This window comes from Bombina bombina, chromosome 1, assembly GCF_027579735.1.
Source record: "Bombina bombina isolate aBomBom1 chromosome 1, aBomBom1.pri, whole genome shotgun sequence".
Classification (NCBI taxonomy): Eukaryota; Metazoa; Chordata; class Amphibia; order Anura; family Bombinatoridae; genus Bombina; species Bombina bombina.
This window is the reverse complement of record NC_069499.1, coordinates 1599083556-1599660271: the sequence shown is the minus strand read 5'-3', so window position 1 is coordinate 1599660271 and position 576716 is coordinate 1599083556. Positions and strand designations below refer to the sequence as shown.

The 576716-nt window shown below is 40.2% G+C and overlaps 3 protein-coding genes across 8 annotated transcripts in view; all 3 read right to left on the bottom strand.

Moving 5' to 3' along the window:
• Positions 1-46220: 46220 nt before the first annotated feature.
• LOC128644271 (mitochondrial import inner membrane translocase subunit Tim17-A-like) lies at positions 46221-47302 on the bottom strand. Its single transcript, XM_053696947.1, is given in 2 exon segments — positions 46221-47233; positions 47235-47302. Coding segments are annotated over 2 exon segments (501 nt in total). The 3' UTR covers positions 46221-46800.
• Positions 47303-105996: 58694 nt separating this feature from the next.
• LOC128656607 (zinc finger protein OZF) lies at positions 105997-360188 on the bottom strand. Of its 4 annotated transcripts, none has more exons than XM_053710606.1 (6): positions 360077-360188; positions 307800-307893; positions 269804-269977; positions 248966-249025; positions 209367-209514; positions 105997-107991 (listed from the first exon to the last, which is right to left on the bottom strand). In XM_053710606.1, the coding sequence occupies exons 2-6, from the start codon at positions 307878-307880 to the stop codon at positions 106583-106585; spliced, it is 1872 nt and encodes a 623-aa protein (XP_053566581.1). In that variant the 5' UTR covers positions 307881-307893; positions 360077-360188; the 3' UTR covers positions 105997-106582. The 4 variants fall into 4 exon arrangements, with proteins under 4 accessions (XP_053566581.1, XP_053566599.1, XP_053566590.1 ...); XM_053710624.1 differs by having other exon boundaries at positions 269855-269977; XM_053710615.1 differs by lacking the exon at positions 360077-360188 and adding an exon at positions 353752-353826.
• A 108972-nt stretch (positions 360189-469160) lies between these two features.
• The window catches only part of LOC128656628 (zinc finger protein OZF-like), a 415828-nt gene continuing 308272 nt past the window's right edge, over positions 469161-576716 (bottom strand). For 2 of the 3 annotated variants that reach the window (XM_053710650.1, XM_053710641.1), the window contains exons 4-5: positions 560114-560224; positions 469161-471021 (exon numbers count right to left, since the gene is read on the bottom strand). In XM_053710650.1, the coding sequence (XP_053566625.1) occupies positions 469685-471021; positions 560114-560224 (1448 nt within the window). In that variant the 3' untranslated portion in view covers positions 469161-469684. The remainder of the gene's footprint in view (positions 471022-560113; positions 560225-576716) is intronic. The other variant, XM_053710657.1, reaches the window with a different exon arrangement.

The window sequence follows — 576716 nt, the reverse complement described above, 5'->3', positions numbered from 1 at the left end:
ACATCAGTTGGAAGAAATGAGTGATGCGCAACCATCATTGACAGAGGATGTAGATAACAGTGATATGTCTCAGTCAGGCAGCATTACCGACATGGAGGTACGGTGTGATGATGATAATGTACCCGCTGCTGCTTCCTTTCTTGATGTGTCAGATACAAGTGAAGTGGTTGATGATGATGTGTCGGTGGATGTCACGTGGGTGCCTGCTAGAAGAGAAGAAGAAGAGGGGGAAAGTTCAGATGGGGAGACAGAGAGTAGGAGGAGGAGACGAGTTGGAGGTCGTCGCGAAGGAGCTAGTGGCACAGTCAGACAGCATGCATCAGCACCCGGGGTCAGCCAGACAGCACGCCGACGCCCATCAACGCATGCTGTTGCCACCACCAGAATACCATCATCGCAGAGCTCAGCAGTGTGGCATTTTTTGTGTGTGTCTGCCTCTGACAACAGCGATTCCATTTGCAACCTGTGCCAAAAGAAACTGAGTCGTGGGAAGTCCAACACCCACCTAGGTACAACTGCTTTGCGAAGGCACATGGTCTCCCATCACAAACGCCGATGGGAAGAACACATGAGTGAAAGCCGCCCTCCTCCTCCTGCTCCAGCATCTTCAGCCACGTCAACCATTGCTGTCCTCCTTGCCCCCTCTCAACCATCCTCCACTCAGTCTCTCTTACGTAGCAGTTCCTGGTCATCTGCCCACAGTCAGGTGTCTGTCAAGGACATGTTTGAGCGTAAGAAGCCAATTTCTCAAAGTCACCCCCTTGCCCGGCGTCTGACAGCTGGCTTGTCTGAACTCTTAGCCCGCCAGCTTTTACCATACAAGCTGGTGGAGTCTGATGCTTTCAAAAAATTTGTATCTATTGGGACACCGCAGTGGAAGGTACCTGGCAGAAATTTATTTTCACAAAAGGCAATCCCAAACCTGTACTCTGTTGTGCGAAAGGAAGTTATGGCATGTCTGGCACACAGCGTTGGGGCAAGGGTCCATATGACCACGGATAGCTGGTCTGCAAACATGGTCAGGGCAGGTATATCACTGCACATTGGGTAAACCTGCTGACATCTGACAAGCATGGAATGCATATCTCTGCAGAAGAGTTGGTGAAACCGCCACGACTTGCAGGCAGGCCTGATGCTACCTCCTCTACTCCTTCTACTCCATCCTCTTCCATAACCTCTTTCTCAGCGGAGTCCTCTTCTGCATCTTGCTCCACATCAATGGCACCCCCCCCAGCTCCCCAGGTACTATTCCAAATCCCGGGTACGGCAGTGTCACGCCGTCTTGGGATTGACTTGCCTGAAAGCTGAGAGTCACACCGCACCAGCACTCCTGACCGCCCTGAACGCACAGGTGGATCAGTGGCTGACTCCGCACCAACTGGAGAATGGCAAGGTTGTTTCTGACAATGGAAGTAATTTGGTGGTGGCATTGAAATTGGGCAAGTTGACACATGTGCCGTGCATGGCACATGTGTGTAATCTAATTGTACAACGATTTGTCCATAAGTACCCAGGCTTACAGGACGTCCTGAAGCAGGCCAGGAAGGTGTGTGGCCATTTCAGGCGTTCCTACACGGCCATGGCGCACTTGTCCGATATCCAGCGTCGAAACAACCTGCCAGTGAGGCGCTTGATTTGTGACAGCCCGACACGGTGGAATTCAACACTCCTAATGTTTGACCGCCTGCTCCAACAAGAAAAAGCTGTTAATGAGTATTTGTATGACCGGGGTGCTAGGACAGCCTCTGGGGAGCTGGGGATTTTTTTGCCAAATTACTGGACGCTCATGCGCAATGCCTGTAGGCTCATGCGTCCTTTTGAGGAGATGACAAACCTTGTCAGTCGCACCGAAGGCACCATCAGCGACATCATACCATTTGTTTTCTTCCTGGAGCATGCCCTGCGAAGAGTGCTGGATCAGGCCATAGATGAGCGTGAAGAGGAAGAGTTGTGGTGTCCATCACCCCCACAAACAGCCTTATCAGCATCGCTTGCTGGACCTGCGGCAATGCAGGAAGAGGATTGTGAGGAAGAGGAGTCAGAGGAGGAATGTAGCTTTGAGGAGGAGGAGGAGGAAGACAGAGCACAACAGGCATCCCAGGGTGCTCGTTGTTGTCACCAATCTGGTACCCGTGATGTTGTACGTGGCTGGGGGGAAGAAGATACCCTCAGTGAGATCAGTGAGGAAGAGGAACGGGACATGATTAGCTCGGCATCCAACCTTGTTCAAATGAGTTCTTTCATGCTGTCGTGCCTGTTGAGGGACCCTCTTATAAAAAAGCTGAAGGAGAAAGACCTGTACTGGGTGTCCACGCTCCTCAACCCCCGGTATAAGCATAAAGTGCCTGAAATGTTACCAAATTACCGCAAGTCGGAAAGGATGGAGCATTTTAAAAATAAATTAAAAAATATGCTTTACACAGAGTATAAGGGTGATGTCACAGCACAACGGGAATGTAACAGGGGAAGAGATGAAAGTAATCCTCCTCCTCCCACGACCACGGCGGCAAGGACAGGACGCTTTCCTGACGTCTTGTTGATGTAGGACATGCGTACCTTTTTAACTCCCATGCATCCCCAGAGCCTTTTGGGATCCAGCCTCAGAGAAAGACTCAACCGACAGGTAGCAGACTACCTAGCATTAACTGCGGATCTCGACACTCTCAGGAGCGATGGACCCCTTGACTACTGGGTGTGCAGGCTTGACTTTTGGCCTGAGCTATCCCAATTTGCAATGGAACTTCTGGCCTGCCCCGCTTCAAGTGTCCTGTCCAAAAGGACCTTCAGTGCAGCAGGAGGTTTTGTCATTGAGAAGATAAGTCGCCTAGGTCAAAAAAGTCTTGACTATCTCACTTTTATTAAAATGAATGAGGGATAAATCCCGAAGGGACTGACATTGGGCGATACATTTGAGTAAAAAAGGCCTGATGATGAGATGAGCTGGCTTGGGCTACAACTGGTACACACGCTGGATTTTTTTTTCTTATAATGCAGGATGACTTGCTTGACTTATCCGCCAACAACTAGTGTTCAAGCCACAAGCTTTTAGGGCACTTTCTAAATGTTTTACAAACATCAATTTTTCTGGCCGCTGCTACAGCAGTGGCTACAACAATACCCAATTTTTCAGTCATTTGTACATGCTTAATTTTTCTGGCCTCTGCTGCTGCTCTGTGGGTACAAAACTCAAATAAAAAAATAAGGCACATAACAGTGATTAAACTGTTACGAATAGTACAACTTAACACACCACTCATATCTAGTGGACCATTAAATTGCACGCGCAGTGCCCCAAATGTGAAGGAGGAGGACCGACCAAGCATCTTTATCCGTCTCTTGGTTGCTCTAAATTATCTCTGGGTTCCATCTATGCCATACCTGTACTCTATTGTGCAAAAGGGTGGCATATGTGGTGTTTCATGCTGTTGTGCCTGTTGCGGGTCGTGGCCCATGGTATAAAAAGGCTGAAGGAGAGCGACCTGTAATGGGTGTCCAAGCACATTTTTTGAAAAATGTTCCCGGTTCCTCTCAATTATCTCCGGGTTCCTAAAATCAATGGCATACCTGTACTCGATTGTGCAAAAGGATGGCATATGTGGTGTTTCCTGCAGTTGTTTCTGTTGAGGGTACTGGACCCTCTTATAAAAAGGCTGAAGGAGAACGACCTGTACTGGGTGTCCAAGCATGTTTTTTTGGCCAATTTCACGTTTCCAAAAAATTATCTCTGGGTTTCTAAAATCAATGCCATACCTGTACTCTTTTGTTCAAAAGGATGCCATATGTCCTCTTTCTTTTAAAAAGGCTGAAGTAGAAAGAAGTGTCTAGGGTGTCCAATCATTTTTTTGGTTCAATTTCCCAGTTGCAACAAATTATCTCCGGGTTTATAAAATCAATGCTGTACCTGTACTCTATTGTTCAAAAGAATGCCATATGTCCTCTTTCCTGCTGTTGTTCCATATGAGGGTCCTGGACCCTCTTATAAAAAGGCTGAAGGAGAAAGAAGTGTACTGGGTGTCCATCCAATCATTTTTTTGTTTCAAATTCCCGTTTGCAACAAATTATCTCCGGGTTTCTAAAATCAATGCTGTACCTGTACTCTATTGTTCGCAAGGATCCCATATGTCCTCTTTCCTGCTGTTGTTTCATATGAGGGTCCTGGAGCCTCTTATAAAAAGGCAGAAGGAGAAAGAAGTGTACTCGGTGCCCTGTCCAATCAATGTTTTTTTCTATTTCCCGTTTCCTAATAATTATCTCCGGGTTTCTAAAATCAATGCTGTACCTGTACTCTATTATTCAAAAAGATGCCATATGTCCTCTTTCCTGCTGTTGTTTCTTTTGAGAGTCCTGGACCCTCTTATAAAAAGGCCGAAGTAGAAAGAAGTGTATTGGCTGTCCAATCAATGTTTTTTTCTATTTCCTGTTTCATAAAAATTATCTCCAGGTTTCTAAAATCAATGCTGTACCTGTACTCTATTGTTCAAAAGGATGCCATATGTCCTCTTTCCTGCTGTTGTTTCATATGAGGGTCCTGGACCCTCTTCTAAAAAGGCCTAAGGATAAAGAAGTGTACTGGGTGTCCATTCAATGTTTTTTTCTATTTCCCGGTTGCAAAAAATTATCTTTGGGTTTCTAAAATCAATGCCTTCTCTGTAATCTATTGTTCAAAAGGATGGCATATGTCCTCTTTCCTGCTGTTGTTTCTGTTGAGGGTCTGGGACCCTCTTCTAAAAAGGCTGAAGTAGAAAGAAGTGTACTGGGTGTCCTGTCCAATCATGTTTTTTGGTTCAATTTCCCGGTTGCAACAAATTATCTCCGGGTTTCTAAAATCAATGCTGTACCTGTACTCTCTTGTTCAAAAGGATGCCATCTGTCCTCTTTCCTGCTGTTGTTTCTGTTGAGGGTCCTGGACCCTCTTATAAAAAGGCCGAAGTAGAAAGAAGTGTACTGGGTGTCCTGTCCAATCAATGTTTTTTTCTATTTCACGTTTCCTAAGAATTATCTCCGGGTTTCTAAAATCAATGCCTTACCTGTAATCTATTGTTCAAAAGGATGCCATATGTCCTCTTTCATGCTGTTGTTTCGGTTAAGGGTCCTGGACCCTCTTATAAAAAGGCCTAAGGATAAAGCAGTGTACTGGGTGTCCAATCAATGTTTTTTTCTATTTCCCTGTTCATAAAAATTATCTCAGGGATTCGATAATCAATGCCTTACCTGTAATCTATTGTTCAAAAGGATGCCATATATCCTCTTTCCTGCTGTTGTTTCTGTTGAGGGTCCTGGACCCTCTTATAAAAAGGCCGAAGGAGAAAGAAGTGTACTGGGTGCCCAATCAATGTTTTTTTCTATTTCACGTTTCCTAAAAATTATCTCCGGGTTTCTAAAATCAATGCTTTACCTGTACTCTATTGTTCAAAAGGATGCCATATGTGCTCTTTCCTGCTGCTGTTTTTGTTGAGGGTCCTGGACCCTCTTATAAAAAGGCCTAAGGATAAAGAAGTGTACTGGGTGTCCAATCAATGTTTTTTTCTATTTCCCGGTTGCAACAAATTATCTCAGGGTTTCTAAAATCAATGCCTTACCTGTAATTTATTGTTCCAAAGGATGGCATATGTCCTCTTTCGTGCTGTTGTTTTGTTTGAGGGTCCTGGACCCTCTTATAAAAAGGCCTAAGGATAAAGAAGTGTACTGGGTGTCCAATCAATGTATTTTTTCTATTTCCATGTTCATAAAAATTATCTCAGGGATTCAATAATCAATGCCTTACTTGTAATCTATTGTTCAAATGTATGGAAAATGTATGGTGCCCAGGCGCCAGCAATACGGAGGCTAAGGTAAAAGTGTGAAATGGTAATTTATTACATAAAAAAGTACAAGGTAAAAGCTTCAATTTAAAATACTAAAAATACAAATACTAAAAATACAAATTCACAAATGCATGGATCCACGCTGTATTAACATAAAAACATAATAAATAATCATTTAAGATATCTGTCGGTGTATGCTTGCACAGTAGGTGATGTATCTATACACACAAAAAAATTATAATTTCAATATGGTGTCACAAATAAAAATGAATAAAAAATGTATAAAAAATAAATGGATCAAACGTGAATCAAATTAGTGTCCTAAAAATTATGCAAAAAAATCCAAAAGGCAAAAATACTCAAAAACTCCAAATGTCCAATCAAAGTGAAATGTTAGAAACAATGTTAGAAAAAATTGAGCAAAGCTGCAACAGTTTTCCAAAAAAATACAAATATCCAAAAAGAAAAAGTGATAGAGGTGTCAGTCCTGTGAAGTAGTTAGTGCAAGAGTTTAATCCAAACAGTGTGGTTCTAGTGCTTGTCTCTTGGTGCTCAGATGCCCATGAGGGGCTGGCCTCAATATAAAATAGATGACGTGAAAAAAAAATAAGTGAAGAAAAATCACAAAAGGAAAAAATCACAAAAAGGAATAGACAACAAACAGACTTGCTGCAAAAACCTGTGAGAAAAGAATAAAGATGCAATGTGTAAAAATGTCACAAATGTAATCTCCTACTGAAATAAGGCTTACCAGGTCTACGCGTTTCGGCCCTCTCTGGGCCTTTATCAAGACTGGTATTTAGAAGGATTTGGTAGCCTTTTATTGCAAATGGTAACTTGTAACCGGAAATGGTCTAAAATAACCGTTTCTGGTTTGGGAATGAGTTTTCATAATAAAAAACTAGTCTAATATAGCTTTTGGGCATAGTAACTAATAAACTTATGTGGTGTAAGTGACATATTAACCCAAAAAGGGCTTTTAGATACCTTTGTGTGTAAATTTACAAACCTCTGTATATCTGTGATCTTTTCGGCACACACTTCAAATCACATTGTCCAGCTATATCATAGTTCTTTTCAGTCTAATCTATGATGTTATGTGTGTTTCTGTTTATTTTTTGATGTTATTTATGGTAACTTGAGGTAATCATAGTGTGTGCCGAAAAAATCCCCACCGGAAGTGACGTCACAGATATACGGAGGTTTATAAATTTACACACAAAGGTATCTAAAAGCCCTTTTTGGGCTAATATGTCACTTACACCACATAAGTTTATTAGTTACTATGCCCAAAAGCTATATTAGACTAGTTTTTTATTATGAAAACTCATTCCCAAACCGGAAACAGTTATTTTAGACCATTTCCGGTTACAAGTTACCATTTGCTATAAAAGGCTACCAAATCCTTCTAAATACCAGTCTTGATAAAGGCCCAGAGAGGGCCGAAACGCGTAGACCTGGTAAGCCTTATTTCAGTAGGAGATTACATTTGTGACATTTTTACACATTGCATCTTTATTCTTTTCCCACAGGTTTTTGCAGCAAGTCTGTTTGTTGTCTATTCCTTTTTGTGATTTTTTCCTTTTGTGATTTTTCTTCACTTATTTTTTCTTCACGTCATCTATTTTATATTGAGGCCAGCCCCTCATGGGCATCTGAGCACCAAGAGACAAGCACTAGAACCACACTGTTTGGATTAAACTCTTGCACTAACTACTTCACAGGACTGACACCTCTATCACTTTTTCTTTTTGGATATTTGTATTTTTTTGGAACACTGTTGCAGCTTTGCTCAATTTTTTCTAACATTGTTTCTAACATTTCACTTTGATTGGACATTTGGAGTTTTTGAGTATTTTTGCCTTTTGGATTTTTTTGCATAATTTTTAGGACACTAATTTGATTCACGTTTGATCCATTTATGTTTTATACATTTTTTATTCATTTTTATTTGTGACACCATATTGAAATTATAATTTTTTTGTGTGTATAGATACATCACCTACTGTGCAAGCATACACCGACAGATATCTTAAATGATTATTTATTATGTTTTTATGTTAATACAGCGTGGATCCATGCATTTGTGAATTTGTATTTTTAGTATTTGTATTTTTAGTATTTTAAATTGGAGCCTTGTGATTTTACCTTGTACTTTTTTATGTAATAAATTACCATTTCACACTTTTACCTTAGCCTCCGTATTGCTGGCGCCTGGACACACTCCATACATTTGTTCTTCACTAGGTGATAGCTAGGTATCACCGCCTCAGGCATATAAGGTATAGGTGGTGCTGGGGTACACCTCTGTTCTATTTGTAATCTATTGTTCAAAAGGATGCCATATGTCCTCTTTCCTGCTGGTGTTTTGTTTAAGGGTCCTGGACCCTCTTATAAAAAGGCCTAAGGATAAAGAAGTGTACTGGGTGTCCAATCAATATTTTTTTCTATTTCCTGGTTGCAACAAATTATCTCAGGGTTTCTAAAATCAATGCCTTACCTGTAATCTATTGTTCCAAAGGATGGCATATGTCCTCTTTCCTGCTGTTGTTTCTGTTGAGGGTCCTGGACCCTCTTATAAAAAGGCCTAAGGATAAAGAAGTGTACTGGGTGTCCAATCAATATTTTTTTCTATTTCCCAGTTGCAAAAAATTATCTCTGGGTTTCTAAAATCAATGCCTTACCTGTAATCTATTGTTCAAAAGGATGCCATATGTCCTTTTTCCTGCTGGTGTTTCGGTTGAGGGTCATGGACCCTCTTATAAAACGGCCTAAGGATAAAGAAGTGTACTGGGTGTCCAATCAATGTTTTTTTCTATTTCCCTGTTCATAAAAATTATCTCAGGCATTCGATAATCAATGCCTTACCTGTAATCTATTGTTCAAAAGGATGGCATATGTCTTCTTTCCTGCTGTTGTTTTGTTTGAGGGTCCTGGACCCTCTTTTAAAAAGGCCTAAGGATAAAGAAGTGTACTGGGTGTCCAATCAATGCTTTTTTCTATTTCCCTGTTCATAAAAATTATCTCAGGGATTTGATAATCAATGCCTTACCTGTAATCTATTGTTCAAAAGGATGCCATATATCCTCTTTCCTGCTGTTGTTTCGGTTGAGGGTCCTGGACCCTCTTATAAAAAGGCCTAAGGATAAAGAAGTGTACTGGGTGTCCTGTCCAATCAATGTTTTTTTTCTATTTCACGGTTGCAACAAATTATCTCTGGGTTTATAAAATCAATGCCTTACCTGTAATCTATTGTTCAAAAGGCTGCCATATGTCCTTTTTCCTGCTGTTGTTTCGGTTGAGGGTCCTGGACCCTCTTATAAAAAGGCATAAGGATAAAGAAGTGTACTGGGTGTCCAATCAATGTTTTTTTCTATTTCCCGTTTCATTAAAATTATCTCTGGGTTTATAAAATCAATGCCTTACCTGTAATCTATTGTTCAAAAGGATGCCATATGTCCTCTTTCCTGCTGTTGTTTCGGTTGAGGGTCCTCGACCCTCTTTTAAAAAGGTCTAAGGATAAAGAAGTGTACTGGGTGTCCAATCAATGTTTTTTTATATTTCACGGTTGCAACAAATTATCTCTGGGTTTATAAAATCAATGCCTTACCTGTAATCTATTGTTCAAAAGGCTGCCATATGTCCTTTTTCCTGCTGTTGTTTCGGTTGAGGGTCCTGGACCCTCTTATAAAAAGGCATAAGGATAAAGAAGTGTACTGGGTGTCCAATCAATGTTTTTTTCTATTTCCTGTTTCATTAAAATTATCTCTGGGTTTATAAAATCAATGCCTTACCTGTAATCTATTGTTCAAAAGGATGCCATATGTCCTCTTTCCTGCTGTTGTTTCTGTTGAGGGTCCTGGACCCTCTTTTAAAAAGGCCTAAGGATAAAGAAGTGTACTGGGTGTCCAATCAATGTTTTTTTTATATTTCACGGTTGCAACAAATTATCTCTGGGTTTCTAAAATCAATGCCTTACCTGTAATCTATTGTTCAAAAGGATGCCATATGTCCTCTTTCCTGCTGTTGTTTCGGTTGAGGGTCCTGGACCCTCTTATAAAAAGGCCTAAGGATAAAGAAGTGTACTGGGTGTCCAATCAATGTTTTTTTCTATTTCCCAGTTGCAAAAAATTATCTCTGGGTTTCTAAAATCAATGCCTTTCCTGTAATCTATTAATCAAAAGGATGCCATCTGTCCTCTTTCCTGCTGTTGTTTCTGTTGAGGGTCCTGGACCCTCTTATAAAAAGGCCGAAGGAGAAAGAAGTGTACTGGGTGTCCTGTCCAATCAATGTTTTTTTCTATTTCACGTTTCCTAAAAATTATCTCTGGGTTTCTAAAATCAATGCTGTAACTGTACTCTATTGTTAAAAAGGATGCCATATGTCCTCTTTCCTGCTGTTGTTTTTGTTGAGGGTCCGGGACCCTCTTCTAAAAAGGCCGAAGGAGAACGACCTGTACTGTACTGGTTGTCCAATCATGTTTTTTTTTTTCAATTTCACGGTTCCTAAAAAATATCTCCGTGTAACTAAAATCAATGCCATACCTGTACTCTATTGTTCTAAAGGATGGCATATGTGGTGTTTCATTCTGTTGTGGCTGTTGTGGGTCGTGGGCCATCGTATAAAACGGCTGAAGGAGAATGACCTGTACTGCCTTGTTGCTCCTTTTAGGCAGGCCAGCTCTTTGCATACATGCCCACAGACTCTGTAACGCATGCCTCTTTTAGGGAGAGGTGCAGCCATAATGCAGGGTCAGAACCTCTGCCTGCAACTGTTATACTCGATTTTGCGAAAGGAAGTAACCTTACCATGGTTCCCTGACTGCACGTCTTCTTGTTATATTTTGGTGAGGGTAATCATGATGGCCATGTAGACCACCCCCGAGAGGCCTGGAAGTAAGGGATGAGATGAAAGTGCTAAGAATAGTACAACTTGAAACAACCGAGATAGCCATGGGTGTTAGTCCAAGACCGCTTGGCTTTTTTTTGGGTTTGGGTGCGGCTAATCATGCAGGCCATATAGACCTGCCACCATTCAGTGTTTTTTCAGGTATTAAACTAATAAGAACAGTACTACCAAAATACAGCCAATTAACGGCCTATGAAGACTGAGCCAAGGTTGGATTGTAGTATTTTGTTAGGCTAATCATGATGGCCATGTAGACCACCCCCGAGAGGCCTGGAAGTAACAGGGATGAGATGAAAGTGCTAAGAATAGTACAACTTGAAACAACCGAGTTAGCCATGGGTGTTAGTCCAAGACCGCTTGGCTTTTTTTTGGTTTGGGTGCGGCTAATCATGCAGGCCATATAGAGCTGCCACCATTCGGTGTTGTATCAGGTATTAAACTAATAAGAACAGTACTACCAAAATACAGCCAATTAAGGGCCTATCAAGACTGAGCCAAGGTTGGATTGTAGTATTTTGTTAGGCTAATCATGATGGCCATGTAGACCACCCCTGAGAGGCCTGGAAGTAACAGGGATGAGATGAAAGTGCTAAGAATAGTACAACTTGAAACAACCGAGTTAGCCATGGGTGTTAGTCCAAGACCGCTTGGCTTTTTTTTGGTTTGGGTGTGGCTAATCATGCAGGCCATATAGACCTGCCACCATTCGGTGTTGTATCAGGTATTAAACTAATAATTTTGAGAATCAATATATATGGGCATCATTTTGAGAATCAATATATATGGGCTAAAAATGCTTTTGAGAAAAACATTATACAATACAGCCGTTTCATCGATGATATTATTATTCTTTGGCAGGGTACTGAATCGGAGATCCAGGAGTTCTATGCTTATATCAATAATAATGAAAATTCACTGGTAATCATTCAGATACATCCATCAAATTCCTGGACCTAATTCTTTATAAAGATGATTCAAATAAAATTGCAGTCACGAACTTTAGAAAAAAAGACTGAAAGAAATAGTTTTATAGACTACTCCAGCGCACATAAAAAAAGCTGGAAACAAAATATCCCGTATAGCCAGTTCCTCCGTATGCGTAGGAACTGTACCCATGAAACCAAATTCCAGTTGGAATCTGAAATTATAGAAAATAAATTGATTTGTAAAGGTTATGATAAGAAACTATTAACCGATGCAAAAGAAAGAGCTCTGCTAAAAAATAGAAGTGAGCTGTTGACAAAGAATAAGGAGAAAAATAACAAAGAACAAGATAATAAGGAGCAAGGAGAGACCCCCATTAGGTTTATTACAACATACAATGAGGGAGCTAAACACATCAGGAAGATACTTAATAAGCATTGGTCCATTCTAAAGGCTGATCCCGTTTTAGGAAATCAATTAGGGAATGACCCAGATATAACATTTAAGAAAGGGAAAAATCTAAAAAATATTCTGGCTCCTAGTAAATTGAAAAAAGGATCAGAAAATGATAACAAGAACTCCAGTTGGTTGATAGGCAAAAAAGGAACTTATAAATGCGGCAAGTCCAAGTGTGTTATGTGTCAACATATAAATAGTTCTCCTACATTCATGAACTCTGATCACACACAGAAGTTCAATATTAAGGTTAGAAGTAACTGTCACTCCACATTTGTAGTTTACCTCCTTGAGTGTGGGTGTGGCCTGTACTATGTAGGCCGCACGAAAAGAAAAATAAAAAGGAGGATATATGAGCATGTTTATAAATAAAAAATATCCAAAACACAGTGTGCCTAGACATTTTATGGATGCACACAACTGTGACCCCAGTAGTTTATGCATACAGGTGATAGAATGGGTATCTCCCAAAGAAAGAAATAGACTGCTGAAATTGCGTAAATTAGAAACCCTTTGGATATATAAGATCAATTGTTTAACACCCAGGGGAATGAATATTGATATTGATGTGGCAGCACACATGTAAATACACCAATTGGTGCTCATATAAGATCTATCTATGTATTTAACTTGGGTATGAACATATCAAAATATCATGCATTTTTTAATACATTTGTAAATAGTATGGAAATTATTATATTTCAATATTTATTAGAGTATGTTTATTTATAGAGACCACTTTTATGTTACAATTCCAATAAGTCCTCTATAAATCCATTGAAATCTTTTTTAAGCTTTTTAGTTTGTTCAGATCCAATTTTAAATTTATTAATCCAATTGTGAGCATGTATGAATTTTATGTTGTCTTTTTATGTGTATATATACATATATGCAATTTATTTAACAATGTTGATTTAACTGTATATTGTATATGAAAGGGTTAAGTCTTGACATCACATAGAAGGGGTGTTGTGCTTAATTGTTTTAACTCAATTCTGATTGGTTCATTATCATTATATACTAAGTGCTAATTCAGGTTACAACCACCTGTCCTCTTGAGAAAGCCCGTTCGCAAACGGGGGAAACGCGTTGAGGTTAATACTGCAAAGTATTGGTGACATTTTGAGAGTACCTGTATTGGTGGTTGGCTGTGGGGGTCCAAACTTCACTTGGAGGGCTTGTGGTCTTTGGTCCGGTCAGCATCACCCGGTACATCTCTTCAAACCACTGCAAGTTGCATTTTAAACATTGTAAGTGCATTTGTTTCTGTGTGTCATTTATCTTTGCCAATAAATACACTTGAATCCGGATGCGCTCTTTGTTTTTATCTTTCATGTAATAAGAACAGTACTACCAAAATACAGCCAATTAAGGGCCTATGAAGACTGAGCCAAGGTTGGAATGTAGTATTTTGTTAGGCTAATCATGATGGCCATGTAGACCACCCCTGAGAGGCCTGGAAGTAACAGGGATGAGATGAAAGTGCTAAGAATAGTACAACTTGAAACAACCAAGTTAGCCATGGGTGTTAGTCCAAGACTGCTTGGCTTTTTTTTGGTTTGGGTGCCGCTAATCATGCAGGCCATATAGAGCTGCCACCATTCGGTGTTGTATCAGGTATTAAACTAATAAGAACAGTACTACCAAAATACAGCCATTAAGGGCCTATCAAGACTGAGCCAAGGTTGGATTGTAGTATTTTGTTAGGCTAATCGTGATGGCCATGTAGACCACCACCGAGAGACCTGGAAGTAACAGGGATGAGATGAAAGTCCTAAGAATAGTACTACTTGAAACAACCAAGTTAGCCATGGGTGTTAGTCCAAGACCGCTTGGCTTTTTTTTGGTTTGGGTGTGGCTAATCATGCAGGCCATATAGACCTGCCACCATTCGGTGTTGTATCAGGTATTAAACTAATAAGAACAGTACTACCAAAATACAGCCAATTAAGGGCCTATCAAGACTGAGCCAAGGTTGGATTGTAGTATTTTGTTAGGCTAATCATGATGGCCAAATAGACCACCACCGAGAGGCCTGGAAGTAATAGGGATGAGATGAAAGTGCTAAGAATAGTACAACTTGAAACAACCGAGTTAGCCATGGGTGTTAGTCCAAGACCGCTTGGATTTTTTTTGGTTTGGGTGCGGCTAATCATGCAGGCCATATAGACCTGCCAACATTCGGTGTTGTTTCAGGTATTAAACTAATAAGAACAGTACTACCAAAATACAGCCAATTAAGGGCCTATCAAGACTGAGCCAAGGTTGGATTGTAGTATTTTTTTAGGCTAATCATGATGGCCATGTAGACCACCCCCGAGAGGCCTGGAAGTAATAGGGATGAGATGAAAGTGCTAAGAATAGTACAACTTGAAACAACCAAGTTAGCCATGGGTGTTAGTCCAAGATCTGCTCTCTGAGGGTGATTAAACAATGGACTGTTTATCACTAACTTTAATGACAGTACACAATAGCTGAGGCTAGTAACCTTGTCGTTCAAGAATAGCTTCTTAAAGCTGAACACAGTTAACTCCTTCAGTACTGACAGAAGGGTCTGTCGCATCTACATAGCACACAATACAGCCTATAGACAACCTTTCTTACATTATAGTCCAGAAGTGGCTAGGTTTGCCACAATGCTACCCCAGAACCAAGCCGGCATACACAGTCTGATCCCAATGGATCAGCTTGGGGATGTCCGGGGAAGTACTCACAGATCACTTTTCAAGTTCAGTTTGTCTGGACAACCCGTCGGCGTTACCGTTTTGTTTCCCTGGGCGGTAATGGATGGTAAAGTCGAAGGGCTGCAGCGCCAAACTCCAGTGCAGCAGCCTGGCATTGTCCCCGGCCACACGGTTCAGCCACACCAACGGGTTGTGATCTGTGAGTAAGGAAAAAGGTTGTCCATACAGGTACGGCTGCAACTTTTTGAGGGCCCACACCACGGCCAGGCATTCTTTTTCGATGGCGGCGTAGCTTACTTCACGGGGCAACAACTTTCGGCTCAAGTAAGCTACGGGGTGTTCTCCGCCATCTGCTCCAACTTGGCTCAGCACTGCCCCCACTCCAAACATCGAAACGTCTGTGTGAACAAGAAATCTTTTAGTGGGATCGGGTGCAGCAAGTACATGCGCATTAGTTAGAGCAGTCTTTAGTTGTTGGGTCACCTCTGCGGTAAACTGGGTGCCCCTATCCGATATTATCTCCTGGGGGAACCCTACCCGGGAAAATATTTTTATTAAGGCTTCAGCTACCGTCTCTGCATGGATGTTGGAGAGGGCAATGGCCTCGGGGTACCTAGTGGCGTAGTCCACCACGGTTAAAATGTACCTCTTCCCGGAGGGACTGGGCTTGGGTAGTCACAGGGTTAACATCAGCAGGACCCATGGGAGCATAGGCAGAAACAAAGGGGGCCAAGTCATTTCCAAGGAGAACATCAGCAGGTAAGTCCTTCTTGACACCCACATTCACAGGTCTAGCGCCCACTCCCCAATCCAAATGTACCCTGGCAACAGGTAGGCGGAACACAGTGCCCCCTGCTACCCTCACAGCCACAGTGTCTCCAGTGTGCTGTTTCTCAGACACCAAGTTCTCTTGAAGCAAGGTCATGGTAGCACCAGTATCCCGTAGACCACTGACCTCCTTCCCATTCACTTTAACCAGTTGCCGGTTATTCCGGTGGGCAGCTTGCACGGGGTCTGCTTCATGTAGGCTGCCCCAGCATTCTGGCGCCTCTATGTAGCGGGCCGTAGGCTGAGGATTATGTGGCATTCCGCCGGCGGGTCTTCTCCAGGACTGTGCTTGGTTCGCTGCGTTTAGGGGACACTCTGGTCTTTTGTGCCCTAGTTGCTTAAATCCAAAGCACCGAATAGGTTGTGAGTAGCCCCGCGAATTGAACCGGGCTCTCTGAGGTACAAAAGCAGAGGTCATCTGACCCAGGTCATTCCCCAGTACAACATCCGCTGGTAGGTTTTGCATCAAGCCCACCTCTACCATGCCCTCCCCCGCACCCCAATCCAAATGAATCTTAGCAGTGGGCAATCGGTATACTGCTCCCCCTGCCACTCGTACTGCCACGGATCCGCCAGTGTGTGCTGTATCCGGCACCAAATGGGGAGCTATCAGGGTTAAAGTAGCTCCCGAATCCCGAAGTCCCTGGACCTCCTTCCCCTCTACGGTCACCAGCTGGCGATGATGTTGCCGGTTATCGGTGGCCCGGACCGACATCACCTCGTGCAGAATTCCCAGGGGTTCCTTGGCTTGGGTGCTCAACACCTCATGAGCGGCTGGCTCCATTTGGTAATGGTGAGAACCATCAGGTTCTGTCTGACCTGGTTCCAAGCTTGCCTGTTCCGATTTTGGGTGCACTCACGTGCCATATGTCCCCACTGCTTGCAGGTGTGGCATTGTATATTCGCCCGTCCGTTGTATCGTGAGGGGGGTGGTGGATTTCCTGGGGCTGGGCGAAAAGGTGTCGCTGTGGGGTTGTTAGGCTGTAGAGGACTGGGTTGTCCCGCGGGTCGAGCGTACATCTTAGGCAGTAGTCCATGGTGCCTCCTGGCATCAAAATGCTGGTCTGCTAATCTGGCTGCTTCGGTTAAGGTGAGGGGTTTTCGATCTCTCACCCATTCTTGGGCTTCTGGGGACAAGCCGTTAAAGAATTGCTCCAACAGCATCAGTTGTCGCAATTCTTCCATGGTGGTAGCTTGGCTGGCCTGTATCCACCCCTGAGATGCTTGATCCAGCTTGTGGGCCCACTCTGCATGGGAATCTCTTTCTGGCTTGCGCAGGCCTCTAAACTTGCGCCGGTATGCCTCTGGGGTAATGGCATATCTTTCCAAGATCGCTCTCTTCACTTTAGCGTAATCCATGCTGTCCTCCCTGAGTACAGCGCGATACGCTTCCGCTGCCCTACCGGCTAGCTTGCCTGCTAGCACCGGCACCCATACGGACTGCTCCAAATCATGTAACTTGCACAGTCTCTCAAAATCCTGTAAATACCCATCGATCTCATCCTTCTCCTCACAAAACATTTTAAAGGCATGGTATGGGATTTTGGGTCTTACTGGGTTGCTGAGTGCTTCCGAAATGGACTCTGCTCAGGAGGATGCATTCCGCGGACTGTGTTCCATCACGTACTCCTGCACATCTGCCATTACCACGGATAGCATGTCCCGTGGTACAGGTTGGGGTAAAAATTCCAGCCTGGTCCTCATTTCCCTCTGGTATAGGGTCTCCTCCATGGCTGCTGGAGGTGTAGCGCTGCGAGCTCTGTCTCCCTCCATCAGCTCGGCAATTAATATAGCCTTGGGTTTGCTGCTGGCTATCTTTCCCCTGGCTTCTAGCAGTTCCTTTAACGTTTGTCTCTTTAGCTTAGAATAATCCGTCTCCATTCACTTCGGTAGTCGGTTCTTTCGCTGTATTCTGCTTGCCATTCCCTTTTCTTATTCGGCAGTTACAATTGCACGAATTGCGCTTTTCGGCTGTAAGGTCGGATCCCCCCGCTTGCCACCAATTGTAGCGGTACCAATAGGATACCAAGGGTTAACACCAGATGAACAATGTCCTGAATAGGGAATAAGCAATTCACAACCCAGCCAGTTTTCAGGTTTAAAACAGAATGACATTTATTAAAAGGCTATGCCTAGTATTTATGCAGGTCTGACCCCCCAGATGGGGGGTTGAAAGAATGTTGTACATTAGATGGAGGGACAACGCCCTTTGACAGGCCACAATAGAATCACAGTACTTTACTTAGGCAGATAACAACTTAAACACAAGACACATTTGGATTTTCTTATCACCTAGGTGTCTGCTCTCTGAGGGTGATTAAACAATGGACTGTTTATCACTAAATTTAATGACAGTACACAATAGCTGAGGCTAGTAACCTTGTCGTTCAAGAATAGCTTCTTAAAGCTGAACACAGTTAACTCCTTCAGTACTGACAGAAGGGTCTGTCACATCTACATAGCACACAATACAGCCTATAGACAACCTTTCTTACATTAAAGTCCAGAAGTGGCTAGGTTTGCCACAGTAATCATGCAGGCCATATAGACCTCCCCCAATAGGGTGAGTAACAGGTATTGAAATGCTAAGAACAGTACTACTTAACACAAAGTTACCATGGGTCCCAGAGCATATGTCTTATTATTATATTTTGTTCGGTTAATCATGCAGGCCATATAGACCTCCCCCGATAGGGTGAGTAACAGGTATTAAAATGCTAAGAAGAGTACTACTTAACACAACCTAGTTACCATGGGTCCCAGACCGCATGTCTTGTTATTATATTTTGTAAGGGTAATCATGCAGGCCATATAGACCTCCACCAATAGGGTGAGTAACAGGTATTAAAATGCTAAGGACATTACTACTTAACACAACATAGTTACCATGGGTCCCAGAACGCATGTGTTGTTATTATATTTTGTTAGGGTAATCATGCAGGCCATATAGACCTCCCCCGACAGGGTGAGTAAGAGGTATTAAAATGCTAAGAACAGTACTACTTAACACAACCTAGTTACCATGGGTCCCAGACCCAGAGCAGATGTCTTATTATTATATTTTGTATGGGTAAGCATGCAGGCCGTATAGACCTCCCCAGATAGGGGGAGTTACAGAGATTAAAGTGCTAAGAATAGTAATACTTAAAACGCAACCTAGTTAACATGGGTCCCAGACCGCATGTCTTATTATTATATTTTGTTAGGGTAATCAGGCAGGCCATATAGACCTCCCCCGAAAGGGGGGGGGTAACAGGGATTAAAGTGCTAAGAAAAGTACTAATTAACACAAGCTAGTTACCATGGGTCCAACACCCTGTGTCTTGTTGTTATACTTTGTCAGGGTAATCATGCAGGCCATATAGACCTCCCTTGATAGGGGGAGTAACAGGGATTACAGTTCTAAGAATAGTACTACTTAACACAACCTAGTTACCATGGGTCCCACCCCAGATGTTTTGTTGTTATACTTTGTCAGGGTAATCATGCAGGCCATATAGAACTCCACCGAAATGGGGAGTAAGAGGGATTAAAGTGCTAAGAAAAGTTTTACTTAACACAACAAAATTACCATGGGTCCCAGACTGCGTGTCTTGTTGTTATACTTTGTCAGGGTAATCATAACCGCCATATAGACCTCCACCAATAGGGGGAGTTACAGGGCTGAAAGTGCTAAGAATAGTACTACTTAACACAACCTAGTTACCATGGGTCCAAGACCGCATGTCTAATTATTATACTTTGTCAGGGTAATTATATATCTAACAAATCTATCTATTTCTCTTCTATCGATTCTATCTAACTATCAATCTATATATATATATCTATCTATCCTATCTATCTATCTATCTATCTATCTATCTATCTATCTATCTTGTGTCCGGACTGTTTTGAGACAGCCACTTGTGTTTGACAAATTTGAAGTAGGAGGACAGAGCAATCATCTTCTTCCACCTCCCGGTTCCAAAAATGCAGGCCATATAAACCTCCCCCGATAGGGGTAGTAACAGGTTGTAGTAAACTGCTAAGAATAGTACTACTTAACACACCACGGGTCACAGACTGCATGTCTTATTGTTATACTCTGTCAGGGAAATTATATATATTTCAAATCTATTTATTTATCTATCAAATCGATCGAACTATCAAACGTATCTATCAAATGTAGATTGCATCTATTGATCGATGTAATTCGTATCTATAAAATGTATATTACATATTTTGGTTGATGTAATTCGTATCTATAAAATGTATATTGCATCTTTGATTCGATAACATTCGTATCTATCAAATGGATATTGCATCTATTGATCGATGTAATTCGTATCTATCAAATGTATATTGCATCTATTGATTTATGTAAATTGTATCGATCATATGTATATTGCATCGATTGAGCTATGTAATCTATGTATCTATCTATCAAATCTATCTCGTGGTTGTGCAAATGGACTGTTTGCGGTTGATTGCGGTGCGTTACACTTGGAGTTTGCTCTTGTCACTGTGAAGCGGCCGTAACCCTTACACTACTTGATAGATACGACATCATAACAGATGTTTTAAAGCACGTTATTGCAAACAATTTGGGAATGTTAGGTGATTTAGGCCCTTTATGGGTTAAAAGCAGACTCTGCATAAACTATGTAATTTTCCATGGGAGTTTTGCCAGGGATCCCCCTCCAGCATGCCACAGTCCCGGTGTTAGTCCACTTGAAACAACTTTTCCATCACTATTGTGGCCAGAAAGAGTCCTTGTAGGTTTTAAAGTTCGCCTGCCTATTGAAGTCAATGGCGGTTCGCCGGTTTGCGAACAATACCGGAAGTTCGAGTCCACCGAAATTTTTAGGTCATCACTAATACTGTATATTTATATCAGTATCTGTACATATTCTGTATAGTAGTGTCTGTCACATGCAGTTATATGACAATTAGCGTATACTGTATATTTATATCAGTATCTGTACATATTCTGTATAGTAGTGTCTATTACATGCAGTTATATGACAATTAGTGTATACTGTATATTTATATCAGTATCTGTACATATTCTGTATAGTAGTGTCTATTACATGCAGTTATATGACAATTAGTGTATACTGTATATTTATATCAGTATCTGTACATATACTGTATAGTAGTGTCTATTACATGCAGTTATATGACAATTAGTGTATACTGTATATTTATATCAGTATCTGTACATATTCTGTATAGTAGTGTCTATTACATGCAGTTATATGTAATTAGTGTATACTGTATATTTATATCGGTATCTGTACATATTCTGTATAGTAGTGTCTATTACATGCAGTTATATGAGAATTAGTGTATACTGTATATTTATATCAGTATCTGTACATATTCTGTATAGTAGTGTCTATTACATGCAGTTATATGACAATTAGTGTATACTGTATATTTATATCAGTATCTGTACAAATTCTGTATAGTAGTGTCTATTACATGCAGTTATATGACAATTAGTGTATACTGTATCTTTATATCAGTATCTGTACATATTCTGTATAGTAGTGTCTATTACATGCAGTTATATGACAATTAGTGTATACTGTATATTTATATCAGTATCTGTACATATTCTGTATAGTAGTGTCTATTACATACAGTTATATGACAATTAGTATATACTGTATATTTATATCAGTATCTCTACATATTCTGTATAGTAGTGTCTATTACATGCAGTTATATAACAAATAGTGTATACTGTATATTTATATCAGTGTCTGTACATATTCTGTATAGTAGTGTCTATTACATGCAGTTATATGACAATTAGTGTATACTGTATATTTATATCAGTGTCTGTACATATTCTGTATAGTAGTGTCTGTTACATGCAGTTATATGACAATTAGTATATACTGTATATTTATATCAGTATCTGTACATATTCTGTATAGTAGTGTCTATTACATGCAGTTATATGACAATTAGTATATACTGTATATTTATATCAGTATCTGTACATATTCTGTATAGTAGTGTCTATTACATGCAGTTATATGACAATTAGTGTATACTGTATATTATATCAGTATCTGTACATATTCTGTATAGTAGTGTCTATTACATGCAGTTATATGACAATTAGTATATACTGTATATTTGTATCAGTATCTGTACATATTCTGTATAGTAATGTCTATTACATGCAGTTATATGACAATTAGTGTATACTGTATATTTATATCAGTATCTGTACATATTCTGTATAGTAGTGTCTATTACATGCAGTTATATAACAATTAGTGTATACTGTATATTTATATCAGTATCTGTACATATTCTGTATAGTAGTGTCTATTACATGCAGTTATATGACAATTAGTGTATACTGTATATTTATATCAGTATCTGTACATATTCTGTATAGTAGTGTCTATTACATGCAGTTATATGACAATTAGTGTATACTGTATATTTATATCAGTATCTGTACATATTCTGTATAGTAGTGTCTATTACATGCAGTTATATGACAATTAGTGTGTACTGTATATTTATATCAGTATCTGTACATATTCTGTATAGTAGTGTCTATTACATGCAGTTATATGACAATTAGTGTATACTGTATATTTATATCAGTATCTGTACATATTCTGTATAGTAGTGTCTGTTACATGCAGTTATATGACAATTAGTATATACTGTATATTTATATTAGTATCTGTACATATTCTGTATAGTAGTGTCTGTTACATGCAGTTATATGACAATTAGTGTATACTGTATATTTATATCAGTTTCTGTACATATTCTGTATAGTAGTGTCTATTACATGCAGTTATATGACAATTAGTGTATACTGTATATTTATATCAGTATCTGTACATATTCTGTATAGTAGTGTCTATTACATGCAGTTATATGACAATTAGTGTATACTGTATATTTATATCAGTATCTGTACATATTCTGTATAGTAGAGTCTATTACATGCAGTTATATGACAATTAGTATATACTGTATATTTATATCAGTATCTGTACATATTCTGTATAGTAATGTCTATTACATGCAGTTATATGACAATTAGTGTATACTGTATATTTATATCAGTATCTCTACATATTCTGTATAGTAGTGTCTATTACATGCAGTTATATGACAATTAGTGTATACTGTATATTTATATCAGTATCTGTACATATTCTGTATAGTAGTGTCTATTACATGCAGTTATATGACAATTAGTATATACTGTATATTTATATCAGTATCTGTACATATTCTGTATAGTAGTGTCTATTACATGCAGTTATATGACAATTAGTGTATACTGTATATTTATATCAGTATCTGTACATATTCTGTATAGTAGTGTCTATTACATGCAGTTATATGACAATTAGTGTATACTGTATATTTATATCAGTATCTGTACATATTCTGTATAGTAGTGTCTGTTACATGCAGTTATATGACAATTAGTGTATACTGTATATTTATATCAGTATCTGTACATATTCTGTATAGTAGTGTCTATTACATGCAGTTATATGACAATTAGTGTATACTGTATATTTATATCAGTATCTGTACATATTCTGTATAGTAGTGTCTATTACATGCAGTTATATGACAATTAGTGTATACTGTATATTTATATCAGTATCTGTACATATTCTGTATAGTAGTGTCTATTACATGCAGTTATATGACAATTAGTGTATACTGTATATTTATATCAGTATCTGTACATATTCTGTATAGTAGTGTCTATTACATGCAGTTATATGACAATTAGTGTATACTGTATATTTATATCAGTATCTGTACATATTCTGTATAGTAGTGTCTATTACATGCAGTTATATGACAATTAGTGTATACTGTATATTTATATCAGTATCTGTACATATTCTGTATAGTAGTGTCTATTACATGCAGTTATATGACAATTAGTGTATACTGTATATTTATATCAGTATCTGTACATATTCTGTATAGTAGTGTCTATTACATGCAGTTATATGACAATTAGTGTATACTGTATATTTATATCAGTATCTGTACATATTCTGTATAGTAGTGTCTATTACATGCAGTTATATGACAATTAGTGTATACTGTATATTTATATCAGTATCTGTACATATTCTGTATAGCAGTGTCTATTACATGCAGTTATATGACAATTAGTACATACTGTATATTTATATCAGTATCTGTACATATTCTGTATAGTAGTGTCTATTACATGCAGTTATATGACAATTAGTGTATACTGTATATTTATATCAGTATCTGTACATATTCTGTATAGCAGTGTCTATTACATGCAGTTATATGACAATTAGTGTATACTGTATATTTATATCAGTATCTGTACATATTCTGTATAGTAGTGTCTGTTACATGCAGCTATATGACAATTAGTGTATACTGTATATTTATATCAGTATCTGTACATATTCTGTATAGTAGTGTCTATTACATACAGTTATATGACAATTAGTGTATACTGTATATTTATATCAGTATCTGTACATATTCTGTATAGTAGTGTCTATTACATGCAGTTATATGTAATTAGTGTATACTGTATATTTATATCAGTATCTGTACATATTCTGTATAGTAGTGTCTGTTACATGCAGTTATATGACAATTAGCGTATACTGTATATTTATATCAGTATCTGTACATATTCTGTATAGTAGTGTCTGTTACATGCAGTTATATGACAATTAGTGTATACTGTATATTTATATCAGTATCTGTACATATTCTGTATAGTAGTGTCTATTACATGCAGTTATATGACTATTAGTGTATACTGTATATTTATATCAGTATCTGTACATATTCTGTATAGTAGTGTCTATTACATGCAGTTATATGACAATTAGTGTGTACTGTATATTTATATCAGTATCTGTACATATTCTGTATAGTAGTGTCTGTTACATGCAGTTATATGACAATTAGTGCATACTGTATATTTATATCAGTATCTGTACATATTCTGTATAGTAGTGTCTATTACATGCAGTTATATGACAATTAGTGTATACTGTATATTTATATCAGTATCTGTACATATTCTGTATAGTAGTGTCTGTTACATGCAGTTATATGACAATTAGTGTATACTGTATATTTATATCAGTATCTGTACATATTCTGTATAGTAGTGTCTGTTACATGCAGTTATATGACAATTAGTGTATACTGTATATTTATATCAGTATCTGTACATATTATGTATAGTAGTGTCTGTTACATGCAGTTATATGACAATTAGTGTATACTGTATATTTATATCAGTATCTGTACATATTCTGTATAGTAGTGTCTATTACATGCAGTTATATGACAATTAGTGCATACTGTATATTTATATCAGTATCAGTACATATTCTGTATAGTAGTGTCTATTACATGCAGTTATATGTAATTAGTGTATACTGTATATTTATATCAGTATCTGTACATATTCTGTATAGTAGTGTCTATTGCATGCAGTTATATGACAATTAGTGTATACTGTATATTTATATCAGTATCTGTACATATTCTGTAGAGTAGTGTATATTACATGCAGTTATATGACAATTAGTATATACTGTATATTTATATCAGTATCTGTACATATTCTGTATAGTAGTGTCTATTACATACAGTTATATGACAATTAGTGTATACTGTATATTTATATCAGTATCTGTACATATTCTGTATAGTAGTGTCTATTACATGCAGTTATATGACAATTAGTGTATACTGTATGTTTATATCAGTATCTACATATTCTGTATAGTAGTGTCTTTTACATGCAGTTATGTGACAATTAGTGTATACTGTATATTTATATCAGTATCTGTACATATTCTGTATAGTAGTGTATATTACATGCAGTTATATGACAATTAGTGTATACTGTATATTTATATCAGTATCTGTACATATTCTGTATAGTAGCGTCTATTACATGCAGTTATGACAATTAGTATATACTGTATATTTATATCAGTATATGTACATATTCTATATAGTAGTGTCTATTACATGCAGTTATATGACAATTAGTGTATACTGTATATTTATATCAGTATCTGTACATATTCTGTATAGTAGTATCTATTACATGCAGTTATATGACAATTAGTGTATACTGTATATTTATATCAGTATCTGTACATATTCTGTATAGTAGTGTCTATTACATGCAGTTATATGACAATTAGTGTATACTGTATATTTATATCAGTATCTGTACATATTCTGTATAGTAGTGTATATTACATGCAGTTATATGTAATTAGTGTATACTGTATATTTATATCAGTATCTGTACATATTCTGTATAGTAGTGTCTATTACATGCAGTTATATGACAATTAGTGTATAATGTATATTTATATCAGTATCTGTACATATTCTGTATAGTAGTCTATTACATGCAGTTATATGACAGTTAGTATATACTGTATATTTATATCAGTATCTGTACATATTCTGTATAGTAGTGTCTATTGCATGCAGTTATATGTAATTAGTGTATACTGTATATTTTTATCAGTATCTGTACATATTCTGTATAGTAGTGTCTATTACATGCAGTTATATGACAATTAGTGTATACTGTATATTTATATCAGTATTTGTACATATTCTGTATAGTAGTGTCTATTACATGCAGTGTTACGGTACCAACAGTGTACCAAGGGTTAACACCAGATGAACAATGTCCTGCATAGACAATCAGCAATTCACAACCCTGATCAATTTCCCCTCAAACATGAGACCAAGCTCCACATTTCAGGTTTAAAACAGAATGATATTTATTAAAAGGCTATGCCTAGTATACAGGTTTTGACCCCCCCAGATGGGGTTGAAATAATGTTGTACATTAGATAAAAGGGAGAAGCGCCCTTTTGACATGATACAATAGAATTATATTACTTAAACACTTCAACCACAAGACACTCTTGGCTCTTCTTATCACTTAGGCGTTTTCTCTCTGGAGGTGATCAAACAATAGAATGCTTAGCATTAATTAGATTATAGCTGGAGCCAGCCACTTGTGTTTAGAAAATAAAGTTAACACTTTCAGTCCTGACCGAAGGGTCTGTCACATAGCTCCCCCCTTGTGGAACACTCCGGCAGACCCGGCTTGACCCTTTGGCGGGTCAACTTGGGGATGACCGGACTGGGTGGTGGTAGGCATATCAGTTTGCCGGGACAATCCATCTGCATTCCCGTTTAGCTTACCGGGCCGGTAGCTGATGGTGAAGTTATAGGGCTGGAGGGCTAAACTCCACCTCAGCAATCTACCATTGTCTCCTGAGACCCGGTTGAGCCAGACTAAGGGATTGTGGTCCGTTATGAGGGAAAATTCCTGTCCATATAGATAAGGGTTCAACTTCTTCAGTGCCCAGACCAGGGCTAAACATTCTTTCTCTACTGCCGCATAACTTACTTCCCGAGGTAATAACTTTCTGCTTAGGTATGCGACAGGATGCTCTCCTCCATCCTCCCCGACTTGACTCAGTACAGCCCCCAGTCCATACATGGAAGCATCTGTATGAATGAGAAAACGTTTGTTAGGGACTGGGGCAGCCAAGACAGGGGCATTCACAAGGGCCTGCTTCAGTGCCTGAAACGCGGCTTCACAAGCTGGAGACCACAGGACCTGTTTGGGGAGGTTCTTTTTAGTCAGGTCAGTCAGGGGCTTGGCGATAGTACTGTAGTCGGGGACAAAACGTCGGTAATACCCGGCCGTCCCCAGGAAGGCTAGTACTTGGGTCTTAGTTATAGGTGTGGGCCAGTTAGCCACAGCCTCTACCTTGGCTGGCTCCGGTCTCTGGCTCCCACACCCCACTCGGTGCCCCAAGTACTGTACTTCAGCCATACCTAGATGGCACTTGTCCGGTTTCAAGGTCAGGCCAGCGGCCCGAATCTTGTCCAGAACCAGCCCTACATGGGTAAGGTGTTCTTCCCAGGACCCACTGTAAACCGCAATGTCGTCCAGGTATGCACAAGCAAATTCCTGGAAGCCATCAAGGAGTCTATCCACCATACGATGGAAGGTAGCTGGAGAATTCTTCATCCCAAAGGGCATGACCTTAAACTGGTACAGGCCGAATGGGGATAGCATCCTCGGCCAGGGGAATCTGCCAATAGCTTTTACACAGGTCTATGGTTGTCAGATAGCGCCCCCTAGCAATACGGTCTAGTAATTCGTCTACCCGGGGCATCGGGTAGGCGTCAGTGGTGGTCCTCTCGTTGAGCCGCCTGTAGTCCACACAGAACCGGGTGGTTCCATCCTTCTTAGGTACCAGGACTACAGGGGAAGCCCAAGGACTATCGGAGGGCTCGATCACTCCCAGCCGGGCCATCTCCTGTATCTCCTTCCGCATTCCTTCTCGGACTGCTTCGGGTATACGGTAGGGAGGCTGTCGCAGGGGATTCTGTCCGGGAGTCTCTACTTTATGGACAGCTAGGGTAGTGTAGCCGGGCTCTTGGGAGAACGTCGCCTGCTTCTCCCACAGGAGCTGTCTTGCCTGTACCCTCTCGGTAGGGTTCAACCGGTCCCCTAGCTGCACAAGACTAGTGAGGTCAGTCTGGGGGTCCTTCTCTAATAAGTCGGGTAGGGGTAAGTTCTCTGGGTCGTCTGCAGCAGGGGCACATACTGCGGCTACGTCCTCTGGCCTCTCCTGATACTCCTTCAGCATGTTCACATGAAAGGATCGCTGGATCCTCTCATCTGCACAGCTGGCTATAACATAGGTAGTATCACACACCCGGGATAACACTTTATACGGGCCCTGCCAAGATGCTTGCATCTTGTTGGCCTTCACAGGCTTGAGCACCAAAACCTTCTGTCCAACCTGGAAGACCCGCTGCCGGGCACCCTGATCGTACCACCCCTTCTGTCTTTCCTGGGCCACCTGGAGATTCCCTCTTACCATCAGAGACAGTTTCTCCATGCGGTCCCGGAGTTCCAGAACATATGGCACGATGGGGGTTCCCTCCTGCTCTATCTTTCCCTCCCAGTGTCCTCTAATGAGATCCAGGGGGCCGCGGACTCTTCTCCCATAGAGTAACTCAAAGGGAGAGAACCCAGTGGATTCCTGGGGCACCTCCCTGTACGCAAATAGCAGATGAGGCAGGAATCGTTCCCAGTCTCTGCAAGTGTCCGTGAAGGTCCTCAGCATCTGCTTGAGGGTGCCATTAAAGCGCTCGCAGAGACCGTTAGTCTGGGGGTGATAAGGCGAACTGAGCAACGGTTTAATGCCGCACACCTTCCACAGCTGCTGGGTGAGCACAGCGGAAAACTGGGTCCCCTAATCAGAGAGAATCTCCTTAGGGAACCCGACCCTAGTAAAAATCTTAACTAGGGCATCAGCGACTGTCTCTGCCTCTATATTCGACAGTGCTACTGCCTCTGGGTAACGAGTGGCATAGTCCACCACAGTGAGAATATACTTCTTACCTGATGGACTAGCCCTGGCAAGTGGACCCACAATGTCAACGGCTATGCGGGAAAAGGGTTCCCCAATGACAGGCATAGACATAAGCCTAGCTTTGGGGTGGTCCCCCCGCTTACCCACCCGTTGACAGGTGTCACAAGTACTACAATATACCCGCACATCTCGGTTAAAATTGGGCCAGAAGAAATTCTGGGTGATCCTATGAGCGGTGCGGCGGGACCCTAGATGTCCAGCTAACGGTACATCGTGCCCAATCCACAGAATCTCTTGCCGGTATTTCGCAGGCACTACCAGCTGCCGATTTTGTGGAAGGGCAGTACTTTTCTGGGCAGGTTTGGGGATTCTATATAGCCTATCCCCCACCCACTCATAACGTTCCCCATCTACTCCCTCTTCTCCAGTGTCTGCCCTAGCCCTGTACTTCTGAAGGGTCGGATCCTCCCGGGTTTCCCTCCCGTACGTCTCTGGGGTATCCCAACTCAAGGGGCTCTGGTCTAGGGTATAAGTCGGGGAAGAGAGTCTTACCTGGGTCTCAGCAGCAGGTGGGTCGGTCTCGGTGACACGGGCCTGGGCACGGGTAGTCACTGGGTTACCATCAACGGGACCCATGGGAGCGTAGGCCGAAACAAGGGGGGCCAAGTCATTTCCAAGGAGAACATCAGCTGGTAAATCCTTCATGACCCCCACATTCACATGTCTAGCGCCCACTCCCCAATCCAAATGTACCCGGGCAACAGGTAGGCGGAACACAGTGCCCCCTGCCACTCTCACAGCCACAGTGTCTCCAGTGTGCTGTTTCTCAGACACCAGGTTCTTTTGAAGCAAGGTCATAGTAGCACGAGTATCCCGTAGACCACTGACCTCCTTCCCATTCACTTTAACCAGTTGCCGGTGCTGTTTCTGGTTATCCCAGTGGACAGCTTGCACGGGGTCTGCTTCATGTAGGATGCCCCAGCATTCTTGTTCCTCTACGCAGTGGGCAGCAGGCTGAGGGTTACGTGGGATTCCGCCGGCGGGTCTCCTCCAGGACTGTGCTTGGCTGGCCGTGTTGAGGGGACACTCCGACCTTTTGTGTCCGATTTGCTTACATCCAAAGCACCGGATAGGCTGGGAGTAATCCCGTGAGGCGAACCGGGCTGTCTGAGGGTAGTTCGTGACCGGAGGCTGTGTGGCCGGGGGTTGGTAACTGGCAGCTGCTGGGGTGGCCGGGGGTCTGTACTCCACTTTAGCAGGGGGCTTAGTGGTAGCAGTGTCCAGTTTGCGGGCATCCGTATACTCATCTGCCAAGCGAGCAGCTTCATGCAGGGTGGAGGGTTTACGGTCCCGAACCCACTCTCTAACTCCTGCTGACAACTTGTCAAAGCAATGCTCCAACAGGAATAGCTGCAGCACTTCTTCCCCAGACACGGCTTGGCACCCCGCCATCCAGTGCGATGCTGTGCGGTGCACCTTACATGCCCACTCAACGTAGGAATCGCCAGCCAATTTAACAGTGTCTCTGAACCGTCTCCGGTATGCCTCCGGTGTAACCGCATACCTGGAGAGCAGAGCCTCTTTCACAGTATTATAATCCCCAACTTCCTCATCTGGAATGGCCCGAAAAGCCTCACTGGCCCGGCCGGATAATTTTCCGGACAATATCGTGACCCAGTCCTCGGCGGGTACCTGGTGTAGTGCACATTGTCTCTCAAAATCCGCAAGGTACCCATCAATCTCTCCTTCTGTTTCCAGGAAGTTTTTAAAAGCGGTAAAATGCACTTTTCTCTTTTCCACTGGGGTTGCGGTGACTTGGACTGCTGCAGCGCCGGATAATTTCCGCAGATGGGTTGGGGCCATAGTGTGCCAGTCTTATTTTGACCGCCCGGTCAAAGCTTGCTTCTTCGGGGGTTCTGTCTGACATGCTGGGCTCATTGGTTCCTTCGTGCCCTGATACTCAGTCCATCTCGGTCAGTCTTGCAATAATCTCCCTCTTCCTGAGGTTACTGGTTTGTTGGCCCCGTTGCTCTAGCAGGTCTTTAAGGGTAGCTCTTTTTAGCCTTTCATACGGTGTTCCCATTCGGTCTGGATCCGTAGTTGCTCCTTTGGGCGATAAGGATTCTCCCGTCGCTTGCCACCAATGTTACGGTACCAACAGTGTACCAAGGGTCAATACCAGATGACAACGTCCTGCATAGACAATCAGCAATTCACAACCCCGATCAATTTCCCCTCAAACATGAGACCAAGCTCCACATTTCAGGTTTAAAACAGAATGAGATTTATTAAAGGCTAGATGCCTAGTATTTATACAGGTTTTGACCCCCCCAGATGGGGTTGAAAGAATGTTGTACATTAGATAAAAGGGAGAAGCGCCCTTGACATGATACAATAGAATTATATTACTTAAACACTTCAACCACAAGACACTCTTGGCTCTTCTTATCACTTAGGCGTTTTCTCTCTAGAGGTGATCAAACAATAGAATGCTTAGCACTAATTAAATTATAGCTGGAGCCAGCAACTTGTGTTTAGAAAATAAAGTTAACACTTTCAGTCCTGACCGAAGGGTCTGTCACATGCAGTTATATGACAATTAGTGTATACTGTATATTTATATCAGTATCTGTACATATTCTGTATAGTAGTGTCTATTACATGCAGTTATATGACAGTGTATACTGTATATTTATATCAGTATCTGTACATATTCTGTATAGTAGTGTCTGTTACATGCAGTTATATGACAATTAGTGTATACTGTATATTTATATCAGTATCTGTACATATTCTGTATAGTAGTGTCTATTACATGCAGTTATATGACAATTAGTGTATACTGTATATTTATATCAGTATCTGTACATATTCTGTATAGTAGTGTCTATTACATGCAGTTATATGAAAATTAGTGTATACTGTATATTTATATCAGTATCTGTACATATTCTGTATAGTAGTGTCTATTACATGCAGTTATATGACAATTAGTGTATACTGTATATTTATATCAGTATCTGTACATATTCTGTATAGTAGTGTCTATTACATGCAGTTATATGACAATTAGTGTATACTGTATATTTATATCAGTATCTGTACATATTCTGTATAGTAGTGTCTATTACATGCACTTATATGACAATTAGTGTATACTGTATATTTATATCAGTATCTGTACATATTCTGTATAGTAGTGTCTATTACATGCAGTTATATGACAATTAGTGTATACTGTATATTTATATCAGTAGCTGTACATATTCTGTATAGTAGTGTCTATTACATGCAGTTATATGTCAATTAGTGTATACTGTATATTTATATCAGTATCTGTACATATTCTGTATAGTAGTGTCTATTACATGCAGTTATATGACAATTAGTGTATACTGTATATTTATATCAGTATCTGTACATATTCTGTATAGTAGTGTCTATTACATGCAGTTAAATGACAATTAGTGTATACTGTATATTTATATCAGTATCTGTACATATTCTGTATAAAAAAAGAGAATAATATGGAGTCTAAAAGGAAACCATAAAATTCAAACACAGGCGCTATACAGCTTAAAATAGGAAAAATAGAAATGTTTTATATGCATATAACGCCAAAATATATGTGCAAGTGATAACACTAAGTGCAAACTGAATAACCCAAGAAGTGCTAACAGCGACAAAATTATAAAAAATTATTTAATGTTTGATGATAAAAAAGTTAAAACATGTGTATAGTGAAATATAAAATCACAATTGCGCTGATCAGACGCAGGAATAAAGTGTAGTATACAAACAGCAACAATGTCTCAAAAAATACAATACAAATGTAACAATACAGAGAGCAAAGATGGAATCTAAATGTGAACGATCTCCTGAAGTCATTCGATGTGGCGGTCTTTACATAAGCCCAGATTGAAGAGGAATTTCAAACTTCAGTTGGAGCTGGAACGAGACGAAAGACCGATAAAACGGCAAACAAGGCAACAGCATAAGGTTATCACTTATACTTACACCGAAGGTCTGTGATTCGATCCTATGAGTTCCTCTCAATGGCGTAAATCTCCAAACAGCAGAAAGCAGTAAATTCAACCAGCAAGGATATTCGCAAACACCTTTGCACACAGGTAACTGGGAAACTGCACCTACGGAGGTCGAAGAGGGAAAAAAGACAAACAAAGCAGAGCAACGCGTTTCAACCCATAAGCAGGGTCTTTTTCAAGCTCCCGACATTGATTTAGAATGTACTATATATAGTCATTACAATCAGGCTATTGATTAAAGTTTACTAGTGGGCGTATATGATCAAAGGCGGGAAAAGCCATTATCGGACATTGTTATTCACAAATATTATTTAGTTCAATGGTTTAGCATATAATTTTTCTTATACCATACCACACTTTTAATCAAAAAGAATTGTTCATGCCAATACATGCATATCTGTTGAAACACACAACTTCGGTCACATTCAACTTGCACCAAAAGTCTATCGGACATACGAAAAGGCGTTATATACTATACAAACTATGTGCGAAAAATATACAAAAATTATACAAAATTTTTATACACATAAAAAAGAATACATGTAAAAATATATAAAATATATATAAAATATATATATATATATATATATATATATATATATAATCTACAAATTAGAATACATATGATATAACTCAGAAGTATTAGCAGATGACCACCGCAAAATTCATATAGATGTGGATGTTGAAATAGATAAGGTTAGAAATCAATCATTTAGAAAGCATCCAATGTCGAAATCGACATTAAGACCTTTAAAGTCTTTAGATCAAAGATCCACTTACTTTCTCTTTTTAAAAGATCGTTATGTATATTACCTCCTCTCCATTTCTTTTTTACCTTTTCTATTCCTAGAAAGGAAAAATGGTCTAGATTCCCATGATTACATTTACCAAAATGTTTAGCAATGGGGAGCTCTTTATTTCTTTTTTTTGTTTAAATGATTTTTATTGAAAATTGGTACATTGAAAATGAACAAGATATATACTTTCAGTTACATCATAATAGGATCATAGCTGTTCACAGTGAAGACAGTCATCATTAGTGATTAATCCAATTCTCATAAGAATTTTTGGGATTTTTTGAAGGAAGAAGTGAGTCATAACACATCATTAGAAGATATAAAAGAATATAGAGGGTGTTAGTAAGCGAGGATAGGGAGATAGGGGTTAAAAGGGGGAATGGAGGGGGGAGAGGGTGTCCCGCCTGGCCTACTTTCTTTAAAATCACAGGGAAGAAAGTTGTTGTAGCTTATAAAAGTCTTGGGTATAGAATGTCGGGGGGACTGTTTAAGTGTGGCCATCATAAGACCCTTGATCCCATATAAATTGAATATTGCAGATCATGTCTTGTTTACCTAGATAACAGTAATGCATCCTTTCTAGTGTGAGGACATGGTCTACTTCAGATTTCCATTGGGCAATAGACGGTATCTCACATGTCTTCCATTTCCTAGGGATTAAGCGTTTAGCGCAAGATAGCATTAGGAGAAGCAGCTTTCTGCGGTAAACGCAAGTGATTTTAGGCATGAGATTAAGAATTATAATTGATGGGGAGAGTGTGACTGGCACCCCCAGAGTATGGGCTATGTGTCTTTCTATTTGGTTCCAGAAGGTATGTAGGAGGGGGCACGACCACCATATGTGGGTGAGGGTACCTTCCTCACCACATCGTCTCCAACAGCTGGAGGAGGCATTAGGGTATATGATCCTCAGGCGCTGAGGAGTTAGATACCATCGAGCTAATATTTTGTAGTTTAATTCAGATATGGTCAAGGATAGGGAGGCAGAATGTGTGTGTCGAAAGCATTGTCTCCAGGTCTCAGTGTCAAGGTCATTTTGGAGTTCAACTGCCCACTTAGTGAGGTATGTAGGTCTTTTTTCAGGGAAAGAGCCCCTGAGCATTCTGTACGCTAGAGAGATATGTGCTCTATTTATATTCGGATTAATACATAGCTGTTCAAAAGTGGTCAGGGGTCTAAGTATCATTTCTTTGTGTGGGCAGTGGGTGATCGCGTGTCTAATCTGTAGGTAGGAATACCAACGGTGGAAGGGTGGGCCTAGTTCTTCATTAAGGGTAAGTCTGTCTTTGACTCCCGAGGTGTTGGTCACTAAATAAACTGGTAGGGACCCATGAGGTCTATTGGTTGAGTTGTGAGAGTATAGGTCGTGTTTGAGAAAGAGGCGATATCGAAGGAGGGGGGTCAGGGGGGAAAGTACAGTAGAGATTCCCTTTGTGTGAGTGAGTACATCATCCCATACTTCTAGGGAAGCTTTAATATAGTCATTGTCTTGTATAGTGCGTGGTCTGGACTCTTTAGGAATCCAAGGGAGGTCTCTTATGGGGTTAGCCTGAGCTAGATGGCCCTCCATCTGTATCCAAAGCTTTGAGGGGTTGGCATGGTTCCAAGCTATAACCCTAGCTAAATGTGCGGCTTTATAGTAGTTAGCAAGATTAGGGACGCCTAGGCCTCCATCTTCTTTACTTAAATACATGGTGTGCTGAGCTATCCTAGGGCGCTTGTATGACCATATGAAGGAGTTAATCATTTTTTGTTGTGCTGAGAGAAAGGGTTTCGGTAAGGGCAAGGGAAGGGCCTGAAACAGATATAGGTATCTGGGGACTATCATCATCTTCACCGTGTTGATGCGCCCTAGCCATGATAAATGTCCCTGTTTATGCCAGAGGGTATGGGGAAAGTGAGATTAATAAAACTCTTGATGAAGTTAGATCAGTAGATAGAAATTCTTTGCTAATCCCCAAGTGCAAGCAGATCACAAACATCCCCCATAAGGGTAGAGATGAGAGGGAGCGGACTTTCATTCCATTCATTACAAATTACAGCCAAAATAAAAATCTGCTAGAGAGAATTTTAAACAAGCACTGGAGATTACTTAAAAATGATGAAATATTAGGTCCTGTTCTCCCATCCAGACCACAAGTGGTATATAAAAAAAACAAAAACCTAAAGACCATTCTGGCCCCTACATACAGAGAAAAGAAATCTGTGAATAGCCTTAACCAAGCAGATATAAAAGGTAATAGTATAGTGGGTTTTTACCCTTGTTTAAGTTGTAAGTCTTGTGAGCATTCAAGTAAGTGCAAAGAATTTAAATCAAATATAACAGGAAAAATATAAAAGAACTTATTAGATGTTCAGATAGCAATATTATTTACATAATCCAATGCAAATGTGGTTTGCAGTACACAGGTGAGACCTCTAGACCACTGCGTACTCGTATCAGGGAACATATGTGGTCTATAGAAAATTTTACACATAAAAGAAATAAAGGGAGCAGCCGAGCATGATGGCCGCACTTCACTGAGGCTCTGACTGCGGGCCGGGTATAAATGCTTTTAGCCACGACTTAACACTCAACTAAAAAGCCCACATCGACTACAAGATATTCCTAACACCTGAAGACTTGATCGGAGACTCGATGATCCTGCTCCTCTACATGTACGCTGTCATAGCGATTCCCTAGGCTTGCGGCCTTTACCGCAACAAGCGACACTATCAAACCACGGACTTAATAGCACACAGACCGGGACACCCAGGATCTACATCCAGGACCGAGATCAACGCTCGATGCTTGCCTCACAAACCCTCGCAGCTCATACCAATATGCATCTTCAACGCTGCAGCTCGTGACGTATCCCTCAAACCGGACCTCACTCTGCAACACCCGGTAAGGCCTGCACGCCATGTTTTGACCTAGCCGCAAGGCATCACAGGGGGGGACACACTTCCAACCCACCGAAATGGGAACCACTGTAACACGCTGAATGCGATACTTATGTGGGACACGTAACTGCTGCAATCCTCTGACCACTAGCGTGCAGACACTTCACTGAGATACACAAACAATCTTTTCCAGACGGCTCCTTCTCCTACCTTAAAGCCACGTGGAAATACCCCCAAATTAAGGGACACATCAGAATAACAAGTAACGTTGTGTTTCACGCTACATGCACTGCACCTGAATAGATGGGAGAAGATTACCCTGCATGCTGTCATACTACTACAGGCGCTGCTTTACTGACACGCATGGTCTTAGCCTAATAAAAGCTTCTATATTCTCCTCAATAAACTAAATTTTCAAGAAAATAATTGGGGCCTAACCTAACCCTTTGGATACCCAACATCAGAACCTTTGATCATTGGCGGTCACATCCCTTTCTTCATAATTAATGATATGCACAGACTGTATGAATTTCTTGGCTGCAGACAAGTGATTTAAACACATATACCTCTATCTAGGGGCTCCTGACTACTGGGCACTCCACGCACGTACCCCCACTCCCTTTCCCGCCACACCACGGTGTGACGGGTCATACCCCATCTGCCCTTCACCGTGATCGCCCTGTGAGGGCAAAATCCCTAGGGGGTACAGTGTGCGACAGCGCTTTCAGTTAACCTAAGTGTCATAACACCACTTCCAGTCACTATGTCACAAAGAAAGAATACCCGTCAAGATAAACCCCAAAAGCTACAACAATCTACCCAGCCTGCAGTTCATGCTTTCTTTAAGCAAACAGACCAGCCGTCCATGACTAAAACAACAGAGTTCATCTCGGACACTATAGAAGAAGAGCATATCAATAGTCCCCCTACAAGCGCTGAAGCGGCACCCACAACTATGGCCCTAGAGGAGGACACCCCAATAACATATAAAGCTATTGTAACTCTAATTGAGCAGGTTAAGGCATGCATCAAAGAGGAATGCGCTGATCTGAAGAAAGAGATCGGTGACCTGAGTCACAGGGTTGACAACCTAGAAGAACATGAGTTTGTGGTAGCACAAAAACTTGCACATCTCTCTACGAGTCAAACCCAGCAAGACCGTCATATTTCAGAACTCGAAGATAAAATTGACGACTTGGAAAATCGCACCAGAAGGGGTAACCTTCGCTTCAGGGGGATACCAGAGTCTGTATTAAACAATGATATCCGAGACTTTCTCCAGGCTCTCTTTGCAGACATACTTAGAGAAAACTCTCCTGAAAACCTAGACATTCCACTAGACAGAGCTCACAGAGCTCTACGTCCGAAGCCCCCAGATGACTCCCCTCCAAGAGACATTGTGGTACATTTCCAAAATTACTGTCAAAAAGAAGAAATATATAATACCGCCAGGAAAAAACAAAGCATACACTTCCAAGGTCATCGAATTCAAATCTACCAAGACCTCTCACTCAGAACATTGCAGAAAAGACGGGACTTTCAACCCCTAACAGCACACCTCCGTTCACTTCACATCCCATACAGATGGGGATTTCCTACCTCAGTAATAGTAGTGAAAAACGGGAAGAAAACGGAATGCCCTTCTCCCTCTGACATTCATAGATTCTGCAACATTTTGAAAATTTCATCACCTGACACAACAAACCATCAATCATCTCAAAGACCTCAAGATGGTTCAACAGGTTTTAAATCCCAGCGGAGACCAGATCCAGACATTGACTCTAATCAAACCAAAAGAAGACAAATATCTTCCAATAACTCAGGCACCTCGGACTCAGACTCCATCAGATGAGTAAAAGCAATGCAATGTACTGTTTATCTGTATATGCCTCTTCTTTTTTTTTTTCTTTTTTCTCCTCCTTTACTAGGCCTTGATTCCCAGGCATGAGATGCCCAACACATATAGACTGTAACATCTCAAAATCTTAAGAGCAATATAATCTACTGGTCTGGAATTATGTTTAAAATGTTGATAAGTTCTATTCTGTTATGTTATGCTTTCCACAAAGTTTAATATGTTATAAATGTTCTGCTGTCTTTTTATCTCCCTACTATTGGTGACATACCGCTACTGAACCTTAAACAGACCACTAGACGCTATCTCTCCTCCACTACACACCTGACCGTATGTATAGGCCCCACCACTCCCTCTTCCTAAGCCCTCAGCGCAGATCTTGTGCATGTGACCCACATGAAAAGGCGCCGTTACAAACCCACACACATCTCATTATACAGTTTGGGCCTCTACCGAGGTTCATATGCATATGGCTCCCAGAGAGAGGCACCGTTATAACTTTATACACACCTTATTACACAGTCAGAGTCCTTACCGAGGTTAAACGATGACGCAATACATTGACTACCTAAATGCCAGTGACTTCCAGTCTTTAGACCCAACCACAATGACTTAGACAGCATGTGTACTTCTGGATAACCCTGAAAAAATAAATACACCTCAGCAATACAAGAACTCCACATAACTCACTTAGCTAACCCCCACTACTCACCAGACAGAATACAGAGACACTGAACAGACCTTCTGAACCAAAGAGACACCACGGACCTGGAGATACTGAGCTCTGTTTGCACTACATTATGCCTTAAGTTAGGGTAAAATCTATTGCATTATGATATGGAATTTATTGAGTTCGATTTGTTATTCCTGCACTGATATTTTATATCTCCCTGTAAATATCACCACATCATTTCTAGACTCTTGTAATGCCACAAGACATTATCTCACCCTAACTACGTATTCAACCTCACTAATAGACCCACCCATCCCTTTACCTGGGACCCTGAAACTGAACATATACCTCAGTTCCTCTTAGAGGAACTCCTTCTTAGAATCTATTAAACCTCCTGTACATGCCCTGAGATTTTACTGGGATATAGTGACATCACGGCACACTGATCATTTAAATGTCCGCGACCCTACATCGCCTGACCTCATTCTATTAGCACGGACAGCACACATATACTCCGACCTCATCGAACATCGACTACACTTCAACTCACTGAATAGGGTCCCCACATGACATCTCCTACTAATCCACACACCCCTCTAGACAGGACATAATACAATTAACCGGGCTTCTCCGAATTAAGACAATGTAGAAAAGCTATATGCCCCTACATTCTAAAACAATACCACCCAAAATCAGTCGAACACCATATTACCTTACTCTACCCAGATACCCGGCCTGTAATAAAGACCCCCGAGACTAAAGACTAAAGATCACAGCTCAAAGATTAGAGTCACAGGTTATGAGCTGAGACCCTACTGCATACTTTTCTTTCCTTTCTTCTCAGCGCAATACTTGTATTTTATATTCTACATTTTACATTCTACATTAATGTTGATTGAATTAATACTGTTATAAATATTGTTATTCACTTTAATACTGTTTTATTTACAAAAAAGTCATAACTTCTCTTTCCTCCTCTCCCATTTCCTCTGACTCCCACTAACTATCCTTTCCTCGGAAATCTTTCTTCCCCAACACTAACAGTAGACACTCTTTTCCTCTCCTACTTGGTGTCCCGTCTGGCCTCTTCATACCGAAAAGTGGGTTGGTGATAGGCACCCAACATTAAGATGTCTCATACAGTACACCATAAAGAAGAAACACTACACATAGCCACTCAGAATGTTAAGGGCTTTCTTTCTGCCGAAAAACGCTCTATAGCGTTTCATGACTTTTATAAACGGAAAATTGACGTTATTATGGTTCAGGAAACACACTTCAAGAAAAATAACGAACCCACTTTATCCAAAAGATATTTTGACCAACACTACTATAGCTCCGGCACAAATAGGAAAAATGGGGTATGTATTTCATTCAGACGAGGCTTCCCATTCGAACTACTACAGAAATATACAGACACTGAGGGTAGGATCCTAATTCTTGTTGGTCTATGTTACGGTTCCCCGGTTACATTAGTAAACACCTATGCACCAAACAGACCCACCCCCAACTTCTTCAAAACCCTGGTCAATAAGATACTAGACCTAGCTAAAGGACCCATCATTGCGGGTGGAGATTTTAATTTCCCCATGAACCCAGCACTAGATACCTCTAGTGGAAAATCCTATCTGCGCAATAATACTCTCAACTCTAATTGTGCAGCCTTACGATCTATTAACCTATTTGATACCTGGCGAGTAGTACATACCAACAGAAAAGACTACACTTTCTTCTCACATCCACAACACACGTACTCCAGGTTGGATTACATACTATGCGATCAGGCTCTGCTTTCTGCCCTTGTACACTCTAAAATCACGCACACCTCTTGGTCCGATCACAGTATGGTACATACAGAATTCAAGTGGGCTAGCAAACCACATACTACATTCAACTGGAGACTCAACGACCATATACTGACTAATCAAGCAACGGTTGATGACATTAAAAAACTCTCGGCCGAATTCTTCACCCTAAACAAACCTGAAGACACGACACCCGCGAACAATTGGGAGACTTATAAATGTTTTATCAGGGGGGTAATAATGAAACACACTGCCACACAACGCAAAATTCATAACGCCCAGTTCACTTCACTATCCGACGAACTAAACACCTGTGAAACCACTCTTAGAGCAGATCCATCCTCCACATCCAAACTCTCCAAGTTAAATGACGCTAGAGAAGCCCTAAATAAATTTCTAATTCAAAAAGCCCACATGAGAGCGTTAACTACCAAATCTAAATTTTTCATAGAAAGTAACAAATCAGGCCGCCTACTAGCCAGGTCCCTTAAAAAACAAAGGCTTTCCAATTTCATTAAGACAATCCGCCACACATCTGGTGAGACAACCCACAAAAATGAAGAAATTGTCAACTCATTTGCCTCTTACTATAAGCAACTATATAATCTAGCAGACTCCGCATCACAAGATAGGAAAGAGGAAATAGAAACATATTTGAACACTGTCCCTATAACCTCTATCACAGATGACGATAAACAATTCTTAGACTCTCCCATTACCCTGAGGGACATTAACTTAGTTATTAAGTCCTTACCAAATGGCAAATCCCCAGGTCCAGACGGCCTCACATCTAAATTTTACCAGCTCTTACAAGAACACATAAACCCCCAACTCCTGACACTTTTTAACGATATAGACCAGGGTGCTGCTTTGCCCAGCTCCCTCCTAGAAGCAGTAATCACGGTGATTCCTAAACCGGGCAAGCCCAATGATGTAGTCAATAACTATAGACCGATTTCCCTTATAAATATCGACATGAAAATATATGCCAAAATTTTAGCCAACCGCATGAATGAGATATTGCCCAACATAGTCCACCCTGATCAGGTGGGCTTCATTAAGGGGAGAGAGGCGAAAGATAACACTACTAGATTACTTCACTCACTCCAACAAGCCCACCTTTCCCACACACCCCTAACCTTGCTTTCGACGGATGCTGAGAAAGCATTTGACAGGGTGGACTGGCAATTTATGTGGTCCACCCTGTCAAAGTTCGGCTTTTCCGAGCTCTTCATTTCCAGAATAAAGGCCCTTTATCATAACCCGAACGCAAAAATCAAAGTCAACAATAATATATCCCAATCTTTTCCCATCTCCAATGGCACACGTCAAGGGTGCCCGCTCTCGCCCCTATTATTTGCTATTACAGTTGAAATACTGGCACTACAAATTAGACACTGTCATCATATACAAGGCCTAAAATTTGGAGACACCACCCAAAAATGCCTACTGTTCGCGGACGACGTGATATTCACCCTACAATCCCCAACTACCTCCCTCCCCGCTCTCATACAAATCCTAGACGCATACAAACAGGTTTCCAACTTCTCCATTAACATGGAGAAGTCGGGTCTATTGCCAATAAATCTAACCTCTCAAGAAATGCTGTACATTACACGACAAACAAAGTTTACACTACCAGACAAACTTAAATATCTAGGCTTGACAATCTCCAAAGATCCACACACACTCTTTCCAGATAACTTTATCAACCTCCAAACGAACGTTAAATCCTCGCTAGATAACTGGCATAAACAGGGACATTTATCATGGCTAGGGCGCATCAACACGGTGAAGATGATGATAGTCCCCAGATACCTATATCTGTTTCAGGCCCTTCCCTTGCCCTTACCGAAACCCTTTCTCTCAGCACAACAAAAAATGATTAACTCCTTCATATGGTCATACAAGCGCCCTAGGATAGCTCAGCACACCATGTATTTAAGTAAAGAAGATGGAGGCCTAGGCGTCCCTAATCTTGCTAACTACTATAAAGCCGCACATTTAGCTAGGGTTATAGCTTGGAACCATGCCAACCCCTCAAAGCTTTGGATACAGATGGAGGGCCATCTAGCTCAGGCTAACCCCATAAGAGACCTCCCTTGGATTCCTAAAGAGTCCAGACCACGCACTATACAAGACAATGACTATATTAAAGCTTCCCTAGAAGTATGGGATGATGTACTCACTCACACAAAGGGAATCTCTACTGTACTTTCCCCCCTGACCCCCCTCCTTCGATATCGCCTCTTTCTCAAACACGACCTATACTCTCACAACTCAACCAATAGACCTCATGGGTCCCTACCAGTTTATTTAGTGACCAACACCTCGGGAGTCAAAGACAGACTTACCCTTAATGAAGAACTAGGCCCACCCTTCCACCGTTGGTATTCCTACCTACAGATTAGACACACGATCACCCACTGCCCACACAAAGAAATGATACTTAGACCCCTGACCACTTTTGAACAGCTATGTATTAATCCGAATATAAATAGAGCACATATCTCTCTAGCGTACAGAATGCTCAGGGGCTCTTTCCCTGAAAAAAGACCTACATACCTCACTAAGTGGGCAGTTGAACTCCAAAATGACCTTGACACTGAGACCTGGAGACAATGCTTTCGACACACACATTCTGCCTCCCTATCCTTGACCATATCTGAATTAAACTACAAAATATTAGCTCGATGGTATCTAACTCCTCAGCGCCTGAGGATCATATACCCTAATGCCTCCTCCAGCTGTTGGAGACGATGTGGTGAGGAAGGTACCCTCACCCACATATGGTGGTCGTGCCCCCTCCTACATACCTTCTGGAACCAAATAGAAAGACACATAGCCCATACTCTGGGGGTGCCAGTCACACTCTCCCCATCAATTATAATTCTTAATCTCATGCCTAAAATCACTTGCGTTTACCGCAGAAAGCTGCTTCTCCTAATGCTATCTTGCGCTAAACGCTTAATCCCTAGGAAATGGAAGACATGTGAGATACCGTCTATTGCCCAATGGAAATCTGAAGTAGACCATGTCCTCACACTAGAAAGGATGCATTACTGTTATCTAGGTAAACAAGACAGGATCTGCAATATTCAATTTATATGGGATCAAGGGTCTTATGATGGCCACACTTAAACAGTCCCCCCGACATTCTATACCCAAGACTTTTATAAGCTACAACAACTTTCTTCCCTGTGATTTTAAAGAAAGTAGGCCAGGCGGGACACCCTCTCCCCCCTCCATTCCCCCTTTTAACCCCTATCTCCCTATCCTCGCTTACTAACACCCTCTATATTCTTTTATATCTTCTAATGATGTGTTATGACTCACTTCTTCCTTCAAAAAATCCCAAAAATTCTTATGAGAATTGGATTAATCACTAATGATGACTGTCTTCACTGTGAACAGCTATGATCCTATTATGATGTAACTGAAAGTATATATCTTGTTCATTTTCAATATACCAATTTTCAATAAAAATCATTTAAACAAAAAAAAGAAATAAAGAGCTCCCCATTGCTAAACATTTTGGTAAATGTAATCATGGGAATCTAGACCATTTTTCCTTTCTAGGAATAGAAAAGGTAAAAAAGAAATGGAGAGGAGGTAATATACATAACGATCTTTTAAAAAGAGAAAGTAAGTGGATCTTTGATCTAAAGACTTTAAAGGTCTTAATGTCGATTTCGACATTGGATGCTTTCTAAATGATTGATTTCTAACCTTATCTATTTCAACATCCACATCTATATGAATTTTGCGGTGGTCATCTGCTAATACTTCTGAGTTATATCATATGTATTCTAATTTGTAGATTATATATATATATATATTTTATATATATTTTATATATTTTTACATATATTCTTTTTTATGTGTATAAAAATTTTGTATAATTTTTGTATATTTTTCGCACATAGTTTGTATAGTATATAACGCCTTTTCGTATGTCTGATAGACTTTTGGTGCAAGTTGAATGTGACCGAAGTTGTGTGTTTCAACAGATATGCATGTATTGGCATGAACAATTCTTTTTGATTAAAAGTGTGGTATGGTATAAGAAAAATTATATGCTAAACCATTGAACTAAATAATATTTGTGAATAACAATGTCCGATAATGGCTTTTCCCGCCTTTGATCATATACGCCCACTAGTAAACTTTAATCAATAGCCTGATTGTAATGACTATATATAGTACATTCTAAATCAATGTCGGGAGCTTGAAAAAGACCCTGCTTATGGGTTGAAATGCGTTGCTCTGCTTTGTTTGTCTTTTTTCCCTCTTCGGCCTCCGTAGGTGCAGTTTCCCAGTTACCTGTGTGCAAAGGTGTTTGCGAATATCCTTGCTGGTTGAATTTACTGCTTTCTGCTGTTTGGAGATTTACGCCATTGAGAGGAACTCATAGGATCGAATCACCGACCTTCGGTGTAAGTATAAGTGATAACCTTATGCTGTTGCCTTGTTTGCCATTTTATCGGTCTTTCGTCTCGTTCCAGCTCCAACTGAAGTTTGAAATTCCTCTTCAATCTGGGCTTATGTAAAGACCGCCACATCGAATGACTTCAGGAGATCGTTCACATTTAGATTCCATCTTTGCTCTCTGTATTGTTACATTTGTATTGTATTTTTTGAGACATTGTTGCTGTTTGCATACTACACTTTATTCCTGTGTCTGATCAGCGCAATTGTGATTTTATATTTCACTATACACATGTTTTAACTTTTTTATCATCAAACATTAAATAATTTTTTATAATTTTGTCGTTGTTAGCACTTCTTGGGTTATTCAGTTTGCACTTAGTGTTATCACTTGCACATATATTTTGGCGTTATATGCATATAAAACATTTCTATTTTTCCTATTTTAAGCTGTATAGCGCCTGTGTTTGAATTTTATGGTTTCCTTTTAGACTCCATATTATTCTCTTTTTTCACACATCTGTTAGAGGTTGAGAGTTTCCTCTTTTTTATTACAGGCTTAATAGGGTTTCATTGCGAAGATAACCCTTTCCCTTTTTTTCCTTCACATATTCTGTATAGCAGTGTCTATTACATGCAGTTATACAGGGAGTGCAGAATTATTAGGCAAGTTGTATTTTTGAGGATTAATTTTTTATTTTTTTTTGTACAGGACATGGACTTTATTTCCATAATGACATTTAGTTTTACTGAACCAACATTTATAAAAAGCCCAGTCACAAACATAATATAATGCAGATGGTACCTTACTAAAGAGCACTGTATGGTGAAAAGTTCCAATATAACTAGAGCACTGTTGTCCAAATCCAGTCCTTGCAGGCTGCAGACAGGCTTGGTTTCAGAATATCCATGCTAGTTTCACCAATTCACGCAAGGAGACCTTTTAAAACACCTACAATGTTGCTGCACAAACATTTGTTTCTGTGGCAAAGAATTTCTGACCCCACAAGTAAATTATCTTTGGACAGCTCTAGTACTAGTATGCATGAACCATAAATACACATTATTGTACTTAATAAAAACTCTGTAAAACTGAATTCGCCCTGGGTTTCAACCAAAACCCAGCACCCTACTGGTACTTCCATAGAAAGCCACAAATAAATGTCCAGCAGATGCGTAAATATGACAGTGTGGCCCAGTCCAAACGGCCACGTGAAGGAATAGTTCATAAATCATGCCAAGATGTTTCAAAATAATTGTAATAACGATGCTATTGGTATTGCTGATAACTACCAAATGGGGATGTAGGAGGCATCTGGGCTGAATCCTCAGGAAGAGGTAGACCATTTGTGAACTGTGAAGAGGCAAATCGTGTTAATAGGATCCCAGCACCTTCTATTAAGGCCAGCAGAATTCCACCCATTGCAGCAGATCCCATCATGGCTACGGGACCATTTCTAGCGGCCAGGATAGCGCCAGTCATAGCACCACTGGTGATGGAATTCCAGGGATCCTCCTTCTGTCTTATTTTCACCATGCTGCAGTCTATCATGGAAAACAGACCTCCCCACACAGCAAAGCTTCCTCCCAGCTGTGTAGCTCGCGTCCTGATTGAAATAAGGCTGCTCTTGAAGCGGTGGTTTATACCTTGAGGAGAGTTCCTGAAGCCTTTGATGGCCTGGAAGATGCCACCTCCTATGGCACATTGTAAAAGCTCCACCACAGTCATCAACAATCCTCCAAGGACACGGCTCTCGTGCATACTCCTCCATGCTGCAGGTGAAGGTCGAAAAGCATTTCCCGAGGATTAATTTTATTATTGAACAACAACCATGTTCTCAATGAACCCAAAAAACTCATTAATATCAAAGCTGAATAGTTTTGGAAGTAGTTTTTAGTTTGTTTTTAGTTTTAGCTATTTTAGGGGGATATCTGTGTGTGCAGGTGACTATTACTGTGCATAATTATTAGGCAACTTAACAAAAAACAAATATATACCCATTTCAATTATTTATTTTTACCAGTGAAACCAATATAACATCTCAACATTCACAAATATACATTTCTGACATTCAAAAACAAAACAAAAACAAATCAGTGACCAATATAGCCACCTTTCTTTGCAAGGACACTCAAAAGCCTGCCATCCATGGATTCTGTCAGTGTTTTTATCTGTTCACCATCAACATTGCGTGCAGCAGCAACCACAGCCTCCCAGACACTGTTCAGAGAGGTGTACTGTTTTCCCTCCTTGTAAATCTCACATTTGATGATGGACCACAGGTTCTCAATGGGGTTCAGATCAGGTGAACAAGGAGGCCATGTCATTAGATTTTCTTCTTTTATACCCTTTCTTGCCAGCCACGCTGTGGAGTACTTGGACGCGTGTGATGGAGCATTGTCCTGCATGAAAATCATGTTTTTCTTGAAGGATGCAGACTTCTTCCTGTACCACTGCTTGAAAAAGGTGTCTTCCAGAAACTGGCAGTAGGACTGGGAGTTGAGCTTGACTCCATCCTCAACCCGAAAAGGCCCCACAAGCTCATCTTTGATGATACCAGCCCAAACCAGTACTCCACCTCCACCTTGCTGGCGTCTGAGTCGGACTGGAACTCTCTGCCCTTTACCAATCCAGCCACGGGCCCTTCCATCTGGCCCATCAAGACTCACTCTCATTTCATCAGTCCATAAAACCTTAGAAAAATTAGTCTTGAGATATTTCTTGGCCCAGTCTTGACGTTTTAGCTTGTGTGTCTTGTTCAGTGGTGGTCGTCTTTCAGCCTTTCTTACCTTGGCTATGTCTCTGAGTATTGCACACCTTGTGCTTTTGGGCACTCCAGTGATGTTGCAGCTCTGAAATATGGCCAAACTGGTGGCAAGTGGCATCTTGGCAGCTGCACGCTTGACTTTTCTCAGTTCATGGGCAGTTATTTTGCGCCTTGGTTTTTCCACACGCTTCTTGCGGCCTTGTTGACTATTTTGAATGAAACGCTTGATTGTTCGATGATCACGCTTCAGAAGCTTTGCAATTTTAAGAGTGCTGCATCCCTCTGCAAGATATCTCACTATTTTTTACTTTTCTGAGCCTGTCAAGTCCTTCTTTTGACCCATTTTGCCAAAGGAAAGGAAGTTGCCTAATAATTATGCACACCTGATATAGGGTGTTGATGTCATTAGACCACACCCCTTCTCATTACAGAGATGCACATCACCTAATATGCTTAATTGCCTATACAGCTTGGAGTAAGACAACATGCATAAAGAGGATGATGTGGTCAAAATACTCATTTGCCTAATAATTCTGCACTCCCTGTATGACAATTAGTATATACTGTATATTTATATCAGTATCTGTACATATTCTGTATAGTAGTGTCTATTACATGCAGTTATATGTAATTAGTGTATACTGTATATTTATATCAGTATCTGTACATATTCTGTATAGTAGTGTCTATTACATGCAGTTATATGACAATTAGTGTATACTGTATATTTATATCAGTAGCTGTACATATTCTGTATAGTAGTGTCTATTACATGCAGTTATATGACAATTAGTGTATACTGTATATTTATATCAGTAGCTGTACATATTCTGTATAGTAGTGTCTGTTACATGCAGTTATATGACAATTAGTGTATACTGTATATTTATATCAGTAGCTGTACATATTCTGTATAGTAGTGTCTATTACATGCAGTTATATGACAATTAGTGTATACTGTATATTTATATCAGTAGCTGTACATATTCTGTATAGTAGTGTCTATTACATGCAGTTATATGACAATTAGTGTATACTGTATATTTATATCAGTATCTGTACATATTCTGTATAGTAGTGTCTATTACATGCAGTTATATGACAATTAGTATATACTGTATATTTATATCAGTATCTGTACATATTCTGTATAGTAGTGTCTATTACATGCAGTTATATGACAATTAGTGTATACTGTATATTTATATCAGTATCTGTACATATTCTGTATAGTAGTGTCTATTACATACAGTTATATGACAATTAGTGTATACTGTATATTTATATCATAATCTGTACATATTCTGTATAGTAGTGTCTATTACATGCAGTTATATGACAATTAGTGTATACTGTATATTTATATCATTATCTGTACATATTCTGTATAGTAGTGTCTATTACATGCAGTTATATGACAATTAGTGTATACAGTATATTTATATCAGTATCTGTACATATTCTGTATAGTAGTGTCTGTTACATGCAGTTATATGACAATTAGTGTATACTGTATATTTATATCAGTATCTGTACATATTCTGTATAGTAGTGTATATTACATGCAGTTATATGACAATTAGTGTATACTGTATATTTATATCAGTATCTGTACATATTCTGTATAGTAGTGTCTATTACATGCAGTTATATGTAATTAGTATATACTGTATATTTATATCAGTGTCTGTACATATTCTGTATAGTAGTGTATGTTACATGCTGTTATATGACAATTAGTCTATACTGTATATTTATATCAGTATCTGTACATATTCTGTATAGTAGTGTATGTTACATGCTGTTATATGACAATTAGTGTATACTGTATATTTATATCAGTATCTGTACATATTCTGTATAGTAGTGTCTATTACATGCAGTTATATGACAATTAGTGTATACTGTATATTTATATCAGTATCTGTACATATTCTGTATAGTAGTGTCTATTACATGCAGTTATATGACAATTAGTGTATACTGTATATTTATATCAGTATCTGTACATATTCTGTATAGTAGTGTCTGTTACATGCAGTTATATGACAATTAGTGTATACTGTATATTTATATCAGTATCTGTACATATTCTGTATAGTAGTGTCTATTACATGCAGTTATATGACAATTAGTGTATACTGTATATTTATATCAGTATCTGTACATATTCTGTATAGTAGTGTCTATTACATACAGTTATATGACAATTAGTGTATACTGTATATTTATATCAGTATCTGTACATATTCTGTATAGTAGTGTCTATTACATGCAGTTATATGTAATTAGTGTATACTGTATATTTATATCAGTATCTGTACATATTCTGTATAGTAGTGTCTATTACATGCAGTTATATGACAATTAGTGTATACTGTGTATTTATATCAGTATCTGTACATATTCTGTATAGTAGTGTCTATTACATGCAGTTATATGACAATTACTGTATACTGTATATTTATATCAGTATCTGTACATATTCTGTATAGTAGTGTCTGTTACATGCAGTTATATGTAATTAGTGTATACTGTATATTTATATCAGTATCTGTACATATTCTGTATAGTAGTGTCTATTACATGCAGTTATATGACAATTAGTGTATACTGTATATTTATATCAGTATCTCTACATATTCTGTATAGTAGTGTCTATTACATGCAGTTATATGACAATTAGTGTATACTGTATATTTATATCAGTATCTGTATATATTCTGTATAGTAGTGTCTGTTACATACAGTTATATGACAATTAGTGTATACTGTATATTTATATCAGTATCTGTACATATTCTGTATAGTAGTGTCTATTACATGCAGTTATATGACAATTAGTGTATACTGTATATTTATATCAGTATCTGTACATATTCTGTATAGTAGTGTCTATTACATGCAGTTATATGACAATTAGTGTATACTGTATATTTATATCAGTATCTGTACATATTCTGTATAGTAGTGTCTATTACATGCAGTTATATGACAATTAGTTTATACTGTATATTTATATCAGTATCTGTACATATTCTGTATAGTAGTGTCTATTACATGCAGTTATATGACAATTAGTTTATACTGTATATTTATATCAGTATCTGTACATATTCTGTATAGTAGTATCTATTACATGCAGTTATATGACAATTAGTGTGTACTGTATATTTATATCAGTATCTGTACATATTCTGTATAGTAGTGTCTATTACATACAGTTATATGACAATTAGTGTATACTGTATATTTATATCAGTATCTGTACATATTCTGTATAGTAGTGTCTATTACATGCAGTTATATGTAATTAGTGTATACTGTATATTTATATCAGTATCTGTACATATTCTGTATAGTAGTGTCTATTACATGCAGTTATATGTAATTAGTGTATACTGTATATTTATATCAGTATCTGTACATATTCTGTATAGTAGTGTCTGTTACATGCAGTTATATGTAATTAGTGTATACTGTATATTTATATCAGTATCTGTACATATTCTGTATAGTAGTGTCTGTTACATGCAGTTATATGTAATTAGTGTATACTGTATATTTATATCAGTATCTGTACATATTCTGTATAGTAGTGTCTATTACATGCAGTTATATGACAATTAGTGTATATTGTATATTTATATCAGTATCTGTACATATTCTGTATAGTAGTGTCTGTTACATGCAGTTATATGACAATTAGTGTATACTGTATATTTATATCAGTATCTGTACATATTCTGTATAGTAGTGTCTATTACATGCAGTTATATGACAATTAGTGTATACTGTATATTTATATCAGTATCTGTACATATTCTGTATAGTAGTGTCTGTTACATGCAGTTATATGTAATTAGTGTATACTGTATATTTATATCAGTATCTGTACATATTCTGTATAGTAGTGTCTATTACATGCAGTTATATGACAATTAGTGTATACTGTATATTTATATCAGTATCTGTACATCTGTATAGTAGTGTCTATTACATGCAGTTATATGACAATTAGTGTATACTGTATATTTATATCAGTATCTGTACATATTCTGTATAGTAGTGTCTATTACATGCAGTTATATGACAATTAGTGTATACTGTATATTTATATCAGTATCTGTACATATTCTGTATAGTAGTGTCTATTACATGCAGTTATATGACAATTAGTGTATAATGTATATTTATATCAGTATATGTACATATTCTGTATAGTAGTGTCTGTTACATGCAGTTATATGTAATTAGTGTATACTGTATATTTATATCAGTATCTGTACATATTCTGTATAGTAGTGTCTATTACATGCAGTTATATGACAATTAGTGTATACTGTATATTTATATCAGTATCTGTACATATTCTGTATAGTAGTGTCTATTACATGCAGTTATATGACAATTAGTATATACTGTATATTTATATCAGTATCTGTACATATTCTGTATAGTAGTGTCTATTACATGCAGCTATATGACAATTAGTGTATACTGTATATTTATATCAGTATCTGTACATATTCTGTATAGTAGTGTCTATTACATACAGTTATATGACAATTAGTGTATACTGTATATTTATATCATTATCTGTACATATTCTGTATAATAGTGTCTATTACATGCAGTTATATGACAATTAGTGTATACTGTATATTTATATCAGTATCTGTACATATTCTGTATAGTAATGTCTGTTAAATACAGTTATATGACAATTAGTATAAACTGTATATTTATATCAGTATCTGTACATATTCTGTATAGTAATGTCTATTACATACAGTTATATGACAATTAGTGTATACTGTATATTTATATCAGTATCTGTACATATTATGTATAGTAGTGTCTATTACATGCAGTTATATGACAATTACTGTATACTGTATATTTATATCAGTATCTGTACATATTCTGTATAGTAGTGTCTATTACATGCAGTTATATGACAATTAGTGTATACTGTATATTTATATCTGTACATATTCTGTATAGTAGTGTCTATTACATACAGTTATATGACAATTAGTGTATACTGTATATTTATATCAGTTTCTGTACATATTCTTTATAGTAGTGTCTGTTACATGCAGTTATATGACAATTAGTGTATACTGTATATTTATATCAATGTCTGTACATATTCTGTATAGTAGTGTCTATTACATGCAGTTATATGACAATTAGTGTATACTGTATATTTATATCAGTATCTGTACATATTCTGTATAGTATTGTCTATTACATGCAGTTATATGACAATTAGTGTATACTGTATATTTATATCAGTATCTGTACATATTCAGTATAGTAGTGTCTGTTACATGCAGTTATATGACAATTAGTATATACTGTATATTTATATCAGTATCTGTACATATTCTGTATAGTAGTGTCTATTACATGCAGTTATATGACAATTATTGTATACTGTATATTTATATCAGTATCTGTACATATTCTGTATAGTAGTGTCTATTACATGCAGTCATATGACAATTAGTGTATACTGTATATTTATATCAGTATCTGTACATATTCTGTATAGTAGTGTATATTACATGCAGTTATATGACAATTAGTGTATACTGTATATTTATATCAGTATCTGTACATATTCTGTATAGTAGTGTCTATTACATGCAGTTATATGTAATTAGTGTATACTGTATATTTATATCAGTATCTGTACATATTCTGTATAGTAGTGTCTATTACATGCAGTTATATGTAATTAGTATATACTGTATATTTATATCAGTATCTGTACATATTCTGTATAGTAGTGTCTGTTACATGCAGTTATATGACAATTAGTGTATACTGTATATTTATATCAGTATCTGTACATATTCTGTATAGTAGTGTCTATTACATGCAGTTATATGACAATTAGTATATACTGTATATTTATATCAGTATCTGTACATATTCTGTATAGTAGTGTCTATTACATGCAGTTATACGACAATTAGTACATACTGTATATTTATATCAGTATCTGTACATATTCTGTATAGTAGTGTCTGTTACATGCAGTTATATGACAATTAGTGTATACTGTATATTTATATCAGTATCTGTACATATTCTGTATAGTAGTGTCTGTTACATGCAGTTATATGACAATTAGTGTATACTGTATAGTTATATCAGTATCTGTACATATTCTGTATAGTAGTGTCTGTTACATGCAGTTATATGTAATTAGTGTATACTGTATATTTATATCAGTATCTGTACATATTCTGTATAGTAGTGTCTATTACATGCAGTTATATGACAATTAGTGTATACTGTATATTTATATCAGTATCTGTACATATTCTGTATAGTAGTGTCTATTACATACAGTTATATGACAATTAGTGTATACTGTATATTTATATCAGTATCTGTACATATTCTGTATAGTAGTGTCTGTTACATGCAGTTATATGTAATTAGTGTATACAGTATATTTATATCAGTATCTGTACATATTCTGTATAGTAGTGTCTATTACATGCAGTTATATGTAATTAGTGTATACTGTATATTTATATCAGTATCTGTACATATTCTGTATAGTAGTGTCTATTACATGCAGTCATATGACAATTAGTATATACTGTATATTTATATCAGTATCTGTACATATTCTGTATAGTAGTGTCTGTTACATGCAGTTATATGACAATTAGTATATACTGTATATTTATATCAGTATCTGTACATATTCTGTATAGTAGAGTATAATACATGCAGTTATATGACAATTAGTATATACTGTATATTTATATCAGTATCTGTACATATTCTGTATAGTAGTGTCTATTACATGCAGTTATATGACAATTAGTGTATACTGTATATTTATATCAGTATCTGTACATATTCTGTATAGTAGCGTCTATTACATGCAGTTATGACAATTAGTATATACTGTATATTTATATCAGTACCTGTACATATTCTGTATAGTTGTGTCTATTACATGCAGTTATGACAATTAGTGTATACTGTATATTTATATCAGTAGCTGTACATATTCTGTATAGTAGAGTCTATTACATGCAGTTATATGTAATTAGTGTATACTGTATATTTATATCAGTATCTGTACATATTCTGTATAGTAGAGTCTATTACATGCAGTTATATGACAATTAGTATATACTGTATATTTATATCAGTATCTGTAAATATTCTGTATAGTAGTGTCTATTACATGCAGTTATATGACAATTAGTGTATAATGTATATTTATATCAGTATCTGTACATATTCTGTATAGTAGTGCCTATTACATGCAGTTATATGACAATTAGTGTATACTGTATATTTATATCAGTATCTGTACATATTCTGTATAGTAGTGTCTATTACATGCAGTTATATGACAATTAGTGTATACTGTATATTTATATCAGTATCTGTACATATTCTGTATAGTAGTGTCTGTTACATGCAGTTATATGACAATTAGTGTATACTGTATATTTATATCAGTATCTGTACATATTCTGTATAGTAGTGTCTGTTACATGCAGTTATATGACAATTAGTGTATACTGTATATTTATATCAGTATCTGTACATATTCTGTATAGTAGTGTCTATTGCATGCAGTTATATGACAATTACTGTATACTGTATATTTATATCAGTATCTGTACATATTCTGTATAGTAGTATCTATTACATGTAGTTATATGACAATTAGTGTATACTGTATATTTATATCAGTATCTGTACATATTCTGTATAGTAGTGTCTATTACATGCAGTTATATGACAATTAGTGTATACTGTATATTTATATCAGTATCTGTACATATTCTGTATAGTAGTGTCTATTACATGCAGTTATATAACAATTAGTGTATACCGTATATTTATATCAGTATCTGTACATATTCTGTATAGCAGTGTCTGTTACATACAGTTATATGACAATTAGTGTATACTGTATATTTATATCAGTATCTGTACATATTCTGTATAGTAGTGTCTATTACATGCAGTTATATGACAATTAGTGTATACTGTATATTTATATCAGTATCTGTACATATTCTGTATAGTAGTGTCTGTTACATGCAGTTATATGACAATTAGTGTATACTGTATATTTATATCAGTATCTGTACATATTCTGTATAGTAGTGTCTATTACATGCAGTTATATGACAATTAGTGTATACTGTATATTTATATCAGTATCTGTACATATTCTGTATAGTAGTGTCTATTACATGCAGTTATATGACAATTAGTGTATACTGTATATTTATATCAGTATCTGTACATACTCTGTATAGTAGTGTCTATTACATGCAGTTATATGACAATTAGTGTATACTGTATATTTATATCAGTATCTGTATATATTCTGTATAGTAGTGCCTATTACATGCAGTTATATGACAATTAGTATATACTGTATATTTATATCGGTATCTGTACATATTCTGTATAGTAGTGTCTATTACATGCAGTTATATGACAATTAGTGTATACTGTATATTTATATCAGTTTCTGTACATATTCTGTATAGTAGTGTCTATTACATGCAGTTATATGACAATTAGTGTATACTATATATTTATATCAGTATCTGTACATATTCTGTATAATAGTGTCTGTTACATGCAGTTATATGACAATTAGTACATACTGTATATTTATATCATAATCTGTACATATTCTGTATAGTAGTGTCTGTTACATGCAGTTATATGACAATTAGTGTATACTGTATATTTATATCAGTGTCTGTACATATTCTGTATAGTAGTGTCTGTTACATGCAGTTATATGACAATTAGTACATACTGTATATTTATATCATAATCTGTACATATTCTGTATAGTAGTGTCTGTTACATGCAGTTATATGACAATTAGTGTATACTGTATATTTATATCAGTATCTGTACATATACTGTATAGTAGTGTCTATTACATGCAGTTATATGACAATTAGTGTATACTGTATATTTATATCAGTATCTGTACATATTCTGTATAGTAGTGTCTATTACATGCAGTTATATGACAATTAGTATATACTGTATATTTATATCAGTATCTCTACATATTCTGTATAGTAGTGTCTGTTACATGCAGTTATATGACAATTAGTGTATACTGTATATTTATATTAGTATTTGTACATATTCTGTATAGTAGTGTCTATTACATGCAGTTATATGACAATTAGTGTATACTGTATATTTATATCAGTATCTCTACATATTCTGTATAGTAGTGTCTGTTACATGCAGTTATATGACAATTAGTGTATACTGTATATTTATATCAGTATCTGTACATATTCTGTATAGCAGTGTCTGTTACATGCAGTTATATGTAATTAGTGTATACTGTATATTTATATCAGTATCTGTACATATTCTGTATAGTAGTGTCTATTACATGCAGTTATATGTAATTAGTGTATACTGTATATTTATATCAGTATATGTACATATTCTGTATAGTAGTGTCTATTACATGCAGTTATATGACAATTAGTGTATACTGTATATTTATATCAGTATCTGTACATATTCTGTATAGTAGTGTCTATTACATGCAGTTATATGACAATTAGTGTATACTGTATATTTATATCAGTATCTGTACATATTCTGTATAGTATTGTCTATTACATACAGTTATATGACAATTAGTGTATACTGTATATTTATATCAGTATCTGTACATATTCTGTATAGTAGTGTCTATTACATGCAGTTATATGACAATTAGTGTATACTGTATATTTATATCAGTATCTGTACATATTCTGTATAGTAGTGTCTGTTACATGCAGTTATATGTAATTAGTGTATACTGTATATTTATATCAGTATCTGTACATATTCTGTATAGTAGTGTCTATTACATGCAGTTATATGTAATTAGTGTATACTGTATATTTATATCAGTATATGTACATATTCTGTATAGTATTGTCTATTACATGCAGTTATATGACAATTAGTGTATACTGTATATTTATATCAGTATCTGTACATATTCTGTATAGTAGTGTCTATTACATGCAGTTATATGACAATTAGTGTATACTGTATATTTATATCAGTATCTGTACATATTCTGTATAGTAGTGTCTCTTATATGCAGTTATATGACAATTAGTGTATACTGTATATTTATATCAGTATCTGTACATATTCTGTATAGTAGGGTCTATTACATGCAGTTATATGACAATTAGTGTATACTGTATATTTATATCAGTATCTGTACATATTCTGTATAGTAGTGTCTATTATATGCAGTTATATGACAATTAGTGTATACTGTATATTTATATCAGTATCTGTACATATTCTGTATAGTAGTGTCTGTTACATGCAGTTATATGTAATTAGTGTATACTGTATATTTATATCAGTATCTGTACATATTCTGTATAGTAGTGTCTGTTACATGCAGTTATATGATAATTAGTGTATACTGTATATTTATATCAGTATCTGTACATATTCTGTATAGTAGTGTCTGTTACATGCAGTTATATGACAATTAGTGTATACTGTATATTTATATCAGTATCTGTACATATTCTGTATAGTAGTGTCTATTACATGCAGTTATATGAAAATTAGTGTATACTGTATATTTATATCAGTATCTGTACATATTCTGTATAGTAGTGTATATTACATACAGTTATATGACAATTAGTGTATACTGTATATTTATATCAGCATCTGTACATATTCTGTATAGTAGTGTCTATTACATGCAGTTATATGTAATTAGTATATACTGTATATTTATATCAGTATCTGTACATATTCTGTATAGTAGTGTCTATTACATGCAGTTATATGACAATTAGTGTATACTGTATATTTATATAAGTATCTGTACATATTCTGTATAGTAGTGTCTGTTACATGCAGTTATATGACAATTAGTGTATACTGTATATTTATATCACTATCTGTACATATTCTGTATAGTAGTGTATGTTACATGCAGTTATATGACAATTAGTGTATGCTGTATATTTATATCAGTGTCTGTACATATTCTGTATAGTAGTGTCTATTACATGCAGTTATATGACAATTAGTGTATACTGTATATTTATATCAGTATCTGTACATATTCTGTATAGTAGTGTCTATTACATGCAGTTATATGACAATTAGTGTATACTGTATATTTATATCAGTATCTGTACATATTCTGTATAGTAGTGTCTGTTACATGCAGTTATATGACAATTAGTGTATACTGTATATTTATATCAGTATCTGTACATATTCTGTATAGTAGTGTCTATTACATGCAGTTATATGTAATTAGTGTATACTGTATATTTATATCAGTATCTGTACATATTCTGTATAGTAGTGTCTATTACATGCAGTTATATGACAATTAGTGTATACTGTATATTTATATCAATATCTGTACATATTCTGTATAGTAGTGTCTATTACATGCAGTTATATGACAATTAGTGTATACTGTATATTTATATCAGTATCTGTACATATTCTGTATAGTAGTGTCTATTACATGCAGTTATATGACAATTAGTGTATACTGTATGTTTATATCAGTATCTACATATTCTGTATAGTAGTGTCTTTTACATGCAGTTATGTGACAATTAGTGTATACTGTATATTTATATCAGTATCTGTACATATTCTGTATAGTAGTGTCTATTACATGCAGTTATATGACAATTAGTGTATACTGTATATTTATATCAGTATCTGTACATATTCTGTATAGTAGCGTCTATTACATGCAGTTATGACAATTAGTATATACTGTATATTTATATCAGTATATGTACATATTCTATATAGTAGTGTCTATTACATGCAGTTATATGACAATTAGTGTATACTGTATATTTATATCAGTATCTGTACATATTCTGTATAGTAGTGTCTATTACATGCAGTTATATGACAATTAGTGTATACTGTATATTTATATCAGTATCTGTACATATTCTGTATAGTAGTGTCTATTACATACAGTTATATGACAATTAGTGTATACTGTATATTTATATCATTATCTGTACATATTCTGTATAGTAGTGTCTATTACGTGCAGTTATATGACAATTAGTGTATACTGTATATTTATATCAGTATCTGTACATATTCTGTATAGTAGCGTCTATTACATGCAGTTATGACAATTAGTATATACTGTATATTTATATCAGTATCTGTACATATTCTGTATAGTAGTGTCTGTTACATGCAGTTATATGACAATTAGTGTATACTGTATATTTATATCAGTATCTGTACATATTCTGTATAGTAGTGTCTATTACATGCAGTTATATGACAATTAGTTTATACTGTATATTTATATCAGTATCTGTACATATTCTGTATAGTAGTGTCTATTACATGCAGTTATATGACAATTAGTGTATACTGTATATTTATATCAGTATCTGTACATATTCTGTATAGTAGTGTCTATTACATGCAGCTATATGACAATTAGTGTATACTGTATATTTATATCAGTATCTGTACATATTCTGTATAGTAGTGTCTATTACATGCAGTTATATGACAATTAGTGTATACTGTATATTTATATCAGTATCTGTACATATTCTGTATAGTAGTGTCTATTACATGCAGTTATATGACAATTAGTGTATACTGTATATTTATATCAGTATCTGTACATATTCTGTATAGTAGTGTCTATTACATGCAGTTATATGACAATTAGTGTATACTGTATATTTATATCAGTATCTGTACATATTCTGTATAGTAGTGTCTGTTACATGCAGTTATATGACAATTAGTGTATACTGTATATTTATATCAGTATCTGTACATATTCTGTATAGTAGTATCTATTACATGCAGTTATATGACAATTAGTGTATACTGTATATTTATATAAGTATCTGTACATATTCTGTATAGTAGTGTCTATTACATGCAGTTATATGACAATTAGTGTATACTGTATATTTATATCAGTATCTGTACATATTCTGTATAGTAGTGTCTATTACATGCAGTTATATGACAATTAGTGTATACTGTATATTTATATCAGTATCTGTACATATTCTGTATAGTAGTGTCTATTACATGCAGTTATATGACAATTAGTGTATACTGTATATTTATATCAGTATCTGTACATATTCTGTATAGTAGTGTCTGTTACATGCAGTTATATGACAATTAGTGTATACTGTATATTTATATCAGTATCTGTACATATTCTGTATAGTAGTGTCTGTTACATGCAGTTATATGACAATTAGTGTATACTGTGTATTTATATCAGTATCTGTACATATTCTGTATAGTAGTGTCTATTACATGCAGTTATATGACAATTAGTGTATACTGTATATTTATATCAGTATCTGTACATATTCTGTATAGTAGTGTCTATTACATGCAGTTATATGACAATTAGTGTATACTGTATATTTATATCAGTATCTGTACATATTCTGTATAGTAGTGTCTATTACATGCAGTTATATGACAATTAGTGTATACTGTATATTTATATCAGTATCTGTACATATTATGTATAGTAGTGTCTATTACATGCAGTTATATGACAATTAGTGTATACTGTATATTTATATCAGTATCTGTACACATTCTGTATAGTAGTGTCTATTACATGCAGTTATATGACAATTAGTGTATACTGTATATTTATATCAGTATCTGTACATATTCTGTATAGTAGTGTCTATTACATGCAGTTATATGACAATTAGTATAAACTGTATATTTATATCAGTATCTGTACATATTCTGTATTTTAGTGTCTATTACATGCAGTTATATGACAATTAGTGTATACTGTATATTTATATCAGTATCTGTACATATTCTGTATAGTAGTGTATATTACATGCAGTTATATGTAATTAGTGTATACTGTATATTTATATCAGTATCTGTACATATTCTGTATAGTAGTGTCTATTACATGCAGCTATATGTAATTAGTGTATACTGTATATTTATATCAGTATCTGTACATATTCTGTATAGTAGTGTCTATTACATGCAGTTATATGTAATTAGTATATACTGTATATTTATATCAGTATCTGTACTTATTCTGTATAGTAGTGTCTATTACATGCAGTTATATGACAATTAGTGTATACTGTATATTTATATCAGTATCTGTACATATTCTGTATAGTAGTGTCTATTACATGCAGTTATATGACAATTAGTATATGCTGTATATTTATATCAGTAACTGTACATATTCTGTATAGTAGTGTCTATTACATGCAGTTATATGACAATTAGTGTACACTGTATATTTATATCAGTACCTGTACATATTGTGTATAGTAGTGTCTATTACATGCAGTTATATAACAATTAGTGTATACTGTATATTTATATCAGTATCTGTACATATTCTGTATAGTAGTATCTATTACATGCAGTTATATGACAATTAGTGTATACTGTATATTTATATCAGTATCTGTACATATTCTGTATAGTAGTGTCTATTACATGCAGTTATATGACAATTAGTGTATACTGTATATTTATATCAGTATCTGTACATATTCTGTATAGTAGTGTCTATTACATGCAGTTATATGACAATTAGTGTATACTGTATATTTATATCAGTATTTGTACATATTCTGTATAGTAGTGTCTATTACATGCAGTTATATGACAATGAGTGTATACTGTATATTTATATCAGTACATATTCTGTATAGTAGTGTCTATTACATGCAGTTATATGACAATTAGTGTATACTGTATATTTATATCAGTACATATTCTGTATAGTAGTGTCTATTACATGCAGTTATATGACAATTAGTATATACTGTATATTTATATCAGTATCTGTACATATTCTGTATAGTAGTTTCTATTACATGCAGTTATATGATAATTAGTGTATACTGTATATTTATATCAGTACATATTCTGTATAGTAGTGTCTATTACATGCAGTTATATGACAATTAGTATATACTGTATATTTATATCAGTATCTGTACATATTCTGTATAGTAGTGTCTATTACATGCAGTTATATGACAATTTCAGTGTCCCATTAAACCTCTTGCATAACCAGTTAGTCTGGGGATGGTATGGGGAGCTCAGTAGGATCTTTATCCGTCAAAGCCTCCATAGCTGCTGGGTCTGCTCAGCAGTAAACTCCACCAAGTCCCTTGGTCCGAGATAATTTCCCAGGGGAAATCCAAACTGGAAAATATCCGGAGAAGAGCATCGGCTACCATCTCTGCCTGGATGTTGGCCAGGGGGAGTGCCACCGTGTTCTGGGTAGTGTAATCCACTACCTTCAATATTTATCTCTTTCCAGAGGGACTGGGACGGGGTAATGGTCCCACTATGTCAACCACTATCCTGCTGAATGGTTCGTCAATGATAGGGAGGAGGTGCAGGGAAGCTTTGAAATGGTCACCTTTTTACCCCACTCTCTGATAGGAGTCACAAGTGCGGTTGTACTGCCTAATGTTTCCTGTAATCCCTGGCCAGAAGAAAGTCTGGGTAAGTCGGTGGCGGGTCCGAGTGATCCCTAGATGTCCTGCAAGGGGAATGTCATGCCATATGGGTAGTAGGTCATACCGATATTTTTGCGGTACCACCAACTGTCGCTTGGGCACCTGTCTCTCCCACCACCATCGGTAACCCGGTAAAGGAGTCCTCTGTCCCATTTAAAGCAGTCGCCTCCTAACCCACCCGGGTCTGTCCCCTCCCATGCCCGGTAGAGGGCCAACGTTCGCTCACTTAACGTCTCCTGGGCAAAGTCAGAAGGGGATGCCCAGGAGACAGGTTAATCTGTCAGGACAGTAGTCGGTTTGTGGTGGCTTACCTGGATCCCCTCCTCGAGTGATTCAGCGAGGAGCCTGACTTGGTGGTAACAGGGCCAACATCCAAGGGGCATCCATAAGGAAGGCGGAGGAGAAATGACCCAAGTAATTTCCTAATAGGTCCATGAAACCCACTTCCACAGCATGGGAACCAGCACCCCAATCCAGGTGAACTTGTGCTGTAGGTATTCGGAGCACCTTACCCCCAGCCACACGAACTGTGATAGGTTTTCCCATTTGGTTCGAACTGGGGACCATATAAGGCTGGACAAGGGTAAATGGTGGCTCCGCTGTCCTGTAATCCTTGGGCCAAGTGACCAATAATCCAAACTGGCTGACGATGGTGTAAACGGTTGTCATCAGCCGCAGCTTGTACCAAGTCCACTTCATGTAGAACCCCAAACTCTCGTTCCAAGCTGCGGAGTTAGCAGGGCTCCCAGTCTCCAAACCATGAGCTGCCACTCAGGAAGCTCTGACTGGTGTTCTGGTCCAATTGGAAGAGGGGGGATTCCGGGGGCAGTTGGATCTGACATGCACCACTGGATCAAACCCATAGCACTGGATTCCCGTCTTCTGGGGTCCCGGACCCATTCTATTACCTCCGTTGGTGAATGATCATAGAAATGTTCCAGGAGGATGAACTGGGAAGCCTGCACCGGGGTGGTTATTTGGCAAACCGAGAACCAGTAGTCCAGAGAACGGTTTGCTGGTGGGCCCATTCGGTAAAGGGTTGTCCCTTTCTCCTTCGCAGGCTCCGGAACTTAAGACAGTGAGCAACCGGAGTGATGTGATCCTTTACTCGGTCATAACAGCACTTGTCTTTCAGGGGGATAGCCTCGAAAGCATCCAAAGTCCTCCTTGACAGCTTCCTGATCAAGAGGGTAACCCAGTCTGCCTTGTTGATGCCGTGTAGTTCGCACTGGGTCTCGAATACCTGCAGGTACAGATCAATTTCTTCCTCACCATCTTTGAAGGCAGGGAAGGCAGTGTGAGGCAATTTCTTCCGGCGTGAGGCGTTCCCCGATCCACAGGTACAGCTCCCCCCCAGAGCCTTCTGGATCTCCAAGATCTTGAAAAGGGTAGTGTCCGCAATGATCTGGGTTATTACCTCCTGTGGTGGGGTGGTCCCATACAGTGCCAGCCACCACTGGATCTCCCATTGGATTTCGGACATCTCAGCCCCCCCGGTTGATGGCTCACTAGCACGATCACTGCCCTGGCTACTGCCTGGCTCACTGGTATGATCGCTGGCCCGGTCGTTCTCCATAAGCTTGGCAATGATCGCTGCTTTTGATTTGTTGCTAGCTACTTGTCCACAAGCTTCCAGCAAGTCCTTCAGGGTACTCCTCTTAAGCCTGGAGTATCACTGCTCCATCCGAAGTGGTCCTGGTTTGAATGTTCCAGGTAGAAGGAAAACTTAAATTATGCTTACCTGATAATTTTCTTTTCTTCAGATGGAAAGAGTCCACAGTTGCATTCATTACTTTTGGGAATTTAGAAACTGGCCACCAGGAGGAGGCAAAGACACCCCAGCCAAAGGCTTAAATACTCCTCCCACATCCCTCATTCCCTAGTCATTCTGGCGAGGAACAAGGAACAGTAGCATAAACATCAGGGTGAAAAGGTGCCAGAAGAACAAAAATAAGACGCCCCACAGAAAAATACGGGTGGGGAGCTGTGGACTCTTTCCATCTGAAGAAAATAAAATGATCAGGTAAGCATAATTTAAGTTTTTCTTCATAAATGGAAAGAGTTCACAGCTGCATTCATTACTTTTGGGAAAACAATACCCAAGCTATAGAGGACACTGAATGCAAAAACAGGAGGGTACAAGAAGCGGCCCATTCTGAAGTCACCTGGCCTGAAAACCCCTACCCAACAAAATCCTGCTTCACCCGAAGCCGAGAACAACTTGGAAAAAAAGGGAAAGGCCCAAGGACACTGACCCGCAGATAGTCCACAGCCTTGCTAGAGACCGCAGGAACTAGACTCGACAACAGCCTCCAAGAGACACCGTCCCCAGCAGTCCGTCTCCAAACAACACACCCCTTACTAAAGAAAGGGAACAAACTACCGTATTCTTCCACAAAGAAGAAAAGGCATGGAGAAAACATGATTATACTTGTAAAGCGCAGCTAATCACCCTTAAGGGACTCAAGGCGCTGCTCATTTTATCAACCTCGAAAGGAGGAAAGGCTGAGTAGACCTCGCCGGGGATCGAACTTGCAACCCTCGGTTTGTTACAGTGCAGAGCAGCCACAGTGCATTAGTATCTAAGAGCCGCCAGTCCTTCCCACAAATCTTGAATGTGGAAAAAAGGAGAAACCTCAAAAAGGCTCACTGTACCTCGAATGCTCTGAAGACGAAATAGCAGAGCAACAGATCTCAAATCCTGCTCCAACACCAGACCAGCCCAAGCGACCGACATGTCTGATAGACAGGGGGACAGAAGACCCCAACCACAAGCCCCCATAAAATGGAAGAAAAAAGGGGGGACTCACCCACCCCAACAGAGCTCGGGTGCCAACCCAATCCGCTCCTCCAAAATAAGGCACTCCCAAGGAGAACCCCATAGGACCTGGAACAGAGAAAAGTGCAATAGATCCGTAGGAAGACCTGTCACAACTCTCTTAGACAGTCTCTATGTAGAGAGACCAATTTCCAACAGGTGGAATAGAGCCCAGAGAGCAGCAGATGCTTCCCCTTACAGAAATAAGCCACATGATCCAACCTCCGACACACAGAGCAGGACAAGGACCCTCCAGAGAGAGGAAACCCCAAATCATAAGGAATATAAACTATCCACTCCATAGGGAAGGGCACAGATAAGAACAGCGTACATGTCCACAAGACATGAAGCCATAGTATGATCAAAACACACCACTGTTGACCCAACAGAAAAAAAACCTCCCCATAGATGAGCACACTCCGTCCGAAGGACAAGTCAGGCCAAGTTTATAACCAGTACAAGAAGGTGGATGAGAACTCTAGTCTACATGCTTGCAAGCCCAATGAGCTAGCCCTATGTCGCAACACAGGGTCCCTGAAAAAAACTGGGTCGTCCCAAACCAGTCCATCAGATAATAAGTCTCCAGACAGCCAAGAAGGATCCAAGACAAGAACTCCAGACCCGGGACCCAGAATCATCCTAGAACGAACAACACCCTCAGGGAACACAAGATACCTTGTCTGAAGCAGTCAGACATCACAGGGGATGAGAACCGGGAAACCAGAAATACGGGTACAGGACTCACTTGTAATTCCCAGCTCAAAGGAAGAGAACACCCTTAGCCCGAGGTCAACACCCCCCCAACAAGGTACTAGGCTGCACCAAAGTCACGCAATTTCTCTAGAACCCAAAGGCCCCAAGGGCAACACTAAGGGAATGAAAATGAGAACAGAGTTACCCGAAAGAAAGAAGAAAGGCTAGTCTCCATAATTCTTTCAGATTAACGTTCCAGAGGACCACACCCAAAGGAAAAGAATGCAAAGCATCCCGAACCCATGCAGAAAAACATCCCATAAGCAAAAAGCTTGGAAAAAAGAGACAACACCTCCTATCGCCCCTGATATGGAGAAGAACACTCTAGTTCCTGAAAAATTTGGAGACGACTGAGCATGTCTCCGCGGATCTCAACAGAGTCCCAGCTCACTAGATTGAAAGGTCAATGTGGATTGAACCAATCCCCTATGCCCCTAAGCAACCACGGACCCTCAAGTCCTCAAGGATGCTAGTTGAAGCTTGTAAAACAAGACAATCACACAATCATATTGTGATCACTGGGCGCCCTCACCGGACCAACTGGACATAAAAAGGTACCACGTGTCTGAACTAGGCCTCAAAGATAGAAGGATTTGTACCCAGTCAGGACCAGCCTGAAACCAAGGGCCCCAGCACTGTTAAGGTCACATAGGGTCTCCCCCAATGATGGAGAGATAAAGAATAGTCAGACAGACTTTTGTAAACAGAGCGAACAAAACCGCGAGTATCAATTCCAGAGAGGAACATCACACCACAACATGAGATTAAAACGAAATAAAAATCATCCTCACCGGATGAAAATAAAAGATAAGGCAACCCGTAGGCTATCGCCCAGGAAAAACGGACAGACCCGCAGGACCAGCCCAACAGGGGTCTGAGACTTCTAAGCTCAGAACTGGAAAAGGATACACAAATAACAAAGACTATAAGAAGATTACTTTATCCCCTTATGTCTATGTATGCAAGCCAGTCGAAGAGTAATACTGAGAATCCCCAGACCCATTAAGAGTGGGATCCTCCAGCAACGCCAAAAACGTGCCTTAGTAGGACACAAAGGTGCGCCACTCTATAAAGAAAGGCGCAACATATCTCTGCCGGGACAAAAGGAAACACTGGCCCCGAAGGTTGATCCCCTGAGGCCTCAGGGGCAGTCGTTCCCCAGGAAGGCTGAACTGGACCAGGCGATCCCACGCCTGACGAGCCCCGGTTAACAAAACACAGACAATATCGTAAGCACACTCCCGGGAGGTGCAGAATCACCAGCGCCAAAGATATGGCCATGCGGAACCATGTCGTAACCTCCGGTGGGAACAGGCCACACTCCCTAGAAAGGATAAGAAGTGTTTGGGTTACCTGCATGCGTAGGAAGATTTGATGGTAGGGAACTTGTCTCGTGAGAAATAGAATACCCAGAGATGGATGGCTCAGTGGGCAGCCGATTCCCCGATCCCGAGGAACTGAGCATTCTAAAACGGCATTCAGAACATAACTGATGGGCATGTATCACCTGGGCCAATTCATATTCTTCGCAAGAAGTAGAGTCTGAATCAGAGACATACGTCTCCAAGAATCCTCCATAACTGGGACCCTGCCGGCTCTAGAGAACCAGACACCAGTGGACCAGGATTTCTCGGTCTCCTGTTCAATAATTCCCCTCAGGAGATATTAACCCTTGATTCCTAGATACAAAAAGGAGCCTCACTGAGACCCTATGTTAAAGTTATCCCCGAAAGGTTGTTGCCCCTCTCGGATAAACAGTTGAAATTACAATACATTCATGATGAAAGTAAAATGAAACAATCTTACCGGAATCTACGCCGTGGAACAGGAACACGGCCCTTCAAGTGTGACAGATAGTAGCATCGCCACTGCCATGGACTTGAGAGAAAAAAGCAGGCAGCGAAACTCACCAACGTTGATTGCTTGTGGAGCTGTTAATATGAGTGGGGATGGTTTCGCAGAAAGTCTCTCCCTGCATCTCCGGACTCTAACTTTCACCCATGCTCTCACAGAGAGGCTGACAGGACTACTTAAAACTCCAGTCCCATGCCAAAGAGTACTACCCTCCATAAGAGACTATCGAAAACTTCTGACACTTCTCTGCCAACCTCCTGGAGCGAAAGGCAAAGAATGACTGGGGGATGAGGGAAGCGGGAGGAGTATTTAAGCCTTTGGCTGGGGTGTGTTTGCCTCCTCCTGGTGGCCAGGTTCTTATTTCCCAAAAGTAATGAATGCAGCTGTGGACTCTTTCCATTAATGAAGAAAACATCCCAACGCTGCCAAGCAAATGTGATGAACTCCGGATACCCTGACTAGGTATCTCCACCAAAAACACCTTCTTCAAGTCTGGAACCTGTACCTGTAGTGCTGGAAAGTGATGTTAGCAAGTAGCCCACCCTAATACCCAGACAAGACCAGTATTAAGGTGAAACAGTTTTATTCACACAAACTCACAGTATTTATAAACAATTGCCATCTGATAAGAGCTTAATCCTATTAGGGGAACAATAACCCCTCCAGACAGTCTGGCGCCTTCTTAGGAGCCATAGGAACATAGTGATCTCCACAATAGATAGTTTGTAGTTTCAGGGTGATCTCGACAGAGCGGTGGCTATTCCAGGGTATCATTGGAGAGCCTTGGGCCCCCATATGTCACAAAAAGCGACATCACCTGTTGCTGGGCACCGGAGCAGCAAGCTGGCAAAGGTACTCAGGAACAGTCCAAGTTATCTATTTCTACTCCCAAATCCATTTCCTCCTCTGTTTTGCTCAGTCTAGTCCCATTTAAATAATAGATAGCCTGCTTAATTTTGGCCACACAGGAGCTAACAGGATCACTGGAATTCTCTCCTGCATGATTAAAGTTATTACTAGAGGGAGCAGGACAATTGGAGCAAAAATAAACACTAGATTTGAAATGCCACGGAACTGCTAAAGCATCCACCAACTCCGCTTGAGGAGCCCTCAAACTCGACCCATATCTTGGCAGTTTGGCATTGTGATGGGAAGCCATCAGATCTATCTCCGGACACCTGCGGGTGATCTTGTGAAACATCTTCTGGTTTATCGACTATTCCCCCAGAGTGCAGAGTCTTTCTGCTCAGAAAATCTGCTTCAAAATTGTCTACATGTGGAATGTGAATGGCTGATATTTGCCAGTGATATGCCTCTGACCAATGAAGGATACGAGACAACTCCTGCATTGTCAGAGAACTGCGAGTTCTGCCCCTGGTTATTGACATAGTCCACCGTAGTGATGTTGTCCGATTGAAATGGAATAAAACAGACAAAATTCAACTAGGGCCACGACAGAAGAGCATTGCAGATGGCCCTCAGTTACAAAATGTTGATTGGAAGGATCACTTCCTCTGGGTGCCAGGTGCCCTGAGTTCTCAGAGAACCCCACACAGCCATGGAGAATGGGTCCCTGAGAGAGCAACTAGGAAAGAGACTCTCTTGTCTCTGCATCCAGAGATATAACCTGAGACAGGTCTAAATGATTCCCATTCCATTTCTTAAGTATACATAAATGTAGTGGTCTCAGATGAAAACGAGCAAAAAGAATAGCGTCTGAAGCTGCTTCCATAAGACCTACCACCTCCATGCATTTTGCCACTGAAGGTAGAGAAGTGGATTGAAGAAGACGGTAGGCAGCCTTAAGCTTCTCCCTGCATTGATATGTGAGATAAATACGCATGCTGATAGAATCTATGATGATCCCCAGAAAATGAACTCTTGTGCTGAGGGATAGAGAGCATTTTTCCAGGTAAATGGCAGGTTTCTGTGATGTAAAAAAATGAGACAAAGATAAATTTTATTATTATTATTATACTTTGTTTATTAAGCGCCAACATATTCCGCAGCGCTGTCCATGGATACAATTCATTTAAGTAAAACAATACAAGATTTGTAAAATACAGGACAAAATTTACAAACACATACAGGAGGGATTGAGGGCCCTATTCCCGTGGGAACTTACAATCATTTCAGAACTTTTCCACCTTTAATGTTATCTATAAACTACACAACTCAGTTGAAAAACAAACTGAAATCTTTAAGGTGTAGGGAAGTAAACAAAAAAAACTAAAATAATGTGGTTGCATAAGTGTACACACCCTCTTATAACTGGGGATGTAGCTGTGTTCAGAATTAAGCAATCACATTCAAAACCATGTTAAATAAGAGTCATCACAGACCTACTATAATTTAAAGTGCCTCTGATTAACCCTGAATAAAGTTCAGCTGTTCTAGTAGGTCTTTCCTGATATTTTCTTAGTCACGCCCTACACAAAAGCCATGGTCCGCAGAGAGCTTCCAAAGAATTAAAGGGATCTCATTGTTAAAAGGTATCAGTCAGGAGAAGGCTACAAAAGAATTTCCAAGGCATTAGATATACCATGGAACACAGTGAAGACAGTCATCATCAAGTGAAGAAAATATGGTGCAACAGTGACATTACCAAGAACTCGATGTCCCTCCAAAATTGATGAAAAGACGAGAAGAAAACTAGTCTGGGAGGCTGCCAAGAGGCCTACAGCAACATTAAAGGAGCTGCACGAATATCTGGCAAGTACTGGCTGTGTGGTACATGTGACAACAATCGCCCGTATTCTTCATATGTCTGGGCTATGGGGTAGAGTGAAGCCTTTTCTTACAAACAAAAAATCCAAGCCCGGCTAAATTTTGCAAAAACACACCTGAAGTTTCCCAAAAGCATGTTGCAAAAGGTGTTCTGGTCTGATGAAACCAATGTTGAACTTTTTGGCCATAATTCCAAAAGATATGTTTGGCGCAAAAACAACACTGCATATCACTAAAAGAACACCATGCCCACAGTGAAGCATGGTGGTGGTAGCATCATGCTTTGGGTCTGTTTTTCTTCAGCTGGAACTGGGGCCTTATTCAAGGTAGAGGGAATTATGAACAGTTCCAAATACCAGTCAATGTTGGCACAAAACCTTCAGGTTTCTGCTAGAAAGCTGAACATGAAGAGGAACTTCATCTTTCAGCATGACAAAGACCCATAGCATACATCCAAATCAACAAAGAAATGGCTTCACCAGAAGAAGATTAAAGTTTTGGAATGGCCCAGCCAGAGCCCAGACCTGAACCCAATTGGAAATTTGTGGGGTGATCTGAAGAGGGCTGTGCACAGGAGATGCCCTCACAATCTGACAGATTTTGAGTGTTTTTGCAAAGAAGAGTGGGCAAATCTTGCCAAGTCAAGATATGCCATGCTGATAGACTCATGCCCAAAAAGACTGAGTGCTGTAATAAAATCAAAAGGTGCTCCAACAAAGTATTAGTTTTTATTTTTACTTCCCTTCACCTAAAAGATTTCAGTTTGTTTTTCAATTGAGTTGCATAGTTTATAGGTCACATTAAAGGTGGAAAATGTTCTGAAATTATTTATCTTTGTCTCATTTTTTTACATCACAGAAACCTGCCATTTTAACAGGGGTGTGTAGACTTTTTTATATCCACTGTATATATAACATAATTTATGTAAGAACTTACCTGGTAAATTAATTTCTTTCATATTGGCAAGAGTCCATGAGCTAGTGATGTATGGGATATACAATCCTACCAGAAGGGGCAAAGTTTCCCAAACCTCAAAATATCTATAAATACACCTCCCACCACACCCTCAACTCAGTTTAATGAATAGCAAAGAAGTGAGGTGATAAAAATAAGGGGTAAAAAAGCATACAATAAGAGGAACTGGAAATATAATTGTGCTTTTATACTAAAAATTATAACCATCATAAAAAGGGTGGGCCTCATGGACTCTTGCCAATATGAAAGAAATTAATTTATCAGGTAAGATCTTACATAAATTATGTTTTCTTTCATGTAATTGGCAAGAGTCTATGAGCTAGTGACGTATGGGATAGAAATACCCAAGATGTGAAAGTCCACAGAAGAGTCACTAGAGAGGGAGGGATACAATAAAAACAGCTATTTCCACTGAGAAAATTAAATGCAAACAAAAAAAATAAGTCTTTCTTAAAAAATTCAAGAAAAAAACAAATCATAAGCAGAAGAATCAAACTGAGACAGCTGCCTGAAGAACTTTTCTACCAAAGACTGCTTCTGAAGAAGCAAATGCATCAAATGGTAAAATGTAATAAATGTATGCAAAGACGACCAAGTTGCTGCTTTGCAAATCTGATCACTGAAGCCCAAGAAGTGGCGGCTGATCTAGTAGAATGAGCTGTAATTCTCTGAGGTGGAGAATGCCCCGCCTCCAAATAAGCCTTGTGAACCAAAAGTTTAACCAAGATGCCAAAGCAATGGCAGAGGCTTTCTGACCTTTCCTGGAACCAGAAAAAAACAACAAATAGACTAGAAGTCTTTCTGAAATCCTTAGTAGCTTCAATATAGTATTTCAAAGCTCTTACAACATCTAAAGAATGTAAAGATCTTTCAAGAGCATTCTTAGGATTAGAACACAAAGAAGGAAAAACACTTTCCCTACTAATGTTGTTAGAATTCACAACCTTAGAAAGAAATTTAAACGAAGTCCGCAAAACAGCTTTATCCTGATGGAAAATCAGAAAAGGAGACTCGCAAGAGAGAGCAGAAAATTCAGAAACTCTTCTAGCAGAAGAGATAGCCAAAAGGAACAACACTTTCCAAGAAAATATTTTAATATCCAAAGAATGCATAGGCTCAAAAGGAGGAGCCTTCAAAGCCTTCAAAACCAAATTAAGACTCCCAGGAGGAGAGATTGATTTAATAACAGGCTTGATCCAAACGAAAGCCTGAACAAAACAGTGAATATCAGGAAGTTTAGCAATCTTTCTATGAAATAAAACAGAAAGAGCGGAGCTTTGTCCCTTTAAAGTAGCAGGCAAGGGAGGCGGAGCTAGCCAGCCACACGAGAAGTAGCAGGTTTATGCAGCTCTGCATATAAATCACTAAAAAGTAGTCACAAAGCTGATATTTTCGGGTGAAACCGCCTGGATTCCAACCCCTGGGCACTAGTGGAGGTGTTAGACCCTTTTAAAATAAAAATTGAAAGGTTTTGAGTGGGATCTTTGAAGGCCGGATAATCAGAACCGGAGGAAAAGCAGGAAAGACCATGGTTGCGGCCTACTCCGGACCTCGCTGCGGATCCGAAAGCAGAGAAAAAAGGGGAAAATTTTAACAGCCATCCTAGACTCACAAGCTCTCAGGGGCATCAACCTGCGGTAAGGACCCACTACTTGTATTGCTGCATACTGAATAAAAGAGACACAGTAACCCAGAGCCTAACGAATTAAGTTGAGACCTATTAACAGTAATTGGAGGTGAGACAAAGCAGTTCCAAACTTGGGGAGAAATATAAGTCTGCTTTGGGGACCTGCAAGCTTTAAAAAGTACACAGAAGGGACTGTGGATCGCAGCAGTGACCGCCATATCGCAAAGACACACGCTGCCGAAAAGGATCCCACATCCCCCAGAAACAACATCACTGTGCCACTCCGGAGGGTCGGGGCTCCGTTCCGGAGAGACACAGCAGAGTCCAGGGCACAAGGTGGAGTGGAATCGTCAGCTCTAACACTAGCCCAGAGGTATCAGAACACAGAGGCCTACTGACCAACATCGGGCGCAGATGCGCACGCGGCCTCCCACGGCTCAGAATCCAAGAACACAGCCGCAGCATCCGGCGAGGCTGCTACCCCCAGGGGAGCACAAGGAAGAGAACAAGCAAGACGCTTACTGCAAGTAAGAGATCGAGGGAGGTTGTGTCGCGAATCTCCGCCATTTTGTCCTTGCGCAATCTGCAGGCACACCAAGTTAGGCCCAGCTGAGGGATTCAGGACAGGAGGCTGCCAACAGAAGCTGGAGCATTGGAAGGGGTAAGAACAACAACCAGACCCCCAGACTATCACAATACAGGCCTAATCTTTTACAAGAGACTCCGGACACATAGATTCACAACACAGGCCTGCCAAAATCATATGGCTGATTACCCACATACGCAATATTAGCACTGTCACTTCAGAAACACAAGCACTATGCTTCATGTATAGCTGACAGTAGGAGGGCAATCTTATCAAGGATCTCTATAACTAATCTTACAAACTCCTCTCAGAGAACAAAAAAGAGTAATAATTACTGACACACGGAAAGCATAGTACTCCTCAGTAACTCATATCAATGTGAGTACCAGCCCAAACATTTCTAAATAGTCTCCTTACAAGACTCCAATAAGACCAAATCCTCTACCTGGGGTGCTGAAAATCACACTGATAGCCTGGGAACAATCGAAGAGGATAAACAGGAGCCTGCAAGTCATTAGACAAGAGAAACTTTACACTAGCATCACACTCCTCCTTTTATAAGCTAAATGTGAAATTGATGAGGAATTGGGTAGCTACGATGCCTGAACTTTGAACACAACTATCTATCAAGTATGGGGTAGTAAAAGTTATGAATAATAATCCTTAAATATCACATAGAGACCCTGAGAATAAACCAGCACAAGAATCACATAAAAAAGCTGCTTTACAAGGAAGGCTTCATACAAGATTTCTCTTCCCACTCCCTAAACGCCCCAAGATGAAAAATAAATCACAAACAGTAAAGGAGTGCCTTTCAAGATCTCAATCAAAACACAAAGGTTTAGATAAAACATCTCTATTACTGCAACCAGCCCACAGGCACAGAGCTCAGAAGTACCTGAAGGGGCCAGAACAGAAGAACCTAACAAAGAGCTTCTACAGCAGATTAAATCCCTATTTCAAGAAGAATTCAAAACAACCCTATCTGAAATAAAACAAGACCTTAGCGAAATAGGTGAGAGAACTGCTGAATTAGAGGAAAAATTGGACAATGTGACTGAGGAAATCCCTATATTGAGAGACTCCATCCAAGATAATTCGGCATACATCAATAGGCTCGAAGAACAGATAGAGGATCTAGAAAATAGATCAAGGAGGTCTAACTGGAGAATCCGGAACCTCCCAGAGACTTATAAAAATCTAGAAGAAACCATTACTGAGTTGTTCACACAACTAGTCCCAGATATTGATCCAACTTCTCTCCTAATGGACAGGGTCCATAGGGCCCTCACAAGACCACAACAGAACACAAACAGGGACATAATCCTAAAAATGCACTATTACCATGTTAAAGAAAGAATCCTGAAAGCAGCCAGAGATAAAAAATGCATAGAATTTGAAGGGCACAACATACAAATATTCACAGATCTTGCCCCTATCACACTCCGAAAAAGAAGGGATATGAAGCCAATCACTGCAGCCCTAGTGAAGGAACACATAAAATATAGGTGGAATTTTCCTTTCAAACTGGTTTTCTCATATCAGAATGGAAGCTACAGCTGCAATACCCTGGAGGAGGGGAAGGCTCTGCTTCATCGTCTTCAAATCCAAGCTGACATTCCATCAACTCCTACTAGGTCTTCACCACCAAGAAAATCTTTCCAGAAGGAATGGATACCAGTTGTAAGAAATGGCAAAGCAAAAAAACAGAGAATTAACCCCAGACAAGATACCGGGAAAACGATTCTGATGAGACTGAGAACACTTTGCCCTGAGAGCTAAGTAGAATATAATACACTGAGTGTTATAAGACTAATTCATTTAAACAGAAACTGTTTCACTAAGATGGGCCATGCCCAATGCGGATCATTATGTTCTCTTTTTTCTTTTTTGAGGTTCAGTATTATTGTGTTCCCACTCTTTCCTATTTAGTTACACTCAAGTTAAGTTACCCAGGAGTCATACTCTTTATATAACTCCTACCCTTGAGAGGTATTGTTCACTTAATAACATCCTATGTACCTCAGCCATCCTCAGGCGCTCTAAAGCTTTTTGCCTGGTAGGCAGAACGAGAAACACATAGCCTCCTAGAGGGTTCCTTAAATTGCACTTCTTATATCCCCCATTAAGAGGGATTAATGATGTTCATTCCAGTTACATATAATCTCAGGATCTCCCCCCCCCCACCCTCACCCTCCCCCATCTACCCCTACACCCCTTCCTAACCTCCCCCCCGATATTCTTACCCCTATACTTAAAGGTAAGCTAAATTTAGGTTCGGGTTTCGATGCTGCCTGAATGTTATTGTTTTTTCAATTCACATACACACTGTTATTTCCAATGTTGATTTCTAATATACTATTGTTATATCTTTGGTCATTTTTCTTTTGGTTACTCCATGCTACCTATGAGGTGGCTTATATACCTGTCACTACAAAGACGCTAACTGTTAACAAGATACCTGTTATACTAAACTTGCTTCTTAATTTTCATAAAGGTCTGATATGCTTTTCAGCTACGGGAATTGGGATTGGTCTGGTCTGTGGGGCCCCCCCTCAGATGGGAGAAATCCTGACCCAACCTCCAGAGATGTACAGGTACTACATAATGGAAGTTCCCCCTAAACAGTTTCCATGTCTATAAAGATAATTTCGCATAATGTTAGGGGTTTAAACTCAGACATCAAAAGGAAAAAGGCGATTTTAGAATATAAAGCCCTGAATGCTAAGATAGTGATGCTGCAGGAAACACACTTTACGTCCATGTCTACCCCCAAATACTGGGACAAGGTATACCCCACACAATTTCATGCCATAGGCCCGAAAAATAAATGTGGAGTTTCAGTGCTAATCCACTCATCCCTAAACTTTCATGAGGAATCTGTAATAAGAGACAGAGAAGGTAGATATATCATAATACAGGGTTCTATTCATAACACCCCAATACTGCTGGTGAATGTATATGTACCTAACGAGCTACAATCCAATTTTATCTCTAAGCTTAGCAAACATTTAACATTGTGGAAAAAATATAAAACCATAATAGGAGGTGACTTCAACCTTACCATGCACGATAAAATTGACAGATCCTCGCAAGCATCCACACCCACTAACACAACCACAAAATCAAGTAGAATACTGCTTGACTTCACCCTAGACCATACCTTGACAGATAGTTGGCGCGCTATGAATCAAGGGGTACACAACTACACATATTACTCCCCCATGCATGCATCACAATCTAGAATAGATTACATATTCGTAAGCCAAATCCTGGTTCCCCTAATAGTCAATACAACCATTACCAACTGCTCTTGGTCAGACCACTCTATAGTGGAAACTACGTTGGCGGGACTAATTAACCCACAAAGAGCGAAATCCTGGACACTCAATGCATCACTACTCAGAGAAGGCCCAACTTTGGATATGATTAAGCAACAAATTGCTGAATTCATTGAAATTAACAATAACTCCACTAACAATCCAGCCCTAGAATGGGGAGCACTGAAAGCCTACACACGAGGTCTACTCATATCCGAATCCAGCAAACAAAATAAGCAAAGGGAGGCTAGACTACTAAGTTTAAAATCAGAGACGAATAGACTTAGGTCACAACTTGGACACAATCCTTCACGTACACTAATTACCCAACTTAAAGCCAAAAACACAGAACTAGATTCACTCTTAAATTCAGAGGCCGTCAGATCAATAAGGATAGTTGACACACAATACTATATTTATGGGAACAAGCCAGACCGGATGCTGGCAAACAAATTGAAAGAAATTGTCAGGGCCACAACCGTCCCACAAATACAATCCCCAGACAACAAGATCACTAATGACCCTCAAGATATCGCTAACTTATTTGCAGACTATTATAATAAATTGTATAACATCCCAAATACACATAAAGGCAAAAATAAAATACCAGATTTAATATCGTTTCTCGGAGATAGTAAACTACCAACACTAACAGAAGAGGAATTGGACTCCCTAAATCACCCCATAACACAAGAAGAAATAAAACTTAGTATCAAAAATCTTAAAGGAGCTAAAGCCCCAGGCCCTGATGGTTACCCTGGCATTTTTTTACAAAATACTACAACCATTATTAGTACCACAATTAGTCAAAGTATTCAACGCTATGATGCAGGGCAAGGAAATACCAAGAGAAATGTTGATAGCTAGAATGTCAATGATCCCAAAGCCAGGCAAGAACAAACATCATTGCCAAAATTATAGGCCCATCTCCCTGATTAATCAGGATATCAAACTATTTACTAAAATCTTAGCAAATCGTCTAAACCCACTTCTTATTAAACTAATTCACCCAGATCAGGTAGGATTTATTTCTCAAAGGGAAGCCCCAGATAACACGAGAAAAATTATAGACCTTATTAATGTAGCCACTGTGGGACGGGTGCCTTCTCTATTTCTATCTTTAGACGCAGAGAAGGCATTCAATAGAGTTGATTGGGGTTTTATGTTTGCAGTACTTGAAAAGGTAGGCATTAGGGGGCAGTTTTATGACGCCATCAAATGTACACTACGCCACTCTCACACCTATTATGGACCCCTAACACCCCTACCACTCATAAGAAAAGCAAATTCATTGCAATTCAGCACACCTTACACATATGGAAGATATTGAATTCTAGATTTCCACTACTAAATAAAAGATCAGCGATCACACCATTGATAACCCAAACCTCCTCATTCGACAGCACTATACAACAGAAATGGCACAATAAAGGGCTCTACAGGATTGCAGATGTATATAAAGAAGGTAGAATGGTATCCTTTACACAATATCAGGCCCTGGATACAGAAGATAGGAATATCTGGTACCATTACCTCCAACTAAAATCCAGAGTATATCAAATCATGGGGAATGAAAAAGCCCCCATAACCACCACACTAAAAAGGCTTTGTCTGGCCGATTATCACATTAGAGGTGGAATTTCAACCCTATACACCTTATTTAATAACCCCCCTCCAGACAGCAAACCCCCCTTAATGTTAAAATGGGAAAATGATACAGGGATATGTTAAAGAGATATGGGATCAAACTTCAAACCTCATGAGCAAGATCTTTGAAAAAACAATAAAGCTAACTATGGAGCAAGCTTTGCTCCACTTCCCGATCCCAGGGCTCTCTAAATACAATAACAAACTAGGAAGATGGATATGCACAATAGTTAGGTTAGGCATAGCCCAATTTTGGAAGGGACTCCCCCCGAGCTTCGAACTGATAAAAAAAAAGATGATATACCATTTTGATAAAACAAGTGCCTCAGCAGAATATCTAAATGATAAAAAGGCATTCCTACTACAATGGGAACCTTTTATACACTTTCATGAGGCTTCCAGGAGGAAGGGGGGGGGGGGGCGAACACAGACTAGGCCAGACGAAAAGTTGTTTGTAGCATCTACATTGATTTCTCTGAGTGAACTGTAACAACCTCAAACCTGTATGACATAATGTGTATTTTTGGAGTACTATCTCTACTATTAGAATGACCTTTGACCATTGGAATGTTTGATCATTGATATATTGTATTTGTATTTGTAAAATCTTTGAATAAAATCTTTTCAACATAAAGTAGCAGGCAAACCTTTATCCAAACCATCCTGAAGAAACTTTAAAATTCTAGGAATTCTAAAAGAATTCCAAGAGATTTTATGAGAACACCATGAAATACAGGTTTTCCAAACACGATAATAATTCTTCCTTGAAACAGACTTACGAGCCTGTAGCATAGTATTAATTACTGAGTCAGAGAAACCTCTATGACTAAGCACTAAGCGTTCAATTTCCAAACCTTCAAATTTAGCGATTTGAGATCCTTATGGAAAAACTACCCTTGAGACAGAAGGTCTGGCCTTAAAGGAAGTGGCCAAGGTTGGCAACTGGACATCCAGACAAGAGCCGCATACCAAAACCTGTGAGGCAGAAACACATGCGATTGTTCCATTATGATCTTGGAGATCACCCTTGGAAGAAGAACTAGCGGAAAAATGTAAGCAGGTTGGTAAAACCAAGGAACTGCTAACACATCCACCATCTCCGTCTGAGGATCCCTGGACCTGGAAAGCTTTTTGTTTAGATGGGAAGCCATCAGATCTATTTCGGGAAGACCCCACATCTGACAAAATACATCTGGATGGCGAGACCACTCCCCTGGATGTAAAGACTGACAGCTGAGATAATCCACTTCCTAATTGTCTACACCTGGGATATGTATCGCAGAAATTAGACAGGAGTTGGATTCCGCCCCTGAAAGTATCCAAGTTACTTGTTTTATCGCTAAAGGACTGCAAGACCCACCCTGATGATTGACATATGCCACAGTTGTGATATTGTCTGTCTGAAAACAAATGAATGATTCTTTCTTTAATAGAGGCCAAGCCTGAAAAGCCCTGAAAATAGCACAGAGTTCTAAAATATTGATTAGTAACCTCGCCTCTTGAGGATTCCTTGTGCTGTCAAAGACCCCCAGACAGCTCCCCAATATGTGAGACTTATATCTGTTGAAATCAAAGTCCAGGAAGGACAAACAAAACAGGCACGTTAAATAATCCGATGATGGTCTAAAAACCAAGTCAGAGAAAGTTGAGTGTTGGGATTTAAGAATATCAATTGTGATATCCGAGTATAATCCCTGCACCATTGATTCAGCATGCAAAGCTGCAGAGGTCTCATATGAAAATGAGCAAAGGGAATTGCGTCCAATGCTGCAGTCATGAGACCTAAAACTTCCATGCACATAACCACTGAAAAGAATCATCAGGACTAAAAGTTTTCGGCAGACTGAAACCAAATTCATTTGTCTCTTGTCTGTTAAAGACAAAGTCATGGACACTGAATCTATCTGGAAACCTAAAAAGTGATGCTTGTCTGAGGAATCAAGAAACTCTTTGGTAAATTGATCCTCCAACCATGTCTTTGAAGAAACAACACAAGTTGATTTGTGTGAGATTCTGCTAAATGAAAAGATTGAGCCAGTACCAAGATATCGTCCAAATAAGGAAACACTGCAATACCCTGCTCTCCAATTACAGATAGAAGGGCACCGAGAACCTTCAAAAAGATTCTTGGAGCTGTAGCTAGGCAAAATGGAAGAGCAACACATTGGTAATGCTTGTCTAGAAAAGAGAATCTCAGAAACCGAAAGTGGTCTGGATGAATCGGAGTGTGAAGATATGCATCCTGTATGTCTATTGAGGACATGTAATGGCCTTGCTGAACAAACGGCAGAATAGTCCTTATAGTCACCATCTTGAAAGTTGGGACCCTTAAAAATTGATTCAAAAACTTCAGATCCAGAACTGGTCTGAATGAATTTTCCTTCTTTGGGACAATGAATAAATTTTAATAAAAACCCAGACCATATTCCAGAAGTGGAACTGGTACAATTACCCCTGAAAGCTCCAGATCTGAAACACACTTCATAAAGGCCTGAACTTTCACAGGATTTGTTGGAACGTGAGAGAGAAAAAATCTTCTCACAGGAGGTCTTATTCTGAAACCTATTCGATATGCTGAATCCAATAATTCTGAATGGAACCTGCCCAAACGTCTTGAAATAATTTCAATCTGCCCCCTACCAGCAGAACTGGATTTAGGGCTGCACCTTCATGCAGTCTTGGGGGCTGGATTTGGTTTCTTATAAGGCTTGGATTTATTCCAACTCGAAGATGGCTTCAAATTGGAGCCAGAGTCGTTAGGGGAAGGAGTGGTTTTCTGTTCTCTATTCTGGCAAAAGGAACAAAACCGATTAGAAGCTTTAGATTTACCCTTAGACTTTTTATCTTAGGGCAAAAAAACTCCCCCTCAGTGGAAATAATAGAATCCAACTGGGAACCAAATAAATAATTACCCTAGAATAATAGAGATAGTAACCTAGATTTAGATACCATGTCAGCATTCCATGATTTGAGCCATAAAGCTTTTCTAGCTAAAATAGCTAAAGACATAGATTTAACATCAATCTTGATGATATAAAAAATAGCATCACAGATAAAATGATTAGCATGTTGAAGCAAATGAACAATGCTATGTAAATCAGAATCTTTTTCCCATTGTGCTAAGCTATCCAACCAAAAAGTTGATGCAGCTGCAATATCAGCCATAGAAATGGCAGGTCTGAGAATATAGCCAGAATGTAAAATAAGCTTTCCTTAGATTCAATTTTCCTATCTAACGGATCCTTAAAAGAGTACTTGTAAAGTAAAGGATCCTTAAAAGTACTATCTTCCATAGGAATAGTAGTACGCTTAGCAAGAGTAGAAATAGCCCCATCAACCTTAGGGACTTTTTACCAAAACTCTAATTTAGTCACTGGCAAAGGATACAACTTTTTAAACCTTGAAGAAGGAACAAAAGAAGTACCAGGCTTAGACCATTCCTTAGCAATCACATCAGAAATAGCATCAGGAACAGGGAAAACCTCAGGAGTAATCACAGGAGGTTTATAGACAGAATTTAAATGTTTACTGGATTTATTATCAAGAGGATCAGACTCCTCAATATCCAAAGTTATCAACACTTCTTTTAACAAGGAACGAATATACTCAATCTTAAAAAGATAAGTTGATTTATCAGTGTCAATATCTGAAGTAGGATCTTCTGAGTCAGAGAGATCTTCATCAAAGGTGGATATATCAGTATGTTGTTGGTTATTACAAGTTTCATTAGTATCATGAGAAGTTTTAAAAGACCTTTTACGTTTATTTGAAGGCATCAGCAATATAATTTTTCATATCAACAGGGATATCATGTACATTAGATGTTGAGGGAAGAACAGATACTGTACTAGCACTAATAGAAACTTTTTCTGCATGCAAAAGCTTATCATGACAACGGTTACATACTACAGCTGGAGATATAGGGGCATATGTATCAACTTCCGGATGGAGCTTGATGCCCCGTGTTTCTGGTGAGCCTGCAGGAAACAGCAGTTATGAAGCAGCGGTCACAAAGACCGCTGCTCCATAACCTGTCCGTCTGCTCTGAGGAGGCGGACAGACATCGCCGGAAATCAACTCGATCGAGTACGATCGGGTTGATTGACACCCCCCTGCTGGCGGCCGATTGGCCGCGAGTCTGCAGGGGGCGGCGTTGCACCAGCAGCTCTTGTGAGCTGCTGGTGCAATGCTGAATACTGCGAGCATATTGCTCGCCGTATTCAGCGAGGTCTGGCGGACCTTGATCCGCACCGTCGGATCAGGTCCGCCAGACCTTGATAAATAGGGGCCATAATCTCCACTAGCTTACAACAGATACACCTAGCTTTGGTAGAACTGTGTTCAGGCAGCATGGTTCCTACAGCAGCTTCTGAGACAGGATCAGATTTAGACCTCTTGTAAAATGTAAAAGAAAAAAATAACGTTTAAACAGAAATATCTACTTTCCACATATAGCAGTTTCAGGAATGGGAAAAAATGCAAATGCTAAAATTGGTAAAAAAGCAAATAGCATAGCCCTCTGAGCATAAAAAGGTAAGGTGCATATAGGAAGTGAGGTAAAATAAAACTAAAGTTTTTTGGCGCCAAGTATGACGCACAACGCAAAAGAAAGTATAAAAAATGTTTGGCGCCAACAAACTACGGAAATGATGCAACTTGTGTCATAACAAACGCAACTTCGCGCCAAACAACCTGACGTCAACTAAGACGCAGGAAATGACGAACTTGCGTCATCATAGATGCACAAATTTGTGCCAAGTATGATGGAATAAATAACAGCATTTTGTGACCTCGCAAGCCTAATTTGCCCGCAAGTTTTAAAAGAAAAACAAGTCAAATTGGAAAAGAGACTATACTACAGGTAAGACAAAAACTTCCTAAAACATGATTCCCATATTGAAACTGCAAGACTGCAAAGGGAAATACACATAGACCTGACTCATGGCAAATATAAGTAAATACATATATTTAGAACTTGATATAAATACATAAAGCGCCAACCATAGCTGAAAGTGTCTTAAATAATGATACATACTTACCGAAAGACACCCATTCACATACAGCAGATAGCCAAACCAGTACTGAAAACTATCAGCAGAGTTAATGGTATAAGAGTATATCGTCGATCTGAAAAGGGAGGTAGGAGATGAATCCCTACGACCGATAACAAAGAACCCTTGAAAAGATTTCCATGAGAAAAACCATAAAAAAATCAATACTCTCTTCACATCCCTCTGACAAACACTGTACTCTGAGAGGAATTGGGCTTCAGAATGCTTAGAAGCGCTTATTATAGAAATCATAAAAATCAAGCACAAACTAACTTCACCACCTCCATAGGAGGCCAGGTTTGTAAAACTGAGTTGTGGGTGTGGTGGGAGGTGTATTTATAGGCATTTTGAGGTTTGGGAAACTTTGCCCATCCTGGAAGGATTGTATATCCCATACGTCACTAGCTCATGGACTCTTGCTAATTACATAAAATATATATATATATTGTAACCTCCCTGTATGAGATGTTGCTAAATGTAAACATGGCACCTGAAAATAGATGTCGTCCAAGTATGATGCCACCACAATCCTCTGTAGTCGGACTATAGCAAGGGGGGCCCTAGAACCTTTGTAAAGATCCTGGGAGCCATTGCTAAACCAAACAGAAGAGCTATGAATTGATAATGCTTGTCCAGAAAAGAAAAATGTACTGGTGATGATTTCGGTGGACTGGAATGTGAAGGTATGCATCCTTCAGATCTATGGTAGTCATGACTTGGGAATTATTATTTCAGAAGATTTAAAATTTGGTACACAATGCAGCAGTGCAGCCAGTAAGGCCAGTCGAATACTTGGTCACATTGGGAGAGGTATTAGTAGCAGAAATAGCAAGGTTCTTATGCCACTTTACAGATCATTAGTTAGGCCAAATCTGGAATACTGTGTACAGTTCTGGAGACCATATCTTTGGAAAGATATAAAAAAAACTAGGAGCTGTCCAAAGGAGGGCTACTAAAATGGTACATGGTGTAAAATATAAAAACGTACAAAGAAAGACTCTATGATCTATAATAGAAGGGAAAGAGGTGACATGATAGAAACCTTTAAATATATGAAGGGACTTAATAAAGTAGAAACTGAAAGCATTTTCCACAAAAAAATATATGCCAAAACAAGGGGTCACAATCTAAAGTTAGAAGGTAGCAGATTCTGGTGAAATTTGAGAAAGCATTTTTTTTTCAGAAAGGGTTGTGGATTCATGGAATTAACTTCCATTTGAGGTGGTAAATACAAAGACTGTAAAGGAATTAAAAAATGCCTGGGACATGCATAAGGCTATCCTGAGAAAAAAGTAACATGTAATATGGGTAGACTTTATGAGCCTTTTTGGTTCTTATCTACCGTCAAATTCTATGTTCTATGAATTGATCCTCTTGCATGAGAGGAAAAATGGACCTGATGGTTTCCATTTTGAAGGAAGGTACCCATAAGAATTTGTTGAGGCACTTCAGGTCTAAGATTGAATGAAAGGTTTCCTTCCTTTTTGGGAGCCATGAATAGGTTTGATGTCCTTTAGATCTAGATTTCTTATTTTGGGGCAGAAAAGCACCCTTACCGACAGTGACTGTACAAATAACGTTGTCCAGACCCGGGGCAAATAAGGATTTCCTTCTATTGGCAGGGAGAGTCTAAGAGAACATTCTTAACCTATGGAAATTACACTACCTGGCACTAGGAGGAGGCAAAGACACCCCAAACAAAACTATAAATATCCCTCCCACTTCTCCTACCCTCTCAGTAGTTCTTTGCCTCGAATCATGGAGGTAGGCAGACAGAGGTGCTCTGTAAATAAGAAAATAAGTTTATCATGGATTGGCTTTCTTTGAGAGCCGGGGATCATGTAACCATATAAATCTCAAAAGAGTATTGGTATAAATATTACTGATTAACGCTGGGTTTCCCATACCTCTTTCCAGTCTAACCTAAATTCCCTGTCTGATAACATGGTGTTTCACACTAAGTTAAAGACTTATCATGGGTACATTGTCCCCTCTTTCATGGCAACTTGTCTAATAAAGCGGTGGTAATAAGTATTGTCTCTGTGTCTTAAATAGTGTTATGTGCATACTTCGGCCCTTTGATGACAGCAAGTATGATGCCATTACTAATCTGTGTAACCGGTCTCCAGCCATATTTCAGACATAAGGCTGAGAGGGGTACACTTCAAGCACGCTGATATGCAGGACACTGAAAACATTCTGTACTAGTTTGGACCTTATAACACAGTAACATATGTTATTCAGTGGTGTTTGTGATACGGCCCCACCAGACACTGTTAACGGTTCTGCTGATACTTATTTCAATAAAGTGCAGGCTCGACATTTAGTGGAGCATGTCATTATTACAGACTGCAGGCCTTAACTTGATACAGGCTGCAGCAGGGGCTGAAAAGTTGGCGCAAAAGCACTGCCTATGGCGGGAATCATTTCCACTCCAGATCCACTAAGCAACAGCCCTGTGAGAGAGCGGTAGCAACGGTGCTCGGCCAGACCCGAGGTGATAAGACACCCTAAACAGGGTTTAAAGGGGGACAGTTCAGTGAATTGGGACCCAGATACCCCGCTGTGAGGTTCACAATTGTTACTACACTCCACATATAATGGATGACTCTATTTTAATAGAGTCTAAAGGAATCTTTGCTAAATAATCCCTGTAAATCCTCCAGCTCGACTATGTAATTGTTGCCTCACTTATATCCTGATGTCTTATACAGGAGGCCCAAGCGGACAGACCGGGGAGGAGCTCCCGCATGCTCTTTCTCCAGCAGGTCCTACTGCGGCTTCTCAAGCTTCGGCTGACGCAGAAATTACTGTCCAAAAACCCATGAATGCGGCTGGGGTAAGCCCTTTACGGAATGACCTCACGGCCCGCATACAGGCTGCTGGTTCTGCTGCCCAGAGTGCTAGCCATGTATCAGGTAAGATGAAGAGGTGCGGTGAGGTGAGACAACGTTCTCTACGTAGTCCAGGTGCAGTGGCCATGACCGACAGTTATGGGGAACCTTCTGAGGATGAACGCTTAGTTAGCTCTGAAGGAGAACTCCCTTTCTCTGACCATTCTGAAGGAGGGTCGGGAGCAACTCAGACTCCTGCTGAAGAGGGTTCTATCTACCCTGGAGGTTCTTGCAGCAAAGCCACCTAAGGAGGAACAGGTTCCGAGACTGGAATCAGTATTTAGACCTAGGGCCCCAGGCGTCTTTCCTGTACCCCCGTTATCTCTGCAATCATCACCAAGGCATGAGAAAACAGGTAATCCGTTTGCCCCTTTGGCGGCATTTAAGATATTGTTTCCTGTTCCAGCTACCCACGCAGAGATTTGGAACAGTGTCCCCAAGGTGGACGGTGCTATATCCACACTGGCCAAGCGCACCACTATCCCGCTTGAGGACAGTACTTCCTTTAAATATACTCTTCACAGAAAGCTTGAGGGATACCTTAGAAGTGTTTCTCCAGTCTGGCGCCCTGTTTCAACCAGCAATGAGAATGGCTGCAGTCACAAGGGCCGCCATGTTCTGGTGTCAATCTTTAGTGGATCGGATAAATGTAGAAACTCCTTTGGAGGAGATACAGGACCATATACAATCTCTAAGGCTGACAAATGCCTTCATCAGGGTTACCATTTTGTAAATAAGTAGCATTAACAAGTTTTGAATTTCTGGCTTGGAGGGCCCTGTGGCTCAAATCGTGGTTGGCGGATAACGTGTCTAAATCTGGACTACTATCTTTGTCTTTCAAGGGTAAGTCCCTGTTTGGTCCGGGCCTGGACTCTATCATAGCCACTGTCACAGGCAGAAAAGGAAGCTTTCCTACCGTATGACAAGAAATCTAAAACTAGGGGACGTTCGGCGGGAAGTTTCTGTTCCTGACGTCCGAACAAGACTCAGAGGAACACATAATCGTCTAAGACAGAGGCACCCAGGGCTACCTGGAAGCCCATCCAGGGGTGGAATAAGAACAAACAGCCCAAGAAGGCTTCCCAAGATAACAAATCAGCATGATGAGATTGCTCCCGACCAAGGACCAGGTTGTGTGGGGGGCAGAATTTCTCTGTTTCAGAGGGAATGGTTTTAGTCCATCCAGGACCCTTGGGTGCTTGACATTGTTTGCCAGGGTTTCAGAATAAGCTTCCGGGCCCGTCCACCAAGGGACCACTTCTTGCTGTCAAAGGTATCAGGAAACCCATTAAAGGAGCAGCACTACTCCACTGCATGGAAGATCTCATTACCATCAGTGTGGTGATTCTAGTTTTCTCCTCAGAGAGGGAACAGGAATTCTACCCAAGAAGGAGGGAACATTCCGCCCTATATTGGATCTGAAGGGGCTCAACAGGTTGGTAAGAGTCTCCACTTTCAAAATGGAAACATTCCTCAGGTTCAGGAGGGTCAGGTCATGTACACAAAAGACCTGAAGGATGCGTATCTGCACATTTCGATACACAGAGATCACTACCATTTTCTACGGTTTGCCTTCCTTGACCAGCACTACCAGTTTGTTGAGATTACATTTGAACTGGCTACGGCACCACAAGTGTTCCCCAAGGTGCTGGGAGCTCTGCTGGCCGCGGTTTGTCTGTAGGGGATCGCAGTACCTCCTTACCTGAACGACATCTGGTTCAGGCTCCATCCTTGCCAGTGGCATTAGGACCGCACACAGAAGTTGCTCTCATGTCTTCAGACACACGGTTGTAAGGTCAATCTGGAAAAGAGCTCAATCATCCTAGCTATGAGGGTAAGCTTTCTGGGAACGATCATAGACTCTGTCAGTATGCTCTTTACTTTTTCCACATCCTCGGCTAAACTTCTGAGAGGGTAGGGCAAGTGGGAGGAATATTTATAGTCTTGTTTGGGGGGTCTTTGCCTCCTCCTGGTGGCCAGGTAGAGTAATTCCCATAGGTTGAGAATGTTCTCGTGGACTCTCGTTGCCAAGAAATAAATTACATTTTTCAGATAAGCACTTGGACCAAGACTTTAGCCAGAGAGCCTGTCTGGCTAGTACAGAAAAACCAGAGGTCTTAGCCAAAACCTCTTTAAGTAGGTATCCTAAATGTCCAATCTTAAATCTCAGAATAAGGTCTGTTTCTATTAGGCAACAAGCCATTAGAGATGACATTGTAAAATCAGGACTTACCCTTCTTCTGTCTGGAGAATCCTGAAACACAGAGGGAAATTAGTATTACTAACACGCTCACTAGAAAAGGGAGGATAGCATTGTTATGCTGGAAGAGGCATAGGAACTTCCCTGCGACTTCCAGCAGCTAGCACACACAAAAACTCTACTAAGAAGATTATATGGCATTCCACAACTCCCCTGCTCTCTCTTGAAGGAAACAATCCATTGAGAGCACTAAAATTCCAAATTTCCAGCAGAGCACTTCTCTCTGCCTACCTCCGTGAAACGAGGCAAAGAACTACTGGGAGGGTAGGAGAAGTTGGAGGGATATGTAATGCTCTCTGTGGGGTGTCCGCCTGGTGGCCAGGTGAAGTATTTCTCATATGCTATGAATAGGAATTCATGGACTCTAACTGCCATTAGAAAGTTACTTTTCTATCCAGTCACAATGTGTGACCTTAAAAATCAGTATAGCTAATTAGTACATAACTATGGAATGCATAACAGATTAGATTATACTACATTTTTGCATTGTACTGTTTTCTTTTGGCTAGTGCTAAACTAAAAAACTCTGTTATGTCCTCTTTTTAAATATCCAATGGTACATGTCAAGGATGCCCTCTATTTAAAATAACTTTTGCTATGACAATATAGCATCCCATGTGAGAAATGATGAAAACACCAAGGGGGGTTCCCATAGATAAGATCAGATAAGATATCATTACATGCCAATGATGTATTGTTTATTTTAACCCTCACAATCTACAGACATTTCTCTAACTTTTATACTAATTATACCAAATCTGAACTTCTAAATATTAATGATAATGAAGATTATTTACTCAGAAAACTACAAGCCAGCTCCTTTAAAATTAGCAAATCTATTGGCGCTCTACAAATAACTTAATAATAATAACAACAATACAGAGATCATTATAATATTTGGAAATCCTTTTTTCGGTTGGCCTACAATTGTACTCCCTTGATTATGGCAAACTTAGAAAAGTTATAAAGGTAGAATTACAACAGTAGCATCACAAGCAATTGTTATGATTTGGGCATATTCTGCAGTAGAGATGACTATATGACCACTCATCCTATACATATAACAAGCATCACATATTACCTAAAATTTATATTCCTAATTTGTAAACCTTACTTAATAACTTTATTTGGCACAGTAGGTATACGCAATTTTTAACTCAATTGGATGGAGGGCTGGGAATCATTCACACAGCACATAACAGAACCTCCATAAATGTACAACAAAGAGTGGATTGCAGTAGAAACACAACTATGGAATGGCTTCACTTAGAACATCAACTATTTCAAGAATCCCAATTGAGTGGGTTATGTTGATTGTGTTTCTACTGCAATCCACTCTTTGTTGCTAAAGTAGAACAAGTTTATATCATTGTAGGCAAAGTATTCTGCACATGGAATATGCTTATTAAAACCTTTATGAAAACACTTTTTCTGGTCTCCCTTTGCCGCTTACTCCGATCCTTACTAACAAACATTTACCGCTTAGTCTTAGTCTATAATTTTATAACATACTCTCAACAAGGCCTTACCTTTTTTATAAGGTGTTAAGCAGAAATACATTAAAGCCAAAATAAGAAATAAGAATGAAGGAGTATTTAATCAGCGTTATCTCCAGCATAAACATTTCTTTCTAAACCCTCCTAATAAACATAACATCACTAGACAGAGACATCTATTTGAGCATCTTTGTTCAGTGGACACCGCATCTGAGGCACAAGGTCATTCATTTAAAGGCTTCTTAGAACACCTAACCATAATTCCCTACCCTCCTATACTAATTCTTGGGGACGGGATTTATCACCACCATCAAGAGAAGATTGGTTAAAATATTTTCAAACGCACATCTAAGTTCTCCAATTCAGCTGCAATCTTGGAAACATATTTTAAGATATTGTTTAGGTGTTACTTTACTCCCCAGAGACTAAGGATGATATTACTTATGCCTAGTGAAGTGTCTATGGACAGGTTGTGGGGAGCTTGGGATGTTTTAGATATACTGTATATATAGTTGTCCTGGACAGTAGTGAATACAATTAATATGCTCCTTAAGCTGCAGCTTCCCTTTGAACACTTGATAATCCTACTCAACAAAACTGTGATTTGCTGATTCATCTGAAAAGAGCTAAACATGTTATACCAAGATATTGTAAAAGTTCTATGATGCCGAGAAATTGCTAAATATTCAAATATAGCCGTCAACAGATATTGCTTTAGATTTCAAAACTGGAAGTACCTTGCTTATCTTGTATACACAATAGTATACAGAGGGTATTCCACTCATGTTACCCTGAAATATGGACTTACCATTTTATATGTATTTAAGGTACACATGCTGTAGTTTTGGTTTGAACCACTAGAGACTTCTTTATGTTGCATACTGGTCTACAATGTCCTTTCCACTATTGCTTTCTTTTCTCATAGAATACATCATAAGCAATATATATTGGCACATATAACCTGTACTTATCTACTGGCTAACGCATCCTGTCATGTGATAATGACGTTCTGATGTGCTCTGAATTTTAAGACATATATAAAAATAGAAAACAGACACGTGTTATCTCTTAGGTAGGAGCAACCTATTTAATAAAAAAATAAATAAATGCAGAAAGCAATGTTTAAATTTGGTTTGCAACAAAATGCTGTCTAGGTATGAAATAAAAATAAGCTGCCATTAGTTTACATACAATTATGAAGAACAATAATGATTGATTGAATTCCAGTCTCATGGGTGGGCTATTTTGGGATTACATCACATGTCTCATGGGTGGGCTATTTTGGGATTACATCACACGTCTCATGGGTGGGCTATTTTGGGATTACATCACATGTCTCATGGGTGGGCTATTTTGGGATTACATCACACGTCTCATGGGTGGGCTATTTTGGGATTACATCACATGTCTCATGGGTGGGCTATTTTGGGATTACATCACACATCTCATGGGTGGGCTATCCAGGGATTACATCACACATCTCATGGGTGGGCTATCCAGGGATTATATCACACGTCTGATGGGTGGGCTATCCAGGGATTACATCACACGTCTCATGGGTGGGCTATCCAGGGATTACATCACACATCTCATGGGTGGGCTATCCAGGGATTATATCACACGTCTGATGGGTGGGCTATCCAGGGATTACATCACACGTCTTATGGGTGGGCTATCCAGGGATTACATCACACGTCTCATGGGTGGGCTATCCAGGGATTACATAAATTATGTAGGATATATAGGAATAGCGCCAAAGACAAGGGGACCTAGCTGTCACTGATGATTAACCCCTTCAAAGATAATCTAAATGAGTGATGCAAAGTGTAAGTGAGTGACAGCGCTATAGAGCACAGGTTGAAGATATATTTATTTTTATATATTTGTTATAATGTTAGATGATGTTTAGTTAATATAAATCTGTGATGATATATGGAAACAAATATATGTGTGCTAGCGATAGAGAAATATATAAATGACACTCAAATTGATAAATTGATAAACTTTACTAAAAATAGCATTAAATAAATTAAATATTTAAAAAAAAAACATACATAAGGGATGTTTCCCTTAAAATATAAAAAAACAATGTAGCTAAAATGCCTACTTTAGGGAAAGGTGGAGAGGAATGCACACCTCTAAGAGAACTCTTATCTCAAATTGCTTATTTAAACAACGGAGAAGAAATTGATACAAGTCCCAGTGGTGTCCAAATGACTTAGGGAGCTGGTTCCTAGGCAGTCTATGTTGGTGTAAATATAGTTAATAAGGTACCATATTGATGCAGTGTTTCCTTTAAATAACGTTAGGTTATACTTTCAACGAAAAAACAGAGGTAATATACAGATACCTTAGATTAAGGTGGTTCTTCGCTGCTTCCAAGCAGGGATCTTTACGGTGTGTGCGCTTCCCTGTTTTGCTGATCTTAGAGGTTAGTACCTTGCAGAAATATGTTTATCTCTTGGATTGCTGCGGTGGTCGTGACCCAAATATCTCTTAAGTCTGTGTGGTCACAGTGATGAGTGTCGCAATCCGTTTGGAGAGTATAGCAGTTAGCTCCCAGTGGTGCAGTGATGGATGATTTACCTTCACAGAAATATGTCCATCATTCAGATGGATACAGTCGTAGGTGCACCGTCTGGGCGTTCTGATCCATGGCCCTTGGTAATGGAAACAAATGGCAACAGCTTGTAGCAACTATATGAGCAAATGTAGCACTCTGTAAAAATGTTGTCTTTTGATCAATGATATATACCACTAGTAGTGGTGTGATCGTTCTTACAACAGTTCCTGAACGATACTTGGAGAGCTGGATGCTCAGTTCGTGGTAGTAAGGCTGTTAACATACAGCTGAGGTTTTAGGTTCCAAAATTCGTAGTTATTGCAGGCTGTCTTTGTTTGCACAAAGCAAAGTTAGGAATGGTCCTGGTCAACGCGTTTCGCCACTGAGGGACTTTATCAAGACATATGATAACAAATCAAACTTTGCTCTATATAAAGGGATTATTCCTTTTGTATTGGTCATTTTCAAATTGGCTTCAGCTTGGATTGGAGTGAAGTTAAAGGGACAGTAAACACCAGAATTTTTGTTGTTTAAAAAGGTATATAATCCCTTTATTACCCATTCCCCAATTTTGCATAACTAACACAGTTATAATAATATACTTTTTACCTCTGTCATTACCTTGTATCTAAGCCTCTGCAAACTGCCCCCTTATTTCAGTTCTTTTGACAGACATGCATTTTTAGTCAATCAGTGTTTGCTCTTAGGAGCTTCACGTGCCAGAGCTCAATGTTATCTATATGAAACACATGAACTAACGCCCTCTAGTGGTGAAAAACTGTCAAAATGCTTTCCGATTAGAGGCAGTCTTCAAGGTCTAAGAAATTAGCACATGAACCTCCTAGATTTAGCTTTCAACTAAGAATAGCAAGAGAACAAAGCAAAATTGGTAATAAAAGTAAATTGGAAAGTTGTTTAAAATTACATGCCCTATTTAAATCATGAAAGATTTTTTGAGACTTTACTGTCCCTTTAAGTTCTCCATTGTGGATACTGGCAACATTTTATTTCAGGCATTATTTGTAGGGCATTGGTACTTTCATTTGAGTGTATATTAAATTGTACAGGTGAAAGTTAATACTTCACTAAATAACAAGCAAACAATTAAGTATACAATCAGCTAAATAAAAATATAAAAGCTAAAATCTATTTAGGAATGTATTAGTAATTCTAAAATTATTAATAGGTATTTTAGACAAATACTTAAACTTTTAAGTTTTTGAGTTAAAAAGTGAAAAATATATTAGTGAAACATAAATAAAAGAAAGATTGAAATAGAATATTTAACAGTATTCGTGATGCTTTTTAGTAGAATTTAACTAATATTTCAGTGGTAAAGGAGTGTATATTTCAAGATATATATCTCTCTATACAGGTGGCCCTCGTTTTACAACGGTTCAATTTACACCGTTTCAGAATAACAACCTTTTTCCCCAGTCATGTGACTGCTATTGAAAAGCATTGAGAAGCAGTGCATTTATTAAAATAGCCGGTAGGTGGAGCTGTCCGCTTGTGTTGCAGCAAAGCCAAGCAAGCTGAAATTAATCAGTTTAACCAGACCTGAGCTATCGACCAGATTTCAAAGGAACAAGATCTTCCTGTCTATAAATCATTCCAGATTGGAATGCATAGAAATAACTGTTTGCAGAAAAATGCAAGTGAAGTCTGTGTTGTGTGATTATTTTATTAGGTTTATAATGCTGTTTAGCATTTAAAGTCTTCATTTCAAAGCTTTAAAAATAATGTATTAGGTGTTACTTATGACAATTATGAGAGGGGTTTGGAACCTAACTCCCTCACTTCCCATTGACTTACATTATAAACTGGGTTTCAATTTACAACGGTTTCGATTTACAACCATTCCTTCTGGAACCTAACCCCGGCGTAAACTGAGGGCTACCTGTACTTAAAAGAGTGTATATTTAAAGACACATAACCCCATATTTGGAAATTAATAATTGCTTCACAGGATAAAAATTAGATTTTTGTAACTGTTTTATCCTAAGGTCATATATCATTCGCATCTTATAACTGTTCCATTTTAAAGGTATATAATATTTGTAATATTAATAAAAAAGGAGAGATGTCTATCTCTGAGTTTAATCCTGATGGTTGGAGGGTGTCCATTTTAAAAATAAGTTCTGCTTCTAATTTAAGCAGTTTAAGTTCTAGACTACCTCCTCGCCAATTAGGGCTAATCTTTTTGATACCCCAATATTGAAAATGCTTTAAACTGTTTTTATGAATTTCTCTAAAATGAGTATATAAATAAATATCAAGGGTCCCTTTATTGATACAGGAGATATGTTCTGTTATACGTTCTCTGAGGGTTCTTGTGGTTTCTCCTAGTATAGTAAGTATATTTTAATGCAAGTGCATTTAATGGCATAAATGACATCTTATAATTTCTTTTATAACGTGTTTATAATTATTAGAAGTGGAAGTGAGTGATTTGATTTTACTTGAGAATTGGCAGGATTTGCATCCAAAACATAGAAAGAAACCTTGTAGAGGATCTCCTTTTAAGTTTTGTATATAACCCTTACATATTTTTCGGTTTCAATTCGTTAGATGCCAATAAACTTTAAAATTTTTGAGCTTTTCTATAAATTATTCTTGGTCGGTCCTTAACTTTATCGCCAATTAGAGGGTCTGTTTGGATAAGATGCCAATGTTTATTCAGGATTTTAGTAATGATTCTCTTGTCACAATTGTAGTCAGTTATGAATGGGACATCTATATCTGTTTGAATGTGTGTGTTTTCTTTAGGGGCATTTATATGTGTCGTAAGGAGGCTGTTTCTATCTCTTTTGTCTACTTCTGTTTTTGCTATTTCTATAACTTCAGAGTGATAACCTCTTTCAGAAAACTTTTGTTCTAATAGCTTAATTTGTTCATTGTAATCCATAGACCTAGAACAATTTCTTTTTATCCTCAAATATTGACCTTAAGGGATATTATCTGTTGTAATGGATCAGGTTGTTAGCGTCTACTTTTTTTAAAATGGGTGGAGGTTACTAATTCTTCTTTAATCTCTATGTCTAAAAAGGTGATTTTTGCTCTACTATGAGTATATGCGAATTGTAAGCCTATTTGGTTCTTGTTCATATCTGTAAGTAATGTGAGGAGGTCTTCTTCTGTACCTTTCCATACCATAATCAGGTCGTCAATATATCTCTTATAGAGCACAAGATTCGCACCCAGCTCATGCTCAGGGAAAAAAGAATCCTCCCATTGCCCCATAAATAAATTATCATAGCTGGGTGTGAATCTTGTGCCCATAGCGGTCCCCTTTAATTGCAGAAAAAACAGAATTTATGCTTACCTGATAAATTACTTTCTCCAATGGTGTGTCCGGTCCACGGCGTCATCCATAACTTGTGGGAATATTCTCTTCCCCAACAGGAAATGGCAAAGAGCACAGCAAAAGCTGTCCATATAGTCCCTCCTAGGCTCCGCCCACCCCAGTCATTCGACCGACGGACAGGAGAAAAAAACAGGAGAAACTATAGGGTGCCGTGGTGACTGTAGTTAAAGAAAGAAATTCATCAAACCTGATTAAAAAACCAGGGCGGGCCATGGACCGGACACACCGTTGGAGAAAGTAATTTATCAGGTAAGCATAAATTCTGTTTTCTCCAACATTGGTGTGTCCGGTCCACAGCGTCATCCATAACTTGTGGGAACCAATACCAAAGCTTTAGGACACGGATGAAGGGAGGGAGCCAATCAGGTTGCCTAAACGGAAGGCACCACGGCTTGCAAAACCTTTCTCCCAAAAATAGCCTCCGAAGAAGCAAAAGTATCAAATTTGTAGAATTTGGCAAAAGTGTGCAGGGAAGACCAAGTTGCTGCCTTACATATCTGATCAACAGAAGCCTCGTTCTTGAAGGCCCATGTGGAAGCCACAGACCTAGTAGAGTGAGCTGTGATGCGTTCAGGAGGCTGCCGTCCGGCAGTCTCGTAAGCCAATCGGATGATGCTTTTCAGCCAAAAGGAAAGAGAGGTAGCAGTAGCTTTTTGACCTCTCCTCTTGCCAGAATAAACGACAAACAGAGAAGACGTTTGTCTGAAATCCTTTGTTGCTTCTAAATAGAACTTTAAAGCACGAACTACATCTAAATTGTGTAACAAACGTTCCTTCTTTGAAACTGGCTTCGGACACAAAGAAGGTACAACTATTTCCTGGTTAATATTCTTGTTGGAGACAACCTTTGGAAGGAAACCAGGTTTAGTACGCAAAACAACCTTATCTGAATGGAACACCAGATAGGGCGGATTACACTGCAAAGCAGATAACTCAGAAACTCTTCTAGCAGAAGAAATAGCAACCAAAAACAGAACTTTCCAAGATAACATCTTGATATCTATGGAATGTAGAGGTTCAAACGGAACCCCTTGAAGAACTGAAAGAACTAAATTCAGACTCCAGGGAGGAGTCAAAGGCCTGTAAACAGGCTTGATCCTGACCAAAGCCTGAACAAAAGCTTGAACATCAGGCACAGCTGCCAGTCGTTTGTGTAATAAGACAGATAAAGCAGAAATCTGTCCCTTTAGAGAACTCACTGATAATCCCTTATCCAAACCTTCTTGGAGAAAGGAAAGGATCCTAGGAATTTTGATCTTACTCCATGAGAATCCCTTGGATTCACACCAACAGATATATCTTTTCCATATTTTATGGTAAATCTTCCTAGTTACATGTTTTCTGGCTTGTATCAGAGTATCTATTACAGAATCCGAAAACCCACGCTTAGATAAAATCAAGCGTTCAATTTCCAAGCCGTTAGCTGAAAGGAAACTAGATTTGGATGTTCGAATTGACCTTGTACTAGAAGATCCTGTCTCAAAGGTAGCTTCCATGGTGGAGCCGATGACATATTCACCAGGTCTGCATACCAAGTCCTGCGTGGCCACGCTGGAGCTATCAAGATCACCGAGGCCCTCTCCTGCTTGATCCTGGCTACCAGCCTGGGAATGAGAGGAAACGGTGGAAACACATAAGCTAGGTTGAAGGTCCAAGGCGCTACTAATGCATCCACTAAAGTCGCCTTGGGATCCCTGGATCTGGACCCGTAGCAAGGAACCTTGAAGTTCTGACGAGACGCCATCAGATCCATGTCTGGAATGCCCCATAATTGCGTCAACTGGGCAAAGATTTCTGGGTGGAGTTCCCACTCCCCCGGATGGAATGTCTGACGACTCAGATAATCCGCCTCCCAGTTTTCCACTCCTGGGATGTGGATCGCAGATAGGTGGCAGGAGTGATCCTCCGCCCATTTTATAATTTTGGTCACTTCTCTCATCGCCAGGGAACTCCTTGTTTCCCCCTGATGATTGATGTAAGCAACAGTCGTCATGTTGTCTGATTGGAATCTTATGAATCTGGCCTTTGCTAGATGAGGCCAAGCCCTGAGAGCATTGAATATCGCTCTCAGTTCCAGAATGTTTATCGGGAGAAGAGACTCTTCCCGAGACCATAGCCCCTGAGCTTTCAGGGAGTCCCAGACCGCGCCCCAGCCCACTAGACTGGCGTCGGTCGTGACGATGACCCACTCTGGTCTGCGGAAGCTCATTCCCTGGGACAGGTGGTCCTGGGTTAGCCACCAACGGAGTGAGTCTCTGGTCTTCTGATCTACTTGAATCACTGGAGACAAGTCTGTATAGTCCCCATTCCACTGTTTCAGCATGCACAGTTGTAATGGTCTTAGATGAATCCGCGCAAAAGGAACTATGTCCATTGCTGCAACCATCAACCCTACTACTTCCATGCACTGAGCTATGGAAGGACGTGGAACAGAATGAAGAACTTGACAAGCGTTTAGAAGTTTTGACTTTCTGACATCTGTCAGGAAAATCTTCATTTCTAAAGAATCTATTATTGTCCCCAAGAAAGGAACTCTTGTCGACGGAGACAGGGAACTTTTTTCTATGTTCACTTTCCATCCGTGAGATCTGAGAAAGGCCAGAATGATGTCTGTGTGGGCCTTTGCCTTTGAAAGAGACGACGCTTGTATCAGAATGTCGTCCAAATAAGGTGCCACTGCAATGCCCCTTGGTCTTAGAACCGCTAGAAGGGACCCGAGTACCTTTGTGAAAATCCTTGGATCCGTGGCTAGCCCGAATGGGAGAGCCACAAACTGGTAATGTTTGTCCAGAAAGGCGAACCTTAGGAACTGATGATGATCTTTGTGGATAGGAATATGTAGATACGCATCCTTTAGATCCACGGTAGTCATAAATTGACCCTCCTGGATTGTAGGTAAAATCGTTTGAATGGTTTCCATTTTGAACGATGGCACTCTGAGAAATTTGTTTAGGATCTTTAAATCCAGAATTGGTCTGAAAGTTCCCTCTTTTTTGGGAACTACAAACAGATTTGAGTAAAATCCCATTCCTTGTTCCATGGTTGGAACTGGGTGTATCACTCCCATTTTTAACAGGTCTTCTACACAATGTAAGAATGCCTGTCTCTTTATTTGGTTTGAAGATAAGTGAGACATGTGGAACCTTCCCCTTGGGGGTAGTTCCTTGAATTCCAGAAGATAACCCTGAGAAACTATTTCTAGTGCCCAAGGATCCTGAACATCTCTTGCCCAAGCCTGAGCGAAGAGAGAGAGTCTGCCCCCTACTAGATCCGGTCCCGGATCGGGGGCTACTCCTTCATGCTGTTTTGTTAGCAGCAGCAGGCTTCTTGGCCTGCTTACCCTTGTTCCAGCCTTGCATCGGTTTCCAAGCTGGTTTGGTTTGCGAAGCATTACCCTCTTGTCTAGAGGCTGCAGAGTTGGAGGCCGGTCCGTTCCTGAAATTGCGAAAGGAACGAAAATTAGACTTATTCTTGGCTTTGAAAGGCCTATCTTGTGGGAGGGCGTGGCCCTTACCCCCAGTGATGTCTGAGATAATCTCTTTCAATTCTGGCCCAAAAAGAGTTTTACCCTTGAAGGGGATATTAAGCAATTTTGTCTTGGAAGATACATCCACTGACCAAGACTTTAGCCAGAGCGCTCTGCGCGCCACAATTGCAAACCCAAAAATTTTTGCCGCTAATCTAGCTAACTGCAAAGCGGCATCTAAAATAAAGGAGTTAGCTAACTTAAGTGCGTGAACTCTGTCCATAACCTCCTCATACGGAGTCTCTCTATTGAACCATTGAACCAGAACCACGCTGCTGTAGTGACAGGAATAATGCACGAAATAGGTTGCAGGAGGTAACCTTGCTGTACAAAAATCTTTTTAAGCAAACCCTCCAATTTTTTATCCATAGGATCTTTGAAAGCACAATTATCCTCGATAGGAATAGTAGTGCACTTGGCTAGTGTAGAAACTGCCCCCTCGACCTTAGGGACTGTCTGCCATAAGTCCTTTCTGGGGTCGACCATAGGAAATAATTTCTTAAATATAGGAGGGGGAACAAAAGGTATGCCGGGCTTCTCCCACTCCTTATTCACTATGTCCGCCACCCGCTTGGGTATAGGAAAAGCGTCGGGGTGCACCGGAACCTCTAGGAACTTGTCCATCTTGCACAATTTTTCTGGAATGACCAGGTTGTCACAATCATACAGAGTAGATAACACCTCCTTAAGCAGTGTGCGGAGATGCTCTAATTTAAATTTAAATGTCACAACATCAGGTTCTGCCTGTTGAGAAATTCTACCTGAATCTGAAATTTCCCCATCTGACAAAACCTCCCTCATGGCCCCTTCAGATTGGTGTGAGAGTATGACAGAGCAATTATCATCAGCGCCCTCCTGCTCTACAGTGTTTAAAACAGAGCAATCGCGCTTTCTCTGATATGCAGGCATTTTGGATAAAATATTTGCTATGGAGTTATCCATTACTGCCGTCAATTGTTGCATAGTAATAAGCATTGGCGCGCTAGAAGTACTAGGGGCCTCCTGCGTGGGCAAAACTGGCGTAGACACAGAAGGAGATGATGTAGAACTATGTCTACTCCCTTCATCTGATGAATCATCTTGGGCAACTTTACTATCTGTGGCAGTACTGTCCTTACTTTGTTTGGACGCTATGGCACAATTATCACACAATTTTGAAGGGGGAGACACATTGGCTTTCATACATATAGAACATAGCTTATCTGAAGGCACAGACATGTTAAACAGGCTTAAACTTGTCAATAAAGTACAAAAACCGTTTTAAAACAAAACCATTACTGTCTCTTTAAATATTAAACAGGGCACACTTTATTACTGAATATGGAAAAATCTATGAAGGAATTGTTCAAAATTTACCAAATTTTCACCACAGTGTCATAAAGCATTCAAAGCATTGCACCCCAAATTTCAGACCTTTAACCCTTAAAATGAATTAACCGGAGCCGGTTACAGATTTAACCCCTCTACAGTCCCAGCTACAGCCTTTGCTGCGACTTTACCAAACCCAGGGGGGAATACGATACCAAATGAAGCCTTCTAGGAACCTTTCCAACTACTTTCAGACCCACACACATGCAGCTGCATGTCCTGCTCTCAAAAGTAACTGCGCAATAATGGCGCGAAAATGAGGCTCAGCCTACTACAGTGAAGGCCCTTCCTGACTGGAAAGGTGTCTAAACCAGTGCCTGACGTAAAAAAACGTTCCCCAAAGTTTATAAGTGTGAATTTCAACATCAAGCTGTATAAAATGCCCAAATAAAGCAATCGATCTTGCCCATAAAAGTGTCTACCAGTTTTATAGCCCATATTAAGCCCTTTATTCTGTTTGAGACTAAGAAAATGGCTTACCGGTCCCCATGAGGGGAAATGACAGCCTTCCAGCATTACACAGTCTTGTTAGAAATATGGCTAGTCATACCTTAAGCAGAAAAGTCTGCTAACTGTTTTCCCCAACTGAAGTTATCTCAACAGTCCTATGTGGAAACAGCAAACGATTTTAGTTACTGCTGCTAAAATCATATTCCTCTCACAAACAGAACTCTTCATCTTTTTCTGTTTCAGAGTAAATAGTACATACCAGCACTATTTTAAAATAACAAACTCTTGATAGTAGAATAAAAAACTACAACTAAACACCACATACTCTTCACCATCTCCGTGGAGATGTTGCCTGTGCAACGGCAAAGAGAATGACTGGGGTGGGCGGAGCCTAGGAGGGACTATATGGACAGCTTTTGCTGTGCTCTTTGCCATTTCCTGTTGGGGAAGAGAATATTCCCACAAGTTATGGATAACGCCGTGGACCGGACACACCAATGTTGGAGAAAAATGTTTCTCAAATGAAAAATAATTCTGTTCCAAAACAAACCTGATGCTCTTAAGGATAAATTCGTTTTGTTCCTTTAGTAAGGTATAGCCCTTGAAGGCCTAATTCATGATTTATGCTTGTATAGAGCGATGAGACATTGCAGGTTACAAGTATATACTGGTTGTTCCATATAAATTCATTTAAGCAATGTAAAATGTCTCTAAGGTCTTTTAGGTAAGATGGTAATTATTTTACATAATGTTGCAGGAAGCCATCAATGTATTGAGAAAGATTAGCTGTAATTGAGTTAATGCCCGATATTATGGGCCTTCCTGGGGGATTGATGGTGTCCTTGTTAATTTTAGGTAACAGGTAGAATATTGGAATTTTTGGAAATGTAGGTTTCAGATAGTTGAATTCTTTGTCAGTTAGGATACCTATCGATTTTGCATCATCAAGGATAGTGGTCAATCTAGACAGAATTTTTTTGGTGGGTTCCATTTTTAATTCTTTATAGGTCTCTTTGTCTTCTAGAAGTCTAGTAGCTTAATTTACATATTTGAACCTGTCCATAACTACCCCTTCTCCCTTATCTGCTGGTTTTATAACCAAATCTTTGTTCTCTTGTATATCCTTTAATACTGATCTTTCACGATAAGTGAGGTTATTGGGTATCTTTTTTTTAATTAAAATTATTATTATTATTTTTTTAACTAATTTTTCAAATAATTCAAGGTTCCGGCCTTTATCATTCACTGGGTAGAATTTTGATTTACATTTGAGTTCTGAGTTTTTTGTTGGTTAATTTCAGTATAATTTCTCTCAATAGGATTCTTAATGAAGAATATTTTCAATGTAAGCTTTCTTATAAACTGACTGACATGAATGTGAGTGTTAAATTTGTTTAGTCTTGTGGAGGGAGCGAAACTTAAACCTAAATTTAGAATTCTCTCTTCATCTTTATTGAGTATTTTACTGCCATTAGATTTTAGCTCAGTCTTTTCTGTTCCCTTTCCCCCTCCTCGTTTCCCTCTCTTGTTCTTTTTCTGCGGGAGTCTTGTTGTTCTGGGTCTATGGGTGGTTTTGGTCTCTGAGGACTCAACTCTAAAAAATAGTTCTCACTATCAGGGCATTTTTCTTCATCTAACATTTGAAATCTGTTATGGGTTCTGACCTTTTTTAAAATATATGTTTTTTAAATATATGCTATTTTTAGTAAAGTTTATCAGACTGCACTATAGTGTCATTTATATATTTCTCTATATTTGCTTCCATATATCATCACAGATTTATATTAACTAAACATCATCTAACATTATAACAAATATATAAAAATAAAAATATCTTTGACCTGTGCCCTATAGCACTGTCACTCACACTTTGCTATCCAGGGATTACATCAAACGTTTTATGGGTGGGCTTTTTTGGGATTACATCACACGTCTCATGGGTGGGCTATCCAGGGTTTACATCACACGTCTCATGGGTGGGCTATCCAGGGATTACATCACACAGAATTATAGGAAGACTAGGGCAAATGATCACAAACTTGAGAAACCTTTTTTAAATATATTGTAATGAATGACTCTCTCCTTTCCATCCAGAACCTTGTATAGAAAAATAAAACAGCCCTCAAGATAAAATTTGCCCTTCTAAATTTTTAGAGTGACCTTGTAGTACTGACAAGACTTCCTAGATAATCTCAGCGTACCACAGAGCTTTAGAGGATTTAGCCATAGATGAGGTTTTTGGTTCATATCTTTCATTAATATCCATGTTTAAGGTTTCCAGCAGAACTTCATCCCATCAGCAAGTTAAAGTGATGGTAAATCCTAGTGTTTGTGAAACGCTCAAATTTACCAGTTCTACAGATAAAGGGGACTTTGAGTAATAAAGTATAAGATACTTCACGCAATAAAGTTCCTTTATTTTCCTGCAGCTTATGCTGAGATCAGCGCCTCAGGCTGCCCATGGGAGAACACTATTTATTCAATGAGGTGATGGTTCCACCTCTTAGCCAATAGCTGTGCGGCCCAGATGGCACTATGTCGAATATCTAGCACGCTTTTGGCTAACATTACCTTACTGACAAAATAGCGTTCTTTTTGCAGGCGGCCTGAGGCAAATAAAGGAACTTTCAGCATGAAGTAAAGTCCCCTTTATTTGTAGCACTGGTAAATCTTAGTGTTTCACAAACACTAGGATTCACCATCACTTCTAAGAAGTCTAAATATATAATGCCAGTAAACATATACCTGTAACAATGCATCTAAACATGTAACAATGTGCTTAATTGGTTTGTTTAAATATTTACATAGTATGGAGTGATTTCACCATGACAATGGAAGATTTTTACTAATACAGTCTTTTGTTATCAAGAAATGTATTGTCTATCATTTACATAAATATGTAACAATGAAGAAAAAAAAAATTATGAGGAACCCCATACTATAGCATTCATCCTGATGATGTGCAGTCTGTACCTGCAATAAATAAACTAAATTAATCACTAAATACTGATTTCATTTTAGCTAATTAGTGCAGTGTCTGCCACAATCCACGGGCGTGATCACAATGGTATCTATATGGTTTACATGAACTAGCTCTCCCCTGTTGTGAAAAGCAAATAAAAAAGCTGGTGATAAGAGCCGGCCTTCAGGGGCTTAGAAATTATCATATGAGCCTTACTAGGTTTAGCTCTCAACTAAGAATACCAAAAGAACAAAGCAAAATTGGTGATAAAAGTAAATTGGAAAGTTGTTTAAAATTACATGCCCTATTTGAAATGGTTTATTTGGACTTGACTGTCCCTTTAAATAAATACTGAATTACTTTTAAAGTAAAAAAAACAACTATGAAAAAGTCACTAACGCTACAGGTTGTAATAAGTCAGCAATTCCTCTTCTGTGTTTAATAAAAAAGTCAGTTATACACTGCATGAATCTTGCTATGTATTTGCAGGGTTGAGCTCCTAGCGAAGCCCTTGTCACATACAGGACACACATACGGCTTTTCGCCTGAATGAATTTTCTGGTGCGTAGAGAGAATTGAGCGTGAGGTGAAACATTTCCCACACTCAGAACAAACATACGGTTTCTCCCCAGTGTGCTTTCTCTGGTGTATGACCAGCTGGGACCTTACGTAGTAACCCTTGCCGCAGTCTGGGCACACATGGGGCTTCTCTCCTGTATGATTCCTTTGATGTATAACCAGCTGCGACTTGACATAGTAGCCCTTGCCGCAGTCTTGGCACACGTGTGGCTTTTCTCCTGTATGAGTCCTTTGGTGTATAACAAGGTGAGAGTTGTGACAGAATCCTTTCCCACAATCCTTGCATCTATAAGGTTTCTCTCCTGCATGAATTCGCTGATGTGTAACCAGAGCAGATCGTATAGAAAAACATTTGCCACAATCAGAGCATGGGTATGGTTTCTGCCCAGTATGTATTATAGCATGTTTGAATAAGCTTGCCCTTACAGAAAAGGCTTTTCCACACTGCTGGCAAGAGTAAGGCTTCTCTCCAGTGTGACTCCTCTTATGTATCGCCAACTGTGAACTCTGAGTGTAGCTTTTGCCACAATCAGGACATACATATGGCTTCTCTCCTGTATGAATTCTTTGGTGTTGCACCAAATGTGATCTATTAGCAAATCTCTTGTCGCAGTCTGGGCAGCCATACGGCTTTTCTCCTGTATGTGTCCTTTGGTGTTGAGATAGGTGTGATCTGTTAGCAAATGTTTTATTGCAATCAGGACAACCGTACGGCTTCTCACCTGTATGAAATATTTGATGTTGGACGAGATGTGATTTATCAAGGAAGCATTTGCCACAATCAGGACAGGCATAGGACGCATTGCTTTTATGGGTTCTCTTGTGGACATTCAGTTGTGACCTATTATTAAAGAGCATGTCGCATTCAGAACACACATTTCTCTTATCCTTCATGTGAGTTTTCTGATGGGTTAGGAACTGGGACTTGTATGAAAAGAATGCAGAACATTCATTGCATTTAAAAGGTTTGTCCCTAATATCAATTTCCTTTTGGGCCTTTGACTTACATTTTGATCCAGACAGTTTTTTGCTTTTTTTGCTTATTTGTGACCGCTGTTGGTTTTCAGTCTCTGGCTCCTGTTGAATTGGTTTTATCTCATCTACTAGAACTTCCCTAATGCACCAGGTGTCATTATTACAATCATTGTTAACATTCAGGTCTGGTGGCTTCTGATCACTTTCATCTGGCAGAGAAAGGCTGCTATCATCCTCCGTTATTGGCTGTGTTGAGCAGTCTGCAGCAGAAGATTCCTTCACCATGTCCCTTGGCATAGGGTCATCTATGAGACAAAAACAAACTATAGCTTAATGACTGTGCTGTAAAATTTTATTTATTAACACCGGCATAAGATGCTCCCCAAACCAGCTACCAGTGTGCCATACCATTATATGCTTGTATTGGGGAGTTTAAAGAATGGCTGAAGTGTGCGTGCTGTTGTGGTACCAGCAGACATCTACAACAAAGAAATTTTAATCTATAAAATGTTTTCCTCTAGTCTTTAAAGGTGCTAAACATACAGAATATCTATGTGAGTATTTGATACAGGGCCAGATTGCGTAGTAACTGTTGCATGCAAGCGATATTGGGTTTATCACGCCTGTTTGCATGAGTCGGAAGTAGCACACGTAGTACAAGTTGAAAGTAAACATAATTACATTTGTTAGCACGACCACAGAGCTCTGGTTAAATGTTACGCTTGAATAAAAAGTTGCACAAAACAAAGTACAGTTACACTCAAACTAATACTATCTCATTAAAAAAACATAAGGGCTCAAAGCTATGAGGTCTCAGATGTTAGAAAAAAATGGACAGCAAAGGGCTTTAACATAGAGAAATATATATATATATATATATACACATACATATATAAACAAACGTCTAAATATATATATATATATGTATATATACTGTGTATATATATATGCATTTGTGTTTTACTGTATATGTACTGTAAATATTTCACAATGTTCTTCACTTACAGGATAATGTACTTTTTATTCCTGGCATGGAAAAAAAGTACATTAATTTTCTTTCCTGGCATGGAGAGCCAACAAATCCATTCAATTACTAGTGGGAATTTAACTCCTGGCCACCAGGAGGAGGCAAAGAACAACCCAGCAAAGCTGTTAAGCATTACTCCCACTTCCCATAAAACCGCACTCATTCAGCCGAAGGAATATGGAAAGAGAAGAGGACACAAAGGTTATAGAGGTGCCTGAGGTTTAGGAAATGGCAAAAGCCAAATTAAAAATAAAATAAGGGCGGGTCGTGGACTCTCCATGCCAGGAAAGAAAATAATTTATCAGGTAAGCAGAAATTTTGTTTTCATTCCAATGGCATGGAGAGTTCACGAATTCATTCAATTACTAGTGGGAACCAATACCCAAGCTAGAGAACACAGAATGGAAGGGAGGAAGAAAAAGAAAGTCGGACCTAAACAGAAGGCACCGCCACTTGAAAACTCAGCTGAGGCTTTCCTCCCAAGAAAAGCCTCAGCTGAGGCAAAAACATCGATTTTGTAAAAAGTATGCAATGAGGACCAAGTGGCCGCCTTGCAGATCTGTTCCACAGAAGCCTCACTTTTAAAGGCCCAGGAAGAAGAGACAGCCCTAGAGGAAAGAGCCGTAATCCTTGCAGGACGCCGATGTCCAGCAGTCTTATAAGCCAACCTAAAAACACTTATCAACCAAAAGTGTTTACATTTACCAGAAAATACCACAAAAAGGGCAGTAGATTGACGAAAATCTCTAGTTGCTTGCAGATAGAATGTCAGAGCACGCACAACCTCCAGGTTATGTAACAGACATTGCTTATTAGAAGAAGGATAGGGACAGAACGAAGGAACAAAAGTTTCCTGATTGATATTGTGGTCCGAAACCACCTTAGGAAAAAATCCAAAATTTGTACGAAGGACCGCCTTATCCTCGTGAAAAATAAGGTAAGGGGGTCACACCACTGAGCAGAAAGCTCTGAGACATAGCAAGAAGGAACAAAATCTTCCAGTATAATAATTTAATATCAACAGAGTACATAGAGTTCTGCAGCAGGCTCCATTTAAACCTAAGAACAAGATTAAGGCTCCATGAAGGAGCAACAGACTTAAAACACAAGCCTGTTTCTGACTAAGGCCTGAACAAAAGATTGAACATCTGGTAAGTCAGCCAGATGTTTATACAAAGAATCGAAAGGGCTTTCAGAGAACTGACGGATAAGCCCTTTCTTCAGGCCCTCCTGAAGAAAGGACAGAAAGCGAGGAACCCTCACCTGACTCCAAGAGAAACCCCTAGATTTGCACCAGAAAAAGTATGTACGCCATACTTTATGCTAAATCTTGCAAGTTACCGGCTTACGAGCCTGAATCATCGTATAAATCACTTTATCTGAAAAACCTCATCTAGACAAGACTAGGCATTTAATCTCCAAGCAGTCAGCTTCATAGAATCTAGATTTGGATGTAGGAAAGGACCCTGAAGTAGAAGGTCCTTCTTCCTAGGCAATTTGCACGGGGGAAAAGACGACATCTTTACCAGATCTGCAAATCAAATTCTGCGAGACCAAGCTGGAGCGATTAGAATCACTGAAGCCTGCTCTTGTTTGATACGGGCTATCACCCGAGGAAGAGGGCAAATGGAGGAAACAGGTAGGTTAGACCTAAATCCCATGGGACCGCCAGAGCGTCGACCAGAGCTGCATGCAGATCCCTTGATCTTGATCGGTATTCTGGAAGATTGGCGGTTAGATAAGACGCCATCAGATCCAACTTTGGAACTCCCAAACTGAGAGTTATCATAGAGAATACTCCGGAAGAAGAGTCCACTCCCCTGGATGAAAGTCTGCCTGCTCAGATAACCGCTTCCCAATTGTCCACCCCTGGGATGTGGATGGCAGAAAGACGAGTCACCTCCTTCATAGCTAAGGAGCTCTGAGTTACACCCTGGAGGTTATATGCCACCAAAGAAATGTTGTCCGATTGGAAATAAATCGGACCAAACTCAGTTAAGGCAATGCTATCATTGCATTGAAGATTGCTCTTAACCCTAGGAAATTCTCTTAAGGAACCCCAAACTGCTCCCCAGCCCAAAAGCCTGGCGTTCGTGGTCACAATTTCCCAAGATAGTCTCAGGAAGCATGAGCCCTTGGACAGAGTGACCTGAGAGAGCCACCAGGACAGAGACTATCTTGTCCGGTTGTCTAAGTCTACCCTCTGAGAAAAGGCTGAGTGGTCTCCGTTCCATTGTCTGAGCATAACTGTAGAGGTCTCAGATGGAAACGAACCAACGGAATAATGTCCATGGAAGCCACCATGAGACCACTTACTTCCATACATGCTCCAGATGGACGGACAGAAGACCGAAGAGAAAGACATGCCGCCAGAAGTTTGGATTTTCTGACCTCCGTCAAGAAAATCTACATGGAGATCGAGTCTATGATTGTCCCTAAAAAACATACCCAGGTATTTGGTGCCAGGGAACTCTTTTCCAGATTCACCTTAAAGGGACATCCAGAGCCAGCAGCTGGATTCGAACCAACAACCTTTGCAAAGCCACAAATCTAACCCCTAGGCTACATAGGTCTGCTCTTCTGAGAGAGCAAAGTATCGACAACAGAGAATCTGTAAGGGATCTTGCTAAATGAAAAGATGGCGCCAGAACCAAGAAATCGTCCAGGTTCAGAGCCACCGCAATTCCCTGAGATCTGGCCACTGCCAGAAGAGCCCCTAGAACCTTCGTAAAAATTTGAGGGACACTGGCTAGGCCAAAAGGTAGGACTACAAATTGTAAGTGAAAAAGAAAATATATCAGGTGAACAATAAAAATATCACACCATTATTTCAAGCATGCAGGATAAAAAGGCAAACATGCTAATAAAATCAGAGCAAAAAAACATAATTTATGTAAGAACTTACCTGATAAATTAATTTCTTTCATATTGGCAAGAGTCCATGAGCTAGTGACGTATTGGATATACAATCCTACCAGGAGGGGCAAAGTTTCCCAAACCTCAAATGCCTATAAATACACCCCCCCACCACACCCACCATTCAGTTTAATGAATAGCCAAGTAGTGGGGTGATAAAATAAGGAGTAAAAAAGCATACAAAAAGAGGAACTGGAAAAATAATTGTGCTTTTATACAAAAATCATAACTACCATAAAAAGGGTGGGCCTCATGGACTCTTGCCAATATGAAAGAAATGAATTTATCAGTTAAGTTCTTACATAAATTATGTTTTCTTTCATGTAATTGGCAAGAGTCCATGAGCTAGTGACGTATAATGAACAAGATGTGGAAGTCCACAGAAGAGTCACTAGAGAGGGAGGGATAAAATAACAACAGCTATTTCCACTGAGAAATTAAATCCACACCATAATTAAGTTTTCCTTGAAAAAACTTAAAAGCAGTAGAATCAAACTGAAACAGCTGCCTGAATAACTTTTTTTTTACCAAAGACTGAATTTAGCAGAATGAGCTGTAAATCTCTGAGGCGTAAACTACCCAGCCTCCAAATAAGCCTTGAAAAACAAAAGCTTTAACGAGGATGCCAAAGAAATGGCAGAGGCATTCTAACCTTTTCTGAAACCAGAAAAACAACAAATAGACTAGAAGTCTTCTGAAAACCTAATAACCTCAATAAAGAATTACAAGCTCTTACCACATCCAAAGGATGTAAAGAACTCACAAAAAAATCTTCAAGATTAGAAAACAAGGAAGGAACAACAATTTCCCCTCAAATGTTGTTCAAATGCACAACCTTAGGAAAAAAAGAAGTCCACAAACTTATCTAGATGAAAAAAATCATATAAGGAGATACAGAAGAAAGAACTGGTCAATCAGAAACTCTTCTAGCAGAAGAGATAGCCAAAAGAAACAATACTTTCCAAGAAAGTAGATAATCTTTAGGAAAATATAGGCTCAAAAGAAAGAGCCTACAAAATCCTGGAACCAAATTAAGACTCCAAAAAAGGAGACAGGCTTGATACAAACTGTCAGGGTTTTGGTTGTTGCTGTACCTTTTATTTGGTTCACCAATCACATTGTTTCACTGCCTACTTAAACACCTGATCTCCTAACTAGCATTGCTTAGTATTTTGTTTCTCTTGCCTGAGTAACACTGAGCCTTACTCCTGTGATTTCTTCTTAAAGGAATTCTAAACGTTAATCTACCCCTCAGGTCACTTTGTGATTTCAGCAGCTACCTCTCTCAAAAGAAGGACTTCTTTCTCCTGATAGCCTTGGATTTTACATCCCTTCAATATTCTACACTACGCTAGCTCTGTGGATATCCTAAACATCAAACCTGCTACTGATATAGCATATTAAGAAACCAGAGTTGACGATCCTAATCTGCAGTAAGCTTTCTCAATCTTACCTTAGAAATTGTCTGCTTGCTTTCCTCTTCACTCCGCTCTCCGTATCACGGCCGTTGCCGCTGACGTCACACAGGCAGCCTCTAGCTACACACGCTGCTCTGACAGGAAGTGACCGGCTCCACACTGCAAGGCCGCAAAGAGGCAGAGGAGAGATACAGCTACGGACAAACACTCCTGTGAGTAATCTCGCAATATAATTATCAGTCAGCTTTATTGTCTATAACCACTTGTATTCTTAATACTCTGCACATAGAGATTGTGACTTTGAGTTCTGTCATATGCTATAACTTTTATTACAAAACCAGTGGGGATTACAAATGTGACTTTGAGTTCTGGCATCTGCTATAACCTTTATTACAAAACCAGTGGGGATTACAAATGTGACTTTGAGTTCTGGCATCTGCTATAAACTTCTATTACAAAACCAGTGGGGATTACAATCAGAGATACAACGCTGCTTATTAACTCTTTAAAGGCTAAACCTGTCGCTTGTCCCTCAATGAGGGTCTGTTGTGACAAATATGTATATTTAATATTCAGTATATCCTGAAAACTATATTACATAACAACTTTACACTAAACTACTTGGTTTCACTTTGAAGCTAATGTTACCAAATCATAATAGTGTTACATTCTACAATTTTGTCTTGTAAAGATTTCCTTCTTCCTGACATAATACTAAGCCTTAAAAAGATACATTGCAAGTATTGATCCTGCAGAATTACCTCAGTTTGTTTTCAATTTAAATCAAAAAGTGGATAAAATGGGGCAAGCCATACTAGACTTGCAACTAGAAACACAGGTTCTCAGAGAATTGATAAAGGATCTGAAAGACCAACACACCCCTACCATTGAACCACAAGTTAGTTTACCTGATTCTTTTTCTGGAGAGAGGAGGTCATACAAACAATTTAAAAATGCTTGTCACCTCTTATTTAATTTAAAACCCTACACATACCCTACAGATAGGGTCAGGGTACTCTCTACAATCTCTTTTCTCAGGTCAGAACCCAGGGTATGGGCTGACCACCTATGTGAAACAAATGATCCTCTAATAAATTCCTTTTCAGGATTTTTTTCTGCTATGGATGAATTATACAGTGATTCAGATATTCAACTCACAGCAGAACAAAAAATGAGAAGTCTTAAACAAGGGAAAAAATCCGTCGAGGATTACATTACAGAATTTAAATTATATGCATCTGACTCAGCCTGGAGCTTGGTTTCACTCCGAAATCAGTTTAGGCTCGGCTTGTATGATCCAGTTAAGGATGAACTTGTGCGGATAGAAATGCCAAGTACTTTGGATGCTTTGATGAAGGTAGCAACCCAAATAGATCGAAGACTCAGAGAACGTAAGGCGGAACGTACCTACTCTGAAACTTCTTCTAAGCTCCCATCATCCAGCACTACGATCCCAAGACCTACAACTACAGACCACGTTACTCCTATGGAAATTGGGGTAATTAGGGGACCACTTACTGCAGAAGAAAGAATGAGAAGGACCAATCAGTTATGTATGTACTGTGCAAATCCAAATCACATAGTCACAGACTGTCCCATTCTACGCAAAAACAAAAAGAGTAAGTCTATTATTGTAAATAATGCAACAAGACTAGAAAAAACATTTCCTTATTGCAATTTATCTCTCTTATTACAGTGGGACCTTAGACGACTGCCAATCAATGCCATTGTGGATTCTGGAGCTTTTGGCAAATTCATTGACAACACCACTGTATTAATTAATAAAATACCCACTGTATCAAAAAAACACCCTGTTTCTCTCAAGGTTATTGATGGTTCAGTATTAGTAAATGGTCCTATCATGCATAACACAATTCCTTTGTTAGTCACAACTCATGGGGGACATACTGAGTATATTACCTTTGACGTTAGACCGTCACCACATTTCCAAGTTGTACTAGGGCTATACTGGCTACAATTACATAATCCCAACATAGATAGGTCATCACTCACACTAACGTTTTAATCAACTTTTTGTAAAAATACCTGCTTTCCTCAACCTGTAGTATTACACACCAGCACTGTTGTACCTGGTATACCCAATCCTTATCAAGATTTCCAGGAAGTGTTCAGTAAGGCAGAGGCAAATTCGCTACCACCTCACCGGGTATACGACTGCCCAATTAAACTGATCCCAGGAGCAACACTACCAGTAGGACATCTCTACCCCCTTAGCCAACCTGAATTGGAACATTTAAAAGAGTATCTACATGACAATCTCAAGAAAGGTTTCATTCGACCGTCTACGTCCCCCACAGCAGCGGGAATGTTTTTTGTGACTAACAAAGACTCTACTCTTCGTCCCATCATAGACTATAGGGAGCTCAACAAACGTACCGTGAAAAATCGGTACCCACTCCCTTTAATTCCAGAAATGATCGAACGTTTAACTGATGCTACAGTGTTCACAAAACTCGACTTGCGTGGGGCTTACAACCTTATTTGCATAAGGGAAGGCGAAAAATGGCTCACTGCCTTTAGAACAAGGTATGGGCTTTTTGAATATCTAGTGATGCCATTCGGCCTTTGTAATGCCCCCGCAACTTTCCAGCACTTCATAAACGATATTTTTCGTGATCTCTTAGATGTCTGTTTAGTTGTCTATCTAGACGACATCTTAATTTATTCACAGAACATTTCAGATCACATAAAACATGTACGCTGGGTGCTGGCTCGTTTAAAGATACATAAGTTATATGCTAAGCTCGAGAAATGCTCTTTCCACAAATCTACCATTTCATTTTTGGGTTATACCATCTCCTCTGAAGGCATACAGATGCAGTCTGAAAAGGTTGAAGCAGTAAAAAACTTGCCACAACCCCAAGACCGAAAATCCTTACAAAGATTTCTAGGATTTGCTAATTATTATAGAAAGTTCATAAGGAATTTATCTAGAATTGTCAAACCACTAACTCAACTTACAGGCACTACACACCCATTTAATTGGGAAAACAAGCATTCTATTGTTTTCGAACATTTGAAAACAATGTTTACCGAAGCTCCTATCTTACATTTACCAAATCCTAATCTTCAGTATATTTTGGAGGTGGACTCTTCAGATTACGCCATTGGTGCAGTATTATCCCAACAAAATGGTCCTCAAGAACCAATGCATCCCATTTCTTTCTTTTCAAAGTCCATGAGTTAAGCCGAGATAAATTACGCAATTGGCGATAAAGAATTGTTAGCGATCCAAAGATCACTGGAATTCTGGAGACACCTCCTTGAAGGTGCAAAGAAAACTTTTATAATCTTCACAGACCACAAAAAACTACAGTATCTCCAAAATAATAAGACCCTTTCTTCCAGACAAGTTAGATGGAGTCTGTATTTTGCACGACTTGATTTCCAGATAATTTATCGTCCGGCATGTAAAAATGGAAAAGCTGATGCCCTCTCTCGTCAGTCAAGTCCACCATCTCAGTCTACCAATCCTACAACTATCATTCCTACTGAACGATTCATTGGATTAACTTCTAATATTCTGACCGACATATGAAAGTTTTCGTATATGCCACTACCCGACTCTAAGTTTAAACTAATCAACCGGAATGGTATTTATTACTACAGAGATAGAATTTTCTTACCTGAACCTCTAAGACTTCAAATTCTAAAAGAACAGCATGATTCTCCTCTAGCAGGTCATCCTGGAGAAAGACGTACGCTAGAGTTAATAAGCAGATCATACTGGTGGCCGGACATGAAAAGGACAATTACAGACTACATAAAAACTTGTCTTACCTGCCAAACCTGTAAAACAGAGAAAAAGAGCCCATATGGTCCATTCATGCCCCTACCTGTTTCTGATAGACCTTGGAAACAAATCGGCATAGATTTTATAGTGGATTTGCCTCCCTCTAAAAATCAAACCACCATAATGGTAGTTGTAGATAGTTTCTCAAAGATGGCTCATTTTCTACCGTTTCATAAATTACCAACAGCACCTGAAACAGCCAGTCTTTTTATGGATCATATCGTCAAGTTACATGGAGTCACAAATATTGTGATCTCCGATAGGGGTTCTCAATTCACTTCACGGTTTTGGCAATGTTTATGTAAATCCCTTAACATCAAACACCAATTTACTACTTCATTCCACCCTCAATCAAACGGTCAAGTTGAGAGAATAAACCAATGGTTGGACGAATATCTACGTTGTTTTTGTTCTTATCAACAACATAATTGGATTTCTTTTCTCTCTTCTGCAGAATTTGCATATAACAACCTTACAAATTCCTCAACCAAACTTACACCATTCTATGCAAACTATGGATACCACCCCACTTTCACTTCAATCTCATCTACTCCTTCCGACTCACCTTTGGTTGATGAGTTAAACAATTCCCTGCAGGACAACTTCAATTTTAAAAAACATAATTTATGTAAGAACTTACCTGATAAATTCATTTCTTTCATATTAGCAAGAGTCCATGAGCTACCAGGAGGGGCAAAGTTTCCCAAACCCCAAAATGCCTATAAATACACCCCTCACCACACCCACAAATCAGTTTAACGAATAGCCAAGAAGTGGGGTGATAAGAAAAAAGTGCGAAAGCATAAAAAATAAGGAATTGGAATAATTGTGCTTTATACAAAAAAATCATAAATACCACAAAAAAGGGTGGGCCTCATGGACTCTTGCTAATATGAAAGAAATGAATTTATCAGGTAAGTTCTTACATAAATTATGTTTTCTTTCATGTAATTAGCAAGAGTCCATGAGCTAGTGACGTATGGGATAATGACTACCCAAGATGTGGATCTTTCCACGCAAGAGTCACTAGAGAGGGAGGGATAAAATAAAGACAGCCAATTCCTGCTGAAAAATAATCCACACCCAAAATAAAGTTTAAATGAAAACATAAGCAGAAGATTCAAACTGAAACAGCTGCTATGTACTTTTCTACCAAAAACTGCTTCAGAAGAAGAAAACACATCAAAATGGTAGAATTTAGAAAAAGTATGCAAAGAAGACCAAGTTGCTGCTTTGCAAATCTGATCAACCGAAGCTTCATTCCTAAACGCCCAGGAAGTAGAAACTGACCTAGTAGAATGAGCTGTAATCCTCTGAGGTGGAGTTTTACCCGACTCAACATAGGCATGATGAATTAAAGATTTCAACCAAGATGCCAAAGAAATGGCAGAAGCTTTCTGGCCTTTTCTAGAACCGGAAAAGATGACAAATAGACTTGAAGTCTTTCGGAAAGTCTTAGTAGCTTCAAAATAATATTTCAAAGCTCTAACAACATCCAAATAATGCAATGATTTCTCCTTAGAATTCTTAGGATTAGGACATAATGAAGGAACCACAATTTCTCTACTAATGTTGTTGGAATTCACAACCTTAGGTAAAAATTCAAAAGAAGTTCGCAACACTGCCTTATCCTGATGAAAAATCAGAAAAGGAGACTCACAAGAAAGAGCAGACAATTCAGAGACTCTTCTGGCAGAAGAGATGGCCAAAAGGAACAAAACTTTCCAAGAAAGTAATTTAATGTCCAATGAATGCATAGGTTCAAACGGAGGAGCTTGAAGAGCCCCCAGAACCAAATTCAAACTCCAAGGAGGAGAAATTGACTTAATGACAGGTTTAATACGAACCAAGGCTTGTACAAAACAATGAATATCAGGAAGATTAGCAATCTTTCTGTGAAAAAGAACAGAAAGAGCAGAGATTTGACCTTTCAAGGAACTTGCGGACAAACCTTTATCTAAACCATCCTGAAGAAACTGTAAAATTCTCGGAATTCTAAAAGAATGCCAGGAAAAATGATGAGAAAGACACCAAGAAATATAAGTCTTCCAGACTCTATAATATATCTCTCAAGATACAGAATTACGAGCCTGTAACATAGTATTAATCACAGAGTCAGAGAAACCTCTTTGACCAAGAATCAAGCGTTCAATCTCCATACCTTTAAATTTAAGGATTTGAGATCCTGATGGGAAAAAAGGACCTTGCGACAGAAGGTCTGGTCTTAACGGAAGAGTCCACGGTTGGCAAGAGGCCATCCGGACAAGATCCGCATACCAAAACCTGTGAGGCCATGCTGGAGCTATCAGCAGAACAAACGAGCATTCCTTCAGAATCTTGGAGATTACTCTTGGAAGAAGAACTAGAGGCGGAAAGATATAGGCAGGATGATACTTCCAAGGAAGTGATAATGCATCCACTGCCTCCGCCTGAGGATCCCGGGATCTGGACAGATACCTGGGAAGTTTCTTGTTTAGATGAGAAGCCATCAGATCTATTTCTGGAAGTTCCCACATTTGAACAATCTGAAGAAATACCTCTGGGTGAAGAGTCCATTCGCCTGGATGCAACGTTTGCCGACTGAGATAATCCGCTTCCCAATTGTCTATTCCTGGAATATGAACCGCAGAGATTAGACAGGAGCTGGATTCCGCCCAAACCAGAATTCAAGATACTTCTTTCATAGCCAGAGGACTGTGAGTCCCTCCTTGATGATTGATGTATGCCACAGTTGTGACATTGTCTGTCTGAAAACAAATGAACGATTCTCTCTTCAGAAGAGGCCAAGACTGAAGAGCTCTGAAAATTGCACAGAGTTCCAAAATATTGATCGGTAATCTCACCTCCTGAGATTCCCAAACCCCTTGTGCTGTCAGAGACCCCCGCACAGCTCCCCAACCTGTAAGACTTGCATCTGTTGAAATTACAGTCCAGGTCGGAAGAACAAAAGAAGCCCCCTGAACTAAACGATGGTGATCTGTCCACCACGTCAGAGAGTGTTGTACAATCGGTTTTAAAGATATTAATTGAGATATCTTTGTGTAATCCCTGCACCACTGGTTCAGCATACAGAGCTGAAGAGGCCGCATGTGAAAACGAGCAAAGGGGATCGCGTCCGATGCCGCAGTCATAAGACCTAGAATTTCCATGCATAAGGCTACCGAAGGGAAAGATTGTGACTGAAGGTTTCGACAAGCTGATATCAACTTTAGATGTCTCATGTCTATCAAAGATAGAGTCATGGATACTGAATCTATCTGAAAACCTAAAAAGGTTACCTAAGTCTGAGGAATCAATGAACTTTTTGGTAAATTGATCCTCCAACCATGATGTTGAAGAAACAAAACAAGTCGATTTGAATGAGATTCTGCTAAATATGAAGACTGAGCAAGTACCAAGATATCGTCCAAATAAGGAATACCACGGGGGAACTTCCGGGAGGCGGCCATGATAGGTCGCTAAATCATCAGCTCCTGTATCTCTATACATGAATCTGTGTGAAATCCCTTCTCTACCATACCATCGCTTATATTTCCTGTGCTAAAGATATTCAGTAAAGCAAGCTCTTTCACACCATGCTACTATTTTTGGAATAGCAACAATAGTTAAAGAACCGGAGTGATTTAAAGGTTGCGGCCTACCATCATGATAACCCCCCGGCAGAGCATTGATTTGCTTCTGTCGTTATGAGGCAGTGAACACCGCAAGACACTGCATATTTTTCTTTTCGCAAGGTGCAATATATACCTAGAATCACATCGCCTGTCTCATCTTTACTTATTGTGTCTTACAACCTATCCACTATGGAGATCCCTTCAAGCTTTATGGAGGAGCTGCGCAGTTTGCTTTGGAGACACCATGTTGCCTTGGAAGAGGAGCTTGCCATAGCATTCGACTGTTGCAGTGATAAATCGCTCTGCAAGTTCACCCGACCTGAGATTCGCAAAGTGGAGGAGGGGGGTGTGGGCGCTTTGGGGCCCCGGCGCTTACGCCCTACCTCTAGCACTCCAGAGGGTGATGGGGAGCCGAGATATGTGAGAGCAGCAGAGCACCTTGATTCAGAGTTGGACATGAGAGCAACACTTACTCTGCAAACCCCCACTAGTTCTTACCGCTTCAGCATACTACAATGGCTTCATATAGAATTGCCCCCAGGGCAAAGACAAGACCGCGCTGACACGATTCCTCTAAGGCATGTTCTTTATTTTCCCCTAGCTGTAATGGGACCGCATGGACTCCCTCATGGTGCAGATCCACATTGGGCTGCAATTCTGTGGCTTTGTGTGCAAACTCGCCTTTCTTGGGACCCAGGACCTTGGATTTGCTGTTGTGCTGTAGGGGTAATTATGAGACCCCTGGGTTAAGGATGTAGGCTGCCGACAGCACAGCGGGATAAAAATATTGACTTCTATGTCAGCGGTAAGGTAACTCTTGAGAATGCCGCTATTACAAGCTGTACTTGATATCTCTGTTTCCAGCATATAAAAACTTTTGAACATCGCATATGAACATTAAGCTTACATTTAATATTGAGTATGTAGGTGTTTCTGTATATGAAGAATCGTCCTGTTAAATACTTCATGTGAACTTATTGCAATATGGCATTTTCTATGTTTTGACATCGCATATATTAAGAATTTTACTTTGGAGCTCTAGCTTCTATATGTCCTGTTATAAGTATTACCTCACACTACTTAAGTACTTTAACGAAGGCTGGTCCTTCAACCATTACATTATTGTGAGTTTCATGAGGTTTCATATTATTTATGCCATGGGTGAGTGTTAAAATACATCCAGGGGTTGCATATGGCTTCCATAGTTTTTAAATATATGACTTCAAATGTTAAGATAGGAGGATCAGACCACTATATGTTACCAGTTATAGCGTATTAACTATTTTTCAGTTTTAGCATTAGGCTACCCATTATAATGTAACCAATGTCAATGAGATGTAACTTAGGAATAGGGTATGCCTTTTTTCCAGCGTTATTCTAGTAATGGAGATCTTTAGTCAGGGAGCAGTGGCCTCTATCAACAGGACTCATGCTGTACACCTTCTCATAGTTATCAGGATCAGCAGATCGGTTTAATAGGGATATATTGCACATACGTTAATAGGGTATGGAGATCTGTAATCAGCCCTTAAGTAACTTCAAAATGCCTTCTAGTTTATGAAGCCCACACACTTATAATTTTGATCCTCCTTATCCACTCATGCTATAGTAAGGATCTCCAGGTCCATAGTTATACCCCATATCCAGGGTAAGCATATTTTCATTAATCAGATGTTTTGTTTGCATAATAAGTATTAGCACCAAGTTTATTGCGCCCCTTTTTACAGTTATCAGTTGTAGCATCCTGCTACATTTACAAATTAAAAATAAAAATAGGTTCTCACTTGAAGATCCAAAAGTGGTCTTTTAAATTTGAAATAGCCCCCATTCTATGGTTTTATATCACTAGCTGAGGTCCAAGAGTGACCTCTTTTACCATATTGGGAGCATACAGAATATTAGGCAGTGCACTTTCATAATATTATTTTGTATTTTATTTTCAGGTATGCATTGTGCTTCTATTCAAACCTGTATTACTATTATCTACCTGATGTTTATCATTGTGACGATTTGTTTATTATACTTTATGTATGCCTTATTCAGAACCTCAATAAAAAGAAAATTAAAAAAAAAAAAAAAAAAAAAAAAAAAAAATAAAAATAAGGAATACCACAATACCCTGTTCTCTGATTACAGACAGAAGGGCACCGAGAACCTTCGTAAAAAATTCTTGGAGCTATAGCTAGGCCAAACGGCAGAGCCACAAACTGGTAATGCTTATCTAGGAAAGAGAATCTCAGAAACTGATAGTGATCTGGATGAATCGGAATATGCAGATATGCATCCTGTAAAACTATAGTAGACATATAACGCCCTTGTTGAACAAAAGGCAGGATAGTCCTTACAGTTACCATTTTGAATGTTGGTATCCTTACATAATGATTCAATATTTTTAGATCCAGAACTGGTCTGAAGGAATTTTCCTTCTTTGGTACAATGAAGAGATTTGAATAAAAACCCCAGTCCCTGTTCCAGAACTGGAACTGGCAAAATTACTCCAGTCAACTCTAGATCTGAAATACATTTCAGAAATGCTTGAGCCTTCACTGGGTTTACTGGGACACGGGAAAGAAAAAATCTCTTTGCAGGAGACCTTATCTTGAAGCCAATTCTGTACCTTTCTGAAACAATGTTCTGAATCCAAAGATTGTGAACGGAATTGATCCAAATTTCTTAGAAAAAACGTAATCTGCCCCCTACCAGCTGAGCTGGAATGAGGGCCGCACCTTCATGTGGACTTAGGAGCTGGCTTTGATTTTCTAAAAGGCTTGGATTTATTCCAGACTGGAGATGGTTTCCAAACTGATACCGCTCCTGAGGATGAAGGATCAGGTTTTTGTTCCTTGTTGAGACAAAAGGAATGAAAACGATCATTACCCTGGAAAGAAAGGGAAAGCAGAGTAGACTTAGAAGACATAACAGCATTCCAAGTCTTAAGCCATAAAGCTCTTCTAGCTAAAATAGCTAGAGACATATACCTGACATCAACTCTAATGATATCAAAGATGGCATTACAAATAAAATTATTAGCATGTTGAAGAATAAAAATGCTATGAGAATTATGATCTGTTACTTGTTGCGCTAAAGCTTCTAACCAAAAGATGAAGCTGCAGCAACATCCGCTAAAGATATAGCAGGTCTAAGAAGATTACCTGAACACAAGTAAGCTTTTCTTAGAAAGGATTCAATTTTCCTATCTAAAGGATCCTTAAGGAAGTACTATCTGCCGTAGGAATAGTACGCTTAACAAGAGTAGAGACAGCCCTATCAACTTTAGGGATTTCGTCCCAAAACTCTAATCTGACAGATGGCACAGGATATAATTGCTTAAAACGTTTTAGAAGGAGTAAATAAATTACCCAAATTATTCCATTCCCTGGAAATTACTTCAGAAATAGCACTAGGGACAGGAAAAAACTTCTGGAATAACTACAGGAGATTTAAAAACCTTATCTAAACGTTTAGATTTAGTATCAAGAGGACCAGAATCCTCAATTTCTAATGCAATTAGAACTTCTTTAAGTAAAGAACGAATAAATTTCATTTTAAATAAATATGAAGATTTATCAGCATCAACCTCTGAGACAGAATCCTCTGAACCAGAAGAACCATTATCAGAATCAGAATGATGATGTTCATTTAAAAATTCATCTGAAAAATGAGAAGTTTTAAAAGACTTTTTACATTTACTAGAAGGAGGAATAACAGACATAGCCTTCTTAATGGATTTAAAAACAAAATCTCTTATGTTATCAGGAACACTCTGAGTATTAGATGTTGACAGAACAGCAACAGGTAATGTAACAGTACTTAAAGGAAATATTATCTGCATAAACAGTTTGTCATGAAAAAACAGTACAAACAACAGCTGGAGGAACAGATACCATAAGTTTACAGTAGATACACTTAGCTTTGGTAGCTCCAGCCCCAGGCAGGGATATTCCAGAAGTATCTTCTGACTCAGCTTCAACGTGGGACATCTTGCAATATGTAATAGAAAAAACAACATATAAAGCAAAATTGATCAAATTCCTTAAATGACAGTTTCAGGAATGGGAAAAAAATGCCAGAGAATAAGCTTCTAGCAACCAGAAGCAAAAAATCAATGAGACTTAAATAATGTGGAGACAAAAGTGACGCCCATATTTTTTTGCGCCAAAAAAGACGCCCACATCCGGAACGCCGACACTTTTGGCGCAAAAGAACGTCAAAAAATGACACAACTTCCGGCGACACGTATGACGCCGGAAACAGAAAATAATTTTTGCGCCAAAAAAGTCCGCGCCAAGAATGACGCAATAAAATGAAGCATTTTCAGCCCCCGCGAGCCTAACAGCCCACAGGGAAAGTCAAATTTTTAAGGTAAGAAAAAAATGAATTATTCATATGCATTATCCCAAATATGAAACTGACTGTCTGAAATAAGGAATGTTGAACATCCTGAGTCAAGGCAAATAAATGTTTGAATACATATATTTAGAACTTTATATAAAAAGTGCCCAACCATAGCTTAGAGTGTCACAGAAAATAAGACTTACTTACCCCAGGACACTCATCTACATGTAGTAGAAAGCCAAACCAGTACTGAAACGAGAATCAGCAGAGGAAATGGTATATATAAGAGTATATCGTCGATCTGAAAAGGGAGGTAAGAGATGAATCTCTACGACCGATAACAGAGAACCTATGAAATAGACCCCGTAGAAGGAGATCACTGCATTCAAATAGGCAATACTCTCCTCACATCCCTCTGACATTCACTGCACGCTGAGAGGAAAACCGGGCTCCAACCTGCTGCGGAGCGCATATCGACGTAGAATCTAGCACAAACTTACTTCACCACCTCCATAGGAGGCAAAGTTTGTAAAACTGATTTGTGGGTGTGGTGAGGGGTGTATTTATAGGCATTTTGAGGTTTGGGAAACTTTGCCCCTCCTGGTAGGAATGTATATCCCATACGTCACTAGCTCATGGACTCTTGCTAATTACATGAAAGAAAAGAGAACATTATTAAGGCTCAAAACTCACAGAAATATCACTATGACTTGAGACACAGAGAACCACCTAATTATAAAATCGGAGAACAAGTATGGTTATCAACCAGGAACCTAAGAATACAAGTGCCAAGTAGGAAACTAACTCAAAAGTATTGTGGTCCTTTCACAATTCTGAAGATTGTTAATCCGAATGCCGTTACTTTAGACCTACCATCTTCCATGAAAATACATGCTACGTTTCACGTTTCCCTCCTCAAGCCTTATGTCCCAACCAGATTTAAAGCTTCTCTCACTCCCTCATCTCTTGATTTTCAAGATTCCGATGTGTATGAGGTTGACCGGATTATTGACTCAAGGTTTTCCAAGGGGGAGTTGCAATACTTGGTGAGATGGAAGAATTTCTCTAAGGACGACGATACTTGGGAACCATCAACAAATATCTATGGCTCCTAAACAGGTATCCCAATTTCATCAGAAATTCCCGGATTCTCCTCGACCTCAAGCTGAGGATCAGCTTGCTTGACAGGGGGATCATGTCAGGGTTTTGGTTGTTGCTGTACCTTTTATTTGGTTCACCAATCACATTGTTTCACCGCCTACTTAAACACCTGATCTCCTAACTAGCATTGCTTAGTATTTTGTTTCTCTTGCCTGAGTAACACTGAGCCTTACTCCTGTGATTTCTTCTTAAAGGAATTCTAAACGTTAATCTACCCCTCAGGTCACTTTGTGATTTCAGCAGCTACCTCTCTCAAAAGAAGGACTTCGTTATCCTGATAGCCTTGGATTTTACATCCCTTCAATATTCTACACTACGCTAGCTCTGTGGATATCCTAAACATCAAACCTGCTACTGATATAGCATATTAAGAAACCAGAGTTGACGATCCTAATCTGCAGTAAGCTTTCTCAATCTTACCTTAGAAATTGTCTGCTTGCTTTCCTCTTCACTCCGCTCTCCGTATCACGGCCGTTGCAGCTGATGTCACACAGGCAGCCTCTAGCTACACACGCTGCTCTGACAGGAAGTGACCGGCTCCACACTGCAAGCGCGCAAAGAGGCAGAGGAGAGATACAGCTACGGACAAACACTCCTGTGAGTAATCTCGCAATATAATTATCAGTCAGCTTTATTGTCTATAACCACTTGTATTCTTAATACTCTGCACATAGAGATTGTGACTTTGAGTTCTGTCATATGCTATAACTTTTATTACAAAACCAGTGGGGATTACAAATGTGACTTTGAGTTCTGGCATCTGCTATAACCTTCTATTATAAAACCAGTGGGGATTACAAATGTGACTTTGAGTTCTGTCTTCTGCTATAAACTTCTATTACAAAACCAGTGGGGATTACAATCAGAGATACAACGCTGCTTATTAACTCTTTAAAGGCTAAACCTTTCGCTTGTCCCTCAATAAGGGTCTGTTGTGACAAATATGTATATTTAATATTCAGTATATCCTGAAAACTATATTACATAACAACTTTACACTAAACTACTTCGTTTCACTTTGAAGCTAGTGTTACCAAATCATAATAGTGTTACATTCTACAATTTTATCTTGTAAAGATTTCCTACTTCCTGACACAAACCAAAAAAGCCTGAACAAAACACTGAATATCAGGAAGATTAAACAATCTTTCTAGGAATAAAACAGAAAGATCAGATTTTTGTCCCTTCAAAAAAAATTTGAAGACAAACTTATCCAAACCAACTGAAGAAACTGAAAAATCCTAGGAATTCTAAAAGAATGCCAAGAGAATTTATGAGAAAAACACTATAAAATATAGGTTTTCCAAACCTGATAATACATGTTCCTTGAAACAGACTTACCAGCCTGGAACATAGTGATAAAAACTGAGTCAGAGAAGCTTCTATGACTTAACACTAATCAATTTCCATACCCCCAAATTAGAAATTTGAGATCCTGATGGAAAAATAGCCCCTAAAACAAGAGGGCTGGCCAAAGAGAAAGCAGCCAAGGATGGCAACTAGACAATCGAACAAGATCCACATACCAAACCTGTCAGGCCATGCTGATGCTATGATAAACACATGGCCCTGTTCCAATAATCTTGGAAATCACCTTTGGGGAAAAAAAACAGAGGCGGAAAGATGTAGTCAGGTTGCAAAACCAAGACACTGCTAATACATCCACCATCTCCACCTGAGAATCCCTGTACCTGAAAAGATACCTGGAAAATGGAGAAGACACATCTGTATAGAGACACCACTCTCCCGGATGTAAAGACTGACGGCTGAGATAATCCACCTTCCAAATGTCTAAAATTGTAAAAAATAGACAGGAGATGAATTCCATCTAAGAACGTATTCAAAATACTTCTTAATTGCTTAAGGAACTACAAGTCCCTACTGTTGATTGACAAATGCCACAGTTGTGATATTGTCTGTCTGAAAGCAGAAAATTAAAAAGTTCTCTCCTAAAAAGAGGCCAAGTCTGAAAGAGCTCTGAAAAATAGCACAGAGTTCTAAAATATTGATTAGAAACCTTGCCTCGAAGTCTCCAAACCCCTTGTGCTGTCAAAAGACCCTCAGACAGCTCCCTAACCTGTAAGACTTGCATCCATTAAGAATACAGACCAGAAAGGACTAACAAAAGGAGGCCCCCTGATTAAAATGATGATAGACTAATCACCAAAACAGAGAGAGTAGAGTGTTAGGATTTAAAAATATCAACTGTGATATGTAAAAGCAAACCCTGTATTATTGATTCAGTATGCAAAGCAAAAATAGAACTCAGAGAAAAACTAGCAAAGGGAAACACGCACGATGCTGCAGTTATGAGACCTAAAACTTTCATGCACATAGCCACTGAAAGAAATGTTCTAGACTGTAAGACAGGCTAATGCCACTTATAATTGACTTATGTCCGATAAAGACAAAGACATGAACACAGAATTCATCTAGAAACCCAAAAAGAAGTGACCCTTGTCTGAGGAATCACAAAACTTTTAGGTAAATTAAATCCTCTAACCATGTCTTGAAGAAACAAAACTTAGTTAATTCAAAAAGGATTCCACAAAAAGAAAAGTCCATATATTTGAATACTGCTCTTTCATATGTATGTATTGGTAATTGTAATGCGCGTCTAATCACCTGTAAGGTACTGAAGACACTGCTAATTAAATCGACCTCGGAATGATGAAAGGCTGAATGGACCTCGCCGGAAATCAAACCTGCAACCCCAAGGTTGCTAAAGAGCTTAGCCACAGTGCATTAGCATGCTGAGCTATCTGTCCGGCTTTAATAAAAGTTTTAAGCTAATACCAAGGTACCATCCAAATAAGGAAGCACCACAATACCCTACTGTCTGAGGACAGAAAGAAGGGCACCAAGAACTTTTAAAAAGATTCATAAAGCTGTCACTTAACCAAATGGAAAAGCGACAAATTGGTAAAGCTTTAAAAGAAAATCTCAGAATCCACAAGTGGTCTGAATGAAATAAAATATGAGGATACACATCCTAAAAAATGGAATGGACATGAAATGACCTTAACAGAAAGGCATAATAGTCCTTATAATCAACAGCTTAAAAGTTGAGACTCTAACAAAACAATATAAAAGTCTTCAGATCCAAGAATGGACTGAATAAACCTTTCTTCTTAGGGACAAAGAATAGAATCGAATAAAGAGGAAATTTATGCTTACCTGATAAATGTATTTCTTTTTCGATACGATGAGTCCACGGATTTCATCCTTACTTGTGGGATATCGCCTCCTGGTCAGCAGGAGGAGGCAAAGAGGACCACAGCAGAGCTGTATAAATAGCTCCTCCCTTCCCTCCCAACCCAGTCATTCGACCGAAGTTAGGAAGAGAAAGGAAAAACCAAGGTGCAGAGGTGTTTGAAGTTTAACAAATATTGATAACCTGTCTCATAGAACAGGGCGGGCCGTGGACTCATCGTATCGAAAAAGAAATACATTTATCAGGTAAGCATAAATTTCCTTTTCTTTTTCAAGATACGATGAGTCCACGAATTTCATATTTACTTATGGGATACAATACCAAAGCTATAGTACACGGATGAAAAGGGAGGGACAAGACAGGCAACCTAAACGAAAGGCATCACTGCTTGAAGAACCTCTCTCCCAAAAACAGCCTCAGCCGAGGCAAAAGTATCAAATTTGGAAAAAGTGTGAAGAGACGACCAAGTGGCAGCTTTGCAAATCTGTTCAACAGAAGCATCCTCTTTGAATGCCCATGAGGAAGCCACAGCCCTAGTGGAATGAGTCGAAATTCGTTCAGGAGGCTACTGACCAGCAGTCTCATAAGCAAAACGGATGATACTCTTCAGCCAAAAAGAAAGATAGATAGCCGTAGCTTTCTAAGGGGAAACTATGAAAGTAACAATGAGGTTATGTATAAAATAAATGAAGTGCCCTTTGTTTCTGAGACTTCCAATCCCCCAGAAAAAAAGTCAGCACTTACCTCATTTTTTGCCTGGCAGCAAGGCAGATTCCAGGTGGAAGAGGTCCTATCCCTCCCATGGACCTGGGAATGAAGAGAAAGTCCTGAGTTAGAATCTCTCAGGTTTCTCAGAGACAGGGCAGCATCAAAATATGGGAAGCGCAGTGAGAATTATGTCCCACCAGTTCCCATTGCTTTAAAGCCACCAAATGCTTCTCTTTTTACAGTAGAGACTGATCTGGTCTAGGCTACACCCTGGAGCAAAGTAGCACTCAGTGGCACCACTTTAAAAACAATAAACACTTGATTGAAGAAACTTTTCTAACACCTCACTTTGCCATCTCCTATCTAACTAACACAGGCAAAGAGAATGACTGGGTTGGGAGGGAAAGGAGGAGCTATTTATACAGCTCTGCTGTGGTGCTCTTTGCCTCCTCCTGCTGACCAGTAGGCAATATACCACAAGTAAGGATGAAATCCATGGACTCATCGTATCTTGAAAAAGAAAACCCAAATCCTGTTCCTGAAAAAAAAACTGGCATAATTACTCGTGAAAAAAATTCACAGAGTGTACTGAGAAAGAAAGATTCTTCCCATAGGAGATTTAATCTGCCCCTCCACCAGAAGGACTGGTTTGAGAACCGCACCTTCATGCAGTCTAATAACTAGTAATTATATAGTGTTATTCTCCCAGAAGGATACAAAAAAACGTTTCTTCAGGGCTTACACTCTGAGTTAACCAAATTAGCAGCTGATAAAAACAGTAATTATTATTACCCAAATAAATGGTACACAATAAATTTGGCTGTATTAACCCTGCCGGGAAATGAATCTATGACCCTTGGATCTAGAACAAGCGTTTGTAGTCAGGACATTCACCAACTGATCTACATCACCGGACTAAAATTAGGGCAGAAAAAAACTCTAAACCTCCAGAAATAGTGGAGATTTTTGAAATCAAACAAATTATTATCCTAACAAGATAGAGATAATAAAATATATTTGAAATCATAATAATAGATATAGTAAACATAATTAAATGAATACATCTAAAGTAAATAAACAGAGTTATATACTTAAGATTCTGAAACTGCTTATGCTAACTGTTCAACAAAGGCTGAGAGAACAGAAATGTCAGCCACAGATAAAGCTGAGCTAAAAATATAAACAGCACATGAATATGCTCTACTAAGGTATATTCAAACTCTAAAGAATCCTGAAACAAGTACCAATATCCATAGAAATAATAGTACAGTCCCAAGAGGGAATCAGAATAACCATTCTCTAGAATATAATACAGAGAGTATATTGAATAGGAAAAAAGCAAAAATGTTAAAATTCAGATTTGAAAATGATTATTAACATACAGCTAGATTATGAGTTTTCAGCGCTATAGGCAAATTAACGACCGCCACAAAAGAGGCATTATTTTAGCTCCCTATGGCGCTGCTATTACAAGTTTACAAAAAGCAGGCTTGCGTGGGAGATATGGTGGCATTGAGCTCCATACCTCACCCAAATACAAGCGCTGCTTTGATGTGCTCGTGCACGATTTCCCCATAGACATCAATGGTGAGAGCTGGCAAAAAAAGCCTAACACCGGCAAATACGGAAACAAAAGCTCCGTAACGCAGCCCCTTTGATGTCTATGGGGAAAGAAAAAGTTAAGTTTAAACCTGTCACATATTACATGAATTATTCACTGTACCTTTAAGTTTTCTACTCTCTTCCACATCACATGGTATAAAGGGGGCTTGGTTCTCTTACTCATTGCTTGGTTATTCTCCTAAGTGTATAAAACATTGTTAGGTGATCCTAGCCTCCTGGGTATATTCTACTTAGTGAATCCTCTCTTCTGACACCTCAACTTAATCTTCTGCAGTTTCTACTAAAGACTTTCCATATTGGAATCTGCTTACGAAACAGCTTCCTGTCTCCTCCCGATCTGAGCTCAGTTCGGCTGTCGACTCTGTTGAGTCTCCTCCTCCCTTCCCTGCTGCTGAACCACACGGCTCACCGCTCTCAGCTATTTCAGTTCAGCTGTCCGCTCTGCAGAGTCTCCTCCTCCCTTCCCTGCTACTGATCCACACGGCTCACCGCTCTCAGCTGTTTCAGTTCAGCTGTCCGCTCTGCCGAGTCTCCTCCTCCCATCCCTGCTGCTGAATCACACGGCTCACCGCTCTCAGCTGTTTCATTTCAGCTGTCCGCTCTGCAGTCTCCTCCTCCCTTCCCTGATACTGATCCACACGACTAACCGCTCTCAGCTGTTTCAGTTCAGCTGTCCGCTCTGCAGAGTCACCTCCTCCCTTCCCTGCTACTGAACCACACGACTCACCGCTCTCAGCTGTTTCAGTTCAGCTGTCCGCTCTGCCGAGTCTCCTCCTCCCATCCCTGCTGCTGAATCACACGGCTCACCGCTCTCAGCTGTTTCATTTCAGCTGTCCGCTCTGCAGTCTCCTCCTCCCTTCCCTGATACTGATCCACACGACTAACCGCTCTCAGCTGTTTCAGTTCAGCTGTCCGCTCTGCAGAGTCACCTCCTCCCTTCCCTGCTACTGAACCACACGACTCACCTCTCTCAGCTGTTTCAGTTCAGCTGTCAGCTCTGCAGAGTTTCCTCCTCCCTTCCCTGCTACCGAACCACACGGCTCACCGCTCTCAGCTGTTTCAGTTCAGCTCTCCGCTCTGCAGAGACTCCTCCTCCCTTCCCTGATACTGAACCACACGGCTCACCGCTCTTAGCTATTTCAGTTCAGCTGTCCGCTCTGCAGAGTCTCCTCCTCCCTTCCCTGCTACTGATCCACACGGCTCACCGCTCTCAGCTGTTTCAGTTCAGCTGTCCGCTCTGCAGTCTCCTCCTCCCTTCCCTGCTACTGAGCCACACGGCTCACCGCTCTCAGCTATTTCAGTTCAGCTGTCCACTCTGCAGTCTCCTCCTCCCTTCTCTGCTGCTGATCAACACGGCTCACCGCTCTCAGTTATTTCAGTTCAGCTGTCTGCTCTGCAATCTCCTCCTCCCTTCCCTGCTATGGAACCACACGGCTCACCGCTCTCAGCTATATCAGTTAAGCTGTCCGCTCTGCAGTCTCCTCCTCCCTTCCCTGCTACTGAACCACACGGCTCACCGCTCTCAGCTGTGTCAGTTCAGCTGTCAGCTCTGCAGTCTCATCCTCTGTTCCCTGCTACTGAACCACACGGCTCACCGCTCTCAGCTGTTTCAGTTCAGCTGTCTGCTCTGCAGAGTCTCCTCCTCCCTTCCCTGCTACTGAACCACACGGCTCACCGCTATCAGCCGTTTCAGTTCAGCTGTCAGCTCTGCAGAGTTTCCTCCTCCCTTCCCTGCTACCGAACCACACGGCTCACCGCTCTCAGCTGTTTCAGTTCAGCTCTCCGCTCTGCAGAGACTCCTCCTCCCTTCCCTGATACTGAACCACACGGCTCACCGCTCTTAGCTATTTCAGTTCAGCTGTCCGCTCTGCAGAGTCTCCTCCTCCCTTCCCTGCTACTGATCCACACGGCTCACCGCTCTCAGCTGTTTCAGTTCAGCTGTCCGCTCTGCAGAGTCTTCTCCTCCCTTCCCTGCTACTGAGCCACACGGCTCACCGCTCTCAGCTATTTCAGTTCAGCTGTCCACTCTGCAGTCTCCTCCTCCCTTCCCTGCTGCTGATCAACACGGCTCACCGCTCTCAGTTATTTCAGTTCAGCTGTCCGCTCTGCAATCTCCTCCTCCCTTCCCTGCTATGGAACCACACGGCTCACCGCTCTCAGCTATATCAGTTAAGCTGTCCGCTCTGCAGTCTCCTCCTCCCTTCCCTGCTACTGAACCACACGGCTCACCGCTCTCAGCTGTGTCAGTTCAGCTGTCAGCTCTGCAGTCTCATCCTCTGTTCCCTGCTACTGAACCACACGGCTCACCGCTCTCAGCTGTTTCAGTTCAGCTGTCTGCTCTGCAGAGTCTCCTCCTCCCTTCCCTGCTACTGAACCACACGGCTCACCGCTATCAGCCGTTTCAGTTCAGCTGTCCGCTCTGCAGAGTCTCCTCCTCCCTCCCCTGCTACTGAACCACACGGCTCACCGCTCTCAGCTATTTACGTTCAGCTGTCTGCTCTGCAGTCTCCTCCTCCCTTCCCTGCTGCTGAAGCACACGGCTCAACGCTGTCAGCTGTTTCAGTTCAGCTGTCAGCTCTGCAGAGTCTCCTCCTCCCATCCCTGCTACTGATCAACACAGCTCACTGCTCTCAGCTGTTTCAGTTCAGCTGTCAGCTCTGCAGAGTCTCCTCCTCCCTTCCCTGCTACTGAACGACACGGCTCACTGCTCTCAGCTGTTTCAGTTCAGCTGTCAGCTCTGCAGTCTCCTCCTCCCTTCCCTGCTACTGATCCACACGGCTCACCGCTCTCAGCTGTTTCAGTTCAGCTGTCAGCTCTGCAGAGTCTCCTCCTCCCTTCCCTGCTACTGAACCACATGGCTCACCGCTGTCAGCTCTGCAGAGTCTCCTCCTCCCTTCCCTGCTACAGAACCACACGGCTCACCGCTATCAGCTGTTTCAGTTCAGCTGTCCGCTCTGCAGTCTCCTCCTCCCTTTCCTGCTACTGAACCACACGGCTCACCGCTCTCAGCTGTTTTAGTTCAGCTGTCCGCTCAGCAGTCTCCTCCTCCCTTCCCTGCTACTGATACACACGGCTCACCGCTCTCAGCTGTTTCAGTTCAGCTGTCCGCTCTGCAGAGTCTCCTCCTCCATTCCCTGCTACTGAACCACACGGCTCACCGCTCTCAGCTGTTTCAGTTCAGCAGTCCGCTCTGCAGTCTCCTCCTCCCTTCCCTGCTACTGAACCACACGGCTCACCGCTCTCAGCTGTTTTAGTTCAGCTGTCCGGTCTGCAGAGTCTCCTCCTCCCTTCCCTGCTACTGATCCACACGGCTCACCGCTCTCAGCTGTTTCATTCAGCTGTCCGCTCTGCAGTCTCCTCCTCCCTTCCCTGCTACTGAACCACACGGCTCACCGCTCTCAGCTGTTTCAGTTCAGCTGTCAGCTCTGCAGAGTCTCCTCCTCCCTTCCCTGCTACTGAACCACACGGCTCACCGCCCTCAACTGTTTCAGTTCAGCTGTCCGCTCTGCAGAGGCTCCTCCTCCCTTCCCTGCTGCTGAATCACACGGCTCACCGCTCTCAGCTGTTTCAGTTCAGCTGTCCGCTCTGCAGTCTCCTCCTCCCTTCCCTGCTACTGATCCACACGACTAACCGCTCTCAGCTGTTTCAGTTCAGCTGTCAGCTCTGCAGTCTCCTCCTCCCTTCCCTGCTACTGATCCACACGGCTCACCGCTCTCAGCTGTTTCAGTTCAGCTGTCAGCTCTGCAGAGTCTCCTCCTCCCTTCCCTGCTACTGAACCACATGGCTCACCGCTGTCAGCTCTGCAGAGTCTCCTCCTCCCTTCCCTGCTACAGAACCACACGGCTCACCGCTATCAGCTGTTTCAGTTCAGCTGTCCGCTCTTCAGTCTCCTCCTCCCTTTCCTGCTACTGAACCACACGGCTCACCGCTCTCAGCTGTTTTAGTTCAGCTGTCCGCTCAGCAGTCTCCTCCTCCCTTCCCTGCTACTGATCCACACGGCTCACCGCTCTCAGCTGTTTCAGTTCAGCTGTCCGCTCTGCAGAGTCTCCTCCTCCATTCCCTGCTACTGAACCACACGGCTCACCGCTCTCAGCTGTTTCAGTTCAGCTGTCCGCTCTGCAGTCTCCTCCTCCCTTCCCTGCTACTGAACCACACGGCTCACCGCTCTCAGCTGTTTTAGTTCAGCTGTCCGCTCTGCAGAGTCTCCTCCTCCCTTCCCTGCTACTGATCCACACGGCTCACCGCTCTCAGCTGTTTCATTCAGCTGTCCGCTCTGCAGTCTCCTCCTCCCTTCCCTGCTACTGAACCACACGGCTCACCGCTCTCAGCTGTTTCAGTTCAGCTGTCAGCTCTGCAGAGTCTCCTCCTCCCTTCCCTGCTACTGAACCACACGGCTCACCGCCCTCAACTGTTTCAGTTCAGCTGTCCGCTCTGCAGAGGCTCCTCCTCCCTTCCCTGCTGCTGAATCACACGGCTCACCGCTCTCAGCTGTTTCAGTTCAGCTGTCCGCTCTGCAGTCTCCTCCTCCCTTCCCTGCTACTGATCCACACGACTAACCGCTCTCAGCTGTTTCAGTTCAGCTGTCCGCTCTGCAGAGTCACCTCCTCCCTTCCCTGCTACTGAACCACACGGCTCACCGCTCTCAGCTGTTTCAGTTCAGCTGTCAGCTCTGCAGAGTCACCTCCTCCCTTCCCTGCTACTGAACCACACGGCTCACCGCTCTCAGCTGTTTCAGTTCAGCTGTCAGCTCTGCAGAGTCTCCTCCTCCCTTCCCTGCTACTGAACCACACGGCTCACCACTCTCAGCTGTTTCAGTTCAGCTCTCCGCTCTGCAGAGACTCCTCCTCCCTTCCCTGCTACTGAACCACACGGCTCACCGCTCTTAGCTATTTCAGTTCAGCTGTCCGCTCTGCAGAGTCTTCTCCTCCCTTCCCTGCTACTGATCCACACGGCTCACCGCTCTCAACTGTTTCAGTTCAGCTGTCCGCTCTGCAGAGTCTCCTCCTCCCTTCCCTGCTACTGAGCCACACGGCTCACCGCTCTCAGCTGTTTCAGTTCAGGTGTCCGCTCTGCAGAGTCTCCTCCTCCCTTCCCTGCTGCTGATCAACACGGCTCACCGCTCTCAGCTATTTCAGTTCAGCTGTCTGCTCTGCAGTCTCCTCCTCCCTTCCCTGCTACTGAACCACACGGCTCACCGCTCTCAGCTGTGTCAGTTCAGCTGTCCGCTCTGCAGAGTCTCCTCCTCCCTTCCCTGCTACTGAACCACACGGCTCACCGCTCTCAGCTGTGTCAGTTCAGCTGTCAGCTCTGCAGTCTCCTCCTCCGTTCCCTGCTACTGAACCACACGGCTCACCGCTCTCAGCTGTTTCAGTTCAGCTGTCTGCTCTGCAGAGTCTCCTCCTCCCTTCCCTGCTACTGAACCACACGGCTCACCGCTATCAGCTGTTTCAGTTCAGCTGTCCGCTCTGCAGAGTCTCCTCCTCCCTTCCCTGCTACTGAACCACACGGCTCACCGCTCTCAGCTATTTATGTTCAGCTGTCTACTCTGCAGTCTCCTCCTCCCTTCCCTGCTGCTGAACCACACGGCTCAACGCTGTCAGCTGTTTCAGTTCAGCTGTCAGCTCTGCAGAGTCTCCTCCTCCCATCCCTGCTACTGAACCACACGGCTCACCGCGCTCAGCTGTTTCAGTTCAGCTGTCAGCTCGGCAGTCTCTTCCTCCCTTCCCTGCTACTGATCCACCCAGCTCACTGCTCTCAGCTGTTTCAGTTCAGCTGTCAGCTCTGCAGAGACTCCTCCTCCCTTCCCTGCTACTGAACCACACAGCTCACCGCTCTCAGCTGTTTCAGTTCAGCTGTCAGCTCTGCAGAGTTTCCTCCTCCCTTCCCTGCTACTGAACCACACGGCTCACCGCTCTCAGCTGTTTCAGTTCTGCTGTCAGCTCTGCAGAGTCTCCTCCTCCCTTCCCTGCTACTGAACCACACGGCTTACCCCTCTCAGCTGTTTCAGTTCAGCTGTCCGTTCTGCACTCTCCTCCTCCCTTCCCTGCTACTGAACCACACGGCTCACCGCTCTCAGCTGTTTCAGTTCAGCTGTCCGCTCTGCAGTCTCCTCCCCCCTTCCCTGCTACTGAACCACACGGCTCACCGCTCTCAGCTGTTTCAGGCTTCACAGAGGTAAGACGGAATCTTTATTAAGACTTTTGCTAAACAGGAGAAGTAAGTCTTAAAAGAAGCTTATGTTTATTTCTCTGAAGTTGTTTCTAAGAGCTTTTGCTATAATCACCAAATTTGTAACGGATTCACAAGGTTACTTGAGTCTCATTGTTGCTAATCAATCCTACTATATTATCCCTTGCTGCACGTCTCATTTAAATGTTGCTGTTTATCCTGCTGTTACATCCTAAATGCATTTAGTAAAATCTATTGTTATCTTCTCATGTTATTTCACAGTACTGTATAATCTGCACAATTTAAAGGAACACTGAACCCAAATTTTTTCTTTCGTGTTTCAGATAGAACATGCAATTTTAAGCAACTTTCTAATTTACTCCTATTATCAATTTTTCTTTGTTCACTTGCTATCTTTATTTGAAAAAGAAGGCATCTAAACTTCTTTTTTGCTTTCAGACCATGGACAGCACTTTTTTTTTTTTGGTGGATGAATTTATCCACCAATCAGCAAGAATAACCCATGTTATTCACCAAAAATGGGCCGGCACCTAAACATACATTCTTGCATTTCAAATAAAGATACCAAGAGAATGAAGAAAATTTGATAATAGGAGTAAATTAGAAAGTTGCTTAAAATTGCATGCTCTGTCTGAATCACAAAAGAACAAAATTGGGTTTAGTGTCCCTTTAAAGAATACTACAATTAGAGTTAATTTATTATGCTGTGTAGAGATACTAAAGCTGTAATGACTTTGGTTACATTATAAGTTTTTGTGACAAACTTATTTTAGCTACAATTACATTATGTTGTAAAAATTCAACCTCCATAAAAATTCTACCACTAACTATCTCTGCCATAGATCCAGGAGAGTTAAACGGATCGTGACAAAACACCCTAACATAAAAACCACGTCTAAACACCCCAAATCTGCCGCCCCTATCATTGCCGCCACCTAAATTACAGTTATTAACCCCTAATCCACCGCCCCCAACATCGTCACAACCTACATAATGTTATTAACCCCTAATCTGCCACCCTTAACATTGCCGCCACCTAAATAAAACTATTAAACCCTAATCTACCACTTCCAATATTGCCACCACCTAAATACACTTATTAACCCTTAATCTGCTGCCCTTAACATTGCCACCACCTACATTACAGTTATTAACCCCTAATCTGCTGTCCCCAATGTCGCCGCCACTATACCAAAGTTATTAACCCCTAAATCTCTGGCCTCCCACATCACTAACACTAAATAAATATATTAACCCCTGAACCTAACCCTAACCCTAACACCCCCTAACTTAAATATAATTAAAATAAATCTAAATAAAAAACTTACAATTATTACCTAAATAATTCCTATTTAAAACTAAATACCTATAAAATAAAACCTAAGCTAGCTACAAAATAACTAATAGTTACATTTTATCTATCTTAGGGTTTATTTTTATTTTACAGGCAAGTTTGTATTTATTTTAACTAGGTAGAATAGTTATTAAATAGTTATTAACTATTTACTAGCTACCTAGTAAAAATACATACAAACTTACCTGTACAATAAAACCTAACCTGCCTTACGCTAAAAACTAACATCACAATAAAATAAAATAAATTAATAAAATACAATTATCTAAATTACAAAAAAAATAAACACTAAATTACACAAAATAAAAAACGAAATTATCAAAAATAAAAAACGAATTACTCCTAATCTAATAGCCCTATCAAAATAAAAAAGCCCCCCCCCCCCCAAATAAAAAAAAACTTTAGCCTACACTAAACTGCCAATAGCCCTTAAAAGGGCCCTTTGCAGGCATTTACCTGTAAAAAAAAACATACAAACAACCCCCCAAAAGTAAAACCCACCACCCACACAACCAAAAGCCCCAAATAAAATTTTATCTAAATAAACCTAAGCTAACCATTGTCCTGAAAAGGGTATTTGGATGGGCATTGCCCTTAAAAGGGCATTTAGCTCTTTTACGGTGCCCAAACCCTAAGCTAAAAATAAAACCCACTCAATAAACCCTTTAAATAAACTAACACTAACCCCTGACGATCCACTTACAGTTTTCGAAGACCGGACATCCATCCTCATCCAGGCGGCAGAAGTCTTCATCTAAGCAGGCAGAAGTCCTCATTGAAGCCGGCAGAAGTCTTCATCCAAGCGGGCAGAAGTCTTCATCCAGATGGCATCTTCTATCTTCATCCTTCCAGTGTGGAGCGGGTCCATCTTCAAGACATCCGGAGCAGATCATCCTCTTCTTACGGTCGTCGCTGGAAAATGAAGGTTCCCTTTAAGTGACGTCATCCAAGATGGCGTCCCTAACATTCCGAATTTCATCAGCCAATTGGAATTAAAGGGGAAAAAAATCCTATTGGCTGTTGCAATCAGTCAATAGGATGAAAGCTCAATCCTATTGGCTGATTACAACAGTAAATAGGATTTTTTTTCCCCTTTAATTCCAACTGGCTGATAGAATTCTATCAGCCAATCGGAATGTAAGGGACGCCATCTTGGATGACGTCACTTAATGGGAACCTTCATTTTCCAGCGACGACCGTAAGAAGAGGATGCTCCACGCCGGATGTCTTGAAGATGGACCAGCTCCGGGCCGGATGGATGAAGATGCCGTCTGGATGAAGACGTCTGCCAGCTTGGATGAAGACTTCTGCTGGCTTCGATGAGGACTTCTGCCTGCTTGGATGAAGACTTCTGCCAGCTTCTATGAGGACTTCTGCCGGCTTGGATGAAGACTTCTGCCGCCTGGATGAGGATGGATGTCCGGTCTTTGAAAACTGTAAGTGGATCGTCGGGGGTTAGTGTTTTTTTTAGGGGTTTTTGGGTGGGTTTTATTTTTAGCTTAGGGTTTGGGCACCATAAAAGAGCTAAATGCCCTTTTAAAGGCAATGCCCATCCAAATGCCCTTTTCAGGGGAATGGTTAGCTTAGGTTTATTTAGATAGAATTTTTTTTTTTTTTGAATAATGATTTTTATTTTGTTTTAAACAATATAATACAACAACTGAGGACTCGCAGGTCCCCTGCACAATATGACACACAACAAGTCTGTGTGAGTACAAAAGCTGTAACATATAACTTGTATGGTCAACAGACAGAGAAAGGGGTCGATACATTTCAAGATAATTATTAAAAAGGGGGGTAGGAGGATGGGGGGGAAGGAAAGGAAGGGACCCAGATAAGAGGAGAAAGGGGGGGCATCTCAGGAAGTCACCCCAAAGTGTCCGGGGTAGGATCGCTTAGGCCCTAACTGGAGGTATCCATTGAGTGTCATGTGCGTCTTTCCAGTTAGCCCAAACCAGTTCAAATAGGTCTACTTTGTCTAGACTATAATATATGTCCTTCTCCATTGTGTACAGGTAGGCTATCGTGTTAAGGATATCGGACCACCGTAGGGGAGCTGCTTTCTTCCAATATCTAGCAATATTGGTTTTAACAGATGACATGAGATACACGCAAAAAATCTGCTGTTGTTTAGGAAGGGTGTGTAAATTTAGGTGGAGTAATGCCGTTGCAGGGCTTTTGGGGATCGCAATCTTGAAAGCTGCTAGGGTGCGGAAGCACGAGTTCCACAGGGTTATTAGCCTTGGGCACTCCCACCATGTGTGGAGCATGTCTCCAGGGAGACCACACTCCCTCCAACACAAGGGCGAAGTCAGTGGAAACTTTTTGGATAGCCGCGTAGGGACGAGATACCATTGAGAAATGACTTTGTAGTAGGTCCCGTACATTGTTATACAGTGTAATGATTTTTTAGTTAAGGTAATGGACCTCTGCCAAGAGTTTACAGGAATGTGGGTGTGAAGAGCAGCATTCCACTTTAGTAGGTGTGATGCCAGGGTAGGAGGAATGGTGTCCCCAAGCCAACTATAATGTTTCGAGAGAGGCTTGTGGAGTCTACGGCCCCCATTCCACACAGATTCCCATGGAGTGAGCTGGCGGCAGACAGAAGGGAGGAACCCCCAGCTGGAGAGGAAGCTCTTAACTCTAGTGAGTTCGAAGCGAAGGAAGGACGGGACATTTTCGCAGGGACGGCCCTGAGACAGTGAAATAAAACCGTCTCCACTTGACATTGACCAAAAGTCCGAAACTTGTTTGACACCTAATCGAGCCCAGGTATTGGGGTGTGTTTCCGCGAGGCCTGTAAGAAGGCCCGAGACAGAGGTGATCGGGGAGGGATGAGGTGCGATCAGGCCGCGATGCCGGATCTTATCCCAGATTGCCAGCACTACATGATTATGTATGCCTAAGGTTCTGCGGCTTTGAACTGGGGTCCAGATTAAATCCTTTAGGAAAATATCAAAGGGCAAAGAGGCTTGTTCGACATCTCTCCACCTGACTTTAGCTTGGCGCACCCCCCATTGGGAAATATGCGTGAGCATGGCTCCCTCATAGTACCTGACTATGGATGGGGAAGCCAGCCCTCCTATCTCAATAGGGAACTGTAATGTTCTATGGGCTATTCTTGGGGTCTTACTTTGCCAGATAAATTTCGTACACTCACTTTGAAATTGTAACAAGAGGTGAGTAGGTACCCTAATTGGGAGGCATCGAAACAAATAGGTGAGCCGAGGAAGAAACGACATTTTGAGGGAAGCTATGCCGCCCATACAAGAAATGTTCTTGTGGTCCCATACATTTTTCAGAGCGCAAAGGTCTGACAGAAGGGGGAGATAATTATCCTTAACCATTTGCTTCAGGTTGTTGGAGATCTTTACACAAAGGTGTGTTACCCAGTTGTTAGACCATTTGAAGTCAAACGTCCTTTGTAACTCCATGACATAATTTTGGGGGTAACCCCACCAGTAAATTTCTGTCTTGGGGGTGTTCAGCTTATAGAAAGAGAGAGTACCAAAGGTCTCCAGGATTTCTAGAAGTCTTGGGATTGTGCGGAGTGGGTCCGCAGAAAACACAGTAACATCATCTGCAAACAGAGCGATATTATGTTTGGAGACGGAAAGTGTAATGCCTTCTAAACCCGCGTCGGAGCGTATTGTTTCAGCAAGTGGCTCAATGGCCAGAGCGAACAATAACGGGGAGAGTGGACAGCCCTGCATCGTTCCGTTAAAGATGGAGAATGGGGACGATTGGAAGCCTAAGCCTCTGACCACTGCCGTGGGTCTGGAGTATAAGGCTTGTATCGCGAGGCACATGTCGGAGGGGAACTCAAAAGCTCTGAGAGTCTCCCAAAGATAACTCCATCTGACTCTGTCAAAAGCCTTCTCAGCCTCTAAGGAGATGACTGAGAAAGGCTTGTTCAGTCTCGTCGACTCGCATACAATATTGATAAGACGCCTCGTGTTATCTGGGCCCTCGCGGTTAAGTATGAACCCCACTTGGTCTGGGTTGATCAGGCTGGGCAACAGTTTGCATATACGATTGGCCAGAAGTTTGGAATATATTTTAATGTCTACGTTGATTAGCGAGATGGGTCTGTAGTTGGGGCAAAGAGAAGGGTCTTTATTAAGCTTAGGAATCATAATGATATCAGCCTCCAAGAATTCTTGTTTAAAGCTTCCTTCCTGCCTGGCCAAACTGAAGAACCGGAGGAGCAGAGGCATCAGTTCTTGGCAATAGGTTTTATAGAACTGTGTGGGAAACCCGTCGGGCCCAGGAGCCTTAAGGGGTTTAAGACCCTTGATAACTTGCTTGAGTTCAAGCAGAGAGAATGGGCTGGTCAAGAACTCTAGTTGCTCCGACGTTAAGGTTGGGAGGTTTAATGAGTCGAGGAAATGTCTAATCTGTTGTATGGAAGCAGGAGTTTTATTTTCAGAATTTTCAATGTTATATAGTTTGGAATAGTAGTCTGAGAAACAGTCACCTATCTGTGAGGGGAGTCTGTGTGTCTTGTTATTATACAGAATTTGGTGTATGCGAGACGTGTTGGTCCGCTGGCGCAGTCTGTGTGCTAGCAAGGTGTCCGCTCTGTTGCCTTTATGATAGAATAGCTGCCTAAGCTTTGTGAGGTTTTCTTGGGTGCAACGCAGTTCCAATTGGTTGATGTGTGAGCGAACAGCCGAGATCTGTGCTATCAATGCATCCGTGATATTGGCTCGTTTAGTGGATTCGAGTAGTCTAAGTTTACAGTGGGCTTGAGCAAGGGTAAGTCCTGCTAGTCTCCTAATTCGGGCCTGCTTACGAATGATGTAACCTCTAACTACAGCCTTAATGGCTCCCCATAGGGTGTCATCTGCGGTCTGTCCATTGTCATTAAGTTGGATGAGTTCTGTTATGAGTCCACTTACTGTTATGGGAACTGGGGTCATTCGCACGCAGGACTGCGAGGACCGGATCATGATCTGACCATGAACAAAGGGGGATATTGGCATGAAGGACCGAGTCTAGGGTTGCCGCTAAACAAAATATATGATCCAACCTAGAATAAGTCTTGTGGGCCTGGGAATAATGGGTGTAGTCGCTGTCTGTTGTGTGTAGTGACCTCCAAATGTCATAGTAGCCATACTCAGCCATAATAGTCCTAAATCGTGCAGAGTTAAGGTTCAGTTGGGAAGAAGTCTTAGTCGGGGATAAGGTCTTAACGGTCAATTTTAGTGTCCCATATCATATTAAAATCCCCTGCTATTATGACTTTGCCCTGTTTGTATTGATCTATTAACTGCAGACTTTTTCTAAGGCATGTAGGTTGGTGTGAATTAGGCAAGTATACTGAGGCCAGAGTGTGGAGGGCATGATCTAACTATGATGGTGAACCTAGCTTGGGGGTCTTTTAATATCTGGATTTCTTCATAGTCCACTCTCCTATGAATCAGGACTGCAGTTCCTCTAGCTTTCTTTGTAAACGGGGAGGACTCTATGGTTGTGTATGAGCGTGAATAGAATGTGTGGGGGGATTCTGACTGCCAATGGGTTTCTTGTAGAAACACCAGGTCAGGGTTGTGATGTTTGAGCATACGGGTAAGCATACGGGTAAGCGAGAATAGTAAGGAGGTTGAGGACAGGACATAAACAGGAAATGTGCACGGGTCGGGAAGGGTATAAGGGAAGGGGAACAGGGTGACACTTAGAATAAGAATGTACCGACAATGTGAGGTGGAAATAGTCCACCTAGGTGGAACCCTGGTGTGGGTTAACCTGTATGGGGGGGGAGCTAAGGGCAAAACTATACAGCCCCACTCCATAAGCAAAGTGAGTCAAACAATTAACAGGAAGATCATAGAAGTATTTTAACATTTGTCAACCCTCGGGCCACAAAAGGGGGCCACCAACAAAACAAGAAGCAACATTATAAGAATAAGTGTCTAGCGAGAAACAGTTGAAATTGACTACCTACAGGTAAAAAAGAAAAAATGGCATATTACAAACATTGCAGGCCCTGCTCCTTGATAAGTTATGCAGTGAAACAAATGATAAGGTACCTGGGGTTAAGTACAAACTGTAGTATCAAACCTGGAAGTATAACCGTAGTCAATCAGTCAGGCCTCCAAAAGTTCTCGATAACACCCTGAGGGTTGCTAAAGTTCAGTCCAGAAAGGACATGGTATACCTTCTGTTGCTGAGTTAGATCCTGAGGCTGAAGTGTTTTCAACCTCTTGGGTCTTTGATCCTTAGCCGACCATTCAGGTGCAGTGACTCTTAGTTTAGAGCCAGAAGGAGGGGGGACTCTTGTATCTTCTGTCATAAGCCCTCGCTGTGTGAGAAGAGAAGTCCCTTGAGGGAGGGAAGTCACTGTAAATGTTTTATTGTCTTTTGTTATTACTAATTTGGTCCGGTAACCCCATCTGTACTTGATATTCTCCTTGCGAAGAATTAGTGTAATATGCTGGAAGTATCTCCTATGCTGCAGGGTCTGTGCAGAGAGGTCAGTTAACAGTTGGATATCTTTAAACCGCTACGACAACTGTGGTTTACGAAAAGCCGCCTGCATGAGTCTGTCTTTGAAGAGAAAACTATGGAAACAGACCATCACGTCTCTCGTTTTCTCCTGTGAGACGGTTCTAGGACGCAGGGCTCTATGAGCATGTGGGCTCAGATGACAAAGGCAAAGAATATTAGCACTAACCGCAAAACCCTCCATTTGGGCTAGACCCCCTCCAGGGTATGTAGTTGCAGGACTTATGACGGACTTAGTAATGAGGGGAGGAGGGAACGGTGAGACAAATGTCACAGAGTGTCCTAGGGGGCTTAAGTCTATTGCTGTGTGTGAAGAAGACAAGTGTGAGCACAATGGGGTGTTATATCTGTAACTCAGTGCCTGTGCAGGAGCATCCTGGCTTCCAGCTTTTTTTTTTTTTTTTTTTTTTTTTCCAGGCAGGGAATAATATCGGCACTTCAACAGACTCTTGTATTTATATTCCCCCCCTCTCTGGACACTTTCCAAGGCAGCCTTAAAAGAGAGCACCTATGGGTCGTTGGTTAGACAGCAGTCTCAGTGACACTCCTTCAATTCTATGCAACCTAAGCTTGAATGGAGCTGCACTCCCAGGGAGACTGAGACCTAAGAGCCTTTTTAAAACAGCTGCGCAACAAGTAGGCCCGGCCACCAAGCCTTGTGGTTCTGACTGTCCCAGCTTAGGAGCTCCAGCAATGTGCAACTGATGACTTTGGGGGTTGACTCTGCCCCTCAGCTTACACCCTGTTTGTTTATATGCTCCCTGTAATGGCTGATTGTCCATTAAGTGTATGCATATGTATAGTCTGGGAGGCTTAGACTGGAGGCTGGAGAAGCACGGCCCACCTTTACCCTGGTTCTAATGTGATAGGGAATTAAAGCAATCTGCTAGAGTGGTGTGCGGAAGTGAATGCAGTGTCTCACCACTGAGCCAAATACTGTATTGAGCACCAGCAGCAATCTAGAGACGATTCTACTGCTTACCCTTGCAATACCTAAAGACTGGAGTAGCTGGGCCTTAGATCCAAAATGGCGGCTGTTCGCGCCACTGAGCAATGTAGCAAGTTCACAAGCTCTCTGGCTCACCTAATCTCCAAATGTGTCCAGCTCAAGTATCGGTGCTCAGTTCTTTCACAGTGAGTGGATGTAGAACTCCCCCTAAATTCAGTCCAGTTCTTCCTCTGGTAAGGAGCTCGGTCTCGACAGTAACTCCTGACCTCGTGGGTAAGGTGATGTCGGCTTAGATCAGAGCGATGCGGCTAACCGCTGTACTGTGAGTCAGCTCCTCTGTGGTGTAAGCAGCTCCGGAGTGGATCTCCAACCCTCCGGAGCCCAGCGGAGTGTGATGTTAGCGGATCTCCTCTGTAGTCGCAACTGCGCAAGGTCTGACTAGAGATGTGCTCTCTCCCCAACTGCTCTCCACATTAATCTGGCCAAAAGTAATCAGAATTGTTTATAATTTATAGTTGCTGCTGCCCACTGCTGTTAGGCACCTTCTCAGCACTTTTAAAGTTAATATAGCTGCAAAAAGTTTGCTAAATAACACTAAGTTGCACGGAGCTCACTCCTGATGCGACCTTCCTACTTGGCAGCTGGCTCCGCCCCCTTTAGATAGAATTTTATTTGGGGGGGTTTGGTTTGTGGGTGGTGGGTTTTACTGTTGGGGGGTTGTTTGTAATTTTTCTTACAGGTAAAAGAGCTGATTTCTTGGGGAAATGCCCTGCAAAAGGCTTTTTTAAGGGCTATTGGCAGTTTAGTGTAGGCTAGGTTTTTTTTTTATTTTGGGTGGGCTTTTTTATTTTGATAGGTCTATTAGGAGTAATTCGTTTTTATTTTTGATCATTTCGTTTTTTATTTTGTGTAATTTAGTGTTTATTTTTTTTTGTAATTTAGATAATTGTATTTTATAAATTTTATTTATTTTATTTTAATGTTAGTTTTTAGTGTAAGGCAGGTTAGGTTTTATTTTACAGGTAACTTTGTATTTATTTTAACTAGGTAGCTAGTAAATAGTTAATAACTATTTACTAACTAATCTACCTAATTAAAATAAATACAAACTTACCTGTGAAATAAAAATAAAACCTAAGCTAGCTGCAATGTAACTATTAGTTATTTTGTAGCTAGCTTAGGTTTTATTTTATTGGTATTTAGTTTTAAATAGAAATTATTTAGGTAATAATTGTAAGTTTTATTTAGATTTATTTAAATTATATTTATGTTAGGGGGTGTTAGGGTTAGGTTTAGGGGTTAATATATTTAAGTAGTGATGTGGGAGGCCAGAGTTTTAGAGGTTAATAGTTTAATTTAGTATATTTTGTTGTAGGGGGCTTGCGGTTTAGTGGTTAATAGGTTTATTATAGTGGCGGTGTGGGCGGACGGCAGTTTAGGGGTTAATTATCTTTAAATAGTGTTTGCAATGCGGGAGGGCGGCGGTTTAGGGGTTAATAGGTTTATTATAGTGGAGACAATGTTGGGGAACGGTGGAATAGGGGTTAATACATTTTTATTTATTTTTTTGATCAAAAATTTTTTATTGAGACAATTAAATGAGAAACAATACAAAGCCTTCAAATGATATGGAACAAAACCAATTGTACGTGTGAACACAATAGGTAAGGAGATATAACAATAGTTTGAGTAAATACAAGCATATACATATACATGGTAAGAGCATATAAAAAAAGAAGGGGCATGAAAGAGGTCTCTTTTCTGAAGGTGGTCTATATAAGGAAATATCGCATAGAGCTGTGTCTGCTATTAACTGCATTGTGGAGTAGTGTCTTACTGTCTTGGAAACAGTGGGACCTGGGGGGAGTAGCGACCATAAGAGGGAGAAGGGGAGGAAGGGGAAAGAGAACACAGAGGAAGCATGAGAGAAAAAAAAAAAAAAAGGGGAGGAGGGGAAAGGGAGGGAAGCACTAGGGGAGGGGGGTCTAAATGTTAGTATCCCAGGCTGGGAATTTGGAAATCCAAGGGAACCAGATCTTGTGGAAAGAGTCCACCCTATCAAGGACTTTATAGGAATATTGTTCCATTTGTCCCACATAGTGGAGAGTGGATATAATCTGGGAGAGAGCCGGTGAGCTTTCCTCTTTCCAGGCTCTGGCTAGGGCGAGTTTCGTGGCCATAAGGACATATATTGTGAGGGCTTCCTCAGGGGGGGTGAGGTTGGGCATCTGCATGTGTAGGAGGGCCACTTCTGGAGTGAATGGGGGAGTGAGGCCAAGTGTATGGAGGAGAGCGTATATTTTCTTCCATAACGGCTGGATCACTGGGCAAGACCACCATATGTGAAGTGCTGTACCGCTAGCTCTGCACTTCCTCCAGCAATCAGGGGATTGCGACTGGTAGATCTTATGTAGGACAACTGGGACCAGGTGCCAGCGAACCAGGACTTTGTAATATAGTTCCCAAAGTGTGGCGCAGTGGAGGAGTTTTTTAGTGGTCATAATTCTGGAGTGCCAAAGATCCAGTGGAGCAGTGAACCCTATTTCTTTTTCCCAAGCATGGTGCTGTGATATTTTGTGGGAGGGTTGTGAGTTGGTGAGGAAGTTGTAGTGGAAGGATAAGAGGTGTTTAAGACAATGGGCTCCCAGCCAAGCCTTCTCCCAGAGTGTCATGGGACGGAGAGCCTGTTTGGGGTAACCCCATGTGCGTAGGCGGGTGCTCAAACGAAAACCTTCAAAGGTTAGTCTAGGTGGAAGTTGTAACTTAGTACATAGGGCAGGGTGTGAAAGCCAGGTATCATTTTCATAAAAGTCTGTTACTCTGAGTGTTTGTAGTTGTGGCCACAGGTCAAAGTGAGAGTCTGGTAGACAGTGTAGTGCAGCGAAGATTGTGAGCATAGGGGACGGGTGAGGGGAGATATCTGGGTTATGTCTTATCTGATCCCAGAATTGTAGTGCGTGTTTGAAGATGGGATGCAGGCTGTCAAGATCTCGTCTGTGATGGGTAGGAATCCACAGGAGATCAGGGAGGGTTACACTAGTGGGCAGTAGTGAGGATTCTAGGATGTACCAGCTCAATTGTCTTTCGGGATCATTCCAGCGGAGGATGTGGGACAGCCTAGCTGCGTTATGGTAAGAGATTATATTCGGTAGGGCCAGGCCGCCTTGTGAGATCGGCTTTTCTAAGGTGCGTCCAGAGGTTCTGGGCCTACGGTCTCTCCACACGTAGGAGGTGATTAGGCTTTGGAGCCTGTTGAGGAGCGGTCTAGGAATGTTATAAGGGATGGCTCTGAGGAGGTAGGTTATCTTGGGGAGGAAAGACATCTTGACCGCGGCAATACGTCCAGTCCACAAGATTTCCCGGAACTCCCAAGACTCTAGGGTCTTTTTAAAGTCTGATAGTCTATCAGTGAAATTCAGAGCTATCGTGGTGGAGGGGTCTGGGGAGAGATGGGCTCCCAAAATCTTAAGAGAAGTAGTGTTCCACTGGAAGTGGTGTGACATCTGCATGGGAGCAAGGTCAGTAATAGGGATATTTACAGGGAGAGCTTCGGTTTTGGCGATATTGAGCTTGTAGAAGCTCAAGTCGCCAAATTTCTTTAGGATGATAAATACTGCAAGAAGAGAGTCTTTAGGAGATGTTAAAAAAAGAGTGATGTCATCTGCGTAGAGCAGCAGATTAGGGGTCAATAATTTTATTTTAGTGTTTGCGATGCGGGAGGGCCTCGGTTTAGGGGTTAATAGGTAGTTTATGGGTGTTAGTATACTTTTTGACAGTTTAGTTATGAGTTTTATGGTACAGCTTTGTATCATAAAACTCATAACTACTGACTTTAGATGGCGGTACGGATCTTGTAATTTTAGGCTGTACCGTTCACTTTTTGGCCTCACCGCAAAACTCGTAATACCAGCGCAATGGAAGTCCCATTGAAAAAGGACTTTTTTTAAAAGTGCGGTACTGACGTTGCGTGACGGCCAAAAAGGTGTGTGGTACACCTATACCTACTAAGACTTGTAATAGCGGTGTTAGGGAAAAAGCAGCGTTATGGTATGGGCTGTGAATGTTTTGGTGATTTGTATGTAGTCACATCTGACTGAAGTGCCATTAGTGTGTAACCATGTACTCTTGATTACCTTGATCCCTTAGCATACTAGGTGACAAAATGTTTCCCATTTATCTGGCTCTGATATAAACAAATTTACAACCTTTATCAACGGTACTGAGGAGACTTTTGTCACCATATGCTATTGGTAGATATTTCTTAATGATTTGACAGATCTCATTGTATTGACTGGAATTTTGAGTAACAAAAACAGTTCTGTCATCCTTTTTGACAGTATCTTTCTTTTCTAACCTTGTTAATCATTCTTGGTGAATAACCACTATTAACAAATCTCTGATTCATCGCAGTCTTAGCGATATTGACTTTGTCTGAGCAGTTTCTCTTCACTCTCATCATTTACCCTTTGACAAAGCCTTTAAAAACATGGCTAGGGTGGTTGCTGGAAGCATGTAAGATGGCATTACCAGCAATGGGTTTAAGGTATATGTCAGATAAGACCTTTTTAGTTAAGGAATCTGATTCCAAGGCCAGATCAAGGAAACGCACCTTGCTCTTATTCCATTCATAGGTAACCTCTATAGCCAGATCGCTACTATTGAGATAATCTGTTTGACTCTTTCTTCGCCTCCTCTCCAGACTATTAAGAGGTCATCTATGAATCTTCTGATGTCATTTACAAATTGTTTTCACAGGATGAGGGAGTGCTCCCACCACCCCATGAAGAGGTTTGCAAAGGATGGGGAGAATTTAGAACCCATGGCAGTCCCTCTTCTCTGCATGTAAAAAGTCCCTTTAAACATGAGATAATTGTTTTCCAACAAAAACCTTATCACTTGAAGCAAAAAACAAATTATGCTTACCTGATAATGTTCTTTCCTTCTGTACAGGGAGAGTCCACAGCTGCATTCCTTACTTGTGGGAAATTATACCCAAGCTCCAGAGGACACTGAATGCTAACGGGAGGGCAAAAAGGAGAGGCGGCCCCCATCTGAGGGCACCACAGCCTGCAAAACCCTTTCTCCCAAAGGCTGCTTCCACAGAAGCAAATAATTTAGTTAAAAAAAATATGGAAAAAGAATGTAAGGAGGCCCCGATAGCCGCTCTACAAATCTGGTCCATAGAGGCCTCATTTTAAAAGGCCCAAAAGGACGACACTGCTCTCGTAGAATGAGCTGTAATCCTTTGAGAAGACTTGTATCCCGTTGTCTGCTATGCTATGCGGATGATACTCCTCAACTAACAGATAAGGAAGTCAAAAGATTCCTTCCGACCCTTGCGCTTCCCATATAGATAACAAACAGAGAAAAAATGTGCCTATTCCTAAGTAGCCTAAAGATAGAACCTCAAGGTACGAATCCATTATTTGTAGTAAACTTTCCTTCAAAGAAGAACGAATAGCACATAAGGAACCACAATCTCATGACTGAAGTTGCGAATTAGCACTCTTCCCTATACTATATTGAGTATATGGTAATTGAAAATAGCAATGTACCTAAGGTGAATAAATGTGAAAGTATTAAAAATTTACTTTTAATCGCTAATAACACTAAAATATAGTGCACAGCCACCCCCGTTTGCTGGCCGATAACAGCTTTACGTCGGCTTCAGGTGACAGGGGTGGAGAGCAGGAACCAAGTCACGGAATAAAATTAAAATAGTACAAAAAGATGCACTGTTAGCACACAGACGCGTTTTGGCCTGGTATATGGCCTTTCTCAATATGTAATTTGGACAAACCGAAGCCCGGGTGCCACCTCTTAAAATACTGTATATGTGGAAGTTCAATATCCAATCATTGTCCACATTTATTTCACCCCCCTTAAAAGACCAATCAGGTACGTAGTCTAGTCAAAATAGGCGTCTAACTAATGCCTTATACTGATTGGTGCCAACTTTCTGTTCTATGTAACAAAGGGGGAGGGAACAAGCGGTTGCTGTCAAATATTAATACATATTATTGAGGGGCTCACATTTCCGTATCTTAATAATCGATTAATGAATACATTGTTCTTAATTCCACTACTAATAGCAAGTAAAAAAGTGTATTTAAACTTATAATCGGAAATAAACATAAAATGATAGCCCCTAATATGTACAATGGAATGCCATATTACGTGTGTGGAATAAGGATTAAGGGGGTCCATCCGATAAAAATCGTCGCCCGCAAAAGCCGGCGACACCAATATTTACGCTGGTTTGGTATCACATATACGGCGTAACCTAGAAGTTACGCGCGTATATTTCTGCCGTTGCCCGTAGTTTTTTGGGCTATAGGCAGGTATACCAAACCAGCGCAGTTTGGTATCCAAAATGCAGCGTAAGGACTTACGTGGCAAAAATGGAGAAAACTTACTCCATTTTCACCTCGCCACAAAAAGCAGCCGTAAGAAGCCTTACGCTGACTATTGGAACCCCGTAACTCCCTAAACTGGCTGCTAAAATAAACCTAACACCTAACGCATGCGCAATGTCTATCTCCCTGTCAACCGCGATCTTCTAAAATAAACCTAACACCTAACGCATGCGCAATGTCTATCTCCCTGTCAACCGCGATCTTCTAAAATAAACCTAACACCTAACGCATGCGCAATGTCTATCTACCTGTCAACCGCGATCCCCCCCCCCGAAATCCCTAATAAAGTTATTAACCCCTAAACCGCCGCTCCCGGACCCCGCCGCCATTTACATAAACAACCCCCCTACTGTGAGCCCCTAAAACCGCCGCCATCTACCTTATCTATCCCCTAATTAGAACCCCTTAAACCGCTGTCATCTACCTTATCTATCCCCTAATCTGACCCCTTACACCGCCGCCACCTATATAAAAATTATTAACCCCTAATCTAATCCCCCTATACCGCCGCCAGCTATATTAATAGTATTAACCCCTAATGTAAGCCCCTTACACAGCCGCCATCTCTATTAAAATGATTAACCCCTAATTTAATCTACCTACCCCGCCGCCAGCTATATTATCTATATTAACCCTAAGTATATTATAGTTAATATAGGTATTACATTATATATATTAACTATATTAACCCTAATTATATTAGGGTTAATATAGTTAATATAGTTACTATAGTATTTATATTAACTATATTAACTCTATCTAACCCTAACACCCCTAACTAAATTTATATTAAATTAATCTAATTCATTTATAAACTAAAATATTCCTATTTAAATCTAAATACTTACCTATAAAATAAACCCTAAGATAGCTACAATATAATTAATAATTACATTGTAGCTATGTTAGGGTTAATATTTATTTTACAGGTAAATTGTTAATTATTTTAACTAGGTATAATAGCTATTAAATAGTTATTAACTATTTAATATCTACCTAGTTAAAATAATTACCCAATTACCTGTAAAATAAATCCTAACCTAAGTTACAAATACACCTACACTATCAATAAATTAAATAAACTACAAACATCTATCTAAAAATACAATTAAATTAACTAAACTAAATTACAAAAACAAACAAACACTAAATTACAAAAAATAAAAAAAAGATTACAAGATTTTTAAGCTAATTACACCTATTCTAAGCCCCCTAATAAAATAATAAACCCCTAAAATAAAAAAAATTCCCTGCCCTATTCTAAATTAAAAAAATTTCAAAGCTCTTTACCTTACCAGCCCTTAAAAGGGCCTTTTGTGGGGCATGCCCCAAAGAATTCAGCTCTTTTGCATACAAATACAATACCCCCCCCCCCCCATTACAACCCACCACCCACATACCCCTATTCTAAAACCACCCAAACCCCCCTTAAAAAAGCCTAACACTACCCCCCTGAAGATCTCCCTACCTTGTCTTCACCACACCGGGCCGAACTCCGGATCCGATCCGGGCGATGTCTTCCTCCAAGCGGCAAAGAAGAATTCTTCCTCCGGCGATGTCTTCCTCCAAGCGGCAAAGAAGAATTCTTCCTCCGGCGACGTCTTCCTCCAAGCGGCAGCAAAGTCTTCATTCTTTCGGCGGCATCTTCAATCTTCTTTCTTCGCTCCGCCGCCCCGGAGCATCCATCCCGGCCGACGACTGAACGACGAATGAGGTACCTTTAAATGACGTCATCCAAGATGGCGTCCGCCGAATTCCGATTGGCTGATAGGATTCTATCAGCCAATCGGAATTAAGTTAGAAAAATCTGATTGGCTGATTGAATCAGCCAATCAGATTCAAGTTCAATCCGATTGGCTGATCCAATCAGCCAATCAGATTGAGCTTGCATTCTATTGGCTGTTCCGATCAGCCAATAGAATACGAGCTCAATCTGATTGGCTGATTGGATCAGCCAATCGGATTGAACTTGAATCTGATTGGCTGATTCAATCAGCCAATCAGATTTTTCTAACTTAATTCCGATTGGCTGATAGAATCCTATCAGCCAATCGGAATTCGGCGGACGCCATCTTGGATGACGTCATTTAAAGGTACCTCATTCGTCGTTCAGTCGTCGGCCGGGATGGATGCTCCGGGGCGGCGGAGCGAAGAAAGAAGATTGAAGATGCCGCCGGAAGAATGAAGACTTTGCTGCCGCTTGGAGGAAGACATCGCCGGAGGAAGAATTCTTCTTTGCCGCTTGGAGGAAGACATCGCCGGAGGAAGAATTCTTCTTTGCCGCTTGGAGGAAGACATCGCCGGAGGAAGAATTCTTCTTTGCCGCTTGGAGGAAGACATCGCCGGAGGAAGAATTCTTCTTTGCCGCTTGGAGGAAGACATCGCCCGGATCGGATCAGGAGTTCGGCCCGGTGTGGTGAAGACAAGGTAGGGAGATCTTCAGGGGGGTAGTGTTAGGCTTTTTTAAGGGGGGTTTGGGTGGTTTTAGAATAGGGGTATGTGGGTGGTGGGTTGTAATGGGGGGTGGTGGTATTGTATTTGTATGCAAAAGAGCTGAATTCTTTGGGGCATGCCCCACAAAAGGCCCTTTTAAGGGCTGGTAAGGTAAAGAGCTTTGAATTTTTTTTAATTTAGAATAGGGCAGGGAATTTTTTTTATTTTAGGGGTTTATTATTTTATTAGGGGGCTTAGAATAGGTGTAATTAGCTTAAAAATCTTGAAATCTTTTTTTTATTTTTTGTAATTTAGTGTTTGTTTTTTTTGTAATTTAGTTTAGTTAATTTAATTGTATTTTTAGATAGATGTTTGTAGTTTATTTAATTTATTGATAGTGTAGGTGTATTTGTAACTTAGGTTAGGATTTATTTTACAGGTAATTGGGTAATTATTTTAACTAGGTAGATATTAAATAGTTAATAACTATTTAATAGCTATTATACCTAGTTAAAATAATTAACAATTTACCTGTAAAATAAATATTAACCCTAACATAGCTACAATGTAATTATTAATTATATTGTAGCTATCTTAGGGTTTATTTTATAGGTAAGTATTTAGATTTAAATAGGAATATTTTAGTTTATAAATGAATTAGATTAATTTAATATAAATTTAGTTAGGGGTGTTAGGGTTAGATAGAGTTAATATATAGTTAATATAAATACTATAGTAACTATATTAACTATATTAACCCTAATATAATTAGGGTTAATATAGTTAATATATATAATGTAATACCTATATTAACTATAATATACTTAGGGTTAATATAGATAATATAGCTGGCGGCGGGGTAGGTAGATTAAATTAGGGGTTAATCATTTTAATAGAGATGGCGGCGGTGTTAGGGGCTTACATTAGGGGTTAATAATTTTAATATAGCTGGCGGCGGTGTTAGGGGCTCACTTTAGGGGGTTATAGATATAATATAGCTGGCGGCGGGGTACGGGAGCGACGGTTTAGGGGTTAATAACGTTATTAGGTTGCGGCGGGGTACGGGAGCGGCGGTTTAGGGGTTAATAGCTTTTTTATTGTTAGGATAGTGAGGGGGGATAGCGGATAGAGGGTTAGACGTGTCGAGCTATGTTAGGGAGGCGTGTTAGACAGTGCGGGTGATTTAGACTTTAGTCAGGTTTTATAGGCGCCGGCAGTTTCTAACGTGGCGCAATTCACTGGCGACTCCAAAAATCTGTACTTACGCAGATTTCTGGACATCGCTGGTTTGTGAGACTTGCGCCACTTTAGCAAGTGACGGCGCCGCATATTGGATGGCTTGAGTTGCGAGCTGAAACTGCGGGCGACGTGGGTTCCCTCGCTTGCGCCGCAAACTGCGATCTATATCGGATCGCGCCCATGGTTAGCAGATTTATTAGACCCAGGACTCATATGTAGTTAATATAATATTGAGAATACTTATTACAGTATTGGGTGGTACAGGATAAATGGATAGAGTTAAGATATACATATTAGAGATGCACTCCGTACTATGACAGCGCGGCGAATGTACTAGTATAATGTATAACGCTGACATTGATGTACATACTATTTGATATAGTTCCTTATTTAAATAGTGTCAAGTTAGTATTAAGAAACCTTGGTAGAGAATATATACTAGTATATTGGCCACTGACATATACTATGGAAGTGATTATTCAGTGGGTTTAGTATGTGAGATTCTAATCTATATCCAAGACAGTACTATATATATTGAGTGCTATAGTCTCCATGCGTTAGTCAAAGCACATTGTATAGTACGCATATTAAATACAGAGTATTAGGTTAGGTTGTATTTCACAAATACTCCTAGTTATACTACCTTATAATACAGTAGTTCACCTGATTTTGACAATATGTTGGTGCCAAGACTGTATAAATAGATACATTCTACATAGAATGGATAGTCAAACATTTCACATTTTAAATTATTCTCTCCACATAGTCAAGTACTATTAAAATAAAATTAAAGAAAGCCACTTTGTACCTAAAATACATAAAAATATTAATTGCCCACCAGGAAGACTCATTGTCTCCGGGATTGGGTCTCTTACAGAGACAGCGAGTAGGTACTTAGATGAACGTCTAAGATACATAGTGGAAGCCCTCCCCTCATATACACGTGATACATTTTCTTGGGTGTGTATATATATATATATATATAATCTGATACTGTTCATATAAAATACATATCTATACCTATATATCCATAGGAATAGATATACAGGTATAGGTATATACACACACACACACAAACATATATATATATATATATATATATATATATATATATATAATACACACACACACACAAACACACATATATATATATATATATATATACATACATACACACACACACAAACATATATATATATATATATATATATATATATATATATATATATATATATATATATATATACATATATTATCCTGTAAGTGAACATTGGAATCAGATATAAACACATACTGTATGTACACAGAAAGACATATATATAAAGAAATTCACAATGAAGTAGAATAGGACTCGGTTTTGATCCGTTTGATCCAACGACAAAGAAAGCCAGCACCAGAGATTAATGTATCACCAGTTTAATGCCAGATAATATATATATATATATATATATATATTAAATATGAATATTGCGTAAAAGTGATTTTACATGTTTTCTGCTATTTGACTGCAAAGTGCTACAATGCACTAATGCACTTATATATATATATATATATATATATATATATATATATATATATATATATATATATATATATATATATATATATATATATATAAGTGCATTAGTGCATTGTAGCACTTTGCAGTCAAATAGCAGAAAACATGTAAAATCACTTTTACGCAATATTCATATTTAATAAAGTGCTTGTGTATTAAGGTAAATATTTCACATTCCAATGTTCTTCACATAGGGTAATATGTTCTTATTATTTTTATATATATATATATATATATACACATATATTTCCTATGGCATGGAGAGTCCACAATTTAATTCCAATTACTAGTGGGAATTCAACTCCTGGCCAGCAGGAGGAGGCAAAGAGCACCCCAACAGAGCTGTTAAGTGTCACTTCCCTTACCCATAATCCCCAATCATTCTCTTTGCCTCTGTCAAGGAAGGATGTGCGAAGATGGTGTCTGAAGATATTTAATCCTTTAATGGGTACTTTTCCCTGCAAGAAAGGATTGGGGCTATGCTGTGTCCATGTCAATTTCTTTAGTAAGAGTAATGGTGGCTTTTAGCATTTAGAAGGCAGCGAGGTGGTCCTTGCTTTACTTCTAACATCTATGCTACCCCTTTTTATTGAAAACCAGGGTTGATTACTCTGTTTTTTCTCTCTCATCAGGTTATCTGTCAGAGATCGGTTGCATCTGGCTGCTTCCGCCCTGCAGCTGAAGCTCCTAAGGTAAGTGCTTTTATTCCTTCTAGGTGAGAAGGCCAAGCACTCTGGGGGTTAATTCAATCTCCTTGTTAGCCTGGAGCTGGGTTTGTTAAAAGTCTCGTCATGGTGAGGATTTATAAGAGGCAGTAAGTACTGTATGTTAACAAACACTTGGTTGTGAGACTCCCTAAATCTTAACTGGTACATCTAAATATGGGATTATACCGGCTTCGGTGGTATGGTACTACTCTGATCTAGCAACCTGATAATGAAATAGTGTGAGAATACCCAGGAAAATGGAGAACACTAATCTCTTTCCTAAATGTGATAATAGTGACATATATCTCTAAGTGATGTTTGTGATTAATATGATACAAGATATGAGAGAATATTTAAGACATAAGTGTGTAATGGTGATTATAGTGATAATCTATAACCATTCCTCATATTCCTACTTGTGGTTATTAATAATTTTAACATTATTGACTATAGGTCACATACCAATAGGTTTGTGTTGTGCACTAAGTGTGTGATTCTATCATTTGATAGTATACTAATAAATGGTTATTTTGTGCATGAAGTGCTTGAAGTGTAACTATGTGCTAGGATATATTGACAAAATCTACAAAATTATTAAATTGAAAAATTATTAATGTGAGATAAAAACTATAAAGATTGATTGTGTGGGTCTAGGTCTGGTAACCATGTGGATAGCAGTCTGTTATAATATACGGTTGTCGCTAACCCTTAGCCCTATATTCTCATATTAGGATATAGGATTGTCTTATATTTAGTGTTTTTTTTGGATATTAAACATAATGATCCTAGTGGCCATACACCAAGCGGTGCATTTGATATCGATGATCCATTGTGATTCTATTTGTGAGTGATCTCTCATTGGCCCCATTCAGAGGTATTGGGTACATTATCTATATACAACCGCCTACTTGGCATTTATATGAAAAAAATATACATAACATTAATTATACATAACATTAATTAGACCCTTTATATAGTCAGTTGAGACATATTCTCAGACCTAGGTGTAAAGCCATTAATATTCATTTTGTATATCCCTAACTAGATTGGGGGTTTATCATAAATGGGTAACCTAAAATGCAGCAGAGTCTATTACCTCATTGAGGCCATTAGGGAAAAGTGTTCCAAACCTATAAATCCAGTAGGTTTCCCTTTGGCGTAATTTGGTAAACCTATTGTATCTATAGGAGCTGGGGATACTTTCTAGAGGTGTTATAGTGTAGGGGCAAGTTTCTCCATTGTGCTCATGAGCATAGTGTCTTGATACACTGTGTTTCATGGATTTTTTCTTTATATTTCGACTATGTTCACTCCATCTTTTGCGAACATTTCGAATAGTGCGCCCCAAATACTGTTGTCCACATCTACATGATAAGACATAGACCACATATGAGGAGCTGCATGTCAGGTGATCATTGATAGGAATGTGATTTAATTGTTTTAGTCTTATGTGTTATATGTTTACACATGTGGCATCTAGTTTTGCCGCATTTGAATACCCCCCTTTGACCTGTTTGATAATTTCGTGTTGATTTTCCTCTAACTTTTTTGGAAATAACCACCTTGCTGGGAGCTAGGGATTGTTTGAACGTAGGTGCTCGTTTATAAATAACATTTGGTGCACTGTGCAGATCTTTCTTGAGAATAGGGTCTTTTAATAATATTGGCCAGTGTTTTTGTAATACTTTTTTTATATGTTTAGCATTGGAGTTATATTGAGTCACAAAACAGGGTTGTTGAGGTTTCTCAAAAGCCTCATTATCTAGAATCGTAATTTTCTTAGTTTGGAGCATTATGGATCTGTCCAATTTATATGCTTTTTCATATCCACTCATAATGATGTCCCTAGGGTAACCTTTTTCCTCAAATCTTTGGATAAGGATCTTAGATTGTTCACAGAATCTCTCTAATGAACTACAATTTCTTCTAATTCTGCAAAATTGGCTATATGGTATACTATTTTTCCATTGATGGTAATGGTTGCTGTTATAGTGAAGGAAATTATTGCAATCTACAGTTTTGAAATATGTAGATGTGGCTATGTTATGTTCAGTGTCCCATGCCAGGATTAGATCAAGAAATTCTATGGATTCTCACTGTATATTAGAGGTAAACTGTATACCCATAGAGTTATTGTTCAGATATAAACAAAATAATCTGGCCTCATCCACTGTCCCCCTAAAAATAAAAATCAAATCGTCTATATAGCGGCCATAGAACACCAGGCTTGCCTCCCAGTTCGAATTATATATATACTTCTCCTCAAAATATCCCATAAAGAGATTTGCAAAACTGGGGGCAAACCTGGTGCCCATGGCCGTCCCCTTTACCTGCAAATAAAAATCATCTAAAAATTGGAAATAATTGTGTTTGAGTATAAACTCGATGAGTGTCAAAATGTATTCTTTTTGGGTACTAGGCATGTACATATCCGAATCCAAATAATGTTTAGTGGCGAGTATTCATAATTCATGAGAGATATTTGAATAGAGGGCGCTAACATCTGCTGTTATCCACATAGCGTCCTTCTCTTGTTTAAAATCCTTGATCTTAAATAATAAATCAGTGGTATCACGAATGAATGAGGGTAAGTTTTGAACATACTTTTGCAAAAAGTTATCAATGTATTGAGATAACTTAGCAGTCAAACTATTAATACCCGCAATGATGGGGCGGCCAGGTGGTTTGTGACATTCCTTGTGAATCTTTGGAAGATGGTAGTAGTAAGGGGTTGGCGGATGTGATGGTGTTCAAAATTTCCGTTCCTTGGTGTTAAGTATCCCCTTACCACTACCATCCTCCAAAATATTCAATAATATCCCCAAAAATACAGCTGTGGGATCTGCATCCAATTTCCTGTAATATTCAACATTTAAAAGGATATTGTATGCCTCATTAACGTAATCTTTATAGTCTTGAAGGACAATCCCCCCCCCCCCCTTATCCGCCTGTCTAATTACCAGATTGAAATCATTAGCCAGGGATTTGAGGGCTCTTTCCTCATTAGGCCAAAGTCTTGTGTGTTTATTTAATTTGCTGGATAATTTATTAAAATCTTCCATTACCAACTGTTGGAAAAGGTCTATATACGTGACATCCTTCTTAGGGGGATTATAATTAGATGGTAGTGATGTGGTATGTATATATCCTTCAAAAAGATCTTCCGTTATAAGATCTGGTTCAGCATAGATGGTCTGTATCTGGCTATTCATAGAATTAGTGATAATGGGCAATCCCTCCACATTTCTTTTTTTGAGATTTTTTATAGAGAAGTATCTCTGTAGAGATAACTTCCTGGTGTACTTATTCAAATCCACAAATAAATCGAAAAGTTTGTGGGGGTTGGGAGGGCAGTAGGACAGACCCCTACCCAAAATTCTAACCTCATCGTTAGTTAATTCATGTGTGGATAAATTAAATATACCTTTAGCTAATTTTTGTAGTTGCTTTTTTTGTGTGGTGTTGCCTCTCCCTCGTCTTCCCCGTTTGGGTAAGGTCTTTTCTTTTGTTGTTGTTGTGCATGCGGGTGCTGTTGTTGTTGTGTGTTTTGATGTTGTTGTGATGGTATCTTGGGTGGACCTATATTCCTCCTCCATAGGGGGGCCAAATTCGGTACCCCTAAAAAATTGCTCTTGGAGGTGGAAGGTGTCTCAGCCCTTTGGTGACTAATTTGGCCTTGATCATTTGGGAGGTTAGGTGAATTAAAATTTTGATAGTCATTACCCTGATATCTGTTCCCCCCAGGGTTATTCTGGAGGGGTTCAAATCGATTGTATAGTGGAATATGATTGGGATTCTGGTAGTCATGGTGATTATAAGAATTATTCTTATTTTTATTTCTGTTGTGTTGGTAATTATGCTGGTAATGTTGTGTGTTTTGAAATTTCCTATTATTAGTATTATGTTCCTCCCAATGGGGTGTTTGTGATGATTCTAATGTATTTCTATGATGAGGTGTAGATTGGTATGGAGTTTTGGTGTTGTTCCTATTCTTAAATGGTACCCTTGTCCATCCATCATTATTCTCTTTTGAAGCTGCAATTTTTTTATTATATGTGTATACCGTACCCTCTGCATAGTCCTCCTCATCTCTTTTGAATTTCCCATTCTTGATTCTGATGATATCATTTTGATATTCATCCACCATTTTTATGGTTTCAGTATTTAGTCTATTGTATTCTGAATGGTCTCTCATGGGTTCCAATTCTTTTTGGATAACTTCTATCTCTTTTTCCAAATTTTCAACTAGATTTTGTCTATGTGAAATCAATAGATCTATTAAATTAAAGGAACAGTCATCTAATATTTCATACCATTTTTTGGTCAATTCTTGATCGTTTTTAAAGGAACAGTGTTTGAATAATCTCAGTCCTCTTGGGATCTGCTTTTTTTCCTTATACTTCTTTAAACAATCCAGGTCCCACCAGTGTCTATGCTCATTTTTTAAAAGATCACCCAATTTGTTAAACATGGTGTCTATACTTTTGATCACTAGGGGGCCTGGACTGTCCCCTTCGGTACTGGACGGAGGATTAAAGGAATTCCTCCTGTTAGTTCTCTCCAGTGCTGATAACATGATGGGGAGAAGTGTTGTCCCAACCTTAAAATGTGTGACACCTATAAACTAATGTGAACCGATATATTGTCACCTAAACTACACCAAATATATATAAAAAATATAAAAAAATATATAGAGATCCCAATAGTTTATACTGGAATATCCACCGCTCAAATATGTGCAATGATAGATAACTCAGTTGAATTAGATGAATCACAATGCGATACACAAACAATTTGCGTGGTTACTGATCTGGCTGCACCTCTGTAAGAAGCTAAAAGGTAAAAGCTGTTTGAAAAAATAGTAATGACCTTGGGTCACCAGAGGGCGCTCGTACTTCGCTATTTGTGAACCAAAGTATACATTTTAAACAAACAACTTGTATCGCAACAAATGTTTCTAGTGTATCATATTAAATCATAATAAATCATAAAACAATCTTATAATGAAAAAAAAAAGAAATGGAAAGGGGAACCTCATTAAATGGTGTTCGATTGACCTTTTCCAACAGTTGGTAATGGAAGATTTTAATAAATTATCCAGCAAATTAAATAAACACACAAGACTTTGGCCTAATGAGGAAAGAGCCCTCAAATCCCTGGCTAATGATTTCAATCTGGTAATTAGACAGGCGGATAAGGGGGGGGGGGGATTGTCCTTCAAGACTATAAAGATTACGTTAATGAGGCATACAATATCCTTTTAAATGTTGAATATTACAGGAAATTGGATGCAGATCCCACAGCTGTATTTTTGGGGATATTATTGAATATTTTGGAGGATGGTAGTGGTAAGGGGATACTTAACACCAAGGAACGGAAATTTTTAACACCATCACATCCGTCAACCCCTTACTACTACCATCTTCCAAAGATTCACAAGGATTGTCACAAACCACCTGGCCGCCCCATCATTGCGGGTATTAATAGTTTGACTGATAAGTTATCTCAATACATTGATAACTTTTTGCAAAAGTATGTTCAAAACTTACCCTCATTCATTCGTGATACCACTGATTTATTATTTAAGATCAAGGATTTTAAACAAGAGAAGGACGCTATGTGGATAACAGCAGATGTTAGTGCCCTCTATTCAAATATCTCTCATGAATTAGGAATACTCGCCACTAAACATTATTTGGATTCGGATATGTACATGCCTAGTACCCAAAAAGAATACATTTTGACACTCATCAAGTTTATACTCAAACACAATTATTTCCAATTTTTAGTTGATTTTTATTTGCAGGTAAAGGGGACGGCCATGGGCACCAGGTTTGCCCCCAGTTTTGCAAATCTCTTTATGGGATATTTTGAGGAGAAGTATATATATAATTCGAACTGGGAGGCAAGCCTGGTGTTCTATGGCCGCTATATAGACGATTTGATTTTTATTTTTAGGGGGACAGTGGATGAGGCCAGATTATTTTGTTTATATCTGAACAATAACTCTATGGGTATACAGTTTACCTCTAATATACAGTGAGAATCCATAGAATTTCTTGATCTAATCCTGGCATGGGACACTGAACATAACATAGCCACATCTACATATTTCAAAACTGTAGATTGCAATAATTTCCTTCACTATAACAGCAACCATTACCATCAATGGAAAAATAGTATACCATATAGCCAATTTTGCAGAATTAGAAGAAATTGTAGTTCATTAGAGAGATTCTGTGAACAATCTAAGATCCTTATCCAAAGATTTGAGGAAAAAGGTTACCCTAGGGACATCATTATGAGTGGATATGAAAAAGCATATAAATTGGACAGATCCATAATGCTCCAAACTAAGAAAATTACGATTCTAGATAATGAGGCTTTTGAGAAACCTCAACAACCCTGTTTTGTGACTCAATATAACTCCAATGCTAAACATATAAAAAAAGTATTACAAAAACACTGGCCAATATTATTAAAAGACCCTATTCTCAAGAAAGATCTGCACAGTGCACCAAATGTTATTTATAAACGAGCACCTACGTTCAAACAATCCCTAGCTCCCAGCAAGGTGGTTATTTCCAAAAAAGTTAGAGGAAAATCAACACGAAATTATCAAACAGGTCAAAGGGGGGTATTCAAATGCGGCAAAACTAGATGCCACATGTGTAAACATATAACACATAAGACTAAAACAATTAAATCACATACTACAGGGGAAATTTTTCCTATCAATGATCACCTGACATGCAGCTCCTCATATGTGGTCTATGTCTTATCATGTAGATGTGGACAACAGTATTTGGGGCGCACTATTCGAAATGTTCGCAAAAGATGGAGTGAACATAGTCGAAATATAAAGAAAAAATCCATGAAACACAGTGTATCAAGACACTATGCTCATGAGCACAATGGAGAAACTTGCCCCTACACTATAACACCTCTAGAAAGTATCCCCAGCTCCTATAGATACAATAGGTTTACCAAATTACGCCAAAGGGAAACCTACTGGATTTATAGGTTTGGAACACTTTTCCCTAATGGCCTCAATGAGGTAATAGACTCTGCTGCATTTTAGGTTACCCATTTATGATAAACCCCCAATCTAGTTAGGGATATACAAAAACAGAATTTATGTTTACCTGATAAATTTCTTTCTCCAACGGTGTGTCCGGTCCACGGCGTCATCCTTACTTGTGGGATATTCTCTTCCCCAACAGGAAATGGCAAAGAGCCCAGCAAAGCTGGTCACATGATCCCTCCTAGGCTCCGCCTACCCCAGTCATTCGACCGACGTTAAGGAGGAATAATAGCATAGGAGAAACCATATGGTACCGTGGTGACTGTAGTTAAAGAAAATAAATTATCAGACCTGATTAAAAAACCAGGGCGGGCCGTGGACCGGACACACCGTTGGAGAAAGAAATTTATCAGGTAAACATAAATTCTGTTTTCTCCAACATAGGTGTGTCCGGTCCACGGCGTCATCCTTACTTGTGGGAACCAATACCAAAGCTTTAGGACACGGATGAAGGGAGGGAGCAAATCAGGTCACCTAAATGGAAGGCACCACGGCTTGCAAAACCTTTCTCCCAAAAATAGCCTCAGAAGAAGCAAAAGTATCAAACTTGTAAAATTTGGTAAAAGTGTGCAGTGAAGACCAAGTCGCTGCCCTACATATCTGATCAACAGAAGCCTCGTTCTTGAAGGCCCATGTGGAAGCCACAGCCCTAGTGGAATGAGCTGTGATTCTTTCGGGAGGCTGCCGTCCGGCAGTCTCGTAAGCCAATCTGATGATGCTTTTAATCCAAAAAGAGAGAGAGGTAGAAGTTGCTTTTTGACCTCTCCTTTTACCTGAATAAACAACAAACAAGGAAGATGTTTGTCTAAAATCCTTTGTAGCATCTAAATAGAATTTTAGAGCGCGAACAACATCCAAATTGTGCAACAAGCGTTCCTTCTTTGAAACTGGTTTCGGACACAGAGAAGGTACGATAATCTCCTGGTTAATGTTTTTGTTAGAAACAACTTTTGGAAGAAAACCAGGTTTAGTACGTAAAACCACCTTATCTGCATGGAACACCAGATAAGGAGGAGAACACTGCAGAGCAGATAATTCTGAAACTCTTCTAGCAGAAGAAATTGCAACTAAAAACAAAACTTTCCAAGATAATAACTTAATATCAACGGAATGTAAGGGTTCAAACGGAACCCCCTGAAGAACTGAAAGAACTAAATTGAGACTCCAAGGAGGAGTCAAAGGTTTGTAAACAGGCTTGATTCTAACCAGAGCCTGAACAAAGGCTTGAACATCTGGCACAGCTGCCAGTTTTTTGTGAAGTAACACCGACAAGGCAGAAATCTGTCCCTTCAGGGAACTTGCCGATAATCCTTTTTCCAATCCTTCTTGAAGGAAGGATAGAATCCTAGGAATCTTAACCTTGTCCCAAGGGAATCCTTTAGATTCACACCAACAGATATATTTTTTCCAAATTTTGTGGTAAATCTTTCTAGTTACAGGCTTTCTGGCCTGAACAAGAGTATCGATAACAGAATCTGAGAAACCTCGCTTCGATAAAATCAAGCGTTCAATCTCCAAGCAGTCAGCTGGAGTGAAACCAGATTCGGATGTTCGAACGGACCCTGAACAAGAAGGTCTCGTCTCAAAGGTAGCTTCCAAGGTGGAGCCGATGACATATTCACCAGATCTGCATACCAAGTCCTGCGTGGCCACGCAGGAGCTATCAAGATCACCGACGCCCTCTCCTGATTGATCCTGGCTACCAGCCTGGGGATGAGAGGAAACGGCGGGAACACATAAGCTAGTTTGAAGGTCCAAGGTGCTACTAGTGCATCCACTAGAGCCGCCTTGGGATCCCTGGATCTGGACCCGTAGCAAGGAACTTTGAAGTTCTGACGAGAGGCCATCAGATCCATGTCTGGAATGCCCCATAGTTGAGTGACTTGGGCAAAGATTTCCGGGTGGAGTTCCCACTCCCCCGGATGCAATGTCTGACGACTCAGAAAATCCGCTTCCCAATTCTCCACTCCCGGGATGTGGATAGCAGACAGGTGGCAGGAGTGAGACTCCGCCCATAGAATAATCTTGGTCACTTCTTCCATCGCTAGGGAACTCCTTGTTCCCCCCTGATGGTTGATGTACGCAACAGTCGTCATGTTGTCTGATTGAAACCGAATGAACTTGGTCCTCGCTAGCTGAGGCCAAGCCTTGAGAGCATTGAATATCGCTCTCAGTTCCAGAATATTTATCGGTAGAAGAGATTCTTCCCGAGACCAAAGACCCTGAGCTTTCAGGGATCCCCAGACCGCGCCCCAGCCCATCAGACTGGCGTCGGTCGTGACAATGACCCACTCTGGTCTGCGGAATGTCATCCCTCGTGACAGGTTGTCCAGGGACAGCCACCAACGGAGTGAGTCTCTGGTCCTCTGATTTACTTGTATCTTTGGAGACAAGTCTGTATAGTCCCCATTCCACTGACTGAGCATGCACAGTTGTAATGGTCTTAGATGAATGCGCGCAAAAGGAACTATGTCCATTGCCGCTACCATCAACCCGATCACTTCCATGCACTGAGCTACGGAAGGAAGAGGAACGGAATGAAGTATCCGACAAGAGTCCAGAAGCTTTGTCTTTCTGGCCTCTGTTAGAAAAATCCTCATTTCTGAGGAGTCTATAATTGTTCCCAAGAAGGGAACCCTTGTTGACGGGGATAGAGAACTCTTTTCCACGTTCACTTTCCAGCCGTGAGATCTGAGAAAGGCCAGGACGATGTCCGTGTGAGCCTTTGCTCGAGGGAGGGACGACGCTTGAATCAGAATGTCGTCCAGGTAAGGTACTACTGCAATGCCCCTTGGTCTTAGTACCGCTAGAAGGGACCCTAGTACCTTTGTGAAAATCCTTGGAGCAGTGGCTAATCCGAAAGGAAGCGCCACAAACTGGTAATGTTTGTCCAGGAATGCAAACCTTAGGAACCGATGATGTTCCTTGTGGATAGGAATATGTAGATACGCATCCTTTAAATCCACCGTGGTCATGAATTGACCTTCCTGGATGGAAGGAAGGATAGTTCGAATGGTTTCCATCTTGAACGATGGGACCTTGAGAAATTTGTTTAAGATCTTGAGATCTAAGATTGGTCTGAACGTTCCCTCTTTTTTGGGAACTATGAACAGATTGGAGTAGAACCCCATCCCTTGTTCTCTTAATGGAACAGGATGAATCACTCCCATTTTTAACAGGTCTTCTACACAATGTAAGAACGCCTGTCTTTTTATGTGGTCTGAAGACAACTGAGACCTGTGGAACCTCCCCCTTGGGGGAAGTCCCTTGAATTCCAGAAGATAACCCTGGGAGACTATTTCTAGCGCCCAAGGATCCAGAACATCTCTTGCCCAAGCCTGAGCGAAGAGAGAGAGTCTGCCCCCCACCAGATCCGGTCCCGGATCGGGGGCCAATATTTCATGCTGTCTTGGTAGCAGTGACAGGTTTCTTGGCCTGCTTTCCCTTGTTCCAGCCTTGCATTGGTCTCCAAGCTGGCTTGGCTTGAGAAGTATTACCCTCTTGCTTAGAGGACGTAGCACTTTGGGCTGGTCCGTTTTTACGAAAGGGACGAAAATTAGGTCTATTTTTTGCCTTGAAAGGCCTATCCTGAGGAAGGGCGTGGCCCTTACCCCCAGTGATATCAGAGATAATCTCTTTCAAGTCAGGGCCAAACAGCGTTTTCCCCTTGAAAGGAATGTTTAGTAACTTGTTCTTGGAAGACGCATCAGCCGACCAAGATTTCAACCAAAGCGCTCTGCGCGCCACAATAGCAAACCCAGAATTCTTAGCCGCTAACCTAGCCACTTGCAAAGTGGCGTCTAGAGTGAAAGAATTAGCCAATTTGAGAGCATTGATTCTGTCCATAATCTCCTCATAAGGAGGAGAATCACTATCGAGCACCTTAATCAGTTCATCAAACCAGAAATATGCAGCTGTAGTGACAGGGACAATGCATGAAATGGGTTGTAGAAGGTAACCCTGCTGAACAAACATCTTTTTAAGCAAACCTTCTAATTTTTTATCCATAGGATCTTTGAAAGCACAACTATCCTCTATGGGTATAGTGGTGCGTTTGTTTAAAGTAGAAACCACTCCCTCGACCTTGGGGACTGACTGCCATAAGTCCTTTCTGGGGTCGACCATAGGAAACAATTTTTTAAATATGGGGGGAGGGACGAAAGGAATACCGGGCCTTTCCCATTCTTTATTAACAATGTCCGCCACCCGCTTGGGTATAGGAAAAGCTTCTGGGAGCCCCGGCACCTCTAGGAACTTGTCCATTTTACATAGTTTCTCTGGAATGACCAACTTTTCACAATCATCCAGAGTGGATAATACCTCCTTAAGCAAAATGCGGAGATGTTCCAACTTAAATTTAAATGTAATCACATCAGATTCAGCCTGATGAGAAATGTTCCCTGAATCAGTAATTTCTCCCTCAGACAAAACCTCCCTGGCCCCCTCAAACTGGATTAGGGGCCCTTCAGAGATATTAATATCAGCGTCGTCATGCTCTTCAGTAACTAAAACAGAGCAGCCACGCTTACGCTGACAAGGGTTCATTTTGGCTAAAATGTTTTTGACAGAATTATCCATTACAGCCGTTAATTGTTGCATAGTAAGGAGTATTGGCGCGCTAGATGTACTAGGGGCCTCCTGAGTGGGCAAGACTCGTGTAGACGAAGGAGGGAATGATGCAGTACCATGCTTACTCCCCTCACTTGAGGAATCATCTTGGGCATCATTGTCATTATCACATAAATCACATTTATTTAAATGAATAGGAATTCTGGCTTCCCCACATTCAGAACACAGTCTATCTGGTAGTTCAGACATGTTAAACAGGCATAAACTTGATAAGAAAGTACAAAAAACGTTTTAAAATAAAACCGTTACTGTCACTTTAAATTTTAAACTGAACACACTTTGTTACTGCAATTGCGAAAAAACATGAAGGAATTGTTCAAAAATCACAAAATTTTCACCACAGTGTCTTAAAGCCTTAAAAATATTGCACACCAAATTTGGAAGCTTTAACCCTTAAAATAACGGAACCGGAGCCGTTATAAGTTTTAACCCCTTTACAGTCCCTGGTATCTGCTTTGCTGAGACCCAACCAAGCCCAAAGGGGAATACGATACCAAATGACGCCTTCAGAAAGTCTTTTCTAAGTATCAGAGCTCCTCTCACATGCGACTGCATGCCATGCCTCTCAAAAACAAGTGCGCCACACCGGCGCGAAAATGAGACTCTGCTTATGCTTTGGGAAAGCCCCTAAGAAATAAGGTGTCTAATACAGTGCCTGCCGATATTATTATATCAAAATACCCAGATAAAATGATTCCTCAAGGCTAAATATGTGCTAATAATGAATCGATTTAGCCCAGAAAAGTCTACAGTCTAAATAAGCCCTTGTAAAGCCCTTATTTACGATCGTAATAAAATGGCTTACCGGATCCCATAGGGAAAATGACAGCTTCCAGCATTACATCGTCTTGTTAGAATGTGTCATACCTCAAGCAGCAAGAGACTGCACACTGTTCCCCCAACTGAAGTTAATTGCTCTCAACAGTCCTGTGTGGAACAGCCATGGATTTTAGTTACGGTTGCTAAAATCATTTTCCTCATACAAACAGAAATCTTCATCTCTTTTCTGTTTCTGAGTAAATAGTACATACCAGCACTATTTCAAAATAACAAACTCTTGATTGAATAATAAAAAACTACAGTTAAACACTAAAAAACTCTAAGCCATCTCCGTGGAGATGTTGCCTGTACAACGGCAAAGAGAATGACTGGGGTAGGCGGAGCCTAGGAGGGATCATGTGACCAGCTTTGCTGGGCTCTTTGCCATTTCCTGTTGGGGAAGAGAATATCCCACAAGTAAGGATGACGCCGTGGACCGGACACACCTATGTTGGAGAAATGAATATTAATGGCTTTACACCTAGGTCTGAGAATATGTCTCAACTGACTATATAAAGGGTTTAATTAATGTTATGTATAATTAATGTTATGTATATTTTTTTCATATAAATGCCAAGTAGGCGGTTGTATATATTATATTGTACCCAATACCTCTGAATGGGGCCAATGAGAGATCACTCACAAATAGAATCACAATGGATCATCGATATCAAATGCACCGCTTGGTGTATGGCCACTAGGATCATTATGTTTAATATCCAAAAAAAAACACTAAATATAAGACAATCCTATATCCTAATATGAGAATATAGGGCTAAGGGTTAGCGACAACCGTATATTATAACAGACTGCTATCCACATGGTTACCAGACCTAGACCCACACAATCAATCTTTATAGTTTTTATCTCACATTAATAATTTTTCAATTTAATAATTTTGTAGATTTTGTCAATATATCCTAGCACATAGTTACACTTCAAGCACTTCATGCACATAATAACCATTTATTAGTATACTATCAAATGATAGAATCACACACTTAGTGCACAACACAAACCTATTGGTATGTGACCTATAGTCAATAATGTTAAAATTATTAATAACCACAAGTAGGAATACGAGGAATGGTTATAGATTATCACTATAATCACCATTACACACTTATGTCTTAAATATTCTCTCATATCTTGTATCACATTAATCACAAACATCACTTAGAGATATATGTCACTATTATCACATTTAGGAAAGAGATTAGTGTTCTCCATTTTCCTGGGTATTCTCACACTATTTCATTATCAGGTTGCTAGATCAGAGTAGTACCATACCACCGAAGCCGGTATAATCCCATATTTAGATGTACCAGTTAAGATTTAGGGAGTCTCACAACCAAGTGTTTGTTAACATATAGGACTGTTAGGAGGTTCACAGTAGAAGTATCCACGTTGCTAGTATGTTAGATAGATTGGCGGTACTGTTCACAATACTGAACCACAAATAGGAGTATATATGGAAGTCATCAGAATACAGCTCTGGGATTGGTCTGACCCCGCACCCACTGAAGGGCTATCCAAAAAGAAGGTCTCCGATATGAGACCAGTGGTGTTATTAGAAGTTATGACTATTGTATGTATCATGTTTATATTAGATAGTTTAATTACGGATGAATTTGTTTGACAAAGACAGATATTTTGCAATCTCTAGAAACTGTTGTTACAAATAGAGGTCCCGATACGCTCTTAAGAATTCACCAATGGTGTTCAACTTACCGGTACACACCCACCAAGAAAGGGGAGTGTTTGTGGAAATGTTTGGTAGTGGCGGCAATAAAAAGCCGGTTTTAAAACTTATTTTATATGCCTGATGAAACGGCCAGGAGGGCCGAGAAACGCGTAGCAATTTTAAACCTGTTTATATTTGATTATATGCCTGTCAACTCTGTGCAATAAAAGTTTTAAGTTTATTTTAACCAACTTGAGCCTGTAGATTGAATGTGAGCATACCACTACCAGACAGTTCATTTATCGGAGGGCCGCAGCAACCGAAGATTAGCCGGAGAGAGCCAGCTGGCCAGCTCTGATTGCCAGCCCGCTTCCACAAGCACACTGGTGTGCTGTGTTAAAGTGTGAGTACCCTGTGTACAAATCATCTGAAGTGTGTGTTTACTTTGCCCCTATCGATACACACATTTGTGCGCCTCTCTTTTTGTCTTCGTCTTTTAGAAAATACGTGTTCCATTTGGGATCGGTTTGGAGAGTGCAGCCGTGAAAAAGTGCTTAAGTGACCCCATCTTGGGACTGAATTGGATCTACAGGACTTCAAGGATTTCACATTTGACACTGGGACATTTCTAATACGGACTTTTAATCGAACACCATTTAATGAGGTTCCCCTTTCCATTTCTTTTTTTTTTCATTATAAGATTGTTTTATGATTTCTTATGATTTAATATGATACACTAGAAACATTTGTTGCGATACAAGTTGTTTGTTTAAAATGTATACTTTGGTTCACAAATAGCGAAGTACAAGCGCCCTCTGGTGACCCAAGGTCATTACTAGTAAGTACTGGGCTCTGTGCTGCTGTATATTTATAGCAGTTATCCAGCGTATCTGTGCTGCTGTATATTTATGTCAGTTATCCAGCGTATCTGTGCTGCTGTATATTTATAGCAGTTATCCAGCGTATCTGTGCTGCTGTATATTTATAGCAGTTATCCAGCGTATCTGTGCTACTGTATATTTATGTCAGTTACCCAGCGTATCTGTGCTTCTGTATATTTATGTCAGTTATCCAGCGTATCTGTGCTGCTGTATATTTATAGCAGTTATCCAGCTTATGTGTGCTGCTGTATATTTATAGCAGTTATCCAGCGTATCTGTGCTGCTGTATATTTATAGCAGCTATCCAGCGTATCTGTGCTGCTGTATATTTATAGCAGTTATCCAGCGTATGTGTGCTGCTGTATATTTATAGCAGTTATCCAGCGTATCTGTGCTGCTGTATATTTATAGCAGTTATCCAGCGTATCTGTGCTGCTGTATATTTATAGCAGTTATCCAGCGTATGTGTGCTACTGTATATTTATAGCAGTTATCCAGCGTATCTGTGCTACTGTATATTTATGTCAGTTATCCAGCGTATCTGTGCTACTGTATATTTATGTCAGTTATCCAGCGTATCTGTGCTGCTGTATATTTATAGCAGTTATCCAGCGTATCTGTGCTACTGTATATTTATAGCAGTTATCCAGCGTATCTGTGCTACTGTATATTTATAGCAGTTATCCAGCGTATCTGTGCTACTGTATATTTATAGCAGTTATCCAGCGTATCTGTGCTGCTGTATATTTATAGCAGTTATCCAGCGTATCTGTGCTGCTGTATATTTATAGCAGTTATCCAGCGTATCTGTGCTACTGTATATTTATAGCAGTTATCCAGCGTATCTGTGCTACTGTATATTTATAGCAGTTATCCAGCGTATCTGTGCTACTGTATATTTATAGCAGTTATCCAGCGTATCTGTGCTACTGTATATTTATAGCAGTTATCCAGCGTATCTGTGCTACTGTATATTTATAGCAGTTATCCAGCGTATCTGTGCTACTGTATATTTATAGCAGTTATCCAGCGTATCTGTGCTGCTGTATATTTATAGCAGTTATCCAGCGTATCTGTGCTGCTGTATATTTATGGCAGTTATCCAGCGTATCTGTGCTGCTGTATATTTATAGCAGTTATCCAGCGTATCTGTGCTGCTGTATATTTATAGCAGTTATCCAGCGTATCTGTGCTTCTGTATATTTATGTCAGTTATCCAGCGTATCTGTGCTGCTGTATATTTATAGCAGTTATCCAGCGTATCTGTGCTGCTGTATATTTATAGCAGTTATCCAGCGTATCTGTGCTGCTGTATATTTATAGCAGTTATCCAGCGTATCTGTGCTGCTGTATATTTATAGCAGTTATCCAGCGTATCTGTGCTGCTGTATATTTATAGCAGTTATCCAGCGTATCTGTGCTGCTGTATATTTATAGCAGTTATCCAGCGTATCTGTGCTGCTGTATATTTATAGCAGTTATCCAGCGTATCTGTGCTGCTGTATATTTATAGCAGTTATCCAGCGTATATGTGCTGCTGTATATTTATAGCAGTTATCCAGCGTATCTGTGCTGCTGTATATTTATAGCAGTTATCCAGCGTATCTGTGCTACTGTATATTTATAGCAGTTATCCAGCGTATCTGTGCTGCTGTATATTTATAGCAGTTATCCAGCGTATCTGTGCTGCTGTATATTTATGGCAGTTATCCAGCGTATCTGTGCTGCTGTATATTTATAGCAGTTATCCAGCGTATCTGTGCTGCTGTATATTTATAGCAGTTATCCAGCGTATATGTGCTGCTGTATATTTATAGCAGTTATCCAGCGTATCTGTGCTGCTGTATATTTATAGCAGTTATCCAGCGTATCTGTGCTGCTGTATATTTATAGCAGTTATCCAGCGTATCTGTGCTGCTGTATATTTATAGCAGCTATCCAGCGTATGTGTGCTGCTGTATATTTATAGCAGTTATCCAGCGTATGTGTGCTGCTGTATATTTATAGCAGTTATCCAGCGTATCTGTGCTGCTGTATATTTATAGCAGTTATCCAGCGTATCTGTGCTGCTGTATATTTATAGCAGTTATCCAGCGTATCTGTGCTGCTGTATATTTATAGCAGTTATCCAGCGTATCTGTGCTGCTGTATATTTATAGCAGTTATCCAGCGTATCTGTGCTGCTGTATATTTATAGCAGTTATCCAGCGTATCTGTGCTGCTGTATATTTATAGCAGTTATCCAGCGTATCTGTGCTACTGTATATTTATAGCAGTTATCCAGCGTATCTGTGCTGCTGTATATTTATAGCAGTTATCCAGCGTATCTGTGCTGCTGTATATTTATAGCAGTTATCCAGCGTATCTGTGCTACTGTATATTTATGTCAGTTATCCAGCGTATCTGTGCTGCTGTATATTTATAGCAGTTATCCAGCGTATCTGTGCTACTGTATATTTGTGACAGTTATCCAGCGTATCTGTGCTACTGTATATTTATAGCAGTTATCCAGCGTATCTGTGCTACTGTATATTTATAGCAGTTATCCAGCGTATCTGTGCTACTGTATATTTGTGACAGTTATCCAGCGTATCTGTGCTACTGTATATTTATAGCAGTTATCCAGCGTATCTGTGCTGCTGTATATTTATAGCAGTTATCCAGCGTATCTGTGCTGCTGTATATTTATAGCAGTTATCCAGCGTATCTGTGCTGCTGTATATTTATCACAGTTATCCAGCGTATCTGTGCTACTGTATATTTATAGCAGTTATCCAGCGTATCTGTGCTGCTGTATATTTATAGCAGTTATCCAGCGTATGTGTGCTGCTGTATATTTATAGCAGTTATCCAGCGTATCTGTGCTGCTGTATATTTATAGCAGTTATCCAGCGTATCTGTGCTGCTGTATATTTATCACAGTTATCCAGCGTATCTGTGCTGCTGTATATTTATAGCAGTTATCCAGCGTAACTGTGCTTCTGTATATTTATAGCAGTTATCCAGCGTATGTGTGCTGCTGTATATTTATAGCAGTTATCCAGTGTATCTGTGCTGCTGTATATTTATAGCAGTTATCCAGCGTATCTGTGCTGCTGTATATTTATAGCAGTTATCCAGCGTATCTGTGCTGCTGTATATTTATAGCAGTTATCCAGCGTATCTGTGCTACTGTATATTTATAGCAGTTACCCAGCGTATGTGTGCTACTGTATATTTATGTCAGTTATCCAGCGTATCTGTGCTGCTGTATATTTATAGCAGTTACCCAGCGTATCTGTGCTACTGTATATTTATAGCAGTTATCCAGCGTATCTGTGCTACTGTATATTTATAGCAGTTATCCAGCGTATCTGTGCTGCTGTATATTTATAGCAGTTATCCAGCGTATCTGTGCTGCTGTATATTTATAGCAGTTTATCCAGCGTATCTGTGCTGCTGTATATTTATAGCAGTTATCCAGCGTATCTGTGCTGCTGTATATTTATAGCAGTTATCCAGCGTATCTGTGCTGCTGTATATTTATAGCAGTTATCCAGCGTATCTGTGCTGCTGTATATTTATCACAGTTATCCAGCGTATCTGTGCTACTGTATATTTATAGCAGTTATCCAGCGTATGTGTGCTGCTGTATATTTATAGCAGTTATCCAGCGTATCTGTGCTGCTGTATATTTATAGCAGTTATCCAGCGTATCTGTGCTGCTGTATATTTATAGCAGTTATCCAGCGTATCTGTGCTGCTGTATATTTATAGCAGTTATCCAGCGTATCTGTGCTGCTGTATATTTATGTCAGTTATCCAGCGTATCTGTGCTGCTGTATATTTATAGCAGTTATCCAGCGTATCTGTGCTGCTGTATATTTATAGCAGTTATCCAGCGTATCTGTGCTGCTGTATATTTATAGCAGTTATCCAGCGTATCTGTGCTGCTGTATATTTATAGCAGTTATCCAGCGTATCTGTGCTGCTGTATATTTATAGCAGTTATCCAGCGTATCTGTGCTACTGTATATTTATAGCAGTTATCCAGCGTATGTGTGCTGCTGTATATTTATAGCAGTTATCCAGCGTATCTGTGCTTCTGTATATTTATGGCAGTTATCCAGCGTATCTGTGCTGCTGTATATTTATAGCAGCTATCCAGCGTATCTGTGCTGCTGTATATTTATAGCAGTTATCCAGCGTATGTGTGCTGCTGTATATTTATAGCAGTTATCCAGCGTATCTGTGCTGCTGTATATTTATGTCAGTTATCCAGCGTATGTGTGCTGCTGTATATTTATAGCAGTTATCCAGCGTATGTGTGCTGCTGTATATTTATAGCAGTTATCCAGCGTATCTGTGCTTCTGTATATTTATAGCAGTTATCCAGCGTATCTGTGCTGCTGTATATTTATAGCAGTTATCCAGCGTTTCTGTGCTGCTGTATATTTATCACAGTTATCCAGCGTATCTGTGCTGCTGTATATTTATAGCAGTTATCCAGCGTATCTGTGCTGCTGTATATTTATAGCAGTTATCCAGCGTATCTGTGCTGCTGTATATTTATAGCAGTTATCCAGCGTATCTGTGCTGCTGTATATTTATAGCAGTTATCCAGCGTATCTGTGCTGCTGTATATTTATAGCAGTTACCCAGTGTATCTGTGCTGCTGTATATTTATAGCAGTTACCCAGCGTATCTGTGCTGCTGTATATTTATAGCAGTTATCCAGCGTATCTGTGCTGCTGTATATTTATAGCAGTTATCCAGCGTATCTGTGCTACTGTATATTTATAGCAGTTATCCAGCGTATGTGTGCTGCTGTATATTTATAGCAGTTATCCAGCGTATCTGTGCTACTGTATATTTATAGCAGTTACCCAGCGTATCTGTGCTGCTGTATATTTATAGCAGTTATCCAGCGTATCTGTGCTTCTGTATATTTATAGCAGTTATCCAGCGTATGTGTGCTGCTGTATATTTATAGCAGTTATCCAGCGTATGTGTGCTGCTGTATATTTATAGCAGTTATCCAGCGTATCTGTGCTGCTGTATATTTATAGCAGTTATCCAGCGTATCTGTGCTTCTGTATATTTATAGCAGTTATCCAGCGTATGTGTGCTGCTGTATATTTATGTCAGTTATCCAGCGTATCTGTGCTACTGTATATTTATAGCAGTTATCCAGCGTATCTGTGCTGCTGTATATTTATAGCAGTTATCCAGCGTATCTGTGCTACTGTATATTTATAGCAGTTATCCAGCGTATCTGTGCTACTGTATATTTATAGCAGTTACCCAGCGTATCTGTGCTGCTGTATATTTATAGCAGTTATCCAGCGTATGTGTGCTACTGTATATTTATAGCAGTTACCCAGCGTATCTGTGCTGCTGTATATTTATAGCAGTTATCCAGCGTATCTGTGCTGCTGTATATTTATGTCAGTTATCCAGCGTATCTGTGCTACTGTATATTTATGTCAGTTATCCAGCGTATCTGTGCTTCTGTATATTTATAGCAGTTATCCAGCGTATCTGTGCTGCTGTATATTTATAGCAGTTATCCAGCGTATCTGTGCTGCTGTATATTTATAGCAGTTATCCAGCGTATCTGTGCTACTGTATATTTATGTCAGTTATCCAGCGTATCTGTGCTTCTGTATATTTATAGCAGTTATCCAGCGTATCTGTGCTGCTGTATATTTATAGCAGTTATCCAGCGTATCTGTGCTACTGTATATTTATGTCAGTTATCCAGCGTATCTGTGCTTCTGTATATTTATAGCAGTTATCCAGCGTATCTGTGCTGCTGTATATTTATAGCAGTTATCCAGCGTATCTGTGCTGCTGTATATTTATAGCAGTTATCCAGCGTATCTGTGCTACTGTATATTTATGTCAGTTATCCAGCGTATCTGTGCTGCTGTATATTTATGTCAGTTATCCAGCGTATCTGTGCTACTGTATATTTATAGCAGTTATCCAGCGTATCTGTGCTGCTGTATATTTATAGCAGTTATCCAGCGTATCTGTGCTGCTGTATATTTATAGCAGTTATCCAGCGTATCTGTGCTGCTGTATATTTATAGCAGTTATCCAGCGTATCTGTGCTGCTGTATATTTATAGCAGTTATCCAGCGTATCTGTGCTGCTGTATATTTATAGCAGTTATCCAGCGTATCTGTGCTGCTGTATATTTATAGCAGTTATCCAGCGTATCTGTGGCTGCTGTATATTTATAGCAGTTATCCCAGCGTATCTGTGCTGCTGTATATTTATAGCATTATCCAGCGTATCTGTGCTGCTAGTATATTTATATCAGTTATCCAGCGTATCTGTGCTTCTGTATATTTATAGCAGTTATCCACGTATCTGTGCTACTGTATATTTATAGGCAGTTATCCAGCGTATCTGTGCTGCTGTATATTTATAGCAGTTATCCAGCGTATCTGTGAGCTACGGTATATTTATAGCAGTTTATCCACGTATCTGTGCTACTGTATATTTATGTCAGTTATCCAGCGTATCTGTGCTGCTGTATATTATAGCAGTTATCCAGGCGTATCTGTGCTGCTGTATATTTATAGCAGTTTATCCAGCGTATCTGTGGCGTGCTGTATATTATGTCAGTTATCCAGCGTATCTGTGCTGCTGTATATTTATGTCAGTTATCTAGTGTTATGGTGTGCTGCTGTATATTTATAGCAGTTATCCAGCGTATCTGTGCTGCTGTATATTTATAGCAGTTTATCCAGCGTATCTGTGCTACTGTATATTTATAGCAGTTATCCAGCGTATCTGTGCTACTGTATATTTATAGCAGTTATCCAGCGTATCTGTGCTGCTGTATATTTATAGCAGTTATCCAGCGTATCTGTGCTGCTGTATATTTATAGCAGTTATCCAGCGTATCTGTGCTGCTGTATATTTATAGCAGTTATCCAGCGTATGTGATGCTGCTGTATATTTATAGCAGTTATCCAGCGTATCTGTGCTAGCTGTATATTTATAGCAGTTACCCAGCGTATCTGTGCTGCTGTATATTTATAGCAGTTATCCAGCGTATCTGTGCTGCTGTATATTTATAGCAGTTATCCAGCGTATCTGTGCTGCTGTATATTTATAGCAGTTATCCAGCGTATCTGTGCTGCTGTATATTTATAGCAGTTATCCAGCGTATCTGTGCTGCTGTATATTTATAGCAGTTATCCAGCGTATCTGTGCTGCTGTATATTTATAGCAGTTATCCAGCGTATCTGTGCTACTGTATATTTATAGCCAGTTATCCAGCGTATCTGTGCTGCTGTATATTTATAGCAGTTATCCAGCGTATCTGTGCTGCTGTATATTTATAGCAGTTATCCAGCGTATCTGTGCTGCTGTATATTTATAGCAGTTATCCAGTGTATCTGTGCCTGCTGTATATTTATAGGCAGTTATCCAGCGTATCTGTGCTGCTGTATATTTATAGCAGTTATCCAGCGTATCTGTGCTGCGTGTATATTTATAGCAGTTATCCAGCGTATGTGTGCTGCTGTATATTTATAGCAGTTATCCAGCGTATCTGTGCTGCTGTATATTTATAGCAGTTATCCAGCGTATCTGTGCTGCTGTATATTTATAGTCAGTTTATCCAGCGTATCTGTGCTTCTGTATATTTATAGCAGTTATCCAGCGTATCTGTGCTGCTGTATATTTATAGCAGTTATCCAGCGTAATGTGCTGCTGTATATTTATATCAGTTATCCAGCGTATCTGTGCTGCTGTATATTTATAGCAGTTATCCAGCGTATCTGTGCTACTGTATATTTATAGCAGTTATCCAGCGTATGTGTGCTGCTGTATATTTATAGCAGTTATCCAGCGTATCTGTGCTGCTGTATATTTATAGCAGTTACCCAGTGTATCTGTGCTGCTGTATATTTATAGCAGTTATCCAGCGTATGTGTGCTGCTGTATATTTATAGCAGTTATCCAGCGTATCTGTGCTGCTGTATATTTATGTCAGTTATCCAGCGTATCTGTGCTGCTGTATATTTATAGCAGTTACCCAGCGTATCTGTGCTGCTGTATATTTATAGCAGTTATCCAGCGTATCTGTGCTGCTGTATATTTATAGCAGTTATCCAGCGTATGTGTGCTGCTGTATATTTATAGCAGTTATCCAGCGTATCTGTGCTGCTGTATATTTATAGCAGTTATCCAGCGTATCTGTGCTGCTGTATATTTATGTCAGTTATCCAGCGTATCTGTGCTACTGTATATTTATAGCAGTTATCCAGCGTATCTGTGCTGCTGTATATTTATAGCAGTTATCCAGCGTATGTGTGCTGCTGTATATTTATATCAGTTATCCAGCGTATCTGTGCTGCTGTATATTTATAGCAGTTATCCAGCGTATCTGTGCTACTGTATATTTATAGCAGTTATCCAGCGTATGTGTGCTGCTGTATATTTATAGCAGTTATCCAGCGTATCTGTGCTGCTGTATATTTATAGCAGTTACCCAGTGTATCTGTGCTGCTGTATATTTATAGCAGTTATCCAGCGTATGTGTGCTGCTGTATATTTATAGCAGTTATCCAGCGTATCTGTGCTGCTGTATATTTATGTCAGTTATCCAGCGTATCTGTGCTGCTGTATATTTATAGCAGTTACCCAGCGTATCTGTGCTGCTGTATATTTATAGCAGTTATCCAGCGTATCTGTGCTGCTGTATATTTATAGCAGTTATCCAGCGTATCTGTGCTACTGTATATTTATAGCAGTTATCCAGCGTATCTGTGCTACTGTATATTTATAGCAGTTACCCAGCGTATCTGTGCTGCTGTATATTTATAGCAGTTATCCAGCGTATCTGTGCTGCTGTATATTTATAGCAGTTACCCAGCGTATCTGTGCTACTGTATATTTATAGCAGTTATCCAGCGTATCTGTGCTGCTGTATATTTATAGCAGTTATCCAGCGTATCTGTGCTGCTGTATATTTATAGCAGTTATCCAGCGTATCTGTGCTGCTGTATATTTATAGCAGTTATCCAGCGTATCTGTGCTGCTGTATATTTATAGCAGTTATCCAGCGTATCTGTGCTGCTGTATATTTATAGCAGTTATCCAGCGTATCTGTGCTGCTGTATATTTATAGCAGTTATCCAGCGTATCTGTGCTACTGTATATTTATAGCAGTTACCCAGCGTATCTGTGCTGCTGTATATTTATAGCAGTTATCCAGCGTATCTGTGCTACTGTATATTTATAGCAGTTATCCAGCGTATCTGTGCTGCTGTATATTTATAGCAGTTATCCAGCGTATCTGTGCTGCTGTATATTTATAGCAGTTATCCAGCGTATCTGTGCTGCTGTATATTTATAGCAGTTATCCAGTGTATCTGTGCTGCTGTATATTTATAGCAGTTATCCAGCGTATCTGTGCTGCTGTATATTTATAGCAGTTATCCAGCGTATCTGTGCTGCTGTATATTTATAGCAGTTATCCAGCGTATGTGTGCTGCTGTATATTTATAGCAGTTATCCAGCGTATCTGTGCTGCTGTATATTTATAGCAGTTATCCAGCGTATCTGTGCTGCTGTATATTTATGTCAGTTATCCAGCGTATCTGTGCTACTGTATATTTATAGCAGTTATCCAGCGTATCTGTGCTGCTGTATATTTATAGCAGTTATCCAGCGTATGTGTGCTGCTGTATATTTATATCAGTTATCCAGCGTATCTGTGCTGCTGTATATTTATAGCAGTTATCCAGCGTATCTGTGCTACTGTATATTTATAGCAGTTATCCAGCGTATGTGTGCTGCTGTATATTTATAGCAGTTATCCAGCGTATCTGTGCTGCTGTATATTTATAGCAGTTACCCAGTGTATCTGTGCTGCTGTATATTTATAGCAGTTATCCAGCGTATGTGTGCTGCTGTATATTTATAGCAGTTATCCAGCGTATCTGTGCTGCTGTATATTTATGTCAGTTATCCAGCGTATCTGTGCTGCTGTATATTTATAGCAGTTACCCAGCGTATCTGTGCTGCTGTATATTTATAGCAGTTATGCAGCGTATCTGTGCTGCTGTATATTTATAGCAGTTATCCAGCGTATCTGTGCTGCTGTATATTTATAGCAGTTACCCAGCGTATCTGTGCTGCTGTATATTTATAGCAGTTATCCAGCGTATCTGTGCTACTGTATATTTATAGCAGTTATCCAGCGTATGTGTGCTGCTGTATATTTATAGCAGTTATCCAGCGTATCTGTGCTACTGTATATTTATATCAGTTACCCAGCGTATCTGTGCTACTGTATATTTATGTCAGTTATCCAGCGTATCTGTGCTGCTGTATATTTATAGCAGTTATCCAGCGTATGTGTGCTGCTGTATATTTATAGCAGTTATCCAGCGTATCTGTGCTACTGTATATTTATAGCAGTTATCCAGCGTATCTGTGCTGCTGTATATTTATAGCAGTTATCCAGCGTATCTGTGCTGCTGTATATTTATGTCAGTTATCCAGCGTATCTGTGCTTCTGTATATTTATGTCAGTAATCCAGCGTATCTGTGCTGCTGTATATTTATAGCAGTTATGCAGCGTATCTGTGCTGCTGTATATTTATAGCAGTTATCCAGCGTATCTGTGCTACTGTATATTTATAGCAGTTATGCAGCGTATCTGTGCTGCTGTATATTTATAGCAGTTATCCAGCGTATCTGTGCTGCTGTATATTTATAGCAGTTATCCAGCGTATCTGTGCTGCTGTATATTTATAGCAGTTATCCAGCGTATCTGTGCTGCTGTATATTTATAGCAGTTATCCAGCGTATCTGTGCTGCTGTATATTTATAGCAGTTATCCAGCGTATCTGTGCTGCTGTATATTTATAGCAGTTATCCAGCGTATGTGTGCTGCTGTATATTTATAGCAGTTATCCAGCGTATGTGTGCTGCTGTATATTTATAGCAGTTATCCAGCGTATCTGTGCTGCTGTATATTTATGTCAGTTATCCAGCGTATCTGTGCTGCTGTATATTTATAGCAGTTATCCAGCGTATGTGTGCTGCTGTATATTTATAGCAGTTATCCAGCGTATCTGTGCTACTGTATATTTATGTCAGTTATCCAGCGTATCTGTGCTGCTGTATATTTATAGCAGTTATCCAGCGTATCTGTGCTGCTGTATATTTATGTCAGTTATCCAGCGTATCTGTGCTGCTGTATATTTATAGCAGTTATCCAGCGTATCTGTGCTGCTGTATATTTATAGCAGTTATCCAGCGTATCTGTGCTGCTGTATATTTATAGCAGTTATCCAGTGTATCTGTGCTGCTGTATATTTATAGCAGTTATCCAGCGTATCTGTGCTGCTGTATATTTATCACAGTTATCCAGCGTATCTGTGCTACTGTATATTTATAGCAGTTATCCAGCGTATCTGTGCTGCTGTATATTTATAGCAGTTATCCAGCGTATGTGTGCTGCTGTATATTTATAGCAGTTATCCAGCGTATCTGTGCTGCTGTATATTTATAGCAGTTATCCAGCGTATCTGTGCTGCTGTATATTTATCACAGTTATCCAGCGTATCTGTGCTGCTGTATATTTATAGCAGTTATGCAGCGTATCTGTGCTGCTGTATATTTATAGCAGTTATCCAGCGTATGTGTGCTACTGTATATTTATCACAGTTATCCAGCGTATCTGTGCTGCTGTATATTTGTGACAGTTATCCAGCGTATCTGTGCTGCTGTATATTTGTGACAGTTATCCAGCGTATCTGTGCTGCTGTATATTTATAGCAGTTATCCAGCGTATCTGTGCTGCTGTATATTTATAGCAGTTATCCAGCGTAACTGTGCTTCTGTATATTTATAGCAGTTATCCAGCGTATCTGTGCTGCTGTATATTTATAGCAGTTATCCAGCGTATGTGTGCTGCTGTATATTTATAGCAGTTATCCAGTGTATCTGTGCTGCTGTATATTTATAGCAGTTATCCAGCGTATCTGTGCTGCTGTATATTTATAGCAGTTATCCAGCGTATCTGTGCTGCTGTATATTTATAGCAGTTATCCAGCGTATCTGTGCTACTGTATATTTATAGCAGTTACCCAGCGTATGTGTGCTACTGTATATTTATAGCAGTTATCCAGCGTATGTGTGCTGCTGTATATTTATAGCAGTTATCCAGCGTATCTGTGCTGCTGTATATTTATAGCAGTTATCCAGCGTATCTGTGCTGCTGTATATTTATAGCAGTTATCCAGCGTATCTGTGCTGCTGTATATTTATAGCAGTTATCCAGCGTATCTGTGCTGCTGTATATTTATGTCAGTTATCCAGCGTATCTGTGCTGCTGTATATTTATAGCAGTTACCCAGCGTATCTGTGCTGCTGTATATTTATAGCAGTTATCCAGCGTATCTGTGCTGCTGTATATTTATAGCAGTTATCCAGCGTATCTGTGCTACTGTATATTTATAGCAGTTATCCAGCGTATGTGTGCTGCTGTATATTTATAGCAGTTATCCAGCGTATCTGTGCTTCTGTATATTTATGGCAGTTATCCAGCGTATCTGTGCTGCTGTATATTTATAGCAGTTATCCAGCGTATCTGTGCTTCTGTATATTTATAGCAGTTATCCAGCGTATCTGTGCTGCTGTATATTTATAGCAGTTATCCAGCGTTTCTGTGCTGCTGTATATTTATCACAGTTATCCAGCGTATCTGTGCTGCTGTATATTTATAGCAGTTATCCAGCGTATCTGTGCTGCTGTATATTTATAGCAGTTATCCAGCGTATCTGTGCTGCTGTATATTTATAGCAGTTACCCAGTGTATCTGTGCTGCTGTATATTTATAGCAGTTACCCAGTGTATCTGTGCTGCTGTATATTTATAGCAGTTATCCAGCGTATCTGTGCTGCTGTATATTTATAGCAGTTATCCAGCGTATGTGTGCTGCTGTATATTTATAGCAGTTATCCAGCGTATCTGTGCTACTGTATATTTATAGCAGTTACCCAGCGTATCTGTGCTGCTGTATATTTATAGCAGTTATCCAGCGTATCTGTGCTGCTGTATATTTATAGCAGTTATCCAGCGTATCTGTGCTGCTGTATATTTATAGCAGTTATCCAGCGTATCTGTGCTGCTGTATATTTATAGCAGTTATCCAGCGTATCTGTGCTGCTGTATATTTATAGCAGTTATCCAGCGTATCTGTGCTGCTGTATATTTATAGCAGTTATCCAGCGTATCTGTGCTGCTGTATATTTATAGCAGTTATCCAGCGTATCTGTGCTACTGTATATTTATAGCAGTTACCCAGCGTATCTGTGCTGCTGTATATTTATAGCAGTTATCCAGCGTATCTGTGCTGCTGTATATTTATAGCAGTTACCCAGCGTATCTGTGCTACTGTATATTTATAGCAGTTATCCAGCGTATCTGTGCTGCTGTATATTTATAGCAGTTATCCAGCGTATCTGTGCTGCTGTATATTTATAGCAGTTATCCAGCGTATCTGTGCTACTGTATATTTATAGCAGTTATCCAGCGTATCTGTGCTACTGTATATTTATAGCAGTTATCCAGCGTATCTGTGCTACTGTATATTTATAGCAGTTATCCAGCGTATCTGTGCTGCTGTATATTTATAGCAGTTATCCAGCGTATCTGTGCTGCTGTATATTTATAGCAGTTATCCAGCGTATCTGTGCTGCTGTATATTTATAGCAGTTATCCAGCGTATCTGTGCTGCTGTATATTTATAGCAGTTATCCAGCGTATCTGTGCTGCTGTATATTTATAGCAGTTATCCAGCGTATGTGTGCTACTGTATATTTATAGCAGTTATCCAGCGTATCTGTGCTGCTGTATATTTATAGCAGTTATCCAGCGTATCTGTGCTGCTGTATATTTATAGCAGTTATCCAGCGTATCTGTGCTGCTGTATATTTATAGCAGTTATCCAGCGTATGTGTGCTGCTGTATATTTATAGCAGTTATCCAGCGTATCTGTGCTGCTGTATATTTATAGCAGTTATCCAGCGTATCTGTGCTGCTGTATATTTATGTCAGTTATCCAGCGTATCTGTGCTACTGTATATTTATAGCAGTTATCCAGCGTATCTGTGCTGCTGTATATTTATGTCAGTTATCCAGCGTATCTGTGCTGCTGTATATTTATAGCAGTTATCCAGCGTATCTGTGCTGCTGTATATTTATAGCAGTTATCCAGCGTATCTGTGCTGCTGTATATTTATGTCAGTTATCCAGCGTATCTGTGCTGCTGTATATTTATAGCAGTTATCCAGCGTATCTGTGCTGCTGTATATTTATAGCAGTTATCCAGCGTATGTGTGCTGCTGTATATTTATATCAGTTATCCAGCGTATCTGTGCTGCTGTATATTTATAGCAGTTATCCAGCGTATCTGTGCTGCTGTATATTTATAGCAGTTATCCAGCGTATCTGTGCTGCTGTATATTTATGTCAGTTATCCAGCGTATCTGTGCTGCTGTATATTTATAGCAGTTATCCAGCGTATCTGTGCTGCTGTATATTTATAGCAGTTATCCAGCGTATCTGTGCTACTGTATATTTATAGCAGTTATCCAGCGTATCTGTGCTACTGTATATTTATAGCAGTTATCCAGCGTATGTGTGCTGCTGTATATTTATAGCAGTTATCCAGCGTATCTGTGCTGCTGTATATTTATAGCAGTTACCCAGTGTATCTGTGCTGCTGTATATTTATAGCAGTTATCCAGCGTATGTGTGCTGCTGTATATTTATAGCAGTTATCCAGCGTATCTGTGCTGCTGTATATTTATGTCAGTTATCCAGCGTATCTGTGCTGCTGTATATTTATAGCAGTTACCCAGCGTATCTGTGCTGCTGTATATTTATAGCAGTTATCCAGCGTATGTGTGCTGCTGTATATTTATAGCAGTTATCCAGCGTATCTGTGCTACTGTATATTTATAGCAGTTACCCAGCGTATCTGTGCTACTGTATATTTATAGCAGTTATCCAGCGTTTCTGTGCTGCTGTATATTTATAGCAGTTATCCAGCGTATCTGTGCTGCTGTATATTTATAGCAGTTATCCAGCGTATCTGTGCTGCTGTATATTTATAGCAGTTATCCAGCGTATCTGTGCTACTGTATATTTATAGCAGTTATCCAGCGTATCTGTGCTACTGTATATTTATAGCAGTTACCCAGCGTATCTGTGCTGCTGTATATTTATAGCAGTTATCCAGCGTATCTGTGCTACTGTATATTTATAGCAGTTATCCAGCGTATGTGTGCTGCTGTATATTTATAGCAGTTATCCAGCGTATCTGTGCTACTGTATATTTATAGCAGTTATGCAGCGTATCTGTGCTACTGTATATTTATGTCAGTTATGCAGCGTATCTGTGCTACTGTATATTTATGTCAGTTATGCAGCGTATTTGTGCTACTGTATATTTATAGCAGTTATCCAGCGTATCTGTGCTGCTGTATATTTATAGCAGTTATCCAGCGTATCTGTGCTTCTGTATATTTATAGCAGTTATCCAGCGTATGTGTGCTGCTGTATATTTATAGCAGTTATCCAGCGTATCTGTGCTACTGTATATTTATGTCAGTTATGCAGCGTATCTGTGCTGCTGTTTATTTATCACAGTTAACCAGTGTGTGTGTAATCTTTGTGTGGGACACTTAGTGACACACATCTTTTCCTCAGTCCCTGCTCTAGTTCACAGGGCGCAAGTGGTCAGTACGTAGTGTCAACACCAGCCTGTTAGATTTGGACGCCATTTCGTCCTTTCATTCAGGAAATTAGGGGTTTATCCCTCTATGGGCATTATGCCTTTATTTCCCTATGTAAGTAGTCATGAGAGCAGAAAGCGTCTCCCTGTGAGGAGCGCTGCCAACTGGTCAGGGAATGGTACATGTCCATGGGATTTTTACAAAAACATGGCGTCTCATTTTTACACAATATTGTGGTGCAGTTATTTAGAGCGCTGTAGAGGGGCCATTTTTCTTAGGGCGTGGCCTATTTGCTACGATAATGGCGGACGCTCTTTATTTTCCTGGCCACCAGGAGAAGGCAAAGACACCCCAACCAAAGGCTTAAATACCTCCCCAACTTCCCTTATCCCGCAGTCATTCTGCAGAGGGAACAAGGAACAGTAGGAGAAATATCAGGGTATAAATAGTGCCAGAAGGCTAATATTAATTTTAGGTCCCCCCACCGGAGCAACGGGCGGGAGCCGTGGACTCTCCTCCCCAAGATGGAAATGCAATTATCAGGTAAGCATAATTTATATTTTCCATCTAAAGGGTAGGAGAGTCCATGGCTTCATTCATTACTTGTGGGAACAAATACCCAAGCTTTAGAGGGCACTGAATGAAACCGGGAGGGTAAAAAGGCGGACCCTAATCTGAGGGCACCACAGCCTGTAACAACATTCTCCCAAAAACTGCTTCTGCCGTATCAAAAACACCAAATTTGTAAAATTTTGTAAAGGTATGTAAGGAGGACAAGGTAGCTGCCTTACAAATCTGCTCCATAGAGGCCTCATTCTTGAAAGCCCAAGAAGAAGCCACAGCTCTAGTTGAATGAGCCGTAATCCTCTGAGGAAGTTTGTCCTGCTGTCTCATAGGCCAAGCGAATCATGCTCCTCAACCAAATGGACAAAGAAGTTAAAGAGGCCTTCTGCCCCTTGCGCTTCCCTGAATACACCACAAAAAGAGATGTAGACTGTCTGAAATCCTTCGTAGCCTGAAGATAAAACTTCAAAGCACGAACCACATCCAAATTATGAAGTAACCTCTCCAAAGGAGAAGAAGGGTTAGGACACAAAGAAGGAACAACTATTTCCTGATTGATGTTACGGGTAAACAAAACCTTGGTAAGAAATCTCAAACCAGTGCGAAGAACAGCCTTATCAGCATGAAAAAACAGATAAGTAGGCTCAAATTGCAAGGCCGCCAACTCAGATACTCTGCGTGCCGATGCAATAGCCAACAAAAACAGAACCTTCCAAGAAAGTAACTTAATGTCAAGAGTGCATATGGTCAAACGGAACCCTCTGCAACACTTTCAGAACCAAGTTCAAGCTCCAGGGAGGAGCGGACTTTCTGAAAACAGGCCTGATTCTAGACAGAGCCTGTACAAAAGACTGGATTTAATGAAGCTCAGCGAGCCTCTTGTGCAACAGAAAAGATAAAGCTGGAATCTGTCCCTTCAAGGAACTAGCGGCAAGACCCTTCTCCAGTCCATCCTGGAGAAAGAACAGAATCCTGGATACCTTAAACTTGTGTCAAGGATATCCATACTTCTCACACCAGGACAAGTAAGTCCTCCACACCTTATGATAGATGCGACGAGTGACCGGCTTCCTGGCCTGAATGAGAGTATCAATCACTCTCTCAGAGAATCTTCTCTTAGCTAAGACTAAGCGTTCAATCTCCAGTAGCCTCAGAGAATCTAGATTTTGATGTTGAAAGGGAATCTGTACCAACAGATCCCTGTGACAGGGTAACCTCCATGGAGGAGACAATGACATCGCCGCCAGATCCGCAAACCACGTCCTCTGCGGCCACGATGGAGCAATCAGAATAGCCAAAGCTTGCTCCTGCTTGATGCAGGCCACTACTCGAGGTAGAAGTGGCAACGGTGGAAAAACGTAAACTAGGTTGAACCCCCAAGGAACTGCTAAGGCATCTGTCAGCTCTGCCTGGGGATCCCTGGATCGCGACCAGTATTTGGGTAGCTTGCAATTGAGTCTGGATGCCATGAGATCTATCTCCGGCGTCTCCCATCTGAGACAAATCTCCGCAAACACCTCGGGATGGAGAGACCATTCCCCCGGATGGATGGATTGCCTGCTTAGAAAATCCGCTTCCCAGTTGTCCACACCCGGAATGTAGATTGCTGAGAGCAAGCATCTGTGGGACTCTGCCCATTCTAATATCCGAGAAACCTCCCTCATTGTTAGGGAGCTTCTCGTCCCCTCAGTCTATGAGGAAGCACCACTAGGGGGCGCGAAACACGTCAGACGATTGTTTTGCCATCTTGTTGAATAAAGTCACTTTTTTATTGTACTGCTGTGCTGCTAAACTCTTTCATATTTGGAGCTTCTCATCCCCCCCTGATGGTTGATGTAAGCCACCGAGGTAATGTCTGTCTGGAACATGATGAAGTTGAATGACCCCAGGAGAGGCCACGCCTTCAGAGCATTGTAGATTGCTCGAAGTTCCAGAATATTGATGGGAAGGAGAGACTCTTCCCAAGACCACCTTCCCTGTGCCATCCTGGCACCCCAAACAGCACCCCATCCCCCTATACTCGCGTCTGTGGTAACAATTTCTTAGAACGGTCTCAGGAAGGATGTCCCCTGGGACAGTTGTTGCGGACGGATCCACCAAGAAAGGGAATACCTCGTCTGAACATCCAGAGAAATCTGTTGTGATAGATCTGAATGATCGCCATTCCACTGTCTCAACATGCACAGCTGAAGAGGTCTGAGATGGAACCTGGCAAATGGAATGACATTGATGCCACCAAGGGACTGGTGGAGGACTGAAGGGCAAGACAGGTGGACACAATCTTCCTGCGTCGCTGATCTGTGAGAAATATCTTCATTGATATAGAATCTATTATCGTTCCTAGGAACTCCACCCTGTTGCTTGGAATCAGGGAGCTCTTTCCTGAATTTATCTTCCAACCGTGAGATTGGAATAACAAAAGAAGGGCCCTGGAGTGATCCTCTGCAAGACTAGGATATTGTCCAGATAGGGCACCACAGAAATGCCTCTGGATCTAGCCACTGCAAATAGCGCCCCCAGAACCTTCGTAAAGACTCTCTGGGCCATCGCCAGACCAAAGGGAAGGGCCACAAACTGGAAATGTTGGTCCAGAAACGCAAATCTCAGGAACCTGAAGTGATCCCTGTGGATCGGCACATGAAGGTAGGCATCTTTCAAGTCTATTGTCGTCATGAACTGACCCTCTTGAACTAGGGGCATAATCGATCTAATCGTTTCCATTTTGAAAGATGGAACAGCCAAAAACTTGTTTAAACATTTTAGGTCTAAAATCAGGCAGAACGTGCTCTCCTTCTTTGGGACCATGAAAAGGTTTGAATAGTACCCTAGACCCATTTCTGCTGGGGGTACTGGTACAATAACTCTGAGAGAAGAGAAATCCCTCACACAGTCTAGAAAGGCTTCTCTCTTTTCCGGTCTGGAAGACAGATTTGACAGGAGGAATCTGCCTGGGCAGATGAGATCTGAACCCTATCCTGTAACCCTGGGCGACAACCTCCAGAGCCCAAGGGTCCTGAACATCCTGCAACTTTGTTATTATTCCAAGACTGAGCTGGTTTCCAAGTACCCTTGGACTGATCCGCTTTCGAGGCGGGGTGCTGGCATTGGGCCTTGTCTGCATGAAAGTGACGAAAAGTAGATCACTTAGGCTTAGCCTTTTTATCCTGCGGTAGGAAAGTGCCCTTGCCTCCCGTAACTGTGGATATAATCGAGTCCAATCCTGGACCGAACAGGATCTTTCCCTGAAAGGGAAGGGATAGAAGTCTGTAGACCATGATTTTAGCCACAGAGCTCTGCGGGCTAATACGGAAAAACCTGACACCTTTGCATTCAGGCGAATAATTTCCATATAGGCATCACAAATAAAAGAATTAGCAACCCTCGAGGCCTTAATTCTCTCCTGTATCTCATCGAGGGGAGTCTCCCTCTCGATCATGTCAGACAGAGACTCGCAGCAATATGTTGCAGTTCCGGCTACCACCGCTGCCAGCTAAAAAACAAACCCTGTGTGTTGGAACATCTTTCTTAACATGTTCTCAAACTTTTTATCTATGAGCTCTTTAAACGACGAACTATCCTCAAGAGTAATCATTGTCCGCTTTGCGAGCGTAGATATAATAATAATTTGCGATTTATATAGCGCTTTTCTCCCTGTGATACTCAAAGCACTTTACAAATATACCAACATAAGACATAAAAGTTAGGAGTTTCTGAAGGTCAGATAAGCGGAATGAATGCCTGATGGAAGAGGTGGGTCTTTAGTTTTTTTTTAAAAGCCTGTAAGGACGGTGCCTCTCTGATTGCGCACGGTAAAGAGTTCCAGAAAGTAGGGGCAGCGTGGCAGAATGCTCTGGAGCCTGAGTTTGTCCTTATTCTTGGCACTGAGAGGAGGGATGTGTTGGCTGACCTAAGTGAACGGGATGGGATGTAGGGTGTCAGGAGCTCTTTCAGGTACTGTGGGCCTTGGTTGTTTAAGGCTTTGAAGGTCAGCAGGCCAATTTTAAAATATGTTCGCCATTTAATTGGAAGCCAATGCAGGGAGTGGAGAACAGGTGTTATGTGGCAGGAGCGAGTTTGATTGGTCAATAGTCTGGCTGCTGCGTTTTGTACTGTCTGAAGGCGATGGAGTTCTTTTTTTGGGAGGCCCAAGTAAAGTGCATTGCAGAGGATACAAATGCATGGATTAATATTGGCATATAATCCGGTGGAATTAAGTGTTGTATCCTGGTTATGTTTTTCAGATGAAAGTAGGCAGATTTTATTACGGAGGAAATCTGCTGTTTAAAAGATAGTTCAGCGTCAATCAGCACTCCAAGTTTTCGTACCTTTGCTGAACTAACGAGTTCACAGCCTCCAAGCTCCAGGCCAGTTGGGTGATCGTGGGATATTTTTGATGCCCGGGGTCCCCTCACCAATAGTAACTCTGTTTTGTCCGGGTTCACTTTGAGACAGCTAGCATTCATCCATTCTATGAGGTCTGTTAAGCAACTGTTTATGCGGCATGCTGGGTCTGTAGTATCTGGAGCAAAGGAGAAGTAGAGTTGTGTGTCATCAGCGTAACAATGATACCTTAGGCCATGTCGGTTAATGATGTCCCTCAGTGGTAGTAAGTAAATTGCGAATAGCATGGGAGACAAGATAGATCCTTGTGGAACTCCGCAGGCCAGTTCTGTTGGTGCTGATGAGCTTGATCCTGACATTACTCTCTGTGATCTACCAGCGAGGAAAGATTTAAACCAGTTAAGGACTGTGCCTCCTAGACCACAGATGTACTGCAAGTGCTCTATAAGAATCCTATGGTCAATGGTATCAAATGCAGCTGAGAGATCCAGGAGGATTAGGATGGAGTAATCACCTTTGTCTCTTGCCATGAGGAGATCATTTAGCACTTGGACTATTGCTGTTTCAGTGCTGTGGCGGCATCTGAAGCCTGACTGGAAAGTATCGAATATGTTTAGGCGTGATAGATGGGCTTCCAGTTGAGTTGCCACTCCTTTTTAATTATTTTCCCCAGAAATGGGAGGTTGGATACTGGTCTGTAATTAGTCATGCAGTCTGGGTCTAATAAAGGTTTCTTTAGGAGTGGTTTTACCACAGCTTCTTTTAGAGGATCTGGAAAGTCTCCTGTTTTTAGTGAACACTGCACTATTTTTGTGAGGACTGGGGCGAGTGTTTCAATGCATCCAGATAGGAGCTGAGTTGGAGCAGGGTCTAAGTCACACGTAGTAGGGTGCAACTTTTGTATGGTGTTTTTAACTTCTTTTATATCCACATTTGTAAAAGTGGACCATAAACTGGGGCAATCTGGCATTCCATTGTAGTGGTTTTGGTGTGTAACTGTTTGGCCTGCTGTGATAGCGGTTCGGATTGAGGAAATCTTGTCTCTGAAGAAGTTTGCAAATGCTTCACATTTATCCTGAGAAAAGTTGGTGGGGCTAAGAATGCATGCTGGTTTGCAGAGCCTTTCTACTGTGCGAAACAGTTGCTTGGGTCTATTGTGGGAGAGTGCAATTTCGCGTTATCGAGTTATCTTGGATTGATATTTATTTAGATGTTTGGTAAGAGCGGCTTTATCCTCAGGATCATGTGTTCTGCGCCACTTTCTCTCGAGCTTACGTTCTGTTCTTTTCATTTCTCTGATGGAGCTATCAAACCACGGTGCATTGTTGTGGGTTTGGACAGTGCGTATGCGAGATGGTGCAATGCTTTCTAGGGTGTCTCTCATGGTTTTGTTGTAGAGACGGAGTAAGGAGCTGGGGTCTTCGCAGGTGCTCATTAGTTCACTTAGATCCATATGTGATGCTACATCCAGTGGTGTCACCCCTTTTAATGAGCAGTGTTTGACCAGGTTCTGAGGCTGGTGTCTGGTTGATTGTGATACAATGGAGAAGTGAATGGAGTGGTGGTCTGACCAGGAAACTGGGTTTACAGTTACTGGTGACACTTCTAGTCCAGACTGAAACACTAGATCAAGTGTATGACCTTTTCTGTGGGTGGGAGTGGTGACGATTTGTGTAAAGCCGAGTGTACTCATCAAGCTGAGGAGATCCTGCCCAAGCAGGGATAGGGTGTTGTCAATCCAAGTGTTGAAGTCTCCGAATATAAGCCATCTGGGGTGTTCAAGGATTAAGCCAGCCAAAAGGTCTGGGAGTTCCTGAAGAAATCTCTTCCCATCTCCTGGGGGTCTGTATATTAGCAGTATTCTGAATCCTCTCTCTATTGAGAGGCTGGCAGCTACACATTCAAAAGATTGGGTTTTGTGGACTGATATTGGTCTGGGATTTAAGGATGATTTTGCACAGATCATAACTCCGCCTCCCTTGCGATCTTGTCTCGGGCGGTGGAACACTGTGTAATTGTCTGGAATAGCTGCCTCTAGAATAGGCCCTGCATTTTCATCTAACCATGATTCTGTGATACATGCTAATTCGCATGTTTCAATAAGGTCGGAAATAATAGCTGTTTTGTTCTTTATTGATCTGGCATTGCATAGGATTTCTCTGATAGGACAGTCTTGGGATTCTGAGTTTTTGCTCTGTACTTTGGTGACAACGTGTCTTCTAATAGGGATCACACAAAGAGATTTTCTTGATTTGATAGTGCGGTTTTTGTGGCTTTTAGGTTGGATCACTTCAATTGGGCTTGCGGGTGGACAGGGTGGTGGGGCAGCTGTGATAGTGTCAGGATATAGAACTTTAAATTTTGATTTTCCTCCATGACAGCCCCTGTCGGTCCCTTTGAAAATGCTGAGTGATTTTAGGGTAGCCACTAGTGAGGGACTGAGTGCTGCAACCGCTTTTTGGGGTCTTAAGGAGTGCAGATGTGAGGGCGTATAGGTGGTCATTCCCTCTGCAGTGAAGGGGTTAAAATAGCTTCTAGTATTTGTAGGAATGTTAGCAGTGGGGGCTGGTTACATTGCCCTGCTCTATAGGATTCAGGCCAGAGTGAGGTGTGAGATTTTGCACTTCAGGCTGCATTGTAGATAACAGATAAGAAAGCATGCAGGGGTTTTAAAACCAATATATTTTAGTAAAATAGACTTAAATCAATTAGTTTTTCTTGTGTTTAGAAATGAAATCTGAGCATTGCTAAATGGATGATGAATCCAAAACCCAATTTGTGCATGGGTTGAGTCTTTTTTTTTTTTTTTTTTAGTTTAAGTGTACCTTGTTTGTGGTGTTCAGCTGAAGGTATTTCTTCTGGTAGTAAGATGGTCCGGTGGGAGTAAATTTCCATCCGTTGAGTATCTCACTTTAGTAATGTCATCCGTTCAATCTTTTTGAGTCTAGCTGTGCGTTATGTGGAGTCGGTATTGGTCCTTGAAATAATTATGATGAATTTTGAATGTAAAAAGGTTAAAATTAAGATAAATCCAGAAGAGGTCAGGAGCCTGAGGAAAGTGTGGCAGCCAGCAGCGGCGCCTCCCCCCTAGCACCAATCTACCTTTGGGACAGTCCCCCATAGCTCAAGCTGAGAGTCCGGGACGGGGAACAGCTTCTTAAAGGAAGAAGAAGGGGAAAAGGAAGAACCTAATCTCTCCCATTCATCCTGTGATGAAAGGCAAAGAATGACTGGGGGATGAGGGAAGTAGGGGAGGTATTTAAGCCTTTGGCTGGGGTGTCTTTGCCTCTTCCTGGTGGCTAGGTTCTTATTTCCCACAAGTAATGAATGACACCATGGACTCTCCTCCACTTTAGATGGAAAAAAGTTTGACATTCATTTTCTCTGAAGGGTCAGATTTCTGCTCGTTTTATTCTTTATCTCTAACGTTTGGCAGATCTGACAAAGGTTCTATCCTTTGTTCAGGCCTTGGTCAAATTCAGGCCTGTGTTTAAACCTGTTGCTCCTTCATGGAGTCTTATTCTTGTTAAGTTTTTGCAGCAGGCTCCATTTGAGCCAATGCATTCTGTTGATATTAATTTGTTATCTTGGAATATTTTGTTTCTTCTTGCTATTTCTTCTGTTCGCAGAGTTTCCGATCACGATCTTTCAGCTCTGCAGTGTTCCTTTTACCTCATTTTTCATCCGGATAAGGTGGTCCTTCTTCCTAACCTGGGATTTCTTCCTGAGGTAGTCTTGGATCGCAATATCAATCAGGAAATTGTTGTTCCTTCCTTTTGCCCTGAAACTTCTTCACAGAAGGAACGCAGGTTGCATAACCTGGATGTTATGCATACTCAAATTGTTTACATTCAAGCCACTAAAGATTTTCGGCAATCTTCTGCCCAGTTCGCTGATTTCTCGGGTTCAGCGAAAAGGTTTGAAGGCCCCTTCTTCTACTCTTTCTCTCTGGTTAAGAAGTGTTAGCATATGAGACAGCTGGACTACTGTCTCCTGAGAGAATGATGACTTATTCCATTTCGGCTGTCTCTTCTTCATGGGATTTCGAAAATGAAGCTTCTGTGGAACAAATTTGCAAGGTGGCAACATGGTCTTCATTGCATCCCTTTTCCAAATTCTACTATTTTGATACTTTTGCTTCTGTTGAGGCTTTCTTTGGGAGAAAAGTTTGTCAAACGGTGGTGCCTTCAGTTTAGGTCTGCTTGTTTTTGTTTTCCCTTCCTTTTATTCTGTGTCCTCCAGCTTGGGTATTGGTTCCCACTAGTAATTGGAATGAAATCGTGGACTCTCCATGCCATAGGAAAGAAAACAAAATGTATGCTTACCTGATAAATGTCTTTCTTTCCGGGCATGGAGAGTCCATGACCCGACCTTATTTACATTTACTTTGGTGATTTTTGTGTACAAACCTCAGGCACCTCTATACACTTGTACTTTTCTTCTTTTTCCATTTTCCTACAGCCGAATGACTGGGGATTATGGGTAAGGGCTCTGCTAGGGTGCTCTTTGCCTCCTCCTGCTGGTCAGGAGTTGAATTCCTACTAGTAATTGGAATGAGATCGTGGACACTCTATGCGCCAAAAGAAATGTATCAGGTAAGCATAAATTTTGATTATATATATATATATACACTAGCCAATAAGCCTGCCAAAAGGGCAGTCTATTTATTTTTTTTAAGCTACAGATGTAGAAACAACCTATTTTGTAAATCTGCTTTTATATAAATATTTAAGCTAAAGGTGTAGCAATACTGTATTTGTATGGACTGCTGTCCTAAATTTATCAAAACTATTTTATATATAATAAACTACAGATATTGCAACACCCTATTTGGTCACAATTATTTTATATATATAAGCCACAGGTGCAGCACCCTATTTGGTCACAATTATTTTATATATAATAAACTACAGGTATAGCAACACCTTATTTGGTCACAATTATTTTAAATATATAATAACTACAGATATAGCAACACCCTATTTGGTCATAATTATTTAATATATAATAAACTACAGGTATAGCAACACCCTATTTGGTCACAATTATTTTATATATAATAAACTACAGGTATAGCAACACCCTATTTGGTCACAATTATTTTATATATAATAAACTACAGGTATAGCAACACCCTATTTGGTCACAATTATTTTATATATAATAAACTACAGGTATAGCAACACCCTATTTGGTCACAATTATTTTATATATAATAAATTACAGGTATAGCAACACCCTATTTAGTCACAATTATTTTATATATATATATATATATATAAGCCACAGGTGTAGCAACACCCTATTTGGTCACAATTATTTTATATATAATAAACTACAGGTATAGCAACACCTTATTTGGTCACAATTATTTTATATATAATAAACTACAGGTATAGCAACACCTTATTTGGTCACAATTATTTTAAATATATAATAACTACAGATATAGCAACACCCTATTTGGTCATAATTATTTAATATATAATAAACTACAGGTATAGCAACACCCTATTTGGTCACAATTATTTTATATATAATAAACTACAGGTATAGCAACACCCTATTTGGTCACAATTATTTTATATATAATAAATTACAGGTATAGCAACACCCTATTTAGTCACAATTATTTTATATATATAAGCCACAGGTGTAGCAACACCCTATTTGGTCACAATTATTTTATATATAATAAACTACAGGTATAGCAACACCCTATTTGGTCACAATTATTTTATATATAATAAATTACAGGTATAGCAACACCCTATTTAGTCACAATTATTTTATATATATAAGCCACAGGTGTAGCAACACCCTATTTGGTCACAATTATTTTATATATAATAAACTACAGGTATAGCAACACCTTATTTGGTCACAATTATTTTATATATAATAAACTACAGGTATAGCAACACCTTATTTGGTCACAATTATTTTATATATAATAAACTACAGGTATAGCAACACCTTATTTGGTCACAATTATTTTAAATATATAATAACTACAGATATAGCAACACCCTATTTGGTCATAATTATTTAATATATAATAAACTACAGGTATAGCAACACCTTATTTGGTCACAATTATTTTATATATAATAAACTACAGGTATAGCAACACCCTATTTGGTCACAATTATTTTATATATAATAAACTACAGGTATAGCACACCCTATTTGGTCACAATTATTTTATATATTAAGCAACAGGTAGTAGCAACACCCTATTTTGGTCACAATTATTTTAATATATAATAAACTACAGGTATAGCAACACCCTTATTTGGTCACAATTATTTTATATATAATAAACACCACAGGTATAGCAACACCCTTATTTGGTCACAATTATTTTATATATAATAAACTACAGGTATAGCAACACCCTATTTGGTCACAATTATTTTATATATAATAAACTACAGGTATAGCAACACCTTATTTGGTCACAATTATTTTATATAAATAAACTACAGGTATAGCAACACCCTATTTGGTCACAATTATTTTATATATATAAGCCACAGTAGCAACACCCTATTTGGTCACAATTATTTTATATATAATAAACTACAGGTATAGCAACACCTTATTTGGTCACAATTATTTTATATATAATAAACTACAGGTATAGCAACACCTATTTGGTCACAATTATTTTATATATAATAAACTACAGGTATAGCAACACCTTATTTGGTCACAATTATTTTATATATAATAAACTACAGGTATAGCAACACCTTATTTGGTCACAATTATTTTATATATAATAAACTACAGGTATAGCAACACCCTATTTGGTCACAATTATTTTATATATAATAAACTACAGGTATAGCAACACCCTATTTGGTCACAATTATTTTATATATAATAAACTACAGGTATAGCAACACCCTATTTGGTCACAATTATTTTATATATAATAAACTACAGGTATAGCAACACCCTATTTGGTCACAATTATTTTAAATATATAAGCCACAGGTGTAGCAGCACCCTATTTGGACGAACTACTGTCCTAAATAAATCCAAAATTGCTGCTCTTCAAATATTTCTTTGTAAAACAACATTTTTAGTAAAACGGGCATCACTTCCAATTAATAAGTAGCCTTGTTCTTGTCCATCTATGACCTTCACTTTTACATCAGCAGAGCTTTTTACCTACACATAGCTTGTCCATGTCTGAAAACTGGCTCTGGCAAATAGATGCCAACTCTATCTAAAGTTTGACCTTAAGATTTGTTAATATAACGAATGCTCATTTAACTAGAAATTGTCTTCTTCATAATACAAAAGGAAGTTCAGTATTACTTGGGGCTAAGTCTATTCGAGGAATAAAGACATTTTGCCCTTCAGCTGTACCTGTTAATACTTGAGCAATAATTACATTTTGACGCAAAGCTTTCACAACCAATCTGGTGCCATTACAAAGACCTTTTTCTGGCGTTAAGATTACGCAAAAGCATAATAATACTGCCAATTTTATGATTGAGTTTATAAACTGGCATTCTAGAAGGAGCCAATTCATTAAAAATTCAACTGAGTAATTATCCCTATCTTCCTGTGATTCATCATCAATAGAACCAGTGCTTAAAGGGACAGTCTAGACCCAATACTTATTCTTTATGACTAATTGTTACATACCAGACAAGCATCTTGCAATGGGCTCCACATCTATAAGCTTGTAAGAAGTACATGAAACTTTTAAATAATCATTGTTTGTTAGCAATAGAAAATGGCTGTCAAGCTCCGCCCACAGCTTTCTTCTTGCCCAGTTAGGCTGATTTCTTGTGTGACCGTTTAGCAGTGCACGTTTATATTGTCAAAGGAGCGAGCTGCACTTAGTCTTATGGCACGGTCGGGCCGGGCTGTGACTATACAGCTGGCCCGATGCGCTGACTAAATATTACAGACCCGCTCAGCAGAGAGCGGGTCTGTAAAAGCGCCGTAATTTTTACATATTTAAAGAGAAAAAAGGCTATTAGAACTATAGCACTTAAATAATGTTATATAATTCTGCAATATTTGCAGAATTATATAACATTATTTTTAAGGTTTACTGTCCCTTTAATAAAGTCTGATGAAGTTTAGGTCCTCACTACTTATGAATAATTATAAAACAATGGTTGTCCAGATCTCTCAGCCTGTGCAAGCAGACACAGCTCTGCACCTCCCCCTCAAATAGGGCTATAGATTATAAGTGAGTCGCAAAAGGTTTTGCGGTATTGATAGTGTTTTTTTTCATTGAGCTGATATTGCAAGTTGAGCGAAATCAAGATTGCGCTAGCATAATCGCCTTTTATGCTTCAATCCTTACCGTGATCTCAGAGCTGTGGTTAACCGTTTTCCGAAACAAAAAAAGTCTCACAAAACACATAAAAAAATACATTACAAAGTACACTTACACTCATAACACTGTCAAATAAACATTATTTAAAAAATATTGCACAAAAAAATTATAAGGGATCAAAGATATGAGATCTCAGGTGTTAGACAAAAACAGTATGTGATTATGTTTGTGTATATTACAGTATGTGATTATGTTTGTGTATATTACAGTATGTGATTATGTTTGTGTATATTACAGTATGTGATTATGTTTTGTGCATATTACAGTATGTGATTATGTTTGTGCGTATTACAGTATGTGATTATGTTTGTGTGTATTACAGTATGTGATTATGTTTGTGCATATTACAGTATGTGATTATGTTTGTGTATATTACAGTATGTGATTATGTTTGTGTATATTACAGTATGTGATTATGTTTGTGCATATTATAGTATGTGATTATGTTTGTGTATATTACAGTATGTGATTATGTTTGTGTATATTACAGTATGTGATTATGTTTGTGTATATTACAGTATGTGATTATGTTTGTGTATATTACAGTATGTGATTATGTTTGTGTATATTACAGTATGTGATTATGTTTGTGCATATTTACAGTATGTGATTATGTTTGTGCGTATTACAGTATGTGATTATGTTTTGTGTGTATTACAGTATGTGATTATGTTTGTGCGTATTACAGTATGTGATTATGTTTGTGTATATTACAGTATGTGATTATGTTTGTGCGTATTACAGTATGTGATTATGTTTGTGTATATTACAGTATGTGATTATGTTTGTGCATATTACAGTATGTGATTATGTTTGTGCGTATTACAGTATGTGATTATGTTTGTGTATATTACAGTATGTGATTATGTTTGTGTATATTACAGTATGTGATTATGTTTGTGCGTATTACAGTATGTGATTATGTTTGTGCGTATTACAGTATGTGATTATGTTTGTGTATATTACAGTATGTGATTATGTTTGTGTATATTACAGTATGTGATTAAGTTTGTGTATATTACAGTATGTGATTATGTTTGTGCGTATTACAGTATGTGATTATGTTTGTGTATATTACAGTATGTGATTATGTTTGTGTATATTACAGTATGTGATTATGTTTGTGTATATTACAGTATGTGATTATGTTTGTGTATATTACAGTATGTGATTATGTTTGTGCATATTACAGTATGTGATTATGTTTGTGTATATTACAGTATGTGATTATGTTTGTGTGTATTACAGTATGTGATTATGTTTGTGCGTATTACAGTATGTGATTATGTTTGTGCGTATTACAGTATGTGATTATGTTTGTGTATATTACAGTATGTGATTATGTTTGTGTATATTACAGTATGTGATTATGTTTGTGCATATTACAGTATGTGATTATGTTTGTGTATATTACAGTATGTGATTATGTTTGTGCGTATTACAGTATGTGATTATGTTTGTGTATATTACAGTATGTGATTATGTTTGTGCGTATTATAGTATGTGATTATGTTTGTGCGTATTATAGTATGTGATTATGTTTGTGCGTATTACAGTATGTGATTATGTTTGTGCGTATTACAGTATGTGATTATGTTTGTGCATATTACAGTATGTGATTATGTTTGTGCATATTATAGTATGTGATTATGTTTGTGCGTATTACAGTATGTGATTATGTTTGTGCATATTATAGTATGTGATTATGTTTGTGTATATTACAGTATGTGATTATGTTTGTGTATATTACAGTATGTGATTATGTTTGTGCGTATTATAGTATGTGATTATGTTTGTGCGTATTACAGTATGTGATTATGTTTGTGCGTATTACAGTATGTGATTATGTTTGTGCGTATTACAGTATGTGATTATGTTTGTGTATATTATAGTATGTGATTATGTTTGTGCGTATTACAGTATGTGATTATGTTTGTGCATATTACAGTATGTGATTATGTTTGTGTGTATTACAGTATGTGATTATGTTTGTGCGTATTACAGTATGTGATTATGTTTGTGCGTATTACAGTATGTGATTATGTTTGTGTATATTACAGTATGTGATTATGTTTGTGCGTATTACAGTATGTGATTATGTTTGTGTATATTACAGTATGTGATTATGTTTGTGCATATTATAGTATGTGATTATGTTTGTGCGTATTACAGTATGTGATTATGTTTGTGCGTATTACAGTATGTGATTATGTTTGTGCGTATTACAGTATGTGATTATGTTTGTGTATATTACAGTATGTGATTATGTTTGTGTATATTATAGTATGTGATTATGTTTGTGCATATTACAGTATGTGATTATGTTTGTGCATATTACAGTATGTGATTATGTTTGTGTATATTACAGTATGTGATTATGTTTGTGGGTATTACAGTATGTGATTATGTTTGTGTATATTACAGTATGTGATTATGTTTGTGCGTATTACAGTATGTGATTATGTTTGTGCGTATTACAGTATGTGATTATGTTTGTGCATATTATAGTATGTGATTATGTTTGTGTATATTACAGTATGTGATTATGTTTGTGTATATTACAGTATGTGATTATGTTTGTGCATATTACAGTATGTGATTATGTTTGTGTATATTACAGTATGTGATTATGTTTGTGCGTATTACAGTATGTGATTATGTTTGTGTATATTACAGTATGTGATTATGTTTGTGCATATTATAGTATGTGATTATGTTTGTGTATATTATAGTATGTGATTATGTTTGTGTATATTACAGTATGTGATTATGTTTGTGTATATTACAGTATGTGATTATGTTTGTGTATATTACAGTATGTGATTATGTTTGTGCGTATTACAGTATGTGATTATGTTTGTGCGTATTACAGTATGTGATTATGTTTGTGGGTATTATAGTATTTTGATTATGTTTGTGCATATTATAGTATGTGATTATGTTTGTGTATTTTACAGTATGTGATTATGTTTGTGCATATTACAGTATGTGATTATGTTTGTGCATATTACAGTATGTGATTATGTTTGTGCATATTACAGTATGTCATCCAATCAGCCAATAGGATTGAGCTTGCATTCTATTGGCTGATTGGAACAGCCAATAGAATGCGAGATCAATCCTATTGGCTGATTGCATCAGCCAATAGGATTTTTTCCTACCTTAATTCCGATTGGCTGATAGGATTCTATCAGCCAATCAGAATTGAAGGGACGCCATCTTGGATGACGTCACTTAAAGGAACCTTCATTTTTCAGTCGCCGTTGGATGGAAGAGGATGACCCGCTCCGCTCTGGGTGGAAGAAGATAGAAGATGCCGCCTGGATGAAGACTTCTGCCGCTTGGAGGACCTCTTCTGGCCGGATCGGATGAAGACTTCTGCCCCTCTGGACATCCACTTGTGCCCAGCTGGGTGAAGACGGTTCAAGGTAGGGTGATCTTCAAGGGAGTAGTGTTAGGTTTTTTTAAGGGGGGATTGGGTGGGTTTTAGTGTAGGGTTGGGTGTGTGGGTGGTGGGTTTTAATGTTGGGGGGGGTATTGTATTTTTTTTTTACAGGTAAAAGAGCTGATTACTTTGGGATAATGCCCCGCAAAAGTCCCTTTTAAGGGCTATTTGTAATTTAGTATAGGGTAGGGAATTTTATTATTTTGGGGGGCTTTTTTATTTTATTAGGGGGATTAGATTAGGTGTAATTAGTTTAAAAAAAATGTAATTCTTTTTTATTTTATGTAATTTAGGGGTTTTTTTGTACTTTAGTTTATTTAATTTAAATTGTAGTTAATTGTAGGTAATTTATGTAATTAATTTAATGATAGTGTAGTGTTAGGTGTAATTGTAACTTAGGTAGATTTGTATTTATTTTAACTAGGAAGTTATTAAATAGTTAATAACTATTTAATAACTATTGTACCTAGTTAAAATGAATACAAAGTTGCCTGTAAAATAAATATAAATCCTAAACTAGCTACAATGCAACTATTAGTTATATTGTAGCTAGCTTAGGGTTTATTTTATAGGTAAAGTATTTAGTTTTAAATAGGAATAATTTATTTAATTGTAGTAAATTTATTTAGATGTATTTAAATTATATTTAAGTTAGGGGGGTGTTAGGGGTTAATACATTTATTATAGTGGCGGCGCCGTTGGGGGGGGCAGATTAGGGGTTAATAAAAATAATGTAGGTATCGGCGATGTTGGGGGCAGTAGATTAGGGGTTCATAAGTATAATGTAGGTGGCGGCGGTGTCCAGAGCGGCAGATTAGGGGTTAATAATATAATGTAGGTGGTGACGATGTTGGGGGCAGCAGATTAGGGGATAATAAGTGTAAGATTAGGGGTGTTTAGACCCGGGGTTCATGTTAGGGTGTTAGGTGCAGACATAAAATTAATTTCCCCATAGGAAACAATGGGGCTGCGTTAGGAGCTGAATGCTGCTTTTTAGCAGCAGTTAGGTTTTTTTTTCAGCAGGCTCAGCCCCATTGTTTCCTATGGGGAAATCGTGCACAAGCACATTTTGCCAGCTTACCGCTACCGTAAGCAGTGCTGAGGCTAACGCCGTCTTGAAGAAAACCTGTAATACCAGCGTTGTCATAAGTGAGCGGTAAGAAAAAAAGGCTCATTAGCACCGCACAGCTTTACCGACAAAAACTCGTAATCTAGCCGATAGTGTGCTACCTGTGTGTTCTATTAGCAGTAAGAGCCTCAGACACCGCCATCTTCAACTGCGCGGTAAAGTCTGACGGTAAAAAGCTCCCTCCAGACGAAGGATAAGGTGTGCTACGGGAAGCTGCATGTGACAATGGAGATGACTGATGGGTATGCAACTCACTGGACGGCGAGTCCTCAGAGGTGGATGGCTCAGTAGTACTACTAAAGCGGTTAACCTTCTTAGACATAATAAGCTTGTTGATGCATATGGAACATAGTTGAGAGGGCGGGCACACCAAGGCCTCCTCACAATATAGACAGGTATTACTATTAGGGATAGAGGGAGTACCCTCAAGCATATCAGAATCCTCCTTAGCTTGCGCTAACAGTAGGATACAGAATAAATTAACTTTTTATTTATTACGGTACCTTTTTTCTCCCAATGACTGGGGCACTTACCACCTCCTAGACCCAGGCAACCAGAGAAAGAAGCGACCTCTCCGACAGCTAGCTCGGTCAGGAAAGAGAAAACGAAAGTGTGACCACACCCAGTCATGTGGTGCGCAAGGCAGGACTGCCCCTGCTATGAGAAAAAGCGCGCCAAGACATCAAGCTGTGCAGCGTTCAAAGTGAAAGTAAAAACCTGTATGTTCCGTTACTGCATAACAACAGTCTATGACCCTAAAAAAATCTCACACATAAAGCAGCATAAAATCAAAGTAACACATTTGATTAATCCCCACTGTTCAATAACCTTCTTTAGGAGATATTAACCCATGATTCTATTAAGATAAAAGGAGCCACACTGTGACCCTGTCTTCAGCGTTTTCAACATAAGTAAAAATTTAAACGATCTTACCAGAATCCGTGCTGTGGAACAGAAACACAGCCTCTCAAGTGTGACGGTCTTGTAGCATCGCTCCTGACATGGACTTGAGTGAAGAAAAAGCAGATCGTGAAACTCGTGGTTGCTTAAGGAGCTGTTAGCAGGCAGTCTGGATGTGTTTGTAGGAAGACTCTACCTGCATCTCCAGACTCTAACTTTCGTCAATGCTCTCACTGAGAGGCTGACAAGACTACTTAAACTCCAGTCCCATATTGAAGGGCACATATCCCTCCTGAGGAACAACTCCGAAATCTTCTGACACTTTTCTGCCATCCTCCTGTGATGAAAGACAAAGAATGACTGGGGGAAGTGGGAGAGGTATTTAAGCCTTTGGCTGGGGTGTCTTTGCCCCCTCCTGGTGGCCAGGTTCAGTATTTCCCAACAGTAAGGAATGAAGCCGTGGACTCTCCTTATATTAAGAAAGAAAAGAATGTAATTGTATTGATACCATGACATAGGCGCTGAATAAAGAATTACGTTTCTTTTGCCTGTAGATAATGTTATTGATCTGTGTATATATCTCTGCAACTGGTCAGCTAGCTGGGAAGCTTTTAATGACCCAGACTGCACTATCTGAGTACTCTGCACACTAGGGGGTTTATTCATTTGTGGGGATACCACCCTGACCTACTACTGCCTTCTTTTCTTTCTTTTTTCCGATTTATTCAGACGTTATTAAATGTGACAGTAATACAGGAATAAATGACCTTTTTACAAATGTTCTGTAAACCAGATGATGACATTCATGTGTTATACATCTGCAGCAGCTTCTACAAACATGCAAAGGTCTGTCTGATGGATTTAAGAAACACATTTAGTAACAGGGAACCCCATATTACCTAATGCTCCGTGTACCGAAATCTTCAATGCACTGATAGGTTGAGCAGTCTTCATCATCAGGTCCTTGTAAACGTCCTTGTGTCCCTCTATATAATCCCACTCCTCCATAGTGAAATAGACGGCAACATCATCACACTTTATAGGGACCTGAAACACACACACTAGCTGCTAGTCTTGAGAGAGGCCCTTTTTTGAGGGCAGAAACGCGTTGACATATTGGTAAGCATTACTTTAATCTTTACTTCATTCTCATATTGGATACACTATGTTGTGAATTTCTTTTTTTACAGGGACACTTTTTAGGATACCATAGGAGCAGCTGACAGGTGCTAGGATCCAATCAGCTACTTCAGCAACCACACTCAGGAATTTGGATCTGTTAAAGTAACTAACATTGGAAGGAATCAATTTCCTCACTTTCACCTTGCTTTTCATCACCCATTTTTTCCATTTTTTAGTTTTGATTGACTTATTTTTGTTCTTCACTAACATTTGTTGATCAACTTTTTGAACACTTTTTTGGATTATATTTTATATTTTTTATTTTTTTTATTTTTTATGTTATTGCATATTGTGTATTTTATTTAATTATATCTTAACCTCACTGGATTAAGTAGCTAGCATTTTTATATCCATTTGCACTCACTCACTATTTGATTGTATCTATACAATTATTTTGCTACCCCCCTTTTTTTTGCACTGCAGTGCATTTTTCTATTTTTTGGAACACTATTTTTGTAACACTAATTTTGAACACTATTGTTTGTATTATTGTTTATTAGTTTTTTGCTTGATGCACTTGCTACAGTTGTACTTAGGCTAATTCTGTTTTATCAGTATACACTCTTATTCTGGTGTACCACTCACACTGATCACCTGTTATTACCTCTGTTTTTATTGTAATTATCAGCTTTGGCCCTTTGAGCCGCTTCTGTAAGATATTCCTGTATTTGTAATTTTATTTATATGTGCTTTTTACATTTTTTTATATATAGTCTTTTATTACTGATGCTTTTTAACATGGTTCATTAAATAATCTTCTTTTATCTCTCTGTGAGTATATTTATCCCTTGGCCTCTTGTTGGCGCTGTATTCACTTCTTACTACTTGTGTTACTGATAGAGCCAGGAGAGCAGGGGTAATGTTACTGACAGCATACAGAGGGTAATACACATATCCTATTCAGTCCTGACAGTCACTTGTGTGTGTGTTACTGATAGAGCCAGTAGAGCAGGGGTAATGTTACTGAGAGCATACAGAGGGTAATACACATATCCTATTCAGTCCTGACAGTCACTTGTGTGTGTGTTACTGATAGAGCCAGTAGAGCAGGGGTAATGTTACTGAGAGCATACAGAGGGTAATACACATATCACATTCAGTGCTAATACAGTCACTTGTGTGTGTGTTACTGATAGAGCCAGGAGAGCAGGGGTAATGTTACTGAGAGCATACAGAGGGTAATACACATATCCTATTCAGTCCTGACAGTCACTTGTGTGTGTGTTACTGATAGAGCCAGTAGAGCAGGGGTAATGTTACTGACAGCACACAGAGGGTAATACACATATCCTATTCAGTGCTGATACAGTCACTTGTGTGTGTGTTACTGATAGAGCCAGGAGAGCAGGGGTAATGTTACTGAGAACACACAGAGAGTAATACACATATCCTATTCAGTGCTGATACAGTCACTTGTGTGTGTGTTACTGATAGAGCCAGTAGAGCAGGGGTAATGTTACTGAGAGCATACAGAGGGTAATACACATATCCTATTCAGTGCTGATACAGTCACTTGTGTGTGTGTGTTACTGATAGAGCCAGTAGAGCAGGGGTAATGTTACTGAGAACACACAGAGGGTAATACACATATCCTATTCAGTCCTGACAGTCACTTGTGTGTGTGTTACTGATAGAGCCAGTAGAGCAGGGGTAATGTTACTGAGAGCATACAGAGGGTAATACACATATCCTATTCAGTCCTGACAGTCACTTGTGTGTGTGTTACTGATAGAGCCAGTAGAGCAGGGGTAATGTTACTGAGAGCATACAGAGGGTAATACACATATCCTATTCAGTCCTGACAGTCACTTGTGTGTGTGTTACTGATAGAGCCAGTAGAGCAGGGGTAATGTTACTGACAGCACACAGAGGGTAATACACATATCCTATTCAGTGCTGATACAGTCACTTGTGTGTGTGTTACTGATAGAGCCAGGAGAGCAGGGGTAATGTTACTGAGAACACACAGAGAGTAATACACATATCACATTCAGTGCTAATACAGTCACTTGTGTGTGTGTTACTGATAGAGCCAGGAGAGCAGGGGTAATGTTACTGAGAGCATACAGAGGGTAATACACATATCCTATTCAGTCCTGACAGTCACTTGTGTGTGTGTGTTACTGATAGAGCCAGTAGAGCAGGGGTAATGTTAGTGACAGCACACAGAGGGTAATACACATATCCTATTCAGTCCTGACAGTCACTTGTGTGTGTGTTACTGATAGAGCCAGTAGAGCAGGGGTAATGTTACTGAGAGCATACAGAGGGTAATACACATATCCTATTCAGTCCTGACAGTCACTTGTGTGTGTTACTGATAGAGCCAGTAGAGCAGGGGTAATGTTACTGAGAGCATACAGAGGGTAATACACATATCCTATTCAGTGCTGATACAGTCACTTGTGTGTGTGTTACTGATAGAGCCAGTAGAGCAGGGGTAATGTTACTGAGAGCATACAGAGGGTAATACACATATCCTATTCAGTGCTGATACAGTCACTTGTGTGTGTGTTACTGATAGAGCCAGGAGAGCAGGGGTAATGTTACTGACAGCACACAGAGGGTAATACACATATCCTATTCAGTGCTGATACAGTCACTTGTGTGTGTGTGTTACTGATAGAGCCAGTAGAGCAGGGGTAATGTTACTGAGAACACACAGAGGGTAATACACATATCCTATTCAGTCCTGACAGTCACTTGTGTGTGTGTTACTGATAGAGCCAGTAGAGCAGGGGTAATGTTACTGAGAGCATACAGAGGGTAATACACATATCCTATTCAGTGCTGATACAGTCACTTGTGTGTGTGTTACTGATAGAGCCAGTAGAGCAGGGGTAATGTTACTGAGAGCATACAGAGGGTAATACACATATCCTATTCAGTGCTGATACAGTCACTTGTGTGTGTGTTACTGATAGAGCCAGTAGAACAGGGGTCATGTTACTGAGAACACACAGAGAGTAATACACATATCATATTCAGTGCTAACATACACCTAGATTACGAGTTTTGCATTACGGTTTTAACGCTGAAAAAATGGTAATTTTAGCATAAAAACAGTAACGTAGCCATTACGAGACGTGTCGGTATAGCTATACCGCAAGCATTTTAGCCTGTAACACGTCAATCCCGCACTCAAAATTTTTTCGTTTTTGCGTGGGATTTCAATAGCGCCGGTATTACAAGTTGTGTGGTGAGGCTAAAATGCTTGCGTTCCAGCCTATACTGACACGATATGTTCCGCCATCTGAGACCAGTAGTTATGAGTTTTGTGCAACAAAACTGTTACACAAAACTCATAACTAAAATGTTACAAAGTACACTAACACCCATAAACTACCTATTAACCCCTATTACGCCACCCTCCCGCATCGCAAACACTATATTAAATTTATTAACCCTAATCTGCCGCTCCGACATTGCCACCACTAATAAAAGTAATTAACCCCTATTCCGCTGCTCCCCGACATCGCCACCACTATAATAGTTATGAACCCCTATTCCCCTGCATCCCAACATCGTCCACACTATAATAAAGATATTAACCCCAATTCCGCTGCTCCCCGACATTGCCGCCACTAAATAAAGTTATTAACCCCTAAACGGCCAGCACCCCACATTGCAAAAAAATAAATTAAACAATTAACCCCTAAGGCTAAGAACCCCCTAACTTTAAATTAAAATTAAAATATCCCTATCTTAAAATAAATAAAAACTTACCTGTGAAATAAAAAAATCCTAAGTTTAAACTAACAACCTAACATAACTATTATACTAAAAAGAAAATGTATGCTTACCTGATAAATGTATTTATTTCCTGACACGGTGAGTCCACAGATCATCATAATTACTGTTGGGAATATCACTTCTGATCAGCAGGAGGAGGCAAAGAGCACCACAGGAAAGCTTATAAATATCACTTCCCTACCCACAAACCACAGTCATTCGACCAAAGGGATAGGAGAAAGGAAGTAACATAAGGTGCAGAGGTGCCTGAAGTTTATGGAAAAATAAACTGTCTGAAAAATACAGGGCGGGCCGTGGACTCACCGTGTCAAGAAATAAATACATTTATCAGGTAAGCATATATTTTCTTTTCTTTCTAATGACACTGAGTCCACGGATCATCATAATTACTGTTGGGAACCAATACCCAAGCCAGAGGACACGGATGATAAGGGAGGGACAAGACAGGGAACCTATACAGAAGGCACCACTGCTTGAAGAACCTTTCTCCCAAAAGAAGCCTCAGCCGAAGCAAAAGTATCGAACTTGTAAAATTTTGTAAAAGTGTGTAAAGATGACCAAGTGACAGCTTTGCAAATCTGTTCCACAAAAGATTCATTTTTGAAAGACCAAGTAGAAGAAACAGCCCTTGTGGAATGAGCCGTGATTCTCTCAGGAGGCTGCTGACCAGCAGTCTCATATGCCAAACGAAAAACACTCCTCAGCCAGAAAGAAAGAGAAGTAGCCGTAGCTTTCTGACCCTTGCGCTTCCCAGAAAAAAACAACAAACAAAGAAGAAGACTGGCAAAAATCCTTAGTCGCCTGCAAATAATATTTCAACGCACGAACCACATCCAGGATGTGCACCAACGCTCCTTATGAGAGGAAGGATTAGGACACAAAGAAGGAACAATGATTTCTTGATTAATATTCCTATCCGAAACCACTTTGGGAAGGAAACCTATGGCAGTATGCAGGACCACCTTATCGGAATGAAAAATAAGGTAAGGAGCTTCACACTAAAATGCTGAAAGCTCTGAAACTCTTTGAGCCGCAGAAATGGCAACCAAAAATAAAACCTTCCAGGATAACATCTTGATATCCAAAGAATGCATAGGCTCAAACGGAGCCTGTTGAAGAACTCTAAGAACCAAATTAAGACTCCAAGGAGGAGTAACAAACTTAAACATAGGCCGGATTCTAACCAGGGCCTGACAAAAAGATTGAAAATCTGGCACATCCACCAGACGCTTGTATAACAAAATGAATAAAGCAGAAATTTGACCCTTCAAAAAAGACAAAATCCAAGGTATCCTAACTCTCTGGACTCACACCAATACAGATATTTACGCCATATCTTATAGTAAATTTTTCTAGCCACTCAGAAAACCCACGCTTAGATAATATCAAGCGTTCAATCTCCAAGCAGTCAGCTTCAGAGAAACGAGATTTGGATGAAGGAAGGGCCCCTGAAGTAGATGGTCCTTCCTTAACGGAAGTCTCCAAGGTGGAAGAGATGACATCACCACCAGATCCGCATACCAGATTCTGCGAGGCCACGCCAGAGCAATGAGAATCACTGACGCCCTCTCCTGCCTGATTTGAGCAATGACCCGTGGAAGGAGAGCAAACGGTGGAAAAACATAAGCTAGAATGAAATTCCAAGGAACTGCCAGAGCATCTATCAGTACAGCCTGAGGGTCCCTTGACCTCGACCCGTATCTTGGAAGCTTGGCATTCTGACGAGATGCCATGAGATCCAGCTCCGGCTGTCCCCACTTGAGGATCAAGCTGGAAAACACCTCCCGTTCCCCCTCCCCCGGATGAAAGGTCTGTCTGCTCAGAAAATCTGCTTCCCAATTGTCAACCCCTGGAATTTGGATCGCAGACAGACAGCAGTTGTGAGCCTAGGCCCACTGAATAATCTTGGCTACCTCTGTCACGGCCAAGGAACTCTGAGTTTCTCTCTGATGATTGATGTAAGCCACTGAGGTTATGTTGTCCGACTGGAACCTTATAAACTGGGCTGAAGCTAACTGAGGCCAGGCCAGAAGAGCACTGAAGATTGCCCTCAGTTCTAGGATATTTATGGGAAGAACCGACTCCTCCCAATTCCATAGACCCTGAGCCTTTAACGAGCCCCAGACAGCTCCCCATCCTAGCAGACTGGCATCCGAGGTCACGATCATCCAGGAAGGTCTGCGAAAACAAGTTCCCTGAGAGAGATGATCCTGAGACAACCACCACAGGAGAGAGTCCCTTGATGCCTGATCCAGATCGATTTGTGGAGACGGATCCACATAATCCCCATTCCATTGACTGAGCATGCATAACTGCAGAGGCCTGAGATGGAACCGAGCAAACGGTATGATGTCCATAGCCGACACCATCAGAGCAATGACCTCCATGCACTAAGCCACTGACGGCCGAAGAGAGTAATGAAGGGCAAGACAAGAATTGAAGATCTTTGTTTTTCTGGCCTTTGTCAGAAAAATCTTCATAGATAGAGAGTCTATGATTGTTCCCAAGAACACCACCCTTGTAGCTGGAATCAAGGAACTTTTTCCAAAATTCACCTTCCATCCGTGAGAACGCAGAAAAGACAACATCTCAGTGTGGGAGCTTGCTTGTTGAAAAGATGGCACCTGAACTACAATGTCGTCCTGATACGGCGCCACAGCAACAACCCTGAATCGGAGCACCACCAACAATGCTCCCAGGACCTTTGAGAAAATCCTGGGCACTGTTGACAGACCGAACGGAAGAAGCACAAACTGAAAGTGCCTGTCTAGGAGAGCAAATCTCAGAAACTTGTGATGGTCCCTGTGGATGGGAATATGCAGATATGCATCCTTCAGATCTATCGTTGTCATGAATTGGCCCTCTTGAACCAAAGGAAAAATGGAACGAATAGTGTCCATCTTGAAAGACGGTACTCTGAGGAACTTGTTTACGCTCTTGAGATCTAAAATTGGTCTGAAGGTTCCCTCCTTTTTTGGAACCACAAACAGATTGGAATAGAATCCCAGACCCTGCTCTTGTACTGGAACAGGAACTATCACTCCCATGTCGGAAAGATCCTGAACACAACGTAAGAATGCCTCTCTCTTTATCTGGTCTACAGATAACCTGGAGAGAAGGAACCTGCCCCTGGGAGGAAAGGCCTTAAACTCTAACTTGTATCCCTGGGACACAATGTCCACCTCCCAAGGATCCGGGACATCCCAAACCCAAGCGAAAAAATAAAGTCTTTCCACCACTTCTTAGATTGCTTCCCCTTAATCCAAGACTGATTGGACTTCTAGGATGACTTAGACCGCTCCTGCATGGAAGAGGAGGGGGAAGGCTTACCAGAAAAGTTTAGAAAGGAACGAAAATTACTGACGACTATTCTGCTTATTTCTTTTATCCTGAGGGAGAGAATGCCCCTTTCCTCCCGTAAAATCAGAAATAATCTCAGCCAAACCTGGCCCAAACAAGGTCTTACCCTTGTAAGGAATCCACAAAAGCTTAGATTTAGAGGACACATCCACAGACCAGGACATCAACCATAAGGCTCTTGCTCGCCAGTATAGCAAAGCCAGAAATCTTTGCTCCCAATTTAATGACTTGTAAGGAAGCATCCGTAATAAAGGAATTGACCAACTAAAGAGCCTTAATCCTATCATGGATCTCCTCAAGAGGAGTATCAGTCTGAATAGATTCAGACAATGCATCAAACCAATATGCTGCCGCACTGGTGACAGTAGCAATACACACCGCAGGCTGCCATTGTAAACCCTGGTGAACATACATCCTCTTAAAGGGACAGTCTAGGCCAACATAAACTTTCATGATTCAGATAGAGCATGTAATTTTAAACAATTTTCCAATTTACTTTTATCACCAATTTTGCTTTGTTCTCTTGGTATTCTTAGTTGAAAGCTTAACCTAGGAGGTTCATATCCTAATTTCTTAGACCTTGAAGCCCACCTCTTTCAGATTGCATTTTAACAGTTTTTCACCACTAGAGGGTGTTAGTTCATGTATTTCATATAGATAACACTGTGTTCGTGCACAAGAAGTTACCTGGGAGCAGGCACTGATTGGCTAGACTACAAGTCTGTCAAAAGAACTGAAAAAGGGGCAGTTTGCAGAGGCTTAGATACAAGATAATCACAGAGGTTAAAAGTATATTATTATAACTGTGTTGGTTATGCAAAACTGGGAAATGGGTAATAAAGGGAATTTCTATCTTTTAAAACAATACAAATTCTGGTGTAGACTGTCCCTTTAAGTAATGCTTCCAACTTGTTATCCATAGGATCCTTAAAGGAACAGCTATCTTCAATAGGAATAGTGGTTCTCTTAGCCAAGGTGGAAATTGCTCCTTCCACCTTGATAACCGTCTGCCAAGACTCCTTGATAAAATCAGCAATTGGAAACATCTTCTTGAAAATTGGAGAAGGGGAAAAGGGAATCCCAGGCTTCTTCCACTCCCGTGAAATAATCTCTGAAGCATGGTCTGGAACAGGAAATACCTCCACTGCGGAAGGTACATCAAAGTACGTATTCAGCTTACTAGACTTCTTAGGAGTCACTATGACCTTTGTGTCAGAGTCGTCCAAGGTAGCCAAAACCTTCTTAAGCAACAAACAGAGATGCTCTAGCTTAAACCTGGAGGATACAACTTCAGCATCAGAAGAAGGAATTACACTGTCAGAATCTGAGACTTCACCCTCAGACGCTACAGAAGTATCTTCCTCCTCAGACTTATGGGAAGAAACATTCAACATAGCCGCAGCTGAATCAGAAACCATACTCACTGACTCCCTATATTTCCTTTTATGCATCCCCTTCAGCATAGGAAAAGCAGACAGAGCATCAGAAACCGCAAGGCTAGCCATGTCTTGCAATGTGATTCCAACCGGAGTATGAGAGGAAACGCAGGGCACTGCATGTTAAGAGTATAAGGTTTGGGACGCTTGAAAAGATAGCTGCGGCATAGCTTGAACAGGAGACCGCTGAACAGCATCCGCCTTAGACAATGATGGCTTAGATTCAAAAAGTGTATCCCTGTAATGCAATGTTCTCAAATACATGAGAAACAAAAAGGGATTGGTGGTTCCACATTAGCATCAAAACACAATGAACAACATCTTGCAGGGCATCTTGGTCCATCTTTACCCAATAAATAACAAAAAATAAAAGAAAATACCTTAATTAAACTTTTTGTCAATTTAGAAATTAATGCAATAAAAACGTTACTGTACCTTTAAAATTTAAAGTAACGTTAAATATTTTTTGCAGAGCAACATCTCTAAATAAATCACTCAGGCAGCCTCTACACCTCAGCAAGCCTTGCTGAGGTGCCTACCTGTCCTGCTGGCTACCGGAGCAACTGAAGAGAAAGATCCGGACTCAACACCTTCCAGATAGCAGACTGCCGCTCACACAGACCGCAGAGCCACACCAAACCGTTCCGGCACTCCGGAAACAGAGAAAAATCGTGCAACTCTTTTGCTGCTTCTGACAAGCCCCACCCATCGTGGTCATACCCGACCAAAGCTCCTGGCCGGCATTACTCCTACTATGGAGAAACAGCCGCCTAGAGTAGTAGAAACACACATAAACAGTGCATATCCAAACCGGAACACACCACCACTGAGCCCTATTAAAAAAATCTTAAAAGACTTTAAATAAAACCTAACGTCCCAGTGCCCTGCACAAACTGCCCTACAAAATCCTGTTCACCTAACAGGATAATGAATAACCACGTCCCATATATAACAGAATTAACTGTTAACGTGCCAAAAGTCTTTTCTTCCTCTTAGAAAATAAAAACTTAGCACTTACCTTAAAATAAATCTGCCTGGCAGCAGGGTAGCTCACAAGTTTGAGAGGCATCCTCCTCACATGGACCTGTGGAAAATAAAGACTGAATAATTCTACACAGGCTTTCCAATTAGGGCAGCAACAAACAGTTTGAGAGGCACAGTGGGGATTATACCCCACAAGTTCTCAAATGCTTAAAAGCCACCACTGCTCTACTGAAGAGACTGATATGGACTACGGCTAAACCCCAGAAAAATATCAGAGCAACCCTGCTCTGCTTTAAAATAAACTCTTGATTGAAGAAATTCTTTCAGACACCTAAACTTTACCACCTCCTTGCAACTGTTACAGGCAAAGAGAATGACTGGGGTTTGTGGGTAGGGAAGTATTTATCAGCTTTGCTGTGGTGCTCTTTGCCTCCTTCTGCTGGTCAGGAGTGATATTCCCAACAGTAATTATGATCATCCGTGGACTCACCGTGTCATTAGAAAGAAATTAAAATAACTACAAATTAAATAAACTAAATTACACATTTAAAAAACCTAACACTACTAAAAAAATTCAATTCTAAAATTACAAAAAATAAACTAAATTATCAAAAACAAAACAAAACAATTTCTCCTATTCTAATAGCCCTATATATAAAAAAAAAAAAAACCTAGCCTACAATAAACTACCAATAGCCCTTAAAAGGGCCGTTTGTATGGGCATTGCCCTAAATAAATCAACTCTTTTACCTGTAAAAAAAAGAACACCCAACCAACCCCCAAAATAAAAAAACTAACTAACAAAAACCTAAGCTACCCATTGCCCTGAAAAGGGCATTTGTATGGGAATTGCCCTTAAAAGTGGTATTTAGCTCTTTTGCATTGCCCTGAAAAGGGCATTAAGCTCTTTTAAAAAAAGCCCAAACCCTAATTTTAAAAAAGAAAAAAAAAAACACCCAAAAAAGTTACAAAAAAACCCTAGCACTAACCCCCGACGATCCACTTACAGTTTCTGAAGTCCGGACATCCAGGTGGCAAGAAGTCTTCATCTAGGCGGCGAGAAGTCTTCATCCAGGCAGCAAGAAGTCTTCACCCATCCAGGCGACGTCTTCTATCTTCATCCCGGCGGCGCGGAGCGGATCAATCCATGAAGACATCCGGTGCAGAACGTCTTCTTCATACAGTCACCGCCGTACACTGAATCTTCAATGCAAGGGAGCCTTTTCAAAATGGCGTCCCTTGCATTCCTATTGGCTGATTTGATTATTTAAATTCAAATCAGCCAATAGGATGAGAGCTACTGAAATTCCGGACTACAGAAACTGTAAGTGGATCGTTTTTTTTTAGCTTAGGGTTTGGGCTTTTTTAAAAGAGCTAAATGCCCTTATCAGGGCAATGCCCAAACAAATGCCCTATTCAGGGCAATGGGTAGCTTAGGTTTTTGTTAGAGTTAGGTTTTTTTTATTTTGGGGGGTTGGTTGGGTGGTGGGTTTTACTGTTGGGGGGACTAAGTAATTTTTTAAGGTAAAAGAGCTGTTTAACTTAGGGCAATGCCCTACAAAAGGACCTTTTAAGGGCTATAGGTAGTTTATTGTAGGCTATGTTTTTTTATTTTGGGGGGATTTTTTATTTTTATAGGGCTATTAGATTAGGTATAATTGTTTTTATTTTGGATAATTTTGATTATCCAAAATAGTTAGTTAGTTTTTTTAATGTGTAATTTAGTTTTTTAAAATTTGTAGTTATTTTAATTTTAGTATAATAGTTATTTTAGGTTAATTGTTAGTTTAAACTTAGTTTTTTTTTTATTTCACATGTAAGTTTTTATTTATTTTAAGATAGGGATATTGTAATTTTAATTTAAAGTTATGGGGTTGTTAGGTTTAGGGGTTAATAGTTTAATTTAGTTTTCTGCGATGTGGGGGACTGGCGGTTTAGGGGTTAATAGGTTTATTTAGTGGTGGTGATGTGGGAGGCCAGAGTTTTAGGGGTTTATAACTTTATTTAATGGCCGCGATGTAGGGGACCGGCAGAATAGGGGTTAATATCTTTATTATAGTGTCTGGGATGTTGACGTGCGGGGGTATAGGGGTTAATAACTTTATTATAGTGGCGGCAATGTCGGGAGCGGCAGATTAAGGGTTAATAACTTTATTTCAGTGTTGGCGATGTTAGGGGCAGCAGATTAACGGTGTTTAGACTTGGGGTTTATGTCAGGGTGTTAGGTTTAAACGTAACTTTTTATCCCCATAGACATCAATGGGGTTGCGTTAAGGCGATCACCATTCCGCGCTTCAGGTGTTAGTTATTTTTCTAACACTCTCTCCCCATTGATGCCTACGGGGTAAGCGTGCACGAGCACATATTCTCAGCCCTTGGATTTTGTGCGGTATGGAGCTCATCGCCACCATATCGCACGCACAAGGCGGCTTTTTAGAAACTTGTAATGGCAGTGCTATGGAGGGTGTAATAACGCAACTTTTGTTGCGTTCGTTTCGAACCCTCTATAGCACTAAAATTGTAATCTAGGTGTTTGTCACTTGTGTTACTGATAGAGCCAGGAGAGCAGGGGTAATGTTACTGAGAGCACACAGAGGGTAATACTCATATCCTATTCAGTGCTGATACAGTCACTTGTGTGTGTGTTACTGATAGAGCAAGGAGAGCAGGGGTCATGTTACTGACAGCACACAGAGGGTAATACTCATATCCTATTCAGTGCTGATACATAAACGTGTGTGTGTGTTACTGATATAGCCAGGAGAGCAAGTGTATTGTTACTGACAGTACATAGAGGGTAATACACATATCCTATTCAGTGCTGATACAGTCACTTGTGTGTGTGTGTGTGTGTGTTACTGATAGAGCCAGGAGAGCAGGGGTAATGTTACTGAGAGCACACAGAGGGTAATACTCATATCCCATTCAGTGCTGATACAGTCACTTGTGTGTGTGTGTTACTGATAGAGCCAGGAGAGCAGGGGTAATGTTACTGAGAGCACACAGAGGGTAATACTCATATCCTATTCAGTGCTGATACAGTCACTTGTGTGTGTGTTACTGATAGAGCAAGGAGAGCAGGGGTCATGTTACTGACAGCACACAGAGGGTAATACTCATATCCTATTCAGTGCTGATACATAAACGTGTGTGTGTGTTACTGATATAGCCAGGAGAGCAAGTGTATTGTTACTGACAGCACACAGAGGGTAATACACATATCCTTTTCAGTGCTGATACAGTCACTTGTGTGTTACTGATAGAGCCAGGAGAGCAAGCGTATTGTTACTGACAGCACACAGAGGGTAATACACATATCCTATTCAGTGCTAATACAGTCACTTGTGTGTGTGTTACTGATAGAGCCAGGAGAGCAGGGGTAATGTTACTGGCAGCACACAGAGGGTAATACACATATCCTATTTAGTCCTGATACAGTCACTTGTGTGTGTGTTACTGATAGAGCCAGGAGAGCAGGGGTAATGTTACTGACAGCACACAGAGGGTAATACACATATCCCGCTCAGTGCTGATAAAGTCACTTGTGTGTGTTACTGATAGAGCCAGGAGAGCAGGGGTAATGTTCCTGACAGAACACAGAGGGTAATACACATATCCTATTTAGTCCTGATACAGTCACTTGTGTGTGTGTTACAGATAGAGCCAGGAGAGCAGGGGTAATGTTACTGACAGCACACAGAGGGTAATACACATATCCTATTCAGTGCTTATACAGTCACTTGTGTGTGTATTACTGATAGAGCCAGGAGAGCAGGGGTAATGTTACTGACAGCACACAGAGGGTAATACACATATCCTATTCAGTGCTGATACAGCCGCGCGCATGTGTGTGTGTGTTACTGATAGAGCCAGGAGAGCAGGGGTAATGTTACTGACAGCACACAGAGGGTAATACACATATCCTATTCAGTGCTGATACAGCCACTTGTGTGTGTGTGTTACTGATAGAGCCAGGAGAGCAGGGGTAATGTTACTGACAGCACACAGAGGGTAATACACATATCATATTCAGTGCTGATACAGTCACTTGTGTGTGTGTGTTACTGATAGAGCCAGGAGAGCAGGGGTAATGTTACTGACCGCACACAGAGGGTAATACACATATCCTATTCAGTCCTGATACAGTCACTTGTGTGTGTGTTACTGATAGAGCCAGGAGAGCAGGGGTAATGTTACTGACAGCACACAGAGGGTAATACACATATCCTATTCAGTGCTGATACAGTCACTTGTGTGTGTTACTGATAGAGCCAGGAGAGCAGGGGTAACATTACTGACAGCACACAGAGGGTAATATACATATCCTATTCAGTGTTGATACAGTCACTTGTGTGTGTGTTACTGATAGAGCCAGGAGAGCAAGGGTAATGCTACTGACAGCACACAGAGGGTAATACACATATCCTATTCAGTCCTGATACAGTCACTTGTGTGTGTGTGTTACTGATAGAGCCAGGAGAGCAGGGGTCACGTTACTGACAGCACACAGAGGGTAATACACATATCCTATTCAGTGCTAATACAGTCACTTGTGTGTGTGTGTTACTGATAGAGCCAGTAGAGCAGGGAAAATGTTAATGACAGCACACAGAGGGTAATACACATATCCTATTCAGTCCTGATACAGTCACTTGTGTGTGTGTGTTACTGATAGAGCCAGGAGAGCAGGGGTAATGTTACTGACAGCACACAGAGGGTAATACACATATCCTATTCAGTGCTTATACAGTCACTTGTGTGTGTATTACTGATAGAGCCAGGAGAGCAGGGGTAATGTTACTGACAGCACAGAGAGGGTAAAACACAAATCCTATTCAGTGCTGATACAGTCACTTGTGTGTGTGTGTTACTGATAGAGCCAGGAGAGCAGGGGTAATGTTACTGACAGCACACAGAGGGTAATACACATATCCTATTCAGTGCTGATACAGTCACTTGTGTGTGTGTGTTACTGATAGAGCCAGGAGAGCAGGGGTAATGTTACTGACCGCACACAGAGGGTAATACACATATCCTATTCAGTCCTGATACAGTCACTTGTGTGTGTGTTACTGATAGATCCAGGAGAGCAGGGGTAATGTTACTGACAGCACACAGAGGGTAATACACATATCCTATTCAGTGCTGATACAGTCACTTGTGTGTGTTACTGATAGAGCCAGGAGAGCAGGGGTAATGTTACTGACAGCACACAGAGGGTAATACACAATTTAGTCCTGACAGTCACTTGTGTGTGTGTTACTGATAAAGCCAGGAGAGCAGGGGTAATGTTACTGACAGCACACAGAGGGTAATACACATATCCTATTCAGTCCTGATAGTCACTTGTGTGTGTGTGTTACTGATAGAGCCAGGAGAGCATGGGTAATGTTACTGACAGCACACAGAGGGTAATACACATATCCAATTCAGTGCTGATACAGTCACTTGTGTGTGTGTTACTGATAGAGCCAGGAGAGCAGGGGTAACGTTACTGACAGCACACAGAGGGTAATACACATATCCTATTCAGTCCTGATACAGTCACTTGTGTGTGTGTTACTGATAGAGCCAGGAGAGCAGAGGTAATGTTACTGACAGCACACAGAGGGTAATACACATATCCTATTCAGTGCTGATACAGTCACTTGTGTGTGTGTTACTGATAGAGCCAGGAGAGCAGGGGTAACGTTACTGACAGCACACAGAGGGTAATATACATATCCTATTCAGTGCTGATACAGTCACTTGTGTGTGTGTTACTGATAGAGCCAGGAGAGCAGGGGTAACGTTACTGACAGCACACAGAGGGTAATACACATATCCTATTCAGTGCTGATACAGTCACTTGTGTGTGTGTTACTGATAGAGCCAGGAGAGCAGGGGTAACGTTACTGACAGCACACAGAGGGTAATACACATATCCTATTCAGTGCTGATACAGTCACTTGTGTGTGTTACTGATAGATCCAGGAGAGCAGGGGTAACGTTACTGACAGCACACAGAGGGTAATACACATATCCTATTCAGTCCTGATACAGTCACTTGTGTGTGTGTGTTACTGATAGAGCCAGGAGAGCAGGGGTAACGTTACTGACAGCACACAGAGGGTAATACACATATCCTATTCAGTCCTGACATAGTCACTTGTGTGTGTCTTACTGATAGAGCCAGGAGAGCAGGGGTAACATTACTGACAGCACACAGAGGGTAATATACATATCCTATTCAGTGCTAATACAGTCACTTGTGTGTGTTACTGATAGAGCCAGGAGAGCAAGGGTAATGTTACTGACAGCACACAGAGGGTATTACACATATCCCATTCAGTGCTGATACAGTCACTTGTGTGTGTTACTGATAGATCCAGGAGAGCAGGGGTAACGTTACTGACAGCACACAGAGGGTAATACACATATCCTATTCAGTCCTGATACAGTCACTTGTGTGTGTGTGTTACTGATAGAGCCAGGAGAGCAGGGGTAATGTTACTGACAGCACACAGAGGGTAATACACATATCCTATTCAGTCCTGACATAGTCACTTGTGTGTGTGTTACTGATAGAGCCAGGAGAGCAGGGGTAACGTTACAGACAGCATACAGAGGGTAATACACATATCCAATTCAGTGTTAATACAGTCACTTGTGTGTGTGTTACTGATAGAGCCAAGAGAGCAGGGGTAATGTTACTGACAGCACACAGGGTAATACACATATCCCATTCAGTGCTAACAGTCACTTGTGTGTGTGTTACTGATAGAGCCAGGAGAGCAGGGTGTTACAAACTGCTATTTGTAACTGGCTCTTTAAATGGAAAATTGCCCTGCTTCCCTGGATTTTGGAGAAGCCTATTTGCCAGCCTCCTTCCTCATGACTATGGCCCCTGGAAGATTGTGCCCCTGAGAGTATATTAACTTTTATTGGGTGTGTATGGCCCTTTAAGAACCGTCTGGGGACATATTGTGACTTTGGTGAACAATGCACTTTTAAGACTATGTCCCCAGACCTGTGAAATTACTTGTCCCTGGCTTTCTCCCACTTGGTTCAGTTTCATTGCGTGCCATTAAGAGTTAATTTTGTTCAATTCTAAATACAAGTTTGCTGGGATCAGCTCTAATTAAGTTTAGTGATAAACCTTACCATTGTCTAATCAGACTGGTAGTGATAAGGTGGACTGCATTGTTTTATTGTGTGTAACTTGTTATCTGCTGAAGTAATGTTGTGGCCTGTCAAAGGGAGTGTCTCTCTATCTAATATCAAATGTGTGATGGGGGATTTTATGCCTCCCCCTGAGAGTGTCCTGTTTGCATGTAACCTCAATAAAAACCAGGCTGTGTGCTCCAGCACATCAGACCTATTTTGACCCTCTAACGTGCAGCTTTGACTCATGTTTGTAGGATACAGCTTATATCACTACAGGGATTGCTATGCTCTATATACTCCCTTAGCTACTGAGCTCCTGTAAGAGCTCTTGTTCCTGGATTCACCTACTGGAGCCTGGTCGTAGGTCCAGGGCGCAGAGCAGACGGCGAGATACCAGCCCAGCAGCGGTGGTTCGTAGAGTCTGCGTTACTTATGGTGGCTACGCAGCAGTTATAGTGTCTACGGTGCTGCTGCTCCTTTGGTGAGCGCTAGGAGCATCCTTTTCTACGGTCCAACTTCCAGCCAGCCTGGAGGCAACCGTAACACAGGGGTAATGTTACTGATAGCACACAGAGGGTAATACTAATATCCTATTCAGTCACTTGTGTGTGTGTTACTGATAGAGCCAGGAGAGCAGGGGTAATGTTACTGACAGCACAAAGAGGGTAATACTAATATGCTATACAGTCCTGATACAGTCACTTGTGTGTGTGTTACTAATAGAGCCAGGAGAGCAGAGGTAATGTTACTGACAGCACACAGAGGGTAATACACATATCCTATTCAGTGCTGATACAGTCACTTGTGTGTGTGTTACTGATAGAGCCAGGAGAGCAGGGGTAACGTTACTGACAGCACACAGAGGGTAATACACATATCCTATTCAGTGCTGATACAGTCACTTGTGTGTGTTTTACTGATAGAGCCAGGGGAGCAGGTGTAACGTTACTGACAGCACACAGAGGGTAATACACATATCCTATTCAGTGCTGATACAGTCACTTGTGTGTGTTACTGATAGATCCAGGAGAGCAGGGGTAACGTTACTGACAGCACACAGAGGGTAATACACATATCCTATTCAGTCCTGATACAGTCACTTGTGTGTGTGTGTTACTGATAGAGCCAGGAGAGCAGGGGTAACGTTACTGACAGCACACAGAGGGTAATACACATATCCTATTCAGTCCTGACATAGTCACTTGTGTGTGTGTTACTGATAGAGCCAGGAGAGCAGGGGTAACATTACTGACAGCACACAGAGGGTAATATACATATCCTATTCAGTGCTAATACAGTCACTTGTGTGTGTTACTGATAGAGCCAGGAGAGCAGGGGTAATGTTACTGACAGCACACAGAGGGTAATACACATATCCTATTCAGTCCTGACATAGTCACTTGTGTGTGTGTTACTGATAGAGCCAGGAGAGCAGGGGTAACGTTACTGACAGCATACAGAGGGTAATACACATATCCAATTCAGTGTTAATACAGTCACTTGTGTGTGTGTTACTGATAGAGCCAAGAGAGCAGGGGTAATGTTACTGACAGCACACAGGGTAATACACATATCCCATTCAGTGCTAACAGTCACTTGTGTGTGTGTTACTGATAGAGCCAGGAGAGCAGGGTGTTACAAACTGCTATTTGTGACTGGCCCTTTAAATGGAAGGTTGCCCTGCTTCCCTGGATTTTGGAGAAGCCTATTTGCCAGCCTCCTTCCTCATGACTATGGCCCCTGGAAGATTGTGCCCCTGAGAGTATATTAACTTTTATTGGGTGTGTATGGCCCTTTAAGAACCGTCTGGGGACATATTGTGACTTTGGTGAACAATGCCCTTTTAAGACTATGTCCCCAGACCTGTGAAATGACTTGTTCCTGGCTTTCTCCCACTTGGTTCAGTTTCATTGCGTGCCATTAAGAGTTAATTTTGTTCAATTCTAAATACAAGTTTGCTGGGATCAGCTCTAATTAAGTTTAGTGATAAAACATTCCCATTGTCTAATCAGACTAGTATTGATAAGGTGGACTGCATTGTTTTATTGTGTGTAACTTGTTATCTGCTGAAGTAATGTTGTGGCCTGTCAAAGGGAGTGTCTCTCTATCTAATATCAAATGTGTGATGGGGGATTTTATGTCTCCCCCTGAGAGTGTCCTGTTTGCATGTAACCTCAATAAAAACCAGGCTGTGTGCTCCAGCACATCAGACCTATTTTGACCCTCTAACGTGCAGCTTTGACTCATGTTTGTAGGATACAGCTTATATCACTACAGGGATTGCTATGCTCTATATACTCCCTTAGCTACTGAGCTCCTGTAAGAGCTCTTGTTCCTGGATTCACCTACTGGAGCCTGGTCGTAGGTCCAGGGCGCAGAGCAGACGGCGAGATACCAGCCCAGCAGCGGTGGTTCGTAGAGTCTGCGTTACTTATGGTGGCTACGCAGCAGTTATAGTGTCTACGGTGCTGCTGCTCCTTTGGTGAGCGCTAGGAGCATCCTTTTCTACGGTCCAACTTCCAGCCAGCCTGGAGGCAACCGTAACACAGGGGTAATGTTACTGATAGCACACAGAGGGTAATACTAATATCCTATTCAGTCACTTGTGTGTGTGTGTTACTGATAGAGCCAGGAGAGCAGGGGTAATGTTACTGACAGCACAAAGAGGGTAATACTAATATGCTATTCAGTCCTGATACAGTCACTTGTGTGTGTGTTACTAATAGAGCCAGGAGAGCAGGGGTAACGTTACTGACAGCATACAGAGGGTAATACTAATATCCTATTCAGTCACTTGTGTGTGTGTTACTGATAGAACCAGGAGAGCAGGGGTAATGTTACTGACAGCATACAGAGGGTAATACACATATCCTATTGAGTGCTGATACAGTCACTTGTATGTGTGTGTTACTGATAGAGCCAGGAGAGCAGGGGTCATGTTACTGACAGCACACAGAGGGTAATACACATATCCCATTCAGTGCTGATACAGTCACGTGTGTGTGTTACTGACAGAGCCAGGAGAGGGGGTAATGTTACTGACAGCATACAGAGAGTAATACTCATATACCATTCAGTCACTTGTGTGTGTGTTACTGATAGAGCCAGGAGAGCAGGGGTAATGTTACTGACAGCACATAGAGGGTAATACACATATCCTATTCAGTGCTGATACAGTCACTTGTGTGTTTGTTACTGATAGAGCCAGGAGAGCAGGGGTAACGTTACTGACAGCACACAGAGGGTAATACACATATCCCATTCAGTCCTGATAAGTGACTTGTGTGTGTGTGTTACTGATAGAGCCAGGAGAGCAGGGGTAAGGTTACTGACAGCACACAGAGGGTAATACACATATCCTATTCAGTGCTGATATAGTAACTTGTGTGTGTGTGTTACTGATAGAGCCAGGAGATCAGGAGTAATGTTACTGACAGCACACAGAGGGTAATACTCATATCCTATTCAGTGCTGATACAGTCACTTGTGTGTGTGTGTTACTGATAGAGCCAGGAGAGCAGGGGTAATGTTACTGACAGCACACAGAGGGTAATACACATATCCAATTCAGTGTTGATACAGTCACTTGTGTGTGTGTGTTACTGATAGAGCCAGGAGAGCAGGGGTAAGGTTACTGACAGCACACAGAGGGTAATACACATATCCTATTCAGTGCTGATATAGTAACTTGTGTGTGTGTGTTACTGATAGAGCCAGGAGATCAGGAGTAATGTTACTGACAGCACACAGAGGGTAATACTCATATCCTATTCAGTGCTGATACAGTCACTTGTGTGTGTGTTACTGATAGAGCCAGGAGATCAGGAGTAATGTTACTGACAGCACACAGAGGGTAATACACATATCCTATTCAGTGCTGATACAGTCACTTGTGTGTGTGTGTGTTACTGATAGAGCCAGGAGAGCAGGGGTAATGTTACTGACAGCACACAGAGGGTAATACACATATCCTATTCAGTGCTGATACAGTCACTTGTGTGTGTGTGTTACTGATAGAGCCAGGAGAGCAGGGGTAATGTTACTGACAGCACACAGAGGGTAATACACATATCCTATTTAGTGCTAATACAGTCACTTGTGTGTGTGTTACTGATAGAGCCAGGACAGCAGGGGTAATGTTACTGACAGCACACAGAGGGTAATACACATATCCTATTCAGTGCTGATACAGTCACTTGTGTGTGTGTGATACTGATAGAGCCAGGAGAGCAGGGGTAATGTTACTGACAGCACACAGAGGGTAATACACATATCCAATTCAAAGAGAAAGAGAGAGGCGCCTCATGGGACAGTATCGTAACAACCAGAGAAGGCAAACAATGAGGCAGCCCGTGATGGGGTATACTCACAAGGATAGCGGCATATGAGAATGCCTAGTAGAGCGGGACAGGACTTTAGGTCGCCCGACAGACATACACAGCAGTGCGGATACACATATCCTATTCAGTCCTGATACAGTCACTTGTGTGTGTGTTACTAATAGAGCCAGGAGAGCAGGGGTAACATTACTGACGGCACACAGAGGGTAATACACATATCCTATTCAGTCCTGATACAGTCACTTGTGTGTGTGTTACTGATAGAGCCAGTGGAGCAGAGGTAACGTCACTGACAGCACAAAGAGGGTAATACACATATCCTATTCAGTGCTAATACAGTCACGTGTGTGTGTGTGTTACTGATAGAGCCTGGACAGCAGGGGTAATGTTACTGAGAGCACACAGAGGGTAATACACATATCCTATTCAGTGCTGATACAGTCACTTGTGTGTGTGTTACTGATAGAGCCTGGACAGCAGGGGTAATGTTACTGAGAGCACACAGAGGGTAATACACATATCCTATTCAGTGCTGATACAGTAACTTGTGTGTGTGTTACTGATAGAGCTAGGAGAGCAGGGGTAATGTTACTGAGAGCACAAAGAGGGTAATACACACATCCCATTCAGTGCTGATACAGTCACTTGTGTGTGTGTATTACTGATAGAGCCAGGAGAGCAGGGGTAATGTTACTGAGAGCACAAAGAGGGTAATACACACATCCAATTCAGTACTGATACAGTCACGTGTGTGTGTGTTACTGATAGAGCCAGGAGAGCAAGGGTAACATTACTGACAGCACACAGAGGGTAATACACATATCCCATTCAGTGCTGATACAGTCACGTGTGTGTGTGTGTTACTGATAGAGCCTGGACAGCAGGGGTAATGTTACTGAGAGCACACAGAGGGTAATACACATATCCTATTCAGTGCTGATACAGTCACTTGTGTGTGTGTTACTGATAGAGCCTGGACAGCAGGGGTAATGTTACTGAGAGCACACAGAGGGTAATACACATATCCTATTCAGTGCTGATACAGTAACTTGTGTGTGTGTTACTGATAGAGCTAGGAGAGCAGGGGTAATGTTACTGAGAGCACAAAGAGGGTAATACACACATCCCATTCAGTGCTGATACAGTCACTTGTGTGTGTGTATTACTGAGAGAGCCAGGAGAGCAGGGGTAATGTTACTGAGAGCACAAAGAGGGTAATACACACATCCCATTCAGTACTGATACAGTCACGTGTGTGTGTGTTACTGATAGAGCCAGGAGAGCAAGGGTAACATTACTGACAGCACACAGAGGGTAATACACATATCCCATTCAGTGCTGATACAGTCACGTGTGTGTGTGTGTTACTGATAGAGCCTGGACAGCAGGGGTAATGTTACTGAGAGCACACAGAGGGTAATACACATATCCTATTCAGTGCTGATACAGTCACTTGTGTGTGTGTTACTGATAGAGCCTGGACAGCAGGGGTAATGTTACTGAGAGCACACAGAGGGTAATACACATATCCTATTCAGTGCTGATACAGTAACTTGTGTGTGTGTTACTGATAGAGCTAGGAGAGCAGGGGTAATGTTACTGAGAGCACAAAGAGGGTAATACACACATCCCATTCAGTGCTGATACAGTCACTTGTGTGTGTGTGTTACTGATAGAGCCAGGAGAGCAGGGGTAATGTTACTGACAGCACACAGAGGGTAATACACATATCCTATTCAGTCCTGATACAGTCACTTGTGTGTGTGTGTGTGTGTTACTGATAGAGCCAGGAGAGCAGGGGTAATGTTACTGACAGCACACAGAGGGTAATACACATATCCTATTCAGTGCTAATACAATCACTTGTGTGTGTTACTGATAGAACCAGGAGAGCAGGGGTAATGTTACTGACAGCACACAGAGAGTAATACTCATATCCTATTTAGTGCTGATAGTCACTTGTGTGTGTGTTACTGATAGAGCCAGGAGAGCAGGGGTAATGTTACTGACAGCACACAGAGGGTAATACACATATCCTATTCAGTGCTGATATAGTAACTTGTGTGTGTGTGTTACTGATAGAGCCAGGACAGCAGGGGTAATGTTACTGACAGCACAAAGAGGGTAATACACATATCCTATTAAGTGCTAATACAGTCACTTGTGTGTGTTACTGATAGAGCCAGGAGAGCAGGGGTAATGTTACTGACAGCATACAGAGGGTAATACACATATCCCATTCAGTGCTGATATAGTCACTTGTGTGTGTGTGTGTGTGTGTGTTACTGATAGAGCCAGGACAGCAGGGGTAATGTTACTGACAGCACACAGAGGGTAATGCACATATCCTATTCAGTCCTGACACCGCCACTTGTGTGTGTGTTACTGATAGAGCCAGGAGAGCAGGGGTAATGTTAATGGCAGCACACAGAGGGTATTACACATATCCTATTCAGTGCTGATACAGTCACTTGTGTGTGTGTGTTACTGATAGAGCCAGGAGAGCAGGGGTAATGTTACTGACAGCACACAGAGGGTAATACACATATCCTATTCAGTGCTTATACAGTCACTTGTGTGTGTATTACTGATAGAGCCAGGAGAGCAAGGGTAATGCTACTGACAGCACACAGAGGGTAATACACATATCCTATTCAGTGTTATACAGTCACTTGTGTGTGTATTACTGATAGAGCCAGGAGAGCAAGGGTAATGTTACTAAGAGCACACAGAGGGTAATACACATATCCTATTCAGTACTGATATAGTCACTTGTGTGTGTTACTAATAGAGTCAGGAGAGCAGGGGTAATCTTACTGACACCACACAGAGGGTAATACACATATCCTATTCAGTGCTAACATAGTCACTTGTGTGTGTGTTACTGATAGAGCCAGGAGAGCAGGGGTAATGTTACTGACAGCACACAGAGGGTAATACACATATCCTATTCAGTGCTGATACAGTCACGTGTGTGTGTGTGTTACTGATAGAGCCAGGAGAGCAAGGGTAATGTTACTGACAGCACACAGAGGGTAATACACATATCCTATTCAGTGCTGATACAGTCACGTGTGTGTGTGTTACTGATAGAGCCAGGAGAGCAGGGGTAATGTTACTGACAGCACAGAGGGTAATACACATGTCCCATTCAGTGCTGACATAGTCACTTGTGTGTTACTGATAGAGCCAGGGGAGCAGGGGAAACGTTACTGACAGCACACAGAGGGTAATACACATATCCTATTCAGTACTGATACAGTCACGTGTGTGTGTGTTACTGATAGAGCCAGGAGAGCAGGGGTAACGTTACTGACAGTACACAGAGGGTAATACACATGTCCCATTCAGTGCTGACATAGTCACTTGTGTGTTACTGATAGAGCCAGGGGAGCAGGGGAAACGTTACTGACAGCACACAGAGGGTAATACACATATCCTATTCAGTACTAATACAGTCACTTGTGTGTGTGTTACTGATAGAGCCAGGAGAGCAGGGAAAATGTTACTGACAGCACACAGAGGGTAATACTCATATCCTATTCAGTTCTGACATAGTCACTTGTGTGTGAGTTACTGATAGAGCCAGGAGAGCAGTGGTAACGTTACTTACAGTACACAGAGGGTAATACACATATCCTATTCAGTGCTAATACAGTCACTTGTGTGTGTGTTACTGATAGAGCCAGGAGAGCAGGGGTAATACTACTGACAGCACACAGAGGGTAATACACATATCCTATTCAGTGCTAATACAGTCACTTGTGTGTGTGTTACTAATAGAGCCAGGAGAGCAGGGGTAATGTTACTGAGAGCACACAGAGGGTAATACACATATCCTATTCAGTGCTAATACAGTCACTTGTGTGTGCTACTGATAGAGCCAGGAGAGCAAGGGTAATGCTACTGACAGCACACAGAGGGTAATACACATATCCTATTCAGTCCTGATATAGTCACTTGTGTGTGTGTGTGTTACTGATAGAGCCAGGAGAGCAGGGGTAATGTTACTGACAGCACACAGAGGGTAATACACATATCCTATTCAGTGCTGATACAGTCACTTGTGTGTGTATTACTGATAGAGCCAGGAGAGCAGGGGTAATGTTACTGACAGCACACAGAGGGTAATACACATATCCCATTCAGTCACTTGTGTGTGTGTTACTGATAGAGCCAGGACAGCAGGGGTAATGTTACTGACAGCATACAGAGGGTAATACACATATCCTATTCAGTGTTGATACAGTCACTTGTGTGTGTGTGTTACTGATAGAGCCAGGAGAGCAGGGGTAATGTTACTGACAGCACACAGAGGGTAATACACATATCCTATTCAGTGCTGATACAGTCACTTGTGTGTGTGTTACTGATAGAGCCAGGAGAGCAAGGGTAACATTACTGACAGCACACAGAGGGTAATACACATATCCTATTCAGTGCTGATACACTCACTTGTGTGTGTATTACTGATAGAGCCAGGAGAGCAGGGGTAATGTTACTGACAGCACACAGAGGGTAATACACATATCCTATTCAGTGCTGATACACTCACTTGTGTGTGAGTTACTGATAGAGCCAGGACAGCAGGGGTAATGTTAATGACAGCACACAGAGGGTAATACACATATCCTATTCAGTGTTGATACAGTCACTTGTGTGTGTGTATTACTGATAGAGCCAGGAGAGCAGGGGTAATGTTACTGACAGCACACAGAGAGTAATACACATATCCTATTCAGTGTTGATACAGTCACTTGTGTGTGTGTTACTGATAGAGCCAGGAGAGCAAGGGTAATGCTACTGACAGCACACAGAGGGTAATACACATATCCTATTCAGTGTTGATACAGTCACTTGTGTGTGTGTTACTGATAGAGCCAGGAGAGCAAGGGTAATGCTACTGACAGCACACAGAGGGTAATACACATATCCTATTCAGTCCTGATACAGTCACTTGTGTGTGTGTTACTGACAGAGCCAGGAGAGGTGGTAACGTTACTGACAGCACACAGAGGGTAATACACATATCCTATTCAGTGTTGATACAGTCACTTGTGTGTGTGTTAATGATAGAGCCAGGAGAGCAGAGGTAATGTTACTGACAGCACACAGAGGGTAATACACATATCCTATTCAGTCCTGATACAGTCACTTGTGTGTGTGTGTTACTGATAGAGCCAGGAGAGCAGGGGTAACGTTACTGACAGCACACAGAGGGTAATACACATATCCTATTCAGTCCTGACATAGTCACTTGTGTGTGTGTTACTGATAGAGCCAGGAGAGCAGGGGTAACATTACTGACAGCACACAGAGGGTAATATACATATCCTATTCAGTGCTAATACAGTCACTTGTGTGTGTTACTGATAGAGCCAGGAGAGCAGGGGTAATGTTACTGACAGCACACAGAGGGTAATACACATATCCTATTCAGTCCTGACATAGTCACTTGTGTGTGTGTTACTGATAGAGCCAGGAGAGCAGGGGTAACGTTACTGACAGCATACAGAGGGTAATACACATATCCAATTCAGTGTTAATACAGTCACTTGCGTGTGTGTTACTGATAGAGCCAAGAGAGCAGGGGTAATGTTACTGACAGCACACAGGGTAATACACATATCCCATTCAGTGCTAACAGTCACTTGTGTGTGTGTTACTGATAGAGCCAGGAGAGCAGGGTGTTACAAACTGCTATTTGTGACTGGCCCTTTAAATGGAAGGTTGCCCTGCTTCCCTGGATTTTGGAGAAGCCTATTTGCCAGCCTTCTTCCTCATGACTATGGCCCCTGGAAGATTGTGCCCCTGAGAGTATATTAACTTTTATTGGGTGTGTATGGCCCTTTAAGAACCGTCTGGGGACATATTGTGACTTTGGTGAACAATGCCCTTTTAAGACTATGTCCCCAGACCTGTGAAATGACTTGTCCCTGGCTTTCTCCCACTTGGTTCAGTTTCATTGCGTGCCATTAAGAGTTAATTTTGTTCAATTCTAAATACAAGTTTGCTGGGATCAGCTCTAATTAAGTTTAGTGATAAAACATTCCCATTGTCTAATCAGACTGGTAGTGATAAGGTGGACTGCATTGTTTTATTGTGTGTAACTTGTTATCTGCTGAAGTAATGTTGTGGCCTGTCAAAGGGAGTGTCTCTCTATCTAATATCAAATGTGTGATGGGGGATTTTATGTCTCCCCCTGAGAGTGTCCTGTTTGCATGTAACCTCAATAAAAAGCAGGCTGTGTGCTCCAGCACATCAGACCTATTTTGACCCTCTAACGTGCAGCTTTGACTCATGTTTGTAGGATACAGCTTATATCACTACAGGGATTGCTATGCTCTATATACTCCCTTAGCTACTGAGCTCCTGTAAGAGCTCTTGTTCCTGGATTCACCTACTGGAGCCTGGTCGTAGGTCCAGGGCGCAGAGCAGACGGCGAGATACCAGCCCAGCAGCGGTGGTTCGTAGAGTCTGCGTTACTTATGGTGGCTACGCAGCAGTTATAGTGTCTACGGTGCTGCTGCTCCTTTGGTGAGCGCTAAAAGCATCCTTTTCTACGGTCCAACTTCCAGCCAGCCTGGAGGCAACCGTAACACAGGGGTAATGTTACTGATAGCACACAGAGGGTAATACTAATATCCTATTCAGTCACTTGTGTGTGTGTGTTACTGATAGAGCCAGGAGAGCAGGGGTAATGTTACTGACAGCACAAAGAGGGTAATACTAATATGCTATTCAGTCCTGATACAGTCACTTGTGTGTGTGTTACTAATAGAGCCAGGAGAGCAGGGGTAACGTTACTGACAGCATACAGAGGGTAATACTAATATCCTATTCAGTCACTTGTGTGTGTGTTACTGATAGAACCAGGAGAGCAGGGGTAATGTTACTGACAGCATACAGAGGGTAATACACATATCCTATTCAGTGCTGATACAGTCACTTGTATGTGTGTGTTACTGATAGAGCCAGGAGAGCAGGGGTCATGTTACTGACAGCACACAGAGGGTAATACACATATCCCATTCAGTGCTGATACAGTCACGTGTGTGTGTTATTGACAGAGCCAGGAGAGGGGGTAATGTTACTGACAGCATACAGAGAGTAATACTCATATACCATTCAGTCACTTGTGTGTGTGTTACTGATAGAGCCAGGAGAGCAGGGGTAATGTTACTGACAGCACATAGAGGGTAATACACATATCCTATTCAGTGCTGATACAGTCACTTGTGTGTTTGTTACTGATAGAGCCAGGAGAGCAGGGGTAACGTTAATGACAGCACACAGAGGGTAATACACATATCCCATTCAGTCCTGATAAGTGACTTGTGTGTGTGTGTTACTGATAGAGCCAGGAGAGCAGGGGTAAGGTTACTGACAGCACACAGAGGGTAATACACATATCCTATTCAGTGCTGATATAGTAACTTGTGTGTGTGTGTTACTGATAGAGCCAGGAGATCAGGAGTAATGTTACTGACAGCACACAGAGGGTAATACTCATATCCTATTCAGTGCTGATACAGTCACTTGTGTGTGTGTGTTACTGATAGAGCCAGGAGAGCAGGGGTAATGTTACTGACAGCACACAGAGGGTAATACACATATCCTATTCAGTGCTGATACAGTCACTTGTGTGTGTGTGTTACTGATAGAGCCAGGAGAGCAGGGGTAATGTTACTGACAGCACACAGAGGGTAATACACATATCCTATTCAGTGCTAATACAGTCACTTGTGTGTGTGTTACTGATAGAGCCAGGACAGCAGGGGTAATGTTACTGACAGCACACAGAGGGTAATACACATATCCTATTCAGTGCTGATACAGTCACTTGTGTGTGTGTGTTACTGATAGAGCCAGGAGAGCAGGGGTAATGTTACTGACAGCACACAGAGGGTAATACACATATCCTATTCAGTGCTGATACAGTCACTTGTGTGTGTGTGTTACTGATAGAGCCAGGAGAGCAGGGGTAATGTTACTGACAGCACACAGAGGGTAATACACATATCCTATTCAGTGCTGATACAGTCACTTGTGTGTGTGTGTTACTGATAGAGCCAGGAGAGCAGGGGTAATGTTACTGACAGCACACAGAGGGTAATACACATATCCAATTCAAAGAGAAAGAGAGAGGCGCCTCATGGGACAGTATCGTAACAACCAGAGAAGGCAAACAATGACGCAGCCCGTGATGGGGTATACTCACAAGGATAGCGGCATATGAGAATGCCTAGTAGAGCGGGACGGGACTTTAGGTCGCCCGACAGACATACACAGCAGTGCGGATACACATATCCTATTCAGTCCTGATACAGTCACTTGTGTGTGTGTTACTAATAGAGCCAGGAGAGCAGGGGTAACATTACTGACGGCACACAGAGGGTAATACACATATCCTATTCAGTCCTGATACAGTCACTTGTGTGTGTGTTACTGATAGAGCCAGTGGAGCAGAGGTAACGTCACTGACAGCACAAAGAGGGTAATACACATATCCTATTCAGTGCTAATACAGTCACTTGTGTGTGTGTGTTACTGATAGAGCCAGGACAGCAGGGGTAACGCTACTGACAGCACACAGAGGGTAATACACATATCCCATTCAGTGCTGATACAGTCACTTGTGTGTGTGTGTGTTACTAATAGAGCCAGGAGAGCAGGGGTAACGTCACTGACCGCACACAGAGGGTAATACACATATCCTATTCAGTCCTGATACAGTCACTTGTGTGTGTGTTACTGATAGAGCCAGTGGAGCAGAGGTAACGTCACTGACAGCACAAAGAGGGTAATACACATATCCTATTCAGTGCTAATACAGTCACTTGTGTGTGTGTGTTACTGATAGAGCCAGGACAGCAGGGGTAACGCTACTGACAGCACACAGAGGGTAATACACATATCCCATTCAGTACTGATACAGTCACGTGTGTGTGTGTGTTACTGATAGAGCCAGGAGAGCAAGGGTAACATTACTGACAGCACACAGAGGGTAATACACATATCCCATTCAGTGCTGATACAGTCACGTGTGTGTGTGTGTTACTGATAGAGCCTGGACAGCAGGGGTAATGTTACTGAGAGCACACAGAGGGTAATACACATATCCTATTCAGTGCTGATACAGTCACTTGTGTGTGTGTTACTGATAGAGCCTGGACAGCAGGGGTAATGTTACTGAGAGCACACAGAGGGTAATACACATATCCTATTCAGTGCTGATACAGTAACTTGTGTGTGTGTTACTGATAGAGCTAGGAGAGCAGGGGTAATGTTACTGAGAGCACAAAGAGGGTAATACACACATCCCATTCAGTGCTGATACAGTCACTTGTGTGTGTGTGTTACTGATAGAGCCAGGAGAGCAGGGGTAATGTTACTGACAGCACACAGAGGGTAATACACATATCCTATTCAGTCCTGATACAGTCACTTGTGTGTGTGTGTGTGTTACTGATAGAGCCAGGAGAGCAGGGGTAATGTTACTGACAGCACACAGAGGGTAATACACATATCCTATTCAGTCCTGATACAGTCACTTGTGTGTGTGTGTGTTACTGATAGAGCCAGGAGAGCAGGGGTAATGTTACTGACAGCACACAGAGGGTAATACACATATCATATTCAGTCCTGATATAGTCACTTGTGTGTGTGTTACTGATAGAGCCAGGACAGCAGGGGTAATGTTACTGATAGCACAGAGAGGGTAATACACATATCCTATTCAGTGCTGATACAGTCACGTGTGTGTGTTACTGATAGAGCCAGGAGAGCAGGGGCAATGTTACTGACAGCACACAGAGGGTAATATACATATCCTATTCAGTGCTGATTCAGTCACTTGTGTGTGTGTTACTGATAGAGCCAGGAGAGCAGGGGTAATGTTACTGATAGTACACAGAGGGTAATATACATATCCCATTCAGTGCTGATACAGTCACTTGTGTGTGTGTGTTACTGATAGAGCCAGGAGAGCAAGGGTAATGTTACTGAGAGCATACAGAGGGTAATACACATATCCTATTCAGTGCTAATACAATCACTTGTGTGTGTGTTACTGATAGAACCAGGAGAGCAGGGGTAATGTTACTGACAGCACACAGAGAGTAATACTCATATCCTATTTAGTGCTGATAGTCACTTGTGTGTGTGTTACTGATAGAGCCAGGAGAGCAGGGGTAATGTTACTGACAGCACACAGAGGGTAATACACATATCCTATTCAGTGCTGATATAGTAACTTGTGTGTGTGTGTTACTGATAGAGCCAGGACAGCAGGGGTAATGTTACTGACAGCACAAAGAGGGTAATACACATATCCTATTAAGTGCTAATACAGTCACTTGTGTGTGTTACTGATAGAGCCAGGAGAGCAGGGGTAATGTTACTGACAGCATACAGAGGGTAATACACATATCCCATTCAGTGCTGATATAGTCACTTGTGTGTGTATTACTGATAGAGCCAGGAGAGCAAGGGTAATGCTACTGACAGCACACAGAGGGTAATACACATATCCTATTCAGTGCTTATACAGTCACTTGTGTGTGTATTACTGATAGAGCCAGGAGAGCAAGGGTAATGCTACTGACAGCACACAGAGGGTAATACACATATCCTATTCAGTGCTGATACAGTCACTTGTGTGTGTATTACTGATAGAGCCAGGAGAGCAAGGGTAATGCTACTGACAGCACACAGAGGGTAATACACATATCCTATTCAGTGCTTATACAGTCACTTGTGTGTGTATTACTGATAGAGCCAGGAGAGCAGGGGTAATGTTACTGACAGCACACAGAGGGTAATGCACATATCCTATTCAGTGCTGATACAGTCACTTGTGTGTGTATTACTGATAGAGCCAGGAGAGCAGGGGTAACGTTACAGACAGCATACAGAGGGTAATACACATATCCTATTCAGTGCTGATACAGTCACTTGTGTGTGTGTTACTGATAGAGCCAGGACAGCAGGGGTAATGTTACTGACAGTGAATATGTGTATGTATATCTCAGCGCCAACTAAACCTTCTATGCCTGGAGTGGTGGTACCTAGCTGCCACCTGGGGTGAATCTAATATGAATAATATATCCAGGCGCCAACAATGGAGGCTAAGGTTAAAATTTCAATGTTTATTCAAGACAATTATTCTGTATAGTAAGTGCTGGTAAGATTGTTAAAAATGATTAAAATGTATTAAAACACTTTACATGATAAAAAGAAACGCAAGGATCCTCGCTAAAATATAGTTAAAAACAATAATCTATAATTTTACACTTTATACGGGTATTTAAACAATTTGCAACAATTATCAACAATTTTAAAACAATATTGTGCGTGATAGTGTGTGTGAGAGCTTGCGCTCCACACTATGGACTATGTTCAAGTGGTGATAGGTGTGCTTAAATAAGCAAAGATTGTCAGTCCTGTGAAAAAATAATAAATGTCAATCCTGTGAACAAAATTAAATCCTGTGAGAAAAAATTAAATCCTTTGAGAAAAGAACAAAAAAAAAAAAAAAAAGGTTAAATCCTGTGAGAAAAAAACTTGTGGGAAAATAATAATGCAATGAGAGTCAATCCTGTTGAAGTAAAAAATCCACTCCTGTGCACAAAAACAAAATTACTTCTGTGTAAAAGATATCCAAAACAGCGTGATAAGTGTTTGCAGAAGAAAAAATGCTCTTTGGAGACTGAGCTATAAGCAAAAATAAAGACTGAGCTATAAGCAAAAATAACGACAGTGCTCTTTGGAGACTAAGCTCCTAACAAAAATAGAGACAATGCACTAATGATAACAGACATGCTGCCAAACGATGAAAAATCTGTGGAGAAAAAATAATAACAATGTGTAGAAAATTCTTCAAATGTACCCTCCTAGTGGAATAGAGCTTACCAGGTCTACGCGTTTCGGCCTCGCCTAGGCCTTTATCAAGACTGATGGTAAGCTATTAGTTTGGGCCTTATATAGGGGAATCCAATTTGTAACCGGAAGTGTCATTTGTAAATGACTTCCGGTTTAACGTTGCTATACTTTTCTAAATAAATATGGGTAATTGCTGTGAGTCTGTTTTTTTAAAAACATGTTGGTGTATGATAATATAAAATATCATAAGGGGTCATTTGAAAATCACTGTTAGAGTTTATTTAATATATCCTTTGCCTCCGATTACGTCACTTCCGGTGGGGAATGGGTGACTAATTTGTTACTGATTTAAACCTATAATGATCGGTTGCTTGCTTATACCTTTGCCAACTTAGTTTAGTAGTAACCGGAACTAAAATTAATCAACCTAAAAATGATTAAAACAAATAAGTATAGATTTACAACTACTAAACTAAGTTGGCAAAGGTATAAGCAAGCAACCGATCATTATAGGTTTAAATCAGTAACAAATTAGTCACCCATTCCCCACCGGAAGTGACGTAATCGTAAAAACGGAGGCAAAGGATATATTAAATAAACTCTAACAGTGATTTTCAAATGACCCCTTATGATATTTTATATTATCATACAGTATAGCAACGTTAAACCGGAAGTCATTTACAAATGACACTTCCGGTTACAAATTGGATTCCCCTATATAAGGCCCAAACTAATAGCTTACCATCAGTCTTGATAAAGGCCTAGGCAAGGCCGAAACGCGTAGACCTGGTAAGCTCTATTCCACTAGGAGGGTACATTTGAAGAATTTTCTACACATTGTTATTATTTTTTCTCCACAGGTTTTTCATCGTTTGGCAGCATGTCTGTTATCATTAGTGCATTGTCTCTATTTTTGTTAGGAGCTTAGTCTCCAAAGAGCACTGTCGTTATTTTTGCTTATAGCTCAGTCTTTATTTTTGCTTATAGCTCAGTCTCCAAAGAGCATTTTTTCTTCTGCAAACACTTATCACGCTGTTTTGGATATCTTTTACACAGAAGTAATTTTGTTTTTGTGCACAGGAGTGGATTTTTTACTTCAACAGGATTGACTCTCATTGCATTATTATTTTCCCACAAGTTTTTTTCTCACAGGATTTAACCTTTTTTTTTTTTTTTTTTTTTTTTTGTTCTTTTCTCAAAGGATTTAATTTTTTCTCACAGGATTTAATTTTGTTCACAGGATTGACATTTATTATTTTTTCACAGGACTGACAATCTTTGCTTATTTAAGCACACCTATCACCACTTGAACATAGTCCATAGTGTGGAGCGCAAGCTCTCACACACACTATCACGCACAATATTGTTTTAAAATTGTTGATAATTGTTGCAAATTGTTTAAATACCCGTATAAAGTGTAAAATTATAGATTATTGTTTTTAACTATATTTTAGCGAGGATCCTTGCGTTTCTTTTTATCATTTAAAGTGTTTTAATACATTTTAATCATTTTTAACAATCTTACCAGCACTTACTATACAGAATAATTGTCTTGAATAAACATTGAAATTTTAACCTTAGCCTCCATTGTTGGCGCCTGGATATATTATTCATAATGTTACTGACAGCACACAGAGGGTAATACACATATCCTATTCAGTCCTGACACCGCCACTTGTGTGTGTGTTACTGATAGAGCCAGGACAGCAGGGGTAATGTTAATGACAGCACACAGAGGGTATTACACATATCCTATTCAGTGCTGATACAGTCACTTGTGTGTGTATTACTGATAGAGCCAGGAGAGGGTGTAATGTTACTGACAGCACACAGAGGGTAATACACATATCCTATTCAGTGTTGATACAGTCACTTGTGTGTGTGTGTTACTGATAGAGCCAGGAGAGCAGGGGTAATGTTAATGGCAGCACACAGAGGGTATTACACATATCCTATTCAGTGCTGATACAGTCACTTGTGTGTGTGTGTTACTGATAGAGCCAGGAGAGCAGGGGTAATGTTACTGACAGCACACAGAGGGTAATACACATATCCTATTCAGTGCTTATACAGTCACTTGTGTGTGTATTACTGATAGAGCCAGGAGAGCAAGGGTAATGTTACTGACAGCACACAGAGGGTAATACTCATATCCTATTCAGTGCTGATACAGTCACTTGTGTGTGTTACTGATAGATCCAGGAGAGCAGGGGTAACGTTACTGACAGCACACAGAGGGTAATACACATATCCTATTCAGTGCTTATACAGTCACTTGTGTGTGTATTACTGATAGAGCCAGGAGAGCAAGGGTAATGCTACTGACAGCACACAGAGGGTAATACACATATCCTATTCAGTGCTTATACAGTCACTTGTGTGTGTATTACTGATAGAGCCAGGAGAGCAGAGGTAATGTTACTGACAGCACACAGAGGGTAATACACATATCCTATTCAGTCCTGACAGTCACTTGTGTGTGTGTTACTGATAGAGCCAGGAGAGCAGGGGTAATGTTACTTATAGTACACAGAGGGTAATACACATATCCTATTCAGTGTTGATACAGTCACTTGTGTGTGTTACTGATAGAGCCAGTAGAGCAAGGGTAATGCTACTGACAGCACACAGAGGGTAATACACATATCCTATTCAGTGCTTATACAGTCACTTGTGTGTGTATTACTGATAGAGCCAGGAGAGCAGAGGTAATGTTACTGACAGCACACAGAGGGTAATACACATATCCTATTCAGTGTTATACAGTCACTTGTGTGTGTATTACTGATAGAGCCAGGAGAGCAAGGGTAATGTTACTAAGAGCACACAGAGGGTAATACACATATCCTATTCAGTACTGATATAGTCACTTGTGTGTGTTACTAATAGAGTCAGGAGAGCAGGGGTAATCTTACTGACACCACACAGAGGGTAATACACATATCCTATTCAGTGCTAACATAGTCACTTGTGTGTGTGTTACTGATAGAGCCAGGAGAGCAGGGGTAATGTTACTGACAGCACACAGAGGGTAATACACATATCCTATTCAGTACTGATACAGTCACGTGTGTGTGTGTTACTGATAGAGCCAGGAGAGCAAGGGTAATGTTACTGACAGCACACAGAGGGTAATACACATATCCTATTCAGTACTGATACAGTCACGTGTGTGTGTGTTACTGATAGAGCCAGGAGAGCAGGGGTAATGTTACTGACAGCACAGAGGGTAATACACATGTCCCATTCAGTGCTGACATAGTCACTTGTGTGTTACTGATAGAGCCAGGGGAGCAGGGGAAACGTTACTGACAGCACACAGAGGGTAATACACATATCCTATTCAGTACTGATACAGTCACGTGTGTGTGTGTTACTGATAGAGCCAGGAGAGCAGGGGTAACGTTACTGACAGTACACAGAGGGTAATACACATGTCCCATTCAGTGCTGACATAGTCACTTGTGTGTTACTGATAGAGCCAGGGGAGCAGGGGAAACGTTACTGACAGCACACAGAGGGTAATACACATATCCTATTCAGTACTAATACAGTCACTTGTGTGTGTGTTACTGATAGAGCCAGGAGAGCAGGGAAAATGTTACTGACAGCACACAGAGGGTAATACTCATATCCTATTCAGTTCTGACATAGTCACTTGTGTGTGAGTTACTGATAGAGCCAGGAGAGCAGTGGTAACGTTACTTACAGTACACAGAGGGTAATACACATATCCTATTCAGTGCTAATACAGTCACTTGTGTGTGTGTTACTGATAGAGCCAGGAGAGCAAGGGTAATGCTACTGACAGCACACAGAGGGTAATACACATATCCTATTCAGTGCTGATAAAGTCACGTGTGTGTGTGTGTGTTACTGATAGAGCCAGGAGAGCAAGGGTAATGCTACTGACAGCACACAGAGGGTAATAAACATATCCCATTCAGTCATGACAAAGGGTAATAAACATATCCCATTCAGTCCTGACAAAGTCAATTGTGTGTGTGTTACTGATAGAGCCAGGAGAGCAGGGGTAATACTACTGACAGCACACAGAGGGTAATACACATATCCTATTCAGTGCTGATACAGTCACTTGTGTGTGTGTTACTGATAGAGCCTGGACAGCAGGGGTAATGTTACTGAGAGCACACAGAGGGTAATACACATATCCTATTCAGTGCTGATACAGTCACTTGTGTGTGTGTTACTGATAGAGCCTGGACAGCAGGGGTAATGTTACTGAGAGCACACAGAGGGTAATACACATATCCTATTCAGTGCTAATACAGTCACTTGTGTGTGTGTTACTGATAGAGCCAGGAGAGCAGGGGTAATACTACTGACAGCACACAGAGGGTAATACACATATCCTATTCAGTGCTAATACAGTCACTTGTGTGTGTGTTACTAATAGAGCCAGGAGAGCAGGGGTAATGTTACTGAGAGCACACAGAGGGTAATACACATATCCTATTCAGTGCTAATACAGTCACTTGTGTGTGCTACTGATAGAGCCAGGAGAGCAAGGGTAATGCTACTGACAGCACACAGAGGGTAATACACATATCCTATTCAGTCCTGATATAGTCACTTGTGTGTGTGTGTGTTACTGATAGAGCCAGGAGAGCAGGGGTAATGTTACTGACAGCACACAGAGGGTAATACACATATCCTATTCAGTGCTGATACAGTCACTTGTGTGTGTATTACTGATAGAGCCAGGAGAGCAGGGGTAATGTTACTGACAGCACACAGAGGGTAATACACATATCCCATTCAGTCACTTGTGTGTGTGTTACTGATAGAGCCAGGACAGCAGGGGTAATGTTACTGACAGCATACAGAGGGTAATACACATATCCTATTCAGTGTTGATACAGTCACTTGTGTGTGTGTGTGTGTTACTGATAGAGCCAGGAGAGCAGGGGTAATGTTACTGACAGCACACAGAGGGTAATACACATATCCTATTCAGTGCTGATACAGTCACTTGTGTGTGTGTTACTGATAGAGCCAGGAGAGCAAGGGTAACATTACTGACAGCACACAGAGGGTAATACACATATCCTATTCAGTGCTGATACAGTCACTTGTGTGTGTATTACTGATAGAGCCAGGAGAGCAGGGGTAATGTTACTGACAGCACACAGAGGGTAATACACATATCCTATTCAGTGTTGATACAGTCACTTGTGTGTGTGTATTACTGATAGAGCCAGGAGAGCAGGGGTAATGTTACTGACAGCACACAGAGAGTAATACACATATCCTATTCAGTGTTGATACAGTCACTTGTGTGTGTGTTACTGATAGAGCCAGGAGAGCAAGGGTAATGCTACTGACAGCACACAGAGGGTAATACACATATCCTATTCAGTGTTGATACAGTCACTTGTGTGTGTGTTACTGATAGAGCCAGGAGAGCAAGGGTAATGCTACTGACAGCACACAGAGGGTAATACACATATCCTATTCAGTCCTGATACAGTCACTTGTGTGTGTGTTACTGACAGAGCCAGGAGAGGGGGTAACGTTACTGACAGCACACAGAGGGTAATACACATATCCTATTCAGTGTTGATACAGTCACTTGTGTGTGTGTTACTGATAGAGCCAGGAGAGCAGAGGTAATGTTACTGACAGCACACAGAGGGTAATACACATATCCTATTCAGTCCTGATACAGTCACTTGTGTGTGTGTGTGTTACTGATAGAGCCACAAGAGCAGGGGTAACGTTACTGACAGCACACAGAGAGTAATACACATATCCCATTCAGTCCTGATACATTCACTTGTGTGTGTATTACTGATAGAGCCAGGAGAGGGGGTAACGTTACTGACAGCACACAGAGAGTAATACACACATCCCATTCAGTCCTGATACATTCACTTGTGTGTGTATTACTGATAGAGCCAGGAGAGGGGGTAACGTTACTGACAGCACACAGAGGGTAATACACATATCCTATTCAGTGTTGATACAGTCACTTGTGTGTGTGTTACTGATAGAGCCAGGAGAGCAGAGGTAATGTTACTGACAGCACACAGAGGGTAATACACATATCCTATTCAGTCCTGATACAGTCACTTGTGTGTGTGTGTGTTACTGATAGAGCCACAAGAGCAGGGGTAACGTTACTGACAGCACACAGAGAGTAATACACATATCCCATTCAGTCCTGATACATTCACTTGTGTGTGTGTTACTGACAGAGCCAGGAGAGGGGGTAACGTTACTGACAGCACACAGAGAGTAATACACACATCCCATTCAGTCCTGATACATTCACTTGTGTGTGTGTTACTAGAGCGAGGAGAGTAGGGGTAATGCTACGGAGGTTCATACATAACTTGCTAAGTAAAGGGAATCACTGTGACCTGATATAAATAATATGTCAGTAGTGCTCACCTCACCGGTCAGTAGGCTACTGCTGCTGTGGGGGGAATTCATCCTCACAATGGTGTATTCCTGTAGAATGAAACATGAATGTATTATCACAGGGAGCTACAGGGTAAGACTGATGTCTAATTGTACATGAAACAGTGTACAGTACTCGGGTGCTTTATAAACAAGTCATTGTGATCATTATCTGAATTAATCGTAAACACCTGATTACGTTCACACGAATATTCACAGACATCCCTATACTTGTGTTTAATATGTTAACTGAGCATGTGCAGGTAAAGTAACTGACAAATAGATCCACAGACATCCCTATATTTGTGTTTAACATGTGAACTGAGCATGTGCAGGTAATGTAACTGACAAATAGATTCACAGACATCCCTATATTTGTGTTTAACATGTGAACTGAGCATGTGCAGGTAATGTAACTGACAAATAGATCCACAGACATCCCTATATTTGTGTTTAACATGTGAACTGAGCATGTGCAGGTAATGTAACTGACAAATAGATCCACAGACATCCCTATATTTGTGTTAAATAGTAGCCCCTGCTACATGAGCAACTGACACAGTTATATAGTAGCCCCTGCTACATTAGCAACTGACACAGTTATATAGTAGCCCCTGCTACATGAGCAACTGACATAGTTATATAGTAGCCCCTGCTACATGAGCAACTGACACAGTTATATAGTAGCCCCTGCTACATGAGCAACTGACACAGTTATATAGTAGCCCCTGCTACATGAGCAACTGACACAGTTATATAGTAGCCCCTGCTACATGAGCAACTGACACAGTTATATAGTAGCCCCTGCTACATGCGCAACTGACACAGTTATATAGTAGCCCCTGCTACATGAGCAACTGACACAGTTATATAGTAGCTCCAGCTACATGAGCAACTGACACAGTTATATAGTAGCCCCTGCAACATGAGCAACTTACACAGTTATATAGTAGCCCCTGATACATGAGCAACTGACACAGTTATATAGTAGCCCCTACTACATGAGCAACTGACACAGTTATATAGTAGCCTCTGCTACATGAGCAACTGACAGTTATATAGTAGCCCCTGCTACATGAGCAACTGACACAGTTATATAGTAGCCCCTGCTACATGAGCAACTGACACAGTTATATAGTAGCCCCTGCTACATGAGCAACTGACACAGTTATATAGTAGCCCCTGCTACATGAGCAACTGACACAGTTATAAAGCAGCCCCTGCTACATGAGCAACTGACACAGTTAAATAGTAGCCCCTGCTACATGAGCAACTGACACAGTTATATAGTAGCCCCTGCTACATGAGCAACTGACACAGTGAAATAGTAGCCCCTGCTACATGAGCAACTGACACAGTTATATAGTAGCCCCTGCTACATGAGCAACTGACACAGTTATATAGTAGCCTCTGCTACATGAGCAACTGACACAGTTTTATAGTAGCCCTTGTTACATGAGCAACTGACAGTTATATAGTAGCCCCTGCTACATGAGCAACTGACACAGTTATATAGTAGCCCCTGCTACATGAGCAACTGACACAGTTAAACAGTAGCCCCTGCTACATGAGCAACTGACACAGTTATATAGTAGCCCCTGCTACATGAGCAACTGACACAGTTATATAGTAGCCCCTGCTACATGAGCAACTGACACAGTTATATAGTAGCCCCTGCTACATGAGCAACTGACAGTTATATAGTAGCCCCTGCTACATGAGCAACTGACACAGTTAAATAGTAGCCCCTGCTACATGAGCAACTGACACAGTTATATAGTAGCCCCTGCTACATGAGCAACTGACACAGTTATATAGTAGCCCCTGCTACATGAGCAACTGACACAGTTAAATAGTAGCCCCTGCAACATGAGCAACTTACAGTTATATAGTAGCCCCTGCTACATGAGCAACTGACAGTTATATAGTAGCCCCTACTACATGAGCAACTGACACAGTTATATAGTAGCCTCTGCTACATGAGCAACTGACACAGTTATATAGTAGCCCCTGCTACATGAGCAACTGACACAGTTATATAATAGCCCCTGCTACATGAGCAACTGACACAGTTATAAAGCAGCCCCTGCTACATGAGCAACTGACACAGTTATATAGTAGCCCCTGCTACATGAGCAACTGACACAGTTATATAGTAGCCCCTGCTACATGAGTAACTGACACAGTTAAACAGTAGCTGTGACAAAACCAATCTCGCCACTGTACATTGGAGGGCCTGTTATGGAACATTCTTTGGGCTGGAGGTACATGGGCTTAAGGATACCCAGAGACTGCATGGAAATATGGAATGTTATATGCTGGACACCCCATGTACTTTCATAACTCTGTCTTATGTCTATGTCACCCTGTATCCATAAATACAGGATGGGTACAGGGTGTGAGTGCCCCTTGTGGGAGCAATTGTGACTCTATAAGCCAAGTGGGCATAAAAGACTTTATAGCTAATAAGAACTGTTCCTATATTCAGTAATAAGATGTATTCTATGTATGTTTCAGATCTGATTGTGTCTCAGGAGTCTGTCTGGGTAAACTGATTGTGTCCTTGTGTGATTATGTTAACTAGACTGCCCAACATCAGATTGTCTGAGTAAACGTTCTTCCCTAGTTAATTAACTTAATATGTTAATCTGTTTTACCTGTGAATAGACAATTGTTAGAGGTTTGATGCATTGTTCATATGTTTGCTTTACTGTTAAACCAATGCCCTTTGTAACCTGAAGCCAGGGTGTATAAATCTGTGTGCTGCCTTCAAATAAAGTAGTCAGTCTGTTTTAAACCTGAAATGTGGAGCTTGGTCTTATGTTTGCAGGGAAACTGATCAAGGTTGTGAAGTGCTGATTCTGTATGCAGGACATTGTTCCCTGGTACTAACCCTTGGTACACTGTTGGTACCGTAACATTGGTGGCAGCGACGGGATGAACCTTATCGCCCAGAAGAGCAACTACACAAGCCAGTAACCTCAGGAAGAGGGGGATTATTACAATACTGACTAAGATGGAAAAGAGAAAAGTAAATTTTGCAGCTTTTAAAAACTTCCTGGAAACAGAAGGAGAGATTGATGGGTACCTTGCGGATTTTGAGAGGCAATGTGCACTACACAAGGTACCCGCAGAGGACTGGGTCACAATATTATCTGGAAAATTATCCGGCCGGGCCAGAGAGGCTTTTCGGGCCATTCCAGATGAGGAAGTCAGGGATTATAATACTGTAAAAGAGGCTCTGCTCTCCAGGTATGCGGTTACACCGGAGGCATACCGGAGGCGGTTCAGAGACACTGTTAAATTAGCTGGAGATTCCTACCTTGAGTGGGCATGTAAGGTGCACCGCACAGCAGCTCACTGGATAGCGGGGTGCCAAGCCATATCTGGGGAAGAGGTGCTGCAGCTATTCCTGTTGGAACATTGCTTCGACAAGTTACCCGCAGGAGTTCGAGAGTGGGTTCGGGACCGTAAACCCTCCACCCTGCAGGAAGCGGCTCGCTTGGCAGATGAGTATACGGATGCCCGCAAACTGGACACTGCTACCACTAAGCCCCCTGCTAGAGTGGAGTACAGACCCCCAGTCACCCCAGCAGCTGCCAGTTACCAAACCCCGGCGCACCGCTATACCACACGGCCTCCGGCCACGAACTACCCTCAGAGAGCCCTGTTCAATTTGCGGGGCTACTCACAACCTATTCGGTGCTTTAGATGTAAGCAACTAGGGCACAAAAGACCAGAGTGTCCCCTAAACGCAGCGAACCAAGCGCAGTCCTGGAGAAGACCCGCCGGCGGAATCCCACGTAATCCTCAGCCTGCGGCCCGCTACGTAGAGGCGCAAGAATGCTGGAGCATCCTACATGAGGCAGACCTTGTGCAAGCTGCCCACCGGAATAACCGGCAACTGGTTAAAGTGAATGGGAAGAAGGTCAGTGGTCTACGGGATACTGGTGCTACCATGACCTTGCTTCAAAAGAACTTGGTGTCTGAGAAACAGTACACTGGAGACACTGTGGCTGTGAGGGTAGCAGGGGGCGATGTGTTCAGCCTACCTGTTGCCAGGGTACATTTGGATTGGGGAGTGGGCGCTAGACCTGTGAATGTGGGGGTCAAGAAGGACTTACCTGCTGATGTTCTTCTTGGAAATGACTTGGCCCCCCTTGTTTCTGCCTACGCTCCTATGGGTCCCGCTGATGTTAACTCTGTGACTACCCGTGCCCAGATCCATGCAGCAGAGACTGACCCACCTGCTGTTAAGCCCCAGGACGCTGAGCTCAGTAAATCTCTATCCGCTATTGATATGTGGAGGTCCCGTTACAATGCGCTGATGAAGGAGAAGAGGAGCGCAGAGGAAAAAGCACGTTTATGACCGTGAATCTCTGCTAGACAAGCTGCACCGACAGACTGCAGAAAACACCAGCTTGAGAGTGGGACATGAAACCTTAAAGACAAACTTAGCGACACTTGAGGAGAAGCTGACGCTGGCTCATAGTGAGGTGCAGCAACTCAAGGGCACCCTATGTCAGTATGAAGGGATTGTGGATACCTATAAAGAGCAGGTACAGAAAACTCGTAAAGAAGCTGATGGGATTTTGAAGGACTGTTTGGCCCTGGTCTGGGCACTGAGGAATTTGAACCCTTGTTTGCATGGACAGGAATTCTCTCTCATAACGGGAATCCAGATGGATTGTCCCAGCAAACTGACATGCCTACCAGGCGCTCTGGTGGTATATGGCACAGTATATACCTTGGACAGCCGAGCATGACAAACCAGAGGGAGAGGAGTTTGATGGTCCTGGCTTGTTATGGGAGTCCTTTGCAGAGCCTGACTTTGGGAGCCCAGACTCCATTCCCCAGCGGCAGGCTGCGTTGGTCCTGTCCCCCAGCAACACGGCTGTTTAGCCAAAGGGGAGACGATTGGTCTCCCCCTCCAGCAGCACAGCTATGTATCCAAAGGGGAGACAGTCGGTCTCCCCCTCCAGCAACCAGGCTCCCACCAGGCTACTTCCATGGTAGTGCTGGCACCCGGGCAGAGTACAGCTGGTCTCTGCCCACCTCGCAACCCACCAATTCAGCGTACCAGTCCCCCACACAGCTGTGGTGAGGCACCTGGACATGGACAAGTTTTCCCCGTACTCAGGTGTAGTAACCATTTATTGTGGGTGGGCTGTACTACTAATTGTGTTTTATGGGTGGGTTGCTGGACTAACCAGGGCACTGACCGGCAGGAGGTCAGATACCCTGTTAGTCTGTTTGGAAAAGGGGAGAGATGTGACAAAACCAATCTCGCCACTGTACATTGGAGGGCCTGTTATGGAACATTCTTTGGGCTGGAGGTACATGGGCTTAAGGATACCCAGAGACTGCATGGAAATATGGAATGTTATATGTTGGACACCCCATGTACTTTCATAACTCTGTCTTATGTCTAGGTCACCCTGTATCCATAAATACAGGATGGGTACAGGGTGTGAGTGCCCCTTGTGGGAGCAATTGTGACTCTATAAGCCAAGTGGGCATAAAAGACTTTATAGCTAATAAGAACTGTTCCTATATTCAGTAATAAGATGTATTCTATGTATGTTTCAGATCTGATTGTGTCTCAGGAGTCTGTCTGGGTAAACTGATTGTGTCCTTGTGTGATTATGTTAACTAGACTGCCCAACATCAGATTGTCTGAGTAAACGTTCTTCCCTAGTTAATTAACTTAATATGTTAATCTGTTTTACCTGTGAATAGACAATTGTTAGAGGTTTGATGCATTGTTCATATGTTTGCTTTACTGTTAAACCAATGCCCTTTGTAACCTGAAGCCAGGGTGTATAAATCTGTGTGCTGCCTTCAAATAAAGTAGTCAGTCTGTTTTAAACCTGAAATGTGGAGCTTGGTCTCATGTTTGCAGGGAAACTGATCAAGGTTGTGAAGTGCTGATTCTTTATGCAGGACATTGTTCCCTGGTACTAACCCTTGGTACACTGTTGGTACCGTAACAGTAGCCCCTGCTACATGAGCAACTGACACAGTTATATAGTAGCCCCTGCTACATGAGCAACTGACACAGTTATATAGTAGCCCCTGCTACATGAGCAACTGACAGTTATATAGTAGCCCCTGCTACATGAGCAACTGACACAGTTATATAGTAGCCCCTGCTACATGAGCAACTGACACAGTTATATAGTAGCCCCTGCTACATTAGCAACTGACACAGTTATATAGTAGCCCCTGCTACATGAGCAACTGACACAGTTATATAGTAGCCCCTGCTACATGAGCAACTGACAGTTATATAGTAGCCCTTGCTACATGAGCAACTGACACAGTTATATAGTAGCCCCTGCTACATGAGCAACTGACACAGTTATATAGTAGCCCCTGCTACATTAGCAACTGACACAGTTATATAGTAGCCCCTGCTACATGAGCAACTGACACAGTTAAATAGTAGCCCCTGCTACATGAGCAACTGACACAGTTATATAGTAGCCCCTGCTACATGAGCAACTGACACAGTTAAATAGTAGCCCCTGCAACATGAGCAACTTACACAGTTATATAGTAGCCCCTGCTACATGAGCAACTGACACAGTTATATAGTAGCCCCTACTACATGAGCAACTGACACAGTTATATAGTAGCCTCTGCTACATGAGCAACTGACACAGTTATATAGTAGCCCCTGCTACATGAGCAACTGACACAGTTATAAAGCAGCCCCTGCTACATGAGCAACTGACACAGTTAAATAGTAGCCCCTGCTACATGAGCAACTGACACAGTTATATAGTAGCCCCTGCTACATGAGCAACTGACACAGTTAAACAGTAGCCCCTGCTACATGAGCAACTGACACAGTTATATAGTAGCCCTTGCTACATGACTAGCTGACAGTTATATAGTAGCCCCTGCTACATTAGCAACTGACACAGGCATATAGTAGCCCCTGCTACATGAGCAACTGACAAAGTTATATAGTAGCCCCTGCTACATGACTAGCTGACACCGTTATATAGCAGCCCCTGCTACATGAGCAACTGACACAGTTATATAGTAGCCCTTGCTACATGAGCAACTGACACAGTTATATAGTAGCCCTTGCTACATGAGCAACTGACACAGTTATATAGCAGCCCCTGCTACATGAGCAACTGACACAGGCATATAGTAGCCCCTGCAAAATGACTAGCTGACACAGGCATATAGTAGCCCCTGCTACATGAGCAACTGACACAGTTATATAGCAGCCCTGCTACATGAGCAACTGACACAGTTATATAGTAGCCCCTGCTACATGAGCAACTGACACAGTTATATAGTAGCCCCTGCTACATGAGCAACTGACAGAGTTATATAGTAGCCCCTGCTACATGAGCAACTGACAGAGTTATATAGTAGCCCCTGCTACATGAGCAACTGACACCGGCATATAGTAGCCCCTGCTATATGAGCAACTGACACAGGCATATAGTTGCCCCTGCTACATGTGCAGCTGACACAGGCATATAATAGCCCCTGCTACATGAGCAACTGACACAGTTATATAGCAGCCCCTGCTACATGAGCAACTGACACAGTTAAATAGCAACCCCTGCTACAAGAGCAACTAACAGTTATATAGCAACTCCTGCTACATGAGCAACTGACATGGGCATATAGTAGCCCATGCTACATGAGCAACTGACATGGGCATATAGTAGCCCCTGCTACATGAGCAACTGACACAGGCATATAGTAGCCCCTGCTACATGAGCAACTGACAAGCATATAGTAGCCCCTGCTACATGAGCAACTGACACAGGCATATAGTAGCCCCTGCTACATGAGCAACTGACAAGCATATAGTAGCCCCTGCTACATGAGCAACTGACACAAGCATATAGTAGCCCCTGCTAAATGAGCAACTGACACAAGCATATAGTAGCCCCCGCTACATGAGCAACTGACACAGGCATATAGTAGCCCCTACTACATGAGCAACTGACACAGGCATATAGTAGCCCCTGCTACATAAGCAACTGACACAAGCATATAGTAGCCCCTGCTACATGAGCAACTGACACAGTTATATAGTAGCCCCTGCTACATGAGCAACTGACACAGGCATATAGTAGCCCCTGCTACATAAGCAACTGACACAAGCATATAGTAGCCCCTGCTACATGAGCAACTGACACAGTTATATAGCAGCCCCTGCTACATGAGCAACTGACACAGGCATATACAGGGAGTGCAGAATTATTAGGCAAGTTGTATTTTTGAGGATTAATTTTATTCTTGAACAACAACCATGTTCTCAATGAACCCAAAAAACTCATTAATATCAAAGCTGAATAGTTTTGGAAGTAGTTTTTAGTTTGTTTTTAGTTATAGCTATTTTAGGGGGATATCTGTGTGTGCAGGTGGCTATTACTGTGCATAAATTATTAGGCAACTTAACAAAAAACAAATATATACCCATTTCAATTATTTATTTTTACCAGTGAAACCAATATAACATCTCAACATTCACAAATATACATTTCTGACATTCAAAAACAAAACAAAAACAAATCAGTGACCAATATAGCCACCTTTCTTTGCAAGGACACTCAAAAGCCTGCCATCCATGGATTCTGTCAGTGTTTTGATCTGTTCACCATCAACATTGCGTGCAGCAGCAACCACAGCCTCTCAGACACTGTTCAGAGAGGTGTACTGTTTTCCCTCCTTGTAAATCTCACATTTGATGATGGACCACAGGTTCTCAATGGGGTTCAGATCAGGTGAACAAGGAGGCCATGTCATTAGATTTTCTTCTTTTATACCCTTTCTTGCAAGCAACGCTGTGGAGTACTTGGACGCGTGTGATGGAGCATTGTCCTGCATGAAAATCATGTTTTTCTTGAAGGATGCAGACTTCTTCCTGTACCACTGCTTGAAGAAGGTGTCTTCCAGAAACTGGCAGTAGGACTGGGAGTTGAGCTTGACTCCATCCTCAACCCGAAAAGGCCCCACAAGCTCATCTTTGATGATACCAGCCCAAACCAGTACTCCACCTCCACCTTGCTGGCGTCTGAGTCGGACTGGAGCTCTCTGCCCTTTACCAATCCAGCCACGGGCCCATCCATCTGGCCCATCAAAACTCACTTTCATTTCATCAGTCCATAAAACTTTAGAAAAATCAGTCTTGAGATATTTCTTGGCCCAGTCTTGACGTTTCAGCTTGTGTGTCTTGTTCAGTGGTGGTCGTCTTTCAGCCTTTCTTACCTTGGCCATGTCTCTGAGTATTGCACACCTTGTCCTTTTGGGCACTCCAGTGATGTTGCAGCTCTGAAATATGACCAAACTGGTGGCAAGAGGAATCTTGGCAGCTGCACGCTTGACTTTTCTCAGTTCATGGGCAGTTATTTTGCGCCTTGGTTTTTCCACACGCTTCTTGCGACCCTGTTGACTATTTTGAATGAAACGATTGATTGTTCGATGATCACGCTTCAGAAGCTTTGCAATTTTAAGAGTGCTGCATCCCTCTGCAAGATATCTCACTATTTTTGACTTTTCTGAGCCTGTCAAGTCCTTCTTTTGACCCATTTTGCCAAAGGAAAGGAAGTTGCCTAATAATTATGCACACCTGATATAGGGTGTTGATGTCATTAGACCACACCCCTTCTCATTATAGAGATGCACATCACCTAATATGCTTAATTGGTAGTAGGCTTTCGAGCCTATACAGCTTGGAGTAAGACAACATGCATAAAGAGGATGATGTGGTCAAAATACTCATTTGCCTAATAATTCTGCACTCCCTGTAGTAGCCCCTGCTACATAAGCAACTGACACAAGCATATAGTAGCCCCTGCTACATGAGCAACTGACACAGTTATATAGTAGCCCCTGCTACATGAGCAACTGACACAGTTATATAGCAGCCACTGCTACATGAGCAACTGACAGTTATATAGTAGCCCCTGCTACATGACTAGCTGACACAGTTATATAGTAGCCCCTGCTACATGAGCAACTGACACAGTTATATAGTAGACCCTGCTACATGACTAGCTGACACAGTTATATAGTAGCCCCTGCTACATAAGCAACTGACACAGTTATATAGTAGCCCCTGCTACATGACTAGCTGACACAGTTATATAGTAGCCCCTGCTACATGACTAGCTGACACAGTTATATAGTAGCCCCTGCTACATGAGCAACTGACACAGTTATATAGTAGCCCCTGCTACATGAGCAACTGACACAGTTAAACAGTAGCCCCTGCTACATGAGCAACTGACACAGTTATATAGTAGCCCCTGCTACATGAGCAACTGAAACAGTTATATAGTAGCCCCTGCTACATGAGCAACTGACACAGTAATATAGTAGCCCCTGCTACATGAGCAACTGACACAGTTATATAGTAGCCCTTGCTACATGAGCAACTGACACAGTTATATAGTAGCCCCTGCTACATGAGCAACTGACACAGTTATATAGTAGCCCCTGCTACATGAGCAACTGACACAGTTATATAGTAGCCCCTGCAACATGAGCAACTTACACAGTTATATAGTAGCCCCTGCTACATGAGCAACTGACACAGTTATATAGTAGCCCCTACTACATGAGCAACTGACACAGTTATATAGTAGCCTCTGCTACATGAGCAACTGACACAGTTATATAGTAGCCCCTGCTACATGAGCAACTGACACAGTTATAAAGCAGCCCCTGCTACATGAGCAACTGACACAGTTAAATAGTAGCCCCTGCTACATGAGCAACTGACACAGTTATATAGTAGCCCCTGCTACATGAGCAACTGACACAGTTGCTCATGTAGCAGGGGCTACTGTTTAACTGACACAGTTATATAGTAGCCCTTGCTACATGACTAGCTGACAGTTATATAGTAGCCCCTGCTACATGAGCAACTGACACAGGCATATAGTAGCCCCTGCTACATGAGCAACTGACAAAGTTATATAGTAGCCCCTGCTACATGACTAGCTGACACCGTTATATAGCAGCCCCTGCTACATGAGCAACTGACACAGTTATATAGTAGCCCTTGCTACATGAGCAACTGACACAGTTATATAGTAGCCCTTGCTACATGAGCAACTGACACAGTTATATAGCAGCCCCTGCTACATGAGCAACTGACACAGGCATATAGTAGCCCCTGCAAAATGACTAGCTGACACAGGCATATAGTAGCCCCTGCTACATGAGCAACTGACACAGTTATATAGCAGCCCTGCTACATGAGCAACTGACACAGTTATATAGTAGCCCCTGCTACATGACTAGCTGACACAGTTATATAGTAGCCCCTGCTACATGAGCAACTGACACAGTTATATAGTAGCCCCTGCTACATGAGCAACTGACACCGGCATATAGTAGCCCCTGCTATATGAGCAACTGACACAGGCATATAGTTGCCCCTGCTACATGTGCAGCTGACACAGGCATATAATAGCCCCTGCTACATGAGCAACTGACACAGTTATATAGCAGCCCCTGCTACATGAGCAACTGACACAGTTAAATAGCAACCCCTGCTACAAGAGCAACTAACAGTTATATAGCAACTCCTGCTACATGAGCAACTGACATGGGCATATAGTAGCTCATGCTACATGAGCAACTGACATGGGCATATAGTAGCCCCTGCTACATGAGCAACTGACACAGGCATATAGTAGCCCCTGCTACATGAGCAACTGACAAGCATATAGTAGCCCCTGCTACATGAGCAACTGACACAGGCATATAGTAGCCCCTGCTACATGAGCAACTGACAAGCATATAGTAGCCCCTGCTACATGAGCAACTGACACAGGCATATAGTAGCCCCTGCTACATGAGCAACTGACACAAGCATATAGTAGCCCCCGCTACATGAGCAACTGACACAGGCATATAGTAGCCCCTACTACATGAGCAACTGACACAGGCATATAGTAGCCCCTGCTACATAAGCAACTGACACAGTTATATAGCAGCCACTGCTACATGAGCAACTGACACAGGCATATAGTAGCCCCTGCTACATAAGCAACTGACACAAGCATATAGTAGCCTCTGCTACATGAGCAACTGACACAGTTATATAGTAGCCCCTGCTACATGAGCAACTGACACAGTTATATAGCAGCCCCTGCTACATGAGCAACTGACACAGGTATATACAGGGAGTGCAGAATTATTAGGCAAGTTGTATTTTTGAGGATTAATTTTATTCTTGAACAACAACCATGTTCTCAATGAACCCAAAAAACTCATTAAAGGGACAGTCTACACCAGAATTTTTATTGTTTTAAAAGATAGATAATCCCTTTATTACCCATTCCCCAGTTTTGCATAACCAACACAGTGATAATAATATACTTTTAACCTCTGTGATTATCTTGTATCTAAGCCTCTGCAAACTGCCCCTTTTTTCAGTTCTTTTGACAGACTTGCAGTCTAGCCAATCAGTGCCTGCTCCCAGATAACTTCTCGTGCACGAGCACAGTGTTATCTATATGAAATATGTGAACTAACACCCTCCAGTGGTGAAAAACTATTAAAATGCAATCTGAAAGAGGTGGGCTTCAAGGTCTAAGAAATTAGCATATGAACCTCCTAGGTTAAGCTTTCAACTAAGAATACCAAGAGAACAAAGCAAAATTGGTGATAAAAGTAAATTGGAAAATTGTTTAAAATTACATGCTCTATCTGAATCATGAAAGTTTATTTTGGCCTAGACTGTCCCTTTAATATCAAAGCTAAATAGTTTTGGAAGTAGTTTTTAGTTTGTTTTTAGTTATAGCTATTTTAGGGGGATATCTGTGTGTGCAGGTGGCTATTACTGTGCATAAATTATTAGGCAACTTAACAAAAAACAAATATATACCCATTTCAATTATTTATTTTTACCAGTGAAACCAATATAACATCTCAACATTCACAAATATACATTTCTGACATTCAAAAACAAAACAAAAACAAATCAGTGACCAATATAGCCACCTTTCTTTGCAAGGACACTCAAAAGCCTGCCATCCATGGATTCTGTCAGTGTTTTGATCTGTTCACCATCAACATTGCGTGCAGCAGCAACCACAGCCTCTCAGACACTGTTCAGAGAGGTGTACTGTTTTCCCTCCTTGTAAATCTCACATTTGATGATGGACCACAGGTTCTCAATGGGGTTCAGATCAGGTGAACAAGGAGGCCATGTCATTAGATTTTCTTCTTTTATACCCTTTCTTGCAAGCAACGCTGTGGAGTACTTGGACGCGTGTGATGGAGCATTGTCCTGCATGAAAATCATGTTTTTCTTGAAGGATGCAGACTTCTTCCTGTACCACTGCTTGAAGAAGGTGTCTTCCAGAAACTGGCAGTAGGACTGGGAGTTGAGCTTGACTCCATCCTCAACCCGAAAAGGCCCCACAAGCTCATCTTTGATGATACCAGCCCAAACCAGTACTCCACCTCCACCTTGCTGGCGTCTGAGTCGGACTGGAGCTCTCTGCCCTTTACCAATCCAGCCACGGGCCCATCCATCTGGCCCATCAAGACTCACTTTCATTTCATCAGTCCATAAAACTTTAGAAAAATCAGTCTTGAGATATTTCTTGGCCCAGTCTTGACGTTTCAGCTTGTGTGTCTTGTTCAGTGGTGGTCGTCTTTCAGCCTTTCTTACCTTGGCCATGTCTCTGAGTATTGCACACCTTGTGCTTTTGGGCACTTCAGTGATGTTGCAGCTCTGAAATATGACCAAACTGGTGGCAAGTGGCATCTTGGCAGCTGCACGCTTGACTTTTCTCAGTTCATGGGCAGTTATTTTGCGCCTTGGTTTTTCCACACGCTTCTTGCGACCCTGTTGACTATTTTGAATGAAACGATTGATTGTTCGATGATCACGCTTCAGAAGCTTTGCAATTTTAAGAGTGCTGCATCCCTCTGCAAGATATCTCACTATTTTTGACTTTTCTGAGCCTGTCAAGTCCTTCTTTTGACCCATTTTGCCAAAGGAAAGGAAGTTGCCTAATAATTATGCACACCTGATATAGGGTGTTGATGTCATTAGACCACTCCCCTTCTCATTACAGAGATGCACATCACCTAATATGCTTAATTGGTAGTAGGCTTTCGAGCCTATACAGCTTGGAGTAAGACAACATGCATAAAGAGGATGATGTGGTCAAAATACTCATTTGCCTAATAATTCTGCACTCCCTGTAGTAGCCCCTGCTACATAAGCAACTGAGACAAGCATATAGTAGCCCCTGCTACATGAGCAACTGACACAGTTATATTGTAGCCCCTGCTACATGAGCAACTGACACAGTTATATAGCAGCCACTGCTACATGAGCAACTGACACAGTTATATAGCAGCCACTGCTACATGAGCAACTGACACAGTTATATAGCACCCTCTGCTACATGAGCAACTGACACAGTTATATAGCAGCCCCTGCTACATGAGCAACTGACACAGTTAAATAGCAACCCCTGCTACAAGAGCAACTAACAGTTATATAGCAACTCCTGCTACATGAGCAACTGATACAGTTATATAGCAGTCCCTGCTACATGAGCAACTGACATGGGCATATAGTAGCCCCTGCTACATGAGCAACTGACATGGGCATATAGTAGCCCCTGCTACATGAGCAACTGACACAGGAATATAGTAGCCCCTGCTACATGAGCAACTGACAAGCATATAGTAGCCCCTGCTACATGAGCAACTGACAAAGGCATATAGTAGCCCCTGCTACATGAGCAACTGACACAAGCATATAGTAGCCCCCGCTACATGAGCAACTGACACAGGCATATAGTAGCCCCTACTACATGAGCAAATGACGCAGGCATATAGTAGCCCCTGCTACATAAGCAACTGACACAAGCATATAGTAGCCCCTGCTACATGAGCAACTGACACAGTTAAATAGTAGCCCCTGCTACATGAGCAACTAACACAGTTATATAGTAGCCCCTGCTACATGAGCAACTGACACAGTTATATAGCAGCCACAGCTACATGAGCAACTGACACAGATATATAGTAGACCCTGCTACATGACTAGCTGACACAGTTATATAGTAGCCCCTGCTACATGAGCAACTGACACAGTTATATAGTAGCCCCTGCTACATAAGCAACTGACACAGTTATATAGTAGCCCCTGCTACATGAGCAACTGACAGTTATATAGTAGCCCCTGCTACATGAGCAACTGACACAGGGATATAGTAGCCCCTGCTACATGAGCAAATGACACCATTATATAGCAGCCCCTGCTACATGAGCAACTGACACAGTTATATAGTAGTCCTTGCTACATGAGCAACTGACACAGTTATATAGTAGCCCCTGCTACATGAGCAACTGACACAGTTAAATAGTAGCCCCTGCTACATGAGCAACTGACACAGTTATATAGCAGCCCCTGCTACATGAGCAACTGACACAAGCATATAGTAGCCCCTGCAACATGACTAGCTGACACAGGCATATAGTAGCCCCTGCTACATGAGCAACTGACACAGTTATATAGAAGCCCCTGCTACATGACTAGCTGACACAGTTATATAGTAGCCCCTGCTACATGAGCAACTGACACAGGCATATAGTAGCCCCTGCTACATGAGCAACTGACAGCATTATATAGCAGCCCCTGCTACATGAGCAACTGACACAGTTATATAGTAGCCCTTGCTACATGATCAACTGACACAGTTATATAGTAGCCCTTGCTACATGAGCAACTGACACAGTTATATAGCAGCCCCTGCTACATGAGCAACTGACACAGGCATATAGTAGCCCCTGCAACATGACTAGCTGACACAGGCATATAGTAGCCCCTGCTACATGAGCAACTGACACAGTTATATAGTAGCCCCTGCTATATGAGCAACTGACACAGGCATATAGTAGCCCCCGCTACATGACTAGCTGACACCATTATATAGCAGCCCCTGCTACATGAACAACTGACACAGTTATATAGTAGCCCTTGCTACATGAGCAACTGACACAGTTATATAGTAGCCCCTGCTACATGAGCAACTGACACAGTTATATAGTAGCCCCTGCTACATGAGCAACTGACACAGTTATATAGCAGCCCCTGCTACATAAGCAACTGACACAGGCATATAGTAGCCCCTGCAACATGACTAGCTGACACAGGCATATAGTAGCCCCTGCTATATGAGCAACTGACACAGTTATATAGCAGCCCCTGCTACATGAGCAACTGACACAGTTATATAGTAGCCCCTGCAACATGAGCAACTGACACAGGCATATAGTAGCCCCTGCTACATGAGCAACTGACACAGTTATATAGCAGCCCCTGCTACATGAGCAACTGACACTGGCATATAGTAGCCCCTGCTATATGAGCAACTGACACAGGCATATAGTTGCCCCTGCTACATGTGCAGCTGACACAGGCATAAAGTAGCCCCTGCTACATGAGCAGCTGACACAGGCATATAATAGCCCCTGCTACATAAGCAACTGACACAGTTATATAGCAGCCCCTGCTACATGAGCAACTGACACAGTTATATAGTAGCCCCTGCTACATGACTAGCTGACACAGTTATATAGTAGCCCCTGCTACATGAGCAACTGACACAGGCATATAGTAGCCCCTGCTAAATGAGCAACTGACACCAGTTATAGTAGCCCTTGCTACATGAGCAACTGACACAGTTATATAGTAGCCCTTGCTACATGAGCAACTGACACAGTTATATAGCAGCCCCTGCTACATGAGCAACTGACACAGGCATATAGTAGCCCCTGCAACATGACTAGCTGACACAGGCATATAGTAGCCCCTGCTACATGAGCAACTGACACAGGCATATAGTAGCCCCCGCTACATGACTAGCTGACACCATTATATAGTAGCCCCTGCTATATGAGCAACTGACACAGGCATATAGTAGCCCCCGCTACATGACTAGCTGACACCATTATATAGCAGCCCCTGCTACATGAACAACTGACACAGTTATATAGTAGCCCTTGCTACATGAGCAACTGACACAGTTATATAGTAGCCCTTGCTACATGAGCAACTGACACAGTTATATAGCAGCCCCTGCTACATAAGCAACTGACACAGTTATATAGTAGACCCTGCTACATGACTAGCTGACACAGTTATATAGTAGCCCCTGCTACATGAGCAACTGACACAGGCATATAGTAGGCCCTGCTAAATGAGCAACTGACACCATTATATAGCAGCCCCTGCTACATGAGCAACTGACACAGTTATATAGTAGCCCTTGCTACATGAGCAACTGACACAGTTATATTGTAGCCCTTGCTACATGAGCAACTGACACAGTTATATAGCAGCCCCTGCTACATGAGCAACTGACACAAGCATATAGTAGCCCCTGCAACATGACTAGCTGACACAGGCATATAGTAGCCCCTGCTACATGAGCAACTGACACAGGCATATAGTAGCCCCTGCCACATGACTAGTTGAAACAGTTATATAGTAGCCCCTGATACATGAGCAACTGACACAGGGATATAGTAGCCCCTGCTACACGAGCAACTGACACAGTTATATAGTAGCCCCTGCTACATGAGCAACTGACACAGGCATATAGTAGCCCCTGCTACATGAGCAACTGACAGTTATATAGTAGCCCCTGCTACATGAGCAACTGCCACCGGCATATAGTAGCCCCTGCTATATGAGCAACTGACACAGGCATATAGTTGCCCCTGCTACATGTGCAGCTGACACAGGCATATAGTAGCCCCTGCTACATGAGCAGCTGACACAGGCATATAATAGCCCCTGCTACATGAGCAACTGACACAGTTATATAGCAGACCCTGCTACATGAGCAACTGACACAGTTATATAGCACCCTCTGCTACATGAGCAACTGACACAGTTATATAGCAGTCCCTGCTACATGAGCAACTGACATGGGCATATAGTAGCCCCTGCTACATGAGCAACTGACATGGGCATATAGTAGCCCCTGCTACATGAGCAACTGGCACAGGAATATAGTAGCCCCTGCTACATGAGCAACTGACAAGCATATAGTAGCCCCTGCTACATGAGCAACTGACACAAGCATATAGTAGCCCCCGCTACATGAGCAACTGACACAGGCATATAGTAGCCCCTACTACATGAGCAAATGACACAGGCATATAGTAGCCCCTGCTACATAAGCAACTGACACAAGCATATAGTAGCCCCTGCTACATGAGCAACTGACACAGTTATATAGTAGCCCCTGCTACATGAGCAACTGACACAGTTATATAGTAGCCCCTGCTACATGAGCAACTGACACAGTTATATAGCAGCCACAGCTACATGAGCAACTGACACAGATATATAGTAGACCCTGCTACATGACTAGCTGACACAGTTATATAGTAGCCCCTGCTACATGAGCAACTGACACAGTTATATAGTAGCCCCTGCTACATAAGCAACTGACACAGTTATATAGTAGCCCCTGCTACATGAGCAACTGACAGTTATATAGTAGCCCCTGCTACATGAGCAACTGACACAGGCATATAGTAGCCCCTGCTACATGAGCAAATGACACCATTATATAGCAGCCCCTGCTACATGAGCAACTGACACAGTTATATAGTAGTCCTTGCTACATGAGCAACTGACACAGTTATATAGTAGCCCCTGCTACATGAGCAACTGACACAGTTAAATAGTAGCCCCTGCTACATGAGCAACTGACACAGTTATATAGCAGCCCCTGCTACATGAGCAACTGACACAAGCATATAGTAGCCCCTGCAACATGACTAGCTGACACAGGCATATAGTAGCCCCTGCTACATGAGCAACTGACACAGTTATATAGTAGCCCCTGCTACATGAGCAACTGACACAGGCATATAGTAGCCCCTGCTACATGAGCAACTGACAGCATTATATAGCAGCCCCTGCTACATGAGCAACTGACACAGTTATATAGTAGCCCTTGCTACATGAGCAACTGACACAGTTATATAGTAGCCCTTGCTACATGAGCAACTGACACAGTTATATAGCAGCCCCTGCTACATGAGCAACTGACACAGGCATATAGTAGCCCCTGCAACATGACTAGCTGACACAGGCATATAGTAGCCCCTGCTACATGAGCAACTGACACAGTTATATAGTAGCCCCTGCTATATGAGCAACTGACACAGGCATATAGTAGCCCCCGCTACATGACTAGCTGACACCATTATATAGCAGCCCCTGCTACATGAACAACTGACACAGTTATATAGTAGCCCTTGCTACATGAGCAACTGACACAGTTATATAGCAGCCCCTGCTACATAAGCAACTGACACAGGCATATAGTAGCCCCTGCAACATGACTAGCTGACACAGGCATATAGTAGTGTTACGGTTACCCTTAGTCTCGCTGAGAGATGGACCGCTTAGTAGCCTGGATTCCTATTGCTGAAGAGGGGAGAAACTGCTTTCCATAGTATTCTATATGAGTCTCGCAAATGTAGAATAATCCCCCTTAGTATACAGTGGTGTATACATGTGACATCATCTCTCTAGTCATACGTATCTGTAATACAGTGATGTATACATGTGACATCATCTCTCTAGTCATACGTATCTGTAATACAGTGGTGTATACATGTGACATCACCTCTCTAGTCATACGTATCTGTAATACAGTGGTGTATACATGTGACATCATCTCTAGTCATACGTATCTGTAATACAGTGGTGTATACATGTGACATCATCTCTCTAGTCATACATATCTGTAATACAGTGGTGTATACATGTGACATCATCTCTCTAGTCATACATATCTGTAATACAGTGGTGTATACATGTGACATCATCTCTCTAGTCATACATATCTGTAATACAGTGGTGTATACATGTGACATCACCTCTCTAGTCATACATATCTGTAATACAGTGGTGTATACATGTGACATCATCTCTCTAGTCATACATATCTGTAATACAGTGGTGTATACATGTGACATCATCTCTAGTCATACGTATCTGTAATACAGTGGTGTATACATGTGACATCATCTCTCTAGTCATACATATCTGTAATACAGTGGTGTATACATGTGACATCATCTCTAGTCATACGTATCTGTAATACAGTGGTGTATACATGTGACATCACCTCTCTAGTCATACATATCTGTAATACAGTGGTGTATACATGTGACATCATCTCTCTAGTCATACATATCTGTAATACAGTGGTGTATACATGTGACATCACCTCTCTAGTCATACGTATCTGTAATACAGTGGTGTATACATGTGACATCATCTCTCTAGTCATACATATCTGTAATACAGTGGTGTATACATGTGACATCATCTCTAGTCATACGTATCTGTAATACAGTGGTGTATACATGTGACATCATCTCTCTAGTCATACGTATCTGTAATACAGTGGTGTATACATGTGACATCATCTCTCTAGTCATACGTATCTGTAATACAGTGGTGTATACATGTGACATCATCTCTCTAGTCATACGTATCTGTAATACAGTGGTGTATACATGTGACATCATCTCTCTAGTCATACGTATCTGTAATACAGTGGTGTATACATGTGACATCATCTCTCTAGTCATACGTATCTGTAATACAGTGGTGTATACATGTGACATCATCTCTAGTCATACATATCTGTAATACAGTGGTGTATACATGTGACATCATCTCTAGTCATACATATCTGTAATACAGTGGTGTATACATGTGACATCATCTCTAGTCATACATATCTGTAATACAGTGGTGTATACATGTGACATCACCTCTCTAGTCATACGTATCTGTAATGAAGTAGGGTATACATGTGACATCACCTCTCCTGCCATCAGGTAGATTATCTCCAGAGCGTGATTCATGATCCTCTCACACATCATTTTCCTGTCCCTGTTTATCGAGAACCTTATCACCGAGTTCTTCAGATGCTGCAGGAGGGAGACCTGAGACAACAGAAATGGCAGATCTTCCTTAGCTAACGTTACATTGACAGGAATGGCAGATCTTCCTTAGCCTAACGTCACACTGACAGGAATGGCAGATCTTCCTTAGCTAACGTCACACTGACAGGAATGGCAGATCTTCCTTAGCTAACGTCACATTGACAGGAATGGCAGATCTTCCTTAGCCTAACGTCACACAGACAGGAATGGCAGATCTTCCTTAGCCTAACGTCACACTGACAGGAATGGCAGATCTTCCTTAGCCTAACGTCACACTGACAGGAATGGCAGATCTTCCTTAGCCTAACGTCACACTGACAGGAATGGCAGATCTTCCTTAGCTAACGTCACATTGACAGGAATGGCAGATCTTCCTTAGCTAACGTCACATTGACAGGAATGGCAGATCTTCCTTAGCCTAACATCACACTGACAGGAATGGCAGATCTTCCTTAGCCTAACGTCACACTGACAGGAATGGCAGATCTTCCTTAGCCTAACGTCACACTGACAGGAATGGCAGATCTTCCTTAGCCTAACGTCACACTGACAGGAATGGCAGATCTTCCTTAGCCTAACGTCACACTGACAGGAATGGCAGATCTTCCTTAGCTAACGTCACATTGACAGGAATGGCAGATCTTCCTTAGCCTAACGTCACACTGACAGGAATGGCAGATCTTCCTTAGCCTAACGTCACACTGACAGGAATGGCAGATCTTCCTTAGCCTAACGTTACACTGACAGGAATGGCAGATCTTCCTTAGCTAACGTCACACTGACAGGAATGGCAGATCTTCCTTAGCTAACGTCACACTGACCGGAATGGCAGAACTTCCTTAGCCTAACGTCACACTGACAGGAATGGCAGATCTTCCTTAGCCTAACGTCACACTGACAGGAATGGCAGATCTTCCTTAGCCTAACGTCACACTGACAGCAATGGCAGATCTTCCTTAGCCTAACGTCACACTGACAGGAATGGCAGATCTTCCTTAGCCTAACGTCACACTGACAGGAATGGCAGATCTTCCCTAGCCTAACGTCACACTGACAGGAATGGCAGATCTTCCTTAGCTAACGTCACACTGACAGGAATGGCAGATCTTCCTTAGCCTAACGTCACACTGACAGGAATGGCAGATCTTCCTTAGCTAACGTCAAACTGACAGGAATGGCAGATCTTCCTTAGCCTAACATCACACTGACAGGAATGGCAGATCTTCCTTAGCTAACGTCACACTGACAGGAATGGCAGATCTTCCTTAGCCTAACGTCACACTGACAGGAATGGCAGATCTTCCTTAGCCTAACGTCACACTGACAGGAATGGCAGATCTTCCTTAGCTAACGTCACACTGACAGGAATGGCAGATCTTCCTTAGCCTAACATCACACTGACAGGAATGGCAGATCTTCCTTAGCTAACGTCACACTGACAGGAATGGCAGATCTTCCTTAGCTAACGTCACACTGACAGGAATGGCAGATCTTCCTTAGCCTAACGTCACACTGACAGGAATGGCAGATCTTCCTTAGCCTAACATCACACTGACAGGAATGGCAGATCTTCCTTAGCTAACGTCACACTGACAGGAATGGCAGATCTTCCTTAGCCTAACGTCACACTGACAGGAATGGCAGATCTTCCTTAGCCTAACGTCACACTGACAGGAATGGCAGATCTTCCTTAGCTAACGTCACACTGACAGGAATGGCAGATCTTCCTTAGCCTAACGTCACACTGACAGGAATGGCAGATCTTCCTTAGCCTAACGTCACACTGACAGGAATGGCAGATCTTCCTTAGCCTAACGTCACACTGACAGGAATGGCAGATCTTCCTTAGCTAACGTCACACTGACAGGAATGGCAGATCTTCCTTAGCTAACGTCACACTGACAGGAATGGCAGATCTTCCTTAGCCTAACGTCACACTGACAGGAATGGCAGATCTTCCTTAGCTAACGTAACACTGACAGGAATGGCAGATCTTCCTTAGCCTAACGTCACACTGACAGGAATGGCAGATCTTCCTTAGCCTAACGTCACACTGACAGGAATGGCAGATCTTCCTTAGCCTAACGTCACACTGACAGGAATGGCAGATCTTCCTTAGCCTAACGTCACACTGACAGGAATGGCAGATCTTCCTTAGCCTAACGTCACACTGACAGGAATGGCAGATCTTCCTTAGCCTAACGTCACACTGACAGGAATGGCAGATCTTCCTTAGCCTAACGTCACACTGACAGGAATGGCAGATCTTCCGTAGCCTAACGTCACACTGACAGGAATGGCAGATCTTCCTTAGCCTAACGTCACACTGACAGGAATGGCAGATCTTCCGTAGCCTAACATCACATTGACAGCAATGGCAGATCTTCCGTAGCCTAACGTCACACTGACAGGAATGGCAGATCTTCCTTAGCCTAACGTCACACTGACAGGAATGGCAGATCTTCCTTAGCCTAACGTCACACTGACAGGAATGGCAGATCTTCCTTAGCCTAACGTCACACTGACCGGAATGGCAGATCTTCCTTAGCCTAACGTCACACTGACAGGAATGGCAGATCTTCCTTAGCCTAACGTCACACTGACAGGAATGGCAGATCTTCCTTAGCCTAACGTCACACTGACAGGAATGGCAGATCTTCCTTAGCCTAACGTCACACTGACAGGAATGGCAGATCTTCCTTAGCCTAACGTCACACTGACAGGAATGGCAGATCTTCCTTAGCCTAACGTCACACTGACAGGAATGGCAGATCTTCCTTAGCCTAACGTCACACTGACAGGAATGGCAGATCTTCCTTAGCCTAACGTCACACTGACAGGAATGGCAGATCTTCCTTAGCCTAACGTCACACTGACAGGAATGGCAGATCTTCCTTAGCCTAACGTCACACTGACAGGAATGGCAGATCTTCCTTAGCCTAACGTCACACTGACAGGAATGGCAGATCTTCCTTAGCCTAACGTCACACTGACAGGAATGGCAGATCTTCCTTAGCCTAACGTCACACTGACAGGAATGGCAGATCTTCCTTAGCCTAACGTCACACTGACAGGAATGGCAGATCTTCCTTAGCCTAACGTCACACTGACAGGAATGGCAGATCTTCCTTAGCCTAACGTCACACTGACAGGAATGGCAGATCTTCCTTAGCCTAACGTCACACTGACAGGAATGGCAGATCTTCCTTAGCCTAACGTCACACTGACAGGAATGGCAGATCTTCCTTAGCCTAACGTCACACTGACAGGAATGGCAGATCTTCCTTAGCCTAACGTCACACTGACAGGAATGGCAGATCTTCCTTAGCCTAACGTCACACTGACAGGAATGGCAGATCTTCCTTAGCCTAACGTCACACTGACAGGAATGGCAGATCTTCCTTAGCCTAACGTCACACTGACAGGAATGGCAGATCTTCCTTAGCCTAACGTCACACTGACAGGAATGGCAGATCTTCCTTAGCCTAACGTCACACTGACAGGAATGGCAGATCTTCCTTAGCCTAACGTCACACTGACAGGAATAGCAGATCTTCCTTAGCCTAACGTCACACTGACAGGAATGGCAGATCTTCCTTAGCCTAACGTCACACTGACAGGAATGGCAGATCTTCCTTAGCCTAACGTCACACTGACAGGAATGGCAGATCTTCCGTAGCCTAACGTCACACTGACAGGAATGGCAGATCTTCCGTAGCCTAACGTCACACTGACAGGAATGGCAGATCTTCCGTAGCCTAACATCACATTGACAGCAATGGCAGATGTTCCCTAGCCTAACGTCACACTGACAGGAATGGCAGATCTTCCTTAGCCTAACGTCACACTGACAGGAATGGCAGATCTTCCTTAGCCTAACGTCACACTGACAGGAATGGCAGATCTTCCTTAGCCTAACGTCACACTGACCGGAATGGCAGATCTTCCTTAGCCTAACGTCACACTGACAGGAATGGCAGATCTTCCTTAGCTAACGTCACACTGACAGGAATGGCAGATCTTCCTTAGCCTAACGTCACACTGACAGGAATGGCAGATCTTCCTTAGTTAACGTCACACTGACAGGAATGGCAGATCTTCCTTAGCCTAACGTCACACTGACAGGAATGGCAGATCTTCCTTAGCCTAACGTCACACTGACAGGAATGGCAGATCTTCCTTAGCCTAACGTCACACTGACAGGAATGGCAGATCTTCCTTAGCCTAACGTCACACTGACAGGAATGGCAGATCTTCCTTAGCCTAACGTCACACTGACAGGAATGGCAGATCTTCCTTAGCCTAACGTCACACTGACAGGAATGGCAGATCTTCCTTAGCCTAACGTCACACTGACAGGAATGGCAGATCTTCCGTAGCCTAACGTCACACTGACAGGAATGGCAGATCTTCCTTAGCCTAACGTCACACTGACAGGAATGGCAGATCTTCCGTAGCCTAACATCACATTGACAGCAATGGCAGATCTTCCCTAGCCTAACGTCACACTGACAGGAATGGCAGATCTTCCTTAGCCTAACGTCACACTGACAGGAATGGCAGATCTTCCTTAGCCTAACGTCACACTGACAGGAATGGCAGATCTTCCTTAGCCTAACGTCACACTGACAGGAATGGCAGATCTTCCTTAGCCTAACGTCACACTGACAGGAATGGCAGATCTTCCGTAGCCTAACATCACATTGACAGCAATGGCAGATCTTCCCTAGCCTAACGTCACACTGACAGGAATGGCAGATCTTCCTTAGCTAACGTCACACTGACAGGAATGGCAGATCTTCCTTAGCCTAACGTCACACTGACAGGAATGGCAGATCTTCCTTAGCTAACGTCACACTGACAGGAATGGCAGATCTTCCTTAGCCTAACGTCACACTGACAGGAATGGCAGATCTTCCTTAGCCTAACGTCACACTGACAGGAATGGCAGATCTTCCTTAGCCTAACGTCACACTGACAGGAATGGCAGATCTTCCTTAGCCTAACGTCACACTGACAGGAATGGCAGATCTTCCTTAGCCTAACGTTACACTGACAGGAATGGCAGATCTTCCTTAGCCTAACGTCACACTGACCGGAATGGCAGATCTTCCTTAGCCTAACGTCACACTGACAGGAATGGCAGATCTTCCTTAGCCTAACGTCACACTGACAGGAATGGCAGATCTTCCTTAGCCTAACGTCACACTGACAGGAATGGCAGATCTTCCTTAGCCTAACGTCACACTGACAGGAATGGCAGATCTTCCTTAGCCTAACGTCACACTGACAGGAATGGCAGATCTTCCTTAGCCTAACGTCACACTGACAGGAATGGCAGATCTTCCTTAGCCTAACGTCACACTGACAGGAATGGCAGATCTTCCGTAGCCTAACGTCACACTGACAGGAATGGCAGATCTTCCTTAGCCTAACGTCACACTGACAGGAATGGCAGATCTTCCGTAGCCTAACATCACATTGACAGCAATGGCAGATCTTCCCTAGCCTAACGTCACACTGACAGGAATGGCAGATCTTCCTTAGCCTAACGTCACACTGACAGGAATGGCAGATCTTCCTTAGCCTAACGTCACACTGACAGGAATGGCAGATCTTCCTTAGCCTAACGTCACACTGACCGGAATGGCAGATCTTCCTTAGCCTAACGTCACACTGACAGGAATGGCAGATCTTCCTTAGCTAACGTCACACTGACAGGAATGGCAGATCTTCCTTAGCCTAACGTCACACTGACAGGAATGGCAGATCTTCCTTAGCCTAACGTCACACTGACAGGAATGGCAGATCTTCCTTAGCCTAACGTCACACTGACAGGAATGGCAGATCTTCCTTAGCCTAACGTCACACTGACAGGAATGGCAGATCTTCCTTAGCCTAACGTCACACTGACAGGAATGGCAGCATTAGAGTAAAATATGCTAAACTACAGAACTTGACAAATCGCCACAGCACCTTGCATTTATACATTAGATTACACATAATATACACACAAGCCTTAGGTGCCTACTAATTACTGTGCACGTGGCCCCTCACTAGCGGCTCCTCAGTTTTATAGCTGGTCCGTGCATTTATACATTAGATTACACATAATATACACACAAGCCTTAGGTGCCTACTAATTACTGTGCACGTGGCCTCTCACTAGCGGCTCCTCAGTTTTATAGCTGGTCCCTGCATTTATACATTAGATTACACATAATATACACACAAGCCTTAGGTGCCTACTAATTACTGTGCACGTGGCCCCTCACTAGCCGGCTCCTCAGTTTTATAGCTGGTCCGTGCATTTATACATTAGATTACACATAATATACACACAAGCCTTAGGTGCCTACTAATTACTGTGCACGTGGCCCCTCACTAGCCGGCTCCTCAGTTTTATAGCTGGTCCGTGCATTTATACATTAGATTACACATAATATACACACAAGCCTTAGGTGCCTACTAATTACTGTGCACGTGGCCCCTCACTAGCCGACTCCTCAGTCCCTGCATTTATACATTAGATTACACATAATATACACACAAGCCTTAGGTGCCTACTAATTACTGTGCACGTGGCCTCTCACTAGCCGGCTCCTCAGTTTTATAGCTGGTCCGTGCATTTATACATTAGATTACACATAATATACACACAAGCCTTAGGTGCCTACTAATTACTGTGCACGTGGCCTCTCACTAGCCGGCTCCTCAGTTTTATAGCTGGTCCCTGCATTTATACATTAGATTACACATAATATACACACAAGCCTTAGGTGCCTACTAATTACTGTGCACATGGCCTCTCACTAGCCGGCTCCTCAGTTTTATAGCTGGTCCGTGCATTTATACATTAGATTACACATAATATACACACAAGCCTTAGGTGCCTACTAATTACTGTGCACGTGGCCCCTCAGTAGCGTCTCCTCAGTTTTATAGCTGGTCCGTGCATTTATACATTAGATTACACATGATATACACACAAGGCTTAGGTGCCTACTAATTACTGTGCACGTGGCCTCTCACTAGCGGCTCCTAAGTTTTATAGCTGGTCCGTGCATTTATACATTAGATTACACATAATATACACACAAGCCTTAGGTGCCTACTAATTACTGTGCACGTGGCCTCTCACTAGCCGGCTCCTCAGTTTTATAGCTGGTCCGTGCATTTATACATTAGATTACACATAATATACACACAAGCCTTAGGTGCCTACTAATTAATGTGCACGTGGCCTCTCACTAGCGGCTCCTCAGTTTTATAGCTGGTCCCTGCATTTATACATTAGATTACACATAATATACACACAAGCCTTAGGTGCCTACTAATTACTGTGCACGTGGCCTCTCACTAGCCGGCTCCTCAGTTTTATAGCTGGTCCCTGCATTTATACATTAGATTACACATAATATACACACAAGCCTTAGGTGCCTACTAAATACTGTGCACGTGGCCCCTCACTAGCGGCTCCTCAGTTTTATAGCTGGTCCGTGCATTTATACATTAGATTATACATAATATACACACAAGCCTTAGGTGCCTACTAATTACTGTGCACGTGGCCCCTCACTAACCGGCTCCTCAGTATTATAGCTGGTCTGTGCAGTTATACATTAGATTACACATAATATACACACAAGCCTTAGGTGCCTACTAATTACTGTGCACGTGGCCCCTCACTAGCGGCTCCTCAGTTTTATAGCTGGTCCGTGCATTTATACATTAGATTACACATAATATACACACAAGCCTTAGGTGCCTACTAATTACTGTGCACGTGGCCTCTCACTAGCGGCTCCTAAGTTTTATAGCTGGTCCCTGCATTTATACATTAGATTACACATAATATACACACAAGCCTTAGGTGCCTACTAATTACTGTGCACGTGGCCCCTCACTAGCGGCTCCTCAGTTTTATAGCTGGTCCGTGCATTTATACATTAGATTACACATAATATACACACAAGGCTTAGGTGCCTACTAATTACTGTGCACGTGGCCTCTCACTAGCCGGCTCCTCAGTTTTATAGCTGGTCCGTGCATTTATACATTAGATTACACATAATATACACACAAGCCTTAGGTGCCTACTAATTACTGTGCACGTGGCCTCTCACTAGCCGGCTCCTCAGTTTTATAGCTGGTCCCTGCATTTATACATTAGATTACACATAATATACACACAAGCCTTAGGTGCCTACTAATTACTGTGCACGTGGCCCCCTCACTAGCCGGCTCCTCAGTTTTATAGCTGGTCCGTGCATTTATACATTAGATTACACATGATATACACACAAGCCTTAGGTGCCTACTAATTACTGTGCATGTGGCCCCTCACTAGCCGGCTCCTCAGTTTTATAGCTGGTCCGTGCATTTATACATTAGATTACACATAATATACACACAAGCCTTAGGTGCCTACTAATTACTGTGCACGTGGCCTCTCACTAGCCGGCTCCTCAGTTTTATAGCTGGTCCCTGCATTTATACATTAGATTACACATAATATACACACAAGCCTTAGGTGCCTACTAATTACTGTGCACGTGGCCCCTCACTAACCGGCTCCTCAGTATTATAGCTGGTCTGTGCAGTTATACATTAGATTACACATAATATACACACAAGCCTTAGGTGCCTACTAATTACTGTGCACGTGGCCTCTCACTAGCGGTTCCTCAGTTTTAAAGCTGGTCCCTGCATTTATACATTAGATTACACATAATATACACACAAGCCTTAGGTGCCTACTAATTACTGTGCACGTGGCCTCTCACTAGCGGCTCCTCAGTTTTATAGCTGGTCCGTGCATTTATACATTAGATTACACATAATATACACACAAGCCTTAGGTGCCTACTAATTACTGTGCACGTGGCCCCTCACTAGCGGCTCCTCAGTTTTATAGCTGGTCCGTGCATTTATACATTAGATTACACATAATATACACACAAGCCTTAGGTGCCTACTAATTACTGTGCACGTGGCCCCTCACTAGCCGGCTCCTCAGTTTTATAGCTGGTCCGTGCATTTATACATTAGATTACACATAATATACACACAAGCCTTAGGTGCCTACTAATTACTGTGCACGTGGCCCCTCAGTAGCGTCTCCTCAGTTTTATAGCTGGTCAGTGCATTTATACATTAGATTACACATGATATACACACAAGGCTTAGGTGCCTACTAATTACTGTGCACGTGGCCTCTCACTAGCGGCTCCTAAGTTTTATAGCTGGTCCGTACATTTATACATTAGATTACACATAATATACACACAAGCCTTAGGTGCCTACTAATTACTGTGCACGTGGCCTCTCACTAGCCGGCTCCTCAGTTTTATAGCTGGTCCGTGCATTTATACATTAGATTACACATAATATACACACAAGCCTTCGGTGCCTACTAATTAATGTGCACGTGGCCTCTCACTAGCGGCTCCTCAGTTTTATAGCTGGTCCCTGCATTTATACATTAGATTACACATAATATACACACAAGCCTTAGGTGCCTACTAATTACTGTGCACGTGGCCTCTCACTAGACGGCTCCTCAGTTTTATAGCTGGTCCGTGCATTTATACATTAGTATACACATAATATACACACAAGCCTTAGGTGCCTACTAATTACTGTGCACGTGGCCTCTCACTAGCCGGCTCCTCAGTTTTATAGCTGGTCCCTGCATTTATACATTAGATTACACATAATATACACACAAGCCTTAGGTGCCTACTAATTACTGTGCACGTGGCCCCTCACTAGCGGCTCCTCAGTTTTATAGCTGGTCCGTGCATTTATACATTAGATTACACATAATATACACACAAGCCTTAGGTGCCTACTAATTACTGTGCACGTGGCCTCTCACTAGCGGCTCCTCAGTTTTATAGCTGGTCCCTGCATTTATACATTAGATTACACATAATATACACACAAGCCTTAGGTGCCTACTAAATACTGTGCACGTGGCCCCTCACTAGCGGCTCCTCAGTTTTAAAGCTGGTCCGTGCATTTATACATTAGATTACACATAATATACACACAAGCCTTAGGTGCCTACTAATTACTGTGCACGTGGCCCCTCACTAGCGGCTCCTCAGTTTTATAGCTGGTCCGTGCATTTATACATTAGATTACACATAATATACACACAAGCCTTAGGTGCCTACTAATTACTGTGCACGTGGCCTCTCACTAGCGGCTCCTAAGTTTTATAGCTGGTCCCTGCATTTATACATTAGATTACACATAATATACACACAAGCCTTAGGTGCCTACTAATTACTGTGCACGTGGCCCCTCACTAGCGGCTCCTCAGTTTTATAGCTGGTCCGTGCATTTATACATTAGATTACACATAATATACACACAAGGCTTAGGTGCCTACTAATTACTGTGCACGTGGCCTCTCACTAGCCGGCTCCTCAGTTTTATAGCGGGTCCGTGCATTTATACATTAGATTACACATAATATACACACAAGCCTTAGGTGCCTACTAATTACTGTGCACGTGGCCCCTCACTAGCCGGCTCCTCAGTTTTATAGCTGGTCCGTGCATTTATACATTAGATTACACATGATATACACACAAGCCTTAGGTGCCTACTAATTACTGTGCATGTGGCCCCTCACTAGCCGGCTCCTCAGTTTTATAGCTGGTCCGTGCATTTATACATTAGATTACACATAATATACACACAAGCCTTAGGTGCCTACTAATTACTGTGCACGTGGCCTCTCACTAGCCGGCTCCTCAGTTTTATAGCTGGTCCGTGCATTTATACATTAGATTACACATAATATACACACAAGCCTTAGGTGCCTACTAATTAATGTGCACGTGGCCTCTCACTAGCGGCTCCTCAGTTTTATAGCTGGTCCCTGCATTTATACATTAGATTACACATAATATACACACAAGCCTTAGGTGCCTACTAATTACTGTGCACGTGGCCTCTCACTAGCCGGCTCCTCAGTTTTATAGCTGGTCCGTGCATTTATACATTAGATTACACATAATATACACACAAGCCTTAGGTGCCTACTAATTACTGTGCACGTGGCCTCTCACTAGCCGGCTCCTCAGTTTTATAGCTGGTCCCTGCATTTATACATTAGATTACACATAATATACACACAAGCCTTAGGTGCCTACTAATTACTGTGCACGTGGCCCCTCACTAGCCGGCTCCTCAGTTTTATAGCTGGTCCGTGCATTTATACATTAGATTACACATAATATACACACAAGCCTTAAGTGCCTACTAATTACTGTGCACGTGGCCCCTCACTAGCGGCTCCTCAGTTTTATAGCTGGTCCGTGCATTTATACATTAGATTACACATAATATACACACAAGCCTTAGGTGCCTACTAATTACTGTGCACGTGGCCTCTCACTAGCGGCTCCTCAGTTTTATAGCTGGTCCCTGCATTTATACATTAGATTACACATAATATACACACAAGCCTTAGGTGCCTACTAATTATTGTGCACGTGGCCTCTCACTAGCTGGCTCCTCAGTTTTATAGCTGGTCCGTGCATTTATACATTAGATTACACATGATATACACACAAGCCTTAGGTGCCTACTAATTACTGTGCACGTGGCCCCTCACTAGCCGGCTCCTCAGTATTATAGCTGGTCCCTGCATTTATACATTAGATTACACATAATATACACACAAGCCTTAGGTGCCTACTAATTATTGTGCACGTGGCCTCTCACTAGCTGGCTCCTCAGTTTTATAGCTGGTCCGTGCATTTATACATTAGATTACACATGATATACACACAAGCCTTAGGTGCCTACTAATTACTGTGCACGTGGCCCCTCACTAGCCGGCTCCTCAGTTTAATAGCTGGTCCCTGCATTTATACATTAGATTACACATAATATACACACAAGCCTTAGGTGCCTACTAATTACTGTGCACGTGGCCCCTCACTAGCCGACTCCTCAGTCCTTGCATTTATACATTAGATTACACATAATATACACACAAGCCTTAGGTACCTACTAATTACTGTGCACGTGGCCCCTCACTAGCGGCACCTCAGTTTTATACCTGGTCCCTGCATTTATACATTAGATTACACATAATATACACACAAGCCTAATTATTGTGCACGTGGCCTCTCACTAGCGGCTCCTCAGTTTTATAGCTGGTCCCTGCATTTATACATTAGATTACACATAATATACACACAAGCCATAGGTGCCTACTAATTACTGTGCACGTGGCCTCTCACTAGCGGCTCCTCAGTTTTATAGCTGGTCCGTGCATTTATACATTAGATTACACATAATATACACACAAGCCTTAGGTGCCTACTAATTACTGTGCACGTGGCCCCTCACTAGCGGCTCCTCAGTTTTATAGCTGGTCCGTGCATTTATACATTAGATTACACATGATATACACACAAGGCTTAGGTGCCTACTAATTAATGTGCACGTGGCCCCTCACTAGCGGCTCCTCAGTTTTATAGCTGGTCCGTGCATTTATACATTAGATTACACATAATATACACACAAGCCTTAGGTGCCTACTAATTACTGTGCACGTGGCCTCTCACTAGCGGCTCCTCAGTTTTATAACTGGTCCGTGCATTTATACATTAGATTACACATAATATACACACAAGCCTTAGGTGCCTACTAATTATTGTGCACGTGGCCCCTCACTAGCGGCTCCTCAGTTTTATAGCTGGTCCGTGCATTTATACATTAGATTACACATAATATACACACAAGCCTTAGGTGCCTACTAATTACTGTGCACGTGGCCTCTCACTAGCGGCTCCTCAGTTTTATAGCTGGTCCCTGCATTTATACATTAGATTACACATAATATACACACAAGCCTTAGGTGCCTACTAATTACTGTGCACGTGGCCCCTCACTAGCCGGCTCCTCAGTTTTATAGCTGGTCCCTGTATTTATACATTAGATTACACATAATATACACACAAGCCTTAGGTGCCTACTAATTACTGTGCACGTGGCCCCTCACTAGCGGCTCCTCAGTTTTATAGCTGGTCCGTGCATTTATACATTAGATTACACATAATATACACACAAGCCTTAGGTGCCTACTAATTACTGTGCACGTGGCCCCTCACTAACCGGCTCCTCAGTATTATAGCTGGTCCGTGCAGTTATACATTAGATTACACATAATATACACACAAGCCTTAGGTGCCTACTAATTACTGTGCAAGTGGCCTCTCACTAGCGGCTCCTCAGTTTAATAGCTGGTCCCTGCATTTATACATTAGATTACACATAATATACACACAAGCCTTAGGTGCCTACTAATTACTGTGCACGTGGCCCCTCACTAGCCGACTCCTCAGTCCTTGCATTTATACATTAGATTACACATAATATACACACAAGCCTTAGGTGCCTACTAATTACTGTGCACGTGGCCCCTCACTAGCGGCACCTCAGTTTTATACCTGGTCCCTGCATTTATACATTAGATTACACATAATATACACACAAGCCTAATTACTGTGCACGTGGCCTCTCACTAGCGGCTCCTCAGTTTTATAGCTGGTCCCTGCATTTATACATTAGATTACACATAATATACACACAAGCCATAGGTGCCTACTAATTACTGTGCACGTGGCCTCTCACTAGCGGCTCCTCAGTTTTATAGCTGGTCCGTGCATTTATACATTAGATTACACATAATATACACACAAGCCTTAGGTGCCTACTAATTACTGTGCACGTGGCCCCTCACTAGCGGCTCCTCAGTTTTATAGCTGGTCCGTGCATTTATACATTAGATTACACATGATATACACACAAGGCTTAGGTGCCTACTAATTAATGTGCACGTGGCCCCTCACTAGCGGCTCCTCAGTTTTATAGCTGGTCTGTGCATTTATACATTAGATTACACATAATATACACACAAGCCTTAGGTGCCTACTAATTACTGTGCACGTGGCCTCTCACTAGCGGCTCCTCAGTTTTATAACTGCTCCGTGCATTTATACATTAGATTACACATAATATACACACAAGCCTTAGGTGCCTACTAATTACTGTGCACGTGGCCCCTCACTAGCGGCTCCTCAGTTTTATAGCTGGTCCGTGCATTTATACATTAGATTACACATAATATACACACAAGCCTTAGGTGCCTACTAATTACTGTGCACGTGGCCCCTCACTAACCGGCTCCTCAGTTTTATAGCTGGTCCGTGCATTTATACATTAGATTACACATAATATACACACAAGCCTTAGGTGCCTACTAATTACTGTGCACGTGGCCTCTCACTAGCGGCTCCTCAGTTTTATAACTGGTCCGTGCATTTATACATTAGATTACACATAATATACACACAAGCCTTAGGTGCCTACTAATTACTGTGCACGTGGCCTCTCACTAGCCGGCTCCTCAGTTTTATAGCTGGTCCCTGCATTTATACATTAGATTACACATAATATACACACAAGCCTTAGGTGCCTACTAATTACTGTGCACGTGGCCCCTCACTAGCGGCTCCTCAGTTTTATAGCTGGTCCGTGCATTTATACATTAGATTACACATAATATACACACAAGCCTTAGGTGCCTACTAATTACTGTGCACGTGGCCCCTCACTAGCCGGCTCCTCAGTTTTATAGCTGGTCCGTGCATTTATACATTAGATTACACATAATATACACACAAGGCTTAGGTGCCTACTAATTACTGTGCACGTGGCCCCTCACTAGCCGGCTCCTCAGTTTCATTGCTGGTCCCTGCATTTATACATTAGATTACACATAATATACACACAAGCCTTAGGTGCCTACTAATTATTGTGCACGTGGCCCCTCACTAGCGGCTCCTCAGTTTTATAGCTGGTACGTGCATTTATACATTAGATTACACATGATATACACACAAGCCTTAGGTGCCTACTAATTACTGTGCACGTGGCCCCTCACTAGCCGGCTCCTCAGTTTTATAGCTGGTCCGTGCATTTATACATTAGATTACACATGATATACACACAAGCCTTAGGTGCCTACTAATTACTGTGCACGTGGCCTCTCACTAGCGGCTCCTCAGTTTTATAGCTGGTCCGTGCATTTATACATTAGATTACACATAATATACACACAAGCCTTAGGTGCCTACTAATTAATGTGCATGTGGCCTCTCACTAGCCGGCTCCTCAGTTTTATAGCTGGTCCCTGCATTTATACATTAGATTACACATAATATACACACAAGCCTTAGGTGCCTACTAATTACTGTGCACGTGGCCTCTCACTAGCCGGCTCCTCAGTTTTATAACTGGTCCGTGCATTTATACATTAGATTACACATAATATACACACAAGCCTTAGGTGCCTACTAATTACTGTGCACGTGGCCCCTCACTAGCCGGCTCCTCAGTTTTATAGCTGGTCCCTGCATTTATACATTAGATTACACATGATATACACACAAGGCTTAGGTGCCTACTAATTACTGTGCACGTGGCCTCTCACTAGCGGCTCCTCAGTTTTATAGCTGGTCCGTGCATTTATACATTAGATTACACATAATATACACACAAGCCTTAGGTGCCTACTAATTACTGTGCACGTGGCCTCTCACTAGCCGGCTCCTCAGTTTTATAGCTGGTCCGTGCATTTATACATTAGATTACACATAATATACACACAAGCCTTAGGTGCCTACTAATTACTGTGCACGTGGCCCCTCACTAGCCGACTCCTCAGTCCTTGCATTTATACATTAGATTACACATAATATACACACAAGCCTTAGGTGCCTACTAATTACTGTGCACGTGGCCCCTCACTAGCCGGCTCCTCAGTTTTATAGCTGGTCCCTGCATTTATACATTAGATTACACATAATATACACACAAGCCTTAGGTGCCTACTAATTACTGTGCACGTGGCCTCTTACTAGCCGGCTCCTCAGTTTTATAGCTGGTCCGTGCATTTATACATTAGATTACACATAATATACACACAAGCCTTAGGTGCCTACTAATTACTGTGCACGTGGCCTCTCACTAGCGGCTCCTCAGTTTTATAGCTGGTCCGTGCATTTATACATTAGATTACACATAATATACACACAAGCCTTAGGTGCCTACTAATTACTGTGCACGTGGCCCCTCACTAGCCGGCTCCTCAGTTTTATAGCTGGTCCGTGCATTTATACATTAGATTACACATAATATACACACAAGCCTTAGGTGCCTACTAATTACTGTGCACGTGGCCTCTCACTAGCGGCTCCTCAGTTTTATAGCTGGTCCGTGCATTTATACATTAGATTACACATAATATACACACAAGCCTTAGGTGCCTACTAATTACTGTGCACGTGGCCCCTCACTAGCCGGCTCCTCAGTTTTATAGCTGGTCCGTGCATTTATACATTAGATTACACATAATATACACACAAGCCTTAGGTGCCTACTAATTACTGTGCACGTGGCCCCTCACTAGCCGGCTCCTCAGTTTTATAACTGGTCCCTGCTTTTATACATTAGATTACACATAATATACACACAAGCCTTAGGTGCCTACTAATTACTGTGCACGTGGCCCCTCACTAGCCGGCTCCTCAGTTTTATAGCTGGTCCGTGCATTTATACATTAGATTACACATGATATACACACAAGCCTTAGGTGCCTACTAATTACTGTGCACGTGGCCTCTCACTAGCCGGCTCCACAGTTTTATAGCTGGTCCCTGCATTTATACATTAGATTACACATAATATACACACAAGCCTTAGGTGCCTACTAATTACTGTGCACGTGGCCTCTCACTAGCGGCTCCTCAGTTTTATAGCTGGTCCCTGCATTTATACATTAGATTACACATAATATACACACAAGCCTTAGGTGCCTACTAATTATTATGCACGTGGCCTCTCACTAGCCGGCTCCTCAGTTTTATAGCTGGTCCATGCATTTATACATTAGATTACACATAATATACACACAAGCCTTAGGTGCCTACTAATTACTGTGCACGTGGCCCCTCACTAGCGGCTCCTCAGTTTTATAGCTGGTCCGTGCATTTATACATTAGATTACACATAATATACACACAAGCCTTAGGTGCCTACTAAATACTGTGCACGTGGCCCCTCACTAGCCGGCTCCTCAGTTTTATAGCTGGTCCGTGCATTTATACATTAGATTACACATGATATACACACAAGCCTTAGGTGCCTACTAATTACTGTGCATGTGGCCCCTCACTAGCGGCTCCTCAGTTTTATAGCTGGTCCGTGCATTTATACATTAGATTACACATAATATACACACAAGCCTTAGGTGCCTACTAATTACTGTGCACGTGGCCTCTCACTAGCCGGCTCCTCAGTTTTATAGCTGGTCCCTGCATTTATACATTATATTACACATAATATACACACAAGCCTTAGGTGCCTACTAATTATTGTGCACGTGGCCTCTCACTAGCTGGCTCCTCAGTTTTATAGCTGGTCCGTGCATTTATACATTAGATTACACATGATATACACACAGGCCTTAGGTGCCTACTAATTACTGTGCACGTGGCCCCTCACTAGCCGGCTCCTCAGTTTAATAGCTGGTCCCTGCATTTATACATTAGATTACACATAATATACACACAAGCCTTAGGTGCCTACTAATTACTGTGCAGGTGGCCCCTCACTAGCCGACTCCTCAGTCCTTGCATTTATACATTAGATTACACATAATATACACACAAGCCTTAGGTGCCTACTAATTACTGTGCACGTGGCCCCCTCACTAGCGGCACCTCAGTTTTATACCTGGTCCCTGCATTTATACATTAGATTACACATAATATACACACAAGCCTAATTATTGTGCACGTGGCCTCTCACTAGCGGCTCCTCAGTTTTATAGCTGGTCCCTGCATTTATACATTAGATTACACATAATATACACACAAGCCATAGGTGCCTACTAATTACTGTGCACGTGGCCTCTCACTAGCGGCTCCTCAGTTTTATAGCTGGTCCGTGCATTTATACATTAGATTACACATAATATACACACAAGCCTTAGGTGCCTACTAATTACTGTGCACGTGGCCCCTCACTAGCGGCTCCTCAGTTTTATAGCTGGTCCGTGCATTTATACATTAGATTACACATAATATACACACAAGCCTTAGGTGCCTACTAATTACTGTGCACGTGGCCTCTCACTAGCCGGCTCCTCAGTTTTATAGCTGGTCCGTGCATTTATACATTAGATTACACATAATATACACACAAGCCTAATTATTGTGCACGTGGCCTCTCACTAGCGGTTCCTCAGTTTTATAGCTGGTCCGTGCATTTATACATTAGATTACACATAATATACACACAAGCCTTAGGTGCCTACTAATTACTGTGCACGTGGCCCCTCACTAGCGGCTCCTCAGTTTTATAGCTGGTCCGTGCATTTATACATTAGATTACACATAATATACACACAAGGCTTAGGTGCCAACTAATTACTGTGCACGTGGCCCCTCACTAGCCGGCTCCTCAGTTTCATTGCTGGTCCCTGCATTTATACATTAGATTACACATAATATACACACAAGCCTTAGGTGCCTACTAATTACTGTGCACGTGGCCCCTCACTAGCCGGCTCCTCAGTTTTATAGCTGGTCCGTGCATTTATACATTAGATTACACATAATATACACACAAGCCTTAGGTGCCTACTAATAACTGTGCACGTGGCCTCTCACTAGCCGGCTCCTCAGTTTTATAGCTGGTCCGTGCATTTATACATTAGATTACACATAATATACACACAAGCCTTAGGTGCCTACTAATTACTGTGCACGTGGCCCCTCACTAGCCGGCTCCTCAGTTTTATAGCTGGTCCGTGCATTTATACATTAGATTACACATAATATACACACAAGCCTTAGGTGCCTACTAATTACTGTGCACGTGGCCTCTCACTAGCGGCTCCTCAGTTTTATAGCTGGTCCGTGCATTTATACATTAGATTACACATAATATACACACAAGCCTTAGGTGCCTACTAATTACTGTGCACGTGGCCTCTCACTAGCGGCTCCTCAGTTTTATATCTGGTCCGTGCATTTATACATTATATTACACATAATATACACACAAGCCTTAGGTGCCTACTAATAACTGTGCACGTGGCCTCTCACTAGCCGGCTCCTCAGTTTTATAACTGGTCTGTGCATTTATACATTAGATTACACATAATATACACACAAGCCTTAGGTGCCTACTAATTACTGTGCACGTGGCCCCTCACTAGCGGCTCCTCAGTTTTATAGCTGGTCCGTGCATTTATACATTAGATTACACATAATATACACACAAGCCTTAGGTGCCTACTAATTACTGTGCACGTGGCCCCTCACTAGCCGGCTCCTCAGTTTTATAGCTGGTCCCTGCATTTATACATTAGATTACACATAATATACACACAAGCCTTAGGTGCCTACTAATTACTGTGCACGTGGCCTCTCACTAGCCGGCTCCTCAGTTTTATAGCTGGTCCGTGCATTTATACATTAGATTACACATAATATACACACAAGCCTTAGGTGCCTACTAATTACTGTGCACGTGGCCCCTCACTAGCGGCTCCTCAGTTTTATAGCTGGTCCGTGCATTTATACATTAGATTACACATAATATACACACAAGCCTTAGGTGCCTACTAATTACTGTGCACGTGGCCCCTCACTAGCCGGCTCCTCAGTTTTATAGCTGGTCCGTGCATTTATACATTAGATTACACATGATATACACACAAGCCTTAGGTGCCTACTAATTACTGTGCACGTGGCCTCTCACTAGCCGGCTCCTCAGTTTTATAGCTGGTCCGTGCATTTATACATTAGATTACACATAATATACACACAAGCCTTAGGTGCCTACTAATTAATGTGCACGTGGCCTCTCACTAGCGGCTCCTCAGTTTTATAGCTGGTCCCTGCATTTATACATTAGATTACACATAATATACACACAAGCCTTAGGTGCCTACTAATTACTGTGCACGTGGCCTCTCACTAGCCGGCTCCTCAGTTTTATAGCTGGTCCGTGCATTTATACATTAGATTACACATAATATACACACAAGCCTTAGGTGCCTACTAATTACTGTGCAAGTGGCCTCTCACTAGCCGGCTCCTCAGTTTTATAGCTGGTCCGTGCATTTATACATTAGATTACACATAATATACACACAAGCCTTAGGTGCCTACTAATTACTGTGCACGTGGCCCCTCACTAGCGGCTCCTCAGTTTTATAGCTGGTCCGTGCATTTATACATTAGATTACACATAATATACACACAAGCCTTAGGTGCCTACTAATTACTGTGCACGTGGCCCCTCACTAGCGGCTCCTCAGTTTTATAGCTGGTCCGTGCATTTATACATTAGATTACACATAATATACACACAAGCCTTAGGTGCCTACTAATTACTGTGCACGTGGCCTCTCACTAGCGGCTCCTCAGTTTTATAGCTGGTCCCTGCATTTATACATTAGATTACACATAATATACACACAAGCCTTAGGTGCCTACTAATTACTGTGCACGTGGCCCCTCACTAGCCGGCTCCTCAGTTTTATAGCTGGTCCCTGTATTTATACATTAGATTACACATAATATACACACAAGCCTTAGGTGCCTACTAATTACTGTGCACGTGGCCCCTCACTAGCGGCTCCTCAGTTTTATAGCTGGTCCGTGCATTTATACATTAGATTACACATAATATACACACAAGCCTTAGGTGCCTACTAATTACTGTGCACGTGGCCCCTCACTAACCGGCTCCTCAGTATTATAGCTGGTCCGTGCAGTTATACATTAGATTACACATAATATACACACAAGCCTTAGGTGCCTACTAATTACTGTGCACGTGGCCTCTCACTAGCGGCTCCTCAGTTTTATAGCTGGTCCGTGCATTTATACATTAGATTACACATAATATACACACAAGCCTTAGGTGCCTACTAATTATTGTGCACGTGGCCTCTCACTAGCTGGCTCCTCAGTTTTATAGCTGGTCCGTGCATTTATACATTAGATTACACATGATATACACACAAGCCTTAGGTGCCTACTAATTACTGTGCACGTGGCCCCTCACTAGCCGGCTCCTCAGTTTAATAGCTGGTCCCTGCATTTATACATTAGATTACACATAATATACACACAAGCCTTAGGTGCCTACTAATTACTGTGCACGTGGCCCCTCACTAGCCGACTCCTCAGTCCTTGCATTTATACATTAGATTACACATAATATACACACAAGCCTTAGGTGCCTACTAATTACTGTGCACGTGGCCCCTCACTAGCGGCACCTCAGTTTTATACCTGGTCCCTGCATTTATACATTAGATTACACATAATATACACACAAGCCTAATTACTGTGCACGTGGCCTCTCACTAGCGGCTCCTCAGTTTTATAGCTGGTCCCTGCATTTATACATTAGATTACACATAATATACACACAAGCCATAGGTGCCTACTAATTACTGTGCACGTGGCCTCTCACTAGCGGCTCCTCAGTTTTATAGCTGGTCCGTGCATTTATACATTAGATTACACATAATATACACACAAGCCTTAGGTGCCTACTAATTACTGTGCACGTGGCCCCTCACTAGCGGCTCCTCAGTTTTATAGCTGGTCCGTGCATTTATACATTAGATTACACATGATATACACACAAGGCTTAGGTGCCTACTAATTAATGTGCACGTGGCCCCTCACTAGCGGCTCCTCAGTTTTATAGCTGGTCTGTGCATTTATACATTAGATTACACATAATATACACACAAGCCTTAGGTGCCTACTAATTACTGTGCACGTGGCCTCTCACTAGCGGCTCCTCAGTTTTATAACTGCTCCGTGCATTTATACATTAGATTACACATAATATACACACAAGGCTTAGGTGCCTACTAATTACTGTGCACGTGGCCCCTCACTAGCCGGCTCCTCAGTTTCATTGCTGGTCCCTGCATTTATACATTAGATTACACATAATATACACACAAGCCTTAGGTGCCTACTAATTATTGTGCACGTGGCCCCTCACTAGCGGCTCCTCAGTTTTATAGCTGGTACGTGCATTTATACATTAGATTACACATGATATACACACAAGCCTTAGGTGCCTACTAATTACTGTGCACGTGGCCCCTCACTAGCCGGCTCCTCAGTTTTATAGCTGGTCCGTGCATTTATACATTAGATTACACATAATATACACACAAGCCTTAGGTGCCTACTAATTACTGTGCACGTGGCCTCTCACTAGCGGCTCCTCAGTTTTATAGCTGGTCCGTGCATTTATACATTAGATTACACATAATATACACACAAGCCTTAGGTGCCTACTAATTAATGTGCATGTGGCCTCTCACTAGCCGGCTCCTCAGTTTTATAGCTGGTCCCTGCATTTATACATTAGATTACACATAATATACACACAAGCCTTAGGTGCCTACTAATTACTGTGCACGTGGCCCCTCACTAGCCGGCTCCTCAGTTTTATAGCTGGTCCCTGCATTTATACATTAGATTACACATGATATACACACAAGGCTTAGGTGCCTACTAATTACTGTGCACGTGGCCTCTCACTAGCGGCTCCTCAGTTTTATAGCTGGTCCGTGCATTTATACATTAGATTACACATAATATACACACAAGCCTTAGGTGCCTACTAATTACTGTGCACGTGGCCTCTCACTAGCCGGCTCCTCAGTTTTATAGCTGGTCCGTGCATTTATACATTAGATTACACATAATATACACACAAGCCTTAGGTGCCTACTAATTACTGTGCACGTGGCCCCTCACTAGCCGACTCCTCAGTCCTTGCATTTATACATTAGATTACACATAATATACACACAAGCCTTAGGTGCCTACTAATTACTGTGCACGTGGCCCCTCACTAGCCGGCTCCTCAGTTTTATAGCTGGTCCCTGCATTTATACATTAGATTACACATAATATACACACAAGCCTTAGGTGCCTACTAATTACTGTGCACGTGGCCTCTTACTAGCCGGCTCCTCAGTTTTATAGCTGGTCCGTGCATTTATACATTAGATTACACATAATATACACACAAGCCTTAGGTGCCTACTAATTACTGTGCACGTGGCCCCTCACTAGCCGGCTCCTCAGTTTTATAGCTGGTCCGTGCATTTATACATTAGATTACACATAATATACACACAAGCCTTAGGTGCCTACTAATTACTGTGCACGTGGCCTCTCACTAGCGGCTCCTCAGTTTTATAGCTGGTCCGTGCATTTATACATTAGATTACACATAATATACACACAAGCCTTAGGTGCCTACTAATTATTGTGCACGTGGCCCCTCACTAGCCGGCTCCTCAGTTTTATAGCTGGTCCGTGCATTTATACATTAGATTACACATAATATACACACAAGCCTTAGGTGCCTACTAATTACTGTGCACGTGGCCCCTCACTAGCGGCTCCTCAGTTTTATAGCTGGTCCGTGCATTTATACATTAGATTACACATAATATACACACAAGCCTTAGGTGCCTACTAAATACTGTGCACGTGGCCCCTCACTAGCCGGCTCCTCAGTTTTATAGCTGGTCCGTGCATTTATACATTAGATTACACATGATATACACACAAGCCTTAGGTGCCTACTAATTACTGTGCACGTGGCCCCTCACTAGCGGCTCCTCAGTTTTATAGCTGGTCCGTGCATTTATACATTAGATTACACATAATATACACACAAGCCTTAGGTGCCTACTAATTACTGTGCACGTGGCCTCTCACTAGCCGGCTCCTCAGTTTTATAGCTGGTCCCTGCATTTATACATTAGATTACACATAATATACACACAAGCCTTAGGTGCCTACTAATTATTGTGCACGTGGCCTCTCACTAGCTGGCTCCTCAGTTTTATAGCTGGTCCGTGCATTTATACATTAGATTACACATGATATACACACAAGCCTTAGGTGCCTACTAATTACTGTGCACGTGGCCCCTCACTAGCCGGCTCCTCAGTTTAATAGCTGGTCCCTGCATTTATACATTAGATTACACATAATATACACACAAGCCTTAGGTGCCTACTAATTACTGTGCACGTGGCCCCTCACTAGCCGACTCCTCAGTCCTTGCATTTATACATTAGATTACACATAATATACACACAAGCCTTAGGTGCCTACTAATTACTGTGCACGTGGCCCCTCACTAGCGGCACCTCAGTTTTATACCTGGTCCCTGCATTTATACATTAGATTACACATAATATACACACAAGCCTAATTATTGTGCACGTGGCCTCTCACTAGCGGCTCCTCAGTTTTATAGCTGGTCCCTGCATTTATACATTAGATTACACATAATATACACACAAGCCATAGGTGCCTACTAATAACTGTGCACGTGGCCTCTCACTAGCGGCTCCTCAGTTTTATAGCTGGTCCGTGCATTTATACATTAGATTACACATAATATACACACAAGCCTTAGGTGCCTACTAATTACTGTGCACGTGGCCTCTCACTAGCGGCTCCTCAGTTTTATAGCTGGTCCGTGCATTTATACATTAGATTACACATAATATACACACAAGCCTTAGGTGCCTACTAATTAATGTGCACGTGGCCCCTCACTAGCCGGCTCCTCAGTTTTATAGCTGGTCCCTGCATTTATACATTAGATTACACATAATATACACACAAGCCTTAGGTGCCTACTAATTACTGTGCACGTGGCCCCTCACTAGCCGGCTCCTCAGTTTTATAGCTGGTCCCTGCATTTATACATTAGATTACACATAATATACACACAAGCCTTAGGTGCCTACTAATTACTGTGCACGTGGCCCTTCACTAGCGGCTCCTCAGTTTTATAGCTGGTCCGTGCATTTATACATTAGATTACACATGATATACACACAAGCCTTAGGTGCCTACTAATTAATGTGCACGTGGCCCCTCACTAGCGGCTCCTCAGTTTTATAGCTGGTCTGTGCATTTATACATTAGATTACACATAATATACACACAAGCCTTAGGTGCCTACTAATTACTGTGCACGTGGCCTCTCACTAGCGGCTCCTCAGTTTTATAGCTGGTCCGTGCATTTATACATTAGATTACACATAATATACACACAAGCCTTAGGTGCCTACTAATTATTGTGCACGTGGCCCTCACTAGCGGCTCCTCAGTTTTATAGCTGGTCCGTGCATTTATACATTAGATTACACATGATATACACACAAGCCTTAGGTGCCTACTAATTACTGTGCACGTGGCCCCTCACTAGCCGGCTCCTCAGTTTTATAGCTGGTCCGTGCATTTATACATTAGATTACACATAATATACACACAAGCCTTAGGTGCCTACTAATTACTGTGCACGTGGCCCCTCACTAGCCGGCTCCTCAGTTTTATAGCTGGTCCCTGCATTTATACATTAGATTACACATAATATACACACAAGCCTTAGGTGCCTACTAATTACTGTGCACGTGGCCCCTCACTAGCCGGCTCCTCAGTTTTATAGCTGGTCCCTGCATTTATACATTAGATTACACATAATATACACACAAGCCTTAGGTGCCTACTAATTACTGTGCACGTGGCCCCTCACTAGCCGGCTCCTCAGTTTTATAGCTGGTCCGTGCATTTATACATTAGATTACACATATATACACACAAGCCTTAGGTGCCTACTAATTACTGTGCACGTGGCCCTCTCACTAGCCGGCTCCTCAGTTTTATAGCTGGTCCCGTGCATTTATACATTAGATTACACATAATATACACACAAGCCTTAGGTGCCTACTAATTACTGTGCACGTGGCCTCTCACTAGCCGGCTCCTCAGTTTTATAGCTGGTCCAGTGCATTTATACATTAGATTACACATAATATACACACAAGCCTTAGGTGCCTACTAATTACTGTGCACGTGGCCCCTCACTAGCGGCTCCTCAGTTTTATAGCTGGTCCGTGCATTTATACATTAGATTACACATAATATACACACAAGCCTTAGGTGCCTACTAATTACTGTGCACGTGGCCCCTCACTAGCGGCTCCTCAGTTTTATAGCTGGTCCGTGCATTTATACATTAGATTACACATGATATACACACAAGCCTTAGGTGCCTACTAATTACTGTGCACGTGGCCCCTCACTAGCCGCACCTCAGTTTATAGCTGGTCCCGTGCATTTATACATTAGATTACACATAATATACACACAAGCCTTAGGTGCCTACTAATTACTGTGCACGTGGCCTCTCACTAGCCGGCTCCTCAGTTTTATAGCTGGTCCCTGCATTTATACATTAGATTACACATAATATACACACAAGCCTTAGGTGCCTACTAATTACTGTGCACGTGGCCCTCTCACTAGCCTGGCTCCTCAGTTTTTATAGCTGGTCCGTGCATTTATACATTAGATTACACATGATATACACACAAGCCTTAGGTGCCTACTAATTACTGTGCACGTGGCCTCTCACTAGCCGGCTCCACAGTTTTATAGCTGGTCCCTGCATTTATACATTAGATTACACATAATATACACACAAGCCTTAGGTGCCTACTAATTACTGTGCACGTGGCCCCTCACTAGCCGACTCCTCAGTCCTTGCATTTATACATTAGATTACACATAATATACACACAAGCCTTAGGTGCCTACTAATTACTGTGCACGTGGCCCCTCACTAGCGGCACCTCAGTTTTATACCTGGTCCCTGCATTTATACATTAGATTACACATAATATACACACAAGCCTAATTATTGTGCACGTGGCCTCTCACTAGCCGGCTCCTCAGTTTTATAGCTGGTCCCTGCATTTATACATTAGATTACACATAATATACACACAAGCCATAGGTGCCTACTAGTAACTGTGCACGTGCCCCTCACTAGCGGCTCCTCAGTTTTATAGCTGGTCCGTGCATTTATACATTAGATTACACATAATATACACACAAGCCTTAGGTGCCTACTAATTACTGTGCACGTGGCCCTCACTAGCGGCTCCTCAGTTTTATAGCTGGTCCGTGCATTTATACATTAGATTACACATGATATACACACAAGCCTTAGGTGCCTACTAATTAATGTGCACGTGGCCCTCTCACTAGCGGCTCCTCAGTTTTATAGCTGGTCCGTGCATTTATACATTAGATTACACATAATATACACACAAGCCTTAGGTGCATACTAATTACTGTGCACGTGGCCTCTCACTAGCCGGCTCCTCAGTTTTATAGCTGGTCCGTGCATTTATACATTAGATTACACATAATATACACACAAGCCTTAGGTGCCTACTAATTATTGTGCACGTGGCCCCTCACTAGCGGCTCCTCAGTTTTATAGCTGGTCCGTGCATTTATACATTAGATTACACATGATATACACACAAGCCTTAGGTGCCTACTAATTACTGTGCACGTGGCCCCTCACTAGCCGGCTCCTCAGTTTTATAGCTGGTCCGTGCATTTATACATTAGATTACACATAATATACACACAAGCCTTAGGTGCCTACTAATTACTGTGCACGTGGCCCCTCACTAGCGGCTCCTCAGTTTTATAGCTGGTCCCTGCATTTATACATTAGATTACACATAATATACACACAAGCCTTAGGTGCCTACTAATTACTGTGCACTTGGCCTCCTCACTAGCCGGCTCCTCAGTTTTATAGCTGGTCCGTGCATTTATACATTAGATTACACATAATATACACACAAGCCTTAGGTGCCTACTAATTACTGTGCACGTGGCCTCTCACTAGCGGCTCCTCAGTTTTATAGCTGGTCCGTGCATTTATACATTAGATTACACATAATATACACACAAGCCTTAGGTGCCTACTAATTACTGTGCACGTGGCCTCTCACTAGCCGGCTCCTCAGTTTTATAGCTGGTCCGTGCATTTATACATTAGATTACACATAATATACACACAAGCCTTAGGTGCCTACTAATTACTGTGCACGTGGCCCCTCACTAGCGGCTCCTCAGTTTTATAGCTGGTCCGTGCATTTATACATTAGATTACACATAATATACACACAAGCCTTAGGTGCCTACTAATTACTGTGCACGTGGCCCCTCACTAGCCGGCTCCTCAGTTTTATAGCTGGTCCGTGCATTTATACATTAGATTACACATAATATACACACAAGCTTAGGTGCCTACTAATTACTGTGCACGTGGCCCCTCACTAGCCGGCTCCTCAGTTTCATTGCTGGTCCCGTGCATTAATACATTAGATTACACATAATATACACACAAGCCTTAGGTGCCTACTAATTACTGTGCACGTGGCCCCTCACTAGCGGCTCCTCAGTTTTATAGCTGGTCCGTGCATTTATACATTAGATTACACATAATATACACACAAGCCTTAGGTGCCTACTAATTACTGTGCACGTGGCCCCTCACTAGCCGGCTCCTCAGTTTTATAGCTGGTCCGTGCATTTATACATTAGATTACACATAATATACACACAAGCCTTAGGTGCCTACTAATTACTGTGCACGTGGCCTCTCACTAGCGGCTCCTCAGTTTTATAGCTGGTCCGTGCATTTATACATTAGATTACACATGATATACACACAAGGCTTAGGTGCCTACTAATTACTGTGCACGTGGCCTCTCACTAGCGGCTCCTCAGTTTTATAGCTGGTCCGTGCATTTATACATTAGATTACACATAATATACACACAAGCCTTAGGTGCCTACTAATTACTGTGCACGTGGCCCCTCACTAGCCGGCTCCTCAGTTTTATAGCTGGTCCCTGCATTTATACATTAGATTACACATAATATACACACAAGCCTTAGGTGCCTACTAATTACTGTGCACGTGGCCTCTCACTAGCCGGCTCCTCAGTTTTATAACTGGTCCGTGCATTTATACATTAGATTACACATAATATACACACAAGCCTTAGGTGCCTACTAATTATTGTGCACGTGGCCCCTCACTAGCCGGCTCCTCAGTTTTATAGCTGGTCCGTGCATTTATACATTAGATTACACATAATATACACACAAGCCTTAGGTGCCTACTAATTACTGTGCACGTGGCCCCTCACTAGCGGCTCCTCAGTTTTATAGCTGGTCCGTGCATTTATACATTAGATTACACATAACATACACACAAGCCTTAGGTGCCTACTAATTATTGTGCACGTGGCCTCTCACTAGCCGGCTCCTCAGTTTTATAGCTGGTCCGTGCATTTATACATTAGATTACACATAATATACACACAAGCCTTAGGTGCCTACTAATTACTGTGCACGTGGCCCCTCACTAGCGGCTCCTCAGTTTTATAGCTGGTCCGTGCATTTATACATTAGATTACACATAATATACACACAAGGCTTAGGTGCCTACTAATTACTGTGCACGTGGCCTCTCACTAGCCGGCTCCTCAGTTTTATAGCTGGTCCCTGCATTTATACATTAGATTACACATAATATACACACAAGCCTTAGGTGCCTACTAAATACTGTGCACGTGGCCCCTCACTAGCCGGCTCCTCAGTTTTATAGCTGGTCCGTGCATTTATACATTAGATTACACATGATATACACACAAGCCTTAGGTGCCTACTAATTACTGTGCACGTGGCCCCTCACTAGCGGCTCCTCAGTTTTATAGCTGGTCCGTGCATTTATACATTAGATTACACATAATATACACACAAGCCTTAGGTGCCTACTAATTACTGTGCACGTGGCCTCTCACTAGCCGGCTCCTCAGTTTTATAGCTGGTCCCTGCATTTATACATTAGATTACACATAATATACACACAAGCCTTAAGTGCCTACTAATTACTGTGCACGTGGCCTCTCACTAGCCGGCTCCTCAGTTTTATAGCTGGTCCGTGCATTTATACATTAGATTACACATAATATACACACAAGCCTTAGGTGCCTACTAATTACTGTGCACGTGGCCCCTCACTAGCCGGCTCCTCTGTTTTATTGCTGGTCCGTGCATTTATACATTAGATTACACATAATATACACACAAGCCTTAGGTGCCTACTAATTATTGTGCACGTGGCCCCTCACTAGCGGCTCCTCAGTTTTATAGCTGGTCCCTGCATTTATACATTAGATTACACATAATATACACACAAGCCTTAGGTGCCTACTAATTACTGTGCACGTGGCCCCTCACTAGCGGCTCCTCAGTTTTAAAGCTGGTCCGTGCATTTATACATTAGATTACACATAATATACACACAAGCCTTAGGTGCCTACTAATTACTGTGCACGTGGCCTCTCACTAGACGGCTCCTCAGTTTTAAAGCTGGTCCGTGCATTTATACATTAGATTACACATAATATACACACAAGGCTTAGGTGCCTACTAATTACTGTGCACGTGGCCCCTCACTAGCCAACTCCTCAGTCCCTGCATTTATACATTAGATTACACATAATATACACACAAGCCTTAGGTGCCTACTAATTACTGTGCACGTGGCCCCTCACTAGCCGGCTCCTCAGTTTTATAGCTGGTCCGTGCATTTATACATTAGATTACACATAATATACACACAAGCCTTAGGTGCCTACTAATTACTGTGCACGTGGCCTCTCACTAGCGGCTCCTCAGTTTTATAGCTGGTCCGTGCATTTATACATTAGATTACACATAATATACACACAAGCCTTAGGTGCCTACTAATTACTGTGCACGTGGCCCCTCACTAGCCGGCTACTCAGTTTTATAGCTGGTCCGTGCATTTATACATTAGATTACACATGATATACACACAAGCCTTAGGTGCCTACTAATTACTGTGCACGTGGCCTCTCACTAGCGGCTCCTCAGTTTTATAGCTGGTCCCTGCATTTATACATTAGATTACACATAATATACACACAAGCCTTAGGTGCCTACTAATTACTGTGCACGTGGCCCCTCACTAGCCGGCTCCTCAGTTTTATAACTGGTCCCTGCATTTATACATTAGATTACACATAATATACACACAAGCCTTAGGTGCCTACTAATTACTGTGCACGTGGCCCCTCACTAGCCGGCTCCTCAGTTTTATAGCTGGTCCGTGCATTTATACATTAGATTACACATAATATACACACAAGCCTTAGGTGCCAACTAATTACTGTGCACGTGGCCTCTCACTAGCCGGCTCCACAGTTTTATAGCTGGTCCCTGCATTTATACATTAGATTACACATAATATACACACAAGCCTTAGGTGCCTACTAATTACTGTGCACGTGGCCTCTCACTAGCGGCTCCTCAGTTTTATAGTTGGTCCCTGCATTTATACATTAGATTACACATAATATACACACAAGCCTTAGGTGCCTACTAATTACTGTGCACGTGGCCCCTCACTAGCGGCTCCTCAGTTTTATAGCTGGACCGTGCATTTATACATTAGATTACACATAATATACACACAAGCCTTAGGTGCCTACTAATTACTGTGCACGTGGCCCCTCACTAGCCGGCTCCTCAGTTTTATAGCTGGTCCGTGCATTTATACATTAGATTACACATGATATACACACAAGCCTTAGGTGCCTACTAATTACTGTGCACGTGGCCCCTCACTAGCGGCTCCTCAGTTTTATAGCTGGTCCGTGCATTTATACATTAGATTACACATGATATACACACAAGCCTTAGGTGCCTACTAATTACTGTGCACGTGGCCTCTCACTAGCCGGCTCCTCAGTTTTATAGCTGGTCCCTGCATTTATACATTAGATTACACATAATATACACACAAGCCTTAGGTGCCTACTAATTACTGTGCACGTGGCCTCTCACTAGCCGGCTCCTCAGTTTTATAGCTGGTCCGTGCATTTATACATTAGATTACACATAATATACACACAAGCCTTAGGTGCCTACTAATTACTGTGCACGTGGCCCCTCACTAGCGGCTCCTCAGTTTTATAGCTGGTCCCTGCATTTATACATTAGATTACACATAATATACACACAAGGCTTAGGTGCCTACTAATTACTGTGCACGTGGCCCCTCACTAGCCGACTCCTCAGTCCCTGCATTTATACATTAGATTACACATAATATACACACAAGCCTTAGGTGCCTACTAATTACTGTGCACGTGGCCCCTCACTAGCCGGCTCCTCAGTTTTATAACTGGTCCCTGCATTTATACATTAGATTACACATAATATACACAAAAGCCTTAGGTGCCTACTAATTACTGTGCACGTGGCCCCTCACTAGCGGCTCCTCAGTTTTATAGCTGGTCCGTGCATTTATACATTAGATTACACATAATATACACACAAGCCTTAGGTGCCTACTAATTACTGTGCACGTGGCCCCTCACTAGCCGGCTCCTCAGTTTTATAGCTGGTCCGTGCATTTATACATTAGATTACACATAATATACACACAAGCCTTAGGTGCCTACTAATTACTGTGCACGTGGCCTCTCATTAGCGGCTCCTCAGTTTTATAGCTGGTCCCTGCATTTATACATTAGATTACACATAATATACACACAAGCCTTAGGTGCCTACTAATTACTGTGCACGTGGCCTCTCACTAGCCGGCTCCTCAGTTTTATAGCTGGTCCGTGCATTTATACATTAGATTACACATAATATACACACAAGCCTTAGGTGCCTACTAATTACTGTGCACGTGGCCCCTCACTAGCGGCTCCTCAGTTTTATAGCTGGTCCGTGCATTTATACATTAGATTACACATAATATACACACAAGCCTTAGGTGCCTACTAATTACTGTGCACGTGGCCCCTCACTAGCCGGCTCCTCAGTTTTATAGCTGGTCCGTGCATTTATACATTAGATTACACATAATATACACACAAGCCTTAGGTGCCTACTAATTACTGTGCACGTGGCCCCTCACTAGCCGACTCCTCAGTCCTTGCATTTATACATTAGATTACACATAATATACACACAAGCCTTAGGTGCCTACTAATTACTGTGCACGTGGCCTCTCACTAGCGGTACCTCAGTTTTAAAGCTGGTCCGTGCATTTATACATTAGATTACACATAATATACACACAAGCCTTAGGTGCCTACTAATTACTGTGCACGTGGCCCCTCACTAGCCGGCTCCTCAGTTTTATAGCTGGTCCCTGCATTTATACATTAGATTACACATAATATACACACAAGCCTTAGGTGCCTACTAATTACTGTGCACGTGGCCCCTCACTAGCAGCTCCTCAGTTTTATAGCTGGTCCGTGCATTTATACATTAGATTACACATAATATACACACAAGGCTTAGGTGCCTACTAATTACTGTGCACGTGGCCCCTCACTAGCCGGCTCCTCAGTTTTATAGCTGGTCCGTGCATTTATACATTAGATTACACATAATATACACACAAGCCTTAGGTGCCTACTAATTACTGTGCACGTGGCCTCTCACTAGCGGCTCCTCAGTTTTATAGCTGGTCCGTGCATTTATACATTAGATTACACATAATATACACACAAGCCTTAGGTGCCTACTAATTACTGTGCACGTGGCCTCTCACTAGCGGCTCCTCAGTTTTATAGCTGGTCCGTGCATTTATACATTAGATTACACATAATATACACACAAGCCTTAGGTGCCTACTAATTACTGTGCACGTGGCCTCTCACTAGCGGCTCCTCAGTTTTATAGCTGGTCCCTGCATTTATACATTAGATTACACATGATATACACACAAGCCTTAGGTGCCTACTAATTACTGTGCACGTGGCCCCTCACTAGCCGGCTCCTCAGTTTTATAGCTGGTCCCTGCATTTATACATTAGATTACACATAATAAACACACAAGCCTTAGGTGCCTACTAATTACTGTGCACGTGGCCTCTCACTAGCGGCTCCTCAGTTTTATAGCTGGTCCCTGCATTTATACATTAGATTACACATAATATACACACAAGCCTTAGGTGCCTACTAATTACTGTGCACGTGGCCCCTCACTAGCGGCTCCTCAGTTTTATAGCTGGTCCCTGCATTTATACATTAGATTACACATAATATACACACAAGCCTTAGGTGCCTACTAATTACTGTGCACGTGGCCCCTCACTAGCCGGCTCCTCAGTTTTATTGCTGGTCCGTGCATTTATACATTAGATTACACATAATATACACACAAGCCTTAGGTGCCTACTAATTACTGTGCACGTGGCCCCTCACTAGCGGCTCCTCAGTTTTATAGCTGGTCCGTGCATTTATACATTAGATTACACATAATATACACACAAGCCTTAGGTGCCTACTAAATACTGTGCACGTGGCCCCTCACTAGCCGGCTCCTCAGTTTTATAGCTGGTCCGTGCATTTATACATTAGATTACACATAATATACACACAAGCCTTAGGTGCCTACTAATTACTGTGCACGTGGCCTCTCACTAGCGGCTCCTCAGTTTTATAGCTGGTCCCTGCATTTATACATTAGATTACACATAATATACACACAAGCCTTAGGTGCCTACTAATTACTGTGCACGTGGCCCCTCACTAGCCGGCTCCTCAGTTTTATAGCTGGTCCGTGCATTTATACATTAGATTACACATGATATACACACAAGGCTTAGGTGCCTACTAATTACTGTGCACGTGGCCTCTCACTAGCGGCTCCTCAGTTTTAAAGCTGGTCCGTGCATTTATACATTAGATTACACATAATATACACACAAGGCTTAGGTGCCTACTAATTACTGTGCACGTGGCCCCTCACTAGCGGCTCCTCAGTTTTAAAGCTGGTCCGTGCATTTATACATTAGATTACACATGATATACACACAAGCCTTAGGTGCCTACTAATTACTGTGCACGTGGCCCCTCACTAGCCGGCTCCTCTGTTTTATAGCTGGTCCCTGCATTTATACATTAGATTACCACATAATATACACACAAGCCTTAGGTGCCTACTAATTACTGTGCACGTGGCCCCTCACTAGCGGCTCCTCAGTTTTATAGCTGGTCCGTGCATTTATACATTAGATTACACATAATATACACACAAGCCTTAGGTGCCTACTAATTACTGTGCACGTGGCCCCTCACTAGCCGGCTCCTCAGTTTTATTGCTGGTCCGTGCATTTATACATTAGATTACACATAATATACACACAAGCCTTAGGTGCCTACTAATTACTGTGCACGTGGCCCCTCACTAGCGGCTCCTCAGTTTTAAAGCTGGTCCGTGCATTTATACATTAGATTACACATAATATACACACAAGCCTTAGGTGCCTACTAATTACTGTGCACGTGGCCCCTCACTAGCCGACTCCTCAGTCCTTGCATTTATACATTAGATTACACATAATATACACACAAGCCTTAGGTGCCTACTAATTACTGTGCACGTGGCCCCTCACTAGCCGGCTCCTCAGTTTTATAGCTGGTCCGTGCATTTATACATTAGATTACACATAATATACACACAAGCCTTAGGTGCCTACTAATTACTGTGCACGTGGCCCCTCACTAGCGGCTCCTCAGTTTTATAGCTGGTCCGTGCATTTATACATTAGATTACACATAATATACACACAAGCCTTAGGTGCCTACTAATTACTGTGCACGTGGCCCCTCACTAGCCGGCTCCTCAGTTTTATAGCTGGTCCGTGCATTTATACATTAGATTACACATAATATACACACAAGCCTTAGGTGCCTACTAATTACTGTGCACGTGGCCCCTCACTAGCGGCTCCTCAGTTTTATAGCTGGTCCGTGCATTTATACATTAGATTACACATAATATACACACAAGCCTTAGGTGCCTACTAATTACTGTGCACGTGGCCTCTCACTAGCCGGCTCCTCAGTTTTATAGCTGGTCCGTGCATTTATACATTAGATTACACATGATATACACACAAGCCTTAGGTGCCTACTAATTACTGTGCACGTGGCCTCTCACTAGCCGGCTCCTCAGTTTTATAGCTGGTCCCTGCATTTATACATTAGATTACACATAATATACACACAAGCCTTAGGTGCCTACTAATTACTGTGCACGTGGCCTCTCACTAGCCGGCTCCACAGTTTTATAGCTGGTCCCTGCATTTATACATTAGATTACACATAATATACACACAAGCCTAATTATTGTGCACGTGGCCTCTCACTAGCCGGCCCATTAGTTTTATAGCTGGTCCGTGCATTTATACATTAGATTACACATGATATACACACAAGCCTTAGGTGCCTACTAATTACTGTGCACGTGGCCCCTCACTAGCCGGCTCCTCAGTTTAATAGCTGGTCCGTGCATTTATACATTAGATTACACATAATATACACACAAGCCTAATTATTGTGCACGTGGCCTCTCACTAGCCGGCCCATTAGTTTTATTGCTGGTCCGTGCATTTATACATTAGATTACACATAATATACACACAAGCCTAATTACTGTGCACGTGGCCCCTCACTCCTTATATTTATACATTAGATTATGCATAATACGAGGACACAGATCTATTATGTACAAAAGGGTTAGGGGTGGCATATGCCGGTTGCTCTGCCTGCAGCCTGATTTTACAGATTCTGGTTGGCAGATCTTGGGAACTATAATTCCCAGCATTCTGCAATATCCTACTTTAGAGGTGCTAAGCAAAACACTACTTACTTGTTACCAGGACCATTCAATGTCACGCTGCAAGCGGATTGGATGCTAAAGCAGAGCACTGGTTTCTGGTAACAAGGGATTGGGTGCTAAGCCTCAGCCGTGCATGATTTTTGCTGACCTGCCACTCTACTGCCTGTTTCTCCGTAGACTACAAGCTTTATACAGATGCAGCATATTACACACACATATCTAATAAATTAAAGGGACATTAGACACAGATTAATTGCCTTCATGATTCAGAGCATATAGTTTAAAACATCTTCACATTTTATTTCTATTAACAAATTTGCTTCGTTATCTTGGTATCCTTTGTTGAAAAAGCTGTAATGCACTACTTGGAACTAGCTGAACATTTCAGGTTACTTAATGACAAAATATATATAAGTGCATCAACCAATCAGCAGCTATCTCCCAATAATGCATTTCTGCTCATGATCTTGCCTAGGAATATTATTCAACGAAGGATGCCAAGAGAACAAAAGCAATTTAGATAATAGAAGTAAAAGTTTTTTGCTGCTCTACCTAAATCATGAAAGTTTTAATTTGCCTTTACTGTCTCTTTAAACAGTGCTAAAAGCGACCCCTACAGTCAAGCATTTATGTAAGAATGTCCTGGTTCAGAGAGACAATAAACACCTTGTAATCATAAGATAACAAGAAATTAACATGCTACGTGACAGTGAATGCATTAACAACTTGTTTGCTGCATTTGTTTTCAACCACCAGTTGCCTTATTTACAACACTGGAAAAGACGCAGCTAGCCACTGTCATTTCATTAAGAAGTGGTGTCTAATAATCTCTGCTGAGGCCACTTAAGGATGGCTATGTGGCACAATTAGGATTAAGAAGTTCAAATCCTCACAGTAAGAAAACTCTCAGTTTGCAGATCTAAATTACAGAAAAAGGGGCAAAGTAAATAACAAATATGTATTGTGAAGTTGTTTTCCTAAACATTTTATGTTACAAACTAATGTCCCTTTAAGTGTCTTGAATAAAATATTGCTCCCTGTCTATAAGTAACAACAAGCATGTTCTATATACACAGTGTACTCGCACCTCTCCCGTCAGCACGTAGATGATCCCCAGAGCATGATTCAAGATCTTCTCAATCATCTCTCCTCTGTCCTGGCTCGCCATTACTTAGTGACACCTACAAGAGAAATAAACGTCAGCACTGAGTCATGTGACATAATGATATCATCACCTAATGACACCTACAGAGAATGAAACGTCAGTACTGAGTAATGTGACATAATGATATCATCACTTAATGACACCTACAGAGAATGAGACGTCAGTACTGAGTAATGTGACATAATGATATCATCACCTAATGACACCTACAGAGAATGAGACGTCAGCACTGAGTAATGTGACATAATGATATCATCACCTAATGACACCTACAGAGAATGAAACGTCAGTACTGAGTAATGTGACATAATGATATCATCACCTAATGACACCTACAGAGAATGAGACGTCAGTACTGAGTAATGTGACATAATGATATCATCACCTAATGACACCTACAGAGAATGAAACGTCAGCACTGAGTAATGTGACATAATGATATCATCACCTAATGACACCTACAGAGAATGTAACGTCAGTACTGAGTAATGTGACATAATGATATCATCACCTAATGACACCTACAGAGAATGAGACGTCAGCACTGAGTAATGTGACATAATGATATCATCACTTAATGACACCTACAGAGAATGAAATGTCAGTACTGAGTAATGTGACATAATGATATCATCACCTAATGACACCTACAGAGAATGAAACGTCAGCACTGAGTAATGTGACATAATGATATCATCACCTAATGACACCTACAGAGAATGAAACGTCAGCACTGAGTCATGTGACATAATGATATCATCACCTAATGACACCTACAGAGAATGAAACGTCAGTACTGAGTAATGTGACATAATGATATCATCACCTAATGACACCTACAGAGAAATAAACGTCAGCACTGAGTAATGTGACATAATGATATCATCACCTAATGACACCTACAAGAGAATGAGACGTCAGCACTGAGTAATGTGACATAATGATATCATCACCTAATGACACCTACAGAGAATGAGACGTCAGCACTGAGTAATGTGACATAATGATATCATCACCTAATGACACCTACAGAGAATGAGACGTCAGTACTGAGTAATGTGACATAATGATATCATCACTTAGTGACACCTACAGAGAATGAGACGTCAGCACTGAGTAATGTGACATAATGATATCATCATCTAATGACACCTACAGAGAATGAAACGTCAGTACTGAGTAATGTGACATAATGATATCATCACCTAATGACACCTACAGAGAATGAAACGTCAGTACTGAGTAATGTGACATAATGATATCATCACCTAATGACACCTACAGAGAATGAAACGTCAGTACTGAGTAATGTGACATAATGATATCATCACCTAATGACACCTACAGAGAATGTAACGTCAGCACTGAGTAATGTGACATAATGATATCATCACCTAATGACACCTACAGAGAATGTAACGTCAGCACTGAGTAATGTGACATAATGATATCATCACTTAATGACACCTACAGAGAATGAAATGTCAGTACTGAGTAATGTGACATAATGATATCATCACCTAATGACACCTACAGAGAATGAAACGTCAGCACTGAGTAATGTGACATAATGATATCATCACCTAATGACACCTACAGAGAATGAAACGTCAGCACTGAGTCATGTGACATAATGATATCATCACCTAATGACACCTACAGAGAATGAAACGTCAGTACTGAGTAATGTGACATAATGATATCATCACCTAATGACACCTACAGAGAAATAAACGTCAGCACTGAGTAATGTGACATAATGATATCATCACCTAATGACACCTACAGAGAATGAAACGTCAGCACTGAGTAATGTGACATAATGATATCATCACCTAATGACACCTACAGAGAATGAAACGTCAGTACTGAGTAATGTGACATAATGATATCATCACCTAATGACACCTACAGAGAATGAAACGTCAGCACTGAGTAATGTGACATAATGATATCATCACCTAATGACACCTACAGAGAATGAAACGTCAGCACTGAGTCATGTGACATAATGATATCATCACCTAATGACACCTACAGAGAATGAAACGTCAGTACTGAGTAATGTGACATAATGATATCATCACCTAATGACACCTACAGAGAATTAAACGTCAGCACTGAGTAATGTGACATAATGATATCATCACCTAATGACACCTACAGAGAATGAAACGTCAGTACTGAGTAATGTGACATAATGATATCATCACCTAATGACACCTACAGAGAATGTAACGTCAGTACTGAGTAATGTGACATAATGATATCATCACTTAATGACACCTACAGAGAATGAAATGTCAGTACTGAGTAATGTGACATAATGATATCATCACTTAGTGACACCTACAGAGAATGTAACGTCAGCACTGAGTAATGTGACATAATGATATCATCACCTAATGACACCTACAGAGAATGAGACGTCAGCACTGAGTAATGTGACATAATGATATCATCACCTAATAACACCTACAGAGAATGAGACGTCAGCACTGAGTAATGTGACATAATGATATCATCACCTAATGACACCTACAGAGAATGTAACGTCAGCACTGAGTAATGTGACATAATGATATCATCACCTAATGACACCTACAGAGAATGAGACGTCAGCACTGAGTAATGTGACATAATGATATCATCACCTAATGACACCTACAGAGAATGTAACGTCAGCACTGAGTAATGTGACATAATGATATCATCACCTAATGACACCTACAGAGAATGTAACGTCAGCACTGAGTAATGTGACATAATGATATCATCACCTAATGACACCTACAGAGAATGTAGACGTCAGCACTGAGTAATGTGACATAATGATATCATCACCTAATGACACCTACTGAGAATGTAACGTCAGTTACTGATTAATGTGACATAATGATATCATCACCTAATGACACCTACAGAGAATGAAACGTCAGCACTGAGTAATGTGACATAATGATATCATCACCTAATGACACCTACAGAGAATGAGACGTCAGCTACTGAGTAATGTGACATAATGATATCATCACCTAATGACACCTACAGAGAATGTAACGTCAGCACTGAGTAATGTGACATAATGATATCATCACCTAATGACACCTACAGAGAATGAGACGTCAGCACTGAGTAATGTGACATAATGATATCATCACCTAATGACACCTACAGAGAATGAGACGTCAGCACTGAGTAATGTGACATAATGATATCATCACCTAATGACACCTACAGAGAATGAAACGTCAGCACTGAGTAATGTGACATAATGATATCATCACCTAATGACACCTACAGAGAATGAGACGTCAGCACTGAGTAATGTGACATAATGATATCATCACCTAATGACACCTACAGAGAATGAAACGTCAGCACTGAGTAATGTGACATAATGATATCATCACCTAATGACACCTACAGAGAATGTAACGTCAGCACTGAGTAATGTGACATAATGATATCATCACCTAATGACACCTACAGAGAATGAGACGTCAGCACTGAGTAATGTGACATAATGATATCATCACCTAATGACACCTACAGAGAATGAGACGTCAGCACTGAGTAATGTGACATAATGATATCATCACCTAATGACACCTACAGAGAATGAGACGTCAGCACTGAGTAATGTGACATAATGATATCATCACCTAATGACACCTACAGAGAATGAAACGTCAGTACTGAGTAATGTGACATAATGATATCATCACCTAATGACACCTACAGAGAATGAAACGTCAGCACTGAGTAATGTGACATAATGATATCATCACCTAATGACACCTACAGAGAATGAAGACGTCAGCACTGAGTAATGTGACATAATGATATCATCACCTAATGACACCTACAGAGAATGAGACGTCAGCACTGAGTAATGTGACATAATGATATCATCACCTAATGACACCTACAGAGAATGAAACGTCAGCACTGAGTAATGTGACATAATGATATCATCACCTAATGACACCTACAGAGAATGAAACGTCAGCACTGAGTAATGTGACATAATGATATCATCACCTAATGACACCTACAGAGAATGAGACGTCAGCACTGAGTAATGTGACATAATGATATCATCACCTAATGACACCTACAGAGAATGAGACGTCAGCACTGAGTAATGTGACATAATGATATCATCACCTAATGACACCTACAGAGAATGAGACGTCAGCACTGAGTAATGTGACATAATGATATCATCACCTAATGACACCTACAGAGAATGTAACGTCAGCACTGAGTAATGTGACATAATGATATCATCACCTAATGACACCTACAGAGAATGAAACGTCAGCACTCAGTAATGTGACATAATGATATCATCACCTAATGACACCTACAGAGAATGAGACGTCAGCACTGAGTAATGTGACATAATGATATCATCACCTAATGACACCTACAGAGAATGAAACGTCAGTACTGAGTAATGTGACATAATGATATCATCACCTAATGACACCTACAGAGAATGAGACGTCAGCACTGAGTAATGTGACATAATGATATCATCACCTAATGACACCTACAGAGAATGAGACGTCAGCACTGAGTAATGTGACATAATGATATCATCACCTAATGACACCTACAGAGAATGTAACGTCAGCACTGAGTAATGTGACATAATGATATCATCACTTAATGACACCTACAGAGAATGTAACGTCAGCACTGAGTAATGTGACATAATGATATCATCACCTAATGACACCTACAGAGAATGAGACGTCAGCACTAAGTAATGTGACATAATGATATCATCACCTAATGACACCTACAGAGAATGAAACGTCAGCACTGAGTAATGTGACATAATGATATCATCACCTAATGACACCTACAGAGAATGAGACGTCAGCACTGAGTAATGTGACATAATGATATCATCACCTAATGACACCTACAGAGAATGTAACGTCAGCACTGAGTAATGTGACATAATGATATCATCACCTAATGACACCTACAGAGAATGTAACGTCAGCACTGAGTAATGTGACATAATGATATCATCACCTAATGACACCTACAGAGAATGAGACGTCAGCACTGAGTAATGTGACATAATGATATCATCACCTAATGACACCTACAGAGAATGAGACGTCAGCACTGAGTAATGTGACATAATGATATCATCACCTAATGACACCTACAGAGAATGAGACGTCAGCACTGAGTAATGTGACATAATGATATCATCACCTAATGACACCTACAGAGAATGAAACTTCAGTACTGAGTAATGTGACATAATGATATCATCACCTAATGACACCTACAGAGAATGAAACGTCAGCACTGAGTAATGTGACATAATGATATCATCACCTAGTGACACCTACAGAGAATGAAACGTCAGCACTGAGTAATGTGACATAATGATATCATCACCTAATGACACCTACAGAGAATGAGACGTCAGTACTGAGTAATGTGACATAATGATATCATCACCTAATGACACCTACAGAGAATGAGACGTCAGCACTGAGTAATGTGACATAATGATATCATCACCTAATGACACCTACAGAGAATGAGACGTCAGTACTGAGTAATGTGACATAATGATATCATCACCTAATGACACCTACAGAGAATGAGACGTCAGCACTGAGTAATGTGACATAATGATATCATCACCTAATGACACCTACAGAGAATGTAACGTCAGCACTGAGTAATGTGACATAATGATATCATGACCTAATGACACCTACAGAGAATGTAACGTCAGCACTGAGTAATGTGACATAATGATATCATGACCTAATGACACCTACAGAGAATGAAACGTCAGCACTGAGTAATGTGACATAATGATATCATCACCTAATGACACCTACAGAGAATGAGACGTCAGTACTGAGTAATGTGACATAATGATATCATCACCTAATGACACCTACAGAGAATGTAACGTCAGCACTGAGTAATGTGACATAATGATATCATCACCTAATGACACCTACAGAGAATGAAACGTCAGCACTGAGTAATGTGACATAATGATATCATCACCTAATGACACCTACAGAGAATGAGACGTCAGTACTGAGTAATGTGACATAATGATATCATCACCTAATGACACCTACAGAGAATGAGACGTCAGCACTGAGTAATGTGACATAATGATATCATCACCTAATGACACCTACAGAGAATGAGACGTCAGCACTGAGTAATGTGACATAATGATATCATCACCTAATGACACCTACAGAGAATGAAACGTCAGTACTGAGTAATGTGACATAATGATATCATCACCTAATGACACCTACAGAGAATGAAACGTCAGTACTGAGTAATGTGACATAATGATATCATCACCTAATGACACCTACAGAGAATGAGACGTCAGTACTGAGTAATGTGACATAATGATATCATCACCTAATGACACCTACAGAGAATGAGACGTCAGCACTGAGTAATGTGACATAATGATATCATCACCTAATGACACCTACAGAGAATGTAACGTCAGCACTGAGTAATGTGACATAATGATATCATCACCTAATGACACCTACAGAGAAATAAACGTCAGCACTGAGTAATGTGACATAATGATATCATCACCTAATGACACCTACAGAGAATGAGACGTCAGCACTGAGTAATGTGACATAATGATATCATCACCTAATGACACCTACAGAGAATGAGACGTCAGCACTGAGTAATGTGACATAATGATATCATCACCTAATGACACCTACAGAGAATGAGACGTCAGCACTGAGTAATGTGACATAATGATATCATCACCTAATGACACCTACAGAGAATGAGACGTCAGCACTGAGTAATGTGACATAATGATATCATCACCTAATGACACCTACAGAGAATGAGACGTCAGTACTGAGTAATGTGACATAATGATATCATCACCTAATGACACCTACAGAGAATGTAACGTCAGCACTGAGTAATGTGACATAATGATATCATCACCTAATGACACCTACAGAGAATGAGACGTCAGCACTGAGTAATGTGACATAATGATATCATCACCTAATGACACCTACAGAGAATGAAACGTCAGTACTGAGTAATGTGACATAATGATATCATCACCTAATGACACCTACAGAGAATGAGACGTCAGCACTGAGTAATGTGACATAATGATATCATCACCTAATGACACCTACAGAGAATGTAACGTCAGCACTGAGTAATGTGACATAATGATATCATCACTTAATGACACCTACAGAGAATGTAACGTCAGCACTGAGTAATGTGACATAATGATATCATCACCTAATGACACCTACAGAGAATGAAACGTCAGCACTGAGTAATGTGACATAATGATATCATCACCTAATGACACCTACAGAGAATGTAACGTCAGTACTGAGTAATGTGACATAATGATATCATGACCTAATGACACCTACAGAGAATGAAACGTCAGCACTGAGTAATGTGACATAATGATATCATCACCTAATGACACCTACAGAGAATGTAACGTCAGCACTGAGTAATGTGACATAATGATATCATCACCTAATGACACCTACAGAGAATGTAACGTCAGCACTGAGTAATGTGACATAATGATATCATCACCTAATGACACCTACAGAGAATGAGACGTCAGCACTGAGTAATGTGACATAATGATATCATCACCTAATGACACCTACAGAGAATGAGACGTCAGCACTGAGTAATGTGACATAATGATGTCATCACCTAATGACACCTACAGAGAATGAGACGTCAGCACTGAGTAATGTGACATAATGATATCATCACCTAATGACACCTACAGAGAATGAAACGTCAGCACTGAGTAATGTGACATAATGATATCATCACCTAATGACACCTACAGAGAATGAGACGTCAGCACTGAGTAATGTGACATAATGATATCATCACCTAATGACACCTACAGAGAATGAGACGTCAGTACTGAGTAATGTGACATAATGATATCATCACCTAATGACACCTACAGAGAATGTAACGTCAGCACTGAGTAATGTGACATAATGATATCATCACCTAATGACACCTACAGAGAATGAGACGTCAGCACTGAGTAATGTGACATAATGATATCATCACCTAATGACACCTACAGAGAATGAAACGTCAGTACTGAGTAATGTGACATAATGATATCATCACCTAATGACACCTACAGAGAATGAGACGTCAGCACTGAGTAATGTGACATAATGATATCATCACCTAATGACACCTACAGAGAATGTAACGTCAGCACTGAGTAATGTGACATAATGATATCATCACCTAATGACACCTACAGAGAATGAAACGTCAGCACTGAGTAATGTGACATAATGATATCATCACCTAATGACACCTACAGAGAATGAAACGTCAGCACTGAGTAATGTGACATAATGATATCATCACCTAGTGACACCTACAGAGAATGAAACGTCAGCACTGAGTAATGTGACATAATGATATCATCACCTAATGACACCTACAGAGAATGAAACGTCAGCACTCAGTAATGTGACATAATGATATCATCACCTAATGACACCTACAGAGAATGTAACGTCAGCACTGAGTAATGTGACATAATGATATCATCACCTAATGACACTTACAGAGAATGTAACGTCAGCACTGAGTAATGTGACATAATGATATCATCACCTAATGACACCTACAGAGAATGAGACGTCAGTACTGAGTAATGTGACATAATGATATCATCACCTAATGACACCTACAGAGAATGAAACGTCAGTACTGAGTAATGTGACATAATGATATCATCACCTAATGACACCTACAGAGAATGAAACGTCAGCACTGAGTAATGTGACATAATGATATCATCACCTAATGACACCTACAGAGAATGAGACGTCAGCACTGAGTAATGTGACATAATGATATCATCACCTAATGACACCTACAGAGAATGAGACGTCAGCACTGAGTAATGTGACATAATGATATCATCACCTAATGACACCTACAGAGAATGAAACGTCAGTACTGAGTAATGTGACATAATGATATCATCACCTAATGACACCTACAGAGAATGAAACGTCAGCACTCAGTAATGTGACATAATGATATCATCACCTAATGACACCTACAGAGAATGTAACGTCAGTACTGAGTAATGTGACATAATGATATCATCACCTAATGACACCTACAGAGAATGAGACGTCAGCACTGAGTAATGTGACATAATGATATCATCACCTAATGACACCTACAGAGAATGATACGTCAGCACTGAGTAATGTGACATAATGATATCATCACCTAATGACACCTACAGAGAATGAAACGTCAGCACTGAGTAATGTGACATAATGATATCATCACCTAATGACACCTACAGAGAATGTAACGTCAGCACTGAGTAATGTGACATAATGATATCATCACCTAATGACACCTACAGAGAATGAAACGTCAGCACTCAGTAATGTGACATAATGATATCATCACTTAGTGACACCTACAGAGAATGAAACGTCAGCACTCAGTAATGTGACATAATGATATCATCACCTAATGACACCTACAGAGAATGAAACGTCAGCACTCAGTAATGTGACATAATGATATCATCACCTAATGACACCTACAAGAGAGGGAATTGAACCATTGTGAGGGGATCACTGGGATCATTATACGTATCAGCGGTAGCACTGAGCTGTGAGATCACTGAGGTCATTATACGTATCAGCAGTAGCACTGATAGCTGTGAGATCACTGAGGTCATTATACGTATCAGCAGTAGCACTGAGCTATGAGATCACTGAGGTCATTATACGTATCAGCAGTAGCACTGATCCCTGTGAGGAGAACACTGAGGTCATTATACGTATCAGCGGTAGCACTGAGCTGTGAGATCACTGAGGTCATTATACGTATCAGCGGTAGCACTGAGCTGTGAGATCACTGAGGTCATTATACGTATCAGCGGTAGCACTGAGCTGTGAGATCACTAAGGTCATTATACGTATCAGCGGTAGCACTGAGCTATGAGATCACTGAGGTCATTATACGTATCAGCGGTAGCACTGAGCTGTGAGATCACTAAGGTCATTATACGTATCAGCGGTAGCACTGAGCTGTGAGATCACTGAGGTCATTATACGTATCAGCGGTAGCACTGAGCTGTGAGATCACTGGGGTCATTATACGTATCAGCGGTAGCACTGAGCTATGAGATCACTGAGGTCATTATAAGAATCAGCGGTAGCACTGAGAGCTGTGAGATCACTGAGGTCATTATACGTATCAGCTGTAGCACAGAGCTATGAGATCACTGAGGTCATTATACGTATCAGCGGTAGCACAGAGCTGTGAGATCACTGAGGTCATTATACGTATCAGCGGTAGCACTGAGCTGTGAGATCACTAAGGTCATTATACGTATCAGTGGTAGCTCTGATCCCTGTGGGGAGAACACTGGGGTCATTATACGTATCAGCGGTAGCACTGAGCTATGAGATCACTGAGGTCATTATACGTATCAGCAGTAGCACTGAGATGTGAGATCACTGGGGTCATTATATGTATTAGCGGTAGAACTGAGCTATGAGATCACTGAGGTCATTATACGTATCAGCAGTAGCACTGAGCTATGAGATCACTGAGGTCATTATAAGAATCAGCGGTAGCACTGAGCTGTGAGATCACTGAGGTCATTATACGTATCAGCTGTAGCACAGAGCTATGAGATCACTGAGGTCATTATACGTATCAGCGGTAGCACAGAGCTGTGAGATCACTGAGGTCATTATACGTATCAGCGGTAGCACTGATCCCTGTGAGGAGAACACTGAGGTCATTATACGTATCAGCGGTAGCACTGAGCTGTGAGATCACTGAGGTCATTATACGTATAAGCGGTAGCACTGAGCTGTGAGATCACTAAGGTCATTATACGTATCAGCGGTAGCACTGAGCTATGAGATCACTGAGGTCATTATACGTATCAGCGGTAGCACTGAGCTGTGAGATCACTAAGGTCATTATACGTATCAGTGGTAGCTCTGATCCCTGTGGGGAGAACACTGGGGTCATTATACGTATCAGCGGTAGCACTGAGCTATGAGATCACTGAGGTCATTATACGTATCAGCAGTAGCACTGAGCTATGAGATCACTGAGGTCATTATACGTATCAGCTGTAGCACAGAGCTATGAGATCACTGAGGTCATTATACGTATCAGCGGTAGCACAGAGCTGTGAGATCACTGAGGTCATTATACGTATCAGCGGTAGCACTGAGCTATGAGATCACTGAGGTCATTATACGTATCAGCAGTAGCACTGAGCTATGAGATCACTGAGGTCATTATACGTATCAGTGGTAGCACTGAGAGCTGTGAGATCACTAAGGTCATTATACGTATCAGCAGTAGCACTGAGCTGTGAGATCACTGAGGTCATTATACGTATCAGCGGTAGAACTGAGCTGTGAGATCACTGAGGTCATTATACGTATCAGCAGTAGCACTGAGCTGTGAGATCACTGAGGTCATTATACGTATCAGCAGTAGCACTGAGCTATGAGATCACTGAGGTCATTATACGTATCAGCAGTAGCACTGAGCTATGAGATCACTGAGGTCATTATAAGAATCAGCGGTAGCACTGAGCTGTGAGATCACTGAGGTCATTATACGTATCAGCTGTAGCACAGAGCTATGAGATCACTGAGGTCATTATACGTATCAGCGGTAGCACAGAGCTGTGAGATCACTGAGGTCATTATACGTATCAGCGGTAGCACTGAGCTGTGAGATCACTGAGGTCATTATACGTATTAGCGGTAGCACTGAGAGCTGTGAGATCACTGAGGTCATTATACGTATCAGCGGTAGCACTAAGCTATGAGATCACTAAGGTCATTATACGTATCAGTGGTAGCACTGAGCCCTGTGAGGCGAACACTGGGGTCATTATACGTATCAGTGGTAGCACCGAGCCCTGTTAGGAGAACACTGGGGTCATTATACGTATCAGCGGTAGCACTGAGCTGTGAGATCACTGAGGTCATTATACGTATCAGCGGTAGCACTGAGATGTGATATCACTGAGGTCATTATACGTATCAGCGGTAGCACTGAGCTGTGAGATCACTGAGGTCATTATACGTATCAGCGGTAGCACTGATCTGTGAGATCACTGAGGTCATTATACGTATCAGCGGTAGCACTGAGCTGTGAGATCACTGAGGTCATTATACGTATCAGCAGTAGCACTGAGATGTGAGATCACTGAGGTCATTATACGTATCAGCGGTAGCACTGAGATGTGAGATCACTGAGGTCATTATACGTATCAGCGGTAGCACTGAGCTGTGAGATCACTGAGGTCATTATACGTATCAGCAGTAGCACTGATAGCTGTGAGATCACTGAGGTCATTATACGTATCAGCAGTAGCACTGATCCCTGTGAGGAGAACACTGAGGTCATTATACGTATCAGCGGTAGCACTGAGCTGTGAGATCACTGAGGTCATTATACGTATCAGCGGTAGCACTGAGCTGTGAGATCACTAAGGTCATTATACGTATCAGCGGTAGCACTGAGCTATGAGATCACTGAGGTCATTATACGTATCAGCGGTAGCACTGAGCTGTGAGATCACTAAGGTCATTATACGTATCAGCGGTAGCACTGAGCTGTGAGATCACTGAGGTCATTATACGTATCAGCGGTAGCACTGAGCTGTGAGATCACTGGGGTCATTATACGTATCAGCGGTAGCACTGAGCTATGAGATCACTGAGGTCATTATAAGAATCAGCGGTAGCACTGAGAGCTGTGAGATCACTGAGGTCATTATACGTATCAGCTGTAGCACAGAGCTATGAGATCACTGAGGTCATTATACGTATCAGCGGTAGCACAGAGCTGTGAGATCACTGAGGTCATTATACGTATCAGCGGTAGCACTGAGCTGTGAGATCACTAAGGTCATTATACGTATCAGTGGTAGCTCTGATCCCTGTGGGGAGAACACTGGGGTCATTATACGTATCAGCGGTAGCACTGAGCTATGAGATCACTGAGGTCATTATACGTATCAGCAGTAGCACTGAGCTATGAGATCACTGAGGTCATTATACGTATCAGCAGTAGCACTGAGCTATGAGATCACTGAGGTCATTATAAGAATCAGCGGTAGCACTGAGCTGTGAGATCACTGAGGTCATTATACGTATCAGCTGTAGCACAGAGCTATGAGATCACTGAGGTCATTATACGTATCAGCGGTAGCACAGAGCTGTGAGATCACTGAGGTCATTATACGTATCAGCGGTAGCACTGATCCCTGTGAGGAGAACACTGAGGTCATTATACGTATCAGCGGTAGCACTGAGCTGTGAGATCACTGAGGTCATTATACGTATAAGCGGTAGCACTGAGCTGTGAGATCACTAAGGTCATTATACGTATCAGCGGTAGCACTGAGCTATGAGATCACTGAGGTCATTATACGTATCAGCGGTAGCACTGAGCTGTGAGATCACTAAGGTCATTATACGTATCAGTGGTAGCTCTGATCCCTGTGGGGAGAACACTGGGGTCATTATACGTATCAGCGGTAGCACTGAGCTATGAGATCACTGAGGTCATTATACGTATCAGCAGTAGCACTGAGCTATGAGATCACTGAGGTCATTATACGTATCAGCTGTAGCACAGAGCTATGAGATCACTGAGGTCATTATACGTATCAGCGGTAGCACAGAGCTGTGAGATCACTGAGGTCATTATACGTATCAGCGGTAGCACTGAGCTATGAGATCACTGAGGTCATTATACGTATCAGCAGTAGCACTGAGCTATGAGATCACTGAGGTCATTATACGTATCAGTGGTAGCACTGAGAGCTGTGAGATCACTAAGGTCATTATACGTATCAGCAGTAGCACTGAGCTGTGAGATCACTGAGGTCATTATACGTATCAGCGGTAGAACTGAGCTGTGAGATCACTGAGGTCATTATACGTATCAGCAGTAGCACTGAGCTGTGAGATCACTGAGGTCATTATACGTATCAGCAGTAGCACTGAGCTATGAGATCACTGAGGTCATTATACGTATCAGCAGTAGCACTGAGCTATGAGATCACTGAGGTCATTATAAGAATCAGCGGTAGCACTGAGCTGTGAGATCACTGAGGTCATTATACGTATCAGCTGTAGCACAGAGCTATGAGATCACTGAGGTCATTATACGTATCAGCGGTAGCACAGAGCTGTGAGATCACTGAGGTCATTATACGTATCAGCGGTAGCACTGAGCTGTGAGATCACTGAGGTCATTATACGTATTAGCGGTAGCACTGAGAGCTGTGAGATCACTGAGGTCATTATACGTATCAGCGGTAGCACTAAGCTATGAGATCACTAAGGTCATTATACGTATCAGTGGTAGCACTGAGCCCTGTGAGGAGAACACTGGGGTCATTATACGTATCAGTGGTAGCACTGAGCCCTGTGAGGAGAACACTGGGGTCATTATACGTATCAGCGGTAGCACTGAGCTGTGAGATCACTGAGGTCATTATACGTATCAGCGGTAGCACTGAGATGTGATATCACTGAGGTCATTATACGTATCAGCGGTAGCACTGAGCTGTGAGATCACTGAGGTCATTATACGTATCAGCGGTAGCACTGATCTGTGAGATCACTGAGGTCATTATACGTATCAGCGGTAGCACTGAGCTGTGAGATCACTGAGGTCATTATACGTATCAGCAGTAGCACTGAGATGTGAGATCACTGAGGTCATTATACGTATCAGCGGTAGCACTGAGATGTGAGATCACTGAGGTCATTATACGTATCAGCGGTAGCACTGAGCTGTGAGATCACTGAGGTCATTATACGTATCAGCGGTAGCACTGAGCTGTGAGATCACTGTGGTCATTATACATATCAGTGGTAGCACTGAGCCCTGTGAGGAGATCACTGAGGTCATTATACGTATCAGCGGTAGAACTGAGCTGTGAGATCACTGAGGTCATTATACGTATCAGCAGTAGCACTGAGCTGTGAGATCACTGAGGTCATTATACGTATCAGCAGTAGCACTGAGCTATGAGATCACTGAGGTCATTATACGTATCAGCAGTAGCACTGAGCTGTGAGATCACTGAGGTCATTATACGTATCAGTGGTAGCACTCAGCTGTGAGATCACTAAGGTCATTATACGTATCAGTGGTAGCACTGAGCCCTGTGAGGAGATCACTGAGGTCATTATACGTATCAGCGGTAGCACTCAGCTGTGAGATCACTGGGGTCATTATACGTATCAGCGGTAGCACTGAGCTGTGAGATCACTGAGGTCATTATACGTATCAGCAGTAGCACTGATAGCTGTGAGATCACTGAGGTCATTATACGTATCAGCGGTAGCACTGAGCTGTGAGATCACTAAGGTCATTATACGTATCAGCGGTAGCACTGAGCTATGAGATCACTGAGGTCATTATACGTATCAGCGGTAGCACTGAGCTATGAGATCACTGAGGTCATTATACGTATCAGTGGTAGCACTGAGCTGTGAGATCACTAAGGTCATTATACGTATCAGCAGTAGCACTGAGCTGTGAGATCACTGAGGTCATTATACGTATCAGCGGGAGCACTGAGCTGTGAGATCACTGAGGTCATTATACGTATCAGCGGTAGCACTGAGCTATGAGATCACTGAGGTCATTATACGTATCAGTGGTAGCACTGAGCTGTGAGATCACTAAGGTCATTATACGTATCAGCAGTAGCACTGAGCTGTGAGATCACTGAGGTCATTATACGTATCAGCGGGAGCACTGAGCTGTGAGATCACTGAGGTCATTATACGTATCTGCGGTAGCACTGAGCTGTGAGATCACTGGGGTCATTATACGTATCAGCGGTAGCACTGAGCTGTGAGATCACTGAGGTCATTATACGTATCAGCAGTAGCACTGATAGCTGTGAGATCACTGAGGTCATTATACGTATCAGCGGTAGCACTGAGCTGTGAGATCACTGAGGTCATTATACGTATCAGCGGTAGCACTGAGCTGTGAGATCACTGAGGTCATTATACGTATCAGCAGTAGCACTGAGCTGTGAGATCACTGAGGTCATTATACGTATCAGCAGTAGCACTGATAGCTGTGAGATCACTGAGGTCATTATACGTATCAGTGGTAGCACTGAGAGCTGTGAGATCACTGAGGTCATTATACGTATCAGCAGTAGCACTGATAGCTGTGAGATCACTGAGGTCATTATACGTATCAGCGGTAGCACTGAGAGCTGTGAGATCACTGAGGTCATTATACGTATCAGCGGTAGCACTGAGAGCTGTGAGATCACTGAGGTCATTATACGTATCAGCGGTAGCACTGAGCTGTGAGATCACTAAGGTCATTATACGTATCAGCGGTAGCACTGAGCCCTGTGAGGAGAACACTGGGGTCATTATACGTATCAGCAGTAGCACTGAGCTGTGAGATCACTGAGGTCATTATACGTATCAGCGGTAGCACTGAGCTGTGAGATCACTGAGGTCATTATACGTATCAGAAGTAGCACTGAGCTATGAGATCACTGTGGTCATTATACATATCAGTGGTAGCACTGAGCCCTGTGAGGAGATCACTGAGGTCATTATACGTATCAGCGGTAGCACTGAGCTGTGAGATCACTGAGGTCATTATACGTATCAGCAGTAGCACTGAGCTGTGAGATCACTGAGGTCATTATACGTATCAGCGGTAGCACTGAGCTGTGAGATCACTGAGGTCATTATACGTATCAGCGGTAGCACTGAGCTGTGAGATCACTAAGGTCATTATACGTATCAGCAGTAGCACTGATAGCTGTGAGATCACTGAGGTCATTATACGTATCAGCGGTAGCACTGGGCCGTGTGAGGAGAACACTGGGGTCATTAAACGTATCAGCAGTAGCACTGAGCCCTGTAAGATCACTGGGGTCATTATACGTATCAGCGGTAGCACTGAGCCCTGTGAGGAGAACACTGGGGTCATTATAGGTATCAGCAGTAGCACTGAGCTGTGAGATCACTGAGGTCATTATACGTATCAGAAGTAGCACTGAGCTATGAGATCACTGTGGTCATTATACATATCAGTGGTAGCACTGAGCCCTGTGAGGAGATCACTGAGGTCATTATACGTATCAGCGGTAGCACTGAGCTGTGAGATCACTGAGGTCATTATACGTATCAGCAGTAGCACTGAGCTGTGAGATCACTGAGGTCATTATACGTATCAGCGGTAGCACTGAGAGCTGTGAGATCACTGAGGTCATTATACGTATCAGCGGTAGCACTGAGCTGTGAGATCACTAAGGTCATTATACGTATCAGCGGTAGCACTGAGCTATGAGATCACTGTGGTCATTATACGTATCAGTGAAAGCACTGAGCCCTGTGAGGAGAACACTGGGGTCATTATACGTATCAGCGGTAGCACTGAGAGCTGTGAGATCACTGAGGTCATTATACGTATCAGCGGTAGCACTGAGAGCTGTGAGATCACTGAGGTCATTATACGTATCAGCGGTAGCACTGAGCTATGAGATCACTGTGGTCATTATACGTATCAGTGGTAGCACTGAGCCCTGTGAGGAGAACACTGGGGTCATTATACGTATCAGCAGTAGCACTGAGCTGTGAGATCACTGAGGTCATTATACGTATCAGCGGTAGCACTGAGAGCTGTGAGATCACTGAGGTCATTATACGTATCAGCAGTAGCACTGAGCCCTGTAAGATCACTGGGGTCATTATACGTATCAGCTGTAGCACTGGGCCCTGTGAGGAAATCACTGGGGTTACTCATATATATCAGTGGTAGCACTGAGCTCTGTGAGAAGACTGGGGTCATTATACGTATCAGCAGTAGCACTGAGCTATGAGATCACTGAGGTCATTATAAGAATCAGCGGTAGCACTGAGAGCTGTGAGATCACTGAGGTCATTATACGTATCAGCGGTAGCACTGAGCTGTGAGATCACTGGGGTCATTATACGTATCAGCAGTAGCACTGAGCTGTGAGATCACTGGGGTCATTATACGTATCAGCGGTAGAACTGAGCTGTGAGATCACTGAAGTCCTTATACGTATCAGCAGTAGCACAGAGCTGTGAGATCACTGAGGTCATAATACGTATAAGCGGTAGCACTGAGCTGTGAGATCACTGAGGTCATTATACGTATCAGCAGTAGCACAGAGCTGTGAGATCACTGAGGTCATTATACGTATCAGCAGTAGCACTGAGCTGTGAGTTCACTGGGGTAATTATACGTATCAGCAGTAGCACTGAGCTGTGAGATCACTGAGGTCATTATACGTATCAGCGGTAGCACTGAGATGTGAGATCACTGAGGTCATTATACGTATCAGCGGTAGCACTGAGCTGTGAGATCACTGAGGTCATTATACGTATCAGCGGTAGCACTGAGCTGTGAGATCACTGAGGTCATTATACGTATCAGCGGTAGCACTGAGCTGTGAGATCACTGGGGTCATTATACGTATCAGCGGTAGAACTGAGCTGTGAGATCACTGAGGTCATTATACGTATCAGTGGGAGCACTGAGTAGTGAGATCACTGGGGTCATTATATGTATTAGCGGTAGAACTGAGCTGTGAGATCACTGAGGTCATTATACGTATCAGCGGTAGCACTGAGCTGTGAGATCACTGGGGTCATTATACGTATCAGCGGTAGCACAGAGCTGTGAGATCACTGAGGTCATTATACGTATGAGCAGTAGCACTGAACTGTGAGTTCACTGAGGTTGTTATACGTATCAGCGGTAGCACTGATAGCTGTGAGATCACTGAGGTCATTATACGTATCAGCGGTAGCACTGAGCTGTGAGATCACTGAGGTCATTATACGTATCAGTGGCAGCACTGAGAGCTGTGAGATCACTGAGGTCATTATACGTATCAGTGGTAGCACTGAGACCTGTGAGATCACTGAGGTCATTATACGTATCAGCGGGAGCACTGAGCTGTGAGATCACTGAGGTCATTATACGTATCAGCGGTAGCACTGAGAGCTGTGAGATCACTGAGGTCATTATACATATCAGCAGTAGCACTGAGCTGTGAGATCACTGAGGTCATTATACGTATCAGTGGTAGCACTCAGCTGTGAGATCACTGAGGTCATTATACGTATTAGCGGTAGCACAGAGCTGTGAGATCACTGGGATCATTATACGTATCAGCGGTAGCACTGAGCTGTAAGATCACTGGGGTCATTATATTTATCTGCGGGAGCACTGAGCTGTGAGATCACTGAGGTCATTATACGTATCAGCGGTAGCACAGAGCTGTGAGATCACTGTGGTCATTATACATATCAGCAGTAGCACTGAGCTGTGAGATCACTGAGGTCATTATACGTATGAGCAGTAGCACTGAGCTGTGAGATCACTGAGGTCGTTACACGTATCAGCTGTAGCACTGAGCTGTGAGATCACTGAGGTCATTATACGTATCAGCGGTAGCACTGAGAGCTGTGAGATCACTGAGGTCATATGTATCAGCGGTAGCACTGAGCTGTAAGATCACTGGGGTCATTATACGTATCTGCGGGAGCACTGAGCTGTGAGATCACTGAGGTCATTATACGTATCAGCGGTAGCACTGAGCTGTGAGATCACTGAGGTTATTATACGTATCAGCTGTAGCACAAAGCTGTGAGATCACTGAGGTCATTATACGTATCAGCTGTAGCACAAAGCTGTGAGATCACTGAGGTCATTATACGTATCAGCGGTAGCACAGAGCTGTGAGATCACTGAGGTCATTATACGTATCAGCGGTAGCACTGAGCTGTGAGATCACTGAGGTCATTATACGTATCAGCGGTAGCACTGAGCTGTAAAATCACTGAGGTCATTATACGTATCAGCGGTAGCACTGAGCTGTGAGATCACTGAGGTCATTATACGTATCAGTGGTAGCACTGAGAGCTGTGAGATCACTGAGGTCATTATACGTATCAGTGTTAGCACTGAGAGCTGTGAGATCACTGAGGTCATTATACGTATCAGCGGTAGCACTGAGAGCTGTGAGATCACTAAGGTCATTATACGTATCAGCGGTAGCACTGAGTAGTGAGATCACTGAGGTCATTATACGTATCAGCGGGAGCACTGAGCTGTGATATCACTGAGGTAATTCTATGTATCAGCGGGAGCACTGAGCTGTGAGATCACTGAGGTCATTATACGTATCAGCGGTAACACTGATCTGTGAGATCACTGAGGTCATTATACGTATCAGCGGTAGCACTGAGCTATGAGATCACTGAGGTCATTATACGTATCAGCGGTAGCACTGAGCTGTGAGATCACTGAGGTCATTATATGTATCAGCTGTAGCACTGAGCTGTGAGATCACTGAGGTCATTATACGCATCAGCGGTAGCACTGAGCTGTGAGATCACTAAGGTCATTATACGTATCAGCGGTAGCACTGAGCTGTGAGATCACTGGGGTCATTATACGTATCAGCAGTAGCACTGAGCTGTGAGATCACTGGGGTCATTATACGTATCAGCTGTAGCACTGGGCCCTGTGAGGAAATCACTGGGGTTACTCATATATATCAGTGGTAGCACTGAGCTCTGTGATAAGACTGGGGTCATTATACGTATCAGCAGTAGCACTGAGCTATGAGATCACTGAGGTCATTATAAGAATCAGCGGTAGCACTGAGAGCTGTGAGATCACTGAGGTCATTATACGTATCAGCAGTAGCACTGAGCTGTGAGATCACTGGGGTCATTATACGTATCAGCGGTAGAACTGAGCTGTGAGATCACTGAAGTCCTTATACGTATCAGCAGTAGCACAGAGCTGTGAGATCACTGAGGTCATAATACGTATAAGCGGTAGCACTGAGCTGTGAGATCACTGAGGTCATCATACGTATCAGCGGTAGCACAGAGCTGTGAGATCACTGAGGTCATAATACGTATAAGCGGTAGCACTGAGCTGTGAGATCACTGAGGTCATTATACGTATCAGCGGTAGCACTGAGCTGTGAGATCACTGGGGTCATTATACGTATCAGCAGTAGCACTGAGCTGTGAGATCACTGGGGTCATTATACGTATCAGCGGTAGAACTGAGCTGTGAGATCACTGAAGTCCTTATACGTATCAGCAGTAGCACAGAGCTGTGAGATCACTGAGGTCATAATACGTATAAGCGGTAGCACTGAGCTGTGAGATCACTGAGGTCATTATACGTATCAGCGGTAGCACAGAGCTGTGAGATCACTGTGGTCATTATACATATCAGCAGTAGCACTGAGCTGTGAGATCACTGAGGTCATTATACGTATGAGCAGTAGCACTGAGCTGTGAGATCACTGAGGTCGTTACACGTATCAGCTGTAGCACTGAGCTGTGAGATCACTGAGGTCATTATACGTATCAGCGGTAGCACTGAGAGCTGTGAGATCACTGAGGTCATATGTATCAGCGGTAGCACTGAGCTGTAAGATCACTGGGGTCATTATACGTATCTGCGGGAGCACTGAGCTGTGAGATCACTGAGGTCATTATACGTATCAGCGGTAGCACTGAGCTGTGAGATCACTGAGGTTATTATACGTATCAGCTGTAGCACAAAGCTGTGAGATCACTGAGGTCATTATACGTATCAGCTGTAGCACAAAGCTGTGAGATCACTGAGGTCATTATACGTATCAGCGGTAGCACAGAGCTGTGAGATCACTGAGGTCATTATACGTATCAGCGGTAGCACTGAGCTGTGAGATCACTGAGGTCATTATACGTATCAGCGGTAGCACTGAGCTGTAAGATCACTGAGGTCATTATACGTATCAGCGGTAGCACTGAGCTGTGAGATCACTGAGGTCATTATACGTATCAGTGGTAGCACTGAGAGCTGTGAGATCACTGAGGTCATTATACGTATCAGTGTTAGCACTGAGAGCTGTGAGATCACTGAGGTCATTATACGTATCAGCGGTAGCACTGAGAGCTGTGAGATCACTAAGGTCATTATACGTATCAGCGGTAGCACTGAGTAGTGAGATCACTGAGGTCATTATACGTATCAGCGGGAGCACTGAGCTGTGATATCACTGAGGTAATTCTATGTATCAGCGGGAGCACTGAGCTGTGAGATCACTGAGGTCATTATACGTATCAGCGGTAACACTGATCTGTGAGATCACTGAGGTCATTATACGTATCAGCGGTAGCACTGAGCTATGAGATCACTGAGGTCATTATACGTATCAGCGGTAGCACTGAGCTGTGAGATCACTGAGGTCATTATATGTATCAGCTGTAGCACTGAGCTGTGAGATCACTGAGGTCATTATACGCATCAGCGGTAGCACTGAGCTGTGAGATCACTAAGGTCATTATACGTATCAGCGGTAGCACTGAGCTGTGAGATCACTGGGGTCATTATACGTATCAGCAGTAGCACTGAGCTGTGAGATCACTGGGGTCATTATACGTATCAGCTGTAGCACTGGGCCCTGTGAGGAAATCACTGGGGTTACTCATATATATCAGTGGTAGCACTGAGCTCTGTGAGAAGACTGGGGTCATTATACGTATCAGCAGTAGCACTGAGCTATGAGATCACTGAGGTCATTATAAGAATCAGCGGTAGCACTGAGAGCTGTGAGATCACTGAGGTCATTATACGTATCAGCAGTAGCACTGAGCTGTGAGATCACTGGGGTCATTATACGTATCAGCGGTAGAACTGAGCTGTGAGATCACTGAAGTCCTTATACGTATCAGCAGTAGCACAGAGCTGTGAGATCACTGAGGTCATAATACGTATAAGCGGTAGCACTGAGCTGTGAGATCACTGAGGTCATTATACGTATCAGCGGTAGCACAGAGCTGTGAGATCACTGAGGTCATAATACGTATAAGCGGTAGCACTGAGCTGTGAGATCACTGAGGTCATTATACGTATCAGCGGTAGCACTGAGCTGTGAGATCACTGGGGTCATTATACGTATCAGCAGTAGCACTGAGCTGTGAGATCACTGGGGTCATTATACGTATCAGCGGTAGAACTGAGCTGTGAGATCACTGAAGTCCTTATACGTATCAGCAGTAGCACAGAGCTGTGAGATCACTGAGGTCATAATACGTATAAGCGGTAGCACTGAGCTGTGAGATCACTGAGGTCATTATACGTATCAGCGGTAGCACAGAGCTGTGAGATCACTGAGGTCATAATACGTATAAGCGGTAGCACTGAGCTGTGAGATCACTGAGGTCATTATACGTATCAGCAGTAGCACAGAGCTGTGAGATCACTGAGGTCATTATACGTATCAGCAGTAGCACTGAGCTGTGAGTTCACTGGGGTAATTATACGTATCAGCAGTAGCACTGAGCTGTGAGATCACTGAGGTCATTATACGTATCAGCGGTAGCACTGAGATGTGAGATCACTGAGGTCATTATACGTATCAGCGGTAGCACTGAGCTGTGAGATCACTGAGGTCATTATACGTATCAGCGGTAGCACTGAGCTGTGAGATCACTGAGGTCATTATACGTATCAGCGGTAGCACTGAGCTGTGAGATCACTGGGGTCATTATACGTATCAGCGGTAGAACTGAGCTGTGAGATCACTGAGGTCATTATACGTATCAGTGGGAGCACTGAGTAGTGAGATCACTGGGGTCATTATATGTATTAGCGGTAGAACTGAGCTGTGAGATCACTGAGGTCATTATACGTATCAGCGGTAGCACTGAGCTGTGAGATCACTGGGGTCATTATACGTATCAGCGGTAGCACAGAGCTGTGAGATCACTGAGGTCATTATACGTATGAGCAGTAGCACTGAACTGTGAGTTCACTGAGGTTGTTATACGTATCAGTGGCAGCACTGAGAGCTGTGAGATCACTGAGGTCATTATACGTATCAGCGGTAGCACTGAGCTGTGAGATCACTGAGGTCATTATACGTATCAGTGGCAGCACTGAGAGCTGTGAGATCACTGAGGTCATTATACGTATCAGTGGTAGCACTGAGACCTGTGAGATCACTGAGGTCATTATACGTATCAGCGGGAGCACTGAGCTGTGAGATCACTGAGGTCATTATACGTATCAGCGGTAGCACTGAGAGCTGTGAGATCACTGAGGTCATTATACATATCAGCAGTAGCACTGAGCTGTGAGATCACTGAGGTCATTATACGTATCAGTGGTAGCACTCAGCTGTGAGATCACTGAGGTCATTATACGTATTAGCGGTAGCACTGAGAACTGTGAGATCACTGGGATCATTATACATATTAGCGGGAGCACTGAGAGCTGTGAGATCACTGAGGTCATTATACGTATCAGCGGTAGCACTGAGCTGTAAGATCACTGGGGTCATTATATTTATCTGCGGGAGCACTGAGCTGTGAGATCACTGAGGTCATTATACGTATCAGCGGTAGCACAGAGCTGTGAGATCACTGTGGTCATTATACATATCAGCAGTAGCACTGAGCTGTGAGATCACTGAGGTCATTATACGTATGAGCAGTAGCACTGAGCTGTGAGATCACTGAGGTCGTTATACGTATCAGCTGTAGCACTGAGCTGTGAGATCACTGAGGTCATTATACGTATGAGCAGTAGCACTGAGCTGTGAGATCACTGAGGTCGTTATACGTATCAGCTGTAGCACTGAGCTGTGAGATCACTGAGGTCATTATACGTATCAGCGGTAGCACTGAGAGCTGTGAGATCACTGAGGTCATATCTATCAGCGGTAGCACTGAGCTGTAAGATCACTGGGGTCATTATACGTATCTGCGGGAGCACTGAGCTGTGAGATCACTGAGGTCATTATACGTATCAGCGGTAGCACTGAGCTGTGAGATCACTGAGGTTATTATACGTATCAGCTGTAGCACAGAGCTGTGAGATCACTGAGGTCATTATACGTATCAGCGGTAGCACAGAGCTGTGAGATCACTGAGGTCATTATACGTATCAGCGGTAGCACTGAGCTGTGAGATCACTGAGGTCATTATACGTATCAGCGGTAGCACTGAGCTGTAAGATCACTGAGGTCATTATACGTATCAGCGGTAGCACTGAGCTGTGAGATCACTGAGGTCATTATACGTATCAGTGGTAGCACTGAGAGCTGTGAGATCACTGAGGTCATTATACGTATCAGTGTTAGCACTGAGAGCTGTGAGATCACTGAGGTCATTATACGTATCAGCGGTAGCACTGAGAGCTGTGAGATCACTAAGGTCATTATACGTATCAGCGGTAGCACTGAGTAGTGAGATCACTGAGGTCATTATACGTATCAGCGGGAGCACTGAGCTGTGATATCACTGAGGTAATTCTATGTATCAGCGGGAGCACTGAGCTGTGAGATCACTGAGGTCATTATACGTATCAGCGGTAACACTGATCTGTGAGATCACTGAGGTCATTATACGTATCAGCGGTAGCACTGAGCTATGAGATCACTGAGGTCATTATACGTATCAGCGGTAGCACTGAGCTGTGAGATCACTGAGGTCATTATATGTATCAGCTGTAGCACTGAGCTGTGAGATCACTGAGGTCATTATACGCATCAGCGGTAGCACTGAGCTGTGAGATCACTAAGGTCATTATACGTATCAGTGGTAGCACTGAGCTGTGAGATCACTGAGGTCATTATACGTATCAGCGGTAGCACTGAGCTATGAGATCACTGAGGTCATTATACGTATCAGCGGTAGCACTGAGTAGTGAGATCACTGAGGTCATAATAAGTATCAGCGGGAGCACTGAGCTGTGAGATTACTGAGGTCATTATACGTATCAGCAGTAGCACTGAGTAGTGAGATCACTGAGGTCATTATACGTATCAGCGGGAGCACTGAGCTGTGAGATCACTGAGGTCATTATACGTATCAGCGGGAGCACTGAGCTGTGAGATCACTAAGGTCATTATACGTATCAGCGGTAGCACTGAGCTATGAGATCACTGAGGTCATTATACGTATCAGCGGTAGCACTGAGCTGTGAGATCACTGAGGTCATTATACGTATCAGCGGTAGCACTGAGCTGTGAGATCACTGGGGTCATTATACGTATCAGCGGTAGCACTGAGCTATGAGATCACTGAGGTCATTATACGTATCAGCGGTAGCACTGAGCTATGAGATCACTGAGGTTATTATACGTATCAGCGGTAGCACTGAGATGTGAGATCACTGAGGTCATTATACGTATCAGCAGTAGCACTGAGCTGTGAGATCACTGGGGTCATTATACGTATCAGCTGTAGCACTGGGCCCTGTGAGGAAATCACTGGGGTTACTCATATATATCAGTGGTAGCACTGAGCTCTGTGAGAAGACTGGGGTCATTATACGTATCAGCAGTAGCACTGAGCTATGAGATCACTGAGGTCATTATAAGAATCAGCGGTAGCACTGAGAGCTGTGAGATCACTGAGGTCATTATACGTATCAGCGGTAGCACTGAGCTGTGAGATCACTGGGGTCATTATACGTATCAGCAGTAGCACTGAGCTGTGAGATCACTGGGGTCATTATACGTATCAGCGGTAGAACTGAGCTGTGAGATCACTGAAGTCCTTATACGTATCAGCAGTAGCACAGAGCTGTGAGATCACTGAGGTCATAATACGTATAAGCGGTAGCACTGAGCTGTGAGATCACTGAGGTCATTATACGTATCAGCGGTAGCACAGAGCTGTGAGATCACTGAGGTCATAATACGTATAAGCGGTAGCACTGAGCTGTGAGATCACTGAGGTCATTATACGTATCAGCAGTAGCACAGAGCTGTGAGATCACTGAGGTCATTATACGTATCAGCAGTAGCACTGAGCTGTGAGTTCACTGGGGTAATTATACGTATCAGCAGTAGCACTGAGCTGTGAGATCACTGAGGTCATTATACGTATCAGCGGTAGCACTGAGATGTGAGATCACTGAGGTCATTATACGTATCAGCGGTAGCACTGAGCTGTGAGATCACTGAGGTCATTATACGTATCAGCGGTAGCACTGAGCTGTGAGATCACTGAGGTCATTATACGTATCAGCGGTAGCACTGAGCTGTGAGATCACTGGGGTCATTATACGTATCAGCGGTAGAACTGAGCTGTGAGATCACTGAGGTCATTATACGTATCAGTGGGAGCACTGAGTAGTGAGATCACTGGGGTCATTATATGTATTAGCGGTAGAACTGAGCTGTGAGATCACTGAGGTCATTATACGTATCAGCGGTAGCACTGAGCTGTGAGATCACTGGGGTCATTATACGTATCAGCGGTAGCACAGAGCTGTGAGATCACTGAGGTCATTATACGTATGAGCAGTAGCACTGAACTGTGAGTTCACTGAGGTTGTTATACGTATCAGCGGTAGCACTGATAGCTGTGAGATCACTGAGGTCATTATACGTATCAGCGGTAGCACTGAGCTGTGAGATCACTGAGGTCATTATACGTATCAGTGGCAGCACTGAGAGCTGTGAGATCACTGAGGTCATTATACGTATCAGTGGTAGCACTGAGACCTGTGAGATCACTGAGGTCATTATACGTATCAGCGGGAGCACTGAGCTGTGAGATCACTGAGGTCATTATACGTATCAGCGGTAGCACTGAGAGCTGTGAGATCACTGAGGTCATTATACATATCAGCAGTAGCACTGAGCTGTGAGATCACTGAGGTCATTATACGTATCAGTGGTAGCACTCAGCTGTGAGATCACTGAGGTCATTATACGTATTAGCGGTAGCACTGAGAACTGTGAGATCACTGGGATCATTATACATATTAGCGGGAGCACTGAGAGCTGTGAGATCACTGAGGTCATTATACGTATCAGCGGTAGCACTGAGCTGTAAGATCACTGGGGTCATTATATTTATCTGCGGGAGCACTGAGCTGTGAGATCACTGAGGTCATTATACGTATCAGCGGTAGCACAGAGCTGTGAGATCACTGTGGTCATTATACATATCAGCAGTAGCACTGAGCTGTGAGATCACTGAGGTCATTATACGTATGAGCAGTAGCACTGAGCTGTGAGATCACTGAGGTCGTTATACGTATCAGCTGTAGCACTGAGCTGTGAGATCACTGAGGTCATTATACGTATGAGCAGTAGCACTGAGCTGTGAGATCACTGAGGTCGTTATACGTATCAGCTGTAGCACTGAGCTGTGAGATCACTGAGGTCATTATACGTATCAGCGGTAGCACTGAGAGCTGTGAGATCACTGAGGTCATATGTATCAGCGGTAGCACTGAGCTGTAAGATCACTGGGGTCATTATACGTATCTGCGGGAGCACTGAGCTGTGAGATCACTGAGGTCATTATACGTATCAGCGGTAGCACTGAGCTGTGAGATCACTGAGGTTATTATACGTATCAGCTGTAGCACAGAGCTGTGAGATCACTGAGGTCATTATACGTATCAGCGGTAGCACAGAGCTGTGAGATCACTGAGGTCATTATACGTATCAGCGGTAGCACTGAGCTGTGAGATCACTGAGGTCATTATACGTATCAGCGGTAGCACTGAGCTGTAAGATCACTGAGGTCATTATACGTATCAGTGGTAGCACTGAGAGCTGTGAGATCACTGAGGTCATTATACGTATCAGTGTTAGCACTGAGAGCTGTGAGATCACTGAGGTCATTATACGTATCAGCGGTAGCACTGAGAGCTGTGAGATCACTAAGGTCATTATACGTATCAGCGGTAGCACTGAGTAGTTAGATCACTGAGGTCATTATACGTATCAGCGGGAGCACTGAGCTGTGATATCACTGAGGTAATTCTATGTATCAGCGGGAGCACTGAGCTGTGAGATCACTGAGGTCATTATACGTATCAGCGGTAACACTGATCTGTGAGATCACTGAGGTCATTATACGTATCAGCGGTAGCACTGAGCTATGAGATCACTGAGGTCATTATACGTATCAGCGGTAGCACTGAGCTGTGAGATCACTGAGGTCATTATATGTATCAGCTGTAGCACTGAGCTGTGAGATCACTGAGGTCATTATACGCATCAGCAGTAGCACTGAGCTGTGAGATCACTAAGGTCATTATACGTATCAGTGGTAGCACTGAGCTGTGAGATCACTGAGGTCATTATACGTATCAGCGGTAGCACTGAGCTATGAGATCACTGAGGTCATTATACGTATCAGCGGTAGCACTGAGTAGTGAGATCACTGAGGCCATAATAAGTATCAGCGGGAGCACTGAGCTGTGAGATTACTGAGGTCATTATACGTATCAGCGGTAGCACTGAGTAGTGAGATCACTGAGGTCATTATACGTATCAGCGGGAGCACTGAGCTGTGAGATCACTGAGGTCATTATACGTATCAGCGGGAGCACTGAGCTGTGAGATCACTGGGGTCATTATACGTATCAGCGTGAGCACTGAGCTGTGAGATCACTGGGGTCATTATACGTATCAGCAGTACCACTGAGAGCAGTAAGATCACTGAGGTCATTATACGTATCAGCGGTAGCACTGAGAGCAGTAAGATCACTGAGGTCGTTATACGTATAAGTGGTAGCACTGAGCTATGAGATCACTGAGGTCATTATAAGTATCAGCGGGAGCACTGAACTGTGAGATAACTGAGGTCATTATACGTATCAGCGGTAGCACTGAGAGCTGTGAGATCACTGGGGTCATTATACATATCAGCGGGAGTACTGAGCTGTGAGATCACTGAGGTCATTATACGTATCATCGTGAGCACTGAGCTGTGAGATCACTGAGGTCATTATAAGTATCAGCAGTAGCACTGAGAGCAGTAAGATCACTGAGGTCATTATACGTATCAGCAGGAGCACTGAGCTGTGAGATCACTGGGGTCATTATACGTATCATCGTGAGCACTGAGCTGTGAGATCACTGAGGTCATTATACGTATCAGCAGTAGCACTGAGAGCAGTAAGATCACTGAGGTCATTATACGTATCAGCGGTAGCACTGAGAGCAGTAAGATCACTAAGGTCATTATACGTATCAGTGGTAGCACTTAGCTATGAGATCACTGAGGTCATAAGTATCAGCGGGAGCACTGAGCTGTGAGATCACTGAGGTCATTATACGTATAAGCGGTAGCACTTAGCAGTGAGATCACTGGGGTCATTATACGTATCAGCGGTAGCAATGAGAGCTGTGAGATCACTGGGGTCATTATACATATCAAAATAGTATAAAGTTCAAAAAGTCCAGCACCTGGGATCCAAGGTGTGCAAACTAGGGGGCACTGCACAATACCCCCAGTCAATGTAGCAAAAGATGATAGTCGCACCACCAAGTTTATCAAATGTATTGCTTTATTGAGCCAAATTCAAAAAATCAGCAACGTTTTGGACACAAGTCCTTAATCATGCATAACAAACAGACACTAATTCACTTCTTATATACCCAAATAGGTCCCACCTTCAAAGCTAATTGCAAACCCTGTATAAACCAGGTATACCTCTGTTTACCAAATGCTGTCACCTAGTGGTCATACAAAAAATCACACCTCTATAATTATTTTAAACTAGCAATGAATTAATACATAGTCTAAAGATATCTGTGTATAGTGCAGGCACATATGTAATACATATTATTTCCATAAATCAATGCTCATTTGTATCACATATTTGCATAAACAGATATTACTAATGTTGTAGAAAAATATATACAAAAAAGTTTTTTACAAAAAAATTGACCAATCCAGTTCTTTATTCATGCCCCCTGGAAATAATGTACCCAGTTCATAAATCCAATATGCTTCACGTTTCTTTAGTAATTTAATACGATCACCCCCCCCCCTCCTAGGATGTTTAACCTGTTCTAGAATCTGGAACCTTAATTGACTCAGATTATGGCCTGCAGACAAAAAATGATGGGCAACTGGGGCATCCTTTTTCTTAGTTCTAATACTACTTTTGTGTTGGACTATGCGTTCCCGTACACACTGGGAGGTCTCCCCCACATACCGCAGCCCACATGGGAATCTAATCAAATATACCACAAAGTCAGATGACTAAATGTTGGCCCTTTAATCAAGCTGTTACAATTTGAGCACCCTAAGCAGGGAAAACTTCCCAGATTCTTCTTCCCAATGTAGGTTTGGACAGGCCCTTTAGATGGACCAACATCCGCCCTTACCAAAACATCTTTTAAATTTTTGCCCCTTTTAAAGGCTGGCATAGGGGGAATCTTAAATTCTTGAATACCAGGGTTACAGGTGCTCAAAATATGCCAATGCCTACCAAGAATCTTCATAACCTGTTGATTCCAAGGTGCATATTGGCTCACAAAAATTAGTCTAGGGTTTTTTTTATTCAAAGGTTTTTTCTTTTCCAATAACATCTGTCTGGGGGTATTGAATGCATTCTCAAATTCAGTTTCAATAAGTTCACAAGGATATCCCCTTTGAAGGAAACGATCTCCCATTTCTTTGAGCCTATCCTTAACAACTGTTTCCTCAGACACAATACGCCTTACACGTAGGAACTGGCTTCTGGGTAAAGATCTTACCAATGAAGGGGGGGGGTGCACTCTTATAGTGCAGGAGAGTGTTGCAATCTGTTTCTTTCCTATAAAGGTCTACAGTCAGACCTGATGTACATTTTGACACAACCGTGTCCAGAAATACAACACTCTCCTCACTAAAGACCAATTTAAACCTTATGTGACTAGTAGCTGTATTCAAATCATTAACAAAATTTACCAGGGTTCCAATGTCGCCCCCCCCCCCCCACACACGCCAAACACATCATCCATATAGCGCCACCAAGTGGCACCATATGATAAAAATAAAGAATTATTATACACAAAATGTTCCTCAAACATATTCATAAAAATGTTGGCGTATGTGGGGGCGACATTGGAACCCATGGTAGTACCTTGAAGCTGAAGATAATAATTATCCTCAAAAAGAAAATAATTACACCTTAAAACAATATTTAATAACTGTAAAATAAACTCTGCTTGTGAAGTAGTATATCTGTCAGATTCACTCAGAACTTTTTCAACTGCTCCAATCCCTGCCTCATGGGTAATAGCTGTATATAACGATGTCACATCAAGACTAAAGAGAATACATTTACTTTCCTCCAAATATAGATCACGTAATTTAACCAAAAATCACCTGTATCTTGGATATATGAACTAGAATTAACAAAAGGTCTAAGAACTTTATCCAAATATATTGACACCTTGGACAGTACTGAGCCCATACCTGCCACAATTCACAGGCGGTAGGCAAAAAGCTTGAATATTTGAGTAAAAAACATATTGCTTTTGAACTGCATGCAGTGACTTTGGCCGAATACCACAGGGTAAAACGTATCCCAAGAGGATTATGCATGCACACCAGACCCACTTTGATGACAGATAATCAAGACTACTGCCAGGAATTTGAGATGATTTTGAATAAGTGCAGTTTTGATTGGATGGTGTTAACTGTGGAATGCTTGCAAAAAGAGATTGAAAAACAAAATGCACAGATAGAAGAAATGAAGAAGGAATTGGCTGCAAGCTTACCCGGTACAGAGATGGAGTCATTAATTTCTTCCCTTGATGCACAGATGGACACTCTAAAGAAAGAGATCCAGGAACGGAAGAAACAGAAGTTTGCCCATGATGAGAGTGATTATACCGCCGGAACTGTGTATCGCTGGCTAAGTGATCCGAGGAACAGATTTGGAGGGGACACTTCCGGTTTCCGGCTACGTAGACCACGTAGGTCCGGGGCAAGGCAGAGTTCCAACAGCTCTCAGGGCACAGCATCGGAGTCTGGGTCGGGGGAATCAGGAACGGAACAGCACACTAACGGCTTGGAGGCAGGAAACACAAGTGGAGGCAGGAAAGGAAGCATGCAGCGACAACCAGGATCATCAGGCAGTCGGAGAGTGAATACCCGCAGCAGCAAAATGTAACTATCAATTTAAGCCAAGTGACATTAACATCTGCTGAACATGAGTTACTAGATAAGGGTCACTCCTCCTGCCCACAAAGTAAAGGTGACAAATTTGAGCTACAAAAGGACTTAAATCGGTTCTTTAGAACGTTAAAACTTAAAAGCTTTTTTTCTGAGATGTCTGATGTTGCTAGTGGGGGTAGTAGAGATGTGACTATTGTAACTAACACAGCATTTAATTTAAACGTACTAGGTCTCTCTAATAAAAGTGTATTTACACCGGTGCAGGTAAATCCTGGAGTTGAAACATATATTCAATTGGTACAAAAGCATATTGAGGCTTTGGATAAGAGAACTGGGATACATACTAATTATCTAAGGTACAATAAAAATTTTACATCTAAAGATAAATGTGCTTTAGATAATTTGAATAAGAATAAACAATTGGTGGTGAAGAGTGCAGATAAGGGTGGGTCAATTGTTTTATTGGACAAAAATTATTACGTCCAGGAAATTAAAAAACAATTATCTGACATTGAGGTGTATAAACCATTGACCCACAACCCTATCTTTGAGATAAAAAAGAAATTGAGGCCTGTGTACATTTTGCATTTAGTAATGGCATTATTGGTAGGGATGTGAGGAAGTTTTTGCTTGAATCAGAAGACATCACTCCTGTGATGTATACATTGCCAAAAGTGCATAAAGACCTGCAAGCACCCCCAGGCCGCCCAATTGTGGCAGGCATGGGCTCAGTACTGTCCAAGGTGTCAATATATTTGGATAAAGTTCTTAGACCTTTTGTTAATTCTAGTTCATATATCCAAGATACAGGTGATTTTTTGGTTAAATTACGTGATCTATATTTGGAGGAAAGTAAATGTATTCTCTTTAGTCTTGATGTGACATCGTTATATGCAGCTATCACCCATGAGGCAGGGATTGGAGCAGTTGAAAAAGTTCTGAGTGAATCTGACAGATATACTACTTCACAAGCAGAGTTTATTTTACAGTTATTAAATATTGTTTTAAGGTGTAATTATTTTCTTTTTGAGGATAATTATTAACTTCAGCTTCAAGGTATTGCCATGGGTTCCAATGTCGCCCCCACATACGCCAACATTTTTATGAATATGTTTGAGGAACATTTTGTGTATAATAATTCTTTCTTTTTATCATATGGCGCCACTTGGTGGCGCTATATGGATGATGTGTTTGGCGTGTGGGGGGGCAACATTGGAAACCTGGTAAATTTTGTTAATGATTTGAATACAGCCACTAGTCACATAAGGTTTAAATTGGTCTTTAGTGAGGAGAGTGTTGTATTTCTGGACACGGTTGTGTCAAAATGTACATCAGGTCTGACTGTAGACCTTTATAGGAAAGAAACAGATTGCAACACTCTCCTGCACTATAAGAGTGCACACCCCCCTTCATTGGTAAGATATTTACCCAGAAGCCAGTTCCTACGTGTAAGGCGTATTGTGTCTGAGGAAACAGTTGTTAAGGATAGGCTCAAAGAAATGGGAGATTGTTTCCTTCAAAGGGGATATCCTTGTGAACTTATTGAAACTGAATTTGAGAATGCACTGAATACCCCCAGACAGATGTTATTGGAAAAGAAAAAACCTTTGAATAAAAAAAAACCCTAGACTAGTTTTTGTGAGCCAATATGCACCTTGGAATCAACAGGTTATGAAGATTCTTCATAGGCATTGGCATATTTTGAGCACCTGTAACCCTGGTATTCAAGAATTTAAGATTCCCCCTATGCCAGCCTTTAAAAGAGGCAAAAATTTAAAAGATGTTTTGGTAAGGGCGGATATTGGTCCATTTAAAGGGCCTGTCCAAACCTACATTGGGAAGAAGAATCTGGGAAGTTTTTCCTGCTTAGGGTGCTCAAAGTGTAACAGCTTGATTAAAGGGCCAACATTTAGTCATCCAAGTACAGGCAAAAAATATTTCATTAAAGGGCACTATACCTGTAATACTGACTTTGTGGTATATTTGATTAAATGCCCATGTGGGCTGGGGTATGTGGGTGAGACCTCCCAGTGTGTACAGGAACGCATAGTCCAACACAAAAGTAGTATTAGAACTAAGAAAAAGGATGCCCCAGTTGCCTATAATTTTTTTTTTGCAGGTCATAATCTGAGTCAATTAAGGTTCCAGATTCTAGAACAGGTTAAACATCCTAGGAGGGGGGGGTGATCGTATTAAATTACTAAAGAAACGTGAAGCATATTGGATTTATGAACTGGGTACATTATTTCCAGGAGGCATGAATAAAGAACTGGATTGGTCAATTTTTTTGTAAAAAACTTTTTTGTATATATTTTTCTACAACATTAGTAATATCTGTTTATGCAAATATGTGATACAAATGAGCATTGATTTATGGAAATAATATGTATTACATATGTGCCTGCACTATACACAGATATCTTTAGACTATGTATTAATTCATTGCTAGTTTAAAATAATTAGAGGTGTGATTTTTGTATGACCACTAGGTGACAGCATTTGGTAAACAGAGGTATACCTGGTTTATACAAGTGTTGCAATTAGCTTTGAAGGTGGGACCTATTTGGGTATATAAGAAGTGAATTAGTGTCTGTTTGTTATGCATGATTAAGGACTTGTGTCCGAAACGTTGCCGATTTTTTGAATTTGGCTCAATAAAGCAATACATTTGATAAACCTGGTGGTGCGACTATCATCTTTTGCGTCATTATACATATCAGCGGGAGCACTGAGAGCTGTGAGATCACTGAGGTCATTATACGTATCAGCGGTAGCACTGAGCTGTAAGATCACTGGGGTCATTATATGTATCTGCGGGAGCACTGAGCTGTGAGATCACTGAGGTCATTATACGTATCAGCGGTAGTACTGAGCTGTGAGATCACTGAGGTTATTATACGTATCAGCGGTAGCACTGAGCTGTGAGATCACTGAGGTCATTATACGTATCAGCGGTAGCACTGAGCTGTGAGATCACTGAGGTCATTATACGTATCAGCGGTAGCACTGAGTAGTGAGATCACTGAGGTCATTATACGTATTAGCAGTAGCACTGAGCTGTGAGATCACTGAGGTCATGATATGTATCAGAGGTAGCACTGAGAGCAGTAAGATCACTGAGGTCATCATACGTATGTTACAGTACACTAATAACTGTGAGTGGAACACAACTGCAGTTAAGTTATAAATTAGTGTTTGTATTCACCACTTGAATTGATTCCTCTATGGAGAGAGAGAGAAACTCTCTGTGAGTCCGAGTTCTGTAAAGCTTGTTAGAAAGCAAAAAGGAAAAAGCTTACTTGCATGAAGAAAAAACTTTGAGTAAGTACGTCTGTTGAATAAGCTTGTTATTGTAATCCAGAATGTATATGAAGGGTGACTGGTGAATCTCAGAATTCCCCTCCGGCAACTGAGTCCCACTGCAACTGTATAGCAAATCCTTTGTACAGCAGAAATTCAACTAGAATAGGAAGAAACAAAACATCAATGTATAATTTTAGTTGTAGTTTTAGAGTAGGCTTGTATATCACCTATCTTAGGTTAGGCTTGAACAATACTGAGCAAGGTGTCAAAGTTGAACACCTGATTTAAAGTAGGAATGTCCATTCAGAAACAAGAGATGGAAAGCATATCCTTAAAGGGACAGTGAATTTCCTGACATAATCCCCCTCTCAAGGACGCTGTTCCACAGCGAGAGGTCGCGGACGATCTGGATGTCGGCGATTAACAATTGACAGTAGGCGGGGAGAGTTAAGATTAGATATCGGTTCCCAGGAGTCATCATCTGAAGAAAAGTTCTTCCATCTCACTAAATACTGTATGACGCCATTATGATATCTAGAATCCAGTATAGTTTCAACCTCATACTCATCGTCAGCAAGGTTCGGGATAGTGGGAGGTAACAACAATTCTTGATATCTAGTTTTGACATAGGGTTTCACTAAAGAGACGTGTACTGTAGGATGAATCTTGATGGAAGAAGGTAGTTGTAGTCTAATGGCATTCTCATTAATGATCTTTTCTATAGGAAAAGGTCCAATCAAAAGGGTAGCCAATTTCTTGGAAGGAATTTGAAGTTTTAATTTTTTAGTGGAAAGCCAGACTAAGTCCCCTATGGCAAATGCAGGTGGTTTCCTCCTACAGAGATCGTAGTAATGTTTTTGACTGGTTTGGGCAGTGAGTATGTTCTCTTTGATATGTTTAAAATTTTCCTGCAAGGTATTAAATAAGTCATCAACCGGTAGAGAGTCAGGGGAACCGTTTGTTGGCAAGAGAAAAGCAGGATGGTAAGCATAATTCGCATAAAAGGGTGTCATCTTTGTTGAGGTATTCACGAAGTTGTTATAGGCATATTCTGCCATAGCCAAGAATTTTAGCCAATCTGTTTGGTGATATGAACAATAACATCTGAGATAGTGGTCCAACCATTGGTTTAGTCTTTCGGATTGTCCGTTGGTGTGTCGGTGGAATGAAGTGGTGAATCTGTGGTCTATTTGGGTTAATTCACATAATTTAGTCCAGAATTGAGAAGTAAATTGAGTACCCCTATCTGTTGTTAAAATCGGGGGTATGCCGTCAAGTTTGACTATGTTGTCAATAAAGAGGTGGGAGTCTTGTGATATGGTACAAAATGAGCCATTTTATTAAATATGTCAATGACGACGAAAATGGTGGTCTGATTATTGGAAGGAGGTAGATCGACAATGAAGTCCATTTGACACATGTTGCCAAGGTCTTTGTGGGACTGGAAGTGGCATTAACAACCCATAGGGAGCTTTTCTTTCAGGTTTTGATGTAGCACATACCTTACATGTGATCACATAATCTCGAATAGAAGTTTTCATGTCTGGCCACCAAAAACTCAGTTTTAAGTGTTCTAAGGTTCGTTGAATACCAGGGTGCCCGGATAGATTAGAATCATGGGCAAACTTAATTACCTGCATTCTTAAATGGTCAGGCAAGTAGAGTTTCTCACCGTGATAGTATAAACCTGAAGTTTTTAAAAGGTTCGGGAGGTTGAGGGTGTTCCTTATAATATGTTCTAAGTTCTGTGAGTACAGAAGTAGTTACTCCAATGAAACATTCTGGAGGGAGGATTGAGGATCTGGTGGGATTATCCACAGGTCTGTCAGGACAGCGTGATAGAGCGTCGGCCTTCCCATTCTTTGCTGCAGGCCTGTAGATTATGTTGAAGTTGAACCAGTCGAAATATAGACTCCAATGAACCTGACGAGCGGAAAGGGTTTTGTTAGTCTGGAGATATTGCAGATTCTTATGATCAGTATAAATATTGATTGGGAATTTAGTACCTTCGAGGAGATGTCGCCAATGTTCCAGAGAGCGACGGATGGCCAACAGTTCCTTGTCACCGATTGCATAATTCTTTTCAGCTGGGGACATTGTTTTGGAATAATATGAAATGGGATGGAGAGGTTCTTTTAGGGAAGTTTGTTGAGAGAGAACTGCCCCTATAGCATAATCCGATGAGTCTACTTCCAAAGTATATTGAAGTTGAGGGTTAGGGAACAGTTAGGGAGCGGTAGTAAAACGTTTCTTTAGTAAATCGAATGCCTTTTTAGCTTCAGAACCCCAAAGAAAGGAAGAAGTCGAACCAGTTAATCTCGTTAAAGGTTTGACCACCGTGGAGAAGTTCTTTATAAATTTTCTATAATAGTTGGAAAAACCCAGGAATCTCTGTAATTCTTTCTCCATTTGCATTTGGATACCTTGGGGGGAGATGTTATACCCCAAGAAGGAGACTTGATTGGTATGGAACTTACACTTCTCGGGTTTAGCGTATAATTTCTGGACTCTAAGACGGGATAGAACCCATCTTACGTGCTTTATGTGATCTTGCATGTTATTGGAATAAATAAGAATATCATCCAAATAAATGACTACGCACACGTCCAACAAATCACGGAACACATAATTTATGAAATGTTGGAATGTGGCGGGGGCATTACATAGCCCAAACGGCATTACTAGGTACTCAAAGAGACCGTACCTAGTCCTGAATGCCGTTAGCCACTCTTGCCCTTCCTTGATGCGGATAAGGTTGTACGCCCCTCTGAGGTCCAATTTGGAGAAAATGGTTGTTTCAGAAAGTCTCTCTATCATCTCAGGGATGAGGGGCAACGGATAGCGATTTTTAATAGTAATTTTATTAAGCTTGCGGTAGTCAATTATGGGTCTAAGAGTGGAGTCTTTGTTGAGAACAAAAAAAATGCCAGCTCCAGCAGGAGATGTTGAACTTCTGATAAAGCCCTTCCTAAGATTTTCCTGTAAATATTCCTTTAGATGTTCCAATTCTGGATTGCTTAAGGGATAGAGGTATCCATAAGGAATTCTGGCACCTGGTTGCAACTCAATAGGGCAGTCATATACCCTGTGTGGAGGCAAGTTCTCTGCTTCTGTTTTGCTAAAGACATCCAGGAAATCTATGTATTCAGTAGGGATAACATCAGGTTGGGAATCAAGGTGTAATGAGTGAGTGACTATGGAAACATGTTTGTCTGCAATAATCAGAAAGGAAATTTATTTTGAATGGGGACCACACAATAGAGGGGTTGTGAAGTTTCAGCCACTTCAAACCTAGTACCAAAGTAAAATGGGGTGAGGGTAAAACATCAAAAGATAACTTTTCAGTATGACCAAAAACATTAACAAACATAGGTACAGTTTCTTGTGTAACCGGTCCTTAAACCATTGAAGATCCATCAATGACTCTAATGGGTATGGGTACTCTCTTCGTTACCAGGGGTAACTTGTTAGATAGACAATAATGTTCATCAATGTAATTCCCTGATGCACCGGAATCAATTATGGCGTTATCAATCATCAGCCTGTTTTGTTCCAGCTGTAAGGAGAGAGACAAGGTACAGTAAGAGTCATTAGGTCTTGGTAAAGATAGTTAAGAGGTAAAAAAGTCTGAAGACTTACATTTCTTTGTTCTCATCAGTACTGTACAGTCCTGAACAGTATGTGATGGATTTGCACAGTACATACATAGGTTTTTTATTTTTCTTCTGTGTCTTTCTTCTGAACTGAGAGGACATCTTAATATCCTAATCTCCATGGGCTCACTTTGAGGTTTGCTGTGCATGGATGAACTACTCTGGTAAGTAAGAGTATTACTCTTTACCTTTAAATCTGTGGTATATCGTTCTGCCTTTCTTTCTCTTAAGCGGCGATCAATCTGAGTAGCGGTTCTCATGAAATTATCAAGAGTTTTGGGCAACTCAATCCGGGCGAATTCGTCTTTCATGGCCTCAGACAGGCCTAAACAAAACTGGTTTCTTAAAACTATGGGACTCCAGAGCGTATCAGAGGTGAATTGTTTGAAATCGGAGATATACTCCTCCACAGGCCTTTTGCCTTGTTTGAGGCCTCTCATGGAAGTTTCGTCAGTGAGTTGAATATCAGTGTCCTGAAAAAGTTCATCCATTGCTGAAAAGAAAGCGTCAAGTGAACCTAAAATGGAGTCATCGGTTTCAAAGAACCGGTCGGCCCAATTCCTGGGTTCTCCTCTGAGGAAAGAAATTGTTGTTAGTACTTTCACTCTCTCAGTGGGATAAGTGCGTGGTTTCATTTGAAATAACAGATGGCAAGCGTTTTTGAATTGTCTGTAATTTTTCCTGTTTCCAGAGAAAGTATCTGGCATAGATATTTTAGGTTCTGGTAGTATTTCTGCTTGATGAGCCCTAACAGCAATAGAGTCCTTGATTACAGTTCTTAAAGCAACATTCTCAACTTGCATATCATGTAACCCTTGTGCTAACTGATCCACTTTCTGTGTTAAATTGAATACAACTTGTGGCAACTCTGCTGGTTCCATATTTTTGCAGGGCTCAGTATTATGTTACAGTACACTAATAACTGTGAGTGGAACACAACTGCAGTTCAGTTATAAATTAGTGTTTGTATTCACCACCTGTTTTAGTGGTGAGGGTTACTCGGTTTATACTATATCCCAGTATATGTTACACTAGTTAAGTATTTTGTAGAATGAAAATATAACTGTAGTCAGAGAACAAGTAATTATTTGAGTGGTTAAGCACTTGCTGCAATTCATTGCAATGATTGATTAGGTTTGTGTCAGGACTAGAACTTTACTTAGGTCTTATGTTTGAATCACATGAGCGTTATAACGAAGGATGTGTAACTCCTAGGATTCAGTGCAATGTTCGTTTAAACTTGGGTCCTAATTGTTTGTATCCCCAAAATGTATTACAAGAAGTGGTAAGTACTTACCCAATTAATCCAAGTCAGTACCTGGGATTTCCGTGTTGCTAGTGCTGCTTTGTTCTCCTCTCAGTCCCAGCTCACAGTGATTGTGCGGGCAGCAGCGTAAACCGGAAGTGACGAATCGGCACTCTCTCTGCGAGTCCGAGTTCTGTAAAGCTTGTTAGAAAGCAAAGAGGAAAAAGCTTACTTGCATGAAGAAAAAACTTTGAGTAAGTACGTCTGTTGAATAAGCTTGTTATTGTAATACAGAATGTATATGAAGGGTGACTGGTGAATCTCAGAATTCCTCTTCAGCAACTGAGTCCCACTGCGACTGTATAGCAAATCTTTTGTACAGCAGAAATTCAACTAGAATAGGAAGAAACAAAACAATGTATAATTTTAGTTGTAGTTTTAGAGTTGGCTTGTATATCACCTATCTTATGTTAGGCTTGAACAATACTGAGCAAGGTGTCTAAGTTGAACACCTGATTTAAAGGAGGAATGTCCAATCAGAAACAAGAGATGGAAAGCATATCCTTAAAGGGACAGAGAATTTCCTGACAACGTATCAGAGGTAGCACTGAGCTGTGAGATCACTGAAGCCATTATACGTATCAGCGGTAGCACTCAGCTGTGAGATCACTGAGGTCATTATACGTATCAGCAGTAGCACAGAGCTGTGAGATCACTGGGGTCATTATACATATCAGCGGTAGCACTCAGCTGTGAGATCACTGAGGTCATTATACGTATCAGCAGTAGCACAGAGCTGTGAGATCACTTAGGTCATTATACGTATAAGCGGTAGCACTCAGCTGTGAGATCACTGAGGTCCTTATACGTATCAGAAGTAGCACAGAGCTGTGAGATCACTGTGGTCATTATACATATCAGCGGTAGCACTGAGCTGTGAGATCACTGAAGTCATTATACGTATCAGCAGTAGCACAGAGCTGTGAGATCACTGAGGTCATTATACGTATCAGTGGTAGCACTGAGTAGTGAGATCACTGAGGTCATTATACGTATCAGCAGTAGCACAGAGCTGTGAGATCACTGAAGTCATTATACGTATCAGCAGTAGCACAGAGCTGTGAGATCACTGAGGTCATTATACGTATCAGCGGTAGCACTGAGAGCTGTGAGATCACTAAGGTCATTATACGTATCAGCAGTAGCACTGAGAACTGTGAGATCACTGAGGTCAATACGTATCAGCAGTAACACAGAGCTGTGAGATCAACGAGGTGCAGTAGCACTGAGCTGTGAGATCACTGGGGTCATTATACGTATCAGCGGTAGCACTGAGCAATGAGATCACTGAGGTCATTATATGTATCAGCGGTAGCACTCAGCTGTGAGATCACTGAGGTCATTATGCGTATCAGCGGTAGCACTGAGTAGTGAGATCACTGAGGTCATTATACGTATCAGCGGTAGCACTGAGCTGTGAGGTCACTGAAGTCATTATACGTATCAGCGGTAGTACTGAGCAGTGAGATCACTGGGGTCATTATACATATCAGCTGTAACACAGAGCTGTGAGATCACTGAGGTCATTATACGTATCAGCGGTAGCACTGAGCTGTGAGATCACTGAGGTCATTATACGTATCAGCAGTAGCACTGAGAGCTGTGAGATCACTGAGGTCATTATACATATCAGCTGTAGCAGTGAGAGCTGTGAGATCACTGAGGTCATTATACGTATCAGCAGTAGCACTGAGCTGTGAGGTCACTGAAGTCATTATACGTATCAGCGGTAGTACTGAGCAGTGAGATCACTGGGGTCATTATACATATCAGCTGTAGCACTGAGAGCTGTGAGCTCACTGAGGTCATTATACGTATCAGCGGTAGCACTGAGCTGTGAGATCACTGAGGTCATTATACGTATCAGCAGTAGCACTGAGAGCTGTGAGATCACTGAGGTCATTATACATATCAGCTGTAGCACTGAGAGCTGTGAGATCACTGAGGTCATTATACGTATCAGCAGTAGCACTGAGCTGTGAGATCACTGAGGTCATTATACGTATCAGTGGTAGCACTGAGCTGTGAGATCACTGAGGTCATTATACGTATCAGCGGTAGCACTGAGCAGTGAGATCACTGAGGTCATTATACGTATCAGCAGTAGCACTGAGCAGTGAGATCACTGAGGTCATTATACGTATCAGCAGTAGCACTGAGCTGTGAGATCACTGAGGTCATTATACATATCAGCGGTAGCACTGAGAGCTGTGAGATCACTGAGGTCATTATACGTATCAGCGGTAGCACTGAGAACTGTGAGATCACTGAGGTCAATACGTATCAGCGGTAACACAGAGCTGTGAGATCAGAGAGGTGCAGTAGCACTGAGCTGTGAGATCACTGGGGTCACTATACGTATCAGTGGGAGCACTGAGCTGTGAGATCACCGAGGTCATTATACGTATCAGCGGTAGCACTGAGCAGTGAGATCACTGAGGTCATTATACGTATCAGCAGTAGCACTGAGCAGTGAGATCACTGAGGTCATTATACGTATCAGCGGTAGCACTGAGCTGTGAGATCACTGAGGTCATTATACGTATCAGTGGTAGCACTGAGCTATGAGATCACTGTGGTCATTATACGTATCAGCGGTAGCACTGAGCTATGAGATCACCGAGGTCATTATACGTATCAGCAGTAGCACTGAGCAGTGAGATCACTGAGGTCATTATACGTATCAGCAGTAGCACAGAGCTGTGAGATCACTGAGGTCATTATACGTATCAGCGGTAGCACTGAGATCACTGAGGTGCAGTAGCACTGAGCCGTGAGATCACTGGGGTTATTATACGTATCAGCGGAAGCACTGAGCTGAGATCACTGAGGTCATTATACGTATCAGCAGTAGCACTGAGAGCTATGAGATCACTGAGGTCATTATACGTATCAGCGGTAGCACTGAGTAGTGAGATCACTGAGGTCATTATACGCATCAGCGGTAGCACAGAGCTGTGAGATCCCTGAGGTCATTATACGTATCAGCGGAAGCACTGAGCTATGAGATCACCGAGGTCATTATACGTATCAGCGGTAGCACAGAGCTGTGAGATCCCTGAGGTCATTATACGTATCTGCGGAAGCACTGAGCTATGAGATCACTGAGGTCATTATACATATCAGCGGAAGCACTGAGCTATGAGATCACTGAGGTAATTATATGCATCAGCGGTAACACAGAGTTGTGAGATCACTGAGGTCATTATACGCATCAGCGGTAACACAGAGTTGTGAGATCCCTGAGGTCATTATACATATCAGCGAGAATACAATATTAAGAGAATTTTCAATTTAACTCTGATCAAATTTACTTAATTCTCTTGGTATCTTTAATGAAAAGTATACTTAGGAAGGCTCAGGTGCAGTAATGCAGAACTGTAATTCAAAGATTGTTAAAGGTGGCGCAAATAAATGCTGCTTCCCAGTGTTTTTTACAACCAGTCTCTCTATATATATAGTGTAAAATTGCTAAAATAATTACCTACCGCGCGATTAGATATATTTCCACTAAAATTATGCATCTTATTTATAACCTCCATTGTTTGGGTTTTCTTATAAACATTTTTTATATTTTTATAACCTTTTAGATATTTTTATAATCTTAAACCACACAGATCATTCTCATGAAAAATGTGATCTTATCAACACATTTCCTATTGTTTTGTTAAAAAGTCTATTAGAGTTTTATATAAAATAAATACGCTTACATCGAATATTCTTGCCCCCTTTATTAGCTCCTAGAAGTTTTAAAGTATTTATTCTGAGTAACAATTCTAGAATCATTCTTACAATAAGGATTCACGCAAGAAAAACTAAGAAAAAGTATTGAAGATAATACTAAAAATAGCTATATTTACAATGAAACAAAGAGGAGAATTAAATCAAGTATGGATATAGTTAAAGGGACAGTAAAGTCCAAAACAAACGTTCATGTTTTAAATAGGGCATGCAATTTTAAACAACTTCCCAATTTACTTTTATCACCAATTTTTCTTTGTTGTCTTGGTATTCTTAGTTGAAAGCTAAAACTAGGAGGTTCATATGCTAATTTCTTAGACCTTGAAGACTGCCTCTAATCTGAATACATTTTGACCACTAGAGGGCATTAGTTCACATGTTTCATATAGATAACATTGAGCTCATGCACGTAAAGTGACCTAGGAGTGAGCACTGATTGGCTGAACTGCATGTCTGTCAAAAAAACTGAAATAAGGGGGCAGTCAGCAGAAGCTTAGAAACAAGGTAATTGCAGAGGTAAACGTGTATTATTATAACTGTGTTGGTTATGCAAAACTGGGGAATGGGTAATAAAGTGATTATCTTTCTTTTTAAACAACAAAAATTCTGGTGTTGACTGTCCCTTTAAAGATTGATGGGCATACATTATAGGGCTATATAAAGCAAAGAAACAAACCTATCAGGCATCTTCCAGCCGAAACGCGTGGAACCTGATCACTCGATAAACTGGATCACAAGGACAGCAGAGATAACCCTTAACAATATACACAACAAGCGGTGCTTACCCAAACAGTGCTCAAATGCCGGCTTCTTCTGCGTGTCTTCGGCGTTGCTTCAGCGTGTGCACCAGTCCAACAACTCCCCCACGATCCTCCACAGGAGCCAGGAAGTGCGTCTCTGTATCAGACGCCACAGGAACAAACACTTGAGAAAGACAGTTCCGGCTAACTAGGAAGACGCTCCAAACAGTGGTAAGTAAATTCAAAAGATTTCTTTATTCAAAGCACTGTGCACTAAAAACAAAGAGCGGACAATAGCTAGAAATGACCTCCACCCAAATCAAGTAGTGGTCACATAAAGGCAGTAACAGCAGACGCGTTTCATGCGGGTCCACCGCACTTGATCACTGCTTGAGATAACCCTTACTCTGTGGAAGCGGAGGCTGAACAAAAGCACTCTATCCAAATACCGGAGGCTGAAAATAAGAGCACTCAAAGGAGGGATCGGAGGCTGGCCGGAGACTATCCTAAGGCTGACAAGCGAGCACTCCACCCGGAGACTTAAAGACCGCCATTCCAGGGCGCATCAAGTAAAGGAGGAACAGACAACAGCTCACCTGAGGCTAGTATAGGAAAATTGTATTGAAAACCGGAGACAGTTCCGGGACATGACAGTGCACTGAGTATTCTCAGGATACAGAACGATTATCAACTTGGAAATACAGGTACGATTGGTCATAATTGCTGAAGATTTTATGTACATAGCACAATGCAATTGTACTTTTACACAGATGTTTTTTCACTAGAATGTACGCTTACTATCTTTGACTTTACTCTGAAATCCAGCTCATCAGAACTTTTGAGCCAAATTAACTAAGTACCAACATCAAGTTGCCATACTTGATTATTATTGGGATACACCTCAATAAACAACATTGTTTCACCTTTGAGGACTACTTAAAAGATACAATAGGATATACAATTATATAGGAAATTGAACTCTGCTTTATTACTAAGGCATTTTATTCTCGGGCATTATAAATTAAGGCCTATCTCTTTCTTATTTTAAGTTTATCGGTTTAGATACCGATTCATAGTACTATAATTTTAGAGAAGTATTTTTATTTGTGAATCCGACACCGGCGTCATTTATTTTTATTATTACATAGGTATTACCTATAACTTGTATAAAATAAACAATTCCTATTTTAATTATATTTGTATTCTTTGTATTTTGTACATTTGAAGCTAGTCCCAAGCTAAGGGTATATATTTTTTAATCTGTTATTGAACTGACACACACTAATTTTATATATGGCAGCGACCTTGGATCTTGACAATTAAATTTAGAAACTATAATTAATTCAAAATAAATTAGAGAGTTTCAAAACACTGGGAAGCAGCATTTATTTGCGCCACCTTTAACAATCTTTGAATTTCTTTTTTAACTGTTTCCTTGGGAAGAGACACGTTTTTTTGGGTGTGCAGTATTCCCTCCTGCCCAGGACAGAATTATATCAGTATTTTTCTCTCCCTTATCCCTATGTATTTGTGCTGTATCTTTCTGTATTTTGTTTGCTCTGTTATTATTTCACACCTACCCCCTACCCAGCTAACCAGCCCGTCCACCTTCCTGCTGTATTTAATGGTGATCGCTGCACCACTAAAGTAAGTTTTCTCTCCCTTATCCCTATGTATTTGTGCTGTATCTTTCTGTATTTTGTTTGCTCTGTTATTATTTCACACCTACCCCCTGTCCAGCCCGCCCACCTTCCTGCTGTATTTAATGGTGATCGCTGCACCACTAAAGTAAGTTTTCTCTCCCTTATCCATATGTATTTGTGCTGTATCTTTCTGTATTTTGTTTTCTCTTATTATTTCACACCTACCCCCTACCCAGCCCGCCCACCTTCGTGCTGTGTTTAATGGTGATCGCTGCACCACTAAAGTAAGTTTTCTCTTCCTTATCCCTATGTATTTGTGCTGTATCTTTCTGTATTTTGTTTGCTCTGTTATTATTTCACACCTACCCCCTACCCAGCCCGCCCACCTTCCTGCTGTATTTAATGGTGATCACTGCGCAACAGTGCAGCAGACGAGCGCAGCGGGAGCGCCAAAGGCAAGCCCGTCAGCACCCGTCTTCCCCCCCGACCGCACCCAACGCCACGAACCTTGGCTCCAGAAACTGCCGCCACTACAACTCCAGCACCCTCCACGCGCTCAACACCGGTAGATTGTCCGCCTGCCACCACGCATCCCCGACCAACACCTTCAGACCTTTCACCTGCCGCAACTGCTCCTTCTCCTCCCTCCGGACCACAACCAAACCAACTAACCCACCCAAAAACAACCGCAATTACCTCAACTGCATCTTCCTCAATACCCGCTCCATCCACAAGCACGCCCTCGAAATCTGGAACCTGCTAGACTCACCTGACGTTGCCTTCCTCACTGAAACCTGGCTAAACCCTGCATCAGGGCCAGACATCGCCGCTGCAATACCCGACGGCTATAAGATCTGCCACAAAGACCGCAGCAACCGACCGGGAGAAGGCATCGCCATTATCCACAAACACATCATCCAAGTCACAACCAGCTCTGACGACCACTCACCAGGCCTAGAACACCTACACTTCAAGATCCAGGTCAACCCCAACACCACCCTCCACGGCACCCTCACCTACAGACCTCCTGGACCTCGTCCCGCCTTCTGCGACTCCATCACTGACCACATCGCACCCCATGCCCTCACCTCAACGGACTACAGCCTCCTCGGTGACCTCAACTTCCATCTTGACAACCCCATGATCACAACACCTCTACCCTCCTGGAAAACCTCGAAACTATTGGACTAAAGCAACTCGTAAACTACCCAACCCACAAAGCCGGCCACACCCTCGACCCAATCTTCTCCTCAGGCAACCACATCTCAGTCAATCACATCACCGAACTCCTCTGGACTGACCACTACTGCATACACTTCTCCTTCAACAAACCCACCACCCACCCCGCAGAAACTGGAACAACATTACCCAAGACCAACTACACCGCACCCTAAACAAATCTTCCCCACCTACCTCCACAGACACCACTCCTCTGCCTGCAACCTCCACCGCTGGATTACAGACAGCTCCAACAGCCTCGCCCCCCTTAAAAAACCATCTGGCCGCCAAACCACCAACAAAGCTAGCTGGTTCACCCCGGTCATCCAGGACTCCAAATTCCACTGCAGTTGACTGGAAAGAACCTGGAGATCCAGCAAGACCCTTCTGGATAAAGCTGCCTTTAAGGAAGAAATCACCACCCACCACCACCTCATAAAAACCGCCAAAAAAAACGCCATCCAAGACAATCAACTCTATTGCACAAAACAGCAAGGAGTTGTTCTCAGTCAGAGAAGGAAATCTCTAAACCCAACAGCGACACCACCAACATTCCACCCTCCCAGGACCTCTGCAATACCCTCGCTGCACACTTCCACCATAAGATCCTCGACATCTATGACAGTTTCACGCCTCATAACTCAACCTCCACCACCCACTCCCCTACACCCCTCCCAAATTCGCCCCCCCTCACCACACACGGACTATTTGGAGCCCCGTCACCACAGATGACACCCTCAGAATCATGAAATCCATCCACTCTGGTGCACCCTCGGACCCATGCCCCCATCACATATTCAACAAAGCAAGCAACATCATCGCCCCTGAACTCCGCCACACCATCAACTGCTCCATCAAAACCGGCACCTTCCCAGATATCTGGAAGCACACGGAACTGAAACCCCTGCTGAAGAAACCCTCGGCAGACCCCACGGACCCGAATAACTACCGCCCCATCTCTCTACCCCCTTCCCGGCCAAAGTCATGGAGAAGTCCATCAACTTGCAACTTATTGACCACATTGAGGCCAACCACATCCTGGACCACTCCCAATCCAGTTTCAGTAGCAACCACAGCACCGAGACCGCCCTCCTCGCTGCCACAGAAGACATCCGTGCCATGCTCGACCGAGGAGAAACTGCTGCCCTCATCCTCCTAGACCTCTCAGCAGCTTTCGACACTGCCGACCACAACACCCTACGCACCCGCCTACACGATGCTGGCATACGCAGCAAAGCCCTGGAATGGATCACCTCCTTTCTCCTCCAAACCCACACCAGTCAACTGCGGTGTACCGCAAGGCTCTTCGCTGAGCCCCACCCTCTTCAACATCTACATGGGCCCTCTTGCCGCCATGGTCTGATGCCACGACCTAAACATCGTCTCCTACGCCAACGACACCCAGTTAAATCTTCTCACTCACCCGAGATCCCACCACCGCCAAAAAGAACATCCACAAAGGCCTGACAGCAGTCGCCACCTGGATGAAGGACAACCAGCTGAAACTGAACACAGACAAAACCGAAGTCCTCCTCCTCTGACCCAATAAATCTGCATGGGACAACAGCCCTCGATCACCCTGCAACCCCAACCGACCACGCACGAAATATAGGCTTCATCCTGGACTCCTCACTCTCCATGGACCGACAAATCAATGCCATCACCTCAACATGCTTCCACATTCTCCACCTGCTACAAAAAATCTTCAAGTGGATCGCTACCGAAACCAAGGAAACAGTCACCCACGCCATCGTCAGCAGCCAGTTAGTCTACGGCAACGCACTCTATGCCGGCTCCACCATCAAACTCCAAAAGAGATTCCAACGTATCCAGAATGCTTCAGCCAGACTCATCATTGACATCCCCCTCCAATGCCACATCACCGATCTTTCTCCCACATGGCGGCAAAGACATGGAACACCCTCCCACTTCACCTCAGACAATCCACCTCCCTTACAAAGTTCAGAAAGGATCTTAAAACCTGGCACTTCGACTGAATGCCCATCTCCCCCCCCCCCTTTTCTCCTATCCCCTTTCCCTTAGCGCCTTGAGACCCTCACGGGTGATTAGTTTGTGCTCTATAAGTAGATATCAAATTTCTCTAATGCAGTACTGTGAGCTGGCTGCTGATTGTTGGCTACACACATAACTTTCATCATTGACTCTCCTTAGGTGAATATCTAGCTCGCAGTAGTGCACTACTGCTCTTGAGATTACTTTAACTATGTGCTTTTAACCCATATTTTATTAAATAAGAATAAAAAAATGTTGTAACTGAGTATTTTCTACACTTTATGTCCATTTAAGAAGCATTTATAAAGGTAATCTGTGTTGTTTTGCAGGCGCCAGAGACACACCACTTGTATGTTTACTTCCCTTGCTGTAGCCAATCAGGGAAGTTTATAGATGAGGTCCTGCAACGCACAAATGTTTTTATAGACGTGCCCAACATACCAGCGGCACCATACCAGTAGTACCATACCAGCAGCACCATAATCAGCGACACCATACCAGCGGTACCATACCAGCGGAACCATATCAGCGGCACCATCCCAGTAGTACCATCCCAGTAGTACCATACCAGCGGCACCATCCTAGTAGTACCATGCCAGCAGCACCATACCAGCGGTACCATGCAAGCGGCACCATACCAGTGGTACCATACCAGCGGTACCCACCAGTGGTACCATACCAGTCGTACCCACCAGTCGTACCATACCAGTCGTACCATACCAGCGGTACCCACCAGTAGTACCATACCAGTAGTACCATACCAGCGGTACCCACCAGTAGTACCATACCAGTGGTACCATACCAGCGGCACCATACCAGTAGTACCCACCAGTAGTGAGCTGCAGATAAACTGCATCTGGCACGTGCATTAAAAACGGCTTTAAAACATTGTGTTTAATTATCTTCCTTAAAGGGAAACACAAACATGTTCTTTTGTAATTCAGACATAAGATACAATTTTACAAAAAAAGTTTCCAATTTACTTCTATTAACAAACTTGCTTCATTCTCGTGATATTCATTGTTGAAGAGGTACCTAGGAAAGATTGATAATAGAAGTAAATTAAAAAGTTGTTTAAAAACGCAAACTGCAAAAATGGGGTTTCAGGACTCTAATTGTAGCTAATTAGGACGAGTTTGCAATCCTAATACACATGGGTAGAGGTTCATTAACTAGAAAAAGTAAAACAAAACTGTGTATTGCAATTTATTTTTTCTATTCCACACTTTCCAAGTAAACTACTTCTGAATTGTTTCTCCTAGCAGAACTAAAATGGTTTCTTGCAGGATAAAGAACGCTGCCCCAGCAACATGCTACACTGAGCAGGCACTAATTTATATCTACAGAATAGAGGTTGTCAGATTTATTTACTATGCAGACATTGGGGACTTAATAAATAAAAAGCACATGCACTGATCTAATCCCCATGTATTACAACACTATCTGCACTGCTCACAGAGGGAACATACTCAGTACCACTATACAGCTGTCTGTACCTTACGGCCGCCATGTTGGGTGAGGTCGTGTAAGTCACTGCTGTTACTGAACGAGTCACGCAATGCATTCTGGGGCTTGTAGTTTTATAACAGACTCATAAAGTAACTAAATAACAAGTACTGACTACAGCTCCAGGGAGAAGAGTCTAGCTGCAGACTGGAGACCAACTCTAGACAGGAAACATGTGACCTCCACTGACTCTAGACAGGAAACATGTGACCTCCACTGACTCTAGACAGGAAACATGTGACCTCCACTGACTCTAGACAGGAAACATGTGACCTCCACTGACTCTAGACAGGAAACATGTGACCTCAACTCAAAGCTTTTTTTTTTTTTTTTTTAAATCAACTTTAATGTAAAAAACAACCTATAGACAATCATTCTGAAAACGAAACATTTTGCAGCTTTCTTGTTCTTAATGTTCATTCACAGTGGTTTCTGCTGATTGTCATTTATAAGGTAATCACTGTGACTGTCACTTATAAGGTAATCACTGTGTCTGTCATTTATAAAGTAATCACTGTGACTGTCACTTATAAGGTAATCACTGTGTCTGTCATTTATAAGGTAACCACTGTGACTGTCACTTATAAGGTAATCACTGTGACTGTCATTTATAAAGTAATCACTGTGACTGTCATTTATAAGGTAACCACTGTGACTGTAATTTATAAGGTAATCACTGTGACTGTCATTTATAAGGTAATCACTGTGACTGTCACTTATAAGGTAATCACTGTGACTGTCATTTATAAGGTAATCACTGTGACTGTCACTTATAAGGTAATCACTGTGTCTGTCATTTATAAAGTAATCACTGTGACTGTCACTTATAAGGTAATCACTGTGTCTGTCATTTATAAGGTAACCACTGTGACTGTCACTTATAAGGTAATCACTGTGACTGTCATTTATAAAGTAATCACTGTGACTGTCATTTATAAGGTAACCACTGTGACTGTAATTTATAAGGTAATCACTGTGACTGTCATTTATAAGGTAATCACTGTGTCTGTCATTTATAAAGTAATCACTGTGACTGTCATTTATAAGGTAACCACTGTGACTGTCATTTATAAGGTAACCACTGTGACTGTAATTTATAAGGTAATCACTGTGACTGTCATTTATAAGGTAATCACTGTGTCTGTCATTTATAAGGTAACCACTGTGACTGTCATTTATAAGGTAATCACTGTGACTGTCATTTATAAGGTAACCACTGTGACTGTCATTTATAAGGTAATCACTGTGACTGTCATTTATAAGGTAACCACTGTGACTGTCATTTATAAGGTAATCACTGTGACTGTCATTTATAAGGTAACCACTGTGACTGTCATTTATAAGGTAATCACTGTGACTGTCATTTATAAAGTAATCACTGTGACTGTCATTTATAAGGTAACCACTGTGACTGTCATTTATAAGGTAACCACTGTGACTGTAATTTATAAGGTAATCACTGTGACTGTCATTTATAAGGTAATCACTGTGTCTGTCATTTATAAGGTAATCACTGTGTCTGTCATTTATAAGGTAATCACTGTGACTGTCATTTATAAGATAATCACTGTGACTGTCACTTATAAGGTAATCACTGTGACTGTCATTTATAAGGTAATCACTGTGACTGTCATTTATATGGTAATCACTGTGACTGTCATTTATATGGTAATCACTGTGACTGTCATTTATAAGGTAATCACTGTTACTGTCACTTATAAGGTAATCACTGTGACTGTCACTTATAAGGTAATCACTGTGACTGTCATTTATATGGTAATCACTGTGACTGTCATTTATAAGGTAATCACTGTGTCTGTCATTTATAAGGTAATCACTGTGTCTGTCATTTATAAGGTAATCACTGTGACTGTCATTTATAAGATAATCACTGTGACTGTTATTTATAAGGTAATCACTGTGACTGTCATTTATAAGTTAATCACTGTGACTGTCATTTATAAGGTAATCACTGTGACTGTCATTTATAAGTTAATCACTGTGACTGTCATTTATAAGGTAACCACTGTGACTGTCACTTATAAGGTAACCACTGTGAGTGTCATTTATAAAGTAATCACTGTGACTGTCACTTATAAGGTAATCACTGTGACTGTCACTTATAAGGTAATCACTGTGACTGTCATTTATAAGGTAATCACTGTGACTGTCACTTATAAGGTAATCACTGTGACTGTCACATATAGGGTAACCACTGTGACTGTCATTTATAAGGTAACCACTGTGACTGTCATTTATAAGGTAATCACTGTGAGTGTCATTTATAAGGTAATCACTGTGACTGTCATTTATAAGGTAATCACTGTGTCTGTCACTTATAAGGTAATCACTGTGACTGTCATTTATAAGGTAATCACTGTGACTGTCACTTATAGGGTAACCACTGTGAGTGTCATTTATAAGGTAATCACTGTGACTGTCACTTATAAGGTAATCACTGTGACTGTCACTTATAAGGTAACCACTGTGACTGTCATTTATAAGGTAATCACTGTGACTGTCATTTATAAGGTAACCACTGTGATTGTCATTTATAAGGTAATCACTGTGACTGTCATTTATAAGGTAATCACTGTGACTGTCACTTATAAGGTAACCACTGTGACTGTCATTTATAAGGTAATCACTGTGACTGTCATTTATAAGGTAATCACTGTGACTGTCACTTATAAGGTAATCACTGTGACTGTCATTTATAAGGTAATCACTGTGACTGTCATATATAAGGTAATCACTGTGACTGTCATTTATAAGGTAATCACTGTGACTGTCACTTATAAGGTAATCACTGTGACTGTCATATATAAGGTAATCACTGTGACTGTCACTTATAAGGTAATCACTGTGACTGTCATTTATAAGGTAATCACTGTGTCTGTCATTTATAAGGTAATCACTGTGACTGTCATTTATAAGGTAATCACTGTGATTGTCATTTATAAGGTAACCACTGTGACTGTCACTTATAAGGTAATCACTGTGACTGTCATTTATAAGGTAATCACTGTGACTGTCACTTATAAGGTAACCACTGTGATTGTCATTTATAAGGTAATCACTGTGACTGTCACTTATAAGGTAATCACTGTGACTGTCACTTATAAGGTAATCACTGTGACTGTCATTTATAAGGTAATCACTGTGATTGTCATTTATAAGGTAATCACTGTGACTGTCACTTATAAGGTAACCACTGTAACGTCATTTATAAGGTAATCACTGTGACTGTCACTTATAAGGTAACCACTGTAACGTCATTTATAAGGTAATCACTGTGACTGTCACTTATAAGGTAACCACTGTAACGTCATTTATAAGGTAACCACTGTAACGTCATTTATAAGGTAACCACTGTGATTGTCATTTATAAGGTAACCACTGTGACTGTCACTTATAAGGTAACCACTGTGACTGTCATTTATAAGGTAATCACTGTGACTGTCACTTATAAAGTAATCACTGTGACTGTCATTTATAAGGTAATCACTGTGACTGTCATATATAAGGTAATCACTGTGACTGTCATTTATAAGGTAATCACTGTGACTGTCACTTATAAGGTAACCACTGTGATTGTCATTTATAAGGTAATCACTGTGACTGTCACTTATAAGGTAATCACTGTGACTGTCACTTATAAGGTAATCACTGTGACTGTCATTTATAAGGTAATCACTGTGATTGTCATTTATAAGGTAATCACTGTGACTGTCACTTATAAGGTAACCACTGTAACGTCATTTATAAGGTAATCACTGTGACTGTCACTTATAAGGTAATCACTGTGACTGTCATTTATAAGGTAACCACTGTGATTGTCATTTATAAGGTAATCACTGTGAGTGTCATTTATAAGGTAATCACTGTAACGTCATTTATAAGGTAATCACTGTGACTGTCATTTATAAGGTAATCACTGTGGCTGTCACTTATAAAGTAACCACTGTGACTGTCATTTATAAAGTAATCACTGTGACTGTCACTTATAAAGTAATCACTGTGACTGTCATTTATAAGGTAATCACTGTGACTGTCACTTATAAAGTAATCACTGTGACTGTCATTTATAAGGTAACCACTGTTACTGTCACTTATAAGGTAATCACTGTTACTGTCACTTATAAGGTAATCACTGTGAGTGTCATTTATAAGGTAACTACTGTGACTGTCACTTATAAGGTAATCACTGTGACTGTCACTTATAAGGTAATCACTGTGTCTGTCACTTATAAGGTAACCACTGTGACTGTCACTTATAAGGTAATCACTGTGACTGTCACTTATAAGGTAATCACTGTGACTGTCATTTATAAGGTAATCACTGTGACTGTCACTTATAGGGTAACCACTGTGAGTGTCATTTATAAGGTAATCACTGTGACTGTCACTTATAAGGTAATCACTGTGACTGTCATTTATAAGGTAATCACTGTGACTGTCACTTATAGGGTAACCACTGTGAGTGTCATTTATAAGGTAATCACTGTGTCTGTCACTTATAAGGTAATCACTGTGACTGTCACTTATAAGGTAACCACTGTGAGTGTCATTTATAAGGTAATCACTGTGACTGTCACTTATAAGGTAATCACTGTGACTGTCACATATAAGGTAATCACTGTGACTGTCATTTATAAGGTAATCACTGTGACTGTCACTTATAAGGTAACCACTGTGACTGTCACTTATAAGGTAACCACTGTGAGTGTCATTTATAAGGTAATCACTGTGACTGTCATTTATAAGGTAACCACTGTGACTGTCACTTATAAGGTAATCACTGTGAGTGTCATTTATAAGGTAATCACTGTGACTGTCATTTATAAGGTAATCACTGTGACTGTCACTTATAAGGTAACCACTGTGACTGTCATTTATAAGGTAACCACTGTGACTGTCACTTATAAGGTAACTACTGTGACTGTCATTTATAAGGTAATCACTGTGACTGTCATTTATAAAGTAATCACTGTGACTGTCACTTATAAGGTAATCACTGTGACTGTAATTTATAAGGTAATCACTGTGACTGTCACTTATAAGGTAATCACTGTGACTGTAATTTATAAGGTAATCACTGTGATTGTCATTTATAAGGTAATCACTGTGACTGTCACTTATAAGGTAATCACTGTGACTGTCACATATAAGGTAATCACTTTGACTGTCATTTATAAGGTAATCACTGTGACTGTCATTTATATGGTAATCACTGTGACTGTCATTTATATGGTAATCACTGTGACTGTCACTTATAAGGTAACCACTGTGACTGTCATTTATAAGGTAATCACTGTGACTGTCATTTATAAGGTAATCACTGTGACTGTCACTTATAAGGTAACCACTGTAACGTCATTTATAAGGTAATCACTGTGACTGTCATTTATAAGGTAACCACTGTGAGTGTCATTTATAAGGTAACCACTGTAACGTCATTTATAAGGTAATCACTGTGACTGTCATTTATATGGTAATCACTGTGTCTGTCATTTATAAGGTAATCACTGTGACTGTCATTTATAAGGTAATCATTGTGTCTGTCATTTATAAGGTAATCACTGTGACTGTCATTTATAAGGTAATCATTGTGTCTGTCATTTATAAGGTAATCACTGTAACTGTCATTTATAAGGTAATCACTGTGACTGTCATTTATATTGTAACCACTGTGTCTGTCACTTATAAGGTAACCACTGTGACTGTCATTTATAAGGTAATCACTGTGACTGTCACTTATAAGGTAATCACTGTGACTGTCATATATAAGGTAATCACTGTGACTGTCACTTATAAGGTAATCACTGTGACTGTCATTTATAAGGTAATCACTGTGACTGTCATTTATAAGGTAATCACTGTGTCTGTCATTTATAAGGTAATCACTGTGATTGTCATTTATAAGGTAATCACTGTGACTGTCACTTATAAGGTAATCACTGTGACTGTCATATATAAGGTAATCACTGTGACTGTCACTTATAAGGTAATCACTGTGACTGTCATTTATAAGGTAATCACTGTGACTGTCATTTATAAGGTAATCACTGTGACGGTCATTTATAAGGTAACCACTGTGATTGTCATTTATAAGGTAATCACTGTGACTGTCATTTATAAGGTAACCACTGTGATTGTCATTTATAAGGTAATCACTGTGACTGTCATTTATAAGGTAATCACTGTGACTGTCATTTATAAGGTAATCACTGTGACTGTCACTTATAAGGTAATCACTGTGACTGTCATATATAAGGTAATCACTGTGACTGTCATTTATAAGGTAATCACTGTGACTGTCATTTATAAGGTAATCACTGTGACTGTCACTTATAAGGTAATCACTGTGACTGTCATTTATAAGGTAACCACTGTGACTGTCATTTATAAGGTAACCACTGTGACTGTCATTTATAAGGTATCCACTGTGACTGTCATTTATAAGGTAACCACTGTGACTGTCATTTATAAGGTAACCACTGTGATTGTCATTTATAAGGTAACCACTGTGACTGTCATTTATAAGGTAATCACTGTGACTGTCATTTATAAGGTAATCACTGTGACTGTCATTTATAAGGTAATCACTGTGACTGTCATTTATAAGGTAACCACTGTGACTGTCATTTATAAGGTAACCACTGTGACTGTCATTTATAAGGTATCCACTGTGACTGTCATTTATAAGGTAATCACTGTGACTGTCATTTATAAGGTAACTCACTGTGACTGTCATTTATAAGGTAATCACTGTGACTGTCATTTATAAGGTAATCACTGTGACTGTCATTTATAAGGTAATCACTGTGACTGTCACTTATAAGGTAATCACTGTGACTGTCATTTATAAGGTAATCACTGTGACTGTCACTTATAAGGTAACCACTGTGACTGTCACTTTATAAGGTAACCACTGTGACTGTCACTTATAAGGTAATCACTGTGACTGTCATTTATAAGGTAATCACTGTGACTGTCACTTATAAGGTAATCACTGTGACTGTCATTTATAAGGTAATCACTGTGACTGTCATTTATAAGGTAATCACTGTGACTGTCATTTATAAGGTAATCACTGTGACTGTCATTTATAAGGTAATCACTGTGACTGTCACTTATAAGGTAATCACTGTGACTGTCATTTATAAGGTAATCACTGTGACTGTCATTTATAAGGTAATCACTGTGACTGTCATTTATAAGGTAATCACTGTGACTGTCATTTATAAGGTAACCACTGTGACTGTCATTTATAAGGTAACCACTGTGACTGTCACTTATAAGGTAATCACTGTGACTGTCATTTATAAGGTAATCACTGTGACTGTCATTTATAAGGTAATCACTGTGACTGTCATTTTTTAAGGTAACCACTGTGACTGTCATTTATAAGGTAACCACTGTGACTGTCATTTATAAGGTAATCACTGTGACTGTCATTTATAAGGTAATCACTGTGACTGTCATTTATAAGGTAATCACTGTGACTGTCATTTATAAGGTAATCACTGTGACTGTCATTTATAAGGTAATCACTGTGACTGTCATTTATAAGGTAATCACTGTGACTGTCATTTATAAGGTAACACTGTGACTGTCATTTATAAGGTAATCACTGTGACTGTCATTTATAAAGTAATCACTGTGACTGTCATTTATAAGGTAATCACTGTGACTGTCATTTATAAGTAATCACTGTGACTGTCATTTATAAGGTAATCACTGTGACTGTCATTTATAAGGTAATCACTGTGACTGTCATTTATAAGGTAATCACTGTGACTGTCAATTATAAGGTAATCACTGTGACTGTCACTTATAAGGTAATCACTGTGACTGTCATTATAAGGTAATCACTGTGACTGTCATTTATAAGGTAACACTGTGACTGTCATTTATATGGTAATCACTGTGACTGTCATTTATATGGTAATCACTGTGACTGTCACTTATAAGGTAACCACTGTGACTGTCATTTATAAGGTAATCACTGTGACTGTCATTTATAAGGTAATCACTGTGACTGTCACTTATAAGGTAACCACTGTGACGTCATTTATAAGGTAATCACTGTGACTGTCATTTATAAGGTAACCACTGTGAGTGTCATTTATAAGGTAACCACTGTAACGTCATTTATAAGGTAATCACTGTGACTGTCATTTATATGGTAATCACTGTGTCTGTCATTTATAAGGTAATCACTGTGACTGTCACTTATAAGGTAATCACTTGTGTCTGTCATTTATAAGGTAATCACTGTGACTGTCATTTATAAGGTAATCATTGTGTCTGTCATTTATAAGGTAATCACTGTAACTGTCATTTATAAGGTAATCACTGTGACTGTCATTTATATTGTAACCACTGTGTCTGTCACTTATAAGGTAACCACTGTGACTGTCATTTATAAGGTAATCACTGTGACTGTCACTTATAAGGTAATCACTGTGACTGTCATATATAAGGTAATCACTGTGACTGTCACTTATAAGGTAATCACTGTGACTGTCATTTATAAGGTAATCACTGTGACTGTCATTTATAAGGTAATCACTGTGTCTGTCATTTATAAGGTAATCACTGTGATTGTCATTTATAAGGTAATCACTGTGACTGTCACTTATAAGGTAATCACTGTGACTGTCATATATAAGGTAATCACTGTGACTGTCACTTATAAGGTAATCACTGTGACTGTCATTTATAAGGTAATCACTGTGACTGTCATTTATAAGGGTAATCACTGTGACGGTCATTTATAAGGTAACCACTGTGATTGTCATTTATAAGGTAATCACTGTGACTGTCATTTATAAGGTAACCACTGTGATTGTCATTTATAAGGTAATCACTGTGATTGTCATTTATAAGGTAATCACTGTGACTGTCATTTATAAGGTAATCACTGTGACTGTCACTTATAAGGTAATCACTGTGACTGTCATATATAAGGTAATCACTGTGACTGTCATTTATAAGGTAATCACTGTGACTGTCATTTATAAGGTAATCACTGTGACTGTCACTTATAAGGTAATCACTGTGACTGTCATATATAAGGTAATCACTGTGACTGTCACTTATAAGGTAATCACTGTGACTGTCATTTATAAGGTAATCACTGTGACTGTCATTTATAAGGTAATCACTGTGACTGTCACTTATAAGGTAATCACTGTGACTGTCATTTATAAGGTAATCACTGTGATTGTCATTTATAAGGCAATCACTGTGATTGTCATTTATAAGGTAATCACTGTGACTGTCACTTATAAGGTAATCACTGTGACTGTCATTTATAAGGTAACCACTGTGACTGTCATTTATAAGGTAATCACTGTGACTGTCATTTATAAGGTAATCACTGTGACTGTCATTTATAAGGTAATCACTGTGATTGTCATTTATAAGGTAATCACTGTGACTGTCACTTATAAGGTAATCACTGTGACTGTCATATATAAGGTAATCACTGTGACTGTCATTTATAAGGTAATCACTGTGACTGTCACTTATAAGGTAACCACTGTGACTGTCATTTATATGGTAACCACTGTGACTGTCACATATAAGGTAACCACTGTGACTGTCATTTATAAGGTAATCACTGTGACTGTCATTTATAAGGTAATCACTGTGACTGTCACTTATAAGGTAATCACTGTGATTGTCATTTATAAGGTAATCACTGTGACTGTCACTTATAAGGTAACCACTGTAACGTCATTTATAAGGTAATCACTGTGACTGTCATTTATAAGGTAACCACTGTGATTGTCATTTATAAGGTAATCACTGTGACTGTCACTTATAAGGTAACCACTGTAACGTCATTTATAAGGTAATCACTGTGACTGTCATTTATAAGGTAACCACTGTAACGTCATTTATAAGGTAATCACTGTGATTGTCATTTATAAGGTAATCACTGTGATTGTCATTTATAAGGTAACCACTGTGAGTGTCATTTATAAGGTAATCACTGTGACTGTCATTTATAAGGTAACCACTGTGATTGTCATTTATAAGGTAATCACTGTGACTGTCATTTATATGGTAATCACTGTGACTGTCACTTATAAGGTAACCACTGTGACTGTCATTTATATGGTAATCACTGTGACTGTCATTTATATGGTAACCACTGTGACTGTCAGTTATATGGTAATCACTGTAACTGTCATTTATATGGTAATCACTGTGACTGTCACGTATAAGGTAACCACTGTGACTGTCATTTATATGGTAATCACTGTGACTGTCATTTATAAGGTAACCACTGTGACTGTCATTTATAAGGTAACCACTGTGACTGTCATTTATAAGGTAATCACTGTGACTGTCATTTATATGGTAACCACTGTGACTGTCATTTATAAGGTAACCACTGTGACTGTCATTTATAAGGTAACCACTGTGACTGTCATTTAGAAGGTAATCACTGTGACTGTCATTTATAAGGTAATCACTGTGACTGTCACTTATAAGGTAATCACTGTAACTGTCATTTATTAGGTAATCACTGTGACTGTCACTTATAAGGTAATCACTGTGACTGTCATTTATATGGTAACCACTTTGACTGTCATTTATAAGGTAACCACTGTGACTGTCACTTATAAGGTAACCACTGTGATTGTCATTTATAAGGTAACCCCTGTGACTGTCACTTATAAGGTAACCACTGTGTCTGTCATTTATATGGAAATCACTGTGACTGTCACTTATAAAGTAATCACTGTGACTGTCATTTATAAGGTAACCACTGTGTCTGTCATTTATATGGAAATCACTGTGGCTGTCATTTATAAGGTTACAACTGTGACTGTCACTTATAAGGTAATCACTGTGACTGTCATTTATAAGGTAATCACTGTGTCTGTCATTTATAAGGTAACCACTGTGACTGTCATTTATAAAGTAACCACTGTGACTGTCACATATAAGGTAACCACTGTGACTGTCATTTATAAAATAATCACTGTGACTGTCATTTATAAAGTAACCACTGTGACTGTCATTTATAAGGTAACCACTGTGACTGTCACTTATAAGGTAACCACTGTGACTGTCATTTATAAGATAATCACTGTGTCTGTCATTTATAAGGTAATCACTGTGACTGTCACTTATAAGGTAATCACTGTGACTATAATTTATAAGGTAATAACTGTGACTGTCACTTATAAGGTAACCACTGTGACTGTCACTTATAAGGTAACCACTGTGACTGTCACTTATAAGGTAACCATTGTGTCTGTCATTTATAAGGTAACCACTGTGACTGTCACTTATAAGGTAATCACTGTGACTGTCATTTATATGGTAACCCCTGTGACTGTCATTTATAAGGTAACCACTGTGACTCACTTATAAGGTAACCACTGTGACTGTCATTTATAAGGTAACCACTGTGACTGTCATTTATAAGGTAACCACTGTGACTGTCACTTATAAGGTAACCTTGCAACAATGTATCATGAAACACAGCACTCACTGCACAGCCAGGAACAGGTTTACCAAACCCAGTATAGATACATAGAAACAGAAATCGTTCCAGCTGGTGCAATAAAAGACTTTATTGTGCAAACAGGGATAAAAAGCGACGTTTCAGGCCCACACTTGGCCTTTTCTCAAGCTTAACCAAACATTAGTGAACAAACATTTAAATAGCCCTAATGGCGCCAAACATTGTGATTAGGAAGTGATAAAATGTTGCCCTCTAGTGGAGAACCATCATACAATATACAAATATATATCTAAGTGCTCATTGATGGCCTAAATTCTGCCACCTAGTGAAACAGCATCATATTGTTAAACAATTATATCTCTCATATCATATGTGAAAAAATCTTATTCTATATTAAAGATTAGTCAACATTTCAAAATTACATATTAATAAAAAATGATAAAATACATTGAGAATTTCATTGATGTTTCAATAATCACAATATATTGAATTAAAATATATATATATATATTAAGTGTATCCTAGATGAATCAATCATATTTGATATAGTTTTTCAATCGGTTAACTTCATCTTTATTTAGATTTTCAATCCATAATTATATGGATACACTCATATAGTTGGTCAATATTGGCTATTCAACACAGCGTATCTATTTAAACTTATAGGGACATTAAATCTCATATTAATATCATATTACATTAGAATGCACATTCATTTATATAGTATAATACAGTCCTATACTTAACCCATTCTATTAAACTTTATTGTATTCCACTTAGAATGAATTTTATTTAAGATGAATTTATTCAGTCACCAAAAGGCAGTCCAATTACACTCTCTATTTAAACCTCTTGGCCATAAAGTGCCTAGTTCATTGATCCAAAATGTTTCTCTCCTAGTTAGTATATTCTCCTTATCACCCCCTCTTCTAGGTGTACTAACCCTTTCAATGATTTGAAAACGCAATTGACTTATTCTATGGCCAGCCTTTATGAAGTGTCCAGCTACTGGAGCCTCCTTTTTACCACAGCGAATATTTGACTTGTGCTCCGAAATTCTTTCTCGTGCTTCCCTGGTCGATTGACCAATATACATCAAGGAACACGGACATTTAATTGCATAAATAATGTATTCTGACCTGCAAGTCAAATATTCATTTATGGAATATTTTCTGCCTGTATATGGGTGACAAAAAGTATCACCCTTAATCATAGAGTTGCAATTAATGCAAGATAGACATGGAAAACATCCTTTTCGTTTTTGACCAGTTATTGTACCTTGAATCTGTTTTCTCTTAGCCCCAATGTCTGCTTTCACCAATTTATCTTTAGTGTTAGGGCCACGTTTATAGGCTAACATAGGTGGTATTGAAAAGGCCCCTATATCTGGGTGACATTTAGATAGAATATACCAATATTTACGAATGATCTTATTAATCTGGTGACTCCTTGTATTATACTGAGATATAAATTTAATCCTCTCTGAATTTTCAGAACAATTCGTGTTCTTTCCTTTCCTTACTGTTTTGGATCTGTTACTATTTAGGCTCACATATATCAGGGACACTTATGATTTTTTGAAAAAACTAGAAAATCTTGATTTACCATATCAGAAAGTCATCCTGTTTACTTTAGATGTATCTAGTTTGTACACATCAATAAAACATACAAGTGGAATAGCTGCTGTAATGAAGATGTTATCTAGTGACCAAAAATACAGTTTAGCTCAAATACAATTTTTTGTGAATTTATTAGAAGTTATCTTGTATGCTAATTATTTCTTATTTAAGGACACTTTCTATTTCCAAAAGAAGGGGACAGCCATGGGGTCCAATGTCGCCCCGACATATGCCAACATATTTATGATTAATTTTGAAGAATTGTTTGTCTATGAACACCATCTATTTAAACAATATGGCGCCACCTGGTGGCGTTTCATAGATGACGTGTTTGGCATATGGTATGGCGACATTGGATCCCTATTGGCATTTGTTGATGATTTGAATGGTGCAGTTAATGGCATAAAATTTACTTTAACATACGATGAATGCTCGATCCAATTTTTGGATACTAGAGTATATAAAGGTGTAGATGGTTTGAAAATTGATATTTATTCCAAACCCACTGATAGAAATAACACATTATGGTTTGAGAGTTTCCATCCACCTAGTACCTTTAAGGCTGTCCCTAAAAGTCAACTCCTTAGGGTTGATAGGATCGTGTCAGATCCTACCATTAAGGAGGTTCGTTTAAAGGAAATGGCAGATAAATTTATCTCAAGAGGTTATCCAAAGGCATTGATTGAAAACATAAAACAAGATGTGAGCCTAAATAGTAACAGATCCAAAACAGTAAGGAAAGGAAAGAACACGAATTGTTCTGAAAATTCAGAGAGGATTAAATTTATATCTCAGTATAATACAAGGAGTCACCAGATTAATAAGATCATTCGTAAATATTGGTATATTCTATCTAAATGTCACCCAGATATAGGGGCCTTTTCAATACCACCTATGTTAGCCTATAAACGTGGCCCTAACACTAAAGATAAATTGGTGAAAGCAGACATTGGGGCTAAGAGAAAACAGATTCAAGGTACAATAACTGGTCAAAAACGAAAAGGATGTTTTCCATGTCTATCTTGCATTAATTGCAACTCTATGATTAAGGGTGATACTTTTTGTCACCCATATACAGGCAGAAAATATTCCATAAATGAATATTTGACTTGCAGGTCAGAATACATTATTTATGCAATTAAATGTCCGTGTTCCTTGATGTATATTGGTCAATCGACCAGGGAAGCACGAGAAAGAATTTCGGAGCACAAGTCAAATATTCGCTGTGGTAAAAAGGAGGCTCCAGTAGCTGGACACTTCATAAAGGCTGGCCATAGAATAAGTCAATTGCGTTTTCAAATCATTGAAAGGGTTAGTACACCTAGAAGAGGGGGTGATAAGGAGAATATACTAACTAGGAGAGAAACATTTTGGATCAATGAACTAGGCACTTTATGGCCAAGAGGTTTAAATAGAGAGTGTAATTGGACTGCCTTTTGGTGACTGAATAAATTCATCTTAAATAAAATTCATTCTAAGTGGAATACAATAAAGTTTAATAGAATGGGTTAAGTATAGGACTGTATTATACTATATAAATGAATGTGCATTCTAATGTAATATGATATTAATATGAGATTTAATGTCCCTATAAGTTTAAATAGATACGCTGTGTTGAATAGCCAATATTGACCAACTATATGAGTGTATCCATATAATTATGGATTGAAAATCTAAATAAAGATGAAGTTAACCGATTGAAAAACTATATCAAATATGATTGATTCATCTAGGATACACTTAATATATATATATATTTTTTAATTCAATATATTGTGATTATTGAAACATCAATGAAATTCTCAATGTATTTTATCATTTTTTATTAATATGTAATTTTGAAATGTTGACTAATCTTTAATATAGAATAAGATTTTTTCACATATGATATGAGAGATATAATTGTTTAACAATATGATGCTGTTTCACTAGGTGGCAGAATTTAGGCCATCAATGAGCACTTAGATATATATTTGTATATTGTATGATGGTTCTCCACTAGAGGGCAACATTTTATCACTTCCTAATCACAATGTTTGGCGCCATTAGGGCTATTTAAATGTTTGTTCACTAATGTTTGGTTAAGCTTGAGAAAAGGCCAAGTGTGGGCCTGAAACGTCGCTTTTTATCCCTGTTTGCACAATAAAGTCTTTTATTGCACCAGCTGGAACGATTTCTGTTTCTATTTATAAGGTAACCACTGTGTCTGTCATTTATAAGGTAACCACTGTGACTGTCACTTATAAGGTAACCACTGTGACTGTCACTTATAAGGTAACCACTGTGACTGTCATTTATAAGGCAACCACTGTGACTGTCACTTATAAGGTAACCACTGTGACTGTCACTTATAAGGTAACCATTGTGTCTGTCATTTATAAGGTAACCACTGTGACTGTCACTTATAAAGTAACCACTGTGACTGTCATTTATAAAGTAATCACTGTAACTGTCATTTATAAGGTAATCACTGTGACTGTCACTTATAAGGTAACCACTGTGACTGTCACTTATAAGGTAATCACTGTGACTGTCACTTATAAGGTAACCACTGTGACTGTCATTTAAAAGTTAACCACTGTGACTGTCATTTATAAAGTAATCACTGTGACTGTCATTTATAAGGTAATCACTGTGACTGTCATTTATAAGATACACACTGTGACTGTCATTTATAAGGTAACCACTGTGACTGTCACTTATAAGGTAACCACTGTGACTGTCATTTATAAAGTAATCACTGTGACTGTCATTTATAAGGTAACCACTGTGACTGTCATTTAAAAGGTAACCACTGTGACTGTCATTTAAAAGGTAACCACTGTGACTGTCATTTATAAGGTAACCACTGTGACTGTCACTTATAAGGTAACCACTGTGACTGTCATTTATAAAGTAATCACTGTGACTGTCATTTATAAGGTAATCATTGTGACTGTCATGTATAAGATAAACACTGTGACTGTCATTTATAAGGTAACCACTGTGACTGTCATTTAAAAGGTAACCACTGTGACTGTCATTTAAAAGGTAACCACTGTGACTGTCATTTAGAAGGTAACCACTGTGACTGTCACTTATAAGGTAACCATTGTGACTGTCATTTATAAAGTAATCACTGTGACTGTCATTTATAAGGTAATCACTGTGACTGTCACTTATAAGGTAACCACTGTGACTGTCATTTATAAAGTAATCACTGTGACTGTCATTTATAAGGTAATCACTGTGACTGTCAGTTATAAGGTAATCACTGCGACTGTCATTTATAAGGTAATCACTGCGACTGTCACTTATAAGGTAATCACTGTAACTGTCACTTATAAGGTAATCACTGTGACTGTCATTTATAAGGTAATCACTGTGAGTGTCATTTATAAGGTAACCACTGTGACTGTCATTTATAAGGTAATCACTGTGACTGTCATTTATAAGGTAATCACTGTGACTGTCATTTATATGGTAACCACTGTGACTGACATTTATAAGGTAACCACTGTGACTGTCACTTATAAAGGTAATCACTGTGACTGTCATTTATAAGGTAACCAATGTGACTGTCATTTATAAGGTAATCACTGTGACTGTCACTTATAAAGTAACCACTGTGTCTGTCATTTATATGGTAATCACTGTGTCTGTCATTTATATGGTAATCACTGTGACTGTCACTTATAAGGTAATCACTGTGACTGTCATTTATAACGTAACCTTCGTGACTGTCATTTATAAGGTAACCACTGTGACTGTCATTTATAACGTAACCTTCGTGACTGTCATTTATAAGGTATCACTGTGACTGTCACTTATAAGGTAACCACTGTGACTGTCATTTATATGGTAACCACTGTGACTGTCATTTATAAAGGTAATCACTGTGACTGTCACTTTTAAAGTAACCACTGTGACTGTCATTTATAAGGTAACCAATGTTACTGTCATTTATAAAGGTAATCACTGTGACGGTCATTTATAAGGTAACCACTGTGACTGTCACTAATAAGGTAACCACTGTGACTGTCATTTATAAGGTAACCACTGTGACTGTCATTTATATGGTAACCACTGTGACTGTCATTTATATGGTAATCACTGTGACTGTCATTTATAAGATAACCACTGTGATTGTCATTTATAAGGTAACCACTGTGACTGTCACTTATAAGGTAACCACTGTGACTGTCATTTATAAAGGTAACCACTGTGACTGTCACTTATAAAGTAACCATTGTGAATGTCACTTTTAAAGTAACCACTGTGACTGTCATTTATAAGGTAAACACTGTGACTGTCATTTATATGGTAACCACTGTGAATGTCATTTATAAAGTAACCACTGTGACTGTCACTTATAAGGTAACCACTGTGACTGTCATTTATTAGGTAACCACTGTGACTGTCATTTATAAGGTAACCACTGTGACTGTCATTTATAAGGTAATCACTGTGACTGTCATTTATATGGTAATCACTGTGACTGTCATTTATAAGGTAACCATTGTGACTGTCATTTATAAAGTTATCACTGTGACTGTCACTTATAAGGTAACCACTGTGACTGTTATTTATAAAGTAACCATTGTGACTGTCACTTTTAAAGTAACCACTGTGACTGTCAATTATAAGGTAACCACTGTGACTGTCATTTATAAGGTAACCACTGTGACTGTCATTTATAAGGTAATCACTGTGACTGTCATTTATAAGGTAACCACTGTGACTGTCACTTATAAGGTAACCACTGTGACTGTCACTTATAAGGTAATTACTGTGACTCATTTATAAAGTGATCACTGTGACTGCAATTTATAAGGTAACCACTGTTATTGTCATTTATAAGGTAATCACTGTGACTGTCATTTATAAAGTAATCACTGTGAGTGTCATTTAGAAGGTAATCACTGTGACTGTCATTTATAAGATAATCACTGTGATTGTCATTTATAAGGTAATCACTGTGACTGTCACTTATAAGGTAACCACTGTGACTGTCACTTATAAGGTAATCACTGTGACTGTCATTTATAAGGTAACCACTGTGACTGTCATTTATATGGTAACCACTGTGACTGTCATTTATAAAGAAACCATTGTGATTGTCATTTATAAGATAATCACTGTGACTGTCATTTATAAGGTAACCAATGTGACTGTCATTTATAAGGTAATCACAGTGACTGTCACTTATAAGGTAACCACTGTGACTGTCATTTATAAGGTAACCACTGTGACTGTCATTTATAACGTAACCTTTGTGACTGTCACTTATAAAGTATCCACTGTGACTGTCATTTATAAGGTAACCACTGTGACTGTCATTTATAAGGTAACCAATGTTACTGTCATTTATAAAGGTAATCACTGTGACGGTCATTTATAAGGTAACCACTGTGACTGTCATTTATAAGGTAACCACTGTGACTGTCATTTATAACGTAACCTTTGTGACTGTCACTTATAAAGTATCCACTGTGACTGTCATTTATAAGGTAACCAATGTTACTGTCATTTATAAAGGTAATCACTGTGACGGTCATTTATAAGGTAACCACTGTGACTGTCATTTATAAGATAATCACTGTGACGGTCATTTATAAGGTAACCACTGTGACTGTCATTTAAATGGTAACCACTGTGACTGTCATTTATAAGGTAATCACTGTGACTGTCATTTATAAGATAACCACTGTGACTGTCATTTATAAGGTAACCACTGTGACTGTCACTTATAAGGTAACCACTGTGACTGTCATTTATAAGGTAACCACTGTGACTGTCATTTATAAAGGTAACCACTGTGACTGTCACTTATATGGTAACCACTGTGACTGTCATTTATAAGATAATCACTGTGACGGTCATTTATAAGGTAACCACTGTGACTGTCATTTATGTGGTAACCACTGTGACTGTCATTTATAAGGTAATCACTGTGACTGTCATTTATAAGATAACCACTGTGACTGTCATTTATAAGGTAACCACTGTGACTGTCATTTATAAGGTAATCACTGTGACTGCCACATATAAGGTAACCACTGTGACTGTCATTTATAAGGTAACCACTGTGACTGTCATTTATAAAGGTAACCACTGTGACTGTCACTTATATGGTAACCACTGTGACTGTCATTTATATAGGTAACCATTGTGACTGTCACTTTTAAAGTAACCACTGTGACTGTCATTTATAAGGTAAACACTGTGACTGTCATTTATATGGTAACCACTGTGAATGTCATTTATAAAGTAACCATTGTGACTGTCACTTATAAAGTAACCACTGTGACTGTCATTTATATGGTAACCACTGTGACTGTCATTTATAAAGGTAATCACTTTGACTGTCATTTATAAGGTAATCACTGTGACTGGTAATCACTGTGACTGTCATTTATAAGGTAACCACTCTGACTGTCATTTATAAGGTAACCACTGTGACTGTCATTTATAAAGGTAATCACTTTGACTGTCATTTATAAGGTAATCACTGTGACTGGTAATCACTGTGTCTGTCATTTATAAGGTAATCACTGTGTCTGTCATTTATAAGGTAATCACTGTGACTGTAATTTATAAGGTAATCACTGTGACTGTCATTTATAAGGTAATCACTGGGACTGTCACTTATAAGGTAATCACTGTAACTGTCATTTATAAGGTAATCACTGTGACTGTCATTTATAAGGTAATCACTGTGACTGTCACTTATATGGTACCCACTGTGACTGTCATTTATAAGGTAACCCCTGTGTCTGTCATTTATAAAGTAACCACTGTGACTGTCACTTATAAGGTAACCACTGTGACTGTCATTTATATGGTAATCACTGTGACTGTCATTTAGAAAGGTAACCACTGTGACTGTCATTTATAAGGTAATCACTGTGACTGTCATTTATAAGATAACCAATGTGACTGTCATTTATAAGGTAATCACTGTGACTGTCACTTATAAGGTAACCACTGTGACTGTCATTTATAACGTAACCTTTGTGACTGTCACTTATAAAGTATCCACTGTGACTGTCATTTATATGGTAACCACTGTGACTGTTATTTATAAAGAAACCATTGTGACTGTCACTTTTAAAGTAACCACTGTGACTGTCATTTATAAGGTAAACACTGTGACTGTCATTTATATGGTAACCACTGTAAATGTCATTTATAAAGTAACCATTGTGACTGTCACTTATAAAGTAACCATTGTGACTGTCATTTATTAGGTAACCAATGTGACTGTCATTTATAAAGGTAATCACTGTGACTGTCATTTATAAGGTAATCACTGTGACTGTCATTTATAAAGTAACTACTGTGACTGTCATTTATAAGGTAACCACTGTGACTGTCATTTATAAGGTAACCACTGTGACTGTCATTTATAAGGTAATCACTGTGACTGTCATTTATAAGGTAACCACTGTGACTGTCATTTATAAGGTAACCACTGTGACTGTCATTTATAAGGTAATCACTGTGACTGTCATTTATAAGGTAATCACTGTGACTGTCACTTATAAGGTAACCACTGTGACTGTCACTTATAACGTAACCACTGTGACTGTCACTTATAAGGTATCCACTGTGACTGTCATTTATAAGGTAACCACTGTGACTGTCATTTATAAGGTAACCACTGTGACTGTCATTTATAAGGTAACCACTGTGACTGTCATTTATAAGGTAACCACTGTGACTGTCATTTATAAGGTAACCACTGTGACTGTCACTTATAAGGTAACCACTGTGACTGTCATTTATAAAGGTAATCACTGTGACGGTCATTTATAAGGTAACAACTGTGACTGTCACTTATAAGGTAACCACTGTGACTGTCATTTATAAGATAATCACTGTGACGGTCATTTATAAGGTAACCACTGTGACTGTCATTTATATGGTAACCACTGTGACTGTCATTTATAAGGTAACCACTGTGACTGTCATTTATAAAGTAACTAATGTGACTGTCATTTATAAGGTAACCACTGTGACTGTCATTTATAAAGTAACCACTGTGACTGTCATTTATAAGGTAACCCCTGTGACTGTGATTTATAAGGTAATCACTGTGACTGTCATTTATAAGGTAACCACTGTGACTGTCACTTATAAGGTAATTACTGTGACTGTCATTTATAAGGTAACCACTGTGACTGTCACTTTTAAAGTAACCACTGTGACTGTCATTTATAAGGTAAACACTGTGACTGTCATTTATATGGTAACCACTGTGAATGTCATTTATAAGGTAACCATTGTGACTGTCACTTATAAAGTAACCACTGTGACTGTCATTTATTAGGTAACCAATGTGACTGTCATTTATAAAGGTAATCACTGTGACTGTCATTTATAAGGTAATCACTGTGACTGTCATTTATAAAGTAACTAATGTGACTGTCATTTATAAGGTAACCACTGTGACTGTCATTTATAAAGAAACCACTGTGACTGTCATTTATAAGGTAACCCCTGTGACTGTGATTTATAAGGTAACCACTGTGATTGTCATTTATAAAGTAACCACTGTGACTGTCATTTATAAGGTAACCACTGTGACTGTCACTTATAAGGTACTAACTGTGACTGTCATTTATAAGGTAACCACTGTGAGTGTAATTTATAAGGTAACCACTGTGACTGTCACTTATAAGGTAATTACTGTGACTGTCATTTATAAAGTGATCACCGTGAGTGTCATTTAGAAGGTAATCACTGTGACTGTCACTTATAAGGTAATCACTGTGACTGTCATTTATAAGGTCATCACTGTGACTGTCATTTATAAGGTAATTACTGTAACTGTCACTTATAAGGTAATCACTGTGACTGTCATTTATAAGGTAATCACTGTGACTGTCATTTATAAGGTAACCACTGTGACTGTCATTTATAAGGTCATCACTGTGACTGTCATTTATAAGGTAATTACTGTAACTGTCACTTATAAGGTAATCACTGTGACTGTCATTTATAAGGTAATCACTGTCACTCTCATTTATAAGGTAATCACTGTCACTCTCATTTATAAGGTAATCACTGTGACTGTCACTTATAAGGTAATCACTGTGACTGTCACTTATAAGGTAATCACTGTGAATGAACATTAAGTAAAAGAAAGATACAAAATGTACAAGGCTGAAGTTGTCTTCTTATTCTGCAACTGATTGCAATTTCTACAGTTATTTTTATTTTAGTTACATTGCAGTTATCTTAGGGTTTATTTTTATTTTACAGGCAAGTTTGTATTTATTTTAACTAGGTAGAATAGTTACTAAATATTTATGAACTATTTACTAACTACCTAGCTAAAATAAATACAAAAGTACCTGTAAAATAAATCCTAACCTAAGTTTCACTAACACCTAACACTACACTACAATTAAATAGCTTACCTAAATTAAATACAATACAATTAGCTAAATTACAAAAAAAACACTAAATTACAGAAAATAAAAAACAATTTACAAGATATAACTAATTAAACCTAATCTAAGAGCCCTATCAAAATAACCCCCCCCCCCAAAAAAAAAAACAAAACAAAAAACCCTAGCCTAAACTAAACTACCAATAGCCCTTAAAAGGGCCTTTTGCTGGGAATTGCCCCAAAGAAATCAGCTCTTTTACCTAAAAAAGAAATACAAACAACCCCCCCAACAGTAAAACCCACCACCCACACAACCAACCCCCCAAATAAAACCCTAACTTAAAAAAACCTAAGCTCCCCATTGCCTTGAAAAGGTCATTTGGATGGGCATTGCCCTTAAAAGGGTATTTAGCTCTATTGCTGCCCAAAGCCCTAACCTAACAATAAAACCCACCCAATACACCCTTAAAAAATCCTAACACTAACCCCTGAAGATCCACTTACCGGGAGAAGTCTTCATCCAAGCGGCAAGATGTCCTCAACGAAGCCGGCAGAAGTGGTCCTCCAGACGGGCAGAAGTCTTCACCCAGATGGCATCTTCTATCTTCATCCTTCCGACGCGGAGCGGCTCCATCTTCAAGACATCCAGCGTGGAGCATCCTCTTCAATCGACGTCTTCTTGCTGAATGAAGGTACCTTTAAATGACGTTATCCAAGATGGCGTCCCTTAGATTCCGATTGGCTGATAGAATTCTATCAGCCAATTGGAATTAAGGTTGAAAAAATCCTATTGGCTGATCCAATCAGCCAATAGGATTGAGCTTGCATTCTATTGGCTGATTGGAACAACAAATAGAATGCGAGCTCAATCCTATTGGCTGATTGCGGCAACAATGTCCGGAGTGGCAGATTAGTGGTTAATAAGTATAATGTAGGTGTCGGCGATGTAGGGGGCGGCAGATTAGGGGTTAATAAGTGTAAGATTAGGGGTGTTTAGACTCAGGGTTCATGTTAGGGTGTTAGGTGTAAACATAAAATGTGTTTCCCCATAGGAATCAATGGGGCTGCGTTACTGAGATTTACGCTGCTTTATTGCAGGTGTTAGACTTTTTCTCAGCCAGCTCTCCCCATTGATGTCTATGGGGAAATCGTGCACGAGCACGTACAACCAGCTCACCGCTCACTTAAGCAACGCTGGTATTGGAGTGCAGTGTGGAGCTCAATTTTGCTCTACGCTCACTTCTAGCCTGTTAACGCCGGGTTGATAAAAACCCGTAATACCATTAGCACCGCACCCCTGTTCCTGCAAAACTTGTAATCTAGCCGAATGCTTGGTTAACGAATATAGGCCAAATATTACAATAACATTTTTAACTAAAGTTCAATAGGTCTAATAGAATTTTCAGAATGTACAATTTAACTATGTGACCAAAATAATCTTATGTAAATTCATAAAAAGAAAAATGGAGGGCGCCACATAGTGCAATTCAATATAATCTTTGGAAAAGCACACACAAGCAAAGGAATATTACTCACAAAGTGTAAAGCACTGATGTGCAGTACAAGCGATCCGGAACCACTAGTCGTCCGGCAGACCAAATGGATAAGTACTCAGCGGAATCCTGGTCTCACCAGGGAGAGTCCAGAGAAACCAAATGGATGGTGTGTCAGTGCAGGTCCGGATAGTGTGGATAGGTCAAGGGGGTGTAATCCACCCTCAGATGGTGCCAATAATCCAGGGTAATTTCAAATTGGAAGATCACAAAAAGTGATAAGGCAGCATATGAAGAGTTGAAAGTATTTAAAATTTATTATAATAATTAAAATAATTAAAACAAAGCAACGCGTTTCACAGTGTAAAAACACTGTTTCATGAGACAGCCTGATGAAACAGTGTTTTTACACTGTGAAACGCGTTGCTTTGTTTTGCCCTCCATTTTTCTTTTTATAGATTATCTTACCCTGTGTTTTGGCACGACACCCTGGAGGAGCGGCCTACCATTCTGGACTTGCATTCGTGAGATCTGAGAGCTGAATCACCATAACAGTGACTGTTACTTACTGGACTATTAAGCCTGTATATCTATATTACTACAATTATAGGTATTCTCACTTATATTGTATGATACTTGATACATTTTACACAGTCTTCAACTATTGCTATTTGCCTGTGTCTATATTTGTTGCTATTGTTTTTATGCGCCTCTTACTAGTATCTTGATTTGATCTAGTTGTTTTTAAATTCAATTCATCAACCAGAGAGATTTATACCCTACTAGCAAACCAATATATTAATCCCAGAGGGCAGTCTATGTTTAAAAAATGCAAACCCCCCAAGCTTAAGTTACAAAATATAAAAAAGTAAAATTACAGAAAAAAAATAAACATAGCTATCCAAAATAAAATATGTAAACCTAATCTAATACCCCCATAAAAATAAAAAATCCCCCCAATCTAATGCTAAACTACCAATAGCCATTAAAAGGGCCTTTTGTAGGGCATTGCCCTAAGTTAAACGGCTCTTTTACTTTAAAAAAAATACCAATTACCTTTTAACTGTGAAAAAACGCCACCCACCAAACCCCCCAAAATAAAAACCTAACACTCAAAAAAACCTAAGCTATACATTGCCCCTAAAGGGGCATTTGTATGAGCATTGCCCTTGAGTGCTAACAACAGCTCTAATCCGTTGCATTGTTTCCACTCAGGTGCTAATGACAGCTCAGAGCCGTTGCTAGCACTCTCCCACCTTGAGGGAGATCTGGGGGTTCCCACCCACTCCTACCCCGGGGCTTCACGTTTTGCGTGGTGATGTCAGGCGCAATGATGTCACAGCGCAACTTTATTTAAAAATTACTATGACAAGTATAGGGAAAGGGGGCATGCTGCTTAGAAGCCTGTATCTCAGGCATCTAAGCAGCTACAGAGCCCCAAGACCCGCCATTGGAAAGGTAACCTTTCCAATGGTGTAAGTATTGGGGATCTGAAAGAAAATAAAAAATAAAAAAAGATATATTTAAAAAAACAAAACAAACTTAAATCAGCTTAGCCCCTACAAGGGCATTCAGGTCTTTTACTGTCCTTAACTCTTTCATGCCGGGGTTAATGTGTCTACATCGGAAAAACTGTTCCTATGTAAACAAATTGGGATCACATTAGGGGGGCATCCCTATAATGCTAGGAATGCCCTCCAGACCACGATCCCATTAGGGAAACGCCAGTAACTTTAGGAAAGCCAAGCGGTTAGGACGTTGTATTCCGTCCTTTGGCGCTAAAGCCCAGCAAAATTTGGATGGAATACAATGTCCTAACAGCGTTAAAAGAAATATCAGCTCTTTTAAAGCCCATTAAATCCCTAATCTTAAAAATAAAAAAAAGCCTAAGACTAAGCCCCAAATAGGTACTCACCGTTCCTGAAGTCCGGCGGAGAAGGTCTTTTTCCAGGTGGCTCCATAATCTTCTATCTTCATCTGGAGTGAACACGGCGCAGAGGTGTGGAGCTGGCTTCCCCAATGCACGGAAACTCTGCGGCGGTCCTTAGTGGTGGCGATCCTTAGCGGTGTGACGGCTCCTATTCATGCGATTGTCTGTCACACACTGAAGATTGAATGCAAGATACCCCATATTTATTGGGGGTACCTTGCATTCCTATTGGCTGAAATTTTGAAATCAGCCAATAGGATGAGAGCTCCTCAAATCTTATTAGCTGATTGAACAGTCAATAGGATTTCAGTATCTCTAATCCTATTGGTGGATTTCAAAATTTCAGCCAATAGGAATGCAAGTTAACCCAAATTGATTGTGGTACCTTGCCTTCAATTTTCAGTGTATGCCGGAGGAGCCTCCACACCGCTGAGGACAGCTGATCCAGATCCGCACATCGAGGAAGATCACTTCGCACCTCTGCTCCGCGCCGCCTTCTCTCAGGATGAAGATGATGGAGCTGTCTGGAAGAAGACCTTCACCGCCGGACTTCAGGAACGGTGAGTACCTATTTGGGGCTTAGTTTATTTTTATTTATTTATTTATTTATTTGCTTTGTTTATTTTTTTCTGTAATTTTACTTTTTCTTGTACTTTTAGCTTGGGGGTTTGTATTTTTTAAACATGCCCTCTGGTATTTAGATATGTGTATAATTGTATATCTGATAATATTTATATACAAAACACGGGTGGGGTCAGCACTCTCAGGCCGGACCGGGAACACATCCTATGACCCTGTAACATGCACAGCCCTAGGTGCAAACCAGCACTCTCAGGAAGCTGCACTGTCACCAGAGTCACAGGCAGTTTACCCCAGACAGGCCTGGGTACAAACCAGCACTCTCAGGAAGCTGCACTGTCACCAGAGCTACAGGCAGTTAACCCCAGACAGACCTGGGTGCAAAACAGCACTCTCAGGAAGCTGCACTGTCACCAGAGTCACAGGCAGTTAACCCCAGACAGGCCTGGGTGCAAAACAGCACTCTCAGGAAGCTGCACTGTCACCAGAGTCACAGGCAGTTAACCCCAGACAGGCCTGGGTACAAAACAGCACTCTCAGGAAGCTGCACTGTTACCAGAGTCACAGGCAGTTAACCCCAGACAGGCCTGGGTACAAAACAGCACTATCAGGAAGCTGCACTGTCACCAGAGCTACAGGCAGTTAACCCCAGACAGACCTGGGTGCAAAACAGCACTTTCAGGAAGCTGCACTGTCACCAGAGCTACAGGCAGTTAACCCCAGACAGGCCTGGGTACAAAACAGCACTCTCAGGAAGCTGCACTGTTACCAGAGTCACAGGCAGTTTACCCCAGACAGGCCTGGGTACAAAACAGCACTCTCAGGAAGCTGCACTGTCACCAGAGTCACAGGCAGTTAACCCCAGACAGGCCTGGGTACAAAACAGCACTCTCAGGAAGCTGCACTGTTACCAGAGTCACAGGCAGTTAACCCCAGACAGGCCTGGGTGCAAAACAGCACTCTCAGGAAGCTGCACTGTCACCAGAGCTACAGGCAGTTAACCCCATACAGGCCTGGGTGCAAACCAGCACTCTCAGGAAGCTGCACTGTCACCAGAGTCACAGGCAGTTAACCCCAGACAGGCCTGGGTACAAAACAGCACTCTCAGGAAGCTGCACTGTCACCAGAGTCACAGGCTGTTAACCCCAGACAGACCTGGGTGCAAAACAGCACTCTCAGGAAGCTGCACTGTCACCAGAGTCACAGGCAGTTAACCCCAGACAGGCCTGGGTGCAAAACAGCACTCTCAGGAAGCTGCACTGTCACCAGAGTCACAGGCAGTTAACCCCAGACAGGCCTGGGTGCAAACCAGCACTCTCAGGAAGCTGCACTGTCACCAGAGTCACAGGCAGTTAACCCCAGACAGGCCTGGGTGCAAAACAGCACTCTCAGGAAGCTGCACTGTTACCAGAGCTACAGGCAGTTAACCCCATACAGACCTGGGTGCAAACCAGCACTCTCAGGAAGCTGCACTGTTACCAGAGCTACAGGCAGTTAACCCCAGACAGACCTGGGTGCAAAACAGCACTCTCAGGAAGCTGCACTGTCACCAGAGTCACAGGCAGTTAACCCCAGACAGACCTGGGTACAAACCAGCACTCTCAGGAAGCTGCACTGTCACCAGAGTCACAGGCAGTTAACCCCAGACAGGCCTGGGTACAAAACAGCACTCTCAGGAAGCTGCACTGTTACCAGAGTCACAGGCAGTTAACCCCAGACAGGCCTGGGTGCAAAACAGCACTCTCAGGAAGCTGCACTGTTACCAGAGTCACAGGCAGTTAACCCCAGACAGGCCTGGGTACAAAACAGCACTCTCAGGAAGCTGCACTGTCACCAGAGTCACAGGCAGTTAACCCCAGACAGACCTGGGTACAAACCAGCACTCTCAGGAAGCTGCACTGTCACCAGAGCTACAGGCAGTTAACCCCAGACAGTCCTGGGTACAAAACAGCACTCTCAGGAAGCTGCACTGTTACCAGAGTCACAGGCAGTTAACCCCAGACAGGCCTGGGTACAAACCAGCACTCTCAGGAAGCTGCACTGTCACCAGAGCCACAGGCAGTTAACCCCAGACAGGCCTGGGTACAAAACAGCACTCTCAGGAAGCTGCACTGTTACCAGAGTCACAGGCAGTTAACCCCAGACAGCCCTGGGTGCAAAACAGCACTCTCAGGAAGCTGCACTGTTAACAGAGTCACAGGCAGTTAACCCCAGACAGACCTGGGTGCAAAACAGCACTCTCAGGAAGCTGCACTGTCACCAGAGTCACAGGCAGTTAACCCCAGACAGGCCTGGGTGCAAAACAGCACTCTCAGAAAGCTGCACTGTCACCAGAGTCACAGGCAGTTAACCCCAGACAGGCCTGGGTACAAACCAGCACTCTCAGGAAGCTGCACTGTCACCAGAGTCACAGGCAGTTAACCCCAGACAGGTCTGGGTACAAACCAGCACTCTCAGGAAGCTGCACTGTTACCAAAGTCACAGGCAGTTAACCCCAGACAGACCTGGGTGCAAAACAGCACTCTCAGGAAGCTGCACTGTCACCAGAGTCACAGGCAGTTAACCCCAGACAGGCCTGGGTGCAAACCAGCACTCTCAGGAAGCTGCACTGTCACCAGAGCTACAGGCAGTTAACCCCATACAGGCCTGGGTACAAAACAGCACTCTCAGGAAGCTGCACTGTTACCAGAGTCACAGGCAGTTAACCCCAGACAGGCCTGGGTGCAAAACAGCACTCTCAGGAAGCTGCACTGTCACCAGAGTCACAGGCAGTTAACCCCAGACAGACCTGGGTGCAAAACAGCACTCTCAGGAAGCTGCACTGTCACCAGAGTCACAGGCAGTTAACCCCAGACAGGCCTGGGTGCAAACCAGCACTCTCAGGAAGCTGCACTGTCACCAGAGCTACAGGCAGTTAACCCCATACAGGCCTGGGTACAAAACAGCACTCTCAGGAAGCTGCACTGTTACCAGAGTCACAGGCAGTTAACCCCAGACAGGCCTGGGTGCAAAACAGCACTCTCAGGAAGCTGCACTGTTACCAGAGTCACAGGCAGTTAACCCCAGACAGGCCTGGGTACAAAACAGCACTCTCAGGAAGCTGCACTGTCACCAGAGCTACAGGCAGTTAACCCCAGACAGTCCTGGGTACAAAACAGCACTCTCAGGAAGCTGCACTGTTACCAGAGTCACAGGCAGTTAACCCCAGACAGGCCTGGGTACAAACCAGCACTCTCAGGAAGCTGCACTGTCACCAGAGTCACAGGCAGTTAACCCCAGACAGGCCTGGGTACAAAACAGCACTCTCAGGAAGCTGCACTGTCACCAGAGCCACAGGCAGTTAACCCCAGACAGGCCTGGGTACAAAACAGCACTCTCAGGAAGCTGCACTGTCACCAGAGCTACAGGCAGTTAACCCCAGACAGGCCTGGGTGCAAAACAGCACTCTCAGGAAGCTGCACTGTCACCAGAGCTACAGGCAGTTAACCCCAGACAGACCTGGGTACAAAACAGCACTCTCAGGAAGCTGCACTGTCACCAGAGTCACAGGCAGTTAACCCCAGACAGGCCTGGGTGCAAACCAGCACTCTCAGGAAGCTGCACTGTCACCAGAGCTACAGGCAGTTAACCCCAGACAGGCCTGGGTGCAAACCAGCACTCTCAGGAAGCTGCACTGTCACCAGAGTCACAGGCAGTTAACCCCAGACAGACCTGGGTACAAACCAGCACTCTCAGGAAGCTGCACTGTCACCAGAGCTACAGGCAGTTAACCCCAGACAGGCCTGGGTGCAAAACAGCACTCTCAGGAAGCTGCACTGTCACCAGAGTCACAGGCAGTTAACCCCAGACAGGCCTGGGTGCAAACCAGCACTCTCAGGAAGCTGCACTTTCACCAGAGCCACAGGCAGTTAACCCCAGACAGGCCTGGGTGCAAAACAGCACTCTCAGGAAGCTGCACTGTCACCAGAGTCACAGGCAGTTAACCCCAGACAGGCCTGGGTGCAAAACAGCACTCTCAGGAAGCTGCACTGTCACCAGAGTCACAGGCAGTTAACCCCAGACAGGCCTGGGTGCAAAACAGCACTCTCAGGAAGCTGCACTGTCACCAGAGTCACAGGCAGTTAACCCCAGACAGGCCTGGGTACAAACCAGCACTCTCAGGAAGCTGCACTGTTACCAGAGTCACAGGCAGTTAACCCCAGACAGGCCTGGGTGCAAACCAGCACTCTCAGGAAGCTGCACTGTTACCAGAGTCACAGGCAGTTAACCCCAGACAGACCTGGGTGCAAAACAGCACTCTCAGGAAGCTGCACTGTTACCAGAGTCACAGGCAGTTAACCCCAGACAGTCCTGGGTGCAAAACAGCACTCTCAGGAAGCTGCACTGTCACCAGAGTCACAGGCAGTTAACCCCAGACAGGCCTGGGTACAAACCAGCACTCTCAGGAAGCTGCACTGTTACCAGAGTCACAGGCAGTTAACCCCAGACAGTCCTGGGTGCAAACCAGCACTCTCAGGAAGCTGCACTGTCACCAGAGTCACAGGCAGTTAACCCCAGACAGGCCTGGGTACAAACCAGCACTCTCAGGAAGCTGCACTGTCACCAGAGCTACAGGCAGTTAACCCCAGACAGGCCTGGGTGCAAAACAGCACTCTCAGGAAGCTGCACTGTCACCAGAGTCACAGGCAGTTAACCCCAGACAGGCCTGGGTACAAACCAGCACTCTCAGGAAGCTGCACTGTCACCAGAGTCACAGGCAGTTAACCCCAGACAGGCCTGGGTACAAACCAGCACTCTCAGGAAGCTGCACTGTCACCAGAGTCACAGGCAGTTAACCCCATACAGGCCTGGGTGCAAAACAGCACTCTCAGGAAGCTGCACTGTCACCAGAGCTACAGGCAGTTAACCCCAGACAGGCCTGGGTACAAACCAGCACTCTCAGGAAGCTGCACTGTCACCAGAGCTACAGGCAGTTAACCCCAGACAGACCTGGGTGCAAAACAGCACTCTCAGGAAGCTGCACTGTCACCAGAGTCACAGGCAGTTAACCCCAGACAGGCCTGGGTGCAAAACAGCACTCTCAGGAAGCTGCACTGTTACCAGAGTCACAGGCAGTTAACCCCAGACAGGCCTAGGTGCAAAACAGCACTCTCAGGAAGCTGCACTGTCACCAGAGTCACAGGCAGTTAACCCCAGACAGGCCTGGGTGCAAAACAGCACTCTCAGGAAGCTGCACTGTTACCAGAGTCACAGGCAGTTAACCCCAGACAGGCCTGGGTACAAACCAGCACTCTCAGGAAGCTGCACTGTCACCAGAGTCACAGGCAGTTAACCCCAGACAGGCCTGGGTACAAAACAGCACTCTCAGGAAGCTGCACTGTTACCAGAGTCACAGGCAGTTAACCCCAGACAGGCCTGGGTACAAAACAGCACTCTCAGGAAGCTGCACTGTCACCAGAGCTACAGGCAGTTAACCCCAGACAGGCCTGGGTACAAAACAGCACTCTCAGGAAGCTGCACTGTCACCAGAGTCACAGGCAGTTAACCCCAGACAGGCCTGGGTACAAAACAGCACTCTCAGGAAGCTGCACTGTCACCAGAGTCACAGGCAGTTAACCCCAGACAGGCCTGGGTGCAAAACAGCACTCTCAGGAAGCTGCACTGTCACCAGAGTCACAGGCAGTTAACCCCAGACAGGCCTGGGTACAAAACAGCACTCTCAGGAAGCTGCACTGTTACCAGAGTCACAGGCAGTTAACCCCAGACAGGCCTGGGTACAAACCAGCACTCTCAGGAAGCTGCACTGTCACCAGAGTCACAGGCAGTTAACCCCATACAGGCCTGGGTGCAAAACAGCACTCTCAGGAAGCTGCACTGTCACCAGAGCTACAGGCAGTTAACCCCAGACAGGCCTGGGTACAAACCAGCACTCTCAGGAAGCTGCACTGTCACCAGAGCTACAGGCAGTTAACCCCAGACAGACCTGGGTGCAAAACAGCACTCTCAGGAAGCTGCACTGTCACCAGAGCTACAGGCAGTTAACCCCAGACAGACCTGGGTGCAAAACAGCACTCTCAGGAAGCTGCACTGTCACCAGAGTCACAGGCAGTTAACCCCAGACAGGCCTGGGTGCAAAACAGCACTCTCAGGAAGCTGCACTGTTACCAGAGTCACAGGCAGTTAACCCCAGACAGGCCTAGGTGCAAAACAGCACTCTCAGGAAGCTACACTGTCACCAGAGTCACAGGCAGTTAACCCCAGACAGGCCTGGGTGCAAAACAGCACTCTCAGGAAGCTGCACTGTTACCAGAGCTACAGGCAGTTAACCCCAGACAGGCCTGGGTACAAACCAGCACTCTCAGGAAGCTGCACTGTCACCAGAGCTACAGGCAGTTAACCCCAGACAGACCTGGGTGCAAAACAGCACTCTCAGGAAGCTGCACTGTCACCAGAGCTACAGGCAGTTAACCCCAGACAGGCCTGGGTGCAAACCAGCACTCTCAGGAAGCTGCACTGTCACCAGAGCTACAGGCAGTTAACCCCAGACAGGCCTGGGTGCAAACCAGCACTCTCAGGAAGCTGCACTGTCACCAGAGTCACAGGCAGTTAACCCCAGACAGTCCTGGGTGCAAAACAGCACTCTCAGGAAGCTGCACTGTCACCAGAGCTACAGGCAGTTAACCCCAGACAGGCCTGGGTGCAAACCAGCACTCTCAGGAAGCTGCACTGTCACCAGAGTCACAGGCAGTTAACCCCAGACAGTCCTGGGTGCAAAACAGCACTCTCAGGAAGCTGCACTGTCACTAGACTCACAGGCAGTTAACCCCAGACAGGCCTGGGTGCAAAACAGCACTCTCAGGAAGCTGCACTGTCACCAGAGTCACATGCAGTTAACCCCAGACAGGCCTGGGTGCAAAACAGCACTCTCAGGAAGCTGCACTGTTACCAGAGTCACAGGCAGTTAACCCCAGACAGACCTGGGTGCAAAACAGCACTCTCAGGAAGCTGCACTGTCACTAGACTCACAGGCAGTTAACCCCAGACAGGCCTGGGTGCAAAACAGCACTCTCAGGAAGCTGCACTGTCACCAGAGTCACATGCAGTTAACCCCAGACAGGCCTGGGTGCAAAACAGCACTCTCAGGAAGCTGCACTGTTACCAGAGTCACAGGCAGTTAACCCCAGACAGACCTGGGTGCAAAACAGCACTCTCAGGAAGCTGCACTGTTACCAGAGTCACAGGCAGTTAACCCCAGACAGGCCTGGGTACAAAACAGCACTCTCAGGAAGCTGCACTGTCACCAGAGTCACAGGCAGTTAACCCCAGACAGACCTGGGTACAAAACAGCACTCTCAGGAAGCTGCACTGTCACCAGAGTCACAGGCAGTTAACCCCAGACAGGCCTGGGTACAAACCAGCACTCTCAGGAAGCTGCACTGTCACCAGAGTCACAGGCAGTTAACCCCAGACAGGCCTGGGTACAAACCAGCACTCTCAGGAAGCTGCACTGTCACCAGAGTCACAGGCAGTTAACCCCAGACAGGCCTGGGTACAAACCAGCACTCTCAGGAAGCTGCACTGTCACCAGAGTCACAGGCAGTTAACCCCAGACAGGCCTGGGTGCAAACCAGCACTCTCAGGAAGCTGCACTGTCACCAGAGCTACAGGCAGTTAACCCCAGACAGGCCTGGGTGCAAAACAGCACTCTCAGGAAGCTGCACTGTTACCAGAGTCACAGGCAGTTAACCCCAGACAGGCCTGGGTGCAAAACAGCACTCTCAGGAAGCTGCACTGTCACCAGAGTCACAGGCAGTTAACCCCAGACAGACCTGGGTGCAAAACAGCACTCTCAGGAAGCTGCACTGTCACCAGAGCTACAGGCAGTTAACCCCAGACAGGCCTGGGTGCAAAACAGCACTCTCAGGAAGCTGCACTGTCACCAGAGCTACAGGCAGTTAACCCCAGACAGGCCTGGGTGCAAACCAGCACTCTCAGGAAGCTGCACTGTCACCAGAGCTACAGGCAGTTAACCCCAGACAGTCCTGGGTGCAAAACAGCACTCTCAGGAAGCTGCACTGTCACCAGAGTCACAGGCAGTTAACCCCAGACAGGCCTGGGTGCAAACCAGCACTCTCAGGAAGCTGCACTGTTACCAGAGTCACAGGCAGTTAACCCCAGACAGACCTGGGTGCAAAACAGCACTCTCAGGAAGCTGCACTGTTACCAGAGTCACAGGCAGTTAACCCCAGACAGTCCTGGGTGCAAAACAGCACTCTCAGGAAGCTGCACTGTCACCAGAGTCACAGGCAGTTAACCCCAGACAGGCCTGGGTGCAAACCAGCACTCTCAGGAAGCTGCACTGTTACCAGAGTCACAGGCAGTTAACCCCAGACAGACCTGGGTGCAAACCAGCACTCTCAGGAAGCTGCACTGTTACCAGAGTCACATGCAGTTAACCCCAGACAGTCCTGGGTACAAACCAGCACTCTCAGGAAGCTGCACTGTCACCAGAGTCACAGGCAGTTAACCCCAGACAGGCCTGGGTGCAAACCAGCACTCTCAGGAAGCTGCACTGTTACCAGAGTCACAGGCAGTTAACCCCAGACAGTCCTGGGTGCAAACCAGCACTCTCAGGAAGCTGCACTGTCACCAGAGCTACAGGCTGTTAACCCCAGACAGGCCTAGTTACAAAACAGCACTCTCAGGAAGCTGCACTGTCACCAGAGCTACAGGCAGTTAACCCCAGACAGGCCTGGGTGCAAAACAGCACTCTCAGGAAGCTGCACTGTCACCAGAGCTACAGGCAGTTAACCCCAGACAGGCCTGGGTGCAAAACAGCACTCTCAGGAAGCTGCACTGTCACCAGAGCTACAGGCAGTTAACCCCAGACAGTCCTGGGTGCAAAACAGCACTCTCAGGAAGCTGCACTGTCACCAGAGCTACAGGCAGTTAACCCCAGACAGTCCTGGGTGCAAAACAGCACTCTCAGGAAGCTGCACTGTCACCAGAGTCACAGGCAGTTAACCCCAGACAGGCCTGGGTGCAAACCAGCACTCTCAGGAAGCTGCACTGTTACCAGAGTCACAGGCAGTTAACCCCAGACAGACCTGGGTGCAAAACAGCACTCTCAGGAAGCTGCACTGTCACCAGAGTCACATGCAGTTAACCCCAGACAGGCCTGGGTACAAAACAGCACTCTCAGGAAGCTGCACTGTCACCAGAGTCACATGCAGTTAACCCCAGACAGGCCTGAGTGCAAAACAGCACTCTCAGGAAGCTGCACTGTCACCAGAGTCACATGCAGTTAACCCCAGACAGGCCTGAGTGCAAAACAGCACTCTCAGGAAGCTGCACTGTTACCAGAGCTACAGGCAGTTAACCCCAGACAGCCCTGGGTGCAAACCAGCACTCTCAGGAAGCTGCACTGTTACCAGAGCTACAGGCAGTTAACCCCAGACAGCCCTGGGTGCAAACCAGCACTCTCAGGAAGCTGCACTGTTACCAGAGTCACAGGCAGTTAACCCCAGACAGGCCTGGGTGCAAAACAGCACTCTCAGGAAGCTGCACTGTTACCAGAGTCACAGGCAGTTAACCCCAGACAGGCCTGGGTGCAAAACAGCACTCTCAGGAAGCTGCACTGTCACCAGAGTCACAGGCAGTTAACCCCAGACAGACCTGGGTGCAAAACAGCACTCTCAGGAAGCTGCACTGTCACCAGAGTCACAGGCAGTTAACCCCAGACAGGCCTGGGTGCAAAACAGCACTCTCAGGAAGCTGCACTGTCACCAGAGTCACAGGCAGTTAACCCCAGACAGGCCTGGGTGCAAAACAGCACTCTCAGGAAGCTGCACTGTTACCAGAGTCACAGGCAGTTAACCCCAGACAGGCCTGGGTACAAAACAGCACTCTCAGGAAGCTGCACTGTCACCAGAGCTACAGGCAGTTAACCCCAGACAGGCCTGGGTACAAACCAGCACTCTCAGGAAGCTGCACTGTTACCAAAGTCACAGGCAGTTAACCCCATACAGGCCTGGGTACAAAACAGCACTCTCAGGAAGCTGCACTGTCACCAGAGTCACAGGCAGTTAACCCCAGACAGGCCTGGGTGCAAAACAGCACTCTCAGGAAGCTGCACTGTCACCAGAGTCACAGGCAGTTAACCCCAGACAGGCCTGGGTGCAAAACAGCACTCTCAGGAAGCTGCACTGTCACCAGAGTCACAGGCAGTTAACCCCAGACAGCCCTGGGTACAAACCAGCACTCTCAGGAAGCTGCACTGTCACCAGAGCTACAGGCAGTTAACCCCAGACAGCCCTGGGTGCAAAACAGCACTCTCAGGAAGCTGCACTGTTACCAAAGTCACAGGCTGTTAACCCCAGACAGGCCTGGGTGCAAAACAGCACTCTCAGGAAGCTGCACTGTCACCAGAGTCACAGGCAGTTAACCCCAGACAGGCCTGGGTGCAAGGCCCAAACAGGGAAAATTACAAAAAAATAATACATTAATATAGCACACAGAGAAAGTCCAGCACTCACTCACAAGCTCTCAACTAAGATAAAAAGCAGCAATGGAAGAGTTAGTTACCGCATCTGGCCAAATGGGAAAAGCCCAGGTACCTCGTCAAGGTCTCTTCCAAATAAACCTGGGTCCCACAATGCAGGCTCACAATCAAACAACTGTGAAAAAATGGAGGGTGCACAGGCTTATGTAATCTCCCCAAACATATACAAAACACGGGTGGGGTCAGCACTCTCAGGCCGTACTGGGTACACATCCTATGACCCTGTAACATGCACAGCCCTGGGTACAAAACAGCACTCTCAGGATGCGGTAACTAACTCTTCCATTGCTGCTTTTTATCTTAGCTGAGAGAGCTTGTGAGTGAATGCTGGACTTTCTCTGTGTGCTATATTAATGTATTATTTTTTTGTAATTTTCCCTTTTTGGGCCTTGCACCCAGGCCTGTCTGGGGTTAGCTGCCTGTGACTCTGGTGACAGTGCAGCTTCCTGAGAGTGCTGTTTTGCACCCAGGGCTGTGCATGTTACAGGGTCATAGGATGTGTACCCGGTACGGCCTGAGAGTGCTGACCCCACCCGTGTTTTGTATATGTTTGGGAGTTTGTCTCCAGGGATGTATTTAAGAGCTATATTTATATTCGGTGATTAAGAAATTACAATTAATATTGGTAGTAGAATATTGTATTAATAAATTGATCAGGAGATTTTAATAGTATAATTTCATACTCTGATTATATGTGTATGATATAAAAATGACTATAAAGTGTAACAAGATATACAAAGACCTGTGGGAACCAATAATATAGAAATATATCTTAGTCACTATTTAATATAACTGTATCCAGTTATTTGTGCACAGTCCTTAATGATAAGGACTGTGCACAAAGTACAATCTATTTCCCATAGGTATGTATTAGTCATTTCAGAACCTCTATAGATATATACATAATGAACATGTAATTTATTCTAAACAGAAATTGTCAACTATTATAAATATACAGCTAGATTACAAGTCTGTGCATTTATTAACCTCTAATCTGCCGCTCCCGACATCGCCGCCACTAAAAATAATTATTAACCCCTATTCCGCCGCTCCCCGACATCGTCACCACTATCATAAATTTATGAATCCCTAAACTGTTGCCCTCCCGCATCGCAAAAACTCTTTTTAATATTATTAACCCCTAATCTGCCGTCCACCCCCACTATACTTAAGTTATTAAGCCCTACACCACCGCCACAATAATAAATCTATTAACCCCTAAACCGCAAGCCCCGCACAACTAAATACTTTAAAATAAACTATTAACCCCTAAACCGAAAGCCCCCACATCGCAATAAACTAATTTAAAACTAGTAACTCCTAAACCTAACGCCCCCCTAACTTTAGATTAAAATTACAATTTCCCTAGCTTAAATTAAATGAAAATTTACCAGTCAAATTAAAAAAAAATTTAAACAAACTAATATAATTATTAAACTAAAATTAAACTAACTACCAATTAAATTAAACTACACTACACTACACATTAAAAAAATACTAACACTACTCTAAAAATTACAAATTATTTAATTACAAAAAATAAACACTAAATTACGAAAAAACTATTTACGTAAGAACTTACCTGATAAATTCATTTCTTTCATATTGGCAAGAGTCCATGAGCTAGTGACGTATGGAATAGTAATACCCAAGATGTGGCACTCCACAGAAGAGTCACTAGAGAGGGAGAGATAAAAAAAAAAACAGCTGCCTGAAGAACTTTTCTACCAAAAACTGCTTCCGAAGAGGCAAATACATAAAAACGGTAGAATTTAGTAAATGTATGCAAAGAAGACCAAGTTGCTGCTTTGCAAATCTGATCAACTGAAGCGTCATTCTTAAAAGCCCACGAAGTGGAGACTGATCTAGTAGAATAAGCTGTGATTCTCTGAGGCGGAGCCTGACCCGACTCCAAATAAGCTTGATGAATCAAAAGTTTCAACCAAGAAGCCAAGGAAATAGCAGAAGCCTTCTGACCTTTCCTAGGACCAGAAAATAAAACAAATAGACTGGACGTCTTCCTGAAATCTTTAGTAGCTTCAACATAATATTTCAAAGCTCTTACAACATCCAGAGAATGTAAGGATCTCTCCAAAGAATACTTAGGATTAGGACACAAAGAGGGAACAACAATTTCTCTATTAATGTTGTTAGAATTCACAACTTTAGGTAAAAATTTAAATGAAGTCAGCAAAACTGCTTTATCCTGATGGAAAATCAGAAAAAGAGACTCACAAGAAAGAGCAGATAATTCGGAAACTCTTCTAGCAGAAGAGAAAGCCAAAAGGAACAACACTTTCCAAGAAACTTTATTTATGTAAGAACTTACCTGATGAATTCATTTCTTTCATATTAGCAAGAGTCCATGAGCTAGTGACGTATGGGATATACATTCCTACCAGGAGGGGCAAAGTTTTTCAAACCTCAAAATGCCTATAAATACACCCCTCACCACACCCACAATTCAGTTTAACGAATAGCCAAGAAGTGGGGTGATAAGAAAGGAGCGAAAGCATCAACAAGGAATTGGAATAATTGTGCTTTATACAAAATAATCATAACCACCACAAAAAGGGTGGGCCTCATGGACTCTTGCCAATATGAAATAAATTAATTTATCAGGTAAGTTCTTACATAAATTATGTTTTCTTTCATGTAATTGGCAAGAGTCCATGAGCTAGTGACGTATGGGATAGCAGATACCCAAGATGTGGAACTTCCACGCAAGAGTCACTAGAGAGGGAGGGATAAAATAAAGACAGCCAATTCCGCTGAAAAAATAATCCACAACCCAAATCAAAAAGTTTTAATTTTATAATTAAAAAAATGAAATTATAAGCAGAAGAATCAAACTGAAACAGCTGCCTGAAGTACTTTTCTACCAAAAACTGCTTCAGAAGAAAAAACATCAAAATGGTAGAATTTAGTAAAAGTATGCAAAGAAGACCAAGTTGCTGCTTAGCAAATCTGATCAACAGAAGCTTCATTCCTAAAAGCCCAGGAAGTAGAAACTGACCTAGTAGAATGAGCCGTAATCCTTTGAGGCGGGGATTTACCCGACTCCACATAAGCATGATGAATCAAAAACTTTAACCAAGACGTCAAAGAAATGGCAGAAGCCTTATGACCTTTCCTAGAACCAGAAAAGACAACAAATAGACTAGAAGTCTTTCTGAAATCTTTAGTAGCTTCAACATAATATTTCAAAGCTCTTACTACATCCAAAGAATGTAAAGATCTCTCCAGAGAATTCTTAGGATTAGGACACAATGAAGGGACAACAATTTCTCTACTAATGTTGTTAGAATTCACAACTTTAGGTAAAAAATTAAACGAAGTCCACAACACCACCTTATCCTGATGAAAAATCAGAAAAGGAGATTCACAAGAAAGAGCAGATAACTCAGAAACTCTTCTAGCAGAAGAGATGGCCAAAAGGAACAAAACTTTCCAAGAAAGTAATTTAATATCCAGAGAATGCATAGGTTCAAACGGAGGAGCCTGTAAAGCCCTCAGAACCAAATTAAGACTCCAAGGAGGAGAGATTGACTTAATGACAGGCTTAATACGAACCAAAGCCTGTACAAAACAATGAATATCAGGATGATTAGCAATCTTTCCGTGAAAAAGAACAGAAAGAGCAGAGATTTGTCCTTTCAAGGAACTTGCAGACAAACCTTTTTCCAAACCATCCTGAAGAAACTGTAAAATTCTAGGAATTCTAAAAGAATGCCAAGAGAATTTATGAGAAGAACACCAAGAAATGTAAGACTTCCAAACTCGGTAATAAATCTTTCTAGACACAGATTTACGAGCCTGTAACATAGTATTAATCACTGAATCAGAGAAACCTCTATAACTCAGTATTAAGCGTTCAATCTCCATACCTTCAAATTTAATGATTTGAGATCCTGATGGAAAAATGGGCCTTGAGATAGAAGATCTGGCCTTAACGGAAGTGTCCAAGGTTGGCAACTGGCCATCCGAACGAGATCCGCATACCAAAACCTGTGTGGCCATGCTGGAGCCACCAGCAGTACAAACGAACGCTCCATTAGGATTTTGGAAATCACTTTTGGAAGAAGAACTAGAGGCGGAAAGATATAAGCAGGTTGATAATTCCAAGGAAGTGACAACGCATCCACCGCTTCTGCCTGAGGATCCCTGGATCTGGACAGATACCTGGGAAGTTTCTTGTTTAGATGAGAAGCCATCAGATCTATTTCTGGAAGTCCGCAGATTTGAACAATCTGAAGAAATACCTCTGGGTGAAGAGACCATTCGCCCGGATGTAACGTCTGGCGACTGAGATAATCCGCTTCCCAATTGTCTATACCTGGGATGTGAACCGCAGAAATTAGACAGGAGCTGGATTCCGCCCATACAAGTATCCGAGATACTTCTTTCATAGCCTGAGGACTGTGAGTCCCACCTTGATGATTGACATACGCCACGGTTGTGACATTGTCTGTCAAAACAAATAAACGATTCTCTCTTCAGAAGAGGCCAGAACTGAAGAGCTCTGAAAATCGCATGGAGTTCCAAAATGTTGATTGGTAATCTCGCCTCCTGAGATTCCCAAACCCCCTGCGCTGTCAGAGATCCCCATACAGCTCCCCAACCTGAAAGACTCGCATCTGTTGAAATCACAGTCCAGGTTGGATGAACAAAAGAGGCCCCTTGAATTAAACGATGGTGATCCAACCACCAAGTCAGAGAAGATCGAACATTGGGATTTAAGGATATTAATTGTGATATCTTTGTATAATCCCTGCACCATTGGTTCAGCATACACAGCTGGAGAGGTCTCATGTGAAAATTAGCAAAAGGGATCGCGTCCGATGCAGCAGTCATGAGACCTAGAATTTCCATGCACAAAGCTACCGAAGGTTATGATTGAGACTGAAGGTTTTGACAAGCTGAAACCAATTTCAGACGTCTCTTTTCTGTTAGAGACAAAGTCATGGACACTGAATCTATTTGGAAACCCAAAAAGGTTACCCTTGTCTGAGGAATCAAGGAACTCTTTGGAAAATTGATCCTCCAACCATGTCTTTGAAGAAACAACACAAGTTGATTCGTATGAGATTCTGCAGAATGTAAAGACTGAGCAAGTACCAAGATATCGTCCAAATAAGGAAATACCCCAATACCCTGTTCTCTGATTACAGAGAGAAGGGCACCGAGAACCTTTAAAAAGATCCTTGGAGCTGTTGCTAGGCCAAACGGAAGAGCAACAAACTGGAAATGCTTGTCTAGAAAAGAGAATCTCAGGAACTGATAGTGATCTGGATGAATTGGAATATGAAGATATGCATCCTGTAAGTCTATTGTAGACATATAATGCCCTTGCTGAACAAAAGGCAGAATAGTCCTTATAGTCACCATTTTGAATGTTGGTATCCTTACATAACGAGTCAATATTTTTAGATCCAGAACTGGTCTGAAGGAATTCTCCTTCTTTGGTACAATGAACAGATTTGAGTAAAACCCCAGACCCCGTTCCAGAACTGGAACTGGCACAATTACCCCAGCAGACTCTAGGTCTGAAACACATTTCAGAAATGCCTGAGCCTTTACTGGGTTTACTGGAATGCGTGAGAGAAAAAATCTTCTCACAGGCGGTCTTACCTTGAAACCTATTTTGTACCCTTGTGAAACAATGTTCTGAATCCAAAGACTTTGAATCGAATTGATCCAAACATCTTTGAAAAATCGTAACCTGCCCCCTACCAGCTGTGCTGGAATGAGGGCCGCACCTTCATGCGGATTTGGGAGCTGGTTTTGACTTTCTAAAAGGCTTGGATTTATTCCAGACTGGAGAAGTTTTCCAAACGGAAACTGTTCCTTTAGGGGAAGGGTCAGGCTTCTGTTCCTTATTCTGACAAAAGGAACGAAAACGATTAGCAGCCCTATATTTACCTTTAGATTTTTTGTCCTGAGGCAAAAAGGCTCCCTTCCCCCCAGTAACAGTTGAAATTATTGAATCCAACTGAGAACCAAATAATTTATTACCTTGGAAAGAAAGAGAAAGCAACGTTGACTTAGAAGTCATATCTGCATTCCAAGACTTAAGCCATAAAGCTCTTCTAGCTAAAATAGCTAAAGACATATACCTGACATCAATCCTAATGATATCAAAAATGGCATCACAAACAAAGTTATTAGCATGTTGAAGAAGTTTAACAATGCTATAAACATTATGGTCTGACACTTGTTGCGCTAAAGCCTCTAACCAGAAGGTGGAAGCTGCAGCAACATCAGACAAAGAAATAGCAGGTCTAAGAAGATTACCTGAACATAAATAAGCCTTCCTTAGAAAGGATTCAAGCTTCCTATCTAAAGGATCCTTAAAAGAAGTACTATCTGCCGTAGGAATAGTAGTACGTTTAGCAAGAGTAGAGATAGCCCCATCAACTTTGGGGATTTTTTCCCAAAACTCTAATCTATCAGATGGCAAAGGGTACAATTTCTTAAACCTTGGAGAAGGAGTAAATGAAGTACCCAGACTATTCCATTCCCTAGAAATTACTTCTGAAATAGCATCAGGAACTGGAAAAACTTCTGGAATAACTACATGAGGTTTAAAAACTGAATTTAAACGCTTATTAGTTTTAATATCAAGAGGACTAGACTCCTCCATATCTAATGCAATCAACACTTCTTTAAGTAAAGAACGAATAAACTCCATCTTAAACAAATATGAAGATTTATCAGTGTCAATATCTGAGGCAGAATCTTCTGAACCAGATAGATCCTCATCAGAAATAGATAAGTCAGAATGATGGCGGTCATTTAAAAATTCATCTGAAATATGAGAAGTTTTAAAAGACCTTTTACGTTTACTAGAAGGAGGAATAACAGACAGAGCCTTCCGAATAGAATTAGAAACAAATTCTCTTACATTAACAGGAGCATACTGAACATTAGATGTTGAAGGAACAACAACAAGTAATGGATTATTACTAATGGAAATATTATCTGCGTTAGATAGATTATCATGACAACTAACACAAACTACAGCCGGTGAACAGTTACCAAAAGTTTGCAACAAATGCACTTAGCTTTGGTAGAATCAACATCAGGCAGCGTCTTTCCAGAAGTAGATTCTGATCCAGGGTTAGGTAGTGACATCTTGCAATATGTAATAGAAAAAACAACATATAAAGCAAAATTATCAAATTCCTTAAATGACAGTTTCAGAAATGGGAAAAAATGCAAAACAAAACAAGCCTCTAGAAACCAGAAGCAACTAAAAAGTGAGACTGAAATAATGTGAAAAAAACTGGCGCCAAAAATGACGCCCACATTTTTGGCGCCAAGTATGACGCCCACATTATTTGGCGCCAAGAATGACGCCCACATTTTTTGGCGGCAAAAACGTCCGCAACACACATACGTCAAAAATGACGCAACCACGTGAAAACTTCCGGCGTCAACTATGACAAAATTTTTGCGCCAAAAAGTCTAGTGCCAAAGATGACGCAATAAATTGTAGCATTTTCTGCACCCGCAATTTAGAAGAAAAAAGTACATTGAAAATTTTAAGGTAAGAAAAATAAAAATTCATATGCATTTTCCCAAAAAATGAAACTGACAGTCTGAAAGAAGGAACACTGATTATCCTGAATCATGGCAAATATAAGTTTAAAACATATATTTAGAACTTTACATATAAAGTGCCCAGCGTGTCATGAATAAAATAAGACTTACTTACCGTAAGACACTCATCTACATATAGTAGATAGCCAAACCAGTACTGAAACGAGAATCAATAGAGGTAATGGTATATAAGAGTATATCGTCGATCTGAAAAGGGAGGTAGGAGAAGAAATCTCTACGACCGATAACAGAGAACCTATGAAATAGATCCCCTAGAGGAAGACCATGGTATTCAAATAGGCAATACTCTCTTCACATCCCTCTGACATTCACTGCACTCTGAGTGGAAAACCGGGCTTCAGCCTGCTGCGAAGCGCATATCAACGTAGAAATCTAGCACAAACTTACTTCACCACCTCCATGGGAGGCAAAGTTTGTAAAACTGAATTGTGGGTGTGGTGAGGGGTGTATTTATAGGCATTTTGAGGTTTGGGAAACTTTGCCCCTCCTGGTAGGAATGTATATCCCATACGTCACTAGCTCATGGACTCTTGCCAATTACATGAACGAAAAGTAGTTTAATATCCAAGGAATGCATAGGCTCAAAAGGAGGAGCCTGTAAAGCCTTCAAAACCAAATTAAGACTCTAAGGAGGAAAAATTGATTTAATGACAGGCTTGATACGGACCAAAGCCTGTACAAAACAGTGAATATCAGGAAGCATAGCAATCTTTTTATGAAATAAAATATAAAGAGCAGAGATGTGTCCCTTCAAGGAACTTGCAGACAAACCTTTATCCAAACCATCCTGAAGAAACCATCATGAAATAAGTTTTCCAAACTCGATAATAAATCTTCCTAGAGACAGATTTAGGAGCCTTTAACATAGTATCAATCACTGAGTCAGAGAAACTTCTATGACTAAGCACTAAGCGTTCAATTTTCATACCTTCAAATTTAACGATTTGAGATCCTGATGGAAAAACGGTCCTTGAGACAGAAGGTCTGGTCTTAAAGGAAGTGGCCAAGGTTGGCAACTGGACATCTGGACAAGATCTGCATACCAGAACCTGTGAGGCCATGCTGGTGCTACCAGAAACACAAACAATTGTTCCATGATGATCTTGGAGATCACTCTTGGAAGAATAACTAGTGGCAGGAAGATATAAGCAGGTAGGTAAAACCAAGGAACTGCTAACGCATCCACTGACTCCGCCTGAGGATCCCTGGACCTGGATAAGTACCTGTGAAGCTTCTTGCTTAGATGGAAAGCCATGAGATATGTTTCTGGAAGAACCCACATCTGAACAATTTGAAAAATACACATCTGGATGGAGAGACCACTTCCCTGGATGTAAAGTCTGAAGACTGAGATAATCTGCTTCCCAATTGTCTACACCTGGGATATGTTCTGTCGAAATTAGACAAGAGCTGGAATCCGCCCTAGAAAGTATCCAAGATACTTATTTCATAGCAAGGGGACTGTAAGTTCCACCCTGATGATTGACATATGCCACAGTTGTGAAATTGTCTGTCTGAAAACAAATGAATGGTTCTCACTTCAACAGAGGCCAAACTTGAAGAGCCCTGAAAATAGCACGGAGTTCTAAAATATTGATTGGTAACCTCGCCTCTTGAGATTTCCAAACCCATTGTGATGTCAAGAGATCCCCAGGTAGCTCCCCAACCTGAAAGACTTGCATCTGTTGTGATTACAGTCAAGGTTGGATGAACAAAAGAGGCCCCTTGAACTATACGATGGTGATCTAACCACCAAGTCAGAGAGTCGAACATTGGGATTTAAGGATATTAATTGTGATATCCTTGTATAATCCCTGCACCATTGATTCAGCATACAAAGCTGAAGAGGTCTCATATGAAAACGAGCAAAGGGGATCGCGTCCGATGCTGCAGTCATGAGACCTAAAACTTCCATGCACATAGCCACTGAAGGGAATGATTGAGACTGAAGGCTTTGACAAGCAATTTCATGCGTCTTTTGTCTGTTAGAGACAGAGTCATGGACACTGAATCTATCTGGAAACCTAAAAAGGTGACCCTTGTCTGAGGAATCAAGGAACTTTTCGGTAAATTGATCCTCCAACCATGTCTTTGAAGAAATAGCACTAGTTGATTTGTGTGAGACTCGGTAGAATGTAAAGACTGAGCTACTACCAAGGTATCGTCCAAATAAGGAAACACTGCAATACCCTGTTCTCTGATTACAGAGAGTAGGGCACCGAGAACCTTCGAAAAAATTCTTGGAGCTGTCGCTAGGCAAAATGGAAGAGTCACAAATTGGTAATGCTTGTCTATAAAAGAGAATCTCAAAAACCGATAGTGGTCTGGATGATTCAGAATATGAAGATATGCATCCAAGTCTATCGTGGACATATAATGACCTTGCTGAACAAAAGGCAGAATAGTCCTTATAGTCACAATCTTGAAAGTTGGCACTCTTACAAATCGATTCACAATTTTCAGATCCAGAACTGGCCTGAATGAATTTTCTTACTTTGGGACAATGAATATATTTGAATAAAACCCCAGACCCCGTTCCTGAAATGGAACTGGTATGATTACCCCTGAAAGCCTTAGATCTGAAACACTCTTCAGAAAAGCCTGAGCCTTCACTGGAACGTGTGAGAGAAAAAAAATCTTCTCACAGGAGGTCTTACACTCTGAATCCTATTTGATACCCTTGAGAGACAATACTCTTTATCTGCCCCCACCAGCTGAGCTGTAATGAGGGCCGCAACTTCATGCAGACTTGGGGGCTGGCTTTGGTTTCTTAAAAGGCTTGGATTTATTCCAACTTGAAGAAGGTTTCCAATTGGAACCAGATTCTTTGGGGGAAGGATTGGTTTTCTGTTCCTTATTCTGTCGAAAAGAACGAAAATGATTTACCCTTAGATCTTTTATCCTGAGGCAAAAAAACTCCCTTCCCCCCAGTGACAGTTGAAATAATTGAATCCAATTGAGAACCAAATAAATTGTTACCTTGGAAAGAAAGCGATAGTAATCTAGACTTAGATACCATGTCAGCATTCCAATATTTAAGCCACAAAGCTCTTCTAGCTAAAATAGCTAGACATAGATTTAACATCAATGTTGATGATATCAAAAATAGCATCACAGATAAAATGATTAGCATGCTGAAGCAAGCGAACAATGCTAGACAAATCAGGATCGGTTTCCTGTTGCGCTAAACTTTCCAACCAAAAAGTTGATGCAGCTGCAACATCAACCATAGATATAGCAGGCCTAAGAATATAGCCAGAAAATAAATAAGCTTTCCTTAGATAAGATTCAGGTTTCCTATCTAAAGGATCCTTAAAAGAAGTACTATCTTCCAGAGGAATAGTAGTACGTTTGGCAAGAGTAGAAATAGCCCCATCAACTTTGGGGATTTTTTCCCAAAACTCCAATCTAGCTGCCGCAAAGGATTCAACTTTTTAAACCTAGAAGAAGGAATAAAAGAAGTACCAGGCCTATCCCATTCCTTTGAAATTATATCAGAAATAGCATCAGGAACTGGAAAAACCTCTGGAGTAACCACAGGAGGTTTATAAACAGAATTTAAACGTTTACTAGATTTAGTATCAAGAGGACTAGTTTCCTCAATATCCAAAGTAATCAACATTTCTTTTAACAAAAAACGATTATACTCCATCTTAAAGAGATAAGTAGATTTATCAGTATCAATATCTGAGGTAGGATCTTCTGAATCAGATAGATCCTCATCAGAAGATAAGACTGATAATTCAGTATGTTGTCATCATTTGAAATTTCATCAACCTTATGAGAAGTTTTAAAATACCCTTTACATTTATTAGAAGGCGGAATAGCAGACAAAGCCTTCTGAATCGCATCAGCAATACAATCTTTTATATTCAAAGGGATATCATGTACATTAGATGTTGAAGGAACAACAGGCATTGTACTAGTACTGATGGATACATTATCTGCATGTAAAAGCTTATCATGACAACTGTTACATACTACAGCTGGAGACATAATCTCTGCTAACTTACAACAGATACACTTAGCTTTGGTAGAACTGTTATCAGGCAGCAGGGTTCCAACAGTGTTTTCTGAGACAGGATCAGATTGAGACAGCTTGCAAATGTAAGAGAAAAAAACAACATATAAAGCAAAATTATCAATTTCCTTATTTGGCAATTTCAGGAATGGGGAAAAAATTGCAAACAGCATAGCCCTCTGAGAATAAAAAACATAATTTATGTAAGAACTTACCTGATAAATTAATTTCTTTCATATTGGCAAGAGTCAATGAGCTAGTAATGTATGGGATATACAATACTACCAGGAGGGACAAAGTTTCCCGAACCTCAAAATGCCTATAAATACACCCCTTACCACACCCACAATTCAGTTTAACGAAGAGTCAAGTAGTGAGGTGAAAAAGAAAGGAGTAAAAAGCATCAAAGGAATTTGGAAATAATTGTGCTTTATACAAAAAAATCATAACCACCATAAAAAGGGTGGGTCTCATGGACTCTTGCCAATATGAAAGAAATTAATTTATCAGGTAAGTTCTTACATAAATTATGTTTTCTTTCATGTAATTGGCAAGAGTCCATGAGCTAGTGACGTATGGGAAAGAAATACCCAAGATGTGGAACTCCACACAAGAGTCACTAGAGAGGGAGGGATAAAATAACTGCCATTTTCCGATGAGAAAATTAAATCCACAACCAAAATAATAAGTTTTTCTCATAAATGAAAGAAAAAAAGTGAAACAGCTGCCTGAAGAACTTTTCTACCAAAAACGGCTTCCGAAGAAGTAAATACATCAAAACGGTAGAATTTAGTAAATGTATGCAAAGAAGACCAAGTTGCTGCTTTGCAAATCTGATCAACTGAAGCTTCATTCTTAAAAGCCCACGCCGTGGAGACTGATCTATTAGAATGAGCTGTAATTCTCTGAGGCGGGGCCTGATCCGACTCCAAATAAGCCTGATGAAGCAAAAGCTTTAACCAAGATGCAAAGGAAATGGCAGTAGCCTTCTGACCATTCCTAGAACCAGAAAAGATAACAAATAGACTAGAAGTCTTCCTGAAATCTTTAGTAGCTTAAACATAATATTTCAAAGCTCTTACCACATCCAAAGAATGCAAGGATTTCTCCAAAGAATTCTTAGGATTAGGACACAAGGAAGAGACAACAATTTCTCTATTAATGTTGTTAGAATTCACAACCTTAGGTAAGAATTTAAATGAAGTCCGCAAAACTGCCTTATCCTAATAGAAAATCAGAAAAGGAGATTCACAAGAAAGAGCAGATAATTCAGAAACTCTTCTAGCAGAAGAGATGGCCAAAAGGAACAACACTTTCCAAGAAAGTAGTTTAATGTCCAAAGAATGCATAGGCTCAAAAGGAGGAGCCTGTAAGGCCTTCAAAACCAAATTAAGACTCCAAGGAGGAGAGATTGACATAATGACAGACTTGATACGGACCAAAGCCTGTACAAACCAGTGAATATCAGGAAGCTTAGAAATCTTTCTGTGAAATAAAACTGAAAGAGCAGAGATTTGTCCATTTAAGGAACTTGCAGACAAACCTTTATCCAAGCCATCCTTAAGAAACTGTAAAATTCTAGGAATTCTAAAAGAATGCCAGGAGAATTTATGAGAAAAACATCATGAAATATAAGTCTTCCAAACTCGATAATAAATCGTCCTAGAAACAGATTTACGAGCCTGTAACATAGTATTAATCACTGAGTCAGAGAAACCTCTATGACTAAGCACTAGGCGTTCAATTTCCATACCTTCAAATTTAATTATTTAAGATCCTGATGGAAAAAATGGACCTTGAGACAGAAGCTCTAGCCTTAATGGAAGTGGCCAAGGTTGGCAGCTGGACATCAGAACAAGATCTGCATACCAAAACCTGTGAGGCCATACTGGAGCTACCAGCAACACAAACAATTGTTCCACAATGATTTTGGAAATCACTTTTGGAAGAAGGACTAGAGGCGGGAAGATATAAGCAGGTTGGTAACACCAAGGAACTGCTAACGCATCCACTGCTTCCGCCTGAGGATTCCTGGACCTGGACAGGTACCTGGGAAGTTTCTTGTTTAAATGGGAAGCCATCAGATCTATTTCTGGAAGACCCCACATCTGAACAATCTGAGAAAACACATCTGGATGGAGCGACCACTCCCCCGGATGTAAAGTCTGACGGCTGAGATAATCCGCTTCCCAATTGTCTATACCTGGGATATGAACCGCAGAAATTAGACAGGAGTTGGATTCTGCACAAACAAGTATCCAAGATACTTCTTTCATGGCTTGAGAACTGAGAGTCCCACCCTGATTATTGACATATGCCACAGTTGTGATATTGTCTGTCTGAAAACAAATGAACAGTTCTCTCTTCAACAGAGGCCACACCTGAAGATCCCTGAAGATAGCACAGAGTTCTAAAATATTGATTGGTAACCTCGCCTCTTGAGGTTTCTGAACCCCTTGTGCTGTCAGAGATCCCCAGACAGCTCCCCAACTTGAAAGATTTGCATCTGTTGTGATCAAAGTCCAGGTTGGACAAAAAAAAAAAGAGGCCCCTTGAACTATATGATGGTGATCTAACCACCAAGTCAGAGAGAGTCGAACATTGGGATTTAAGGCTATTAATTGTGATATCTTTGTATAATCCCTGCACCATTGGTTCAGCATACAAAGCTGGAGAGGTTTCATATGAAACCGAGCAAAGGGATTCACGTCCGATGCTGCAGTCATGAGACCTAAAACTTCCATGCACATAGCCACTGAAGGGAATGACTGAGACTGAAGGTTCCGACAAGCTGAAACCAATTTTAATCTTCTCTATCTATCTGGAAACCTAAAAAGGTGACCCTTGTCTGAGGAATCAAAGAACTTTCTGGTAAATTGATCCTACAGCCATGTCTTTGAAGAAACAACACTAGTTGATTTGTGTGAGATTCTGCAGAATGTAAAGACTGAGCTAGTACCAAGATATCGTCCAAATAAGGAAATACCGCAATACCCCGTTCTCCGATTAAAGAGAGTAGGGCACCGAGAACCTTCGAAAAGATTCTTGGAGCTGTCGCTAGGCCAAATGGAAGAGCTACAAATTGGTAATGCTTGTCTAGAAAAGAGAATCTCAGAATGCCCTTGCTTAACAAAAGGCAGAATAGACCTTATAGTCACTATTTTGAAAGTTGGCACTTTTACATAACTATTCAAAATTTTCAGATCCAGAACTGGCCTGAAAGAATTTTCTTTCTTTGGGACAATGAATAAATTTGAATAAAACCCCAGACCCTGTTCCTGAAACAGAACTGGCATGATTACCCCTGATAACTTCAGGTCTGAAACACACTTCAGGAAAGCCAGAGCCTTTACTGGGTTTGCTGGAATGCGTGAGAGAAAAAATCTTCTCACAGGCGGTCTTACTCTGAATCCTATTCTGTACCCTTGAGAGACAATACTCTGAATCCAATGATTTTGGACCAAATTGATCCAAACGTCTTTGAAAATTTTTAATCTGCCACCTACCAGCTGAGCTGGAATGAGGGCCGCATCTTCATGCAGACTTGGGGGCTGGCTTTGATCTCTTAAATGGCTTGGATTTATTCCAATTTGAGGAAGGCTTCCAATTGGAAACAGATTCCTTTGGGGAAGGATTAGATTTCTGTTCCTTATTATGTCGAAAGGAATGAAAATGGTTAGAAGTTTTTGATTTACCCTTAGATTTTTTATCCTGAGGTAAAAAACTCCCTTCCCCCCCGTGACAGTTGAAATTATTGAATCCAACTGAGAACCAAATAATTTATTACCTTGGAAAGAAAGAGACTTAGAAGCCATATCAGCATTCCAAGATTTAAGCCATAAAGCTCTTCTGGCTAAAATAGCTAAAGACATATATCTAACATCAATTTTGATGATATAAAAAATGGCATCACAAATGAAATTATTAGCATGTTGAATCAACTTAACAATGCTAGACAAATCATGATCCAATACTTGTTGCGCTAAAGTTTCCAACCAAAAAGTTGAAGCAGGGAACAGTAACAAGTTAACTTAAGTGTACGCTTTCAAGCTCATCCCTGCTGCATTTACACTGCCACACATTCACACAGGTCACAGCGTTCCCGCCAGCAGATCAGCTTCACGCTGACTGGTTCAGAGTTTTACATTTTTTTGATCAGCCGCGTGCACGCTACTGAGGTGCTCCCATATTCAGCTCAGCATTCATTGGTTCATGGCAGCGCAAAGGCATAGAACCGGCGGAACATATCTCCCCTGGCCAGGGCAGCAGCACCGGTAGCACCTAGGAGCAGGACAACAACCATGGCGGTAAGTACCCAGGGGGGCTGTGGGCTACATTCAGCCAGTGTCCCTGCCAGCAGATCAGCTTCCCATCATCGGTACAGACTCTTTACCACTTTCTGACTCGGCATAACTACACATTCTGAATAAAAAGATTAATGTGGAGCCAGCTAAGCCGAGTCAGGAGCGCCACTCAGTAGCGCTGCTGTACAAAAAGTGGTAAAGCCTCAACTACAACCAATGTAAAGGTTTAGCGCTCTCGGCTCTCCCATTCTTCTTTTTCATCAGACAGCATTGGGGGTTCTTATTGGCAGTGACTGCATAGCGCCATTACGTTCTCTCTCTTCTCCACTGTACACTATTTCTGTGCTTTCCTATGGCAGTAAAGTGTTTTGTACATGAGCCAGAACTTACCCCAACAGCGGTCAACAGCACCCCCTCCCCGGCCCAGTGCAGGGCAGCAGCACCCAGGATCGCAGCAGCAGCACAACTATGGGTTAAGTACCAGGGGGAATTAATGGGGCTGGGGCATAAGGACTTATAGGAAAGGAATTAGTTACGATCTGGCTATCGAATGGAGTGGTGATAAATTAGCCAATTGGGGAATATTGGCCTTATATTTAAAGTATTAGGATTGTGTATACTTCATCATGTGGTCTGGGTACACCAGTATTACTTTTCCCCTTGGCATATACAAGGTTAAGGTCATGCGGTATGTTTAGGAACTAGGCTGACAGGTTGCCTTTGCTAGTGTGCTATTTTTACATATACGGACCTAGTACCATTTCCTAAATGTGTTTCAATAAATAGAGTGTGTGTGTGTGTAAATATGTATATGCATATGTGTGTGTGTGATTATGTGTTTATCAATGTGTGAGTGTGTGTATGTATATGTGTGTATGAATATGTGTGTGATTATGTGTTTATCAGTGTGTGCGTATAAATGTGGGTGTGTAAATGTGTATGTGTGTGTATATATATATATGAGTGTGTGTGAATATTTGTGTGTATGAATATGTGTTTATCAGTGTGCATAAATATGTATGTGTGTGTGTAAATGTGTGTGTGTGTAAAGAGTGTGTATGTACTGTATAATATGTGTGTGTGTAAATATGTGTGTCCCCTATATTTGTGGGGGCGGCTAGCAGAGCTCTGTTAATGGGGAGAAAGTGTCCCTCTTTTGCAATATTAAATGTTGGGAGGTATAATAAAGCTGGTGCTTTGAATAAAATAAAAATAAAAAAGTTTGTCTGTCATACCTGGAAAGTGAATGGCTGAATATACAAAAATAACACCAAGGCTTCCTAATCAGACAAGTACACACTCAGGTAAATATAGTAATATTCTGATGGGTTAGACTTGCGATATTCCATACCCATAGTTGTGTGTGTGTGTGTGTATGTATGGCAAAACAAATAGGTAGCAATTTAATTGAATTGACTAAAATGTACTAAATTGTTTTTATATATATATATATATATATATATAAATGTACTAAATTGTTATATATATATATATATATATATACATACATACACACACACTGTATGATTAGGCTACAATGTGTGATTTTGTAAAATTTTGGGATGGTGGTGTGCCGCAGGATTTTTTAATGTGAAAAAAATGTGCCACGGCGAAAGGTTGAAGATCACTGCCTTAGATAAGATTCAAGTTTCCTATCTAAAGGATCTTTAAAAGAAGTACTATCTTCCATAGGAATAGTAGTACGTTTAGCAAGAGTAGAGAGAGCCCCATCAAATTTGGGGATCTTTTCCCAAAACTCCAATCTAACTGCTGGCAAAGGATACAATTTTTTAAACCTTGAAGGAGGAATAAAAGAAGTACCAGGCCTATTCCATTCTTTAGAAATCATATCAGAAATAGCATCAGGAACTAGACAAACCTCTGGAATAACCACAGGAGGTTTATAAACAGAATTTAAATGCTGGATCTTCTGAATCAGTTAGATCCTCATCAGAGAAGGATAAATCAGTATGTTGCCGGTCATTTGAAATTTCATCAACTCTATGAGAAGTTTTAAAAACAAAATTTATGCTTACCTGATAAATTTCTTTCTTTTGCGATGTACCGAGTCCACGGTTTCATCCTTACTTGTGGGATATTATCCTTCCTAACAGGAAGTGGCAGAGAGCACCCACAGCAGAGCTGTCTATATAGCTCCCCCCTTAACTCCACCCCCCAGTCATTCGACTGAAGGCCAAGGAAGAAAAAGGAGAAACTATAAGGTGCAGAGGTGACTGAAGTTTTCAATAAAAAATACTATCTGTCTTGAATAGACAGGGCGGGCCGTAGACTTGGTACATCGCAAAAGAAAGAAATTTATCAGGTAAGCATAAATTTTGTTTTCTTTTGCAAGATGTATTGAGTCCACAGTTTCATCCTTTACTTGTGGGATACCAATACCAAAGCTTTAGGACACGGATGAAGGGAGGGACAAGACAGGAACCTAAATGGAAGGCACCACTGCTTGCAAAACCTTTCTCCCAAAAATAGCCTCCGAAAAAGCAAAAGTATCAAATTTGGAAAATTTGGAAAAGGTATGAAGCGAAGACCAAGTCGCAGCCTTACAAATTTGTTCAACAGAAGCATCATTTTTAAAAGCCCATGTGGAAGCCACCGCTCTAGTAGAGTGAGCTGTAATTCTTTCAGGAGGCTGCTGTCCAGAAATCTCATAAGCCAAACGGATGATGCTTTTCAGCCAAAAGGAAAGAGAGGTAGCCGTAGCCTTTTTTTTTTTTTTTTTAAATATTTTTATTGAGGAAGAAGAAAAACAAAAATGAAAGCACTACATTGTTGCTGCATAAACAGCCAGTATGAAACAGTAATAAAAATAAAAATGGTCATTAGAGTTACAGCAGTGTAAGATGTTCAAATTGTAGTAGTGCACATATACCAAGAAATTGCTAAATCAGCCTCAGTTTTTCTTAACTTTGACAAGTAATTTTAACCATCCATAAAGCTAAAGAAAACAGACAAGATATAATATGCGGTGTAGGATGTAATGAGTTCTGTATAATATAGTAGAATAAAATATAAACTCCCCTAGCTATGAATGGGATCTATAGTATAGCCTTCAAACTGGCAAGTGGAGGCACGTACAAGCTTTGCTCAATTCTCTGTGATCTTAAAGGAGGCCCCAAAAAATGATTGAAAAATGAAGACTTAGATGGTAGGGACTGACGATCAGACCTGCTGATCCGAGTAGAGAGGATGGATCCTAGAATATGGCGCTGTGTAAGAGAGAGTAGGTGCTAGTGGAGTAATAAGAGTTGCGGTATAGGCAAGAAAGGCAGCATATTTAGTTCTCCTATTGCTAGGAGACTCATTACTTGGGGGGGGGGAAGGGAGGTTGTAAAATAGTCGTGGTAATTTGCAGGGATAAGAAAAAGCATGAACTAACTTTGTAACTAGGGTATAGTAAGACTTATTTGGGATTGAACTTATCAATGTGGCATACACCTGAAGAGGAAGAGATATAGAGCTAGTGTTGTAGGGCTGAGGGAAAACAACTCCTATAGGTCCCACTCAAACAAAAAACACTGGTGGATTTGTTGTGCTATATCTGTGTGCAGTTGAATGAAATCACAATATGTATAAACTCGGGAAATAATATAGGGCTAGGGCTATAGTTTCCTTACAACAGGGTAGTATTGCCTCAATATGATAAAACTTTGGTATTCATCTCCATGGCAACCAAATTTTTATTGTCTATTTTAAAACAAGAGATACTGGTGGGCCAGTTATGTCATGTCTGCGTGCAGATTGATAAAATCAAAATATGTGAAGCTTCAAGATGCAATCTGGGGCTAGAGCTCCCTCAAAACATGGTAGTGTAGTCTCAGTGTGAATTTATGGGACCTGTTGTCAGGGCACGGGCCCTATACCCCGCAATAGGAGCCTGTTCTAAACAGTAAAAGAGTGTTAGCATGAGGGGTAGCACTTAGAACACCTAGCCGAATAGCCACTCTCTGATCCAGCCATAACTCCTATAGTTGTGTTTATAGCGATAGATTAGGAGTTAAGAGTCCTACATAAATAAAGTATAGGAGAACATAATATTGATCTATACGCTCTGTGATATAGCTAACTTCATAACCAAAGCATTCTGCATGAGACTAGCACTCTAAAGCCCCTACATAGTACTTTAATAATGCGTTAGGCAAAGGGTAGCATTAACATAGTAAAGGTGTGTATAGGTTGGTCTAATTAGAACTAACAGCATAGGTTCGACAAACATTCAGTGCAGAGAGCCTACACAGGAATAATGTAACTGTAACCTTGTACATTAGCAGATAAGACAGTGTAATGTTCATATAAACAGCTCACAGCTCAAATTTAGAGAAGTTAAAGATATATATGTAAACAAATACCCCTGCTATAATAAAGCTTCCATACTAGAGCATATAATAGGAGCAGTGTAGTTATCTTAATATTGGGGACATTGTGAGGTAGTGGGTGCCACGAACATAATATAACTAGAAACTGTGCTTTAGCCTTAGAACCTAGAATGATATATACATCACAGAGCTACATAATATAACTAGAAACTGTGCTTTAGCATTAGAACCTAGAATGACATATACGTCACGGAGCTACATATTATAACTAGAAACTGTGCTTTAGCCTTAGACCCTAGAATGACATATACGTCACAGAGCTACATAATATAACTAGAAACTGTGCTTTAGCCTTAGAACCTAGAATGACATATACATCACGGAGCTACATAATATAACTAGAAACTGTGCTTTAGCCTTAGAACCTAGAATGACATATACGTCACGGAGCTACATAATATAACTAGAAACTGTGCTTTAGCCTTAGAACCTAGAATGACATATACGTCACGGAGCTACATAATATAACTAGAAACTGTGCTTTAGCCTTAGAACCTAGAATGACATATACGTCACGGAGCTATATAATATAACTAGAAACTGTGCTTTAGCCTTAGAACCTAGAATGACATATACGTCACGGAGCTATATAATATAACTAGAAACTGTGCTTTAGCCTTAGAACCTAGAATGACATATACATCACGGAGCTACATATTATAACTAGAAACTGTGCTTTAGCCTTAGAACCTAGAATGACATATACGTCACGGAGCTACATAATATAACTAGAAACTGTGCTTTAGCCTTGGAACCTAGAATGACATATACGTCACAGAGCTACATAATATAACTAGAAACTGTGCTTTAGCCTTGGAACCTAGAATGACATATACGTCACAGAGCTACATAATATAACTAGAAACTGTGCTTTAGCATTAGAACCTAGAATGACATATACGTCACGGAGCTACATAATATAACTAGAAACTGTGCTTTAGCCTTAGAACCTAGAATGACATATACGTCACGGAGCTACATAATATAACTAGAAACTGTGCTTTAGCCTTAGAACCTAGAATGACATATACGTCACGGAGCTATATAATATAACTAGAAACTGTGCTTTAGCCTTGGAACCTAGAATGACATATACGTCACAGAGCTACATAATATAACTAGAAACTGTGCTTTAGCCTTAGAACCTAGAATGACATATACGTCACGGAGCTACATAATATAACTAGAAACTGTGCTTTAGCCTTAGAACCTAGAATGACATATACGTCACGGAGCTACATAATATAACTAGAAACTGTGCTTTAGCCTTAGAACCTAGAATGACATATACGTCACGGAGCTACATAATATAACTAGAAACTGTGCTTTAGCCTTAGAACCTAGAATGACATATACGTCACGGAGCTACATAATATAACTAGAAACTGTGCTTTAGCCTTAGAACCTAGAATGACATATACGTCACAGAGCTACATAATATAACTAGAAACTGTGCTTTAGCCTTAGAACCTAGAACGACATATACGTCACGGAGCTACATAATATAACTAGAAACTGTGCTTTAGCATTAGAACCTAGAATGACATATACGTCACAGAGCTACATAATATAACTAGAAACTGTGCTTTAGCATTAGAACCTAGAATGACATATACGTCACAGAGCTACATAATATAACTAGAAACTGTGCTTTAGCATTAGAACCTAGAATGACATATACGTCACAGAGCTACATAATATAACTAGAAACTGTGCTTTAGCCTTAGAACCTAGAATGACATATACGTCACGGAGCTACATAATATAACTAGAAACTGTGCTTTAGCCTTAGAACCTAGAATGACATATACATCACGGAGCTATATAATATAACTAGAAACTGTGCTTTAGCCTTAGAACCTAGAATGACATATACATCACGGAGCTATATAATATAACTAGAAACTGTGCTTTAGCCTTAGACCCTAGAATGACATATACGTCACAGAGCTACATAATATAACTAGAAACTGTGCTTTAGCCTTAGAACCTAGAATGACATATACGTCACGGAGCTACATAATATAACTAGAAACTGTGCTTTAGCCTTAGAACCTAGAATGACATATACATCACGGAGCTACATAATATAACTAGAAACTGTGCTTTAGCCTTAGAACCTAGAATGACATATATGTCACGGAGCTACATAATATAACTAGAAACTGTGCTTTAGCCTTAGAACCTAGAATGACATATACATCACGGAGCTACATAATATAACTAGAAACTGTGCTTTAGCCTTAGAACCTAGAATGACATATACATCACGGAGCTACATAATATAACTAGAAACTGTGCTTTAGCCTTAGAACCTAGAATGACATATACGTCACGGAGCTACATATTATAACTAGAAACTGTGCTTTAGCCTTAGAACCTAGAATGACATATACATCACGGAGCTACATAATATAACTAGAAACTGTGCTTTAGCCTTAGAACCTAGAATGACATATACGTCACGGAGCTACATAATATAACTAGAAACTGTGCTTTAGCCTTAGAACCTAGAATGACATATACATCACGGAGCTACATAATATAACTAGAAACTGTGCTTTAGCCTTAGAACCTAGAATGACATATACATCACGGAGCTACATAATATAACTAGAAACTGTGCTTTAGCCTTAGAACCTAGAATGACATATACGTCACGGAGCTACATAATATAACTAGAAACTGTGCTTTAGCCTTAGAACCTAGAATGACATATACATCACGGAGCTACATAATATAACTAGACACTGTGCTTTAGCCTTAGAACCTAGAATGACATATACATCACGGAGCTACATAATATAACTAGAAACTGTGCTTTAGCCTTAGAACCTAGAATGACATATACATCACGGAGCTACATAATATAACTAGAAACTGTGCTTTAGCCTTAGAACCTAGAATGACATATACGTCACGGAGCTACATATTATAACTAGAAACTGTGCTTTAGCCTTAGAACCTAGAATGACATATACATCACGGAGCTACATAATATAACTAGAAACTGTGCTTTAGCCTTAGAACCTAGAATGACATATACGTCACGGAGCTACATATTATAACTAGAAACTGTGCTTTAGCCTTAGAACCTAGAATGACATATACGTCACGGAGCTACATAATATAACTAGAAACTGTGCTTTAGCATTAGAACCTAGAATGACATATACGTCACGGAGCTATATAATATAACTAGAAATTGTGCTTTAGCCTTGGAACCTAGAATGACATATACGTCACGGAGCTACATAATATAACTAGAAACTGTGCTTTAGCATTAGAACCTAGAATGACATATACGTCACGGAGCTACATAATATAACTAGAAACTGTGCTTTAGCCTTAGAACCTAGAATGACATATACATCACGGAGCTACATAATATAACTAGAAACTGTGCTTTAGCCTTAGAACCTAGAATGATATATACGTCACGGAGCTACATAATATAACTAGAAACTGTGCTTTAGCCTTAGAACCTAGAATGACATATACGTCACGGAGCTACATAATATAACTAGAAACTGTGCTTTAGCCTTAGAACCTAGAATGACATATACGTCACGGAGCTACATAATATAACTAGAAACTGTGCTTTAGCCTTAGAACCTAGAATGACATATACGTCACAGAGCTACATAATATAACTAGAAACTGTGCTTTAGCCTTAGAACCTAGAATGACATATACGTCACGGAGCTACATAATATAACTAGAAACTGTGCTTTAGCCTTAGAACCTAGAATGACATATACGTCACGGAGCTACATAATATAACTAGAAACTGTGCTTTAGCCTTAGAACCTAGAATGACATATACATCACGGAGCTACATAATATAACTAGAAACTGTGCTTTAGCCTTAGAACCTAGAATGACATATACATCACGGAGCTACATAATATAACTAGAAACTGTGCTTTAGCCTTAGAACCTAGAATGACATATACGTCACGGAGCTACATAATATAACTAGAAACTGTGCTTTAGCATTAGAACCTAGAATGACATATACATCACGGAGCTACATAATATAACTAAAAAATGTGCTTTAGCCTTAGAACCTAGAATGACATATACATCACGGAGCTACATAATATAACTAGAAACTGTGCTTTAGCCTTAGAACCTAGAATGACATATACGTCACGGAGCTACATAATATAACTAGAAACTGTGCTTTAGCCTTAGAACCTAGAATGACATATACGTCACAGAGCTACATAATATAACTAGAAACTGTGCTTTAGCCTTAGAACCTAGAATGACATATACGTCACGGAGCTACATAATATAACTAGAAACTGTGCTTTAGCCTTAGAACCTAGAATGACATATACATCACGGAGCTACATAATATAACTAGAAACTGTGCTTTAGCCTTAGAACCTAGAATGACATATACGTCACAGAGCTACATAATATAACTAGAAACTGTGCTTTAGCCTTAGAACCTAGAATGACATATACATCAGAGAGCTACATAATATAACTAGAAACTGTGCTTTAGCCTTAGAACCTAGAATGACATATACGTCACGGAGCTACATAATATAACTAGAAACTGTGCTTTAGCATTAGAACCTAGAATGACATATACATCACGGAGCTACATAATATAACTAGAAACTGTGCTTTAGCCTTAGAACCTAGAATGACATATACAGTCACGGAGCTACATAATATAACTAGAAACTGTGCTTTAGCCTTAGAACCTAGAATGACATATACGTCACAGGAGCTACATAATATAACTAGAAACTGTGCTTTAGCTTAGAACCTAGAATGACATATACATCACGGAGCTACATAATATAACTAGAAACTGTGCTTTAGCCTTAGAACCTAGAATGACATATACGTCACGGAGCTACATAATATAACTAGAAACTGTGCTTTAGCCTTAGAACCTAGAATGACATATACGTCACAGGAGCTACATAATATAACTAGAAACTGTGCTTTAGCCTTAGAACCTAGAATGACATATACGTCACGGAGCTACATAATATAACTAGAAACTGTGCTTTAGCCTTAGAACCTAGAATGACATATACGTCACGGAGCTACATAATATAACTAGAAACTGTGCTTTAGCCTTAGAACCTAGAATGACATATACATCACGGAGCTACATAATATAACTAGAAACTGTGCTTTAGCCTTAGAACCTAGAATGACATAATACGTCACGGAGCTACATAATATAACTAGAAACTGTGCTTTAGCCTTAGAACCTAGAAATGACATATACGTCACGGAGCTACATAATATAACTAGAAACTGTGCTTTAGCCTTAGAACCTAGAATGACATATACGTCACGGAGCTACATAATATAACTAGAAACTGTGCTTTAGCCTTAGAACCTTAGAATGACATATACGTCACGGAGCTACATAATATAACTAGAAACTGTGCTTTAGCCTTAGAACCTAGAATGACATATACATCACGAGAGCTACATAATATAACTAGAAACTGTGCTTTAGCCTTAGAACCTAGAATGACATATACGTCACGGGAGCTACATAATATAACTAGAAACTGTGCTTTAGCCTTAGAACCTAGAATGACATATACATCACAGAGCTACATAATATAACTAGAAACTGTGCTTTAGCCTTAGAACCTAGAATGACATATACGTCACGGAGCTACATAATATAACTAGAAACTGTGCTTTAGCCTTAGAACCTAGAATGACATATACGTCACGGAGCTACATAATATAACTAGAAACTGTGCTTTAGCCTTAGAACCTAGAATGACATATACGTCACGGAGCTACATAATATAACTAGAAACTGTGCTTTAGCCTTAGAACCTAGAATGACATATACGTCACGGAGCTACATAATATAACTAGAAACTGTGCTTTAGCCTTAGAACCTAGAATGACATATACGTCACGGAGCTACATAATATAACTAGAAACTGTGCTTTAGCCTTAGAACCTAGAATGACATATACATCACGGAGCTACATAATATAACTAGAAACTGTGCTTTAGCCTTAGAACCTAGAATGACATATACATCACGGAGCTACATAATATAACTAGAAACTGTGCTTTAGCCTTAGAACCTAGAATGACATATACGTCACGGAGCTACATAATATAACTAGAAACTGTGCTTTAGCCTTAGAACCTAGAATGACATATACGTCACGGAGCTACATAATATAACTAGAAACTGTGCTTTAGCCTTAGAACCTAGAATGACATATACGTCACGGAGCTACATAATATAAACTAGAAACTGTGCTTTAGCCTTAGAACCTAGAATGACATATACATCACGGAGCTACATAATATAACTAGAAACTGTGCTTTAGCCTTAGAACCTAGAATGACATATACGTCACTGAGCTACATAATATAACTAGAAACTGTGCTTTAGCCTTAGAACCTAGAATGACATATACGTCACGGAGCTACATAATATAACTAGAAACTGTGCTTTAGCCTTAGAACCTAGAATGACATATACGTCACGGAGCTACATAATATAACTAGAAACTGTGCTTTAGCCTTAGAACCTAGAATGACATATACGTCACGGAGCTACATAATATAACTAGAAACTGTGCTTTAGCCTTAGAACCTAGAATGACATATACATCACGGAGCTACATAATATAACTAGAAACTGTGCTTTAGCCTTAGAACCTAGAATGACATATACGTCACGGAGCTACATAATATACCTAGAACTGTGCTTTAGCCTTAGAACCTAGAATGACATATACGTCACGGAGCTACATAATATAACTAGAAACTGTGCTTTAGCCTTAGAACCTAGAATGACATATACGTCACGGAGCTACATAATATAACTAGAAACTGTGCTTTAGCCTTAGAACCTAGAATGACATATACGTCACGGAGCTACATAATATAACTAGAAACTGTGCTTTAGCCTTAGAACCTAGAATGACATATACATCACGGAGCTACATAATATAACTAGAAACTGTGCTTTAGCCTTAGAACCTAGAATGACATATACGTCACGGAGCTACATAATATAACTAGAAACTGTGCTTTAGCCTTAGAACCTAGAATGACATATACGTCACGGAGCTACATAATATAACTAGAAACTGTGCTTTAGCCTTAGAACCTAGAATGACATATACTTCACGGAGCTACATAATATAACTAGAAACTGTGCTTTAGCCTTAGAACCTAGAATGACATATACAGTCACGGAGCTACATAATATAACTAGAAACTGTGCTTTAGCCTTAGAACCTAGAATGACATATACGTCACAGAGCTACATAATATAACTAGAAACTGTGCTTTAGCCTTAGAACCTAGAATGACATATACGTCACAGAGCTACATAATATAACTAGAAACTGTGCTTTAGCCTTAGAACCTAGAATGACATATACGTCACGGAGCTACATAATATAACTAGAAACTGTGCTTTAGCCTTAGAACCTAGAATGACATATACGTCACAGGAGCTACATAATATAACTAGAAACTGTGCTTTAGCCTTAGAACCTAGAATGACATATACATCACGGAGCTACATAATATAACTAGAAACTGTGCTTTAGCCTTAGAACCTAGAATGACATATACGTCACGGAGCTACATAATATAACTAGAAACTGTGCTTTAGCCTTAGAACCTAGAATGACATATACGTCACGGAGCTACATAATATAACTAGAAACTGTGCTTTAGCCTTAGAACCTAGAATGACATATACGTCACGGAGCTACATAATATAACTAGAAACTGTGCTTTAGCCTTAGAACCTAGAATGACATATACAGTCACGGAGCTACATAATATAACTAGAAACTGTGCTTTAGCCTTAGAACCTAGGAATGACATATACGTCACGGAGCTACATAATATAACAGAAACTGTGCTTTAGCCTTAGAACCTAGAATGACATATACAGTCACGGAGCTACATAATATAACTAGAAACTGTGCTTTAGCCTTAGACCTAGAATGACATATACGTCACGGAGCTACATAATATAACTAGAAAACTGTGCTTTAGCCTTAGAACCTAGAATGACATATACAGTCACGGAGCTACATAATATAACTAGAAACTGTGCTTTAGCCTTAGAACCTAGAAATGACATATTACGTCACGGAGCTACATAATATAACTAGAAACTGTGCTTTAGCCTTAGAACCTAGAATGACATATACGTCCACGGAGCTACATAAATATAACCTAGAAACTGTGCTTTAGCCTTAGAACCTAGAATGACATATACGTCACGGAGCTACATAATATAACTAGAACACTGTGCTTTAGCCTTAGAACCTAGAATGACATATACGTCACGGAGGCTAACATAATATAACTAGAAACCTGTGGCTTAGCCTTAGAAACCTAGAATGACATATACATCACGGAGCTACAATAATATAACTAGAAACTGTGCTTTAAGCCTTGAGAACCTCGAATGACCATATACGTCACGGAGCAGCTACATAATATAACTAGAAACTGTGCTTTAGCCTTAGAACCTAGAATGACATATACGTCACGAGAAGCCTACATATATAACTAGAAACTGTGCTTTAGCCTTAGAACCCTAGAATGACATATACATCACGGAGCTACATAATAATAACTAGAAACTGTGCTTTAGCCTTAGAACTAGAATGATATATACATCACGAGAGCTACATAATATAACTAGAAACTGTGCTTTAGCCTTTAGAACCTAGAATGACATATACGTCACGGAGCTACATAATATAACTAGAAACTGTGCTTTAGCCTTAGACCCTAGAATGACATATACGTCACAGGAGCTACATAATATAACTAGAAACTGTGCTTTAGCCTTAGAACCTAGAATGACATATACATCTCGGAGCTAATAATATAACTAGAAACTGTGCTTTAGCCTTAGACCCTAGAATGACATATACGTCACGGAGCTACATAATATAACTAGAAACTGTGCTTTAGCCTTAGAACCTAGAAAGACATTTACGTCACGGAGCTACATAATATAACTAGAAACAGTGCTTTTAGCCTTAGAACCTAGAATGACATATACGTCACGGAGCTATATAATATAACTAGAAACTGTGCTTTAGCCTTAGAACCTAGAATGACATATACTTCACGGAGCTACATAATATAACTAGAAACTGTGCTTTAGCCTTAGAACCTAGAATGACATATACTTCACGGAGCTACATAATATAACTAGAAACTGTGCTTTAGCCTTAGAACCTAGAATGACATATACGTCACGGAGCTACATATATAACTAGAAACTGTGCTTTAGCCTTAGAACCTAGAATGACATATACATCACAGAGCTACATAATATAACTAGAAACTGTGCTTTAGCCTTAGAACCTAGAATGACATATACGTCACGGAGCTACATAATATAACTAGAAACTGTGCTTTAGCCTTAGAACCTAGAATGACATATACGTCACGGAGCTACATAATATAACTAGAAACTGTGCTTTAGCCTTAGAACCTAGAATGACATATACGTCACGGAGCTACATAATATAACTAGAAACTGTGCTTTAGCCTTAGAACCTAGAATGACATATACGTCACAGGAGCTACATAATATAACTAGAAACTGTGCTTTAGCCTTTAGAACCTAGATATGACATATACGTCACGGAGCTACTATAATATAACTAGAAACTGTGCTTTAGCCTTAGAAACCTAGAATAGACATATACGTCACGGAGCTACAATAATATAACTAGAAACTGTGCTTAGCCTTAGAACCTAGAATGACATATACGTCACGGAGCTACATAATATAACTAGAAACGTGCTTTAGCCTTAGAACCTAGAATGACATATACGTCACGGAGCTACATAATATAACTAGAAACTGTGCTTTAGCCTTAGAACCTAGAATGACATATACGTCACGAGAGCTACATAATATAACTAGAAAATGTGCTTTAGCCTTAGAACCTAGAATGACATATACATCACGGAGCTACATAATATAACTAGAAACTGTGCTTTAGCCTTAGAACCTAGAATGACATATACGTCACGGAGCTACATAATATAACTAGAAACTGTGCTTTAGCCTTAGAACCTAGAATGACATATACATCACGGAGCTACATAATATAACTAGAAACTGTGCTTTAGCCTTAGAACCTAGAATGACATATACGTCACGGAGCTACATAATATAACTAGAAACTGTGCTTTAGCCTTAGAACCTAGAATGACATATACGTCACGGAGCTACATAATATAACTAGAAACTGTGCTTTAGCCTTAGAACCTAGAATGACATATACATCACGGAGCTACATAATATAACTAGAAATTGTGCTTTAGCCTTAGAACCTAGAATGACATATACGTCACGGAGCTATATAATATAACTAGAAACTGTGCTTTAGCCTTAGAACCTAGAATGACATATACGTCACGGAGCTACATAATATAACTAGAAACTGTGCTTTAGCCTTAGAACCTAGAATGACATATACGTCACGGAGCTACATAATATAACTAGAAACTGTGCTTTAGCCTTAGAACCTAGAATGACATATACGTCACGGAGCTACATAATATAACTAGAAACTGTGCTTTAGCCTTAGAACCTAGAATGACATATACGTCACAGGAGCTACATAATATAACTAGAAACTGTGCTTTAGCCTTAGAACCTAGAATGACATATACGTCACGGAGCTACATAATATAACTAGAAACTGTGCTTTAGCCTTAGAACCTAGAATGACATATACGTCACGAGCTACATAATATAACTAGAAACTGTGCTTTAGCCTTAGAACCTAGAATGACATATACGTCACGGAGCTACATAATATAACTAGAAACTGTGCTTTAGCCTTAGAACCTAGAATGACATATACGTCACGGAGCTACATAATATAACTAGAAACTGTGCTTTAGCCTTAGAACCTAGAATGACATATACAGTCACGGAGCTACATAATATAACTAGAAACTGTGCTTTAGCCTTAGAACCTAGAATGACATATACGTCACGGAGCTACATAATATAACTAGAAACTGTGCTTTAGCCTTAGAACCTAGAATGACATATACGTCACGGAGCTACATAATATAACTAGAAACTGTGCTTTAGCCTTAGAACCTAGAATGACATATACGTCACGGAGCTACATACTATAACTAGAAACTGTGATTTAGCCTTAGAACCTAGAATGACATATACGTCACGGAGCTACATAATATAACTAGAAACTGTGCTTTAGCCTTAGAACCTAGAATGACATATACGTCACGGAGCTACATAATATAACTAGAAACTGTGCTTTAGCCTTAGAACCTAGAATGACATATACGTCACGGAGCTACATAATATAACTAGAAACTGTGCTTTAGCATTAGAACCTAGAATGACATATACGTCACGGAGCTACATAATATAACTAGAAACTGTGCTTTAGCCTTAGAACCTAGAATGACATATACGTCACGGAGCTACATAATATAACTAGAAACTGTGCTTTAGCCTTAGAACCTAGAATGACATATACGTCACGGAGCTACATAATATAACTAGAAACTGTGCTTTAGCCTTAGAACCTAGAATGACATATACGTCACGGAGCTACATAATATAACTAGAAACTGTGCTTTAGCCTTAGAACCTAGAATGACATATACATCACGGAGCTACATAATATAACTAGAAAACTGTGCTTTAGCCTTAGAACCTAGAATGACATATACATCACGGAGCTACATAATATAACTAGAAACTGTGCTTTAGCCTTAGAACCTAGAATGACATATACGTCACGGAGCTACATAATATAACTAGAAACTGTGCTTTAGCCTTAGAACCTAGAATGACATATACATCACGGAGCTACATAATATAACTAGAAACTGTGCTTTAGCCTTAGAACCTAGAATGACATATACGTCACGGAGCTACATAATATAACTAGAAACTGTGCTTTAGCCTTAGAACCTAGAATGACATATACGTCACAGAGCTACATAATATAACTAGAAACTGTGCTTTAGCCTTAGAACCTAGAATGACATATACGTCACGGAGCTACATAATATAACTAGAAACTGTGCTTTAGCCTTAGAACCTAGAATGACATATACGTCACAGAGCTACATAATATAACTAGAAACTGTGCTTTAGCCTTAGAACCTAGAATGACATATACATCACGGAGCTACATAATATAACTAGAAACTGTGCTTTAGCCTTAGAACCTAGAATGACATATACGTCACGGAGCTACATAATATAACTAGAAACTGTGCTTTAGCCTTAGAACCTAGAATGACATATACGTCACAGGAGCTACATAATATAACTAGAAACTGTGCTTTAGCCTTAGAACCTAGAATGACATATACGTCACGGAGCTACATAATATAACTAGAAACTGTGCTTTAGCCTTAGAACCTAGAATGACATATACGTCACGGAGCTACATAATATAACTAGAAACTGTGCTTTAGCCTTAGAACCTAGAATGACATATACATCACGGAGCTACATAATATAACTAGAAACTGTGCTTTAGCCTTAGAACCTAGAATGACATATACGTCACGGAGCTACATAATATAACTAGAAACTGTGCTTTAGCCTTAGAACCTAGAATGACATATACATCACGGAGCTACATAATATAACTAGAAACTGTGCTTTAGCCTTAGAACCTAGAATGACATATACGTCACGGAGCTACATAATATAACTAGAAACTGTGCTTTAGCCTTAGAACCTAGAATGACATATACGTCACGGAGCTACATAATATAACTAGAAACTGTGCTTTAGCCTTAGAACCTAGAATGACATATACGTCACGGAGCTACATAATATAACTAGAAACTGTGCTTTAGCCTTAGAACCTAGAATGACATATACGTCACGGAGCTACATAATATAACTAGAAACTGTGCTTTAGCCTTAGAACCTAGAATGACATATACATCACGGAGCTACATAATATAACTAGAAACTGTGCTTTAGCCTTAGAACCTAGAATGACATATACGTCACGGAGCTACATAATATAACTAGAAACTGTGCTTTAGCCTTAGAACCTAGAATGACATATACGTCACGGAGCTACATAATATAACTAGAAACTGTGCTTTAGCCTTAGACCCTAGAATAACATATACGTCACGGAGCTACATAATATAACTAGAAACTGTGCTTTAGCCTTAGAACCTAGAATGACATATACATCACAGAGCTACATAATATAACTAGAAACTGTGCTTTAGCCTTAGAACCTAGAATGACATATACGTCACGGAGCTACATAATATAACTAGAAACTGTGCTTTAGCCTTAGAACCTAGAATGACATATACGTCACGGAGCTACATAATATAACTAGAAACTGTGCTTTAGCCTTAGACCCTAGAATGACATATACGTCACGGAGCTACATAATATAACTAGAAACTGTGCTTTAGCCTTAGAACCTAGAATGACATATACGTCACGGAGCTACATAATATAACTAGAAACTGTGCTTTAGCCTTAGAACCTAGAATGACATATACGTCACGGAGCTACATACTATAACTAGAAACTGTGTTTTAGCCTTAGAACCTAGAATGACATATACGTCACGGAGCTACATAATATAACTAGAAACTGTGCTTTAGCCTTAGAACCTAGAATGACATATACGTCACAGAGCTACATAATATAACTAGAAACTGTGCTTTAGCATTAGAACCTAGAATGACATATACGTCACGGAGCTACATAATATAACTAGAAACTGTGCTTTAGCCTTAGACCCTAGAATGACATATACGTCACGGAGCTACATAATATAACTAGAAACTGTGCTTTAGCCTTAGAACCTAGAATGACATATACGTCACGGAGCTACATAATATAACTAGAAACTGTGCTTTAGCCTTAGAACCTAGAATGACATATACGTCACGGAGCTACATACTATAACTAGAAACTGTGTTTTAGCCTTAGAACCTAGAATGACATATACGTCACGGAGCTACATAATATAACTAGAAACTGTGCTTTAGCCTTAGAACCTAGAATGACATATACGTCACGGAGCTACATAATATAACTAGAAACTGTGCTTTAGCATTAGAACCTAGAATGACATATACATCACGGAGCTACATAATATAACTAGAAACTGTGCTTTAGCCTTAGAACCTAGAATGACATATACATCACGGAGCTACATAATATAACTAGAAACTGTGCTTTAGCCTTGGAACCTAGAATGACATAAACGTCACGGAGCTACATAATATAACTAGAAACTGTGCTTTAGCCTTAGAACCTAGAATGACATAAACGTCACGGAGCTACATATTATAACTAGAAACTGTGCTTTAGCCTTAGAACCTAGAATGACATATACGTCACGGAGCTACATAATATAACTAGAAACTTTGCTTTAGCCTTGGAACCTAGAATGACATAAACGTCACGGAGCTACATAATATAACTAGAAACTGTGCTTTAGCCTTAGAACCTAGAATGACATAAACGTCACGGAGCTACATATTATAACTAGAAACTGTGCTTTAGCCTTAGAACCTAGAATGACATATACATCACGGAGCTACATAATATAACTAGAAACTGTGCTTTAGCCTTGGAACCTAGAATGACATATACGTCACGGAGACACATATTATAACTAGAAACTGTGCTTTAGCCTTAGAACCTAGAATGACATATACATCACGGAGCTACATACTATAACTAGAAACTGTGCTTTAGCCTTAGAACCTAGAATGACATATACGTCACAGAGCTACATAATATAACTAGAAACTGTGCTTTAGCCTTAGAACCTAGAATGACATATACATCACGGAGCTACATAATATTACTAGAAACTGTGCTTTAGCCTTGGAACCTAGAATGACATATACGTCACAGAGCTACATAATATAACTAGAAACTGTGCTTTAGCCGTAGAACCTAGAATGACATATACATCACGGAGCTACATAATATAACTAGAAACTGTGCTTTAGCCTTAGAACCTAGAATGACATATACATCACGGAGCTACATAATATAACTAGAAACTGTGCTTTAGCCTTAGAACCTAGAATGACATATACGTCATGGAGCTACATAATATAACCAGAAACTGTGCTTTAGCCTTAGAACCTAGAATGACATATACATCACGGAGCTACATAATATAACTAGAAACTGTGCTTTAGCCTTAGAACCTAGAATGACATATACGTCACGGAGCTACATAATATAACTAGAAACTGTGCTTTAGCCTTAGAACCTAGAATGACATATACATCACGGAGCTACATAATATTACTAGAAACTGTGCTTTAGCCTTGGAACCTAGAATGACATATACGTCACAGAGCTACATAATATAACTAGAAACTGTGCTTTAGCCGTAGAACCTAGAATGACATATACGTCACGGAGCTACATGATATAACTAGAAACTGTGCTTTAGCCTTAGAACCTAGAATGACATATACATCACGGAGCTACATAATATAACTAGAAACTGTGCTTTAGCATTAGAACCTAGAATGACATATACGTCACGGAGCTACATATTATAACTAGAAACTGTGCTTTAGCCTTAGAACCTAGAATGACATATACATCACGGAGCTACATACTATAACTAGAAACTGTGCTTTAGCCTTAGAACCTAGAATGACATATACATCAGAGAGTTACATAACATAACTAGAAACTGTGCTTTAGCCTTAGAACCTAGAATGACATATACGTCACGGAGGTACATAATATAACTAGAAACTGTGCTTTAGCCTTAGAACCTAGAATGACATATACGTCACGGAGCTACATGATATAACTAGAAACTGTGCTTTAGCCTTAGAACCTAGAATGACATATACGTCACGGAGCTACATAATATAACTAGAAACTGTGCTTTAGCATTAGAACCTAGAATGACATATACATCACGGAGCTACATAATATAACTAGAAACTGTGCTTTAGCCTTAGAACCTAGAATGACATATACATCACGGAGCTACATAATATAACTAGAAACTGTGTTTTAGCCTTAGAACCTAGAATGACATATACATCACGGAGCTACATAATATAACTAGAAACTGTGCTTTAGCCTTAGAACCTAGAATGACATATACATCACGGAGCTACATAATATAACTAGAAACTGTGCTTTAGCCTTAGAACCTAGAATGACATATACGTCACGGAGCTACATAATATAACTAGAAACTGTGCTTTAGCCTTGGAACCTAGAATGACATATACGTCACAGAGCTACATAATATAACTAGAAACTGTGCTTTAGCTTTAGAACCTAGAATGACATATACATCACGGAGCTACATAATATAACTAGAAACTGTGCTTTAGCCTTAGAACCTAGAATGACATATACGTCACGGAGCTACATAATATAACTAGAAACTGTGCTTTAGCCTTAGAACCTAGAATGACATATACGTCACGGAGCTACATAATATAACTAGAAACTGTGCTTTAGCCTTAGAACCTAGAATGACATATACATCAGAGAGTTACATAATATAACTAGAAACTGTGCTTTAGCCTTAGAACCTAGAATGACATATACGTCACGGAGCTACATAATATAACTAGAAACTGTGCTTTAGCATTAGAACCTAGAATGACATATACATCACGGAGCTACATAATATAACTAGAAACTGTGCTTTAGCCTTAGAACCTAGAATGACATATACGTCACGGAGCTACATAATATAACTAGAAACTGTGCTTTAGCCTTAGAACCTAGAATGACATATACGTCACAGAGCTACATAATATAACTAGAAACTGTGCTTTAGCTTTAGAACCGAGAATGACATATACATCACGGAGCTACATAATATAACTAGAAACTGTGCTTTAGCCTTAGAACCTAGAATGACATATACGTCACAGAGCTACATAATATAACTAGAAACTGTGCTTTAGCCTTAGAACCTAGAATGACATATACGTCACGGAGCTACATAATATAACTAGAAACTGTGCTTTAGCCTTAGAACCTAGAATGACATATACATCACAGAGCTACATACTATAACTTGAAATTGTGCTTTAGCCTTAGAACCTAGAATGACATATACGTCACGGAGCTATATAATATAACTAGAAACTGTGCTTTAGCCTTAGAACCTAGAATGACATATACATCACGGAGCTACATAATATAACTAGAAACTGTGCTTTAGCCTTAGAACCTAGAATGACATATACGTCACGGAGCTACATAATATAACTAGAAACTGTGCTTTAGCCTTAGAACCTAGAATGACATATACATCACGGAGCTACATAATATAACTAGAAACTGTGCTTTAGCCTTAGAACCTAGAATGACATATACATCACGGAGCTACATAATATAACTAGAAACTGTGCTTTAGCCTTAGAACCTAGAATGACATATACGTCACGGAGCTACATAATATAACTAGAAACTGTGCTTTAGCCTTAGAACCTAGAATGACATATACGTCACGGAGCTACATAATATAACTAGAAACTGTGCTTTAGCCTTAGAACCTAGAATGACATATACGTCACGGAGCTACATAATATAACTAGAAACTGTGCTTTAGCCTTAGAACCTAGAATGACATATACATCACGGAGCTACATAATATAACTAGAAACTGTGCTTTAGCCGTAGAACCTAGAATGACATATACGTCACGGAGCTACATAATAACTAGAAACTGTGCTTTAGCCGTAGAACCTAGAATGACATATACGTCACGGAGCTACATAATATAACTAGAAACTGTGCTTTAGCCTTAGACCCTAGAATGACATATACGTCACGGAGCTACATAATATAACTAGAAACTGTGCTTTAGCCTTAGAACCTAGAATGACATATACGTCACGGAGCTACATAATATAACTAGAAACTGTGCTTTAGCCTTAGAACCTAGAATGACATATACGTCACGGAGCTACATACTATAACTAGAAACTGTGTTTTAGCCTTAGAACCTAGAATGACATATACGTCACGGAGCTACATAATATAACTAGAAACTGTGCTTTAGCCTTAGAACCTACAATGACATATACGTCACGGAGCTACATAATATAACTAGAAACTGTGCTTTAGCATTAGAACCTAGAATGACATATACATCACGGAGCTACATAATATAACTAGAAACTGTGCTTTAGCCTTAGAACCTAGAATGACATATACATCACGGAGCTACATAATATAACTAGAAACTGTGCTTTAGCCTTGGAACCTAGAATGACATAAACGTCACGGAGCTACATAATATAACTAGAAACTGTGCTTTAGCCTTAGAACCTAGAATGACATAAACGTCACGGAGCTACATATTATAACTAGAAACTGTGCTTTAGCCTTAGAACCTAGAATGACATATACGTCACGGAGCTACATAATATAACTAGAAACTTTGCTTTAGCCTTGGAACCTAGAATGACATAAACGTCATGGAGCTACATAATATAACTAGAAACTGTGCTTTAGCCTTAGAACCTAGAATGACATAAACGTCACGGAGCTACATATTATAACTAGAAACTGTGCTTTAGCCTTAGAACCTAGAATGACATATACGTCACGGAGCTACATAATATAACTAGAAACTGTGCTTTAGCCTTAGAACCTAGAATGACATATACGTCACGGAGCTACATAATATAACTAGAAACTGTGCTTTAGCCTTAGAACCTAGAATGACATATACATCAGAGAGTTACATAATATAACTAGAAACTGTGCTTTAGCCTTAGAACCTAGAATGACATATACGTCACGGAGCTACATAATATAACTAGAAACTGTGCTTTAGCATTAGAACCTAGAATGACATATACATCACGGAGCTACATAATATAACTAGAAACTGTGCTTTAGCCTTAGAACCTAGAATGACATATACGTCACGGAGCTACATAATATAACTAGAAACTGTGCTTTAGCCTTAGAACCTAGAATGACATATACGTCACAGAGCTACATAATATAACTAGAAACTGTGCTTTAGCTTTAGAACCGAGAATGACATATACATCACGGAGCTACATAATATAACTAGAAACTGTGCTTTAGCCTTAGAACCTAGAATGACATATACGTCACAGAGCTACATAATATAACTAGAAACTGTGCTTTAGCCTTAGAACCTAGAATGACATATACGTCACGGAGCTACATAATATAACTAGAAACTGTGCTTTAGCCTTAGAACCTAGAATGACATATACGTCACGGAGCTACATAATATAACTAGAAACTGTGCTTTAGCCTTAGAACCTAGAATGACATATACATCACAGAGCTACATACTATAACTTGAAATTGTGCTTTAGCCTTAGAACCTAGAATGACATATACGTCACGGAGCTATATAATATAACTAGAAACTGTGCTTTAGCCTTAGAACCTAGAATGACATATACGTCACAGAGCTACATAATATAACTAGAAACTGTGCTTTAGCCTTAGACCCTAGAATGACATATACATCACGGAGCTACATAATATGTGGAATGTAAAGCATAATATTCACGAGCTAGCTAAAAGCCTTTAAATTAACCACATTCAGGATATAATCTTAATCAGTAGAGAGCATAATATAACAATTCTTATTTAAAAGTTGCTGTCTTTTCGAGATAATTAATATCCCTCATCTGTAATACACTGTGCGTAGTTAACCCACTTTGGGGTATTTGAAAACTCATGTAAAATTAGAGCACAGGGAACGAAAACATATGCATTGTCACATTCGATCCGCTCATCGCCGTGTCACCGCGGCTCACGGATCTCTTCTGTGTCACGTTGCATTGCCTAGCAACATGACACGGTTGTTCTGAACACTCCTGACTTTGGCGTCTCTCTCTCCCTTCAAAAGACCGGCGGGAGATCTTCTCGGGCCCGTTTGTCTTCCTGAATCAGACCTGTGAATCAAACCTGCTAAAAGGAATACATCTCTGTTTGTTTGCTAACCTGCTTAAAGGGACATTTGCTTTATCAAACCTGCTAAAAGGAATACCTATCTGTTTGCTTTCTAACCTGCTTAAAGGGACATTTGCTTTAATCATTCCTGAGTGGGTCACGTCCTGGATATTTCTCAGTGTGCTAGCGTGTGTTTTACTTTTCACGCTAGCAGTTGGGTTGAATCCTGGGCTGATCCTTTACGGCTGATAGTACAAACGGGCCAAAAATGGACCCCACTGAATTATCCATGTCCGTGACCCACCAGGGACAGTTATTGGGATCTCATGCTACCCACTTGCAATCCTTGGACGCAAAGTTGGATCAGACAACTACTTTACTTCAGAATATGGCTGCTCCTATACCTTTACTTTAAAAAAGCAAGAAATTTGAAATCAATTTTAGCACCTAGCACTTTCAAACCAAGAAAAACAAAAAGTATTGATATAGATTTAAAAGGGGACAAATTAGAAGGCTATTTTCCTTGCATATCATGTAAAGCCTGTAAATTTAGTTGTAAAAAGACTAGTGTAACATCTACAGTGACACAAAAAGAATATAAAATTAAAGATTTAATTAGATGCTGTGATAAGAATGTAGTCTACCTAATAGAATGTCCGTGTAAAATGCAATATTTAGGTGAGACCTCTCGCATGTTGAGAGACAGATTTAGGGAACACCTTCTTAATATTGAAAATGGAGTAGAAGGCCACCTACTCTCCAAACACTTTAAAGAAGTCCATAATGAAAATCCTAAGGGACTAAAATATTGGGGTCTAAGAAAAGTTACACAAGATTGGAGAGGTGGAGATCTTAATAAGAAACTTTTAAAAAAAAATTAAAACTCTTACACCCTTAGGGTTAAATGCTGAATTGGATCTCAACCCTTTTATTTAGTTTATAATAAAATTTTATTTTATCCAATTGATTGGATTTTATCTAATTAATTATCTTGAATTCATATATATTCCTATCAGTTTTTAGAGCTAGTATTTTTAATTACACTAAGATGTATTTTAGAATCTATAGAAACAATAAATTATCTGTTCCTTCATCCCTATATTTTTAATAATATTTTTAATATTTTTAATGTTGCTTATAGACAAAATCTGTTCCAAATGTCTAAAGAATTTTAAAATGTGCAAATATTATAAATTTATACATTATAAATTAATATCTACATGCACAAATAAATTTATTTATTTTTTTCCCCCTAAAAACTAAGTGTATTAAATAAGTTTTTAAAATATGTATTTTAGGCATAGGTAGATAATTGTTGAAGTAAGTTTATTAGACTCTGTATTTCTAACTATATTTTAAACCTTGTATCAATATAATCCACTAATGAATTGTATTGTGTGCTTTATTTTTATAATTATAAATTACAATTGTTATATGTTAGTATTATAGTTATTATAACAACAGTTGCTATCAAATATTCTTTTTACTGCATAAAGAGTAACCTCTAAGATAGGAGCTTAAGCGTGTTAAATCAACTTTTCCAAATTAACCTTTCCGATATCAAGCATCCAATAAAAACCTTGCAACTCAAAATAAACATGTATAAAGGCATGATGGGAAGTCCACAGGTACATCTTGAAACAAGCATTTCTGCTGAAACGCGTAGATGACCTGTACCTACGCAAGCTGGCCAGCTTAACGTGGACTTCCCAAAAAGAAAATACTGACTATATCTAAGGAAACGAAGTGGATATAAGTTGGATTATTGGCAGGATCCCAGGAAGCAAAGATGTCACAGTAATCTACATTGGTGGATTTGGAGCAATCACTGATACTTTGCACGGAACACTTTGCCGTTTTTCGAATAATCAACTCACCGGTAATCTGACCCAGTGATTGGCGGATGAGCCTAGCACGTGTTAACAGACACGTCAGAATCTGACCCGACAGCTAACGGCTAACAGAACGCCGACTACCCCTCGCAAGAAGGAAAGTGTAAAGAAAAACATTGGGTCAGAGAAAGACAAGAGTGAATTCTATAACTTTCGGAGTCCGGTGACTAAAACCATCTGCAGGGGCATTGCTTTACCCTCACTGCCAAACTGTTATATGAGACATTTAATATATACATCTGGAAATTATTTTCAAAGACTTGGCTATCCAGTTTAAGATTGTTGCAAAGTTTGGATACAAAAAGCAATACGCTGATAAAAAGTAACACGCTGAATCATATACATTTTAATCCTGTTATTATATTGTGTGTTTTTATAAGGTGCACCTTATTATATATATGTGTCTATATGTTTTATTGTTAATAAATTTTTAGTGGACAATAAATTAAAAAATATTTACTCACAATAGGTTTTCCAAAGAGGTTTTATATTTTTTAATACACTTTTACTAATAATTTGGTAGAGCTCTCCTGAGCGCACTCTTAATTCTTGTACATTTTATATCATTAGTGTGATTACTGGGGATTATCACGCCTAAAGAGTTGCATATTCTACCGATAGGGTAATTCTTTGTTTTATCTGCTCCTATACCTCCTAATCCTATTCCTTTGGAGCCCTCTCCTCCTACGAATCCTACCAATCAGTCACAAGGTCAACTCAGTCCGATGATACCCCTTCCGGACAAATATGATGGGAATCCTGAGGATTGTAGAGGTTTTCTGAATCAGTGTCGCCTTCATTTTCGGAATAGTCCTCTTCTCTTTGCAACCCCCTCTTCTAGAATCACTTTCCTTATATCCTTAATGAAAGGTATAGCCTTAGCCTGGGTATCACCTTTGCTAGAAAAGAATGATCCAATACTCCAGGATGTGGATACATTCCTCTCTGTCTTTTCAAATGTCTTCGATAAACTGGGGAGGTCCGCCGCTGCTGAAGCTTCCCTCCTAGACTTACGACAAGGTGGTCAATCTGTATCTCAATATGCCATTGAATTTCGCACCCTAGCTTCTGAGACTACTTGGAATCAGGGAGCTCTTAGAGCAGCTTTTCGTAAAGGACTCTCTGAACGTCTCAAAGATGAGTTGGTCTATCGTGAACTTCCAGAATCTCTAGAAGCTTTGATAAATCTTTGTATTTGCCTCGATTCCAGATACCGAGAAGAGAAAGAAGTCAGAAATCTTCTAATCGACCTTTTCGTCTGGTTCCTCGCCTCTCTAACCCTATAACTCTCGCTTCTCCACCTTCCGACCAGGCTGAACCAATGGAAATAGGCACCATTAGATTAACCAAAACTGAACGTCTGAGGAGACGCTCTCTTGGACTGTGTTTGTACTGTGGCCTTAAAGGACATTTATTAAAGGATTGTCCTACCAGACCGCTAAAAGCCAGGGCTTAACTTCTGTCCAGGGAGCTGAGTTAAGCCAAATAGGATTTCATTCCCTCAATAATAAACTTTTTGATCCGGTTTCTCTTCAAATTGGAGGAGACAAGATTCATGCTCAAGCCCTTATTGACTCGGGTGCTGGAGGAGTCTTCATCGATTCCACATTTGTAACTTCTCACTCTATTCCCTTAAGTAGAAAGGAGCATTCTATTCCTGTCTCCACTGTTAGTGGAGATCCTTTGGGTCCCGGACTTATCCAGTTTGCTACTAGACCCATTCTCTTTTCTGTAGGAATTCTTCATTCAGAGACAATATGTTTTGACGTTATCTCGACTCCTCAATTTCCCATAATTTTGGGTCTTCCTTGGCTCCAGTTACATAATCCTGTCTTCTCTTGGACACAAGGCGAACTCACTTCCTGGGGATCTGCATGTCAAAATAGTTGTCTTCAAATACCCACTAAAGTGCCTCTCACTATTGCTCTCACTACTGACAGTTCTGGGTCATTAACCGCACCTTATCAAGATTTTGTTGATGTTTTTTCCAAGAAAGAAGCAGAACATCTTCCCCCTCACCGTCCTTTTGATTGTCTCATTGATCTACTTCCTGGTGCCACCTACCCTCGTGGCAAGACGTATCCACTCTCAAGGCCTGAGAATGAAGCCTTGGAGGAATATATCCAAGATAGTTTGGCTAGAGGTTTTATTCGACCTTCCTCTTCTCCTCTAGGGGCAGGTTTCTTTTTTGTGGGAAAAAAGGATGGAGGTTTGCGACCTTGTATTGATTACCGGAGTTTGAATCAAATCACAGTCAAGAATAGTTACCCCTTACCCCTTATTCCTGAACTGTTCACCTATCTTCAAGGAGCTACAATATTTACCAAACTGGATCTTCGTGGTGCGTACAATCTTATCCGTATGCGCAAGGGTGATGAATGGAAAACAGCCTTTAACACTCGTTTTGGGCATTATGAGTATCTGGTCATGCCTTTTGGGCTATGTAATGCCCCTGCTGTGTTTCAACACTTTGTGAACGAGATCTTTCGGGATTTTTTGAACACTTTTGTCATCATATATCTTGACGATATTCTAATTTTTTCTCAAAATTATCAAGATCATGTGCACCACGTCAGGAAAGTTTTGCAACGGCTAAGAGACAATCATTTGTTTGCCAAATTGGAGAAATGTTCTTTTCATCAAAAATCCATACCCTTCTTGGGTTATGTAATATCTGAATCTGGATTTGAAATGGGTCCAACTAAACTCTCTTCCATTTTGGATTGGCCTAGACCTGATTCTCTTAAGTCTCTACAACGTTTTCTTGGCTTCGCCAGTTATTAGAGGAAATTTATCAAAGGATTTGCAACTATTACTACTCCTCTTACTTCACTCACTAAAAAGGGGCAAAACTGTAAAGATTGGCCTCCAGAGGCTATTAAGGCTTTTGAGTCTCTCAAAGAAGCCTTTTCTTCTGCGCCCATACTCCGCCACCCAAATCCGGATTTTCAATTCATCTTAGAAGTGGATGCTTCTTCTGTTGCTGCTGGGGCTGTTCTCTCTCAACGAATACCGGACACAGGAAAGATTCATCCTGTAGGTTTCTTTTCCAGGAAATTTACCTCTTCCGAATTAAACTATGACGTAGGCAATAAAGAGTTACTTGCCATCAAGATGGCTCTGGATGAATGGAGGCATTGGCTGGAGGGTACTACTTTACCATTTTCCATACTCACAGATCATAAAAATCTACTTTATCTCCAAACTGCCAAACGATTGAATTCCAGGCAGGCTCGTTGGTCTCTATTCTTCTCACATTTTCATTACAATCTTTCTTATATACCTGGTTCTAAGAATATAAAAGCAGATGCTCTTTCCAGACAATTTCAATCTATCTCTACTCCTGAATCTGGTACCATCCTTCAACCACATAAAGTCATAGCTCAGTTATCAACTTCTTGTTTACTGGATTTACAGACTACTCAAAAGGACCTTCCTTCGTCCTGCAAACCTCCTGATGGTTTACTGTTTGTCCCTGAACGCCTTCGCTCCAAGATCCTACATTGGGCCCATGATAGTCCTCTCTCCGGACATCCTGGCATCAGTAACACTGCTCGGAATCTCAAACAGTATGTCTGGTGGCCTACTCTCACTTAAGATGTTAAAGACTATGTATCTGTTTGCACACAATGTGCTACCAATAAGACTCCTCGTCAACTCCCTTCTGGTTTGCTTCAGCCTTTGCCCATTCCTCACCAGCCTTGGACCCATTTATCTATGGACTTTATTACTGACCTTCCTCTTTCTGCTGGAAACAACACTATTTGGGTGGTTGTCGACAGGTTCACTAAGACAGCTCATTTCATTCCTTTGCCTGGCCTACCCTCTGCCAAAAGACTTTCTGAGCTTTTTCTTTTGCATATTGTGAAATTACATGGGTTTCCTCTTGATATCGTCTCCGATAGATGAGTACAATTTGTTTCTCGGTTCTAGAAATGGCTCTGCAAACATTTTGGTACTACTGTCTCTTTGTCTACCTCACATCATCTGCAGTCTAATGGCCAGACTGAAAGAGTTAACCAGTGTCTGGAGACTTATCTTAGACATTATGTGGACCATCATCACTCTAATTGGACTCATTATCTTCCTTTGGCGGAGTTGGCTCATAATGCCCGATACAATTCGTCTCTTCAATCTTCTCCCTTTTATGCAGCTTACGGATTTCAACCCAGAACATTTCCTCTGCATACTACTTCCACTGAAAATCCTGCTTCTGATCAAACTGCTCAGAGATTAACTTGCCATTGGCGGATGATACGTCGTCTTCTATCCAAAGCCTCTAATCGATATAAGCTCTTTGCGGATCGCCGACGGAAGAAAGCTCCCAAATATCGTCCTGGGGACAAGGTTTGGATTTCTACGCGTTATCTTCATCTCAAACAACCTTCTACTAAATTGGGTCCACGATATGTGGGTCCTTTCCGAATACTGGGTCAAGTTTGTTCTACTGCATACCGAGTTGCTCTTCCCAAAACTCTCAAAGCTCACCCTGTCTTCCATGTTTCTCTTCTGAAACCTGTGTTATCTAATAGATATTCTAAGTCTCTGCCCAAGCCTCAACCTCTCTTGGTACAGGGACAGCCTGAGTTTGAGGTTGCTCACATTCTGGATTCCAAACTTAGTATAATTTCTTGCCACGATCTCATCCATTGGAAGGGCTATCCAGTCACGGAGCGGACTTGGGAACCAGCCCAACAAGTACACGCCCCTGCTTTGATTAAGGCCTTCCACAAAATTTATCCTGCTAGGCCTGGTCCTGTCCCCCGGAGGGGTCCTTGAGGGGGAAGTGCTGTCACATTCGATCCGCTCATCGCCGTGTCACCGCGGCTCACTGATCTCTTCTGTGTCACGTCACGTTGCCTAGCAACGTGAGGCGGTTGTCTGAACACTCCTCCTGACGTCGGCGTCTCTCTCTCCCTTCAAAAGACCGGCGGGAGATCTTCTCGGGGCCCGTTTGTCTTCCTGAATCAGAGCTGTTTGAGTACTTGGTCATTCTGACTTCTGGATATGTTACCTTTGCCTGCCTGACATTGTTATTACCTAATCCCTCAAATTGTCTACTGGATTTATTCACCCTTGTCTTCCTGACTATGCATTTGCTTAATCAAACCTGCTAAAAGGAATGCCTCTCTGTTTGTTTGCTAACCTGCTTAAAGGGACATTTGCTTTATCAAACCTGCTAAAAGGAATACATCTCTGTTTGCTAACCTGCTTAAAGGGACATTTGCTTTATCAAACCTGCTAAAAGAAATACATCTCTGTTTGTTTGCTAACCTGCTTAAAGGGACATTTGCTTTATCTAACCTGCTAAAAGGATTACCTCTCTGTTTGTTTGCTAACCTGCTTAAAGGGACATTTACTTTATCAAACCTGCTAAAAGGAATACATCTCTGTTTGTTTGCTAACCTGCTTAAAGGGACATTTGCTTTATCAAACCTGCTAAAAGGAATACCTCTCTGTTTGTTTGCTAACCTGCTTAAAGGGACATTTGCTTTATCAAACCTGCTAAAAGGAATACATCTCTGTTTGCTTTCTAACCTTCTTAAAGGGACATTTGCTTTAATCATTCCTGAGTGGGTCACGTCCTGGATATTTCTCAGTGTGCTAGCGTGTGTTTTACTTTTCACGCTAGCAGTTCGGTTGAATCCTGGGCTGATCCTTTACGGCTGATATGCATGTTAACTGAAAACATGAATGGGCAGTACTTGCTTAATCTAACAATTTAGTGGCTTACAGCTGTTCTGGGGGCAATGCGATAATATACCAGCCTAAATAAGTCTGAGGTGTAGATATATGTAAAACCGGAACATAGGGCGTTATGAGAGGTCTCCTGCACACCTCAATAAACCATGTACATGTTGGTAATTAGCCTACGCCAACTCTAGTATTATAACAAAGTATAACGTAACAGCAGAAAACAATGGTGTGTAAAGTACATAAACATTCTAGAAAATAACATGTCCGTGTCCAGATATGTATACAATGCAAACCAACAGCTTAACTAGTAAATATTAAAACAGAGTATAGCCTATCAACAAAGTACAATGGTGGCTAGGATACTTAAACAAACTGCCATATGTTATATCCGTGTTCAGATGCGATAATTACAAAGAACACCAAGCAGGTACATATCCATAAAAACAACTTTGGTGGAATTATCCGGTTTAGCCCATTCCAGATCTTGCAAGCTCATTAGTGACCGGATCCATTTTAGCAGGCAACTCTCTGCCAACAACTTTGTTTATCATGAGAGGCTCAGAAGGCAAGACTGGCAAGGTATGTGGGTAAAGGATACCCACATTACTACTGATGCGCTTGGGCTCACCCGATATCCCCGTTAGGATATTTGAGTGCATCGCCTGTATGTTGGTCTGCCAATTAACTCCTAGAGCCCTTCCCGGGCCGACCCCACTATCACTGAAGCAGGGTGCTATGGGGGAAAGGTAGGAGTATATTTTCTGCCCGGTTACCGCCCGCCATCTTTGTGCTGGGTTCTGCTGGATCAGTTGTACGCTCTGCTGTGTTGCTTCTACCTCGGCAGTAGATTTGTCCACGTCTAAGTCCAGCGAGTGCTCTCCCTCCTCAAGCGCGCCGCATCGCTGTATGGCTTGGTTAGTAGGTAGGCTATTGTGGGTTTTCTCTGCGTGGGTCCTTGTCACAAGCGCCTCCAAAAGCCGGAAGGAGGCCTCTATAAAGCCAAAGGCTGTTGTTTCCCAATCCACCACGGCCACCATGTCTCTCGAAGGGATATTAAAACAGTAGTTAGGATCACTATAAAGGAAGCGTTTACCCACACCGAACAGTAGATTGGGTGTAGATAGTGAGCCACTTTGTTCGTAAATGATAGACTTATTGGCCTCTAGTTATCAAGCTGATTCGCCTTAGTTATCAAGCCCTAGACACCGGCAAAAGTAGAATTTAGTGACGTAAGCTGTGATCTGCCGGACTCAGTCCGACACAGACCGATTCTTACGTCACTCCAGATGTTCCGCACACAAGTGCGGCACAATCTGACTACTTTTGCAAGTTATCAAAAAACTAGCAGGTACGCTCGGCACTTTTCCGGCCCAGCGTACCTGGTTTTCAAACCGCCGCCCTGGAGGCGGCGGATCCCATAGGAATCAATGGGAGTCTGACCATAGCGAAAGCTCATGTTCGCTGCTGCCTGACATCCCATTGATTCCTATGGTAGTTTCTACACCTAACACCCTAACATGTACCCCGAGTCTAAACACCCCTAATCTGTCCCCCCTACACCGCCGCAACTAAATAAAGTTATTACCCCCTAAACCGCCGCTCCCGGCCCCCGCCGCCACCTACATAATACCTATTAACCCCTATCCTGCCCCCCTATACCGCCGCCACACTTAATAAATGCATTAACCCCTATCCTGCCGCTCCCGGACCCCGCCGCAACGAAATAAATAGTTTAACCCCTAAACTGCTGCTCCCGGACCCCGCCGCCACCTATATTAAACTCATTAACCCCTAATCTGCCCCCCTACACCGTCGCCACCTATAATATTTTTATTAACCCCTATCCTGCCCCCCCATAACGCCGCAACCTATAATAAAATTATTAACCCCTAAAGCTAAGTCTAACCCTAAAACCCCCCTAAATTAAATCTAATTTAAATCTAATGAAATAAATTAACTCTTATTAACTAAATTATTCCTATTTAAAGCTAAATACTTACCTGTAAAATAAACCTTAAACTAGCTACAATATAACTAATAGTTACATTGTAGCTATTTTAGGATTTATTTTTATTTTACAGGCAAATTTGTATTTATTTTAACTAGGTACAATAGTTATTAAATAGTTATTAACTATTTAATAGCTATCTAGTTAAAATAAAGAGAAATTTACCTGTAAAATAAAAACTAACCTAAGTTACAATTACACCTAACACTAAACTATCATTAAATAAATGAATCCTATTTAAAACTAAATACTTACCTGTAAAATAAACCCTAAGATAGCTACAATGTAATTAATAATTACATTGTAGCTATTTTAGGGTTTATATTTATTTTACAGGTAACTATGTTGTTACAGAAGCATTAGTTATTTTGTTGTGAAGAGCTTATTTCCCAGCAGCAATGCCTGAACCAGCCAAGCCAGCGCCTAAGAAGGGCTCCATGAAAACCGTAACAAGTATCATTTCACAAAGAGTTAACTCTTTTTTTTCAGCTTTTAGAAACTATTGCCTAAATACACATTTGCTGGCCTCAGCTCTAAGTTTAGTGATAACAAATCCCATTGTCTAATCACCTCTGGAGCCAGACTGCTAATTGATAAGATGAACTTGTAAACTTGTTATCTTAAGTACTGTAATCCTATTGTGGCCTGTCAAAGGACATTGCTCTCTATCTAACTGTGTGATGGAAGATTTTGTGCTTCCCCCCCGCCCCCCCTGGGAGTGCCCCGTGTGCATGTAACCTTAATAAAAAGCAGGCTGGGCATCCCAGTCCTGAGTTCTTGTTTGACCCTCAATCGCAGCGTTGACTCGTTTTTGTGGGCAGAAGGGTATCCTAGCTGTACTGCAGCTAAGGGAGATTATTCTATATTTGCGAGACTCATATAGAATACTATGGAAAGCAGCTTCTCCCCTCTTTAGCAATAGGGATCCAGGCTACTAAGCGGTCCATCTCTCAGCGAGACTAAGGGTAACCGTAACATTTGGCGGCAGCGGCGGGATTTTCCTGGATTTCCTAGGAGAGGTACAGAACGGATGGAGAGCGCTTACGAGAAATTGAAGCATACAACCCTAAAGGATTTACTTGAAAGCAGAGGGGGGTACGCCAGCAACCGGCCGAGGAGAGAGCTGATCGCAGAATTGACCGAACTGGATCAGAGCTTCACAATGGCGGAAACACGACCACGATTAGTGACGAAAAAACCAGGATTGTTCGGGAAAGGCTCTCATTATACGGGCCGAACCCCTCCATGGAATTGGTACAGCAGTTGATGGCGGAGGCGGACGAGGATATACGAGAGACTCGAGCCCACGAACTCAACCTAGCGAACGCACACCGCAATGCTGAAGCCCCGCAGGTAATCATCCCTGTCGAAAATGCTGGGAGGCCCAAGATACCCTATGCGGCATTTCGACCCTTCCTAGAGAGCGAGACAGGGATTGATGAATATTTGGCGGACTTCGAAAGGCAATGTGCCCTGCACCAGATTCCCAACAGAGAGTGGCCCACGATATTGTCTGGGAAACTATCCGGGCGAGCCCTGGAAGCCTTTCGTACTCTGGGTGCTGAGGAAGTGACACAGTATGAGCTAGTTAAGGAGACACTGTTGCGACGGTACGCTGTAACTCCGGACACGTATCGCCGACAGTTTCGGGGCACGAAAAAGAAGCCTAACGATACCCATATGGAATGGGCGCACCGAATGCGGAGAGCGGCAAATCACTGGCTGAGCGGAAGTAAAGCGGTGACTGGTGAGGAAATTTTACAATTGTTTCTCTTAGAACATTTTTATAATGGCATGGAACAGCAAGGGAAGGAATGGCTGCGAGACAGGCGGCCTTCTACCTTAGAAGAAGCAGCCAAATTGGCCGATGAACATTATGACTCCCGTCTTCACGAACCCATGAACTACCGAGCTCCAGCACGGGTCGAACCCAGAGAGGTTTACCGTGCACCCCCTCGTGCTGAATTCCGAGCCCCGGTGCCCACAGGGCCCGTCCGACACTCAGGACCACACAATAACAGCTCTGAGCGTCCCAGACCGACTTGCCACCGATGCAAGCAACCAGGGCATTTCATGGCTAGCTGCCCCCTTAATACGCACCAGACACCCAGGAATTACAATTACCCCTCTGGGTCCTATCGTCCGGCCCGGGCCCTCTGTGTTAACCAAGAGGCCCCTATGGAGGGATATGTGGGGCCGCTTCACGAGGTGGACCCTGTATATGCTGCCTCAGATAACCGCCAGCACCATCGGCAGAAGGTATGGCTCGAGGGGCGATCTACAGAGGGATTGAGAGACACAGGGGCTACTATCACGCTGGTACAGAGTCATTTGGTGCCAGAGCACAAGCGATCCGGACAGACTGTGGCCGTTAGAGTGGCGGGGGGGATGTGTACAAAATTCCAACAGCTCAAGTGCATCTTGATTGGGGAGCGGGAAAGGGGGCTGTGAACGTGGGCATAATGGATAATTTACCTGCCGAAGTACTACTGGGCAACGATTTGGGCCCCATGACGTCTGCCTATGCTCCAGTATGCAACAACGAGGCGGACCCAGTGACTACACGGGCCCAAGCCCGGATGGAGCGAGAGCTCTCACCAGTGCGGGAGACACAGGTAAGACCTACCCCGACCTTGCCTGACATGTTAGGCCCCATACCCTGGGACACCCCAGATGCTTTCGAGACAGAGTCTAAGACTGACCCGACTTTACAAAAGTACCGGGAACGAGCAGAGACCGGAGGGGGCGGGGCAGATAACGAAACATTCTTATGGGAAAAAGGGAAAATATACCGCTGGACAGAGAAAAGGGGACAGCGTAGGCGACAGCTGGTAGTGCCCCACAAATACCGTCAAGAAATCCTCAAGATAGGCCACGACATCCCCTTAGCAGGCCACCTAGCCGTAACCCGTACCCTACACCGCATTACTCACACGTTCTTTTGGCCAGGGGTGCACGCTGACGTTCGAACTTACTGTAACACCTGCGATGTGTGTCAACGAGTAGGAAGGCGAGGCGATCACCCTAAAGCCCATCTAGTAAATATGCCCATTGTAGAGGAACCCTTCAGCCGGGTTGCTATTGACCTAGTGGGACCACTGGCTACCCCTAGTCCCTCCGGTAAGCGCTACATTCTTACCGTAGTGGACTACGCTACCAGGTACCCAGAGGCTGTCGCCCTATCCAACATACAAGCGGATACGGTAGCGAATGCACTAGTACAGGTGTTCTCCCGGGTAGGATTTCCAAAAGAAATCCTATCCGACCGAGGCACCCAATTTACGGCTGAATTGACCCAACAACTCTGGCAGGTTTGCAAAATTAAGTCCCTCCTGAGCTCCCCATACCACCCCCAGACGAACGGGCTGTGTGAGAGGTTCAATGGGACCCTCAAGCAAATGCTCAAGACGTTCACTCAGGAATACCGAGACTGGGAACGCTTCCTGCCGCACCTCCTATTTGCTTATGGGGAGGTGCCCCAGGAAACGACAGGGTTCTCTCCCTTCGAGTTGCTCTACGGAAGAAAGGTACGGGGACCCCTAAACCTGATCCGGGAGCACTGGGAGGGAGAGATGGAGGCTGACGGTGTCCCCATTGTGCCATACGTGCTGGAACTCAGGGACCGAATGGAGCAATTAGCCAAATCCGTGCGGGCTAATCTCCAGTTGGCCCAGAGAAGACAGAAAGTATGGTACGATCGGGGGGCCCGAAAGAGAATCTTCACCATAGGACAAAAGGTGTTAGTACTTAAGCCGGTGAAGACAGACAAATTGCAGGCGTCCTGGCAGGGTCCCTACCAGATCGTAGAGAAAAGGGGAGACACCACTTATGTGATAGCTAGCTGCCATGACAACAATCTTAGAAAGACATTCCATGTAAACATGCTCAAGGAATATTTTGAGCGACCAGAGAACGTGACGGCCGTATGTTGTTCCCCTCAGGAAGACCCCGACAGTCTACCCATTCCAGACCTATTAGAAAAGAGTCTCCCCACAGGTATAGTGGCTCAGGTTCAGATAGGAGACCGACTTAGCCCCACTGAAAGGGAGCAGCTCAGCCAACTCCTCCAGTCCAAACACCTCACCTTCTCCCCGAAGCCAGGGTACACTACTTTAACCACCCACCAGGTAGATACTCCGGGACAAGCTCCCTTGCGCCAGGCTCCGTACCGAATCCCAGAAGCAGTTAGGACAGGAATGAAGAAGGAGATCGATGAGATGCTCCAGCTCAGGGTAATTGAGCCCTCCGATAGTCCCTGGGCCTCCCCAGTTGTCTTGGTGCCCAAGAAAGATGGGACCACCCGGTTCTGCGTAGACTATCGGAGGCTCAATGAAAAAACCATGACGGACGCTTACCCTATGCCCAGGGTAGACGAGCTACTCGATCGTATAGCCAGGGGAAATTACCTGACCACTATTGACCTCTGCAAAGGTTACTGGCAGATTCCCCTGGCCCCGGAGGCTATCCCCAAGTCGGCATTCGTCACCCCATTCGGCTTATATCAGTTTAGGGTAATGCCGTTTGGGATGAAGAATGCCCCAGCTACATTCCAGCGCTTGGTGGATAGGCTCCTGGATGGCTTCCAGAGTTTTGCTTGCGCCTACCTGGACGACATAGCGATCCACAGTGAGTCCTGGGAGGACCACTTAGCTCATGTAGGAATGGTTCTGGATCAGATCCGGGCTGCTGGCCTGACTCTGAAGCCAGAAAAATGCCACTTTGGGATGGCCGAGGTACAGTACCTGGGTCACCGGGTGGGGTGTGGAAAGCAGCGACCAGAGCCGGCCAAGATAGAAGCTGTCGCCAATTGGCCCACCCCCATCACTAAGACTCAGGTCCTAGCCTTCCTGGGCACGGCAGGGTACTATAGACGGTTCGTACCAGACTACAGCACACTTGCCAAACCCCTGACTGACTTGACCAAGAAGAACTTACCTCGACAGGTCCTGTGGTCTCCCCACTGTGAAACGGCTTTCCAGGCTCTCAAAAATGCTCTAATTAACGCTCCTGTCTTGGCGGCCCCAGCCCTTAACAAACGTTTTATCGTCCATACAGATGCTTCCATGTTCGGGCTGGGAGCCGTCCTCAGCCAAGTAGGCGAAGATGGAGGGGAGCATCCAGTTGCCTACATCAGCCGGAAGCTCCTGCCCCGCGAAGTCAGCTATGCAGCGGTCGAAAAGGAGTGTTTGGCTTAGGTGTGGGCATTAAAGAAATTGACTCCCTATTTATATGGTAAGGAGTTCACCCTGGTCACCGACCATAACCCGTTGGTGTGGCTGAACCGGGTCTCTGGAGATAACGGCAGGCTATTACGTTGGAGCTTATCGTTGCAACCCTTCAATTTCACCATTACTTATAGACCTGGGAAACAGAATGGCAACGCCGACGGGTTGTCCAGACAAACCGACCTCAGCCCCGCATAACCAGCGGTCTGGACAGCCTTAGTCTGCCCCGAAAAGGGGTCAGACCGTGTCTGCCAGAGTGTTCCACAGAAAGGGAGCACTGTTACAGAAGCATTAGTTATTTTGTTGTGAAGAGCTTATTTCCCAGCAGCAATGCCTGAACCAGCCAAGCCAGCGCCTAAGAAGGGCTCCAAGAAAACCGTAACAAGTATCATTTCATAAAGAGTTAACTCTTTTTTTTCAGCTTTTAGAAACTATTGTCTAATCACCTCTGGAGCCAGACTGCTAATTGATAAGATGAACTTGTAAACTTGTTATCTTAAGTACTGTAATCCTATTGTGGCCTGTCAAAGGACATTGCTCTCTATCTAACTGTGTGATGGGGGATTTTGTGCTTCCCCCCCGCCCCCCCTGGGAGTGCCCTGTGTGCATGTAACCTTAATAAAAAGCAGGCTGGGCATCCCAGTCCTGAGTTCTTGTTTGACCCTCAATCGCAGCGTTGACTCGTTTTTGTGGGCAGAAGGGTATCCTAGCTGTACTGCAGCTAAGGGAGATTATTCTATATTTGCGAGACTCATATAGAATACTATGGAAAGCAGCTTCTCCCCTCTTTAGCAATAGGGATCCAGGCTACTAAGCGGTCCATCTCTCAGCGAGACTAAGGGTAACCGTAACATATGTATTTATTTTAACTAGGTACAATAGCTATTAAATAGTTAATAACTATTTAATAACTACCTAGCTAAAAGATTACAATTAAACCTAACACTACACTATCATTATATAAATTAAATACAAATACCTACAAATAAATACACTAACTAAAGTACAAAAAATAAAAAAAGAACTAAGTTACAAAAAATAAAAAAATAATTTACAAACATTATAAAAATATTACAACAATTTTAAGCTAATTACACCTACTCTAAGCCCCCTAATAAAATAACAAAGCCCCCCAAAATAAAAAAAATTCCCTACCCTATTCTACATTAAAAAGTTACCAGCTCTTTTACCTTACCAGCCCTTCAGCCAATCGGATTGAACTTGAATCTGATTGGCTGATTCAATCAGCCAATCAGATTTTTCTACCTTAATTCTGATTGGCTGATAGAATCCTATCAGCCAATCGGAATTGAAGGGACGCCATCTTGGATGACGTAATTTAAAGGAACCGTCATTCGTCGGGAGTTCGTCATGGAGGAAGGATGTTCCGCGCCGGCGGGATGAAGATGGAGCCGGAAGAAAGAAGATTGAAGATGCTGCTTGATAGAAGACTTCAGCCGGATGATGGACCTCTTCAGCCCCCGCTTGGATGAAGACATCGCCCGGATTGGATGAAGAATTCTGCTCGGCTGAGTGAAGACGACTCAAGGTAGGAAGATCTTCAGGGGGGTAGTGTTAGGTTTTTTTAAGGGGGGTTTGGGTTAGATTAGGGGTATGTGGGTGGTGGGTTTTAATGTTGGGGGGGTTTGCATTTTTATTTTACAGGAAAAAGAGCAGAATTCTTTGGGGCATGCCCCCGCAAAAGGCCCTTTTAAGGGCTGGTAAGGTAAAAGAGCTGGTAACTTTTTAATGTAGAATAGGGTAGGGAATTTTTTTTATTTTGGGGGGCTTTGTTATTTTATTAGGGGGCTTAGATTAGGTGTAATTAGCTTAAAATTGTTGTAATATTTTTATAATGTTTGTAAATTATTTTTTTATTTTTTGTAACTTAGCTTTTTTTATTTTTTGTACTTTAGTTAGTTTATTTCATTATATTTATTTGTAGGAATTGTATTTAATTAATTTATTGATAGTGTAGTGTTAGGTTTAATTGTAACTTAGGTTAGAATTTATTTTACAGGTAATTTTGTATTTCTTTTAGCTAGGTAGTTATTAAACAGTTAATAACTATTTAATAACTATTCTAACTAGCTAAAATAAATACAAAGTTACCTGTAAAATAAATATAAATCCTAAAATAGCTACAATGTAATTATTAATTACATTGTAGCTATCTTAGGGTTTATTTTACAGGTAAGTATTTAGTTTTAAATAGGATTCATTTATTTAATGATAGTGTAGTGTTAGGTGTAATTGTAACTTAGGTTAGTTTTTATTTTACAGGTAAATTTCTCTTCATTTTAACTAGATTGCTATTAAATAGTTAATAACTATTTAATAACTATTGTACCTAGTTAAAATAAATACAAACTTGCCTGTAAAATAAAAATAAATCCTAAAATAGCTACAATGTAACTATTAGTTATATTGTAGCTAGTTTAGGGTTTATTTTACAGGTAAGTATTTAGCTTTAAATAGGAATAATTTAGTTAATAAGTGTTCATTTATTTCGTTAGATTTAAATTAGATTTAATTTAGGGGGGTGTTAGGGTTAGACTTAGCTTTAGGGGTTAATAATTTTATTATAGGTTGCGGCGGTATAGGGGGGGCAGGATGGGGTAATAAGTTTAATATAGGTGGCGGCGGGGTCCGGGAGCGGCGGTTTAGGGGTTAAACTATTTATTTTGTTGCGGCGGGGTCCGGGATCGGCAGGATAGGGGGTAATAACTTTATTATAGGTGGCGGCGGTATAGGGTGGGTAGGATAGGGGTTACTAGCTATAATGTAGGTGGCGGCGGTGTCCGGGAGCGGCGGTTTAGGGGTTATAAGAGTTGCGGCGGGGTCTAGGAGCGGCGGTTTAGGGGTTATTAACTTTATTTAGTTGTGGGGGGCTCCGGGGACGCCGGTAAAGGGGGTAGAACAGTGTAGTTAGTGTGGGTGCTTAGTGACAGCTTGTCAATAAAGCTGTAAAAAAAGCCGAAGAGCAGCGAGATCGGATGAGTGATAACTCATCGCCCTGTACTTGGTGCACAGCTTTTTTTGATAACTTAGGCGAACGTATTCAGGTGGCGGCGATGGTAGGCGAGCGTATTGGGCTGGCGAAGGCAGGTAAAGTAGACACGTTGATAAGTAGAGGCCATTGTATCTCGTTCACTGCAAAGCCACGTGGTGAGATTCAAAGACGCTGAAATGTGCTGTTAGGCTGTCTGACCCCATTTAGGCAACGTCTGATGTAGAGAGCATGCAGAGGCGATCCATAAAATTGTGATAGTATTTCTCAAAGCATAGTTTTGCCTAAATCTTCTGAAGTAAGAGCCGGAGCTCCTGTCGTAGCCGTAGCCTTTTGACCTCTACGCTTTCCAGAATAGACAACAAACAAAGAAGATGTTTGACGTAAATCTTTGGTTGCCTGCAGATAAAACTTCAAAGCATGAACCACATCCAAGTTGTGCAACAGACGTTCCTTCTTAGAAGAAGGATTAGGACACAGAGAAGGAACAACAATTTCCTGATTGATATTCCTGTTAGTAACAACCTTAGGGAGGAACCCAGGTTTTGGTACGCAAAACCACCTTATCAGCATGGGAAACAAGATAAGGCGAGTCACATTGTAACGCAGATAGTTCAGAAACTTTCCAAGCTGAAAAGATAGCAACTAGAAACAGAACTTTCCAAGATAGAAGCTTAATATCTATGGAATGCATGGGTTCAAACGGAACCCCCTGAAGAACTTTAAGAACTAAATTCAGACTCCATGGCGGAGCAACAGGTTAAACACAGGCTTGATTCTAACTAAAGCCTGAATGCCTGGGACATCTGCCAGATGCTTGTGCAATAGAATAGACAAGGCAGATATCTGTCCATTTAAGGAACTAGCTGACAATCCTTTCTCCAATCCCTCTTGGAGAAATGACAAAATCCTAGGAATCCTGATCTTACTCCATGAGTAACCTTTGGATTCGCACCAAAAAAATATATTTACGCCATATCTTATGATAGATTTTCCTGGTGACAGGCTTTCGAGCCTGAATCAAGGTATCTATGACCGACTCAGAGAAACCCCGCTTTGATAAAATCAAGCATTCAATCTCCAAGCAGTCAGTTGCAGAGAAATTAGATTTGGATGCTTGAACAGACCTTGAATCAAAAGGTCCTGTCTCAGTGGCAGAGTCCATGGTGGCAGAGATGACATGTCCACCAGGTCTGCATACCAAGTCCTGCGTGGCCACGCAGGTGCTATCAAAATCACCGAAGCTCTCTCCTGTTTGATTCTGGCAATCAGACGCAGAAGGAGAGGGAATGGTGGAAACACATAAGCCAGGTTGAACGACCAGGGTACTGCTAGAGCATCTATCAGTACTGCCTGAGGATCCCTTGACCTGGACCCGAAACAAGGAAGTTTGGCGTTCTGACGAGACGCCATCAGATCCAATTCTGGTGTGCCCCATAGCTGAACCAGTTGAGCAAACACCTCCAGATGGAGTTCCCACTCCCTCGGATGAAAAGTCTCACGACTTAGAAAATCCGCCTCCCAGTTCTTTACCCCTGGGATATAGATGGTTGATAGATGGCAAGAGTGAGTCTCTGCCCATCAGATTATTCTGGAAACTTCTATCATCGCTAAGGAACTCCTTGTTCCCCCCTGATGATTGATATAAGCCACAGTCGTGATGTTGTCCGACTGAAATCTGATGAATCTGGCCGAAGCCAGCTGAGGCCAAGCCTGAAGAGCATTGAATATCGCTCTTAATTCCAGAATATTTATCGGTAGGAGGGCCTCCTCCTAAGTCCACAAACCCTGTGCTTTCAGGGAATTCCAGACTGCACCCCAGCCAAGTAGGCTGGTGTCCGTCGTCACTATAACCCACGCTAGCCTGCGGAAACACATTCCCTGGGACAGGTGATCATGTGACAACCACCAAAGAAGAGAATCTCTGGTCTCCTGATCCAGATTTATCTGAGGAGATAAATCTGCATAATCCCCATTCCACTGTCTGAGCATGCATAGTTGCAGTGGTCTGAGATGTAAGCGAGCAAACGGAAATATGTCCATTGCCGCTACCATTAGTCCGATTACCTCCATACACTGAGCCACTAACGGCCGAGGAATGGAATGAAGAGCTCGGCAGGTGGCTAAAATCTTCCTCCGTCAGAAATATTTTCATGTCCACCGAGTCTATCAGAGTCCCTAGGAATGAAACTCTTGTGAGAGGGGAAAGAGAACTCTTTTTTACGTTCACCTTCCACCCATGAGATCTTAGAAAGGCCAACACGAAGTCCGTGTGAGACTTGGCTAGTTGGAAAGTCGACGCTTCGATTAGTATGTTGTCTAGATAAGGCGCCACTGCTATGCCCCGCGGCCTTAGGACCGCCAGAAAGGACCCTAGCACCTTTGTGAAAATTCTTGGAGCCATGGCCAACCCGAAGGGAAGAGCCACAAACTGGTAATGCTTGTCCAGAAAGGCAAACCTGAGGAATTGGTGATGATCTTTGTGGATAGGAATGTGTAGATACGCATCCTCCAAGTCCACAGAGGTCACATATTGACCCTCCTGGATCATTGGTAAAATAGTCTGAATGGCCTCCATCTTAAAGGATGGGACTCTGAGGAATTGGTTTAGGATCTTGAGATCTAGGATTGGTCTGAAGGTTCCCTCTTTTTTGGGAACCACAAACAGATTGGAGTAGAACCCCTGCCCCTGTTCTGTTTTCGGAACTGGGCAGATCACTCCCATGGTAAATAGATCTTCTACACAGCGTAAGAATGCCTCTCTTTTTGTCTGGTTTACAGACAATTGAGAAAGATGGAATCTCCCCCTTGGAGGAGAATCTTTGAAATCTAGAAGATACCCCTGTGTTATGATTTCTATAGCCCAGGAGTCCTGAACGTCTCTTGCCCAAGCCTAAGCAAAGAGAGAAAGTCTGCCCCCTACTAGATCCGCTCCCCGATCGGGGGCTACCCCTTCATGCTGTCTTGGTGGCAGCAGCAGGCTTCTTGGCCTGTTTACCTTTGTTCCAAGCCTGGTTAGGTCTCCAGACTGGCTTGGATTGAGCAAAGTTCCCCTCATGCCTTGCAGCAGGGGAAGAGGAAGCGGGACCACCCTTGAAGTTTTGAAAGGAATGAAAATTAATTTGTTTGGTCCTCATCTTATTTGACTTATCCTGAGGGAGGGCATGACCCTTCCCTCCAGTGATATCTGAAATGATCTCTTTCAGTTCAGGCCCGAATAGGGTCTTACCCTTGAAAGGGATGGTCAAAAGCTTAGATTTTGATGACACATCAGTCAACCAGGACTGAAGCCATAACGCTCTACGCACTAAAATGGCACAACCTGAATTCTTTGCCGCTAATTTAGCCAGATGAAAAGCGGCGTCTGTAATGAAATAATTAGCTAGCTTAAGAGCCCTAATTCTATCCAGAATATCATCTAATGGGGTCTCCACCTGAAGAGCCTCTTCCAGAGCCTCGAACCAAAAGGCAGCTGCAGTGGTTACAGGAACAATGCACGCTATAGGCTGGAGAAGAAAACCCTGATGAAAATTTTTTTTCTTTAGGAGACCCTCTAATTTTTTTATCCATAGGATCTTTGAAAGCACAACTGTCCTCAATAGGTATAGTTGTACGCTTAGCCAGAGTAGTCGTGTCGGATATGGGAAACATCTTCTTAAAAATAGGAGGGGGAGCGAACGGAATACCTGGTCTATCCCACTCCTTAGTAACAATATCCGAAATCCTCTTAGGGACCGGAAAAACATCAGTGTAGACAGGATCCATTTTACTAAATTTCTGTGGAACTACAATAGGGTCACAATCATCCAGAGTCGCTAAAACCTCCCTGAGCAGTAAGCGGAGGTGTTCTAGCTTAAATTTAAATGCCATCATATCTGAATCTGTCTGAGGGAACATCTTTCCTGAATCAGAAATCTCTCCCTCAGACAGCAAATCCCTCATCCCTACCTCTGAACATTGTGAGGGTACATCGGATACGGCTACTAAAGCGTGAGAAGGCTCAGCATTTGTTCTTAACCCAGAGCTACTGCGCTTCCCTTGCAACCCAGGCAGTTTAGATAAAACCTCTGTGAGGGTAGTATTCATAACTGTGGCCATATCTTGCATGGTGAAAGAATTAGACGCACTAGAGGTACTTGGCGTCACTTGTGCGGGCGTTACTGGTTGTGACACTTGGGGAGAACTAGATGGCATAACCTGATTTCCTTCTGTCTGAGAATCATCCAGTGCCAAACTCTTATAAGTAAAAATATGCTGTTTGCAATTTATAGACATATCAGTACATGTGGGACACATTCTAAGAGGAGGTTCCACAATGGCTTCTAAACATATTGAGCAAGGAGTTTCCTCAATGTCAGACATGTTGAACAGGCTAGTAATGAGACAAGCAAGCTTGGAAAACACTTTATTTAGTGAAAAAACAACAATTTTAAAAAACGGTACTGTGCCTTTAAGAGAAAAAAAGGCATACACAATCTGCAAAACTGCTTAAAAATACCTCAAATTTTTCGAAATTTTTACAGCAGATTCAATAAGCTTTAGTAAGATTGCACCACAAGCAAATTAAACAATTAACCCCCAAATATGGAAACCGGATTGACAAAGTGCCAAAAACCGGCAAAAACCCTGTCAGCACCTTGCCACAGCTCTGCGGTGGCGCCTACCTGCCCTTAGGGATTGGTAATGTGGGGATAAAGCTTCAATTTGGCCCAAGAAGTTCACCAGGACCCTCCGGTGTTGTAGCTTGCTGCTTGTCAAGAGAAAACAACTGTACAACTGAGGCGCGAAATTAGGCCCCACCAATCTCACTCGATGTTACTTAGGCCTCCAAAAAAAACACAGCAAGCATTTTTACAGCCATGTGGGTTCTAAAAACCCCAAAAAGCCAAGTGTACCCTCAATACAGTTGTCCCTAAAAGGATTATTAACAGCACTCCCAGAACACACAACCGTTTGTTAATATCATTCAAACTGAGTGTCAACCATAAGTTTAGCCCTTTATGCAAGCTTAGTAATTCCACTATAAGTCTAAGATTACTGCTTACCCTTACCCTCATGGGGATACTGTCAGCCTTTCTGAAATATCACAGTCTCTCCAGAAAAAATGACTGAACATACCTCATTGCTGTATAGCAAGAAACCGTTCCTCAGCCTCTGTGGGAACAGCAGTGGACCTTAGTTACAAATGCTAAGATCATCATCCTCTAGGCAGAAATCTTCATCCATCTCCTGCCTGAGAGTAAATAGTACACACCGGTACCATTTAAAAAACTCTTGCTTGAAGAAAAATAAAAAACATAATTTCTGTAAGAACTTACCTGATAAATTCATTTCTTTCATATTAGCAAGAGTCCATGAGCTAGTGACGTATGGGATATACATTCCTACCAGGAGGGGCAAAGTTTCCCAAACCTCAAAATGCCTATAAATACACCCCTCACCACACCCACAAATCAATTTAACGAATAGCCAAGAAGTGGGGTGATAAGAAAAAAGTGCGAAAGCATAAAAAATAAGGAATTGGAATAATTGTGCTTTATACAAAAAAAAGGGTGGATGTGGATCTTTCCACGCAAGAGTCACTAGAGAGGGAGGGATAAAATAAAGACAGCCAATTCCTGCTGAAAATAATCCACACCCAAAATAAAGTTTAAATGAAAACATAAGCAGAAGATTCAAACTGAAACAGCTGCCTGAAGTACTTTTCTACCAAAAACTGCTTCAGAAGAAGAAAACACATCAAAATGGTAGAATTTAGTAAAAGTATGCAAAGAAGACCAAGTTGCTGCTTTGCAAATCTAATCAACCGAAGCTTCATTCCTAAACGCCCAGGAAGTAGAAACTGACCTAGTAGAATGAGCTTAAATCCTCTGAGGCGGAGTTTTACCCGACTCAACATAGGCATGATGAATTAAAGATTTCAACCAAGATGCCAAAGAAATGGCAGAAGCTTTCTGGCCTTTTCTAGAACCGAAAAAGATGACAAATAGACTAGAAGTCTTTCGGAAAGTCTTAGTAGCTTCAACATAATATTTCAAAGCTCTAACAACATCCAAAGAATGCAATGATTTCTCCTTAGAATTCTTAGGATTAGGGCATAATGAAGGAACCACAATTTCTCTACTAATGTTGTTGGAATTCACAACCTTAGGTAAAAATTCAAAAGAAGTTCGCAACACTGCCTTATCCTGATGAAAAATCAGAAAAGGAGACTCACAAGAAAGAGCAGACAATTCAGAGACTCTTCTGGCAGAAGAGATGGCCAAAAGGAACAAAACTTTCCAAGAAAGTAATTTAATGTCCAATGAATGCATAGGTTCAAACGAAGGAGCTTGAAGAGCCCCCAGAACCAAATTCAAACTCCAAGGAGGAGAAATTGACTTAATGACAGGTTTTATACGAACCAAGGCTTGCACAAAACAATGAATATCAGGAAGATTAGCAATCTTTCTGTGAAAAAGAACAGAAAGAGCAGAGATTTGACCTTTCAAGGAACTTGCGGACAAACCTTTATCTAAACCATCCTGAAGAAACTGTAAAATTCTCGGAATTCTAAAAGAATGCCAGGAAAAATGATGAGAAAGACACCAAGAAATATAAGTCTTCCAGACTCTATAATATATCTCTCTAGATACAGATTTACGAGCCTGTAACATAGTATTAATCACAGAGTCAGAGAAACCTCTTTGACCAAGAAACAAGCGTTCAATCTCCATACCTTTAAATTTAAGGATTTGAGATCCTGATGGAAAAAAGGACCTTGCGACAGAAGGTCTGGTCTTAACGGAAGAGTCCACGGTTGGCAAGAGGCCATCCGGACAAGATCCGCATACCAAAACCTGTGAGGCCATGCTGGAGCTACCAGCAGAACAAACGAGCATTCCTTCAGAATCTTGGAGATTACTCTTGGAAGAAGAACTAGAGGCGGAAAGATATAGGCAGGATGATACTTCCAAGGAAGTGATAATGCATCCACTGCCTCCGCCTGAGGATCCCGGGATCTGGACAGATACCTGGGAAGTTTCTTGTTTAGATGAGAAGCCATCAGATCTATTTCTGGAAGTTCCCACATTTGAACAATCTGAAGAAATACCTCTGGGTGAAGAGACCATTCGCCCGGATGCAACGTTTGGCGACTGAGATAATCCGCTTCCCAATTGTCTATTCCTGGAATATGAACCGCAGAGATTAGACAGGAGCTGGATTCCGCCCAAACCAGAATTCGAGATACTTCTTTCATAGCCAGAGGACTGTGAGTCCCTCCTTGATGATTGATGTATGCCACAGTTGTGACATTGTCTGTCTGAAAACAAATGAACGATTCTCTCTTCAGAAGAGGCCAAGACTGAAGAGCTCTGAAAATTGCACGGAGTTCCAAAATATTGATCGGTAATCTCACCTCCTGAGATTCCCAAACCCCTTGTGCTGTCAGAGACCCCCACACAGCTCCCCAACCTGTAAGACTTGCATCTGTAGAAATTACAGTCCAGGTCGGAAGAACAAAAGAAGCCCCCTGAACTAAACGATGGTGAACTGTCCATCACGTCAGAGAGTGTCGTACAATCGGTTTTAAAGATATTAATTGAGATATCTTTGTGTAATCCCTGCACCATTGGTTCAGCATACAGAGCTGAATAGGTCGCATGTGAAAACGAGCAAAGGGGATCGCGTCCGATGCAGCAGTCATAAGACCTAGAATTTTCATGCATAAGGCTACCGAAGGGAATGATTGTGACTGAAGGTTTCAACAAGCTGAAATCAATTTTAGACGTCTCTTGTCTGTCAAAGAAGGAGTCATGGACACTGAATCTATCTGGAAACCCAAAAAGGTTACCCTTGACTGAGGAATCAATGAACTTTTTAGTGAATTGATCCTCCAACCATGATCTTGAAGAAACAACACAAGTCGATTCGTATGAGATTCTGCTAAATGTGAAGACTGAGCAAGTACCAAGATATCGTCCAAATAAGGAAATACCACAATACCCTGTTCTCTGATTACAGACAGAAGGGCACCGAGAACCTTTGTAAAAATTCTTGGAGCTGTAGCTAGGCCAAACGGCAGAGCCACAAACTGGTAATGCTTGTCCAGGAAAGAGAATCTCAGAAACTGATAGTGAGCTGGATGAATCGGAATATGCATCCTGTAAATCTATTGTAGACATATAATGCCCTTGCTGAACAAAAGGCAGGATAGTCCTTACAGTTACCATTTTGAATGTTGGTATCCTTACATAACGATTCAATATTTTTAGATCCAGAACTGGTCTGAAGGAATTCTCCTTCTTTGGTACAATGAAGAGATTCGAATAAAACCCCAGCCCCTGTTCCAGAACTGGAACTGGCATAATTACCCCAGCCAACTCTAGATCTGAAACACATTTCAGAAATGCTTGAGCTTTCACTGGGTTTACTGGGACACGGGAAAGAAAAAATCTCTTTGCAGGTCTTATCTTGAAACCAATTCTGTACCCTTCTGAAACAATGTTCTGAATCCAAAGACTGTGAACAGATTTGATCCAAATTTCTTTGAAAAAACGTAACCTGCCCCCTACCAGCTGGGCTGGAATGAGGGCCGCACCTTCATGTGGACTTAGAAGCTGGCTTTGCTTTTCTAGAAGGCTTGGATTTATTCCAGACTGGAGATGGTTTCCAAACTGAAACTGCTCCTGAGGATGAAGGATCAGGCTTTTGTTCTTTGTTGAAACAAAAGGAACGAAAACGATTATTAGCCCTGTTTTTACCCTTAGATTTTTTATCCTGTGGTAAAAAAGTTCCTTTCCCACCAGTAACAGTTGAGATAATAGAATCCAACTGAGAACCAAATAATTTATTACCCTGGAAAGAAAGGGAAAGTAGAGTCGATTTAGAAGACATATCAGCATTCCAAGTTTTAAGCCATAAAGCTCTTCTAGCTAAAATAGCTAGAGACATAAACCTGACATCAACTCTGATAATATCAAAAATGGCATCACAGATAAAATTATTAGCATGTTGAAGAAGAATAATATTATTATGAGAATCATGATCTGTTACTTGTTGCGCTAAAGTTTCCAACCAAAAAGTTGAAGCTGCAGCAACATCAGCCAATGATATAGCAGGTCTAAGAAGATTACCTGAACACAGATAAGCTTTTCTTAAAAAGGATTCAATTTTCCTATCTAAAGGATCCTTAAAGGAAGTACCATCTGCCGTAGGAATAGTAGTACGTTTAGCAAGGGTAGAAATTGCCCCATCAACTTTAGGGATTTTGTCCCAAAACTCTAATCTGTCGGACGGTACAGGATATAATTTCTTAAAACGTTTAGAAGGAGTAAATGAATTACCCAAATTATTCCATTCTCTGGAAATTACTTCAGAAATAGCACCAGGAACAGGAAAAACTTCTGGAATAAACACAGGAGATTTAAAGACCTTGTCTAAACGTTTAGATTTAGTATCAAGAGGACCAGAATCCTCAATTTCTAATGCAATTAGGACTTCTTTAAGTAAAGAACGGATAAATTCCATTTTAAATAAATATGACGATTTATCAGCATCAACCTCTGAGACAGAATCCTCTGTAACAGAAGAATCATTAGAATCAGAATGATGATGTTCATTTAAAAATTCATCTGTATAAAGAGAAGTTTTAAAAGACTTTTTATGTTTACCACAAGGAGGAATAACAGACATAGCCTTCTTAATGGATTCAGAAACAAAATCTCTTATGTTATCAGGAACACTCTGAACATTAGATGTTGATGGAACTGCAACAGGTAATGGTACTTTACTAAAGGAAATATTTTCTGCATTAACAAGTTTGTCATGACATTTAATACAAACAACAGCTGGAGGAACAACTACCAAATGTTTACAGCAGATACATTTAGCTTTGGTAGTTCCAGCACCAGGCAGCGATTTTCCAGTAGTATCTTCTGACTCAGTTGCAACGTGTGACATCTTGCAATATGTAATATAAAAAACAACATATAAAGCAAAATTGATCAAATTCCTTAAATGACAGTTTCAGGAATGGGAAAAAATGCCAGTGAACAAGCTTCTAACAACCAGAAGCAAAAAATAACGAGACTTAAATAAAGTGGAGACAAAAATTGACGCCCACATTATTTGGCGCCGAAATGCTATTAGCGCCAAAAATGACGCCACATCCGGAACGCCAACATTTTTGGCGCGAAAAACGTAAAAAATGACCCAACTTCCGGCGACACGTATGACGCCGGAAACAGAAAAAATTTTTCGCGCCAAGAAAGTCCGCGCCAAGAATGACGCAATAAAATGAAGCATTTTCAGCCCCCGCGAGCCTAACAGCCCACAGGGAAGTCAAATTTTAAGGTAAGATAAAAATGATATATTCAAATGCATTATCCCAAATATGAAACTGACTGTCTGAAATAAGGAAATGTTGAACATCCTGAGTCAAGGCAAATAAATGTTTGAATACATATATTTAGAACTTTATAAAAAAGTGCCCAACCATAGCTTTAGAGTGTCACAGAAAATAAGACTTACTTACCCCAGGACACTCATCTACATGTTGTAGAAAGCCAAACCAGTACTGAAACGAAAATCAGCAGAGGTAATGGTATATATATAAGAGTATATCGTAGATCTGAAAAGGGAGGTAAGAGATGAATCTCTACGACCGATAACAGAGAACCTATGAAATAGACCCCGTAGAAGGAGATCATTGAATTCAAACAGGCAATACTCTCCTCACATCCCTCTGACATTCACTGCACGCTGAGAGGAAAACCGGGCTCCAACCTGCTGCGGAGCGCATATCAACATAGAATCTAGCACAAACTTACTTCACCACCTCCATAGGAGGCAAAGTTTGTAAAACTGATTTGTGGGTGTGGTGAGGGGTGTATTTATAGGCATTTTGAGGTTTGGGAAACTTTGCCCCTCCTGGTAGGAATGTATATCCCATACGTCACTAGCTCATGGACTCTTGCTAATTACATGAAAGAAACAGTTTATCACCTCTTTCACTTTACCCTTCCTGCTTAGAGCCAGCAAAGAGAATGACTGGGGGGTGGAGTTAAGCGGGGAGCTATATAGACAGCTCTGCTGTGGGTGCTCTCTTTGCCACTTCCTGTTAGGAAGGATAATATCCCACAAGGATGAAACCGTGGACTCGATACATCTTGCAAAAGAAATACCTTTTACGTTTATTAGAAGGCGGAATGGCAGACAAAGCCTTCTGAATAGAATCAGAAATAAATTCTTTTAATTTTACAGGTATATCTTGTGCGTTAGATGTTGAGGGAACAGCAACAGGTAATGAACTACTACTGATTGATACATTTTCTGCATGAAATTTTTTTATCATGACACATATTACAAACCACAGCTGAAGGTATAATCTCCACAAGTTTACAACAAATGCACTTAGCTTTGGTAGAACTGTTATCAGGCAGAAGGGATCCAACAGTGAATTCTGAGACAGGATCAGATTGAGACATCTTGCAAATATAAGAGGAAAAAAAACAACATATAACGCAAAATTATCAATTTCCTTATATGGCAGTTTCAGGAATGGGAAAAAATGCAAACAGCATAGCCCTCTGACATAGAAAAAGGCAAGAGGCAAATAGGAATGGGGTCTTAAATAATGAAAATATTTGGCGCCAAGTATGATGCACAACAAACAGAAAAATATTTTTTGGCGCCAAAAATGTCCGAAAACGACATATAGATGACGCAACCTTGTGAAGGACTCGGCATCAACTAAGACGCCGGAAAAGACGAATTTGCGTCAACGAACATAACTTGGCGCCAAAAAATCTTGCACCAAGAATGACGCAATAAACTTTGTCATTTTGCACCCTCGCAAGCCTAATTCTGCACGCAAATTTTAAAGACAGTCAATTTGAAAAAGAGACTATACCCCAGGTAAGAAATACATTTTCATAAAAAAGCATTTCCCAGATATGAAACAGTCTGCAAAAAAGAAATATACTGAAAACCTGAATCATGGCAAATATAAGTACAATACATATATTTAGAACTTTATATAAATACATAAAGTGCCAAACCATAGCTGAGAGTGTCTTAAGTAATGAAAACATACTTACCAAAAGACACCCATCCACATATAACAGATAGCCAAACCAGTACTGAAACGGTTATTAGTAGAGGTAATGGAATATGAGAGTATATTGTCGATCTGAAAAGGGAGGTAGGAGATGAATCTCTGCTACAGATAACAGAGAACCTCTGAAATAGATCCCCGTGAGGAAAACCATTGCATTCAATAGGTGATACTCCCTTCACATCCCTCTGACATTCACTGTACTCTGAGAGGAATCAGGCTTCAAAAATGCTGAGAAGCGCATATCAACGTAGAAATCTTAGCACAAACTTACTTCACCACCTCCATAGGAGGCAATAAAACTGAATTGTGGGTGTGGTGAGGGGTGTATTTATAGGCATTTTGAGGTTTGGGAAACTTTGCCCCTCCTGGTAGGATAACATATCCCATACGTCACCAGCTCATGGACTCTTGCCAATTACATGAAAGAAAATAAAACTGGCACTTACATCAAAAATTACCTAGTTTGAGAGGATGCCATCCCTCACATGGACCTGTGGAAATACAGAAAGACTGAGTTAACGTACTTAGGCTATCTAAATAGGGCAGCAAAATGTTTTTGGAAACGCAGTGAGGATTGTACCCCACAAGTTCCCAATTGCTTAAAAGCCACCATTGCCCTAATGAGGAGACTGACATGGGCTAAGGCTAGACCCTTTAGAAAGATCAGAGCAAACCTACTTTGCTTTAAAATAAATCTTGATTGTAGATCAGACAACAAAACTTCACCTCCTCCTTGCACCGCAGGCAAAGAGAATGACTGGAGGTTATGGGTAAGGGAAGTGACATATATAGCAGCTTTGCTGTGGTGCTCTATGCCTCCTCCTGCTGGCCAGGAGTGATATTCCCACTAATAATTGATGATTCTGTGGACTCACCATATCTTAGGAAAGAAACGGTCTTAATAATAAAGAAGCACCTTTATAACTCCAGTGGCTATGGCACCTCCTAGACCCAGACCAACTATTGAAAATGCTCTCCATAGGACTAACAGAGTTCCTTGCAGCAAGGATCGTAAAAGAACGGTAGCTAGATGCACCCGATCATGTGGTACGCAAGTAAGGACCTCCCCTGCTATGAGGAAAGCGTGCAAAGCTATCAGGAGCTGCGCAACTGCAAAAACGAAAGTAAAATAGCGTCCCTTAGGAGTTAAAATAATCCCAAAACTATGTCTGCAGGAATGTACTATGAGGTACATGTGAAAAACCAACTACCTGCTTATAGTAAATGTCTGTTATACTGAAGCACCCCTCCACTGAGCTTACCATCATGCTGACAGGTTGCTGATCCAGTAGATAGCCAATCCTGTGCTAGTACAAGTACTGCAGAGGATTTCTGCTAGATATACCTGCATCCCCTAAGGGGGAGGCTAAAAGACATACAAGGGGTGTGGGTCTCACATAGGTCTGAGATCCTAATAAAAATATGAATTAAAAAAAATATGAATTAAAAAAAAAAATATAAAGAAGAACACCTACATCTCCAAACTGTATCCTGGGAGGCCAAGAACAAACTGAGTGGGGAGGGGAGGTGGGAGGGCTTAAAGCTATTGTGAGGGTTTTTTACTTCCTCCTAGTGGCGGGAATTATATCCCACATGTTAAGGATCAACCTATGAACTTATCTTACGAAAAAAATATCAGTAATAACCCTTTTCACTCCAGAACCATTTCTTGTTTTGTGTTCTACTTTATAGTATTAAAACTAGTTGTTTATTGCAAATAATGTAACATTTTTACTATACATGTATCCACACATTTGTTGAATTCCAAAAGACAACTCACTTAAGTTTACTGACAAAAATCCATAGATATTTTTATTAGAAATTTTACAAAATCACATCATAAAGTATTATAGTCTAAAAAGGTAAAGAATCAGCTTACTGTTCTAAAACAAACATAGGAATAAAAATGTCAATTGTATAAAAGCCTGATTATGTTCAGCAAGCAGATTTTTTTATTGGGAAGTAAGAATATCTTTATACTGACTTAGTATGAACTATCATGTTTACTAGGATTTGAACTAAAAGAAAAAAAAATCTGCATCGAGAACACGCAAATGGTTTTCTCCTGTATGACCTCTCATATGTTGGTGCACAACCCCAGCAAGTGATAAATAGTTTTCCACACTCAGAACATTTGAATGGTTTCTTTTCTGTGTAAAACATTCCCCACACTCAGAACATGTATATAATCTCTCTTCAGTGTGTCTAATTAAGGCTTGGTCACTGGATAAAACATTCCCACACTCAGAACACTTAACCATTTGGCACATTCAACTTGTTTATCTCCTGTGTGAAGTGTCAAAAGAGCATTAGGACCTGTCTTTATAATATACAGATGGTTTATTTTTCGTGTGACCATTCTTATGCTGACAAAGTGCAGAACTCTGTCTAAAGCATTTTCCACAATCTGTACACTCATAAGATTTCTCTCCGGTGTGAATCCTCTGATGTTTGGTTAGGTCTGACTTGCGCAGAAAACATTTCTTACATTCAGAACACTCATATGGTTTCTCTCTAGTATGGATTATTTGATGAGCTTTAAGTTTTGAGTTACAGCTAAACCCTTTACCACATTCAGAACAAACACACAGCTTTTCAGCTCCTGTATGGCATTTTATGTGTATATTAAGATCAGATCCCCGTCTGTAACTTTTCCCACACTCAGGACATACATATGGCTTTATTCCTGTGTGAATGCTCTGATGTTTAATAAAATGGGTCCTGAGTCTAAAACATTTATTGCATTCAGAACATGCAAATGCTTTCACTCCAGTGTGAAGAGTCTGATGTTGAAGAAGCTGAGGCTTACTAGTAAAGCATTTCTCACATTCTGAACATGCAAATGGTTTCTCACCAGTGTGAAGTCTCTGATGTATAACAAGAGAGGGCTTTTGCACAAAACGTTTACCACATTCACTACATGCATATGGCTTTTGTGCATTGTTGCCTATTGATGGTTCTTTAATGTGTGTACCAGCTTCTGAGTGATACTTTTTATGTGCATTCAGTTGATAGTTTTGCTTAAACCGTTTGCCACACTCAAAACACTGAAACTGTTTCATTTCCGTATGGCTTATTTCATGCGCTTTAAGATGTTGACGACTTTTATAACCTTTTCCACATTTACTACAAGCAAATGGTCTCTCGCCGGTGTGAGTCCTGTGATGTACAGTTAATTCACATTTGTGCCTGAAACATTTTTCACATTCAGAGCACACAAATCTCTTCTCTTTGTGACGTTGTTCATGTTCAAACAGTTTTGCTTTCTGCTTAAAAAATTTACTACATATAGAGCAGCCAAACAGATTCTCTTCGGTGACCCTAATCTGCTTTGTTAGAGGGGCGAATGTCACAGAAATGGAGATTTTACCATATTCACTGCCACCATCCTTCCCTTCTGCAAACACTGAATCTCTAGATTCTTGGGTACACATTTCTTGAGTAGGTAAATATTCAGTTGTTGACAAATCTGTTCCTAAAAGACTTGCTTCTGAACACGAACCTATTCTTTCAGTCAGATCTGTTGTGGATTTCCTTAATCTTGTGCATATTCTATTGTCAATATTGATGTCCTGAATATGATTGCTCAAAATATTGTGTGATAAGATATAATGCCCATCAGCTTTCTTGTTTGTAAGATGATCTACTGGAAAGAAACAGACACAGTAAATAACTGATATAATGCACTAAATAGTAAATGCCAGATTACAAGTTGCACGCTAATGATAAAGGCATATTGTCATAAGCAATATCGCTGGGCCACACTATCATTAGTGTGCAACTTAATATTACAAGTCTATGGTAAATCCCATTTAGCAGAGAAGGGTTAACGTGGCCGACAAAGTAAACATTAGCCACTTGTAATCAAGCCCAAAAGCTGTAAAACATTTTAGAAAACAAAATTAATGCTTACCTGATACATTTCTTTCTGTCCGGTTATGGTGAGTCCATGGCATTATCATCAATTACTGTTGGAAATATCACTCCTGGCCAGCAGGAGGAGGCAAAGAGCACCACAGCAAAGCTGTTAAGTATCACTTCCCTTCCCACAACACCCAGTCATTCGACTGAAGGTAACTGGAGAAAAGAAGCAACACAAGGTGTAGAGGTGCCTGAGGTTTTGGCAAGAAAAACTGCCTTAAATAAAAAAGGGGCGGGGCTGTGGACTCACCAAATCCAGATAGAAAGAAATTTATCAGGTAAGCATAAATTTAGTTTTATTTCCTAAGATATGGTGAGTCCACTGCATTATCATCAATTACTGTTGAGAATCAATACCCAAGCCAGAGGACACAGATGATTAGATAGGGACAAGACAGGTAACCTAAACAGAAGGCACCACCACTTGAAGAACCCTTCTCCCAAAAGCTGAGGCAAAAGTATAGAATTTATAACATTTGGAAAAAGTATGCAGAGAAGACCAAGTCGCCGCCTTGCAAATCAGTTTCACAGAAGCTTAATTTTTGAAAGCCCAGGAAGAAGAAACAGCCCTCGTGGAATGAGCTGTAATTTTCTCAGGAGGCTGCTGACCAGCAGTCTCGTAAGCCAAACAAATTATAATTCTCAACAATAGTGAAAGAGAAGTAGTCGTAGCTTTCAGACCCTTGCGTTTCTCAGAGAAACAAACAAGGCCAAAGACTGGCGAACATCCTTAGTCGCCTGCAAGTAGAATTTCAAAGCACGTACAACATCCAGGTTGTGCAACAAGCGTTCCTTAGAACAAGAGGCATTAGGACATAGAGAAGGAACAACAATTTCCTGATTAATATTCCTGTCCGAAACAACTTGAGGGGGAAAACCTAACTTAGTATAAAAAGGTATATAGTGAAAGTGTGCGCCAAAACTTCAATACTAAATAGAAAAAAAATATTATATAGAAAAAATATTAAGATTAGTGGCAATGCAAATATAAATGTGTATATATAAACAGATAATTGCAAATATATCAGTTCGTGAAAGTCCAGAAAACAATGATAGTTAAAACCTTGCGCAATACCAGTTCTGTTGCAATCTCTGATATAATAATGAAGAGGTTGATGTGAAAATGGAGATGTTGATGTACTGGGCTGCTGGTCTTGCAACTGAGCAATCTTTCAGTGTATCTATGAAGTGGACAAAAAAAGACAGCGCCTCATAGTGCAGATAAACTTCAGAATAGGATGTCACAAACAGAAGAAATGGAAATATACTCACAGGAGTATTGGCACTCTTATACAAAGCAGTGCGAATGTGCAGGCTGACATTCAACAGCAGTCAGTACGCTGTGTAACGGATCCTTCAAAGTGTTAGAGGTGCGGCTGTGGGCTCTCCTCCACAATCACCAGGGACCGTCGATATCGTCACCAGATGTATGTACAGTCTCCCCTCTTGGGTCTGGAACTAGTAGCACAATCCGCAATGAACAAAACGACTTGTGTGTTCCAAAAGCATCAGAAAGGCATGTGGGGGTAATTAGGTAAAAGCCGTGATGCAAGTGAAAACATTGTTTTAAAAACAAATTGTGTTTTATTAGAGTGAGCTTAAGACGCGTTTCTCGGCCACAAGCTCCTGGCCGTTTCCTCAAGTCAATTAATTGAATCACACACACTCTCTCCTGCTTGATACGAGCAATGACTGGTGGAAGGAGAGTGAACAGAGGAAGCAGGTAAGCCAACCTGAAATCCCAAGGCACTGCCAGAGCATCTATCAGCGCGGCCTGTGGATCCCTTGACCTCAAACCAGATCCAGCTCCGCCACCCCCCACTTGATAGTCAGGCTGGAAATCACTTCTGGATGGAGCTCCCACTCCCCGGGATGAAAGGTTTGTCTGCTCAAAAAATCAGCTTCCCAGTTGTCTACTCCTGGAATGTGGATGGCAGATCAATTGTGAGTTTCTACCCACTGAATAATCCGAGCTACCTCTTTCATGGCTAATAAACTCAGAGTTCCTCCCTGGTGATTGATGTAAGCCACTGAGGTTATGTTGTCCGACTGGAACCTGATAAATCGGGCTAATGCTAACTGAGGACAAGCCAGCAGAGCATTGAAAACTGCTCTCAACTCCAAGATGTTTATGGGGAGAGCTGACTCCTCCCGAGTCACAATCACCCAGGAAGGTCTCTGAAAGCATGTTCCCTGAGAGAGATGTTCCTGAGACAGCTACCACAAGAGAGAGTCTCTTGCTGACTGATCCAGATCTATCTTCTGAGACAGATCCGCATAATCCCCGTTTCATTTTCTGAGCATGCATAACTGCAGGTCTCTCAGAAGGAACCGAGCATATGAGATGATGTCCATGGAAGCAACCATCAGACCGACTACCTCCACACATTGAGCCACTGATGGTCGAACAGTAGACTATAGAGAGGCAAGAATCTTGTCTTTTCTGACCTTTTATGGTCCCTAGGAAAACTACCCTTGTAGCTGGAACAAGGGAGCTCTTTCCCAGATTTACTTTCCATCTGTGGGAATGTAGAAAAGCCAACAAGATCTCCGTATGAGAGTTTGCTTGTTGTAAAGATGGCGCCTGAACCAGAATGTCGTCCAGATAGGGTGCCACTGCAATTCTCTGAGACCTGATCACTGCCAAAAGAGCCCCCAGGGCCTTTGAGAAAATTCTGGGAGCCGTGGCAGGGCCAAACGGAAGAGCTACAAACAAAGTGATTGTCCAGAAAGGCAAATCTCAGAAATTTGTGATGATCTCTGTGAATGGGAACATGATGGTATGCATCCTTCAGGTCTATGGTCATCATGAACTGACGAACTTGGACCAAGGGGAGAATGGAACGTATAGTTTCCATCTTGAAGGACGGTACTCTGAGAAACTTGTTTAGACACTTCAAATCTAGAATTGGTTGAAAAGTTCCCTCTTTCTTGGGAACCACAAACAGATTGGAGTAGAATCCCAGACCCTGCTCCAGAACTGGAACTATCACTCCCAGGTCATACAGGTCCTGTACACATTTTAAGAACGCCTCTTTTTATCTGGTTTACAGATAATCTTGAGAGATGGAACCCTCCCCCTAGGAGGAAAAGTCTTGAACTCTAACTTGTAACCCTGGGATATTATGTCCACAGCCCAAGGATCTGGAACATCTGTATCCATACCAGAGAGAACAGAGAAAGTCTGCCCCCACTTGATCCGATCCCGGATCGGGGGCAAACCCTTCATGCTAATTTGGAATCAGCTGAAGGTTTCTTCGAGTGCTTCCCCTTGTTCCAAGACTGATTGGGTTTCCAAGAAGGCTTGGACTGCTCCTGCTTGGCAGAGGAAGGGGAAGGCTTACCTCTGAAGTCACAAAAGGAACGAAAATTACTCTGACGTCCTTTCTGTCTATTCTTCTTATCTTGCGGCAGAAAAGACCCTTTACCACCCGTGATATTGGACATGATTTCTGCCAGACCAGGACCAAACAAGGTTTTACCCTTGTAAGGGATAGCCAAAAGCTTGGATTTAGATGAAACATCCGCTGACCAAGATTCTAACCATAAGGCCCTGCGGGATAGTACAGTGAAACCAGAAATTTTGGCTCCCAACTTGATGACCTGTAAAGAGGCATCAGTAATAAAGGAATTGGCTAACTTAAGCGCCTTAATCCTGTCCTGGATCTCCTCCAAGGGGGCCTCTGCTTGAAGAGACTCAAACAAAGCATTGAAACAATAGGCTGCCGCAATTGTCACAGTGGCAATACACACTGCTGGTTGCAATTGTAAACCCTGATGAACATACATCTTTTTCAAAAATGCCTCTAATTTTTTGTCCATAGGGCCCTTAAAAGAACAGCTATCCTCAATAGGAATTGTAGTTCTCTTAGCCAAAGTAGAAATTGCCCCTTCCACTTTTGGCACCGTCTGCGACGACTCCTTAATGGAGTCAGCTACTGGGAACATCTTTTTAAACACCGGCAACGGGAAAAAAGGAATCCCAGGCCTCTCCCATTCCCGTGCAATAATGTCCGTAGCACGGTCAGGTACAGGAAACACCTCCACAGCGGAAGGAACATCAAAGTACTTATTAAGTTTACTTGATTTCTTAGGGTTGACAACGATAGAATTATCAGAGTCGTCCAGCATAGCCAAAACCTCCTTTAACAAAACACGGAGGTGTTCAAGCTTAAACCTGAAGGATACAACTTCAGCATCAGATGAAGGGCTTACACTGTCTGAATCTGAGATTTCACCCTCAGAGGCTACCAACATAACTTCCTCATCAGACTGATGAGAAAGAGCAACTTGGTTAGTCGGAATTGAATCAGAAACCTTACAATCAGATTCTCTAAATTTCCTCTTGCATCTTCCTCTAGCATGGGAATAGCAGCTAATGCCACAGAAGATACCTGTGCAACAATTTCTGCTTGCAAAAACACTCCTCCAGGAGATTGAAAGGAACTGCAGGGCACTGCCTGTGACGCTGTTTCGGCTTGGGACGTCTGAGGAGAAAGCTGTGGCATAGCTTGAACAGCATCATCCTGAGAGAATGGTGGTTCAGAAGAAAAAAAAAAATCTTATCTTTGTACATTAAAATGTCCTCTCAATACATGAGGAACAAAAAGACAAGGGAGGTTCTACCTGGTTATATAGACAAAGCTTGCATTCTGCAGAAGGTATAGACTCTAGATCCATTTTGGGAGAAAAAAATAAAATAAAATGATTTTATAAAAAAACAAAAAAAAAAAAAACACCTGTCTCTGTAAGACTGTGTATTAACCAGTGTCCTTACCAGAGTATATGAAACCAAAATACCTTAGGCTATGTTATACTTTATACTCCCTGACAGGGAGACAGAAAAGAGGGTGACAGACCGGGCAAAACATTTGAAAACTACCTTTATACAGCACCTCTACACCTTAGCTGTATAGCTGAGGCTCCTACCTTCCCCCTGCACCCCGGAATGAAAAAGACAAGCGATTCAGCTCCTGCGACTGATCCGGACTCCTAATGACTCTCCGATATGAGGAAGTCACGTGACTGATTGAACACAGCGTCTCAAAGTGAAAGCGCGCGTATCTGTAGTAATTTCCACTCTCAGCAAAGGATCCGCCTTAAAATTAGGATCGGAGGTGGTCCTAGAAACCGTAATGGCGAAAAAACTTTTTACCACACCAAAAACTGCAGGAGACCTTGCCTCTCTCCAAGTAGTAGCACCGGAGAATAATAAACAAAAATAAGGAGCAAATTCCACCCACCTGGAGGAATGAATAAAATGTTGTACCAAACACTGAACATACATCTTTCAGATTAAAATTGAGCCACCATTCTGTCACAGATAGTAGTGCCTGCTACCTGCCATAAAGGTCCTGAACACAGGACTTAGTCCCTTTATCTTATGCAGATCATTAGATCCCAGTGCCTTCAGTGTTTTCAAGGAGAAAAAAAATGGCACTTACCTGCACTTCTAGCCGTCGGGCAAGAGGACAACTCACCCGGCATGAGAGAAAGCCACTCCTCACAGGGGCCTGTGGAAGAAGAAAAGACAGAATAAGCCTACTCTGGTTTTCCATACATGGGAAGCAAAGTGCTAGGAAACGCAGTGAGTCCCACCCCACACGTTCCTAACTGCTTGAAAGCCACCACTGCCCTACTGAAGAGACTAACGTGGAGTACAGCTAGACCCACTCTTGATAGGAAAGATAAGAGCAAACCTACTCTGGCTTTCAAAATAAAAAAATTTGATTGAAGAAAAATATCAGACACCAAAAAACTTCACCTCCTCCTTGCACAGCAGGCAAAGAGAATGACTGGGGGTTGTGGAAAGGGAAGTGATACTTAACAGCTTTGCTGTGGTGCTCTTTGCCTCCTCCTGCTGGCCAGGAGTGATATTCCCAACAGTAAATGATGATAATGCTGTGGACTCACCATATCTTAGGAAAGAAACAGATTTTGACAACATATAAGAACCATAGGACCAACAAATCTGTATAAACTTCAAATCAGTATAAACTTATTTAGTACGTAGGATAGCCTTATGCTTATCCCAGGCATTAGTTAGTATGAAGGATAGCCTTATGCTTATCCCAGGCATTAATTAGTACGTAGGATAGCCTTATGCTTATCCCAGGAATTAGTTAGTACGTAGGATAGTCGTATGCTTATCCCAGGCATTAGTTAGTATGTAGTATAAACTTATACTTATCCCAGGCATTAGTTAGTACGAAGGATAGCCTTATGCTTATCCCAGGCATTAGTTAGTACGTAGGATAGCCTTATGCTTATCCCAGGCATTAGTTAGTACGTAGGATAGTCTTATGCTTATCCCAGGCATTAGTTATTATGTAGGATAGCCTTATGCTTATCCCAGGCATTAATTAGTACGTAGGATAGCCTTATGCTTATCCCAGGCATTAGTTAGTACGTAGTATAGCCTTATGCTTATCCCAGGCATTAGATAGTATGTAGAATAGCCTTATGCTTATCCCAGGCATTAGATAGTATGTAGGATAGCCTTATGCTGATCCCAGGCATTAGATAGTATGTAGGATAGCCTTATGCTTATCCCAGGCATTAGATAGTATGTAGAATAGCCTTGTGCTTATCCCAGGCATTAGTTAGTATGTAGGATAGGCTTATGCTTATCCCAGGCATTAGTTAGTATGTAGGATAGCCTTATGCTTATCCCAGGCATTAGATAGTATGTAGGATAGCCTTATGCTTATCCCAGGCATTATATAGTATGTAGAATAGCCTTGTGCTTATCCCAGGCATTAGTTAGTATGTAGGATAGGCTTATGCTTATCCCAGGCATTAGATAGTATGTAGGATAGCCTTATGCTTATCCCAGGCATTAGTTAGTATGTAGGATAGCCTTATGCTTATCCCAGGCATTAGATAGTATGTAGGATAGCCTTATGCTTATCCCAGGCATTAGTTAGTATGTAGGATAGCCTTATGCTTATCCCAGACATTAGATAGTATGTAGAATAGCCTTGTGCTTATCCCAGGCATTAGTTAGTATGTAGGATAGCCTTATGCTTATCCCAGGCATTAGATAGTATGTAGAATAGCCTTATGCTTATCCTAGGCATTAGTTAGTATGTAGGATAGCCTTATGCTTATCCCAGGCAGTAATTAGTATGTAGGATAGCCTTATGTTTATCCCAGGCATTAATTAGTATGTAGGATAGCCCTATTCTTATCTCAGGCATTAATTAGTATGTAGAATAGCCTTATGCTTATCCCAGGCATTAGATAGTATGTAGAATAGCCTTATGCTTATCCCAGGCATTAGTTAGTATGTAGAATAGCCTTATGCTTATCCCAGGCATTAGATAGTATGTAGGATAGCCTTATGCTTATCCCAGGCATTAGTTAGTATGTAGAATAGCCTTATGCTTATCCCAGGCATTAATTAGCATGTAGGATAGCCTTATGCTTATCCCAGGCATTAATAAGTATGTAGGATAGCCTTATGCTTATCCCAGGCATTAGTTAGTATGTAGGATAGCCTTATGCTTATCCCAGGCATTAGTTAGTATGTATGATAGCCTTATGCTTATCCCAGGCATTAGATAGTATGTAGGATAGCCTTATGCTTATCCCAGGCATTAGTTAGTATGTAGAATAGCCTTATGCTTATCCCAGGCATTAAGTAGCATGTAGGATAGCCTTATGCTTATCCCAGGCAGTAATTAGTATGTAGGATAGCCTTATGTTTATCCCAGGCATTAATTAGTATGTAGGATAGCCCTATTCTTATCTCAGGCATTAATTAGTATGTAGAATAGCCTTATGCTTATCCCAGGCATTACATAGTATGTAGAATAGCCTTATGCTTATCCCAGGCATTAGTTAGTATGTAGAATAGCCTTGTGCTTATCCCAGGCATTAGTTAGTATGTAGGATAGGCTTATGCTTATCCCAGGCATTAGTTAATATGTAGAATAGCCTTGTGCTTATCCCAGGCATTAGTTAGTATGTAGGATAGGCTTATGCTTATCCCAGGCATTAGATAGTATGTAGGATAGCCTTATGCTTATCCCAGGCATTAGTTAGTATGTAGAATAGCCTTATGCTTATCCCAGGCATTCTTAATAATAATAATAATAATAATAATAATAATAATAATAATAAACATATTGCTTATTGGGGAAAAAAAAGGAAATTTATGCTTACCTAATAAATTGATTTATTCTACGATACGAGTCCACAGATTCATCCTTACTTGTGGGATATTATCCTCCTACTAACAGGAAGTGGCAAAGAGCACCACAGCAGACCTGTCTATATAGCTCCTCCCTTGACTCCACCCCCCAGTCATTCGACCGAAGGTATAGGAAGAGAAAGGAAAAGCTAAAAAAAGGTGCAGAGGTGACTGAAGATTTTTTTTATTTTATTTTTTAAATAAAATAAATACTGTCTTAAAATGACAGGGCGGGCCGTGGACTCATCGTATCGTAGAAGAAATCAATTTATCAGGTAAGCATAAATTTCCTTTTCTTCTACAAGATACGACGAGTCCACGGATTCATCCATACTTGTGAGATACAATACCAAAGCTACAGGACACGGATGAAGAGAGGGACAAGACAGATGGTTAAACAGAAGGCACCACTGCTTGAAGAAGCTTTCTCCCAAAAATAGCCTCAGAAGAAGCAAAAGTATCAAATTTGTAAAATTTGGAAAAAGTATGAAGGGACGACCAAGTCGCAATCTTACAAATCTGTTCAACAGAAGCATCATTTTTAAAAGCCCATGTGGAAGCCACCGCTCTAGTAGAATGAGCCATAATTTTTTCAGGAGGCTGCTGTCCAGCAGTCTCGTATGCCAGGCGGATGATGCCAAAAAGAGAGAGAGAGGTAGCCGTAGCTTTTTGACCCCTACGTTTTCCAGAATAAACAATGAATAGAGACGATGTTTGACGGAAATCTTTGGTCGCTTGAAAGTAAAACTTCAATGCACGAACCACGTCCATATTATGTAACAGACGCTCCTTCTTAGAAGGAGGATTAGGACACAAGGAAGGAACAACAATTTCCTAATTAATTTTCTTATTTGAAACAACCTTAGGAAGGAATCCAGGTTTAGTACGCAAAACCACCTTATCAGAATGGAATATAAGATAAGGTGAATCAGATTGTAACGCAGAAAGCTCAGAAACTCTTCGAGCAGAAGAGATAGCAACTACAAACAAAACTTTCCAAGATAACAGCTTAATATCTATGGAATGCATGGGTTCAAACGGAACCCCTTGAAGAACATTAAGAACTAAATTCAAACTCCATGGTGGAGCAATAGGTTTAAACACAGGCTTGATTCTAATTAAAGCCTGACAAAAAGACTGAACGTCTGGGACATCCGCCAGACGCTTGTGTAGTAAAATTGACAAAGCAGAAATTTGTCCCTTTAAGGAACTAGCTGATAATCCCTTCTCCAATCCTTCTTGGAGAAAGGACAAAATGCTAGGAATCCTAACTCTACTCCACGAGTAGCCCTTGGATTCTCACCAATAAAGATATTTACGCCATATCCTATGGTAAATTTTTCTCGTGACAGGCTTGCAAGCCTGAATCAAAGTATTAATGACCGACTCGGAGAATCCCCGCTTAGATAAAATCAAGCGTTCAATCTCCAGGCAGTCAGCTGCAGAGAATTTAGATTTAGATGTTGGAACGGACCTTGAATGAGAAGGTCCTGCCTCAATGGTAGTTTCCACGGAGGTAGAGACGACATGTCCACTAGATCTGCATACCAAGTCCTGCGTGGCAACGCAGGTGCTATTAGAATTACTGAAGCTCTCTCCTGTTTGATTCTTGCAATCACACGAGGCAGGATAGGAAATGGTGGAAACACATAAGCCAGGTTGAATGACCAAGGTACTGCTAGAGCATCTATCAGTACAGCCTGGGGATCCCTTGACCTGGACCCGTAACGTGGAAGCTTGGCATTCTGTCGAGATGCCATTAGATCCAATTCCGGTATGCCCCATTGTTGAATCAATGATGCAAACACCTCCAGATGGAGTTCCCACTGAAAAGTATGACGACTTAGAAAATCCGCTTCCCAGTTCTCTACTCCTGGGATATAGATTGCTGATAGATGGCAAGAGTGAGTCTCCGCCCATCGGATTATCCTTGATACCTCTATCATCGCTAGAGAACTCCTTGTTCCCCCCTGATGATTGATATATGCCACAGTCGTGATGTTGTTCGACTGTAATCTTATGAATTTGGCCAGATCCAACTGAGGCTACGCCTGAAGAGCGTTGAATATTGCTCTCAGTTCCAGAATATTGATTGGTAATTGAGACTCCCTCGGAGTCCAAGAACCCTGAGCCTTCAGGGAATTCCAGACTGCACCCCAGCCCAAGAGGCTGGCGTCCATTGTCACTATAACCCATGATGGCCTGCGGAAGCACATTCCCTGGGACAGATGATCCTGTGATAACCACCAAAGAAGAGAGTCTCTGGTTTCTTGATCCAGATTTATCTGAGGAGACAAATTTGCATAATCCCCATTCCACTGCCTGAGCATGCACAGCTGCAGTGGCCTGAGATGAAAGCGAGCAAACGGGACGATGTCCATTGCTGCTACCATTAATCCAATGACCTCCATACAGTGAGCCACTGATGGCCGAGGAATGGACTGAAGAGCTCGGCAAGTATTTAGAATCTTTGATTTTCTGACCTCCGTCAGAAATATTTTCATGTCTACCGAGTCTATCAGAGTTCCCAAGAATGGAACTCTTGTTTGTGGAACAAGTGAACTCTTTTCTACATTCACTTTCCAACCGTGAGTTCTTAGGAAAGACAACACAATGTCCGTGTGAAATTTGGTCAGATGATAAGTTGACGCCTGAATCAAGATATCGTCCAGATAGGGCGCCACTGCTATGCCCCGTGGCCTGAGAACCGCTAGAAGGGACCCTAGCACCTTTGTGAAGATTCTGGGAGCTGTGGCCAACCCGAAGGGAAGGGCCACAAACTGATAATGCTTGTCCAAAAAGGCAAACCTTAGAAAGTGATGATGATCCTTGTGGATAGGAATGTGAAGATATGCATCCTTTAGGTCCACGGTGGTCATGTATTGACCCTCCTGGATCATTGGTAAGATTGTTCGTATAGTCTCCATCTTGAACGATGGGACTCTGAAAAATTTGTTTAGACATTTTAGATCTAAAATGGGTCTGAAAGTTCCCTCTTTTTTGGGAACCACGAAAAGGTTTGAATAAAACCCCTGTCCCTGTTCCAGCTTTGGAACTGGACAAATTACTCCCATGGTATAGAGGTCTTTTACACAGTGTAAGAATGCCTCTCTTATTGTCTGGTCTACAGACAAACGTGAAAGATGAAATCTCCCCCTTGGGAGAAATTCCTTGAATTCCAACTGATACCCCTGGGTCACAATTTCCAATGCCCAGGGATCCTGAACATCCCTTGCCCAAGCCTGAGCAAAGAGAGAAAGTCTGCCCCCTACTAGATCCGGTCCCGGATCGGGGGCTGCCCCTTCATGCTGTCTTGGTAGCAGCAGCGGGCTTCTTGGCTTGTTTTCCCTTATTCCAGGCCTGGTTAGGTCTCCAGACAGACTTGGATTGAGCAAAATTCCCTTCCTGTTTAGTGGAGGAAGGGGAAGCAGAGGGTACTCCTTTGAAATTTCGAAAGGAACGAAAATTATTTTGTTTACCCCTCATCTTAAGAGGTTTGCCTTGAGGTAGGGCGTGACCTTTACCTCCAGTAATGTCGGAAATGATTTCCTTCAATTCAGGGCCGAATAGAGACTTACCCTTGAACGGAATAGCTAAAAGTTTAGATTTTGATGATATATCAGCAGACCACGATTTTAACCATAGCGCTCTGCACGCCAAAGTGGCAAAGCCTGCATTTTTCGCCGCTAATTTAGCAATCTGAAAAGCAGCATCTGAGATAAAGGAATTAGCTAGCTTGAGAGCTCCAATTCTGTCCAAAATGTCCTCTAAGGGCGTCTCTACCTTCAGAGACGCCTCAAGGGCGTCAAAACAGAAAGCCGCCGCCGTAGTTACTGGAACAATGCAGGCAGTAGGCTGTAACAAGAAACCCTGGTGAATAAATAATTTCTTTAGAAGACCCTCTAATTTTTTATCCATAGGGTCTTTGAAAGAACAACTGTCCTCAATAGGTATAGTTGTACGCTTAGCTAGAGTAGATATTGCTCCTTCCACCTTAGGGACCGTTTGCCAAGAGTCCCTGATGGTGTCTGATATAGGAAACATTTTCTGAAAATTAGGAGGGGGAGAGAACGGTATCCCTGGTCTATCCCATTCCTTTTTAACAATTTCCGAAATTCTTTTGGGAACCGGAAAAACATCAGTGTAAGTAGGTACTTCTAGATATTTATCCATCTTACACAATTTTTCTGGAGGAATTGTAATAGGTTCACAATCATCCAGAGTCGCTAGGACCTCCTTGAGCAACAGGCGAAGGTGTTCAAGTTTAAATTTAAAGGACGCTAAGTCCGAATCTGTCTGAGGTAACAGATTCCCTGATTCTGAAAGTTCTCCCTCAGACAATAATTCCCTGACCCCCAATTCAGAGCACTGTGAGGGTACATCGGAAATGGCTAATAAAGCAGCAGGGGGTTCAGTATTTACATTAATACCTGGCCTACTGGGTTTACCTTGCAAAACTGGCAGTTTAGATAATACCTCAGTGAGGGTAGTTGACATAACTGCAGCAATATCTTGCAGAGTAAAAGAATTAGATGCACTAGAGGTACTAGGTGTCATTTGTGTGGGTGTTAAAGGTTGTGACACTTGGGGAGAATTGGATGGCATAACCTGCTTCTCTTCAGACTGAGAATCATCCTTAGACACACTTTCATTTCCTAAAATATGTTCTTTACAGTGTAAGGCTCTATTAGTACAAGAGGTACACAATGTAAGTGGGGGTTCCACAATGGCTTCTAAACACATAGAGCAATGAGTTTCTTCAATGTCAGAAATGTTAAACAAAGTAGTAATAACCACAACAGTTGGTAAACACTTTATTTATTGAAAAAAATAATTTTGTAAAAAACGGGTACTGCGCCTTTAAGAAATAAAAGCGCACAATCTTTTTCTACACACACTTAAAAACGCTTATAAATGCTCAAAAACTATGTATGTCTATACAGAGTTGCCAAAAATTATTGCATCCCACATGTAAGAGCAGAAATTACCCTCTACAGGAACATTAAAGCAAAAAAAAACAATTTGCTAAATAACGACCCCTGCCTACCTGCCGACCTGCCCCCAGAGAACTGTCAAATGAATCGACACCAATCCGGATAATGTAAAACACAGATAGGGCCCAACCAGAGCTAATGTCTGCTGTTCCCAGAGTAAACTGCGTGTCTGAGGCGCGAAAAAAGGCCCCGCCCACAATGGATGTCACACTAATAATTTAAACGCATGGGAAGCGGTTATAAACAGCCATGTGGTCCCCAATAAATAAATACACCAAACAATATAAGTCCTTCTTTTCTCAGCAATAAAAAACAACTTATCCTCTATGATAAATAGTAAAAATGCCCCAGGTGTCTGTATTCCATGCTGCGTATCTACTTGAGCTGCATATGTCAGAAAACAGAAAACACCCAGGAGAAACAGTAACACCCTTATTGATTACAGGAATACTGCTTACCCTGTTCCCATTATAAGGAACCCAATCCGCCAGTTCACATACCTCAAATGCGGCTTGCTGCATGAGACCGTCCTCCACACTGAAGAATTTTTCTCATATTACCTTCAGATCTGTGGGAACCATAATTGATCTTAGTAACTGCTGCTAAAATCATCAATTTCTAGGGGGAAACCTTCTGCCATATCCTCCCTGAGAAAAATAGTAGTCACCGGTACTATTTAAAATAAAAAACATCTTGATTGAAGGAATTAAAACTATCATTTTATCACCACTATCACTTTACCCTTCCTATTACTAGCATAGACAAAGACTGGGGGTGGAGTCAAGGGAGGAGCTAAATAGACAGTTCTGCTGTGGTGCTCTTTGCCACTTCCTGTTAGTAGGAGGATAATATCCCACAAGGATGAATCCGTGGACTCGTCGTATCTTGTAGAAGAAAAAAGCTTTAAAAAAGGGACAGTCTGGACCCAATACTTATTTATTATGACTTATTGTTACATACCAGGCAAGCATCTTGCAACGGGTTCCACATCTATAAGTTTATAAGAAATACATGAGACCTTAAATAATCAATCTTTGTTAGCAGCCAAAAATGTCTGCCAAGCTCCGCCCACAGCTTTCTTCTTGTCCAGTTAGCAGCGCACGTATAATATTATTCAGTTAGCAGTGCACGTATAAAATTATTCAGTTAGCAGTGCACGTATAATATTATTCAGTTAGCAGCGCACGTATAATATTATTCAGTTAGCAGCGCACGTATAATATTATTCAGTTAGCAGCGCACGTATAATATTATTCAGTTAGCAGTGCACGTATAAAATTATTCAGTTAGCAGTGCACGTATAATATTATTCAATTAGCTGTTTCTTGTATAACAGGTAAGCAGCGCACGTATAATATTATTCAGTTAGCAGTGCACAAATAATATTATTCAGTTAGCAGCGCACGTATATTATTATTCAGTTAGCAGCGCACGTATAATATTATTCAGTTAGCAGCGCACATATAATATTATTCAGTTAGCAGCGCACGTATAATATTCAGTTAGCAGCGCACAAATAATATTATTCAGTTAGCAGCGCACGTATAATATTATTCAGTTAGCAGCGCACATATAATATTATTCAGTTAGCAGCGCACGTATAATATTCAGTTAGCAGCGCACAAATAATATTATTCAGTTAGCAGCGCACGTATAATATTATCCAGTTAGCAGCGCACGTATAATATTATTCAGTTAGCAGTGCACAAATAATATTATTCAGTTAGCAGCGCATGTATATTATTATTCAGTTAGCTGTTTCTTGTATAACAGGTAAGCAGCGCACGTATAATATTATTCAGTTAGCAGCGCACAAATAATATTATTCAGTTAGCAGCGCACGTATATTATTATTCAGTTAGCTGTTTCTTGTATAACAGGTTAGCAGTGCACATATAATATTATTCAGTTAGCAGTGCACGTATAATATTATTCAGTTAGCAGTGCACATATAATATTATTCAGTTAGCAGTACAGTATAATATTATTCAGTAAGCAGCGCACGTATAATATTATTCAGTTAGCTATTTCTTGAATGACAGGTTAGCAGCGCACGTATAATATTATTCAGTTAGCAGTGCACGTATATTATTATTCAGTTAGCAGTGCACGTATAATAATATTCAGTTAGCAGCGCACGTATAATATTATTCGTATAATATTATTCAGTTAGCAGTGCACGTATAATATTATTCAGTTAGCAGCGCAAATATAATATTATTCAGTTAGCTGTGCATGTATAATATTATTCAGTTAGATGTTTCTTGTATAACAGGTTAGCAGCGCACATATATTATTATTCAGTTAGCAGTGCACGTATAATATTATTCAGTTAGCAGTGCACGTATAATATTATTCAGTTAGCAGCGCACGTATATTATTCAGTTAGCAGCGCACGTATAATATTATTCAGTTAGCAGCGCAAATATAATATTATTCAGTTAGCTGTGCACGTATAATATTATTCAGTTAGCAGCGCACATATAATATTATTCAGTTAGCTGTGCACGTATAATATTATTCAGTTAGCAGCGCACGTATAATATTATTCAGTTAGCTGTTTCTTGTATAACAGGTTAGCAGTGCACATATAATATTATTCAGTTAGCAGTGCACGTATATTATTATTCAGTTAGCAGCGCACGTATAATATTATTCAGTTAGCTGTTTCTTGTATAACAGGTTAGCAGCGCAGTATAATATTATTCAGTTAGCAGCGCACGTATAATATTATTCAGTTAGCAGTGCATGTATAATAATATTCAGTTAGCTGTTTCTTGTATGACAGGTTAGCAGCGCACGTATAATATTATTCAGTTAGCAGTGCACAAATAATATTATTCAGTTAGCTGTTTCTTGTATGACAGGTTAGCAGCGCACGTATAATATTATTCAGTTAGCAGCGCACGTATAATATTATTCAGTTAGCTGTTTCTTGTATGACAGGTTAGCAGCGCACGTATAATATTATTCAGTTAGCAGTGCACATATAATATTATTCAGTTAGCAGCGCACGTATAATATTATTCAGTTAGCAGCGCACTATAATATTATTCAGTTAGCAGTGCACAAATAATATTATTCAGTTAGCAGTGCACAAATAATATTATTCAGTTAGCAGCGCACGTATATTATTATTCAGTTAGCAGCGCACGTATAATATTATTCAGTTAGCTGTTTCTTGTATAACAGGTTAGCAGCACACGTATAATATTATTCAGTTAGCAGCGCACGTATAATATTATTCGTATAATATTATTCAGTTAGCAGCGCACGTATAATATTATTCAGTTAGCATTGCACGGATAATATTATTCGTATATAATTATTCAGTTAGCAGCGCACGTATAATATTATTCAGTTAGCAGTGCACATATAATATTATTCAGTTAGCAGTGCACATATAATATTATTCAGTTAGCAGCGCACGTATAATATTATTCAGTTAGCAGCGCAAATATAATATTATTCAGTTAGCAGTGCACATATAAAATTATTCAGTTAGCAGTGCACGTATAATAATAATTCAGTTAGCTGTATAATATTATTCAGTTAGCAGCGCACTATAATATTATTCAGTTAGCAGCGCACTATAATATTATTCAGTGAGCAGCGCACGTATAATATTATTCAGTTAGCAGCGCACGTATAATATTATTCAGTTAGCAGCGCACGTATAATATTATTCAGTTAGCAGCGCACGTATAATATTATTCAGTTAGCAGTGCATGTATAATATTATTCAGTTAGCTGTTTCTTGTATGACAGGTTAGCAGCGCACGTATAATATTATTCAGTTAGCAGCGCACTATAATATTATTCAGTTAGCAGTGCACAAATAATATTATTCAGTTAGCAGCGCACGTATAATATTATTCAGTTAGCAGCGCACGTATAATATTATTCAGTTAGCAGCACACGTATAATATTATTCAGTTAGCAGTGCACAAATAATATTATTCAGTTAGCAGCGCACGTATAATATTATTCAGTTAGCAGCGCACGTATATTACTATTCAGTTAGCTGTTTCTTGTATAACAGGTTAGCAGCACACGTATAATATTATTCAGTTAGCAGCGCACGTATAATATTATTCGTATAATATTATTCAGTTAGCAGCGCACGTATAATATTATTCAGTTAGCATTGCACGGATAATATTATTCAGTTAGCAGCGCACGTATAATATTATTCGTATATAATTATTCAGTTAGCAGCGCACGTATAATATTATTCAGTTAGCAGTGCACGTATATTATTATTCAGTTAGCAGTGCACGTATATTATTATTCAGTTAGCAGTGCACATATAAAATTATTCAGTTAGCTGTTTCTTGTATAACAGGTTAGCAGTGCACGTATAATAATAATTCAGTTAGCTGTATAATATTATTCAGTTAGCAGCGCACTATAATATTATTCAGTTAGCAGCGCACGTATAATATTATTCAGTTAGCAGCGCACGTATAATATTCAGTTAGCAGTGCACAAATAATATTATTCAGTTAGCAGCGCACGTATAATATTATTCAGTTAGCAGCGCACAAATAATATTATTCAGTTAGCAGCGCACGTAGTTAGCTGTTTCTTGTATAACAGGTAAGCAGCGCACTATAATATTATTCAGTTAGCAGTGCACGTATAATATTATTCAGTTAGCAGCGCACGTATAATATTCAGTTAGCAGTGCACAAATAATATTATTCAGTTAGCAGCGCACGTATAATATTATTCAGTTAGCAGCGCACAAATAATATTATTCAGTTAGCAGCGCACGTATAATATTATTCAGTTAGCAGCGCACGTATAATATTATTCAGTTAGCAGTGCACAAATAATATTATTCAGTTAGCAGCACACGTATAATATTATTCAGTTAGCAGCGCACGTATAATATTATTCAGTTAGCAGTGCACAAATAATATTATTCAGTTAGCAGCGCACGGATAATATTATTCAGTTAGCAGCGCACGTATAATATTATTCAGTTAGCAGCGCACGTATAATATTATTCAGTTAGCAGCGCACGTATAATATTATTCAGTTAGCAGCGCACGTATAATATTATTCAGTTAGCAGCGCACATATAATATTATTCAGTTAGCAGCGCACGTATAATATTATTCAGTTAGCAGTGCACAAATAATATTATTCAGTTAGCAGCGCACGTATAATATTATTCAGTTAGCAGCGCACGTATAATATTATTCAGTTAGCAGTGCACAAATAATATTATTCAGTTAGCAGCGCACGTATAATATTATTCAGTTAGCAGCGCACGTATAATATTATTCAGTTAGCAGTGCACAAATAATATTATTCAGTTAGCAGCGCACGTATAATATTATTCAGTTAGCAGTGCACAAATAATATTATTCAGTTAGCAGCGCACGTATAATATTATTCAGTTAGCAGCGCACGTATAATATAATTCAGTTAGCTGTTTCTTGTATAACAGGTTAGCAGCGCACGTATAATATTATTCAGTTAGCAGTGCGCGTATATTATTATTCAGTTAGCAGTGCACGTATAATAATATTCAGTTAGCAGCGCACGTATAATATTATTCAGTTAGCAGTGCACGTATAATATTATTCAGTTAGCAGCGCAAATATAATATTATTCAGTTAGCTGTGCATGTATAATATTATTCAGTTAGATGTTTCTTGTATAACAGGTTAGCAGCGCACATATATTATTATTCAGTTAGCAGTGCACGTATAATATTATTCAGTTAGCAGTGCACGTATAATATTATTCAGTTAGCAGCGCACGTATAATAATATTCAGTTAGCAGTGCACGTATAATATTATTCAGTTAGCTGTGCACGTATAATATTATTCAGTTAGCTGTTTCTTGTATAACAGGTTAGCAGTGCACGTATATTATTATTCAGTTAGCAGTGCACGTATATTATTATTCAGTTAGCAGCGCACGTATAATATTATTCAGTTAGCTGTTTCTTGTATAACAGGTTAGCAGTGCACGTATATTATTATTCAGTTAGCAGTGCACGTATATTATTATTCAGTTAGCAGCGCACGTATAATATTATTCAGTTAGCTGTTTCTTGTATAACAGGTTAGCAGCGCACGTATAATATTATTCAGTTAGCAGCGCACGTATAATATTATTCAGTTAGCAGTGCACGTATAATATTATTCAGTTAGCAGCGCACGTATAATATTATTCAGTTAGCAGCGCACGTATAATATTATTCAGTTAGCAGCGCACGTATAATATTATTCAGTTAGCAGTGCACGTATAATATTATTCAGTTAGCAGTGCACGTATAATATTATTCAGTTAGCTGTTTCTTGTATGACAGGTTAGCAGCGCACGTATAATATTATTCAGTTAGCAGTGCACATATAATATTATTCAGTTAGCAGCGCACGTATAATATTATTCAGTTAGCAGCGCACTATAATATTATTCAGTTAGCAGCGCACGTATAATATTATTCAGTTAGCTGTTTCTTGTATAACAGGTTAGCAGCGCACGTATAATATTATTCAGTTAGCAGCGCACGTATAATATTCAGTTAGCAGCGCACGTATAATATTATTCAGTTAGCAGTGCACGTATAATATTATTCAGTTAGCAGTGCACAAATAATATTATTCAGTTAGCAGCGCACGTATAATATTATTCAGTTAGCAGCGCACGTATAATATTATTCAGTTAGCAGTGCACAAATAATATTATTCAGTTAGCAGAGCACGTATAATATTATTCAGTTAGCAGCACACGTATAATATTATTCAGTTAGCAGCGCACGTATAATATTATTCAGTTAGCAGTGCACAAATAATATTATTCAGTTAGCAGCGCACGTATAATATTATTCAGTTAGCAGCGCACGTATAATATTATTCAGTTAGCAGCGCACGTATATAATTATTCAGTTAGCAGCGCACGTATAATATTATTCAGTTAGCAGCGCACGTATAATATTATTCAGTTAGCAGAGCACGTATAATATTATTCAGTTAGCAGCGCACGAATAATATTATTCAGTTAGCAGCGCACGTATAATATTATTCAGTTAGCAGCGCACGTATAATATTATTCAGTTAGCAGTGCACAAATAATATTATTCAGTTAGCAGCGCACGTATAATATTATTCAGTTAGCAGCGCAGGTATAATATTATTCAGTTAGCAGTGCACAAATAATATTATTCAGTTAGCAGCACACGTATAATATTATTCAGTTAGCAGCGCACGTATAATATTATTCAGTTAGCAGTGCACAAATAATATTATTCAGTTAGCAGCACACGTATAATATTATTCAGTTAGCAGCGCACGTATAATATTATTCAGTTAGCAGCGCACGTATAATATAATTCAGTTAGCTGTTTCTTGTATAACAGGTTAGCAGCGCACGTATAATATTATTCAGTTAGCAGTGCACGTATAATATTATTCAGTTAGCAGTGCACGTATAATAATATTCAGTTAGCAGCGCACGTATAATATTATTCGTATAATATTATTCAGTTAGCAGTGCACGTATAATATTATTCAGTTAGCAGCGCAAATATAATATTATTCAGTTAGCTGTGCATGTATAATATTATTCAGTTAGCAGTGCACGTATAATATTATTCAGTTAGCAGCGCACTATAATATTATTCAGTTGCGCAGCGCAGGTATAATATAATTCAGTTAGCAGTGCACGTATAATATTATTCAGTTAGCATGTGCACAAATAATATTATTCAGTAGCAGCACACGTATAATATTATTCAGTTAGCAGCGCACGTATAATATTATTCAGTTAGCAGCGCACGTATAATATAATTAAGTAGCTGTTTCTTGTATAACAGGTTTAGCAAGCGCACGTATAATATTATTCAGTTAGCAGTGCACGTGTATTATTATTCAGTTAGCAGTGCACGTATAATAATACTTCAGTTAGCAGCGCACGTCATAATATTATTCGTATACTATTATTCAGTTAGCCAGTGCACGTATAATATTATTCAGTTAGGCAGCGCAATATAATATTATTGCAGTTAGCTGTGCATGTATAATATTACTTCAGTTAGCTGTGCATGTATAATATTATTCAGTTAGCTGTTTCTTGTATAACAGGTTAGCAGCGATCACGTATATTATTATTCAGTTAGCAGTGCACGTATAATATTATTCAGTTAGCAGTGCACGTATAATATTATTCAGTTAGCAGCGCACGTATATTATTCAGTTAGCAGCGCACATATAATATTATTCAGTTAGCAGTGCACATATAATATTATTCAGTTAGCAGTGCACGTATAATATTATTCAGTTAGCAGTGCACATATAATATTATTCAGTTAGCTGTGCACGTATAATATTATTCAGTTAGCAGCGCACGTATAATATTATTCAGTTAGCTGTTTCTTGTATAACAGGTTAGCAGTGCACATATAATATTATTCAGTTAGCAGTGCACGTATATTATTATTCAGTTAGCAGCGCACGTATAATATTATTCAGTTAGCTGTTTCTTGTATAACAGGTTAGCAGCGCAGTATAATATTATTCAGTTAGCAGCGCACGTATAATATTATTCAGTTAGCAGTGCATGTATAATAATATTCAGTTAGCTGTTTCTTGTATGACAGGTTAGCAGCGCACGTATAATATTATTCAGTTAGCAGTGCACATATAATATTATTCAGTTAGCTGTTTCTTGTATGACAGGTTAGCAGCGCACGTATAATATTATTCAGTTAGCAGCGCACGTATAATATTATTCAGTTAGCTGTTTCTTGTATGACAGGTTAGCAGCGCACGTATAATATTATTCAGTTAGCAGTGCACAAATAATATTATTCAGTTAGCAGCGCACGTATAATATTATTCAGTTAGCAGCGCACTATAATATTATTCAGTTAGCAGTGCACAAATAATATTATTCAGTTAGCAGTGCACAAATAATATTATTCAGTTAGCAGCGCACGTATATTATTATTCAGTTAGCAGCGCACGTATAATATTATTCAGTTAGCTGTTTCTTGTATAACAGGTTAGCAGCACACGTATAATATTATTCAGTTAGCAGCGCACGTATAATATTATTCGTATAATATTATTCAGTTAGCAGCGCACGTATAATATTATTCAGTTAGCATTGCACGGATAATATTATTCGTATATAATTATTCAGTTAGCAGCGCACGTATAATATTATTCAGTTAGCAGTGCACATATAATATTATTCAGTTAGCAGTGCACATATAAAATTATTCAGTTAGCAGCGCACGTATAATATTATTCAGTTAGCAGCGCAAATATAATATTATTCAGTTAGCAGTGCACATATAAAATTATTCAGTTAGCAGTGCACGTATAATAATAATTCAGTTAGCTGTATAATATTATTCAGTTAGCAGCGCACTATAATATTATTCAGTTAGCAGCGCACTATAATATTATTCAGTGAGCAGCGCACGTATAATATTATTCAGTTAGCAGCGCACGTATAATATTATTCAGTTAGCAGCGCACGTATAATATTATTCAGTTAGCAGCGCACGTATAATATTATTCAGTTAGCAGTGCATGTATAATATTATTCAGTTAGCTGTTTCTTGTATGACAGGTTAGCAGCGCACGTATAATATTATTCAGTTAGCAGCGCACTATAATATTATTCAGTTAGCAGTGCACAAATAATATTATTCAGTTAGCAGCGCACGTATAATATTATTCAGTTAGCAGCGCACGTATAATATTATTCAGTTAGCAGCACACGTATAATATTATTCAGTTAGCAGTGCACAAATAATATTATTCAGTTAGCAGCGCACGTATAATATTATTCAGTTAGCAGCGCACGTATATTACTATTCAGTTAGCTGTTTCTTGTATAACAGGTTAGCAGCACACGTATAATATTATTCAGTTAGCAGCGCACGTATAATATTATTCGTATAATATTATTCAGTTAGCAGCGCACGTATAATATTATTCAGTTAGCATTGCACGGATAATATTATTCAGTTAGCAGCGCACGTATAATATTATTCGTATATAATTATTCAGTTAGCAGCGCACGTATAATATTATTCAGTTAGCAGTGCACGTATATTATTATTCAGTTAGCAGTGCACGTATATTATTATTCAGTTAGCAGTGCACATATAAAATTATTCAGTTAGCTGTTTCTTGTATAACAGGTTAGCAGTGCACGTATAATAATAATTCAGTTAGCTGTATAATATTATTCAGTTAGCAGCGCACTATAATATTATTCAGTTAGCAGCGCACGTATAATATTATTCAGTTAGCAGCGCACGTATAATATTCAGTTAGCAGTGCACAAATAATATTATTCAGTTAGCAGCGCACGTATAATATTATTCAGTTAGCAGCGCACGTATAATATTATTCAGTTAGCAGCGCACGTAGTTAGCTGTTTCTTGTATAACAGGTAAGCAGCGCACTATAATATTATTCAGTTAGCAGTGCACGTATAATATTATTCAGTTAGCAGCGCACGTATAATATTCAGTTAGCAGTGCACAAATAATATTATTCAGTTAGCAGCGCACGTATAATATTATTCAGTTAGCAGCGCACAAATAATATTATTCAGTTAGCAGCGCACGTATAATATTATTCAGTTAGCAGCGCACGTATAATATTATTCAGTTAGCAGTGCACAAATAATATTATTCAGTTAGCAGCACACGTATAATATTATTCAGTTAGCAGCGCACGTATAATATTATTCAGTTAGCAGTGCACAAATAATATTATTCAGTTAGCAGCGCACGTATAATATTATTCAGTTAGCAGCGCACGTATAATATTATTCAGTTAGCAGCGCACGTATAATATTATTCAGTTAGCAGCGCACGTATAATATTATTCAGTTAGCAGCGCACGTATAATATTATTCAGTTAGCAGCGCACATATAATATTATTCAGTTAGCAGCGCACGTATAATATTATTCAGTTAGCAGTGCACAAATAATATTATTCAGTTAGCAGCGCACGTATAATATTATTCAGTTAGCAGCGCACGTATAATATTATTCAGTTAGCAGTGCACAAATAATATTATTCAGTTAGCAGCGCACGTATAATATTATTCAGTTAGCAGCGCACGTATAATATTATTCAGTTAGCAGTGCACAAATAATATTATTCAGTTAGCAGCGCACGTATAATATTATTCAGTTAGCAGTGCACAAATAATATTATTCAGTTAGCAGCGCACGTATAATATTATTCAGTTAGCAGCGCACGTATAATATAATTCAGTTAGCTGTTTCTTGTATAACAGGTTAGCAGCGCACGTATAATATTATTCAGTTAGCAGTGCGCGTATATTATTATTCAGTTAGCAGTGCACGTATAATAATATTCAGTTAGCAGCGCACGTATAATATTATTCAGTTAGCAGTGCACGTATAATATTATTCAGTTAGCAGCGCAAATATAATATTATTCAGTTAGCTGTGCATGTATAATATTATTCAGTTAGATGTTTCTTGTATAACAGGTTAGCAGCGCACATATATTATTATTCAGTTAGCAGTGCACGTATAATATTATTCAGTTAGCAGTGCACGTATAATATTATTCAGTTAGCAGCGCACGTATAATAATATTCAGTTAGCAGTGCACGTATAATATTATTCAGTTAGCTGTGCACGTATAATATTATTCAGTTAGCTGTTTCTTGTATAACAGGTTAGCAGTGCACGTATATTATTATTCAGTTAGCAGTGCACGTATATTATTATTCAGTTAGCAGCGCACGTATAATATTATTCAGTTAGCTGTTTCTTGTATAACAGGTTAGCAGTGCACGTATATTATTATTCAGTTAGCAGTGCACGTATATTATTATTCAGTTAGCAGCGCACGTATAATATTATTCAGTTAGCTGTTTCTTGTATAACAGGTTAGCAGCGCACGTATAATATTATTCAGTTAGCAGCGCACGTATAATATTATTCAGTTAGCAGTGCACGTATAATATTATTCAGTTAGCAGCGCACGTATAATATTATTCAGTTAGCAGCGCACGTATAATATTATTCAGTTAGCAGCGCACGTATAATATTATTCAGTTAGCAGTGCACGTATAATATTATTCAGTTAGCAGTGCATGTATAATATTATTCAGTTAGCTGTTTCTTGTATGACAGGTTAGCAGCGCACGTATAATATTATTCAGTTAGCAGTGCACAAATAATATTCAGTTAGCAGCGCACGTATAATATTATTCAGTTAGCAGCGCACTATAATATTATTCAGTTAGCAGCGCACGTATAATATTATTCAGTTAGCTGTTTCTTGTATAACAGGTTAGCAGCGCACGTATAATATTATTCAGTTAGCAGCGCACGTATAATATTCAGTTAGCAGCGCACGTATAATATTATTCAGTTAGCAGTGCACGTATAATATTATTCAGTTAGCAGTGCACAAATAATATTATTCAGTTAGCAGCGCACGTATAATATTATTCAGTTAGCAGCGCACGTATAATATTATTCAGTTAGCAGTGCACAAATAATATTATTCAGTTAGCAGCACACGTATAATATTATTCAGTTAGCAGCACACGTATAATATTATTCAGTTAGCAGCGCACGTATAATATTATTCAGTTAGCAGTGCACAAATAATATTATTCAGTTAGCAGCGCACGTATAATATTATTCAGTTAGCAGCGCACGTATAATATTATTCAGTTAGCAGCGCACGTATATAATTATTCAGTTAGCAGCGCACGTATAATATTATTCAGTTAGCAGCGCACGTATAATATTATTCAGTTAGCAGCACACGTATAATATTATTCAGTTAGCAGCGCACGAATAATATTATTCAGTTAGCAGCGCACGTATAATATTATTCAGTTAGCAGCGCACGTATAATATTATTCAGTTAGCAGTGCACAAATAATATTATTCAGTTAGCAGCGCACGTATAATATTATTCAGTTAGCAGCGCAGGTATAATATTATTCAGTTAGCAGTGCACAAATAATATTATTCAGTTAGCAGCACACGTATAATATTATTCAGTTAGCAGCGCACGTATAATATTATTCAGTTAGCAGTGCACAAATAATATTATTCAGTTAGCAGCACACGTATAATATTATTCAGTTAGCAGCGCACGTATAATATTATTCAGTTAGCAGCGCACGTATAATATAATTCAGTTAGCTGTTTCTTGTATAACAGGTTAGCAGCGCACGTATAATATTATTCAGTTAGCAGTGCACGTATATTATTATTCAGTTAGCAGTGCACGTATAATAATATTCAGTTAGCAGCGCACGTATAATATTATTCGTATAATATTATTCAGTTAGCAGTGCACGTATAATATTATTCAGTTAGCAGCGCAAATATAATATTATTCAGTTAGCTGTGCATGTATAATATTATTCAGTTAGCAGTGCACGTATAATATTATTCAGTTAGCAGTGCACGTATAATATTATTCAGTTAGCAGCGCACGTATAATAATATTCAGTTAGCAGTGCACGTATATTATTATTCAGTTAGCAGCGCACGTATAATATTATTCAGTTAGCTGTTTCTTGTATGACAGGTTAGCAGCGCACGTATAATATTATTCAGTTAGCTGTGCACATATAATATTATTCAGTTAGCAGCGCACGTATAATATTATTCAGTTAGCAGCGCACTATAATATTATTCAGTTAGCAGTGCACGTATAATATTATTCAGTTAGCAGTGCACGTATATTATTATTCAGTTAGCAGCGCACGTATAATATTATTCAGTTAGCAGCGCACGTATAATATTATTCAGTTAGCAGTGCATGTATAATATTATTCAGTTAGCTGTTTCTTGTATGACAGGTTAGCAGCGCACGTATAATATTATTCAGTTAGCAGTGCACAAATAATATTATTCAGTTAGCAGTGCACGTATAATATTATTCAGTTAGCAGCGCACTATAATATTATTCAGTTAGCAGCGCAGGTATAATATAATTCAGTTAGCAGTGCATGTATAATATTATTCAGTTAGCAGTGCACAAATAATATTATTCAGTTAGCAGCGCACGTATAATATTATTCAGTTAGCAGCGCACTATAATATTATTCAGTTAGCAGTGCATAAATAATATTATTCAGTTAGCAGCGCACGTATAATATTATTCAGTTAGCAGCGCACTATAATATTATTCAGTTAGCAGCGCAGGTATAATATAATTCAGTTAGCAGTGCATGTATAATATTATTCAGTTAGCAGTGCACAAATAATATTATTCAGTTAGCAGCGCACGTATAATATTATTCAGTTAGCAGCGCACTATAATATTATTCAGTTAGCAGTGCATAAATAATATTATTCAGTTAGCAGCGCACGTATAATATTATTCAGTTAGCAGCGCACTATAATATTATTCAGTTAGCAGTGCACGTATAATATTATTCAGTTAGCAGTGCACGTATATTATTATTCAGTTAGCAGCGCACGTATAATATTATTCAGTTAGCAGCGAACATATAATATTATTCAGTTAGCAGCGCACATATATTATTATTCAGTTAGCAGCGCACATATAATATTATTCAGTTAGCAGCGCACGTATAATATTATTCAGTTAGCAGCGCACGTATAATATTATTCAGTTAGCAGCGCACGTATAATATTATTCAGTTAGCAGTGCATGTATAATATTATTCAGTTAGCTGTTTCTTGTATGACAGGTTAGCAGCGCACGTATAATATTATTCAGTTAGCAGCGCACGTATAATATTATTCAGTTAGCAGCGCACGTATAATATTATTCAGTTAGCAGTGCACGTATAATATTATTCAGTTAGCAGTGCACAAATAATATTATTCAGTTAGCAGTGCACGTATAATATTATTCAGTTAGCAGTGCACAAATAATATTATTCAGTTAGCAGTGCACGTATAATATTATTCAGTTAGCAGCGCACTATAATATTATTCAGTTAGCAGCGCAGGTATAATATAATTCAGTTAGCAGTGCACGTATAATATTATTCAGTTAGCAGTGCACAAATAATATTATTCAGTTAGCAGCACACGTATAATATTATTCAGTTAGCAGCGCACGTATAATATTATTCAGTTAGCAGCGCACGTATAATATAATTCAGTTAGCTGTTTCTTGTATAACAGGTTAGCAGCGCACGTATAATATTATTCAGTTAGCAGTGCACGTATATTATTATTCAGTTAGCAGTGCACGTATAATAATATTCAGTTAGCAGCGCACGTATAATATTATTCGTATAATATTATTCAGTTAGCAGTGCACGTATAATATTATTCAGTTAGCAGCGCAAATATAATATTATTCAGTTAGCTGTGCATGTATAATATTATTCAGTTAGCTGTGCATGTATAATATTATTCAGTTAGCTGTTTCTTGTATAACAGGTTAGCAGCGCACATATATTATTATTCAGTTAGCAGTGCACGTATAATATTATTCAGTTAGCAGTGCACGTATAATATTATTCAGTTAGCAGCGCACGTATAATAATATTCAGTTAGCAGTGCACGTATAATATTATTCAGTTAGCTGTGCACGTATAATATTATTCAGTTAGCTGTTTCTTGTATAACAGGTTAGCAGTGCACGTATATTATTATTCAGTTAGCAGCGCACGTATAATATTATTCAGTTAGCTGTTTCTTGTATAACAGGTTAGCAGCGCACGTATAATATTATTCAGTTAGCAGCGCACGTATAATATTATTCAGTTAGCAGTGCATGTATAATATTATTCAGTTAGCTGTTTCTTGTATGACAGGTTAGCAGCGCACGTATAATATTATTCAGTTAGCTGTGCACATATAATATTATTCAGTTAGCAGCGCACGTATAATATTATTCAGTTAGCAGCGCACTATAATATTATTCAGTCAGCAGTGCACGTATAATATTATTCAGTTAGCAGTGCACGTATATTATTATTCAGTTAGCAGCGCAAGTATAATATTATTCAGTTAGCAGCGCACGTATAATATTATTCAGTTAGCAGTGCATGTATAATATTATTCAGTTAGCTGTTTCTTGTATGACAGGTTAGCAGCGCACGTATAATATTATTCAGTTAGCAGTGCACAAATAATATTATTCAGTTAGCAGTGCACGTATAATATTATTCAGTTAGCAGTGCACGTATATTATTATTCAGTTAGCAGCGCACGTATAATATTATTCAGTTAGCAGCGCACTATAATATTATTCAGTTAGCAGCGCAGGTATAATATAATTCAGTTAGCAGTGCATGTATAATATTATTCAGTTAGCAGTGCACAAATAATATTATTCAGTTAGCAGCGCACGTATAATATTATTCAGTTAGCAGCGCACTATAATATTATTCAGTTAGCAGTGCATAAATAATATTATTCAGTTAGCAGCGCACGTATAATATTATTCAGTTAGCAGCGCACTATAATATTATTCAGTTAGCAGTGCACGTATAATATTATTCAGTTAGCAGTGCACGTATATTATTATTCAGTTAGCAGCGCACGTATAATATTATTCAGTTAGCTGTTTCTTGTATAACAGGTTAGCAGCGCACGTATAATATTATTCAGTTAGCAGCGCACGTATAATATTATTCAGTTAGCAGTGCATGTATAATATTATTCAGTTAGCTGTTTCTTGTATGACAGGTTAGCAGCGCACGTATAATATTATTCAGTTAGCAGTGCACAAATAATATTATTCAGTTAGCAGTGCACGTATAATATTATTCAGTTAGCAGTGCACGTATAATATTATTCAGTTAGCAGCGCAAATATATTATTATTCAGTTAGCTGTGCACATATAATATTATTCAGTTAGCAGTGCACGTATAATATTATTCAGTTAGCAGTGCACGTATAATATTATTCAGTTAGCTGTGCATGTATAATATTATTCAGTTAGCTGTTTCTTGTATAACAGGTTAGCAGCGCACATATATTATTATTCAGTTAGCAGTGCACGTATAATATTATTCAGTTAGCAGTGCACGTATAATATTATTCAGTTAGCAGCGCACGTATAATAATATTCAGTTAGCAGTGCACGTATAATATTATTCAGTTAGCTGTGCACGTATAATATTATTCAGTTAGCTGTTTCTTGTATAACAGGTTAGCAGTGCACGTATATTATTATTCAGTTAGCAGCGCACGTATAATATTATTCAGTTAGCTGTTTCTTGTATAACAGGTTAGCAGCGCACGTATAATATTATTCAGTTAGCAGCGCACGTATAATATTATTCAGTTAGCAGTGCATGTATAATATTATTCAGTTAGCTGTTTCTTGTATGACAGGTTAGCAGCGCACGTATAATATTATTCAGTTAGCTGTGCACATATAATATTATTCAGTTAGCAGCGCACGTATAATATTATTCAGTTAGCAGCGCACTATAATATTATTCAGTTAGCAGTGCACGTATAATATTATTCAGTTAGCAGTGCACGTATATTATTATTCAGTTAGCAGCGCACGTATAATATTATTCAGTTAGCAGCGCACGTATAATATTATTCAGTTAGCAGTGCATGTATAATATTATTCAGTTAGCAGTGCACAAATAATATTATTCAGTTAGCAGTGCACGTATATTATTATTCAGTTAGCAGCGCACGTATAATATTATTCAGTTAGCAGCGCACGAATAATAATATTCAGTTAGCAGCGCACGTATATTATTATTCAGTTAGCAGCGCACGTATAATATTATTCAGTTAGCAGTGCACAAATAATATTATTCAGTTAGCAGCGCACGTATAATATTATTCAGTTAGCAGTGCACAAATAATATTATTCAGTTAGCAGCGCACGTATAATATTATTCAGTTAGCAGTGCATGTATAATATTATTCAGTTAGCTGTTTCTTGTATGACAGGTTAGCAGCGCACGTATAATATTATTCAGTTAGCAGTGCACAAATAATATTATTCAGTTAGCAGTGCACGTATAATATTATTCAGTTAGCAGTGCACGTATATTATTATTCAGTTAGCAGCGCACGTATAATATTATTCAGTTAGCAGCGCACTATAATATTATTCAGCTAGCAGCGCAGGTATAATATAATTCAGTTAGCAGTGCATGTATAATATTATTCAGTTAGCAGTGCACAAATAATATTATTCAGTTAGCAGCGCACGTATAATATTATTCAGTTAGCAGCGCACTATAATATTATTCAGTTAGCAGTGCATAAATAATATTATTCAGTTAGCAGCGCACGTATAATATTATTCAGTTAGCAGCGCACTATAATATTATTCAGTTAGCAGTGCACGTATAATATTATTCAGTTAGCAGTGCACGTATATTATTATTCAGTTAGCAGCGCACGTATAATATTATTCAGTTAGCTGTTTCTTGTATAACAGGTTAGCAGCGCACGTATAATATTATTCAGTTAGCAGCGCACGCATAATATTATTCAGTTAGCAGTGCATGTATAATATTATTCAGTTAGCTGTTTCTTGTATAACAGGTTAGCAGTGCACGTATAATATTATTCAGTTAGCAGCGCACGTATAATATTATTCAGTTAGCAGTGCACAAATAATATTCAGTTAGCAGTGCACGTATAATATTATTCAGTTAGCAGCGCACTATAATATTATTCAGTTAGCAGCGCAGGTATAATATAATTCAGTTAGCAGTGCATGTATAATATTATTCAGTTAGCAGTGCACAAATAATATTATTCAGTTAGCAGCACACGTATAATATTATTCAGTTAGCAGCGCACTATAATATTATTCAGTTAGCAGTGCACAAATAATATTATTCAGTTAGCAGCGCACGTATAATATTATTCAGTTAGCAGCGCACGTATAATATTATTCAGTTAGCAGTGCATAAAACATAATTTATGTAAGAACTTACCTGATAAATTCATTTCTTTCATATTAGCAAGAGTCCATGAGCTAGTGACGTATGGGATATACATTCCTACCAGGAGGGGCAAAGTTTCCCAAACCTTAAAATGCCTATAAATACACCCCTCACCACACCCACAATTCAGTTTAACGAATAGCCAAGAAGTGGGGTGATAAGAAAAAAGTGCGAAAGCATATAAAATAAGGAATTGGAATAATTGTGCTTTATACAAAAAAATCATAACCACCACAAAAAAAGGGCGGGCCTCATGGACTCTTGCTAATATGAAAGAAATGAATTTATCAGGTAAGTTCTTACATAAATTATGTTTTCTTTCATGTAATTAGCAAGAGTCCATGAGCTAGTGACGTATGGGATAATGACTACCCAAGATGTGGATCTTTCCACACAAGAGTCACTAGAGAGGGAGGGATAAAATAAAGACAGCCAATTCCTGCTGAAAATAATCCACACCCAAAATAAAGTTTAATGAAAAAACATAAGCAGAAGATTCAAACTGAAAACGCTGCCTGAAGTACTTTTCTACCAAAAACTGCTTCAGAAGAAGAAAATACAACAAAATGGTAGAATTTGGTAAAAGTATGCAAAGAGGACCAAGTTGCCGCTTTGCAAATCTGATCAACCGAAGCTTCATTCCTAAACGCCCAGGAAGTAGAAACTGACCTAGTAGAATGAGCTGTAATCCTATGAGGTGGAGTCTTACCCGACTCAACATAGGCAAGATGAATTAAAGATTTCAACCAAGATGCCAAAGAAATGGCAGAAGTTTTCTGGCCTTTCTAAAACCGGAAAAGATAACAAATAAACTTGAAGTCTTTCGGAAAGACTTAGTAGCTTCAACATAATATTTCAAAGCTCTAATAACATCCAAAGAATGCAACGATTTCTCCTTAGAATTCTTAGGATTAAGACATAATGAAGGAACCACAATGTCTCTACTAATGTTGTTGGAATTCACAACTTAGGTAAAAATTCAAAAGAAGTTCGCAACACCGCCTTATCCTGATGAAAAATCAGAAAAGGAGACTCACAAGAAAGAGCAGATAATTCAGAAACTCTTCTGGCAGAAGAGATGGCCAAAAGGAACAAAACTTTCCAAGAAAGTAATTTAATATCCAATGAATGCATAGGTTCAAATGGAGGAGCTTGAAGAGCCCCCAGAACCAAATTCAAACTCCAAGGAGGAGAAATTGACTTAATGACAGGCTTTATACGAACCAAAGCTTGTACAAAACAATGAATATCAGGAAGAATAGCAATCTGTCTGTGAAAAAGAACAGAAAGAGCAGAGATTTGACCTTTCAAGGAACTTGCGGACAAACCCTTATCTAAACCATCCTGAAGAAACTGTAATATTCTCGGTATTCTAAAAGAATGCCAAGAAAAATGATGAGAAAGACACCAAGAAATATAAGTCTTCCAGACTCTATAATATATCTCTCTGGATACAGATTTACGAGCCTGAAACATAGTATTAATCACAGAGTCAGAGAAACCTCTTTGACCAAGAATCAAGCGTTCAATCTCCATACCTTTAAATTTAAGGATTTCAGATCCTGATGGAAAAAAGGACCTTGAGACAAAAGGTCTGGTCTTAACGGAAGAGTCCACAGTTGGCAAGAGGCCATCCGGACAAGATCCGCATACCAAAACCTGTGAGGCCATGCCGGAGCTACCAGCAGAACAAACGAGCATTCCTTCAGAATCTTGGAGATTACTCTTGGAAAAAGAACTAGAGGCGGAAAGATATAGGCAGGATGATACTTCCAAGGAAGTGATAATGCATCCACTGCCTCCGCCTGAGGATCCCGGGATCTGGACAGATACCTGGGAAGTTTCTTGTTTAGATGAGAAGCCATCAGATCTATTGCTGGAAGTTCCCACATTTGAACAATCTGAAGAAATACCTCTGGGTGAAGAGACCATTCGCCCGGATGCAACGTTTGGCGACTGAGATAATCCGCTTTCCAATTGTCCATACCTGGGATATGAACCGCAGAGATTAGACAGGAGCTGGATTCCGCCCAAACCAAAATTCGAGATACTTCTTTCATAGCCAGAGGACTGTGAGTCCCTCCTTGATGATTGATGTATGCCACAGTTGTGACATTGTCTATCTGAAAACAAATGAACAACTCTCTCTTGAGAAGAGGCCAAGACTGAAGAGCTCTGAAAATTGCACGGAGTTCCAAAATATTGATCGGAAATCTCACCTCCTGAGATTCCCAAACCCCTTGTGCCGTCAGATACCCCCACACAGCTCCCCAACCTGTAAGACTTGCATCTGTTGAGATTATAGTCCAGGTCGGAAGAACAAAGAAGCCCCCTGAACTAAACGATGGTGATCTGTCCACCATGTCAGAGAGTGTTGTAAAATCGGTTTAAAGATATTAATTGAGATATCTTTGAGTAATCCCTGCACCATTGGGTCAGCATACAGAGCTGAAGAGGTCGCATGTGAAAACGAGCAAAGGAGATCGCATCTGATGCGGCAGTCCTAAGACCCAACATTTCCATGCATAAGGCTACCAAAGGGAATGATTGTGACTGAAGGTTTTGACAAGCTGATATCAATGTTAAACTTCTCTTGTCTGACAAGGACAGAGTCATAGACACTGAATTTATCTAGAAACTTAAAAAGGTTACCCTTGTCTGAGGAATCAATGAACTGAATGGTAAATTGATCCTCCAACCATGAAATTGAAGAAACAACACAAGTCGATTCGTATGAGATTCTTCGAAAATGAGAAGACTGAGCAAGTACCAAGATATCGTCCAAATAGGGAAATACCAAAACCCTATTCTCTGATTACAGAAAAAAAGGGGCACCGAAAACCTTTGAAAAAAATTCTTGGAACTGAGGCTAGGCCAAACGGTAGAGCCACAAAACTGGTAATGCTTGTCTAAAAAGAGAATCTCAGACACTAAAAGTGATCTGGATGAATCGGAATATGCAGATACACATCCTGTAAATCTATTGTAGACATATAATGCCCTTGCTAAACAAAAGGCAGGATAGTCCTACAGTAACCATCTTGAATGTTGGTATCCTAACATAACGATTCAATAATGACAGATCCGGAACTGGTCTGAAGGAATTGACCTTCTTTGGTACAAATGAAGAGATAAAATAAAACCCCAGCCCCTGTTCCAGAACTGGAACTGGCATAAATACTCCAGCCAACTCTAGATCTGAAACACATTACAGAAATGCTGAGCCTTTGCTGTGTTAACTGGGACACGGGAAAGAAAAGAATCTCTTAGCAGGAGGCCTTAACTTGAAGCCAATTCTGTACCTTTCTGAAACAATGTTTCTGAAACCAGAGATTAAGAACGGAATTGATCCAAATTTCTTTGAAGAAAACGTAATCTGCCCCATACCAGCTGAGCTGGAATAAGGGCCGCACCTTCATAGGTACTTAGGAGCTGGCTATAGGTTTCTATAAGGCTTGGATATATTCCAAACTGGAAATAGTTTCCAAACTGATACCGCTCCTGAGGATGAAGGATCAGGCTTTTGTTCCTTGTAAGGAAAGGAACTAAAATGATTATTTACCCTGGAAAGAAAGGGAAAGCAAAGATGACTTAGAAGACATGTCAGCATTCCAAGTTTAATCCATAAAGCTTCTCTAGCTAAAATAGCTAGAGACATATACCTGACATCAACTCTAATGATATCAAAAGATGGTATCACCAATAAAATTATTAGCATGTTATAGAATAATAATAATGCTATAAAATTATGATCTGTTACTTGTTGCTCTAAAGCTTCTAATCAAAAAGTTGAAGCTGCAGCAACATCCGCTAAAAACAGAATTTATGTTTACCTGATAAATTACTTTCTCCAACGGTGTGTCCGGTCCACGGCGTCATCCTTACTTGTGGGATATTCTCCTCCCCAACAGGAAATTGCAAAGAGCCCAGCAAAGCTGGCCACATGATCCCTCCTAGGCTCCGCCTACCCCAGTCATTCGACCGACGTTAAGGAGGAATATTTGCATAGGAGAAACCATATGTTACCGTGGTGACTGTAGTTAAAGAAAATAAATTATCAGACCTGATTAAAAAAACCAGGGCGGGCCGTGGACCGGACACACCGTTGGAGAAAGTAATTTATCAGGTAAACATAAATTCTGTTTTCTCCAACATAGGTGTGTCCGGTCCACGGCGTCATCCTTACTTGTGGGAACCAATACCAAAGCTTTAGGACACGGATGAAGGGAGGGAGCAAATCAGGTCACCTAAATGGAAGGCACCACGGCTTGCAAAACCTTTCTCCCAAAAATAGCCTCAGAAGAAGCAAAAGTATCAAACTTGTAAAATTTGGTAAAAGTGTGCAGTGAAGACCAAGTCGCTGCCCTACATATCTGATCAACAGAAGCCTCGTTCTTGAAGGCCCATGTGGAAGCCACAGCCCTAGTGGAATGAGCTGTGATTCTTTCGGGAGGCTGCCGTCCGGCAGTCTCGTAAGCCAATCTGATGATGCTTTTAATCCAAAAAGAGAGAGAGGTAGAAGTTGCTTTTTGACCTCTCCTTTTACCAGAATAAACAACAAACAAGGAAGATGTTTGTCTAAAATCCTTTGTAGCATCTAAATAGAATTTTAGAGCGCGAACAACATCCAAATTGTGCAACAAACGTTCCTTCTTTGAAACTGGTTTCGGACACAGAGAAGGTACGATAATCTCCTGGTTAATGTTTTTGTTAGAAACAACTTTTGGAAGAAAACCAGGTTTAGTACGTAAAACCACCTTATCTGCATGGAACACCAGATAAGGAGGAGAACACTGCAGAGCAGATAATTCTGAGACTCTTCTAGCAGAAGAGATTGCAACCAAAAACAAAACTTTCCAAGATAATAACTTAATATCAACGGAATGTAAGGGTTCAAATGGGACCCCCTGAAGAACTGAAAGAACTAAATTGAGACTCCAAGGAGGAGTCAAAGGTTTGTAAACAGGCTTAATTCTAACCAAAGCCTGAACAAAGGCTTGAACATCTGGCACAGCTGCCAGCTTTTTGTGAAGTAACACAGACAAGGCAGAAATCTGTCCCTTCAGGGAACTTGCAGATAATCCTTTTTCCAATCCTTCTTGAAGGAAGGATAGAATCTTAGGAATCTTAACCTTGTCCCAAGGGAATCCTTTAGATTCACACCAACAGATATATTTTTTCCAAATTTTGTGGTAAATCTTTCTAGTTACAGGCTTTCTGGCCTGAACAAGAGTATCGATAACAGAATCTGAGAACCCTCGCTTCGATAAGATCAAGCGTTCAATCTCCAAGCAGTCAGCTGGAGTGAAACCAGGTTCGGATGTTCGAACGGACCCTGAACAAGAAGGTCTCGTCTCAAAGGTAGCTTCCAAGGTGGAGCCGATGACATATTCACCAGATCTGCATACCAAGTCCTGCGTGGCCACGCAGGAGCTATCAAGATCACCGACGCCCTCTCCTGATTGATCCTGGCTACCAGCCTGGGGATGAGAGGGAACGGCGGGAACACATAAGCTAGTTTGAAGGTCCAAGGTGCTACTAGTGCATCCACTAGAGCCGCCTTGGGATCCCTGGATCTGGACCCGTAGCAAGGAACTTTGAAGTTCTGACGAGAGGCCATCAGATCCATGTCTGGAATGCCCCACAGCTGAGTGACTTGGGCAAAGATTTCCGGATGGAGTTCCCACTCCCCCGGATGCAATGTCTGACGACTCAGAAAATCCGCTTCCCAATTTTCCACTCCTGGGATGTGGATAGCGGACAGGTGGCAGGAGTGAGACTCCGCCCATAGAATGATTTTGGTCACTTCTTCCATCGCTAGGGAACTCCTTGTTCCCCCCTGATGGTTGATGTACGCAACAGTTGTCATGTTGTCTGATTGAAACCGTATGAACTTGGCCCTCGCTAGCTGAGGCCAAGCCTTGAGAGCATTGAATATCGCTCTCAGTTCCAGAATATTTATCGGTAGAAGAGATTCTTCCCGAGACCAAAGACCCTGAGCTTTCAGGGATCCCCAGATCGCGCCCCAGCCCATCAGACTGGCGTCGGTCGTAACAATGACCCACTCTGGTCTGCGGAATGTCATCCCTCGTGACAGGTTGTCCAGGGACAGCCACCAACGGAGTGAGTCTCTGGTCCTCTGATTTACTTGTATCTTCGGAGACAAGTCTGTATAATCCCCATTCCACTGACTGAGCATGCACAGTTGTAATGGTCTTAGATGAATGCGCGCAAAAGGAACTATGTCCATAGCCGCTACCATCAACCCGATCACTTCCATGCACTGAGCTATGGAAGGAAGAGGAACGGAATGAAGTATCCGACAAGAGTCTAGAAGCTTTGTTTTTCTGGCCTCTGTCAGAAATATCCTCATTTCTAAGGAGTCTATTATTGTTCCCAAGAAGGCAACCCTTGTTGACGGAGATAGAGAACTCTTTTCCACGTTCACTTTCCATCCGTGAGATCTGAGAAAGGCCAGGACGATGTCCGTGTGAGCCTTTGCTTGAGGAAGGGACGACGCTTGAATCAGAATGTCGTCCAAGTAAGGTACTACAGCAATGCCCCTTGGTCTTAGCACAGCTAGAAGGGACCCTAGTACCTTTGTGAAAATCCTTGGAGCAGTGGCTAATCCGAAAGGAAGCGCCACAAACTGGTAATGCTTGTCCAGGAATGCGAACCTTAGGAACCGATGATGTTCCTTGTGGATAGGAATATGTAGATACGCATCCTTTAAATCCACCGTGGTCATGAATTGACCTTCCTGGATGGAAGGAAGAATAGTTCGAATGGTTTCCATCTTGAACGATGGAATCTTGAGAAACTTGTTTAAGATCTTGAGATCTAAGATTGGTCTGAACGTTCCCTCTTTTTTGGGAACTATGAACAGATTGGAGTAGAACCCCATCCCTTGTTCTCTTAATGGAACAGGATGAATCACTCCCATTTTTAACAGGTCTTCTACACAATGTAAGAATGCCTGTCTTTTTATATGGTCTGAAGACAACTGAGACCTGTGGAACCTCCCCCTTGGGGGAAGTCCCTTGAATTCCAGAAGATAACCTTGGGAGACTATTTCTAGCGCCCAAGGATCCAGAACATCTCTTGCCCAAGCCTGAGCGAAGAGAGAGAGTCTGCCCCCCACCAGATCCGGTCCCGGATCGGGGGCCAACATTTCATGCTGTCTTGGTAGCAGTGGCAGGTTTCTTGGCCTGCTTACCCTTGTTCCAGCCTTGCATTGGTCTCCAAGCTGGCTTGGCTTGAGAAGTATTACCCTCTTGCTTAGAGGACGTAGCACTTTGGGCTGGTCCGTTTCTACGAAAGGGACGAAAATTAGGTTTATTTTTTGCCTTGAAAGGCCGATCCTGAGGAAGGGCGTGGCCCTTACCCCCAGTGATATCAGAGATAATCTCTTTCAAGTCAGGGCCAAAAAGCGTTTTCCCCTTGAAAGGAATGTTAAGTAGCTTGTTCTTGGAAGACTCATCAGCCGACCAAGATTTCAACCAAAGCGCTCTGCGCGCCACAATAGCAAACCCAGAATTCTTAGCCGCTAACCTAGCCAATTGCAAAGTGGCGTCTAGGGTGAAAGAATTAGCCAATTTGAGAGCATTGATTCTGTCCATAATCTCCTCATAAGGAGGAGAATCACTATCGACCGCCTTTATCAGCTCATCGAACCAGAAACATGCGGCTGTAGCGACAGGGACAATGCATGCAATTGGTTGTAGAAGGTAACCCTGCTGAACAAACATCTTTTTAAGCAAACCTTCTAATTTTTTATCCATAGGATCTTTGAAAGCACAACTATCCTCTATGGGTATAGTGGTGCGTTTGTTTAAAGTGGAAACCGCTCCCTCGACCTTGGGGACTGTCTGCCATAAGTCCTTTCTGGGGTCGACCAAAGGAAACAATTTTTTAAATATGGGGGGAGGGACGAAAGGAATACCGGGCCTTTCCCATTCTTTATTAACAATGTCCGCCACCCGCTTGGGTATAGGAAAAGCTTCTGGGAGCCCCGGCACCTCTAGGAACTTGTCCATTTTACATAGTTTCTCTGGGATGACCAACTTGTCACAATCATCCAGAGTGGATAATACCTCCTTAAGCAGAATGCGGAGATGTTCCAACTTAAATTTAAATGCAATCACATCAGGTTCAGCCTGTTGAGAAATGTTCCCTGAATCAGTAATTTCTCCCTCAGACAAAACCTCCCTGGCCCCATCAGACTGGGTTAGGGGCCCTTCAGAGATATTAGTATCAGCGTTGCCATGCTCTTCAGTATCTAAAACAGAGCAGCCGCGCTTACGCTGACAAGTGTTCATTTGGGCTAAAATGTTTTTGACAGAATTATCCATTACAGCCGTTAATTGTTGCATAGTAAGGAGTATTGGCGCGCTAGATGTACTAGGGGCCTCCTGAGTGGGCAAGACTCGTGTAGACGAAGGAGGGAATGATGCAGTACCATGCTTACTCCCCTCACTTGAGGAATCATCTTGGGCATCATTGTCATTATCACATAAATCACATTTATTTAAATGAATAGGAATTCTGGCTTCCCCACATTCAGAACACAGTCTATCTGGTAGTTCAGACATGTTAAACAGGCATAAACTTGATAAAAAAGTACAAAAACGTTTTAAAATAAAACCGTTACTGTCACTTTAAATTTTAAACTGAACACACTTTATTACTGCAATTGCGAAAAAACATGAAGGAATTGTACAAAATTCACCAAATTTTCACCACAGTGTCTTAAAGCCTTAAAAGTATTGCACACCAAATTTGGAAGCTTTAACCCTTAAAATAACGGAACCGGAGCCGTTTTAAACTTTAACCCCTTTACAGTCCCTGGTATCTGCTTTGCTGAGACCCAACCAAGCCCAAAAGGGGAATACGATACCAAATGACGCCTTCAGAAAGTCTTTTCTAAGTATCAGAGCTCCTCACACATGCGACTGCATGCCATGCCTCTCAAAAACAAGTGCGCCACACCGGCGCGAAAATGAGGCTCTGCTTATGCTTTGGGAAAGTCCCTAAGTAATAAGGTGTCTAATCCAGTGCCTGCCGATATTCTTATATCAAAATACCCAGATAAAATGATTCCTCAAGGCTAAATATGTGTTAATAATGAATCGATTTAGCCCAGAAAAGTCTACAGTCTTAATAAGCCCTTGTGAAGCCCTTATTTATGATCGTAATAAACATGGCTTACCGGATCCCATAGGGAAAATGACAGCTTCCAGCATTACATCGTCTTGTTAGAATGTGTCATACCTCAAGCAGCAAGAGACTGCATACTGTTCCCCCAACTGAAGTTAGTAGCTCTCAACAGTCCTGTGTGGAACAGCCATGGATTTTAGTTACGGTTGCTAAAATCATTTTCCTCATACAAACAGAAATCTTCATCTCTTTTCTGTTTCTGAGTAAATAGTACATACCAGCACTATTTCAAAATAACAAACTCTTGATTGAATAATAAAAACTACAGTTAAACACTAAAAAACTCTAAGCCATCTCCGTGGAGATGTTGCCTGTACAACGGCAAAGAGAATGACTGGGGTAGGCGGAGCCTAGGAGGGATCATGTGGCCAGCTTTGCTGGGCTCTTTGCAATTTCCTGTTGGGGAGGAGAATATCCCACAAGTAAGGATGACGCCGTGGACCGGACACACCTATGTTGGAGAAAATATAGCAGGTCTAAGAAGATTACCTGAACATAAGTAAGCTTTTCTTAGAAAGGATTCAATTTTCCTATCTAAAGGATCCTTAAATGAAGTACTATCTGCCGTAGGAAATAGTAGTACATTAGCAGGAGTAGAGATAGCCCCATAACCTTAGGGATTTTTGTCTCAAAAAACTCCAATCTGTCAGATGGCACAGGATATAATTTGCTTAAACGTCTAGAAGGAGTAAATAAATTACCCAAATTATTCCATTCCCTGGAAATTACTTCAGAAATAGCATCAGGGAGATAAAACACTTCTGGAATAACTACAGGAGATTTAAAAACCTTATTTAAACGTTTACATTTAGAATCAAGAGGACCAGAATCCTCTATTTCTAATGCAAATAACACTTCTTTAAGTAAAGAACGAATAAATTCCATCTTGAATAAATACAAAGATTTATCAGCATCAACCTCTGAGACAGAAACCTCTGAACCAGAAGAACCATTATCAGTATCAGAATGATGATGTTCATTTAAAAATTCATCTGAAAAAAGAGAAGTTTTAAAAGACTTTTATGTATACTAGAAGGAGAAATAACAGACATAGCCTTCTTAATGGATTTAAAAAATAAAATCTCTTATGTTATCAGGAACACTCTGAAAATTAGATGTTGACGGAACAGCAACAGGTAATGTAACAGTACTAAAGGAAAATTTATCTGCATTAATAAGTTTGACATGACATGCAATACAAATAACAGCTGGAGAAACAGATACCAAAAGTTTATAGCAGATACACTTAGCTTGGTAGCTCCAGCACTGTGCAGTGACTTTCCTGAAGTAACTTCTGACTCAGTTGCAACGTGGAACATCTTGCAATATGTAAAAGAAAAAAACAACATATAAAGCAAAATTGATCAAATTCCTTAAATGACAGTTTCAGGAATGGGAAAAAATGCCAAAGAACAAGCTTCTAGCAACCAGAAGCAATAAAAAATGAGACTTAAATAATGTGGAGACAAAAGTGACGCCCATATTTTTTCGCGCCAAATAAGAAGCCCACATTATTTGGCGCCTAAATGCTTTTTGGCGCCAAAAATGACGCCACATCCAGAACGCCGACATTTTTGGCGCAAAATAACGTCAAAGAATGACGCAACTTCCGGCGACACGTATGACGCCGGAAACGGAAATAGAATTTTTGCGCTAAAAAAGTCCGCGCCAAGAATGACGCAATAAAATGAAGCATTTTCAGCCCCCGCGAGCCTAACAGCCCACAGGGAAAAAGTCAAATTTTAAGGTAAAAAATGTTAAATTAAAATGCATTATCCCAAATATGAAACTGACTGTCTGAAAAATAAGGAAAGTTGAACATTCTGAGTCAAGGCAAATAAATGTTTGAATACATATATTTAGAACTTTATAAACAAAGTGCCCAACCATAGCTAGGAGTGTCACAGAAAATAAGACTTACTTACCCCAGGACACTCATCTACATATAGCAGATAGCCAAACCAGTACTGAAACGAGAATCAGCAGAGGTAATGGTACATATAAGAGTATATCGTCGATCTGAAAAGGGAGGTAAGAGATGAATCTCTACGACCGATAACAGAGAACCTATGAAATAGACCCCTTAGAAGGAGATCACTGCATTCAAATAGGCAATACTCTCCTCACATCCCTCTGACATTCACTGCACGCTGAGAGGAAAACCGGGCCCCAACTTGCTGCGGAGCGCATATCAACGTAGAATCTAGCACAAACTTACTTCACCACCTCCATCGGAGGCAAAGTTTGTAAAAAACTGAATTGTGGGTGTGGTGAGGGGTGTATTTATAGGCATTTTAAGGTTTGGGAAACTTTGCCCCTCCTGGTAGGAATGTATATCCCATACGTCACTAGCTCATGGACTCTTGCTAATTAGCAGCGCACGTATATTATTATTCAGTTAGCAGCGCACGTATAATATTATTCAGTTAGCTGTTTCTTGTATAACAGGTTAGCAGCGCACGTATAATATTATTCAGTTAGCAGCGCACGTATAATATTATTCAGTTAGCAGCGCACGTATAATATTATTCAGTTAGCTGTTTCTTGTATAACAGGTTAGCAGCACACGTATAATATTATTCAGTTAGCAGCGCACGTATAATATTATTCAGTTAGCAGTGCACGTATAATATTATTCGTATAATATTATTCAGTTAGCAGCGCACGTATAATATTATTCAGTTAGCAGCGCACGTATAATATTATTCAGTTAGCAGCGCACGTATAATATTATTCAGTTAGCAGCGCATGTATAATATTATTCAGTTAGCAGTGCACGTATAATATTATTCAGTTAGCTGTTTCTTGTATAACAGGTTAGCAGCGCACGTATAATATTATTCAGTTAGCAGCGCACGTATAATATTATTCAGTTAGCAGTGCACAAATAATATTATTCAGTTAGCAGCGCACTATAATATTATTCAGTTAGCAGTGCACAAATAATATTATTCAGTTAGCAGCGCACGTATAATATTATTCAGTTAGCTGTTTCTTGTATAACAGGTTAGCAGCGCACGTATAATATTATTCAGTTAGCAGCGCACGTATAATATTATTCAGTTAGCAGTGCACAAATAATATTATTCAGTTAGCAGTGAACGTATAATATTATTCAGTTAGCTGTTTCTTGTATAACAGGTTAGCAGCGCACGTATAATATTATTCAGTTAGCAGCGCACGTATAATATTATTCAGTTAGCAGTGCACAAATAATATTATTCAGTTAGCAGCGCACTATAATATTATTCAGTTAGCAGTGCACAAATAATATTATTCAGTTAGCAGCGCACGTATAATATTATTCAGTTAGCTGTTTCTTGTATAACAGGTTAGCAGCACACGTATAATATTATTCAGTTAGCAGCGCACGTATAATATTATTCGTATAATATTATTCAGTTAGCAGCGCACGTATAATATTATTCAGTTAGCATTGCACGGATAATATTATTCAGTTAGCAGCGCACATATAATATTATTCAGTTAGCAGCGCACGTATAATATTATTCAGTTAGCAGTGAACAAATAATATTATTCAGTTAGCAGCACACGTATAATATTATTCAGTTAGCAGCACACGTATAATATTATTCAGTTAGCAGCGCACGTATAATATTATTCAGTTAGCAGTGCACAAATAATATTATTCAGTTAGCAGCGCACGAATAATATTATTCAATTAGCAGCGCACGTATAATATTATTCAGTTAGCAGCGCACGTATATAATTATTCAGTTAGCAGCGCACGTATAATATTATTCAGTTAGCAGCGCACGTATAATATTATTCAGTTAGCAGCACACGTATAATATTATTCAGTTAGCAGCGCACGTATAATATTATTCAGTTAGCAGCGCACGTATAATATTATTCAGTTAGCAGCGCACGTATAATATTATTCAGTTAGCAGTGCACAAATAATATTATTCAGTTAGCAGCGCACGTATAATATTATTCAGTTAGCAGTGCACAAATAATATTATTCAGTTAGCAGCACACGTATAATATTATTCAGTTAGCAGCACACGTATAATATTATTCAGTTAGCAGCACACGTATAATATTATTCAGTTAGCAGTGCACGTATAATAATATTCAGTTAGCAGCGCACGTATAATATTATTCGTATAATATTATTCAGTTAGCAGTGCACGTATAATATTATTCAGTTAGCAGCGCAAATATAATATTATTCAGTTAGCAGTGCATGTATAATATTATTCAGTTAGATGTTTCTTGTATAACAGGTTAGCAGCGCACATATATTATTATTCAGTTAGCAGTGCACGTATAATATTATTCAGTTAGCAGTGCACGTATAATATTATTCAGTTAGCAGCGCACGTATAATAATATTCAGTTAGCAGTGCACGTATAATATTATTCAGTTAGCAGCGCACGTATAATATTATTCAGTTAGCAGCGCACTATAATATTATTCAGTTAGCAGCGCAGGTATAATATAATTCAGTTAGCAGTGCATGTATAATATTATTCAGTTAGCAGTGCACAAATAATATTATTCAGTTAGCAGCGCACGTATAATATTATTCAGTTAGCAGCGCACTATAATATTATTCAGTTAGCTGTTTCTTGTATAACAGGTTAGCAGCACACGTATAATATTATTCAGTTAGCAGCGCACGTATAATATTATTCAGTTAGCAGTGCACAAATAATATTATTCAGTTAGCAGCGCACGTATAATATTATTCAGTTAGCAGCGCACAAATAATATTATTCAGTTAGCAGCGCACGTATAATATTATTCAGTTAGCAGCGCACGTATAATATTATTCAGTTAGCAGTGCACAAATAATATTATTCAGTTAGCAGCACACGTATAATATTATTCAGTTAGCAGCACACGTATAATATTATTCAGTTAGCAGCGCACGTATAATATTATTCAGTTAGCAGCGCACGTATATAATTATTCAGTTAGCAGCGCACGTATAATATTATTCAGTTAGCAGCGCACGTATAATATTATTCAGTTAGCAGCGCACGTATAATATTATTCAGTTAGCAGTGCACAAATAATATTATTCAGTTAGCAGCGCACGTATAATATTATTCAGTTAGCAGCGCACGTATAATATTATTCAGTTAGCAGTGCACAAATAATATTATTCAGTTAGCAGCGCACGTATAATATTATTCAGTTAGCAGTGCACAAATAATATTATTCAGTTAGCAGCACACGTTTAATATTATTCAGTTAGCAGCGCACGTATAATATTATTCAGTTAGCAGCGCACGTATAATATAATTCAGTTAGCTGTTTCTTGTATAACAGGTTAGCAGCGCACGTATAATATTATTCAGTTAGCAGTGCACGTATATTATTATTCAGTTAGCAGTGCACGTATAATATTATTCGTATAATATTATTCAGTTAGCAGTGCACGTATAATATTATTCAGTTAGCAGCGCAAATATAATATTATTCAGTTAGCTGTGCATGTATAATATTATTCAGTTAGATGTTTCTTGTATAACAGGTTAGCAGCGCACATATATTATTATTCAGTTAGCAGTGAACGTATAATATTATTCAGTTAGCAGTGCACGTATAATATTATTCAGTTAGCAGTGCACGTATAATATTATTCAGTTAGCTGTTTCTTGTATAACAGGTTAGCAGCGCACGTATAATATTATTCAGTTAGCAGTGCACAAATAATATTATTCAGTTAGCAGCGCACGTATAATATTATTCAGTTAGCAGCGCACTATAATATTATTCAGTTAGCAGTGCATGTATAATATTATTCAGTTAGCAGCGCACGTATAATATTATTCAGTTAGCAGTGCACAAATAATATTATTCAGTTAGCAGCGCACGTATAATATTATTCAGTTAGCAGCACACGTATAATATTATTCAGTTAGCAGTGCACAAATAATATTATTCAGTTAGCAGCGCACGTATATTATTATTCAGTTAGCTGTTTCTTGTATAACAGGTTAGCAGCACACGTATAATATTATTCAGTTAGCAGCGCACGGATAATATTATTCAGTTAGCAGCGCACGTATAATATTATTCAGTTAGCAGCGCACGTATAATATTATTCGTATAATATTATTCAGTTAGCAGCGCACGTATAATATTATTCAGTTAGCAGCGCACGTATATAATTATTCAGTTAGCAGCGCACGTATAATACTATTCAGTTAGCAGTGCACGGATAATATTATTCAGTTAGCAGCGCACATATAATATTATTCAGTTAGCAGCGCACGTATAATATTATTCGTATATAATTATTCAGTTAGCAGCGCACGTATAATATTATTCAGTTAGCAGTGCACGTATATTATTATTCAGTTAGCAGTGCACATATAAAATTATTCAGTTAGCTGTTTCTTGTATAACTGGTTAGCAGTGCACGTATAATATTATTCAGTTAGCAGCGCACTATAATATTATTCAGTTAGCAGCGCACATATAATATTATTCAGTTAGCAGCGCACGTATAATATTCAGTTAGCAGTGCACAAATAATATTATTCAGTTAGCAGCGCACGTATAATATTACTCAGTTAGCAGCGCACAAATAATATTATTCAGTTAGCAGCGCACGTATAATATTATTCAGTTAGCAGCGCACGTATAATATTATTCAGTTAGCAGTGCACAAATAATATTATTCAGTTAGCAGCGCACGTATAATATTATTCAGTTAGCAGCGCACAAATAATATTATTCAGTTAGCAGCGCACGTATAATAATATTCAGTTAGCAGTGCACGTATAATATTATTCAGTTAGCAGTGCACGTATAATATAATTCAGTTAGCAGCGCACGTATAATATTATTCAGTTAGCTGTTTCTTGTATAACAGGTTAGCAGCACACGTATAATATTATTCAGTTAGCAGCGCACGTATAATATTATTCAGTTAGCAGCGCACGTATAATATTATTCAGTTAGCAGCGCACATATAATATTATTCAGTTAGCAGTGCACGTATAATATTATTCAGTTAGCAGCGCACGTATAATATTATTCAGTTAGCAGCGCACGTATAATATTATTCAGTTAGCAGTGCACAAATAATATTATTCAGTTAGCAGCGCACGTATAATATTATTTAGTTAGCAGCGCACGTATAATATTATTCAGTTAGCAGCGCACAAATAATATTATTCAGTTAGCAGTGGACAAATAATATTATTCAGTTAGCAGCGCACGTATAATATTATTCAGTTAGCAGCGCACAAATAATATTATTCAGTTAGCAGCACACGTATAATATTATTCAGTTAGCAGCGCACGTATAATATTATTCAGTTAGCAGCGCACGTATAATATAATTCAGTTAGCTGTTTCTTGTATAACAGGTTAGCAGCGCACGTATAATATTATTCAGTTAGCAGTGCACGTATAATATTATTCAGTTAGCAGTGCACGTATAATATTATTCAGTTAGCTGTTTCTTGTATAAAAAGGTTAGCAGCGCACGTATAATATTATTCAGTTAGCAGCGCACGTATAATATTATTCAGTTAGCAGCGCACGTATAATATTATTCAGTTAGCAGTGCACAAATAATATTATTCAGTTAGCAGTGCACGTATAATATTATTCAGTTAGCTGTTTCTTGTATAACAGGTTAGCAGCGCACGTATAATATTATTCAGTTAGCTGTTTCTTGTATAAAAAGGTTAGCAGCGCACGTATAATATTATTCAGTTAGCAGCGCACGTATAATATTATTCAGTTAGCAGCGCACGTATAATAATATTCAGTTAGCAGTGCACGTATATTATTATTCAGTTAGCAGCGCACGTATAATATTATTCAGTTAGCTGTTTCTTGTATAACAGGTTAGCAGCGCACGTATAATATTATTCAGTTAGCAGCGCACTATAATATTATTCAGTTAGCAGTGCACGTATATTATTATTCAGTTAGCAGCGCACGTATAATATTATTCAGTTAGCAGTGCACAAATAATATTATTCAGTTAGCAGTGCACGTATAATATTATTCAGTTAGCAGCGCACTATAATATTATTCAGTTAGCAGCGCACTATAATATTATTCAGTTAGCAGCGCACGTATAATATTATTCAGTTAGCAGCGCAGGTATAATATAATTCAGTTAGCAGTGCATGTATAATATTATTCAGTTAGCAGTGCACAAATAATATTATTCAGTTAGCAGCGCACGTATAATATTATTCGTATAATATTATTCAGTTAGCAGCGCACAAATAATATTATTCAGTTAGCAGCGCACGTATATTATTATTCAGTTAGCAGCGCACGTATAATATTATTCAGTTAGCAGCGCACTATAATATTATTCAGTTAGCAGCGCAGGTATAATATAATTCAGTTAGCAGTGCATGTATAATATTATTCAGTTAGCAGCGCACGTATAATATTATTCAGTTAGCAGCGCACTATAATATTATTCAGTTAGTAGCGCACCTATAATATTATTCAGTTAGCAGTGCACGTATAATATTATTCAGTTAGCAGCGCACGTATAATATTATTCAGTTAGCAGCGCACGTATAATATTATTCAGTTAGCAGTGCACAAATAATATTATTCAGTTAGCAGCGCACGTATATTATTATTCAGTTAGCAGCGCACGTATAATATTATTCAGTTAGCTGTTTCTTGTATAACAGGTTAGCAGCGCACGTATAATATTATTCAGTTAGCAGCGCACGTATAATATTATTCAGTTAGCAGCGCACGTATAATATTATTCAGTTAGCAGTGCACGTATAATATTATTCAGTTAGCTATTTTCTTGTATAACAGGTTAGCAGCGCACGTATAATATTATTCAGTTAGCAGCGCACGTATAATATTATTCAGTTAGCAGCGCACGTATAATATTATTCAGTTAGCAGTGCACAAATAATATTCAGTTAGCAGTGCACGTATAATATTATTCAGTTAGCTGTTTCTTGTATAACAGGTTAGCAGCGCACGTATAATACTATTCAGTTAGCAGTGCACATATAATATTATTCAGTTAGTAGCGCACCTATAATATTATTCAGTTAGCAGTGCACGTATAATATTATTCAGTTAGCAGCGCACGTATAATATTATTCAGTTAGCAGCGCACGTATAATATTATTCAGTTAGCAGTGCACAAATAATATTATTCAGTTAGCAGCGCACGTATATTATTATTCAGTTAGCAGCGCACGTATAATATTATTCAGTTAGCTGTTTCTTGTATAACAGGTTAGCAGCGCACGTATAATATTATTCAGTTAGCAGCGCACGTATAATATTATTCAGTTAGCAGCGCACGTATAATATTATTCAGTTAGCAGTGCACAAATAATATTCAGTTAGCAGTGCACGTATAATATTATTCAGTTAGCTGTTTCTTGTATAACAGGTTAGCAGCGCACGTATAATATTATTCAGTTAGCAGCGCACGTATAATATTATTCAGTTAGCAGCGCACGTATAATATTATTCAGTTAGGAGCGCACGTATAATATTATTCAGTTAGCAGCGCACGTATAATATTATTCAGTTAGCAGCGCACGTATAATATTATTCAGTTAGCAGTGCACGTATAATATTATTCAGTTAGCAGTGCACGAATAATATTATTCAGTTAGCAGTACACGTATAATATTATTCAGTTAGCAGCGCACGTATAATATTATTCAGTTAGCAGCGCACGAATAATAATATTCAGTTAGCAGTGCACGTATAATACTATTCAGTTAGCTGTTTCTTGTATAACAGGTTAGCAGCGCACGTATAATACTAATCAGTTAGCAGTGCACGTATAATATTATTCAGTTAGCAGCGCACGTATAATATTATTCAGTTAGCAGCGCACGTATAATATTATTCAGTTAGCAGCGCACGTATAATATTATTCAGTTAGCAGTGCACAAATAATATTATTCAGTTAGCAGCGCACGTATAATATTATTCAGTTAGCAGTGCACAAATAATATTATTCAGTTAGCAGCGCACGTATAATATTATTCAGTTAGCAGTGCACGTATAATATTATTCAGTTAGCAGCGCACGTATAATATTATTCAGTTAGCAGTGCACGTATAATATTATTCAGTTAGCAGCGCACGTATAATATTATTCAGTTAGCAGCGCAGGTATAATATTATTCAGTTAGCAGCGCAGGTATAATATTATTCAGTTAGCAGCGCACGTATAATATTATTCAGTTAGCTTTTTCTTGTATGACTGGTTAGCAGTGCACGTATAATATTATTCAGTTAGCAGCGCACGTATAATATTATTCAGTTAGCTTTTTCTTGTATGACAGGTTAGCAGTGCACGTATAATATTATTCAGTTAGCAGTGCACGTATAATATTATTCAGTTAGCAGCGCACGTATAATATTATTCAGTTAGCTGTTTCTTGTATGACAGGTTAGCAGCGCACATATAATATTATTCATTTAGCAGCGCACATATAATATTATTCAGTTAGCAGCGCACGTATAATATTATTCAGTTAGCAGCGCACATATAATATTATTCAGTTAGCAGCGCACGTATAATATTATTCAGTTAGCTTTTTCTTGTATGACTGGTTAGCAGTGCACGTATAATATTATTCAGTTAGCAGTGCACGTATAATATTATTCAGTTAGCAGTGCACGTATAATATTATTCAGTTAGCAGCGCACGTATAATATTATTCAGTTAGCTGTTTCTTGTATGACAGGTTAGCAGTGCACGTATAATATTATTCAGTTAGCAGCGCACATATAATATTATTCAGTTAGCAGCGCACATATAATATTATTCAGTTAGCAGCGCACGTATAATATTATTCAGTTAGCTTTTTCTTGTATGACTGGTTAGCAGTGCACGTATAATATTATTCAGTTAGCAGTGCACGTATAATATTATTCAGTTACCAGCGCACGTATAATATTATTCAGTTAGCAGCGCAGGTATAATATTATTCAGTTAGCAGCGCACATATAATATTATTCAGTTAGCAGCGCACATATAATATTATTCAGTTAGCAGCGCACGTATATTATTATTCAGTTAGCAGCGCACGTATATTATTATTCAGTTAGCAGCGCACGTATATTATTATTCAGTTAGCAGCGCACATATAATATTATTCAGTTAGCAGTGCACGTATATTATTCAGTTAGCAGCGCACATATAATATTATTCAGTTAGCTATTTCTTGTATAACAGGTTAGCAGCGCACGTTTAATACTATTCAGTTAGCAGTGCATGTATAATATTATTCAGTTAGCTGTTTCTTGTATGACAGGTTAGCAGTGCACGTATAATATTATTCAGTTAGCAGCGCACATATAATATTATTCAGTTAGCAGTGCACGTATAATATTATTCAGTTAGCAGCGCAAATATAATATTATTCAGTTAGCTGTGCATGTATAATATTATTCAGTTAGCAGCGCATGTATAATATTATTCAGTTAGCTGTTTCTTGTATAACAGGTTAGCAGCGCACATATATTATTATTCAGTTAGCAGTGCACGTATAATATCATTCAGTTAGCAGCGCACGTATAATATTATTCAGTTAGCAGCGCACGTATAATATTATTCAGTTAGCAGCGCACGTATAATATTATTCAGTTAGCAGTGCACGTATAATATTATTCAGTTAGCAGTGCATGTATAATATTATTCAGTTAGCTGTTTCTTGTATGACAGGTTAGCAGTGCACGTATAATATTATTCAGTTAGCAGCGCACGTATAATATTATTCAGTTAGCTTTTTCTTGTATGACAGGTTAGCAGTGCACGTATAATATTATTCAGTTAGCAGCGCACGTATAATATTATTCAGTTAGCAGTGCACATATAATATTATTCAGTTAGCAGCGCACGTATAATATTATTCAGTTAGCAGCGCACGTATAATATTATTCAGTTAGCAGTGCACATATAATATTATTCAGTTAGCAGCGCACGTATAATATTATTCAGTTAGCAGCGCACGTATATTATTATTCAGTTAGCAGCGCACGTATATTATTCAGTTAGCAGTGCACGTATAATATTATTCAGTTAGCAGCGCACGTATAATATTATTCAGTTAGCAGTGCACATATAATATTATTCAGTTAGCAGCGCACGTATAATATTATTCAGTTAGCAGCGCACGTATAATATTATTCAGTTAGCAGCGCACGTATAATATTATTAAGTTAGCAGCGCACGTATAATACTATTCAGTTAGCAGCGCACGTATAATATTATTCAGTTAGTAGTGCACATATAATATTATTCAGTTAGCAGCGCACGTATAATATTATTCAGTTAGCAATGCACATATAATATTATTCAGTTAGCAGCGCACGTATAATATTATTCACTTAGCAGTGCACGTTTAATACTATTCAGTTAGCAGTGCACGTATATTATTCAGTTAGCAGCGCACGTATAATATTATTCAGTTAGCAGTGCACGTATAATATTATTCAGTTAGCAGTGCACGTATATTATTCAGTTAGCAGTGCACGTATAATATTATTCAGTTAGCAGCGCACGTATAATATTATTCAGTTAGCAGCGCACGTATAATATTATTCAGTTAGCAGCGCACGTATAATATAATTCAGTTAGCTGTTTCTTGTATAACAGGTTAGCAGCGCACGTATAATATTATTCAGTTAGCAGCGCAGGTATATTATTATTCAGTTAGCAGCGCACGTATAATATTATTCAGTTAGCAGTGCACATATAATATTATTCAGTTAGCAGTGCATGTATAATATTATTAAGTTAGCAGCGCATGTATAATATTATTCAGTTAGCAGTGCACATATAATATTATTCAGTTAGCAGCGCATGTATAATATTATTCAGTTAGCAATGCACATATAATATTATTCAGTTAGCAGCGCACGTATAATATTATTCACTTAGCAGTGCACGTTTAATACTATTCAGTTAGCAGTGCACGTATATTATTCAGTTAGCAGCGCACGTATAATATTATTCAGTTAGCAGTGCACGTATAATATTATTCAGTTAGCAGTGCACGTATATTATTCAGTTAGCAGTGCACGTATAATATTATTCAGTTAGCAGTGCACGTATAATACTATTCAGTTAGCAGTGCACGTATAATATTATTCAGTTAGCAGTGCACGTATAATATTATTCAGTTAGCAGTGAACGTATAATACTATTCAGTTAGCAGTGCACGTATAATATAATTAAGTTAGCTGTTTCTTGTATAACAGGTTAGCAGCGCACGTATAATATTATTCAGTTAGCAGTGCACGTATAATACTATTCAGTTAGCAGTGCACGTATAATATTATTCAGTTAGCAGTGCACGTATAATATTATTCAGTTAGCTATTATTTGTATGACAGGTTAGCAGTGCACGTATAATATTATTCAGTTAGCAGCGCACGTATATTATTATTCAGTTAGCAGTGCACGTATATTATTATTCAGTTAGCAGTGCACGTATATTATTATTCAGTTAGTAGCGCACGTATAATATTATTCAGTTAGCAGTGCACGTATATTATTATTCAGTTAGCAGCGCACGTATAATATTATTCAGTTAGCAGTGCACGTATATTATTATTCAGTTAGCAGCGCACGTATATTATTCAGTTAGCAGTGCACGTATAATATTATTCAGTTAGCTATTATTTGTATGACAGGTTAGCAGTGCACGTATAATATTATTCAGTTAGCAGTGCACGTATATTATTCAGTTAGCAGCGCACATATAATATTATTCATTTAGCAGCGCACATATAATATTATTCAGTTAGCAGTGCACGTATAATATTATTAAGTTAGCAGTGCACGTATAATAATATTCAGTTAGCAGTGCACGTATAATATTATTCAGTTAGCAGTGTACGTATAATATTATTCAGTTAGCAGTGCACGTATAATAATATTCAGTTAGCAGTGCATGTATAATATTATTCAGTTAGCTGTTTCTTGTATGGCAGGTTAGCAGTGCACGTATAATATTATTCAGTTAGCAGCGCACGTATAATATTATTCAGTTAGCAGTGCACGTATAATATTATTCAGTTAGCAGCGCACATATAATATTATTCATTTAGCAGCGCACATATAATATTATTCAGTTAGCAGTGCACGTATAATATTATTAAGTTAGCAGTGCACGTATAATAATATTCAGTTAGCAGTGCACGTATAATATTATTCAGTTAGCAGTGTACGTATAATATTATTCAGTTAGCAGTGCACGTATAATAATATTCAGTTAGCAGTGCATGTATAATATTATTCAGTTAGCTGTTTCTTGTATGGCAGGTTAGCAGTGCACGTATAATATTATTCAGTTAGCAGCGCACGTATAATATTATTCAGTTAGCAGTGCACAAATAATATTATTCAGTTAGCAGCGCACGTATAATATTATTCAGTTAGCAGTGCACGTATAATATTATTCAGTTAGCAGCGCACGTATAATATTATTCAGTTAGCAGCGCAGGTATAATATTATTCAGTTAGCAGCGCAGGTATAATATTATTCAGTTAGCAGCGCACGTATAATATTATTCAGTTAGCAGTGCACGTATAATATTATTCAGTTAGCAGCGCAGGTATAATATTATTCAGTTAGCAGCGCAGGTATAATATTATTCAGTTAGCAGCGCACGTATAATATTATTCAGTTAGCTTTTTCTTGTATGACAGGTTAGCAGTGCACGTATAATATTATTCAGTTAGCAGTGCACGTATAATATTATTCAGTTAGCAGCGCACGTATAATATTATTCAGTTAGCTGTTTCTTGTATGACAGGTTAGCAGCGCACATATAATATTATTCAGTTAGCAGCGCACATATAATATTATTCAGTTAGCAGCGCACGTATAATATTATTCAGTTAGCAGCGCACATATAATATTATTCAGTTAGCAGCGCACGTATAATATTATTCAGTTAGCTTTTTCTTGTATGACTGGTTAGCAGTGCACGTATAATATTATTCAGTTAGCAGTGCACGTATAATATTATTCAGTTAGCAGTGCACGTATAATATTATTCAGTTAGCAGCGCACGTATAATATTATTCAGTTAGCTGTTTCTTGTATGACAGGTTAGCAGTGCACGTATAATATTATTCAGTTAGCAGCGCACATATAATATTATTCAGTTAGCAGCGCACATATAATATTATTCAGTTAGCAGCGCACGTATAATATTATTCAGTTAGCTTTTTCTTGTATGACTGGTTAGCAGTGCACGTATAATATTATTCAGTTAGCAGTGCACGTATAATATTATTCAGTTACCAGCGCAGGTATAATATTATTCAGTTAGCAGCGCACATATAATATTATTCAGTTAGCAGCGCACATATAATATTATTCAGTTAGCAGCGCACGTATATTATTATTCAGTTAGCAGCGCACGTATATTATTATTCAGTTAGCAGCGCACGTATATTATTATTCAGTTAGCAGCGCACATATAATATTATTCAGTTAGCAGTGCACGTATATTATTCAGTTAGCAGCGCACATATAATATTATTCAGTTAGCTATTTCTTGTATAACAGGTTAGCAGCGCACGTTTAATACTATTCAGTTAGCAGTGCATGTATAATATTATTCAGTTAGCTGTTTCTTGTATGACAGGTTAGCAGTGCACGTATAATATTATTCAGTTAGCAGCGCACATATAATATTATTCAGTTAGCAGTGCACGTATAATATTATTCAGTTAGCAGCGCAAATATAATATTATTCAGTTAGCTGTGCATGTATAATATTATTCAGTTAGCAGCGCATGTATAATATTATTCAGTTAGCTGTTTCTTGTATAACAGGTTAGCAGCGCACATATATTATTATTCAGTTAGCAGTGCACGTATAATATCATTCAGTTAGCAGCGCACGTATAATATTATTCAGTTAGCAGCGCACGTATAATATTATTCAGTTAGCAGCGCACGTATAATATTATTCAGTTAGCAGTGCACGTATAATATTATTCAGTTAGCAGTGCATGTATAATATTATTCAGTTAGCTGTTTCTTGTATGACAGGTTAGCAGTGCACGTATAATATTATTCAGTTAGCAGCGCACGTATAATATTATTCAGTTAGCTTTTTCTTGTATGACAGGTTAGCAGTGCACGTATAATATTATTCAGTTAGCAGCGCACGTATAATATTATTCAGTTAGCAGTGCACATATAATATTATTCAGTTAGCAGCGCACGTATAATATTATTCAGTTAGCAGCGCACGTATAATATTATTCAGTTAGCAGTGCACATATAATATTATTCAGTTAGCAGCGCACGTATAATATTATTCAGTTAGCAGCGCACGTATATTATTATTCAGTTAGCAGCGCACATATATTATTCAGTTAGCAGTGCACGTATAATATTATTCAGTTAGCAGCGCACGTATAATATTATTCAGTTAGCAGTGCACATATAATATTATTCAGTTAGCAGCGCACGTATAATATTATTCAGTTAGCAGCGCACGTATAATATTATTCAGTTAGCAGCGCACGTATAATATTATTAAGTTAGCAGCGCACGTATAATACTATTCAGTTAGCAGCGCACGTATAATATTATTCAGTTAGTAGTGCACATATAATATTATTCAGTTAGCAGCGCACGTATAATATTATTCAGTTAGCAATGCACATATAATATTATTCAGTTAGCAGCGCACGTATAATATTATTCACTTAGCAGTGCACGTTTAATACTATTCAGTTAGCAGTGCACGTATATTATTCAGTTAGCAGCGCACGTATAATATTATTCAGTTAGCAGTGCACGTATAATATTATTCAGTTAGCAGTGCACGTATATTATTCAGTTAGCAGTGCACGTATAATATTATTCAGTTAGCAGCGCACGTATAATATTATTCAGTTAGCAGCGCACGTATAATATTATTCAGTTAGCAGCGCACGTATAATATAATTCAGTTAGCTGTTTCTTGTATAACAGGTTAGCAGCGCACGTATAATATTATTCAGTTAGCAGCGCAGGTATATTATTATTCAGTTAGCAGCGCACGTATAATATTATTCAGTTAGCAGTGCACATATAATATTATTCAGTTAGCAGTGCATGTATAATATTATTAAGTTAGCAGCGCATGTATAATATTATTCAGTTAGCAGTGCACATATAATATTATTCAGTTAGCAGCGCATGTATAATATTATTCAGTTAGCAATGCACATATAATATTATTCAGTTAGCAGCGCACGTATAATATTATTCACTTAGCAGTGCACGTTTAATACTATTCAGTTAGCAGTGCACGTATATTATTCAGTTAGCAGCGCACGTATAATATTATTCAGTTAGCAGTGCACGTATAATATTATTCAGTTAGCAGTGCACGTATATTATTCAGTTAGCAGTGCACGTATAATATTATTCAGTTAGCAGTGCACAAATAATATTATTCAGTTAGCAGTGCATGTATAATATTATTCAGTTAGCTGTTTCTTGTATGACAGGTTAGCAGTGCACGTATAATAATATTCAGTTAGCAGTGCACGTATATTATTATTCAGTTTGCAGCGCACGTATATTATTATTCAGTTAGCAGTGCACGTATATTATTATTCAGTTTGCAGCGCACGTATATTATTATTCAGTTAGCAGCGCACGTATAATATTATTCAGTTAGCAGTGCACAAATAATATTATTCAGTTAGCAGCGCACGTATAATATTATTCAGTTAGCTGTGCACATATAATATTATTCAGTTAGATGTTTCTTGTATAACAGGTTAGCAGCGCACATATATTATTATTCAGTTAGCAGCGCAGGTATAATATTATTCAGTTAGCAGCGCACGTATAATATTATTCAGTTAGCAGCGCACGTATAATATTATTCGTATAATATTATTCAGTTAGCAGTGCACGTATAATATTATTCAGTTAGCTATTATTTGTATGACAGGTTAGTAGCGCACGTATAACATAATTTATGTAAGAACTTACCTGATAAATTCATTTCTTTCATATTAACAAGAGTCCATGAGCTAGTGACGTATGGGATATACATTCCTACCAGGAGGGGCAAAGTTTCCCAAACCTTAAAATGCCTATAAATACACCCCTCACCACACCCACAAATCAGTTTAACGAATAGCCAAGAAGTGGGGTGATAAGAAAAAGTGCGAAGCATATAAAATAAGGAATTGGAATAATTGTGCTTTATACAAAAAAAATCATAACCACCACAAAAAAGGGTGGGCCTCATGGACTCTTGTTAATATGAAAGAAATGAATTTATCAGGTAAGTTCTTACATAAATTATGTTTTCTTTCATGTAATTAACAAGAGTCCATGAGCTAGTGACGTATGGGATAATGACTACCCAAGATGTGGATCTTTCCACACAAGAGTCACTAGAGAGGGAGGGATAAAATAAAGACAGCCAATTCCTGCTGAAAATAATCCACATCCAAAATAAAGTTTAACAAAAAACATAAGCAGAAGATTCAAACTGAAACCGCTGCCTGAAGAACTTTTCTACCAAAAACTGCTTCAGAAGAAGAAAATACATCAAAATGGTAGAATTTAGTAAAAGTATGCAAAGAAGACCAAGTTGCTGCTTTGCAGATCTGGTCAACCGAAGCTTCATTCCTAAACGCCCAGGAAGTAGATACTGACCTAGTAGAATGAGCTGTAATTCTTTGAGGCGGAGTTTTACCCGACTCAACATAGGCAAGATGAATTAAAGATTTCAACCAAGATGCCAAAGAAATGGCAGAAGCTTTCTGGCCTTTCCTAGAACCGGAAAAGATAACAAATAGACTAGAAGTCTTACGGAAAGATTTCGTAGCTTCAACATAATATTTCAAAGCTCTAACAACATCCAAAGAATGCAATGATTTCTCCTTAGAATTCTTAGGATTAGGACATAATGAAGGAACCACAATTTCTCTACTAATGTTGTTGGAATTCACAACTTTAGGTAAAAATTCAAAAGAAGTTCGCAACACCGCCTTATCCTGATGAAAAATCAGAAAAGGAGACTCACACGAAAGAGCAGATAATTCAGAAACTCTTCTAGCAGAAGAGATGGCCAAAAGGAACAAAACTTTCCAAGAAAGTAATTTAATGTCCAATGAATGCATAGGTTCAAACGGAGGAGCTTGAAGAGCTCCCAGAACCAAATTCAAACTCCAAGGAGGAGAAATTGACTTAATGACAGGTTTTATACGAACCAAAGCTTGTACAAAACAATGAATATCAGGAAGAATAGCAATCTTTCTGTGAAAAAGAACAGAAAGAGCAGAGATGTGTCCTTTCAAAGAACTTGCGGACAAACCCTTATCCAAACCATCCTGAAGAAATTGTAAAATTCTCGGTATTCTAAAAGAATGCCAAGAAAAATGATGAGAAAGACACCAAGAAATATAAGTCTTCCAGACTCTATAATATATCTCTCGAGATACAGATTTACGAGCCTGTAACATAGTGTTAATCACGGAGTCAGAGAAACCTCTATGACCAAGAATCAAGCGTTCAATCTCCATACCTTTAAATTTAAGGATTTCAGATCCTGATGGAAAAAATGACCTTGTGACAAAAGGTCTGGTCTTAACGGAAGAGTCCATGGCTGGCAAGATGCCATCCGGACAAGATCCGCATACCAAAACCTGTGAGGCCATGCCGGAGCTATTAGCAGAACAAACGAGCATTCCCTCAGAATCTTGGAGATTACTCTTGGAAGAAGAACTAGAGGCGGAAAGATATAGGCAGGATGATACTTCCAAGGAAGTGATAATGCATCCACTGCCTCCGCCTGAGGATCCCGGGATCTGGACAGATACCTGGGAAGTTTCTTGTTTAGATGAGAGGCCATCAGATCTATCTCTGGGAGCCCCCACAATTGAACAATCTGAAGAAATACCTCTGGGTGAAGAGACCATTCGCCCGGATGCAACGTTTGGCGACTGAGATAATCCGCTTCCCAATTGTCTACACCTGGGATATGAACCGCAGAGATTAGACAGGAGCTGGATTCCGCCCAAACCAAAATTCGAGATACTTCTTTCATAGCCAGAGGACTGTGAGTCCCTCCTTGATGATTGATGTATGCCACAGTTGTGACATTGTCTGTCTGAAAACAAATGAACGATTCTCTCTTCAGAAGAGGCCAAAACTGAAGAGCTCTGAAAATTGCACGGAGTTCCAAAATATTGATCGGTAATCTCACCTCCTGAGATTCCCAAACTCCTTGTGCCGTCAGAGATCCCCACACAGCTCCCCAACCTGTGAGACTTGCATCTGTTGAAATTACAGTCCAGGTCGGAAGAACAAAAGAAGCCCCCTGAATTAAACGATGGTGATCTGTCCACCACGTTAGAGAGTGTCGAACAATCGGTTTTAAAGATATTAATTGAGATATCTTCGTGTAATCCCTGCACCATTGATTCAGCATACAGAGCTGAAGAGGTCGCATGTGAAAACGAGCAAAGGGGATCGCGTCCGATGCAGCAGTCATAAGACCTAGAATTTCCATGCATAAGGCTACCGAAGGGAATGATTGTGACTGAAGGTTTCGACAAGCTGTAATCAATTTTAGACGTCTCTTGTCTGTTAAAGACAGAGTCATGGACACTGAATCTATCTGGAAACCCAGAAAGGTTACCCTTGTTTGAGGAATCAAAGAACTTTTTGGTAAATTGATCCTCCAACCATGATCTTGAAGAAACAACACAAGTCGATTCGTATGAGACTCTGCTAAATGTAAAGACGGAGCAAGTACCAAGATATCGTCCAAATAAGGAAATACCACAATACCCTGTTCTCTGATTACAGACAGAAGGGCACCGAGAATCTTTGTGAAAATTCTTGGAGCTGTAGCAAGGCCAAACGGTAGAGCCACAAATTGGTAATGCTTGTCTAGAAAAGAGAATCTCAGGAACTGATAATGATCTGGATGAATCGGAATATGCAGATATGCATCCTGTAAATCTATTGTGGACATATAATTCCCTTGCTGAACAAAAGGCAATATAGTCCTTACAGTTACCATCTTGAACGTTGGTATCCTTACATAACGATTCAATAATTTTAGATCCAGAACTGGTCTGAAGGAATTCTCCTTCTTTGGTACAATGAAGAGATTTGAATAAAACCCCATTCCCTGTTCCGGAACTGGAACAGACATAATTACTCCAGCCAACTCTAGATCTGAAACACAATTCAGAAATGCTTGAGCTTTCACTGGATTTACTGGGACATGGGAAAGAAAAAATCTCTTTGCAGGAGGTCTCATCTTGAAACCAATTCTGTACCCTTCTGAAACAATGTTCTGAATTCAAAGATTGTGAACAGATTTGATCCAAATTTCTTTGAAAAAACGTAACCTGCCCCCTACCAGCTGAACTGGAATGAGGGCCGTACCTTCATGTGAACTTAGAAGCAGGCTTTGCCTTTCTAGCAGGCTTGGATTTATTCCAGACTGGAGATGGTTTCCAAATTGAAACTGCTCCTGAGGACGAAGGATCAGGCTTTTGTTCTTTGTTGAAACGAAAGGAACGAAAACGATTGTTAGCCCTGTTTTTACCTTTAGACTTTTTATCCTGTGGTAAAAAAGTTCCTTTCCCACCAGTAACAGTTGAAATAATAGAATCCAACTGAGAACCAAATAATTTGTTTCCCTGGAAAGAAATGGAAAGTAGAGTTGATTTAGAAGCCATATCAGCATTCCAAGTCTTAAGCCATAAAGCTCTTCTGGCTAAGATAGCCAGAGACATAAATCTAACATCAACTCTAATAATATCAAAAATGGCATCACAGATGAAATTATTAGCATGCTGGAGAAGAATAATAATATCATGAGAATCACGATTTGTTACTTGTTGCGCTAGGGTTTCCAACCAAAAAGTTGAAGCTGCAGCAACATCAGCCAATGATATAGCAGGTCTAAGAAGATTACCTGAACATAGATAAGCTTTTCTTAGGAAAGATTCAATTTTTCTATCTAAAGGATCCTTAAACGAGGTACCATCTGACGTAGGAATGGTAGTACGTTTAGCAAGGGTAGAAATAGCCCCATCAACTTTAGGGATTTTGTCCCAAAATTCTAACCTGTCAGACGGAACAGGATATAATTGCTTAAAACGTTTAGAAGGAGTAAATGAATTACCCAATTTATCCCATTCCTTAGCAATTACTGCAGAAATAGCATTAGGAACAGGAAAGACTTCTGGAATAACCGCAGGAGCTTTAAAAACCTTATCCAAACGTATAGAATTAGTATCAAGAGGACTAGAATCCTCTATTTCTAAAGCAATTAGTACTTCTTTAAGTAAAGAGCGAATAAATTCCATCTTAAATAAATATGAAGATTTATCAGCATCAATCTCTGAGACAGAATCCTCTGAACCAGAAGAGTCCAAAGAATCAGAATGATGGTGTTCATTTAAAAATTCATCTGTAGAGAGAGAAGATTTAAAAGACTTTTTACGTTTACTAGAAGGAGAAATAACAGACAAAGCCTTCTTTATGGATTCAGAAACAAAATCTGTTATGTTATCAGGAACATTCTGCACCTTAGATGTTGAGGGAACTGCAACAGGCAATGGTACATCACTAAAGGAAATATTATCTGCTTTAACAAGTTTGTCATGACAATTATTACAAACAACAGCTGGAGAAATAGCTACCAAAAGTTTACAGCAGATACACTTAGCTTTGTTAGATCCAGCAGGCAGTGGTTTTCCTGTAGTATCTTCTGGCTCAGATGCAACGTGAGACATCTTGCAATATGTAAGAGAAAAAACAACATATAAAGCAAAATAGATCAAATTCCTTATAAGACAGTTTCAGGAATGGGAAAAAAATGCCAAACATCAAGCTTCTAGCAACCAGAAGCAAATGAAAATGAGACTGAAATAATGTGGAGACAAAAGCGACGCCCATATTTTTTGGCGCCAAATAAGACGCCCACATTATTTGGCGCCTAAATGCTTTTGGCGCCAAAAATGACACCACATCCGGAACGCCGACATTTTTGGCGCAAAATAACGTCAAAAAATGACGCAACTTCCGGCGACACGTATGACGCCGGAAACGGAAATGAATTTTTGCGCCAAAAAAATCCGCGCCAAAAATGACGCAATAAAATGAAGCATTTTCAGCCCCCGCGAGCCTAACAGCCCACAGGGAAAAAAGTCAAATTTTTGAGGTAAGACAAAATATGATAATTTAAAGCATAATCCCAAATATGAAACTGACTGTCTGGAAATAAGGAATGTTGAACATCCTGAGTCAAGGCAAATAAATGTTTGAATACATATATTTAGAACTTTATAAATAAAGTGCCCAACCATAGCTTAGAGTGTCACAGAAAATAAGACTTACTTACCCCAGGACACTCATCTACATGTTTGTAGAAAGCCAAACCAGTACTGAAACGAGAATCAGTAGAGGAAATGGTATATATAAGAGTATATCGTCGATCTGAAAAGGGAGGTAAGAGATGAATCTCTACGACCGATAACAGAGAACCTTATGAAATAGACCCCGTAGAAGGAGATCACTGCATTCAATAGGCAATACTCTCCTCACATCCCTCTGACATTCACTGCACGCTGAGAGGAAAACCGGGCTCCAACTTGCTGCGGAGCGCATATCAACGTAGAATCTAGCACAAACTTACTTCACCACCTCCATCGGAGGCAAAGTTTGTAAAACTGATTTGTGGGTGTGGTGAGGGGTGTATTTATAGGCATTTTAAGGTTTGGGAAACTTTGCCCCTCCTGGTAGGAATGTATATCCCATACGTCACTAGCTCATGGACTCTTGTTAATTACATGAAAGAAAATATTATTCAGTTAGCAGCGCACGTATAATATTATTCAGTTAGCAGTGCACGTATAATAATATTCAGTTAGCAGTGCACGTATATTATTATTCAGTTTGCAGCGCACGTATATTATTATTCAGTTAGCAGTGCACATATATTATTATTCAGTTAGCAGTGCACATATATTATTATTCAGTTAGCAGCGCACGTATAATATTATTCAGTTAGCTGTGCACGTATAATATTATTCAGTTAGCAGCGCACATATAATATTATTCAGTTAGCAGTGCACGTATATTATTATTCAGTTAGCAGCGCACGTATATTATTCAGTTAGCTGTGCACGTATAATAATAATTCAATTAGCTGTATAATATTATTCAGTTAGCAGTGCACAAATAATATTATTCAGTTAGCAGCGCACGTATAATATTATTCAGTTAGCAGCGCACATATATTATTATTCAGTTAGCAGCACAGGTATAATATTATTCAGTTAGCAGCGAACATATAATATTATTCAGTTAGCAGCGCACATATATTATTATTCAGTTAGCAGCGCACATATATTATTATTCAGTTAGCAGCGCACGTATAATATTATTCAGTTAGCAGCGCAGGTATAATATTATTCAGTTAGCAGCGCACGTATAATATTATTCAGTTAGCAGCGCACATATATTATTATTCAGTTAGCAGCGCACGTATATTATTATTCAGTTAGCAGTGCACGTATAATATTATTCAGTTAGCAGCGCACGTATAATATTATTCAGTTAGCAGCGCACATATATTATTATTCAGTTAGCAGTGCACAAATAATATTATTCAGTTAGCAGTGCACGTATAATATTATTCAGTTAGCTGTTTCTTGTATGACAGGTTAGCAGCGCACGTATAATATTATTCAGTTAGCAGCGCACGTATAATATTATTCAGTTAGCAGCACACGTATAATATTATTCAGTTAGCAGCGCACGTATAATATTATTCAGTTAGCAGCGCACATATAATATTATTCAGTTAGCAGCGCACGTATAATATTATTCAGTTAGCAGTGCACAAATAATATTATTCAGTTAGCAGCGCACGTATAATATTATTCAGTTAGCAGCGCACGTATAATATTATTCAGTTAGCAGCGCACGTATATTATTATTCAGCGCACGTATATTATTCAGTTAGCTGTGCACGTATAATAATAATTCAGTTAGCTGTATAATACTATTCAGTTAGCAGCGCGCGTATAATATTATTCAGTTAGCTATTTCTTGTATAACAGGTTAGCAGCGCACGTTTAATACTATTCAGTTAGCAGTGCACGTATAATATTATTCAGTTAGCTGTTTCTTGCATGACAGGTTAGCAGTGCACGTATATTATTCAGTTAGCAGTGCACGTATAATATTATTCAGTTAGCAGCGCACGTATAATATTATTCAGTTAGCAGCGCACGTATATTATTCAGTTCGCTGTGCACGTATAATAATAATTCAGTTAGCTGTATAATACTATTCAGTTAGCAGTGCACGTATAATATTATTCAGTTAGCTATTTCTTGTATAACAGGTTAGTAGCGCACGTTTAATACTATTCAGTTAGCAGTGCATGTATAATATTATTCAGTTAGCAGCGCACGTATAATACTATTCAGTTAGCAGTGCACGTATAATATTATTCAGTTAGCAGCGCACGTATAATATTATTCAGTTAGCTATTTCTTGTATGACAGGTTAGCAGTGCACGTATAATATTATTCAGTTAGCAGCGCACGTATAATATTATTCAGTTAGCAGTGCACGTATAATATTATTCAGTTAGCAGCGCACGTATAATATTATTCAGTTAGCTATTTCTTGTATGACAGGTTAGCAGCGCACGTTGGACTGGATACACCTTACAAGAGAAATTATTCAGTTAGCAGCGCACGTATATTATTCAGTTAGCTGTGCACGTATAATAATAATTCAGTTAGCTGTATAATATTATTCAGTTAGCAGTACACGTATAATAATATTCAGTTAGCAGCGCATGTATAATATATATATTTTTTCATCCGATATTTATTAAATTCAAGTAGTTATACATAGTGGAAGTCGCAGATTCCAAGGATAATATACATAATCAGTTGGGTTTTATATGTAAAGTTATACATCAAGTTATCTTAAACGAATAATTAACATAAAGAGAAGATTAATTAGAAAAGAGAAAAGAAAAGGAAGGGAAAGGGAGAAGAGATGAGAAGAGGGATGCCTGACAACCCATTTTGTTTATAGTGTTTGCGGTCTTATTAACTTGAAAGTTTGGCGTGAGATTTGTGTGTACACCCTATTATGTTGAGGAAATTGCGAAAGAGGTTACTTAATTGAGTCTGGTATGTGTTACCTGAGTAGGATCGTATTTTACTTCTTGAGGTATTGCTCCCAAAGGGAGGTCATTTCTGCATAAACGTCCATTTTGGCAAATTTAATGTAATAATATTCCTCCAGTTCGAGGAACTCAGCAACTCTGTTAGTCCAAAGTTGCAAAGTGGGAATCTCTTTATTCTTCCAATTTCTGGCTAGTAGATATGCCGCGCTGTTAGTCATTATATAGAAAAGTTTGAGTTCGTATTGAAGTTTCATTTTTGGGGGTTTACTCAATAGCCAGATTGCAGGGTCTAAGGGAAGTTGGGTCTTAAGTATTTTTTCTATTTCTCCAATGATTTGTCTCCAGTAATTTTGAACTACATTACACCACCACCACATGTGAGCCAAGTTTCCAGACCCATGGCCACATCTCCAGCAGCATTTAGAATTTTTGTGGTATAGACGGTTTAGCTTGACTGGGGAGAGATACCATCTATGTATTAATTTTAGATTAATCTCTTGCATGGAGAGTGAGATTGACGTTTTCGTAACATTTTGGAAGATCAAGGCGCTTGTTTGCGGCAATATTATTATCCCTAATTCTTCTTCCCATTTTTCAAGGAAGGGAGGTATATAACCAGGGTGGTTGTATGTCAGTATATGGTATATCGATGAAAGAGTATGCGATAAAGGGGGAATTCGGACGCATAGGCTGACCATGTTATTAGAGTGTTTATGAGTCGTGACAAAGTGATGTACCCGGGTATATATGTAGCAATTTTGGAAGATGACATATCCCTTTTCTATTAGATCTGATTGGGGTAGTATTTTTTCGTTCAATGTTAAGAAGTGTAACGGAATATCTCTATAGTATGAGTTTGGAGCTTCCCTGGAAAATTGTGTCCCTAGAGTTAATTCTCCATTGTCTAAAATTGAGGTAAGTGGAGAGGGTCTAGATGAAATGAAGGCGTGTGTTGCTAAAATAGTGTCCCATGTTCTGAATGTTTCTGTTATTATTGGTGAGTTGGATTCTAGTGTAAACATCGGATGGACCAGTCTCCAGCACATCCTACCCAGGTGCGCTGCGCCGGACATGGAGTGTTCTAATTGAACCCACCTTTTGTGTTCATAATGAATGCACCAATCTGTGATTCTTTGTAGAAAAATGGTCTGACTATATTTTGTTAGGTTAGGAATGCCTAGTCCTCCCTGAGTTTTTGGAGTTTGCATAATTTTGCTATTTATCCTAGGGGGTCGTTTGCGCCAGACAAAGTCACTAAAAGCCCTCTGGGTATTAGAGATATAGTTTTTAGGGAGTGGGACTGGTAAAGTTTGCAGGATGTATAGTAGTCTGGGAAAAACATTAATTTTTAGGACGTTTATTTTGCCCATCCAAGATAGTTTCTTGGAGAGCCATGAGGATAAATCTCTTATTATTGTATTTTGAATTGGTAGATAGTTTAGTTTGAAGGTTAGCTCCGTGGAGGTGGTTAGTTCTATCCCCAGGTAATTTAGGGATTGGGGTCGCCACGTAAATGGAATTAGGGCTTTAACTCTTTCCTTGGTAGGGGTGTCTAGATTAATATTCAAAATGTCAGATTTAGAGGTATTTATTGCAAAGTTGGATAAGGTTTGGAAAGTATGGAATTCTTGCATTAAGTTGGGAAGTGAAATCTCCGGGTCCGTAATGGAGAACAAAATGTCGTCCGTGAATAGGGACATAACGTACTTTTGTGTGCCAACTTGAACACCACTAATTGAGGGATTTTGTCCAATTCTAGTTGCCAGTGTTTCTATAAAGCATGCAAACAATAAGGGAGATAGGGGGCATCCCTGGCGTGTGCCGTTGGTTATTGTAAATGTTTTGGAGAGTGTGCCATTAATTAGCAACTTAGCATTTGGGTGGGAGTATAAAGAAAAAATCCTATTCATGATTTTTGGGCCAAGGCCCATTTTAATGGGGGTAGCTCTGAGGAAGTCCCATCCAACAAAGGTCTTCTCTGAGTCTATAGATAGAAGAATTCCAGGGATTTCTCTATCTTGCGTATATTGAATTAAGTGGAGGGCTCTGACCGTGTTGTCTTTCGCCTCTCTTTTAGGGACGGAGCCCACCTGATCCTGGTGAATTAGGTCCGGAAGAATTAAGTTTAATCTATTTGCTATTATTTTTGCATAAATCTTCATGTCTGAATTTGTTATTGATATTGGTCGAAAATGCGACGGGTGGGTGAGAGATTTTTTGGGTTTAGGGAGCAGAATGATGTGGGCTTCAAGTGAGCTGGGGGAGAATTGTTTATATTCGTCGATATGGTTAAATAATGTGGCAATTTGGGGGATTAATTCCTCTTGAAAAACCTTGTAATATCGATTGCTAAAGCCATCCAGACCCGGAGATTTCCTAGTTGGGAGATCTTTGATGGCTAGTTTAATTTCCTCAACTGATATGGGATCTTCCAATTGTGTTTGTTGGTTAGTAGTGAGATGGGGTAATTTGAGTAAGGTATGCATTAATTTCATCTAATTTTCTATCTCATGAGGGTGTGTTAAGTTCTGAATTGGGGTGAAGGTTGTAGAGGTTTTGGAAGTATGTTCTAAAGGTGTGAGAGATGGTTTTGGTGGAGGAATGGGTTTTATTATCATCATCATTAATGTGAAGGATAAAGTTTTTCCTTTGTTTTATTCTAAGAAGTCGGCAGCGCACGTATAATATTATTCAGTTAGCAGTGCACGTATCATAATATTCAGTTAGCAGTGCACGTATAATATTATTCAGTTAGCAGTACACGTATAATATTATTCAGTTAGCATTGCACGTATAATAATATTCAGTTAGCTGTGCACGTATAATATTATTCAGTTAGCAGTGCACGTATAATATTGTTCACTTAGCTGTGCACGTATAATATTATTCAGTTAGCAGCACACATATAATATTATTCAGTTAGCAGTGCACGTATAATATTATTCAGTTAGCAGCGCACATATAATATTATTCAGTTAGCAGTGCACGTATAATATTATTCACTTAGCTGTGCACGTAAAATATTATTCACTTAGCTGTGCACGTATAATAATATTCAGTTAGCAGCGCACGTATAATATTATTCAGTTAGCAGTGCACGTATAATATTATTCAGTTAGCAGTGCACGTATAATAATATTCAGTTAGCTGTGCACGTATAATATTATTCAGTTAGCAGTGCACGTATAATATTATTCACTTAGCTTTGCACGTATAATAATATTCAGTTAGCAGTGCACGGATAATAATATTCAGTTAGCTGTGCACGTATAATATTATTCAGTTAGCAGTGCACGTATAATATTATTCACTTAGCTGTGCACGTATAATATTATTCAGTTAGCAGTGCACGTATAATAATATTCAGTTAGCAGCGCATGTATAATAATATTCAGTTATCAGCGCACGTATATTATTCAGTTAGCAGTGCACATATAATATTATTCAGTTAGCAGCGCACGTATAATATTATTCACTTAGCTGTGCATGTATAATAATATTCAGTTAGTAGTGCACGTATAATAATATTCAGTTAGCAGTGCACGTATAATAATATTCAGTTAGCAGCGCACGTATAATATTATTCACTTAGCTGTGCATGTATAATATTATTCACTTAGCTGTGCACGTATAATAATATTCAGTTAGCAGCGCACATATAATATTATTCAGTTAGCAGTGCACGTATAATATTATTCAGTTAGCATTGCACGTATAATAATATTCAGTTAGCTGTGCACGTATAATATTATTCAGTTAGCAGTGCACGTATAATATTATTCACTTAGCTGTGCACGTATAATATTATTCAGTTAAAAGCGCACATATAATATTATTCAGTTAGCAGTGCACGTATAATATTATTCAGTTAGCAGCGCACATATAATATTATTCAGTTAGCAGTGCACGTATAATATTATTCACTTAGCTGTGCACGTATAATATTATTCAGTTAGCAGTGCACGTATAATAATATTCAGTTAGCAGCGCACGTATAATAATATTCAGTTAGCAGCGCACGTATATTATTTAGTTAGCAGTGCACATATAATATTATTCAGTTAGCAGCGCACGTATAATATTATTCATTTAGCAGTGCACATATAATATTATTCACTTAGCTGTGCATGTATAATAATATTAAGTTAGTAGTGCACGTATAATATTATTCAGTTAGCAGTGCACATATAATATTATTCACTTAGCTGTGCACGTATAATATTATTCACTTAGCTGTGCACGTATAATAATATTCAGTTAGCAGCGCACGTATAATATTATTCAGTTAGCAGTGCACGTATAATAATATTCAGTTAGCAGTGCACGTATATTATTCAGTTAGCAGTGCACGTATAATAATATTCAGTTAGCAGCGCACGTATAATATTATTCAGTTAGCAGTGCACGTATAATATTATTAAGTTAGCAACACACGTATAATAATATTCAGTTAGCTGTGCACGTATAATATTATTCAGTTAGCAGTGCACGTATAATATTATTCACTTAGCTGTGCACGTATAATATTATTCAGTTAGCAGTGCACGTATAATAATATTCAGTTAGCAGCGCACGTATATTATTCAGTTAGCAGTGCACATATAATATTATTCAGTTAGCAGTGCACATATATTATTCACTTAGCTGTGCGTGTATAATAATATTCAGTTAGTAGTGCACGTATAATATTATTCAGTTAGAAGTGCACGTATAATATTATTCACTTAGCTGTGCACGTATAATATTATTCACTTAGCTGTGCACGTATAATAATATTCAGTTAGCAGCGCACGTATAATAATATTCAGTTAGCAGTGCACGTATAATATTATTCAGTTAGCAGTGCACGTATATTATTCAGTTAGCAGTGCACGTATAATATTATTCAGTTAGCAGTGCACGTATATTATTATTCAGTTAGCAGCGCACGTATAATATTATTCAGTTAGCAGTGCACGTATAATATTATTCAGTTAGCAGTGCACGGATAATAATATTCAGTTAGCAGTGCACGTATAATAATATTCAGTTAGCTGTGCACGTATAATATTATTCAGTTAGCAGTGCACGTATAATAATATTCAGTTAGCAGCGCACGTATAATATTATTCACTTAGCTGTGCACGTATAATATTATTCACTTAGCTGTGCACGTATAATATTATTCACTTAGCTGTGCACGTATAATATTATTCAGTTAGCAGTGCACGTATAATATTATTCACTTAGCTGTGCACGTATAATATTATTCAGTTAGCAGTGCACGTATAATAATATTCAGTTAGCAGCGCACGTATAATAATATTCAGTTAGCAGCGCACGTATAATATTATTCAGTTAGCAGTGCACGTATAATAATATTCAGTTAGCAGTGCACGTATAATATTATTCAGTTAGCAGTGCACGTATATTATTATTCAGTTAGCAGTGCATGTATAATAATATTCAGTTAGCAGCACACGTATAATATTATTCGTATAATATTATTCAGTTAGCAGCGCACGTATAATATTATTCAGTTAGCAGTGCACGTATAATAATATTCAGTTAGCAGCGCAAATATAATATTATTCAGTTAGCAGTGCACGTATAATAATATTCAGTTAGCAGCGCACGCATAATAATATTCAGTTAGCAGCGCACGTATAATAATATTCAGTTAGCAGCGCACGTATAATATTATTCACTTAGCTGTGCACGTATAATATTATTCACTTAGCTGTGCACGTATAATATTATTCAGTTAGCAGTGCACGTATAATATTATTCACTTAGCTGTGCACGTATAATATTATTCAGTTAGCAGTGCACGTATAATAATATTCAGTTAGCAGCGCACGTATAATAATATTCAGTTAGCAGTGCACGTATAATATTATTCAGTTAGCAGTGCACGTATAATATTATTCACTTAGCTGTGCACGTATAATATTATTCAGTTAGCAGTGCACGTATAATAATATTCAGTTAGCAGTGCACGTATAATAATATTCAGTTAGCAGCGCACGTATATTATTTAGTTAGCAGTGCACATATAATAATATTCAGTTAGCAGCGCACGTATAATATTATTCAGTTAGCAGTGCATGTATAATAATATTCAGTTAGTAGTGCACGTATAATATTATTCAGTTAGCAGTGCACGTATAATATTATTCACTTAGCTGTGCACGTATAATATTATTCACTTAGCTGTGCACGTATAATATTATTCACTTAGCTGTGCACGTATAATAATATTCAGTTAGCAGCGCACGTATATTATTCAGTTAGCAGTGCACGTATAATATTATTCAGTTAGCAGCGCACATATATTATTCAGTTAGCAGTGCACATATAATAATATTCAGTTAGCAGTGCACGTATAATAATATTCAGTTAGTAGTGCACGTATAATAATATTCAGTTAGCAGTGCACGTATAATAATATTCAGTTAGCAGCGCATGTATAATATTATTCAGTTAGCTGTGCACGTATAATAATATTCAGTTAGCAGTGAAGTATAAGAATATTCAGTTAGTAGTGCACGTATAATATTATTCAGTTAGCAGTGCACGTATAATATTATTCACTTAGCTGTGCACATATAATATTATTCACTTAGCTGTGCACGTATAATAATATTCAGTTAGCAGCGCACGTATAATATTATTCGTATAATATTATTCAGTTAGCAGCGCACGTATATTATTCAGTTAGCAGTGCACATATAATAATATTCAGTTAGCAGCGCAATTATAATATTATTCGTATAATATTATTCAGTTAGCTGTGCACGTATAATATTATTCAGTTAGCAGTGCACGTATAATATTATTCAGTTAGCTGTGCACGTATAATATTATTCAGTTAGCTGTGCAAGTATAATATTATTCAGTTAGCTGTGCACGTATAATATTATTCAGTTAACTGTGCACGTATATTATTCAGTTAGCAGTGCACGTATAATAATATTCAGTTAGCAGCGCACGTATAATATTATTCGTATAATATTATTCATTTAGCAGCGCACGTATAATATTATTCAGTTAGCAGCGCACGTATATTATTATTCAGTTAGCAGTGCATGTATAATATTATTCAGTTAGCAGTGCACATATAATATTATTCAGTTAGCAGCGCACGTATAATATTATTCAGTTAGCAGTGCACATATATTATTCACTTAGCTGTGCATGTATAATAATATTCAGTTAGTAGTGCACGTATAATATTATTCAGTTAGCAGTGCATGTATAATATTATTCACTTAGCTGTGCACGTATAATATTATTCACTTAGCTGTGCACGTATAATAATATTCAGTTAGCAGCGCACGTATAATATTATTCAGTTAGCAGTGCATGTATAATAATATTCAGTTAGCAGTGCACGTATATTATTCAGTTAGCAGTGCACGTATAATATTATTCAGTTAGCAGTGCACGTATATTATTCAGTTAGCAGCGCACGTATAATATTATTCAGTTAGCAGCGCACGTATAATATTATTCAGTTAGCAGCGCACGTATAATAATATTCAGTTAGCAGCTCACGTATAATGTTATTCACTAAGCTGTGCACATATAATATTATTCACTTAGCTGTGCACGTATAATATTATTCAGTTAGCAGTGCACGTATAATATTATTCACTTAGCTGTGCACGTATAATATTATTCAGTTAGCAGTGCACGGATAATAATATTCAGTTAGCTGTGCACGTATAATATTATTCAGTTAGCAGTGCACGTATAATATTATTCACTTAGCTGTGCACGTATAATATTATTCAGTTAGCAGTGCACGTATAATAATATTCAGTTAGCAGCGCACGCATAATAATATTCAGTTAGCAGCGCACGTATAATAATATTCAGTTAGCAGCGCACGTATAATATTATTCACTTAGCTGTGCACGTATAATATTATTCACTTAGCTGTGCACGTATAATATTATTCAGTTAGCAGTGCACGTATAATATTATTCACTTAGCTGTGCACGTATAATATTATTCAGTTAGCAGTGCACGTATAATAATATTCAGTTAGCAGCGCACGTATAATAATATTCAGTTAGCAGTGCACGTATAATATTATTCAGTTAGCAGTGCACGTATAATATTATTCACTTAGCTGTGCACGTATAATATTATTCAGTTAGCAGTGCACGTATAATAATATTCAGTTAGCAGTGCACGTATAATAATATTCAGTTAGCAGCGCACGTATATTATTTAGTTAGCAGTGCACATATAATAATATTCAGTTAGCAGTGCATGTATAATAATATTCAGTTAGTAGTGCACGTATAATATTATTCAGTTAGCAGTGCATGTATAATAATATTCAGTTAGTAGTGCACGTATAATATTATTCAGTTAGCAGTGCACGTATAATATTATTCACTTAGCTGTGCACGTATAATATTATTCACTTAGCTGTGCACGTATAATATTATTCACTTAGCTGTGCACGTATAATAATATTCAGTTAGCAGCGCACGTATATTATTCAGTTAGCAGTGCACGTATAATATTATTCAGTTAGCAGCGCACGTATAATAATATTCAGTTAGCAGCGCACATATAATATTATTCAGTTAGCAGTGCACGTATAATAATATTCAGTTAGCAGTGCACGTATAATATTATTCAGTTAGCAGTGCACGTATATTATTATTCAGTTAGCAGTGCATGTATAATAATATTCAGTTAGCAGCGCACGTATAATATTATTCGTATAATATTATTCAGTTAGCAGCGCACGTATAATATTATTCACTTAGCTGTGCACGTATAATATTATTCACTTAGCTGTGCACGTATAATATTATTCAGTTAGCAGTGCACGTATAATATTATTCACTTAGCTGTGCACGTATAATATTATTCAGTTAGCAGTGCACGTATAATAATATTCAGTTAGCAGCGCACATATAATAATATTCAGTTAGCAGTGCACGTATAATAATATTCAGTTAGCAGCGCACATATAATAATATTCAGTTAGCAGTGCACGTATAATATTATTCAGTTAGCAGTGCACGTATAATATTATTCACTTAGCTGTGCACGTATAATATTATTCACTTAGCTGTGCACGTATAATATTATTCACTTAGCTGTGCACGTATAATAATATTCAGTTAGCAGCGCACGTATAATATTATTCACTTAGCTGTGCACGTATAATATTATTCACTTAGCTGTGCACGTATAATATTATTCAGTTAGCAGTGCACGTATAATATTATTCACTTAGCTGTGCACGTATAATATTATTCAGTTAGCAGTGCACGTATAATAATATTCAGTTAGCAGCGCACGTATAATAATATTCAGTTAGCAGTGCACGTATAATATTATTCAGTTAGCAGGTCACGTATAATATTATTCACTTAGCTGTGCACGTATAATATTATTCAGTTAGCAGTGCACGTATAATAATATTCAGTTAGCAGCGCACGCATAATAATATTCAGTTAGCTGTGCACGGATAATAATATTCAGTTAGCTGTGCACGTATAATATTATTCAGTTAGCAGGGCACGTATAATATTATTCACTTAGCTGTGCAAGTATAATATTATTCACTTAGCTGTGCACGTATAATAATATTCAGTTAGCAGCGCACGTATAATATTATTCACTTAGCTGTGCACGTATAATATTATTCACTTAGCTGTGCACGTATAATATTATTCAGTTAGCAGTGCACGTATAATATTATTCACTTAGCTGTGCACGTATAATATTATTCAGTTAGCAGTGCACGTATAATAATATTCAGTTAGCAGCGCACGTATAATAATATTCAGTTAGCAGCGCACGTATAATATTATTCAGTTAGCAGTGCACGTATAATAATATTCAGTTAGCAGTGCACGTATAATATTATTCAGTTAGCAGTGCACGTATAATATTATTCACTTAGCTGTGCACATATAATATTATTCACTTAGCTGTGCACGTATAATAATATTCAGTTAGCAGCGCACGTATAATATTATTCGTATAATATTATTCAGTTAGCAGCGCACGTATAATATTATTCAGTTAGCAGTGCACATATAATAATATTCAGTTAGCAGCGCAATTATAATATTATTCGTATAATATTATTCAGTTAGCTGTGCACGTATAATATTATTCAGTTAGCAGTGCACGTATAATATTATTCAGTTAGCTGTGCACGTATAATATTATTCAGTTAGCTGTGCAAGTATAATATTATTCAGTTAGCTGTGCACGTATAATATTATTCAGTTAACTGTGCACGTATAATATTATTCAGTTAGCAGTGCACATATAATAATATTCAGTTAGCAGCGCACGTATAATATTATTCGTATAATATTATTCATTTAGCAGCGCACGTATAATATTATTCAGTTAGCAGCGCACGTATAATATTATTCAGTTAGCAGCGCACGTATATTATTATTCAGTTAGCAGTGCATGTATAATATTATTCAGTTAGCAGTGCATGTATAATATTATTCAGTTAGCAGTGCACATATAATATTATTCAGTTAGCAGCGCACGTATAATATTATTCAGTTAGCAGTGCACATATATTATTCACTTAGCTGTGCATGTATAATAATATTCAGTTAGTAGTGCACGTATAATATTATTCAGTTAGCAGTGCATGTATAATATTATTCACTTAGCTGTGCACGTATAATATTATTCACTTAGCTGTGCACGTATAATATTATTCAGTTAGCAGTGCATGTATAATAATATTCAGTTAGCAGTGCACGTATATTATTCAGTTAGCAGTGCACGTATAATATTATTCAGTTAGCAGTGCACGTATATTATTATTCAGTTAGCAGCGCACGTATAATATTATTCAGTTAGCAGCGCACGTATAATAATATTCAGTTAGCAGCGCACGTATAATGTTATTCACTAAGCTGTGCACATATAATATTATTCACTTAGCTGTGCACGTATAATATTATTCAGTTAGCAGTGCACGTATAATATTATTCACTTAGCTGTGCACGTATAATATTATTCAGTTAGCAGTGCACGGATAATAATATTCAGTTAGCTGTGCACGTATAATATTATTCAGTTAGCAGTGCACGTATAATATTATTCACTTAGCTGTGCACGTATAATATTATTCACTTAGCTGTGCACGTATAATATTATTCAGTTAGCAGTGCACGTATAATAATATTCAGTTAGCAGCGCACGCATAATAATATTCAGTTAGCAGCGCACGTATAATAATATTCAGTTAGCAGCGCACGTATAATATTATTCACTTAGCTGTGCACGTATAATATTATTCACTTAGCTGTGCACGTATAATATTATTCAGTTAGCAGTGCACGTATAATATTATTCACTTAGCTGTGCACGTATAATATTATTCAGTTAGCAGTGCACGTATAATATTATTCAGTTAGCAGCGCACGTATAATAATATTCAGTTAGCAGTGCACGTATAATATTATTCAGTTAGCAGTGCACGTATAATATTATTCACTTAGCTGTGCACGTATAATATTATTCAGTTAGCAGTGCACGTATAATAATATTCAGTTAGCAGTGCACGTATAATAATATTCAGTTAGCAGCGCACGTATATTATTTAGTTAGCAGTGCACATATAATAATATTCAGTTAGCAGCGCACGTATAATATTATTCAGTTAGCAGTGCATGTATAATAATATTCAGTTAGTAGTGCACGTATAATATTATTCAGTTAGCAGTGCACGTATAATATTATTCAGTTAGCAGTGCACGTATAATATTATTCACTTAGCTGTGCACGTATAATATTATTCACTTAGCTGTGCACGTATAATAATATTCAGTTAGCAGCGCACGTATATTATTCAGTTAGCAGTGCACGTATAATATTATTCAGTTAGCAGCGCACGTATAATAATATTCAGTTAGCACCGCACATATAATATTATTCAGTTAGCAGTGCACGTATAATAATATTCAGTTAGCAGTGCACGTATAATATTATTCAGTTAGCAGTGCACGTATATTATTATTCAGTTAGCAGTGCATGTATAATAATATTCAGTTAGCAGCGCACGTATAATATTATTCGTATAATATTATTCAGTTAGCAGCGCACGTATAATATTATTCACTTAGCTGTGCACGTATAATATTATTCAGTTAGCAGTGCACGTATAATATTATTCACTTAGCTGTGCACGTATAATATTATTCAGTTAGCAGTGCACGTATAATATTATTCAGTTAGCAGTGCACGTATAATATTATTCACTTAGCTGTGCACGTATAATATTATTCACTTAGCTGTGCACGTATAATATTATTCACTTAGCTGTGCACGTATAATAATATTCAGTTAGCAGCGCACGTATATTATTCAGTTAGCAGTGCACGTATAATATTATTCACTTAGCTGTGCACCTATAATATTATTCACTTAGCTGTGCACGTATAATAATATTCAGTTAGCAGCGCACGTATAATATTATTCGTATAATATTATTCAGTTAGCAGCGCACGTATAATAATATTCAGTTAGCAGTGCACGTATAATAATATTCAGTTAGCAGCGCACGTATAATAATATTCAGTTAGCAGCGCACGTATAATAATATTCAGTTAGCAGTGCACGTATAATAATATTCAGTTAGCAGCGCACGCATAATATTATTCGTATAATATTATTCAGTTAGCAGCGCACGTATAATATTATTCAGTTAGCAGTGCACGTATAATAATATTCAGTTAGCTGTGCACATATATTATTATTCAGTTAGCAGTGCACGTATAATAATATTCAGTTAGCAGCGCACATATATTATTATTCAGTTAGCAGCGCATGTATAATATTATTCACTTAGCTGTGCACGTATAATATTATTCAGTTAGCAGCGCACGTATAATATTATTCGTATAATATTATTCAGTTAGCAGCGCACGTATAATATTATTCAGTTAGCAGTGCACGTATAATAATATTCAGTTAGCTGTGCACATATATTATTATTCAGTTAGCAGTGCACGTATAATAATATTCAGTTAGCAGCGCACGTATAATAATATTCAGTTAGCAGCGCACGTATAATGTTATTCACTAAGCTGTGCACGTATAATATTATTCACTTAGCTGTGCACGTATAATATTATTCAGTTAGCAGTGCACGTATAATATTATTCAGTTAGCAGCGCACGTATAATATTCTTCAGTTAGCAGTGCACGTATAATAATATTCAGTTAGCAGCGCAAATATAATATTATTCAGTTAGCAGTGCACGCATAATAATATTCAGTTAGCAGTGCACGTATAATAATATTCAGTTAGCAGCGCACGTATAATAATATTCAGTTAGCAGCGCACGTATAATATTATTCAGTTAGCAGTGCACGTATAATAATATTCAGTTAGCAGCGCACGTATAATAATATTCAGTTAGCAGCGCACGTATAATATTATTCGTATAATATTATTCAGTTAGCAGCGCACGTATAATATTATTCAGTTAGCAGTGCACGTATAATAATATTCAGTTAGCTGTGCACATATATTATTATTCAGTTAGCAGTGCACGTATATTATTTAGTTAGCAGTGCACATATATTATTATTCAGTTAGCAGTGCACGTATATTATTCAGTTAGCAGCGCACATATATTATTATTCAGTTAGCAGTGCACGTATAATAATATTCAGTTAGCAGTGCACGTATAATATTATTCAATTAGCAGTGCACGTATATTATTATTCAGTTAGCAGCGCACGTATAATATTATTCAGTTAGCAGTGCACGTATAATATTATTCAGTTAGCAGTGCACGGATAATAATATTCAGTTAGCTGTGCACGTATAATATTATTCAGTTAGCAGCGCACGTATAATAATATTCAGTTAGCAGCGCACGTATAATGTTATTCACTAAGCTGTGCACGTATAATATTATTCACTTAGCTGTGCACGTATAATATTATTCACTTAGCTGTGCACGTATAATATTATTCAGTTAGCAGTGCACGTATAATATTATTCACTTAGCTGTGCACGTATAATATTATTCAGTTAGCAGTGCACATATAATATTATTCAGTTAGCAGTGCACGGATAATATTCAGTTAGCTGTGTACGTATAATATTATTCAGTTAGCAGTGCACGTATAATATTATTCACTTAGCTGTGCACGTATAATATTATTCAGTTAGCAGTGCACGTATAATAATATTCAGTTAGCAGCGCACGCATAATAATATTCAGTTAGCAGCGCACGTATAATAATATTCAGTTAGCAGCGCACGTATAATATTATTCACTTAGCTGTGCACGTATAATATTATTCACTTAGCTGTGCACGTATAATATTATTCAGTTAGCAGTGCACGTATAATATTATTCACTTAGCTGTGCACGTATAATAATATTCAGTTAGCAGTGCACGTATAATAATATTCAGTTAGCAGCGCACGTATAATAATATTCAGTTAGCAGTGCACGTATAATATTATTCACTTAGCTGTGCACGTATAATATTATTCAGTTAGCAGTGCACGTATAATAATATTCAGTTAGCAGCGCACGTATATTATTTAGTTAGCAGTGCACATATAATAATATTCAGTTAGCAGCGCACGTATAATATTATTCAGTTAGCAGTGCACATATAATATTATTCACTTAGCTGTGCACGTATAATATTATTCACTTAGCTGTGCACGTATAATATTATTCACTTAGCTGTGCACGTATAATAATATTCAGTTAGCAGCGCACATATATTATTCAGTTAGCAGTGCACGTATAATATTATTCAGTTAGCAGCGCACGTATAATAATATTCAGTTAGCAGCGCACATATAATATTATTCAGTTAGCAGTGCACGTATAATAATATTCAGTTAGCAGTGCACGTATAATATTATTCAGTTAGCAGTGCACGTATATTATTATTCAGTTAGCAGTGCATGTATAATAATATTCAGTTAGCAGCGCACATATAAAATTATTCGTATAATATTATTCAGTTAGCAGCGCACGTATAAAATTATTCGTATAATATTATTCAGTTAGCAGCGCACGTATAATATTATTCAGTTAGCAGCGCACGTATAATATTATTCAGTTAGCAGTGCACGTATAATAATATTCAGTTAGCAGCGCAAATATAATATTATTCAGTTAGCAGTGCACGCATAATAATATTCAGTTAGTTGTGCACGTATAATAATATTCAGTTAGCAGCGCACGTATAATAATATTCAGTTAGCAGCGCACGTATAATATTATTCAGTTAGCAGTGCACGTATAATAATATTCAGTTAGCAGCGCACGTATAATATTATTCGTATAATATTATTCAGTTAGCAGCGCACGTATAATATTATTCAGTTAGCAGTGCACGTATAATAATATTCAGTTAGCTGTGCACATATATTATTATTCAGTTAGCAGTGCACGTATATTATTTAGTTAGCAGTGCACATATAATAATATTCAGTTAGCAGCGCACGTATAATATTATTCAGTTAGCAGTGCACGTATAATATTATTCACTTAGCTGTGCACGTATAATATTATTCACTTAGCTGTGCACGTATAATATTATTCACTTAGCTGTGCACGTATAATAATATTCAGTTAGCAGCGCACATATATTATTCAGTTAGCAGTGCACGTATAATATTATTCAGTTAGCAGCGCACGTATAATAATATTCAGTTAGCAGCGCACATATAATATTATTCAGTTAGCAGTGCACGTATAATAATATTCAGTTAGCAGTGCACGTATAATATTATTCAGTTAGCAGTGCACGTATATTATTATTCAGTTAGCAGTGCATGTATAATAATATTCAGTTAGCAGCGCACGTATAATATTATTCGTATAATATTATTCAGTTAGCAGCGCACGTATAATATTATTCAGTTAGCAGTGCACGTATAATAATATTCAGTTAGCAGCGCAAATATAATATTATTCAGTTAGCAGTGCACGTATAATAATATTCAGTTAGCAGTGCACGTATAATAATATTCAGTTAGCAGCACACGTATAATAATATTCAGTTAGCAGCGCACGTATAATATTATTCAGTTAGCAGTGCACGTATAATAATATTCAGTTAGCTGTGCACATATATTATTATTCAGTTAGCAGTGCACGTATAATAATATTCAGTTAGCAGCGCACATATATTATTATTCAGTTAGCAGAGCACGTATAATAATATTCAGTTAGCAGTGCACGTATAATAATATTCAGTTAGCAGCGCACATATAATATTATTCAGTTAGCAGTGCACGTATAATAATATTCAGTTAGCAGCGCACATATATTATTATTCAGTTAGCAGAGCACGTATAATAATATTCAGTTAGCAGTGCACGTATAATAATAATCAGTTAGCAGCGCACATATAATATTATTCAGTTAGCAGCGCACGTATATTATTATTCAGTTAGCAGTGCACGTATATTATTATTCAGTTAGCAGCGCACGTATATTATTCAGTTAGCAGCGCAAATATAATATTATTCAGTTAGCAGCGCACGTATAATATTGTTCAGTTAGCAGTGCATGTATAATATTATTCAGTTAGCAGCGCACGTATAATATTATTCAGTTAGCAGTGCACGTATAATAATATTCAGTTAGCAGTGCACGTATAATATTATTCAGTTAGCAGTGCACGTATAATAATATTCAGTTAGCAGTGCACGTATAATATTATTCAGTTAGCAGTGCACGTATAATAATATTCAGTTAGCAGCGCACGTATAATAATATTCAGTTAGCAGTGCACGTATAATAATATTCAGTTAGCAGCGCACGTATAATAATATTCAGTTAGCAGTGCACGTATAATATTATTCAGTTAGCAGTGCACGTATAATAATATTCAGTTAGCAGTGCACGTATAATATTATTCAGTTAGCAGTGCACGTATAATAATATTCAGTTAGCAGCGCACGTATAATAATATTCAGTTAGCTGTGCACATATATTATTATTCAGTTAGGTATTGTCTGTGATTATCTGGTATGTTACAATAAGTAATGAAAATGATGTATTGGGTCTAGACTGTCCCTTTAAGTGAAGTAAATTTCTATGCATTTAAAGTAGCAGCAGATCCATATTTGTGCACATCAGGTGAAGGAGATCCTCCCTCTCTCCTGTCCATAGTGAAAGAGGAAGGCAGTGGTTCTAGGGGTCATTTATTACTGTAGCACCCCACATGTGCCAGCGGCCTTAAATGATCAATGCCCGGTGGTCACACAAAGCAAAGACAGAAATAAAGGAGGGTGAAGTGAGGGGAAAATACATTAAAGGATCCTCCCTAGTGACCCCTGAGCCCTTGTCCTCTATTTCACCCACAGACAGAGGCCCATGCTTCACCGGACCAAAGCATTAGGTATCCCACATCACTTACAGACATCATCCACAATCTGCAGATCAATATGACCCTAAATTAGTCACAATAATACATGTTCATACCTAAGGCCAGATTATGTGCAGTACGTCTGTAGCGCCGCCCCTCAGTCATCACACTGTATGTAGCGCCGTCCCCTCAGTCATTACACAGTATGTGCAGTACGTCTGTAGCGCCGTCCCCTCAGTCATTACACAGTATGTGCAGTACGTCTGTAGCGCCGTCCCCTCAGTCATTACACAGTATGTAGCGCCGTCCCCTCAGTCATTACACAGTATGTGCAGTACGTCTGTAGCGCCGTCCCCTCAGTCATCACACTGTATGTAGCGCCGTCCCCTCAGTCATTACACAGTATGTGCAGTACGTCTGTAGCGCCGTCCCCTCAGTCATCACACTGTATGTAGCGCCGTCCCCTCAGTCATTACACTGTATGTAGCACCGTCCCCTTAGTCATCACACTGTATGTAGCGCCGTCCCCTCAGTCATTACACAGTATGTGCAGTACGTCTGTAGCGCCGTCCCCTCAGTCATTACACAGTATGTGCAGTACGTCTGTAGCGCCGTCCCCTCAGTCATCACACTGTATGTAGCGCCGTCCCCTCAGTCATTACACAGTATGTGCAGTACGTCTGTAGCGCCGTCCCCTCAGTCATCACACTGTATGTAGCGCCGTCCCCTCAGTCATTACACTGTATGTAGCACCGTCCCCTTAGTCATCACACTGTATGTAGCGCCGTCCCCTCAGTCATTACACAGTATGTGCAGTACGTCTGTAGCGCCGTCCCCTCAGTCATCACACTGTATGTAGCGCCGTCCCCTCAGTCATTACACAGTATGTGCAGTACGTCTGTAGCGCCGTCCCCTCAGTCATCACACTGTATGTAGCGCCGTCCCCTCAGTCATTACACTGTATGTAGCACCGTCCCCTTAGTCATCACACTGTATGTAGCGCCGTCCCCTCAGTCATTACACAGTATGTGCAGTACGTCTGTAGCGCCGTCCCCTCAGTCATTACACAGTATGTAGCACCGTCCCCTTAGTCATCACACTGTATGTAGCGCCGTCCCCTCAGTCATTACACAGTATGTGCAGTACGTCTGTCGAGCCGTCCTCTCAGTCATCACACTGTATGTAGCGCCGTCCCCTCAGTCATTACACAGTATGTTTAGTACGTCTGTAGCGCCGTCCCCTCAGTCATCACACTGTATGTAGCGCCGTCCCCTCAGTCATTACACAGTATGTGCAGTACGTCTGTAGCACCGTCCCCTCAGTCATTACACAGTATGTGCAGTACGTCTGTCGAGCCGTCCTCTCAGTCATCACACTGTATGTAGCGCCGTCCCCTCAGTCATTACACAGTATGTTTAGTACGTCTGTAGCGCCGTCCCCTCAGTCATCACACTGTATGTAGCGCCGTCCCCTCAGTCATTACACAGTATGTGCAGTACGTCTGTAGCACCGTCCCCTCAGTCATTACACAGTATGTGCAGTACGTCTGTCGAGCCGTCCTCTCAGTCATCACACTGTATGTAGCGCCGTCCCCTCAGTCATTACACAGTATGTTTAGTACGTCTGTAGCGCCGTCCCCTCAGTCATCACACTGTATGTAGCGCCGTCCCCTCAGTCATTACACAGTATGTGCAGTACGTCTGTAGCGCCGTCCCCTCAGTCATTACACAGTATGTGCAGTACGTATGTAGCGCCGTCCCCTCAGTCATTACACAGTATGTGCAGTACGTCTGTAGCGCCGTCCCCTCAGTCATTACACAGTATGTGCAGTACGTCTGTAGCGCCGTCCCCTCAGTCATTACACAGTATGTGCAGTACGTCTGTAGCGCCATCCCCTCAGTCATTACACAGTATGTGCAGTACGTCTGTAGCGCCGTCCCCTCAGTCATTACACAGTATGTGCAATACGTCTGTAGCGCCGTCCCCTCAGTCATGACACAGTATGTGCAGTACGTCTGTAACGCCGTCCCCTCAGTCATTACACAGTATGTGCAGTACGTCTGTAGCGCCGTCCCCTCAGTCATTACACAGTATGTGCAGTACGTCTGTAGCACCGTCCCCTCAGTCATTACACAGTATGTGCAGTACGTCTGTAGCGCCGTCCCCTCAGTCATTACACAGTATGTGCAGTACGTCTGTAGCGCCATCCCCTCAGTCATTACACAGTATGTGCAGTACATCTGTAGCGCCGTCCCCTCAGTCATTACACAGTATGTGCAGTACGTCTGTAGCGCTGTCCCCTCAGTAATCACACAGTATGTAGCACCGTCCCCTCAGTCATTACACAGTATTTAGCACCGTCCCCTCAGTCATTACACAGTATGTGCAGTACGTCTGTAGCGCCGTCCCGTCAGTCATTACACAGTCTGTAGCACTGTCCCCTCAGTCATTACACAGTATGTAGCGCCGTCCCCTCAGTCATTACACAGTATGTGCAGTACGTCTGTAGCGCCGTCCCCTCAGTCATTACACAGTATGTGCAGTACGTCTGTAGCGCCGTCCCCTCAGTCATTACACAGTATGTGCAGTACGTCTGTAGCGCCGTCCCCTCAGTCATTACACAGTATGTGCAATACGTCTGTAGCGCTGTCCCCTCAGTCATTACACAGTATGTGCAGTACGTCTGTAGCACCGTCCCCTCAGTCATTACACAGTATGTGCAGTACGTCTGTAGCGCCGTCCCCTCAGTCATTACACAGTATGTGCAGTACGTCTGTAGCGCCGTCCCCTCAGTCATTACACAGTATGTGCAGTACGTCTGTAGCGCCGTCCCCTCAGTCATTACACAGTATGTGCAGTACGTCTGTAGCGCCGTCCCCTCAGTCATTACACAGTATGTGCAGTACGTATGTAGCGCCGTCCCCTCAGACATTACACAGTATGTGCAGTACGTCTGTAGCGCCGTCCCCTCAGACATTACACAGTATGTGCAGTACGTCTGTAGCGCCGTCCCCTCAGACATTACACAGTATGTGCAGTACGTCTGTAGCGCCGTCCCCTCAGTCATTACACAGTATGTGCAGTACATCTGTAGCGCCGTCCCCTCAGTCATTACACAGTATGTGCAGTACGTCTGTAGCACCGTCCCCTCAGTCATTACACAGTATGTGCAGTACGTCTGTAGCGCCGTCCCCTCAGTCATTACACAGTATGTGCAGTACGTCTGTAGCGCCGTCCCCTCAGTCATTACACAGTATGTGCAGTACGTCTGCAGCGCCGTCCCCTCTGTCATTACACAGTATGTGCAGTACGTCTGTAGCGCCGTCCCCTCAGTCATTACACAGTATGTGCAGTACGTCTGTAGCGCCGTCCCCTCAGTCATTACACAGTATGTGCAGTACGTCTGTAGCACCGTCCCCTCAGTCATTACACAGTATGTGCAGTACGTCTGTAGCGCCGTCCCCTCAGTCATTACACAGTATGTGCAGTACGTCTGTAGCGCTGTCCCCTCAGTCATTACACAGTATGTGCAGTACGTCTGTAGCGCCGTCCCCTCAGTAATCACACTGTATGTAGCACCGTCCCCTCAGTCATTACACAGTATTTAGCACCGTCCCCTCAGTCATTACACAGTATGTGCAGTACGTCTGTAGCGCCGTCCCCTCAGTCATTACACAGTCTGTAGCACCGTCCCCTCAGTCATTACACAGTATGTGCAGTACGTCTGCAGCGCCGTCCCCTCTGTCATTACACAGTATGTGCAGTACGTCTGTAGCACCGTCTCCTCAGTCATTATACAGTATGTGCAGTACTTCTCTAGCGCTGTCCCCTTAATCATTACACCGTATGTGCAGTACGCCATCTGTAACAGATCAGTCTTTAATACGTACATGTACAATACACACGTAACATAGCTTTACATTTTGGATACTTGTGTATTGGGTACAGATCTAACAATATTAAATCTGTTTCATTCTCACCTTTGCTAATATTCCCAGGACACTTTTCCCTAACCCACTGGTGACATCCTACGACCGGGTCTTCTCCACACTCAATCTTCTCCACAAGTAAAGGTTTTGCATGAATGTGACCTGTAGAAATAAATACATTTTCACAGCATGAGAGTGACGCTACAGAGCGTGATTTTTTTTTTTTCCAAAAACACAATTTTCAGAACTCTTTATAGGAGACTGTCCTGAAGTAATCTTCTGTTATATTAAACCAGTCTTCTTTCAACACTTCCCAGAGTTCTTCAGATTTAGGTTGTCTTTTATTTCTTTATCTGTCTCGGTGATCCTATACTGCCCCTATAATATTCAGGTCTGGACCATGACTGTCAGTGTTTTATCAGCCGTTTTTCACTGCATTAGCAGTGTGCTTGGGATCGTTATCATGCTGAAAAATAAAACCATTCCCAATCAGGCGCTTTCTAGAAGGAATGGCAAGATGAATTAAAACCTGTCTGTACTTTTCAGCATTTACGATGCCATCAATACGGACAATATCGTAAGGGGAGGTCACACTAAATACTTGCGACGTTAGCCTATAGAAGCTGTTTTTTTAATACTGTATACAAATATCCTGTATTTTCTGGTTGTATTCTGATAAAGAGACTGAGAAATAATTATATATGGTCATGATGCCAAATATAAAACAACAAATCGAATTGTGGCCTAAGACTTCTGCACAGTACTTTATATAGGAACTAGCAATGTACATAGATATATACCAATTAGCTGCCTTAAAATGCAGAAAAAAAGGAAATTTATGCTTACCTGATAAATTTGTTTCTTTTACGATACGATGAGTCCACGGATTTCATCCTTACTTGTGGGATTACGCCTCCTGGTCAGCAGGAGGAAGCAAAGAGCTCCACAGCAGAGCTGTATAAATAGCTCCTCCCTTCCCTCCCCACCCCACCCAGTCATTCGACCGAAGTTAGGAAGAGAAAGGAAAATCCAAGGAGCAGAGGTGTCTGCAAGTTAATAAAAATTTAATAACCTGTCTCAATAAAACAGGGCGGCCGTGGACTCATTGTATTGTAAAAGAAACAAATTTATCAGGTAAGCATAAATTTCCTTTCCTTTTACAAGATACGATGAGTCCACGGATTTCATCCTTACTTGTGGGATACAATACCAAAGCTATAGTACACGGATGAAACGGGAGGGACAAGACAGGAAACCTAAACGGGAGGGACAAGACAGGAAACCTAAACGGAAGGCACCACTGCTTGAAGAACCTCTCTCCCAAAAACAGCCTCAGCTGAGGCAAAGGTATCAACTTTGTAAAATTTAGAAAAGTGTGAAGAGAAAACCAAGTTGCAGCTTTGCAAATCTATTCAACAGAAGCATAATTTTTGAATGCCTATGAGGAAACCACAGCCCTAGTGGAATGAGCCGCAATTCGTTCAGGAGGCTGCTGTCCAGCAGTCTCATATGCAAAACGGATGATACTCTTCAGCCAAAAAGAAAGAGAGGTAGCCGTAGCTTTCTGACCCCTACGTTTCCCTGAAAAAATAACAAACAGGGGAGACGATTGACAAAAATCCTTAGTTGCTTGTAAGTAAAACTTCAAGGCACAGACCACGTCCAAATTATGTAACAGCCACTCCTTCTTAAAAGAAGGATTAGGACACAAGAAAGGAACAAGTTCCTAATTAATATTTTTATTTGAAACAACCTTAGGAAGAAAAAAAGGTTTGGTACGCAACACCACCTTATCCGAATGAAAAATAAGATAAGAAGAATCACATTGTAATGCCAAAAGCTCAGATATACTGTGAGCATAAGAAATAGCGACCAAAAATAAAACTTTCCAAGATAATAACTTAATATCTATGGAATGCAGAGGTTCAAACGGAACCCCTTGAAGAACTTTAAGAACTAAATTCAAACTCCAAGGAGGAGCAATTGTTCTAAACACAGGCCTGATTCTAGTCAGAGCCTGACAAAAATGTTGAACATCTGGAACATCTGCCAGACGCTTGTGTAACAAAATAGACAAAGCCGAAATCTGTCCCTTTAAGGAACTTGCCGACAACCCTTTCTCCAATCCGTCTTGGAGAAAAGACAAAATCCTGGAAATCCTAACTCTACTCCATGAGTAGCCCTTGGATTCGCACCAATAAATATATTTACACCATAATTTATGGTAAATCTTTTTAGTAACAGGCTTACGTGCCTGAATCAAGGTATCAATGATCGAATCAGAGAACCCTCGCTTAGATAAAATCAAGTGTTCAATCTCCAAGCATTCAGCTGGAGAGAAATTAGATTCGGATGATGGAAGGGTCCCTGAACGAAAAGGTCCTGCCTCAATGGAAGCTTCCACGGTGGCAGAGATGACATGTCCACCAGATCGGCATACGCAGGCCACGCAGTAGCGATGAGGATCACCGAAGCCCTCTCCTGTTTGACTCGAGTAATCACCTGGAGAAGGAGAGCAAATGGAGGGAACACATAAGCTAGGTCGAACGACCAAGGCACTGCCAAGGCATCTATCAGTTCGGCCTGAGGATCCCTGGACCTGGATCCGTATCTTGGGAGCTTGGCATTCTGACGAGACGTCATAAGATCCAGCTCCGACCTGCCCCATCTGAGAACCAGAATGGCAAAGACTTCCGGATGGAGTTCCCATTCCCCTGGATGAAATGTCTGTCTGCGCAAAAAATCCGCCTCCCAGTTGTCCACTCCTGAGATGTAGATTGCCGACAGATAACAAGAGTGAGCTTCCGCCCACTGAATTATCTTGGTTACTTCTGTCATCGCTAAGGAACTCCTTGTTTCTCCCTGATTATTGATGTAAGGTACAGTCGTGATGTTGTCCGGCTGGAATCTGATGAATTTGGCCGAAGCCAACTGAGGCCAAGCCTGAAGCACATTGAATATTGCTCTCAACTCCAGAATATTGATGGGAAGTAGAGACTCCGACCGAGTCCACACACTCTGAGCCTTCAGGGAGTTCCAGACTGCACCCCATGCTATCAGGCTGCCGTCCGTTGTCACTATCACCCAAGAGGGTCTGCAGAAAAATGCCCCTTGGGACAGATGATCCGGCGACAACCACCAAAGAAGAGAGTCCCTTGTCTCCTGTTCCAGATCTATTTGAGGAGACAAATTTGTATAATCTCCATTCCATTGTCTGAGCATGCTCAGTTGTAGAGGTCTGAGATGAAAACGAGCAAACGGAATGATGTCCATTGCTGCCACCATCAATTCAATTGCCTCCATGCACTGAGCCACTGACGGCCGAGGATTGGACTGAAGGATTCGGCATGTATTCAGATCTTTAACTTTCTGACTTCTGTCAAAAAGATCTTCATGGATAGAGAGTCGATTAGAGTTCCCAGAAAGGGTACTCGTGTCTGAGGAACCAACAAACTCTTGTCCAAGTTAACCTTCCACCCTCGGGTCCCTAGGAAGGAAAGTATGATGTCTGTATGGGACTTTGCTAGTTGAAATGATGACGCCTGGATCAGAATGTCGTCCAGATAAGGCGCCACTGCGATGCCTCACGGTCGTAGAATCGCCAATAAAGACCCCAGAACCTTAGTGATGATCTTTGTGGATAGGAACATGAAGGTATGCATCTTTTAAATCCACCGTTGACATAAGTTGACCTTCCTGAATCAATGGAAGAATGGTACGGATAGTTTCCATCTCAAACGATTGAACTCTGAGAAACTTGTCCAGACTTTTGAGATCTAAGATAGATCTGAAGATGTCCTCCTCTTTGGGAACTACAAACAGGTTGGAAGAAAACCCCTGTCCTTGTTCCTGAGTAGGAACGGGACAGATGACTCCCATGGAGGGGAGGTCTCTTACACAGTGCAAGAACGCCTCTCTCTTTATCTGGTCTACAGACAATCAAGAAAGAAGAAACCTTCTTCTGGGGGAAGAATTTCTGAATTCCAGCTGGTATCCCTGAGACACTATCTCTAATGTCCAGGGGTCCTGTATAGAAATTCTTGTAGAAAATCAAACTACAACATCTAAAATCTAGCGACAGAGGCTGGATTCAAACTGCTGGCCTTCCATCTGGTAGGCTGTTTGCTTACCCACTATGTCACCGGGGATTTTGATCCCCTATTAGCCAAAAGAAAGCTGAATTCAGCCCTGGATCTTATCCAGGGAAAATACTCAAACCTGCAACCCTTGGATTGCTACATACCTCAGCCACAGTGACTTAGCATGCTGAGCTATCTTTTAAGGCTCTGTGAGCTGGTTAATATTTGCCATTGTATGTATTGGGTACTAGCAAAGCGCGGCTAATCCCCCGTAAGGGTCTCAAGGCGCTGCTCATTTTATCAACCTCAGAAGGATGAAAGGCTGAGTGAACCTCGCCGGGGATGACTAATAGTCTCAAACAATGTTTCCAACCAGTATACCATCACACCAGTGACAGTAGCCAAGAACACCGATGGTTGCCAATGTAAACCCTGGTGTGTGCTCCCTTACAAAATTCTTCAGAGGACTAACCTCTAAGGGTATTAGACGAAGGAAAGATGTGAAGCCATTCAGCTGATACAGCGTTATGAGAAAACAATCTTGCAAGTATATGAAATGCCTATGAATTTACCCTATGTAAAAAATATAGGATGCGTCCCAACCCCTGAATGGAGTATGAAGGGAGCAGGGCACAAGCTGTGGGCCATAAAACTTCGATGGAAGTTATAGGAGAAATTTGTGGCCACTGACAAACTTCCAAACAGCAATCACCGTAGAAGGGTCTATGAAATATAGGCACTACCTAAGTATCATTCCAACTGAAAATGAGATTCTCAGTAACATGGAAGAATCATGTATCAAAAACAATTCCTCTAGCCCTGCCGTTGTACGGAAATAAAGGACAAATTGGAGGTCATTGTGAATAGACTCCCAAACAGCAATTGCCGTAGAAGGAGTTAAATGCAAAGTCAATAAATCTTTTCACATAGAAAGCAATACTGTGCCCTTAGTGGAAAAGAAATTCTATACATGCGTTTGGGCCATTCATTTATGATAAAGTACACAGAATAAAACGATACTGTCTCTTTAAATCTCAAAGTAACCCATTATTGTGCATTTGTTTACCATCCTACTTTACTAACACCTCACTTTGCCATTTCCTATCTAACTAACACAGGCAAAGAGAATGACTGGGTTGGGAGGGAAGGGACTAGCTATTTATACAGCTCTGATCTGGAGCTCTTTGCTTCCTCCTGCTGACCAGGAGGCGTAATCCCACAAGTAAAGATGAAATCCGTGGACTCATCGTATCTTGTAAAAGAAACTCAGTTTAAATTGACATTTATGAACTAAAAACAACAATTATCAAAGGTGTGCCAAAAAAGCTAAATGTCACTATTTCATTTTAAAACATGAATATAAAGTTTTATTGTGTTCATACAATCAAAATCCTAAAAATTGAAGCGATTCAATCTCTCTTATTTTAATCATCTCATTTGAAAGTTTAACCTCTTAAGGACCACAGCACTTTTCCATTTTCTGACCGTTTGGGACCAAGGCTATTTTTACATTTATGCGGTGTTTGTGTTTAGCTATAATTTTCCTTTACTCATTTACTATACCCACACATATTCGATACCATTATTTTCATTATATCTTATCATTTACTATAATTTTTTTTTATAAAATATGATGAAAAAAACGAAAAAAAAACAAACAAAAAACTTTTTCTAACTTTGACCCCCAAAATCTGTTACACATCTACAACCACCAAAAAACACCCATGCTAAATAGTTTCTAAATTTTGCCGAGTTTAGAAATACCCAATTTTTACATGTTCTTTGCAAGTTATAGTGCAATAAATACAAGTAGCACTTTGCTATTTCCAAACAATTTTTTTTTTAAATTAGCGCGTTACATTGTAACACTGATATCTGTCAGGAATCCCTGAATATTCCTTTATATGTATATATATTTTTTAGAAGACAACCCAAAGTATTGATCTAGGCCCATTTTGGTATATTTCATGCCACCATTTCACCGCCAAATGCGATCAAATAAAAAAAATTGTTCACTTTTTCAAACTTTTTCACAAAGTTTAGATTTCTCACTGAAATTATTTACAAACAGCTTGCGCAATTATGGCACAAAAGGTTGTAAATGCTTCCCCGGGATCCCCTTTGTTCAATAATAGTAGACTTATATGGCTTTGGCATTGCTTTTTGGTAATTAGAAGACCGCTAAGCACCACACATGTATTATGCCCAGCAGTGAAGGGGTTAATTAGGGAGCGTGTAGGGTTAATTTTAGCTTTATTTTAGTGTAGTAGACAACCCCAATTATTGATCTAGGCCCATTTTGGTATATTTCATGTCACGATTTCACGGCCAAATGCGATCCAATAATTTTTTTTTCACTTTTTCACAAACTTTAGGTTTCACAATAAAATTATTTACAAACAGCTTGTGCTATTATGGCAAAAATGGTTGTAAATGCTTCTCTGGGATCCCCTTTATTCAGAAATAGCAGACTTATATGGCTTTGGCATTGTTTTTTGGTAATTAGAAGGCCGCTAAATGCCGCTGCGCATTACATTTGTATTATGCCCAGCAGCGAAGGGGTTAATTAGGGAGCTTGTAGGCTTAATTTTAGCTTTAGTGTAGAGATCAGCCTCCCACCTGACACATCCCACCCCCTGATCCCTCCCAAACAGCTCTCTTCCCTCCCCCACCCCACCCCACAATTGTCCCCACCATCTTAAGTACTGGCAGAAAGTCTGCCAGTACTAAAATAAAAGGCTTATTTTTACATATCTATTCAGCTGTGATGGAACCCCCTTAGCCCCCAAACAGCTCTCTAACCCTCCCCCCGCTACCTATTTGCCACAATATTGGGAAATTTAGAGCCTTTAAGACTCTAAATTTCTGCCTGTTTCTAAGTCACTAAAGACAGCCCCTTGATCACATTCTTTGTATTAGCTTTTCACAACAGGGGAGTGCTAGTTCATGTAAGCCATATAGATTGAGCTCATGCCCGTGGATTCTAACAACATAGAACTAACTGGCTTAAATGCAAGTTAATAGATAAAGTCATGTGATCAGGGGGCCGTCAGAAGATACTTAGAAACACGGTAATCACAGAGGTAAAAAGTATATTAATATAACCGTGTTTTCTGTGCAAAACTGGGGAATGGGTAATAAAAAAAAGGTATTATCTATCTGGGATGTGCATTGCACCGGGATGTGCATTGCTATAACAACATATGTTCACATTTTCAAAGTGAACATTTTACAAGTGAGGCACTAGCAATAGAATTAAACAAGAATGAAGTGAACATTTTATAAGTGAGGCACTAACAATAGAATTATACAAGAATTAAGTGAACATTTTATAAGTGAGGCACTAACAATAGAATTATACAAGAATTAAGTGAACATTTTATAAGTGAGGCATTAGCAATAGAATTATACAAGAATTAAGTGAACATTTTATAAGTGAGGCACTAACAATAGAATTATACAAGAATTAAGTGAACATTTTATAAGTGAGGCACTAGCAATAGAATTATACAAGAATTAAGTGAACATTTTATAAGTGAGGCACTAGCAATAGAATTATACAAGAATTAAGTGAACATTTTATAAGTGAGGCACTAACAATAGAATTATACAAGAATTAAGTGAACATTTTATAAGTGAGGCATTAGCAATAGAATTATACAAGAATTAAGTGAACATTTTATAAGTGAGGCACTAGCAATAGAATTATACAAGAATTAAGTGAACATTTTATAAGTGAGGCACTAACAATAGAAATATACAAGAATTAAGTAAACATTTTATAAGTGAGGCATTAACAATAGAATTATACAAGAATTAAGTGATCATTTTATAAGTGAGGCACTAGCAATAGAATTATACAAGAATTAAGTGAACATTTTATAAGTGAGGCACTAGCAATAGAATTATACAAGAATTAAGTGAACATTTTATAAGTGAGGCACTAGCAATAGAATTATACAATAATTAAGTGAACATTTTATAAGTGAGGCATTAGCAATAGAATTATACAAGAATTAAGTGAACATTTTATAAGTGAGGCATTAACAATAGAATTATACAAGAATTAAGTGACATTTTATAAGTGAGGCACTAACAATAGAATTATACAAGAATTAAGTGAACATTTTATAAGTGAGGCACTAGTAATAGAATTATTCAAGAATTAAGTGAACTTTTTATAAGTGAGGCACTAGCAATAGAATTATACATGAATTAAGTGAGCATTTTATAAGTAAGGCACTAGCAATAGAATTATATAAGAATTAAGTGAACATTTTATAAATGAGGCACTATCAATAGAATTATACAAGAATTAAGTGAACATTTTATAAGTGAGGCATTAACAATAGAATTATACAAGAATTAAGTGAACATTTTATAAGTGAGGCATTAACAATAGAATTATACAAGAATTAAGTGATCATTTTATAAGTGAGGCACTAGCAATAGAATTATACACGAATTAAGTGAACATTTTATAAGTGAGGCACTAGCAATAGAATTATACAATAATTAAGTGAACATTTTATAAGTGAGGCATTAGCAATAGAATTATACAAGAATTAAGTGAACTTTTTATAAGTGAGGCACTAGCAATAGAATTATACAAGAATTAAGTGAACATTTTATAAGTGAGGCACTAGCAATAGAATTATACAAGAATTAAGTGAACATTTTATAAGCGAGGCACTAGCAATAGAATTATACAAGAATTAAGTGAACATTTTATAAGTGAGGCACTAGCAATAGAATTATACAAGAATTAAGTGAACATTTTATAAGTGAGGCACTAGCAATAGAATTATAGAATAATTAAGTGAACATTTTATAAGTGAGGCACTAGCAATAGAATTATACAAGAATTAAGTGAACATTTTACAAGTGAGACATTAACAATAGAATTATACAAGAATTAAGTGAACATTTTATAAGTGAGGCACTAACAATAGAATTATACAAGAATTAAGTGAACATTTTATAAGTGAGACATTAACAATAGAATTATAGAAGAATAGAGTGAATATTTTATAAGTGAGGCACTAGCAATAGAATTATACAAGAATTAGGTGAACATTTTATAAGTGAGGCATTAACAATAGAATTATACAATAATTAAGTGAACATTTTATAAGTGAGGCACTAGCAATAGAATTATACAAGAATTAAGTGAACATTTTATAAGTGAGGCACTAGTAATAGAATTATACAAGAATTAAGTGAACATTTTATAAGTGAGGCACTAGCAATAGAATTATACAAGAATTAAGTGAACATTTTATAAGTGAGGCACTAGTAATAGAAATCTGGTATGTGAATAGAGACCCTGTCAATCTGCAACTATTCACTGCACTCTGGTGTTTTTTTACTCTCCTATAACTCTCTTCTGGTACGCAAATATTTACATAGAACAAATGATTTTAGTTTGTTAATTTAGTCCTACATCTGTTGTACTGTTATCCAGTCTTATTTCTAATGTTCATTTAATTGCCATGTGATGTTCAATCCTTATCAATACTTGCTATTATTCTAAAATGTATAGCTGTCTTATTCTATAGTATTAACCTCCCCCAAATGTTATTGTCTGTTTACAATACAATGAACATTTTATAAGTTAGGCACTAGCAATAGAATTATACAAGAATTAAGTGAACATTTTATAAGTGAGGCACTAGCAATAGAATTATACAAGAATTAAGTGAACATTTTATAAGTGAGGCAGTAGCAATAGAATTATACAAGAATTAAGTGAACATTTTATAAGTAAGGCACTAACAATAGAATTATACAAGAATTAAGTGAACATTTTATAAGTGAGGCACTAGCAATAGAATTATACAATAATTAAGTGAACATTTTATAAGTGAGGCAATAGCAATAGAATTATACAAGAATTAAGTGAACATTTTATAAGTGAGGCACTAGCAATAGAATTAAACAAGAATTAAGTGAACATTTTATAAGTGAGGCACTAGCAATAGAATTATACAAGAATTAAGTGAACATTTTATAAGTGAGGCACTAACAATAGAATTATACAAGAATTAAGTGAACATTTTATAAGTGAGGCATTAACAATAGAATTATACAAGAATTAAGTGAACATTTTATAAGTGAGGCACTAGCAATAGAATTATACAATAATTAAGTGAACATTTTATAGTGAGGCATTAGCAATAGAATTATACAAGAATTAAGTGAATATTTTATAAGTGAGGCATTAGCAATAGAATTATACAAGAATGAAGTGAACATTTTTAAGTGAGGCACTAGCAATAGAATTATACAGGAATTAAGTGAACATTTTATAAGTGAGGCACTAACAATAGAATTATAGAAGAATTAAGTGAACATTTTACAAGTGAGACATTAACAATAGAATTATACAAGAATTAAGTGAACATTTTATAAGTGAGGCACTAACAATAGAATTATAGAAGAATTAAGTGAACATTTTATAAGTGAGGCACTAGCAATTGAATTATACAAGAATTAAGTGAATATTTGATAAGTGAGGCATTAGCAATAGAATTATACAAGAATTAAGTGAACATTTTATAAGTGAGGCATAGAATTATAGAAGAATTAAGTGAATATTTTATAAGTGAGGCATTAGCAATAGAATTATAGAAGAATTAAGTAAACATTTTATAAGTGAGGTACTAACAATAGAATTATAGAAGAATTAAGTGAATATTTTATAAGTGAGGCACTAGCAATAGAATTATACAAGAATTAGGTGAACATTTTATAAGTGAGGCATTAACAATAGAATTATACAATAATTAAGTGACCATTTTATAAGTGAGGCACTAGTAATAGAATTATACAAGAATTAAGTGAACTTTTTATAAGTGAGGCACTAGCAATAGAATTATACAAGAATTAAGTGAACATTTTATAAGTGAGGCACTAGCAATAGAATTATAAAAGAATTAAGTGAACATTTTATAAGTGAGGCACTAACAATAGAATTATACAAGAATTAAGTGAACATTTTATAAGTGAGGCACTAGCAATAGAATTATACAAGAATTAAGTGAACATTTTATAAGTGAGACATTAACAATAGAATTATAGAAGAATTAAGTGAACATTTTATAAGTGAGGCACTAACAATAGAATTATAGAAGAATTAAGTGAACATTTTACAAGTGAGACATTAACAATAGAATTATACAAGAATTAAGTGAACATTTTATAAGTGAGGCACTAACAATAGAATTATACAAGAATTAAGTGAACATTTTATAAGTGAGACATTAACAATAGAATTCTAGAAGAATTAAGTGAATATTTTATAAGTGAGGCACTAACAATAGAATTATACAAGAATTAGGTGAACATTTTATAAGTGAGGCATTAACAATAGAATTATACAAGAATTAAGTAAACATTTTATAAGTGAGGCACTAGCAATAGAATTAAACAAGAATTAAGTGAACATTTTATAAGTGAGGCACTAGCAATAGAATTATACAAGAATTAAGTGAACATTTTATAAGTGAGGCACTAACAATAGAATTATACAAGAATTAAGTGAACATTTTATAAGTGAGGCATTAACAATAGAATTATACAAGAATTAAGTGAACATTTTATAAGTGAGGCACTAGCAATAGAATTATACAATAATTAAGTGAACATTTTATAGTGAGGCATTAGCAATAGAATTATACAAGAATTAAGTGAATATTTTATAAGTGAGGCATTAGCAATAGAATTATACAAGAATGAAGTGAACATTTTTAAGTGAGGCACTAGCAATAGAATTATACAAGAATTAAGTGAACATTTTACAAGTGAGACATTAACAATAGAATTATACAAGAATTAAGTGAACATTTTATAAGTGAGGCACTAACAATAGAATTATAGAAGAATTAAGTGAACATTTTACAAGTGAGACATTAACAATAGAATTATACAAGAATTAAGTGAACATTTTATAAGTGAGGCACTAACAATAGAATTATAGAAGAATTAAGTGAACATTTTATAAGTGAGGCACTAGCAATTGAATTATACAAGAATTAAGTGAATATTTTATAAGTGAGGCATTAGCAATAGAATTATACAAGAATTAAGTGAACATTTTATAAGTGAGGCATAGAATTATAGAAGAATTAAGTGAATATTTTATAAGTGAGGCATTAGCAATAGAATTATAGAAGAATTAAGTAAACATTTTATAAGTGAGGTACTAACAATAGAATTATAGAAGAATTAAGTGAATATTTTATAAGTGAGGCACTAGCAATAGAATTATACAAGAATTAGGTGAACATTTTATAAGTGAGGCATTAACAATAGAATTATACAAGAATTAAGTGAACTTTTTATAAGTGAGGCACTAGCAATAGAATTATAAAAGAATTAAGAGAACATTTTATAAGTAAGGCACTAACAATAGAATTATACAAGAATTAAGTGAACATTTTATAAGTGAGGCACTAACAATAGAATTATACAAGAATTAAGTGAACATTTTATAAGTGAGGCGTTAACAATAGAATTATACAAGAATTAAGTGAACATTTCATAAGTGAGGCATTAACAATAGAATTATACAAGAATTAAGTGAACATTTTATAAGTGAGGCACTAGCAATAGAATTATACAAGAATTAAGTGAACATTTTATAAGTGAGGCACTAGCAATAGAGTTATACAAGAATTAAGTGAACATTTTATAAGTGAGACATTAACAATAGAATTATAGAAGAATTAAGTGAACATTTTATAAGTGAGGCACTAACAATAGAATTATAGAAGAATTAAGTGAACATTTTACAAGTGAGACATTAACAATAGAATTATACAAGAATTAAGTGAACATTTTATAAGTGAGGCACTAACAATAGAATTATACAAGAATTAAGTGAAAATTTTATAAGTGAGACATTAACAATAGAATTCTAGAAGAATTAAGTGAATATTTTATAAGTGAGGCACTAACAATAGAATTATACAAGAATTAGGTGAACATTTTATAAGTGAGGCATTAACAATAGAATTATACAAGAATTAAGTAAACATTTTATAAGTGAGGCATTAACAATAGAATTATACAAGAATTAAGTGATCATTTTATAAGTGAGGCACTAGCAATAGAATTATACACGAATTAAGTGAACATTTTATAAGTGAGGCACTAGCAATAGAATTATACAAGAATTAAGTGAACATTTTATAAGTGAGGCACTAGCAATAGAATTATACAAGAATTAAGTGAACATTTTATAAGTGAGGCATTAGCAATAGAATTATACAAGAATTAAGTGAACATTTTATAAGTGAGGCATTAGCAATAGAATTATACAAGAATTAAGTGAACTTTTTTATAAGTGAGGCACTAGCAATAGAATTATACAAGAATTAAGTGAACATTTTATAAGTGAGGCATTAGCAATAGAATTATACAAGAATTAAGTGAACTTTTTTATAAGTGAGGCACTAGCAATAGAATTATACAAGAATTAAGTGAACATTTTATAAGTGAGGCACTAGCAATAGAATTATACAAGAATTAAGTGAACATTTTATAAGTGAGGCACTAGCAATAGAATTATACAAGAATTAAGTGAACATTTTATAAGTGAGGCACTAGCAATAGAATTATACAAGAATTAAGTGAACATTTTACAAGTGAGACATTAACAATAGAATTATACAAGAATTAAGTGAACATTTTATAAGTGAGGCACTAGCAATAGAATTATACAAGAATTAAGTGAACATTTTATAAGTGAGACATTAACAATAGAATTATAGAAGAATAGAGTGAATATTTTATAAGTGAGGCACTAGCAATAGAATTATACAAGAATTAGGTGAACATTTTATAAGTGAGGCATTAACAATAGAATTATACAATAATTAAGTGAACATTTTATAAGTGAGGCACTAGCAATAGAATTATACACGAATTAAGTGAACATTTTATAAGTGAGGCACTAGCAATAGAATTATACAATAATTAAGTGAACATTTTATAAGTGAGGCATTAGCAATAGAATTATACAAGAATTAAGTGAACTTTTTTATAAGTGAGGCACTAGCAATAGAATTATACAAGAATTAAGTGAACATTTTATAAGTGAGGCACTAGCAATAGAATTATACAAGAATTAAGTGAACATTTTATAAGTGAGGCACTAGCAATAGAATTATACAAGAATTAAGTGAACATTTTATAAGTGAGGCACTAGCAATAGAATTATACAAGAATTAAGTGAACATTTTACAAGTGAGACATTAACAATAGAATTATACAAGAATTAAGTGAACATTTTATAAGTGAGGCACTAGCAATAGAATTATACAAGAATTAAGTGAACATTTTATAAGTGAGGCACTAGTAATAGAATTATACAAGAATTAAGTGAACATTTTATAAGTGAGGCACTAGCAATAGAATTATACAAGAATTAAGTGAACATTTTATAAGTGAGGCACTAGTAATAGAAATCTGGTATGTGAATAGAGACCCTGTCAATCTGCAACTATTCACTGCACTCTGGTGTTTTTTTACTCTCCTATAACTCTCTTCTGGTACGCAAATATTTACATAGAACAAATGATTTTAGTTTGTTAATTTAGTCCTACATCTGTTGTACTGTTATCCAGTCTTATTTCTAATGTTCATTTAATTGCCATGTGATGTTCAATCCTTATCAATACTTGCTATTATTCTAAAATGTATAGCTGTCTTATTCTATAGTATTAACCTCCCCCAAATTTTATTGTCTGTTTACAATACAATGAACATTTTATAAGTGAGGCACTAGCAATAGAATTATACAAGAATTAAGTGAACATTTTATAAGTGAGGCACTAGCAATAGAATTATACAAGAATTAAGTGAACATTTAGTGAGGCACTAGCAATAGAATTATACAAGAATTAAGTGAACATTTTATAAGTAAGGCACTAGCAATAGAATTATACAAGAATTAAGTGAACATTTAGTGAGGCACTAGCAATAGAATTAAACAAGAATTAAGTGAACATTTTATAAGTAAGGCACTAACAATAGAATTATACAAGAATTAAGTGAACATTTTATAAGTGAGGCACTAACAATAGAATTATACAATAATTAAGTGAACATTTTATAAGTGAGGCACTAACAATAGAATTATACAATAATTAAGTGAACATTTTATAAGTGAGGCACTAGCAATAGAATTATACAAGAATTAAGTGAACATTTTATAAGTGAGGCATTAGCAATAGAATTAAACAAGAATTAAGTGAACATTTTATAAGTGAGGCACTAGCAATAGAATTAAACAAGAATTAAGTGAACATTTTATAAGTGAGGCACTAACAATAGAATTATACAAGAATTAAGTGAACATTTTATAAGTGAGGCACTAGCAATAGAATTATACAAGAATTAAGTGAACATTTTATAAGCGAGGCACTAACAATAGAATTATACAAGAATTAAGTGAACATTTTATAAGTGAGGCATTAACAATAGCATTATACAAGAATTAAGTGAACATTTTATAAGTGAGGCACTAGCAATAGAATTATACAATAATTAAGTGAACATTTTATAGTGAGGCATTAGCAATAGAATTATACAAGAATTAAGTGAATATTTTATAAGTGAGGCATTAGCAATAGAATTATACAAGAATGAAGTGAACATTTTTAAGTGAGGCAATAGCAATAGAATTATACAAGAATTAAGTGAACATTTTATAAGTGAGGCACTAGTAATAGAATTATAGAAGAATTAAGTGAACATTTTACAAGTGAGACATTAACAATAGAATTATACAAGAATTAAGTGAACATTTTATAAGTGAGGCACTAACAATAGAATTATAGAAGAATTAAGTGAACATTTTATAAGTGAGGCACTAGCAATTGAATTATACAAGAATTATGTGAATATTTTATAAGTGAGGCATTAGCAATAGAATTATACAAGAATTAAGTGAACATTTTATAAGTGAGGCATAGAATTATAGAAGAATTAAGTGGATATTTTATAAGTGAGGCATTAGCAATAGAATTATAGAAGAATTAAGTAAACATTTTATAAGTGAGGTACTAACAATAGAATTATAGAAGAATTAGGTGAACATTTTATAAGTGAGGCATTAACAATAGAATTATACAATAATTAAGTGACCATTTTATAAGTGAGGCACTAACAATAGAATTATACAAGAATGAAGTGAACATTTTATAAGTGAGGCACTAGCAATAGAATTATACAAGAATTAAGTGAACATTTTATAAGTGAGGCACTAGCAATAGAATTATAAAAGAATTAAGTGAACATTTTATAAGTGAGGCACTAACAATAGAATTATACAAGAATTAAGTGAACATTTTATAAGTAAGGCACTAACAATAGAATTATACAAGAATTAAGTGAACATTTTATAAGTGAGGCACTAACAATAGAATTATACAAGAATTAAGTGAACATTTTATAAGTGAGGCATTAACAATAGAATTATACAAGAATTAAGTGAACATTTTATAAGTGAGGCATTAACAATAGAATTATACAAGAATTAAGTGAACATTTTATAAGTGAGACATTAACAA

Bases quoted from the DNA above. Each gene is read 5' to 3' on its own strand.
- LOC128656607 (XM_053710606.1), bottom strand. From the start codon at position 307,880: ATGGCGAGCCAGGACAGAGGAGAGATGATTGAGAAGATCTTGAATCAT. The intron at 249,026-269,803 runs GTGATGTCACAT...TTCATTCTACAG, and splicing joins AGATACGTATGACTAGAGAG to GAATACACCATTGTGAGGAT. The intron at 107,992-209,366 runs GTAATATGGGGT...TTTGTCTCATAG, and splicing joins TTCGGTACACGGAGCATTAG to ATGACCCTATGCCAAGGGAC.